At 45.8% G+C, this 545,005-nt stretch overlaps 5 protein-coding genes and 4 long non-coding RNA genes across 15 annotated transcripts; 3 read left to right on the top strand and 6 right to left on the bottom strand.

The window, feature by feature from the left end:
• Positions 1-24,689: 24,689 nt before the first annotated feature.
• LOC135909818 (von Hippel-Lindau disease tumor suppressor-like) lies at positions 24,690-73,521 on the bottom strand. The gene is made up of 4 exons (XM_065441870.1): positions 73,336-73,521; positions 71,236-71,394; positions 56,733-56,904; positions 24,690-26,859 (listed from the first exon to the last, which is right to left on the bottom strand). Exons 2-4 carry the CDS (start codon positions 71,392-71,394, stop codon positions 26,732-26,734), a joined length of 459 nt encoding a protein of 152 aa, XP_065297942.1. The 5' UTR covers positions 73,336-73,521; the 3' UTR covers positions 24,690-26,731.
• Positions 73,522-73,810: 289 nt separating this feature from the next.
• On the top strand, positions 73,811-83,459 carry LOC135909816 (uncharacterized). 2 transcript variants are annotated; one of them, XM_065441869.2, is made up of 2 exons: positions 73,811-78,040; positions 79,598-83,459. In XM_065441869.2, the coding sequence occupies exon 1, from the start codon at positions 75,083-75,085 to the stop codon at positions 75,884-75,886; it is 804 nt and encodes a 267-aa protein (XP_065297941.1). In that variant the 5' UTR covers positions 73,811-75,082; the 3' UTR covers positions 75,887-78,040; positions 79,598-83,459. The 2 variants fall into 2 exon arrangements, with proteins under 2 accessions (XP_065297941.1, XP_065297940.2); XM_065441868.2 differs by having other exon boundaries at positions 77,553-78,040.
• A 760-nt stretch (positions 83,460-84,219) lies between these two features.
• LOC139052728 (uncharacterized) lies at positions 84,220-93,126 on the top strand. The gene is made up of 2 exons (XR_011510033.1): positions 84,220-84,412; positions 86,651-93,126. It is a non-coding gene; the product is annotated as an uncharacterized lncRNA (long non-coding RNA).
• A 1,116-nt stretch (positions 93,127-94,242) lies between these two features.
• LOC135909817 (uncharacterized) lies at positions 94,243-99,017 on the bottom strand. Its single transcript, XR_010566814.2, has 3 exons — positions 98,645-99,017; positions 98,407-98,575; positions 94,243-94,414 (listed from the first exon to the last, which is right to left on the bottom strand). It is a non-coding gene; the product is annotated as an uncharacterized lncRNA (long non-coding RNA).
• Positions 99,018-105,666: 6,649 nt separating this feature from the next.
• Positions 105,667-108,969, bottom strand: LOC139052722 (uncharacterized). Its single transcript, XR_011510030.1, has 4 exons — positions 108,193-108,969; positions 106,999-107,033; positions 106,003-106,077; positions 105,667-105,938 (listed from the first exon to the last, which is right to left on the bottom strand). It is a non-coding gene; the product is annotated as an uncharacterized lncRNA (long non-coding RNA).
• A 15,138-nt stretch (positions 108,970-124,107) lies between these two features.
• On the bottom strand, positions 124,108-127,790 carry LOC135914825 (uncharacterized). Its single transcript, XM_070529788.1, has 3 exons — positions 127,715-127,790; positions 126,083-126,256; positions 124,108-124,241 (listed from the first exon to the last, which is right to left on the bottom strand). Exons 1-3 carry the CDS (start codon positions 127,767-127,769, stop codon positions 124,108-124,110), a joined length of 363 nt encoding a protein of 120 aa, XP_070385889.1. The 5' UTR covers positions 127,770-127,790.
• A 12,599-nt stretch (positions 127,791-140,389) lies between these two features.
• Positions 140,390-516,681, bottom strand: LOC139052726 (solute carrier family 53 member 1). 6 transcript variants are annotated; one of them, XR_011510032.1, is made up of 15 exons: positions 516,410-516,681; positions 482,665-482,716; positions 478,294-478,395; positions 444,373-444,665; positions 406,441-406,542; positions 375,030-375,110; positions 372,384-372,462; positions 366,695-366,882; positions 353,367-353,694; positions 293,568-293,768; positions 261,923-262,092; positions 227,264-227,397; positions 215,836-216,027; positions 170,566-170,694; positions 140,390-140,623 (listed from the first exon to the last, which is right to left on the bottom strand). XR_011510032.1 is itself a non-coding variant. In XM_070529770.1 (14 exons), the coding sequence occupies exons 1-14, from the start codon at positions 516,476-516,478 to the stop codon at positions 170,622-170,624; spliced, it is 2,064 nt and encodes a 687-aa protein (XP_070385871.1). In that variant the 5' UTR covers positions 516,479-516,681; the 3' UTR covers positions 166,049-170,621. The 6 variants fall into 6 exon arrangements, 5 of the variants coding, with proteins under 5 accessions (XP_070385874.1, XP_070385871.1, XP_070385873.1 ...); XM_070529770.1 differs by lacking the exon at positions 140,390-140,623 and having other exon boundaries at positions 166,049-170,694; XM_070529772.1 differs by lacking the exon at positions 140,390-140,623 and having other exon boundaries at positions 166,049-170,694; positions 215,910-216,027; positions 516,410-516,680.
• On the top strand, positions 455,919-457,091 carry LOC135914488 (uncharacterized). The gene has a single exon (XM_070529784.1). It carries the CDS (start codon positions 455,919-455,921, stop codon positions 457,089-457,091), a length of 1,173 nt encoding a protein of 390 aa, XP_070385885.1.
• A 16,743-nt stretch (positions 516,682-533,424) lies between the features above and the next one.
• On the bottom strand, positions 533,425-536,598 carry LOC139052732 (uncharacterized). The gene is made up of 3 exons (XR_011510036.1): positions 536,348-536,598; positions 535,651-535,713; positions 533,425-533,626 (listed from the first exon to the last, which is right to left on the bottom strand). It is a non-coding gene; the product is annotated as an uncharacterized lncRNA (long non-coding RNA).
• Between the last annotated feature and the right edge of the window lie 8,407 nt (positions 536,599-545,005).

Here is a 545,005-nt window from a genome sequence, read left to right as displayed (position 1 = left end):
AGGAATAAAAGATGGCTGCTGCCGATCGCTCCGGCACTGGCTACTCGCCCCTTACACGGCCACGCAAAACTTTTTGGGTGGCCGTGTAACGTTTTCGAGAACTTTCGACCGGTTTACGACCCCGTTCTGCCAACTCTTCTTTGCTCAGGATCCGTTTTAGCGTCATTCTTAAGCTTTTGTTGCATGCGGCCGCGATTGTTGACGAGCCACGGCAACCTAAGCAAGAGAAAGCGGACTAATCGCAGACGCCGGCACCACCCTCTGCATCTGGTTATCGATATTCAGTGCAGTGGCTCGGCCCCACCGAATCCCTCTCCACTTGAGCATGCTCCTCGCCTCTTGTGAGCCAATTAGATAAGACAAGCCGCTCATTCCAGACAATGTTATTCGTTTTTCAAGCAAACAAAAGTGACCTCCTATGAACAAGGGGAGCATTTGATTGGTTTGTTCAGACAACCCTGCGGGTGACCGCCCGATGCTTGCGTCAGCGGTTTCGCAAATCTGACGTCAGGGGATTGGAATAAAAACACATTGGAATAGTTTTACGTTATACGGCCCCTTGTCTATTTTATTTTTTTCGCACGAGGAACATTAATCATATTCACACTTCTCATTTACCAGATTAACAAAATCAATGTAATTCACTATTGTTTTTCCATTCGTAAAGGGAATCTCTTCTTTTGAACTGACTGAAGACAAGCGTTGTCTCGATTCTATGCAACATAAATTGACACCAACAAGCGCAAATATTTTTTTGACATTATGCCAAGTCTCTGATATATCTGAAGTCTCCAGATGTATTATAAGAACGACTGTTGCTTTATCTTCACATGACGCTTTCTTCATTTATACATACTCGTATCTTGCAAATCCCTTCCAACTTCACCACGTGTTAAGCATGAGGCAAATTTAGTTTATTTAGACATTTACTTTAAATAAATTTATGCTATTTAGTTTAAAATTTTAGTTTTGATAGCTTATCGCTGGTGCTTAAAGAAGTCATACGTTCTCTGCTTTCGGTACACAACAAGCGCGCATACAGCTGACGATTTCCCGGTGCAAAGGCGCCAGAGAAAATACAGGGCAACAGAAAAAGCATATTTCCGTCTTCCCGTATTTTCTGCGGCGTCCTCATGCAAGAAATTGGCCCATATCGAGTAGTCCAACTTTCCGTGCTTCCATAACCAATGACTAATCGTACACACACATTCAACTACACGAAAACTACTGCATATGCATTATTGAGAATAGGGCTTAGCGCGTGCCGCGGTTTCTCCCTATAGTGGAGATCTCAGCTGTCCCGCGCGTGCTCCACCCCTCCCGCGTGTAAAGGGCACACTGGGAACGTCTCCGAATGGCATCCGTGGATTCCGAACATGTCGATTGTCGCCGCCCATGCCCCTAGCCGGTAAAAACAGCAACGAGAGATTTTGCTGCGCAGCCAGGCTCGCAGCGTCTTCTCGTATCCCCCACTCTTTCTCCCCCTGATGTTGCGGACCGACGGTCTGCCTACGCCGCCTGCCTCTTCCCTGACGCGGGCGGTGCTCGCGAGCACACTGCGGCGGCGTCCACGGGGCGGATCCTGGCGACGGCGGCGGTGGTCGCTGCGGCGTGTCGCAACGACGAGCGCTTATCCGCGTGCCTACGGTGATTGGCGGCGTAAGGAACTCGCTAACGCAGTTTCCGATTCCCTGCCCCGGGGAAACCGCAAATACCTCACAGGCAAGAAAATTCATTTTCACCATAGTGATCAACTGCATGCATCGTATATCAGCTAGAGAAGTTCACGAGGTGAAGGACTTTCCTGAATTTTCTCGAACTTCGGGCGTTCATCAGCCCGTAAGATTGCGTAGCCCACTGTGTTGCCCGCGTATGGATAACTTCAACTATAAATTTGTGGTCCGCGTTCCTTTGAGAAAAGTCAACCTTTTCGAGGATTCCGTGCCCCATAATCATTTTGCGAATGTAGTATGCTATATCGGAGGCAATGAAGCTTTTCGTAACACTATTTCTGCAGTCTGCAGTACAATGTTGGACCATCAAAATGATCCACTGATTTGCACTTAAAGGGACCCTGAAAGGATTTTGACGATTTTCTACAAACGTACTGAGTCGTTAGAGTAGGTCCTTCTGGTCATTAATTGACGCATCTAAGTGTTCCGCGTAAAGCGTGTAATTTATTATAATGTTTTAAAAGCCTACATCGCCGCCGATCGCAGCACACTGCGCGGCGGAATTTTAAGCCGCCCTACCCATATGACGCAAATCACCCATATGATGTCAGTGGGGCGAGCTATCCGATTGGCTAACCAGGGCGCCAGATCGATAATTTTTCCAAATTTATGGTAAACAAATGTTGTTCGTAATAGTTGGAATGTTAGTTATTTGTTTTTTATAAAAAGAAAGTAACGTAAAGGGAATGTGCAAGAACAATTTTTTCGTACACTTAAGCACTTTCGGCACAAATCAAGTGTCGTCTGCTTGTGTTACAATGTGCTCCGTCTTTGACGAGCTCCGCCGTCAGTGTCGGTCTGTCTTTTCGCGAGCGCTATGATTCGACTTTGATGAGTTGTGGACTGCAAACGTAGCGACTGGCAATATTTCAAGCTGCGACATCATGTTCCTCTGCGAGCCAGTAGACGAGCGGACTGACTGCAGCGCATCGGACTGCCGCTATCCGATCGGCGCCAGGATTTGCGTGATTGTGGCCGTCACTATACACAGGAAGATTAGTGACGCAATAGCGTTTCGTGAGTCCGCTATTAGGGTAAACGCAAGCGCAAGGGTACAGGGCCTGGCCGTGTCCCCTTGCGTGTCGTTTCATAGGATGAACAGAAGCGCAAATGTGAATGATCTGCAGAGTGCAGCCACCTGGTGACATAGAGCTCAACCAGACACAGCAGCATTAACAAAATGTATACTTCTTTGTTGCTGGTGTAAATTTTTCGCAGAAGTGTAATCATTAACACGTTGTTTTTGTAAATGCTTAAAATGTTCTCCACTTGGTTAGAGCAATATTAGCTCTTTCTTTGGCTGGTTAAGCTCTGCGCCAACGGGTGGCTGGACCGTGGATCAGGCAGCTCATGTATGTCCACGCTAAAGTTCCTTTATCAGCTTGAGTTTATGCCTCTACCGTTCCGTCAAAACGTTCAGTATAGTGTGTGGTTACCGGAATACCAGACACGTTCGGCGCTGCGACAGAATGCTCGCAACGAACGCTGCTTCGATAGCTCTCGCTTGGGGTCTACGGCCAAGCGGCTAGCGGAGAGGTTTCGCGCGGGCGGGCGCGGGCTCCAAAACAACCGGAAGTGGACGATATGACGTCGCATCGTGACGCAGACCCAGTGAAGGCGGAGCTTAGCCCCGATCGCTCGGCCAACGAGTTGAGGAGGAAAAGCATGGCTAGGGAGGAGGGTAACTTGTAATCGCTTGTAGCTCCATTAATACGTAACGCTTTACTTAAATTGTGGTGCATATGTTTTACTTAAGCTGTACCCTACGCGTCTACAAAATTTGTTCGAACCGTTTCAAGGGCCCTTTAAAATATGTAGAAGCTCAGCTGTTTCAAGGAAGGCTTGCACTGCATCCCCGTGATGCAGTTTACGAAGTTTTAAAGAGAAAGCGTTACTATAACTGCGTCGAGCCAAATTTCGCCGTCGCCAGCAATTTGACCTTCATTTGACTGCAGCTACGCCGTAGCCTGCGCTCTCCGCAGCTGGGTCCCCGCTTGACCCAGCTCATGCTTGACCCAGACACGGTAAATCCGCCCGTTCGTTTCACCCTCGTCCGCCCGCGTGCGCATCGGGGCGGCCACTCAAAAGGCGGATCCCGTCGAACAATTCGGCGCATGCTCAATCCCCACGAACGGATCGCGCGCGCATTCCTATTGGTCTACGTGGTCTGTTGACAGCTGGCAACCGTTCGGCGGAGCAAAGGTGTTCAAGGTTGGCAACTATCTTTGACAGCAGACATCGGCTCCTTTGCATAGAACAGGCGATACAGCAAACGATACTAGTATTTGCAGAGTTTTCAGAGATTTCAAGTTTCCGCGTCACGGTGAAAAGGTGACTCCAGGCTGCCACATTAAGTTCTGCAGCTGCATGTGCTGCATTGACACCATCAACCTTGTTCGAAACACTGCACAATCATCTTATCTGCATCACATTTTAAAAAATGCAGTGCAATCGCATCATGTCGCAACGTGGGACCTATTCTCGAACGATTCCTTTCAGTGTGTGCTGCCTTGGCTAACTCAGCAAAACCTCTCGAATTATCCAATATGCTGCGTTTTACGTTATGCGAAAGTGATAGTGTCGTCGGAAGTGATCCGTCCGAAATCTCGGTGTTCGACGCGATGGCGCAGTTTCTGTCGTGCTAGTGACAGCTTGCAAGAATACTGAACATACGCACATGTGTCGCGGAATACAGCTGAGCAGGTCACCGAGACACACCTCCTTGCACGCGTGTGAGGCTCCGAGTACAGTTTGCTGATATGCTTGCATTTGCTTGCTCGTGTTTTCTTTCTGTCTTTTTTCATTCTGCGAATTTTAAATGACTTGGATGCATTTTTGTTTTTATATGTATAAAGCTACCATAGTTGAAGTGGGGCATCAAACACGCGCATTATACATTTAATATTTGCTTCTTGTAAGCTTTCCAATCAAAATATAACCTTAAATGATGTGCTCAGCGATGAATAAAGTTCTCACGGTGTGCAAAAGGGTTGTGCATAAGTGGTTCACTTGATGCAGCAAGAAACTGAAGGTTAAGGTGTGAAGGACGAACTCCGAATGGGCTCCGGCTCTTGGAACACCTCACAGCTGATATTTTGTTTCTACAACGTGCTTGTCACCACCACTCGACGGATCTTAACGGGTGAAATCTTTTGAGACCAAGATCTGCCAGATCCGGTGAGACCTCGGCCCTTGGACATTTCGAGGCGAGCAGGCCGCAGCGCTAGGCCTAACGTAGGCGCCGCGATTACGGCGCGGCAGCATCGCGTGCCGCACATGCCCACTGCACTGCTACCATGACGATGGCTGCCCGAGACCCCCTGCCTGCTGCAGCATTGGATGAAACCACACCAGCCGCCGCTATGGATCAAGAGCCGACTCAAGACAACGAAGACGGGGCTTGGTTTCTCGTGGCCCGAAAGCGCAAGAAACAGGTCCAAGCTACGTCGAGCTTGCCACCCAACACCGAACCCGCATAGCAGGAGCACCTACATCTGACATTGCGCAATAAGAGCTCGCAGCTGCCCCCGCTACCGATCGACGATTTGAAAGTGGTCTTCCGACCGAGAGATGGACTGGATCTCGGTGAGTGGCCGCAGCACTCTATAGCCAGAGCTCTAGGCACAGCGCCTCAATAACGAGACCACGCTCCACCAGCTTACCATTCGCATACGCCGAGAGCAGAACGTCGCAGTGGTCAGCACACCGGACGAAGAACTAGCGGCAAGACTACAGGTGATCAAGTCTATATGCCTGGACAACAAGCAGTACGAGGTTCAGGCTTATGTGGCTACTCCAGGTGCTTCCTGCAAAGGAGTCATCTCCGGCATAGAAAAGAACACAACCCCGACAACGCTGATGACAAATATCCGATCACCGATGGCTCAGGTCCCGCAGGCAAGAATGATGGGAAATTCAGCCACGGCCATAATCACGTTCTCTGGCATTCGGGTTCCCCGGTACATCTATTATTACGGAGCAGAATACCGGTGCTACATTCATAAACCCCAACAGCAGCTGTGCAGCGTGTGCCTCTCCACGGGTCATCGAGCAGATGTTTGCCCAACCCCGGATAAACCCCGGTGTGCTGCGTGCGGAACTTCCAACGCCGCCGAAGGACATGATTGCACGCTGAAATGTTTTCATTCTGGTGGTGAGCACCCCGCCACTGACTCTCGATGTCCTGTAAGGCAACGCAAACCCTTTAACAAGAGCCACGTGTTCCGAGAGCAGCAGAAAATGGCGGAACAACAACTCCAGCACGACAAGAAGTCCAGCAAGGTAACGACATTCAACGGTGCGGCACCTGCGACTACTGAAGCAACACGTGGTCCTCCTCGCTACCGATCCCGAGGACCCAGCCAGTCCCAAAGTCGCAGTAGGTCCAGAGTCCGCAGGCCGTCCAAGGATCAGAAGCAACCACGTGGTCGAAGCCAATCTGGAAGCCGCAGCCTGACGCAGCAGAAACAGCCAACGAAGGAACCTCAGGCCGCGTGGACGAAAACACCCGACCATCACACCAGGAAGGCGACAGCGGTGAGTTGGTCAGCGCAGTTTCCCCCTCTTTCCTCCTCCCTTCCTTCACCTCCGTCCGTACTGCAAACAAACAAAACAAACTGCCTGCTGCAGCGACGCTTTCACTCTCCCAGGTGCCCATACTCCCACCTGAGAAACTTCCTCACAATTCCTGCACCAAACAAGAAGTGTGCGAAATAATAGAGGAAATGGCTACTGTTTTGAGAGCAGAGATGCAAAAAATGAAGGAAGAGATTATGGCTGATGTCAAGCACATGCTACAACAGGTCATACAACAAGCCCTGACTGACATGAAACAATTCATTAGTGCAACTTTCAGCTCAACTTTCAGCCATCGAAGTGACTCAGTTCCAAATGACACTAACACCACTCGAGATTCAAGAAGGTCACAGCCTTATACCCGTCCGGCTCGTACGACAACTGCCCTCACCAGCAAGGCGGTATCAACCAATCATGACCAGCAAACCTAAGAGGCGCACTACCACCACCTTCCGGGTGTGGCAATGGAATTGTAGAGGGTACCGAAGGAAGAAGGGTTCCCTCACACAGTTCCTAGCCACACGTCCTCACCCACCAGACGTTATAGCACTTCAAGAAGTACATTGCAGTCCCACACTCAGTGGATACAATGCATACACCGACAAGCATGACACCACCAAACAACCACTAGCTGCCACCCTTGTGTCCAAACAAATCACAGTGATTGAGCACACGCTCGACAGCTCCCACATTCCGCATGTGCTCTTAGAAATTGTACCTAGGAATCGATATGAAACCAGCTTGTTTTTACTTAATATCTACAGTGCACCCAAATCGCGACGAGACGACTTCGGACAACTTTTTTCGGCCGCCAGTAAACAAGCCAAAAAATTGATTATTCTGGGAGATTTCAACGCGTCCCTCCCAGCCTGGGGGCAAACAGAAACTCCAAAAGGCCGCCGTCTAGCCCACGCCATGAACCTTCGTCAATTCACTCTACTGACAGAACCTGACAAACCAACCAGAACGGGTAACAGTGTAAGCAGGGATACCGGCCCTGACCTAACAATGGTCAAGGGGTTGACTCAATGCTCCGGGAACAACCTAATTGAGAATCTGGGCAGTGACCACAGCATTCTAGCCCCAGACGTCCAACTGGTGGCCATACGCACCCCACAACGTTCAATTAAAATAACGAACTGGGATACTTTCCGGCGCAACAGAACCAAATCTGAACAACACGACCAGCCATCTCTACGCGAGTGGACACAACAGCTACAAGCAGATTTTAAAGCTGCCACTAAGCAACTTAGTGCAACAACGGAGACACCGGATGTGGACAGACATCTGCTTCATCTCTGGGATGCTCGAAGAGGCCTGACCAAACGATGGAAGAGGCAGAGGCACAACCGTAGGCTGAAACAAAGAATCGCCCGGATCACAGCAGAAGCTGACGAATACGCCACCAGCCTCACTAATAGCAATCGGCACAACCTCTGCGACCGCCTTAATGGCACACTAAGTAGTTCCAAAACGTGGTCCCCCCTCAGAGCACTACTCGACCCAACGCACACAAAAACGCACACAACGAACACAGTCCGCACTATCATCTACAAAGAACAAATGAATGATGACACGCTCCTCCAAACACTGCAACAAAGATACATTGCTACAGGACACCGACCGGAGTACAAAGACTATCCACACGAGGAAGAAACCCATTTGGACAGCGATATTACAGAGACAGAGGTGAGGGCAGCCCTACACGGCATAAGACGAAACACGGCGCCCGGAGCAGACGGCATTCACTATGCACTGCTACGCAACCTCGACCACCAGGCCATACGGCAACTCACTGCATAGTACAACGACAATTGGCAAAACAGAACGCTTCCACAGGAATGGCGACAGGCCGATATCACCTTAATTCCGAAACCCGGGAAACCGCTGTCCCTCCAAAATCTCAGACCCATTTCCTTGACTTCGTGTATTGGCAAACTCTTCGATCACGTAGTTCTAAGTCGCCTCCAGCCTCACCTCGAAGCGAACCAATTCTTTCCCAATACCTTATTCGGCTATTGAATAGGTCTGTCTGCGCAGGACATACTCCTACAACTTAAGGAGGATGTTGTGGATGGTCCAAGTAAAGCTCAAACAAGAGCCATTTTGGCGTTGGACCTCAAAGGAGACTTCGATAAGGTTTCACATGACCTCATTCTAAACAACCTTGCATTCTCCCGATGCGGAAAGGGCATCTATGATTATGTCCAAGCCTTTTTATCTGGCCGAACAGCCACCATCGGCCTAGGTGATATTCGGTCGGATATCATAAAACTTGCCGGCAGAGGGACTCTCCAGGGTTCGGTTCTCTCACCCACCCTGTTCAACGTGGTGATGGCAAAGCTCAGAAGGGTTTGGGTGCGAGCTAGTTGGTACGGATCATTCATATTTAAAACAGCGCCAAAAAACAAGGACAAGAGAGGACACAGGACAGCGCTCGTCCTGTGTCCTCTCTTGTCCGTGTTTTTTGGCGCTGTTTTAAATATGAATGGCAAAGCTACCACCGCTCCTCGACAAACTTCCGAACGTGCAGCACGCCCTGTACGCCGATGATATTACAATCTGGGTGACCACAGGGTCAGACGGCGCCATTCAAGACGCACTACAGGAAGCCGTAAATATAGTTCAAGAGTATGCAACAGCCGGAGGACTCACATGCGCAGCTGAGAAGTCGGAGCTCCTGCTTGTATTCAAAAAACGGAACAAGGCCGATAATCCACCAGCCATCACATTGCATCTCAATGGCAACGTTATTCCAAGGGTAGACAGACTACGTGTACTAGAACTTCACATACAACACAACGGGAAGGCCACACATACCCTACACGTGCTCCGCCAACAACTTACCCAAATAACGCACATGATAAAGCGCATTACAAACCGCCGACAAGGACTGAAAGAAAAAGACGTACTCCGAATCGTGCAAGCCTTCATAATTAGCCGATTAACCTACCACCTCCCCTATCATAATCTGACTCAGACTGAGATGCACCAGATGGACACCCTCCTCCGTACGGCACTAAAGGCAGCGCTGGGACTACCCCAACATGCGTCTACGCAGCTCCTACTACGGCTGGGGGCGCACAACACCATCCGCGAACTAGTTGAAAATCATTTTAACAGCCAATTACAACGTCTGCAACGAACAATGCAAGGGTGCCACATTCTATCCCGGCTAGAATACCAAATACCAAGAAAACCACAACAGGAAAACCGCACACTTCTTCCGGTTAGCATTCGCAACAAAATTCACGTGGCCTCAATTCCCCGGAATATGCATCCTGACCGTCATAAAGGTCGACGAAAGGCAAGAGCACAAGCCCTAGCTCGCCTATTTGGCGATGACAAATCAAACACTCCAGTCCTATACACCAACGTGGCCCGCTACCCACAGAAACGTGCCGTATGTCTAGTCGTACTAGATAGTGCAGACATTCTGAGAGCTTCGGCCACGCTCAACACTGTGGACAGTGGCACGGCGAAAGAGGCTGCTATTGCCCTAGCCATCGTACGCGCTTGAACCATGCCGGCGCCGGATGGACCTATCACAGTGGTCACTGATTCTCAGACCGCCTGCAGGACTTTGGCACAAGGGAGGGTGACACCCTACACACACCGCATCCTTACATCATTACACCCCACAGCGTTACACAGGGTGCGTATTGTCTGGACACCTGGACACGCCTCTCTCCATGGTAATGAACGCGCTAATGCAGTAGCCCGAGAGCTCGCTAACCGGGCGCCATTGGAAGAGCTGTCCAACCCAGACGACGCAGCGACAGAACCACTGAACTACACTGAAACTCTACAATATTACAGAGATACTAGGAGACACTTCCCTCCACCACATAATTCGCTTAAACGAGAAGATGCCATCGCGTGGCGACAGCTTCAAACTAATTCATTTCCCTGCCTCTTTTAGCTTCACATCTTCCACCCCATGCAATATCTCTCATACTGTCCCTATTGTGGAGCAAAGCCCACAGTATATCATTGTACCAGGGAGTGCCCACACCCTCCGGGCTACTCCCCTATTCCTTCACCTTCCCCCTCCTCCTGGGAGACTGCGCTAACCAGCTCAGACCCGCAATAGCAGCGACGGCTGATCCGGCGGGCACGCGGAGAGGCGCGAGCCAATGGGGCCCTGAACTAAGGGCTCTACCCTGCGAGGAAGTCACCCAAACTCATGATAAATAAATGTTTTCTCTCTCTCTGAAGGTTAAGCAGTCAGTGTACAATTTACTAGTACGTATAGCGGTGACTTTATGCCGATATGTACTCATGAGATGTTTCCAAGGAGAATAGTTATTTGAAAGCAAATAATTGATATTGTTGTAAGGGGGGGGGGGGGTATTCGGCTCGTAGAGCAACAGCGACAAACTCAGCACCAGCAGGTAGGGCGCAGCCAGCGAACGAACTGGGTACGAGCCACGCGATGGCAACGGGGCTTTTCAGCCTGCCGATCTTCTTCGTCACAATCACCCCCGGAATTGAAGAGGAGCCATCCTGGCGACCTAGGAAGAGGTGGGCGGATCGTAATACTGCTTCAGCCGGTCAATGTGCACAGTCTCTCGCCCCCGACGACGCAGATCGGGAGATGGTGATACGGGTTCGACCACGTAGTTCACTGGTGATGTTTGCGCAACCACGCGGTAGGGCCGGTGGTACTTCGGGAGGAGCTTGCACGAAAGGCCAGGAGCAGCAACAGGCGGGACCCAAAGCCACACGAGTGAGTCGACGGGGAAGGGTTGAGGGGGAGGACTGAGGTCATGTGGCTCTTTTTGGCGGCACTGTTGAGCAGACGTCAAAGAACGGGCCAGTTGTCGGCATTTCTCGGCGTGCTGAGCAACCGCAGAAACAGGTGAGCATTCAACAGAGTCCGGCCGTTACGGGAGAACCGTATCAATGGTGCTGGAGGGATGGCGGCCGTAAAGCAGAAAGAATGGTGAGAATCCGGTAGTGGCTTGAGAGGCAGTGTTATATGCGTAAGTGACGAACGGAAGTACAAGATCCCAGTTGGAGAGGTCAGATGCAACATACAATAATAGCATGTCACCAGGAGTTTTGTTGAATCGTTCTGTTAAGCCATTGGTCTGTGGATGATAAGTAGTAGTAGTGTGGTGAATAATTTGACATTCAGATAGGAGTGACTGCAAGACGTCCGAGAGGAATATGCGACCCCGATCGCTGAGCAGTTCACGAGGTGCGCCATGACGGAGAACGAAGTTGTTTAGAATGAACGAGGCGATGTCTTTTGCTGATGCGGCAGGCAAGGCGGCGGTTTCAGCATACCGTGTCAAATGATCTACGGCGACAACAATCCATCGGTTGACAGCGTCAGTAGATGGAAGAGGCCCGTATATATCAATGCCGACACGGTCAAATGGCTGAGCTGGGCAGGGAAGTGGCTGGAGAGGTGTGGTGGAGAGATGCGGGACACATTTGTGTCGATGGCAGGCAATGCAGGAGCGTACGTACTTGTGGACGAAGGTGTACATCCCTCGCCAATAATATCGTAGGCGAAGTCGTGTGTAGGTTGTGCGGTCCAGTGATTTTGCTTGGCAGTCAAAAGAGGAAGAGAAGCCTTGGAGCAAGCGAAGAAGTTCGTCGCGCTGCGTCGTCGTATGGTCACTGGCAATAGCTGGCGCAAAAGAACGCGGCAGTGACTGAGAAGGCGATGCCTCGAGAGCGGCAAGACAAGTGGGGTCGTCCATCGTGTCAAATATTGAAGACGAGGCCAGTGGCTCTGCTCTGCCAAGGCTTTCACCGCGGCGTAACGTAATTGGTTCGGCCGATGGGTTTGACACGCACATGAGACAGGCGCCAGTTTTGAACTCGAGGACGGCGAAAGACAGTGGTGGTGAACGGCGGTGAACTAAGAGTTAGATGGAGCGAATAGTACTGTGCCGTCATCAACAGAGTCACAAGAGGTACTGACAAGAGTGGAAGACCAGGCAGGCATAACGGTGTCTTCTGAAACAGCAATTTTACGACAACGGTCCTTGTGGTCAGCGATAATATCGGTCGAAAACTGAAACAGCTCGATTTCGGCGCGGGCGCAGTCAATGATCGCATGGTGTTTGGAGAGAAAGTCCCAACCTAATATGACGTCGTGTGAACATGATGGCAACACGATGAATTCTATGATATAGAGGACCTCCTGAATTACGACACGAGCAGTGCAGGCGTCGGATGGCTCGACGTGCTGCGCGTTGGCAGTTCGAAGAGACAGCCCAGAAAGTGGCGTCGTCACTTTTCCGATCTTGCGGCAAATACGGGCATCTATTGCTGAAAGTGCAGCGTCGGTGTCGACAAGTGCTAGCGTCAATGTTCCTTCTATTGCGACTTCAATAACGTTCTTCGGGGAAGTGTGAGGCCTCATACATTTCGCTGGCACCGCAGTTCTCGCCTCCTGAACTGTGATTTTTAGTTTTCCTGGCGCAAAGGGCTCCGCCGCCGCTGCATGGGGAAAAGGGAGTGGCGGCGAGGAGATGGTGAACGGCGAGCGGCGGGGAATGTGGTGTCGACGGCAGGAGGAGATTCAAAGGTGTCCGAATAGTTGCGGCGTTTTTGGAAACGTGGCGCGTATGGACGCACATTGTTGGGGACGTTGATCTTGATCTTCTTCGTCACATTGCTAATAAGAGAACTTATTTTGAGTGAAATCAAACAATTGCATTCTTTCTTGCCAGCCTGGGTGGCCAATCTGTTGCCACCTTACTACTTAGACACACCTGATTTAGCACTTCAACAATCTACAAAACATTACTAAATTGCACAAAATTAAGACGTACGATGATGGGCATGCTTCCTCACTCACCTATGGCAGCAAACAAGGATGATGAACTTCAGACTGTTCATACTGTCAGAATCATACATGCGTGTTCTATTTTGATTGCTATTTTGATGCTTACACAGGATGCATATTATAAATAAACTATTGCAAGCCCTACTCAGGTTATTTGAGTTAATTCGGCATGGACAGCATGCTGTTTATGTATTTATGCAATACCAATCTAGCAAGCTGACGCACAGCTATCTTTTATGAAAATGAATAATACATAGCATAACATAAACAGCTGGCCAGTACCTGTATTTTATTATAAAGCAAACCGAGATAATCAAGTGACTTAGCTTAGCTTAGCTAGGTCAGTGACCTCTCGTGGTGTGAAAAGGTTGATGTAGTCAGTGGTTTTGTATATGTCTTTCTTAATTAGTAGCTGATTTAACATGCACATGACAATGAAATGAAAAGTCATATGGCGGAAGACAGAGCCGCACGAAAAGTCAAGAAACATTCATTGCAATTTTTTTATTTGCATAACAAACCAGCGAATGGTTACTTAGGTACAGTTTCGCGAATAATGAATAAGATGTTCTGAGTAAAACTGAAAGATTGTAGTGCTCCATTATCTATTCACTATTCGGCTAGCCAAATGAATGATATATTCCCATTAACACTGTGAGAGCACAGAAATTTGCAGTCAAGAGGCCGCAGTGGCTCAGCCTCCGTGCCAAACGTAAAATTGTACCAGAATAAAACACGCATACTGGTGAATTGGGTATTCATAGCTACTATTCAAATCCGCACATCACAGGTAATCTTTCATTCCTTGCCGCATTGCTCACCATTGTACACACTTTGTTTCAGCGCTGTGTGTGTGAAGTAATATAACTTGGCAAATCAAAGAAGTGGTTATTCAGTACACTTGTTGAAAGTCGCAAACGACCGTCATACATTGTTGCACCCGTGGTTGGGGGCCCGACGACGCAAAAGAGAGTGGGAGCCGGTGAACGGACGACGGGCGCCCCGCTGTGCTAGCGTCCCGGCCGTCGCCTCGACACGCTCAACCTGATCCGTGCCACCGGCTTTTCGGCGGACCACCCCGTGCCACCGGCTTTTCGGCGGACCACCTGCTGAGTGCGAGGCGCCGGCGCCTCCGACAGGGACGAAGGCGTCGGTGCGGCCAACAGAGAACGTGGACTTTGTGTTTCTTCTCTCTTTCCTTTCTCTTCCCTTCGATCTGTCTTTTCTAAACAAACCAATCTCGAAACGGATCCCAACGAGTGAAGTTATTTCCTTCGAGGCTCCTGCGCGCACGGCCGACGCCGTCCAGCTTAGTTGACCCGCAGCAAAAGTTAGCGCAGTCGTCCAAGAGCGAGAGCAATTAGTCAGCCCAGCGGCGCGACCATTCATTCACATTTGTGGTGCCGAAACCCGGGAGTGCTTCGTCTGGTGACATCGAAAGCGCCATGGAACGTTCTACAGAAGAAGCAGGCCGTCCTGCGATAAACAATCGAGAAAATCATCGCAGCGGCCAGCGACCTACTGCAATCGTCAACCATCCAAGTCGGTGAGCTCGAGGAACACGTTGGCCTTCTCCTAACAAGCAGAAGAGTTGAAATATGTTAACAAGAGCATCGCAAAGAAGATAGATCTTCAAGAATTCGATGCAGAATTAGAAGCTTGCGCTGCATACACCGAGAAGATCTGCTCCCTCAAATCAAAGATCAAGAGAGCTCTCAGGAGTCAGACAGCCAACGAGATCCGGTCGACAACTCCGTCAGTGACAGGCAACGTGTCAGAGCAGGAAGCACATCTCATTGGTTCCGTCCCACCCGCGGCATTTCAGCCACTATAACCAAAAACCAAATTACCCAAGTTGGAAATCGCAAAATTCGGCGGGGACCTGCGCTCGTGGCAGAAATTTCGGAATCAATTTGAATCGACTATTCACAAGAAAAGCACCCTGCCTACAATAGCGATGTTTCAATACTTGACCAGTTACCTCACCGGAAAAGCCACCGCTGCCGTAGAGGGGTTGCCGATCAATAATTGAAATTACGATATCACGGTGAAGATCCTCATCGAGAGATTTGGGAAAAAAGACGTCATAATTCAGGACCAAATGTCGCGCTTGCTTGACGTCCGCCCAGTACACAATCTGCGGACATCGAAAGGCTGAGGACCCTCTACGACGAAATCCACACCGGAGTCCGAAGTCTACAGGCGCTGGGAGTGTCGTCGAGCACCTACGGCGCGCTACTTTTCACTGTCCTTCGTAAAAGCATCCAAAGCGAGCGTTGCTTGGCGTACTTCCGACGGAAAGCCGCCTCACCTGAAACCACCCAAGACGAGCTTCTCGGTTTCCTCGATTTCATGAGAGAGGAGCTTGAAAGCAGAGAGAGAGCCCAGAGTGCACTACGCCGTGGGTACCAGGACGCCGCTATCAGACAGAAAGCACCGATCAAAGGGGACGTTCGTCCTCAAAACACATCGTCGTCTGTCCTCACCATAACCGATGGCGAGGCGCCATGCACATTTTGTGGTGCACAAGGGCATCAACCAGCGAACTGTCGCCCCCGTACCCATATACAAGAAGGAGGAGGTGATGTCAAGAGAGAGGCGCCGGCAAAACGGCGCGCACGCAGTATACCACACGCGGAATGGCAGCGATAACAAGGCAATAAAAATACTCAGTGCCCCTCCACTCTGTGACGAAGGATGACCAGCGAAGCTGTGTATGAGGGCCCCTTAATGGCGAACTGCACCTCCACAGCGGGTAGGCCCAGCATTGCACTATCTTCGGGATCGGCCCTCGTAGGGGGGGGGGGGGAGTGCTTAACGCCTCTCACCTCCACCGCGGGTCACGCCGGCATTGCACAATCTTCGGGATCGACCCACGTATGGGGTGTGCTTAACGGCTGATTCACCTCCGCCGCGAATCGGCCCAGTATTGCACTATCTTCGGGATCGGCCCACGCATGGGGTTTGCTTAACGCGTGCTCGACCTCCGCCTCGGGTCGGCCCGGCATTTCGCTATCCATTGAGGCATTGAGTGGTCATGGGAGCAGCGATACGATGTTGTTCACCAACGTCTTTCGTTTTTTCATCCTTCCGTGTCCGGTCTTCTTCACTGGCAGCGTTGCTTCAGATCCAGTTCTGTGCTACGACGGAATCCCACCGGCGCTTTTCGACGGGAGTGCGCCGGCGTCAAGTGACAAATGCTCCGCCGGCCCATCGAATACTTTCATGACGCAGCTGGTGACCGCTTCGCAAGATTTCTACCCCGGATCGGCATCGACGTCAACCATCGCACAAGATATAAATGGGCTGCACCGTCGCCGCCCCTTCAGTGGGCATGGGAGCAGCGATACGATGTTGTTCATCAACGTCTTTCGTTTTTTCATCCTTCAGGTTAGTCCAGTTTCATCCAAGCGTTCAAATGATATATTCCTCGTTATGCTCCCTTGCCCACAAGTACTGTTAGAAAATGTATGCCAGTGTTATTGTGTGCTCAAATTGCTCTTGTCCGGAGATGTTGAATTAAACCCTGGCCCTGGCCATAGCAGTCGTACCAACCCTCAAAACCCGACGTCCGAATGTGACAGTGGCGCCATACGCGCCCTTTTAGAGGATCTAAGAACCCGCTCAACAAACATTGAACAAGGGCAGGTCGAAATATTGAACTCGGTTAAGTCTATTACATGCAGTCAAGAGGAACTAGACGTGAAGGTTTCTGATATTTCAAACCAGCTTATAAATGTTGAGGCCAAACTTGCGGGTCTTGAATCCGGCCGTCAGGACCTTAATGCTCTCAAGTCAACTGCTGAACGACTAGCCAAAGAAAATTATTCATTAAGGGCCCGAATGAACGACCTGGAAGATAGATCCCGTAGAGATAACCTCTTATTTTTCGGTATACCTGAAGGCGCTGGAAGCACCGAAACATGGTTGCAGTCAGAGGAAAAAATTGGGAATATAATACAGCAAAATATGTCAATTACCCTTTCTAGTACCGATATCGCCCGGGCCCACCGAATCGGCATTGCAGAGTCTACGAAAACGCGGCCAATAATAGTGAAATTTTCCAACTACAAAACAAAGGAAATGCTATTAAATGCTCAGTCTAAACTCAAAGATTCAGATGTTTCTATGTCTGAAGATTTTAGTCCATCTACAAGACATGCTAGAAAAAAACTGGTGGATTTTGCGAAGGCAACGGCACCTAACACGCGCTTCAAACTGAGGCACGGAAGGTTATTCTTAAACAAGAAATGCTATACGTATTGTGCTCAAAGTGATAGCGTTTGTGAACAAACTAGCGTGTATGCTACTACTTCACGTGTTGATCCCAGTGCCGCAAGTGGTTCTGATGATTCGAGATAGCTGGCTGGGCGCCTCCGTCAGCGTGCGCAGCCGATCCCTGGACTTTCAGTGCTGTTCACAAATATACGCAGTGTTGTTCGCAATCGCGATGACCTTTGTTGTGCCGCCGATACCACATCGGCCGACATTATTGTCCTAACGGAAACATGGCTGAATGATTCTGTTAGAAGCACGGAAATCCTCGCTACCCAAAAGCGGTATTCCATATTTCGCTGTGATCGCGCAGCCGCACGTGGTGTCGGTGTTCTGGTCGCTGCCTCTGATCTTCTCGATAGCCTTCACATTGATATTCATACGACGCTAGAGTTTTTATGTGTGCAGATCACGACTGAATATCAAAAGCTTCTATTATGTGCATGCTACCGTTCGCCCTCTACTGGGATTGGTTTTTGCAGCGACCTTCATGACGCGCTGAGCGCTGTGAGTGCCAAATTTCCGAATATTCCAGTTTTTTTATTTGGTGATTTTAATTCCCCTAATATTAAATGGTCTAGCACTTCGTATACCACTATCAACTCTTCGACAGAATCGTCTAATTTTGTAAATCTTTGTTCCAACTTTTGTTTAACACAAGTAATAACGCAGCCTACGAGGGTCACATTTTCAACAACCAATGTATTAGACGTGTTGCTAACAACGGCCCCTGATGCTGTTTCCAATATTTCCTATTTATCAGGTATAAGCGATCATTCTTTACTACATGTCATGTTGAACTTCCCTGCTCGAACGTCGCATAACAATATAAAAGTATTATATGATTATGCTAAAGGAAATTACACTGCAATTAATAAAACACTTGAAAACTTCCTTGACGAATTTCTGGCTAACTTCAACGAAAAATCAGTAAATACCAATTGGCAACTTTTCAGAAACAAGCTTTGTGAATTGGTTGACTTGTATATTCCTTGAAAAAAGATTTTAACTAACTGCCACTATCCATGGTACAACCGCTCATTAAAACGTCTGACAAACAAAAAAGGAGGCTTTTTCGCAAAGCTAAGTCTTCAGGAAAGCGTGAGCACTGGTCAGCACTGAAAAAAACTGTTACTAGCTACAAGACGTGTTTGAAGGAATCGAAGCACTACTACTTCAATGTGACGTTGCCAACGTCTTTAACAAGCAATCCAAAAAAATTTTGTAGTGTCAATAAACGAGAGCAGTCACTTATATCTCTTGTTGACCTTTAGTCAAACCCTATTTCAAGCACTGATGTCGCCGAGATCCTTAACGAGACCTTTAGTGCCGCTTTTTCAAGTACCGTAACTAACATTACTAATGTTAGAGACTATGCATGTAACATAAGCTTTCCAATGGACCCTGTCAGGTTTAGCTATGATGGAATTATCAACATAATTAACAATTTGAAAATCTCCTCTTCTTGCGGGCCTGATAACATTAACACCAAAGTCCTGAAAAATACTGAAGTGTACTCCGCAATCAGGGTGTCTACCAAGTTGACATTTCCAAATTCCCTGAGTTTTCCAGGTTTTCCCTGAGCACCTTTGCGAAATTCCCTGAATGAGCCAGAACTTTGTTTTATGTCAAGACAGGCTGACACCACGTTGCCCGATGCTGTCACTCTCTAGTAAGCATGCTGAAACAAAAAATTACTTAATCCAGTTTGAATAGTAAGGAGTAATATCTATTTTATTTAAAAAGAAAACAAAAGGAAGGTTTTAGTAAAATGCACAGCGAAAGAAATGGTAAAGCCCATTCTAAATTGAGTCGAACATTTTCAAATACGAATGAAAAGGAGATGCATACATAAGTAAATATTTTCTAACATCAGCTATTTCTGTCAACTGATAGCAAGCTCATCTGTATGAGGTCCTGAACTTTGTCACAACTAAGGTTCTCTCTCAGCAGCTGGGAAGTCAACCTCAACTGTCCTGACATACTCTCAGCCCGTACACAACATCTCAGTGTTGGGTTTCACTGCTTAAACAATTTATTTTAGTTTGGATGAGGGACACTTGTGTCTCAGCGTCAGCCAACACTTAGTTTTTTTAGCTCAAGCTCCTTCAAAAAGGCGGCGGCACCCTTCCTTTCCCGTTAATTCCTCAGTGCGTCGGTCCTTTCTGTTCTCATCCTCCTTCTACCACGCTTTCACCACATGGATCATCTGAAGCATCCTCTTGGTCAGTTGTACAATCAACATTTGATTTTACGGACTTCCGAGGGGCCGCAAAAAAAATTGAAAAAAAAACGGGCAGTCTGAAAAAAATTAATGCATGTCTTTAACTGCCTTTAAGGGCTAAAATTACCACAGGCACGTCTGAAAAAGCTCTGAAGGCCTGCCAGTACGCTTATTAGGCATATCAGGGCTTGTACTGTGACAGGAAACGGGGTGCACGCATGTGTAATTAAGGAATACATACTGTGTCCCGTGACAATTGCCCCCTTCCCACGCTTGTTATGCTTCACCGCCTAACAATAGTGTACTGAGGCGAAGCTAACTTTCGGAGACTGGCATTACGCAACGCGCTGTGCTCTGCGAGCTTCAAGGCCAATCGCGAGGATTACAAAGGCGGAGTCGGTGCCATTGGTGATAGCGGCGAATTCTTTCAATGAAAAACACGGCACCGCACGGCAAGAAGCTTAATAGCGTAACATAGAAACAGCTAGGCCTAACGTTGCCACGGTGGTGGTTACGGCTGCCAGCGGATCTGCCTGCGAGAGTGCCGGTTCGAGGCGGCGAGATAATCAAAATAGCGGCGGTGGCGGCTTCGATTAATGCCATTTCAGACCTGCAGTCAGGGCAATATAGGTTGACTATATGGAGTACGTGGTGGTGCCGCAAAACCGTACAAAATATCGGGCGTGTCCGAAAAATCCGGCGTCTAGAAAATCGGTCGTTAACTACTCTGGCAATACATCGTGCCGATGACACGGCGTCAATGATGATTCGTTGCGATTCCTCTGTTACTGGAGCCAGCATTAACACGACTTTCGTTCCCTTTCAATAAAGTTACAGTTAATTTTCCCTGATAGAAGCACAAATTCCCTGAGTTTTTCCAGACTGTTCAAATTCCCTGAGAATTCCCGGTTTTCCCGGTTGGTAGACACCCTGGCAATTTTTTTACTAAAGATATGTGAGCAATCGCTTGAAACAGGAAATATACCGCACGAATGGAAAGTGGCTAAAGTGATTCCACTCCATATCTGGCGACAGGCATTCACCCCTCAATTATCGTCCCATCTCATTAACTTCCATTTCATGTAAAATCATGGAGCATATAATCTTTTCTCAATTATCTGGTTTTCTTGAATCATTTTCGTTTTTTACGCCTACACAACATGGTTTCAGGAAGCAGTTTTCCTGTGAAACACAGTTATCTTTCAGCAACGAGATTTATTCCATTCTTGATGAAGGTTCACAGGTCGACGTCATCTTCTTAGATTTTTGCAGGGCTTTCGATAAAGTATCCCACAGTCTGCTGTTGTATAAGCTTGCTCATCTTCACATCGACCCGAATGTTCTAGCATGGATTCGTTGTTTTTTATCTAACCGCTCCCAGTTTGTCCACATTAATGGTCTTCAATCATCTTCAATGCCGGTTAGGTCTGGGGTACCACAACGATCGGTACTCGGACCCTTCTTATTTCTTGTGTACATTAATGATCTGCCTAACAATATAAAATCTTCCATCAAACTGTTTGCAGATGATTGTATACTATACCGTGAAATTAAAAACACTAATGATGTCCACTTATTGCAAGCAGATCTTAACTGCGTTACTGACTGGTGTGCTAAATGGAAAATGGTTTTAAACACATCAAAATGCAAATCCATACGCTTTTCACGTCAAGGCGTGTCGCCACCAGCCTCTTACGGCATCAACAATGCTTCGTTAGCCCCGGTTACCTGGTATAAATACCTCGGTGTACATCTGACATGAAATTTATCCTGGAATCAGCATATCACCTACATTACTGGAAACGCAAACCGCATGCTCGGTTACATAAAAAGAAACTTTTCTAATGCGCCCATTTCCGTCAAACTCCTACTTTATAAAACACTGGTTCGTTCAAAGCTTGAATACACCGCGTCGATATGGGACCCTCAAGCTAAGTCGCTTATATCTGTGTTGGAAGCTGTTCAGAACCGTGCCGCTCGTTTTATCCTCCACAACTATGACCGCACATCAAGTGTAACACTAATGAAAAATACTTTCAATACTTTCAACATTTCAAAAATACTTTGTCACTACCATTACTTTCATTTCCGAATATTCCAGTTTTTTTATTTGGCGATTTTAATTTCCCTAATATTAAATGGTCTAGCACTTCGTATACCACTATCAACTCTTCGACAGAATCGTCTAATTTTGTAAATCTTTGTTCCGACTTTTGTTTAACACAAGTAATAACGCAGCCTACGAGGGTCACGTTTTCAACATCCAATGTATTAGACTTGTTGCTAACAACGGCCCCTGATGCTGTTTCCAATATTTCCTATTTATCAGGTACAAGCGTTTCGGGGTTTCTGGAATGGTATTTAAACAGTCTACATCGACTTAGGATTTGCCTTTAGTGTCCTTTTAAAGGTAGCAAGGGCAAGTGACACACAGATGTACCATAAATCTTGGTGCAGGCACTTTTGCGTTAAATGGTCATCTTCAAATGCCCAATAAACGACACCGAAACTCGGAACAATTTTTTCTTTATTGTTAAATCACAGTTGAACTTGGCCACATTTGCTTTTCTTTAAAAAGTGACAAGGAAACATAAATGCAGGGTCCAGTGGCACAGGTTGCTCCATTGCCAATGGAGACATGTATTTTATTGCAATTCACATTCTTCGCCTACGAACCCCCCTTTGACGTGTTGCTATCTAACCGCTATGGCATGACGCAAAAAACATGAGGGATGGTTGATTTCAAACCCAATTTACTAGGCACAGCATGCTCTACCCGTTAATATTGTGGAAGCACGCCTAGAAATCCCACATTCCTACTCCCTACACCTGTGTGCATGCCTACGCATCCAGCGGCTTGAAAGTTAATGGTTAACATGAGACAGGCTTTCACCGTTGCACGTGATTTAACCTCGGCACATGAAAACTAATGCTTCAAAGTAATAATATTGAGAAACTTATTGCCTGGCCATGAAACAAAGGAAACCTGCACGACCTCATAAATATTGCAAGCACAAACAATAAATAGGGCAGTGTGCTGCCATTAAATGCTGCAGGAGAAACAAGGCGCAAGTCTTCATGCCAGTTATGACACAAGACTGGATGCAGGTAAGATTACCCGCTTGGTGAACAGTTCTACAAAGTTCGTTACTTTTGTGGATGCCCATTTTCAGCTTGAATTCTGCCTAAGTACGGGGCACACAAGTGGCACCTTGTAAAACATAAGTGAACTTCCAAGTTCGGCAGCTGTGTACCATAACACTTGGTCATGTACATTTCCTCATAAGGAAATGTTTAACACTACAGTCAAAACCCGTGATAACGAAATCCCGTGACTACGAAATTCTGGCGACAAAGAAATATTGTTGTATCTCCAGCGAATGCCCATAGGATTCAATGCATTTCGTACCTCTCGGCAACGAAATGTCGCTGTACTACAATCTCGCATCAACGAAATTCGCCGGAACGTAACCCCTCATATTACCTACTCGTGCAAGGCTAGCAGGCTCCAGAATTTGCTCAAATGCTATTTTTGCGCTAAAATTGCATAAAATACCACCACATTACAGTTGTGTGGGTGCCGCCATTTTTGTTCACAAAAACAACCAAGTGCCGATAGCGACCGCACCGTAAAGGCGTCATGGCCGCTATCTTGTTCCATGATCGCCCGTTTGAAGTGGCACACATGTTGCTACCAACGTGTGATGGCGCTTTTTGCACACCTAGTGCAGTGCATAGCGAGAATGCAACAAAAACAAGGAATTCCCCATCCCGCCGACGTGGAATTGCTTATGGCGGTTGAGATGGCAGTCACAGCATGGAGGCCACGCATCGGGCCGTGATTGAGCGGTCGTCCGGGAATTGCATTTCTTGCTTCAAGAATGCTCGCTTTGGCGCCACCTGACAGGCGTCGCGTGCGGATTCAATGCCAGACGTAGATTTGCGCTAAGGGGCCGCAATCTCGATCGACTTCCTTCGGGTATATGAGATACGATCGCTTTCACGCTCGGCACCGGATGCGCAGGCGCCTACGGGTGTGCGTTAGAGAAATACTGCTGCAGGCATGCAGCGCTGTTGTTCTGCGTCCGATGCCGAGTTGCGCAAGATCTCGCAAAAGCGATCTTATCTCCGAAAAAAATTGACCGAGAATACTGCTCCACAGCAGTGCTGCCACTGCTGATGAACGCATGAGACGCACTTTGTACTGTCAGCAATGCGGCTCTGTGTACTCGAGAAAGCTTGCCAAAGTAGGCTAACGAAATTTCGACAGTAAAGTTTCGTACTGCGATACATTACTTATCTGTGCTGTCTCATTTTGCAACAACAAAATTCTCGCGGAAGCAAATGTCTTCACGTTCCCCACCGATTTTGTTATTGCGAGGTTCAACTGCACTCGTACGACGGCCACAGCACTTTTATTAAACGTGCCCCACTTATATAGAGGCTTTCTCCAGTATCATGTGGCTAGATTGCCTCGGTGAATATTTTAATCCTATGGCTGAAGCACTGCGCCCTTCTAAAGGCACATTCACAACAACAGGAAAATGTGCATGGTGCAATGCATTATTCTACAATAAAGGAAGCTGGACGTTTTTGTTTTCATGCAACAGACAAGTCTTTCCATTAGTTTCGTGCAACTTCCTGCATGCTGTAGAGTGAAATTGTGCAAGGTGGCTTGTTCAGCCAGGTGCATTTGTGTTAATTTGGTGATTGAATATGGTGTCCTCCTGCTAAACCAAAGTGACCACCAGGGACATCACACACAAGACTCAAGATTATTTCCAGCTACCTGGAGTCCTTTTCTCACGTGCACCAAAATCTTGCCACAGTGCCGTGGTTAGAATGCAGCTGCACTGGCCAGGAGTCACCCACAATAGTAATTGACAGTCCAGCGCATGGCTCTGGATAATCGTCAACCAAGTGGGATTGACTGTTTAATATTCACATCAGCACATACAGCTGTGGACACAACAGGAATCCATCTTCACTCATGCCTGGCATTTCATCAGCCTAGTTTTCTTTCATAGCGTGTGGCAAAGCAGAACTCCAGGAAAGAATGCAAGAAACTCAACAATGGCACTATCTTCGAAGTGATTTTATTGAGGGAGACACTGTCATTATTATGCATTAAGATCAAATCAAGTAACAAAAGATGGGTTAAAAAAATGCAAACACTTTTTTACTGTGGGAAACCGTGCCATTATATGCATGCGGATGTAAACTAAGTAAAGTTACACTGCAAGTTAGTGCTTGTATTTGTCACATGTTTGTCAAGTTATGCAACAGTGTGCCCCATGGAATACTGACTAGCCTGCTTGCATGTCCTTGCTCCTTTCCTCTACACGTCATGATGGCTCGGTGGGTATAGAATTCTGTTGCTGGGATCAACGCCAAGGGTTCCCAATTCGCGGCCACCACAGATGCATTCGAGTAGGGGTAAGAATGCAAAAGCACTCGCACACCACGCTTTGTGTGGGCATGAAGGAACCCCCAAATGGCCAAAAGTAATAAAGAGCTTCCCCCCATTAAGACACTCCTGCATAGTCGACGAGTTGCTGAGAGACATTAAGCATCACTCCATCACCCAACCACTCAATCAGTCTTTAAATACAACTCATGATTAGAAAACTAAATCAGCTTGGCTGCACATAGCACTTCATGTGTTTGCCCTGCCATGTTTGTGCCTTTGCAGCTCTACTTAATGACATGCTACGATTTATAGCAACAGCCGGCTTACTGCAAGACAAGGCTTACATAAAAGAAAATACCAGTGCTCCACAAGTTTTTATATATGTGTACATACACAGGGTGTTTCAGCAAACACTTTCAAAAATCTTTACAGGTTGCCTGTGGCAGGTATCACAATTCTAGTTCATGAGCTGCTCTGCTCGAAGCGGTGGACAATACTTGCACAAAAAATTAAGATGCAAACTAATTATTAAAAATTTACTAATTAAACCTTTAATTAATTACATTATGGCCCATATTGCAATTTACAAATTGTAGCAGTGTACTTCGCAAGGCGGATCCACTTGGAACAAATTTTCAAGATGACACCAGTTTCGAGATATAAATTCCCGAACTTTGTGGATAAATGCATTGACGTTCCAGTTAATTTGTTAACAACACGTCGTTTTATGCACTGAAGCACACAAGTAACTGGAACACTAATGCATTTTTCCGCAAAGTTCGGGAATTTACATCTCGAAACTGGTCTCGTCCTGAGAATTCATTCCAAGTGGATCCACCTTGCGAAGTACACTGCTAGAATTTGTAAATTGCAATATGGGTCATAAGATAATTAGCAAAAAGTTAATTAGTGAATTATTGTTAATCAGTCAATTTGTCCGCTGTTTCGAGTAGGCCAGCTCATCAACTAGAATTGAGCTATCTGCCACAGGCAACCTTCAAAAATTTTTGAAAGTGCTCGCTGACACGCCCTGCATAAGTGGCCATTGACCAACTAGTTTCCTGATTATATATATATATAAAATCTGGAAACAAGAAGTTGGTCAATGGCCACTTATACTACGCCAACACTGCCGGCAGTTGTTTTATGCCCAGAACTCCTCTTTTTGTCAGGAAAGAATAGGCCAACAATTTGACAGTAGCTTGTCCTTCTCTAACCCGTGCTGCTATTTTCTGGTTTACACCCCTCACTTTGTCTTTCATTCACACTAAATGTGTACACACTGCAGGCAGAAAGTGCATGTGCATTCACATTCACATGGCCACTTACACGCACATTTACCATGAAGTCATTAAAACCTGAGAGAATCTAGTTTCAAAAGTAAACACTTTTCACACAAGTGACACTCGTTGACCAACTGAACCCTTCAAAACCCAGCATGCAGATAAGCTAACTTGAAGACAAGCCTGCTGAGGGGAGGTAGAGAAAGCAGTGAGCTAACCCCCGCTGTGAGTTGACCAATTTTCTTGTAACAAAAAACCTTCATATCTGCTAAAGTGTGCGTATTTTCAGCCCCTACTTGTATTTGCCACTGAACATGACGTGCACACTGGCTGCACATCGGTAGTGTAGGTCCACAGTTGGAAATGCACACTCGCAGCTGGTGGTCCACTGCAGCACATGGCGCCTGTGTCGTCGCTTCCTCTTCAGTGCTGCTGTAGAAAGATGAGGTATTCCATCTGCAGCGACTGTGGAATGCCTGTTTGGCGGATGGCCTCGGGCGACACAATGCAGCGCCGGATCTCTTGGAAACAGTTTTCCTTCAGTGAGTAGACTGCATTAGAAAAGAGAGTCTCATGTGGACAAAAAATAAACAAAGAAAGAGAACACTGCCACACTACTGGTTCCTTTTAATGCGCATCTGCTGTAAAGGCTGCCTTCACAATGTGCCAGGCTGACGCCGCAAAGGCTCTAGGTCCAGAGAAAGGGAGTTTATGAGTGCTCCTAATACAATTTGGCAGTGTGGAGCTCAGCTTACAAAAAGCAAACACTGCAGAACACTGCATCGGCGAGCTTTATACACAGGCGCCATAAAGTGATGTGGTAGAAATCAAGGGAAAAGAAAAAGTATAAACAAATTTGAAGCATGTACATCGCATGACACATGTTTAAAGCCGTGAAAATATGCGCAAGTTAGCAAGGGAAAAAATATGATGCGTAGGCTACACAAATATACTGACATTCTTAATTCAAGATTCTCTGAATACCTTTTTGGGAACACTATTAGTGAAATCAATCAATCAATCAATAGCAAATCTTTCCTCGCATGTAGCAACAAAAATGAGCACTTAGCAAGTAGCAGCAGCAGCTGCATAACACTGACTGTTGCTTCAAGTTGATACTTCAACAAAATGACTGTTCATATGTGCTATATTGTAAGCAGTGCACTCTTAACCATTTTCAAAACGGCCCTTTGGTGCAGCTAAAAATACCCTATCTTACCCTGCGTGGACTTCACAAAGACCCTACCCCTCTTTTACCCAATGTACCAATTTTGTGTTCGAATAGTTACATTATTTAAGTCAGAAGAATGTTAATAATTAAACCAAAACGAGCAATTTTTCTAAATAAGTTTATGTAAGTTACGTCACATGTGCATATGCCAAGCAATCTTTGATAGCTCAAACTGAATTTTTGAAGAAGCCGCTGCAATGTCACAAAGATAATGTTTTGAAGATTGTAATACATCAATAAAAACAAATAATATTTTTGTACTGTAACAAAGGGTGAGGCTCAATAGGCGATTTATTGCACTTTATTCCTAACATTCTGCTGTCTTGCACAGCTAAAAAAAAATGAACAAACAAAAGCAAAGACATCTGTTTCAGCTCTGTCAACACACCCAGTGCCTCTTCAGTACATTTCCTTTTGATCATTATGTCATTCTTCAATGGTCATATTTACAATGTTCTGGCCAATCGCTGCTAAAGCTGACTTTATTATGAGAACGGCACTCGGGTTTTCAGCTCCACGTCTATTCCACTTTTCTTTTTTACATTAGCCATACTAGAGAAGATCCTCTGCGTTAGGCTGTGATAAAGATAATATGAGCTGGGCCAACCTTGAGATATTCTTGAATTCTTGCATGCCATTCACCATATCTTGTCCTCACTCATCCGTATCTTTTCCTATTATCACATAAATTTCCAAGTCAATCAGCAAAAAACGTATACCGTGACAAGTATGCCACATCCATGATTTGACTGTGTACAGCTGGCTAGATTTTGTTACTTTGACTTTCCAGAGCTTACTACTTCCAGACCCCATCAAAATGCCGAGGCTTACAAAATTGCCTTACATTTTGCTGAAAATTTGCTGGATGGTCCTAACTTCGTACCAGGCAGCCAAATGCTGAATATAACCTGCAGTAGGGTACTTACTTTATAGTTGGCAATCACGGGTATATGGGTCCGAGGATCTGTCAGTGTCACAGCGAGCCGTTACTCAAGGAAATAATGAAACAAAAAGAAAAATTAAACGCAACTGGCATTTTCTCTGGCCGCAACTTGTTCCAGGTGCATACAGACCAGCTGACCCCGAACTGAATCCCTTTCCTGCTCCCGGGATCAGTCTAAACGAAGCAGGTTGAACTAACGAAGCTACAACGATGCGCGTGACTGTTGAATAGACGGTGACAACTGAATGCATCTCGAGTTAATCGCGTGGGCACCAAATTGATGAGGAAACTGGCCTTCACATCCCGGGTGACGCCGATAACTACCACCATCCAAAGGAGTGAAAAAGGCAGCAAAATACTGATTGCCGAATAGATGTCAAGTCTCAACATTGATTTGGTGGCGCTTTAGGAATGTGTGTGAGAAGTGGTGGCATGGGTGGGGAGGGGGGCGAGGGGGGGGGTGGCCCGGGCCCCCCAGGGCCCCCCCCCTTGGGTACGTGCCTGACACACAGGTAGCCTTTTCTGCACTGAATCTGAACCCATTTTCGTCTGCCTATTTGGCGAGCCGATTAACACTTAACTGTATCTGGCATTCACATATGGACAGGTTGCAAGATTTAAAGCTGATTTGGATGTCGTCCACATAGACAGAATAAGATACCATGGATGATATAACAGAGCAGAGAGAGTTCATTTTAATTATACAACGTGTGCAACTTACCACTCCTCCCTGTCGTACACCGTTACTTGAACAAAGGTGCACGATAGTACATTGCCAATTCTTATGCGGAACTTCCTTTCAGATAGGTAAAAAAATCTTGCAAAATGTTCAGCATACTACCACAAATTCCATAGGACGACAGGTCTTGCAGAATACCATATCGCCAGGCAGTATCATATGCCTTCTCAGATCAAAGAACACAGGTAGACAGTATTGGCTGTGTACAAATACATCACGTATATGACTCAAGCAGAACAAGATTATCAGTTTTAGACATCACTCTTCAAAAGCCAGATGGGTGAGGGCCCAATATACCATCATATCCCAAAAAATAAATTAGACGACAGTTATTCATTCTTTCAAATACCTTAAGTAAACAGCTAGTGAGTGCAGCTGGTCTGTAACTGTTAACTAAGGAAGGGTCTTTGCAGTGTTTTAGTATTGGCAGGGCTATTGCCTCCTTCCAACATGAAGTTATATGACCAGTTGCAAAGATCTTATTGTAAAGACCTAAGATGCAGTTTAGGGTCTCACAAGGCAGATTGCTGATTATTTCATATGCTATTGTGTCAGAACCTGGAGCCGAGCTGCCACAAGAGCGTAGGGCAAGCTTGAGTTCATGGAACATTAGTGGTTTGTTGCATTCTTCTGATGAAAACTTGTTTGGATGCAGAGGAATATTTTCAGCTATTCTTTTATGGTGTAAGAACTTTTCGGAATAATTTTCCGAGCATGATACCCTCTCGAAGTGCTCACCAAAAGTGTTCGCTTGATCTTCTATTGTATCAACAGGGCCAGTGACGGGAGGAAAAGGATTTGGACATCGTCCTTTTAGTTTACGTACCTTATTATATACTTTGCTAACATCTGTGTATGAGTTCATTGAGGACACGTAACATGTCAAGCTTTCTCTTTTGGACATTTGGTGGATACGACAGCCATTTGCTTTGCACCGCTTAAAATTTATTAGATTTTCTGTTGTTGGGTAGCGTGAAAAGCTGCTCCCCGCTTTGTTCTGGCGTTTTTTTGCAATTTCACAGTCTTTGTTCCACCACAGTTTTGGATTAACTTTATCTGTGCAGGACTCGGGTATGCAGTTTTGAGCAGAACAGAGGAGGATATGTTCAGTGATGTAGCTTGCCAGTTCCTCTGCACCTAGGTGGTCCACATCTTCCACGCACAGTTTACATAGGTATCTAAATTTCGAGCCCCCAGTCTGCACAATAAAGTCTCCGTTTCTGGGGGCAAGCTGGTCCATCATGCCACTCTGTTGTTTCTAGGAGTGTTCGGAAGTGATCACTCCTATATGGATTACTTATAACTCTCCATTCCAGGTATGGAAGAAATGATGCTGACCCTATGTCTAAATCTATACATGAATATGTGTTGTGTGTAGAACAGTAAAAAGTTGACTCTGTTTTATTAAATAGACAGGCTCCAGATGAAAGAAGGAACTTTTCTATTGCCCGTCCTCTCGCATCACATCTTGAGTCACCCCATAATGTGCTGTGAGCATTAAAATCTCCGTTTATTATATATATATCGTTCAGCAAGCTGGTCAATCAGCTTTTCAAATTCTGCTGCATCAAACCATTCATTAGGCGATAAATATACGGAGCAAATAGTTATAAGTTGATTGAACAATATAGCCCGAACAGCCAGTGCCTCAAATGAACTCTGGAGCGATACATGCTGGCATGCTACTGACTTTTGGGCTATAATTGCCACACTGCCTGAAGAAGAATTACCATTGTTTTGATCTTTGTGGAAAACTATGTACTGCCTTAAGAAGTTCTTGTGCGTGAACTTTAAATGTGTTTTTTGAACACAGAACAGTCATGGCTGATATTCCTTTAGTAGATCTTTGACATCATCTAGATTGTGAAATAGGCTCCTGGCATTCCACTGAATTATTTGTGTAGCCATATTGAAGAAGATTTTTGTTGTCTGTGTTCAAGAGCATGTGGTAAGGATAGATAAATATGTATACAAGAATGGTAACCGTTTAGGTTACTGGTCCCTTTTTCAGAGCAGTTACAGGAATTTTATCCCTCCTAGCGCACTCCTGAGAGCGCTGATCTTTCAGCGTCAATGACACCGGGGTTCTTGGATCGACCTCCATAACCTTCTCTAAGCGCTGGAGGATCGAGAACTAGGCGCTGAAACTCCCGTCCCAGGCCGTGGTGCTCGATTTAACTTTGGGACCTGCGAAACCGAGGTCTGCAGGCCCACCTTCGGTGATGATGGAGCAGCACTTGCTGCTGCCACCAGGGGGGCAGGCGGAGTGATTAGCGGACCACTATCAGTGACCACAGTAGACTCCCGAGTCATTCGTAACGGTGCCCCCCGTGGCGCCACTTCGAAAAAGCTGGTATGATCCAAGTACAAAAGACGTTTCCTTGCTTCGTGAAGTGTTATATTTTTTTTTACCTTTACTGCAATGATTTCTTTTTCTTTCTTCCATTTAGGGCATGTCCTGGAGTAGGCTGGATGGCTTCCTTCACAATTCACACAATGTGGAGATGAGTCGCAACTGTCTGATGGATGATCATTCCAGCTGCATTTCGCACAAGTCTGCCTTCCTCTGCATGTCTGACATTCGTGCCCATACCTCTGGCACTTAAAGCACCCTCGAGGATTTGGGATGTATGGCCTCACATGTACTTTGATGTAGCCTGCATCCAGTGCACTAGGCAACACACTGGTACCAAAGGTTAGTACAACGTGCTTTGTTCAAAGTTGTTCATTATTCCTGCAGATTAGAATCCTTTCTACCTTGATTACATTTTGATCCTGAAAACCTTCAAGCAGTTCTTCGTCACCAAGGTCCAAGAAGTCGTCTTCCAAGATTACTCCATGGCTCATGTTCATGGTTCGATGCGCCGACACAGTGACTGGTACATCGCCAATGCATTTCAAGTCATTCATTTTCTCATATTGAGTTTTGTCCTTCAATTCAAGGAGCAGGCCTCCATTGCTCATCTTTGTGGCTTGTAGACAGGCAAGGCATTTTGCCACCAAGAATGGGGAGAATTTATGCATGCTCGTGTTGCCTTCACAGTGGATTACATGGTACTTAGGGAAGTGTTTTTCATTGTTTTTCAAAAATAATTGGAAAGCTGCATCGGTGTGCCCTTTTTTTTTTTTTGAGGGCGATCAAGGGAAAGCAGTTTACTGGAAGCCATAATATAGGAATCATGCGTTCGGCAGCAGCACCAACCATGCACCACCAAGCCCAACATGGGGACGGAGCAAATCTTACGAGTAAGGCAAGCCCTCACCAGTTGTACAGTGATATTATAACCCAATCTGGAGTACCCAAGGTTAGCGACCCACACAAGGTTAAGCCTCGCTGCCTGGAAAGTCGGAAGTAAATAGAAGAGAGGAGAAGACAGGAAAGACTGAAAGGGAGAGAGAAAGACACAGATTGGAGAGGGGGTCAGGAAAAGGCAACTACCGATTTCCCCTGGGTGGGTCAGTCCAGGGGTGCCATCTACGTGAAGCAGAGGAGAAAGAGGTGTGTTGCCTCTGCCGAGGAGCCGTAAAAGTCCCAACACCCGGCATCGGCTCAACCCTCAGGATCCACTTTTCCCCGACCACGGCTAAGCCGCGCACGGTTATACACGGGAGGATCCAACCCTCATGTGCTCGGGCACGTGGTGTCACAACACACCAAACGCCTGCTCACACAGATGCCCTGGCAGGAACTCAAGGGAAATGCAAGTGGATGAAGAAGAGCTTGCTGCCAGTGGGCATCAAACCAACAACCTCCCCATTAGAATTCGTGCGCTGCTCTACAAAATGTGCTATGGCGGCAGCTGCTGTTTTCTATCCACATTTTTGGGCATTTACGTATGTTAAAAGATCTCCCTTGGGGGAGTGCTTGCCAGCGCCACTCAAGGCCACAACAGCAGATGTGGAACGTCCTTTTGACCGTTGGCATCGCATAGTACGTGAACTTCAACAATTGGCAGTACAGCACCGGCGTAATGCAGAGACTGCACGTACGGCTCCCACCGGTGTTATGGTCGACCTGTGGGCTTCCCCACGTCGACGACACGCTTTCCCCCGAGCTGACATAAAAGAATGCAAGACAAACCAACAAAGCAAGAAGGCACCCTCCCACTCTCCGAGCTGATGCGGAAGGATGTAGGACAAACCAAAATGGCAACAAGGTGCCCCCCCCCCCTCCCTGCCCCACTCTCCACAAGCTGACATAGAAGGGTGGACGACGAAAAGCACTACAACTCCACAAGCTCCAGAAGAAGACGGCGAGGACAACGGGACCGTCAGTGGTTAATAAGGGCCGGGATGGCCCATGTGTTAGAGAGACCTCTCGAGACTTAGATGAGAGTCACATCCATGTACCTATGAAGTGAATACAACCTTTTTTACTTTCTTTTCATCCTCACTATGCCCGGCTTCGTCGTCGTTTCCCGATTCCTGCAGTGAAGGCTCACCTCACCCCGTCAAGACCATATCAACTGGTAGGCAGCAATGGAATACTTCACCCTTCGTCCTGGCTTCAGCAGAATAGTGAGCGCTTGACTTTCTGTGAGAATTTGCCAAGTTTTAGCTCGTGTGTTGTCTAAAACTGCAAATTAGTTTCTGTATGTGCAGGTTCCTGTCGAAAGCTTCCTCACGTCACAGCAGAGTAAGGAGGTCCACGTTCGGGATTGACCATGGATTTAACCCTTTCGCTGTCACGGACGTACCAGTACGTCTTCACGCTTCCCCTCAACAGTGTCACTGACGTACCGGTACGTTCTCTATCGAGCGTTCAAAATTTCGCACCTGAGCGCAAAGCTGGCGCTCCTGGACTCGCCGCACCATCTGTTGAATCTTTGAACAAATTCGTATTTTTGTCCCACACTGTGTTGGTGCATGCATTGAAGAGTACGGTGCGACTGCGACTGCCACTCACCCCTCTCTCTTTGCTGGGTGGCGTGTTCGCTGGATCATGCGTCGCGTGCATGTCGTTATGGGTTCAAGGGTTGTTCTGCCATTTCTGCTGGTTTGAAGGTTTTTATTTTTCTTCTGTTGGTGCGTCTGCTACAGCGCGTCAAGTTCAGGGGCACGCGCCCTTGCCTCCCTGAAAAGAGACCAACACATGACTTGATTGCTGCTTTCGCTCTCTCGCCACACCCTCACTTCCAACTTGCAGCAGTAAACGTAAAGCCCCTCGAACTTTGTTTTAGCCTTTTTCCATCTCCCTCTGTCTTCTTGATCACACATCCCATTTCTCTCCATTGTGCGGGCGACTGAAAGCGCATCCTCCCTGCGCGCGGTTACTTTCGGATGGCTGAGCGCATGGGACCTTCGTCTGCTCATTGGAGCGGTGGCTCTTCCGATTCAGAATACGAGCCAAGCTCAGATTCGGACTCGGACAGCGTCTCATGCGAGGAAGAGGTGAGTTCCGCATCGTCAGATTCGGATGTTGAATGGTTATAGTCAGGCTGATGATGATGATGTTTACTAACAACAGCTGCAGAACACCGAAATCTGCATATTCCATTGACTATGTCATTTGTATACCAATCATAATCAAAAATAAATTGCTACGTTCATTCCCTGTTATTCTCGTTTCCTGCAACCAAGCCGACACTGGGGGTGTGTCACGGCCAGAAAGGTCCGACAGCAAAAGGATTAAGCAAATGGAGAAAGCCAGAGTTGTCATTAATTTGTGAAGAGCTGGGAATTGAGGTCGGGAAAAGTAAGAGAAAGCCGCAGCTTACTGAGACGATTGAGAAGTGCAGGGCTCTTCAGGACGAAATTTCAGAAGTATAGGAAGAGATACAGAAACAAGTTGAGAAAGCTGAACAAAAAGCTGCAGAGGAAAGGCAAATCGCTGCACAAGAAAGAGAGTTCACGAAATAAGGCAGCGGGATCTCGCCATGCAATCGGCAAATAACATCTCTATAAATGAAAGACGTTCAGGTGAAGCAGGAATAAAAATAAGGGACCTCATGCCGTCATTCAAGGTAAACGATGACGTGGATTATTTCTCACTACTTTTGAATGAGCCTGCGAGAAAAATGAGTTGGCTCTAGAGAGTTGGTCACAACAGATTCCGACCATTCTTCCAACGTAAAGATTGAAGGGCCGTTTGCAGTATTGCTGACTGAAGCAGCAGCATTGCCGAATCTGTCAAAACACTATCCCTAATTATCTTCATATCACTCGGAGGTGCTGATGAAGAAGAGGGGCCTGAGTTTTGGTGACCATGCTGTCCAAGCTCTCAAACGTTCCAAGTGTCAAGAGATTGTGGCAGAGATAAATCACTCCAACGAAGCCAAAATTATGCCTCATGACAGTGACTTTCAAGAAGCACAGCCCATATTTATTGAAATGAGTGAAAGAGGCGCTGACGAGGAGGCAACCAGGTCAGTGGGAATGCCACAGCAAGGACTGGCAGAGGAATTGGAGACTAATTTGTCACTAAAATGTTCAGAAAGCTCTTCAGACTTACCGAAGTGATCAAGGGGATCGCAACGGAAAAGGGGAGTGATTACGTCGTGCAGGTAGAAACCAGGACAATCTCGAAGGACGTTCCTTGCGGAGGCGAGACCAGTTTAAACAGTCCCAAAAGGTTCAAGGAGGCGCTAAAGAACTCTCTCATACCTCCGTACTTGGGCAACTTTCCCAAATCGTCAAAAGGAGAGGAGAACACCAGGGCGGTCCAGCAAGGAAGAAACCCAACGCTCTGGAACTTCAGAGGTGCATTAGGCGACCACCTGGCATGGCAAAAATTTGTTAAACAGCGCAAAATCAAGCGAACCATGTATTCGGCTCAGCACAGAACAGAAAAGTCGCCACACTGCAACCCGTAAGACAAGCGAACAGGCCATCATACAGAACTTCAAAGGGCTCGCTGTGGAGGGTAAGATCATGATGATATGTGGTTTTTAATGGCGCAAGGGCCAGTTATGGCCAAAGAGCGCCATGACAAATGGTAATTTAAGGGATGTATTGTGGATGGCATGGGCAGTGAATTTATCATGGTAGGTGTGACATGGCTGTATAAGGGCCTAAAAATTGTCGCTGTATATGGCGTGAAATATATAGGTATGTACTAAAACAATGACACTGATAAGTTAGGGATGTGGATAATGGCAATCGTGTTTTGGTAAAAACATACCAAAATGAAAATGAGACAATTTAAAACAGAGCATCAAGACAGCCCTGATTAACAGCCCTTGTATACAAGGGCTGTTAATCACGTGTTAAAATTTCGTGGCCAAATTATTTTGAGGGTGTCGGTTTCGGCTAAAAAATCTAAAACTATTTGCAGATTAAAAAGTGGTTCATCGCTAAGAAAAAATGCAGGATGAAGAGGTATATTTTCCCGATACGCAGAAAGGAAATACTTTTTCCTATGTTTCTATTGCAGGGCACTGGATAAGAATGAATGGTTGATGTTTAATGGTGCAAGGGCTAGTTATGGCCAAAGAGAGCCATGCTAGTGTTAATGAGTTTGCAGTGGACTGATGGGTGCCGTGAAGTTTATGTGCATGGGTGTAAAGGGGTCTAAAAGAGTTGATGTATATTCCATAAAATCTATGTGTAATAAAATTATGGGAATGACTATTGACATGTACTATGAACATTAAAATGCATTGAGAAAGAATGATGCAATATATAAAATACGTGAGATGCTAAAATTGTCTAGAGCATTACTGCCTCACCAGAGCCCTTAAAACCCAAGGGCCTAGAGGCATGTGCTATACAAAGAAAACTATCGTAGCCACATCCTCTGGAAAGAAGATGCGCTATGAAATTAATGGGCTTGTAACATGTAGCATATCTTTCAGGAAAGCAAGGACTGCTTTGGTCTTAAAAAGCGGTTCTTCACCAAGAAACATAGCTGGATGCAGAGGGACGCAATGGCGGTATGCAGAAGGAAAATGTTTCCTCCTGTCTCTTTCGTCTTCCCGGCACTCCAGGAAGGTGTGGAGGACAGTCAGCCTGTCGCCACATCTACCACAGGTTGAAGGCTCATTACCAGTCAAGAGAAAGTTATTAGTGCCAAAAGTGTGTCCTATTCTTAGCCTAGTGAATAGGACATCTGTTCTTTGTGTTTTCGTAGTTGGGTACCAGAAACCTAACTTCGGCTTAATTAGGTGAAGCTTATTACTCATTACAGTAAAAGCTCGTTAATTCGAAATCGCTTAATTCGAACCGCCGGTTAATTCGAACTGATGCCCGGGTCCCTGCAAAGCCCTATGTATATCAATGGGCCGGAACGCCTTATAATTCGATCGTACCGGTACTCACGTCGGTTAATTCGAACTAGGAGCCGGCAGCCGACATTGCTTCTCGTAAATAGAAGTCGCCTCGTAACGAGTACAATGCATTGAATTTTTTTTTTTTAATATGCACAGCGACGAGAATAAATAAGCCAGCACGCATTTTTGCACGCACGAGGCGAGCCGCCAATTTCCTTGCTGGAGCCTCCGCCGTTGTTGTTGTTGCGACTGAGGGAAGGATGAAAAGGAAAGTGCATGGGCCTGCCGATTGGCTCAGGCCGAGCCATCACCGCTGCCGCGTGCAGATAGAGGAGAATTCAAAGATAAGAGGAAAGAAAGAAAAGAAAAGACGCGCGTCGCAACAACCGCGTACGCCGCAGCGGACGCTGGCAGAAAAAACAGATGCGCTGGAGATGTTGGGCAAGTTGCAGACAATGCTTCTCGAGTCGCGGCGAAGAAAGCGCAAACAAATGCAAATCACCGATTATTTTTCATGTTGATATGCTTCGATCATTATTTTTTTGTTAATAAACATGTTTTTGAAGCATAAATAGTGTCATATTTCATCATTAAGCCTGACGCTCACGTGGGTACATTTATCATTAGTTCCAGGCGCATAAATTGATTGGATATCTTTATTTCCTTTGGTGTTTGGACTCGCATAATTTTAATACCCGCAATCGCCGACCTCAAAGAGTAGTAGTGCGTATTCCTCGATGACGATCCCAGATATGGCTATTTTGGTTTCGGCCCTAGCAGCCAAATGCAATGGCCATTTTTTTTTTTTGCCGCACGCTCGTTAATTCAAACTCCGCTTAATTCGAACAATTTTTCAGTCCCCCACGAGTTCGAATTAACGAGCTTTTACTGTACAGCGTCCCACAAGTGTTGCCAGTGGTTCGCAGTTTGTTTCTTAAAAAAGGCTTCATGTCTGTGGCAGGGACAGCAGCAGAACAAATACCCTACGATGCTATTGATTTGGCGATCTCGTCGGCAAGCACATTTCCCTAGATTCCTCTATGGCCAGGAACCCAGCATTTTATTACATGTCTATGTGATAAATAGATGTTGCATAAGAGCGAGTAGAGTTCATTGAAGACAGGATTTGTATGCTTTTGTAAAGAAATGAGTGTCTTTACAAGACTTAACGAATCTGTGAATATGATTGCTCTGTCAAGTTTTAGTTTCTTTATATGTTTTACCGTAAACAGTACTGCATAGGCTTCTGCAGTGAAGATACTTGACAGGGGGTTCAACACGTCATATTCAGAGAAAGAGGGACCAACAGCAGCGTAGGATACGCCAGCATGCGATTTTGATGCGTCTGTGTTGAATTCGGAGCAGGAGTACTTCGATTGAAGCTCACGAAAATGCATAGCAATTTCAAGCTCAGGAGCGTGCTCTGTGACCTCTACAAAGGATATGTCACATTCTATCACCTGCCACTCCCAAGGCGGTAATAGCTTAGTTGCAGGCATTAGGCTATGTTCGAGTATTGGGACATCCATTTCATTGCTAAGTTCTTTTACACGCAGTGGCAAAGGAAGTCTCATAGGGGGTCTGTTACAAAAAAGCGTTTCACAAGTCAAGTCAACTGTTGTGAAACACGGATGTTCCTTATTAGAGCGCACTTTGAGAAAATAGGTGAAGCTGATATATGTTCTCTGCAAATGGAGTGACCACTCATCTGAGTCTACGTATAGGGTTTCGACAGGGCTTGCTCTGAATGCACCAGTGGCCAGACGGATACCCACACAGTGGAAGGGATCTAGCATCTTTAGCGCGCTTGAGATAGGATTTTAAGTTCATTTTTAAACATTGTGCTTTAAGACATTTTATGTGTGGAATGAAAGTAAGCCTGGAGTCAAGCATAACACCTAGGAATTTGTGTTCTTTGTTCACAGGCATTTGTTGCCCATATATTTCGACAGTGAGATCTGCAGCAAGCCCTTTCTTCCTGGTGAAAAAAACCCAAGAACTATTGTTGGGGTTCACTTGAACCCATTTTCGTCTGCCCACTTACAAACTTTGTTCAAGCACTGTTGTACTTGTCTTTCACAGACTGTTAGGTTGCAGGATTTGAAACCTACTTGTATGCCGTCTACTAGACGGAATAAAAAATAGATGGTGGTAATGCTTTACGAAGCATGTTCATTTTAACGACAAAGAGCATGCAACTCGGTACGCCCCCCTCCCTGGGGTACCGCAGTTTCCTGTATGAATGACAGTGCATTACCCATTTTCACCCGGAATGTACGGTTGTGCAGGTAGCTTTCTATAATGTTTACCATAGTGCCGCGGATTCCCAGTGTCAATAGGTCGCACAGGATTCCGTAGCGCCAAGTTGTATCGTGTGCCTTTTCCAAGTCGAGAAACACAGATAAGAAGGATTGTTTATGTACGAAGGCGTCACGGATGTTTGCTTCGATGCGCACTAAATGGTCAATTGTAGATCATCCTACTCTAAAACCACACTGATAAGGGTCAAGAAATTTATTTAATTCAAGTAAGTATAAAAGTCGACGGTTTATCATTTTTTCAAAAAGTCTGCATATACAACTTGTGAGCGCAATCGGGCGGTAACTTGTTACTAATGTGGGGTCCTTGCCCTGTTTCAGAATCGAAAAGACAAGGGCTTCTTTCCATGCGGTAGGGAGGTACCCCGCAGCCCATATATCGTTAAAAAGTGCTAGCAGAGTAATTTGAGTACCACTGGGGAGGTTTTAATCATGTCATACATGATCCTGTCCGGTTCAGGTGCAGAGCTCTGACATGCAGTCAAAGAGGCTCTCAACTTGGCAATGTTAAAATGCATGTTAAAGGGTTCATTCTGTCTGCATTTGTGGTCGATAGCCTTGTGTTCTGCTACTGGTTTGTGTTTTTGGAAAGCCTTGGAATAATGATCAGAGCTGGAAATGCACTAGAAGTGTTCGCCAAGGGTGTCAGCTTGGTCTTCCAAGCAACTCACTGCACCGCTCACTAGGGGCAACGGATGACTTTCTTGTCCCTTTAGCCTTTTCAGCCCATCCCATACTTTAGCTTCTTGAGTATACGAATTTATACCTCACAGAAACCTCTGCCAGCTTGCCCTGTTTGCCTGTCGTCGCGTCCTTCTTCCCTGTGATTTAACCTGTTTAAATTCTATCAGATTTTCGGCTGTAGGACTTTCACGTAGTTTGCCCCAAGCTTTATTTTGTCTCCTGCAGGCCTCTCTACAACCATCATTCTACCAGAGAACCCGTCTTTTGAATGAAGTGCCTCTTGTTTGAGGAATGAACTTTTCAGCGGTGTCAATGATAAAAGCGGTAAAGTATGAAAGAGCATGATCTATACTAAAATTTTCCATAATATCCCTTGATAAGTGGGTGGATTCCCTAAAACGCTCCCAGTCAGCTGAGGCCAGTTTGCAGCGAGGGAAGTGCGGAGGGAAGTCATGTTGGTTTATGAAGTTCAGCGTTACTGGAAAGTGATCACTTCCGAATGGATTTTTATTTACACACCATTCTAAATCTGCGAAGATAGAAGCAAAGCCAATCACCATGTCTATTGATGAGTATGAATTATGATGTGCATTATATTACGTTGGTTCTTTCTTATTAAAGAGGCATGCACCAGAGGTTAAAAAGAAATTTTCAATGAGTCGACCTCTCACATCGCATCGCGGGTCTCCCCACATCGTGCTATGAGCGTTAAAATCTCCCATGAGTATGTAAGGCTCGGGAAGCTGATCACTGAGATTATAAAAGACCCTTTTTGAGATGATGGCTCGGGGGCATATATATGGCACATACAGTGACCAACTTATTAAACAGAATAGCCTGAACTGACACTGCCTCAAGGGGTGTCTAAAGGGCGGCGTGTCGGCAAGCTACCGCCTTGTCAGCTACTATTGCTACAACGCCGGAGGCATTTGCCTCGTCACGGTATTTTCGGAATATGGTGTAGTTTCGAAGAAAATTTGTGTTGGTAGGTTTGAGATGTGTCTCTTGAACACACAGCAACTTCAGATTGTGTTCGTGTAGTACTTCTCTAATGTCATCGAGGTTATGTAGAAGTCCTCGTACATTCCACTGTAGTATTTTTGTTTCCAATATGATAAATGTGTTTGGTGCTGTGTGTTTAAGAGAGAGATTAGTTCACGGGCCCTTTGCAGGCGCCATGACGTAGGTTTTGTCTTTTTTGGAGCGATTGAGAGAGGCTCGCCATTCCTTTGGCGTTGGTGGCGCCATCTGGCTGGTCGTTGTGTCCATCGCCTCTAGCAAGGCGCTGGACATGCGCTGAGCGCTTCGTTTGAAGTGAAGGCCTCGGGACGTTCGACGAGATCTTTGAGGCCACCTGCCCGGAGGTGGATGGCCCCTTCTGCTGGGGTGGCAGAGTAGCGCTAACTGCCACCGCCACAGGGGCAGATGGCGTAACTGTCGACTCCTTGTGGATCGGACAGCCGCCAGAAGCCGTTGTGTTCAACTTCAGTTAGCTCCAACAGATCATCATCTGAAACTACACCACGTGTGGTATTCATAGTACAGTGCAGGGTTACTGTTACTTGGGTCTTCCCAAATGACACTAGTTTCAGCGGTTTCTCATATTGCTTCTGATCACGGAGCTCCAAGAGGAGATCATCGCTTGCCATCCTCATCGCCTTATAACTGGGACCGATAATCAGTCAAAAAACTTTGATACAAGGAACGGTGAAATGGTGCGAACTGGTTCGTTGGGTTTTTCCAAGTGAACTACTTGGTAATGTGGGAAGTTGTGGACTTGGCGTCTGAAAAACTGAAAGGCATCTTCGGTGCACCCTTGTTTCTGAGGGCGATCAGGGAGTTTAGAAAAAGCATTTTCCATAAGTATTGATGGGGTCTTCGGCAGCGATGACAACGACCTACCATGGAGCCCAACAAGGGGGGACGTGACATAAGTTCCTTCAGGGGAAGCTCTGCCTACACCAGCCGTACATCGCTGCTATAACCAAATACAGCATAACCAAGACTAGCTAGCCACACAAGGTTAACCCTTGCCGCCGGAAACTAGGAAGTGATAAGAAGTGAGGAGAGGACAGGAAAGATTAAAGTGAGAGAGAGAGACGAAGATTGAAGAGGAGGACAGGAAAAAGCGACTGCCGATTTTCCCCCGGGGGGTCAGTCTGGAGGTGCCGTCTGCGTGAAGCAGAGGCCAAAGAGGTGTGTTGCCTCTGCCGGAGGGCCTTAAAGGTCCAAACACCCCGCAATGGCTCAAGCCCCAGGATCTCCCTTTCCCCAGACACGGCTAAGCCGCACACGGCTACACGCGGGAAGGGCCAACCCTCATGTGCTCGGGTATGTGGTGTCGCAATACACCAAACACCTGCTTATGCAGAAGCCCCTGCGGGGGTGGCGGGTAAGAAAACAAAGGTGTTGCGTTACAACAAACCAGAATGCGTCTCCACGAGTAGGATGATGATGATGTATGGGGTTTTATGGCGCAAGGGTCTGGTATGGCCAAAGAGCGCCATGTCCGTGGTAGTGAGTTTGCAGTGTAATTATGATTACTATGAAATTGGTGTGACGTGGCTGTAAAGGGGCCTTAAAATATATGCTCTAAAGTGCGCAAAATCTGTATAATAAAATTATGGTGATGACGTATGACTTGTACTATGAACATTTAGATGCATTTAAAAAGCATGATACGATAGGTAAAATATATCACATTATAAGAAATGCTAGAGCACTACGGCCTCCTTAGAGCCCTTGAAACACAAGGGCCTGGAGGCATGTGCCATGCAAAACAATTATCGCAGTGGCATCCTCTGGAGAGAGGAGGCGCTACGAATGCATGGGACTAATAATATGCAAGACCACATCTCTGAGGAAACCTAGGACTGTGTCTGTATTAAAAAGCAGTTCTGGACCAAGAAACATTGCAGGACGAAGAGGGATGTGCTGTCGGTATGCTAAGGAAAAATGTCTCTTTCTCTCAGATTCGGCTTCCCGACACTCCAGGAAGACGTGGAGTACGGTCAGCCTCTCCCCGTATCTACCACAGGTGGGAGGCTCACTTCCGGTGAGTAGAAAGTTATGGGTGCCAAATGTGTGTCCTATTCTTAGACGACAGAATAGGACATCTGTTCGGCGCAATTTTCTATTCGAGGGCCAGAATCCTAACTGTGGCTTTATCAGGTGGAGCTTATTATCCGTTTCCGCGTCCGACATGTGTTGCCAGTGATCTCGCAGCCTCCTTCGCAAGAAAGGCCTCAGATCTGTGACAGGCACCTCAGCAGTAGGGTTAACAGCTTGCGATGCGATTGACGTGGCCATCTCGTCCGCCAGAACGTTACCCTCAATGCTCCTATGACCAGGCACCCAGCAAATAATGACACGCTGGTTAGATGTGTACGCTTTACACAAGACAGCGTAGAGTTCATTAAGTACAGGATTTTTGTGTGTATAGATTGACATCAACGCCTTCACGACGCTTAGGGAGTCTGTATAAATCGCTGCTTTTGGAAGTTTTGATTTTCTTATATGATTTACGGAAGACAGTACTGCGTAGGCCTTGGCCGTGAAGATACTTGTTTCCAGATGCAGTACACCAGATTCTGAGAAGGGTGGGCCGAAAGCAGCATAGGACACCCCGACATTTGACTTCGAAGGGTCTGTGTAGAACTGGGCGCAGGAGTGCTTGTGCTGGAGTTCTAGAAAATGCATTCGGATTTCCATCTCTGGAGCGTGTTTTGTTACTTCTAAAAAGGATATGTCACATTCTATCAGCTGCCACTCCCAAGGTGGTAACGGCTTGGTTGGATGCATTAGGCAAAGCTCGAGGAGTGGGACATGCATTTCATCACTAAGCTCCCTCACACGAAGTGAGAAAGGCTGTCTTACAGAGGGACGGTTATGGAAAAGTGTAGTACATGTCATATCGTTAACAGTGTTAAAACATGGATGTGATGATGGGAATTATTTTGAACAAATATGTAAGGCTGATGTAAGTTCTCTGTAGGTGGAGGGACCATTCATTTGATTCCGCATATAAGCTTTCAATCGGGCTCGTTCTGAAAGCGTCAGTGGCTACGCGGATACCTAGATGGTGGACAGGACCTAGGATATTCAGTGCGCTCGGAGCGGCAGAGTTATATACGACGGCACCATAATCCCATCGTGATCGGATTAGGCTCTTATAAACATTCATCAGACACTTCCTGCCACTACCCCATGTTGAGTGGGATAGAATTTTAAGTAAATTCATTGTTCTTAGACATTCTTCTTTAAGACATTTAATGTGCTGTATAAAAGTAAGCTTAGAGTCTAGTATAATACCTAGAAATTTATGTTCTTTGTTGATAGGTGTTTGATGTCCACATAGTTGGACACAGGGATCTGGAACCAGGCCTCTCTTTCTAGTAAAAAGAACACAAGAACTTTTGTGTGGGTTGATTTTAAATCCATTTGTGTCTCCCCACTTGGAAAACTTGTTCAAGGCCTGCTGCACCTGTCTTTCGCATACTGTGAGGTTACAGGATTTGAAGCCGATTTGAATGTCGTGTACGTAGATGGAATAAAGAATGGTAGGTGGTAATGAAGCACGAAGCGTGTTCATCTTCACGATAAAGAGCATACAACTAAGCACGCCTCCCTAGGGTACACCTGTTTCTTTCGTGAAAGGTCGCGACAATACGTTGCCGATTTTCACGTGGAGGATGCGATTCGACAAATAGCTTTCAATTATTTTCAACATATTTCCACCGATGCCGATTCCCGACAAGTCTCGCAAGATCCCGTAACGCCATGTTGTGTCATACGCCTTCTCCATGTCAAGGAATATTGATAAGAAAAAGTGTTTATGTAAAAATGCATCACGAATATATCCTTCAATGCGCACAAGATGATCTGTTGTCGACCTGCCATCTATGAAGCCGCACTGATAGGGATCAAGTATATTGTTGAATTCAAGTAAATGTATGAGTCTGCGATTAATCATTTTTTCATAAAGCATGCACAAGCAGCTTGTAAGAGCTATCGGGCCGCCAGGGATGGGTCCTTCCCCTGCTTCAAAACAGGGACCACAATTGCTTCTTTCCATGTGTGTGGAAGGTATCCGGCAGCCCAAATAGTGTTGAAGAATGCGAGTAGTGTAACTTGTGTGTCAGTGTGGATGTTTTTTATCATGTCATACATGACTCGGTCCCGGTGCGGCGCTGTTGCATGAAATCAAGGCAGCTCTTAACTCAGCAACACTGAATGGCCGGTTATACGCTTCGTCGTGCCTGCATTTACGTACAACTGCCTCAAGCTCTTCTACTTCTTTAAATTTAAGGAAAGGTTCAGAATAGTGTATTGAGCTCGACACATGCTCCAAGTGTTCCCCAAGAGAGTCTGCCTGGTCTTGCAAGGTATCCCCTTGGTCGTTCATCAGAGGCAACGGATGGATTTGTTGCCCCTGTAGCTTTCTCAAGCCATTCTAAACGTTTCTCTCCTGCGTGTATAAATTAATGCCGGAGAAGAACTTCACCCTGCTTTCTGCCTTTGACTGGCGCTGTATCCGCCTCCCCAGTGATTTAATTTGTTTAAAGTGAATTAAATTTTCGGCATTAGGCGATCTGCGCAATACGCCCCATGCCTTGTTCTGTCTCTTTCGCGCCTCTCTACAGTCTTCGTTCCACTAGGGAACACGTCTTCTTAAGGAACCACCATTCGTCTGTGGAATAAACTTCTCAGCTAAATCAATAATAAAAGCAGTAAAATATGCAATGGCATCATCTATAGTAAAATTATTTATAAAATCTGGTGATAAATAAGATGTTTCTTTAAAATGCTCCCAATCCGCCGATGCTAATTTCCATCGAGGAATATGCGGAGGGTTCTCATGCAAAGTTGTCAGGTTTAAAATTATGGCGAAGTGGTCGCTTCCATACAATTTATTGATCACGGACCATTCTAGGTGAGACGGGAAGAGAAGAAGAACCAATTGATAAATCTATTGCTGAATGTGTGTTGTGTTGGACACTGTAATACGTCGGCTCCTTCTTGTTAAAAAGGCAGGCATTAGAGGTCAAAAGAAAATTTTCAATTATTCGACCTCTCGTGTCGCATCGTGAATTTCCCCACATCGTGTTGTGGGCATCGAAATCACTCACGAGTATGTAGGGGTCAGGAAGCTTATCAATTAAGTTATGGAAATCGTTTTTTTTTTTTTTTTCAGGTGACAGTTAGGCAGTGTGTATAAAGAGCACACAGTCACCAGCTTGTTAAAAAGGATCGCCCAAACCGATATGGCCTCAAGGGGCATCTGGAGGGCAATCTGTTGACAAGCTACAGATTTTTCCGCAAATATTGCAACACCGCTGGAGGCGTTAGCCTCGTTGCGGTCTTTGCGATATATTATGTACTGACGTAAAAAGTTTGTGTGGGTTTCAGATGTATCTCTTGAACATACAGCAACCTTGGATTATGTTTGTGTAACAGTTCTTTTTTTTTCTTTATTGTTTGTTTCACGGATTCTCTCCGTGTAGGGGGCAGAGGTAAAGGCAAAATGCCTGACAGAGCCTCTGCGCCCCTACAGTTCAAGGCAGCATGACATATCATTCACATACATATTTGCCGAACATATCTTTAACACACAGCACACAGCAACGAAAAGTTCAATTATTCAATACACATGTCTCCAAAGCATTACTTTTGCTTCAACGGTATAGATTTCGAAAAAGCAGTAGGTACATATGCAATAAGTATTACATAACAATAAAATTGGCTTACACCAGAAGTCAACAAAGAAAAAAAAAACCATAGAATCACTTGCTCGAAAATAAATAGCATATACAGTAAGTAGATCAGTACATAGAAACATTTCAGAAAGAAACGAAGGTTTAGACTGATACACAATGTAAATGCCGAAACAATGGCAAACATGATTTACAAGCGCTGAGAAAAATCTGTAACATAACTGAGGTTACATGTGTTATCAGGGATGAGCACAAGTTACTCAAAATGAGAATGCAATGTCACTGCCCACTAATAGGTTTTTACAGTTATTTTTGAAGCTGTGGAAGGATTGTGTGTAAAATACGTTAAAGTAATCACTGTTTAATACATTAATTGTTTGATAATTCAATGTCTGCTTTCCGTAATTAGTTCTTGTGGAGGGCTTTACATAGTGTGGTTTACGTATTGGGTATGAGGTGCAACTATCGACAGGTATTGTGTGCAGCCTATTTTTATATATCCACTGGAGTAGTTTGAAATAATAAACTTGATCTGCTTTAAGCATGCTATATTTAATGAAGAGCGGTTTTGTTCGGAGTCCTCGTTTGTCACCCACATAGTTTTCACACATTTTCAATATTTCCTTTTGTACAATGATTAGTTGTCGTCGAGTGATTTAATGTCATCGAGGTTACGTAAAAGTCCTCGTACATTCCACTGTAATATTTGTGTTTCCATTATGATAATCTGATGGGTGCTGTGTGTTTAAGTGATAAGGATTAATTCACGGGCCTTTTTTAGGCGCCGTGACGGGAGTTTTGTCTCTTTTGGAGCGATCAAGAGTGCCTCGCCGCTCCTTAGGCACTGGTGGCGCCGTCTTGCTGGTGGTTGTGTCCATCGCCTCTAGCGAGGCGCTGGGCACGCGCTCTTTCGAGCACTTTGTTTGGCGTGAAGGCCTCGGTACGTTGGACGAGGCCTTTGAGGTCGCCTGCCCGGAGGTGGATGGCCCCTTCTGCCGGGGTGGCGGAGCAGCGCTAGCTGCAACCGCCAGGGGGGTGGATGGCGTCACTGCCGCCTCACTGGGTGTGGGACGGTTAGCCGCCGGAGACTGTTGTGGCGCTGCCCCCTGACGCGCCACTTTGGCAAATGTGTTCTTAGGCAGGTATGCCACCCGCCTACGTGCCTCTTTAAACAATATGTTTTGTTTCACTTTGATCGTGACAATTTCTTTTTCTTTTTTCCAAGACGGGCATGACCGCGAGTTCGCGGCGTGCTCTCCATCACAGTTTACACAATGCAAAGAGTTCTCGCAAGCTTCAGACGTGTGTTCATGGACACTGCATTTCGCACATGTTTGGCAGCCTCGGCAGCTCTGCGAGCTGTGGCCAAAACATTGGCATTTGAAACATCTCAGGGGATTTGGCACATACGGTCTTAGATGGAGCTTGATGTACCCGGCCTCGATCGACTCGGGCAGGACACTTGAATTGAAGGTGAGTATTAGGTGTTTGGTCGCAATTTCTTTACCATCTCGCCTCATCTTGATTCTTTTGACATTTATAACATTCTGTTCACTGAAGCCCTCCAAGAGTTCAGCCTCAGTGAGCTCCAGCAAATCATCATCCGAGACAACGCCGTGGGTGGTATTCATCGTACGGTGCGGTGTTACTACTACTTTGGTCTCCCCAAATGATACTAGTTTAGGCAGTTTCTCAAATTGTTTCTGATCGCAGAGCTCCAAGAGGAGGTCACCGCTAGCCATCCTCGACGCCTTATAACCTGGGCCAAAAACTTCGGTAAGGGACTTCGACACAAGGAATGGTGAAATTGTTCGCACTGGTTTAGCTGGTTTTTCAGAATGGATGACGTGGAAACGAGGAAAAGATTCTTTTTGCCAACCAAAAAATTGGAATAGTACATCGGTGCGCCATCTTTTCTGAGGGCGATCAGGGAGTGGGGAGAAGGAGCAAGCCATAAAGATATGTGAGATTTCGGCAGTAACGCCAGCCATCCACCGTGGAGTCCTACAAGGGGATGCTGCAGGACCCGTGAAACACGGCCTGCAAATGCCAGCTGTACGTTACCACTATAACCAAATATAAAATAACCTAGGTTGGCTATTCACACAGGTTAACCCTCGCTGCCTGGAAAAATTCGAAGTAAGCGGAAGCTAGGAGAAGACAGGAAAGATGTAAAGCGAGAGAAAGATGAAGGCTAGAAAGAGAGAGAGACGGGAAAAGGCAACTACCGATTTCCCCCGGGTGGGTCAGTCCGGGGGTGCCGTCTGTGTGAAGCAGAGGCCAAAGAGGTGTGTTGCCTCCGTCGGGGGGCCTTAAAGGTCCAAACACCCGGCATCGACTCAACCTCCAGGATCCCCCCTTCCCCAGACACGGCTAAGCCGCGCACGGCTACACGCGGGAGGGTCCAACTCTCGTGTGCTCGGGTACGTGGTGTCGCAACACATCAAACGCCTGCTGACGCAGACGCCTCTGCAGGGGTGGCAGGTAAGAAAACAAAGGTGTCACGTAACAACAAACCAGAATGCGTCTCCACGAGTAGGAGTGCAGCTGAAGTGTTCAACCGGGTGGAGATATGCATGTGTGAACAAGACCGGTCAGACTGTCACTGCAGTAGAATGCGCTGCGAGAGTGAGGGAAAACGGAGACTTGCAATTTCTCCCGTGTTTACCAGCCTCATCTTCAGTGACTAAAAAGCACGCCACGAGCACACAAAGCGGCAGAGCGACGACAGAGGGCCGCGTATGCCTGGCACCATTTTATACCTTCGGCAAGGCCTGAAAGCTTTCCGACAACGATCAAATCAGGTGTGCATTAAGCATTAACAATTGCCAAAGTAGGCGCATCCGTAGGTTTCTTGTGTGTTGTGAAGGTCTTCCTTTGTTCATTGCTTTTCTTTGAAGGCATTTTGTTTGTCCATTTTTAACTTATGATTAACCCTATTGCTGGGTTTCAATGCATTCTCAGTCTCTCAACAAAGGTGGCTTTCTCAGAAAAAGAAAACACAAAAACATTAGGCATTAGGCTGATTCAAAAACGCCCTCAAGGCTGGTTTCCTCATTTGTTAGGTTTCAGGAATCTCAGACGAGGGCTGCAGGCACGATTCTGATAAGATTATGTGAAAAATGTGTGAACTTGGCAGTTCTCATGGTTGGTTGGGTGCTCTCTGTTGGTTGTGCCTTGGGCTGGGCGTGGTTTATTTCCAGAAGGTGTCAACAGGCAGGCCTTGGAACGATCGGCGGAACAAAGTGATAAGCACAGGCTCTACAGGTCTGTTCGAGGCGCTTGGATACTGCAGCCCCTTCAAGATCTCCTGTGGCGGCGGACGGGCTGTTATTATCGACTTGTTGGGTGTGAGAGGCGTTCAGGTGGGTTTCCCCACGTCGACATGATTGCCCTCTTCTCCGAATCGACAACACGCTTTCCCCCGAGCCGACACAAAAGGATGCAAGACAAACTGAAAAGGCAAGAAGGTCCCCTCCCGCTCTCCGAGCTGACACAAAAGGGTGTAGGGCAGACCAAAATGACAACAAGGCACCCCCCTGCCTCGCTCTCCACAAGCTGACTGCGATATCCTGTGTCGGTTTCCAGTTTCAGTTTCGAATCGGTTACGTCAGGCATCAGGACACCACTCTGTGCCAAATGCTGCAAGTACACCTGCTGCATTTCCCCTCGCTGGAATAAAGAGATTCTTTGTCTGGTCCCCGACTTGAGCAGTCCGGCTCTTTGCGGCGCTGCGCACCCCGGCCGTTTAGGCCTCATGCCGTAGGTCCTCTGTCTGGCTGCCCCGTCGAAGCTACTACGAACTGGCGACAAGGATGAACCTGGTCTACTACGAGTACTGGAGCCTGCCCAGACGCCGCTAGTGCTGTACCTGTGCCTTGTCTGGCTGCTGCAGCACATTCTGTCGCCATTCACATACTACAAACTGGTGACAAGGTAAACCGTTTAATCTACTTCCTACGTGCCCTTGCCATTCTACTTCTGCTCCTACTCCTGCTTCCGGCATGCAAGACCGCAACTGCGTCTCCTTTATCAACCGCAACTCCCCCGCCTTTGTTCTCGGTGCCCAGCATGGCGTTCGTACCCTCCATGCCACCTTTCCTGTCGCTACCCAGTACTCCTGCTGCACTGTGGCTCACGTGGAAACGTTACTTTTGCATGTTTCTCGAGGCAACCGGATGCAAGGCACTACAAGTCAAAGGAAGAAGGCCATTTTACTCAGCAGCTTAGGCTTCGAGGGGCAACGTCTCTACTACCACCTCGCATCGCAAACGGACCTGACATCTACTATGCTCGAAGACATTCTTCGCATCTTCGACCAGCATTACGAAGAAAGCGCCAATCCCCTGATGCACCGCATTATCTTCAGGGACAGAAAGCAACTACCCGGGGAAACCTTTCAGGACTTCGTCACCATGTTACAAAGGCTAGCGCCTCCTTTTGCATTCATTCGGCGCTTGGCATGAGTCCCTGCGCGACCAAATCTTGCAGAATCGCGTCAGCAAAAATACGAGCAAGGTTACGCCATGAAGGGTCGTCCCTCACGCTCAAGAAAGCCCAAGAAATCGGATGTAGCATACAGCAAGTTCACAAAGAATTTCAAGTCTTCAACAGCTCGTCTGTTCAGCGCGTCTCGACGCAACGCCAGGATGGCGTCGACAGCCATCACCTTCCTCGCCCAGACGCACAAGATGGTGGTTCCTGCCACCGTTCTCCCTCGACCCCGGCGGCTTCAAGATGGTGCTCAGCGGCATGACGGAAAGTCGCGACCTGGGGAGGACGGCCAACATGGCTTCCAGCATGAACTCTGCGAAGCCAGTCAAGACATCGCAGTCCATTGCTACCGATGTAATTCACCTCACCAGATCGCATCGGATCCAGGCTGTCCGGCCAAGCACGTTTCCTGCCGTGCGTGTGGAAAAGTGGGACATTACGCTTCAGTTTGCCGTTCGAGGAACCGAACGCATCGACAGTCCCCTGCTCGAACGCAGCTTGTTTCCGCTATCACTGATACAGAATCAGCCACTGCAGTTCCGTCGGTGCTTACAATTAAAACTTCGGGCACTGACATTCAAGGGTCTTCGCTCACATGTCAACAAGTGTCAGGAGTTCCAGCTGACCCAAGCGTTCAGTTTACGTCTCTTCCACACAACGCTCCAACAGAGTTCGCCCATCTATTCTCAGGACAATTGGGACTTGTAAAGGGCTTCCTTCACGACGTTCATCTCCAAGCTTCAGTGCAACCAGTCTCAGCGAAACTGCGTCCTCTACCTCTGGTTCTCTGTGAGCAAGTCTCCATTGAGCTGCAACGGCTAGAATCAGCTGATATCATTGAACAAGTCACAGCGTCCGAGTGGATCTCTCAACTCGTCGTGGTTCGAAAGAAAGACAACTCCATTCGACTTTGCGTCGATCTTAATGAACCCAACAAGGCTATCGTCATAGATGCCTTTCCACTGCCGAGGGCTAACGAACTGTTGCATCAACTCGCTGGTGCTACTGTGTTCAGTAGGTTGGACTTACAGTCCCCTTATGATCAGGTTTTATTGTCAGAGAAAAGCAGTGAGCTTACTACTTTCATCACTCATGATGGTCTCTTTCACTTCAAGCATTTGTGTTTCGGATTGGCATCTGCGCCTTCCGCTGTTCAGCGGATAATGTCATCTATTTTAAAAGACTGTCCAGGTACTTTGTGCTGCCTAAGTGATGTTATTATTTGGGGCCGCACACTAGCCGAGCATGATAAAAATCTGCAAACAGCACTTTCCAGAATCTCGGCTGCTGGCATGAAGCTAAATGCAAAGTGTGTATACAGTGTCCTAGAGCTCACTTTTCTTGGACTTAGGTTCAGTGCAAACGGCATTTCGCCGCTGGAAAACAAAGTGAATTGTTGATGCACCGCAGCCAACTGACAAGAAGTCTCTGCATTGATTTGTTGGTCTTATACGCTACTGCGCTAAACTGATCCCGCAGTATGCTGAATTGGTAGAACCGCTCAGGAAACTGCTAAAACAAGGACAACTGTTCGTCTGAGATCAGGATACTGAATACAGCTTCCAGACTATTAAGGAATTGGTTGCATGCGAATTCGGCTCTTACACCAAAAGTGTTAAGGCGTACGTGGACCATCGTCGCGCCACAAAATGCCCTCAATTTTGTCCAGGAGATCTTGTCTGAGTACGTAACTCGAGAACGTCCGATCCTAAATACTTGGGTCCAATTAAGATTTACCGTAAGGTAAGGTAGGTCGCAATAGTTTCACGCTTGAAAATGGCAAACGTTGGAATGCATCCAAATTTATGAAATGCTCTGCACGACAAGATTTTTTTGAAAACTTAACTGAAAAGAGTCACTCCAGTGACTACCCATCCCTTGATGATGGTTTCCCACCTTTTCTTCACGGCCACTCGATGCAAAGCAAGGTGCGGCCAGCTACGTCGCGCCGCGGACAATAAGCGGGCACGTCTCAGCCGAGTTTTCAGTTGTGACCGCTTTTCTTGGCGAGGGTGCCACTGCTCGGGGATGCTTTCGTGACTTCGCACAGGGGATAAGCGGGAGTTGGTTCTCGCGTCAGAACGTGTTTGCCTTGTGCGATATGCATTCATCTCGTGCTTTTTCACGTGCGTGTGTGTGAGCAAGTTTGCTGTGCTTGGTTAAGGCTCTTCAGTTAAGGCTCTTCAGCCAGCCTTGTTCATGCGGCGCGATGCCGCGCAACTGTTGTGCGCTACTCTGCGACACAAATGCCAAAAAGGACCCGAATATGAAATATCACGAGTTCCCCTGGGACTTGGAGCGTCGAGAAGCTGAAAAATATCTCTCGCCAAGGAGTGTCGGGCCACTCTACAGGCTGATAGCAAATATGGACAATGGAGGATTGATGTACCCTAACATGGAAGTTGTTAAGCTTTGCCAGCTGACTTGCATCTTTGTTCAGCGGGTCACGAAGACAGATGAGATTCGAAAAAGCAGCAATCTGTGCCACCTGTTGATATCAGCATTACTTCCACATTTCACACAGTATCGGCAATTAATGTGTGGGGAAAGGACCATGCTCACACTGAGGAGCTTTGCAAAATATTCTTGAGGAAGTTGCTGCGGCGGCCCCTCTTAGCCAACTGGGCTGGGAATGTTAATTCAACAGTGGAGCTACTTTTGAGGTTGTCGCATAAACCTCTCTCAAGGAAGGTTCCCTGTTCGTGCATACCAGCGAATATATTCTTCCTTGCTTATGACAATGCAATAAAAGTATCAAGCTGCTGGTTGAAGCATTTTTTGTACTTTTCTTGGCTGCAACTGAACTTGTAAACTTCCAACAACTTCACCTGTATTGAATTGCTTGTTTCTATTAATGACTTAAGTATGGACACCCGGCATGTAGTCAGATTTTTTTTCTTTTTAACAGGGCCTGAGGTGATTTTGATGCCAAGCAGGCTGGGGATGGGGGAGACGTTAAAAGGAGCGCACTCCTTAGACAAGCTCCAGCATCACTCAATATGCTTCGTCTTGGTGAGAAAGATCTACTGATGATTATTTGCAATGATAAGCATTTTTATTTCATCTACGTTAGTTTGCATTACTTGGGAAACTCGGTGCAAGTTCTCCCTATGTAAACTTTTTACTTTGTGTATATACGTGTTGACGAGAAGTGAATAAAATTACTGATAGATTGCTTCAAGCAGAACCTCTCTATGGATGTGCTTTACCCGGTCGTGCATCGTAAGGGCAACAGTCACGGATAGCATTCAGCCGTATTATATATAGAATAGATTTCCACCCCTGTGACAATCTGTTGGCATTTGTGGCGTTATCAACACTTCTAACGACAACTTAAAATATTTTATCTGCAATTTCCAAATATAAAACGCATCATTTACGCCTTGATTGAAGTGAAGATCACGCGTCTCGAAGCAGCTGTGAAGGCGCTCTCTATCAGCAGCTGTCCTCGAGCAGCGGCGCTGCAGTGGGCGCGCAGGGAACTAGGCCCCAAACGCCGTTCAGGGGCGACGCATCGGGCCGCACCCTGTGCTTTTGCATCAAGCGGCCGTGCTACTGGTATAGGGGATACCTTACATTTCTTGTAGCACAAACGTGCAGTACGCACACCATCACTACAGTACTGACCATCATACAAATTTGTCTTTCATGCCAAAAAAGTTTTTGAACATTACTTGGGTCTTTAGCATTCTCACAGCGGGACTGTCGCAACTTCTTGGAGTGTAAAGTGCTTTATACGCACAATCTTCAATTCATGACAGCCACAGAGCTGTTTCGAGTGAGGCTCAGGGCAAATGAGCCACCCATTAGTGCTGTCCCAGGTGGCACACAGATGTTCGCACTGTCTACTTTTTGTACTCTGTGAACTCTTTTCATGTGTGATCTGTGTGTGCAAGTGTGCATCTCGTCGTCTTCCCAAGATGGGTACCGAAACTCTTCAGAACTGTGGTGCAACCATGTTTATTTTCATTCTTCATGTTGTGTGTTTCTCTTAAAATGGGGAAGCCAAAGATGTCCGCTTAGAAAAAAAAAAGGCTGCGATAGGTACATGTAGCTGAATTTTCTATTGTATAATGATAAATAACATGTCCAAAACTTACATTGGAAAATCTTCATTGTGTAATGCTTTCACTTCTGTGTTCTTCTGTAACCCATGACTTGCTTTGTTGCAAGGAGAGTGAGTGGCGCATTTTTCTCTCAAGGGAGAAGTAATGTAATATCCTGTGTCGGCTTCCAGTTTCAGTTTCGAATCGGTTACGTCAGGGCGCCACTCAGTGCCAAACGCTGCAAGTACACCTGCTGCGTTTCCCCTCACTGGAATAAAGAGATTCTTTGTCTGGTGCCCAACTTGAGCAGTCCGGTTCTTCTTTGTGGCGCTACGTGCCCCAGGTGTTTAGGCCTCACGCCGTAGGTCCACCGTCTGGCTGCCCTGTCAAAGCTACTACACTGACACAAAAGGTTGGAAGGCGAAAAACACTACAACTCCACAAGCTCTAGAAGAAGATGGCAACGCCAACGCCAGTGGTTATTTAAGGCCGGGCTGGCCCACGTGTTAGAGAGACCACTCGAGACTCAGATGAGAGTCGCATCCATGCACCTATAAAGTGAACACAACCTTTTCTAATTTTTTTTCATCCTCACTATGCCCAGCTACATCGTCATTTCCGAATTCCTGTGGTGAAGGCTCACCTCACCCCGTCTAGACCACACAACCGGCAACGACTTGTCTTTTTTTTTTTTTGACCACTTTCATTTCCCTTTAGCTTATCATTTTGACACTTCGATTAAAACAACAAATAATTTTCCCTGTGCATTCCTTGCCTTATCTGTTCGCTTCATATGGCTGTGATAAACAAAAAATCAAGCATCTCGATTCCCCCTTCGTCTCCTTCTTCTTGTCTGTACCATTATGGACATGCTTGATTACTGCAGAAAGCCTTACAAGTGAGATGAGCGCTCACTTCTGCAGGTTCCGTCCCACATCACTGTGCACGTGCTCATGTTACCCAACACATTCAAGGTCAGGAACCACTGATATACTAAATATAAAAAGTGAACCAGTGAAAAATGCCAATGAGCCTGGCCTATCACTGACCAGGCAGGGTGATGCGAACCAGCTTGCGGGTGTACTGGGGTTGACCATCGGGACCCAGGCCTGACGGCCCAGGAGGGTGAAACACCTCCTTTTGATGAACAACCCTACGATCATGTGTCACCGTGTCACGAAAGATCCATGGATGGCTCACAAAGGTGTCCACATCGAGCGCCTGCAATGGCACACAAGGCGCAATGAGTAACGAAGAGCATTAACATTCTTTGTTAAGAATACCACCCCCACCCCATGGCTGTGACGCTGTTTAAAGGGTTCCTGAACCATTTTCAATCGAAGTCTAGAAATGCATTTGAAGTTAAGAAAGACTATTTCAGAAATAATTTGCCACAAAAAGTATTTCAAGGCGTTCAGCAGAACTCGAGCTAATGGCAATCAAGCACGGCCTCCGCGGTGCTTCCACTCCTCCTCTCCTTCTAAATTTTTATGTATTAGGGATATCTGACATAAAACGACAAGACCGGTATCGCAATGCAGAGACCGTGCTTGTGAAAAACATTTCGCTCCTCAATTTATACTGAAAATATGGTCAGTAGTTTGAAAGTAAAAGGGCGGCTAGTGAAATGGCCATACTATGATGTACTTTTTTTTGTGGCAGACACCAAAAATGCAGCTGAACTTAGGGTGTGCCCAAAGCTGACATGCTATGTGAATCCTTCAGATATGCTCAAATGCGAGTGAAGCTGGCCACCCCAGTTTTCAGCAACTCAGTTGCGAAGGGAACACGGAGAGGTGCACCTCGGCTCGGCAATGTCGAGCCAACTGTGGACTTTACCCAATTCATACCTTGACGTGCTCCATTGTTGCTTTGGTGCAAAAGGCCTCATACTTAGAAGCAAAGCTTTCCATGTTCCTGAGTCGGCATGTAAGTTGCTAGATAGCTGGGAGCGGGAGGTTCTGAGGGGCGGAACTCACAAAGATCTTTGTTTAACACAATCTGCAGCTGAAGCCTTGCTTGTTACCCTTAAGTCTGTCCAGGAGCTGTCAGTGCTCCTTCTGCAGGAGCGCGATTTCAAGTAAGTCCTGTCAGCCAAAATGAATCAGGACCCCTCAAAGTGTTTTCTTTTGTAATTTAAGACAAGCGCGTGGCGAAAATGCGTATCCCACATTTCCAACATTGCTGCAGCTTTACCACATGCTTTCTCTGTATTCTCTGTTGAGACCACCACAGTTTGGCAACTGTGTAGCTTCTGAGAAAGAGCAATCTACTTTTCTCACCCTTAATGACTTTAGAGAGGTGTTTAAATCTGCAGCTATTCAGCACACTGACAAAATGCATGACCTCAAGTAGAGGCTGGATGGCCTTATCAGTGAGGAAACACATGAGAGTGCGATGATGTGCTTGAGCATGACTATTCGAATGTTGCAATTGTTGACTGCATTCTGTATTATGTCACTGGATTTGTGTCACAAAAGTGTGGCACTCAAACATCCTGCACAGTTTGTAAGGAGGGTCTGGTTGCAGAAGGTATTTCAAAGCTACCTGAAGTCAACTTGGTAAATTGTAAAACGAGAGGAAGGATCACACATCCGAATTCACATCTGTTTCTTCTTCTTAAAAAGGCTGAGGAACACTTCGCAAAACATGGTGGCGAAAGCGATGCATATGACCACTACACTGACTCTGTGTTAGAAGACTTAACTTCACATTTCCATGCACTGCTCGTATAGAAGAAATGCGTGCTAAGCACTTCTTTATGCGTGCGCATGGAAATTTCTTCTTTATGAGTGCATGTAAGTGTGCAGGCACACTATTATGTGTGCCTGCACGTGCATCAGTACTGCTGAAGGTTAAACAACAAGCATGTAAAAAAACCAAGACTAGCATAAATTGTCAAAACTTGTACGATTTCCTTTATCCGAAATGAGCACAATGTGTAATATAGTGCTTATGTATACTATGTGACTAACCTTTATTTTGTGTGTGTGTAGTTTGGTACACACTGTCACTGTTTGCAATGTAATTTTTCTGTATTGCAAATAAATGACATTTATGAGGTCAGCGCCTAATTGTCATCCACACGAATGTATGCATTCTTCTCATGAACAAGACTATAAACTGTATGCAGCTTAGTTAGAATACAAAAGTGTACATAACAGACAGCATCGAATTTGTAGTTCTAAAAGACACACGCGTTAGACACAGCAGAATAAAGCTGCAAGGGTTATAGCAGTTCATTAGCCATTATCTGGACCCAGATGTTACAACTGCTTCATGTGAATTCTCTTAAATTCTAATTTTTTTTTTCACACCTATCGCCAACGCATGACGTTATTGCTATATAATGGGCCGCTCATGGGTGGTGGAAAATAAACTCGGGGTTATAATAGCTGCTACGCTTGACCACTTACTACGGACGACTGCTGCAGGCGAAAACATTGCAGACATTTGTTCATGCGATAGCCAGTATCAGAGAAACTACCCAACACATGCGTGGAGATCGGCTGAACACACGGGACATCGCCCCCAAATGTGCTATTTCGCCTTCGCTGCATATAAAACCGAACACTAGGTGCTTGATAAATGATGCGCTTCCATAATGGCCTCACCACATGAAGGTGGTAAGGTCAAGGTACGTATTTTACTGAACGATTTGCTTTGTGACTGCCGCATTCAATGCCGTTGCGAGGCCAAGCTGGCTTCTTGTTTACCTGGCCCACACCATCACCGGGCTTTTCATCACAGGCCTTAAGCTCCCTCAATAAAACTAGGAGTTTTACCGAGTTGGTAGCACCATCTGTTGGGGCATTTGACAAGCGGAGCTTTGCCACCAAACAGAGAGCGCTGGCCTTCTCTCACCTAAATTATTTTTACACCGTGGGCCATACTGATACCAAAGCTCAATGAAAGGGTTGGCGCAGCATGCCATATACATATTGTTTCGTGTGAGCATGGCATGGGCCGCATTGTCTGACAAGGATGTTCCCAAAAATTTGGAGAACCATTGACATGAAAGTATTTTCAGCAATGAATGTTTGCACCATGCCCAATACCCCACACTTCCTTGTTGCTGAATGATGTCTGCTTGACCACTGCAAGTGAGAGCCGGCATCTAGCTTTACATATGGGGGCAATCTACCATTTTTGTTTCTCCTACAGAGCAAATCTAGTTGCCAAAGGCAAGGCAATTACACCTATATTTAAAAAAAACAGTTCAATCATCACCAGCAAAAAACAATTATGATGCTGTCACCAGAAAGTGATTACCGGCTTCTTTTTGTATTCACAAACTACCTGCAATGCAATCAGACGTAATCGCTTCCTTCGCACTTTCTTCTACCTTAACTCACCCCAGTGGTTTTTTTCTGCATTCTTTCCCGTGGTTGTTCGAACATGAAGTCATGCAGGAAGTAATGCATGCAATATTAGGCAACATTCCCACTGGCGACTGGCAGAGGTCATGCGAATGACCAGCTGCCAACCAAAAAGCGACTCATGGCAGCCAATGTTCACACAGGCGAGCATGAGTTGCTCGTTGCTACACCAAAATGTTTCTCAACTGGTGTGATCACATCTGTTTACACTGCCGTCACCACGTAAAATAACCACCAGAGTATTCCAACATCACACTCCTGCACTAACGATTGGTTCAGCAGCGTTGTGACTCTAGTCACAGTTGAGGAATTGGTCAGTGAGCAATTCCATGAAATTTGTGACTTTTTGACCAAAGTGACCATTTGTAGCCGGTCACGTGACCAAGTTCATCCCAGAGCAACCAGTTGCTTGCAAATGGTTGCCTTGGTTGAAAAGCAACTGTTTTGGGTCCCAGTCGCTTGCTGCTCGATCTTTCAGTCGCACAACTAGTGTCGCAAGGCTGCTAAACGAATCAGTGGTGCAGGAGTGGGATGTCTGCATACGTTGATGCTCATCTTATGTGGTGATGGCAGTGCGAGCAGACATGAAGAGGACCAACTGCAAGACATTTCAGGGTGGCGACAAGCAGGCCATACTAGGCAGTGTGAACAACGGTCGCCATGAGTCGCTCTTTGGTCGTCAGTCACGGTCAGTCGCGCTTGAGCACTGTCAATAACTGTTGTGAATGTACCGTAACACTGCACCTGAAGCTGCAGGTACAGCCTCATTCTGTCATACTGTAGGACTTCATGCTCACCGATAGTCCCTTGAACTTTCAAGCTGCATACTCAGGCTCATTACTATTATCCGATATGATAATACTGATATGATATATGCAGTATTATCATTAGATAATACTGCATACTCAGCAGTATTATCCTCTAGTTTTAAGCTGCGGTTTAGGAGAAATGAAATATACGTGCAATCTTAACAGCGTGGGTACCCTTCTGCTATAATAGGAGCTGTGGTGTTATACTCTGACAAACGTTCAAACTGTTTGATGCAGGTTACACTGCATGACTACTTGTTTCGATGGATGAGGTTCCCACCCATGAATAAAATAGCTTTGGCTAGTAATAGCAGCGTACCTTACCGCCTGAATTAAGCTTGTCCAGCAAAGCTACCGTTTACGAACTGCGCGAGTGTCCTAAGCAGTGGTAGGTGCTGGATTACACATATCTATGTTCTATATAGTGCATGGTCCAAGCATACGGCATCAGCGGTTGCATATCGTTATACATATCAGCAGTTATAATAATAAACATTGTGCGGCAAGACTATGCGCGGTCGTATTGCGGTGTTAGCCCATTTTCTCTTGCTTTTTAGAGAAAGAGGATGATAACCGATTTTTTTTTTTGGGGGGGGGGGGGTGGTTGTGTTCGTTCCGTTCTCTACGACGCACTCACACGTATTACGGAAATTTTGTCCTCAACAATAGCCATCGCATTCTTTTTATGCGATCCCTCTCATATATTATGGCTGTGTACAGACCGAAAAGGCAATGACGAAGCATACAGCTTATATATGTATCATGCTGGCTCACTAACCGCAGTGATTGCTGTGTTGAGCAGCACCATCGGCATCATGCAAAAAGGCTAGCGTAGACATATAGCGATTTCAAGCCTATTAGACTTGAAATGCATGAGAACGATGCTGGTGTATCACAAATATTTGATAGCGCCTGCCGCTTAGATGTTTCGTGGTTGCCTTAGGTTGGCCGTGCACAAGCATGCGCTCTTATGTTTTATGTTTTACTTCCTACGCCAAGCGATCAGAGAGTGAGCTGATTTACCATTTAATGCTGGTAATACAGAGACACCGATTCTCTTTGTTGAATTAAAACCGATATAAGCAAAATAGTTCACAACATATACACACACAGCGACTGATAATGCGCGTACACCGCGGCTGATTATGCGCGTCACATTTTTGTGCCCCCAAGACATGTTTCTGCCTACTGTAGTTACCGATGCACCGAAAGGCTTCCCTGACGACCTTATTTGAGTGAACATGGTGTAAATTTCACAGAGAACGATCTAAAACATTCCGAAATTGTTCCGTAGCCCGCGACAGCAATACTTTCAAGCAGCACCGCGCCGGATCGCCCAAGCCTGAGAGAAGGAAAGGCTCGCTGCATGCCCTATTCTCCTCTCCTGATGAAAAGGTCTATACAAAATGAAATTAAGAATGCAAGGACCATGCTAAGAGCCCATTTGCCATTATCCATGTCATTTTTTCCCTTCTGCACACAAAAATAAACTGTTGTGTTCGTTTTATAATATCCAAAGAAAAAAATGGCTGTGGCTTAGGTAAGGTTAAGCCCAGGATGCGAAGCATACTAGCCTTTATTTTAGTTGTTGAACCACTGTTTAGCCTGGTGAACTGCTGTTGCTTGGCTATATTTGGTTCGGCTAGACGAAGAAACAACTCATGCATTACTGCTTCGCCTTCAAGAGTGGAACGCGACAGCGTTCCCGTCGACCCGCCAAGGGGTGTAAGACAATGGGCTACAGGGCAGCGACTACGCGCCCCGCATTGGACGCGGTGAGCGTCGAGCAAAGCAGCGTTCGGCGCGGCAACGAAATGTGCGCCTGAGCAAGAGACGCACGCCTTAGAAACAGCTCGTTTCTAAGGCAACACCGCATTCAGTAGAGGCGCTTTTGTACCGCTTTGAAGCATCGTACTCGTGGCTCAGTGGTAGCGTCTCCGTCCCACACTCCGGAGACCCTGGTTCGATTCCCACCCAGCCCGTCTTGCAAGAGTTGAGCCAAAGCCACTTCTCCTCTGTCGTGACGTCACGGTGTCACGTGGTTTCAAGGCGACACCGCCGCGCCTGAGGAGCTGGGTTGAGCTCTCGTAATATGCTTCGCATAAAAACCCGACACCGGAGATGCATCACCTTCCAAAACAGCCGAAACTGAAAGGGTTAAGCTCTTTAAATACTGTATTTTTTGTTAATGAACTTAGTGAAAAGGTAGGCGCCTTTTTATTTTCGTTTTTTTTTCAGCAAATCTCAACTGTACAGCTTTGAGGTTTTTTCAGTGATGTCTAGGATCATGGTTTGCAAGACAGACAAAACCAGTATTCACTGGCAAGAACTTTTGATTGATTGTGTTCCAGCGCATCCTATTTTGGTTGTTCAAACACTTTTATGTTGTAGTCGCTGTTTTGCACTGTTTCACAGTGAACATGCAGTCTATATGTTTCATATACTCCTGAAAGGCTACCATGATCATCCATGCACACTTGTTGCTTTTATACCTGGTAGTGTGCAGTGACTTCTTTGTGGCATGTATGCAAGTCTAAAGAAAAATGGCAGACTCTAGCATTCGGTACAGGTCAAGAGAGCCATGTAAGCAACTTCCTGGTAAATGTGAGAAGCTAAGATACTTGCAAATGATAAGCAATAAGCTGGCACCCAAAGCAGATTGAAACGCTTCCCCACTTGTTTTGCAGCAATCCCGAGGCAATTTGTTGAAAATGTACTTGAGAGTGCCACAGGCCAAGCGTTCATGGAGTTAAATTTTTTTCATAAGTTGAGGGCTCTTTTTCAGTTGTCAGAAAGAAACTATATGTTCAGTAACATTTGAAGTATTGCCTGTTGCAGCTGTAGGCAGTACAGCCTTTGTTTTCCTTTGCATCTATAACGTCTCATTTTCTAAGTGTGCATGACCAAAATGTGCAGCACAGTAACATACGGTCAACATTATCATGACTGGGCGATGGACAATGTGCTTATTGCACCAATATATCTCAGCCTACTTAGGCACTCCTTACAGTCCATCATAACACCACAAGAAGTGCGCTATGAGCAGAGCCAGATACTTTCAACCAGCCAAGACAATTTTTTTTCACTTTTGTCTTGTTTTAGTCATCGACCAATTATTGAGACAGCACGGCACTGCCACTTGCCCCATAGACATAATATATAAGGGCCACCATAATTTCACACCTGTTATAGCGTGTACTTCAATAATTCAGACTGCACCAATGTCCACTGCAGGACAAAGGCCTCTCAGTGATTTCCAATTATCCTTGTTCTGTGCTAGCCTATTCCAACATGCTCCTGCAAATTTCTTAATTTCATCCCCTCAACCCAATTTTTTGCCGTCCTCGACTGCGCTACCCTGCCCTTGGCACCCATTTTTCAACTTTAATGAACCAACAGTTATTTGCCCTATGCATTACATGGTCTGCCCAGGTCCATTTTTTTCTCCTAATATGAACCTAAATATCTGCTACCCCCATTTGCTCTCTTGATTCACACTGCTGCCTTTCTGTCTCTTAAAGTTACGCCTAACATTTTCATTCCATCGCTCGTTGCGTGGTCCTTAACTTATTTTCAAGCTTCTTTGTTAACCTCCAAGTTCCTGCCTTACGTGTTAGTATTGGTAGAAAGCAATGATTGCGCACTTTTATTTTAAACAATAGTGGGGAGTTCCCAGTCATAACTTTGTGATGCCTACCATATGCGCTACAACCCAACTTTTATTTTTCTGAAAATTTCTTTCTCTTGATCAGGGTCCCCTGTTGGTAATTTACCTAGGTATATTCTATCACATCAGTTCTTTGCGACACTGTGGATGCTACAGGAAGATCGAACACCCCTCAAAATGTGTCCATCCGCACTGCATTGTCTGGTCTACTCTGCCATCCTGCACGGTTGGTGGATTGATACAAATGTTTTGGCATTGTAACCGTAAGCTGCATTTTCTTGAATGCAAAAGCAGGGCCCCGCTTCATCTATAGGCTTTCTCTGCAGTTCCTTGCAACCTCCTTAGCCAGTAGTAATGGCAAATGCCAGCATCAATGCCATGCTGTATGATGAATGTTTATTTGGCATTCGCTCACCACCATCATCACATACCATACTAAAGCGTAGTACTAATTTAATGATGCAGTGAACAAAGAGGCGCTAATGGAGTACCTCATCATCAATGCATCAACAGTGCTAATGCTGTGGCATCTGTTAAATGGAAATGAAACCCCTTTTACTGCTCAGCACCACCTCTGTAGTCCTAGCAGTGCCAAAACAAACATCTGATCTCAATAATAATGACAAAACATACCTGATGCATTGCTCTCAGTGTGCTACTGCACAAACAGATGACCGATTTTACCATTTCTTGCTGTCATGGCAGATAGGCAATAACAAGCTTAAATTTCGATCAAAGTGGATGGTCTGGGCTGCATGAGAGTTGCCATGTTGCTATGTAATTGTAGTTAGGGTGGCTATTACGATTACTAGGGGAAACGACATAGTTCTTTCCCTTTATTCAATGTGCATACGCAAAGGGCTGAACATGTTACATATCGCTGGAATGTATCATGCACCAAGCAAAAATAAAGCTCTCTAATCTTGCCAATAATCAGAAAGTTATGCCCAGAACTGTATTACGCTGCCCATTTATACTGCCTTTGTACACCTCGTACCTTCAGTAGTGCTGCAAGTTACTTGTGATGGAGAGTATAGATAAACATACCCCTGCACCTATTCTAGAGGCTGACTGCAGATTATGAATTCTTGGTTTCTTGCCAGGCTATTGAACATTAGCCTTGTCTTCTGCATACTGATTTTCAGCCCTAGTCTTACACTTTCTTGGTTAAAGTCCTCAATGATTTGTTGCAATGAATCCCCATTGTTGCTGAAGAGGAAAAACTGAGTAAAATAAACTAATCTCGAAGGCTATGCTTTTGCTGACTTAAGCAACTGCCAAAAACACTATGTTGAGGCCATTTTTTAGACACCACCTATTCAGCCACTGAAACAAGCCGAAAGAGCATGAGAAATAGCATGGAAGAGAAAGAACAATGTTTTTGTTTTGATATGTTACCAGTGCATCCTCTAAACCATAAGTAGCAAAGCCTAGCCGATCTAGTAGTTGCCAATTATGCTCAAACCATGGCAAGCCAAGCAGCTAAGTTTTCAAGGCTTCATTCGCTTGTTTGTTGTGTGTACTTCCTAAGGCTAATGCATTAACAATAAAACTTGCTGTCGTTCAGCTGCTGGAGTGTGTTCAACGTTTGTACAAGTTGCCAGGGGCTACAGAATAGCTGCATGCATTGATCGTACTGTCACGTATCTGTAGTGACAGTATGACAATGTTTGATATACGAACTTACCAGGTCTCATGCAAGTGTATGTGTGTGCAACTTTTCTCACCACTTGTGGAATGGACACTTATTTTCTGTTGAATTTGTTATTGCAGGCTCCCGATGATCCCGACTATTCAGTGATCCTCGTCGAATCCAAATTATCGAGTGGCCACTGTATGCAGACTGCAGACTCTGCAATAATGGTATGCTGCCTGAATACAGAGTGCACAGCAAATCATAAACCATATTTATTGCGATAAGTCAAAGACACCCAAAACTTGGCACAGCACTGAGTTTGAAGCAGGCTTTCATTACATTAGGGAAATTTGCAACCACATGGCACCACAAACCGCTGGTGCATGCATAAGACGTCTTATACTGCAGTGGTTGCAAGCTACACCACGACAATGCTACAAAATACGGATATGCACTATGACATCAGCCATTCTTCTCCTTTACTCTGTGTTTCACCATATAACACGAAACAGGCCTGCCTTGACTCTCCCCCCATTCCAACCTCACAATACAGTGCTTTTCTCACATTCTCTACCTTAGTATCCCATCACATTTAACACCCCCAGATTTGGTGACACAGTCATCTTGTGGCCTGAAACCACTGTTCCGACTGACTGACCTACATGTCGGCAGTTTCTGGCCAACCTCATCTGATTTGCACAGTGTAAACAGGAAACCTGCTTCGAAACCAAAGGCACACTGCACTTTCTATGTGTTTTCGATCAGTCACATTAAATGGCAATGTAATTACTTGCTGCATTCTGGAGAAATTGAAGCTCTACGCCACAATTACAGGGTTGACAGCTATTCATCCAAGTGACCATAACCAGGGTCCCATTAGAAATTTGGTTACATTTACAAGCTATAAAGTAGCGTCCAGAGAAAGAGCTCTACAGCAAAAAAAAAATTTTTAAAGGGCTTAGTGATAGCAGAGATAGAAGCAAATGAAATGCTGCGAGACAGAGGAGTCGAGCCATCCTCCCACAGCAGGAATCTCTCCCACTGAAATCAGGGCAACATTGACCCTATTTTTTTTCTCTCTTTCCCTTTCTTGGTGCACAGTGCATTTCTGGTGGCCGCATCATGTGCTGTGTGTCCGCAGGTTTTAAGTGTTCCATTCTAAAATGCATTCATTTTCGCTGGTTCCCCTTAGATTAAAGAAATAATAAAGTTATTCAATTGCAATGGCAGTTTAACATATAGCGATATTCACACCCTAGACGTCCTTCTCATTCTTACATATGTACTATTACTGTCTATGCGATACTGGAACAGTGGGAGTGGGTAGCTGCAATTTATGATTTTTGTCCTAACACATTATAAACATTTTTGTTGCATGTGAAAGAAAAGTGACACCGAGTTGATGTTACTGTCCACGTCTTTATGGCAGCAGTTAAGTAGAATGTTGAAGGCTGCTGCAATACTGATTCTCTAGGCACCACTAGATGGTACCAGCAGTACTGCTTCACACATCTGTACCTTTGGTGCACCGCAAACGGCGATACACATATCAACAGATATCCTTACCATTCTACATTTTTATTTAGTCATGCAAATACCGAGGCGAACTGACAGAAGGCAATGTGGTACGATCTGCTGCATGTGTTGAACACAGCGTGAAGGGCGCAGTTACACGAGCAGGGGCCAGATTTGACATCGAAAGAGTTAGTGAAGCCAGAACTCCAGGAGAATTTGGGCCAAATTCGCTGCCCAGTGCAGCAGCCTGCAGAGCGAACCGCGCAGGCATTCTACCTCGTGGCCACACATTTTAAATGCACCTACTGGTGGATACTAGAGTGTCTGCTTGAGGGACAGCAAGTTATTGAAAGATACACTGGTAAAAAAGAATAACCTTAGCTATAAGACTAAACTACCTTTTTAGAATGCCAAAAAAGCCACTGTTACAGTGAGGCGACACTTAGTAAGCCTGGCAAGACATTACAACAAAAAAACTGGTGGTATACTGTTTCCCACCAGCTCCCTGTGACGTCACAGATTTTGAAGGTGTCTGCTAGGGCCCAGTTAATAATAGGACAGATGGGCTACATTTTATTGTAAAGCAGCAAAAGGCTAAACTTGGAAAGTTTTGTTTTGAGAACTCTTATGTTGCTGAAACGGCCCAAAATGGGGGGGGGGAAATATGTTGATATCCATGACATCACACCAGCACTGGGGTTTCAGTACGTTAGTCAAAGAATTGAAGTTTGCACTTTATTTTCTTCTAGTAATGAGCCTCTTACAATCAAATTACAGAAAATTGATTTTTCAAGAACGACAGAAAGCTGAGCTAGTTGGTAAGGATTCATTATGCAAAATAGAAGTGAGGCGTGCAGACAGGACACAAGAGTAGAGAAGTGGACAACACGAATGCCGACTATCAACTGAAGGGAGCACTGAGGTGAAAAAAGAAAGAAGACACAAAACTCATCTGCGCATGCTCAGGAATGGTAACACCACGTGTCAATCGGGTACACGTGCGAGATAACTGTTAAGGCACTTAATCTCTTCCTTATGTGAAGTAATCGAAGGCTGACTCACACACGCACTTCCACCATTATAGATATGCCATGCCTCTACCATAAGACGCGTATCTTCATTCTTATGCCTGTACAATATCGTGCATTCATCTAACTCTGGCGTGCAGTTACAATCTCGGCAATGTAGCGAAAGATTAGAAGGCGATCCACCGGTCAACGACCTTTTATGTTCCATTAGCCTCCGATTGATACACCATCCCGTTTGCCCTACGTAGAACTGGCCACAGCTAAGGGGAATTTTATACACCACACCCATACAACAGTCAGTAAAACTGTTGTTCTTATTGTGCTTTACTGGACAAATATCTGTTCGTTTTTTGCCTTTCAACCACTCCTTTTTATTCTGTACGGCAACGCATATCTTACCTAGCTTTTTGGGAGCAGTGAAAGCAACATTAACATCATATCTACCAGCAACTTTTTTAAGCCTGTGCGACATTGAATGAATATACGGAATAGCCACTGCTCTTTTTTTGCTATTACTGCTTTCTGTAATCACGTCCGTCCCTCTCGAAACCGACTTCTTTAGGCGCTCAGCCACAGTGGCCACCGCTAAATTAGGATAACCTTCTTCGAAGCCGTTGCTAAACTTTCAATCCAAGCATTCTAAATTAGTAAAAAACGGAATTGCCATGTCGTGCCTTAAGTCTTCCCTCACCAGATCCTGCATGCACAAAATGAGCGCCGGTTTTAATGCGCAGGTCCGGCACCTATTAGAAGCAGGTTATCCTAGTGTAGCGGTGGCCACTGTGGCTGAGCGCCTAAAGAAGTCGGTTTCGAGAGGGACGGACGTGATTACAGAAAGCAGTAATAGCAAAAAAATAGTAGTGGCTGTTCCGTGTATTCATTCAGTGTCGCACAGGCTTAAAAAAGTTGCTAGTAGATGTGATGTTAATGTTGCTTTCACTGCTCCCAATAAGCTAGGTAAGATATGCACTGCCGTACAGAATAAAAAGAAGCGGGTAAAAGGCAAAAAACAAACAGATATTTGTCCAGTAAAGCACAATAAGAACAACAGTTTTACTGACTGTCGTATGGGTGTGGTGTATAAAATTCCCCTTAGCTGTGGCCAGTTCTTCGTAGGGCAAACGGGACGATCAGAGGCAAATGGAACATAAAAGGTCCTTGACCGGTGGATCGCCTTCTAATCTTTCGCTACATTGCCGAGATTGTAACTGCACGCCAGAGTTAGATGAATGCGCGATATTGTACAGGCATAAGAATGAAGATACGCGTCTTATGGTAGAGGCATGGCATATCTATAATGGTGGAAGTGCGTGCGTGAGTCAGCCTTCGATTACTTTACATTAGGAAGAGATTAAGCGCCGTAACAGTTATCTCTCACGTAGACCGGCACGTGTACCCGAATGACACGTGGTGTTACCATTCCTGAGCATGCGCAGATGAGTTTTGTGTCTTCTTTCTTTTTTCGCCTCAGTGCTCCCTTCAGTTGATAGTCGGCGTTCGTGTTGTCCACTTCTCTACTCTTGTGTCCTGTCTGCACGCCTCACTTCTATTTTGCATAATGATTTTTCAAGGAATACTTTATCAGTCTGATTTAGTGATTCTCTGTAGTATCTCTTTAAGCAGGAACCGCAAGTAACACTCATATTGCGTCTTTGCAGCTTAGTACTTACCAACATACAAACATCTATTTGATGCTGCACAGTAACCCAGCTTTTATCATAGCGTATTACCAGGTAACCACATGAACACACTTTGCCAGGGATAACAGGGACAATGGCAATGCTCCATATGAAACAGTCCTTTCGAGTAGCTGCGAATTACATGCATACAACACAATAAACACTGCACTCACTGAAAACCAGATAAAATCTAATTCGAAGGCCACACTTAGGTAAACCAAAAGCACACATCAGTGCAGACAGCAGTTTCAGTGTTGCCTACCCTAGTTGATCCTGCTGCGAGATACACACACACACATGTAACCATATCATAATGCGACTGGGCAAGCAGTACCCTTTTCTTTAACTGAGCAGCCGTGCAAATACTAAACCTACCCAAGGCACAATATTTTAGGTAGGTTACAGTGGAAACAGCTTTTGCAGGAAACAGAACGTTTGATACACAACACAAATATCAGGGAAGCACAGGAATTCACAAAAGATCATGTCAAGCACTTGCAACATGAAGCACTTTAAGAGCTGCTTCATGCTACAGTTGTAGACGAGTCCTTGTGTGTTGTAAAAGTACAATATCAGCCTATGGTTAAGTCTTCCCGAGCAAGCTATAAGGATAGCAAAAGCCCTTGATTCAGTGCCAACAAGGAAACATAAATAGGAACTAAATGACTGGGCAACATCAGATACATCGAAGCACCAATTTGGCATCTAAACGAGGTCTGGTCCCAGCTCATTGGTGCCATCATTAGTCCTGTGAACTACACAGTTGCTCCATACAATAACCAACATCAAATATTAACAGCACTCGGAGCAGAGCACATTTTTCAGTTCTTCCCATATACCTGATTAGGACCGAGGCTCTTGTACTTGATGCGCAGGCCTTCATAGTTGAGCCAGATGACATCCACGTGGTAGTTTGTCTTGTTCACAAAACGCACATACGACGGACACAGCGACGCGCCAGAGACCAGGCGGTGCACCTGCCTTGTATCGTCATCCATCTGTAGAAACCACAGAGGAAGCACACGCCACGACCATTAGGCGTGGCTGATGGAGTTGCCAGTGCTTTTATAAACTTCACAAGCTACTTTGTTTCAGTGGTTCCATGCAGCAGGACCCACACTACAAGACCTGCAAATGCAGATGCTTGTGCAGGCATGGAAGTGTGGATGGATCCCTTTAGATGCACTTGCCCTCCTGATTGGTTGAGGTACCTGTAGGTTCCACAGTGCAGCATGGAACTACTGTGAGTACAAGTAATGAGGGAACTCGCAGTGAACAAGGGCTCCCTATTTACAGCTACACTAAAACCGCATTATTCAAAGCATTACATGCATAGTGCGAAAGATGTGCACTAAGCTCCCACTTGAGGCAAGCTTTTTTTTCTCCACTTTCATTTCCCTTTGTGTTATTATTTTTGCATTTGAACTAAACATTACATTTCCCCCTGTCTTTTCTGGCTTCCCTGTCGGTTTGCTTCATACAGTTGTAAGGAACAAAAAAGTTTCACCTCTCGGACCGGCTTTTTCTTTTCCCTTTCAGCCTTAACCAGAGCCAAAAAACAAAGTTTATTAACTGAAAGTTCCGTAATTACAGCCTTTTATGAAAGACAAAAGCGTGTAGCATATTCAAATGAAACCTGAAGTAGTTACTGGCTGCTTCATTATAATTTCAGGGATGTATCATGGCCCACACAACCATGTAAAGAACAAAACATAAGAAGCTTATCTTGTTCTAATTTGGGCTTTCATCAAAATGTTTGTCGCAACATAACTGAATACTTCCGGATCTCGTGCATCACCTCTCTTGGCACAACAGCTTGCAAAACAGAACTAAGATTTTGCTTTTCCTTCCTACAGTTCCCTTCCTTCCCGCCTGTGGGGCAATATTTGTTCAGCTTTTTCACACGCATCACAGCGAGACACCGCAGTGCCTGTACAGCTGAATGTTGCCACAAGGAATCAAACTCGCAACCTAGTGCTAACCAGCAAAGCACCACTGTAATAGACTGCCAGTTTCAGACACAAACATTCAATTTGAAAACTTTTATTCTAGTTCATAAACTTCCGCAATCTTACTGTCAGTGCTTATGGTGATCCACCAGCAGACATCTTTGAAAGCGTCAGGTGTGTGGCAGTACTAACACTGGAAGTGCTAGCCTAGCATTTGCAGTAAAAGACCAAGCATTACATACAATGTATTTGTGTACTTGTCACTTCTCTGTACATCTAAGGCACTAACAAGTGTTCTCACATGATGGAGAAAATTTGTTAGCTCATTGCAGCTCAAAGCACAGTCTTCATTTCACGTGATGGCAATTCTTGGAATGCAAAAAAGGCAATTTTTGTCATTAACGTCACTACAAACTGACAAAACAGCGACAAAAACGCGAAGTTACGAACACTGGTGTACAATGACCAACTGCAACAGCACGACTCCTGAAAAAGCACTGCATCTGTTACTCAGTGCTTAACCCCATGTTCTAGAAAATGCAACGGACTTGCAATCACAGCTATTCGTATGCAAAAAGTCTCAAGTTGGAAGGGGTTTTTCTTTTTTTTTCATGTTATTTAACAAAGATACATGTGCTCTTCTGCACACAGTGGGGCAACCTCTCTATCTGGGTTTCCAGATGCGCCAAACCAATCGTCACAGCCAAACGAAGCCAAACGAAGGACGTTCGAAGAGGAATGTGCTCGTGTTGAGCGCATTTCTTCTCGCAACGCACCTTGACACATGAGGCATAACAAAAACAATAAATGCTGCTGCATGCGGCCTGTTTGACTCCATACAATGCGGCCGTCGCGGTTTAGACCTCTCTGACAGTGGAGAGGCTACGCTCTTCGAGACTAGTCAAAGGATCAAAAGTGGCATCGAGGAATAAGCCTCACCGCTACTAAGTCACTGCAGGTCTGCGTTAGCAATCGGGTTACGATACTCACCGCACTGAAAAAAAATCCACTCTAATAACACTCGCCGCACGCGACGACCGCACATCTAGACTACATAGGCACCTGAGTACAGTGTACACCTGAGCTATTCAAACCTCCAATTGCACTTGTCAGTTGGCAATGAGCGTAACGAACTGCCTAACTCACACAGCAAGAAATTTCAACAAGAGCGGCCGAATTGACTGTAGCACACCAAGCGGATGTTATTGACTTCTTCCGGTTTCGGTTTTGGGCACGCGCGTTTTGAACACCAGTTGGTACACGCCGCACCGGCTCCGCTGCTCGGCGCGGCATTAATTTTTTTCGCTTCCGCTGAACCTCGCGTGGCCTTGGCGTGGAATCGTTTCATTATTAGGTAGAAATGATTGCGATTGACCTTTACAAGACTGCGCCGAATCTGTCAGGTGCAATTTCATAAAAACACGAAAGTCGTCTTCTGAAATGATGAAATGTTTATTTTGCTCTATATAAATGCTCGTTCCGGGCTTCTGCATTCATTCATCGTTGTGGCACCAGGTAAGCAGCAGTCGTTGCCGTACGATGCTCCACCGGATGCCATCAGCTGAAAGAAAGTATATTACAAGCATGTATCATTTCGGTATACTGACGTACCTAACAGGAGTATTGCCTGTAGAGGCGAAACGTGCGTAAGTGGTGAATGAGCGGCATTACAGATAACTTCACTTTTACGTACATTTCGCAGCAAAGACTACTCCCAAACAATGCCATAAAATCTGAACATTTCATTTTCAAGCACACCCCTCCTTTCCCGGGCATTATTTCCTGCACTTTTAAGTGCACAAACACACGGGTGACTGCGCGTTTCCAAAACAACTTGGCCTCAGTCGACACGATGGTACGCCAAGTACACAAAGGTGGCTACAACAGAGGCTCAGCCAGACCATGTTACACGCTCGCAGAATGCCTTCTGATCGCACTCAAGTCACACTCGTGGGTGCAAAGCCTGTTTTCAGTCGCTCAGAATACATAAATGTCATGTTCTTGAGCTCCTCCGTGTTATCTTTTACGCGTCCTGCCGGCGCATGCAACACTCCCGTGTTATCACTCTCGGCAATCACTCGTCGCGTTTTCGAGAAGCGTGAGTACCGAAATAAGGTGTACATGTTGTTGCAGGACTATAAAATGCGTCACTTGTCCCACTAAAATTCAGTACACGCAAAACTAACTCACTATGGCCGGCTTGCTTTTTTGCTAACAGCTTCACAACCCCAGGCGCGGCGAGCAAGCCTCAATATATCCCAAAAAGTTACTAAATAAATTGCAATACTTTTTCGGGTCAGAGAATGCGTCACGAACTTCTACCAGTAAGATTCAGTACACGTGAAACTGCGGCACACAGCCGAGCTGCTTTTCGCTAACTGCGCCACTACGCCGAGCGCGACCACTACATGTGCTTGAAAAGTACCCCAAAAAGTTGTGAAATTAGTTACAATAATGTCTTGGGTCAGAGAAAGCGTCAAAACTTGTCCCGGTAAGATTCAGTACACGCGAAACTGCGCCACACGGCCAAGGTGCTTTTAGTCAGAAAGCCAGGTGCGGCGAGCGTGTGTAGTGAACACAAAAATGCCGCGGATAAGCCGCGGTGCCAGCGGTGCTGCCAGCGCGGAACAGAGCCGACCGCAGTCGACCGTAGCCAGCCGGCCGCCGATAGAGAACCGGCGCACAAAGAATAAACTATGGTGGCTAGAGGTGGCCCTCTAGCCACCATAGAATAATTATGGAGAAAGGGATAATAAAGATTAGTTGGCACCGAGACTCCAAGCCCCACGCCTCGTCGCTGCTTTACCCGGACGTGATCGCCATGAATCAGCCAAGCGACGCCGACAGCCCCACGGTAGCCCTACTTGATGTCAAGCTACCTCCGTTTTGGACTGGCGACCCGGAACTTTGGTTCGTGCAAGTTGAGTCGCAGTTCGCTGCACGCCGCATCACTGCTGACAGCACCAAATACCACCACGTGGTGGGCAACCTCCCGCCTGCGACGGCCAGCGAGGTGCGGGACCTACTGCTAACGCCCCCCGCAGAGAACGCCTACCAGACGCTAAAAGAGATTCGCCGTATCACACCGACAGAGCCCGAGCGTCTCCAACAGCTACTGCGGGAGGCCGAACTTGGCGACCGCCGACCCAGCCAGTTGCTACGCCACATGCAACAACTGGCCGGCGACGCGACTGCAAGCGACGGTCGTTTAGTGCGGGAACTGTTCCTGCGAAGCCTTCCCACAAGTGTACGGATAGGCCTCACGGCGTCGGGCGAGACAGACCTTGCCAAGATGGCCGAGCTCGCCGACAAACTCATGGCACCGTCCGCCAATTCCTTGCAAGAGATGCGAGAGGAACTTTCTCGCCTCGCAGACACCGTCGCAGCGCTGCACTCGAGCGGAAACCAGCGACCACGACAGCGTACCGCATCACAACCACAACAACGTAGGGTGTGCTGGTACCACCGCAAATTCTGCAACGCTGCACGGAACTGTGTGTCGCCCTGTGAAAATTCGGGAAACGCCCCGGGCCAGCACTGAGGGTGACCAGTGCCCCCGCCCCGCCGGACAGTCGCCCATCGGTGTTCTTCCTGACCGATCGGGAAAGAGGTGCTCGTTTCCTAGTCGACACAGGGGCGGAAGTTAGTGTCGTGCCGGCGTCGCCAGCAGACCGCAAACGACCGTGCGCAGCACCGTTGCAAGCTGACGATACCGACGTACGGGCAACGCTCCCTCTCGCTGGACCTGGGCCTCAAGAGGACGTTTCGGTGGATTTTCGTCGTGGCTGACGTAAAATTTGCCATCCTGGGAGCGGACTTTTTGCGCAACTTCGGACTGCTTGTCGATGTCCGTAACCGGCGTTCACAGGACCCCATGTCACAAGCAGAAGTGTGCGGGAAGCCATCCAGGCATCCACCCCTCAGCCCCACGTTCGTAGTACCGCCTGGCGCTACACGATTCACCGGCATCCTCGGCGATTTCCCCGAACTGACGCGGCCAGCGCGGCCGTCAAGCACAATGTATGCCACCACATTGTCACCACAGGCCCACCAGTTTACGCACGCCCACATCGCCTGTCCCCGCAAAAGCTGCAAGCAGCTCGACATGCTCGAGCTCGGCATAATCCGCCCGTCCGCTAGTCCGTGGGCGTCTCCACTGCACATGGTGCCGAAGTCTACACCAGGAGACTGGCGACCCTGCGACGACTATCGAGCCCTCAATCAAGCAACCGTGCCCGACCGCTATCCGGTACCTCACATTCATGATGTCACGTCCAGCCTACATGGTGCGGCAATTTTCTCCAAGGTCGACCTCGTGCGGGCGTACCATCAAATCCCCGTGGCTCCAGAGGATGTATCGAAGACGGCGATAACCACGCCCTTCGGCCTGTTCGAGTTCCTACGCATGCCGTTCGGCCTGCGAAACTCCGGACAGGCATTCCAGCGTTTTATCAACGGCGTTTTGCATGGCCTCGACGACCTACTCATCGCAAGCACTTCACCGGACGAGCATGAGGCGCATCTGCGATCCGTGTTTCAGCGCCTGGCGGAGTATGGCAATCCTGGTGAACACGGACAAGTGCGAGCTGCAGTGGCGTAGCTAGGTCGTCTGGCACCCGGGGCCCATAGGTCTTCTGTCACACCCCCTCACCCCCGGGTGTAGTCGAGGAAGGCGAGGATATCGACAATTTCCGGGTTTCAGCACCAGTACAGCCGCCTTGGACACCGCGCACGTCCCCCGGGTCCCCCTCTCCTTCGCTTTCGTTCCCAGAGGTCGCGAATGCAGCAGGTATTACGGCGATTACGGAGTCGCCATCTATCGGAAGCGCCTCGCATGGCATGGCGCGTTTTTCGCGAGCGAAAAACGCGACGGGCGGCAAACGCCCGCGTTGCCGCCGACGCGCGAGCACCCGTACAAAAAAAAAAAAAAAAAAGAGCGGCGCTTTCGCGCCGCGTTTTCCGGGTTGCCAGACAACATAACTCTCAACGACATGTATTGTCTCTTTTACCGCATATATAATATGCCCTTAAACTTACAGAACACAACAATAAAAATAATGTGAGTGTAATTAGACAGCGACATTTCTTTCCGAGGTGTATTTATCAAGCTTAATTTCAAGCAGCAATATTGTGTGCGAAACTGCGACTATGTACCTTCCGCATGGTGAGAAGCCGCTGCTTGCATAGAGACATGCGTTTCCCCGCAGGCCGGCTGAGGCCGGTGAACAATAGAAGGCAGCATCCACGTGACCCTGCGTTCCCGGATGTTGGTTCCCTAAGTTGGTTTCCAACTGTCCCTATGAGGCCACTGAATACCTAGTGTGTCACGTGATTGGGGAGGTTTCTTCCCTGTATTACTGCCGGAATATACAACAATCCTAGCGCGTGCAATGACGCAGAAACCACGTGCTTCTAAACGCCGTCTCTCCGCTTCGGAATGGCGCACGTCTGTGATCGAGCTGCCATCGGCGATGACGATCGTCGCTGCGAATTTTGCAGCCAACTATTCATGCAGAGGAAGAACATGCTGCAACACATCAGGAACGTTCACAGAATGGCCGTGGATGTCAAGAAATTGATGAAATGCGACGTATGTGGCACTTCCCTGCCTACAATGGAGAAGTATTCGGTGCACCAGATCGCTGCGCACAACTTCGAGGCTGACTACGTGCACCTGTGTTCCGGAACAATAAGGGTGAGGAACAGTTTTATTAAGTTTATTCTCAGTCATCGTAAGCAAATGACGTTTAAACGCAATATTATATGTCGGACTTTTTTAAATTTCTTGTTGCGCAGTGTGCCTCCAAAAGCAGTTGTTTATACCTTGCGGGCCTTTGTTTTTTCTTTCTCCATCTGTTTCGCGAAGAGTATCTTTTGCGCACGTGCCTAATTTATTTCCTTGGGGTATGTTGAAGTTTGTATCCTCGTTAAATTTAATTTGTCTGTTTATCTATCTATATATAGTATAGTCATGTGTGCGCGCTCCCAGCGATGCGCTACATGACATACGTTTGGCATGGTCTGCTTTCCTGCCCAGCAAGTGGAGTGAAATTTGACGTTTGCACATCTTTTTTTCTTTTTTTTAAGCGACAGGAGTAAGCTGTTCTGCGTTCTGACGTTGCTCTGTGCCACATGCGTGCGTGGCCTAGTCTTCGCCTCAATGCACGTTGCAATGCGGCAGAGACGCAGAACCGGGACCATACTTGAATTTGCGGATGTCGCCGGGATGGTTTCCCAGCGTATTGTTGGCAAACTCTTTAGTAGTACATTTCATAGAATAGAGCGAAATGTGACGCTCGCGCACCCTACTCCCCCCCCCCCTTCTTTTTTTTTTCTTAAACGAGAGGAGGGATTTGCACTGCGTTCTCACGTTGCTTTGCGCTACTTGCGTGCGTGGTACAGTATTCGCCTCAGTGCCGACCGCAATACACTTGCAATTGCGGCTGTCAGCGGCTTGGTCTCCCGGCGCACTTTGGGAAAATTCTTTAGTAGTACCACAATCCTTCAATTGAAGGACTCTGGTTGTAGATTTCATAAAATAGAGCCAAATTTGACGCACGCGCAATCCTTTTTTCTTTAAGAAGAGTGTGTTAGGAGGCTACTTGGTAAGACATCTTTTTGTGAACTTAAACTGCACTTGGGAAAAGACACCAACGTAGAAGAAGACAGGACGAACGCAGACTAGCAACTGGTTTATTGAAATCACACATAATGCTGCCTCTTCGAACCAGGCGCATGCCCAAGCCAGATCATAACCGCGTGACCATGGAACACTCCCTCGCCAAGCCCCTATCTACAGTAAAAATTCAAGCTCTTCTTGAAAAGAAGGAGCTTTTCAAGAAGAAACTGAGGGAAGGGATTCACACTGTTCTGGGGCGTAACTTGCACCACGTGCTCTCAGTTCGTCTTTGTCTTATCATAACAGCATTGCTGTGAATGTACAGTCTGATTCAATATTGAGGAAGGAGTGAGCATAGATCATGCTTAAGTTTCATACTTGTTTCTTATTAAAACAAAACTAATATGATAAATTTTTTGAAGTTATTGCGCATTGCATATTTGAAATTCAATTTTAACAGAAATTTGAGCAATATCAAGGGTGACCTCATGACACAGTCGAGTTGAAGGTGAGGGAGTAAAATAAATGCTACGTTAGCCCGTGTCCAAAGCCTTCAAAGTGATTATTTTTGTTTGCATCTCTCTCCCCAAAGTACTTGTCACCATCAAATGCTATTTTGTGCTTTTATTACAGAATTTCATGAATGGAAAGCAGAAGAAGAGGGTAGCCAAAACTGCTGGTTCATTTTGCCCAGGGACCCCAAAAAGCTGGCCAGTGGAGAGACAAGGATCCACTATTACTGTAATAGATCAGGCGAGGCAAGGAAAAGGGAAGGTCATAGTGACCGTCGGGAGAAAAGTCAGGGGAGCTGTAGGTCTGGTAAGATATGTCTTTCATTTATTACCATCACAATGGACAACACTCAGAGTCCGACACCTGAAAGCACCACCATAAAAGTCAGGTATCAAAGAAACCATTATGGTCATAAACCAGAAATTCAGCACTTGGGAATGAGTGACAACGAAAAGGCCAGCGTAGCAGAGAACCTAGAAAGGGGTGTGCCCATGAAAACCATTCTAAAGCGAATAAGAACATCTGTGGCATCCAAGCTGAGGCCAGTGCACTTGGCAGAGTGCTCAACCCTGCATAACATCAAACGGCAGTTTAACATTGCTGCTCCTGAACGTTGTCACACTAATGACGCTGTCAGTGTAGACATGTGGGTGCTTGTGATGAAAGAAAAAGGTGAAACACTTGTCCGCCTGTACAAGGCACAAGGTGCAGTGGACCCAAGTGGTACATTTTCTTCAGCAGACTTTGCTCTTGTTCTGATGACAGAGCCTCAGAAGGAGCTACTAGAAAAATTGGGCCCTGCAGGGACTGTATGTCTTGACTCCACACATGGTACTATAGAGTACCTGTTTGACCTGACCACGCTTCTGGTGCTAGATAAAGTAGCATCAGTTGTAGCTATAGCTTATTTCATCTGCAACCACATGAACGAGCAAACTTTGACAGCATTCTTCAAATATCTGGAGTCGGCCATGGCCAAAAAAGTGGCCGCTAAGACATTGATATCTGATGATGCCTCGCAATTCTACAAAGCATGGTCCAGGGTCATGGGTGCCGCAAAACAGAAACTTCTCTGTGCCTGGCATGTGGATAACAATTGGCGTAAGAAGACACTCGAGTGTGTAGAGAGACAGCTAAGGCCACATGTTTACCATAGTGTGTGGCTACTCTTAGAGTTCCTCGTGGAAAAGGCATTTGAAGATTATTTTAAGCAATTCCTTTCTAGTGAGGAAGAAAAACTGAGGGACTTCCTCAAGTACTTCAAAGACCACTATGCAGTTAGGCCGCAAGAGTGGGCCTATCGCTTTAGGACTAGAGCAGCTGTCAACACTAACATGCACCTTGAGAGCAAGCACAGGACGTTAAAGCGTACTATGCTGGAGAGAAAACAGAATAAGCATGGTGACAAACTAATTTCTGCCCTCATGGACTTGACAAATCATTTTTTAATGAAAAGGGCTAGCCAGATGATGAAAGGGGCAAAGGGTAAGGAGCGGAGAACAATTTAGAAAAACCACAGGTCTGGCAGTGAAATGGCAGCTTGTGCCAAAATAAATGAAGATGGCATATGGACTGTGCCATCTCAGTCTATTAAAGGGCTCTCATACAAAGTGTCAAAAGTGAAAGATGGTGCTTGCTGTCCTTTGAGGTGCAAGGAATGCGCAGTGTGTGTGCAAGCACAGTCACTGTGCGGTCATCGCTAATCCAACTAGCAGCAACAAGGCCCATGAGAGCTCACCCAAAGAAGCATGTGAGGCAAGTCGGGCATTGCACATTGTACGGAGTATAACAAAGCTGGAAGCAGCCAAAGCAGTGTCAAGCTCAACACTCTTAAGAGCAAAAATGGACTCAGTCAGACAGGCAATATCAGATGGTGAAGTCTCTGAGGGTGTGGCTGAGAAGGCAAACAATTTGTTTTAGCCAGTTTTCATGCTTGTGGAAAGTGAAAGTGACCCAAAAAGAAAGATGCCAGACCATTCATATGAACCAGCCAACAAAAAAGTTGTGCACCTGTTAAGATTTCACTCTACAAAAAACCCTAGATTGTCGCAGCCATCATCTAGCCTTTCAAGGCCCACTGAAGCTCAAAAGGAAGTCCTTAAATAACAGCTTAGGGACAGCAACATAGAAACTGAAGAGATAACCACGTCAGCAGGGCACGATTACTGGTAACAAGCCTCCAGTGCAGTTAGGAAGAGAGAAGTGGTGCAGTAGTGCTGTGCTGTCATGCCTTATAGAAGCAGGTTGAGGGCTCGCATATAAACAAATCATGACATGTGGTCTCTGATGATTAGCCCGTCTGTTTTTGTCTGTGGTGTGCAGCCATATGTCACAGCTGGATGGTATGTGTGTTAGAGCACGAGAGATGCCTCCATGCTTGTTGTATGAGCTGCTGGTAAGTGTTCTGTGAAAATAGGTACAGACCCAGTGGTTATCTCTGGTATGTGGCAGCTGTTGGATTGTAGTGTGTTAGAGCACGCCTCCATGCTTGTCATATGAGCCGCTGGTAAGTATGTCTGTACATAGGAAGCGCATTGGACGGTGTGTAGTGTTTCAGTGTGCAAAAGCCTCCAATGTGTTTTGCTACTTATAAATTTGTGTAAACACTCAGTAGCGCAGTAGTCATGTTGTTGCACTGCTGAGCTCAAGCCTGCGGGTTCAATCCCAGCAAAGGTGGCTGCATTTCAGTGGTGGTGAAATGAAAAAAAAAAAAAAAGCGTGTAGTTGAATTCAAGTGCACATCACAGAACCCAAGGTGGTCAAAATAATACTGAGTCCCGCACTGTGGCATGCCTCATAATTCGATCTAGATGTTGTGTTCCATCTGATGTTCTTTATTGCCCATTTGAATAAACTTTTATTTTTCAGATTACCAAAATAGAGGGTATATGCAGTGGTGTTGTGTGCAGTCTGGATAAGTTGCTCTGGTCATGTGCACTCAATGAAAACTTCTGCATATTTGGCTGCAGCAGACAGTGTCATAATGATAGTAAAAACTATGCAGAAAGCTTTAGGCCACTCTACATATCAGATCAGTTTTATATTGCATCCTTTATGGTGCTTATGGTGGCAGAATAATAATTGGCAATGCTTCCTTACACATTTAATATTTTTTTCTTTTTTTCTTTTGGAAGAGCAACCTTGGAAGAATAATCTACAACAATGCTCCTACCTTCTCTTTCACTGTCTCCCCATTTCTTTTCTACACTTCAACTTCATTGTACGCACTATCTTATTCTCCTCTTCATCCTACATTGACGGTGTGGGAAAGTGAGCTAAGCGTGCATAAAGATTGCTGTGCAGAACTTAATTGCAGCACTGACGAAGACAAATCTTTGTCAAAAGGTTCATTACAGCTACATTCCCCCTCCAAACACTGTTTATCACTTCAAGCCTTCATATTCCTGTGAGCTTTTGTCTTGTTTAACAGTTGTAACAGTCATACTATTTATTACTATCAATAGCCAACATACATTTAGCACTGCAAAGTGCTGTTTAGAAGACGTGTGAGTTTCTACTTCCCTTATGATAAACACTCCAGACATTCAGTCTCTAATTTATGAAAATCTTTCAAACATTGCCAGTGATGACCACCATATGGGTTAATGTCGGCATGGGACTGAGGCTTTCCCGCAAAAAGAACAGTTATGTTTTGCTCATATCATGTGACTGACAGTTTCTGCTGTAATTTTTGCACTTGTCAACTGCACTGTGAAGAGTTCGTTTCTGTGAATATGTGCTGGCCTGATTCTTCTTAATCACGCATTTCAGATCTTGTGCTGTGAGATGAGGAGGTGTAAAATAAAAACACCGTGTAGATTTCACAATGCCTTTAAGAAACCACGCAAAGCTTGGAGATGAAGCATTACATGCAACTTGAACCAAGTGTCTGGACACAGCAAGTGAAAGTTGTTTTGTCATGAGTGAGGGTGTCGGCGTTACTTGTAACTGCCTTTAAATAAAAGTTTGTTTCAAAACAGTGGCTCAACTCTGTGTTCCCCCGGTAAAAAACAAAACCATTGAAATTTGCAATTCTCTTTTTAAACATAATTGACCAATATGAATAAAAAAAAAACTTTATGAATCAAGATATAAGCTTGCCATACCATGGAAACACTTGAAACTCCTTTTGAGAAGCTTACTCATACGCGAACACATTATAGCAATTATTTTCAATTGTATACCCACAATTTGCGTCGTCACCATGTCAAGTTTCAAGGCAGATTTTTTTTTAGACTCCAGGAAGCCGTATGCTGAATTCTATCCATTGTTTACTGCATTGCATTTGATTTTCTATAACAAATAAAATCGAATTCTCCATTGATTGCACCGACGCTCACGTTATAATTATATGCTATTATTATTGACTAGTTTTTTATATATATTCTTGGACGGTGGGGGCTGCACTGGTGGCGTTCTACGAATTTGCGCCGCGTGTTTGTGCGGGTAAACTTAAGCGCACATTTTTTTTTTTGCGCGTTATGAAAACAATGCACTGCAGGTATTTTAATTAATGCAACGAGCTGTATGAAATATCAGTCAAGGGGTTGGAAACGTCGCTATAGAGAATCCCGACTATTTTCTTTTGCGTGTGTGTATTTGGAGTTGATGCAGTTTTTTATAATTACTTATTTTGGCTACATTGCGCCAATTGCGCTTCCATAGAATAAAGAAACGCGCGCTTGCCGACTCGATCGCAAGGGGACAGCCTCATCAACATCAATATCAGCAGCAATGGCGGATTTGCGCATGCCGTGGCGCTTGCAAAGTTTTCAATAGTTTTCGCCTTTTAAGTGATTCTTTTGCTATTTTAACGTGTGGAGGTTCATTGTACGTCTGTTTTTTCAAGTTTGGCATGTGTTTTAACACATGTGAAAGTGTAGTCTTTTCTTCTTCAGCGGATATATGTACAAGACCCCGTTCACCGTCTATCAGGTAAGATGTGTACGTATGCTACACGCAAGCGTAGTGCTTCATTAAGCCACAGTGCACTACAAAGTTAAGCATGAACGGTACACAAAATTCACAAGTTCGAAGTATTGCCAAGAACAACCATTGATTGGCGAAGTTCTCACAGGCGTTGCAGAAGTTGTTGGGCGCGGCAGTGCTGAACGTAGCGTTAGCGGCTTAAATCGTGTTTTTTTACTAGTAACAACGTGTCACTATTTCATATTATTAGCGGCGTCTCCAGGACACCAAATCGGTAACGGGGACACCAGAGCTAGAACCCGGACTGGTCCATGGGTTGGGGCTCGCCGAGGCCTGCGCGTGCTAGTAGTATATCTATAATGCCCGTAGGCTGTGTGTAAGTCGTACTTCCCGAATTTACTGACGCATTTTAAGATCAGCTGTCCGCTTTCGCAGACAAAAAAGCAGGAGTCGGGGTGGTCCGTGGGTTGGGGCAACATAACCTGCTTCCAGTTTGGGACCGCCCTGCTTCCAGTTTTGATCCCTCCGCTACCCCTTGGGTACCCTGCCGCCTCCTTGATTATAATCTAATGCTCTCCTGAGGCCTCTGTTTGCCGGTTACATGTGCCCTCCTGGAGCAGTACTTGTAAATGAATCCGATCTATCGTCGCAACGAAAAAAGCGCCCCGCGACTTCTACAACACCAGTCAGAACCTTGCCCATTGGTTTACCTATGTGTGGCCGCAAATACCTGAAACTCAATGCCAGTTCAACATATTTGTTGGCAAGGGTGTCAGGTCGTTGCTTTGTGTGGAATCGGCCTTTTCTCAATTCTTAAGAATTTAACTGGAATGCACCTGACCAGTGCTGCTCTGTGGTGCTTGCCACCAATCCCTTGGACAGGGAAGACATGAGTATCCCTGTGCATACACTTTATACGCAGTGGTGTGACCGCTTCCTTTGGGAAACTACCACGTTAGCGATATTGTGAGCGCAATGTGGCTTTCCTTCATCTTCCTCATCCGTACGTAGTGTGTCGCTTCTTCCTCGCCATAGCTCTAGCTCGGCAAGAATAAAGCGGTTCCTTAGAAGTGGTGAAGGTGCTGGGGTTCTGCATACCAAGGGCATATAAGGTAACAGTGCTTGTGCCTTTAATATGTCGCATTCGATCATTTTGAGACGTGGTGGTGTTCATGCGTTAGCACAATTCCAGGACATCCACAATGTAAGAGGTACATGATTCTCTAATTGTATACTCTCTCCAGGCCTTTCTCACAACCTCAGCACAAGTATTGGGAGCATAAAAAAACTGACAAAGCTGGTGCATGAATGTTGCCCGATCAGAAAGATCTGGCTCTTGGACCAAAGCCAATTTTTTTTTTACATTGTAGAGGCAGACGGGCATGCTGTAAAGTTTCTAAGAACTGTCCCACCATTGCTGACTCTGTTGTACATTTATCAAACCACTTGATTCTCACCAAGCTCAAGCTATGGTGACAAAGACGCGCCACATGCTTTACAGTCACATATTGCACTCGCAATACATCTGTTATGCCAGTTTGCCGAAATGAGCATGCACAGTAGTGACGAATTCACTATGCGTGCACAGGGATTTGCCTTTCCTGTCCTATGGGCTGTTGGCAAGCATCACAATGCTACACTCGTCAGGCACACCTCAGCTTTCAGTATGTTTACATTCGGTTGCATGAACATGGAGGGAGTGCGTTCGCTGTAATCAATACCACACATTTTGCTAATGTAGGCTTGAGTGGCTTTCCCATGCCTCCACTAAATAGTCGGAATACTTCCATGTATGATAGAATGATGAGCATTTAACCTCCAGACATGCAGCAGTCTTTACACCACTGCAAGGCAGAAGCAGCCTTCTCACCATGTTCACGCTCAAATAAATCCCATTATTAAGGCATTTTATGGGCCTCCCAAACCGCCTGCACCACCTGAATGATGTCACTTGTTGTTGCACCTGGCTGTTCATTTCATTTGGCATCCTCTGTTTGCACATATTCGTTTCCAATACAAGAAAATTGCAGGGCTGGTTCGCAATCTTTTCTGTTTTCCTTATTTTTTTTATGGCCTTGTAAAACTGAGAAACGATAATGAAAAAAAGAAACAAAGGCTGCCTTCCTGTTCACCAGTGAAAGCATTGTTGCTTAGAAAGAGGCGCAGAAAAAGATGTATATGCATGTCGGACAGCCTGCACAAGGTTTTGTCTTTGTCTCTTCAAACATCGCGTACCTGCGTCAGTGGACTCGCTGTTCTGTAGCATTATCCCTGGCAGCGGAAGCACTGTCCCAGAGCTCTAAAGAGTCATCGGAAGCACAGTGCTAAACCTTCATCCTTGAAATGTGAAGAACGTCACTGGACAGGACGAGAGATGACAAGGTGAGACTGATTGGGGCAATGTTGTGGTGATGGGTGCCACCTGGTTGAGCGCACAGTATGGTCCCCTGTCCTGAGAAAAGCTTTTCTGGGAGCTCTACACAGTGGAAAGGGGACCAGAGAAGTACAAGCGCACCAGGGGAGAAATGAAAGTCTCATTGTGAAGCATGGTACTGTCATTTCTGGTTGCTTCATGATGCAGTAATGATAGTCGCAGCACAATATTTTCAATTTATTCTGGCAACTCACGATATGCAAGTGAATGCTGCTTACTCTGATCATGTGGCTGCATTTCAGTGCTTGGATATTTAAGGCCACGTTGCAAAATGCACAAGAGATTTATAATCGACTTCGTGTACTCAGAAAATACAAGAACAGTTCTAATAGGACTGAAAAGACAGAGCATTCATGGCGTCGTTCAAGCTCAGTGTCCTTGAGCGTGCACAAGAACTAGTCTAACTGATGTTATGACTGGCCTGTGTGGTCAACGATTTGTGTCGCGCCACCAAAGCAACAGCGAAAGGCTGGACCCTTTAGATATGCCGAGCCGCCTGCAACCGTTGGAAAACGCCTAGGAGGCCCCAATAGCAATAAGACCTTATCATTTGTGCAGGCATTTTCGCCAGCTTACCCGCGGCTTGCACAACACCCTGATGTCTGCTTAGTCTCCACAGTGTTGTCTCCCTTCAGCAAGTGGGACGATTAAGCTTTGTGTGTGCATTCGTTCTTTCTCTGCGTCCTCGGCAGGGAAGATGCCAGCGTTGTGTGCGTGTGCGCATGTCAGTGCCTTTCCTTCTACTGAGCCAGTGGGGGTTAGAAAATTCGTTGAACACTTGCATGTATCGAGCGGCAGCTGCCAGCGTGCAGAGTGTTTTCTCTCTCCTTTTCTTGAGCGAGGGTATTCCAAACACTATAAAGGATGTCTTCGCTAATGGACTTCAGCCTTCAGTTTTTGAGCAAACTAGCATGTCTGTCGCTCACCATCGGGAAACTTGCAGAGTTGACCACTCCGTAACAATGTGAAGTAAACATTCATTGCTACTCGTTGAATTGTTGCCGTATCTCCTGCCTGGCCCCCTCGGCACTCATGAGCCGCTGCAAAATGCAGTCAGCGGCACGATCCGACAACCAATGGTAAGCTCCAGACCACCAAGCCCACGCTACTTCCACAGTCTTGGGTTCCCATCTTTAATACGGAGCAGCAGCAAAAAAAGAATTGACATCTGTGAATAAGGTATGCGGATGTGGGCTGCTTCCCTTGAACATAGGAGGCAAATGCCTTCAGGAAGTTCAGTTGCACTTTGTTATATGAAAAGGCGTCTCACCAAGATTGGAAGTTGCAAACCGACAAGTGCAGTGCATAGATCACACACTAACAATCCTGTCTCCAAATTATCAAAATTATGCACAGTGGGAAAACAGCTGAAATTTTAAACAAAAGCCATCATGGTCTCAACGAAGCCCTGCTTCAGCCAGAGTCAAGGTTACATGCACAAATGTCTCTATGTAAAACGTGCTGCCTGCAATATCACCAACCATGGCACGTGACTTTCGTAAGCCAACCAATGTTAAATGCCATCCCTGGATGTGTGCCCCACAGCAAAAAAGGAAGAGAAGAAAAAAAGGAAAGAAAAGACGGCTCGTCATGCGAGTGTGACGTGAACCCTTGGCTCCGTCATGGGGGAAGATGAAGAAGGAAGATCACTTGGAGGCAAAGGGGTTGAGTGCCGTCACTTTTAGCACTCGCCTCCTGGCAGCGTGAAAATGCAACATTTCAATTTCTTCCATTTCCTTTAATAATGAACTAATTAGAAATATTTGTTTGAGGAAATGCTCCCTTGACGGCATCTTACAACTTCCAATGTACCTATAACTAAAATTTGCCATGGTGCTTAATGAGAGGGGCTTTTCAGCCCAAATTAGATCCTGCAGACTATAGTACAGTATGGAAAATATGGTACATGGAACTGTAAAATTTAATTTTCCACAGCAATTTCTATCTGTGCAGTTGGAGTTGGCTTTGTCATAGCATAGATATGAGGACCGTGAAACAACCTTTATTCCCTAAAGATCCTGTCCTGTAGTATATTTGAGCATTTACATAAAGGCATGGAGACCCTCAGTGTGTTGCAATCTAAGTGGCAGCATATAGGTGGTGTGTGCTGCCTGTAGAGATGCCACTGTAAGCCATCTATGTATTGGCGGATTTCTGAATTGTGGATGGGAGAAGGCTCATGGCTGTTCTGCCTTTGCACCAAGCACTGCAGAGCACAGTGCTACAATTTTCTGTTTGTGCAGTTCGAAGAAAATTATTCCTGCAGTGGCAGTCACTACACAGAAAATGCACCCTACGAGAGTGGACAGAGTTCCAATGTGACTGTGGTTTGAAATGGTCCAGCCCCTGTGTATACAAGCACCGATTTTCCCAGACAAGTGTGACAGTGCCTGGCTTTGAATGCAGTGTGCTGCTTCATAAATATTGCAGTTGCCCAGCACTAAGCTGCCTGGATTATGTGGTTGCCATAATGACTTCTCTGTACCCGTGGGACAAATATTTGCACTCGAAATAGCGACAGCAGCCATGCATTTCCTGCTGACATAGAATTAGGTTCCACAATGTCATCTGATGTATGCACATGCTGTGATGTGGTTGGTGTGGCCATGCTCTTTTTTCCTCCCTTCAAGTATGCTGGTAAACTGCCACTAGTTACAGATGTCTGCAAGGAGCGCACACTGTGTGAGTGCTGCACATGAATTGAAATTACGATCACCACAGTGATGATAAAGGACACATTGAAAGGTAATCTGACAACACTTATCAAGACTGTCTAGTACAAGTTTTCTGTGAGAGATTTCCTCAGGGTTGACAAAAACCATCTTAGGGACCATTTAATGGGGTGTTACCGCCCACATTATGAGATGGAAGAAAAGGAAGCCATTAGGATTTCTCTGGTGGTGCAAGGTGCTCAAATAGATGGCTTTGAATTGCAGTAGACATAAATATTATCATTCTTTCTGTCTGGGCACATAACTTCTTTGCCAACCTCTCTGTCATCTCTGTAGCACATTAATTTAGGATAGTAACTCCACTCTGACGCAGGAGATGAAAGTGCATGCCAGACATGCTGACCACACTGACTTGGAGAGTGCCGCTTTCTTAAATGTGGCAAAAGTCTGTGTTTTGGGCGAAATAAGAGCTCATAGGCAATTTTTATCTGTGATAAACAGAAATATGTGCTGCCAGTGGTCAGACGTCATTGAGGTCGAGCTTCTCAAGCAAGTAGATGCCATCGAGAAGACCAAAGAAGCCAGTGATTAGCCATTATGCGCAGCAGCTTCAGATGGCAAACTCCAGCTGGGGTTTCTCTGCACAAGGTCACCAAGTGGCATTCCTAAGTAACAGATATTTTTTACCCTAAACTGCTACCCTAGAGTGGCTGGAACATGCACCGTTCGTTCCAAGCATGCAGCTGTTATCAAAGCTTAGTTTAGTCAATTATTGAGGCTTAAGATGGTTTTAATGAATGTACATTAGGAAACAATTGCAAAAGAATGTAAAAAAAATTTGAATTGTGTTGACTCTTTGGTGGCATACTGTTGCTATTCCTGAAGTTACGTCCTCAAATGACTTATGCTCCAGGTATTTGAGTAAAAACTATGGGTGTGGAAATATCAATTTTTTAATTTCAAAGCTAATTCGAATAATGAAACCTAAGTGCAAAGCGAATATTTTTCGAATATGAATACTATTGGTATTGCAAAAATCCATTTGCACCTCTGGTTTTCACCAACCAGAGGTGCAAAATAGTTATACTACATAGACTGCATAGCAAATAATGTACAGGGATATTGTTTCGTGGTTTACAAAATTCTCTAATACAACACTTTTGTTTGACAATGTCATAATTGTAGTTACTTAATGTTTCATGAAGCAAGGACAACAGCTCAACATGTTCGAAGAGCAATGACACCTAGTGCATGTCACCATCGATTCAGACATCAAGAAGAGCTGCTTAAGTGTCTGGTATCAGCAGGTCGCTCTTCGCAAGCCGAGCCAACAGTGGGCACCACGCTTACACCATCGCTCAAACGGATCTTCTTTTTGGACCAAAATGTCATCATGCAAATATCTTTAAACCTGCGATTGTGGTAGTGAAAATTTCTGCCACGAGTGAAAATTTCTGCTGGTTGATAAGCTCATCAGAGTCTTTCCACAGTGCTGATGTGGAAGTGGCCCGTTCAGAAGCTTTTGTTGTTGAATGCATACTTCGGTTCCTTGGTGATGAAATTACCCTTCCTTTCTCTAAATCCAAGGGCGAGATCTCGCATTCTGAATGTTTGCTTGCGCTCTCACTATTCGCCTTCACTGTGCTTTCGTCAGCGGTCGTCTGCTTGGTGAAGCGGGAGCGCCAATTGAACACTGCCTACTCACTGATGTAGGAGGTGAAGCAAACATTCAGAAAGTTAGAAGCTGGTGCAATTTCATCCCAGGTTGTTAATCCAGTTTGACATTGAAGCATCCTGGTAGTATTAAAGTACTTTAGAATGAGGTTCCAGAAGCATTGCCAAGTTTGCCACTTGGTGAAATTTGTAGTTTCGAACAATTTAGGCTCTTGGCGAGATTAGCAGTGAACACAGAGGTTTTCACATGGCGATTGGTGTTGTCCAAATGCATGAAGAGGTCACAGTATAGGTACTTAAGCTAGTGTCGGGTAACCATAAGCACCCGCAGGGGCCCCGTGACAGTGTCTCCTTTAACTTCAGATATGCTTCACTGCATGATGATAAATATGCTTCGCCGCATAACACGACTCTGCTGCAGCAAAGGTGACTTAAACCGACAACAGCCGAGAAGGTGCAAATAGCACTGCACTGCCAGGTTCTTGCTGTTGGCCTTATTTTTCTTCTTTTCACAGTGTCCTTACTGTAAGTGCACTCCAGAGTTACAATGCAGGAATATGCATGTGTGCACAAGCTTTCTTTCAAGAGTAACTCACGATCATAAGTTACGTCATCATGGTTTCGTACTATGTTACGGCATCATAAGCGAGACATAATAAAGGGGGCCTCAAAGGGTCCCGGTTACAGTCTTCGACTTTGGGACCCTCGTCTGTAAAACAAAAATGTAACCGTTTCTTTGTTTGTAATGAATAAACTTGATTTGATTTGAAAAAAAAAAAAAAAAGGCTGCGGGAGAGACTAATCTTTTGTGCGAGATTGTGCTATCCTTGCTGCACGCAGTGCAATATTATACGACTCTCATGTGTATGGTGGCATTGTCGATTATGAATGTTTCCTTACTGCGTTAAAAAAATGTGTAGTGCATCTTTCAGATAATAATGGCATTATAGCTTCAGAGTTGTTCCAAGTTTTGGGGACTTGTTCACTAAAAGTACATTATTAGAAAAGCTTTAGAATGTCTAGGTCATAATTGCATTTGAAGAACTGTAAGTCTTCCTATACATAGCAATTAGTAGCTTACTGTGCGATGTTGAAGGTGGTTTTTATTCATAGGCCCTACGCAGAGAGCAGCAACACAATGCCTGGCATGTGACCAGGGTTCGTAACAGTGTTTGCATTTCCAGTGCTCGTAACTGATTCAAGTATTAATGCATAAATTTGCTTTATGAATTCTTTGTAGACAGAAGGTGCTTGAATATTGGTTGCATGAAATGCGCCAATACACACTGTATACGTATAGGGTGTCTTTTATTACCATACAGATTTTCTTGTTTTCAAGTTATGAGCGCGGAAAATGTGGCATTCTTGCAGAGGAATTCCTCTAATGCACTCTCATTTCTTACAAATCTTGAAAGTTGCACCTAATTCAAGATATTCATCATTGAATTTCACTGGTAAATCGAGGTAATATTGGAACTGAGTGTGCTGGGAGTGCAGAAAAGAAGGTCCCGCTATCTCATCAGATGGAAACATCTTGGCCAGTCATTGTAGCTGCTGATACGACACACTTTGCCTGGCAAGCATGTGCGTCAGTGTGCCATGTCAGGCTATCATTTAAGCTTTGTCCCACACTTCTTGACAGGGCACTGCCGCCTGATGTGGAGGAGGATGCACCAAGTTTTGATTATAATGAATATCTCAAAATAAGTGCAATTTTCGAGATTTAGAAAAAGAAAGGTTGTGCGTTCACATGCGACTGCCTCCAAATATGCCATTTAGAAGGCTGCCGTCAAGTTACTAATAAAGAAGCGACTGAATTTTTCAAAATTAATTTTCTGAAACTCGCATTATTAGCAGCATAGTGTGTCCACCTCACCTAGAAACTCCTTTGCAAAAATGCCGGGCTCTCCGTGCTCAAAACTTTTTGCTAAATATCTGCATGGTTAAAAAAAAGTAGATATGCACAATTGTTTATGCATGAAAGTCGTACACTATCACTTTTCAAGATTTTTGCCCTTCTATGCAACACCAGAAAAATTGGAAATAGAAGCTTCAGGTGACCTGTCTGATTTGTTGCAAGTTGCATGGCCATATTATTGTTTTAATTTTTCGCTATTACCTTTTACTGTGATGTCGCCACTGCAGCAGCTCGATCTCGATGGCTGTGGCTTTTCATTCCAGGTCACAAAGCTGCACCCAGGTAGAGGCAGATTCCAAAAATGCTTGTGTACTTAAGTATAGCTGCACATTACAGAATCCGAGGCCCTCAACAATCATCCGTAGCTCACGAGTTATATTTTATTGGGATTGAAGAGCAACGTTTGTGCTATATCCCTTTATTTCAGACGAAATAATGTGCATGCAAAATTATATCTTCATTACTTTACACCATAGTACCAATATCTGTCGTGCGTTGATTTTTGATGTCTTTGCATTTGCTATAGCAAGGATTTTTAAACATCAGCCACACAAGAGAAAATAAATGGTCAAAGAACCAAGAAATGGTGTGTAGCAGCTCCCTTCTTTTTTTAATTGGTGGCAAGTTTTGCACTCGTTGTGTACTTCAATAGAAGTGTTACCTTCCTGCTTTGGAACTTTGTGGTTTTGTTCTGCCAGCTGCTTGACCAAAACAAGCAAAATGTACTTCGGATATTCCACAATTCTGTATGCATTTGGTACAATAAAATTTGTTTCAAGAATGGACAAATGCAGTGATGGTTGTATTGAAAACTGCAACATGCCGATTTTAGTTTCATGCTTCATTAATTTTCCCAGAGCCCCAAAGAAAGCATGCGAGGTTTGAAAATATATCATGCGACGAAGTGCTGGCCTGCCATGATATTAGTGCACTCGGTCTAGAGAACTGATTGATGCTGCACATACATTGAACATGGTGGCCATGACCATCCCTCATGAATTGGCATTCCCTGCCTAAACCACCTCACCAACACAGCTGTTGAGGCTTCCAAGAATTTCTATGCACTATAAGTATCGCCCTACTGAAATTACTCCATTTGTTTGCTGACAATTGTCTTGACAAAAGTGAAAGCCGAATCAGTTGTGTTCGATCAGTTTTATTTACATACAACCTATTATAATGTGGACCTTTCTTCCCCTCTTCAACTGTTCCACAGCTGCTGCTGCCATCTTGCATGCCACATCGAGGAGGGGGCGGGGGCAATGTACATGGCAGGTGCATGGGAGGATTTTCCAAGGAACTCTGGAAAGCTGTAATCAAATTGTGGGCAAAGTTTAAAAAGTCTTAAATACAAAAAGGGTGAAGAGTATTGTAACCTTGTACATGATCACACCACATGTTTCAGCTGCAGCTGTAAGTGCCTTGTCTCAACCAAGCTACAGTTCTTGCAATGTTCCACTTTGTGATACTCAGTATGAATTGATAAGACTAGCTGCTATTCTAGTGGTTGTGCAGGCCACAAGGGAACAGTGCCTGGCCTTTGTGCTCGTATGTGTACATTTCTCTCTTTCGGTCTCGCCCAAGTCACACCAAAATGTTATCCACAAGTGTCGTGCCAAAAAGGCCTGGCAACATCTTGTATTAAGCCGTTTGACCCATTTTATTGCACTGATGCACACGGTGCAACCAAATGTAGGAAATGACATCGCCTAGGTGATTAGTAAATTACCCTTCTAAAATACCACAAGAGCAACTTTGCTGTGGCAAGAGCCTTAGCAAAAACATAAGAGACACAAAAATGAAGGAAAAGCGACACCTTCAAGTTCCCGCACCAACTCACCGTGACAAGCACAGATTTTGACAGTGTCTGCTTAAGCTTAGTTATTTGGAGATACATGCAGTTGAATGCTTTTACGAGCATTGAGATGCCCCACTATGCTAGCTTGCCTTTTATGGCTATAGAAAGTTGTATACTGCCACAAGTCTGCCTATTCCGATTAGAATCTATAGTGAAGCTGCTTTGAGCAACAGGTGGTGTTCTATTTCAGCGCTAATGATACATTGAGAGTAGTGTGCCTGGAAGGAATAGAAAAAAGCATTGCAGAAGCTGCAGTACTTTGTGCTCGCTGAATGATCACACGAGAAGGTAAAGATGCCATCAGAAAGCATCTTTCGTATGGAGTCTCTTTAAAAGAAAAACACTACAACTAGACATGGTGACAGTTGTGGGCAAACTAAAATATAATGATAGTTCAAGGTGTGGTATGGCATGTTTATGCTATTTCTAAAAAAATAAACACGGCAAGTGTGTCCATGCCAACAATTGACACAGGATGTGCAGATGCAAAACTGCAATACAGCACCACGCCGTCAAAACGACAGTATGCAAGTGGTGGTCCAGCATCAAAACTTCAATGTCCCTACACTGCAACACTGGGAGGCCATGCTGCGTGACAGAAGCCTGGGTGGCCAGCAGGCACTGCTCTGTCGGGCACAGGACGTGGCAGCAACTATTTCTCCTAAGGATTCAATGAACGGATTTCTCTACCTCACCCACCATGCGATGCACCATGTGAGGGAATGACAGTGCCACTACTCTCACAGGATATGGATGGTGCACAACACCACCTTGAGCATCGGAGCGCACGTCTGCCTGTGAGCTCTGTGTACTACAAACACAAGTGGTGCATGCAAGGTAACATTTAACACATCACTGCCAAATGTCATCAATGAACAGAAGCAGCAAAGAAAGCTGCTTACATAATTTTCACAGTGTGTCGGAACTGCATATTTTTTACATCCTGTCTGCATGCCGCATTGTTCATCACTGCTAAAAAGTGCATAGTTGCATGGTACTTTTTTTCGACTTTGTGCACTTTCTTTTGTCTTGAAAAAATAAAGCAGATGTCTCTCAATGAGCCGTAAGTACTAAAGTTGCTCAAAAGGGTAGTTTACTGAATTGATTGCATTTGAGTACTGCAGGCCTAGTTTCTTTCGGTCTTTCTCTTTTAAAGCCTCGGCACAAGTTAGCTGAAACACCCTGTATACTGGACAGCTTGCCTGGCTGCCCGCACCACCGCACCATCGTAGCACCGGTCATCCATCCTTATCGCGCACACGCCAGCGTCGTCTGGTGTTCCAATTGGCTGCAGCAAAGCGGACAGCTCTGGCGGGCAGGAAAAAAGTGGTCCGCGAGCGATCGGGCTTGCTGCCTCGTTTAACGCCTGCTTTTATACGCCTGGCCAAGAGCTTTGCCCGGTTTAGCCGCTCCGTCTTCAGTATGAACGTGCCTTTAGAGTAAAAAATCAACAGCTTACGCTTCCACATTTTTTGCTTGGTAGCTACATTCAATTTGCTTGCTCCCCGTCTTTTAGATGTCTAGGCTCCTCACATTTTAACGTGGCTGAATAGTGCACAAATCAGAAACGAGAGTTTCTGTGGCCTAGCCTTCTCACACTTGCAAGGATACCATCCAAAATTGACCTATTTTTCTTATGAGGTGCCCACTGATTATGAGGATGCTGACATCGAAGGATCTCGAGTGGTTCTCTAGCATTTTGGTGACAAACGGAATACAGTAAATGCCGAGCTACAACTGACTTGATATCTGTCAGCACCAATGAACGCAGTAGTTAGTATTCTCACTAAATTCAGAATCCAGCCCAACAGCAGATGGACACCAGTGGTTTGAATCCCCCGTGTTGGCAAATTTAACTGGCTGAAATCAAGCATTTAAAAGACACGCACTTAGTTCCATCCCTTCAATCTGTGAGCATAATGAAGATCAAAGGTCAGGTTATGTGGCTGCAGCACCTTCTGTTCATGCAGCATACCTTGTGTGCAAGCCACATCTATTTACAACAGAAACAGCGCTTTTCCACCCGTGAGCAAATGTTTGGAGTTAAAATATGGTAGAATTTTTTATCCAGCCAACGCGTGCACGCTGAAATCCAAGTGGTACAGCCAATATGTGCCTGTTTAATCACTGCAATGCATTGAGACACTTCCGACAACGCACGGCTGTACCAGAAAAGGTTTTAATTTTTTTCACTAATGCTATGTACTTATGAACTTTTATGAATGTACCTGCAGCTTTCGCAGGCTTTCGAGTAGCTCGAGCGTAAAGTGGCCTGTGTGTTATTGCTATTCAGCCGGAGTGCAATAGGAGCCATTCAAATGAGTAAAACATGAAGTCAATGTGCACACAAAGACTACATGTACCCTTGCATGACTTCGTGCTACAGGTAGCTAACAGCTTCCAATTCACAGTTCTTGTAATATGCTTGTGGCAGCCATCTACAGTGATCTATTTGATTTAACGGGGATGTGTATGATGGCTGAAAAAGAGAAAATATGCTAGGAAATATATTAACACCGATGGATGCAATATATCCTTTCCGGTAGAGTTTTGCACAGAAAAGTTAGCAGATTCCATGCATATGTGAAAATCGGTTATAAGTGAAGCCTTTGTAATGTTCAGTAAAATGCAACCACTCGTTCACTTCTATAACTCTGCACACAATGCATGACCTGGTCTCGTTTAGTTCATTTTTGTCCATACTCGGTTGCTTTCGATGCTGACTTTCCAACTTCTCTGTGGCTGACTTCTTAAATTTCCTGTTGTATACTTAATTTCTTGCCTCTTGTTCTACGTGTCTACCCAGTGGTACATGTTGAGCTGCACTTAACAGGTAATCCAAGTTGCCATTTGGACACATGCCAAGCAGCACATATCCAGTGCCATCTAATAATTTGATCACCTGTTTTGGTAGCTGTGGGCACGAGAAATTTAGACACCTAACCGCACCAAAATTCAGCTATTATGAAAACGCGGAATTTCGATCAAAAGAGTCCATTTGCCGCTGTGGTGGTTTGAAGGACGGCGACAGAATAAACCAAACATTGTAGAAAGGGAAGTAAACAATCTGCGCAACCGCTCTATCGCGTGTTTGACAAAGAAATTGACGAAAAAATGTGCTTAACGTGATTCAGAAACATGTCTACACAGGAACGTTCAATGGTAGAAATTACACTTCACCGCTACAGAGTAGCGAAGTTGCCCTGAATAGTGGGACCAATATTTTCCGACCGCCCAACAAAGGGTGAAGTGCGCACAGTATGTACGGCAACACTTGCTTTGTTCACCGCAGTAATGCCACCCTGTAATGGAGACAACTACGACAAACGGTCCGCATTTCTTCAGCAGCGAGGAAAAGTGACATTTTTTTACCGAGTCAGAAATAAGCCAAGCGTGTTCCTGACGGTATGTAACGGCATGCCGCTGGAAAAAAGGGGTCCATACCTCGGGGTTCAAATTCCGCAGACACGGCATGCGCTTCAGCGTAGCCGTCAATTTGCGGTTGAGCAAGCGACGTTTTTGCGTTTTCTGTTCCGCATCAGCATCTTCTAGCCAGCGAGAGAGCACCTTGAAAACCAGCACGACGGGCGCCGTCTCGCTGAACAATCAAGGCCTAAAATTTAAAAGAAAACACAACTATTAGCGCTTATTGTTTCAAATTCTGTGATTTCAGTAGACTTACCTTGATGTTGTTGCATATTTCTTGTAGATCCATGTTGCTTTCACGGTCATTTCCGCCAACATAAAGAACGGCGAAATCGACACGCTCGAAGCGCATCCTGGAGACAGCCCACGCCAGCCACACTGAATTGTAGCCAGCAAAACTGAATGTGCAGTCTTTAATAGACTGAATTAGGCGCAGGCGCGACCTATTAAAGAATTTAACCTGACTCGCCGACAATGACGCCGCGCAAGGACGGCATGAGTGAACACGATCCAGCGAGGCGTAACAAGACCACGCGAACGAACCTACGTGAGCCGGCAGAAACCACAGGGATTTAGCAGCAGCACCTAGCAGCGTCTTTCCCTAGGCTTACAAGTACCTATCTGGGGGCAGGGAGTACGGCACTGGCCCACGTCACATCCGGTTTGCCTCTAAACCGGGTACAGCCGGCCTGCGGGGATACGCTTCTGCATAGAGTTACTATTGGCCTCGAGCTCCACCACTGGAAAAGCTGGCGCCACCGTCGGCGTGACGTGCTAGGAGGGATCACGTGGACATAGCGGCCGCGTCGGCTGCTTCGGGCGCGCCGAAGCGAGCTGAAAACGAGCTTAAATTCCCTCGTACGCTGCGGTTTTCATTTAGTGGCGAAATTTTCACGCTTCGAGTGACTCCTTTACAACGCTTGAAAGCACTACAATAGGTAGTGGCTGCCTTTGAAGGCGCGCGACATGGTAGGCTACTGCTCGGTGCCGCAGGGCCCTACGCACGTAACGGAGGCCGGTGTCAGCCTTATTCGCACGTAGCCGCAGGACAAGAAGCTGTGTGAAGCTTGGCTCGCGAAACATAAAACCGGCAAACAGTCATCGGCTACAACTCGGGTATGCAGCAAGCGCAGACGCAAGGAAGATTTCTGCTACGGCGCCCGGTCTGCGATGTTCTGGAAACGCCCACTGAGACGCTCGCCCCGAGTCCACTGCCCGACTTATGTCATGACGGTGTAGTCTATGATCTTGTCGATACTATAGATACTGGCAAGTTCAGTGGAGTGGAAAGGCAGCGGTAAGAAGCACATTTAAAGAAAGCATGGCATATGGTCATGTTTGTGTTATGAATTAATGCACTGGATTACAAAAAAGGAGCAGCGGGAAATTGCACGCTGAGAACGCCGATAAACATACAGTGTGACGCAACTCGAGAAATAGTATTGAAAGGTTAAAGAATTTAGAAGAAAAAAAGATTGAATCGTCGCGACGGCACATCACAGTCCCGTAGGCGTCGAAGTCTCTACAATGAAATTATTTTTGAACAGCTCTGATAGCCCCCACGCAACAATGGTTGCTTGTATACTATCAAATGCTCATATTCTGCGGCCTTAAGCTCACGGCAGGGTGCGAAAACGCGCGCGCGCAGAAAGCGAAACAGTGCGCGGACAAGCATGCAGACGCGCAGTCGGTCGCTGCGAATCTGCGCGATCGCTGCATTGAGGCTTCATTCTATTACGCTCCATTTAGTTATACAAACACTATAAGAACATATTTCACATAGTTTGCTCTCAGCGTTTACCTACCTTTCACGCAAGAAGCCGGTTCGGGAGACTCCATTGCGGCGACCGCGCGCAGTGGCGTTCACTGTACGTATTCGGTAAAGAGATAGCGGCTGTAAACGATTGTGTGCTTTCAGTTTGCCCAAGATTGTTATTTAGACAGTAAGAAACTTCTCTCGTTTCGAAAGTACTTACAGAAATGTCCGGGAGAGCTCGTGCGTGGTGTTTTCAGTGAGCGCTGACAGCAAAACCTATGAGGAGCGCGCCACGTGATCCCTCATACTACGCCAGCGAGGCGCTTCCGATAGAGGGCGACTCCGTAACTCCTCGCCGCCAATACTGACTCTAGAGGACAAGCTACCCATAGGGCCCATGCATTAAAATCGGTACAGTGTACTAGAATAGGGGCAGTGTGTTCAGGAAGCCCTCGCCGCTGAGGCGCTTCATGTAGATAGCACGAGATGGCGCTGTAGGAACATGGGCTGTAGGAACATGGGCTGTATATATAAATACCTTGGTATATGGATAAACGAAGGCAACGGATATATGGAAACACAGGAAAAAACCATAACAGTCAAGGGGAAGAGAAATGCAGCCATAATGAAGCACAGAGCGCTATGGGGATACAATAGGTACGAGGTCCTCCGAGGTATGTGGAAAGGGGTAATGGTTCCAGGACTTACTTTTGCAAATGCGGTTGTTTGCTTTAAATCAGGGGTACAATCAGGACTCGACGGGAACCAAAGGTCAGTGGGTCGCCTCGCATTGGGCGCTCACGGGAAGACTACAAATGAAGCTGTGCAAGGGGATATGGGCTGGACTAGTTTTGAAGTGAGGGAAGCTCGCAGTAAAATTGAGTATGAAGAACGGCTGAGGAATATGGAGGAAAGTAAATGGGCTGGGAGAGTGTTCAGGTATCTGTACAGGCAAAACATTGATTCACAGTGGAGGAAAAGAACTAGGAAGCTTACCAGCAAGTATGCGGCCTGTGGGGTGGGCAACACAGCAACAAAGAAGGTCAAGCGGAAAGTCAGAGAGGCTGAATTAATCTCATGGGTGGCGGCAATGGAAAAGAAACCTGCCATGAGTAACTACTTAAGGGGAAAAAACGAAATTAGGAAAGAAACCATTTATGATAACTCAAAGGGAAGCTCATTACTTTTCGAAGCGAGATCGGGATGCCTTAGAACACGCACGTATAAAGCGAGATATAAGAAGGAAGAAGAAGCATGTGCTTGCTGCGGTAAAGCTAGGGAAACGACGGAGCATATTTTATTAGAATGTGAAGACATCTATCCAGCGGTCGATTTAGGCACCACTGGCCTCCTTGAAGCCCTTGGGTTCAGCGGGAGCAGTGGTAAAGCAAACAGGTCCGCAATAGACATCAGTAAGAGGCGATTGGAGGATTGGTGGAAGAAAAGTAGGGAAACGACAAAGGACGGAGACGTACAAAAGCACAGTTCGCAATAGGGTATCAGAAAATTTGGACGTGGTAGTTCATAGTGTGTTTTTTTTCTCATGGGTTAACCTAGGTAGGATATTAGGCAGCATAGTAGCAAGAGCTTGGTGGCGCAAGCCACCGCCCCGTTCCAAAGGGGACGCTCATAACATCCATCCACATCCATCCTGTACGGAACGTACGGCGCAGCGCCAGCACTGCATGCTGATATTTTGATAATCATTTTCTGTCGCAATCAAATAGACGTACAAATCATCGGCGGGTGTTAAGATGCATCCCCGAAACTCACTTCATATAAGAGATGAATTGTATGTGCACTCCTAGCGCATCTCAACGCCCATTAGACCCATTTATTCACCTAACAGCAAAGGTTCTGCAGACACCGAAGTAGTGGCGTAAAGCCGTTAAATTTGTTTTGAGCCACGCTGCCACGTAACTAGAAATTATTCGAACGGAAAAGTCGGCTGCAAATAATGCCGTAGTTAAGGACATCGAATTCATTTAAACTCACTCGGATTCCAGGTGCGCACATTTTCTTTTGCGGTTCGCATTCATAAAAAAGCGGCCGCGGCATCCGCGAGCCAACGTCAAGCGCTTAGTTCCTCAGCCGCTGTTGTAGGAGAGAAGGCAAAACAATATGTACGTACATAGCCCAAAGCCAAAGAGCTTCCCTGCTTGTCATTTACCTTCTTTCGCGATAAACATTTGTCCCTCGTTCTTTCATTCGGTTTCGCGAGCGCCCCGCAACTACATTTGCACAGTTTATTCGTGACATTTTTTTTATTTACCTCATGAAGTGTTCCCGAACGTCAGGCTCATGTGCGAGTATGAGACACACCGACATCCTACATTCCTATGGAACGAATAAAACAGGTAGGAATGACGCCAAGTAAAAGGGATCGCTGCAAAACTACACACATCATGCCAAAACACAGAAAAACAGTGCAAGTACATTCCTACCCAAACAACGGAGACCTACAGCGGAATTATAATGCGCAAATAAATTACTTAATTCATTTTAATTATATTTACAAAGTTAGCTTTTTGAATGCACCAGAAGAAGTTGTGCATTCAGAAGAAAAACACAAAGAAGTGTCCGCATGCATATGTTGCACCAGCCTGCTAAGAACAGTGTAGTTAACTATAAAGTGCAATTTCTTTTTTCGTGGTGCTTCTCTTCACTGATTAACACCTTTAACGTGAAAGTGCAGCCTTGTTAGGACATAAAGACGCACAACTGCTGATGTGAAATTATCAGCATGTAATTTTAAGCTATATATATAGCCAAATTTAAAGCTTTCACTAGAATCATGACATCAACTATGCTGTCGCTGCAAAGCTCCTTTTTGTTGAAGAAGGTTGTAAATTTATTCCCTCAAGTTTCTTTAGTGCTTCGAAAAGCAACTTGGAGGGATACAGCAATCCACCCCTGTCACAAATGTCGTGAATTTTGAGGCTGCTACTGACACTAGAGTTCTGCAAAAGAAGAGAGCGACAGTCCTCACATTTCTTGCGAATAAAAAATTTCTGCGCGACATACCCTGCCATATATAATGGATGAGGCGGTTATCACTCCTTTCCTCCACATAAACCCGGTGCTCTGCCGGAGTATTGTTTAGCCTTTGCTCTACCAGCGTCAGATTTCCAGCTTAAACTAACTTGTCAATTGTTACGCAACGTCCCCTTCCTTGTCAGAATTATCAGGTGAGTGAAGTAGCGATACCAAATATTTACTGACTTCTGTATTCCCTGTTTGAATCGCCTTCGCCAATATATAAAAAGGCAATTCACAACAATCAAAAATTGAGACGGCGTTGGGTGATCGTTGGATCCGCACGACTACCACACAAGAAGTTCTCCAACTTTTATTGGCTTAGTCTAGATGTCAATAGGTATTTAAAACCCTCTCCTTCCAAGTATTCTAACAGAGCCAAAGTGCTGCACAATGTCACACGGAGCCTATCTGCCGTCGACTAGCTGGCTCAAGCCGCAAAGTCCTTTTGCAATGGAAAGCATATTTAGCGCCAGCGAAGAAGGACATAAGGGAGACGACACCACAATGCGCTAACTTCAACAGCTTGATTTTCAGGAAACACCCACCTATTTAACCCACGCACAGTTAAATAGGCGGGTGTTTACTGAAAATGAAGTTGAAGTTAGCGCATTGCGGTGTCGTTTCCCTTCTGTCCTAGTTCACTGGCGCTAAATATGATTTCCAAGTCAGGCTACCAACATGCCCAACAAATGGCAATCCTTTTGCATGCGACTCCCAACGAGACAGAAACTCGAGGAATTCCTTCAGAGCAAGCACATGGCAAGCACGCTGCAACTGGCCGCAACTCACGGAGAACGCGTCCGTACAGCCCGTGCGACTGCAGCGCCGCCGCATACATCCGGGACCTGTCTACGCTCCCGGCTTCAAAGCGGTGCATGGCGCGCGGCGCCGTCTGAACACACTGCCCCTATCTAGTACACTGTAAAATCGGGAACCTCAAGAGCGCCGCCATGTTGCTACGCGCCGAGGTTGCCAGCTCCTGAGACGCTTGCTAGACTTGGTGACAGTAGTCAGTTTTAATCCGGCAACAGTAGCAGCGTAGCAGCTCGTTAGCAGCATGGCGTCTCTATGGTGGCTAGCCACCATAGCGTCTCGCTTGAAGTGTTGTGATGTGTGCGTGCAGCCGTGTGTTTGGGCTTCATAAGTCGGTTCTTTATTCTATGTTGCGGGATGGTGTGGGTGTGGTCCATGTTGGCCGTACAGCTGGCAGTTATGCAACCGAGGGATGATCCTGTTCAAGCTTCTGGCGGTATGCGGTTTTCAGCGGTGACGCCTGTTGCAGGAGTGTCACTCGACGACGTTACGAGCTCGAAGCTGTGGTCAGATTCCTCGTTGGCGTTCCGTAATTATCTTCGCACGGGCGCGGTATGTTGCAAAAGCCGCTTTCGCGATCTATCGTCGTGACGATAGATCGGGTTTTTTATTATTATAAGTAATGATCCAGCTGTAGGGCACATGTAACCGACAAACGGAAGTCTCAGGAGAGCACCTGAGATGGTAGTAGAGCAGGCGGCGCAGGAACTCCAGGGCACCCGAGGGACAGTGGGGGGATCAAAGCTCGAAGCAGAACGGTACGTAGGTTGGGGCCGCCGAGGCAGGTGTGTGCCAGGGAGTGTTCGCACGGACAGCTCCCCTGGCACGCGCAGCCGTGCCTCGCAAGGTCGACATACTTTAAAGGCACCTGCGCCCATGGTCTTTCTTTTGCCTCGGCGCAGTGAGCACGATTAACGAGAATAATGTGGAGGGCATCCGGTGCAGTCGCGAATGCATCATGACAAATGTAGCTCGCGTCGCCTGGCGTCTGTAGTAATATCAGAGTTGGTTGTATGAACTTTATGCATAATACGTTTTGTTACGGTACCTCAACGGAATGGGTCTAGAGGACGGTGTTGGTACATTTTTTCGTACCGCCCTAATCCTATACCCCCACTACAAACACACACATACCCCCTTTTTTTATGTATACATACAATTCCTTGCCATGACGGATCATAGCCTCCTTTATTTTTGAAAAATAGAGGAGGCTATGGACCGATTGACCAGTTCAAGTTTTCAACTTGTCAGTAACTGTCGTAGGAATCACTGTAATAAACATAATTCCACGATCGGATTGTTTACTTTCATTTTTTGTTGTAACACTGAGGACTACATAGAACTTTATTTTGTATATGTGAGAGAAGTATGTGGATATCACGAGCTTAAGCCAATGTGCGATACACAGACAAAGCAGCTGCTACAACATGAACTGCATTGAGGGCCACACAACACATACGTAATTAAAGGTGCAAAATATAGGGGGAAGCTTCAAAATACGCTCTGTAGCACTGCAAAGTATAACATATATTGTATGTGTACAATAAATGTTCAAAAATACAATGCATCAATGTACCATTTGCCTTCAAGTTTATTATGAAGTTCAAGTTTACTGAAGTTTATTATGAGCATATGTACAAGAGGGATCAACTAACACACCCGCAGTCGAGGTGTGCTGGCTGCCTCAGTGTAAGAAAAAGAAATTGGGTAAATGTCGACACCAGTGCCACTGCTTCTTGCCTCTGACCTGCACGTGCCTCTGCGGCATCTTTGTGCACAAGTGTGCTGGCGTGGTGAGGCATAGGAGTCATCCGAGAGAAAGAGTATTGTTTACATGGAGGAGTGGCTGTTCACATTGCCTGTCACTTTCCCTCAAATGTTTCCTTGGCGACTAGGGTGACACACCCGCAGTCAAGGTGGCTGTTCGAGGTGTGCTGGCTGCCTAAACGAAATAAAAAGAAATTAGATGAATGTCGATACCAGTGCTATTGCTTATTGCCTCTTACCTGCATTTGCCTCCACGGCCTCTTGGTTTGCGGAGTCTGTATGAGGGAGCTGCTGTGGCTAGGCGTAGGCATTGTCTAAGCAAAAAGAAAAGGCCATTTAAATGGGGAATTATGGAAATAAATGCAGTTATGTCTGCTTCTTGCACTCTTCTTGCCTAAAAGAGCACTTTGACTGCTTCTGCTTTTTACCTGCAGGTGTTGTTGCGAGATCCTTAGTATGGCTGCGTGCAGCATTGTAACACTTGGTGGAGGCATTTGAAGTGGTAGCCAAAAATATAAAGAATCATTTCTTGTCTGCACGAATGCTTTCAATTTCTAAATGCAGTGGTAACTATCACTATTGGTGCAAGGCCCCCCCACATCTATGCGGCAAGTGCCATAGCTCGAAACTGAATTGTTCCTTTATGTTTCACAAGGCATCTGATATGTCCACATTAGATGTGATGTGTTTGTTTTTATTTATCCCAGTGTGGAGAGAGCATCATTAAATGGCTGAAGTACTATAGCGCCAAACAGACGACACAAGAAGAGACACGGACGAGCGCTTATGTCCGTGTCTCTTCTTCTTGTGTCGTCTGTTTGGCGCTATAGTACTTCAGTAATATGCACCAACTAGCCAACAAAACGTTCTGCTGAAATATCATTAAATGTTTTGTTTATTTTTGCGTGTCTTGTTTTTTGGTTTATTTCTGAATTTATCATGATGCTAAAGTGACTTATGTAATGGCAATCAGCTTTTGTTTTGCAGAAAAACAATGCATTTCCTGACCCATTGTTTGACATCCCCTCACTCGCATAATTTTGCAGAGTATTCTACCTATATTGACTTGCTTGACCTCCACTAAAGGGTCTTGCATTTTTAAATACGACTCTTTCCTTAAAATCATTCGGCACTTCTCATAATTTCTGTACCTTGGGCTTCTGATACTCTGCATTCACTATTTTTGCTTGTTTCTGACTAGAAATGTCTTCTTTAATTTAGAGCTTAAATTTTACCTTTGGAACACACGGAAGGGCTTGCCATTGCATATCTGCATAAAAGCTAGGGAAACATGTTTCATTAAACATTTGCAAAATCCCATTGAAGATTGATGAATGCAGCTTGCAGTGTGATATGACTGAATGAGCCATAAAAGTAACTCATCTCACTTGGTAAATGAAAGCACATATTAGTGTGATGCACAAGATACGTTACACTAACGTGGTGGGTTCTCTTGCTTATAAAGCAAAAAAATCGGTGCGCGAGAAAAAAATTATTTTTGCATAACCCTTGTACACACTGACTTAAGGAAAATGAGCTGGAGCTGTCCACATGATGTACTTATTTTACCTGCGAGTATGGTCAACAAAAATGTGTCCCAGCTGCTTAGTGGTATTCCGGATTATGTCAGTATTGCATATGTGCCTGTTGTCGAAAGTAATTGAATTTTGAAAGTGCTCGCAGGGATCTGATGTGCATATCTGCAGTTTATGGGTACATGTAAAAGACTCAGCATCAAGTGCAAGTGAACGGTCCCACAGGCCCGGAGTCGATCATGCAAATAGATTCGCTGCACAAATTTGTGACCAGAAAAGATATGCCACATGAAATGGCATGCAAGGAAGTGTTGAAAATATTGCACAGTTAATAAAACGCCTAAGCTATTAATATGTGGCTTGATGCACTCGTTATGCAAAACGGAGGTGAGGCGTGCAGACAGGAAACAAGAGTAGAGTATTTACAAGCAAACAACACGCGCGCCGCCCACTTCTCTACTCTTGTGTCCTGTCTGCACGCCTCACCTCTGTTTTGCATAACGAATCCTTACGAACTAGCTCAGCTTTCTGTCGTTCTAAGTCTCGATGCACTCGATTTCGTCCGCATTAGGCACTCGCCTCTTGATTACTTCGTGGCACAGAAATACTCGGTCATCAGGCTGTTTTTCTGCTGTGGCCTTTGTAGAAGCATGATTGTTCAAAGTGCAACAATTAAACAGATTCTTTGAGTTGCTTGTGGCTTCGACAGTACAATTCCGGTGAGCTGGTCCGCCTGTCCAGCAATTTCCTACTGAAGGGAAACCTGCAAATAAAAACACCGCTCCGCATGCAGAAAAATGCTCTACTGTGACGCTTCTCGAACGACTGTGATGTACCACAAGAGCTGCCTACTCGCGTGATATTCTCAACAAGGAGATAAATTCGTTTACTTACATGTGAAGGTATATGCCAGACCACTTCGGGGCTTCGGTGGCACATAAGGCACGAGTGTGTAGCGTCCGATGTCGACGCGCGATCGCATGTCAAACGAAACTACTACGCATCCAAAAAACAGATTCGAAACCGAAATTCGCGTCATCCTTTATTGCATGAATGCGTACATCGTGATTTACATAAGTCACGGACTTAGCGATCGCTTTCTGTAAACTTAATATTAACGTACCACCTTCATAAAGCCATCAGGTATGCGTTTTTAGGTGACAAAGCATAAGGTGACCTGTACTTGTTCTCAGCTCTTTCAATAGTAATTGCGCTGGCCACATTGACCAGTAGCAACAGGGCGGCGCCCTAGAGGTTCCCACTTTTCCGGCCCAGCTTTTCCTCTAGAGTTGTTCTACTAACTCTATGGCTGCTTGTTTACAAATTCACATATAAAAAGGAGGGTCGGCCGCTTACTACCGAGCAGAAGAGGCGACTGCTACTATTAAGGGGGATGCTGATACTGAAGCAAGAAAAAATGCGGGTCAGTAGGTACATGTGGGTGCGGGCTGCCTGGTTGAGAAGAGAGCGAGCACCATACACTGGTATTATTAGCAAATTGTCTTGCCAGTATTAGCGATGAGACGCGACGCTTCTCCACTTTAGTTATTAAGGCCTCGTTGAAGGTTGCTTTGTTCATTTTAGGTGGACACGATGCGCGAACCAACACGATGCGCGAACGAAATCACGGTAGCACATGTTTTCCTTGACGCGCGCGCCAGTTCTGCCGAGAGAAAAAAAAAGTTCCGCCAAGGAGGTTCCGTCGAGATGCGTAGTGTTCCTGTATATGCTCCCGCATGCTCCCTGCGGGAGCATATACAGGAACACTAGAGATGCGCAGAGACTAGGGCCATCTGGTGGCAAAAAAATAACCAAAATGTCATGTGACCAAATGCCACGTGACTTACCTGAACTCTGATTGGTGGATGCCCCCGCGGGACGCGTTTTTTTTCTACTCCGAGCAGCAGCACGCGGCGGCGCGATTTCGTGATAAATCCTGCTGGGCACGCGTCAAAATGACGCGCGCGTCCCACCATCCGCGCGTCAATCGCGCCTGAAATCGCGCCATGCGGTTCCGCCTTAACGGATGACGCGGCGCGCTCCTCAAACGTTTTGCTGTCAGCGCTCACTGAAAACACCACGCGAGAGCTATTCCGGAAATTTCTGTAAGTACTTTCGAAACGGGAGAAGTTTTTTGCTATCTAAATAATAATCTTGGGCAAACTGAAAGCACAGAATCGTTTACAGACGCTATCTTTTTACCGAATACGTAAAGTGAACGCCACTGTGCGCGGTCGCCGCGATTTAGTCTCCCGAACCAGCTTCTTGCGTGAAAGGAAGGCAAACGCCGAGACCAAACTATGTGAAATATGTTCTTATAGTGTTTGAATAACCAAATGGAGCGTAATAGAATGAAGCCTCAGTGCAGCGATCGCACAGCTTCGCAGCGACCGACTGCGCGTCTGCATGCTTGTCCACGCACTGTTTCGCTTTCGCCGCGTGCGCATTTTCGCACCGTGCCATGAGCTTTAGGCTGCAGAGTATGAGCATTTGACAGTATACAAACAACCATTGTTGCGTGGGCGCTATCAGAGCTGCTCAAAAATAATTTCATTGTAGAGACTTCGACGCCTACGGGGACTGATGTGCCGGACGTCGCGACGATTCAATCTTCTTTTTTTTTCTAAATTCTTGGACGTTTCAATATTATTTCTCGAGTTTCGTCGCACTATATGTTTATCGGTGTTTTCAGCGTGCGATTTCCCGCTGCTGCTTTTTTTTGTAATCCAGTGCATTAATTCATAACACAAACATGACCATAAGCCATGCGTTTTTGTGCTTCTTACCGCTCCCTATCCACTCCAGTGAACTTGCCAGTATCTATAGCATCGACAAGTTCATAGACCAAACCGTCATGACATTAGTCGGGCAGCGGACTCGAGCGAGCGTCTCAGTGCGCGTTTTTCGAACATTGCAGACCCGGTGCCGAAGCAGAAATCTTCCTCGCGTCTGTGCTTGCTGCATACCCGAGTTGTAGCCGATGACTGTTTGCCGGTTTTATGTTTCGCGAGCCAAGCTTCACGCAGCTTCTTGTCCTGCGGCTACGTATGAATAAGGCTGACACCGGGCTCCATTGCGTACGTCCGGCACTGCGGCACCGAGTAGTAGCCTACCATGTTGCGCACCTTCAAAGGCAGCCACTACCTATTCTAGTGCTTTCAATCGTTCCAAAGGAGACACTTGAAGCGGGAAAATCCCGCCAATAAATGAGGACCGCAGCGTACGAGGGAACTTAAACTTTCCTTTTCAGCTCGCTTCGGCACTCCCGAAGCAGCCGACGCGGCCGCTATGTCCACGTGATACCTAAGAGCCGACGGTGGCGTCAGCTTTTCCAGTGGTGGAGCTCGAGGCCAATACACGCTGTTTTTTTCTGCGCCAAATAACACAGCACTGATAACTTGTTATAAGCGCATGTGCACATCTTCTGTCAGACTAAGGCTTTGCAACCAATACAAATGCGGCATCGTGGCAAATACGGCTCACGTCACAAGTAAAAAAAAATTATAAAGTTTTAATTACCAATTTTAGCGGCAACATTGCATTTGCAAAATTGAAGGCCGACATTCATATCTTGCCCAAGAACAACTTCACAAAAATCATCGTAGGTACTATGGCGCGCAGTATTTTGGCTGTGGGCAGCCCTGAACGAAAATTAAATTGTGCCTCAGTGACGCTGATCTCCCCACCATATTGGAAAAACGGAAAACGCCACCTGCCTCCCTGCTGTGCGGGCGCCAATGTTATGACAATTACGACTTCTCTTTATTGTGATCAATAAAGCCTCGTTTTTATTTGCTGCTATACGGACAAACGTGACTATCCTAGCTGCGGTACCACCAAAAGATTGGGAACAGAATAGAGCACGCTTCGCGTCGATTCTTGGCGTCACCATAAAAAAAAAAAGACCTCGATGAAGCCCGTCGCAGCGAAACCTCTTAGTCTGCACTCGCAATGGAGGGGGTTGAGGGATCAACATCACTGGTCCACTATTTCATGTTTACCCGCCGTGGTTGCTCAGTGGCTATGGTGTTGGGCTGCTGAGCACGAGGTCGCGGGATCGAATCCCGGCCACGGCGGCCGCATTTCGATGGGGGCGAAATGCGAAAACACCCGTGTGCTTAGATTTAGGTGCACGTTAACGAACCCCAGGTGGTCAAAATTTCCGGAGTCCTCCACTACGGCGTGCCTCATAATCAGAAAGTGGTTTTGGCACGTAAAACCCCAAATATTATTATTATTATTTCATGTTTCTTTCGCTACTGCCATACTGGGTGCCACCCGCAGTACCAAAGTACTGTAGGTTGTAGCACCCAGAACGATTTTGCTTAAGAAGTTTTTGTTGAGTTAATAATATGACTTTGAATCTTCAATTCTGGAATTGAAGTGCTTTCTCTATAAGTACTAATTAGGGGATTACTAAGGATGTGGTTATTACTTACCTGCCATATTTTGCACGCTACCGAGTTCCTAGTATTCACAGACACATAACTTCATAGAATATCCGGAAATATCCTTACAAAATTCACGTTTTTTTTAAAATTCTGTGCAGCTGACAAAGACACTGTACTTATGACATGAAGTCACACTATAACAACAGTTTTCTGAAACTTTCGAGGTAAGAAGGAAAGCGTGAAACATAACGGCAGGTTTCGCAGCGGCTTCTCGGAGCGAGCGGGAGAGGGGAAGAAAAAGCGAGCGGTGCCCGCGACTATATACAGCCTGTCGAGTCATACGCCGCCAAACTATTCGGCCGCGCCGAGTCTGAAAACGATCCAGAGAATTCCATTCGCGACTTTTGACTTATGCAACGTCGCTCCCAACGAACGCTTCGCCGTAAACGAGAGCGCCGGGCGTGCTCGTTGAACGCCCTCTTACTGCTGTCTTTGTTCGTCTTCGCTGCGCGTTCTGAACAGAAGAGGGACCCAAGAGCCTCAACGCTGTATGTTTAGCGACTCCTGCTCCCAGCATGAACGCACGGCACACCCCACATGACACATGAAACATTCCGCTAACGCGAATAGTTTAGCGACCATTTTGGGAATTAAATTTTTAGCCCGCACATTCGTGCAATTATCTCATGGGGTGTTGATAGAGCTGCAGCCGACAATTCTGCGGCGCAACGCATCGGGTACATGACTTCGGGCTGCTGGATACCGGAGCATTCTTTGCTATTTGCGCCCAGTCAAGCCGGCGGAAAAAGGGGTGTCTTCAGGCGTATGACACCACCCCCCCCCTCCCACTGGCCCCTTGCACCCGGGGCCCACGGCCCCCCGGCCCCCCCTGTTGCTACGCCACTGAGCTGGGTGCTGAGAAGCTGACTTTTCTTGGCCATGTTGTTTCAAGCTCTGGCATTCAACCTCATCCAGACAAGGTTAAAGCTGTCGAGAAGTGTACACGACCCACCACTAAACGCCAGCTCCGCGAGTTCCTTGGCCTTCTAAATTAACTACCGACGTTTCGTACCTCGCTGCGCGGCCGTTCTACACCCTCTCCACCTCCTGCTGTCGACACACGAAGGTGCTGCTAGGGAGCTGCTCTGGACGGACGACGCCGAAGCGGCTTTTCAAGAGATCAAGAGACACCTCGCCGACGCCACACTTCTCGCCTACCCGCAACCGGGGAGTTTTACACGACACCTAGGGCCTACGCTCCCCTAGGGCGAAAAGTACCTAGATATATAGTTCCCGTTGGTGCCGCGAGGGCGGCGCTGCAGTCGACCGGCTGCACAGGAGAGCGAATGTAAATGCGCGTGCGAGTAACCAGCGAAATGAACAAGAGATGACAGCGCCGGCGCTTGCGTCGCGCTAGTAGATATCTCTGGCGCGCGCAACGCTCTCCTCGCGACAAAGGGATGAAAAAGATTGCTGTCTTCTAGGTAGTGTTGGAGGCGCGTCTGGACGACTCACTCGTAGAGCTTGCCCCCAGTCACGATGTGAGAGCTATAGGTCGTAGTGCTTCGATCAACGGCTTCTTGCCCGGTTTCGGAATTACTATGATCTCCGAGTGTTTCCACTCTGAGGAAATTTCATTCTTCTCCCAGAGCGAGTCATTGAGGTACTTGGTGAGGTCCCTGATCTGCGCCTTGCTCAGGTTGTGGATCATGGCGTTGTTAATTCTGTCTACTCCCGTCGCCGTGTTTCGGGTGCACGATCGTACGGCCGCATACACGTCGGCCTCAGAGATGGGAGCGTCGAGTGCAGGATTTTCCTTGCCCTGGTAGGTCGCAGAGCCCGGTGGGGCGGTACTAGTAACGATGTATTTGTCCCTTAGAACCTGAAGCAGTGCTGCGTCGTCTCCCGGGAAGAGGTGAGCAATGCGCTTCAGGGTGCGTGTAGATTGTGACTTTGATATAGAGGGGTCGATGAGGTTCCGCAGAATTGCCCAGGTACGGGAGGTTCCCAGCGTTCCTCTGCAGTGACTCGCAGAACTGTTGCCAATTTTGCTGTGCTAGGTTGGTGGCGTATATGTTTGAGCTTCCTCCGTGAGCTGTGCAATCCGCAGGCGGAGGGGTCTGTTTAGGCGTTGCCTTTTCCATCTTCCCACGAGCCGGCCGCGCTTCTGCCATAGCTTGAGTAGGTGGCGGTCTACTTCTGGGGCTTCCGGTGTGCGGTGTATTGTTTCCGTTGCTGTCCTGTATGCTTGTCTGATGTCTTCGCTCCAGGCCTGAATAGACTGAATGGGGCCTGACAGGAAGGGTGCATTGCGGAATTTGGGCCAGTCTGTGATATGGGCGGTGCCCAGACCCCTTCTAATTTTGGATGATGATATGGACGTGCTGAGTATGCAGTGGTCGCTGCCCAGCGTTTCACCTAGGTTCGTCCACGTGGCGTCGGCGACGTTCTTCGTTAGGGTGAGGTCGGGGCAGGAGTCACGGGTGACACTGTTGCCTTCCCTGGTCGGATATAAATGGTCGGTGAGGAGTTCCAGTCCGAGGGTTTCTATTGCTCGCGCGACTGCCACTCCTCTTGCTGAGTTTGACTGATACCCCCAGTCATGGTGGGGGGAATTGAAATCCCCAACTACGATAAGCTGGTTAGCTTGCGCCAGTCGACTGGCTTCGGAAAGGAGGTTGGTGAAATCGGCCTTTGCTGGTTTTGGTGGCTTGTACGTGTTAACCACGAACGTGCTCTTTCGGCCCCGTTTATTGGGTACTATCTCTATGGCTAAGTGCTCAATGTCCGGTTCCGATAAAGAGTGCTCGATGACAGTGATGTCTTTTACGACGAGGATTGCAACCGTCGCCATGCGGGGTTGGTGGATTGTGTAGTAGCCGGCTAGCGTTGGGGTTTTCAGCTCCTATCTCTTGCAGGCAGATAAGGTCAGGTCTTATGGGGGTGGTGCAGAGGTATTACTTAAGGAGTCCTTGTTTTCGTCTGAAACCTCTGCAGTTCCACTGCCATATTTCTATGTGTTCGGTGTTGTTTGGCTTATGGTTTGGGGCCATATTGGGCGGCTAGGTGGGCTGGCGGGCTGGCATCGCTCCCAATGGAACTGGCACGGCTGCGATTGCGGGAGGGACCTTGATCGCGTGACGAGGCGCGTTTGCGGCTTTGAGTCTGGAGCGCCTGAATTGATATTGAGTGTGAGTTTTGTGCAGCAGTTACCTGCGCGAGGTTGCCCGCTATGGTTTCAATTTTGGCTTGAAGCACGCTGAATAGTTGGGTGACATTTTCGGTGAGAGCTGACTACTCTCTTCTCCATGTCCTGTAGTGTTTCCTGCAGCGTTTGGTGTGTCACTACTTTATCGGGTCGCTGTGGGGGTGTGGTGGGTGGCGGCGCAGTGTTTTGTTTGATTACTTTGTCTAGTTTGGCCATAAGCGCTGCGATCTTGGCGTCTTGTTCTGCTATCCTAGTATTTTGCGCTGTTATAATAGCTTGTAGTTTGGGGATTCGGGTGTCTGTTGGAGGAGCAGAGGAGTCCTTGCCCCTGCTTTCCCAGCTCACCTGCTTGGCTGTGTCTTGGGCGGGTTGCAGCTTCTTTCTCGGCATCGGTGTGGGCGGTGTCCGCATTTGTTGTGGGTGTGGCTGCTGCGGCCGGGCTCGGGTTCCCGAATTGGATCGGCTCCTGGATTGGCTGCAGCTGCGGTCGGCTGAGTCCCCGTCCTCGGAGTCGAACCAGCGGTTATTGTAGATCCTGGGGGGGCCGTCCCGTCGAGACAACCTCTTCTGTTCGTTGTTGAGGGTGGGTGGCAGCTGAAGCGCTCTTGGTGGCTTCAGTCTCTTGGGGCATTCTTTGGTCGGTGTCCCGGCTGCATACACATCCGGCAGGACTGCCGGGCCGGCCTGTACTGGTAGCATGGGTATTCACACCCTCCGTGGTAGACCAGCTTGGGTAGGTGGGGTCCTTCTATGGTGAGCAGCGCCATTGTAGATGCGTCCAAGATGCGGGCGTCCAGGATCTTGGTGCGGGTGTCCCGCACCCACAGTCCTTCTATGAGGGTTTCCCTTCTGTTGTAGGGGTCGAGTCCGTGAATGATCCCTCTGATGGCTTGCGGTGAGAACGGTACGTATGCTCTCACCGGGTGGGCTTGGTTGTCCAGCTTAAGGTGGGTGAGTTGGCAGATCTCGTCAGCGGCCTCCTCGTGCGGGGTGCTGACTATCAGGGTGTTTGAGCCCATGTGGGGGCGCACGACGTATTTCCCCTCCGCACGGGGTTCTGGCAGGACTTGACAATTGCTGCCGCGATAGCGTGGTTGGGGTATTTCTTGAGGGCTAGGCCTCTCGTCAGCCGGATGACTACCGTCAGATCTCCCTTTGGTAGGGGTGGCAGTCTGGGGCGACGAGGACCGGGCTTTCGGGTTATGCCTGGGGACAGGACATTGCAATTGGACGGAGTACCACTCACGGATATGACTGATTCCGATGATGAGGTCTGTGTTTGCCGGGCTGCCCTGCGGAGCTTCTTCGCCCGATGCTTGCTGAGAGCATACTCCCACGCGGGACCGTGGGTAGGGAAGCTCGCAGCTGAATCGGACGACGATGTCAGGAGGCCTGGGTCTTGCGTGAAGTAATCACGATAGTCGGAGTCTTCGTCAGGGAGGTTGACCATGGATGGTGTACGTTGGTGGCCGTTGGAAGGGTCCGGATCATCGGGGGAATCTCCGGGGGCCATTTCAGCAGTCGGGGCGGCGGTTTTACAGTCGGAGAGCCTGGCGCGGCAGGGCCGCGCAGGCAGAGTCCGATTGGAAACCGGTTTAGCGGCTGGGCTCTGGAGCGGCGGGCCAAAAAGCGTCAGGCGGCGGCGAGCCCGTCGGGCCGTTCGGCGTGATGTGACCAAGGCTGCCGGAGGCGCGATAACAACCACGGCCGCTCTGCTTTTGGATCGAGCGGCCGTGTAACAACCATCGTCGGTGTAGAGGGACGACCCTGCAGGTTATTGGGGTGTGGCGGGAGCCCATCCGCAACACGTCTGCTCCGGTCGGCTGTCACGGAGCGAGTCAAGTGAGCTTCTCCGCGGCGCTCTGTTAATGCCATGTATATATAGTCGCTCGCAAGTTTTCGTGAATCACTTTACGCGAAGTAGGAAACTGCTCTATCCGGCATAGGAACTGATTTCTGCGATTAGAGGGCAGTAGAGAGTTTTAGAATAGGGGCCCCAAACGTTTTGGGGCCCCAAAGAAATAGCGTCGAAGGCACTACGCATGCGCGAGACGCAAACTGCGTTTGGGTTTTGCGTTGGGAATGCTATTTCACCGATTTAGCGGGATTTCAAATAGCGGCCCCAAAAACTTTGCGTCAGCAAACATGGTGGCACCCATCGAAGCGACGGCTAGCACTAAACTGGGTTCGATTCGTGGTAACGCGTGAAGTTCGCAAGCTAAGAGTAGAGACTGCGGTTATCGCTTTCTCTCAACTAGCGTGTGTTATGAAGATTGATTCATTAGACGCCACTCATTCCGAATTCGATTGTGGATTTTATGGCTCGTAGGCATAACACGGCTAAGCTTGGCTGGTGAAGGCACGTAAAGTCGGTTTGCTCAAAACTAAGCGCAACTAATTGTTTGCTGCTTACAGAATAACCTCCAAATTGCAATTAAACGCGAATACACGCAAGTCAAAATTACTATTGCTATCATGAAATGGTATATTTTATTTAATTATTTCTAATAGCTTTTATTTGACGCCGTAGTGGCGCTGGTAGTGCAAGACGCTATCCGCAAACGTAAAACCCTATTCTAAAACTGTTCACACCTTCGTTCGCCAACGCTAACACCCGCAAAAAGCACTTTGGGGCCTCAAACTATTGGGGCCCCTATTCTAAAACTCTCTAGTAATATTACTCCCCATATTCATCTTTCTGGATCCGACAAGAACAATACATCTCATTTTCGTTATCATCACTCGATATCAAATCGCCGACAGAGTGTAGGTCTGTTGTCGCACGCCTGATGCACAAAGTCGCATTCTCAGTTAGCAGAATCGCCAATCAATTATTTGAATATTTATTTATTTATTTTCAATATTCTCAAGGCACGGGGGCCTTAGAGAGAGGAGGCGCATACTTTAATATCAGCGGTAACTTTCTTGAACTTGTCGACGTCGGTGATGGTAGATATGGAGGCAGGGAGGTTGTTCCAGTCGTTTGTAGTAAGAGGTATACATGAATTAAAACAAAGGCTGGTTTGACAGTGCGGAATCCCTGCTTTGAAGTTTTTGCCAATGTCGGACGAGTGAGTAAGACGAGCAACTATTTACAGGTTATGTTTACAAAAGTGGTTGCAGCGCTGACCGGTTAGATTCACCGTGCGAGCCCAGTTCGTTCTTCCTTCTCTTTTCTCAAGTGATGGCGCCAACGCACCTCGTTCAAACAATCAAATGCCACACGCTTATAGCATAATCCCCCGGCGGCAGAAGCGACGTCTCGGAGCGTCTAAATGTCATCACTGGGAGGGTGATACTGCTTCAGTCGTGTGACGTGCACGATACCACTGTACTGGGAAGCAGATGGGGTGTCAGGGGTGATCTGATAGGTGACGGGAGTCACGGCACAAAGCACTTGGTATGGGCTTGTGTAACGAGACAGCAGTTTTTCTGACAGGCCGGCCTGACGCGACGGAGACCATAGAAGCACCAAAGAACCAGGCGGGAGGTGCACGTCTCGGTGTCGCCGGTTGTACAAAACGCCTTTGACTCTCGGGATTTCAGAACGCGGTCACGGGTAATTGCTCTTGCGTGGGCACAGTAGGCGATGGCGTCAAGTGCATACTCACTGGTCGGTGCCGCGTGAACAAGGAGGGTTGTGTCAAGGGGCAGTGCTGGTTCTCGGCCGAACAGAAGGAAAAATGGGGAATAACCGGCTGGGTCGTGGCGCGAGGAATTATAAGCAAATGTCACAAACGGGAGAGCGAGGTCCCAGTCAGTGTGGCCTGAAGAGATATTTTGCGAGCATGTCTGTGTGCCATTGGGACGCTCCATGAGGCCATTTGTTTGTGAATGGTACGACGTGGATAGCTTGTGCCTCGTGGCACAGGACTGCAGGATGTCCGCGATAGCTTTTGATAAGAATGTCCGGCCACGGTCTGTGAGAAGTTGTCGCGGAGCTCCATGTAATAGAATGACGTTGCGTAGAAAATCAGCGACATCTGTGGCACAGCTTGTAGGAAGCGCTCGGGCGATGGCGTAGCGCGTGGCGTAATCCGTGGCCACAGTGATCCACCTGTTCCCAGAGGTAGAAAGAGGAAAAGGGCCAAGTAAGTCCAAACCAATGCGAAAGAATGGTTCCTCAGGAATGTCGAGTGGTTGAAGGTACCCATTGGAAAGCGTCGATGGTGTCTTGCATCGCAGGCATTTCCCGCGTGCAGCTACGTATCTTCGAACGGAGCGAGCTAGCCCTGGCCAAAAGGAGCGTCGGCGGATCCGGAGGATCGGAGGTACGTGACACACCCAGGTGACCGGCAGTGGGGAGGTCGTGAAGTTCGTGGAGAACAGCCGCTCGAAGGTTAGAGATCACAAGGAGTAATGCAGGGCCACCGGAGTGAACGTTGTGGCGGTAGAGTACGCCATCTTGAAGTGTGAATAAGTGACGGGAACTGCTGGCAAGTGACGATTCCAGGTGGTCAATGATGGTACACAAGGACGGGTCACAGTGCTGCAGAGGCAATCTGCGTCCTGGTGTTGGCGTCCCGACTTGCAAGTCACTGTGTAAGGATATTCTTGTAGTCGGAGGGCCCAACGACCGAGCCGGTCAGCAGGATCCTTGAGCGACGAAAGCCAACAGAGCGCATGATGGTCTGTGATTACTGAGAAGGGCTTGCCAAATAAATATGTACGGAACTTTGAAATTGCCCAGACGAGGGCAAGACATTCGCGCTCAGTAATTGAATAGTTGCACTCTGCAGTTGTCAGGAGCCGGCTAGCGTAGGCTATAACATGCTCATGTCCGTGTTAACCTTGCGATAAGATGGCGCTGATCCCATAACTACTGGCATCGGTCCGGACCTCTGTAGGTGCGGACGGGTCAAAGTGGCCCAAGACTGGTGGATTGGTGAGAATCGTGATAAGGTGTGAAAATACAGCAGCCTGAGGGGGACCCCACGTAAAAGGAACGTCTTTCTTCAGAAGTTCAGTGAGTGGTCAAACGATTGCTGCAAAATCTTTCACGAACAGTCTGAAATAAGAACAGAATCCCACAAAACTCCGGATGTCTTTGTCAGACTGAGGTACAGGAAAAGCCGTTACTGCTCGAAGCTTCTCCAGGTCGGATTGTACGCTGGAAGCATCGATGAGATGGCCTAGCACTGTAATCTGTCGGTGCCCGAAGTGGCACTTCGATGAGTTTAATTGGACCGCAGCCTTGCGGAAGATGTCAAGGATAGCTGCGATGCGCTCAAGGTGCGTCTCAAATGTAGGAGAGAACATAAGAACTTCGTCGAGGTAACAAAGGCAAGTTGACCATTTGAAACCTTGAAGCAGAGAGTCGATCATCCGTTCGAACGTGGCGGGGGCATTGCATAAACCGAAGGGCATAACTTTGAATTGGTAGAGGCCATCAGAAGTGACGAAAGCGGTCTTTTCTTGGTCTTGCTCATCGATGGAAATCTGCCAATAACCAGAATGAAGGTTGATGGACGAAAAGTATTTGGCACTATGAAGACAGTCAAAAGCTTTGTCGATTCGTGGTAAGGGTAAACGTCCTTTTTAGTGATTCGGTTTAGGTGGCGGTAATCAACGCAGAAACGCCACGTGCCATCTTTCTTTCTGACGAGCACAACCGGCGACGCCCAAGGACTCTACGAGGGCTCAACAATGCTTCTGGTGAGCAACTTGTTTACTTCCTGCTGAATAACTTGCCGCTCTACCGTGGACACACGATACGGTCGGCGATGAATGGGACCACCGTCACCTGTGTTTATCCGATGCTTAACAAGGGACATCTGACCAAGTGGTCGATTGTTAGAGTAATATCATTGACTTCGTCATGCTACAAACTAATTCAGCATATTATCACCAACCATATCACCAAAATTTTAGAAAGAAATTCTATAATAACAGATTGTCAGCATGGCTTAGAAAACGCGGTTCAACTACGACATAACTATTAACTGTAATTCATACGTTTGCGAAATCCTTGCACAGTAACAGTCAAATTGATGCTCTTTTTTTAGATTTTGGTAAGGCACTTGACAAAGTAGTTCATTATAAACTGATTCAAAAAATTAGAGATAATAATCTTCTTAACATTGTAGTTTGTTAGATAGCAGCTTATCTTTCGGATCACGTGCAGTTTGTTTGAATTGAAGGTAACAACTCCAGCTGTCTTCCTGTAACATCCGCCATACTCCAGGGTTGCGTCGTGGGGCCGTTGCTGTTTCTACTCTACATATATGACATTGTCACCGTGTTACACCAGGTACACAAATAAGATTGGTTGCGAACAACTGCGTCTTATTTTGCAAAATATCTTAACTACATGACCAGACCAAACTTGATCTAAGCTTACACAATATATAAGAATGGTGTGATAGGTCGAGTATGGTCTTGAACAAAGACAAAACAGTCTGTCTCACTCAAGAGCTTTCAATGACAAAGAACTAATAAACAAGGGTGATCAGTCCGACCCAGTGACCACAAGTGAGACTGTTTATGAGACTGTTTAGTGAGAGTATATTAAGTGAAGCCAAGAGAGAGGCATCCTTTAATATAACTCATAATCATTCCCATTTAATGCGAACGCTTTTATATTTACCACAGCAGTGCGAAATCTCGGTCTGGCTGTAATGTGAACACTATAGCGCTACCTGAGCGCGAAAATCGCGGCCCACTTTTGCTCAAACTATCGCGGCAGTTAGGGAAGCAAAAACAAGAGAACGAAATGTCGTTTTGTTTTCTTTGTACATACCTGTACCATCGTCGAAGCGCAATAACCACGGCCGACTTGATTCCACGTGCATTTTTTGTGCCATTGATGGTGTACGAGAGTATATAGCCACTGCAAAAGACAATGATAGAGTTTCAAAATTACGTGGCGTAAAGACTTAGAAAAGCGCAGATAAAAAAATAATCCGACGCTCAAAGCTAAAACTGCGGACGCATATCATTGATGGCAACATTGGCTTCAGAGTCATCAATTGGTCAAGCGGTTGAGTCTTAATCTCGAAACTACTTCAGAGCTTAGGTTCTTCAACGCGCAAAGAGATCTCAGTACACAGGTTATTGTAACGCCTCCTGCAACACAACGCAATCACCATAACGAGAAATTGAACGCGCTACCTTAATCCGAGCAGCAGGTGTCTTACAGAACGTTGAATAGATACGAGTTTTGATAGGCGCTGAAAATTAAGGGATGGCTGCACAACGTATGGCTGAGCAGATGATCACCAGCGACCGTTCGCACGAGGCATTGTACCCGTGGATAAATTTACCCACTTAGTACAGGTGGCAGTAAGCAGAGTAAGTTATTGAGTTACAGAGGTGAAACATTTTGCGCAAGTGTCATTCCTTTGTCGCTAAATGACTATCTTGTGGAAACTTCTGTAAAGTGAGGAAAGTATTTTATCCACGGGTAAAATGCCTCGAAGAAGTAGCGTCGGGTTGTGATGTACTCGTGATCGGCTAGTTATTTGCCGAAAGCCTCATATAATGTATAGCTACCACGATTAAGTCTCACGTGTGAAACGTCATTACGAGTGTTGCAGAACGGAACCGTGGAAATGGGCTGGGGTTCGTTATGGCACTCTCTGCATGTCCTGTATCTTGGTTGAAAAATATGGTGTGCTATTGCGCTAACGGGATTTTTTTTTTTTTTGATGAGCTTTTGTACTGCAGCCAACGCCACGTTTCAGTGTTCGCTAAACAAACAAAAAAAAGAAAGAGAGCCCGCTAACTCCCTTGTCCAAAAGCAGACGTGACAGTGAAAGATTTACATTTACAGCCAGATGCAGATTTTTGTTTTGTTCGAGATGGTAAGTATACGTATACCATAAATTGTTATTATCGCTATGTCCGGGCCCAACGGCGAATGGGCCCGTTTGATGAAGATGACCTCAAGTACCCTGCCGCATGCTCAAAGTGCAACATGAGGAATGAAAATTTTAATGTCTAGCCCTCTTTTGCCTATATCGCGGTCATTATTCCCGTGATCAGCGAGGGCTTAAAAAAAATAGCAGTTTCACCCAAAAGGCGAAGTATCGATTGCGATAGCAAATTAGCAGACAGCCATACGAAGCAAGGGTAGTGCTTTTATCGGGTGGATCAAGGTAAATATTCGGTTGCTAACAAATTTAACAAGCATGATTTCAGCGCGCACAGCATACATGAACACATCACACTCGATGATCGTGGACACTCGCTGTCAAAACAGTGACGCGAGGAAACGCTTCAGCAGCAGCGAGCGAAGTGACCTTCGTGCTGCCTATGGATTCAACGCAAACCGAGCGCCGAGAACACGCAGCACGCACATAAGCCCGACGACGACTCTGCCCCCAACGCCGGCTGCGTGACAGCGCGCAGCCGCCACATGCACAGCTGCAGCCGGAGTAGCACGCGGAATTGCTTTTGCGAGTTGTTCAACAGTTTAGTTGTAGCATAAGCGAAAAAATATCCAGTATACGCAAGCGCAGAAAGTTCTGTAAACGTGTGCGCAAACCATTTTGGGCTTGCAATGTTTTCTTGCGCATTTTCCTATACTATAATTATCTCACCAGCGATAGCTGACATCAACGAGAACATACAATTTTAGCCACGAGAATCTGCGAGAGCTCGACCGAAGCGTCATTAATTAAACGTACGTGCATTACATGCTAAGAGAGAGAGAGAGAGACAAGAAAAGAGAGAACGGTGTCAGTCAACTATCAAAACCTAAAGCATTCCTTCGATCTTCTGATGAAGGGAACTCGCTGCGTTAGTCGAAGTATTTGTTTGGACACTGCTCCTGGCCGTAAGTCAAATTTCAGCAATTCATTATTACACTATACTTGATCTCAATTGAAATTCGGTATATCTCGCATGCTTCAAGGCATAACGGAAAGAATTATGCGTAGTTCACGAAAAGCCCAGTGCTTATTTTAGCCCACGAAAACCGCGTAATCGTCGTGATGAGAAAAAACGCTCTTCTTGTGAGATGATATTTTTTTTTGTGTGTGTGTAGAAGCTTCGTTAGAGTGTGGAGATTTGTTATGGGTTCAATAAAAATACTGGTTATCACGTATAACAAAAATTTAGCGAAACAACAAAAAATATTTACGACTTACCTTATCAGAAAAAAAAACTATTTCATTCATAAAAACAAAGGTTATCAGAAGGAACAAGTTGTAACAGAATGAGCCATCTGAAAATACGGGACCACCCTAAGATATAAAATCATCCGTGTCTTTAGGCTAAACGGAGGCGGAAGTGCCACTTTTTCACGTGCCTCAAGAAGAAAAAGGTATCCACGGCCATGAAGCCAACCGCCGCTAGCGTGGAGTCGTACCGGTCGAAGTACGAAAGCTGCAGCATCATCCCACCTGCGCGAGAGAACTACGCATCAGCGGAGGCGCAAATGCTGGGAACAAAGGCGATTCAATTCGGGGTCATTAGCACATCACACGAGACTGTCATCCAAATGGGCTGGATCAAATGCCCTACCTCGCGGAGCATCAGGGAAAAACTTTAGCTGCTCTCGTTGTTTTGTAGTTAGACACTGAAGCTGAATACTGGGGCCGAACTCCAACAAAGCTTTTCAATCGCAAATGTTCTTTGCGATTTGCCGACCGCCTTCGCTCATAAAATGTCCAGTATCAAGATTGGCAGGAATTTCCTCTTAGAAAAAAATGATACAGTAAGAGGTTTTTTTCTGAATATGGGTGCTGGTTCTTTGCTATCGTAACACTACGCATGACATAAGTTCTAAACGTTAATCTAATAGCAATGAATTTAAAAAATCGGCGATGAACCTTCTGTTTCAATCAAATATCTACCGCCAAGAGGCAAGGCGCAAAGCCTCTGTGAAAAGTTCTGATGCTGCTCCGCCAGTGGCAAGGGCCCCGCATTCACAGAAACCTATCGCGCTAGAGTTGTTCGTGTAAGAGAAAATTTCAGCCAATCCCGATACTGGACATATAGATAGCGAGTCGGCCAATGGCAAATGTCACGAAAGAAAAGCTATGTGATTTAGACGCAAGGTGCGCAGCCGAACCACATCACAATCATCTTGTATAGCATGCATAACGCTCCGAGACTTGCGACAGTGACGAGCTCCTCACTGTCGCCGTAAGATTCACACCACGGAACGAATTCCGCAGACGCACGCGACGTAGCTTAACCTGCAGCAAATCGCGCCTATCGCAGCTCATCTCCGGCGTCCTTGTGTGACGACATTCGGTGACACGGAGTCATGTTCGTTCGTGGAACCCGGCCCACCGAATAGCTTAAGCAACCGAAGTGATCACCCCATTTGCGTGACGGGTTCCCTGTGCATGGTAGCGTCCTTCTTTTCGCCATGTGTATAGATTAGACATCAAAAGCATGCGCATGCACAGTCATGTTGCTGTGGACGACTAGTCCATTGTGTTAGAGTATCATCTTCTTTCATTTCTGATTCTTCAAAGATTCACCTTAGTAATTAAGGTAACGGCACCCTCCCCTTGTATTTATTAAAAAAATATTATGGGGTTTTACGTACCAAAACCACTTTCTGATTATGAGGCACGCCGTAGCGGAGGACTCCGGAAATTTCGACCACCTGGGGTTCTTTAACGTGCACCTAAATCTAAGTACACGGGTGTTTTCGCATCTCGCCCCCATCGTGTACTTATTGCAAATATAGATATCTATATGTGTACTCAACGGAAATGCTTTAAGCAGAACTAGGAGCGTTGTTCGGAAGCGTACAAACCGGCATAAGTAAAAAAAAAACAACTCTGTGCATTGGAACATTTACTCCATATTACATCAATCTCAGTATTTTGATGATGTGGGCGAAATGCCGTCCCCTAAAATTCATTTCAAATTCGAAAACAGCTGAAGACGTTCCCACTCGGACTTATATTTATACAAACTTTATGTTCGAAACACAAAGGCGCTCCAAATGGAATGCATGGCACGCAAAAAAGGAAAGCAAGACAAAGGACATTGAACCTCGCAGCTGTAACATCCCGCTGACCATCGTGGCTATGCATGTACTATAGCTGCTTTGAGGGTAAACTCGGAAACGAGTTCAGGGCCCAGCGTGCCCATAAACGAGTTCACGAAGCAGTTGAGCGGCCGTTCTTGCCGCATTTGAGCTTGAAAGCATGGCCTGCCACAATCACAGTGAAAAAGCTCAAACAGTATGCGCAACGCGTCGTGCACTCTCTGCGGCACTCACCGCTCGCGAATGAGTATTCAGAACCAGAGTGGCCGAAGACAACGTAGTAGATGCTGATGGCGCGAATTCCATGCATGAAGCGGAGCCTGTAGGAGCCCGACGTCTTCTGGGCGGTTGACGCAAGCAACTTGAGGTTGGCCGGCACGGAGAAGCTCCGCAGGACTCTCACGGCCGCTGTTGCAGAAGAGGCCATCACGAAACTCTGGTCAGGCGAGCGGTGTTTGTAACTGGACTGTCTTGTAGCCAATCACGTGCAGCGAGTGGTTTACAGTGTTATTATGCTGCTGTGCACTCTATCAAACAGTGAGTACGTACCGGACAGTGCAGTCGTTCTCATGTTGAAAAGCTTCTGTAATGAAACTAGAATTGACTTTTACCCGGTTCGACTCTCAGGGGGGGGCAGTGGCTAAAAATGAATTCAATAAAACAACTAGCTCCCTGAAAGACATGTCGAACCGGGGATTCCAGTTCACGCTTGTCGGCACGCCATTTCCGCTCATCGTGTGAATGACCCTGGTAAGTAACAAAAAAAAAAAGAAAAGAAAACGAATAACCGTGCGTGAGACGCGGCACTTCATTTCCGCGCAGGGTTATGAGCACAATGCCCTCGTTGATCTACTGTGGCAAAGTATATCCTCTGACAAATACGTGGAATGACTTCAATAAGCACGTTATTAGCACGATCAGTACATCTTACCAACAGCGACTACGAAATCCGCCGTTTTCCTGAGTTCGATCGATGCAGATGACATCGCATATTTGCATGGCGTATACCGTATAACGCACGGAGCTGAGTAATTCAGATACTTTACTGTCCTAGCTTGAGCATGGCGTAAAATCACATTTACCCGGGGCATGAACTTCTACTTCTCTATGTTAGATGACTTCAGATACATAATGAGCGGCAGCAATTTCTTTTCCCCTGAAGATAGGGAGGCAGACATTAGGAAAAAAGGAGGACTTGGAGATCGTGCAGCAAAAAGTTTTGACTTTGAGAACTACAGCGGTATGATTATGGCATCCGAAATCGAGTAGCGCTCGCGTGTCCCGTAGGCAATATATCTTTATTCAGAATTCCCTGCTAGCTCCGCACTATTGGACGCGTGCTTCGTATATCCTGTCTTTTCCGACGGCGCCATAAGGTGTAGCACAGATGGTACCATGTGAGCAGAACAGGTACCCGTATTCGCAAAAAGTTGTGCCTGCAAGTATTCGTAAGGGGAGATACCAGCCAGTCGTGATGTTGGACATAGAATTAACAAAGACGGACCACCAATGGCGAACACCACTTGTGAACAAAAAGCTTCATGAATGCCATCCCAGGTCATTGTTCGAAAGACAGGGGTGGGCGGATCTCTGCGTCTAATAAAGTTTTCAGCTTTCATATTTTACTCTGAAGCACCAAGGCTTGCCCTTTACCAATACTGTTATAAGCAAAATTGGCATAACTGCCTCACAGGAAAACCACCATTTCTGAATTTCATGAGCTCAAATACAGTAGCTTAAAGTTAAGAATAAAATAAACGTAGACAACAGCATTTTTTTTTTGTTGCAGACTCTAGTACCCGAGGTAGTTAGAAACCTTATTCTCCTTAATCCAAACAGGACAATATGTTGGCGTCATACGCTAACCTTTCGCTTTCGCGTGGTCGGATGCGTAAGCGTCCGCTATGGTCCCAGCCGCCATTAGCAAGACCACGGTGGCAAGGGCACCCCTACGAAGACCACAAGATGCAACGGGGTATGAGTACCGGGGATAAATTATCGCGTTGAAAGTCGCTGTCTGCTGATGCTTCGAGATCGCCAGTCCCTTACACATTCCGTCACTTGAATTTCAGGTCGCTATATGCTCGAGACCTCCCCTGCAATGTGTTTCACTCAAAGATCTGCACCCAAGTTTCCTCCCAGTCGAATGTTGTTTATTTATTATCTAATGGAAATGTTGGCAACAGGCACAACACGTCGCTGGCCACGTTAAATTGTTGAATGATCATTGAAGTGCAACATTTCGGCTATATAACAGCTTACAATGAAATGCGGGCCAATTCGTTTGCAATAATATATATATATATATATATATATATATATATATATATATATATATATATATATATATATATATATATATATATATATATATATATATATATATATATATATATATATATATATAGTTCCGTGTGGAAAGACAGAGACGAAAGATGCTATTTACACGCTATTTACACTGGAGCCAGGCAGCCAGGCTGACACTCGCTCGTGCCAAGGGCACCGACCAACTTGTTCGTCGTTCTCGCTTTGGCTCGTCTCTTGCGCATCGCTCGATGATATCGTAATATTACCCCCCGGCGGTAAAAGCACCGTCACGGTGCTGTTAAATATCCAAGGTGCATGGAGAGTTGTAGGGCTTGAGTCGGGCAACGTGGCCAATGTCACTGATTGTCACAGCGGAGGACGTAGTGGGCGTGGCTAGGCCGATTTTACGCGATGGTGACCAAAGCAACACGAGGGCGCCGGGCACAAAATGGGCATCACGGTACCCGCCGTGGTTGCTCAGTGGCTATGGTGTTAGGCTGCTGAGCACGAGGTCGCGGGATCGAATCCCGGCCACGGCGGCCGCATTTCGATGGGGGCGAAAAACACCCGTGTACTTAGATTTAGGTGCACGTTAAAGAACCCCAGGTGGTCGAAATTTCCGGAGTCCTCCACCACGGCGTGCCTCATAATCAGAAAGTGGTTTTGGCACGTAAAACCCCACAATTTAATTTTTTGGGCATCACGGTGACGGAGGTCGTAGCGTTGTTTCTGCTTGTCTTGAGACACTTGTAGACGAGCGCGCGCAAGTTGGCGAACATGGTCTGCATGGGCGATTGCATCACGGGCATAATCGCTAGTTGAATCTGTGGCGGGCGGAAGCACAGTGTCCATTGGTAGCGTCGGTTCGCGGCCATAGAAGAGGTAAAACGGGGAAAAGCCAGCAGTTTCGAGACGGGAAGAGTTGTATGCAAAGGTAATGTAAGGTAGAGCCAGGTCCCAGTCACGGTGGTCGTCTGAAGCGTATTTGGATAGCATGTCTGTAAGGGTGCGGTTCAAACGCTCAGTGAGGCCATTCGTTTGGGGGTGGTAGGAGGTGGTAAATTTATGCTGTATTGATCAGGCATGCATGATGTCGTCAATGACATTGGCCAAAAAGGTGCGGCCGTGGTCTGTAAGCAATTGACGCGGAGCACCATGCATCAAAATGATATGTAGGAGGAAGTCCGCAACATCAGTTGCGCAACTTGTCGGAAGAGCGCGGGCTATGGCATAGCGGGTCGCGTAGTCCGCCGCGACTGCAACCCACTTGTTTCCTGGAGTAGATTCCGGAAATGGGCCGAGAAGGTCTAAGCCGACACGATGGAAGGGCTCGGCAGGGATGTCCAGCGGCTGCAGGTAACCAGCGGGGAGCAGGGAAGGCTTCTTGCGTCGTTGGCAAAGTTCACAAGCGGCGACCTAACGTCGTACGTAACGGGCAAGGCCCGGCCAGAAAAAACGGCGACGTACACGGTCATAGGTTCGAGATACGCCGAGGTGTCCTGCCGTTGGTGCGTCGTGAAGCCCTTCTAGAACGGTGGAGCGGAGCTGTTTAGGTATGACAAGCAGGAACTCAGAGCCGTCCGGATGAAGGTTACGATGGTACAGAGTACCGTCGCGGAGGACGAAGAGGCGTAGAGCAGCATCGGTCGGAGAGTGTTGAAAACGGTCGATGAGTGCTCTGATGTAGGCGTCACGGCGTTGCTCGTCGGCGAAATGAAACAGCTGGGATACAGAGAATACGCAATAAGCACTGACAATATTGGAGGAGTCAGAGTCGTCAACAGGGTAACGCGACAAACTGTCAGCGTCTTGGTGCAGGCGGCCAGACTTGTACACCACGGAATATGAAAATTCCTGTAGCCTCAAAGCCCATCGACCTAGCCGGCCTGTAGGATCTTTTAGCGATGAGAGCCAGCAGAGAGCATGATAGTCAGTGACTACGGAAATAGGGCGACCGTAAAGAACGGAACTTCGCAACCGCCCAGACAACAGCAAGGCATTCGCGTTCTGTAATGGAATAGTTGCGCTCCGATAGTGCTAGGAGGCGGCTCGCATAAGCAATAACGCGATCCTTGCCACGTTGACGCTAGGCTAAGACGCCATGACCGCTGGCATCAGTACGTAATTCTGTAGGGGCATCAGAGTCGAAGTGGGCGAGAATGGGTGGTGAGGTTAGAAGAGTGACGGAGAGAAGGCGGCGGCTTCTGCAGTACCCCACGAGAATTGTACGCCTTTCTTCAAAAGATTAGTTAGGGGCCTAGCAATTGTCGCAAAATCTGGAACAAAACGACGAAAGTACGAGCACAGCCCTACAAAACTTCGAACGTCTGCGGCTGTCTTCGGAACCGGAAACTCTCGGACAGCGCGAGTTTTGTCGGGATCAGGCTGTAGTCCGGAAGCGTCAACGAGATGGCCCAGAAGAGTCATTCGCACGCTCGACAGAATCTCCACATTTGGCCCTTATCCTAAGCAGTGCTCAGAAATTTCTGTCATTTGTCAATGGCAGCACTTGAGACTTATTTATAGGACCAGTGTCATCTGTGTCACGAAGGGACACTTCTTGCCTGCCACATAAAAGGATTCTTTCTATTATAGGTAGCAAGTTCTTGCAGTTTTCTTCCACCCGCTTTTTAAGGCCGTAGTCAAGGGACCGACTGCTATAAAGTTCTCATATAGCATTCTTAACATGTCACAACTGCTGGATGAGTGGCGCTTGGAAGACGTGCGTGACTTTTTTGTAATGGGGAAACACCTTAGTTACAATGTAGCCAAAGCGCTGGTACTCCTCTTTTTCTACACACTCACCTGAGAACACTACGCAATATTTGCATAATGTACCTTGAAGGTTCTCTGACTAAACAAGCCATGGGTAACAATCTACCCAGTGAGGTTGGAACTTCAGGTTTCTTTTCTCTGTGTCTGGATAATCACCAGTCAGTCAGAGGGGTCCAGGGACCAAGCAGCAGCCTCTCCATCGTCTCTGGATCAAGTACATGCTTAGTCTTTGAGACAAAAAGCCATAAGTTAAAAATAATTGCACTCATCGCACTGAAGGCAGGTGAACCAGAATGAGTAGGTTGCATACCACTCGCTTGGGTTTGCTTCGTGCTGAAAGTGTCATTTTACACGGTGCTGACTGCAGAGCAAAGCTCACTTGGAGCTGCAAGGTGGCCGCCATCATTTCTTGGTGGCACCTGAGTGTCATGCTTGTTGTTCTTTAGGGTCTCATTCTCTAAAAAAAATTATGTGGTTTTACGTGCCAGAACCACGATCTGATTATAAAGCTTGCCGTAATGGAAGACTCCAGAAACTTGGCCTGCCTGGGGTTCTTTAACATGCACCTAAATCCAAGTACACAGGTGTTCTTGCATTTTGTTTCCATCGAAATGCAGCTGCTCGTGGCCGGGATTCGAGCCCGCGACCAACACCATGGCAACTAAGCAACCATGGCGAGTAGGCCTCACTCTCGGGTGATTCACATGCGCCTGCGCATTTTCCCGAATTGCTACAGAAGTTTCAACGTGCTTGCCTTCCTGGATGTGCAGAGAAAAACGCAGTGTTGTTCATTGGTGAAGGTAGCTCCTCTCCCGTCTGTTTCACCGTTCAGTTTCTTGAAGTAAGGCTCAACTTTCGTGTGCTTGGTTGTTGCAGTGTGTCTTAATTTTGCTTCCGCAGTTCTGTTCATGCAAACAGAAGTAGCCAGCTACTCCAAAGAGACAAGTTTCTGACTGCCTGGCGAAGACTTCGGACAAAGGGGGAGAGAATGAACGCGTAGAGAATCTACCCTGACACCCTCCCCTACTCTGCGCTTTTATTGTGCTTAAAACTGCAGAATATCCTTGGGCTCCGCATTTTACTACCACAGTCTTTGTTTTTCGACAATCCAACCGGAAGGGAAGTGTCGGCTTCAATGCAGAAGGTCATTGGTTTTTTTTACCTTATCCATTTTTTATTTGTATATGGAAGGAAAGGAAAAGCCACTTTCTTCTTTTTTGTTGGCTCATGCCACACTGCAGCTTTCATTTCTTTTTTTTGTTTTCAGCATGTCACCCATATATATAGCTGTGAGCTTGCTATCAACAGGCCCACAAAACATGAGCCACTCACGTGGCCTGGAGACGTTCCCGGGCACTCTAAGCGAGCGGTCGCATCTCCCTTCGCTCCGACGACTACGGCTCGCCCGCCACCTCTCGCGCGCGCACGTCTACGCCTTCGACCGCGCTCATGAGCGCAGCCCTTTTCAGGGCTCGCATGGCAGCTGGCACGAACTCCTGAGCCAGGCTACCGCACGGAGACCCCATCTCATGGGTGACCCTCCGAAGAAGCAGCAGAGGAAGAGGCCGAAGAAGTCAGTTCCTGGCTCCAACGACGACTCGGAGTACCGACGAGCCCTGCAGCACCACCCACGTGGACGGCAACCACGCACCGGCAGATCGCCTCCTGCCTTGCGATGGAAGCGCGGGCTGCAAGCACGTTCGCTACGAGCACTGTCGGCTGACTCGATGAGCTCCACGTCGTCATGCCCGCCTACGCAAGTGAGTGCGACGCCATCCGCGCGCGCCCCAGTTGCCCTGCATACTCCCTTCCGCGCATTTCCCTTTGATACGCTGAAGACGACTCCCAGCGGCCAACACGCCGCACCGTCCGCTTCAACGGACACCACCTCAGAAGCCCCCACTTCGGCTGCCTCCACCGACGACGGTGCCAGCTGCCCGTCGACCGGCGACACCGACGAGAGTGCCGGCACCTTCTTGCCAACCGCAACCATGATTGGTGCCGACACTACGTCCTCCCGCACGGACGCGACCACCTCGATCGCCCGAGGCAAGTCCTGTCCGGCCAGTTTCTCCATCACTGTCGTCGTCGGCGGCCTGCTCGTCGCCCCCGCTCACCAACACCGAGCCCACTGCACCTGCGGCGGAGAAGGGATCGCGCTCGGCAGCGGTGGCTGCTCCCGTCGACGACCCAGCTGACGGCCCCTCGTACAACGAGAGCCGGCCGAGAGCGCCCACCCGTAACCCGGCCCCTCCCTCCCCGATACCGGAACTCTGGCGCCAGAAGCTATGGGTGAAGCCACTCCCCCGCAACATGAATCCCTAACAACACCCTGGTCGCAGGCAAGCGCGTGCCGCTGCCCTCCATGCGCGCCACTCCGAACGCCCCGGCGTATTCTACGTAGACGTCTCGGGCCCTTCCCCCTCAGGTCACTTCACGGCCGCTGTGATCACCGAGGGTCACCACGTCGATGGCCTCTCGTTCAGAGCCGACACTGTAACTCATGCAGAGGAGGTTGCCATCGCTTTGGCCACTTCGCACCCCACCACTCGCACTATCTTGACAGATTCGCGCGCAGCCTGTTCTCAATACATCCAGGGTTCCATCGCCCCGCTGGCGGCTATAGATAGTCTCCTTCGGGCCGCCTCCTGGCGCTTCAACTCTCACTCCATCAGAGTAGTCTGGACCCCAGGCCACACAGGTCTTCCCGGCAACGAGGCGGCGAATGCCGCTGCCCGCGCTTCTTTCCTCCGGGCCGCTGCCCCTTCATGTCCTGTGTCGGATCCTGGCAACTCGAGCCTCACACGCTACAGCGATATTCTGGATTATTATCGCACTTCGCGCCGACTCTACCCTAACCCTGCACGCGGTTTGGCGCAAGCGGACGAACGACTACAACGCCGCCTTCAGACCAATACTTTCCTTAGTCCGGCGGTCGCCCGACACTTCATGCCGAAAATATCAGGCACGTGCCCGACTTGTCAGGTCCTCGCCGATACCTTTCACGTTGTGGCTTCGTGCCCCGCCACTCCACTTTCCTTTTCATCCCCTTTCCCCATCCCTACTAGAGAGGCTTGGGAGGAGTATCTGCTCGGCTGCTCTACCTTGGAAGCTCAACGTTCCTTGGTGGCGCGCGCCCGGGCAGCGGCCATCTCCAATGGCGTCCCGGAATAAGCGCTGCCACTCAGGCGCACAACAACTCTCTTATTAACTTCTTGGATAAAATGTTTCTACCACCACCACCACCCCTGCCCCAGCTGCTGAGGGAACAGGGGACCTCATCCAGAGGAACTCTCCGCTGCTGCTCGCGGCCGCCGAGGACGCCCAAGCCTGCCAGCCGGCAGCGGTACAGCCAAAACAAGCCGCAAGGAGGAGACGCCATTACCGACGGTTCGTCGACTTCGAGCCGCACACCCCACCTGTTGACGACGGCGTCGCTCGCGATACCACCGTCCCGGTCCTCTACCGTCCCATCGGGCACAAAGCGACTTTCCTCGCACTCTCACGGGACGGTATCGCCGCCCAACTCTCCTCTGTCACAGGCGTGAGACGCACGCGAACTTCCGCCAGAATGTGGTGGCTGCTGACGTGACGCGCGGTGCCGACTTGGCGCTGTTGTACCATTACCACCAGCCCGGATTCCGAATCTGCAAGATGCAGAATTTATCCTGCGAGCGCCCAAATTCTCCCTGGACAAGTCAAGATGCTGAGCCGTCAGGCAGCGGTGTCCTGCGGAGAAGCATCGGCGGGCAACATGTTCAAACGTGTCACCGAGTGCCAGACAGCCCGGCGCCGCACCTCCTTTTGCCTGGAGGTCAACGCGCGCTCGAACTTTGAACCGGGTGGCCAGCGCGGTCGCTGGTTGGACCTCTCGGACGACCGTCGAGTGCTGGCTTTGTATTGGGTCGTTTGAGTGACAATGGTCCCTCGGGGATTATAAAGCCGCGTGGCGGCCACCTCGAAAACCGGATCCGCCGACCCACCATGCAGGAGCCAGTGCCGCTCTCGACTGGAATGAGATGTGTCACGCGTTTTCGCCGGACGTCGCCGTGCGGGAACAGTCGCGTTTGCTGTGAGCACTCGGCCCCAGTGCCGATCCGATATTGTCCTGTATAATGACCTGTATATAATGTATAAAATCCCTTTCGTTATTCTCACCGACGCCTGACTCGGAGTCTTCGATACCAACGCTCTGTCACGAAACGGGTGACGAGCGCTACGGGACCACCACAAAGTCGTAATAGTGGTGCAGCGGTGCAAAGTCGTAACAGCTAGCGCCCCTCCTCGAGGTGTGCGACATCGGCGGCGTTGGCGGTGCGCCCCAAGGCGCTACACAGCAACTCCTGTGTGGGTGTCATCCATGGGGTCGACACTTCTTTCCACGCCCGCACGGTTCTAGAAAACCTTGAGGCCCCCGTCGCGGTGCTTTCATGTTCACGGAGTGACGCGAGCGTCACCGTCCACTTCGTCGGGAGCGTCGTGCCGACAAACGTGCGGCTCTTCAAACAGCTGCGCGCCGTACGTGCTCGTCTGCCCCGACCACTTCAATGCGACCGCTGCGGCGTCTTTGGCCACGCCGGCGCCACCAGGTTCCGCGACGCCCGCTGCCTCCGCTGTGGTGAGTCGCATGCCACAGGAGGCTGCCCCACAGAGAAGCCCCGCTGCATTAATTGCGGCGGCCGTCACCCGTCGACCGAACCGAGCTGTCCCGAGTGGCGGCGCGGGAGAAAGGCGGCCGTGTTGCTGTCATCATAAAGTAATTTCAACATATCTTTCTCTATGCTGTCATCGTCTCAGCGGCCCCTTTCGCGCAGAAAAGCGCTTCAGCTAGCCGGCGCCGCACTGACCGAGCCGCGTACAGCCGCTCCATCTACGCCTGCTCGCTCCCCGCAGGGCGGATCTAGAGTGACGCCCTGCGCGGCCGCAGCACCCAGACAGCTGCAGCTGAGCCGTCGCGCGGCCCTCCAGCCGCTGTGAACAGCGACCCCACAGATTGCCGCTCTCGCTGCTGCTGCTCCAGTGCCCAGCCATCGACGGCAACATTCGTCAAATGTGTGACGTGGCTGTCTCAGCGCAGGAAGCGCAGCTTCATCACGACTAGGCGCGTCACCGCGCCACATAAGCGAAGGCCACCAACTTGCCCGCACTCGCCGTTTTGGCCGCCGCCGCCGCGTCTCTTTCACCCTTCTTTCAATTCCCTCTCCCTCTTGTGCAGCGCGGTTGAGGCATTTCTTTCTCCATGGTTGAGGTGTCCTCATCTGAGAGACAGTTACTGCGCTGCACTTTACCCCAATTTTTTCCTTCCCAAACCAAGAATCTCTATCTCTCTCACATGGCCTGCATAGTGCGACACATGGCTTGGGAACACTTGGGTAATTTCTTCACTGTGTTCTTTACATCAGCGCATCCCAGGCGGCAACAGTTATCCTTTGATGGCGTGCGTTCACTGCCCTGTCAAATTGCTTGAAATGCCTTCCTCTCACCACAATCGCGGCTATCCTTCAATGTTTGCCTAGGCTCATTTTTTTGTGTGTGTGGTGGGAACCAGAGAACGGGGATGAGTGACATGTGTCGGTGCGTCATTTTTCTGCAAATGTTGCTGCTGCCACTGAGAGATGTACGTATTTTTCACGGGGACTCGAAGCCGACAAGCACAGTCCACACAGGCGGCGAACTCGAGCGGCAATGCGCAGGAAAAGCATCGGGAACCAATAAAGGAGCCGCCCCGAAAGAGAAGGTTTGAGGAAAGGAAGAAGAGGGAAGTAATATCAGGAAAGTTACAGTGTATGAAAAATTTTGGCAACTGGTGGTTGGTCTCTGTGAATGCATGTAAATATTTTAGTATCACTGAAAAGGTTAAAACACTAAAAAAGTTCAGGGCGGGAAGTCAGGACCCCCGAAGCTCCCCTCTCCTAGAGAAGGTCCTTACCCACGAAGCCAGCAATGTGAGCAAAAGTGCAAAGCAGGGATGTGCGTCAGCCTGCTGTTTCCTGTACAGCCATGGGCAACAGTAAGGAAAAAAAATTACCGGCGATTACGTTACTTCCTAATGCGAAATTTGAGCGCAGCAAATAAGCTGTTTCACCTTTTCGATAGATTGAGGCAAAGAAATCGAGCAACACATGTATGCGGTTGCTCTCGACGGCGGCGATGAGCCTCCGCTTCGGCGGCGCGAACTGCAGGGTCTTCTCGGCGGCGGCGATGAGCTTCTGCTTCAGCCTCGCTTTGGTTGCTCTCGACGGCGGCGCGAACGGCAGGGTCTTCTCGGCGGCGGCGCTTAGCTTCGGCGACGCGTACTCCTGGATCATCTCGACGGAGGCGACGGTAAGCTTCTGCTTCGGCGGCACGCACCTCTGGATTCTGACGGCGACGGCGCTGGGCCTCTGCTCTGGCAGCTCGTTTAGCAGCAGCAGCAGCAGCAGACGGAGGACTTCCATCGGTCGTCTCGCTCATGGCTCAGAAAGAACTGGCAGATAATTTCGCAGTGGCGAACGGCAGCGGCAATTTCGGCTCGGGCGGTGCACATATACAGATCCGCCGCCACCGATCTGGCTCTCTGATTGCCACTGCACAGGGCGAACGGCAGCGGCAATTTCGGCTCGGGCGGTGCACATATACAGATCCGCCGCCACCGTTCTGGCTCTCTGATTGCCACCGCACAGGGGTTGCATTGGAGGAGGAGCGAAGAAAGGAATTAAGTTCGAGCCGGCGCTTTGACAACCGGAGACTCGCAGGAAGAGGGGGGGAGGGGGGGCGGCGTGTACACCCAGCGGCAAACGATGGGGGCAGAAGCGCGCGCAGCAAGCGGACAACACGATAAAGGGAGGAGGGAAGAGATAGCAGCGACTGACTGATGCCGCTGACGCCGATAGTGAGTCAACCCCAGCTGCGGAGTTGGTTTCAGGGACAACGCCGCCGATGCCGACACAAACAATATGATACCCTCGCTTCCGCAGCGCTAAGAACCAGGTCTAGCCGTGGGAAGGTGGTCATGTATTCGTCGACGTGCCGGGGCCTACGTGAAATAACCGGCGCGTAGGCAACTGAAGAGCACCCTATCCGCCACACAAGAACAGGGGGGGGGGGGGACCCTTTCCTCCTCTTTCTGCATGGCGGCGACGGTGTTCTATGCAGTCACGTTATCTTGACTCTCTAGCGGCGTCAGCGGCATCCAGCGGTATCAGTCGGTTGCTGCTAGCGCTGGGGGGATGAAAGGGGGGCGGAGCTGGTTACGAGGCCGACGAAAACGCCGACGACGACGCGAAACCCAGGAACGGACGCCAAAGAGCTGCGCTCTAAAAAGTTTGGCAAGGTGTTACACTCCTGTAACATGTGAAGGTGAAAGCCTGCTGCGCACTTGATAATGCATTAAGTTGGAAGAAAAAGTTGCTCCAAGATACTTGAACTCAGTCACATAAGTCAAAATCGTCTCATCAATAGCGTAGGCGAATTTCAGTAGTTGTGGTTCGAAAAGGTCATAGATAGCATTTTATTAAAGTTAATGTCCATTTAGGTCTTACTCCAGTTGCAGAAGGTATAGAAAGTTATTTAGCATCTCCTGGTCACTGACAGTGGTAATGCTAGAGTACAAGACAGTCGTCTGCATACAATCAAAGCTTAGCAGAAGTGTTAGTAACAACGTTCATGACGGCATTAATGTAAATAATGAATAAAAGTGGTCCTAATAGTGATCCCTGAGGGACACCGGAGGAAATACCGACTGAAGACGAGTGCTTTTGACTAAATTAAACAAACTGGGACCGCAGATGCAAGTAGTCTCCTGTTCAGCCAAGCAACTGATTTCCATGTATACCTCTGAAAATAGTCTGAAGTTTCATAAGTAGCTTAATATGACATACCTTATCGAACAGTTTGTAGTAGTCAATAAAATTGGCATCGATCTGCCCATGAAGGTTAATTGGAGTGGCAACGTCGTGAGTGAATTCAATTGCATAACCATGGAAAAACCTGATCTAAAACCATGCTGATGATGTGATTACATGTTATCGAGGTACTGTATAATATGCTTATGAATAATGTGTTCTAGTATTTTACAGCAGGTAGATAACAAAATTCGTCTATAGTTGGAAACTGTTTGCCTATTGTCAGGTTTGTGTGTTTGTGCAACTTGAGGAACCTTCCAGACATGAGGAACAGTTTGTGAATCAATAGATTTCTGAAAGACGATACCGTGCACAGTATTCCGAGTACCTCTTTATGAACATGTTTGGAATGTTATCTGGTCCTGCAGATTTTCTGGTGTCAATATTTAATAAGAGGCTGTGAACTCCACAGAATGTTATCTGAAGTTTAGGAAAACACGCTGGAGCACTATCATAATGAAAAGTAGGGGTCATTACCTTGAAAAAAAAAAAACAGATTTAGAAAAACAGCATTATAGCATGATGGTCCTTTAACGACCATAGAAGTTGAGTTGGACACAGAAGGAACAACTATTTTCCAGTATTTGGATGGGTTTTACTTGAGGAATGCAACAGAATGTTGTTATAGTAGTAGTCTCTAGCCTTCTGCATTTTAGTCTTAAGAATGTAAGTGATGTTAGCATTGAATTTTGACGGACTTTCTGAGTGCGAGAGGTATGGCGAAAGCGCTTTATCCAGCAAATCAACAGTGTAATCTCTCTAGTATACCACAGGTGCTTCCAGTTTCGCTTTACACAATTTTTGGGTATGAACTTAGCCATGCACTCTTTGACAATGTTGTGAAAGATTTCAACTAACTAGTCAACACTGGACTACTGCATGTATGCATGTATTTGTTTGAACGCAGTTTGGAAGCAGAACTTCAGTGTCACATCTAATAGTCAATGTTCTTTTCTCACCTGGCTTCAGTCCATACATAAGGCTGTCATTGCAGCTAGTTAGTGACAGACAAATCCTAGCAGCGACCCATAAAATAAACCTTACCAAAGCCACGTGGGCAAATGGCTGCTGTAGCGGGAACTCAACAGAAAGTCCTGTATGATACTACCACAAATCAAGCCAAGTCAGCACACTGGATGCTGGAATGTGCTTGCCCAGTTTGCACCTTCCGGCAACCAACGTGTGAACTTGTGCTTATGAAAAATCTAAGCTAGTGGGAGATGAAAAGCAGGTGCGAAACAGGAAACGTTTTAATCACAGTCTGACTTTAAATATATGTACAATTCTTTGAACCACTCATTTTAACCATGGTGAGTGAGTTGCCTTCATTTTGCAAATGGACATGTCCTTCAGGACTACGAGTTGGTCTTGTACTTGTGCCAGCACCTTGCAACAAACCTCATTTATCGAAACCGGATCAAAGTAGCGCGATTCACAAGAGAGGTACAGTGTAGAAAGCTAAATGCAGATGTGTGTGTGGCACCGTTTTTGCCTCGACTGCAATGGTCAAGTAAGAGGTCAGCTGACACAAAAAGCAAGCGATAGTTCTAGGAAAATAATTCTTTATTCAGCCTCTAAAAAAAATGCAGGCACCAGGATGGGGGTCATGTAAGACTTGTACAGGTATGCATATACACAGTATGTACACGGTACCATCACATTCACCCTTAGCAGCTGTGCAATAAATACAGGAGGCTACATGCACAATGGCAACTACAAATCATGGCACCTTGGCAAAAGTAAAACACAGGAACACTACCCAGATGTCTCCAGGCGTGGACACGGCAGTGTTTGGTTCCATCCATTTGGGCTGTTGACACAAAAATATACAACTCCTTGCCCAAATTCTTCTGCATTGACTGCAGAAGGTCATGTGTCGAACGGTTTCAATAAGTTCCAATTGCAACAACCATCAAACTACAAACAAGCAATCCCTTAAGTCAACTTCACGTAACGTATATAGAATAAAACTTCATAAATCATAGAAATGCAGGCAATGGGCAGGCTGAGTGACTTATCAAATATCTGTGTTCACACCAAAAGGTAAAACAATTCGAACACTCAGTTATTAACTGCAGTAACAATGAAGGCATTGTTCGTGTCAATGCAGATTCTATAATCTAGTACATATGTACACGGTACAATATACTTTGGTGAAGGCAAATAGCTGCGTTCCAGTCAACAGCACGGACAAGTCTGTTCCATGGCAAATTCAAGATTTTCCTATTCCACTTATGTCCCCAAGCGTTGCATCGCCACACAAATGTAGCTCGTGGTGCATGTCAATGGCATATACCTCCGTGTTAAAGGTTGCGCGATGTCGCATCTCAAGCAGTGTCAGCCTTAAGCTATCCAGCTGAGCTCAACACGAACAGCACGAGGTCAAGGGTTTGCTTCCTGGCAGCGGTGGCCGCATTTGGATGGAGGCAGAGTGTGACAGCACTTGTGCACCACTGCTCTGGACAGACGTTGCAGAATCCCAGGTGGCTGAAACTAATCTTAGGGCTTCTCACATATGCAATGTGTTGCTTTGGGTCATGAAGTTCACAATGTAATCTGATTCTCCGGGACGGCAAGTGGCACATTCAACCACTTCGCTGCCGGCACTGATAGTGCTGAAATTTCCATCAGTGTTTTTCGTAGACTGATTGCTTAATTGGGACACTAACTTTCACAGCAAAGCCAACAGTGAAAAACACAGCTCAACCTGCAGTTCGTGAGCTTGTAGCTGTGTGCAGGACCGGTGAGATAGTGAAATGATTATTTTTTTTTTCAAGTGTAGCTGACAGGAGCATGGAGAAGCTGGCTGGCCCTCTGTGCTCTGAAAATTGTCCACACAAATTTGGCATCTTTTCTGAAATGAATGACAGGCCTGTCTTCACCATTAGACTCACAGACAGACACATAAAACTCAATGGAAATTTATTAAAATTATCTAACAGGCTGAAATGCCACATTACTGCCACTGTTCTGCATTCGGCATAACATTGATTTCTGATTCAGGTAAAATAAAAGCATTCACTGTTAGATGACTAGTGTGCGTACTTTGCAGTCATTTTTCATTGTTTTACATGACACATTTGGTACCAGTGCCTTCTTTAACTTGCCCTTGTGCACAAAAACTATGGCCTGTGTAAATGACATAGAAGCAAATTCAATCAAACAGACCAGCGCCAGCACTAATGGAAATGGCAAAGGGGACAAGGTGGACAACGCTGAGAATGGTGGCAGAGTGACTGCATAGACAAGCAAAAACACTGGTCTCCTGGATTAACTGTGCCGTTCCATATTTGAACCCAATAAAAGGCAGGCAAACACTAAGGGTGAATGCACCATTGTACAAAAAGTAAAAAAAAAAATGAAAGATGCAACCTTTGCACAGAAGACTGTGCAGTAGAATTCGAGCAGTGCAAATGAAAGAATTTTAAAAGCACTGCTGGTCCAACATTCAGGTCATTGCATTACAGGCCCCGAGGTTGTGCATTAGGCAAATCTCTCACTCTATCTCACTGTGAAGTCAGGCTAAGCCGTCTGTATTATGCCAGCTCAAGATCAGAAAGAGTGACTCGTGAACAGCTGCCTCAAGGACACCACACACGCAAGGCAAGGTTGCACATATGTATGTATGCCCGATGACATGCTTCACTACATGCTGCTTTTAGAGTGCAGCTCGTAGGCACCCATTCCTGCATTGGCGTGCGTAGGTGTAACTGAGCAAACAAGTGCAGCAAACGATGAAAGCGAATGTGGAGCACAGCGGGAGATGAAAGACGGGAGTGCGAGGAAGAAAATGGAGAAGGAGAGTACAGTGAAAGCATGAGGCAGAAAGTGGAGGAGGAGTATGGCAAAAGGGTGAGGAGGAAAACAGAATGCTGCGAGAGACTACAAGATGGCACCATAGTATTTGTAATCTGATTGTATGCATGACACGAAATATTTAGTACTCTCTGGAAGCCACGCAATTACACTGCAACCTTCGATGAGTCATCTATAAAATCCAACGCCCTTGACCCACAGGTCAGATTTTTCGGCGATCAATGACTCTGCTCGCCACTATCGCTATGCTTGAGTTGTTACTTGTTTTGCAACGCTTCGCTCCGTTTGCAATGTAGCGCATGAGACAACATCCGCACCAGCCAATATATTGTGAAATGAAAACATCTATAGAGCTGCGCTCAAATTTCGCATTAGGGAGTATCATAATCGTCTGTGAATTTTCTTGCAGACTAAATGACAAAAAGCATTACACGGTAAAAAAATATGGCACTAATTGCAAGGGCTCAACATACTGCAACAGTGTGTTTCAACATGAACCAAAAAGGCAAATCCACTGCAGACCATGGTAACTGCCTGGGATCACAAAAGAATGTAATTTCATTTAGTTCAGTACACTATGGCACGTTGCAACTGTGCCTCACCATAAACGCAGCTACTGTGAAGGAAGTCAGGAAACAAATATGTGCAGGTGGTGACAAGCCAAGTTATGGTAAACCAATACAAGTACATTCATGCTGCAAGTATACCAGAGGCAGAAATAACCACCAAGTCATTATAGAAATACTGCTATGCTATGCTGCTATGCTATGCTATGCATTTAGTTCAGCACACTATGGCACGTTGCAACTCTGCCTCACCATAAACGCAGCTACTGTGAAGGAAGTCAGGAAACAAATATGTGCAGGTGGTGACAAGCCAACTTATGGTAAACCAATACAAGTACATTCATGCTGCAAGTATACCAGAAGCAGAAATAACCACCAAGTCATTATAGAAATACTGCTATGCTAGGACACTGAAAGGCACTTATGCTCGGCTTGATTCCGTAAGCTAGTAGGTTAGCTTAATCAGGCCTCTACAGATGGCATTCTCTTTTGAGACAGCCGACTGCACATCTGCAATGCCAATATCGCAGAAAACATGTACGTAAAAAAATTTAAATATACAACACCGCACACTCACGACTGCAAACAAAAAGTATGAACGACATGGAAAAATGCTGGTTTGCCTGAAGACCACAGCAGCTCTATCGAATGCACCCTTCAGTAGAAAGACAAGCCTTCTGGACTCAGCTCGCTCTTTCATAGCAGAAAGTGTAGTTATGCACACCAAATTTACCACCCCGGTTCAGGAAATCAAATAGTATATGCAGTATATGAGGACATGCAGGTCTCGCAGCTGTTAGTAACGCAACACATCAGCTTGCCACTTGCAATTTATTGGCAATACAGTCGCCAAGAGTAACATAAGGCTGCTTGCAAATGATCATCCAGAGTCAACTAATGCAGTGCAAAGTGTGTTATCGCCAATGATGCCTAGAGTTAGCATGAGACGGTGCTCTCAACATCACAGGACACAAAATCAATTGAGTGCTATTCGTTAACAATTGTGAGATCTGTAGAGGGCTGAAGATGTGAGGGCATCATCTACAGTCTATGCCGTACCAAATGAAAGCAGCATGAGACACAAACAGCACATACTTTCAGCTGACTGATTTGAAAATCCTCTCATTGAAAATACAGGGTGCTTTCTTTTTAGCCAGTATAGATTTTTTTAATGAAAAGGCTATGGCCACGAGACACCTGTCATCTGCTGTACAACGAGGCGGAAATACTTCGCTGCTGCTAAAGTTACTCTGAAGAGACTAACAAAAAATTATTCAATGAACTTTTTTGCTAATAACTTGAGGGCAGTTATTTATATGGAAAACTTGTAGGTCATCACAATTTATGGCATACCACGTATTTTAGAAAACCCAAAAAATTGCATGTAATTTGAGATATTCATCATCAAAATTGAAGGCCAAATCCAAGCGGTATTGGAACCGAGAGGGCCTGGAGTGCAGAAAAGGTGGCCGCTTTGTAACGTCAGACGGAAACACTCCGTGACGAAGGGAGCAATGAGATTTGAAGGAAGGCACGTTGCAGCAGAATCTTGTCGAGGAAAATGGCAAGTCATCTGTGATGCACAATTAGACCGCTTATCCTTCACCAGTGATGTCTGTTGCTTGTCTTATGCTTTCTTATGTAACGTTTAAAATATGCGCAGGGCCCTTTTTCATGCTGTGTGCATGCAGAAGAAAGCGCCACAATGGCTGCCCCTGAATGTTCATGCTACTCAGTCAAGGAAAAAAAGGAAATGATCTTGGTGTGCACAGAAATGAACGGCAACCCTAGGTTGGCTGCACAGTTGTACTCATCTTCTATACCGAGTCTCCCAAACACTGCACATGCCATGATTTCACCTCTCTACAAGCACTTCCACAAAGCTGGCTCCATCTGCCACTGGACTTAAAGGTGTTGTCCTGAAAAGTAATTGAGATTGCAGTTCTAGCAAATAGGTTGGTCTGTGGAAGTTTGGTGAGGGATATTTGGGGGTAACTTTATAAAAAATGCTCAAAATGCATTCCTTATGCCCCGATACACAGCATGAACCTTCCGACCATCGAGCCCACAGCTCTGCAGATTATTTTTGGGCAAATATTGGCACGTGCCACGATGATTCTTTGCTTCAAGTCGGGCGATCTTGGGGGCCAATACACAGGACCCGTGCAGCTGATCCAACAGCCCGGAAAGAGTGTCAGGCCACGTCCTAGCACACCCCGAAAAACGGGGATGTGTGCCACCATGCTGGAACCACATTTCTCTACAGCCATTTGGCGACACTTTGCTCGCAAATTCCTCAACGATTCAAGTCGGTATCTTCTCCATGGTCTTTTCCGGTGAGGTTACCTTCAGAAAATTAAGGTCCAATATTTCGGACTCTAAATATGTCGCACCATACATTTACAGACCAACGTATTTGGCGATTGTGTTGACTCAACCATGTGGGGTTCTGTTCAAACCGGTAGTGTGCGTTGTGGGTGTCAATGTTGCCGTTCTGTAAGAAATTTGCCTCATCTGTTCAAACCACCTTTTGGAGGAAGATTTCGTCCTGTTCTTTCAAAATGTGGGCCGAGATCCTAAATTCCGGTGTGGTGAGTTACCTAATAATGGTCAGTGTGCACAAGATGAGCACGGACCACAAAAGAGTGACTCTCTCACAACAGGCCCAAATAAGTGACACAGCTCCTCAAGAAATAGCCCAGTCAGAAACAGTCTATTTTACCTGTAAAGAGCATTTAAGAGCAAACATTTTTAAAGAAATCGCAAACAGAGTCTGTAACAATGTATTTCCATGCCTATGCTGGGAGATGGCAGATTCTGTTAAATCACTTGAAGGGAAAACTATCGAGAAAATCACCAGTCTTTCTGGAAAAAACTAAGAAGAAAAGCATGAAGGCATAGAAAGCCAAGGCAAGTGAGTGGAGAATTTTCAGACACAACTCGGTAGAGCAGAAGCCCAAGTTTGCTTATCTAGGAGTACTGACACAAAATTCGATTTGGCTGCACTTGCTGCACCAAGGAGCGCAGCACCGTCGCTCTTGTTCTTCCGGTGCTGCGTGTGCCCCCTGCACTTTCTTCCTCATTTTGTTAAGTGCAGGCCTAGTTCTGCACTAGTTCTCAGCTTCTGTGCACCAGCTCAAGAAGAGGTGCCAGTAAGTGCAAGCACGGTGCGCTACGTACCGCCCAGTCCCGAGCAGATGACACTAAAGCTCGTTCTCCATGGTGTTGAAACACAAGTTCACATGCTTCGCAACCAGGACAGTTCAGCCATGGAGAACTCGGATGGATATGTATACCAGGCTTCTGGTAAGTGCAGCTAGCTCCATGCTGGTGATAAACACGTCGACACCAGTCGGAAGGGTTTTTGTTGTCATAGCCATGTGTAGCAATTGATCACAATTATCACTTGTTTTAGGCGCCATTCGTCATTTTGAGGCGTAGTGCTGATTACGCATTCGAAAAGTTGGTCTTTACTTTTGCAGATGGGCAGTGTGTCACGCTGTAGAACCGGGCCACGATGAGGACTTGCCCCATCCAGCACAACCAACGACACCTGCTTCTGTCGCCAACAGTGACGATAGGCGCCCAGTGCCCCTTTCTGAAGTAGCATCTATGTACGCCGACGACAGAGAACTATGGCGCAGCCGCAAAACAAAGTTCTTCATCTCCAAATACTCTGAGATGAAGGGCTTCATTGGAAAAACTAGAGCTCTCAGGTATGATATCCTTCATGCCCAGTGGCACTACATCATTTCTCGATTTCTAGTCTCAACAATGCTGCAGAAATGTTCTCAAGATTACCTCGCAGCATGTGCCTTGCGGTTTAGTATATGACAATTCAGGCCACACCGAGTACATTTAGTGTGTAACAGCTGAAATGCAAAAATTCTGATTATAGAACACCTCGTAACAATAAAACTTCTATCATAAGTATCCTGAAGAAACATTGCGGAGCCCTGGCATGCAAGATATATCAAATATTACTGCAAAAAGAGTTGAATTTATTCAGCTTTGCTCTAACTATGCTTTTTTTTTGTTTAGAACACGAAAACTGCTGTGGCAGAAACTTGCCAACCTTGCGAACGATGAGTTCAAGTGCAATATTACTGCAACTCAAGTGGAAAATAAATGGAAATTACTCAAGTGGCATATAGATACCAGGTCAGCTGTGAATACGAGCAGTAAGCTGCGATTGTTTTTTGACCTGTTCAGTGGTTTAATCATTTCTGCATCAAACGGAGCTGGCTGACACCCTGGTGAAACAGCAGTGTTAATCCAACATCACTCTTAGAGCTAGGGGCAACAATTGTCCCAAGTAGAGGCTTAGGGTACGAGATCATCACGCATAGATTGTGCAAAAGCCTGGAAGTTATGCGGCATCTGTTTGTGTACATTTTAAACAGCATGACAGAAGAAGTGCCGGAGAATCTGCCAGTATCAACTGAGAGAGCACCAATGAGAAAGCGGTGCAGCCAGTCTCAGCTTGCTCCCCTCCTAGAAGCCTTACAAAAAATTGGGAAAGCAAGAAAAAAACAAGAAGCGAGGGCCGAGCAATTCGAAGCTCGGAAGACATGGGAAGAAGCCAAGGCCAAGCGGCACAACGACCGCATGGCTAGGTTTGACCGCCTTGCAGATATATTTGCCAAGCAGCAAGGAATGTCAGGTGATTAATAAAGTGTATACAACGGCACTGCACGCTCAAGTGTCATTTTTTTAAAGCGCTGCTCATAGTATATGGGCAATGTATTGTAATAAACACACCCATGATGACTAAAGTGTATACAATAGCACTGGTATGCTCAAGTTTAATTTTGAAAACACTGCTCATATACGGGGCAATATATTGTGAGAAACACAACGATCATGACCCGTCACTGAGCTTCAGATATCAGTCTAGCATTGCTCTTTGGCAATGAACTCGCGGAGAGATCGGTTGTAGTCTGGCAGACTGCAGTCAAAGTCTCCTTCACTGTTGTCGTTGCCCACCTCTTCCTCTTGTGGCAATGATGTCAGATCCACGAAGAAGTCCCTCTCCTCATGACACAGGTTATGCGGCGCACATGCAGCCATAACAATATAGCAGCACTGCGCAACACTTTTGGCATCCACAAGGTACAACCTCCTGAAGCACTGCTTCAGCAGCCTGAAAATGTTTTATTGCCACCCTTTGCTGACTGTGTCGTGGGTTAAAATTTCTTTTCCATGATGGAAAAGAGCCCTCATTGTCCCTGAACAGTGTCATGAGCCAAGGCATCAAAGGGTACGCACTGCCCCTGAGAATGTAGTTTTCAATGCATTCCAGGGCAGCTCATGCGAAAAATGGGCTTTCCCTCAATACGTAGGCGTTGTGCACTGATCCTGGAAACCCGACAAAAACATTCAGGAATTTGTTCCTATCATCACAGATTCCTAGGAGGATGATGGAAGGCCACTTCTTGCTATTAAAGTTGCATTGCGCTGATTCACTGGGGATCAGGATCTGGACGTGGGAGCCATCAATGCAGCCGATGGCATTTTTTGGGCCCTTGCCGCCGCTATAGGTGAGAAAGCCGGCCTTGATACAAGCCACTTCCACATTCCTGGGCCAGCATATTACTTCGCCGCTAACTGAGAGTGCAGCAAGTGTATGAAACGAGTCACGCAAGCGTGCAGTGACGATTCTGTCACGTCAAATTTGTCGCCTGTGGTGTACATCGACACTTGCGAGCCGGTGTACACGAGTGCGATTAAGCACGCCTTTTCAGCGGATATTTGTTGACGCCCTAGCGTTTGGGTAGAAGGCCGAGACATTGAAATTCCCACTGACCCAGTGAAATGTCTCCCTAGACAGTCTAAATAATATCTTGAACTCATGGTCGTGGTATCTGCTTACAATGGGAACACGAGAACACGAGTGGCATCTTGGCGCACCAACACGCACGCAATCAAAATGCACACCTCCTCGAACTCGTTGTTGGAGTGTTTGTTGGAGTCATCGGAAAATTCACTGTAGTTGTCGTCGTTGCTTTCAGGGTTGAGCAGCTCCAAGGCTGCTTCAAAGAGAGCCATTTGATGCAGACGCTGCCATTTGATGACGACGAGAGCCATTTGGTGCAGCTGATGCACAGCGCACCTCGAGATAAGTGGCTGCTAGGCTTGGACTTGTGTACTCGTTTTGGCAGTGCTGGTGTCGCGGCTGCGCTTGCCCTAGCTGAACTGGTCCTGCACGCTGGCAGCACTGCTGCGGCACTTCTCAGAACTAGTCCAGTCAGTGCAAGCCAAATAGAAGAGACCTAAAAGTTCCAAGTTGGGATGTTTGCGCTATTTGATTCCTTTGCACACATAGGTGTTGCTGACCAAATAAATAAATATGAATAAATATTAATTGCAGATGCAAAGATATCTTGCTCTGGCCCTCACCTTTTGAGCTTCAGCAATGTACTTAGCAACACGAAGAGTAGAGCCTGCGGTGAAACCATAGCTGAAAGTACAGTGCATGTCATGGGCCAGCCATCCTTGCCCACATGCGGGCGCATATGCTTTTCATGCACAGTGTGAGGCTGCTCGCGCTATGGCAATATTGTTGCCTAAACTATACTTTGTCTGATGCCTGCTTCCTGACATGACCAGCCGCAGTGCCATTCCCTCCTTGCCAGTATCACTATGGTGGCTTGCACTATCGTCGCTCACGCAGTGCGATATATTCCTCACGCTATTCACATTATGATTAGACAGTGGAAGCTGTTTGACAGTAGGAGAGATAGCAAAGTGATGCAGATCAGGAAACTGAACAGGTGTCAGCGATACTGTGCTGCACAAGCAATGATGGTGCAAGGAACCATAAACGTACTGGCAAGGTGGGAAAGCGCCGCAGCAGGTGGGGTGAGGAAACAAACATTATATAGTTTAGGCAACATTATACAGTCTTTATAACGAACTATTTGGGGCCTTCAAAATCATTTGTTATACAAGTCCCTTCGTTGCAAAGGTCACACACCGCACAGCTCACAACAGAACCGGGACAGGATTATTCCTTCATTATAGAGGGCATTTTGTTGTAGAGACGTTCGTTGTACAGGTACTCGACTGTCAGACCAGCCTCCCCCCATCTTCGTAAAAAAAACATACGCAGGTGGCCAATGATGACTGAGACATGAACAGAGATCATGGTAACATAGAGCTATTGAATGAAACCGTAGCTAGGTTGGCTTCGGAGGCAGCAATTGAAGTGTGAGGCAAGGCACCAAGGCAACCAGTAGGCCATGCACCGCACAGCTCATAACAGCAATACGGATGGTATGAACTCTCCCAAGTAACAAAGGACCTAATAAAGAAACGACAAAAAATGAAAGTGTCCAACTCAAGAGATAAGATAGAATTCGCGGAACTGTCAAAACTGATCAACAAGGCGAAAATAAGTGATATTCAAAACTATAACGTGAGAAAGATTGAAGGAGCCATAAAAAATGGACGCAGCCTTAAATCAGTGACAAGGAAACTTGGTATAGGACAAACCAAGATGTATGCACTGAAAGCTAAGCGGGCTAATATTACCAGCAATGTCGAAGGTATAATAAAAGCAGCGGAGGAATTCTATACTGACCTGTACAGTACCCAGAGGAGCCAGGATACCTAAATTAGAAACAGTAATGAACAGGATACAGAAACACCTCCTATAACTAGCGATGAGGTCAAAAGGGCCTTGCAAGACATGAAACGAGGAAGAGCGGCAGGAGAAGATGGAATAACAGTCGATTTAATCAAAGATGGAGGAGACATAATGCTTGGAAAACTGGCGCCTCTTTATATGAAGTGTCTATCAAGTGCAAGGGTCTCAGAAAACTGGAAGAATGCAAGATTATACTAATCCACAAAAAGGGAGACGTTAAGGAATTGAAAAATTATAGGCCCATTAGCTTACTCCCAGTATTATATAAAATATTAACCAAAATGATCTCCAATACAATAAGGGCAACACTGGACTTTAGTCAACCAAGGGAACATGTTGGCTTCAGGGATACCCTACAATGGATCACATCCTTGTCATTATTCAGGTTATCGAGAAATCCGCAGAGTATAATAAGCCTCTCTATATGGCTTTCATAGATTACGAAGAGCCATTTGATTCAGTAGAGATACCAGCCGTCATAGCGGCATTACGTAATCAAGGCCTACAGAACGCTTACGTAAATAGCCTAGAAAATATCTACAGAGGTTCTACAGCTACCTTAATTCTACACAACAAAAGCAGGAAGATACCTATAAAGAAAGGGTTCAGACAGGGAGACGCAATCTCTCCAATGCTATTCACTGCGTGCTTAGAAGTATTCGAGGTATTAAACTGGGAAGGCTTAGGAGTAAGGATCAACGGCAAATACCTATCTCAGCAACTTTCGATTTGCAGATGACATTGTTCTATTCAGCAACAATGCAGACGAGTTACAACAAATGATTGAGGACCTTAAAAAAGAGAGTGTAAGAATGGGGTGGAAGTTTAATATGCAGAAGACAAAGATAATGATAAATAGCCGGGCAAAGGAACAAGAGTTCAGGATCGCCAGTCAGCCTCTAAAGTCTGTGAAGGAGTATGTTTACCTAGGTCAATTCATCACAAGGAACCCTGGCCATGAGAAGGAAATTCACAGAATAATATTAATGGTTTGGAGTGCATACGGCAGACATTGTCAGCTCCGACTGGAAGCTTACCATTATCATTGAAAAGGAAGGTGTGCAATCGGCGCACTTTACTGGTTCTGACATATGGGGCAAAAACATGGAGGCTGACAAAGAAGCTTAAGAACAAGTCAAGGACCATACAAAGAGTGAAGGAACGAAGATTGCTAGACATAACGTTAAGAGACTGAAAGAGAGCGGTTTGGATCCGAAAGCAAATGGGTATAGACGATATTCTAATCGCCATCAAGAGAAAAAACGATTACTGATGATGATGATGATGGCGCTGACGATGATGATGATGATGCTGACGGCGCAAACTCTACTTTCAGTTATAGTTTGGACGCGCATTACACTGTTTGTATTTCATTTGCTCCTGATAGAAAATGTACAGCTGTCGAAACAAGTTTCAAATGGTTGAAGGCAAGCATGTCCGGAGGCAAGTGCATGCTTGAAAATCTTAAATCTTTTTTTTGGACCGGAGTGCATGTACTGTTGAACTGGAGGCAAATTATTTAAATTTTGGGCTTTCACGTGCCAAAACCACGATGTGATTATGAGGCACGCCCTAGTGGGGCACTCCTAATTAATTTTGGCCACCTGGGGTTCTTCAACGTGCACCTAAATATAAGTACACAAGCATTTTGCCCCATCAAAATGCAGCCGCTGTGACTGGGTATTGCACCTGCGGCCTTGTGCTTAGCAGCGCTATGCTGTAGAGACTAAGCTACTGCGGTAGGTGTTACACTGGAGGTGCTGCTTCCTCGTGCGGTTTAAAATGTGTTAAGTGTGGTGTACAGCTGGAAAGCAATTTTCAGATTTTTAATTAAAAAAAAAAGAAAGAAAATGAGGTTGGGGCAGTGGGAAGAATGCAAGAAAACATACTTTTGTACTCTCATACTTAGCTGGAATTGCTGCAGGAGCTTAGGAACAAGTACATAAATGTATTAATCTGCACATGTCATAGTAAACTGATTTGTACCAAACTTCATGTACAGTCAAACCTCAATATAACGAAGTTGTACTTGCAGCAACAAGCTTCATTAAATTGCAAATTTCGTTAATTCAAGGTTTCAAAGTTTCAGCAATAAAAATAATTTAACAAATTACCAGAGCATTCCTAGTGGATGTTAAGCACTTATAAACAAATTGCATGGTTGGGCCAAAATAAAGTGGTTACAAGTGTCAATGATTGTGGGACAGATTGCGTCGAGAGCAATGATCGGGATGGCTTACAGTGTCCGAGATTTACGTGTGTTGCGTCATGCAGCGCTGTAAATCTTGGACGCTATGGCTGACTGCACTTAGTGACCACAGCCGTCATCAGACAGCGCTCACGAATTAAAAACAGAAGTATCAAAAGTTACAAATATTTGGCCTGAGAAAAAAAAAAGCATGCAAATGCTGCAGTTTTGCCAGAAAGGTGGAGCCCTGACAGCGACAGTGAAGAAAAAACTACATGAAGTAAAGTTTGTAGTTTTATAGGAATCACACATGCTCAGGCAAGCAACAGATCTCACTTGATGGCCACGAACACTGGCTGTCACAATGCGAGCAAACCCTTCGCACCATGTCGGAAACTTGACATTGGTATGCGTCCACGAACACTAGACACGCAGAAACACAGTGCACATCGACGCACCAACATTCTCCACTCGCCCTTTGCACTTGCTGCGATTGCCTCCTAGATACGGGGCACACATGGACAGCTAAGCACAGCCAAGGCAAGCGCAGGGGGGGGAGACACACACGCTAGGGGGTCAAAAAAAAGGCGCGCATATCCGTACCGTAAGTGCGTTCACCACTCCTGCACTGAAGGAATCGTTGGCTCTTGTGCTTCTCTGAGTGCTCCGAGCTGCTGCGCGCCCCCGCAGCCTGTGCAAGTTGTTTACCAATGCAACAAATGACACAGCAGTGTTTCCTGCATACCGCGTCCCGGCTCCTCAATAACATTCTTCAGCTCGAATATTTAATGCGGAAGGATGCCTGCTAATAACTTTAGCCTAGGGTGACATATTTAGTTCTTTTGCTAGATTTACCAACCATACAGACTCGAAGTACATGCTTTAAATCGGTGAAAATTTCATTAAATTGAAACTGTCACGAAATCACTTAAGTTAAATCGTGGATATATATATATATATGAGAAGCCAAAAACAATGACACCAAGAACAACAGAGGGGAAATTACTTGTGCTTAATAAATGGTATGAAGAAACGATAAATTAATGGAAATTAAAGTGGATGAAAAAACTACTTGCCGCAGGTGGGAACCGAACCCATGACCTTCGCATTTCGCGTGCGATGCTCTACCGATTGACCTACCGCGGCGCTGTTTCCCCATCCACTTTCTTGGGTATTTATGTGTGCTAGTAAACCCTGGGAGTGTTAGCCAGCGCCACCACTCACAGACCTTGGCGTCGGACATGGAACGTCCTTGTTGCCGCAGGCGTCACGAGAACGTGATCTTTTTGGGTGAAGGCATCTGGTCAATAAACCCACATATGCTACCTGAAGGCATCAATGTTGCCAGATTCGAGACCCTCGTTATGTAATAAACGAGAAGAAAGGGGGTTAACCGAGGGGCCCGAGGGCACGAGAAATGCGAAGGTCGTGGGTTCGGTTCCCACCTGCGGCAAGTTGTTTTTTCATTCACTTTAATTTACATTAATTTATTGTTTCTTCATTCCATTTATTAAGCACAATTTCCCCTATGTTGTCCTTGGTGTCATTGTTTGTTGGCTTCTCATGATATGACTAACAAAAATCGGGCCCCTCGGTTCACCCCCTTTGTTCGGTTCACCCCCTTATGTTGAGGTTATTATGAGTGCAACAGATATATCAAGGGTGCAACATGAAGTTAATGCTGCATTGATTCACGTATTGCTTTGCAAGTCCTGCTTACCAAACGTGATGCACCGAGTATATTGAGTCGATCCTGGATAGATCGAACTTAAAGGGGATTGCGACATAAGTACAATACAGTTGAATCTTAATATTCGAACTCGACGGGGCCCACAAATTTGTTCAAATTAACGGAAGGACTTGTTCTTGAAGTATTTGTGCACCATAGCGCAATGCAGGAACAATGCGAGTCGTGAAATATTGCGGCGCGCAACTACACAGCGAATGAGGACCACGAAACTGCCCACGCTGGCCAATGCTCACTTCCTGATAACAGCAGAAAACAAAAGTTCAAGGAGCGGGCTAAGCTGGCGGTGCGGAGGCAGGGGCACGCGGAGACCGTCGAAGGTGAGGGAGTTACAAGGGAGTTCAAAGGGAGGGAGAGGAGAGCATAGTAGCGAGAAAGGGCAGTAGGGGAGTAAATTTGCTTTCCCGCCAGCTTGCTGAATGGCGCTAATTACCTCTGCCACCGAACAAGCAGAGTTGCTGAGGCCAGACTGGGACTCCGCTGCTACTTCCCTTTGCGTGCTCGCGTGTTTTTTCCTTCATCTGCTGACAGATTGGCGCTGTATTTATGTTCTTCATCCTGCTTTCTTAACACGAGTCATGCCTTATCAATATAATGAAGTCGTTGCCAATGATCATAATAATGTTGGAGTCCTCCCTTCTGCTGCATAATCGCCGTGTTCAAAAGACAAGGATTATGAGGTACTGGGTGTCTCCTTCGCGTCCTTGTACTGAGGGTCTGTCTTGTCGTACAGAATCGGATGTGGTGCACTGTCTTTAACAACCTTTCCATCAGGGCGTGTCAGTTTAAACGTGTCAATGTAAAAAGAAAGTGCAAACAAGACCAACCAAGCCAACCGAGAGCTGACGTAAGCAGACGATATTGTGAAACAAGCGGTCCAACTGAACCAGATGCGAGTATGAATTGAGCGGTCGGGTGGGTCCACATGATGCTGCAGTTTGCAGTGCAGTGCACTGCAGAGGCCACTCTTGCTGGTCTCCTCCGCTCACGGCTCGCTTGCTGCCGCGGCGAGCCAAGAAAAATGGGCTCAGGACTGATCTCTTCCGCGGCACACATTTTGCCACTAGTGTGGCTGGGGCATTACAGTGCGGCGCAGAAACTCTCTCAAATGGCTGAGAGAGAATGAAATTTCCGCCACATTTTTTTTTTTTCGTGCGCAGCATTGAGGAGTTTCTCCTAAGCCTTTCCTCTGTGGTGGGGTCAGAGCAATGCTAATTGACCACTTGCAGAAGTACGACTGCGCATGCGCCAAGACCGGCCGCGTGGCGGCGCTTCGTGAGCGCCGTCTCCGTGGTTGGAAAGCAAACTGCGCTGCTCGGGCGTGACACGCCGGCCAACTGAGTCGCTTTCGGTAGCATGAGCTATTATTATGAAAATGGAAATAGTAATTTCTTCAGATTTCCGCCCGCGAAGGTTAAAAGTGGAGACGTTTGTGGACGGCAGCGGTGAAGCGGTCGAACCCGGACGGCACGCCATGGCAACTAACAGTGCATTCTAGGATCTGTGGCTTATGCAGGCGACTTCTATTCCCTTGTCATTTCGTGCCAGTTCTGCAACGCTGAACAGAAGGCCAGCAACGTGCTGGCAGGGCTCGCTGAGGCTGTAAAATATAAAGAATGCAGTTTTCCTTCGCGCTCGTCACTGAGTGACCCTGAGTATATGCGAGTACGATTAAGCGATTTGTGAAAAACGGCGCAAACAGATGCGGCCAGTCTATGTACGTCATGTCATTTGTGAGACTGCGTTCGTCTTCTTTTTTTCAGCACATGTCAGTTGTGTTGCGCTCTCTTCCAACATGACTTCGAACCAATTCGTCAAACAATCTGCCTTGATGAGTATTCGCGAGTGAGCGGGAGCGTACTGGCCTGTGGACGCACACGCTGCCCATATTTAAGCTAATGTAACATATAATAAAATAGGTTGGCGTGAGCTTTGAGGCCTTAGCGCTCGCAAAAACAGACTGAATAACCTACCGCGTACATATAGCGCATTCGAAATTTGGGATACGACTTCGTAAACCACAAGCATGCAACACAGCAGTTAGGCGAAACAGCACGAGATGAATATCAAATTTGCAAGCTAGAACGTGTACATCTGTTGCTCCATGCAACAACTAAGAGTTCGGGGAATGCGACAGGCATAAAGCACTCATCCGGCCACGCATTCACAGTGCTCTCCGGCAATGTCGCGAATGGCTTTTGTGAACCATGCTGTAACCACGTAGATGCCCGATTTCATGGATGGCGTGTACGTAGCTCCTATGAGGCCAAGTGGAAGGTCCACGGTGTTTCAGTTCAGTTTTATGTGCTTAACTTAACCCTATTTTTTAAAGCCCATCGGCGGTGTGCCTGACAAACGGACGAAGTGTTGGCATGAAGATAACCCCACGCATTGTCGCTCATTATCCAGTGCTCTGAGAAGTCAGCTGTCCGTCCCATTTGCAAAAACGGCAAGAGAATGAAGTCCTCTTCAATCATATTTAAGGCAGGTCATATATGGCAACTACCAAAGAATGTCGACGCTTTCACAAAACGTGAAAGAAGCTCTGCAAACACAACGTCGCCACTCGATGCCGCCGTACCAAAGCAAGGCTGGAGCCGGGATGTTTTCCAACCAAGCGGCGAGGCGCAAGCTTCCCGTTTTTCGCGCTAGGTGGCGCTCCGACTTCTGCAAGTGGTCAATTGGAGGCACCGCCATGCGATTTGGCGCACTGCTGAGAGCATTGTTGGAGCATGGTATGTTCGAATTAATTGTTGCAAATGCCTGTGTTTGAATTGTTGGGTGTTTTCTGCGACTGAAATACATATAACTTTGGAGAAACCGCGGCGTCAGTTCGAATGAACCGGAATTTCGAATTAACGAGATTCAACTGTATATGGATAACTTAAAATACAAAATATGCCTGCCTGAAGCTTATGTGAAATCTCTGCGTGTTCCAGAGAGTTTCCCGAGATAGTGAAAACTGGGAATTTACTGATTTGTGTTGCCAAGGTCATGCCAAACGCACAAAAGTTTAATTATATCTTTGCACATGAATGTCAGAAGATGCTTGTGCTGAGGAATGGTCCTTGATATACAGACATGCATATTCTACTTAAAATTTTCAAAAGAAGCTTTTGCACTTACTGCTGCACTGTTCTTGCTCAAAATTCCAGAAAGATTGCATTTTTAAGTATGTCATTCGATGTAACACTTGACCCTGTCAACAACCTGGTTTTTAAGAAAGAAATGCAAGCTTGCTTTCATTTATGGGGATGCAAGCTGCTGCCGAGACGGTGCTAGCATAAACTTGTTTCTCCACCTGCTCGCGACTGCAGAAAGTAGCCATTCAAGGAATGTTTCCACGTGTTGCCCACTCCTCTGGAACTGGCGGCAACCCTGCCTGAACAGCCGATTTCTGTAGCTGCGAGCGACTGAAGTTTGTGTTAACACTGCCTCGGCAGCAGCTTGCATCCCCATAAACGAAAGCAAGTTTGCTTTCTTTCTTTCTTAAAACCAGGCAAGTAACTGCCAAGCGTAACATTGAAGGGCATTGACTCAAAAATGTGGTCTTGTTGGGAAATTTGAGCAAGAACAGTGCAGCAGTAAGTGCGAAATCTTTTTTCAAAGATTTTAAGAGAAATACACCTATCCCTGTACAGATGGCAACACTAACTGTAAAAGCCTGCCTTGCCCGGCCGCTAGACCTCACTGTGCTTTCAGCATATGTAAATGCTTCTAGCATCTTTCAGAGCGCAGTTCTTTGGCACCCGTTCCTGCATTTTGCGTCGCTGTTGGCCTCGCCGCAACCAAGGTCACCATACGCATGCTGCTCTAGCTGCGCGTGCTCCTACTGCCATCTCTCGCGCGCGGCAAGAGTCTTGCTCTCCTCTTGTCCTCCAAAGCCGGATAACATGTTCTCGCCTATCCTCTCGCCACCTTCCTCCGCGCAGCGCCGTTGCGGTGACTCTCATCGATACCGTCCGCTCCGCCCTCGCCGTCCCTTCTCCCACTGTTGCGGTGCCGGCGGCGGGCGCTCCTTGCCGCTTTGCGCCTGATCCACGGCTCTCTGCACCTCCATCCGTCTCCGCGTCGCGTGGCTGTACGGCTCTCAGCCGTGTCTCTTGCTTCCCCATTTGCAGTGTGCATTCCTCAGTGGCATTTGTCGCCTCTGGCAGTGCTTGCGCCTGGCTGTCCTTCTTCCACCTCCACTCTTGCCCTATACCTCCTCTTACCTAGCGCAGTGCCATTGCGATGACTCAAAAGACAGTTATAGCGTTTCGTCCCCTTACTTCTACTTCCCACCCCAACCTTGTGCGAGGCCTGTCTGTGACCTCTACTCAATACCCATGTTCTCCACCTGTTTCCTCATCCCACCTCAGAAGAAGCAATAGTTGTTAATCTCCCCTCCCCCTTCTCCACGGTGGTACCCACTATAAGATAACGTGATGGCACGCCGCTGGAGCACCGGCTCGATAGCAGCGGAGTGTGGTGTGTGCTGCCCAATCTAAAACGCAGAATCGCCTTTATGCGGCGCTGTGTGTTCTGTATGCTGTTGCCTGTTGCTGAAATAAGGCAGCAGCTGTGCTCAAATACTGCATTACCAAGAAGTGTAATCGTTGGCCAATTTTTATTCGGAATGAGGTTGAAATGGACACAGCTCAGAAACAAAACCAGCCTGTATGGAATGCATATGCGCCACACTGCGCATATGCAATGTGTGTGAACAGGCTCAGCTGCGTTCCCCATTACAATATGCCACCGAAACGACTGGTCGTTGCCTACTCATTGCCAACATATGACGACTGGCCATTTAGATGGCATATTTTGACCAGGCAGACTATTGTGTCGAGTTTTGGTTTCGAAAGAGAGTGTGCTCTCACTCCATCACCAGCCACCATCACTTCAAATCCACCTGTTTCTTCTCGCATGCCACTCGGCACTCCGGTGCCCTGCAGTTCTTGGCTCTTCCTTTCCAACGTCTGCGTAAGGATTGCCCACAACACACAGACGCTATTAGATTTGAACGTGGCTTTCAGCTTGCAGACCATATGAGTCTATTCCCACTCATGTTCTAATGCAAGCACGAATGAAATGCTCTCAGTACAGACTGTAAGGTTGCGAATAGCGCAGCAGTAAGTCTTGCGCTCTGCTGCTGCGATGCTCTTTTCGCGAATTCAGTGCAGATGTGGCATGCGGTGCTTTCATTAAATCCAAACTGTAATACAGTCGAATCTTGTTAATTCTAACACGCTTAATTCCAACTGATGCTGTTGTTCCGTCAAAGCTATGTGTATTCCAATGGGCGAAAACGCCCGGTAATTCGCATGCGCAAGCATTTGCGATGGTTAATTCGAACGTACTGCTCTCCGACAATACTCTCAGCAGCGCGCCAAATCACGCGGTGGCACCCCCGACTAGCATTCCTCTAACAACGCCATAGAGGAAAAGGCTGGGAGAGACTTCTCAACGCCGCGCGCGGACAAAAAAAATAATAAAAAAGCCCGTGGCAGAAATTTGTGTGCAGGCACGCATCACCGATTACTTCTGTTCGTGACGGGTTAGTGACTTTTGTTAGTGTCGCGGCACCGTCATGTAAACCCATAGAGTCAACGTATAAAACGCCCGAAATTTCGGACGCAAAAGGCCTTCGCCGTCCGACTTTCCAGACTTTTTGACATGACCGCAAGTCCGAAACGGTATTAATCGAAGCCACCACCAGCGCCTCGAGCCGGCGCTCTGGAACGCACATCCACTGGCAGCCGTAGCCACCACCGCGGCAACGCTAGGCCTAGCTCCTCCGACGTTCGCTACCAAGCTTCTTGCTGTCAATGCCGTGTTTTTCATTGAAACGATTCGCCGCTGTTAACAATGGCACCGACTCCGCGTTTGCAATCCTCGCCAATGTCTTCGGAGCGCGAAAAGCACGGTGCGTTGCATAATGCCAGTTCCCGAAAGCCAACTTCGCCCCAATACAGCAGTCTTTCGCGGTGAAGCATACCAAAAGTTCGAAGGGGCAATTTTCACGGGACGTGTTTCTTTTTATTATACACGCGTGCACCCGCCGCCTCCTATCTCATCACGAGCACCAGTACGCCTAATAACTGACTAATTTGTAAATGCATGTGAATAAATCTTGCGAAACTTCCCACTCATGTGTTAGCTTAGTGCATATGCGCCACTGCAGGTAAGTCCGCCATTCAATTGGCTTCTTTTAATTCGGACTTCTTTTATTTCGAACAAATTGTCGAGCCCCTTCGGGTTCTAATTATCGAGATTCCACAGTATAATGTAAGAATCCACTCATGTAAAGGTTAAGACGTTGTAGTCAGATTCGTTTTTACCACTCACGGAACGCTAAAATGCTGTTCGCAGAAAACTGTCTTCTATAAAAACTAAACCCACTGGCACAGATATTTCTAGTTCGGCATTCCATGCCTGCGGCCTCAGTGGAAAGCGTGTCATCTAAGCTTTCTTGTGGAAAGCCTACCAGACCGGCAAGTCTTTCGTGTTCTTAAAGAAGAGTGGCGATCTGCTTTTGCTTGCACGAGCCATCCATGTTCGCAGGGAGCAAAACTAACTTTGCTCATATTTCCTCGATAGCATTTGCTGCCCGTCAGATTCAATGTCTTCTCTGACATCATCAGTCAAAACATTGCCGTTACAAATTCGTCTGTGCTTTGATTATTTCCGATGGCATAAGAAGGATCGCACAAATTCAAACCTGCAATTTGAAATGCAATCTCTGGTCAAATGTATGGAAGTTCTTGAGCTTAAAAGCCAATTTATGTACACATCAGGGGCTTCCTCCAGTTGTACACATGACGTGCCTAACATCCAACTTAAAATTGATGATCTAGAAAACCGTTCCCGCCATTCCGACATACTCTTTTATGGCATTACTGACACTGATAAGGCTGAGCCCTAGGATGACTCAGAGCGTCTTGTTAAGGAATTTTTGTTCTAAAAAACTTGGTCTTTCTTTGTCATCATTAGCACGGGCTCACCGCTTAGGCAGCTTTTCTGCAGACAAACAGCAGCCAATTATTGCTAAACTGTTGAACGAAAAAGAAGTGGACACCGTGATGAGTATGGACTTTAAAATACTAATTTCAGTGCTTCACGCAATTACTCTCAAATCGTTCGCGATAAACGCCGCCAACTGCTAAAGTATGCAAAATCAGTAAAAAAAGAAGGTGACAAAGTGTGCTTGGTTTTTGATAAGTTCCTTATCAATGGTGTGTCTCATTTCTAGGATGCTGTAGCTGCAGTCGTGCCGTACCTGTGTCCCACGAGTGACGCCCACCCTCCAGCCCTTGTAAATTGACAGGCAAACCACCCTCGTGGTCGCACACACAGTGCTATGCTGGCTCCAATACTACCTTCCTGTATACTAACATAAACGTCCTTCTTAAAAACGTGGCTCTTCCTTCTCTGATTGATTCGTGCTCTTTGTATATCATCGAGCTTACCGAAACTCGGTTAAATGACAATTCCTGACAATATCGTTTTCGTCTGCGACTCCGAGTTTAACATATTTCATATAGACCGCAAGGGCCGTAGGGATGGGGGTGTACTTCTGGCTATTAAGAAAGTGATCACTGCTGTGTGTGCTGAGGTCACGTCGTGCCTCGAGTCAGTGTGAGTTCATTTGAAATGTGGCGCTCCGAATCTCATTGTTGGTGAAATTTACCGTCCTCCTGATATGTACACCTTATTCTCAAGTGGATTCTGTAGAATACGTACTAGGCGAACTTACTGTCCGGTTTCCCATTCCCAATTCAAGCAAACTAATACTAGGTGATTTTAATTTCCCAACAATTAATTGGTCCTCATGATCTCAGTAGTCCTAATGATCCTGAAGCTCAGGCTTTCCTCAACTGTTGCCTCGATTTCTCATTGCAGCAACTTATTTCTGAACCCACACGTCGTTCCACAACTTCTGCCAATATTCTTGATCTTATTCTAACCAATAACCCTTACCTTTGTTCCAATATTGAGCACTTGGAAGGCCTTTCTGATCATTCTACAATCACTGGAAAGGTGAACATCATACCTCATAAAAAATCTACTCGGAATAAACAAATCGGGTGCTACAGTCGTGCTAACTTCAGCGAATTGAATGCTGAGTCGACAGTTTTTGCTGAGACCTTTCTTTGCGATTTCTCAACACGTTCAGTGGAGATCAACTGGAACCTGTTCAGAGACAAACATACTGCTCTCATTATTAGATTCACACCCCTCATCACTAGATTGTGCATGAACCCCGTGGCTTGGTTTAATAGGCATCTCTGTTGCCTTAGGAATAATAAAAAAAAGCGCCTTCACAGACAGGCCAATAAAAACAGGCATTCAGATTCCTGGCTACACTACAAAACATGTGATAGGGAATATCAGTAGGCGCTGATATCTACTCGTCGCCATTTTTTCACCCATGACTTGCCATCAACCTGCTTAAACTCTGGCAGACAACAAACCCTTCGAGTAATCCTGCTGTTAGTTTAACCAATGCTGAAGGAGGCAGTGTTCCTGTTGCTCAATGTGCCCAAATTCTCAAAAACAAATTCACAGCAGCTTTCAACTTAGAAGAAGGCTTTGTAGCTCCTATTACAAAATATTCTAATACCTCAATGTCCAAAATAATTAGTAATGAGAACGGTATCTTATTTTTACTAAGGCAACTTAAGCCCTCATCAGCGTCTGATCACCTTGGTTTTAATAATAAAATACTCAAGAATTCACCTGAAGGTATTCATTGCATCTTGTCTGCTATTTTTATGCAGTCTCTTTCATCTTGTTCAGTTCCACATGACTGGCAGTTGGCCAAGGTTGCACCACTATTCAAATCTGGCAATTGTTCATCAGCACTCAATTATTGGCCCATTTCACTAACTAGCCCAGTTTGTAAACTCCTTGAACACGTGATTCATTCATAAGTAATTAACTATTTAGAAGAACAAAACATCATCTTTAAATACCAACAAGCTTCTGTAAAGGCTACTTGTGCGATATGCAACTTGCTGGTATTCAAGTTGACTCTATAGTTCCAGATTTTTCCAAAACTTTTGATAGGGTACCTCACAACCGGTTATTAAGCAAATTAACACTGCTAAATATTCACCCTCTTGTTATTGCATGAGTTAAAGATTTTCTCTCTTCCAAGTATCAGTTCACCAATGTTAACATCATTCATCCTTCAGCCAAGTACATTCTGGCGTTCCCCAAGGGAGCGTGCTTGGCCCTTTGCTTTTTCTGATATTTATTAACGATTTACCTACTTCCATTTCTTCCCAAATCAGACTTTTCACTGACGATTGTGTAATTTACCACAAAGTTCATTCTAACGATGATCGCTTAGCCCTAAATCTCCCCTCGATTTAGTAACAGCATGGTGCTCTGCCTGGCTCATGCAACTTTACCTTTTGAAAACAAAATTTATATCTTTCACTAACCGGCAGTCTCGAACCAAAACCACATATACTTTAAATAATGCTACAGCTGAATTAAGAACTGCATATAAGTACCTGGCTCTTCACGTTCATTCAGACCTAACATGGAACCACCATATTAACCTTATTCTTGCATCCGCTAATCAATCATTAAGTCTCCTAAAGCAACTTGAAGCATGCTCCTTCTCACCTCCGATTACAGGCCTTCTGTACACTAATTAGGCCTAAAATTGAACATGCTTCAGCTATTTGGGACCCTCATCAAGCACATTTAATATGCTTCAAGCATATTTAATAAATAACACTGAATAATTGCAGAACCACACAGTTCGTTTTATTTGCTCTAATTACTCACGTCATACCAGCATCAGAGCATTAAAGAAATGCACAGGCCTGCAAGAGCTATGTCACCACTGGAAAGCTGCACATTTATCACTTTTACATAAGCTGTATCATCACTCACCACTTCATAATGACATTTTTTGTTTGCCTTCTTCCATCTTTGATCATCGCTATCATCCGTTTAAAGTTCAGAGCTTGTCATGTTGTACATATACCTATGCACATTCTTTCATACCACACCATAACTGACTGGAATCCTCTGCCTCCATGTGTTGCTAGTGCCACTGATCCCGATAAATTTTGCAATTTGTTGTCTGCCTTAACTACTACTTAACACAATACGATTATTATTACCTCATGTTTGAACTGTTTCTTTTTACTTTGTATTTTTAATAATATTGTTTATCTTGTTGTTTCATTTCATTTTATGCTGTTGTTTGGAAGATGTATAATTGGTATAATTTTTTACTACTGCCCTATTTATGTTATTGCTACTTTTGTTTTTCTTTGTGCTTGTTGGAATTAACAGTATTTGGTACTTATATACTAATGTCACATGTGTGCATTTTTTTCAATGAATTTGTGGTGCATTCTATATTTTATCAATTGCCAGTAACACCCCCCCCCCCATGTAATACCCTCAACCATGAGGCCTTTAATTTTGTACAAACAGATAAATAAATAAATTAGGAGAAGCGCACTTGCAGGGGCACGGCATGGCGCAGTGTTCAATATTATTGAACGAGGAGGTGAACAGGAGTTTGATATACACATAGTGCAGTGCTATACTTCTGCATGAAACTTCCAAGGGGATGTTTGATACGGGCAAAAATGAGATGTATTTAAGTTTTATATATCTGGGATTGACTGTGTGTGTGTGTGTGTGTGTGTGTGTGTGTGTGTGTGTGTGTGTGTGTGTGTGTGTGTGTGTGTGTGTGTGTGTGTGTGTGTGTGTGTGTGTGTGTGTGTGTGTGTGTGTGTGTGTGTGTGTGTGTGTGTGTGTGTGTGTGTGTGTGTGTGTGTGTGTGTGTGTGTGTGTGTGTGTGTGTGTGTGTGTGTGTGTGTGTGTGTGTGTGTGTGTGTGTGTGTGTGTGTGTGTGTGTGTGTGTGTGTGTGTGTGTGTGTGTGTGTGTGTGTGTGTGTGTGTGTGTGTGTGTGTGTGTGTGTGTGTGTGTGTGTGTGTGTGTGTGTGTGTGTGTGTGTGTGTGTGTGTGTTTGTGTGTGTGTGTGTGCGCGCGCGCGCCGCGCGCGCGCGCGCATGCGCGTGCAGGGTGTTTCAGCTAACTTTAGCCAGAGTCTAAAAATATGCCAATGCACTCTAAGACGACGCGACCAAATTCACGTTGCTCACTTTTGTATGTAGTGTGTAGCACTATTTTTCTGTATTTTGCTTAATTAGATTTAGGCAAGATTAATTAAGCAATTTCTGAAGCAACGAAGTTAGGCAAAAATTCCAATTAGAAGTTTCTAACTTCCTATCTATTAAGCATTAGTGTTTTTCAGCTTACTGTGGCGTACAAAAAAATAACACATGTATATATATATATATATATATATAGACTGTATGAACAGTCACTTTCCCTTCTACAGCACTGCCTGCCAGGGGTGAAACAAAACTATTGCTATACAAGCAACCAGCACGATTGTTGCCCCCCCCCCTTCCCTTTGATTTTTGGCAGTCACATTTTATAAATTACTAGTATTACTTTCTTAAGCTACACTGAGTTCCGACACCACAGACACCACAGTCTTGCAGTGCATTTGTAATCTGCCCTAGCACATACACTGTTTATGACATTGCGGTTTTCAAGCAGAAGGTGGGTGTTGCATAAAGATTACTTTGTTATAGCATGACTCTGATCACAAATACAATCAGTCTGAACAGTTTAACATATAGTTACAGACTCACTCAGCACTTGCACATGCTGTAATCAGGAGGAACATTTCAAACAATAATGCGAGCATCAAACTTGCCAAATAAAGAAACCTGTTTTAAGAAAAGAGTTCACAGCTTGTACAGATATTACCCTCCCATAAAATCTAGAGCACACTTTAAGAAGCAAAACAGGTACCCAAAGCTGTGATTTCACCTATCAGTGGTATATTTCAAACCTAAAATTACAGGCATTTCACAAAGCAAACAAAACTTTTCTGATGCTAAAAACATTTATTCATGAGCGGAGAGATCAGTGTAAGTACTAAATCTATGCAAACTCAAAAGCCTTTGAAGGGAAATATTGTAACAATGTAAAAAAATTCTACTTAAAAATATCAAACTTTGTAAATAATATGTTAGCACACCAGTGTCACAATGAAAATGCTCCTAGAACAAAAAATTTTTGGATTTCTGTACCACCCATTACAATACTGTAATTTGCTGTAAGCATCTAAAACCCTGTTTAAATAATAGTGCTACATATATGGCAAAGGATACAGCAAGACAAAGAAAACAAGCATTAGACATCATGTCTCACAGTTGCAACAAGTCCAGTGCATAGGATAGAAGCTGTTAATGTGATTACCACAGCTGAGTGCACCAAATATAAAGTCAGAGGTTACGGGTTACAACAGCAAACATACTTTTCACACCATATCATATACATACATGACTAAAGGCATAGGTGTAACAGAAAAGAAAAAAGCTAAATAAAATGCACTTTTGGTAGAACCTGCAGAAATGCACAGAAAATAATGCTTAACTAATAAGAGCTTAATGACCATGGAATGACACATGTAATGAGTCATACTCATTTCTGAACCCAAGATGACAAACACCTAAACACAAAGAACACGTTTATGGTACCATCTGCTGAAATTAGCAATATTAACACATCTAGAACGTGTATTCTGGAACTGACTATCAGAAATGTTGCAACATCGCCTTGATTTTTTTGTTTAGGATGGTTGAAATGAAGAAGAAACAGCATGAGTAACAAATGAATCACTTGAAAAAAAGTTATGCCTTGAAAAAAAAAAAACACGTGTCTCAGCCAACCAGCAATTTGTATGTATACTGTCAACATTGACTGAGATGCAAACGTCAGGGTGCATGCTTCACCAATACTCGCAATCATATTGAAAAGCAATTACCACGAGGACTGGTGACCACCTATGACAGGTTACATTAATGACCATATTCGTGACATACCGCAATCGTGACATGTCAGAAATTCTTCTAGTTGCCTTTCACAGGGATGTGCAAAAACCCGCACTGCACTGTCACTTGCATTTCAATGAATGGTGATAACAGAATGCCCCTTGGTTTCGAGTTAACCTGAATGGCTTCGGCTGAACATACAGAATAAAATGTGGGTCAGTAAAAGTTGCAGCAAGACAGAAGAGGAAGAGAAGCTTGTCTTGGTTGTACGTGGTATGCAACTACAGCAATGTGCAGTTAGTGCAGTCGAACATGGAATTGTTGAGCACAATTCATTTGCACATTTCACTTTACGTCTACTTTGCTTCTACTTGCCTTCTGGTTCGGGGAATCTCACTACTCTTGGTTTTGCATTTGACATGCAGCACCACCTTAGCTCGCTGGGACTTCACTACGCAAAACTTAACTTGTGCAATGTCCAGATTAGCACTCCACTGATAGGTATTAGCCCAAAACCCTGTTTGCAGGATGCATCACTGACCATCATTCAAGCCCAATAGCCTCCTCATGTCTGAATGGTGATGTCACACTGGCAGCTAGCTGTTTCAGCACCCTATATAGCTGTTCATAATTTTATTCCTGTTTTTCTACGTGTGTGTGAGTTGTTATACCTGAGCCTACAGTGCGAATTCACCATTAGCTTAGTCCCTGAAGGCCAAGGTACAAAACCTTTTCAAAATGGTGACAGTACATACCTCGTATGATGCAAACATAACTCAAATCCAGTCTTATTTACCAGAAAATTACATTTTCGCACTTCTGTATGCCAGTTGTTTCCCTAGAGAGTGCCAAGAATTCCATGAGCATATGCTGTATAGACACCTTTGTTTTCAGCAACCTGTTACTCATGCAGGCTGACATCAGAACTTGTCCAAAATCAGTGATCAGTTCATTAATTTATACTTCCAAATTAAATTTTATGAGGACAGACATCTGTCTCTATGACTTATTAAAATCAAAACTGCACCCTAAAATCTTTAACTGAAAGGTTAATAAAATAATAAAACAGAGGATGCCGCACTGATATCAGGCAATTGCTGAAGTCCGTCGATGCGAGTAATGCGCTGCTGAAGGATGGAATCTCCAGCATACTGTCTAACATGTTTAGCAGTCTCTTGCGGAAACACTTGGCATTGCATCCTTTAATTTAGCCCTCTACTTCCCAACTGCCTTCTACAATGCCTCAAATACTAGTCAAAGAAAGCCAAGCAAGGCCATTTATGTGGAAGTGCTACAACCATAGCAGACTTGCATTGTTGTACTATGTTTTAAGACGTCACCAAGTGCCTAATAGGGCATCATGCAAGCAAAGTTGCTTGGTTGGCTTGTTGCACATGCTGCTCTGATGTATTCTGGTAATTGAAATGAATGCTTCCACAAGCTGAACAATCCATGCTTTGTTCCTTGTTGTGCACTGCTGGATGAGGTCGATAAACAGGTACACATGCACGTACATGCTGATGACAGCATTTCAAGGCATGATGAAAACGTACTCAAAACTTAATGCCCAAACGCTTTGTGGCTGCAACAGAAAACATTGGCTGAAGATTACCGGCCAGTTTTAAGCTAAATATGAAGCACAACAAAGCTGCTATCATTTGAGTCACATTCTGAACATAGGTTATGACCAGAGAGAAGGAGGGCAAGGTCCTATGGTACAGTATCTTGCTGTGCTACAGCTATAGTATCCCTCTGTGCGTTGGTGAGGAGTCTTTCAGGAAACAAAGTTGATGAGTTATACATCTTTGAAAAAATAAATGAATGTCGAGGACAGAAAAATCTGAGAGTGCTAATGCAGATGAAAAAATGTCCAGGAGATGCGCGCCTCGTGTTCTGCAGATTAATGTACATTATGTGCCCCGGAAAACATAAGACTGATAATACATATAGATGCCAGTCACAATGTACATCAACCACATATGATCAATTAGCCTGAACAGGACTGCAACATTTTGCTGTGTAATGAGTCAATGTCCAAAAAACATATACACAAGCAGGCTAGAAGTTGCGAGGGCAGAAATAATGGCTGCAGTTGGTGCAAATGGTGGCTTAAACAGCTAAATAATGACTGCAGTGCGTGGCAATGAAGCCATTTCGAAAAATGGTAAGATGGGTGCTTTTTTTTTTCATGCTCCACTGCTATGAACACTGCAAGCCCATGCATTGCTGATGTTATCAGATGAGCAAGCATGAATGTTTTTTTTTTTCTGCAAGCAATGCTGTGTGTTCGATACCTGAAATTACATCTTGTACATGTTCAAAAGCTTGCCTGATGCTTGTTCTCACAATAAATGTCGCCTACAAGCTTCTAACAGTGCCACTCTGTTAGAAAGCGAAATTAATGTCAAAAGCAGACCACTCTTAATGCTTGCCCAAACTCTACCTCTGCTGCCTAACAATGCGTGCTGCAAGTATCAGTATCCTACGGTCTCATGCATACAGGACATGTCAAGTTGCTGAATGACACAGATGCACACTGAAATTACCAAAAAACGGTAAGAGAATCTTATACCTTTTTCTGTGTCATTTTGAATGAAATGAATAAAAAAAAGAGCTTATAGCTCTTTGCTCCTCAGGGAACTGTTAAAAATTTTCTCCCTAGAATCAGCTCTGTACAGTGCTAGAACATTTTCAAGAGACTTCAGTACTCTCACTTTCATGACCAGTGACAACCACATACATTAGCCTTAACAAAGTGATCACCCACGAAGCCAACAATGCGAGGCAAAGTGCAAAGCAAGGATGTGTGTCAGCCTGCTGTTCCCTGTATAGCCACAGACAATGGCAAGGAACAAAAGGGTGATGAGATTTAGGGTGCATGAAAAATGAAGGGGCTCTCCTGAGAAAGCTGGCCTGTTACCGTTCTCCAAATGATGATGTCCGGAGCGATGCGATGCAGCGAGCTGACGACGCTGACTACACGTCCACAGTGTCGTCAGCTTCTGCAGTTTCAAGGAGTATCTTAGTCTCCGGCGACGACTTCTTATGCCTGCAATGACCACATGGTGCGTGTGCACAAGCATGAGTGAATGTTTCCGCAGAAATAAAAGGAAGACAAAAAAAGAAGTGCTTAGGGCCACGAGCAAAGCACATTGTTCACACATGTGGACACTTGTGCACTGAAGCCAGAATCCACTACACCAAGCTTGTGCAATACAATGTTTGTAGTTCGCTACTTCTCTTGAAGATTTTCACATTCAGCACCTTTCATGTCAACTTTACCTACAGGAAAAACCACCATGCTGAATATAAGCTGCAAGGTGTAGTTTGATAGATAGCGCAATAGGTGAGACTTGACAGAACAACATGATCTATACAGTAAATGTTTGACAGAATGAACACAGGTATTTTATTTATTTATTTGTTGTCTGAAAGGCCCCTGGGGGTTTTACGTATGGGGTGGATCAAATTTGCAAACTAATTCTTTCAATACAGTTCTTGAAAGTGTCAGAATGGAATCTGATATAACAAATTATTGGCTATACTGAAGTAAATCTAAAATGCTTCTCACCGGTATTAGTGTGCAACCAGTATAGCATCCTTACAACAAGGTTTGACTGTATCAATGAACATTTGCTGCTGAATGCTTAGAAGATATGGTGCAATAAGTGACAGCCTCAGTGAGCATGCAAACAAAGCTTGGAAGAAAGTGTGGAAGGCAGTAACATTAACTTACAGTAATTTGGCGTTGCACTGCAGTACTCATAGCTGTGCCCCTCGCCTTCATAGAATCATATGGCCATATTCGACTGGTCATTTGAGAGTGCTCTGGCAGTGCCACAAAATACAGCCTCTAAGCCTTACTTTGAAGAGTGAATGGGTCATAATGATGATCATGAAGCACAGTTATCTCTTCTATAGCTTTAAATTCTCGCAATGCAGCCTTATAACTGTTTTGAACAACTGCAACAGCATTGCAAGAATGCTCTGAAACAACCACTAAGATGTGCTACTGAACAACACTGCTCACTGCATGGTGTATTTATAAACCCTGCTGATGATTGCACAATCTTTAGAGAAATATATATAATCCTTATTATGTTTCACTTCTTCAATCTGACCCAGACACTGCGTTTACGCGGTGTAGCACTTGACGTATGGAACACAACAGCAATAGATGTAAATTCATGTGTGTGTCTAGAAAAATTACTAATTTACCTGTTTATACCACATAAACAATGCACAATTAGAGAGTGTGTCCCCTTATAAGTACTTAGATGTTCCCATTCATAACGGCTGTGCATGGGATACACATATATCTTGTGTTATCAACAATGGTAATCGCAGCTGTGATAACTTCATCGTAACTTCATCAAATCATCTTCACCTGTCAAATGAACGTTATACAAATGACTCATCTACACTTCCAATTTGGGATCTGTATCAAACTTAGTACAGTCTTTAGAAATGATATGAAATAGCTAAGTTTGTTTCATACTGTCTAACCACAATCGAACCGCAAGCATAACATTAATAAAAGCTAACTGTCAACTATACTCCCTTGCTTCACACCACATGATTCTCCACCTAAGCCTTTTTCCCAAACCATATTATCATCCTCGCCTGCATTACCTACTTGCCTTTCCTCCACATTACATTTCATGTTGTGTAAACTATGCTCATAAGGTGGGCATTCTGGTACAGAAGACTAATTCATTTCTGCGCTGTTACATACCACGAACATCTAATGATGTAGCGTTGTTTCTGTGTGTATGTTTCTTTCTACGTCCTCGTTCAGTTAGGCTTACACAGTGTATCATGGATTCAAACCAGTTAGCCCACCAACATGTTTTAACTAAGTTACGAAGCACACTGTTGTGCACGCACAGGTAAACATGAACACATCTCACTCAATGAGCATGGAAACTCACTGTATCGCGGCAGCAGCAGCAGCAGCAATTGAATTGACCTTCGTGCATCTCTCGCTTCATCACGAATGAAACGTTGAAAGCACAGGGCAAACGAAGCTGCCGGCACTACAGGCACTCTGAAACATCGCCGATCATTTTGAAGATCAGGCCCGCGCAGACGCACACTTTGGCCACGTTGCAGATCGTTTTCAAGATACGGCACCTGCACTGCTCTCAGCCGCCGAAAAAGTTACCCCCCCCCCCGTCACCTCACCCCTGCGCCTTGCACATGACAAGAAAGAAACATACACACAGAGACAGTGCTGTCTCTGTATGTCTGTTTCTTTCCACGTTCTCATTCAGTTACGCTTACACAGCGTATCATTGTTAATTTAGTTAGTAAGCGAATGTTTACACTTTTGTACGACCAATAAAGCTACTATTCTTATTTTGTATAGCTATCTACTAATTTACTATCGCAATAAGCGCTTTCTCTTTCAGGCGTATTGACTTTTTTTTTTAAATTCATTAACCTGTTTTGTATCATTTTTAACCACTCCCTTCTATAACGTCCATTGATCCTGAGGGAAAAATAAATAAATAAACAGGGACCCCAGAAAAGTGCCTGTCACCATCACTGCAGGTCTTACTCCCTTTGTCACCGTTATCCAGCTTACAGCCTACATTGTTGACTTTCACAGCCTTCTGTTGTAGACTGGGTTTACAGTGGTGTCAATTTCACAATATGTATGTCATGCTATCATGCATCTATGTGGTGCTTGCAAATACTGCCCCTTCCTTTACTGTACATTTTTTATGCTTTCTTAACAGCTTATTAGGCTTGTTTCTGTTTCCAGTGTTATATTTTAGCATTATTCCAGCGTTAAGTCAAGGTTTGTGTTGCATCTTTCTGCTCACAAATTCTGCCTTTTCACTGCACTCTCAAGTACCACATTCCCTCACTGAATAGCTAGATTTCAAGCCACCGCCCACTATGCGATATGGTAACGCCCCTTTGTTTTCAGCTTTTATTACAGCAAATAAAACAAAGTACTATTTGACATAATACTGTCTGTTGTCAAGAAAAATAACTTCTCACCTAATTGTGGTGAAATTAATGTTGAAACCTGTATTTACAGATTCTAGCAAAGTGCATGACCTTTGAGTTACGATCTCTTATTTCGAATTTTGCAGAGCCTGGTGCACCTACTATAAGGTGCTGTCGACTGTAACGAGAGATTGAAAATTCTCTTATCTGCACTAATAAAGAACAAAGAGAACGTCTACTTCACATCATTACAGTGGTGCAAAAAGGTGCTGGGTTGTGCCAATTGAACCAGACTAAGCATCTCCCCACTTTTCTTTTTTTTTCCAGTCAAAAAAAGTCTGCCAGCAATGTAAAGTGTTTTGGTAGGTCCGTTCAAGTTAATATACAAAAAATTAACTTGTTCACATGTTTGCCCTGTGCAGTAATGACACGTTCTTGCTTGAGAAACTAGCATATATTCTCGTACAAGGGTCACACTTTTTAAAACAAATTTAGGGTCAAATTTCATAGGTACGATCCATACATGAGCAAAAACTAAATAAATTTGTATCTACTTTGCAAAACCAACAAACTTGCCACCTTGCAACCCCATGTGTCCTCGCATAACAAGATGAAGCTTTCCTCAAATACGGGCTCGGACTACACACTGCACGTAAGTAAGGTTGGTTGCACACATACTGGGAAACTGGAAACCTCCCCTCACAATGGAAAGAAGCCAAAATTATTATGATTCCCAAACCCGGGAAGCGCCTCCTACTCGAAAACCTCCGCCCTATCTCCCTGACTTCATGTGTCGGAAAGGTCCTCGAGCACGTCATCCTCACACACTTACACAGACATATGAACGACAACGACCTCTTCCCCAATACCATGATTGGCTTCCGCCCAAAACTTTCTGCTCAAGATATCATGATTCAGCTCAAGCACCAGATTATCGATGGCGACAAAACCTCCAGGCTGGACACCAGAGCCATCTTGGGGCTAGACCTAACCAAGGCCTTCAATAACGTCACGCATGAGGCCATACTGAACCAACTGGCACAACTCCAGGTTGGACATCGAACCTATAACTACGTAAAGAATTTTCTTACAGGTCGCACGGCCACCATTACCATCGGAGGGTTGCAGTCGCCAATTATTCACTTCAGCAGTAAAGGCACGCCGCAAGGATCGGTTCTATCCCCTTTTCTGTTTAACGTGGCCTTGCTCGGACTACCGAATGCATTAGCTAGCATCCCCAACCTCAAGCATAGCCTCTACGCAGACGATATCCCCCTGTGGGTCACCGGGGGCAGCGACGGAGACATCCAAGACACGCTGCAGCAAGGTCGTTGCATGCGTAGAACCGCGCGGCCTGGCGTGTTCCCCACAGAAATCGGAGCTCCTTCTGTACAAGCCTAATTTGGGAGGTCGACGTCCAGACCCTCACCCACCCGAGATAGAACTCCACGTCGCCAGCAGCGCATACCTACAGTACCTAGCATTCGTATCCTTGGCTTACGCATCCAACAAAATGGCAGAAACACGGAGATACTCAAGCAATTAGATAATCATGTACACCAAACCACTCGCCTCATTGCACGCATCGGAAATCGACATCACGGCATGAAGGAAAGCAACCTTATACGCCTGGTAACCGCCTACGCCTTGAGCAGGATCACCTATGTCACCCCATACCTTAGCCTCAATGGAATTGACAAGTCCAAACTCAATACCATGATCAAGAGGGTCTATAAACAAGCCCTACATCTTCCCATCACCACCTCTAACGAGAAACTGGATGCCCTAGGCATTCATAACACCATAGACGAGCTTATTGAAGCGCACCGTATTAGCCAATACGAACGACTTGCCAATTCCACCACAGGCAGGCACATTCTAGGCACCCTAGGCATAACTTACACCACCCAATTCGGACCAAAAGTACCCATCCCTCCAAACATTCGTGATCAGCTAGTTATCGCGCACATACCTCGCAATATGCACCCTGAACACAATCCGGAGCGACGTGCAGAAAGAGCTAAACAACTACAAAAGCGCTATGACCAAGCCGCTGACGTAACCGTACGTGGACGCAGCAGACTACCCCAACCAAAACGCCATGGCGGTCGTCGCAGTCGCGGGTTCGCAGTACCAACTCTCCGCAGCCGCATCAATATTCGCCACGCAACCCGAAGTAGGAGAAGAAACGGCCATCGCTTTGGCCTACGCGGCTACCAATGCACACTGCATCATCAGCGACTCAAAAACGGCCATTCGTAACTACGCAAGAGGACTGATAGCACCCCAAGCGCAGAAGATTCTCTCTGGCAGTCCTCCCTCAAGGCAACGCCGCGTGCAGATCATCTGGGCCCCTGGTCACTCGGGTCTGGCTGGAAATGAATCCGCCCATGATGCCGCCCGAGCTCTCGCACACCGGGCGCATCATCCTTCTGCGTCTTCCGATCCCGACCAGCCCTCTGTTCTGCATCGTGGTCACACGCAGGACCGAATGGTCATGTTCAGAGAAATTCTACTGCACTACCGCAGAGAGCGGTTAGGCTACCCCCCAGCACACAAAACACTGACTAAGTCTCAATCCACCACTTGGCGACTCCTTCAGACACGAACTTTTTCGAACCCCGTGCTTTACAACCGCATGTACCCCGATGCATACTCACCACTCTGCAAAGTGTGCAAAGCCCGCGCCGACCTCAATCATATTATTTGGCAATGCCCCAAAGCCTCACCCACCAACACCTCCCGCACTAACACACACATCATTAGTACGGCCGGGCAGTGGGAGACATTGCTGCTCAGCTTGGACCCAGAGGAGCAGCTCTGGGCCGTCCGGATGGCCGAAGACGCCGCCAGAAAGCAAGAACTGGCCGCAGTCTGAGGAAGGGGGGGATTGGGGGTTAGTCTCCCGACCCCCGCCACCCCTTAACCCTATCAAGGACACAATAAAGTTTTATCTCTCTCTCTCTCAATTAAAAAATTACGGGAGTTTTCATGTGACATGATAGAGTCAACATACGTTGCAGCCAATGCATGAACAATGAAAGCTCACTGAATAAATGTTTATGGTACGTATGAAGTGGGAAGCCCATCGACAATGCGGCGTACATACATTGCACGAATACTTATGCACAGCACTACAGGACTTGTCGCAGGCCTCCAGGTTATGAATTTCGCTGGTACTTAGCTCACAATTGTGGAAACAACGAAAGCAGACACTGATATGGCCCGCAATAGCCTCCAGCGCAGCGGAAATACGGCGCTGTTCAATGGTAAAGCTGTCATCTCAAGGCAGGTAAAGAGCAAATAAAACACAGACAGCAGAACGAATGAGGACATACGAAGCTCGCTTAAGCTAGCAACCCCTGGTACACGCCTCCTTGCCTACAACAGTATTATTAGACCAATCTTAGAATATGCAGTCATTATCTGGGACCCTTTTACAAAGGTAAACATAAATAAACTTGAAAGAATCCAAAAGGAAGCAGTAAGGTTTATCTATAACACTAACGGGCGAGCATCAGTCAGTGACCTCTTCAAAAAAAGTGGTTTACCCTCTATTCCTAACAGAAATCGCATATGTCGCTTAAAGTTTTTCTATCAATTATTTCATAATAATTTCAAAGTTGACACCTCCAATATCCTTATCTATTCCTCGGGGTACCAAACTAGAAATTGCCATTCTCTTTCTATAACACCATTAAATCCGCAAGTTAATTGTTTTAAATATTCCTTTTTTCCAAGGACCATCACTGATTGGAATAACCTCACGGATGATGTTGTCAGACAGACATCATTACATTCATTTCAAGAGCATTTGAATTGATTGTTGTTAATTGACCTTGTCGCTGTATTCTCTTGTTGAATTTCTATGTGCAATTTTGTTCTCTTTGTGTCTGTAATTCTGTATCTTAACACAATGTTTCCCACCTGCTATGATCTTGTGTACAAGATCACAGTATTCATAAATAAATAAATAAAATACAGAGTGCTGTCCATGTTTTATTTGTGCTATACCTGCCTTAAAGGGTCCCTGAAACTGTTTGGACAAATTATGTACACACATATGGTACAGCTACAGTAAAACATTCACGCCTCAATTTAGGAAAGGCATCTCTTATTAAGAGAGCTACGGATGATTACAAGTTATTCTCTTCCCTAGCCATGTACTTTCTTCTCAACTCATTCGCCGAGTGATCGGGCTAAGCTCCGCCTTCAATGGCTCTGTGTCGTGATGTGACGTCGTGTCGCCTACTTCCGGTTGTCTTGGAGCCAGTGCACAAAGCCTTACCAATCTCTGCTAGCCGCCTGGCTGTCAATCCACAGCGAGAGCTATATAAGCAGCGTGCATTGTGAGTGTTCTGTCACAGCGCCGAGCATATCTGGTATTTCAGTAACCACAGGTGAGCTGGGTGTCTTGAAGATGGGCGAAGGCATAAACTAAAACCTTTCCATACTACAACCACTGTAATAAAGGGGCTTTACCATAAGCAAGAGTGGCCTTAAGCAAGAGGTGCAGCCACCTGGTTGCACAGAGCTTAACCGATCAAACACAGAGCTAATATCACTGTAACCAAGTGTAAAACATTAAAAAACGTTTAAAAAGACAACACATTCATGATTATGCTTCTGCCAAAAATGCACACTAGCAGCAAAGTAGAGTACACTTGATTACTGCTATATTTGCTCTGTGTTTGGCTGGTTAAATTGTGCAACCAGGTGGCTTCACCGTGCAGGCCATTCAAGGTTTAAGCTGCAGTGGCAGACAGACGTGTTTCTCCAGGGCTCTATGGCAGCGATGAAAACATAGGTGTTTTTTTTGTGCATGCTTTCAACATGCTTCTGTTAGAATTCGTGAGTTATTTCTGGCGTTTAAATAGTAGGTTGGAAGCGGCAGGGCTATCAGCTATTAGATAATTTTTTTTTCTTTTTTCGTGCGCGCATGTATGTATTGAGTGTATTTAGTTGTGAAGGGCAGTCAGAGCATCCTTTCGTGACAAGTGTTAACACGTGCAATCATGTGGGATGTTAAGTCTTTTTGGAATTTTTTGGAATTTTTTTTTGGATGGAAGTGGCAAGGAGATCAGCCATTAGTGTTTTTGGTGTGTGTGCAGGGTGTCTACCAAGTTGACATTTCCAAATTCCCTGAGTTTTCCAGGTTTTCCCTGAGTGCCTTTGCCCATTTCCCTGAGTGATGCAAAACTATGTTTTATGTCAAGACGGGCTGGAACCATATCGCCTGATGCTGTCACTCTCGAGTAAGCACATGAAAAAAATTAAAAAGCGACTTAATCCAATTTGAATACTAAGCAGTAGTGTTTATGTTATTCAAAAAGAGAATAGAAGGCAGGGGTTAGTAAAATGCACAGCAAATAAAGTGTCTTCGAAAAAAAAATTGCAAATAAGTTGGACATTCACAAATACGAATAAAAAGGAGATGCACATAGAAGTGAATATATTTGAATATATGAGCAATCTCTATCAACTGATAGCAAGCTCAGTGGTATGAGGTCCGAACTCTGTCACAATTGAGATTCTCTCTTAACCACTTGTAAGTCAACCTCAACTGTCTCGACATACTCTCAGCCCGCGCACGATGCCTGAGTGTTGTGTTTCACTGCTTTAAAGAGTTTATTTTGGTTTGGATGCGGGACACCTGCATCTCGGCATCAGCCAAAACTGTTTTTTGAGCTCAAGCTCCTTGATAACGGCGGCAGCAAGCTTTATTTCCCATTTATTCCTCAATGCATACATCATTTCTGTTCTTGTCCTCCTTCTGCCACTCGTTTGCCCCAAGGACCATTTGAAGCATCTTGGTCAGTTGCACAGTCCACGGCCGATTTTATAACTCCCTAGGGGTCGCGAAAACGTTCGAAAAATCGGCCAGTTGGAAAAAAATAAATGCGTGTCATTTACTGCCCTTAGGGGCTCAAACCTCCACAGGCACGTTCGAAAACGCTCTGAAGGCCTGTCGGTACACATATTAGGCATATCGGCGCTCGTACTGTGACAGGAAATACCGGGTGCACGTGTGTATAATTAAGGAATACATACTGTTTTCCGTGGCAATAGCCCCTTCCCACGATTGTTATGCTTCACTGCAATACTTTCGCGTATGCTTCACCATGTAACATTTCTGTACAAAGGCGAAGCTGACTTTCGGGAACCGGCATTATGCAACGCACCGTGTTTTCTAAGTTTCTAAGCCAATCGCGAGGACTACAAAAGCGGAGTCCGTGCCATTGCTGACAGCAGCTAATTCTTTCAATAAAAAACTCAGCACCAAACGGCAAGAAGCTTCATAGCGAACGTCGAAGCAGCTAGGCCTAGCGTTGCCGCAGTGGTGGCAACGGCTGCCAGCGGATCTGCGAGCGAGAGTGCCGGTTCGAGGTGGCGAAGTAATCGAAACGGCAGCGGTGGTGCCTTTGATTATTGCCGTTTCGGACCTGCGGTCACGACAAAACGTCCGGAAAATCGGACGGCGAAGGGTTCTTGCGTCCGAAATTTCGCACGTTCTGATGCGTTGACTCTATGGGGTACGTGGCGGTGCCGCGAAGCCATCCAAATTATCGGGAATCCGGAAGTCGGTCGTTGACTGCACATGTCAACTCATCCAGCCGACGACAGGGCGTCAAAGACGATTCACTGCGATTTATGTCTGCTGCTCAAGCCAGCATTACCGCGACTTTCGACCCTTCCAATAAAATTGCCGCTAATTTTCCCTGATAGAGGCCCAAATTCCCTGAGTTTTCCCTGACTTTTTCCAGACTACTCAAAATCCCTGAGAATTCCCGGTTTTCCCGGTTGGTAGACGCCCTGGTGTGTGTATTTATATAGAGAATACTGCTTTTGTAAAAATGTCAGAGCATAGTCAAGTGTTTGAGCAGATGCAAATATGTGTCATGACTTCAGTTTGTTCGACATCCATTGCTTTTTAAAACATTTCTGATAAATAACTTGTCGCATTTTAAGGTTTTAGGTTTCGTGTGTATCAGCTTTTGCTTGTTGGCCCATGCTTTGGAAGGTTCGGTGATAGCATTAGAGACAGCCAAGTGCAACATATAGCAACACAGGCAGTAAAGTGTACAGTGTACGGGGGGGGTCCCTCAAGGTGACGTGGGGAACAATGAGAACGGCGAGGAAATTGAGTCAATCTGCAGACACTGTAACACAGACGCTACACTAAAGAACATGGAGGATGTCCAGGACGAGCTTGTGAAGTGGATTGAAGAGCTGAAAAATGAGCTCAATATGGAGCGTGACGCATGGAAGGTGGTAGACGAAAGACTCCGAGCAGACGAGGAAAAACTGAACAGGGCCGCCATCTCCAACGAAAATGGTAGCGACGATGGAATGCTGGTTCCTGGCATGACAGGGCCATAAGTGCCAACAAAGCACGTGGAATGAGTGGAATGTGTGAGTTGGGAAGCTGGAAGGAGGGTTACCTACTTTGATACTACCACAAAGGGAAAGCAGGAATGCAGGAGTCAATGCCCCATGTCAAATCCGAATCACGCAGAAAAGGATGACAAAGGGAAGCAGGGACAGACAGGCCTCATGATTAGGAAAGAGTGAAAAGGTGATAATCGCCGGTGACTCAAATCTGTCTAGGTGCTTAGAGGCAATTGTGGAGCAGATGAGAGGCGACAAAAGATTGACAGTAGGGACATTTCAAGGGCAGTCATTGGGCTATGTCATGGAGCAAGCTAAAGAAAAGCTCACGGAGAATGCACAGGCATGCAACCTTGTCATAGTAGCGGGCGGTCTAAATGATGTGCTTAACAGGAAAGGGACAGGACTAGCCCAGTGCTTGGCGAAGGAGGTAGACGACTTGTGCGAGACTGTGTTCGGAAAGTGAGCCGAGAAGAAGGTTTTCAGGTAGTGGAAGTCAGCAGATAACTTAGTAGGTATGGTGGCTTTCAAAGAGAGAATCCACTTCAATCATAGTCTTGGACGATAAGTTGGCTGAGAACTTGCTGGTTGTGCAACTGCTCTTCTGGGGGGCCCACAGGCACTCAGGAGGCCAGGGTAAGTAATAATGAAGAAAAAGTTCCCTAGGGCAACCTCAGACTAGCATCACTGGCAACAACAGAGAAACAAGAAAGAAAGGAGCTTGCCATGCAATAGGTTACATAAACATGCAGGGTGTCGGAAGAAAAGAAAAATGGTTAGAAATTGAGGAGCAGCTAAATAGAGAACAAATAGGCACGTATGCAGTTACAGAAGCCCAACTTAGAGACTTGGAAGAGCCACCAATGATTGAGAATTATGTTGGGGAAGGGAAGGGGAGGGGGTGGGGGAGTTCGAATGCTCTTACATCAGCGAGCCAAAAGGGATCGAGTAACTGCAGACGAGTTGCAACAAATGATTGAGGACCTTAACAGGAAGAGTGTAAGAGTGGGGCTGAAGATTAATGTGCAGAAGACAAAGATAATGATAAATAACCTGGCAAGGGAGCAAGAGTTCAAGATCGCAAGTCAGCCTTTAGAGTCTGTGGAGGAGTACGCTTACCTAGGTCAACTAATCACAGGGAACCCTGACCATGAGAAGGAAATTCACAGAAGAATAAAATTGGGTTGAATCGCATACGGCAGACATCGTGACCTCCTGACTGGGAGCTTACCATTATCATTGAAAAGGAAAGTATGCAATCAGTGCATTTTACCGGTGCTGACATATGGCGCAGATAGTTGGAGGCTGACAAAGAAGCTGGAGAACAAGGACCGCGCAAAGAGCGATGGAACGAAGAATGCTAGGCATAACTTTAAGTGACAGAAACAGAGCGGTTTGGATCAGAGAGCAAGCGGGTATAGACGATATTCTAATAGGCATTAAGAGAAAAAAATGGAGCTGGACAGGCCATGTAATGCGCAGACTAGATAACCATTGGACCATTAGGGTGACAGAATGGGTACCATACCCAAGAGAAGGGAAGCACAGTAGAGGACAGCAGAAGACTAGCTGGTGCGACGAAATTAGGAAATTTGCGGGTGCTAGTAGGAATCAGTTAGTGCAGGACAGGGGTAATTGGAGATCACAGGGAGAAGCCTTCGTCCTGCAGTGGACATGAACAGGCTGATGATGGTGAAGATGATCTTTGGTTATCAGGCACAGCAAGTGGGGGGAAAAAAAAAAAAAACTTGGCTGAATGCGACGCATTTATGAACAGGTAACAATTGCAAAAAGAAGAATCAAGAGTTAGTGGAATGCCTCAGTGCGGATATTAAGAGTTTCAGGACTGATGCCGAAATTATCCTGTCGGGTGACATGAATGCCCGCACTGAGGATCTAGATAGTTATACTGACAACGGGAAGCTAATGCTAGGCCTCTGTGAGCAACTTAACCTTGTTATAGTGAACACAGGGCCTAAGTGTGAAGGGCAGATCACGTGGGAAGTGGGAAACCGGCAATCGACCATTGATTACTGTCTGATGACAGAAGGAATTCATGATAAGTTGAGAAAAATGGTCATCGATGAGGAAGGGTTTAACAGCACAGGGAGTGACCATAAACGCATCATTTTGAAAATGGGATATGTAGTTGGGAAAGAGAGCAAGGAGTGCAAAATGACCAGTCCAAATTTGAACGCTGAACAAACAACAAGTATAGTCACAAGAGTCAAGGAAGAATTTGGCAAATGGCCAAGCAAAGAGTGGGAATATAGTCAACTTCTAAGGGTAATAACGACATAAGTATGGGAAGAGAAGCAACAATCAACAGGAAAGAAGAAACCGAAAAGCTGGTGGAACAGGGAGATACCAGAAGCGATCGCTAAATGATAGAAAGCATCCTGAGAGTATAAGCAGGCAAAAAAAAGCGCAGTTGACGCAGGATGAAAGAGCCAGAAAATGGGAAATATACTGGGAGAAAAAGTCTATGGTTCCGATAAAGGTGCAAGCAAAAATAAAAAGTGAGAGTGAACGTTGGTTGTGAGAAATATGTGAGAAAAAGGAGGCCGCACCTGGAATATTTTGGAACCACATAAAGTTATTGGGCAGGAAATCAACAACAACATATCCTAGACAAAGACGGAAACAAACTGGAAGGGGAAGCAGCATTAAATTACATCCGAAAAGTAACAGCCAAATCTCTTCAAGGCAATGACGAGGTTGTATTTGAAGAAAAAAAAGAGCATGAAAGAGACCGAAGTGGAAAAGGAGCTGATGCTGACAAATTTCAACTGGAAGCCAGCCGAAGAAACAATTCCTAAGCGCACAGCCTAGGGGTAGACGAGGTTCCCGTTAGGCTGATTAATGAACTAGGACCAAAAAGTAAGGAAGCTCTGGTGAAAACAGTGGAAAAAACTTTAAAAGATAGAAGAATACGAGACAGTTGGCGACAAAGTAGAATGAATTTAAGTTATAAAAATAAAGGGGAGAAAGAGAATTCACCATTACATTGGTAATATACAGGTTAGCAAGGCAGGTGACTAAATTAAAGCTGCATGCATAGGCAGAGAATAATGGAATTGCAGGAGAACTTCTGAATGGCTTTAGAATCAGTAGGCCGTTACTTTTTTAGACGTTACCGGAGTGTATGACAACATGGACAACAACATTATGTGGGATATCTTGGAAGGGGAAGGTATAGGCAATGACTGTGTACAGCTTTTGAGAGAGATTTACCAGGAAAACTTGAGAGCCCTTCTACCCTGTGAAGAGATAAGTCCAGCGAATCAGGCACAATGGTTGGTTTTGTTATGTTGGGGTTTTCCTGTGTTGGGGATTTGCTATGTTGAATTTGACTATTATGAGTTTAGTATTGGGCGAGGAGAGAGACATTTACTCAAAGATCCCAGTTGTCATCATTTCTTTCGTGACCACTGTAATCATCGCCTTGTGATCACTGTGGTACACGGCAAGTTGTCACACTTTCACTGTGTTAATGTTCTTCCTGAAGGTTAGGTCTATGCACGATCAATGATGTGAGATAATGTTGGCTTCATTATGGTGGCTCCAACATGAAGGTAAGTATCCACGTTCCGTGAGGTCTGCTCACATCAACATTGAAATCCCCAACGATGATGATAGATGTATTGTCGGCGGGCTTAATCTTCCCAAAGACATGCACTATAAACGTTTCGATCTCTTGGACGTAGCACGGGGGACGTACACAGTCACGATCACTGTGCCATTGTGGAACCTGATGGCACAGGCGTTGGTACACATGGAGACGACTGCGTCATCTATGACAGATAACAGATAAGCTTCAACGTCACCAACGAACTCATTCTTTACGTAGATGGCGACGCCACCAGCCTGAGTGTGGCGGTACGCAATATGCAGAGTCTTGGTATGCGTTGCACTTGTATTTCGCCTCCCTGGCCCAATCATTGTTTGTGATGTTGGCTTGACGGTGCTGCTGGTATCAACGCTTTTGCTCATGTCGGCGCTCGCCGCGTGCAAGTGGCTCTTCTTTGGGAACAGCTTCACTGGCGCTAGATGTTGTCGGACTAGGGGCAGCAGCAAGGGCGGCCTCACATTGTCGGCGCCGATTCGCGCTTCTGTATGCGCCGACGCTCAATGTATTCCCGCTGTTCTTCTTCCGATCCAACAACATGCATTCTACCCATGCCGAGTCCAAAGTGTAACTGATAAAAGGCAGTGGCGCGATCTCTACGCCACAAGGCAATGATGCACAATGATTGGTGGATAGAAACAATGACATTATAGCCCGGCTACGCCAATCATGGCATGTGCTCTAATGCGCCGTACAGGTGGCCGCCAAAAAGCATGCGCAATGTCGGGTGAGAGATGGCACTTGTGATGAGGAGTATGGGGCTCTTGCATTGCCCAGGGGGCGCTGCGAAAATGGTGCTAAAAAGCGCCCTCTGTCCTGAACTGGGTAGTACCAAGCTCGGTCGTCTGCTTCGGAAAGCACATTTACGATATGGATCCGCCACTTTCGGTTTTGTTGTACCCCGGCTTGCAGTGAATGTCGGGCGCCAAAGATTTTTTCAGGGGTGGCACAATGCATAAAAGCAATAAATTATGCAACGCCGAATACGTGTACACCGTTCAAGAAATAAGTGGCGAAGTTTTAGCACGGTGTCAATCGCAAGTGAAGCGAGTCACATACGAGCTTGAACTTCAGGTAAGGTTTGCACGCTGCTAGATTCAGGCGCACAAACGCGAGGAAATGCTTGCTATAAATGAATTCACAGCAGCGATAAGCAGACATTGTGTGTACGGAACTGCTCGAGCGCACGACGGTACGCGCTGCGACGGCAGCGGTCTTTCAGCATGCCGCGATGTACGAACTGCTTGAGCGCACGATCTAACGTGCTGCGACGGTAGCGGTGTTTCGACATGCCGCGAAACAGCGGGCCTCCTGCAATCTTTGTTGACTGCATGCCGCTAGACAAGTAGTTATGCCTGCGCTATACTAGCGGCCCTTTAGTAGTAGTCCCTTTAGCAACTCATAAATAACTGATGCAATGCATATGAGCTCGCAGTAACGTAAGTGCGAATCGCACTGCAGCACGAGCTCGTGCGCTGCTCGCTTGATGTAGCTTTTAATGACAGTGCTCGAACATAGATGTGCTGTAATCAATACTACCTTGCTGTGCTGCCTCAACGTGCTGGCTTGAGGTCAAGGATGAGCACATTTAACTCTCTAACCTGTGCTGCTCGTAGTGGAGTAGTTAATTGCCACTGAATCAGCCCGACCATTTGTGGTCATTTGCACACACCTGGTCACTTCACCAGTTCGCACCAGTTGAATTGTTAATTGTCACTGTGACCGGGTGTCCAATCGTGAATCACCAGCCATGCCTCCTGCTATGTCGGTCTGCCGTCGGGACTGTAGGTGCAAAACACCGAATTTTGGAACACAGATAATCAAGCAAGCTTCAAGACAGGCGAAGCAGTCAGCATGGCACGAAGTTTCGCTTATCTAGCGCGACGAACTGCAGCTATCCAGCACGCCCGACGCTCCGCTTAGCAAGGCCTTGAAGGAAAACGGTAGCATCTGATGTTGGGATTCAGGCCTTCTTGTTCATGGCAGCCCACGACGCAGAAGTAACGACGGTGATGCTTTTTCGAGGCTGAGCTAGGTCTCTCCGGATCAGCGTTGCCGATTCCTTCTGCTTCCAGCATTACGTCTCACGGAGAGCCCGTTTTCGTTAAACTATAGGCTGCGGCAAGCTCGCAGCGCGGTCAGCGTGGCCTGTGAGAAGTGACGAGCCTTTTCGCCCTCGCAACAGGGCAGAAAAAAGTGCAAATCGACACAAAACTCAGGCTAGAAACGTGCTTTGCCACAGCCAGGGCTCAATACTACCCAAACCGGTACTACCCAGATAACATTTCGTGCGCCGCCACTAGGTGCCGCTACTATACCTCAAACTCCAGGGCAAGACGCCCATACACATCTTGGGAAGGACGCGTGGAGAGGAATACAATTTGTTGGTCTATGTCCATGGAGACAAGATCTGCAAGAACGTGGCCATAAATAGCCTCACTGTAAAATACCGCTTGCGTTCAATGGGAAGGAATGAGGAGTGAGGAGAAAGTTGATATACTGAATGGACTGAGGCAGGACTGGGCTCTTGCCCTGTATCACCACTGCTGCTTTGTGATGTACGTGGTAAGGATGGAAAGGGTAATAGTAGGAATCGATATCGGGTTTAACCTCTACAAGCAACCTATACAAACAAGTGTGCACAACAGTTGAGCAGCAGCTTCCAGGTTTATTTTATGCAGACGACATTTTGTTGCTTGCCAAGCCAACAAGCAAAGTGATATGCAACGTCAGGCTGATATCTGTGGAGAAGAAATTGAGAATTCAGGATTAAAATTTAGCGTTAAAAATCTGGATTTATGGTATTCAATGAAAGCAGTGAACAGACAGTGTTAATACAGGGCCAAAAAATACCTTGAGTAAAATAATACAAATAGCTTGGTGCATAGGCAAATGAAGGCGCTAGATATCTGAAGACACAAGAAAAGCCAATTATAGCGAAATCGAAAAGTAATGTGGCCTTAATGAAACACACAGTGTTATGGGAATGCAATATGTACGAGGTGCTCCGGGGTATGTGGAAAGGTGTATTGGTTCCAGGACTTACATTTGGAAATGTCGTTATATTTGCTTAAAGTCAGGGGTACAATCAGGACTCGATGGCAGCCAAAGGTCAGTGGGACACCTCGCACTGGGTGCTCACAGGAAGACTACTAATTTAGCTGTGCAGGGTGATATGGGCTGGACATGTTTTGAAGTGAGAGAAGCTCACAGTAAAATTGATTATGAAGAATGACTGAAGAATATGGAAGAAAATAAATGGGCTGGGAGAGTGTTGAGGTATTTATACAGAAAAAACATTGATTCAGTGTAGGAAAAGAACAAGGAACTATACCAGCAAGTATGCGGCCTGTACAGTCAGCAACACAACAACGAAGAATGTCAAGTGGAAAGTCAGAGAGGCTGAAACCTCGTGGGTGGTGGCAGTGGAAAAGAAACCTCTTATGTGTAACTACTGAAGAGGAAAAAACGAAATCAGGAAAGAAACCATTTATGATAACTGAAAGGAAGCTCATTACTTTTCGAAGCGAGATCGGGATGCCTTAGAACACGCACCTATAAAGCAAGATATAAGAAGGAAGAAGAAGCATGTGCTTGCTATGGTAAAGCTGGGGAAACTATAGAGCATGTTTTATTAGAATGTGAAGACGTCTACCCAGCAGTCGATTTAGGCACCACTGGCTTCCTGAAGCCCTTGGGTTCAGCGAGCGCAAGGGGAAAGTAAACATGTCCGAATAGAGATTCGTAAGAGGTGAATGGAAGATTGGTGGAAAAAGGAAAATGACAAACAACGGAGGTGTAGAAAAACAGTTTCCAGTAACGGCTCAAAAAGTTTGATGCTGGAATTCTTGGTGTTTGTGTGTTTTCTCAAAATTATAGGTAGGACATTATGCAAAATAATAATAGCTTGGGGGTGCAACTCACCATGCCGTTTCAAAGGGGACACCTGCCCGTCCGTCTATCCATCCATTCATCCTGAAAAACACCCAGTACGCTTCTGCTTGTGTTTCCTCGAATGCCAGACACGCTAAAACTCTCTATTGTGGTAGTATTCTTCCAGCATGAAGAGACAGCTGCAAATGCGTAGATGGTGGCGCCAATAGTATACTGACAGCAAGACACGGTGCAGCCACTCTGCTCGTATGTTGCCTTGCAGAAGGACACGATGTCGCAGCCTGACATGTCGCCGATCACTATACAAGGGAGGTTCATGGTGCTCACTAAGAGAGAGTTCAAGACCAGCACTGACCGTGCAGCTCGCATCAACTCGGAGAATGTTGTAACACAAGCAGACGACACTTGCTGTGTCCCGGAAGTGCTTGAGTGTAGTGATAAATTGTCATTATGTATTCCCTTTCTGTTACTTATTTTTGTAGAAACAGATTAACCAACATTCCAACTATTACGGACGACACTTGTTCACCTTAAAGTTGAAAAAATTACACATGACGCGACCTTGAGTAGCCATTTTATAGCTTACCCATCTGACTTCAATTGGCCTAAGTATGTCAATTGGGAGAGGCAGGCAGCTGAAAACTTAAGGGAGTGGTGCCAATGTGATCGGTAGTGATGTACATTTTTAAAGCTTCATGGTAAATTACACGCCTTACACGTAGCGCTTAAATGTGTCCCTTAAGTATCAGGAGGACCTAAACTAACAACTCAGTATGTTTGCACAAAATCGTCGAAACTGTTTCAGGGTCTCTTTAAGGTGTTGCCTTACTAACTAGCTTGGATACAGACCCTAGTTTGGTAAAGCTGTCTTTGAACAACAGCTCGGATGTCAAGCCGGTGCAAGACTGACTGTTGAGAAATTTATTTTTCACATGAATAGTGAACGGAATGTTGTAGTTGAACTCCCACATACTTTTCAGGCAGTGCAGGAGTGATGATGTATGTGTGAAGTGCGAAAAGCTTTGCATTCATGGTGTGCCATGTAGCAGCGCAGAGCTGTAAAAGGCTGGAAAGTGTGCCAACATAAACCATGGGACAGTGGAAAGCAAATTTTGTGATGATACTAAGGGTTAAGTTGACCAGCTTCCTGCTAAGTGATTATCATCTGCGATTACAACCAAAGAGCAGACCCATACACACCTGTGTACATTCGAGCCCGCTTATAACAAACCTGACCATTACGCGGTGTCTGTTCATTATACCCCGAAGTTCGCAGTAAGTGGACGAGAACTTAAAAAGAAAAAAAAAAAGTGGCTAGTCAAAACATAAAATTTATTTATTTGCAAAGAAGTTTGTGATGCTCATCTGTTTCTGTAGTGCAGACCTGATGAAGGTGGTCTCCAGTTTATTTAAAGCAGAAGCATGCTCTTCACCAAGGCCCTTGGCATAGACAAGTTGCCTGAGGCTCTCTATGTAGCCCATTGCTACTGGCACGCTTATGGGTGCTGGCTCCGAAGTTTCATTGCCATCTGATACCTCTGCATCACTCTCTGTCTGCACTTTGCAAGCGATGCCCTCGTCCGCGCTTGCTTCCGCAATATCAGCGTCTTCATCAGCAGAAATAAAGTCATCCTGACCAATATCATGGCCCCCCATGTTGGAGTCAATGACACGCTGCCACAAATAGCAGCTGGACTTATCATATTTGGAAGCATCAGGCTCAGCATCAGGCTAGGCATCAGGTACTGCGTCGATGAATCCGGCCTTGCGGAAACAGTTTCACATGCAAGTGGCCGTCACCTCCGCCCAGGCCGCCTTCACCACCTCAACGGCTGAATACAGTGAAACCCGAAGCTGCAAGGTGGTGGCCGGGCGGTCAACAGCGATGAGCAAGTGCTCCACAATGCGACTTCTACACAATGCCTTAAATGCGCATATTATGCACAAATCAAGTAGCTGCATATTCGAAATGGTATTGGGCGGCAGGAAGAGTAGAGTAACTGCTGTCGGAGATGTTTGCAAGTTGTGCGCTGAGCAGTTGTTGAGCACGAGCAGCACGTGCCTTCCTTGCCTCTGCATGTCGCGGTCAAACTTGCGCAGCCACTCTGCGAATAAATTGCACACCATCCACGCCTTAGTATTGCGCCCGTAGCGCGCAGGTACACAGCTCCGAAAGCAATGCAGCTTCTTTGATTTTCAGATTACAAAGGCCACACACTGGTCACTGCCATCCATATTAGTGCAAAAAAGTACTGTAACCCACACTTTACTGTGCTTGCTGGCAGCACGTGAGTCGCCTTTCATGGCATGCATCTTGTCTGGCAGCAACTGATAAAATAATGCAGGTTTGTCTGTGTTATACATGTCCTGCTCCATGTCCTCTACATCCACATAGGCGGCCTTCTGCAGGCACCTTCTGTTCATCGAGTAGGTGGCAGAGGTGGCAATCTTTTCCTTGTTCTTTAGCATTGTCGAGATGGTTGATTTAGACATGTTGTACTTCAACTCACAGTTATTAGCACCTTGAGACACTTCCTTCAAAATTGCACACTTTATTGCCATGTTCAGCACTTTTGTTTCGTGACCGCTGCAAGCACAGCATTCCCGTCTGCCATCCTGAATTACAACTCGGGGCCGACTAGAGCGAAGCGCAGAAGCGAGGAAGCATGAAGACTAGTGTGGAGAGGCCTGTTTCGCGGTAAAGGCCTGAAAACAAAACTTCTGAACTTCAGCCGGCACCTTAGCGCGTGCACTGAGACAGCGAGGGAGTGCAAGAAAGAATGAGGAGTGGGGAGCGGAGTTGAGAGGACGGGCGAGAGGGTGATCTTGGAAGCCACACGCCGACACTCGTGGGTAGCGTGTGACGGAGGGGAGAGAATAGAGGGGCACGAAACTGATTGTTCACCTCTGAGGAGGCTTGGGAAAACAGACCACGTGTGCAAAGGAGTTGGAGGTCATCGTTATTTCGCATCGCAGCAGTGGGTTTATGCAATCCGCTTGCTATAACCGATCGGCAGAGCTCTAAGACGTTTGTTATATGTGCGATTTTATGCCATTAAAATAATGTATATGTTGATGGATGCACGGCTCTCGTTCGTTTTGAGCGAAAGTTCGTCTTAAGCGGCACCATTATATGTGAGCTTGACTTACTGCATTAGTACCCCGCAGAGATGCCACTGCATGGTCACGAGTGGCAAGGTGCAAAAAAAAGGGGGGGGGCGCTGCAGCCCATACACGAATATATATTTTCTTTCTAGAATATATAAGCCCAAATTTATAGGCGTGACCCTTACACGAAAATATGTGGTACTCTTTCACTTGGAACAAAGGTTGGAAGTATAGCAAGGCAAATCTGGATGTGTTAACTTGAAACAAACCTCAAGTAACTGCAGGTGGAGCAGCCATCACTTATCTGGCAGCTTGCCTCACACAGGCTCTGGTAATCCTACCACGCCCGATATTTGGCCAAACTGTATGTTAAAAAATACCGAATGTATTCAAATCGAATGCATGAATTGGAAAGTCCTTGCTATTTGATTAATTTTCATGATTTTGAATATTATCACCACGAATTTTCATTTGGTTTTGATGCTTGTAGCACCTTCCAGGACTGCAGTGGCAACTGCTACTCTGTTGGAAAATCGCAGCGTCTTTAAACAACTGTTGCATGTGAACCATAGCACCATGATCTGCACACTATACTGACACTGCTTGTTGCCACCACAGCCACTGTTATTCAGCCTCCTACTGAGGGCAGAAATTTGAACCTCTAACAGCTTGATAAACTTCATTGTGTCTCACCTGTCAGTAAGCACATTAGTGCAGGCAAGCACCACTAAGTCACAGTAAAGGCCATGGAAAAACAACACGATACACAATTACACAGTCAAACCTCGATATAACGAACCTCGATTTAATGAAAGTCATGATGTAACAAACTATTTTCATTTCCCAATTTTAGTTGCACTGAAAACTGTGTATTTATTTTTCACGATTTAACGAAATAGCTTCATGACACAGTTTCGACTTAATGAAGTTTTTGGCCACATCAATTATGTACTTAGAGCCTGTATGGCAAGTAAATGCAGCAAAAAACTATGTCAGCCAAGGCAAAAGTTATTTCAAGCGTCTTTCTACATGAAAACTTAGAGCGGCAAAACCACTGTCAAAGCATGTGCACCGGGATGCGGTAGGCAGGAAACATCACTGCACCATTTGTCACGTTGGTGAACCCTGAGAAACACGCAAGCTGATGATTGCTTCTGCACAAGAAAGATGCGGGGGGGGAGGAGTGAACACACAGTAATGTGATCAAGCACGCGCTGGTGGGGAAGGGGGGCAGGAACGCACACCTATCTGTCTTCTCTGTGCGCGGGCCACACACCGTATCGACCTTGGAGGTAATCTCTCCGTGGCAACTCGAAATGGACGATGCCTTTACGTGCATTTTGTTGTTCATGCGTGCCTAGTGTTGGCAGTCGCATATTCACAACCTTCCAAGACACGGTGCGAAGCATTCGCTCTGGCTATGGCATCCCAGATTTACGGTGCCACATGATGCAACACACGAAAATCTCGGATGCTGTCAGCCACGTCGATGCATTGCTCTTGGTGCAATCTGCACAGCAAGCACTGGTGCTCATAACCATGCTATTATGGCCCGACCATCTTGAAATTTGTTTATAAATGCTTATTAAGATGTTATCCACCAAGAATGCGCTGGGAATTTGTGAAGTTGTTTTTAATGCTGAAACTTTAAAATCTAGAATTAACGAAATTTGTGATTTAACAAAGTTTTTCACTGCAAGTACAACTTCGTTGTATCGAGGTTTGACTGTACTAAAGACGAGTGCAGTCAAGTCTCCTCTGAGAATGTGCACTAAGATTTACATGCATGAAGCAAGCAAGGTTCACTGTGCAACAGATCAGAGGCGAGAAAAGGGGGTTGCATGCTACGCAGGACTGAAAAGAATGGTTGGTGGGAAGCCACAAGCCATGAGGGCATGTGAAACTGTGCTAAGGGCTGATTGCATCATTACTTTATTGGGCATTCCACATACACTACACTGCTCTTGGTACTTTGATTAACGGAGTTAGAAAGGCACAGTTTCCTACAGTCTGCTGTCAGGACCCTGGATGAATGCATTTCACTACCTGCTGGCTCACACATCTAAAGCAGTGCAAGGATAAGTTGATTTGCCTGCACCTCACTATTTGTTTAAGCACTTCAGCACGACATTGTCCGCAAGTCCCAATTGATTTCACCCAGTGAATGTTTCCTGCGGTATGATTTCAAAGTGTTCAGTACACTCATGGGAAGGGTAGTGCAGGGTGTGTAGGGGAAGCTGCCAGGACAGTTCTGTGCAAGCAAAACAGCAACACTGAACTGGTGTGTACCGTTGTGTGTTTGTGAACGAGGTGAGGGGCCGATTGAACAGAACCCCGCACCTTGTTCCCAAGCATTGAGAATTGCATTGTGCAGAGCTTCACACTGCTACCTCTGCTTTACCCTCACATCTATAGTACTACTTTGCTTGCCAGGAATTCTACATGGCCATATTTTGTTATTTACAAATGAAAGATACTAAACCATAGTGCAAGTCCCCCCACATCCAAGTTTAACCAATGGATTTCATATATCTATGCGACATAGTATTACATTTTACTCGCCTCAGTGTCTATGGCATTCTACTGCTGAGGCATGAGGCGACAGGTTCGATTCCCAGCCATGGCAGCCGCATATTCAAGGGGCAAAATGCAAAAATGTTCATGTATGTTGATTTAGGTGCAGATGAAAGATTAAATCAATTTGTGGTTTTTATTGGCACAAGGGCCAGGTATAGCCAAAGAGCGCAATGCAAGTGTTAGTGATTTCGCAATGGAGTGATGGGATCTATGAAGTTGATGTGACGTGGCTGTAAAGAGGCCTAAAATATAGTCACTGTACAGTGCGTAAAATGTACGTGTAATAAAATTATGGCGATGACAAATGACGATAATGATACGATATAAAATGATAATAAAATGATATAAATATAATGATATAAATATAATGATAATGATATAAAATAATGATACGATATAAAAAAATTAATAAATTTCTAAAATTCACTAGAGCACCATGGCCTTGTTAGAGCCCTTGCGACACAAGGGCCTGGAGGCATGTGCTATATAAAACAACTATCACAGCGGCATCCTCTGGAAAGAGGATCCGCTACAAATTTATTGGGCTCATAACATGTAGGACAACCTCATTTAAAAAACTGAGGACTACTTTGGTGTTGAAAAATGGTTCCTTACCAAGAAACATAGCTGGGTGAAGAGGTATGCAATAACAATATGCAAGAGGAAAATGTTTCTTTCTTTCAGCTTCGGCTTTGCGACACTCCAAGAGGACGTGGAGGACAGTCAGCCTCTCACCACATCGACCACAGGTTGGCGGTTCATTTCCAGTAAGCAGAAAACTGTGTGTACCAAATGTGTGCCCTATTTTGAGTTGGCAGAATAGGACATCTGTTTGCCATGGTTTTGTTGGGGAGGGCCAAAAACCTAACTGTGGCTTTATAACATGCAGTTTATTGTTTATTTCTGCGTTCCACATGCGTTGCCAGGGTTGTCGTAGTTTCTTACGCAAGAAAGGCTTCAGATCTGTGACAGGGACAGCAGCTGTAGGAAAAGTGTTTAGTGATGTGAGTGATGTGGCCATTTTATCAGCCAGTACATCACCCTCGATACCTCTATGGCCAGGTACCCAGCATATTACTACATGTATATGTGACATGTAAATACTGCATAAGAGGGAGTAAAGTTAAATGAAAACAGGATTTTTAAGCTTTTGTAATGAAATTAACGCTTTTACGAGACTTGGTGAGTCTGTGTACACATTTGCTCTGTCGACTTTTAATTTCTGTATATGTCTTACTGCAGACAGTACTGCATAGGCTTCTGCAGTGAAGATACTTGTTTGCGGGTTCAATAAGTCAGATTTAGAAAGAGAAGGACCAACAGCAGCATAAGATACACCAGCATGTGATTTTGACGCGTCTGTGTAGAATTCGGAGCAGCTGTACTTCGATTGAAGTTCACGGAAATGCATAGCGATTTCGATGTCAGGTGCCTGTTTTGCGACCTCTACAAAAGATACGTCACAGTCTATCACCTGCCACTCCCAGGGCGATAATAGCTTAGTTGGAGGCATTAGTGGATGTTCGAGAACAGGGACATCCATTTCTGTGCTAAGTTCTCTTGCATGCAGTGAGAAAGGAAGACTCATAGAGGGTTTATTATGAAAAAGTGTTTGACACGTCAAGTCGTTAACAGTTTTGAAACACGGATGTTCTTTATTGGAGCGAGCGCACATTGAGAAAATAGGTAACGCTGATGCACATTCTCTGAAAATGTTGTGACCACTCGTCTGACTCGGCATATAGACTTTCCACCGGGCTTCTTCTAAATGCGCCAGTGGCCAGGCGGATACCCAGATGATGAACGGGGTCTAACATCTTTAGCGCGCTCGGTGCAGCAGAGTGATATACTACGGCACCATAATCTAACCATGACCTAACTAGGCTCCTGTAAAGATTCAACAGGCAGCTCCTGTCGCTACCTCATGTAGTGTGGGATAGAACTTTAAGTAAGTTCATAGTTTTTAGACATTTTGGTTTAAGACATTTTATGTGTGAAATGAACGTAAGCCTGGAGTCAAGGATAACACCTAGAAATTTGTGCTCTTTGTTAACAGGAATTTGTTGTCCACCCAGTTCTACACAGGGATCAGGTACCAGGCCTCTCTTTCTTGTGAAGAGAACACAAGAACTTTTCTGCAGGTTGATTTTAAATCTATTTTGGTCTGCCCACTTAAACACCTTGTTTAAGCCCTGCTATACCTATCTTTCACACACTGTAAGGTTGCAGGATTTGAAACCTATCTGTATATCGTCTATGTAGACAGAATAAAAAATGGCTGGGGGCAGCGAAGAACGAAGTGTATCCATCTTAACGATAAAGAGAGTGCAGCTAAGCATGCCTCCCTGAGGTACACCGGTTTCCTGCGTAAAAGGACGTGACAGTGCATTACTCACTTTTACACGGAAGGTACGATTTGAAAAATAGCTTTCAATTGTGTTCAGCACATTTCCACGGATGCCCATTCCCGACAAGTCTCGCAAGATCCCATAATGCCATGCTGTGTCATACGCTCTCTCCATGTCTAGAATATTGATAGGAAAAACTGTTTATGAACGAATGCATCACGGATATTTCCTTCAATGCGCACAAGATAATCGGTTGCCGATCGTCCTCCTCTGAAACCACACTGATTGGGATCGAGCATATTGGTGAGTTCAAGGAAATGTATGAATCTGTGATTAACCATTTTTTTCGGAAAGCTTACAGAGAAAATTTGTAAGAGCTATCGGACGGTAACTTGCCACCAAGGAAGGGTCTTTACCCTGCTTAAGAACAGGAACCACAATCGCTTCTTTCCATGTAGATGGGAGGTATCCCGCAGCCCGAATAGTGTTGAAAAGTGAGTAGTGTAACTTGTGTGTCAGTATGTAGGTTTCTGATCATGTCATACATGACTCTGTCAGGTCCCGGTGCAATGCTTTTGCATGTGTTCAATGCAGCTCTCAACTCGGCAATACTGAAAGGCCGGTTATAGGGTTCATTCTGTCTCAATTTTCTTATTATTGGCTTACATTCTTCTGTTTGTTTATATTTGAGAAAAGATTGTGAATAATTCGTTGAACTTGACACGCTCTGAAAATGCTCCCAGAGTGAATCTGCCTGGTCTAGCAGGGTATTGCCTTGTGTGTTTACGAAAGGGAGGGAATATGTCGCCCTCTAATCCTATTAACCCTGTTCCAGACTTTGGCCTCATCTGTAAACGAGTTTATACTCGATAAAACTTCTGCCAACTTTCTCTTCTGGCCTGTCGGCGGGTTCTCCTGCCTTGGGACTTTACTTTCTTAAGGTTAACAAGATTCTCCGCAGTGAGAGAGGCCCGTAGCAACCCCCACGCTTTGTTCTGTTTTTTTACGAGCGATCCTACAATCGTCGTTCCACCACGGGACACGCCGTTTGCCCACCAAGCCATTTACTTCTGATATGCATTTAGATGCAGCATCTATTATGAAGGCTATAAAAAACTCCACTGAAGCAGATAAAAACTACCTTTCTACTCTACATCAAGCAAAGCACTCTTTTTACCACTTAGAATTGCCCAAGCTACTAAAATCTAATCCCAAACAGTTTTGGAAAACACTGAAAGACGACGAACCGCGAGAAATCGTACTCACCAGTGACCTGAATGAAAGGATTACGGACGTGGACTGTGCAAACTTGTTCAACACCACGTTCAGTACTGTATTTTCTGATGAAGGGACCGCACCCCCATGTTTACCTTTGCTTGACTTTCATTGTGACATGCCAGCGATAAATTTTTGTGAAAATGGAATTTCATCCATAATAGAAAATATTAAATTGTCATCTTCTGTTGGAATGGACGAAATTAATACCAAAATCTTGAAAAACACCAAATACAACGTCTCACTTTATCTCACCCTAATTTTTTCCCAGTCACTTTCTACAGGAATCATTCCAGACGATTGGAGGTCAGGGAAGGTCGTTCCTGTTTTCAAGTCAGGTAGCAGAAATTCCCCACTAAATTACCGCCCTATCTCTCTAACAAGCGTCCCCTGTAAAATCATGGAGCATGTGATCTACTCCCACATAATAAATTTCCTTGACAGTAATCCCTTTTTCCATCCTTCACAACATGGCTTCCGCAAGGGGTTGTCATGCGAAACACAGCTGGCAGTTTTTCTACACGACATCCACACTAACCTGGATAGTAACATACAGACTGACGCGATCTCTCTTGATTATGCTAAAGCGTTCGATAAAGTGCCTCACCAACGATTACTTGCGAAACTCTCCCCGCTAAATTTACATCCTACTATCTTAGCATGGATTGCAGAATTTCTTACTAATCGATCGCAGTACGTTGTTATAAATAACCACCTATCCACACCGGTTCCAGTAACGTCAGGCGTCCCCCAGGGATCGGTTCTTGGCCCCCTCCTATTCTTAATCTATATCAACGACTTACCTTTGCATGTATCCTGTAATATGCGCATGTTCGCGGGTGACTGTTATCTACCGCACCGTACTTAACACTTCGGATCAGATAACCCTACAAAGTGACCTTACTAATATTTCAAAATGGTGTACCACTTGGTTAATGACACTAAACGTTAACAAATGCAAAAGCATGTCATTCACCCGCAGTCATTACCCTCGGACATTTGCGTACACAATTAACAATTTCGCTCTTCAATCAACCGACACTTTTAAATACCTCGGTGTCACTGTATCAAACGACCTCAACTGGCGTACGCATGTGCATACCATCATTTCAGCTTCTAACAAAACTTTAGGTTTCCTAAAACGTCATTTGCGGAAAGCCCCAAATCACGTAAAATTACTTGCCTACACATCACTTGTACGACTGAAACTAGAATACGCCTCAGCAGTCTGGAATCCGCATCAAGCATATCTCATCGACGCTTTTGAAGCGGTACAAAACCGCGCTGCTCGATTCATCCATTCGTCGTACTCATATGACGTAAGCGTTACGTCACTGAAATCACTATCTGGGCTTCCGGACCTCGTTTTATGTCGGCGCATCACTTCCCTCTGTCTTTACCACAAATTCTTTTACAGTCCTATCTTTCATCAAGCACCATATATCACGCCCGCAGCGCGCATATCATACCGGACGAGCCACTCGCTGCAAGTTTCACGACCACGCTCACGAACATCAACATTTTTAGCCTAGTTTTTTTCTTCGCATGGCGGCAGACTGGAACGACCTCCCCGTCGCCACTGTCGACATAATCTGCCCATCCATATTTTTACAACATGTTACTAAGCATCTCCAACCACATTGTACATGATTTTTCCTTATATGTGTTGTTTGTATTTACATACGTGTATGTTGGTCTACATATATAGGCTTTGATATATGTAAATACATGTGTGAATATACTTGAATATGTATACTATGTATGTGTATATATATGCGTGCTTGAACTTGAACGTTACTTGAACTAGTCTTAATTCGAATCTTGTACCCACCCCTTATGTAATACCCCTGAAATCGGGGGTCTTCAAGGAAAATAAACTGAACTGAACTGAACTGCAGCATCAATTCCTAACGAAGACATGTCAGCCCATGAGATACTAGTAAGAGTTCGAAATTGCTCCCAATCAGCTGTCTCAATCTTCCACCTAGGAGCTTGTGGTGGATATTCGTTTTCTTTAGGTGATCTTAACAGTGTGGGGAAGTGGTCGCTCCCGTAAAGATTGTTGATAACTTCCCATTCGAGTTCAGGCAGTATTGGCGGCGAGGAGTTACGGAGTCGCCATCTATCGGAAGCGCCTCGCTGGCGTAGTATGAGGGATCACGTGGCACGTTCCTCATAGGTTTTGTTGTCAGCGGTCACTGAAAACACCACGCGCGAGCTCTCCCGGACATTTTTGTAAGTACTTTCGAAACGAGAGAAGTTTCTTAGTGTCTAAATAATAATCTTGGGCAAACTGAAAGCACACAATCGTTTACTGACGCTATCTCTTTACCGAATACATACAGTGAACGCCACTGCGCGCAGTTGCCGCGATGGAGTCTCCCGAACCGGCTTCTTGCGTGAAAGGTATGTAAACGCCGAGAGCAAACTATGTGAAATAGGTTCTTATAGTGTTTGTATAACTAAATAGAGCGTAATAGAACAAAGCCTCAATGCAGCGATCGCGCAGATTCGCAGCGACCGACTGCGCGTCTGCATGCTTGTCCGCGCACTGTTTCGATTTCTCCGCGCGCGCGTTTTCTCACCATGCCATGAGCTTTAGGCCGCAGAATATGAGCATTTGACAGTATACAAGCAACCATTAATGCGTGGGCGCTATCAGAGCTGTTCAAAAATAATTTCAATGTAGAGACTTCGACGCCTATGGGGACTGTAATGTGCCGTCGTGACGATTCAATCTTTCTTTCTTCTCAATTCTTTGACCTTTCAATATTATTCCTCGAGTTGCGTCGCACTGTATGTTTATCGGTGTTCTCAGCGTGCAACTTCCCGCTGCTCCTTTTTTGTAATCCAGTGCATTAATTCACAACACAAACATGACCATATGCCATGCTTTTTTTTTAAATGTGCTTCTAAGCACTGCCTTTTCACTCCACTGAGCTTGCCAGTATCTATATAGCATCAACAAGTTCATAGACCATACCGTCATGACATTAGTCGGGCAGCGGACTCGGGCGAGCGTCTCAGTGCGCGTTTTCAGAACATCGCAGACCGGGTGCCGTAGCAGAAATCTTCCTCGCGTCTGTGCTTGCTGCATACCCGAGTTGTAGCCGATGACTGTTTGCCGGTTTTATGTTTCGCGAGCCAAGCTTCACGCAGCGCCTTGTCCTGCGGCTACGTGTGAATAAGGCTGACACCGGCCTCCGCTACGTGCGTCCGGCCCTGCGGCACCGAGCAGTAGCCGACCATGTTGCGCGCCTTCAAAGGCAGCCACTACCTATTGTAGTGCTTTGAAGCGTTGTGAAGGAGACACTCGAAGCGGGAAAATTTCGCCACTAAATGAGGACCGCAGTGTACGAGGAAATTTAAACTCGTTTTCAGCTCACTTCGGCGCGCCCGAAGCAGCCGACGCGGCCGCTATGTCCACGTGATCCCTCTTAGCACGTCACGCCGACGGTGGTGCCAGCTTTTCCAGTGGTGGAGCTCGAGGCCAATACATGGGGCAACTAGGCTAAGATCAATCGAAGAAAAGGTTCTGTTTGCAAGACAGTAATATGTGGGTGCCTTCTTATTCAGCAGACACGCACCAGAAGAAAAAAGGAACTGTTCAACGAGGCGACCTTGCGCATCGGTACGAGAGTCTCCCCACAAGCTGCTGTGTGCACTGAAATCGCCAAGAACAACATAAGGTTCTGGCAATTGATCTATAAAGGATTGAAATTCATGTCTGTTTAATTGGTAATGCGGGGGTATGTACAGCGAGCAAATGGTGATGAGTTTGTTTAGGAGAACAGCTCGAACCGCCACTGCTTCGAGGGACATTTGTAGCTGCAAACGTTGACATGCTACGCTTTTATGAATAACAATGGCAACGCCGCCCGATGATGCGACAGCATCATCGCGATCTTTGCAAAACGTAACATACTGTAGGAGAAAGTTTGTGTGTTTCGTTTTTAAGTGTGTTTCCTGTAAACACAGCACTTTTAGATTGTATTTGTGGATAAGTTCTTGCACATCAAGGTTTCTAAGAAGACCTCTGACATTCCATTGAATAATTTGTGTATCCATATTTAAGGTAAATTAGTGCTGTGTGTACGGAAACGGAAATGATGCCTTAGATTACAGAGCTCTTTCGAGGCCCTGTAATCGGGGTTTTGCCCTTTCTGAAGCGTTCGAGGGAGCCTCGCCGCTCCTTAGGCGTTTGGTGCGCCTTTAGGAGAGGTGTAGTGTCCATTGCCTCTAGTGAGGCGCCGGACACGTGCTCTTGCGAGCGAGAAGTTTTCCCAGTGAGTCCTGCCTCGGAAGGCAAGACCCTTGCGCCTAGCAGCCCGGAGGTTGATGGGGCTCCCTGAGGGATTTGGCTGTGCTGGCTGTTGCCAGCCCTGGAAGGGGCCGGGGAGGTTGGGGCAGGCTCGGCTGCACCCACCTTCGGGGTTGATGGTCCCTTCTGCTGGGTTGACAGAGCAGCGCTAGCTGCAACCGCCGCGGGGGCAGATGCGTAACTGCCGACTCACCACTGCTTGTGGGTCGAATAGCCGCTGGAGGCCATTGTGACGCTGCCCCCTGATGCGCCGATTCGGCAAAGCTGGTCTTAGGAAGGTATGCAACCCGCCCGCGTGCCTCTTTGAATGGTATGTTTTCCTTTACTTTGATTGTGACTATTTCTTTTTCTTTCTTCCAAGACGGGCATAACCGCGAGTATGCGGCATGCTCGCCATCACAGTTCACGCAGTGTGGAGCGTTTTCGCATGTTTCAGAGGCATGGTCCCAGGAACTACATTTTGCACATGTCTGCTGGCCTCGGTAGTTCTGGAAACTGTGGCCGAAACATTGGCATTTGAAGCAGCAGAGAGGATTTGGAACATACGGCCTGACCCGTAGCATTACATAGCCGGCCTCGAGTGTCTCAGGCAGAATGCTTGAGGAGAAAGTCAGTACAAGATGCTTGGTTTTTATCTCCTTCCCGTCACGCCCTAGCATGATTCTTTTAACATTGATCACGTTTTGCTCACTCCAGCCTTCCAAGAGTTCAGCTTCTATGAGTTCCATCAAATCATCGTCAGAAACAACACCACGGCTGGTGTTCATAGCTCGGTGTGAGGTTACTGTTACTGGGATTTCCCCAAATGACTCAACTTTAGGAAGATTTTTAAACTGTTTCGGATCGCGGAGTTCCAAAAGGAGATCGCCGCTAGCCATTTTCGATGCTTTATAGCCTGTACCAAGAGTTTCAGTGAGATACTTAGACAAGAGGAAAGGAGAAATCATTCTCATGGTCTCTTCAGGTTTGAGTGAATTACATGGAATCGGGGGAAGTTTGGCGGTTTGTTTCCAAGAAATTGGTAAATATCTTCGATGCGCCCTCGTTTCTGAGGGCGATCAAGTAGTTGGGGAAAAAAAGTGGCCATTAGAAGTATGGTGTTTTCGGCAGGGATGGCTGCCGCCCACCATGGAGCCCAACCAGGGGACGACACAGGACAGAAATATTCAGTTCTGCGCACGCCAGCGGTACAACCCCGCTATAACCGAATACATATACCCAAGACTGGATATAGTGCACAAGGTTAACCCTCACTGCCTGCAAAGCCGGAAGTAACACGAAAATAAAGAGAGGACAGGAAAGATTGAAAGTGAGAGAAAGATGAAGGTTGGAGGCAGAAAGAGAAAGGAAAAGGCAACTACTGATTTCTCCCGGGTAGGTCAGTCCGGGGGTGCCGTCTATGTGAAGCAGAGGCTGAAGAGGTGTGTTGCCTCCGCTGGGGGGCCTTAAAGGCCCAAACACTCTGCATCGGCTCAACCCCCAGGATCCCCCTTTCCCCAGTCGCAGTTTCGCCCGAATGGCGAAGCATCGATTACGATAACAAATTAGCAGAGAGCTATACAAAAAGTAAGAATAGTAGTTTTATCGGCCATATAAACTTTTTTAAACATTCACTTACTAACTAAATTAACAACCATGCATGGTGTCACACACGTGCAAGCAAACATGAACACATCTCATGCAATGACCTTAGAAACTCTATCAAAGCGCTGGAGCGAGAAGTGTGGTAGCAGGAGCGAGTGAAATTGCCTTTATGTGGCATCTCACTTTAACGCGAACTAAGCGATGAGAACACAGCGCGATGCGCCTAGAGATTCTGTCTTAATTGTAGATCGCTTTTACGATAGGGGCCGCACGGCCGCGCCGTATGTAGCAGCCGCCGGAGTAGAATGCTTCTCCTGTTTGCGCCAGTGATGCACGCAAGTTTCGAAAACTCCGAACGCCCGTGATGCGGCCAGATTTCCGTCTGTCTCCGCACACGTGATCGCTTTCCTTTTAATTGTAGCATTGTGATGAACTCGACATGTCTTTGCAGTCGGCACTTCCATGCCGATACAGCAAAGGCAGAAAACAGGACGACCGGGAAGATGGATGATGCACTAACCTAAGCACGCGTATTAAAGCACATGGAGGAAGCTGCGGCAGCTAGGCTCGAAGCGTGTATGAGGTGGCCATTTTGAAATGCCGATGGCGATATGGTAACACAGATTTAGGGTCGTACTCGATTCTAATGCGCACATGATTTTGTGACCCGTTTTATTGGAAAAAAAGTGCGCATTAGATTAGGGTAAATACGATAATCCGGCATGGTGTCCCTCATAAGCCACTGCAGTTTCAGGGCATTAAACCCTATGATATTTTTTGTAAACAGCTGGCGATCGATAATTCGACCTCCATGGTGACTGCCTAAAGGTCGAAATAATCGGGAGTCCAGAATATCGAATTCTTCAGAAAACAAGTGACTTTATTCAACAAGTGGCCAAAGAATATGTGTGCCACGCTGTGGCACAAATGATCTTAGACTTTTTCAGAAAGTGCAGAGACTCGTATATCTGCCAATGATTCTGGCTTCAGTGTAATTGCAGTGATGCCTATATGGACAAGCATCGGAAATACATGGAGGTGTGATGGTGGCCTCAGCATATTGCATGCTTGTAATAGGCAATAACCAAAACATGCCACCATTCTATGATGTAACTTTGAGTGGGGCCGCTTCAAGTGCTTGTCACTTGCAGAAACAAAAGCAGCCCACCATCACCACACAGGCTCAACAAGAGCTGCATGCGAGCTTCGCCAGGTGTGGCATGGACACAAAGAAAGCCGATTGCACAGATGCTGCAGTCTGCTGGCAAATGTACACGTAAGCACACTGGCACAATGATGGTATGCACTTAGTAGGCAACGCGTGGCACACAAAACGCTTCGGGAAATCAGCAATTGGTACGTTTCGGTGAAGCAGTGGCAGCTTTGCTCAGTAGAAGATCATTGTACAAATGCGCATATGTGCATCAGGGAAAGCCGGCCAAGTTGTCCGCTCTGCTGCTGCGTTCCCTGCCAAAGTTTTAAAATGCTACTTGCCTTTGCACTATAGCACGGTCATGTGAGAGAGGTGTAATTTATCATAGCTGTGAAAAAAATTAAAAAAAGATGTAGCACATATTTCATGACATATTTATTGTAGCATTGCATTTATTTCTTTGTTGGCAGTGGCACAGGGCAGGTCAGAAAATGCTAATTTGTACTTGGTGGTTACGTACTACCTTTCAGTGCATAGTTATGCTGCCTTCCTGCAAGGTACGTATCAATAAGGTTTCGCTGTAACATGTGAATAAAACTCCGGATGTGCCTAACCAACACAAGCAGACCTCACACAACAATGCAGCTTTACAATTAAGCTTGATGGGTTTCATCCAACGACAATGCCGGCGACGTATCAAAGTGAAAATATTGCTATTTCTGCTGAACTCATGCAGGCAGGGTCTGAATTATCGAACAGCCCACTGTAAGGTATCCAAAACTTCGGTCACCTTTATACAGTTAAACCTTAATATAAAGAGCTTAGTCAAATTGGCAATTTGCTTTGTTTATTGAAATGTCATTAAATCAAAATTTGACCTCTTTTGCATATAAGTACAGTCGGCCAAATATTTTTATTACTTGGAAAGGGCAGCCTAATTTTCTGAATTTCTGAATCGGAAGAAAGCAAATTTGAAAGAGAAAAAAATTGATTTTGTTGAATTTGGAAGTCTGTGACGAAAGATGTGATTTGACGGCATGTTGAATATCTTCACATCAGTGGTATGAAGCAAAGCCAGCCATGCTTTTGCATCCTCTCCACCCCCGCGGATAATAGTGTCGACCGCAGTGGCATGACGCTACCATAAAAAGTGCGAGTAGCGGTGAGCGAATGCTTCCTCTGCCTCTCACTTCAATGCATCTCTGAAACCCGAGATTATGTAACGTCCAGTACTGAACACCCGGGAAGACAGTGCACATGATGCCATGCCATCTCGGCACAGACACATTTTGCAAACACCACAAATTACATCTGAAACAGGCCACGTGGGCTGCATGTGCGCTCAGCCGTGCTGACATTGATGCGCTGCGATTGCCGTGCTACAAAAAGAAATTCGTGCCAACATGCTGCCCTCACATGCACTTGTGTTACTGCCTGCCCTTTCTACTTGCTCGTGTGGAAGACTGCGCTCAGTGTAAGACAAAACTCAGTAACATATAACAAAATTCTCTATATTAAAGTATTTAACTTTTTGTTTATAGAACGCCACGTATTTTTAACCTCAATATAATGAACTTCAGTATAATGAAATTCTCAATATAATGAAGTATTGAACTTTTGATAATTTCTTGTTCATAAAACACAGTCTACAGTCAATGTTCCATTTTCTGGACACGTCCAATAATGCAGACTCCTTCACGGCACCATCACGAGAATGTCTGAAATTTTGAAAGCTCAAACTCATCGCCATCCGGTTTCCCGGACTTTTTACCCCTAACCACAGCTTCGAAGTGGCATCCATCACCAACATTATGATTACCTCGCAGCCTCGAACCCCAACTCTCACACACCTATCCGCTAGCCATAGCGAGCCGTAGCACCGTGGCCACTGTGTCATATCAAAGCCTGAAACCAACCAACACTCTCACACCCCAATCCGTTGGCAATGGTAGTTAGCCGTAGCTATGCTATAGCCTTTTGTGTTTATCCACATGTTTGGTTAGCTTTGTGATATGTTGTGCGATTGTGTTGTGCTGCTGTGCACTCTCTTCGATGCTCGCTAAAAAGCATCCCGCTGTTTGGTGCTGTGCTTTTCATTGAGCGGATTCGCTTATGACAGCAATGGCACCGACTACACATTCGTCCTCTTCATCCATGGCTTCGAAGTGCGCAAAGCACTACTGTAGGCTGACAATGGAAAAGAAAGTCACCATCATCAAGCAAGTTGAAAGTAACCAGTCACGAGCCGACATGGGCAAGGAGCCAGGGTGTTTGCCCAAAGCTTGAGGAAGGCTTTTACGCTTCAAATGAACATCAAGGGCTTCAAGTTCAGCAATGGGCGGCTCAGAAATTTCAAGAATTGTGATGACCTCAAGCTGAAAAAGATGTGCGGTGAAAGCGGCGCTGTCGACGGTTCAGGCATTGCGCAGTATTGGAAGTCTTTGTTGCAGCATTCTCTGTTTTAGACGTAATCTGCTGTGTGCAGAGACCAGGCAAGCTGAGACAGCTTGGCACCGTGCACTGTCTTCTTGTGTGTTTAGTGCTGGAGGCTACGTGATCTCGAGTTTCAGAGTTGACTTGAGAGGCAGACAAGCATTTGCTCCCTGTTGGCAGTGCTTTTCATGACAGTGTCATCCCACTGCAGGTGACACTATCAGCCGTGGGAGTGGAGCGGATGCAAAAACTTGGCTGGCTTTGCTTTGTACTGCCAATTCCAAGATATTGTCGACATGGCATGAAGCCATACCTTTCATGACTGTCATTCAAATGCAACAAAATGAACTTTTTTCTCACTGAAACTTCCCTTTTCCGAATGCCCGATAATTCAGAAAATTATGTGGATCCTTCTGTGTAAGAAAAACACATCGACCACTGTATTTATTTGCATAAAAGTTTGAATTTCGATATACCAAAGCAAACTGCCAATTTCACAGAGTTCGTTATATCGAAGTCTAACTGTACATGTGAATTGAAGCCAGTGATTCTGGAAGGCCCATCCACTTGCAGCCGGGTCGGCGCGCAAGCGGAGACCGTCGAAGGTGAGGGAGTTATGACGGAACTGAGAGGGAGGGCGAGGGGAGCATAGTTGCATGGAAAGGCAGGAGGGAAGTGGATTTGCTTTCCTGCTGACTTGATGGATGGCAGCAACTATCTCTGCCACCTAAAGCCCCAACCAGATGTACGCCTTGCAATGCTACTCGCGCATCCTTTGGGTGTGCGCCATATTCCTCCACTGGGAGCGACGCAACATCGAGTAAACACGGTAGCGCGTGCAGACGCGTTCTTTCTTTCTTTCTTTATTGGAACATAATATACACAAATAAAATATTTCGGCAACCCGCCAAAGCAGCGATGCTAGTGAGCGGGACTGGGCAGTGCTATGGCCCGAATGACGTAGTTTTGTGCTCCAAGAACAGAGGAAACAATAGGGGAAAAAAGTACAATAGCAAAATTAAATTTGTTATATGTGCCACAAACATGTAACCTGTAGTTCGTGAAAGCATTGATGCTTTTATAAGGATCGCTGTATAATTGCCTTCAACAAGGCATAATACAAGTACGCAATTTCTTTCCTGCCCATTATTCGCTTTACCTTTTCCTCCATCGCTTGGCTAATTTTTATTATTTGTTCCTGATCAAGCAACAATGTAAGCAATGACATATTTAAGCCGGCGTACGTTACAACACGTACGTCTGGTTGGGGCTTAAGACTGCCGTGGAATCAGTGGAGTTGCTGAGGCTGGACTGGGCCTTCGCCGCTGCTTCCCTCTGTATGCTCGTGTGCTTTTTCCTTCATCTGCTGACAGATCGGCGCTGTGTTTAAGTTCTGCGTTCTTAACGCGAGTAATGTCTTATCAAGATGATAAAGTCGTTGCTACTGGTCATAATGATGTTGGTGTGCTCCCTTCTGTTGTGGTGTCATCATGTTAAAGAACAATGAGAATGAGGTACTGGGTGCCATCTTCGCGTCCTTGTATTCAGAGTCTGTCTAGTCGTACAGAATCGGATATGGCGCACTGTCTCCAACAACCTTTTCATCCGGACGTCTCGGTTTATACTCATCATTGTAAAAGAACAAGCGCGAATGAGAACAACCAAGCCAACCAAAACAAGTGCGAGCGAGAGCTGACGACAGCCGACGATAGTGCGAAACAAGCGGTCCGGCTGAACCAGACGCAAGTACGCATATAGTGGTTGGGCGGGTCCGCATGACACCAGTTTCCCATGCATATGTCGGTGTAGGGGCCGCTCTTATTGGTCTCCTCCACTTGCGGCGAGCCGCGAAAAATCAGCCGAGGACAGATCCCTCTTGCGGCGTGAGTTTTGCCACTATTGCGGCTGGGGCATTATGGCGCGATGCAGAAACTCTCTCAAATGGCTGAGAGAGGGTTAAATTTCTACTATGGGTGTTTTTTTTTTCTTCGCGCGTGGTGTTGAGGGATCTCTCCTAAGCTTTTCCTCTATGGCGGGGTAAGAGTAACGCTGATCGGAGACGTCGACGTGTGATTTGGCGCGCTGCTGAGAGCAATGTCAGAGCGCGGTTGGTTCGTATTAACCATCGCAAATGCTTGCGCAATCGAATTACTGGGTGGTTGAACCCATTGGAATACAGATAACTTTGACAAGGCCACAGCATCAGTTCGAATAAACTGGAAGTTTGAATTAGGCATGTTCGAATTAACAAGATTCGACTGTAGCACCATATTTGGAATGAGTGCTGTTAAACTTGCAGTAAGAAATGCACCCTTGTTCACCTTACTTTTTTTAACAAAATGCCTTTTTATGCATTGAAGCTAAACAATTACTGGAACACCAACACATTTTGGCATTAACTTTGTGAATGCGCGCATCTTGAAACTGGTGTCATATTGAGAATTCGTTCGAAGTGCATATGACTTGCGAATCGCAGGTTATGATTTAAAAAATGGCAATATTGTTGTACAGTAATTAGTTCAGAAGTTTTTAGAACTTAATTAGAAGTTTTAGAAGTAACCCAGTTCAAGAAGTAGAGAACTGTGTTACATGCCATGGTCAATTTTTTAAAATTCTGTAAACAATAAAAAAAAATTCAGGAGAACATTCATTTGGGCTAGATGGTGCATACTTGAATTAGGAAGGAACAGCGCCAACTAAGACGATCACAAGAGGGGAGAACGACACAGGACAAGCGCCAGTTTTCGAAACATAGTTCAGGAGAACATTCATTTGGGCTAGATGGTGCATACTTGAATTAGGAAGGAACACCCTATGTATATACTTCAAGCTGCAACACACTGCATAATGCAGTATCTGAGTATTATATGAGAAGCTGCAATTTATGAGAAGCCACGAAATTGAGATAAAACGTGTAGTGCATGTCCAAGATTTCGTACAAGTAGGAGACAGAATGTTTTATGAAGGAACGTGCAAGTGTAAGTCTTTCACACTAATTCTTTCAATTGGTTGATTGATTGATTGATGTATGGGGTTTTATGGCGCAAAGGCAAGTTATGGCTAAAGAGCGCCATGTCTGTGCTAATGAGTTTGCAATGTAATTATGATTCCTATGAAGTTGGTGTGATGTGGCTGTAAAGAGGCCTTAAAATATACGCTCTAAAGCGCGTAAAATCTGTAAAATAAAATTATGGCGATGACGTATGACTTGTACTTTAAACATTTAGATGCATATAAAAAGAATGATATCATAGGTAAAATATCTCAGATTAAAATAAATGCTAGAGCACTACTGCTTCCTTAGAGCCCTTGAAACACAAGGGCCTGGAGGCATGTGCTATGCAAATTAATTATCGCAATGGCATCCTCTGGAGAGAGGAGGCGCTACGAATGCATGGGACTAATAACATGTAAGACCACATCTCTGAGGAAACCTAGACCTGTGTCTGTATTAAAAAAAGGTTCTGGACCAAGAAGCATTGCAGGATGAAGAGGAATGTGCTGTCAGTATGCTAATGAAAAATGTCTTTTTCTCTCAGATTTGGCTTCCCGACACCCCCGGAGGACGTGGAGTACGGTCAGCATCTCCCCGCATCTACCACAGGTTGGAGGCTCACTTCCGGTGAGTAGAAAATTATGGGTGCCATACGTGTGTCCTATTCTGAAACAACAGAATAGGACATCTGTTCGGCACGATTTTGTAGTAGAGGGCCAGAATCCTAAGTGTGGTTTTATCAGGTGGAGCTTATTATCCGTTTCCGCGTCCCACATGCGTTGCCAGGGGTCTCGCAATCTCCTTCGCAAGAAAGGCCTCAGATCTGTGACAGGCACCGCAGCGGTAGGGTTAAGAGCTTGCGATGCGATTGACGTGGCCATCTCGTCCGCCAGAACATTACCCTCGATGCTCCTATGGCCAGGCACCCAGCATATAATGATATGCTGGTTAGATCTGTACACTTTACACAAGACGGAATATAGTTCATTAAATACTGAATTTTTGTGTGTATAGAGTGACATCAGGGCCTTCAAGACACTTAGGGAGTCTGTATATATCGCCGACTTTAGAAGTTTTGATTTTCTTATATGCTTCACAACAGACAGTAATGCGTAGGCCTCGGCCGTAAATATACTTGTTTCCGGATTTGGTACATTGGATTCTGAGAAGGATGGGCTGACGGCAGCATACGACACCCTGGCATTAGACTTCGAAGCGTCTGTGTAGAACTCTGTGCAGGAGTGCCTGTGCTGGAGTTCTAGGAAATGAGTTCGTATTTCGATCTCTGGTGCGTGTTTTGTTACTTGTAAAAAGGATATGTCACATTCTGTGACCTGCCACTCCCAAGGCGGTAACAACTTGGTTGGATGCATTAGGCAAAGCTCGAGGAGTGGGACATGTATCTCATCACTAAGCTCCCTCACTCGAAGCGAGAAAGGCTCTCTTACAGAGGGGCGATTATGGAAAAGTGTAGTCCAGGTCATATCGTTAACAGTGTTAAAACATGGATGTTGATGATTGGAGTGCATTTTTAGGAAATATGTAAGGCTGATGTAAGTTCTCTGTAGATGGAGGGACCATTCATTTGATTCCGCGTATAAGCTTTCAATCGGGCTTGTTCTGAAAGCACCAGTGGCTAACCGAATACCTAGATGGTGAACAGGATCTAGCATCTTTAGCGCGCTTGGGGCGGCAGAGTTATATACTACAGCACCATAATCCAATCGAGACCGAATTAGGCTCTTGTATAGGTTCATTAAACACTTCCTGTCACTACCTCATGTAGTCTGGGATAGAAGTTTCATTAAGTTCATTGTTTTTAGACATTTTTCTTTCAGATATTTAATGTGTGGAATGAAAGTGAGTCTGTAGTCTAGTATAATACCCAGGAATTGGTGCTCTTTGTTGACAGGTATTTGGTGTCCACACAGTTCTAAGGAAGGATCCGGAAACAGGCCTCTCTTTCTTGTAAAAAGAACACGAGAGCTTTTGTGGGGGTTCATTTTAAATCCGTTTTTGTCTGCCCACTTGGAAATCTTGTTCAAGCCCTTCTGCACTTGTCTCTCGCACACTGAGAGGCTACAGGATTTGAAGCTGATTTGAATGTCGTCAACGTAGACAGAATAAACAATGGCAGGTGGTAGCGAAGCACGAAGCGTGTTCATCTTCACGATGAAGAGTGTACAGCTCAGCACGGCTCCCTGTGGTACACCTGTTTCTTGTGTGAAAGGTTGCGACAATACATTGCCGATTTTCCCTCGGAAGATGCGAATCAACAAATAGCTTTCAATTATTTTCAGCATATTGCCACAGATGCCCATTTCCAACAAGTCTCGCAAGATGCCGTAGTGCCATGTTGTGTCATATGCCTTCTCCATGTCAAGGAATATTGACATGAAAAACTGCTTATGTACAAATGCATCCCGAATATATCCTTCAATGCGTACAAGGTGGTCTGTTGTCGACCGGCCTCCTCTGAAGCCACACTGATAGGGATCAAGTATGTTGTTGAGTTCAAGGAAATGTATGAGTCAGCGATTAATCATTTTTTCAAAAACCTTACACAGGCAGCTGGTAAGAGCTATCGGGCGATAGCTTGCCGCCATGGATGGGTCTTTCCCCTGCTTCAAAACAGGGACCACAATTGGTTCTTTCCATGCAGTTGGAAAGTATCCTGCAGTCCAAATAGTGTTGAAAATTGTTGAAATATACCCGGCCTCAATGGACTCGGGCAGGACACTCGAACCGAAGGTGATTATCAAGTGCTTGGTTTGGATTTCTTTTCCATCTCGCCTCATCTTAATTCTTTTGACATTTATGACATTCTGTTCACTGAAGCCCTCCAAGAGCTCAGCCTCAGTGAGCTCCAGCAAATCATCGTCCGAGACAACGCCGCGGGAGGTATTCATCGTGCAGTGTGGGCTTACTACTACTTGGGTCTCCCCAAATGATACTAGCTGAGGCAGTTTCTCAAATTGCTTCTGATCGCGGAGCTCTAAGAGGAGGTCTCCACAAGCCATCCTCAACACCTTATATCCTGGACCGAAAACTTCGGTAAGAGACTTAGATACAAGGAACGGGGAGATTGTTCGCACTTGTTTAGCTGGTTTTTCTGCGTGGATCACATGAAAATGAGGAAAATTGTGGACTTGGCGTCTGAAAAACTGAAAGACCTCTTCGGTGCACCCTCGTTTATGAGGGCGATCAGGGAGTTTAGGAAAAGCGTTTTCCGTGAGTACAGTAGGGTTTTCGGCCGCGATGCCGACCACCCACCATGGAGCCCAACAGGGGGACGTGACAGGAGTTCCTGCTAGAGAAACCCTGCCAACGCCAGCCGTACATTGCTGCTATAACCAAATACAGCATAACCATGGCTGGCTAGCTACAGAAGGTTAACCCATGCCGCCGGGAAACTAGGAAGTGAGGAGAAGTAATGAGAGGACAGGAAAGATGAAAAAGGAGAGAGCAAAAGACGAAGATTGGAGAGGAGGACAGGAAAAGGCGACTGCTGATTTCCCCCGGGTGGGTCAGTCCGGGGGTGCCGTCTATGTGATGCAGAGGCCAAAGAGGCGTGTTGCCTCCGCCGGGGTTTCAATTGGTTCCCCATATCTTTTGTAGTATGCCATCTTTCATATCAAAAGAAAGGAGGAAGTACGACCAAGCCAAACGCCATTTGGCAAATCCCACAAGGGTATCACATGGCCACACAATTACAGTCAACTCTCATTACAACGGACCCTGTTAATCTGACAAAAAATGTTCATTTTATCCGAAGTCCTTAATATCCAAAACAGCTCACTTCGAAACTTTCGTTGCGATGTCTAACAACTTTATTGCAAAGATCGAGTGACAAACGTCTAAAATAAAAAACAAATGAAAAAGTAGCAGTTTCCCCCGAAAGCCGAAGCATTAATTGCGATAGCAAATTAAGCAAGACAAGCGCCGCAGCAGCAGCTAGTGAATTGACCTCTGTGTTGAAGCTTCAACGCGAACTAAATGCCGTAAGCAGCAGCCGCCGGAGTAGACATCCCCGTGCCTCGCGTGCGCGATATTGAGCCGCAATTGTCGGCTGACCCTCGTAAGTCAGTTGTCAGCCCATGCCGACATGGCAAAAGTATGTTTTATGCACCCAATATTGAAAAAAATTGCTGCTAATTTTGTCCACTGCAGCCGATAGTCCGTTGTAGAGCAATCCAATAAAAGCGAACTTGGTTGCATTAGTAAAATATGTAGAACAAGCTAAGGCTAAAATATGGTCCGTTATATCCGAAAGTCTGTTGTGTACAGGTCCGTTGTAACAAGCGTAGACTGCATTGATACAGGAGTAACTGAAAAGGTTAGCATAGATCACACGCCAAGAAATTGTAATGGGTGAATGCAAAAGCAATATCAGCAGTGGCCAGTCAATGCAGAGAAAGATAACAGGAGAAAAGAGTTAGCACACAAAATTGCCTTGAATACTGTGATCACAGGGTAAACCCTGAAAGGAAAATTGACATCCACCTGTATATAGCACGAACCTACAATGGAAACCCACTTGAGTTTCTCAGAAACAAAGCTTTGTAGTTGAAAAAAAAAATGAATACGGCAAATCAGTTCTGCAGAATTCCGCAAGGTGACAATACCCACAAGGACAATATTCATTGTCCTTGTGCTTCAAGTTATCGCCTAATTCGCCCTCACAGTGCGACCTGCTAGCCTCCTGGTTAGATCAGATGGTAGAGCGACCTGCCCCAGAAAGGCACTGGTCCCGGGTTCGAATCCCAGACCAGGACGAATTATTTTTCAACAACGAAGCTTTGTTTCTGACAAACCTGCCTGGCTCTCCTTTACACCTTCATGCTACGTACAGGTGGAAGTTAATTTTCCTTTCATGAACCTTCCTCTACTTTGCAGAATCTCGCAGAACTGATTTGCCAGGGTCATCCCTAAAAGAGCTTTATGGAAAGTGCCAGATTTTTGTCAAACAATAAGGCCAAAGGCATAATGACAGAAAATATGAAATTGCACAAAAAAGCAAATACATTTGTGTCATGGTAAATGCTACAGTTACTCTCAACTGCCAAGCTAACATAGAACAGTCATAAATGTGGCAGTAAAAGATAAAAAATATACATGTATACATCACAGGTGCATAATGCATCATTCAACATGAAGCAGCCATGCTATGAAGAAGCCAGAACAGTCATGCAAGGCAGCAGCAGTTCAGTCCAAACAAAAGTGTTAAACTGCAAGAGTCCATTCACAACATAGCATTAAAGTAGCATATTATGCTGATGCTCCTGGAATATTAATGTGTCTAAAAGCTAAGAAGCAAGTGCTTTTACCTACAGTTAGTTATATACGTAGGAGAGAAACAGTCCACAGACAAAAACATAGGGACAGAGTGAAGAAAGCAGAGAGTCATGCTTCCCATCTCAAACCAAGCCAGATGCCAAGCCTGAAGCCAATTCAGCCACCAGATCAAAATCCATGCTGCGCCTGTGCCTCCCTGTGCGACCGGCCTAATGTGCATAAATGGCCTCACTTGTTGGCACGTTTTCGAAGGTCCCGTCGGCCCCCACGGTTGACGACGCCACACGGCTCATCCATCATGCGTACCAAGAGTGCTTGGTTTCCAGCATCGATTGGTGCCACTGAGATGTCCCGCACTGCTCGGAACTTGCCGCAGTTGTTCAGATGCTCATTTTCCAGTCGGAAGAAGTTCCACACAAAACGCCTGCATTCAGCATGGGTAAATACAGCCACACTTAGCTGGGTGTCAGACAGGTGGCTGCAATCTTTTCTTGGTACACTTAAACTTCAATATGACGAACTTCAATATAACGAAATTATTGACATAACGAAATATTGAACCATTTATAAATTCTTGTCCATAGAACACTACGTATTTTGAACCACAATACAGTTAAACCTCGATATAACCAAGTAGGTAAATTCGGCAATTTGATTCATTATATCGAAATTTTGTTCTATAGAAATTCGACCTTCTATTCAAATAAGTACAGTCGCTGATTAATATTTCTTACATGGAAAGGGACCGCAGAATTTTCCAAATTATCGAGCAATCGAAGAAAGCAGATCTGAATAAGAAAAATTCATTTTGATGAATTTGAGAGTTGGCGACAAATGATACAGTTTCACGCCACATTGATGATAAGATCTTCACATAGGTGGTACGAATTAAGCGAAATCAGCCATTTTTTCTTGTGCACTCCACCTCCATGGCTCATAGCGTTACCCGCACTGGGACAACGATATCATGAAAAGCACCGGCAGCAGGGAGCAAATGCTTCGTCTGCCTCTCGCTCCAACGAGTCAACAAAACTCGAGATTAGGCAACATCCAATACAAAAAGCACGGGAAGACAGCTTAGTACACAATGCCAAGGCCTCTCGGCATGCCTGCTCTTTGCACACGCAGCAGATTACAGTTGCTGACTGATTTTTCGGACTCCAAAAATTCGGACATGCTCGATTATTCAGTCTGCTTCGCGGCACTGCCATTCTCCCCATAGACCATAATGTATAACAACTGCCGAAAGTTTGGGCACCTTGCAACGTCTCGTCTGATTTTTCGGACACTCCTTGAGACAACTCGATCGAGAGCATCATGCACCGACTCTGACCAGTGCATGGTTCGACTTGCTGAACGCCATTTTTGTTTTGAACGGAGCGTCCTTGCTGCCCCACGAAGTGGAGCTACTGCAAATCCCTGCTCATAATCACCGTTTCTAACCGGTTCATGGCTACAGCAGTTCCGGTCTCAGCTTAGTAAGCCATGTCAAGACAATCCAGCAGCTGATTTGTTTCTTTCTTCGTGCACTACACTGCGAGTAGGCCATGTTTTTTGTTTGTGCGACTGGTGTTGACGTGACGGCGTGGTGATGTTTGCTTTGTGTGCTGTGTCGAGGTTGCGGTGATTTAACGAGGCATACAGAAGCATCACATCAAGTGTCTAATGGTGCCGACAGTGCCCGCGCAGACTGCACTGGGGACTGCTGGCAAGCGGGTGCCAGGAGGCCTAGGATTTGTCGCCTTCCAATGTGCTCCCTACTGACGCTGAAAATGTTTTGCCGAGACCTGCACAGTGGTTGCATTGCGATTCCGGACACCGTCTCAGACAGTTTTACAGGTGCTGACACTGCTGTACTGACATGCGCAGAGCTCGACGACGGCGAGATCATTCATCAGGTTTCTGCTGCACCGCTGGACAATGACTCCGAGTCGAAAGATGACGCACCATGTGCTATGCTGCCGTCGCATCCGGAGTGTGTACAACCAGTGACTGTGCTTTGCGCCACCTATAGTGACCATATGACCCTCTCCGAGATTCAGGCTTATCTGATTGCATGTAAACGGAACAGTGTGCAATGGCGCATTCACAATTTCTTCAAGCCTACTGCCGAGCCCGAATAAGTGCATGGCAATAAAGGATTTCTTTTCTTTTCTTAATCCGCTTTTTTGGACACCTGTTTATTCGGACATTTCCGCAGTCCCCAGAGGTCCGAATAAACGGTCGGCGACTGTACCAGTAAAGGGCCAAATATAGTCCAATGTAGTGTGAGTGCACGCACACGTTACGTCATGCTGGTGAGAACAACAGCATCTGTAGTTTGACTGACAGTTCAACGCACTGGCACAGCTAATGTAACCAGGTGTGGCCAATGCGCTCCGACACACCTGGCGTCGAGCGACGCTCGCCTGTTCGTTGATAACGTCAGACTATAAATGCACCTTAAAGCAGGGCGTGCGGCTGTGTATGAGCTCACCCACGCTTACAGCCATGCGCCACCATAGCCAAGGTGTATGCCAGAAATTGCGATGCGTGCCAACTTACCCCCTCGCACACCGCGGCTTAATTGTGTTACTGCGAGCTAGCTCTCTTCCCCCCTTTTCCATTTACTCATGCGGAAAAGCGGCATTCGTGAAGCCACTATCTTTCTTGCCTCACCCTCACACACTTTCACTCGTGCCTAAAGCACAAAGTGCGTGGGGCAACGGGCGATAGGTGCGCGGGGCGATGGGCACTTGCCCAGCGCCCCGGCAAGTGCGATGGGATGTTATCGCACTTGGACTTTATATGGAACCTGATGCAGCTCCATTTTGGTGGTCGCTCTTATGCTGCACACGATTTGAGAGGTGCGTTTGCAAGCAGCCGCTTGTAATTCAGTCATTTGGCCATAAGCGTGTGCAGAAGTTTCCATTTATTGTCTCGGCATTCCTTTGCGACAAAAGCAAAATTTTGTTATACAGTCGAACCCACTTATCCATGTTAACCACGTTAATCAACAGGCGTAAGACAGCTGACATAAGGAAGGATAATATGGATAGAATTTAACATGCTCTCAGGAATGGAGGAATCCTAAAAGCAGTGAAGAAGAAACTCGGAATAGGCAAGAATCAGATGTATGCGTTAAGAGACAAAGCCGGCAATATCGTTACTAATATGGATGAGATAGTTCAAGTGGCTGAGTAGTTCTATAGAGATTTTTGCAGTAGCAGTGGCACCCACGACGACAATGGAAGAGGGAATAGTCTAGAGAAATTTGACATCCCCCAAGTAACGCCGGAAGAAGTCAAGGAAGCCTTGGGAGCTATGCAAAGGGGGAAGGCAGCTGGGGAGGATCAGGTAACAGCAGATTTGTTGAAGGATGGTGGGCAGATTGTTCTATAAAAACTGGCTACCCTGTATAAGCAATACCTCATGACCTCGAGCGTACTGGAATCTTGGAAGAATGCTAACATAATCCTAATCCATAAGAAAGGGAACGGCAAAGACTTGAAAAATTATAGACCGATCAGCTTACTGTCTGTTGCCTACAAAGTATTTATTAAGGTAATTGCAAATAGAATCAGAAACACCTTTGACTTCTGTCAACCAAAGGATCAGGCACGATTCCGTAAAGGCTACTCAACAATAGACCATATTCACACTATCAATCAGGTAATAGAGAAATGTGCAGAATATAACCAACCCTCATTTATAGTTTTCATTGATTACGAGAAAGCATTCGATTCAGTCGAAACCTCAGCAGTCATGCAGGCATTAAGGAATCAGGGTGTAGATGAGCTGTATGTAAAAATACTGAAAGGTATCTATAGTGGCTGCACAGCCACCTCAGTCCTCCATAAAGAAAGCAACAAAATCTCAATAAAGAAAGGTGTCAGGCAGGGAGATACGATCTCTCGTATGCTATTCACAGTGTGTTTACAGGAGGTATTCAGAGACCTGGATTGGAAAGAATTGGGGATAAGGGTTAATGGAGAATACCTTAGTAACTTGCGATTTGCTGACGATATTGCCTTGCTTAGTAACTCAGGGGGCCAATTGCAATGCATGCTCACTGACCTGGAGAAGCAAAGCAGAAGGGCGGGTCTAAAAATTTATCTGCAGAAAACTAAAGTAATGTTTAACAGTCTCGGAAGAGAACAGCAATTTACGATAGGTAGCGAGGCAATGGAAGTGGTAAGGGAATACATCTATTTAGGGCAGGTAGTAACCGCGGATCCGGATCATGAGACTGAAATAATCAGAAGAATAAGAATGGGCTGGGGTGCGTTTGGCAGGCATTCTCAGATTATGAGCAGCAGGTTGCCATTATCCCTCAAGAGAAAAGTGTATAACAGCTGTGTCTTACAAGTACTCGCGTACAGGGCAGAAACCTGGAGGTTTATGAAAAGGGTTCTACTTAAATTGAGGAAGAAGAAACGAGCTATGGAAAGAAGAATGTTGGGTGTAACGTTAAGGGATAAGAAAAGAGCAGATTGGGTCAGGGAACAAACGCGAGTTAATGACATCTTAGTTGAAATCAAGAAAAAGAAATGGGCATGGGCAGGGCATGTAATGAGGAGGGAAAATATATGGTGGTCATTAAGGGTTACGGACTGGATTCCAAGGGAAGGGAGGCATAGCAGGGAGCGGCAGAAAGTTAGGTCGGTGGATGAGATTAAGAAGTTTGCAGGGACAACATGGCCACAATTAGTACATGACCAGGGTAGTTGGAGAAGTATGCGAGAGGCCTTTGCCCTGCAGTGGGCGTAACCAGGCTGATGATGGTGATGATGGCAGAGCTGTTGTGAGAAAACTACAATGGAGGGGAGGCCAGTGCCCCTCCCCACCACCTTCCTCCATCCGGATGCTGATTGTGTTCATTCGTTCAACTGCTTCCTGGACACTCCGATCGCGTGTAACAAGCCACGGCTGTCGGCATTAAAGAATGACACTGCCATAACAACTGCAAAGAGGTGTCCTGGGTGACCAGTGATATGCGAATACCGCTGAGGCATCGTATCGATGGCCCCAAAAGGGGCCTTTTAAATATTGCGAGAACACTGCCGCGGCAGACTGTCAGCTTGAGAAATACAGAAGAAACGCTGAGGTGGGATCGCCACAATCATTTCGACATGTACTTCTCACTGGCTTGCAGGAGAAAACCCTACGACCGTCACTCCTTGCATGCTTTACGCGAAGCTTGCCGACACGCTTCTCCAAGGCATCCAAGTGCTCCACGTAGTGCAGCGGGAGGTTCCTCGCGAAGATGAAGCCCCGGCGTGACTGTATCATCTGCCAGGTCTCCTGCGAGGACAACGCTGAGGCAGCCTGCCCTACTATGTCATCGCTATTGTCGTCGCCATAGCTATTTGATGCAAGCCCTTTCGTGGCGATCGCCTCATCGGACAGCCTGCCCTACCGCTTAATCGCTGCCATCGCTATCTGATGCAAGCACAGTCATGACGATCGCCTCAACGGTTAGAAGCACTAAGTTCCACATCTACAGCCATACGCTTCCTTTTCACCGGCAACGTCGTGCATTGCCGATGATCATTAAGCGGATAAGCCATCTTCCGTTTCGGCAGCGAGAAACCACATGGCCAGGAACGGTTTCGACGCAAACAACAAAGACCAACGCGAGCGATGAAGCAGTTTGCAGAACTGCGCTGAATGAGGAGCCAGCGAGCAACATGCGAGCAACCTGTGAGCAGCGCAGTTCGCACGGTCCATTCGTGTTTCGGAAGGTGAGCGGTGTAGAGCTGTGTGCGCAGCCGACCTGTCTGCGCAGCCATTCGTGTTCGGAGGGGGGGAAGGGCGATGGGAGAAAGGCACGCGGAAATTGCTAGAAAATGAGCGCGCGGTGCCTGTTGGAGCAGCGGCCCACTGTGCAGCGGCTCAAAATTAATCATTTTCTTTTTTTCTTTTCAAGCATTTTGCATTGCACTACCGTTCGGCTCGGACACCCTACAGCCAAACTTCATCGTTATAACCGATAATGCAGCATCGGGGCATTGTAGTAAGCAGGTTATTTCACCATGGAAAACATACAAAAGTTGCCGGTGCAGCAGCTTCTCATTGTTGTAACTGATATATTGTTAAATCCTGTATCGTTATAAGTGGGTTTGACTGTATTGAAATTGCATACGAACACACTTCACTATACTGAGGTTCTAAATACATGGTGTTCTATGGACAAGAGGTTATGGAAACTTAGTTATATCGAGAATTTCATTATAATGGAGTTTTTTATATAGAGGTTTAACTTATAACGAAGTGTTTGGATGCACAATTTCAACATAACGAAATCTAATTGCCTCCGCAGAGACATAGCAAGACAATAGAAACTTCCATGGACATACAATGGTCAAATGGTTGAATTACATGCGGCTACTTGCGAATGCACCTCTCAAATTGCGTGACCAAGAACAACTGAAGCAGAACAGCGTCATGTTCCACATAAAGTTCAAGTGTAATAAAATCCTATCGCGCCCCGTGCATTGTATGCTTTAGGTGCGAATGAAACCATACAAGGGTGAGCAGAGAAGAGTGGTGACTTATGCAAAAAAGAGGTGAGGCGTGCAAACAGGACACAAGAGTAGAGAAGTGGACAACACGAACGCCGGCGTTCGTCTTGTCCACTTCTCTACTCTTGCGTCCTGTCTGCACGCCTCACCTCTGTTTTGCATAATGAATCCTTATCAACTAGCTCAGCTTTCTGTCGTTCTAAGTGGTGACTTGATGAGCGACATCTTCCTATGTGAGCAATGGCAAAGGAGGGAGAGGAGTGAGCTCATGGTAACGCGATGAAACGCGGGCGAGGGCTGGGAGGAGTGTAAGGCTGGTTGGTGTGTGTCTCCTTTTCTAGCGCAGCCGTGGCTGCACATGGCTGTCAGAGTGGCTGAGCGCTAATCTGCCGCATGTGCAAAACTGGGTGAGCTGATATGTCATGGCATCGTTACTGTCTACCCCTGTGCATTCATTGCTGGAGGTGTCGTAATCGCAAGTTTCGGAGATGCATTGAAGCGAGAGGCAGACAAAGCATTTGCTGAGCAGCAACGATCATCGCCAACGTGCTCCCGCGCACTAGCACTCTCCCCATCCATGATGGTGCGGAGTTCGAATGATTGGTGGCAGTGCGGATTTCAGTGTGAATTAGCGGGACGCGTTACATATTGCTTTCAATACATTGTTGGACGGACTATGGTGGCTACTTCAAATTATCTGAAACTTCAAACTAACGAGCTTTTACTGTATTTCAGACTTAATAAATGCACCGTCAGGGTTCCCATAGAACTAAGGCATTTGCACAACCTATTTTTTGGGCTAATTTAGGCCCCAAAGCTTGATTTTCCAGACTAAATCGCAAGTTCCGAGCCACACTATAGTCTACTAGATTAGGAGTAGTGGGCCGTGGGAAGGCTCCACAGTGAAGCAGTTTTTCCGGAAATGTACAGGTGGTGCTGCTGCACCTCACCTGGGCACTTCATGCATGCATACGCGTCAGATGTCTTCTCGCCCGGCTGGAAAAACACATTGCATATGCTCTACCGCATTCTCTGATCTACAGAAGAGAGATAAAGAGGGGAAAGAAACCGAGTTGCCTCGTTTTCTTTTCTTGTTCTTTTTTTCTTGCGAGGAAGAAGTTTCATTGATACATGCGAGTCCAAGCACGCGCTGGTGGCACGACTGGCTTATCGAAACCTGCGCTGAAAATAAAACATACAGCGCACACACAGGTTTAGTTCTGCAGTGAGCACTTTATTTAAACATTTAAAAAATGGGCTCCAATCCATGCTGTAAAGGTGGTTGGACAGCGAAGCTTTAAGCGACAACTAGAATGATTACCCATTGTGCCGTAGGTTGAAGTTATTCACGTGGCAACATTCACATGCTCTTTACCTATTCATTACGTTTCGACGGCCCGCGACTTGGCTTGCGCCGCTATTTTGTGCACCTACAAAGAGTGAGCCAGAGAAATTCGCCACGCCTCGTGCGCACGCTGCTCTTCCATTATAGGCACATGTCACAACACAAATTAGTTGCTAGGCGGGTTCATGCACGTATGAAAGTGCAGGTACATCACTGCCAGCCTTGTATACAACAGTAAAGCTGCCATCCCCGCGGCAGCTAACGCAACAATAATATTTACTGGGAAACGTATGCGGGGAGCGCTACGTGCTTTGCATTGCATGTAGGCGTAGGAGAGTCTTATGATCAATTATGCACGGGGTTCAGATGCTTGTTTTGACCTTGTTCTTTACTGAAACGTACGCTGTTCTGTATGTTGTATGCATGATTCCAGAGTATGCATGCATTGTTCGCTTCCCTTTGGTAAGTGCTTGTAGCCTCTGCCTTACGGAGGTATGAGCCACAGATGATGATAGTTTTCTGTCGACGTTACGCTACGAAGAAATCCTGGGATCCTAGCCCATAGACAACTTCGCTGTAAAACAGGATGAAAAGAGTCATGCAGCAACTGTTTTGCTTCTTCCATGGTGTGCGAGGGTAGTTCTTATATTAACATATGCAAACATACATCCGGCAGACATCGTCGTCTTGTGTACTTCTGGAGTTCATGAAGACAGTCTTTTTGATCATGACAGCATGAGACTGACTGATAAAAGAGGCGTGAACATAAGGAGCACCACCTTAGTTGGGAAATTTATGAGCAGCACAGTGCTCTGTCGATTGAGAAACATTCCGTAAGTCAAGCAGCATGGACTGCATGTTGATTGCAGGCTCATTCGTTCGAAGCTCATCAACATGCAAGCAAGGTTTCTTAGACGAGCCACACACTGCCGGTTCTGTGCACCCCTTTTTTGTTGGAGTTCTTTTGTGTGCTGGCACCTTCGACAGGTACTTGGGAACATTGAATGGTTGGTACGGTGTCTAGTGAAAGCGAGGTGAAAACGTGGTATCCGCACTGCTTTTCTATCAAGGACATGAACACAGTCTCGAAATACGTACTTTTCTTCAAACTATAGTTCACACACAGCTCCAGCGGCTTATCAGCACAGTGAATGTTCCGATTCCAAACACAGCACCTTTCGTTGTCCTCAGGAACATTAAACAACTTCAGCATGTTCTTCACGCTGCTATATCCACTTCTGCAACTAGGAGCAAAGCGAACGAGAAGAAAGGGGTTTAACCGAGGGGCCCGATTCTTTATTATTCATATCATGAGAAGCCAACAAACAAAGGCGGCAAGGACAACATAGGGAAATTACTTGTACTTATTATTCAACTAATGATAAATTAATGGCAATGAAAGTGGAGGAAAAAGCAACTTGCCGCGGGTGGGGAACGATCCCACACCTACGCATTAAGCGTGCGATGCGTGCAGGAGCAAAGCAGTAGTTCTTCCGACAACGCTTCATCATTTTACCTCATCGGTTTGAGAAAAAACTGCACACAACATAACAAATGCACGCAAAACACACAGAACAACACAAATACATGGATGAGTGAAGGTGACGGCCAACGCGCGAGTGCAGCGGTGGCATGGTGGGCCCCAGGTGAAAGGCTCAACGGCGCCACCTTGCGGCCGCAATAATTTTCCGTATTTTCTGTTTCACACGCACGCATTGCCCACCCCTCTCCCTAGACCCACTACCCCTACTCTAGCACACTTCAGACCCTTGATGTAGAAATGCATTTGTGTGACGACGTAATTAACCGATCAACTTCGCGGTTAATACCTTGCAATGCTCACCACAACCAACACCACCACTGCTGCTCCTGTTGACGACTAACAACACGTTCATAAAACTGTCTCGATGTAGCTAACTTTTGCTAAAGCAGCCAGTGAAAATGTCTTCAAGTTCACTGATAAGCATGGAAAGCTTCAGTGAAGGGCAGAGAAGACCAGCAAGGTTGCAAGATTTTGTGAACATGGCAGCATTTAAGCACTTTCCATCTGAAGCAGGCAGCAGAAGCTGGTTCATGCATGCACTACACTTTGTTTTCAGTACACTATCATTGCGACAAAGCCTGCCACATAATAAGTCTTGAGTCACTACAATGAATAATGTATGGGTGGTCCAGTAGAGTCAGAGAGCTGCTATCAAGCGAACCTTCGGCGCCTTCAAGATCTCTCTCATCAAGCAACAAGTCCATTGCTGCTTGTACAAACTAGCAGTCTGGTCTCCATCTGTCAAAAGCGAGCTTAGAAATTACTCTTGAACGTTTGATCCAATGACACTCTTGGCAAGATTGTAATAGTTAAGGCAATCAATGGCAATTAATGCCACTTTGTGGAGACGAAGTTTTTCGTGTCAAATATGCATGCAGCTTGGTTAAAGTCGTTCGAACTGCATTGCGTTGCATTTCCCTTGGCATTCGAACTTTAACCCCATTAATTGTATACACGTAGTCCCCCACAATAAAATGCGGTTCAAGGTGCAACTCACACACAGCGCAGTTGGCGTCATTTAAACAAGTCATCATTCTTCGTCTTTCGGGGCTTCAAAAAGAGATAAATTACAACTTTGTTACACATGCACATATCCAGTCATGCAACCTGGTGCATAACAATGGTTTAGATGCTGCTTTTTCAGCCGTTTTACAAGGATAAACAAGCACATGACACGTAAAAAGTCACCCCGGCCATGCCACAAAGTAAACTGAATGAGAAGTGTGGGCGATGACAGCACCGCCGCTACTTTTGCCGCAAGCGCGGATGGAGGCAAGAGGAGCGCGCTTCAGTCGCGCCACTAGAAAGCCTTCTAGTTCACTACAGCCACGCTACCCCACCTTGGAGGCTGCCACGTTGGATATTCTGCTGGCTTGGTCAGGCCTGGCTTTCAATGGCCTGCTTTACAGCCTCCAAGATTCGGAGGCGCGCACTATCTTCTCGTCTCAAAGGCCATGTTCACTCTTCCTTGGCTGACAAACTGCTCCAGGAGATGGCTTTTTTTTTTCAGTCAGCACTATCACAATCACTTCATGTGGAATCTTTTTTTGTTTTGTTTTGTGTTTTTCTGTGTAAAGTTTTGGTCACTATTCTGCACATGGTATGTTCACAGAACAAGCGTGTCTCAGAGACATTGCATCTTTGTGTATGTTTGTGTGCCTTCGTATTTGTGTGCTCAGTGCGACCTTCTGTGCCTTTGTGAGAGCCAAGTAGTACGAAGGAATATGGCTCGTTTCTTTATCTGCATGGCGATCTCCGTTGGCAGAGACTGCCAACATGGCGATGCTCTTGGCAACTGTATGTGGAGAGGACGCCCTGCTTACACAAATCCAAGCAAATCTGATCACCTCCAAGTGTAGAATGACGTGGGGCATTATTACATTTTTTTTTTTCAAGCAGCTCTAAGCCTAATATTTTTTTTTTGCTGAATGAATTTTTAAGACTGTTCCATTTTTCGGACTTGTTTTCGGTCACTGCGAGGTTCGGAAAATCGATCAGTGACTGCATCACGAAATTTCAATAGAACGAAGCAAGTTCCCGATTTTACCAACTTTTTTATATTGAGGTTTAACTGTATAATCATTTCAAAGAGACATCAAATCAAAAAACTACAACCATATTCAGTTAAACTTAACTGAAGTCATGAAGGCCACATGGTGACTGCAATTAAAGCTGAAGGCTACGATGTGTACGCATACGCTGTAGTCTCTCAAGCTCATAGTAATGATAACTGTAACGATGACAAAAAGGAGCAAACAATCGGGCACACCTGAAGACCTCGAGGGGGGCGAGGATGGTGACCATAAGGTCCGAATGGATGACACCAAGCTCCGTTAGGGACACTGACAATGTCCATCCAAAGCGCAGTGCCAGGTCCGTCAAGATGGCAAAGTAGTAGTAGCCCTGAAAAAGTACAAAAGCAGGATGTCTCGCACAGAGCCGTGGTTGCTCAGTTGCTATGGTGTTGGGCTGCTGAGCACGAGGTCGCGGGATCGAATCCCGGCCACGGCGGCCGCATTTCGATGGGGGCGAAATGCGAAAACACCCGTGTGCTTAGATTTAGGTGCACGTTAAAGAACCCCAGGTGGTCAAAATTTCCGGAGTCCTCCACTACGGCGTGCCTCATAATCAGAAAGTGGTTTTAGCACGTAAAACCTCAAGTAATATTATTATTATTAAACAAAGACTACAAAGGAGGATGCAACCATTTCACGCCCAAAATTATTTCAGTACATTATGCAACACACACTGAATCTACACTAAGCAATGTATCCAAAGCCCTTGAGCACGACATCTCGAGTTCACAGTATTGACATGCTCTTAATGAGCCATGACATGGTCAACTCCCACACTGTAGTTTCATACTGCAGTGAAAGGTACAGGTGCCCTTTTGACTAATCCAGAAGTTCCTTATGTCTGCAGGCTACAATTCACCCATAATTTGTGACTGAAATTATGAACTCAATGTTCCACCAACTAGCAGCAATAACTATGCTGATATGCGGTGCAGTATCAAGAACTGTGAAGCACTAGAGTGCCATCAGAAATACACTGCGCACCCCGTTACAATGAGCCACTGACACAGTATGTAAGCAGTTATCATAACACAGTATTGCTGCCAAGTCCTGCCAGAAGCTCAAATGTGCAAGCACTCTCATCTTGAATCATCACTCCACCATCAATCTCAGCAGGATGTTTCCCATCTGTGGGTGGAGCGTGCCGAATATGTCTGATGAAAACGAACCAGGTCATCGTCTTCTTGGGAATCGTCCACGAAGACACGAACAACGAAGACCTCCATAGGAGGCGTCTTAAGGCGATGCTTATAAGGAAATCGGAATTCTTTTTTTTTTCTCTCCTAATGAAGACGTTACAAATTATAAAATGAAATCATCTTGTTTGACTCTGGCCACTCTATACTCGCGGACAGCTTTCTATGGCAATGAAGAGAAGCTACATGGGCAGAGCTTCTGCACATATTATTGCACCAAGCATTAGGGCAATGTTTGACAGCTGCTTTGACTTTTTTTTTTTTTGAAGAGATACAGAATCGTTATAGCTTTCACGTGTGATTGCTTTGCATTTTCCCTGACACAGAAGAAAATGTAGGAAAATAAGTTAAGCTTAACACTCAGTGGTGTATTTTGTCTTAATTTGTTGTAAAAAAAGATATTTACATTTTCTTTTCTCCAGCTTAGGCTAATGCAAATGAGAATGTGGGACATTTTTCAAGAGCGTTCTTGCATGTGTGCACTTTGCCTCCATAACCTTCCCTCCACTGCCATAGAAAGTCGTCTGCGAGTATAGACGAGCGTGTCACTGATGCTTACACGACACTGCTGCCAAAGATGCTTAGTAACCGGGAACGGTTACTAAGCATCTTCTTGTGGTAAGAGTGGCTTTTTTAGTTTTCTAGAAGGAAAATTTACTATTGTGGCTCAAATAAATTTTCTCTTTAATGTTCCCTTCCCCATGCCTTAGGGTTGCTCAGGGTTGAGCTGTTGTGCACATGGGCTGCATCTTGCTCCTTTGCAAGATGAATGTAGCAATACAAGCATTGCTTTTTGATAATTTTTTCACCAGTGAGCTGGTCGCCAACAGATCATGCCAACAGATTGTCCATCCATAGCAATATAGCTGGCGCTCTTTATCCTCAATAGCCAGTCCCATGCTTGCAAGATTGCATGCACAGCCATTGCACCGAGTCAAAACAGTACTACTGTTTGCCACTAGGGTTATTCCACGCGAAACGTCCCGACCCCAAAAACGACCATCGTTGAATTTCCTGAAACAATTTGGGCTAGATGACTTCTGAGCGAATGAGGTTTCGCCAAATTATTTTCGGCGAAAAAAAATGTTTAATCACGTGATCACTTCTTGAAATTTCCGGAAGGAAGCAAAAGTTGGTTGGAGGTAAATTTTTTTCATTCAAATCTGAAAGTAGGTGCAATAACATACTTCATTTCAGAACATTATACTGGCATCCTTCTTTCATACTACGTTATAATTGAATGCATTTTAGAATTTTCCAAATTTATTTGGCTCATTAAAAAAGCAAAAAAAGTTGCTTATTCAGACATTTTTTGCATAAACTGCGTTAATTTTTCAGCTGCAGTAATTTTTCTACCTTTCTGCCTGTTACTATAGTGTATGTTAAAAATAATTCCCATTTATTAAGAGGAGGAAGAAGAAGCCGACTAGTGCGGTCGTGCGAACATCGGCTCCCGCTTCGATCAATGTTTTTGCGCCGAATTTTTGCGCCACCCCTGAGAACCTGGTGTCAATCGACGCGTCATATCACAAGGATTACGTGGATGTCCATTTTTTGCCAGTGGGTCCATTTTTCGCCTCTTTGCAAACTGTTTTCTGCGTGCCACGTAGAAAAGGTGCCAGCCCCCAACTCGCGCTGTAGGCCTAGGCCTCACGCGCATGACGGAGTGTAGGCATGGCCTCTGGCTTAGCTGTTGAAGGCATGGAGATCACCTCGGAGGAAGATATCGGATGGATGACAGCCATCACTCGCCAAAGGAGACGCGCATTAGCCGCTGGCGAGAGATCTGTGGCTATAAAGGATACCAACCATGGCGGGAAAGGTAGTCGCCGCACGGCCACCTCGCAGAACGTGCTTAAGCGCGTCGCTACCGCCTCTAGGATCCCGATGCTACCAAGGGATCATGTCAAGATAATTGTCCGCCCACGTGGTGGCCTCGACGTTAAAAAGTTCAGCCTGGTACATCTCTCCAGAGCGCTGGCCATAGCGGCAGCCTTAGCGCCAGAAGATACGACGGAGGACACGTACTGTCTGAACGGCTGTCAAAACATTTTGGTGGTATCGACTCCGCGGAAACAAAACGCGAGAGCTTACGCCAAGGTACGCAAGATCCATACGAGGGATGGACTCTTCGAAGTGGCGGCCTACACTGCAGCAGGAGAAGATACATGTAAGGGTGTTGTTCGCGGTATCGACCTGGACATTAGCGACACGGAACTGAAAACCCTTTTCGTCAATCACCAAAATCCGAGCCTCGTCGAGGTACGTCGGATCAAGCAAACTACAACGGTGGTGGTACTTTTTGAAGGACAAAGAGTGCCAAACCACATTATTTGTGGTAACGTACTCATGCCCTGTTATCTCTACCGACGACAGGTAGATGTGTGCTACGGCTGTGGTGAAATCGGACATAGATCCGACGTGTGTCGAGATCCGGCAAGTGCTAGAAAGTGTAGGGGCTGTGGAATCACTTCCCCACCTGAAGATGATCATTGTGATCCCAAGTGCGCTATTTGCGGTGGCGCACACCCAACTGGGGACCGAAAATGCAGTCGAAGATTCCAGATGCCTTATATTGTGAGGCAAAGGCGTCGAAGGCACCAACGACAGCAAGCACGCCATACACAGGTGGCCGACGACATTGAAGACAGCGACAATTCCAAATGCAAAGGGGTCATGCAAGAAAATGACGCCAACTTGCGCTCTCGCACGAGAGGACGCTCCAGCTCACGAGGGCGCTCCCACTCCAGGGGGTGTTCTCGATCCAGAGGACAACCCAGCACTGGAGAATCTTCTGGTGTCGACCCGCAACCCTGAGGACCTGGGGCAAGATCGAGGTCCCGTTCACAGTCGACCCCAAGAGCAACCTGGGCCTCCAACGCTCCCAACAAAGAATTGGGCTATGGTCATCACAGCGTCAAATGTACTAATTTAGCAACCACGGCGAGTGAATTAAAATTTGCTCTTATTACAGATGCTAACTTCCCCACGAGAACTGGTACCTCCACTACCAGAGATACAACCCCGGATCTAACATTCCTTCGGGGAATTGAAGGCTCATGGGGCAATCTGCAGGAGAATTTAGGAAGTGATCATAGCATAATTGAAGTCATCTTACAGACGCAACCACCGCCACTAAGGAAATATGAGTACGTGGACTGGGATCTCTTTCGTAAGCTGCGTAAGGAAACCAGCATAGATGACGAATCTTATGAGGCGCTTTTAGATCAACTAAAGGCAACGATTAAGAAAGCTACTAAAGCAGTCTCAGCAGAAATCGAAGTCCCAAAAATGGACTCCAAACTAGCTCACATGCTGGAAGCGAAAAATTCCCTTCTAACCAGATGGAAGAGTCACAGACTCAATAGAAGACTTAGAGCCAAGATCGCCCAAGTTAATCATGATATCGAACCATACGCGGCTCAACTTTCTAAAGCTACTACTAAACAACTACTAAAGCAGTCTCAGCAGAAATCGAAGTCCTAAAAATGGACTCCAAGCTAGCTCACATGCTGGAAGCGAAAAATTCCCTTCTAACCAGATGGAAGAGTCAGAGACTCAATAGAAGACTTCGAGCCAAGATCGCCCAAGTTAATCGTGATATCGAACCATACGCGGCTCAACTTTCACGTTAACAATGGGACGAAACTTGCTCAGAAACAGACGGCAGATTGCGCAGAGGAGGCAAATGGAATCTATTGAAGAGCCTACTTAATGACAAGCTCTCCAGAGGTACTACAAACCTCACCATAAACAGACTCGTCAATAAACAGATAACTAAAGGGCGGACAGCAAGAGAGGTCGCAAACGACCTCGCACACATGTACCTGTCACTTAAAAATGAATATGAAAACGAAGAAGCAATAAGCGAACCTTACTCCGGAATATCGCAACCGGACTTGGACAGTGACTTCACTGCAGCTGAGATAAGGCATGTACTTTTTAATTTAAATGGGAGATCTGCCCCGAGTCTGGATGGCATCACAAATAAACTTTTGCGAAACCTGGACAATGATGCCATAGACATAATCACGGTCAAAATTAATAGGCACTGGAGATCCGGCACTGTCCCACCGGAATGGAGGGAGGCCAAGGTGACGTTTATACCGAAACCTGGCAAACCACTAACAAAGGAGAACCTCAGGCCCATATCACTTACATCCTGTATTGGCAAAGTAGCCGAACATGCTATTCACAACAGGATAATAGAACACATAGAAAACCAGGAGCTTTTCAGGCACAATCTCATAGGCTTTCGGAAGGCATTATCTACACAGGACGCTATGCTCATGATCAAACGGGCTAATATTGGCGACCCTAGCAGGGACGTAAAGGGCCTCCTGGGTCTGGATCTTATCAAAGCATTTGATACGGCTTCACATAAACATATCCTACATGAAATCTCAACCTTGAACCTGGGAAGCAATTTTTACCATTATGTGAGGTCCTTTCTAGCTAATCAGACAGCTCGGGTCAAACTCGGGATAGTCACAGGCGGTCCATACAATTTAGGCAACAACGGCACACCACAAGGTTCAGTATTGTCCCCACTCCTCTTTAACATTGCCATGCACAGGCTCTCGAAGGAATTGTCTAAAATATCGGGCTTGGGGCACGTCATATACGCTGACGATATCACACTGTGGGTCCCAAGGGGGTCACTCACAGCACTAGAGCAGACACTACAGGCAGCGGTATACACCACAGAATCTTTCCTTAAGGGCACCGGACTCAGGCTATCCCCTAGTAAATCTTAGCTGCAGCTCTTTAGACAGGGGAGACAAAGTGGTAGAAACCTTACGCCTTTAGAAACTCTGCCAATTAAAATCACTGACAACACAGGACGGGTCATACCCAGAGTAGAGAAAATTAAAATTTTGGGTCTTCTCATTGACGCAAGGAGCTGTAATGCTACGGCCCTGAACCGTCTCACAGGTCAGGCCAGCAGTACTTTGAAGCTCCTGGGCAGGGTCTCAAATCGAAATGCAGGCCTCAAGGAGGACAATCTCATCAGAGCATATCATGCATTTTTCATCAGTCATGTGACGTACATTGCATCATACCTAAACTGGGGGAAAGGAGAGAAGGCTAAGCTAAACACACTTATACGCTCCGGACTCAAAAGGGCTCTGGGACTCCCGCACGGAACAAGCACCGAACTCCTCAACAAGTTAGGACTTCATAACACTATAGATGAGCTCATTGAGGCACATTCGATGTCACAAATTGCAAGACTCTCAAACACTAAGCCAGGGTGTAAAATTCTAGATGAAGTCGGAATACTGCCTCGAGGAGGAGACGTCTCCAAGTTCAAAATACTTAAGGAGGTGGAGACACAATTAGTTGTAGACGCCATACCTAGAAATATTCATCCTGTCCACAACAATGATGATGATGATGTGTGGTTTTTTGTGGCGCAAGGGCCAGGTTTGGCCAAAGAGCGCCATGACAAGTGTTAATGTTGACGGTGTATTATGAAGATGTGACATGGCTGTAGAGTGGCCTAAAAATATTCGCTGTAAAGTGCGTAAAATCTACGTACTATAAAATTATGGCGATGACTAATGAATACTATGAACATTAAAATCCATCGTACAAGAATGATGCAAAATATAAAATGTATAAGATGGTAACATTACTTGGAGCACTGCTGCCTCGCCAGAGCCCTTGAAAACAAGGGTCTAGAGGCATGTGCTATACCAAGGAGCTATCACAGCGGCGTCCTCTGAAGAGAGGACCCGCTATGAACATGTAGGGCTAAAAACATGCAAGACAACATCTTTCAGAAAACTCAGGACTGAGTTGGTGTCAAATAATGGTTCTTGGCCGAGTAACATAACAGGATGAAGGGGGATGCGCTGCCGGTAGGCTAAGGGAAAATGTTTCTTTCTTTCATATTCGGCTTCCCGACACTCCAGGAGGACGTGGAGGACGGTCAGCCTCTCCCCGCATCTACCGCAGGTTGGAGGATCATTTTCAGTGAGTAAATAGTTATGCGTGCCAAATGTGTGTCCTATTCTCAGACGACAGAATAGGACATCTGTTCGGCGTGATTTTGTTACAGAGGGCCAGAATCCTAACTGTGGCTTGATCACGTGGAGCTTATTATTTGTTTCCGCGTCCCATAGGCGTTGCCAGTGGTTGCGTAGTTTCCTCCGTAAGAAGGGCTTCAGATCCGTGACAGGAACTGCAGCGGTGGGATTAGCAGAATGCCATGCAACTGACGTGGCCATCTGATCCGCCAGAACATTACCTTCGATGGCCCTATGACCTGGCACCCAGCATATAATCACATGTTGGTTAGATACATATGCTTTGCATAAGACGGAATAGAGTTCATTTATAACAGGATTTTCGTGCTTACAGAACGATATCAAAGCCTTCACTACACTTAGGGAGTCCGTATATATGACTGATTTTTCGAGTTTTGATTTCTTTACATGCTTCACAGTCGACAATATTGCGTAGGCCTCAGCCGTGAAGATACTAGTTTCCGGATGCAGTACGCCGGATTCCGAGAAGGATGGACCGACGGCTGCATAGGACACCCCATCGTGTGACTTCGATGCGTCTGTGTAGAACTCCGTGCAGGAGTGTTTGTGCTGGAGTTCCCGGAAATGCATTTGGATTTCAATGTCTGAAGCGTGTTTTGTAACTTGCATAAAAGATATATCGCATTGTATGAGCTGCCACTCCCAAGGAGGTAGCAGCTTGGCTGGTTGCATTAGGCGGAGCTCGAGGAGTGGGACATGCATTTGATCACTAAGCTCCCTCACACGCAGCGAGAAAGGCTGTCTAATGGAGGGACGTTTATGAAAGAGTGTAGCATATGTCATGTCATTTATGGTATTAAAACACGGATGTTGAGGGTTAGAGTGGACTTTCAGAAAATATGATTGGCTTATGTATGTTCTCTGCAGATGAAGTGACCACTCATTTGATTCTGCATATAAACTTTCAATGGGACTTGTTCTGAAAGCTCCAGTGGCTAGTCGGATTCCTAGATGGTGGACCGGATCTAGCATCTTTAGCGCGCTCGGGGCTGCAGAATGATAGATCACGGCACCGTAGTCCAACCGTGATCGTATGAGGCTCTTGTAAAGATTCATTAAACATTTCCTGTCGCTGCCCCATGTTGTGTGGGATAACACTTTAAGTAAGTTCATTGTTTTTAAGCATTTAACCTTGAGGTACTTTATGTGTGGAATAAACGTTAATTTCGAATCAAGAATGACGCCTAAAAACTTGTGTTCTTTGTTCACAGGAATTCGCTGGCCGTACATTTCGATACTGGGTTCTGCAGTGAGCTCTCTCTTTCTTGTGAAAAGCACACAAGAACTTTTGTTGGGGTTAACTTTAAATCCGTTTTCTTCTGCCCATTTGGACACTTTGTTCAAGCCCTGTTGAACTTGCCTCTCACATACAGTAAGGTTGCAGGATTTGAAACCCATCTGTATGTCGTCCACGTAAACAGAATAAAGAATGGCTGGCGGTAATGAAGCACGAAGGGTATTCATTTTCACGATGAAGAGCGTGCAGCTAAGTACACCTCCTTGAGGTACACCAGTTTCCTGTATGAAAGGTCGCGACAATACATTGCCGACTTTCACGCGGAATGTACGGTTGGACAAATAGCTTTCTATTAGGATGAGCATATTGCCACGGATGCCAATTCCCGACAAGTCTCTCAAGATACCATAGCGCCACGTAGTGTCGTACGCCTTCTCCATATCGAGGAATACGGATAGGAAATATTGTTTATGTAGAAAGGCGTCGCGAATGTTTCCCTCAATGCGCACAAGGTGATCGGTTGTGGACCTCCCTTCTCTGAAGCCACACTGAAAAGGATCGAGGATATTGTTAAGTTCAAGAAAATGGACAAGTCTGCGGTTAACCATTTTTTCAAAAACCTTACAAAGACAATTTGTAAGAGCTATCGGACGGTAGCTTGCCGCCAGGGAAGGGTCTTTACCCTGCTTAAGAACAGGGACCACAATCGCTTCTTTCCATGCGGATGGGAGGCATCCCGTAGCCCAAATAGCGTTGAAAAGCGTGAGTAGTGTAAGTTTGGTGTCAGTGTGTAAATTTCTGATCATTTCGTACATGACTCTATCAGGTCCCGGTGCAGAGCTTTTGCATGTGGTCAAAGCAGCTCTCAACTCTGCAATACTGAACGGCCGGTTATAAGGTTCATTCTGTCTGGATTTTTGTATTATTGGCTTACATTCTTCTATTCGTTTGTATTTCAAAAATGATTGCGAATAGTGGTTTGAACTCGACACGCTCTCAAAGTGTTCTCCTAGTGTGTCTGCCTGATCTTTCAGTGTTTCACCTTGTGTGTTCACCAAAGGAAGTGAATATGTTTGTCGCCCTTTTATCCTATTAACCCTGTTCCAGACTTTGGCCTCATCTGTATAGGAGTTGATACCAGATAAAAACTTCTGCCAACTCTCTCTTCTGGCTTGTCGGCGGGTTCGCCTGCCTTGGGATTTAACTTTTTTAAAATTGATAAGATTCTCCGCAGTGGGGGAGGCGCGTAGCATCCCCCACGCTTTGTTTTGTTTCTTACGAGCGGTCCTACAATCGTCGTTCCACCACGGGACACGCCGTTTGCATGCCAATCCATTTACTTGTGATATACATTTAGTTGCGGCATCTATTATGAAAGCTGTAAAATATTCCACGGCAGCATCAATTCCTAACGAGGACATGTCATCCCATGACATACTAGTTAAGTTTCGGAATTTCTCCCAATCAGCTGTCTCAGTCTTCCACCTAGGACCCTGTGGTGGATATTCGTCTTCTTTAAGTGTTCTTAATAGTACGGGGAAGTGGTCGCTTCCGTAAGGATCGTTCGTAACTTCCCATTCTAGTTCAGGCAGTAAGGACGGAGAAACTATGCTCAGATCAATTGAAGAAAAGGTATTGTTTGCAAGACAGTAATATGTGGGTTTCTTCTTATTCAGAAGGCACGCACCAGAAGAGAAAAGGAACTGTTCAACAAGACGACCTCGCGCATCTATACGAGAGTCGCCCCACAGAGAGCTGTGCGCATTGAAATCGCCAAGAACAACGTAAGGTTCTGGCAATTGGTCAATAAAGGATTGGAATTCATGCTTCGTTAATTTGTAATGTGGGGGTATGTAAAGAGAGCTAATGGTGATGAGTTTGTTTAGGAGTACAGCTCGAACCGCCACTGCTTCGAGAGGTGTTTGTAGCTGTAAAAGTTGACATGCAATGCTCTTATGGATAACAATGGCAACACCGCCCGATGATGCGACAGCACCATCGCGATCTTTGCGAAAAGATATATACTGTCGGAGAAAGTTTGTGTGTTTGGGTTTTAAGTTTGTTTCTTGTAAACACAGCACTTTGGGATTGTGTTTGTGGATTAGTTCTTGAACATCATCAAGGTTTCTAAGGAGACCTCTGACGTTCCACTGAATTATCTGTGTATCCATATTGGAGGTCAATAAGTGCTGTGTGTACAGAAACAGAAGTAGTGATTATGAAAATTACAGAAATTAAATTACAGAGCCCTTTCGAGGCCCTGTAACGGGAGTTTTGTTCTTTCTGGAGCGTTCGAGGGAGCCTCGCCGCTCCTTAGGCGCTTCGTGCGCCTTGAGGATAGGTGTTGTGTCCATTGCCTCTAGTGAGGCTCCGGACACGTGCTCTTGCGAGCGAGAAGTTTTCAGAGGGAGTCCCGCCTTGGAGGGCAAGACCCCTGCGCCCACCACCCCGGAGGTCGGTGGGGCTCCCTGAGGGATTTGGCTGCGCCGGCTGTTGCCAGCGCTGGAAGGGGCCGGGGAGGTTGGGGCAGCCTCGGCTGCGCCCACCTTCGGGGTCGATGGTCCCTTCTGCTCGGTTGGCGGAGCAGCGCTAGCTGCAACCACCGTGGGGGCAGATGGCGTAACTGCCGACTCACTGCGTGTGGGTCGGACAGCCGCCGGAGGCCGTTGTGGCGCTGCCCCCTGACGCGCCACTTCAGCAAAGCTTTTCTTTGGCAGGTATGCTACCCGCCTGCGTGCCTCTTTGAACGATATATTTTCCTTAACTTTGATTGTAACTATTTCTTTTTCTTTTTTCCATGATGGACAGGACCGCGAGTACGCGGCGTGTTCCCCATCACAGTTCACGCAGTGTGGAGCATTGTCGCAATTTTCAGATAGGTGTTCTTGGGCACTACATTTCGCGCAAGTCTGGCGGCCTCGGCAGTTCTGTGAACTGTGGCCAAATCTTTGACACTTAAAGCATCGGAGAGGATTTGGGATGTACGGTCTGACTCGGATCTTTATGTAGCCAGCCTCAATGGTCTCAGGTAGCATACTTGATGCAAAAGTAAGTATTAAGTGCTTTGTGTCAATCTCCTTGCCATCGCGCCTGATCTTTATTCTCTTGACATTGGTCACATTCTGATCGCTCCAGCCCTCCAGTAGTTCAGCTTCACTCAGTTCCATGAGATCGGCATCGGAAACGACTCCGCGGGTGGTGTTCATTGTGCGGTGCGGTGTGACCGTCACTGGAAGATTCCCAAAGGATACTAGATTAGAGAGTTTCTCGTACTGTGTCTTATCACGCAGTTCTAAGAGGAGGTCACCACTTGCCAATTTAGAGACTTTATAACCTGAGCCAAAAGCTTCACTAAGTGTCTTTGCAACAAGAAAAGGTGAGATCATTCTCGCTGCCTTTTCTTTTTTCTCTGAATGTACTACATGAAATCTTGGAAAATTCTCATTATTTCGGCCAAAAAACTTGAAAACTTCTTCGGTGCGCCCTCGTTTGTGAGGGCGATCAGGAAGTGTTGGAAAAGAACTTGCCATAGATATGTTTGAAAATTCGGCAGCGCCGCCAGCCACCCACCATGGAGCCCAACAAGGGGACGCTGCAGGACCGTGAAAAGACGGCCTGCATGCGCCAGCTGTACGACACTACTATAACCAAATCTGTTATAACCAAGGTTGGCTATCCCACACAAGGTTAACCCTTGCCGCCGAGGAGAATGAAGTAAATGGAAGAGAGGAGAAGACAGGAAAGGTCAAAAAGTAAGAGATAAAGACGAAGATTCGAGAGGAAGAGATAGGAAAAGGCGACTGCCGATTTCCCCCGGGTGGGTCAGTCCGGGGGTGCCGTCTACGTGAAGCAGAGGCCAAAGAGGTGTGTTGCCTCCGCCGGGGGGCCTTAAAGGTCCGAGCACCCGGCATTGGCTCAACCCCCAGGATCCCCTTTTCCCCGGACACGGCTAAGCCGCGCACGGCTACACGCGGGAGGGTCCAACCCTCGTGTGCTCGGGTCCGTGGTGTCGCAACACACCAAACGCCTGCTTACGCAGACGCCCCTGCGGGGTGTCCACAACAAGGGCAGAAGGGACGCCAGGGCCAAATGCATTCTGGGTAAACTGCACCAACAACACAGCTCAGCTCTTTTTGTCGATGCAACTAGTTATGGATCAGGCAACCGCTACGCTATTGCCGTGGTCGACGAAAGCGGTAAATTAATAAGCGCCGCGTCACTAAGAACGAGCTCCATTCATTCCACTGAAGAAGCAAGCATAGCACTTGCAATTTCAATAAGGAGAGGCTCCACAATTTTCTCCGATTCCCGTACAGCTGTTAGGAATTACTCAGCCGGCTTCGTCTCAGTGGAAGCACACAAGTTACTTATACACAGTATTAATACTCATAATTACGACCAACTGGATAGCTCACACCTAGTCTGGTTTCCGACGCATCAGGGCCACTCGGTCAGCCCCAATGGCTGCAATCCTAACGAGCAAGCTCACTCTGCTGTGCGAGATCTCACATGCCGCACATCAGATCAGGAACTGCTCCAGGATGACTGCAGCTCCTACAAAGACCCACTTACTACTTTTCACGAGATCACCTCACACTATAGCGACGGCAGGAGGTTTCCCCCCCATCAGAAGCTCAACCGAGCTCAGGCAGTCAACTTAAGAATGATTCATACTAAATCTTATCCCACACCTTTTGTGCTTAACAAAATTGACCAGGATTTTGCCGCGGAATGTAAAAGTTGTGGACACACTCCGTGTCTATTTGATCATATGTTCTGGCTGTGCCCCAACCAAAGGGCTTCGGATCTCAACAGTGAGGAGGACTGGAGTTGGCGCATATCCAGCGATGTCCTCCAAGATCAACTCCTGGCCGTCCGGAGAGCTCACGACATCGGGAAAGCCTTTAGCCTATCGGTGCCTACATGGGCGGAGCCACCGACTTAGCCTGGGGTCTTGTGCCCTCGGACCCTAGTTTCTCTGGACTAAAATAAAGTTTTTGCCATGCCATGCCATTTGTTAAGAAATATATATTTTTAGAAAAATACCTCCAAAGTTGGAAAAAAATGACTTTACTGTGAGATTCAGGCCACATTTAAGCATTAAGGCCCTCCAGAAAAAGATATGTCGATAGCTCAATATACGCACCGCCCTCTTAACTTGCGATATAAAAATTTTTATTCGAGTAAATTTTGTTTGAAGTGAGAAATTTTTTTAAAAGTCAGCAACCCATGTCATCAGTAGGCATTGCTGAGCTGTCTTCACTGCACGATGCGCACAAGCCACCAGAGTTTTTGGGCTCACATATGCACTCCAGCTCTTTGCCGAATGAATGTTGACTGTGTCAGCTATGTCGCTTGACGTCAGTCTAAACAGATCGTAAATGGCCTGTTTTCGTCAGTTCCCCACTTGTCATTTTTGTCGCTCGGGCCTGTCAGGTTGGCAAACACAGCATTGATGTTGGTGTCTTGCAATAGCTGTTAACGGCTAACTTTGCCTCCTGCTCGGTGCAGAGGCAGAGTGGGAGGCAACATGGCCGCTTCTTTACTGCTGTTCCGTACCAAAATGAAGACAGCTGCTGACCGGGCCACAGACACTCACAGCGGGAGATTAAAGCCTGATTCAACTTGTCGGTTGCCTTCCATTTTTTCATTCACTCATGTTGAACTCTTCAACACATGAACCTTTACAGGCAAATTAAAGACTCTATAGTATTCATGCCCGCTTCTTTACTTCAACTTCTTCAGTAAAGTCAAACCCGGGTATATCAAACTCGCAAAAAAACACCTATCAGTTCGATATAGCGCACAATTCGATATAAGCCTGCTAAATATTTGGATGTCAAAAAGCACATACCATTTATAAGATCACTTTATTGATGAAACTAGCTAATTTTAGCATGAAATAGTCCTGCATTTTTTTCTGCTTGGGCAATTTCTCTGTCTGCGACGCACGCACTTCTCCACATTGTCTAAGGAGTCGGAGCAGCTGAGGCCGCAACCTTCCGCATTCCCACAGAAGCACCGGACTAGTGCGAGCACACCAATCACTTCGGAGGATGTGGGCAAAGGACCGTCGCTGCTTTCCTCATTATGCCCACTTTCACTTGTGCTCGGTACGATGTCGGCAATGTAGTCTTCGTTTTCGGGCTCTCCCGTGGTCGCGACGCCATCATTTGTACTCACAAACTCCTCCACCGTTGATCCATCAACAGCTTCCGGAAATTCTGACAGCTCGCTCCAAACTTCGGCAACACTAGCAATGGCTTCGTCGCACTCATCAGAATTTACAGTCATCACCGAGCACACGGACACTGGCACGGATGAAGCAATTTCGGATGAAGCACTTGTACACGGCCGTGCGTATGCGACGGGCACCATGGGCATCAGGTCGCGAGTTGGGCCGCTTTAGTCTTAATCTCCCCCTTATTCTTCAAGATCATGCTGAGAGTGCTCCTCAGAATCTTGCACACTGCAGGGACATCCGCCTTCTCACCGCGTTCGACCTGATTTATGATTTCGAGCTTCACAACGAAAGGCAAATTCTGCCGCGTCATCACGGCAACACTGCGGGAGAAGGCCCACAACGCGCACACACAATGAGAGTGATGTGGTTCTTGTGGGGGGAAAGGAGGAAATGCTGGCACTATTTTCTGCAACCTTTGCAGGAGCACGGCTTAGTGCCAGCCACAATGAACCAGAAAAGCAGCGAGACAACTTGCACTTTCGCCATCTTGCACGACGAGGGCACAAGAGTCTCCGAATGGCTGTCAGAGCAAGCGCTGCGGGCAGGCCAGGATCATTTTTTGCAGGGGGGTATCGACGGATCATCCGAGGCAGCGCGGTCACGGTAGAGAGAGCAGTTGGATGGAGCCGCGCCGCCAGGTTTTTCCGCCACCGCGAGGGAAAGCCAACTTCTGGGGGCACTTTTCCGCTGCTTGACGTTCAATATATCGGGAGTCGCTGCTATTTTTGTTCGAGGTAAGCATAAATTTTGCTTTCTATACTCATTGTAACTATACCGTGTCCAGAAATCGTTCGATATAGAATAGTTCTATGTAAACGGGTTCGATATAGTTGGGTTCAACTGTATGTGAGTATGAGGTGATAGCAACCTGAAGAGTTGAAACTGTCACTGGTTTGAAGTGGTGGACTAATTGCGTTCCTTTAACAGTGGTTACTGTGCTGAATCTCAAATCAAGCTCTGTTCTTTTTCCTTGTATTTTGGAATTTGGTACCCAGATTACTGTAATTCCCTTGATATTGCTTTTGCCAAGTCAAACATCCTCTGGTGATTGAATCTGGCTGTGATATGGCCGCTGCGAGCTTGCTCTTGCTGCCAGACGTTTTAGTGTGCCACCAACGCCATTGCATGCACTTATGCTGTGTGAAGTGGCGAAGAAATTCCATTCTGTCGATAGATTAAAGTCGTCTTCATGGTAGCAAAGATTCAAAAAGTTCTTTTTGTTCTTAATATAAGCATGTGTACGCAGGCTACATGCAAGCGTAGTGCTTCACAAAGTCGCAGTGCAATACAAAGTTAAGCATGAATGGTACACAAAATTCACAAGTTCTAAGTATTGCCAAGAACAAACATTAATTGGTGAAGTTCTCACAGGCGTTGTAGAAGTCATGGGGTGCGACAGTGCTAAACGTAGTGTCACAAGTTAGCGGCTGGGTGCAATTAAATTTCTTAAATCGTGTTTTTTACTAGTAACAATGCGTCACTATTTCGTATTATTGGCGGCATCTCCAGGACACCAATTCGGTAACGGGGACACGTGAGCTAGAACCCGGACTAGTCCATGGGTTGGGGCTGGGTGAGGCCTGCACGTGCTAGTAGCATATCTATGATGATGAGCATGTGTTTGTCTGTGATGAAGCTCCATCAGAGAAATAATGAATTTTTTTTACTTCAGGCCGATCTTGTTTTACTACCTCGAGCACTGCACTCTGAAATGTGTCTACTGCGACTGTATCATGCTCCAGGCAGTCAGAAACAACAGCGAAACACCACGCAGAATCCTCTCCAGGGTCGCTTTGCGCATTCCGAAAATCAACTACGGGATGTATTGTAGCTTGCGTGTTAACCCAGTGGTACGACTGTGGTGCGTCCTGAAGTTTAAAACTAATTTTCCGCGAAGTCCAACACCATGACGACCTTGTGTTGGCTTAGGTTAAACTTCAGTTCTCGAAAGTAGCGAGCTTGCTGCTTAGTGATAAAATGGTGGATCTTAAGTTGATTCAACATGTCTGTGAACTTTTCAGAAAATTCTTCTGATGTCAAAACAATGGCTTCGAGTCTAAAGCGGACTCCACTTATCCATTGCCGGACAAGCATGTTGTCTCTACTCTCTGCGTCATGGGCAAGACTTTGTTGAAGCAGATTCTCAGCACGCTTTGTACCAGGGCAGGATGTGCATTTGCCAAAAATGCAATCTTGGCTATCAAGTTGACATACAAGTGTAGCCAGGAGCTCTTCAGTTGTCTCCTTGAGGCCACTAGAATGAAGCATTAGTTTAAAGTTCTGATGGCTCATGCAGACACACACTGTGTGTGTACTGCTTCCACCAGCCAAAACATAGTGGGGAGGACGCAGAGCGGCGAACGTTGAGAAGCCGCCCTTGGAATTGTAAGTCTTCCATTCTTCATGCATTTCCTTCAGGTTCATCAACAATAGTCGCTTTTCGTGGCCTTTCAGAGTGTCTTTTTTCCTTGGTAGGCAATAAGACACAGAGTCATCCTCGTAGAGAGCTCTGACTGATGACTTCACTTCCTTAATAACTGGGCGACCACGTGTGCTTTGTGGCCTGCCTAGAATCCCACTGTTAGACTTGACTTTCATTGCCTCATGAAGTTGTCATTCCGATGCACCAAAGCACTCCATCATTTTTTCATGAGACCAAGATTGGGGGGCTAAAGGGAGGTACTGTATTTTTTTTTTCTCAGCTTTGTTCTTGGGGAAACTTGTTTCTCAGGTCTTGCATCAAGCAGACATCATTCAGAGAATGTTCAGCACCCTCGCGTTTGTCAAGGGTCGATGGTTGGCACATTTCCGGGGATGTAGCCATTATTCCCTTCGCATTTTCTCGCAATGTTTCCCCTTTCTTTTTAGCATGCGACGGTCTTCCGTGCTGCTGTTGTTTCCTTCTTATGCTGCTGCCAACACCTCTTTCTAAGGCCTCCTTTTCTGCTCCACTACCACCTGATTCAGGCTCACTTTCACTACCTCCGAACAAAACGTCAAGATGTTCTCCTGGCAAATACCAAATTCGCCATCTTTTAAGCTATACAAGTGCCGCTTGCAAGCTTCATAAATTCGATTTCCTGGAACTAGGCCGAGGGTAGAGTGGCCATCAACAACGGCCACTGTGATGACTGTCCACCTTCGGCAGTGTTTCGCATGTCTAAAGAGAGGGTCTGAGCACAACTTCGAAGCGGTTTTAGAAGTGCATCGATGAAGGTAAAGTTGCTTGCGGTGCTTATGAATCGTCACATCGTCATCCAGGCTTCTTCCTGAGCGCAGCACAAGAAGACACCAATCTATGTCAGACAAACGATGCACAGTTGTCAGTTGCTGCTTGCTGCAGTAAATTGCTTTGTGGCAGTTCTTTGGGCTGAAAGAGCATGGCAGAAGTTTGCTTCCTGAAAAATAGTGCCAAGCGTACCTGTAAGTCTCCAGAAATAAGCTCGCCTTAGCTGCACTACATTCTGTTAGTCTCATTGTCTAACATTTTGACTTTTCTGACGTACTTCAAAACATACCGTACTGTAAATGGGGTGATTAGAAAACCTCAGTCTGTTCACGAAAACATCGCGCAATTGATATGGCAAGCATCGTTTTAGATGATGCCTTGAAATATTAGTCTCATGGAAAAATCTTATTCAGTTCAGGCGCTCTAGGTGAACTGTGCAAAGATTTCAAATCACAAGTCAATGCTAGAGACATTTTCTTACCGTTATAATTGGGAGAAATTGATACTGGAAGGCATGGTACTGAAGCTTGGATTTCACATCCATTCTGAGTGTGTCGGACTGAGTTCTGGGCCATATTCTTTCCAATGTCCTTTCGTTATGACGTTTGTATGCATTCCATTAAAATTCGCTCACAGGAAGCCTTGTCTGCCTCCCTGTGTGTCTGTCAGCTGATCACACTATTCTCATCTGAGAAACACATGTATACAGAGGTAAGGGTAAAGAAACATCCCCACAAGGATTTAGGAAAGCCGTTTTCCTTGCGTTTTCTTCAGCACCGAAAGAGCAAAAAAAAAAATAAATAAATAAAGAATTTTAATATGCAGTAGTTACATATACTAGCCACCGTCTGCTGGGCAGCAGACGAGGAGGAGAAAGCAGACGATGACACGTAGACAAGGAGAGCGGAGACACGTATGCAGCGCCTACTAATGACATGGGTTGCTAACTTTAAAAAAATGTTCTCGCTTGAAAGAAAACTTATTCGAATAAAAACTTCTATATCATAAGCTAAGAGGCCGGTGCGTATATTGAGCTATCTGACATTTTTATCTGGAGGGCCTTAATGCTTATGTGTGTGTCCTGGATCTCACAAAAAAGTAACCTTTTTTCGACTTCGGAGATATTTTTCTAAAAAAATATATTTCTTAATAATTAGGAATTATTTTGACATACACTATAGCAACAGGCGAAAAGGTAGAACAATTAGTGCAGCTGAAAAGTTAATGCAGTTTATGCAAAAAATGTCCGAAAACGCAACTTTTCTTGCTTTTTTAAAGAGCGAAATAAATTTGGAAAATTCTAAAATGCATTCAATTATAACGCATTATGTAAGAAGGATGCCAGTATAATGTTCTAAAATAAAGTTTGTTATTGCACCTACTTTCAGACTTGAATGAAAAAAACTTACCTCCAACCAACTTTTGCTTCCTTCTGGAAATTTCAAAGGGTGATCACGTGATTACAAATTTTTTTTCGATGAAAATAATTTGGCAAAACCTTATTCGCAGAAAAGTCATCTAGCCCAAATTGTTTCAGGAAATTCAACGACGATCACTTTTGTGGTCGGGACATTTCGTTCACATGGAATGACCCGCTACCACTGTAGGTGAAACTGTGGCTGATATCAATGAGATCTTGGACAGCGACCATGCAGTTCTGAAGGCATGCGGCCGACAAACACACCAAGTCAAAACGAAGCTACTGTTTTCTGCTGTAGACGAAACCATAGTTGCTACTGATGTGATCATGGATGGCGACTAAACAGTCACATAGGCATGCAGCGAATGCCGTATGATGCCCACGAAAGAAAACCAGATTTGTGTGAATATCAAATATTCAATTTCGAAGAAAATTCAAATGACGAAAACCAAGTGTGAGATGAATCAATTATTTTTTTAATATTAACACTACTGGTTTTGCAAAAATTCGATTTCTTTTCACCAGCAAAAAGTATGAAACAAAAGACAAAAGAAGCAACAAATCCAACTATCTACAGGAAAACTATGCTTTGTGGTCAACAAAGCACTCTAGTACAGCATTTTTGCTTGACAGTATCATACCTGCAATAACTTAATGCTGTGATTAAGGAAGGACTGCTGCTCAACATGTTCCAGAAGCAGAGACACCGTTCTGCACATCACAACTCCTTCACGTACCGAAGAGAGCAACTCACTGGACACCCAGTGCTTGGTATGTGCAGGCATCTTTTCGCGATCTGAGCCAACAATGGGCACCTTGCTTACGCCACCACTCACAGTAAACTAATTTCATCACGCACGTAGAGTTCAACCTGTGCTTGTGGACACAAAAATTTCTGCTGGTTGATGAGCTTATCAAAGTTTTTCCGTAGTGCTAATGTGGAAGGAGCCTCTGCAGAAGCTTTTTGTTGTTTAGGACATATCTGGGTTCCTCGGTGTTGAAATTTTCCTTGCTTCTTCTAAAGCCAGGTATTTAATCCACTTTGCCATTGAAGCATCCTGGTGGCACTCAACTAGTTTAGAATGAGGGTCTCAAAACACTGCCAAGCTTTCTTGGTCAAATTTGTTGTTTGTAAACCGTACCTTTAGGCACTAGTAGACAAAGAGGTTTATGCTTGGTAGCTGATGTTGTCCAGATGCGTAACAAGGCAGCACAGCATGGGTACTTGAGCTGGTAGTGTCAGGTAGCCTATAAGCACCAGCAGGGGCCCCGTGACAGTGCCCCCCCCCCTTTCTTACTTTTAATATATTTCACCGCAATACAATCCGCATGCTTAGCCGCATAACACGGTTATTGGGCTCGAGCTCCACCACTGGAAAAGCTGGTGCCACCGTCGGCGTGACGTGCTAGGAGGGATCACGTGGACATAGCGGCCGCGTCGGCTGCTTCGGGAGCAACGAAGCGAGCTGAAAATGAGTTTAAATTCCCTCATACGCTGCGGTCCTCATTTAATGGCGAAATTTTCCCCCTTCGAGTGTCTCCTTTACAACGCTTGAAAGCACTACAATAGGTAGTGGCTGCCTTTGAAGGAGTGCAACATGGTAAGCTACTGTTCGGTGCCGCAGCGCCGGACGCACGTAACGGAGGCCAGTGTCAGCCTTATTCACACGTAGCCGCAGGACAAGAAGCTGCGTGAAGCTTGGCTCGCGAAACATAAAACCGGCAAACAGTCATCGGCTATAACTCGGGTATGCAGCGAGCACAGTCGCGAGGAAGATTTCTGCTACGGCGCTCTGAAAACGTGCACTGAGACGCTCGCCCGAGTCCGCTGCCCGACTAATGTCATGACGGTTTGGTCTATGAACTTGTCGATGCTATAGATACTGGCAAGTTCAGTGGAGTGGAAAGGCAGTGGTAAGAAGCACATTTAAAAGAAGCATGGCATATGGTCATGCTTATGTTATGAATTAATGCACTGGATTACAAAAAAGCAGCAGCGGGAAATTGCACGCTGAGAACACAAGATAAACATACAGTGCGACACAACTCGAGAAATAATATTGAAAGTTCAAAGAATTTAGAAGAAAAAAAATCTTGAATCGTCGCGACAGCACATCACAGTCCCTGTAGGCGTCGAAGTCTCTACAATGAAATTATTTTTGAACAGCTCTGATAGCGCCCACACAACAATGGTTGCTTGTATACTGTCTAATGTTCATATTCTGTGGCCTAAAGCTCATGGCACGGTGCGAAAACGCGCGCGCGGTGAAAGCGAAACAGTGCGCGGACAAGCATGCAGACGCGCAGTCGGTTGCTGCGAATCTGCGTGATCGCTGTATTGAGGCTTCGTTCTATTACGCCCCATTTAGTTATACAAACACTATAAGAACATATTTCACATAGTTTGCTCTCAGCGTTTACTTACCTTTCACGTAAGAAGCTGGTTCGAGAGATTTCATCGTGGCGACCGCGCGCAGTGGCGTTCACTGTACGTATTCGGTAAAGAGATAGCGTCTGTAAACGATTGTGTGCTTTCAGTTTGCCCAAGATTATTATTTAGACAGTAAAAAACTTCTCTCGTTTCTAAAGTACTTACAGAAATGTCCTGGAGAGCTCGCGCGTGGTTTTTTCAGTGAGCGCTGACAGCAAAACCTATGAGGAGCGCGTCGCGTGATCTCTCATACTACGCCAGCGAGGCGACTCCGCAATTCCTCGCCGCCAATACTGCGGCAAAGCTGACTTAAAGGGAAGCTGAAGAGTAAGTCGAATTCAATAACACGCTCATATACAAATGCGGGAACCTTTTAAACCATGAAGGTAAAATTCTGTGGGAGATTTTTCCCTTAGGAGTGACGCAATCATCAGTTAAAATTGCGTAGTAGCTGCGCCCCCCGTCGAACGCCGCGCGCTGCTGCTGACGCTGACAATGCGAGCGGAGACCGGAAACCGCGGCTTAGTGACGTCAACACTGGTGTTCCACTCCTTCGCAGTCTCCGCGACCGTGCCCGATCGGGCTTATTTCTGCGTGCGTGCCGTCCTAATCTGCTTCGCTCGACCCTACATTCCTTTATTTCTGTGTATATAGGAGTGGTAGTTGACGTGCACAGCATCAACTGAACTTGTAGGCCAATCATGCCGGCGTTCTGTGCAGCCTATGCTTGCACGAACACCAGCGGCCGCGGCGATGTTCCGATGTTGCATTAGTTCCTGCAAGACAAGAAGCTTTCAGCTAAGTGGGAGGCTGCTGTGAAGTGAAACAATTTCAAGCGCTCAAGAACAAGTGTTGTGCTCTAACCACTTATGTGATGATTACTACCGGAGTTTATCAATAATGCGTGCTTTGGGTTCTCCTAAAAAAATTGTTAGCACACTGAACGGAAGGTGCATGTTTATCGCCCACCCTTGACGCAGGTTTCATCGCCAAGCGCCGCAAATTTTCTATTCGCACGTGTGTTGTGAAACAGCCTGCATGCAGCTACCATAACGCAGTGCAAGCGTAAAGTTTGCATGTATTGGAAAGCCTGCTCACGCCAAGACGCTGCACTCCCCCTTCTCTCGCACACATAAGAAACCGACCATCTCACGTAGCCGACGGAATTCGCCGGTTACGAGTAGTGTGCGGATGGCGCGCTGATGAAGGGTCTATACTACACTGCTACAACAGCCGGTAAACTTTTCCCGCATTTAAACCGTCTGTGTAGATTGCCGACAGCTTTGGGGCAGCGCACAAATGCTGAAGATCGCATCACCGCTTACGTTCTACGAGGAGGCATGCAGGAACATAACACTACAGTTGTTTGCCCGGAAACATAATCACTGGAACGCTGAAGGCAGCTTAGCAAAAAACATACTCGCCAAAGAACATTTCCAACACAAGGAGATACTAACACTTCGCCTTCGTTCGCGTGGAAAGCAGTGCTTGCACCAGCATTTTTTGCTTCTTGGAGAGGCCGGATCTTCGCAATCGGCTCGTACACGTAGTATGTACAAGTATGTACGTACCTGTAGTATGTACAAGGGTAAACCCCTTACAAGTGATCTTGCACGCGACAGCGACAGCGCTACAAGCAAGGCGATGGCTGTCACGTTCACTCATCGTCTGCAAGGCGAACCATTGTTGACGTCACGAGGCGCCCGACCAATCACAGGCGGAAACGAGGCGCGCGAGCTGGGCGTGTCTGCTGCTGCACTTTTCGTCGAAATAAAATATGTTTGCGCTTTCCTTCACTCAATTTCGATGCGATATTCGAATTCAGAGGGTTGAAAACCACGGCGTACTGCTCTTCACTCATTTTTTGTGGAAAACCTTTCAGCTTCCCTTTAAAGACATGACAGCAGCAATTTTCAAGGGTTCGAATATTTCGAACAGTAAAAGTGACATTCAGACCGAATTGAATACTAGCGAACTCTAATAGAATATTAGCCCACTGCTAAAAAAACGCAAGAATAGGTACAAATACGCACGAATTGTTGCAGCTTTTCTGTCGTTCATGTACAATTCTTGCTGATGATTATGCGATGCGGACTCTGCCACTTTTTTTCGATTGGGCACTGGCACCACTTTTGCTCCTTTGCGTCTTAAGACGGAACTGCATGGCGCGATTTCAGGCGCGATTTCAGGCGCGATTGACGCGTGGATGGTGGGACGCGCGCGTCATTTTGACGCGTGCCCAGCATGATCCGTCACGAAATCGCGCCGCCGCATGCTCCTGCTCGGAGTAGAAAAAACGCGTCGCGCGGCGCGTCCACCAATCAGAGATCAGGTAAGTCACGTGGCATTTGGTCACGAGCATTTTGGTTATTTTTTTGCCACCAGATGGCCCTGCTCTCTGCGCATCTCGACAGAACCTCCTTGGAGCAAATTTTTTTTTTCTCGGCAGAACTGGCGCGCGCGTCAGGGAAAATACGTGCTACCGTGATTTCGTTCGCGCATCGTTTTCACCTAAAATGGACAAAGCAACCTTCAACGAGGCCTTAAGAAATGAAGTGGAGAAGCATCGCGTCTCATAGCTAATGCTGGCAAGACAATTTGCTAATAATATTACCAGTGTATGGTACTCGCTCTCTTCTCAAATATGTAGGCCGCACCCACATATACCTCCTGACCCGCATTTTTTCTTGCTTCAGTATCAGCATCCCCCTTAATAGCAGCAATCGCTTCTTCTGCTTGGTAGTAAGCGGCCGACACTACTTTTTATATGTGAAGTTGTAAACAAGCAGCCATAGAGTTTCCTACAAAAATTACTAGAGGGAACTCTGGCGCTGCAGTCGTTGTCCTACCATGGGAATGATGGGAAGTACATGAATTTGTCTGATCTTCATGCTTGTGGATTCAGACGTTCTTGTGGCTTTGTATGTTACGCTATATAAATCTTATTGTCGTATATTTCAGTGCAATCTATATTCTTAGAAGTGCAGAAGACGCAGGGAACGCGTACAATTGCTATTAATTGCAACGGTTGAGCTTGTCCAGGTGGCCAAATCGAAACGCGCCAAGCGTGTCAAGGCACTGGCATGCCCGTGATAAATTCATAAGGGCGTTTCATTCGCTTGTCGATACGTACGTCCGTGGCTCAATGGTTTCAATATCAGGCTTCTGTGCTAGAGTCCCTGTGTTCGAATCCTGCCGTCGGGCAATTTTAATGATGTTTATTTAATTATTTATTACGCAATACATTGTTGAAAATGATGAGTTTACAAAGTCACAAAGCTGTTTGAAGCCAAAAGGACGAAGTTTAGGCAAATCCATGTACTTCCGATAATTCCCATGCTGGGACAAGCGCTTCCATTGCAGCTCCCATAGACACTAGCGCCAGAGTTCCCTCTAGTAATTTTTGTAGGAAACTCTATGCAAGCAGCGGCCTCTCAGCATGCGGAAGGTACATAGTCGCAGTTTCGCACACAATATTGCTGCTTGAAATTAAGCTTGAAAAATACACTTCGGAAAAAAAAATGTCACTGTCTAATTACACTAAGATTATTTTTGTTGCAGTGGTCTGTAAATTTAAGGACATATTATATATGCGGTAACAGAGACAATGCATGTCGTTGAGAGTTATGTTGTCTGGCAACCCGGAAAACGAGGCGCGAAAGCGCCGCTCCTTTTTTTTGTACGGGTGCTCGCGCGTCGGCGGCAACACGGGCATTTGTTGCGCGTCGCGTTTTTCGCTCGCGAAAAACGTGCCGTGCGGTTCCAGCTTTACACATTTGCAGTGCTCTGTGGTTGCTGAGCTCTGAGGGTTGTCCAACTTAGCCAGTGTGTAACCAAATATGTCCAAATTAACGAGAGTTTCATTCCGTTATATATCGCATACACCTGCCCAGACGAGTCCAAATAATGAGGGTCAAATTAACAAGGTTTTACTGCATCTTCATTTTTGTTCCCATCACTTCCTTGCATTCAAGTGCAAGTTTTCATTAAAACATCATCTAAGGTAGTGCTCCAGCAAAGCAGATAACGGTCATGTGCCATGTCGACCCTATGAGCGCAGCCACCACCATTTTTGCCTGGAGAGTGTTGAGGGTAGCTGAGCAGCAGGTAGGCCGAGGAATCGGCATGCCCATAGCACTGCCCAAGGCAACCAACAGACAGCAATTGCATCCAGCAGAAGACTGCTGCTCCTGCCCAGGAACTCTCTTTATTACAATAAATCATGATAAGCGCCCTAGTCCCATCTAAGTTTAATGCGGCACACTGCACAAAGCTTGCGATATAATTTGCTATCGGTGGAACTCCAGTGGATGCTGCATACGATAGCGAAGTGTTCTAGTTGGCTGTAAGTGGAAACTACTGCCGCATGTTGACATATTGTAAAGGTCTTGCCATTATGACAGCAGCATCAGCCATACGCATGTTCAGCAGCTGCAAAGTTACGTTTTCTACGTCACTTCAGCAGAAAAAGTATGAAGTTCAAAAGGCAACGTTGTCGCAAACTATTATCAGCAGTGGCCTAAATGAAGCATTGACGAACCATGATCTCTCAATAACAGTATACCAGTAGCCGCCGAACCTTTGCAACTTTGTGTGGCAGTGGCACGTCGCACTGCGTTCACGTCGCCTCTGGCGCTGCGTGAATTGACAGCAATGATAACATAGCAATGCTTGAGCTGCTGAGATAAAGCCCAAAAGTACAATTGAACTGAGCACACGGAAGCGTGACTGAACTGGGTGCATGGCAGTGAACCCCATCCAAGTCCAACCACAATGAAAATACGACCGTTGAGATGAGCAAGCACCGCATGCAGCCTTTAAAAAGACGCGAATGAAGTCACTCGCTTTCAACCATGCTAGCATAACTATGCTTTCAAGGCACGTTTAAGGTGTGTTTCAGGATGAGACAGTACAGTGTACAGTGGCCATGGCCTTCAAGATAACACCAGAGCACTCGCCAGTGCTATTTTGCAGTGCAATTTATTAGGCAAGGCCGGACAATCGTAAATACAGTGAAATGTGGTTGTTACAGCCGATCAATCACTGTGTCTGGGGTCGTTATAAGTGGGCTTGACTGTATTTTCTTTCCCCCTCTTAATAATCATACCTGAAACTCAGCACCACGAGCTGTGGCCTGGGTTACGCCCAACCGCAGATGCAGAATGTTCCCTAGCGCTAGCTAGTGTCATCTGCAGAAAGTTGGTATTCCACCATGTTTCCACCATGTGTGACAAAGAAGCTTGAGAACAAGTTAAAGGGACACTAAAGGCAAATATTAGGTCAAGCTAAAGTGATATATTAGTGCTCGAGAATCTCTAAGGTGCCAATACTATCATGAACAGAGCCTTAATAATCGAGAAATTGAGGTTAACATAGCACATGATTACAGATTCCTTCGGGACATTAATTTTCTTTCATTTCTTGCCCAATGACGGAAGCACTTCCAAGTTAAATTCTGTGACTAGTATTCAACCACTCATTGTAAAAAAACGTCCTTGTATTATAAGACGAAATAAAGTGCTAGTTGTCTTTTTCTATTTCCTTTTAAGAAAAAAGAACTAATTGAAATTAACCTTGAAAACGACGCAGGCAGTCGAAAGGATTAATTTGTGCTCGACTCGGCAAACCACCCATGCTTTTGTGTTTCAGTGGTTTCGTTATCACATAGTGCTGCGCTTGTTTTGCTGACTCGCGAAACTTGCACAAACTGCAAATAGCAGAGAATTCAACTTCTATGTGATGTCGCAGGATGCCCGAACAGTCTACACCACTTGACCAAAAAGCAGCCGCAGCAGCGAATCCACCGCTCTACCTTGGCTCGGTACTGCCATCTGCTGGGCGCTGTTTTACTCCCTGACGGCACACTACTGATGGCAGCAAAGCATGGTGATGGCATATGCAACGTCACCACTGCCTTGGTTGTGTGGCGCGAGATTTGATTTGCAATAAAGGTATTTGGACCCTTCAGAAGCAGTTTTCTCGTAAACTACTGTCTTTTTTTTTTTTGCACAAAACAAGCGTTGCGAATTTTCTGAAATAGTACTTAAAGAGCTTCAGCCTTTAGTATCCCTTTAAGGACCATGCAAAGAGCAATGGAAGAATGTTGAGCGTAACGTTAAGAGACAGAAAGAGAGGGGTGTGGATCAGAGAGCAAACAGGGATAGCCAATATTCTGATTGACATTAAAAGAAAAAAAAATGGAGCTGGGCAGGTCATGTAATGAGTAGGTTAGATAACCAGCGGACCATTAAGGTTACAAAGTGAGTGCCAAGAGAAGGGAAGCGCAGTCGAGGACAGCAGAAGACTAGGTGGGGCGATGAAATTGGGAAATTCGCAGGCTCTAGTTCAAATTTCTTGGCACAGGACAGGGGTAATAGAAGATGCAGCAGCCTTCGTCTTGCAGTGGACATAATATAGGCTGCTGCTGCTGCTGCTGCTGATTATCATATTAGGCTTGTTAGTGACCACAGAAAAAAATTCTCTCAGAATATTGTCCCACATAATGCAAGCACCCCTCAAGAATACTAGGGAAAAAAAGGAAGAAAAAGAGAGAAAGAAGCAGTCCTTGGGAAAGTAAATGCAGTATTCTTATTGTACCTTGTTTAAGTACTACTAATCAAGTGTGCAAATTCTCAAATTATTCTTGAGAGGGTATATCTGTTCTTTAATTTACACAGAACATTTGAAATCACCCAAGGCAGTTGTTTCTGGGAAACTACATCTTAGGGCCCCTCACCAGGTCTGGTCATTTTGAGCTCACAAGCGCAGAGCGTGATATCGCTCTGCACAAGCGATATTGCGTGATATCGATTGTGTCTGCAAAGTATTACAACACTACGTGCCACGGAAAGATCTGAAGTTTCAGGCCGAATGCCGTTTTCCCTTCTCCTCGCAGCCACTACGCTTCAAGCTGGAGGATGACGTACACGTGCTAGTGCGCCTACGTACATTTGTTTGCACTGTGATATTACTAGTGGTGACACGTCACTTCGAGAATTATTCAAGGCATCATCTCTTATATGTGTAATATGTTGCTTGAATAGATACTTCAAAGGAAGAGGTCTGGACACCGACCAAAAATGGTTTAAAAGAGTTATTTACGTTTTTGAATAGATGAATTAAAGCTAAAATAAATAATAAAACACACAAACCGAATGTCTCTGTGTTTTTGTTTTACTTCGCGCCGCAGCAAGAGAGGTGTACTTCCGTTTCGTCTGCTTGTTCCCACGTCGTGCAGCCACGTGCACAGACACCGAAACTGTCATTTTCTACTGCCCTCCAGAGCAGGATCATGCTCTGTGATTCGCTTGTATCTGCCTCAGTATTTGTGTAGCACTGACTTATACCGCTAGTCAGACGTCCTCCTGCACAGCGCGCAAAATCGGGTGCTGCATGAAATGAGACAATCTTAATAGCTCGCACGCGACACCATTAGCAGAAGTGTGCCGAGCCACAATAAAGCGAGGAGAAAAAAAAATTAAGGCAGGGCTCGTGACGCATATGTCACATGATCCTCGAGCTCCGGTATGGGAGAGCGCAGGGAAGGAATTTTGCTTGCGGAGGCTAGACAGGGCAAGTAGAGAGAATGTTTTGCTTAGCAGTGGAGCTTGCCTCCTGAAATCATGAATTTGCGGCCCTGAAATATTTCTATCTTGGATATTAATGAGCCTACTTGAAAATTTTTGTGGCAGAACGCTCCCTAGAGGACATGTATCAATTTTCAACATATAACCAAAATTTGCTATGGGGCCCGGTAAGGGGCCCTTTGAGCCTGTTTCACATGCAAGTGATTTTGGGTCAGAAATGGCGCAGCATCTGTCGCGTAAGCCTCCTTTCCCAATACCAGTTTGCTGAGCGGAGCACACCGCTGCAATCACGATCGAAACATTTGGAAAAATTTGCGAACGGCGAAAGCGGCAACCAATGACGGAGCGCCTTGAGCAGTGATGTCAAGATCACGTGGCAAGGGCGTGGCCGAAGCGCGGGCGGCGCGGGGAACTGGGGTACTCGCCTGCTCGAGCAGACGGTTCTAGCAGACAAAATTTGTAGCAGACGACATCCACTGCCAGTTTGCAATGTCTTGCACGGTCTTCAACAAGCTGTTCATCACTCAATTTGTATAGTGTCTTGCTTGTTTGGGATGCTAAAATGAAGGATTTTCGCAACAAAGACGAGGGTTCTTTGGGAAGAACTTACGGAGTGAAGGTAAAAAGCGTGGCAATTTGAGCGAGTTGGTATGTCATGACTGTTTTAGGCTTGTAGCGCAGCTCGGAAGAGCAAAAAAGGAAGGAGGTAGGGGTAATCAAAGGGAAAGGAAAACAGAGTGAGCGCTAACTTCCAACTGACGGTTTATTTCGTGACACAAGACTACTTATACACTTGGCAAACCATATGACATCAGGAGATAACAAAGAAACTAAGCAACAAAGCCGATAGTAACCAAGTGGTAACATATTCAGACAGCCTGTGGCTGCAGTCGGAGATACGCCAATTCATTGCTTGATAATGATAATGAAGGTGAGCTTACACATGCATGGCCCAGACCAATGATAGCCTTTGCTTCGATGATTTCTCTTGTGAGCTGATTACGACTGCGACCAAGAATGACGCATTCCTCTACGACAGATTCGCAACCACACGTTTTGCAGTGCTGCGCAAGAAACCCCCCAGCTGTAATACAATTCTTGGCATTGTAACCATGTTCGTGCAGCCTGTCATTCAGACATCGGCCAGTTTGACCAGCTGTAATGCAATTCTTGGCATTGCAACCATGTTCGCGCAGCCTGTCATTCAGACATCAGCCAGTTTGACCAACGTAACGTTTTCCGCACTTGAGTGGAAAACAATAAACAACACAATGTGCGCAATTAACAAACTTATTTTTGTGGTTCTTGTCACAGGAAAAAGGAGCTACCTTATTGGGATTAGTGAGTTTGCAAATCCTCATTAGCTTGTTAGGGGCAGAAAACACTACACGAACATTCGCTCGCTGGGCGATTTTCTTAAGATTATGTGAGACTGTGTGAATATAAGGGATGACGCTAGTCCTACCCCAAGTAGTTACAGGATTCTCTGCGTGCTGGTTGTCTTTTCTACGCTCTCTTAGAATTCGTTCTGCTATTGACACTTGTAGGGACACGGGATAACCAGCCTGCGAAAGCCGCTCGCACTGAGAGGCAAAGCTAGACGAAACACTATGGTGGCACGACTTTTTCAAAGCATTATTAAGGCAAAGGTTAGCAATGCCTCTCTTGATCAACTTGGAATGGGCAGAATGAAACGGAAGAAGTAGTTTGTTAGCACGAGGTTCATAGGACCAACACGTATGAATATCCGAACAAGCTAAGCGCAAATCCAAAAACAAGATCTCGCGATCCTGTGGGAGCTTGTAGGTAACATCAAGGGGCGCAAGGCATTCTTGGACTATTGGCACTACCGAGGCAACCTCAGTCTCAAGGTCAGCCGGAGAACACTGAACACAAAACAAAAAATCGTCCACGTAACGAAATATTTTAAAAATGTTAGTCTGACAAAGGTTGATTGACATGGCGACGTCTAGGCGAGCTAAAAATAAATCACCGAGGAGCGGGGAAATGCATGAACCAATGCACACTCCGTTTTTCTGCAAATAGATGGTGTCATTCCATGTAATGAACGTAGATGACAAATGAAAGCTCTGCAAAACGTGTGGTTGCGAACCTGTCTTAGAGGGATGCGTCATTCTTGGTCGCAGTCGTAATCAGCTCACAAGAGAAATCATCGAAGCAAAGGCTATCATAGGTCTGGGCCATGCATGTGTAAGCTCACCTTCATTATCATTATCAAGCAATGAATTGGCGTATCTCCGACTGCAGCCACAGGCTGTCTGAATATGTTACCACTTGGTTACTATCGGCTTTGTTGCTTGGTTTCTTTGTTATCTCCTGATGTCATATGGTTTGCCGAGTGTATAAGTAGTCTTGTGTCACGAAATAAACTGTCAGTTGGAAGTTAGCGCTCACTCTGTTTTCCATTCCCTTTGATTACCCCTACCTCCTTCCTTTTTTGCTCTTCCGAGCTGCGCTAAAAGCCTAAAACAGTTTTTAGGCGTAAAACGCCTGTGTTACGCCTAAAAGCATAAAACAGGCACATGTGGCACCATACTTGTTAATTTAGTTAGTAAGCGAATGTTCAAAAAAAAGTTTAGACGGCTGATAAAACTACTATCCTTATTTTTCATATAGTTGTCTACTAACTTGTTATCGTAATCGATGCTTTGCCGTTCTTGTGCAACTTACTTTTTTCTATTTATCGCAACTTTAGTGCATTGGGAGCGAATCTTTGTTTTTCCATATGAGAGAAAGTTGTATTTCTGTATGAAAGCATGACATATGCGGTATTGCAATGGACTCTTGTTTTTTTTTAGGTCACAGCAAATGGTTGCGCGTTACTCTCGAAGGTGGGGTATTTTCTTCCTTTTTTTTTTTTTGGTCACGTAAAACAGGTGCACATAGCAATAGAGGGCACATTATAATTGAGTAAATACAGTAATTGTCAAAATATTATGTCCTGTACTTTATTTCAGTATTTCTGTGCAGCACTGTGGAAGCTACAAGCTTCTCAACCAATCAGGGGGGCGAACGCATCTTAAAGGTGCCTTTCTGCAACTTGTCTGTCAGCGGCGAGCACTGCAGCACAGGTGGTTGCAGCATCTATGAAGACTGCAACTTCGCATCGAGATCAGCTGTTGGGACAGCAGCGGTGGAAAATTTGTACTATATTCACTCTGACACCAAAAAGGAGTGCATCTGCAAGATATATCGAGACACAGAGGAGCAGGAAGGTTCCAGAGACGGTGAAAGCAGAGGGTTCAGAAGGAGCACTCAGCCAGCGTGCAGCAGGGGATGGTGGTGCCATCTCTTGACTTTGCCTGGAACATCCACTTGTACACAGTGTGCGCGCTGACATTCGTAAGTGCAGCTGTTTTCGTATTAGAATTTGTGCACATTTATTGCACTTCTTCTGCACCGTTCCAAGTATGTTCAATGGCCAACTTATTCATTCCTTTTGCATAAAAGAGCAGCAAGGAACAATACTACACAAGCAAGTCTACGGTTGGCATTTTTGCGAAGGATTAAGTACTACCTAGGAAGGAGTCCTCCGTGGTGTTTTTGCTGTGCCAACTACACATATGAATTTAACCACTGTTGAAGCAATTACAGTCGAACCCAGTTTTATCAAACTTGCAAAAAAAGCACTCGTCAGTTCGATATAGGGCCTAAATCAATATACGCCTGCTAAGGAGTTGGATGTCATAAATGCACATACCATTTATAAAAGTACTTTATTGATGAAACAACCTTAGTTTCGCATGAAATAGTCCGGTATCTTCTTCTGCTTGGAAAACTTCGCTGCCTGCGACAGCAGACACTTCTCCACATTGTCTAAAGTCAGAGAAGCTGAAGCCACAACCTTCCACGTTTGCACAGAAGCACCAGAATAGTGAAAGTGCTCCAATCACCTCCGAGGATGTGGGCAAAAGATTGTCGTTGCTTTCGTCATTGTGCCCACTTTCACTTGTGTTCGGTACAATGTCAGCAATGTAGCCTTCGTTTTCAGACTCTACCATGGTCGCGACACCACCCTCTGCACTTCCAAACTCATCGATTGTTGAATCGTTGATGGCTTCCGGAAATTGTGACAGCTCGCTCCAAACTTCAACGATACCGGAAATGGCTTTGTCGCACTCATAAGCATTTTCAGAGTCCTCACCAGGCACGTGGAAGCTGGCACGTCTGAAGCAGTTTTGGATGAACCACTTGTAAATGGCCGCATCGACATAACGGCCGCGCGTATGTGTCGAATGCCACGTGCACCGGGTCGTTTGTTCACCTTAGCCCTAATCTCCCCCTTATTCTTCTAGATCGTGCTGAGAGTGCACTTCGAGATCTTGTAAGCTGTGGCGACATTTGACTTCTTACCGCGTTCGACTCGAACGATGATTTCAAACTTCACGGCAAAAGGCAAATTAAGTGCGCCTCGCGCTAGCCATCAACGTAACAATGCAAGAGAAGGCCCACAAGGCGCAAACACAAGAAATGAGAAAAGCAGCAAAGCAACTTGGACTTGCACCATCTTGCACGCCAAATGTACAAGAGCCTCTGATTGGCTGTCTGAAGAAGTGCTGCAGGCAGGCCAGGATCATTTCTTACAGGGGGGTGTCGCCAACTTGCCCGATGTGGAATGGTAGTCGTAGGGAGAGCGGGTGGATGGAGACGTGTCGCTGAGCTAAATCACTTTTGGGATGTGTCGGCGAGTTTCCCCGGCACTGCGAGGAAAAACCAACTTCTGGAGACACCTTTGCACTGCTCGATGTTCTATATATTGGGAGTCTCTGCGATTTTGTTTGACATAAGCGTAACTTTTGCTATATATATTCGTAGTAATTATATCGTGCTCAGAAACTTTTCAATATACAGGATAATTCTATGTAAACGGGTTTGATATAGTTGGGTTCGACTGTAATTGTTTCTGCTTTTTAAATGCAAATGAATGTCTGTATGGCAGCATTGCATTCATTTTTTTTTCTCTGCACATTTTCATTCGAACAAGTGGAGAACTCTGTTTTCAGCATCATGGAGCCTCAATAAACCACTCTGCGACCTGCGGAGAAGCTTCGAAGTAAACACCTCCCGACAGGAACACTTGTCAAGGCCATTTGGTAGTACAAAGGGTTCCGAACTGCACCACTACATCTCGCTGCACAAGAATATGCACTCGCAGAACTACTAAAATAGAGTACACATGCTAGTGCACCATGACTGAATCACTCTGAACCGTGTTTATTGCGTCCCCAAAATTGTAGACACCTTGCGCCTAATTCCCAAAGAACAAGGCCTCATGCAAGACGGCATCGTTTGTTAGTCAACCACATGTGCATGTACCTTCCCAGTATTTGGCGTTGTTCCGTAAATGACTTTTTTTTTCCTGCATTCCCCAAGGAGCACCCGCGGGCATTGTGGCCACAAGGTGAGCAACCGAGTCAAGCCGAGACAAGCACCCACCGAAGAGGAGTAGACAATCTCCTCGCGCAGGAAACGGTTCTCGCCGGCATTGGAATCAAACAGGCCCCAGTCCATCCTGATGTCCCAGGTGTAGGTGAAACACGAGCTGACCACTGCCGACAGGATCCACAGGATGAAGAACGGGTGGCTGCTCGACGATGGGTAGCTGTCTGCACAGGGGCATAAGCATGTACAGAGGAGGCCTTGTTAAAATGGTTTTTTAACCACAATGTCCGCTCATTCAATGTGGCAAAGCCTTGTTGCTGCAACCACAGCATCACCCTAAATATGCTCACAGTGCAAGGATAAATGTAGACAGAGACAAGAAACAACATGGACAGTGCCGACTTCCAGCTGAGAAGCGACTGAACTGTGTTTGTGTAGCTTTACTTTCCATTTTGGTGTTTTCATAGCACAGTCACATACGTGTTCTTTCTGCAAATAAGATCACTTAGAAGTTAGCGCTTGCCGTGTTTTCTCCATATACATTTAGCCTTATGCTGTAAGTATATAGCAGACCCTCGTTATAATGAAATCACTTTATTCTAAGTTTTTCCTGGTCTCGCGTTACTATGAATCTTTTATAGCTCCTATCCTTTTAACAAAATACCACTTACAACGAAGTCGATATGCAGTCCCGATGACTTCGTTGTAACACGGGTTCACTGTATTTAGTATAACCCACCAACAAGCCCAAACTATTATGTTGCACTGCATCAGAATGTAAACATGGTGAAACAAATGAACAACAAAAGAAAATTAAATTCTGGGTTTGTTTTTGTGCCAAAACCACGATCTGATTGTGAGGCATGCCACAGTGGAGGAGTATGAATTAATTTTGCTGATCTGGGGTTCTTCAACGTGCATCGAAACAGAAGTACACAAGCGTTCTTGCATTTTGGCCACATCGCAATGTGACTGCACACGGCCAGGAATTGAACCCGCAACCTCATGCTTAGCAGCGCAACGCCATAGCCACTAAGTTATCACAGTAGGCAACGAACAAAACAAACAAAGCTGGTTCTCAAGACCAAGTGGAGGGCGAAGAAATGCCATTCAACACATTTCACCAAGGTCCTGGATAAAGAATGGTTTTAAACAGGCCGATGCTAAGCAGCCCCTGCAATGATAGACAAGATTCTCCTGCTTTTGTATAACACGATCCTTTGATGATTTTAAAGCAGAAAAAAAGGAACAGTGAGCTTAGATGTGAATGCTTTCTTTCTTTCTTTTTTATTTTTGAACACAGACTGATCAAAGCAGCGTGGCCCAAAAATTGTAATTGTTGCACCATAATGAAAGCATCTTATGCATTCCCAAGAACTAGCTTTTTAGCTAGTTCTTGGGATGCTAGTTCTTGGAAAAACTAGCTTTTTAATAAAAAGTATCAGTAGCCCATTATGCCTGAAAAAAAAAAAAGAAAAATGTTCACTGTTTCGGATTGAAGAGATCAAAATGCAGTTTTAGATCTCAGAATGCTTAAGGACCGTTCACACCAGGCTGACATGACACCGTTTTGTCTGCCGAATGTTGGCGCCAGTATTTTCCATCCTGATGGTCCCTCTGCCACACTGCACAGATGCCAACAGTCAGCAGATGGGTCTCTGACGGCCATGTCAGCGGAGAATTGGTGGGAAAGAACCCATCAGCAGCGAGTTGGGCAAAATTTGTTGTCACACTGGAACGACACGACCATACACAATGGAAACATGGCGGTGCCTTCAAAGCAACAGCCAACCGCTGCAGATCTATCAAGTCATCGTCCTGCACTTTTTCAGCCAATCACTCGTAACAGGTACATGCATTTGCTTTCGATGTGAGTAACGATGCTTTAACAACAAAATGTTAGCGACAGATGGGTGCTGTTACTGAGGTCCATTCTTGGTTTCTTGACCCATTAAGCCTAACAAGGGTGGCTATATAAGCTGGACATGGCCTCCGAGACGGTATGCGCTGTCAGATCTCAGAGGTTACACATTATGAATGTTTGCTTGATAGATGGCACCCCAGCTTTTTCTCACGGCACACTTGTTTATGTTTGCTGCTGTGCATTGTCACCTTCAAATACAGTAGATACCATGCAGCGCTCATTTGAAGTACTGACGAAATGCTACAACACACACAGATTTGCACATACAACTGGCGCATACATCACCCAGACGAGCCGATATATGAGCAGCAAGGCTTCACAAACGGCTCTCACTGCCAATTTCGATAGCAGGTTCTGACTTTGTACTGTGTGGCAGCTCCTTGTGTGCAGACTGTACAAAGTCAAGAGCAATGCATTTCATGTCAATATGGGCAGAAGTGAACTACACTGAACTTGAGAGACCAAAATCAGCATCACATTGGCCTAGTGTGACCGGACATTATTTCAGGCACGCAGGTAGTGAGTATACATACATTAACCCATCAGTTGCAGGTAGTTTCTCCGCTGAACAAAATCAGCACCTGCTCTAGCTCAACACAGACTGCTGGCAAAGGTTGACAATCATGCATTTCAACTTCGGAACTATGTTTTCATTCATGCTGAGTGTGATTAAGTATATATCAAAGTGCAGTTGGTGTGGCAGTCGCATTGTTGGTGCTTTGTTTTCACTCTGCGGCTAATTTCACGAAGACTCGTCAAATGACAGTTTGCATACTGGCTTTTATGGTGTGTCACAATATGCTGTCACACTGCTACAACCTGCTGTTGTCGGTCGCGTCAGTGCTGCTGCCGGTCTAATGTGGCAGGATGCCTCTCAGCAACACAGTCTGCAGACTAGTTGGCCGATCAACGGCAGTGCCGTCTTGTCGTCTTGTAGGCATCGGTGTCAGGTCGACATAGTGAGAACACTCCTTTCGGATACCATTAGACGACTTAAGACCTTTTACAAAAATATACAGTAGATTTCCACTAATTCCGACTCCAGTTAATTAGTTTGGTTAATTCAACTTCGACTGAAAGCCCCCGCTCGCACCTATGCCTTTCTATAAGCCCAAACTTTCGTTATTTCAATCCTAAAATTGACATTTGCCAGATAACTTGAACTTGACCAGTCATAATTTAGTGCTTCATCCCTATAGTAACCCAACAGCAACCCCCCTAGTGGCAGCATGTCTCAGCGGAACTTGGGGGACAGTGAATGCATTGAACACACACAATATTTCTTGTAAGAATGCTTATTTTCGACCTGGCCTAGAAATATTTCCAAGCAATAATGGTAGCTCACAATGTCCAACTACGATATTTACTCTATTCTAATGGGCAATTTTTTTTTCTAAGAAAATTGGGCCATAGATTCCCAGCGCAGTTTAATTAGATATGAAACCAAAACAGCGTTCGCAGCATTTTTATGTTTTACAGCATAACAGCGATGTATTGTGGCGATGGTGACTTTAGGACACTGGCTGCCACTGAGCAACATATAGACCCCTGCCCATTTTTCTTGCTAAAGAATCGGGTGTGCATTAGATTTCTACTTAAGTTAGGAGGTTTACTTCATTTATATGTTAGTTGTTTACATTGGACACATAGAAAGCAGGAGCACGCTTGATTCAGGGGTGTGCTAGAGTCAAGCAAATACTGCCAAATGAATCAGTGGTGTGAGCATAAACTTTATTTTCAAATCAATAAGATTCGAGTCCGGCGTCTTTCTAGTGGGTCTGGGCACCCACCGCGGACGCTGTTCTGAGACCTTGTCTCGAAGCGGCTTCCTCGGTTCACTGGACGGCCCAGAGTTGTGCTGTCAGGTTCGAGCTGAGCAGTGCGGTCTTCCAGCGCGAGCAGAGGCTGGCGGTGGAAGAGACGGAGGGGCTGGCACTGCCCGACTTGGTTGTTAAGTCCTGACACTCCCATAACATGTGATTAAGTGTGGCAACCTCACCACACAATGTGCATCTGTTTGTAGTGTACATGTCTAGATACACGGCGCGCATGAGTCTGAGGTTTCTGTAAGAATCCGTTTGTAATTGTCTGAAGTGTACTGCTTGCATCCTGTCTATCGTAGCATGACAGAATAGGCATACGCGTCTTATTACTGGTAGTGTGTCATGATGTCTTGGAACCTGGTCATACGATCCTCCCATGCCCAGACGTTTGCAGTACCCCGCGGGGGCTCTTCCTCTGGTGATGCTCGGTGAGTATGGCCTCGAGCAACGCGGTGAGCCGCTTCGTTGGGGGTGCACAATCCAGTGTGTGCCGGGATCCATAGCAAGTGCCTTCGGTTATCGAAGTCGGCCTCTCCCTGGTATATGGGATGTCGCTGGAGTATGTGATACACCTCTTGCGAAATGTGCCCATTTGCAAAATTGCGAATTGCTGTTTGCGAATCACAGATCACGTATGTTGCTTTGGTTTGAATTAATGATGTTTAATGGTGCAAGGGCCAGGTATGGCCAAAGAGCGCCAATCTAGTGTTACGAGTTTGTAGTGGTCTAATGGGATCTGCGAAGCTAGTGTGATGTGGCTGTAAAGAGGCCTAAAAGACGTTGCTGCAAACGGCATAAAATCTACGCGTAATAAAATTATGGCAATGAATAATGACGTGTACTATGAACACTAAAATGCATTGGGAAAAATGATGCAATATACAAAATATGTGAGATGCTAAAATTGTCTAAGAGCACTACTGCCTCACCAGAGCCCTTGAAACATAAAGGCAAAGAGGCATGCGCTATACGAAACAACGATCACAGCTCTATCCTCTGGAGAGAGGAGGCGCTACAAACATGTGGGGTTAATTACATGTAACACAACATCTTCCAGGAAACCTAGGACTGCATTGGTGTGAAAAAGCGGTTCCGGGCTGAATAACATTACAGGATGAAAGGGAATGTGCTGTCGGTATGCTAAGGGAAAATGTATCTTTCTCTCAGATTCGGCTTCCCAACACTCCTGGAGGACGTGGAGGACGGTCAGCCTCTCCCTGCATCTCCCACAGGTAGGAGGCTCATTTCCAGTGAGTAAAAAATTATGGGTGCCAAATGTGTGTCCTATTCTTAGACGACAAAATAGGACATCTGTTCGGCGTGATTTTCGTCTATAACAGGCAAGGCGGAGAAACCAACTGTCACCACACTGGTCAAGCGAGCGCACACAGCTATCGAACACGACACCAAAATCGAAAACGATTAGAGACATCGAAAACGTTCTCGTAGAATTAATTCCACCACGCAAGACCCGCAACAGCATCTTCGTACTCAACGTCTACAGCAGTCCCAGATGCCGCCAGCACCGCTTCCATGTCCTCTTCAAATGGGCAATCGGCATCGCCAAGGGGCAACAGCTGTTCATTGGGGGGGGACTTTAACGCGGTGCACACGGCGTGGGGTTACAAGCACGATCACCCCAAAGGCACCCATCTATGGGCAACGGCGCAATACGCCGGACTCGAGCTAGTCACCGACCCCGCAGCACCAACAAGGCAGGGCAACAGCGTAAGCACTGACACGATGCCGGACCTTACTTTCACGTGCAACACACGCAAAGTCACTTGGACAAACACCATGCAAGACTTGGGGAGCGATCACTACATTATTTCCATAGAAGCAGAAGGTGGTCCGCAGGAACACAATACCGGTCGTCAAATGAAGATCACCAACTGGAATCGACTACGCAAACATCGTGATGAGCAATAGATGGAACACGTCAAAGATATAGAACAATGGACCGACCAACTGCGGTGGGATATTGAGCGCGTGACGCAAACAATCCCGTCGACAGCTGGGCTTGAGACAATAGACTCCCGGTTGCTGCACATGTGGGAAGCCAAAACTCACCTGCAGCACCGATGGAAACAACAGAGACACAATAGGAGACTGCGTAAACGGATAGCACAGATCAACAAAGAAATAGAAAAGCACGCGCTTAACCTGCAACATCAACAATGGGAAGAGAAATGCACGGAGATGGATGGTCAACTCACCACGCGTTGCACGTGGCAAATACTGCAGTACCTGATCGACCCCGCCAACACCAAGACCACACACATGCAAGGCATATACAAAATCATACACGCTTACGGGGGAATGGAAGAACAATTCCTATGGGATGCAAAATGCCTTTACATATCCCAAACGCCACCGCAAATATATCCAGACTACTCAGGAGAAAGCAATGCCACCCTAGACGAGGAATTCTCCGTTGCCAAAATCCAGGCGGCCCTCGTAAAGCTGAACACCAAGTCGGCCCCTGGCCCCGATCGAATACCCAACAGGGCACTACGCAATCTCGATTACGGGTCGATTGAGAAACTAACAAAATACATTACTGAGTGTTGGGCGCACGGCAAGCTACCCCGGCAATGGAAAGAAGCAAATATCACACTGATACCGAAACCCGGCAAGAAATTACAGCTGGAGAACCAGTGCCCCATCTCCCTCACGTCCTGCGTGGGCAAGTTAATGGAGCACGCGTTTCTCAATAGACTCATGGATTACCTCGAGGACAACGACTTATTTCCACACACCATGATTGGGTTCAGAAAAAATCTCTCCACGCAAGACGCCCTTCTGCAACTAAAACACCAAATCATAGACAATCCGGGGCGTTCGACGAGAGCCATCCTCGGGCTGGACCTGAAGAGGGCCTTCGATAACGTTCGCCACAATGCCATATTGCGACAAATAGACAAGCTAAATCTCGGCCTGCGCACGTACAACTACGTCCGAGACTTCCTCACGGGAAGAACTGCTCGCATGCGAGTGGGGCAACTACAGTCAGAGCAAATTAACATCGGCAGCTCGGGCACCTCGCAGGGCTCGGTGATCTCGCCAATGCTCTTCAACCTCGTCCTGCTGGGGTTGCCCGACCGATTGTCTCAAATCGAAGGACTACATCACCCGCTATACGCAGATGATATTACGATCTGGACGACAACGGGCAGCGACGGAGCGATCGAGCAACGTTTACAACAGGCCATCCAATGCGTAGAAAACTACCTCGTGGGCACGGGACTCGCCTGCTCGGCCAAAAAATCCGAACTGCTGCTGTATAGACCAGTCAGAAAGGGGCGCCCACCTAAATGCTACAGCCCCCTGGAACAGCAAAAGATCCAATTAACGGCATCAAATGGCCTACCCATCCCGATAGTAGAGAAAATCCGGGTACTAGCAATGATGATAGAGCATAAGGGTGGCAATGGCGAAGCACTTCGCAAGATAACGGCAAAGGCCACCAGCACGATGCTGCTCATTCGACGCATCACCAACAAACACACGGGCATGCGCGAAGGAAGCGTCATCCGACTCATACAAGCCTTCGTCATTTCTCAGATAAGGTACACGGCAGCGTTTCACAACAGGACGGTTGTGGAAAAAAACAAGCTCAACGCGCTCATACGCAAGGCGTACAAATGTGCGTTGGGACTTGCGCCTGGAGTTAGCACCACCAAGCTCTTAGAACTAGGCCTACACAATACGCTCGAAGAACTCGTGGAGGCGCAACAAGTGTCCCAACTTGAATGCCTATCCAAGACCTGCCCGGGCATACACGTACTTGAAAATCTCGGCATCACATACCACTCGCAACATGGCGTCGAAGTAGACATTCCAAGACCCATACGCAAGCAACTCTACATACCCCCATTGCCTCGCAACATGCACCCCCAACACCACACGGGGAGGTGTAAAGCCAGGGCACACCAAATGAACAAAAGTTACTCTAACGACAAGGAGGCGGTCTTCACCGACGCAGGCCGCTATCGAGACAGGAAGAGTTTCGTGGCAGCAGTTACTAGCCACCGAAGCAACCACCTCACGAGCGTCACCGTGAACACGGCACATACCGAAGCGGGAGAGGAAGTGGCCATAGCACTGGCCCTCACACAAATCAAATCTACATACGTGATCTGCGACTCGCAAACGGCTATTCGCAATTTTGCTAATGGGCGCATCTCGCAAGAGGCGTATCAGATACTCCAGCGACATCCCATACAGCAGGGAGAGGCCGACGTTGATAACCGAAGACATTTGCTATGGATCCCGGCACACACTGGAATGAGTACCCCCAACGAAGCGGCTCACGGCCTTGCTCGAGGCCTGACTCACCGAGCAGCATCGGAGGAAGAGCCCCCGCGGGGTTCTGCAAACGTCTGGGCATGGGAGGATCGTATGACCAGTTTTCACGACATCATGGCACACTACCAATTACAAAGACGCATATACCCATTCTCTCACGCTAGGTTAGACAGGACGCAAGCAGTACACTTCAGACAATTACAAACAGACTCTTACAGAAACCCCAGACTCATGCACGCCGGACAATCTGTTCAAGAACAAACAGAGCAGAGACACGTCTTCTTCGTCATCATCACCCAATCTCGCTCTGACCCACCAGACAGAGTCCGTTAGTGCTCCTATCGTCGTCGTCGTCTGCATAGAAGACGCGTCATTTGTCCCTCCCTACGAGAGCATCATCCCGATGCTAGACAAGCAATGTCAGTTGCGGAAGTAAAGGCCGCTAGCATAGTTATTCCCTCACATACGGCTTCATGCGGACAACGTGCACAAGTTCAGGATGGTGGGTGCGGCGCCGCGTACAGTTCGGATTATCGGGAACGACCTCGTAGGTGACATCACTGAGTCGCTGCAATACCCGATATGGTCCGAAGTATCGCCTTAACAGTTTCTCGGAGAGGCCTCGTTTCCATACGGGTGTCCAAGCCCATACTCTGTAGCCGACTTCATAGGTAACTATTCTACGGTGAAGATCGTAGCGGCCTGCGTCGTAGTCTTGCTGCTGGCAGATCCGCAAGCGCGCGAGGTGCCGAGCTTCTTCTGCGCATTGCATAAACACATCGGCGTCCGTATCAGCGTCATCAAAGTCGTGTGGAAGCACCGCATCCAGCATCGTTCGTACTTCTCGTCCGTGAACAAGGGTGAACGGAGTCATGCGCGTCGTCTCTTGTTTCGCCGTGTTATATGCAAAGGTGATATACGGTAGGATGTCGTCCCAATTTTTATGTTCGACATCCACGTACACTGACAGCATGTCTTCAATGGTTTTGTTTAGGTGCTCTGTTAACCCCTTGGTTTGTTCATGGTAGGCAGTTGACTTTCGATGGGCCGTTCCACTTAGTAGCAAGATGTGATCTAAAAGTGCAGCCGTAAATGCGGTTCCTCGATCTGTTATTACGACGGTTGGTGCGCCATGTCGCAACACCACATGCTTCAATGAAAAAGCGCGCTACCTCGGCTGCTGTGCTGCTCTGGATTGCCTTTGTTTCAGCGTAGTGTGCGAGATAGTCGGTCGCTACGATAACAAAATGATTCCTTGCAGTAGAAGTAGGAAGTGGGCCCAATATATCCATTCCGATTTGGTCAAATGGTCTTCGAGGAACCTGGACGGGTTGTAGGAGACCGGCTGGTTTCGACGGAGGGGACTTGCGCCTCTGGCAGTCGAGGCAAGTGCGAATGTGATGCTTCACGGTGGTGGTAAGTCTCGGCCAGTAGTATCTCTGCTGCACTCTGGCCAGCGTTCTCGTGCAGCCTAAGTGACCAGAAGTCACCTCGTTGTGACAGGCTTCAAGTACTTCCGTACCAAGAGCTGCAGGAATGACGAGCAGATAGGTGGACTCGGTCGAAGAAGTTTCGCTTGTAAAGTACTTTTGCCTGCAAGCAAAACGACAACAGTCCTCTTGCGAAAACTCTAGGCGGTTTTGCAGACCTGCCCTTTAAGTAATTGATGAGTTCAAGCAACTCAGGGTCGTCCCGTTGTTGCGCGATGGTGGATGTGTCCAGAACACAAAGAAATGCTGAGTCTTCTTCTTTGGGCAGAACAGGTGACTCTATCGGCGATCGAGGCAAGCAGCCAGCATCCGTATGTCGTTTCGACAACTTGTACGTGACAGTCATGTCAAACTCTTGCAGCCTTAGGCTCCAATGCGCCAGTCGTCCAGAAGGATCTTTAAGGTTTGTCAACCAACATAGTGAATGGTGGTCGATGACAACTGTGAAGTGGCGGCCATACAAATATGGGCGAAATTTCATAACCGCCCATACCACGGCGAGGCATTCTTTCTCAGTGGTGGAGTAATTAGCCTCTGTACGTGGGAGTGTTCTACTTGCATAGGCAAGCACTCTTTCTGTGTCGTCTTGCCGCTGCACAAGAACAGCTCCCAAGCCAACATTGCTGGCATAAGTGTGAAGCAATGTAGGAGCGGTCTCATCAAAGTGAGCAAGCACTGGAGGTGTCTGGAGACGTTGCCGCAAGTCGTTGAATGCACCTTGCCGTTCGTCGCCCCATACAAAAGCAACGTTGTCTCTCGTCAGGCGAGTTAACGGTGATGCAATGCGCGCAAAATCTGCAATAAACCGCCAGTAACAGGCACAGAGGCCGAGGAAGCGCCTGATAGCCTTTTTATCGGATGGTACGGGAAACTGTGCGACGGCTGCAATTTCTTCAGGATCTGGCCGGACACCTGCGTGGCTGACGATGTGACCAAGAAACTGCAGTTCCGCAAAGCCAACGTGGCACTTTTGCGGGTTCAGGGTGAGGCCGGCGGACCGTATGGACTGCAGAACCGCTTCAAGCCGTTCTAGGTGTTCTTCAAACGTTGCGGAGAACACGATGACATCGTCGAGATACACTAAGCAGGTTTTCCACTTCAGACCGGAAAGTACAGTATCCATGAGGTGTTGGAATGTAGCAGGGGCAAAACACAAGCTGAAAGGCAAGACTTTAAATTTGTATAGGCCGTCTGGCGTCGTGAAAGCAGTTTTTTCACGATCTCTCGGGTCTACTTCGATTTGCCAATATCTGCTTTTTAAGTCCATTGAAGAGAAGTAACGTGCCTGTCGAAGCCTGTCGAGTGAATTATCTATACGGGGAAGTGGGTATACGTCTTTCTTTGTCATCTTATTTAGCTTTCGGCAGTCCACACAGAAACGCAAGCATATTACTAGAGCTCAAGCCAGCTCCTTAGGCGCGGCGGTGTCGCCTTCAATACCACGTGACACCGTGATGTCACGACAGAGGAGAAACGGGGCTCCAACTCGCGCTGTCGCTCGCGCCGTCGCGGCGGTATTAGCAGCTGCGCTTGCCTCTGCTAGACACTCACGAGGTGAGATGCCTCCTGGAGACAGAGCTGTTCGTTGGAATGAGAAGCGAAGGTTGCGGCGTGCTACAGAGACTGCTTCTAGGCGGCTTTGCAACGGCGCAGCGACTACGCGCCCCGCATCGGACGCGGTGAGCGCCGAGCAACGCAGCGTTCGGCCCGACAATGAAATGTGCGCCTGAGCAAGCGCCGCACGCCTGAGCCAACGCCGACGATCGGCTTTTCTGCGACACGAGCTCCTTAACGCTGTCGCGTTAAAATAAAGGCTAGTATGCTTCGCATCCTGGGCTTAACCTTAGCTAAGCCACAGCCAGTTTTTTGACCAGAACTACAGGAGATGCTCAGGGACTCGTTGATGGTTGGATCACGTCATCGTCAAGCATTTTTGTCACTTGTTGTATGGCTTCACGTTCTCTAAGAGCCACACGATATGGATTTTGGTGAATTGGTCTTGCCGTATCCTCTGTAATTATTCAGTGCTTTGTTAGAGGCGTCCGACCGACGCTGGACGTCGACGCAAAGCAGTCGAACTTGGCCAATAGCGTAAGAAGGCGCTCTCGTTCGTGCTGCGACGAAGCAGTGCTAACGTCAAGTACAGGAGTTGGGTCTTGTATAGGTGCTTCTTCGAGTAGTGAGCAGCAGCCACGAACATCCACAATGGCGTCAAAATAAGACACAGCTGTGCCCTTGGGAAGGTGCCGTCTCTCTGTGCTAAAATTTGTTAGCAATAGGTTTGTGCGCCCGTCGGTGACATTCGCGATTCCTCGTGCGACCGAGATATCGTGAGTAAACAACAACGTAGTTATTTGGTCACCAACTCCTTCGCAACGAAACGGTATGTCACATGCTACCGAAACAAGGGCACACGATCGAGGGGGGATGACGACGTCGTCTTCGGTTAGACGGAATGAGTTGTGTTGCGGCGAAAAGCAATGGACTAAACCGGAGCTCTCATAAAACGTCACCATGCGGTCTGGGATGTTAATTACGGTGCCATATTCTTTTAGGAAGTCCATTCCAATAATCAAATCTTTGCAGCATACAGGAAGGACGATGAATGCGGCCACAAAAGAAGAATCCCCGATGTTAACTCTAGCAGTACATCTTCCAGTAGGCATCAGTTTTGGCCGCCTGTCGTCCTTATGTGAGGTGCCGTCCATGGCGTCTTTACTTTCTTCAGGCGGAGGACGAGTTCCTGACTCATTATAGAGAAGTCAGCACCAGTGTCGACTAACGCTGTCACCAGCTGCCCATCCACAAAAACATCGATGTAGGCGCTCACAATTTTTTCAGTGTATATCGGCTTCACGTCGTTCTGCAGTGAGAATGTTGGGGGGCTTTTTAGCGTCTTGCGGCGGGCCTGCAACCTTGCCCCCAGAGGCCGCCGCCTTCAGTTTCCCCGACGGGGGCTGGGCGACCTTCGTCCTCAGAGCTCCGCAAAAGTATGTCCAGTAGATGAAGCCATCTGACGTGGAGGGGTTGGAGATTGCGACCGACGGCCGAAATTGGACCGATCATTGGGCACAGATTCGTCATTCGGGTGCGCTATTGGAGGTCCCTGAAAAGCAGTGTCATCGCGGCGTAGCATGGCGTCGTCATTTGCATGTCGACCATAGGACCACGGACGAAGAGGTCGAAATGATGTATCACGATGCCAGCAATGACGTGAAGTATGGCTGGCGCCTCCGCAGTGAAAACAGAGTGGGCGCCTATCGACAGTGCGCCATACGTCGGTTCTCCGAAGTTGCGGCCGTCCCGTAGCGTCGTTCTGCGGCGGTGACCAAGACGCGGCGAACGACGACTGGCGGTATGACTGAAGCAACAAAACGGCTACGCGCTTTGAAGCCTCCTCTTGTGGCGGCGACCAAGGAACGGCTGTTGGAGGTTGGTAGTACGGCGATGTGGTTGCAACCGGTGGTGAACATCGGACAGCGGCGGCGTAACACAGGGGTCGCTGGTGGTCTTGAAGATTGGTTACCAGGAACGCCTGCCGGATTTCGTCACGCGCCACTTCGGCGATTGACGCGACGGGTCTATCAAGTGTCGGTGCCATGATCTTTTGAATTTCCTCTCTGATGAGCTCCCTGACCAACTCACGCAGTCACTGCGGCGGCATTGATTGTAGTGCTGGCGGACAGTCGATTGTATTGCCTGCATCTCTGATGAAGGGCCCACTCAATAGCCGTAGCCTCTTTGATAAACTCAGCGACAGTGACTGGTGGATTGCGCACAAGCCTCGCGAACAACTGCTCTTTTACGCCTCGCATGAGGTAGTGCAACTTCCTATCTTCGGTCATGTTTGGGTCGGCTCTACGAAAGAGGCGGGCCATGTCCTCGGCGAACATTGGGACCGACTCATTAGGTTGTTGCACGCGTAGCTCCATCATTTGCTGGGCGCGGTTGTGTCGGTCGGCACTCGCAAAAGTTTCCGTGATCCTCTGCCGAAAGTCATGCCAGCTCGTGAGGCTACCCTCGCGGTTCTTGAACCAAGTACGGCCACTGTCGTCAAGGGCAAAATAGACGTGGGAGAGCTTTTGCTGCTCAGTCCACTGATTAATCTGAGCGACGCGTTCATACTTGTTCAGCCAGTCTTCAATGTCTTCGAAGACTGCACCGCGATAGCGATCGGGAACCAGCGGATGCAGAACGGTTACCTGTTGTGGAGTGGGAAACCGACTGGTTTGGGGTGCTTGTGGTGGACTGGTTTCGGCCATTGCGAGGTGTGTGCAGCTCGTGGAGAGAGGTGGTTGAAGAGCGGAAAACTCCGGGGCAAGGCCTAGCAGTCGACGGCTAAAGCGATGCACGGGTGTCGTAACTGGTGACAGTGCGTCTGGGCTAGATGAGCGACTCCCAGAAGGACTACGACGCATCAAACGCGGTCAATAACCAGCACCTCCACCAGTGTCACGGTACAACGCGGACAGAACACAGGAAGACGTTCTTCACGAACAACCGGACAATCTGTTCAAAAACAAACAGAGCAGAGGCACGTCTTCTTCGTCATCACCCAATCTCGCTCTGACTTACTAGACAGAGTTCGTTGGTGCTCCCATCGTCGTCGTCGTCGTTTGCATAGAATATACACGTCAATATATACGCTTTACAAAGGACAGAAAATAGTTCATTGGTTACTGGATTTTTGTGCTTACAGAATGACATCAAGGCCTTCACAGTACTTAGGGAGTCTGTATATATAACTGATTTCTTTAGTTTTGATTTCCTTATATGCTTTACAGCCGTCAATAGTGCGCAGGCCTCAGCTGTAAAGATACTAGTTTCCGGTTGCAGTACATCGGATTCCGAGAAGGATGGACCGACGGCTGCATGGGACACCCCGTCGTGTGTCTTCGTTGCGTCTGTGTAGAACTCCGTGCAGGAGTGTTTGTACTGGAGTTCCCGGAAATGCATTTGGATTTCAACCTCTGGAGCGTGCTTTGTAACTTGCATTAAAGATATATCGCATTGTATCAGCTGCCACTCCCAAGGAGGTAGCAGTTTGGCTGGATGGATTAGGCGAAGCTCGAGGAGTGGGACATGCATTTCATCATTAAGCTCCCTCACACGCAGCGAGAAAGGCTGTCTTACCGAGGGATGATACGAAAGAGTGTAGCATATGTCATATTGTTAATAGTATTAAAACATGGATATTGAGGATTAGAGTAGACTTTCAAAAAATATGTTTGGCTGATGTATGTTCTCTGCAGATGAAGTGACCACTCATTAGATTCTACATATAAACTTTCTATAAAGCTTGTCCTGAAAGCGCCAGTGGCCAGTCGGATTCCTAGATGGTGGACCGGATCTAGCATCTTTAGCGCGCTCTGGGTGGCAGAATGATAGATCACGGCACCGTAGTCCAAGCATAATCGAATGCGGCTCTTGTAAAAATTCATTAAACATTTCCTGTCCCTGCCCCATGTTGTGTGGGATAAAACTTTCAGTAAGTTCATTGTTTTTAAGCATTTGACCTTGAGATACTTTATGTGTGGAATAAATGTTAGTTTAGAGTCATGCCTAAGAACTTGTGTTCTTTGTTCACAGGTATTCGCTGACCATACATTTCGATACTGGGATCTGTAATGAGCCCTTTGTTACTTGTAAAAAGCACACAAGAACTTTTGTTCAGGTTCACTTTAAATCCGTTTTTGTCTAACCATTTGGACACTTTGTTCAAGCCCTGTTGTACTTGCCTCTCATACACTGCAAGGTTGCAGGATTTGAAACCTATATTTAGGCCGGCGACGTAAACAGAATAGAAGATTGCTGGCAGTAATGCAGCACGCAGGGTGTTAATTTTCCCAATAAAGAGCGTGCAGCTAAGCAGACCTCCTTGGGGTACACCAGTTTCTTGTACAAAAAAGGTCGCGACAATATATTGCCGATTTTCAAGCGGAATGTACGTTTGGACAGATAGCTTTCTAGTATGCTTAAGATATTTCCACGGATGCCCATTTGCGATAAGTCTCGCAGGATCCCCTATCCCCACGTTGTGTAATACGCCTTTTCCATATCGAGGAATATCGATAAGAAGAACTGTTTATGTACAAATGCATCACGGATATTTCCTTCAATACGTACAAGATCAGTTGTGGAGCGCCCTTCTCTGAAGCCAGACTGATAGGGATCAAGCATTTTGCTCAGTTCAAAGAAATGGATGAGTCGGCGATTTATTATTTTTTCAAATATTTTACAGAGGCAACTTGTAAGAGCTATCGGACGATAACTTGCCGCCAAGGAAGGGTTTTTACGGAGCTTTAAGACGGGAATAATAATAGCTTCCTTCCATGAGGATGGGAGGTATCCGGCAACCCAGATAGAGTTGAATAGCGACAGAAGTATCATCAGTGTGTTGTTGTGTATGTTGTTAATCATGTCATATATGATTCTATCAGCTCCCGGTGCTGAGCTTTTACACGTGCTCAAGGCAGCTTTAAGCTCGGCAAAATTAAAAGGACGGTTGCATGGTTCATTCGGACGGCATTTGCTATCCAGTGCCTTAAGTTCAGCTATTTGTTCATACTTATCTATTTGTCTATAATACTTATCTATTATACTATTTGTTTATACTTATCTAGTGTAGTGTGTGGAACTTGATACATGCTCGAAGTGTTCGCCCAAAGTGTTGGCCTGGTTTTCCAAGGTAGTCCCTCGGGGGTCAACTAAGGGCAACGGGTGGATTTGCTGCCCCTTTAGCTTTCGTACGCCATTCCAAAGTTTAGACTCTTGAGTGTAGGATGTGATGCCCGAGAAAAACCTCTCCCAGCTAGCCCTCCATGCCTGTCTCCGCGTGCGCCTTCCTTGCAATTTGGCCAGTTTAAATTCAATTAGGTTTCTTGCAGTCGGGGAGCAATGCAGCAAACCCCACGCTTTGTTTTGTTTCTTTCGTGCGAGTCTGCACTGTTCATTCCACCAGGGAACCCGTCTTTTACAAGAGAGACCCTGTGTTTGTGGAATGAACTTTTGAGCTGCGTCAAGTATAAAACAAGTAAACTATGCTACTGCTTCATCTATGTTAAAATTACTGATAAAATCCCATGACAAGTAAGTGGATGTGTTAAAATGATTCCATTCGGTGGATGCTAGTTTCTACCGGGAGGCGTGTGGAGGGCATTCACGTTGATGTATTAAATTTAACGTTATAGAGAAGTGGTCACTTCCATACGGATTTTTGGTTACATGCCATTGTAAATCAGGGAAAATTGAGGCAGTGCATTTGACAGGTCTACTGAGGAATATGAATTCGGATAACTGTTAAAATACGTTGGCTCCTTGTTGAAGAGGCATGTACCAGAATTCAGAAGAAAATTATCAATAAAACGACCTCTCGCGTCACATCGCGCGTCTCCCGACATAGTGTCGTGGGCGTTAAAATCGCCTACGATTAGGTAAGGGTCCAGGAGCTGATCAATCAGGTTATAAAAATCGCTTTTTCAGAGATTTGGGGGTATGTATATGCAACATACAGTGATTAGCTTATAAAAAAGAATTGCCCGAACTAACACTGCCTCAAGGGGCGTCTGAAGGGCAACATGATGACAAGCTACTGACTTGTCAACAACTATTGCTACACCACCAGCCGAGGCGTTCGCCTCGTTGCGGTCTTTACAATAGACTGTGTAGTGAAGGAGAAAATTTGAGTCCATAGGTTTCAGATGTGTCTCTTGAACACACAGCAACTTGGGATAGTGTTTGTGTAGAAGTTTGCTAATGTCGTCTAGGTTATGGAGGAGTCCTCTAACATTCCATTGTAGTATTTGTGTATCCATTATGCTATATATGTTGGGTGCTGTGTGTTTAAGAGACTGAGGTTAACTCACGGGCCTTTTCTGGCACCATGATGAGAGTTTTGTCTCTTTTGGAGCGATCAAGAGTGCCTCGCCGCTCCTTAGGCGCTGGTGGCGCCGCCTTGCTGGTGGTTATGTCCATCGCCTCTTGTGAGGCGCTGGACACGCACTCTTCCGAGCGCTTTGTTTGGCATGAAGGCCTCGGCACGTTGGACGAGGCCTTTGAGGGCGCCTGTCCGGAGGTAGATGGCCCCTTCTGATGGGTTGGCGTAGCAGCGCTAGCTGCAGCCGCCGGGGGGGGAGGCGGATGGCGTCACTGCCGCCTCACTGGATGTGAGTCGGACAGCTGCCGGAGACCGTTGTGGCGCTGCCCCCTGATGCGCAACTTCAGCAAATGTGTTCTTGGGCAGGTACGATACCCGCCTGCATGCCTGCTTGATACTTATATTTTCCTTTACTTTTATCATCACAATTTCTTGTTCTTTTTTCTAGTATGGGCACGACCGCGAGTATGCGGCATACTCCGCTTTACAATTTACACAATGGAGAGTGTTCTCGCAAGCTTCAGAAGTATGCTCATGGGCACTGCACTTTGCACAGGTTTGTCGGCCTCGGCAGCTCTGTGAACTGTGGTCGAAACGTTGGCATTTGAAACATCTGAGCGGATTGGGCATATATGGCCTAACACGGAGCTTGATGTACCCTGCCGCTATTTACTCGGGCAGGACACTTGATCCGAAGGTTATTATTGGTTTTAAAAAAATGAAGCACCAACAGTAACGGCAAACAAAGAAGGAACAAAAGACAGGACAAGGCGCCTTGTCCTGTCTTTGGTTCCTTCTTTGTGTGGCGTTACCGTTGGTGCTTAATTTTTTGAAAGCCATGCACCAACTAGCCCCACAACGTGTTTTACTCTTATTATCAGGTGCTTGGTTTGGATTTCGTTGCCATCTCGCCTCATCTTAATTCTTTTGACATTGATTACATTCTGTTCACTGAAGCCCTCCAAGAGTTCAGCCTCAGTGAGCTCCAGCAAGTCATCGTCCGACACAACGCTCCTGGTGGTGTTCATAGCACGGTGCGGGGTTACTGTTAGTTGGGTTTCCCCATATGACACTAGTTTCGGCAGTTTCTTGTATTGCTTCTTATTGCGGAGCTCCAGGACGAAATCACCGCTTGCCATCCTGGTCGCCTTATAGCCGGCTCCAAAAACATCAGTAAAAGTCTTTGATGCAAGGAATGGTGAAATGGTGCGCATTGGTTTGCCAGGATTTTCCGAGTGAACTGCATGAAAATGTAGGCAGTTGTGGACTTGGCGTCCGAAAAACTGAAAGACTTCATCGGTGCACCCTCTATTCTGAGGGTGATCAGGGAGTGGAGGAAAGGAGCTATCCATAAAGATATGCGAGATTTCGGGAGTAATGCCAGCCACCCACCGTGGAGTCCTACAAGGGGGCGCTACAGGACCTGTGAAACACGGCCTGCAAACGCCAGCTGTACATTACCACTATAACCAAGTATGAAATAACCTAGGTTGGCTATTCACACAAGGTTAACCCTTGCTGCCAGAAAAAATTGGAAGTAAAGGAAGCCAGAAGAAGACAGGAAAGGTGGAAAGTAAGAAAAAAACGAAGGTTGTAGGGAGAGAGAGACAGGAAAAGGCAACTACCGATGTCCCCTGGGTGGGTCAGTCCGGGGGTGCCGTCTACGTGAAGCAGAGGCCAAAGAGGTGTGTTGCCTCCGCCAAGGGGCCTTAAAGGTCCGAACACCCAGCATTGGCTCAACCTCCCGGATCCCCCTTTCCTCGGACACGGCTAAGTCGCACACGGTTAAACGTGGGAGAGTCCAACCCCCATGTGCTCAGGTACGTGGTGTCGCAACACACCAAACACCTTGATGCAGACGCCCCTGTGGGGGTCGCTTTGGTTTGTGTGAGGGCCAGTGCTATGGCCGCTTCCTCTGCCGCTTTGGCATGAGCCGTGTTCACGGTGACGCTCGTGAGGTGGTTGCCTCAATGGCTAGTAACTGCCGCCACGAAACTCTTCCCGTCTCGATATTGGGCTGCATCAGTGAAGACCGCCGCCTTGTTCTTGGAGTAACTTTTGTTCATTTGTTGTGCCCTGGCTTTACGCCTCCCCGTGTGGTGTTGGGGGTGCATGTTGCGAGGCAATGGGGGTACGTATAGTTGCTCGCATATGGTTCTTGGAATTTCTACTTTGATGCCGTGCTGCGTGTGGTATGTGATGCCGAGCTTTTCGAGCACGTGTCTGCATGGGTGGATCTTGGTAAATCAGTGGTGTGTTTTGCGTTTTTCTGCATCTTGTTTAATTTGACCCGCAAAGTAATTCAATCAATTTTGTCGGCCCCATCAGGATCTAATTTACAAAATCAACCGTGCACAGTAATAAAAAGTCACAGTTTTGCCAAAAAGGTGTCGATTGCAATAGCAAATCATCATTATCGTCATCATCATCATCATCATCAGCCTGTTTATGTCAACTGCAGGACGGCCTCTCCCTGCTATCTTCACTTATCCCGGTCCTGCATCAACCGACTCCAACTAGTGCCCGGGAATTTCCCAATTTCATTGCTCCATCTAGTCTTTTGTCATCCTCGATTGCATTTTCCTTCTCTTGGTACTCATTCTGTAACCCTAATGGTCCAACGGTTATCTAACCAGTGCATTACATGACCTGCCCAGCTCCATTTCTTCCTCTTGATGTCAATTAGAATAGTATCATCTATACCTGTTTGCTCTCTGATCCAAATTGCTCTCTTTCTGTCTCCTAACATTATGCCTAGCAATCTTCGTTCTGTTGCTCTTTGCGCAATCCTTAACTTGGTCTGAAGCTTCTTTGTCAATCTCCAAATCTCTGCCCCATAGGTCAGCATTGGAAGGAGCACTGATTGTGCACCTTCCTTTTCAATGACTATGATAAGCTTCCAGTCAGGAGCTGACAATGTCTGCCGTATGCGATCCAACCCATTTTTATTCTTCTGTGAATTTCCTTCTCATGGTTAGAGTTCCCTCTGATTAATTGACCTAGGTAAACGTACTCCTTCACAGACTTTAGAGGCTGACTGGCGATCCTGAACTCTTGTTCCCTTGCCCAGTTATTTATTGTTATCTTTGTCTTTTGCATATTAATCTTTGACCCCACTATTACACTCTCTCTATTAAGTCCTCAATCATTTGTTGTAACTCGTCTGCATTGTTGCTGAATAGAACAATATCATCTGCAAACTGAAGGTTGCTTAGATATTCGCCGTCTATCCTTACTCCTAAGCCTTCCCAGTTTAATAGCTTGAATACTTCTTCTAAGCACGCAGTGAATAGCGTTGGAGAGATTGAGTCTCCCTGTCTGAACCCTTCCATTATAGGTATCTTCCTGCTTTTCTTGTGCAGAATTAAGGTAGCTGTAGAACCTCTGTAGATATTTTCAAAGGTGTTTAGCGTTCTGTACTCCTTGATTACGTAATTCCTCTATGACTGCTGGTATCTCTACTGAGTCAAATGCCTTTTCGTAATCTATGAAAGCTTTATAGAGAGGCTTATTGTACTCTGCAGATTTCTCGATAACCGGATTGTTGACATGGATGTGATCCATTGTAGAGTATCCCTTCCTGAAGCCAGCCTGTTCCCTTGGTTGACTAAAGTCCAGTGTTGCCCTTATTCTATTGGAGATTATTTGGTAAATATTTTATATAATACTGGGAGAAAGCTAATGGGCATATAATTTTTCAATTCTTTAACGTCTCCCTTTTTGTGGATTAGTATAACATTTGCATTCTTCCAGCTTTCTTGGACCCTTGCAGTCGATAGACACTTCGTATGAAGAGCCGCCAGTTTTCAAGCATTATGTCTCCTCCATGTCTCCTCCAATAGCAAATCATTAGACAGCTATAGACCGTTTCTTCGTAGGCGCCGCCATATTGTGAACTGAGTGGCGCCGCCTATGAGCAGCGCCATACTGGCTTGGGTGAAAGCGGTCTTTTGCACGGCAGGTATACGCTCGGCGGTAGGTTCTTGCGTTTGTTTTCGCGGTCATGCGGTCTGTTTAGTATGAAGTGCGTCTTCTACGTGGTAAACGGTTCTGTGAGACGTGCTGAAGTGGTTTAAGGCGTCATGGCCGGCATTTCTGCTGGCGTTGAGGTGGATGGAACACGCAGCGCGATGTGTGAGCGCACATTTGAGCCTATATACAATCAGGCTCGGAGATCCAATTGTGTATTTCTGAAGGTTCCAATCACTAATGTGACATTATTGCAGTATTATTCTCTATTTCTAAGCTGATGTTTAGGAGCCTTGAAACATACACGACGATCGTAACAGCGTGGGTAGCGTTCTGCTACGATAGGAGCTGTGCTGTTTGACAAGCGTTCAAACTGTTCGCTGCAGGTTAGATTGCGTGACTACTTGGTTGGATGGATGAGGTTTCCACCCATGAATAAAATAGTTTTCCCTAGTAATAGCAGCATACCTTACAGTTTTAATTATGCTTGTCCAGCAAAGCAACCGTTTACGAACTGCGCGAGTGTCCTAAGCAGTGGTAAGTGCTGGATTACAGATATCTTTGTTCTATATAGCGCATGGTTCAAGCATACAGCATCAACGGTTATATACTTCTAAACGTTGTGCGGCGTTAACCCGTTTTCTCTTGCTTTTTAGAGAAAGAGGATGATAACCGAATTTTTTTTTGGTTGTGTTTGTTCGGTTCTCTACGACGCACTCACACGTTTTAACGGAAATTTTGCGCTCAAAAATAGCCATCGCATTCTTTTTATGAGAACTCTCTCATATATGGCTGTATACAGGCCAAAAAAGCAATGCCCTGGCACACAGCTTATATATGTATCGCGCTGGCTCACCAACCGCAGTGTTCGCTGTGTTGAGCAGCGCCATGGGCCCCATCTAGGAAGGCTAGCGTAGACATATAGTAATTTCAAGCCTACTAGACTTTAAATGCGCGAGAACGATGCCGGTGCATCACGAATATTTGATAGTGCCTGCCGCTTAGATGTTTCGTGGTTCCCTTAGGTTAGCCGTGCACGAGCATGCGCTCTTATGTTTTATGTTTTACTCCCTACGCCAGTCGATCAGACACTGAGCTGATTTACTATTTAAGGCTGGTAGCACAGCAACGCCGGTTTTGATTCTTGAATTAAAATCGATATAAGCAAAATAGTAAACAACACATACACGCACCGCGACTGATAATGCGCGTACACTGCGGCTGATTATGCGCGTCACATTTTTGCGCCCTCAAGACATATTTCTGCCTACAGTAGTTACCGATGCACCGAAAGGCTTCCCTGACGACCTTATATGAACGGACATTGAGTAAATTTCATTAAGTAAGATCTAAAACATTTTGAAATCGTTCTGCAGCATGCGAAAGCAATACTTTCAAGCAGCACCGCGCCGGATCGCCCAAGCCAGAGAGGAGGGAATGCTCTCAGCGCGCCCTATCCTCCTCGCCCGATGAAACGGTCTATACGAAGTAATGTTGCCAGTTTTATTGGCTGTATAAATTGCAGTTAACATTTGCTTACTAACTAAATTAACAAGCATGGTGCCACGCATGCATAAGCAAACATGAACAGATCTCACTTAATGACTACGGACATTAACTGTGAGAACTCCGGCGTGATGAAAAGCAGCAGCAGCAGCAAGCAAATGCCTTGCGATGCCTGCAGCTTCAACGCATCTTCCAAACTTGAGACTATGCAATCTCCGACACTAGGCACGGGAAACACAGTGGACACAAAGCCATAAGCCATCTCGGCTCTTTAGCCTCTGTACCTGCTGCAGATTACCTCCAAGACAGAGTGTGCGCAGCCGCACCATGCGTGGCTACAGCTACACTGGTGTGCTCACATGCCTCCCTTCCTTTCCCTTAGCGCGCACTCACCTCCTCCCCTCTCCCCCCTTTCGTGCACAACAGTGAGCGAGCAGAAAGACACCCATCCTCCCCTATCCTTCTCGGCTAACCCTCTCATGCTTTCTCTCGCGCCTACAGCATGCGGCGTTTTGAGTGCAATAGGGTCTTATTGAACTATCGTGGAGACGGCAATGATGATGGTATAAATTCTGTCTGGAGTGTCCTTATAATTGCTATCCCAATAGTAATTCAGTTGTTTTCTTGTTTCATATGGTTGTTCACTAAATGAAAAGTGGTAAAGGAAGCTTTTAATGCTGCTGAAAAGCCTCAGTGATATTTTACAAGACTGCATTAAGTGTAATTGAACATGATCACTCAGTTACTCTGCTAGTTCAACAAGTAAACTTAAGATGCTTGAGTGGCAGGGGCACATTTACATGAGTTGCCTCATGGCCAATTCCTACAGAATTCAGGCTTCATAATTTAATTCAAGGTCATAATAATCCTGTTCATGTGCTGAAAATTCAATATTCAGTAGCTGCAGCAATGGTAAATGCTGCGGACATACAGCATTTTTATAGCTTGACACATGCTACACCATGCCCAATAGAGACACTAGTGATATGAGAGTGAAGACTGATTACTAGGCAAACTAAGACAAATGCAAAACACAAAGAAGGAATGAAAATTGTCTACTTTATTTATTTCACCACAAGTGAGCAATTTCAGGGCAGATCTTCAGCCTGCAATAATAAACAATTTAACTGTTCTAAACAAATTCTCTTAAATATAGAAAGGTGTCCGGAATTTTGCCTAATTTTGTGAGGTGGCAGCGTGGTGCTTCCACCAAAGTGGTGGTTACAGCTTCCTGCTGCTACAACAAGTGTTTGTACTGGCTGAGCAGCGTCTTGTTTACACAGCAAGAAATACTCAGGAGCACAAACACTTCCAGATGCCAACGCACAAGCAACAAGATCATCATCATCAGCCTATATTTGAGAACATTGCAGGAAAAAGGCCTGCGGAGATGGCCATGTTTTCTGGACCACCTCCATTTATTGCAGGCAATGAAAATAAAAAAGACCATGCCAAGGGTTGCAGCCGCACCGTTCAAGAGTCAGTCTGATTCATCGTGAAAGCCTTAGTGTGCTCAAGATGATGGTGATGGGGCTGCCAAAGGCCTCTGCTAGCAAATCTCCAATTATTACATGCTTTGTATATTTCCTAGCCTAACTGCTCCATCTGGTTTTTTCTGTTGCCTTCAAGTGCACTTTTCTTCCCTTGGCACCCATTGTGTTACTCTAATTGACCACTGGTTGTTTTCTATGCACCACATGATCTGCCCGACCCGATTACTTCCTCTTAATTTCAAGTAGAACAACATCAGTTGATGTTTATTCCCTGATGATCCATACTGTCACCTTCCTGTATCTTAATGTTGCAGCAATCATTCTCCATTCCATCCCACCTTGCAGAGACCTTAACTTCTCAATAAGGTAATGTTGTACAAAGACAATCATGTGGGAACTGGATGTAAAAGTGTGTTCAGTCTTAATGAAAACCACTGTGACAGGATAGTGACAGGGCAGCCATCATTTCAGCCACCAGGTGACAACACCATCTTATGGACTCTGAAAAACTCTTGGCATCTGTGATGCTACCCAAGCAATATCAGGGTGTCTACCAAGCTGACATTGCCAAATTCCCTGATTTTTCCAGGTTTTCCCTGAGCACCTTTGCAAAATTCCCTGAATGAGCCAGAACTTTGTTTTATGTCAAGACAGGCTGACACCATGTTGCCCGATGCTGTCACTCTCTAATTAGCATGCTGAAAAAAAACAGCAAAAAAAAAACAACAACAATCCAATTTGAATAGTAGTAAGTAATACCTATTTTATTTAAAAACAAAACAGAAGGAAGGTGTTAGTAAAATGCACAGCGAAAGAAATGGTAAAACCCATTCCAAATTCAGTCGAACATTTTCAGATACGATGAAAAGAAGATGCATACATGAGTAAATATTTTTGAATATGAGATATTTCTATCAACTGATAGCAAGCTCATCGGTATGAGGTCTGAACTTTGTCACAATTAAGATTCTCGCTCGGCAGCTGGGAAGTCAACCTCAACTGTCCTGACATATACTCTTAGCCCGTACACAACATCTCAGTGTTGGGTTTCACTGCTTTAAAGAATTTATTCTGGTTTGGATGGGGGACACCTGCATCTAGGCGTCAGCTAACACTTTTTTGAGCACAAGCTCCTTCAAAGAGGCGGCGGCACGCTTCCTTTCCCGTTAATTCCTTAGTGCGTCGGTCCTTTCGGTTCTAAACTTCCTTCTGCCACCCTTTCTTCCCATGGATCATTTGAAGCATCCTCTTGGTCAGTTGTACAGTCAACATCCCATTTTTCGGACTCGCTAGGAGCCGCCAAAACATGCGAAAAATCTGGCTGTCCGAAAAAAAATGAATGCATGTCTTTAACTGCCCTTAAGGGCTAAAATTGCCACAAGCACGTCCAAAAAAACTCTTAAAGCCTGTCAGTACACTTATTAGGCAAATCGCTGCTCGCTCTTTGACATGAGACGGGGGTGCACGCGTGTATAATTAAGGAATACATACTGTGTCCCATGACAACTGTCCCTTCCCACGCTTATGCTTCACCGCCAAGCATTACTGTACTGAGGCGAAACAAACTTTCGGTAACTGGCATTACGCAAAGCGCTGTGCTTTGCAAGAGCTTCGAAGCCAAACACGAGGATTATAAACGCAGAGTCGGTGCCATTGCTGACAGCGGCAAATTCTTTCAATGAAAAACATGGCACCGCACGGCAAGAAGCTTAATGGCGAACGTAGAGGCAGCTAGGCTTAACGTTGCCGCGGTAGTGGCTGTACGGCTGCCAGCGGATCTGCGTGCTCGAGTGCCGGTTCGAGGCGGCGAGGTAATCAAAATGGCGGCGGTGGTGGCTTTGATTAATGACATTTCAGACCTGCAGTCAGGGCAATATACATTGACTATATGGAGTACGTGGCGGTGCCGCAAAGTCGTCCGAATTATCGGGCATGTCCGAAAAATCGGGCGTCTGGAAAAACGGTCGTTAACTACTCTGGCAATACATCGTGCCGATCACACGGCGTCAATGACGATTCTTTGCGATTCCTGTTACTAGAGCTAATATTAACAGGACTTTCGTTCCCTATCACTAAAGTTACAGGTAATTTTCCTTGATAGAAGCACAAATTCCCCGAGTTTTCCTTGAGTATTTCCAGAATATTCAAATTCCCTGAGAATTCCCAGTTTTCCCGGTCGGTAGACACCCTGAATTATATTCTGGATGGAGCAGTTGCTCCTCAAAATTTTAAAGCGAAGCTTTTCCTGCCTCTAACCAAGGTTTGTTGCATGTTGACGCTTCTTCTCGGGATATATTATTGGACACATATTAGACAACTTGGGCCACTGGGTACGTGCTTAGCTGCTGTCTTGCCGAGTAGAGAACTTGCACCACTGGGAATGTTCCTGAACAGAAAACTTGCTGCTGGCTGTTGTCTGGCTGCTGGCTGCTGTCTGACAATATAAGACCAAACGGGAAATTGGAGCACCGAAAAGGCATCTTGAACTCCCTCAAGGGCTAGCTCCAAGAAGCACAGCTATTCATGCAGCTTTAACTACACTCCCCTCATAGCACGGTGCAAGAATACGGTGTAAAAATATACAGTGTGGTATATTCTTACTAAGGTTGCTAAGGTAGTAAGAATATACCACACTGTATATTCTTACACCGTATTCTTGCACCGTGCTATAAAGGGAGTGTAGTTAAAGCTGCATGAATAGCTGTGCTTCTTGGAGCTAGCCCTTGAGGGAGTTCAAGATGCCTTTTCTGTGCTCCAATTTCCCGTTTGGTCTTATATTGTCAGACAGCAGCCAGACAACAGCCAGCAGCAAGTTTTCTGTTCTGGAACATTCCCAGTGGTGCAAGTTCTCTACTCGGCAAGACAGCAGCTAAGCACATACCCAGTGGCCCAAGTTGTCTAATATATTTCCACTAATATATATTAGGCCGCCATTGGAATCTCAACCTGGCAACTTTAACGTTAGAACGCTATCTAGTGAGGTAAGTCTAGCAGTGTTATTGGAGGAATTAGAGGGTAGTATATGGGAAATAATAGAGCTCAGTGAGGTTAGGAGGACAAAAGAAGCATATACAGTGCTAAAAAGCGGGCATGTACTGTGTTATGGGGGCTTAGCGGAAAGACGAGAACTAGGAGTCGGATTCCTGATTAATAAGGAAATAGCTGGTAACATACAGGAATTCTATAGCATTAACGAGAGGGTGGCAGGTCTTGTTGTGAAACTTAATAAGAGGTACAAATTGAAGGTGGTATAAGTCTATGCCCCTACATGCAGTCATGATGACCAGGAAGTCGAAAGCTTTTACGAAGACGTGGAATCGGCGATGGGTAAAGTCAAAACAAAATACACTTTACTGATGGGCGACTTCAATGCCAGGGTAGGCAAGAAGCAGGCTGGAGACAAGCCAGTGGGGGATATGGCATAGGCTCTAGGAATAGCAGGGGAGAGTAATTAGTAGAGTTTGCAGAACAGAATAATATGCGGATAATGAATACCTTTTTCCGCAAGCGGGTTATTCGAAAGTGGACGTGGAGGAGCCCGAATGGTGAGACTAGAAATGAAATCGACCTCATACTCTGCGCGAACCCTGGCATCATACAAGATGTAGACGTGCTCGGCAAGGTACGCTGCAGTGACCATAGGATGGTAAGAACTCGAATTAGCCTAGACTTGAGGAGGGAACGGAAGAAATTGGTACACAAGAAGCCAATCAATGAGTTAGCGGTAAGAGGGAAACTAGAGGAATTCCGGATCAAGCTACAGAACAGGTATTCGGCTTTAACTCAGGAAGAGGACCTTAGTGTTGAAGCAATGAACGACAATCCCATGGGCATCATTAGGAAGTGCGCAATAGAAGTCGGTGGTAACGCCGTTAGACAGGAAACCAGTAAGCTATCGCAGATGACGAAAGATCTGATCAAGAAACGCCAATGTATGAAAGCCTCTAACCCTACAGCTAGAATAGAACTGGCAGAACTTTCCAAGTTAATCAACAAGCGTAAGACAGCGGACATCAGGAACTATAATATGGATAGAATTGAACAGCCTCTCAGGAACGGAGGAAGCCTAAAAACAGTGAAGAAGAAACTAGGAATAGGCAAGAATCAGATGTGTGCATTAATAGACAAAGCCGGCAATATCGTTACTAATATGGATGAGATAGTTCAAGTGGCTGAGGAGTTCTATAGAGATTTATACAGTACCAGTGGCACCCACGACGATAGTGGAAGGGAGAATAGCCTAGAGGGATTCGAAATCCCACAGGTAACGCCAGAAGAAGTAAAGAAAGCCTTAGGAGCTATGCAAAGGGGGAAGGCAGCTGGGGAGGATCAGGTAACAGCAGATTTGTTGAAGGATGGTGGTCAGATTGTTCTAGAGAAACTGGCTTTGCAGTCGAGCGTACCGGAATCTTGGAAGAACGCTAACATAATCCTAATCCATAAGAAAGGGGACGCCAAAGACTTGAAAAATTATAGAGCGATCAGCTTACTGTCCGTTGCCTACAAAGTATTTACTAAGGTAATCGCAAATAGAATCAGGAACACCTTAGACTTCTGTCAACCAAACGACCAGGCAGGATTCCTTAAAGGCTACTCAACAATAGACCATATTCACACTATCAATCAAGTGATAGAGAAATGTGCAGAATATAACCAACCCTTATACTATATAGCTTTCATTGATTACGAGAAAGCGTTTGATTCAGTCGAAACCTCAGCAGTCATGGAGGCATTACGGAATCAGGGTGTAGATGAGCCATATGTAAAAATACTGGAAGATATCTATAGCGGCTCCACAGCCACCGTAGTCCTCCACAAAGAAAGCAACAAAATCCCTATAAAGAAAGGCGTCAGACAGGGAGATACGATATCTCCAATGCTATTCACATCATGTTTACAGGAGGTATTCAGACGCCTGGAGTGGGAAGAATGGGGGATAAAAGTTGATGGAGAATACCTTAGGAACTTGCGATTCGCTGATGATATTGCCTTGCTGAGTAACTCAGGAGACCAATTGCAATGCATGCTCACTGACCTGGAGAGGCAAAGCAGAAGGGTGGGTCTGAAAATTAATCTGAAAACTAAAGTAATGTTTAACAGTCTCGCAAGAGAACAGCAGTTTACGATAGATAGCGAGGCACTGGAAGTGGTAAGGGAATACATCTACTTAGGGCAGGTAGTGACCACGGATCCGAATCATGAGACTGAAATAACCAGAAGAATAAGAATGGGCTGGGGTGTGTTTGGCAGGCATTCACAAATCATGAACGGCGGGTTGCCACTATGCCTCAAAAGGAAAGTGTATAATGTGTGTTACCAGTACTCACATATGGGGCAGAAACCTGGAGGCTTACGAAAAGGGTTCTGCTGAAATTGAGGACGACGCAACGAGCTATGGAAAGAAGAATGATGGGTGTAACGTTAAGGGATAAGAAAAGAGTAGACTGAGTGAGGCAACAAACGCGGGTAAATGACATCTTAGTTAAAATCAAGAAAAAGAAATGGGCATGGGCCGGACATGTAATGAGGAGGGAAGATAACCAATGGTCATTAAGGGTTACGGACTGGATTCCAAGGGAAGGGAAGCGTAGCAGGGGGCGGCAGAAAGTTAGGTGGGTGGATGACATTAAGACGTTTGCAGGGACAACATGGCCACAATTAGTACATGACCGGGGTAGTTGGAGAAGTATGGGAGAGGCCTTTGCCCTGCAGTGGGCGTAACTAGGCTGATGATGATGATATTCTTACACCATGCTCCATAGTAACCCGTCCTCTTTCCCTTTCTCCCCAGATGGTAACTACCAAGAGGGGAGGTCACACCCATGCATAGGAAAAACTTTTTTTTTTTTAACCACCACCATCTACACAATTTGGGTCACTGGGTACCCTATTTACTCAATTCTAACGCGCCCTCGATTGTAACGCGCACCTGTTTTTCCGCGACCAAAAAAAGAAAAAAAAAACTAGATTGAAATGCGCATCTGTTTGCCGTGACCTAAAGAAAGAAGTCTTCTACAGTGCCGCGCGCCTCATTCTTTCATACAGAAATACAACTTTCTCTCATTTGGAAAAAAACAGATTTACTCCCAATGCACTAAAGTTGCAATAAATAAAAAAAAGTTGCAGTTTTGCCCAACAAGTGAAGCATCGATTACGATAGGAAATTAGTAGACGGCTATACGAAAAGTAAGGGTAGTAGTTTTACCAGCTGTATAAATTTTAAACATTCACATAGTAGTTAAATTAACAAGCATGGTGTCATGCGCGCACTCGAAAACATTAACACGTCTCACTCAATGACCACTGGTACTCTTTATCAAAACGCAGGAGCGAGGGAATTGAACTTTGTGCGGCCTCTTGCTTTAACACAAACTAAGCGACAAGAACACAGCGTGGCGGGCCCAGATGCGTACTCTTGTCTCCGTCGCCACAACAATGCCGTACGTAGCAGCAGCCGGTCCTATTTGCACCAGTCCCACACACAAGTTTCGTGAACTCCAAACGCCCGTGATGTGGCCCAATTTCTACCCATCTCTGCACATGTGATCACTTTCCTTTTAATTGTGGCCTCATGACGAACTCGGCATTGTCTTTGCAGTCGGCACTTCCATGCTGATAGAGCAAACAAAGAAAACAGGAAGACAGACAGTGCACAAACCTAAGCCAAAGGAAGCATTGCGTAAGCACATGTACTGCAACACATGGAGGAAGCTACAGCAGCTAGGCTCGAAGCACGTACGAGGCGGCCATTTTGAAATGCCGATGGCGATATGGTAACGCAGATTTAAGGTCATACTCGATCCTAATGCACATGCAATTTTTTTACCCATTTTATCGGAAAAAAGTGCGCGTTAGGTTCAAGTAAATACAATGTGTGCTTGAACAGACAGCTTTGGCACTGCGTATGTCCAACAGGGTATGTGTCCATACTTGGCAAATCCTCCAGAATGGATGTGCCACAGGGCACAAGTAGCATGAAGCCTTAAATGTATTTAGATAGGTGTTGTACTTCACTGTGCCTACACCTCTCATCAACATTCTTCCCTTGACAAGCATTACCTTTGTCCTTGTGATGCAGCCACCTAACAGCTACAGGCGATAAGGCTGTGCTTGAGTGATCTGCTACTGCTGCTAACTTGCTAACTCAAATAAGCTTTGTGTGATTTGGATTCCAACACTGCGTTAGAACTGGGTGTTCTTTTATTGCTGCAAGAGCTTTATGCAGTTCTACTACAAACATAGGCAAACCAAAGATGCACAATCTAGAGAAATTAAGAAAACTAGGCAGCAGTGTTTCTGCAGGAACTGACCCCTGTAGACGTTGAAGAGGGTTGAGAAGAGCACGACGAAGAATGTAGTGGCGTACTTGGTGGCATTGGCCAAATGTGGGAAGGCTTCCCGTGTGTCCCGGTATCGACGCAGGCACTGAGCAAACCGGAACCAGGCTGGCAGGCATGCCAACACGGGCCGCAACGCGAGGTTCACCGGCCGGTTCATGCAGCGGGCGGCGTCTGAAACAAACAAACCCAGCGTTCAACACAAGATTCCCGAGTTATTGGGTTGCTTGTTTAGATTCTCATGGCAGGGGTGTGTGAAGCTACGCAAAGTGAGTACAAAGCGACAATGAGAAGTGGCAACATTAAAGGTACACCAAAAAGTAACACTAAATCAATTCAGAATGAAAAAAGTGGCACTCTTTCAAAACTGTTTTTTTTTTAATATCCGAGTAATATGTTGAATAATAAAAGACAAAATGAACGTAAAAGTACCTAGCATTGGTATGTTAACGTGACATCATGAATTTCCAAGTGTACTTTCATATTTCGGCTGTTATGCTTTTCACTAAGTTGCTGAAACTTGCTCGACTCTCTTGGAATACGTTGTAGTCCCTCTTCAGCGATAAATTCAACAGGCATGAACAAATGTGGTCAAAATTGCAGTAAGCTGGTGTGGGAACTTCACACATCTTTTGTTATTACATCTCTTTTGGCTTCTCAATCTCTTCTCACAGTAAGAGTGGCCTTCTTGAGACATTGTATAAGAGTAATTAACTAATGTAGCTGAAATTATTTTTCTCTTTAGTGCCCCTTTAGCAAACTAAAGAAAATGTGTGAAGAGAATGTACAGAATAGGCTGAAATTCATGTAAAGTTTAAGAAAGTGAGATCAGAGAATTAATTTTTGAATTCCTGCAAACTTGATCTGTTGGCAAAAGCCTAATTAACAACTGGAACAAGCCAGGTTTGTCTCAAACTGTATCTTCATTTACACTAAAGTAAGCAAGCACTTTTCAGTGACTAACTGTACAGATTTTTTTAACATTACACAACAAATGGGTGCAGTGACACGACCAAGCACACACACACACAGTGGGTGAAACACACACACTGGCTGGAGTGGTTTCTCCTCCAAGGCTGGGCTCACGATGAGCAGCACCGACACCACCATTATGCAGCACATAGAGCGTCCTACAAGGCCGAGGACTGTCCTCAGCTGTCTGGGGTTCAGAAAAAATATACTGTGCAGAACAGACGAAAACAAGAAGAGGGGGAGACACTCGGACTGCTGTGTATCTCTCCCTTCTCAAGTTTGCCTGTTCTGTGCAGTATTTTTTTCCTAAGCACTATGAACTAACCAGCCCAGCAACAAGTTTTATTGTCTCAGGCTAATTAAAGTTTACTAAAATTACAGTGGTGGTCCAGCCAGTTTAGGATTTCGAGCAATTTTTGGTGCAGAAAAAATGTCATCCTGAAGCAGTTTCAGAGCAACCACACCCGGATTTTGGAGCAGTTTCAGAGCAGAAAAATTAAATAAAAATAAATTATGATGTCTTATGTTCCAAAACTACTATCTGATTATGAGGCACACTGTAGTGGGGGACTCCAGAAATTTGGACCACCTGGGGCTCTTGAACGTGCACCTAACTCTAAGTACACAGGCGTTTCCACATTTCGCCCCCATTGAAATGCGACCGCCGTGGTTAGGATTCGATACCGCGACCTCGTGCTTAACAGCCCAACACCATAGCCACTAAGCAACCGCGGTGGGTAGGAGAAAAATTTCTCTTTTTGGAACACTTCTAGTAGCACAGCAGTAATCTGTAGCCACTTGGCAAAGCTTGTTATAACTGTACAATCAGTAAGAGCTGCTCAATAGTGAAGCACGACATAAAGCCAACAGTGACCAATTAAACATGCCTTCCGATGAACGGTATACCATGCACGGTATGTTGCAAACATTTTTATTTCGGTAGGCAAGGAACTTATTTTGTAAACAAAAAATTTTGTAGGCTGGCAAGAACCAAGATATGCACCTAGGTGCAAGACAGGCATAAGATTCCAATGCCGCCTATCCAAATACATGTAAAATGCCAAAATTGTTTTATGGCACAGCCCCTGGGTTGATTTGAATGAAATTTGTTGAATTTTAGGGAGAAAGTTAAATTGTAGTGATTTAAAATAACAAAATTCTCTTAAGGACCTCACATTTTCACAAAAATTTCTCAGAATTGGTAAGTATGGAAAAAATAGAAGCATGAAGTTTACAAATCTAACTCTGCACCAAGAATAGATGCCACAGTTATGTAAACTGCATCTGTTACAGCATCTAAAGCAAAGAAATTTGGGATATTCTTTTACAAGTAACGTGGATTTGTTGAATGTTTCAAAGGATTGTGCAAAAGTTGAATTTACAAATTAGTAATATATTTCAAGGTGTGTATATTATATGAAATTTGCCCACCTTAGCTGTATTTAACTGCAATTTACAGAAATCTTATATCCTTTTTTATTACTGAGCAACAACACTGTAAACTTCATAGTTTTGTTCTCTTAAATTTAGAAATCTTGAACAATTTTTATTAAAATATTGACGACCTAAATAAAAATTTGCTTCATATAGCCACTATATTATAGCTTTTGTTTTTAAATGCAACAAACCTCATGACATCTGATGCAATGGTTGCTGAGAAAACTATTTCTCCTTTCCCATGTAATTACACAGGAACTCCTGAGCTAAAGCTTCCTCTTAAGGCAACCGATTGCAAGACGGAACCTTTAATACACTACACAGTTCAGCTCCCTATAGATTCAATTTACTTCTGTTCATCTGGCCAAGGCTATTGGAAAACAGCACTGGCCAGGATGTGCTGCAGTGGTTTGAGTGCGGAACTAAAATCTGCTGCCCCGTCTGGTCACAAAAGTGGCACAACACCTGGGATAACAGATATGTTTCAACCCAATGCGTCCAGTCAAGCTCTCTCCATGGCCATGCGAGTTGCGAAGAGCACACTAACATGCAGCTGCCCAATCAGCTTGAAAGTTGAACAGCGAATTTGCCAATGCAAAACTGCAGCATGTGTTATTCAAAATTGTTTCCTCCAATCACTAAGCAGTGTATTTAGGCACTGCTGTTGGCATGCAGAGTTTCAATGCTGGTTGCCTGTGTTTGTGGGGCTAGATTCAACTGGCACCCCTCTGTCCAATGCAGCACTGGTTACTGAAAACATTTTACAGAAAACATTTATTACGAATGACTGCTCAGTGCAAAATGTTGTGAAGTATCCGTTCACACACTATCAAATGAGCACGTGATGCAATAGCATCTGGGAATAGGTGTCTAGATACTTCATAGAAACTCGTGTCAACAACTGTAATGCATCAGCTACCCAGGTGGAGCCATAAGTGCCTTGCATAAAGGCCAATTGCCATGCCCACTCAAGTCTTGGGGGCAAAGCCCACAGCAGCTCGATTACGGTAGTTATGTCACATCTGCTTCCAAGGAAACTAGACCTATGATAGAGTCAAACCTCAAGTGAATCAAATTTCTAGTTTGAAAGAGTACTGACACAAGCTTCTTTTCTATCGCAACTTGTATGCTTTGACCAATAGCAGTGCGGCCAAAAATCACAGAATGAAGCTGCAAATGCCTCAAGCCATGACTAGTTAATGATAGCATCCTTAAAGGGACACTGAAACAGCTCTGATTATTTTGTACAAATGTACTGAGTCATTTGCGTAGGTCCTTCTGGTCATTAATTGATGATCTAAGTGCTCTGCGTAAAGCGCGTAACTTATTATAAGGTTTTAAATACGTACACTGCTAGGGATCACAGCACGCCACTCGGCTGAGTTTTCAGCCACCTCTGATCATGTGACACGAAATAACCATATGATGCCAGTAGGGTGAGCTATCCGATTGGCTGCCCAGGTCACATTACCTATCATTCTTCCAACGTTACGGCGAACAAATGTTGTTCACAATAGTTGGAATGTTTGTGAATTTGTTTCTATAAAAAGGGAAGTAACAGAAAAAGAATACACAAGGACAATTTATCACTACACTCAAGATTAACGGAACACAGCAAGTGTCGTCTGCTTGTGATACGACATGGTCCTTGTTGACGAGAGCTCCGCGGTCAGTGTTGGTCTTGATCTTTCTTTTCGAGAGCACCATGGTTTGCCCTTGTTACTTTGTGGGCTACAAACGCAATGACTGGCAACACGTCAAGCTGCGACATCACGACATCATGCAAAGCAGCGTCTGCTGCTTTGCCGCGACTGCAGCATCACATCGGACTGTCAGTAACCGATCGGCACCAGGATTAGCGCATTTGCGGCCATCACTTTATGTTGCAGGATTACTACGACAATAGTGCTTTGTGTGTCCGATATTCAGGTAAAGGCAAGCACAAGAGGACAAGAGGACTGGGCTTGGGCATTTCACAGGATGAATGGAGGCACAAACATGAATAGTCTGCATGGTGCAGCCACCTGGTGGCACAGAGCTCAACCAAACACATAATTAATATAGCAGTAATAAAGTGTATTCTAATTTGTTGCTGGTGTAAATTTTTAGCAGGAGCGTAATCGTGAACACATTGTTTTTCGAAATGTTTAAAATGTTTTACACTTGGGTTAGAGCAATATTAGATCTTTGTTTGGCTGGATAAGCTCTGCACCACCAGGTGGCTGGACTGTGTAGATCGATCAGGCCACTAGCATACATCTACACCAAAGCTCCTTCATCACAAGAATAGTAGTATGGAGAGGCTTTAATTTACACCTCCACCAACCCGTTAAAATGCCCAGCTCGCCTGTGGTTACCGGAATACCCGACACGCTCAGTGCTGCAACAGAATGCTCGCAAAGCACGTTGCTTTGATGGCTCTCACTCAGGATCAGCTGCCAGGCAGCTGGCAAAGAGGTTGGAGAGACTTCGCATGCTGGCTCCAAGACAACCAGAAGTAGACGACACGACATCCCATCATGATGCAAAGCCAGTGAAAACAGAGCTTAACCCCGATCACTCGGCAAATGAGTTGAGAAAATACATGACTATGAAGGAGGGTAACCATTAACCATCCGTAGCTCTCTTAATATAAACGCTTCACAAAAACTGTGATGCAAATAATTTACTGTAGCTGTACCCTACGCGTCTACAAAATTTGTCCAAACCATTTCAGGGACCCATTAAATGTCGGCAAACCTGGCTTTGCTTCAAAATGTGCAGCCAAAGATGTAGCTGCAATCACTTCAGCAGCAGTGATTGCAGCCGATAATTATGTGATCTCACCACTCACCCCTCGGGCTTGCAAACCAGTGACATGAGAGAGTATGCAAGTTCAGGTGCCAGAGGCAGATTTTGTCAGCTACAGACAAACACGTGTTAATCCTAATTTCTAATGGCACGCATGAGAAAGTAAGGGGGAAAAAAATCGGGAGTGGGCTGGTACAGATGTAGCACCTTCAATGCATTCTACGTGCTGGGCCATCCTATCGGTGATGTCAACAGTCCTCAGAAAGCATATCAGATTCTTTGGAAGCCACAGAAAGTGGTTAATTGATGTCAGTGTCACAAGTTATTGTGGTTTAAAGTGAGATGCTCACGTGACCTTTACACTCATATTAAAATAATGTATTTATTTGTTTCTAATGAGTCCTTGATTGTAACACGTACCAGATTTTTTCGACAGCCAGAAATGAAAAATGCAATGTGCTTGACAGTTCACTTACCAGTTTTTCATTGTAAAAGAAAGGATAATGATGACCGGTTCTTGCTCCTAGAAAGAAAACTACCGGATCCAAGCTACACTGAACTGTGGCCATCATTTATGGTCACTGTTGGAGGCCTCCTTGTAACTATCTGCAGCCCCAGAAGATCTCACCACTGGTGCTATGCATGGCATTTGAGACACCCCACATTTCTTAAACCCTTTGCAGACAATGCCAGCCTAATGAAAAGACGGAGCAGGCATAAACAATGTCACAGGTACCGTAGAGCATCTGTCTGATAACTTTCACAGCAGCCGAGGTAATAATTACTAGGGTTCAATAAAACTACAGTTCATGCACTGTCCTCAGCAGGGGTGCGAGCTGTTTACATTTTCAGCTAGGAAAAAAAAAAATGCAACAGGCATCCCTTGAAACTGGCCCGGTTAATGAGCAACCTGAGAGTGATGCTAGGCATGCTGAGACGGGGATATACATTTTGGCTCTATGCTATGTAGTGCAATTTGAGACTGCTTTCAAAGGCAATAATCTACAGCCATGACATTTCTCGGCATACAGTACTACGCTAAAACCAGTACTATGCTAATAATGTGAATAATCTGTAATTCCCTTCAAAGTAATACTATTTTTTTTCACGAAAGGGAGCCGACTAGTACAGTAGCTGCATTCACAGCAGTTTGTCTGCACTTGCTCACCGAGAAGTGCTATGCTAGTGCAAGAGCACACAACAAGACTGTGTACGCAAAAAAGCCCCCTTTGTGGCAGAACACTGCAGGCACTGAGCCACTACAAGTTGACCAATATTATCATGGCGTGACTCAACTGAAGAAACCGTTGCCAAGATTAAAGATATCAAACCACACCACAAATATTGCAGCTTGCCCATCTGTGCCCCCTATAGTGTTGCCTGAGCATTTTAAAATGTGTAATTATTAATTATATTTTGACTGTAAGCTTGAAGCTGCTCATTTATTAACACATTAAGCTGACGGACAGGTTACGACAAAATATAGATTTATATGCATCACTAAAACACAGAAGCCACGATTTAAGTTCTCAGCTTCAGCTATGAAATTCAAGTCCAATTCAACTTTACAAAACATGATTAATGGCTTGTATATCATGACAATTAACTTCTCAGAATGCTCAGCTACTTATTGTATGCTTTCATCATCATGCTTTCACTATGTAAATAAAAGCTGTTACTTTCAGAATGCTAGCTTTTCCCAGCAGATGAATTAAAAAAGTGGGGGATGGGGATAGCCATGGGGAAGTAGCCTATGCAAAATAAACATGCCATTTAAAATTTTTATTTCAGTTCATGAAAGGGCACTACAACATTGATACATCATGCTTTATCACTTTTCTACTGGTTATGCTACACGTCATCGACACTCACAGACAATAACACTATTAGCTACTAAAAAGAATTGCTTCAAATTTTCTTTCTTCCTAGAACTATTGTTGAATGGAATAATCTTACTGATGACATTGTAACCCAATGCTCACTTTCATTATTTGAGTCGCATCTATGTTTATGTAGCGAGTGATTTACAATGCGTGGTTCAGTAACTACTTGCCTTTGCACATCGCGAGTGACCTGGGTTATGTACCGCTGTATCTTGTAGTTAGATTTTTCAATTTCGCTTTGCATGCACCCTGCTAAGGGCCTGGAAACAGGACCACAGTATCAACAAATAAAAAAAAAAACATTTAGACAGCGGCCAAACTAAGATGTGCATCATTCATTGGTGTTAATTACCCCTCTCATTGCAAATGTGCTGCCGTATGTGTTGCATACACACAAACACCATGAAGTCGATACGAGCATGTCATCATCATCAGCCTAATTTGTGTCCACTCCAGGGCGAAGGCCTCTCCCTGCGATCTCCAATTACCCCTGTCCTGCACCAACTGATTCCAACTAGCGGCCACAAATTTCCTAATTTCATTGCTCCACCTAGTCTTCTGCCGTCTTCGATTGCGTTTCCCTTCTCTTGGTACCCATTCTGTAACCCTAATGGTCCAACAGTTAACTAATCGGCACATTACGTGACCTACCCAGCTCCATTTTTTCGCTCTTGATGTCAATTAGAATATATGCTATACCAGTTTGCTCTCTGATCCAAACCGTTTTCTTTCTGTCTCTTAGCGTTATACTTAGCATTCTTCGTTCCATCCCTCTTTGCGGGATCCTCAACTTGGTCTGAGGCTTCTTTGTCAATCTCCAAATTTCTGTCCCATAGGTCAGCACGGGTAAAACACACTGATTGCACACCTTCCTTTTCAATGATCATGGTAAGCTTCCACTCAGGAGCTGACAATGTCTGCCGTGTGCGATCCAACCCATTTTTATTCTACGAATTCCCTTCTCATAATCAGGGTTCCCCATGATTAGTTGACCTAGGTAAACATACTTCTTCACAGCCTCTAGAGGCCGACTGGCGATTTTGAACTCTTGTTCCTTTGCCTGGCTATTCATCATTATCTCTGTCTTCTGCATATTAATCTTTGACCCCACTATTACACTCTCTCTGTTAAGTCCTCAATCATTTGTTGTAACTCGTCTGCATTGTAGCTGAATTTCTTGTTGCAATGTCATCAGCAAACTGAACGTTGCCGAGATATTCGCCGTCGATCCTTACTCCTAAGCCTTCCCAGTTTAATAGCTTGAATACTTCTTCCAAGCACGCAGTGAATAGTATTGGAGGGATTGTGTCTCCCTGTCTGACCCCTTTCTTTATAGGTATCTTCCTGCTTTTCTTATGTAGAATTAAGGTAGCTGTAGAACCTCTGTAGATATTTTCTAAGGTATTTACGCAAGCGTTCTGTACTCCTTGATTATGTAATGCCTCTATGACTGCTGGTATCTCTACTGAATCAAATGCTTTTTCGTAATCTATGAAAGCCATACAGAGAAGCTTATTGTACTCTGTGGATTTCTCGATAACCTGATTAATGAAATGGATGTAGTCCATCGTAGAGTATCCTTTCCTGAAGCCAGCCTGCTCCCTTGGTAGACTAAAGTCCAATGTTGCCCTTATTCTATTGGAGATTATTTTGGTGTATATTTTATATAATACTGGGAGTAAGCTAATGGGCCTATAATTTTCTAACTCTTTAATGTCTCCCTTTTTGTGGAATAGCATAATGTTTGCATTCTTCCAGTTTTCTGGGACCCTTGCAGTCGATAGACACTTCGTATAAGGAGCCGCCAGTTTTCCAAGCACTATGGGTGCGGCCCGTGACGGCTACGGGGACTCCCTGAAAAGAGAGGTACCCTAACGCAGTTCCTCAGGACCATTAGTAAAGTTCTCTGTCTGTCTGACGGTCGGTCGGTCGGTCCGTCTCCTCCATCTTTGATTAAATCGACTGTTATTCCATCGACTGTTATTCCATCTTGTTTCATGTCTTGCAAGGCCCTTCTGACCTCATCGCTAGTTATAGGAGGAGTTTCTGTATCCTGTTCATTACTTTCTTTAATGGAGGTATCCTGACTCCTCTGGGTGCTGTACGGGTCAGTATAAAATTCTTCCGCTGCTTTTGCTATACCTTCGAGATTGCTGATTATGTTACCCTGCTTATCTTTCAGTGCATACATCTTGTTTTGTCCTATGCCAAGTTTCTTTCTCACTGATTTCAGGCTGTGTCCATTTTTTACTGCTTCTTCAGTCCTTCTCACGTTACAGGTTTGAATGTATCCCTTATTTTCACCTTGTTGATCAGTTTTGACAGTTATACCTAGTTAGTTACCTAGTTAGTTTTGACAGTTACCTAGTTAGTTATCTTATACACTTTCATTTTTTTGTAGTTTCTTTATTAGGTCCTTTGTTACTTGGGAGAGCTTACCTGCTGGTTGCCTTGGTTCCTTGCCTGCCACTTCAATTGCTGCCTCTGAAGCCATCCCAGTTACGGTTTCATTCATTACCTTTATGTCACCTTCATCTCTCTGTTCTAAGGCTGCATATTTGTATGCAAGTACCCGCCTGAATTTGTCTGCTTTTACCCTTACTGCCTCTAGGTTGACCTGTTTATTCTTGACCAATTTTACTGCTTCTCTTGCCCTCACTAACCTATGATCACTGCACTTTACCCTACCTATCACTTCTACATCCTGCACTATGCTAGGATCAGCAGAAAGTATGAAGTCAATTTCATTTCTTGTTTCACCAATAGGACTTTTCCAGGTCCCCTTTCTGTTGCTTCGCTTCCTGAAAACGGTGTTCATTATTCGAAGCTTATTCCTTTCCGCGAATTACACCAGCATCTCTCCTCTAGTGTTCCTAGAATCGACGCCGTAGTTGCCAATTGCTTGTTCACCAGCATGCTTTTTCCCCACTTTTGCACTGAAGTCGCCCATTACTACAAAATACTGAGTTTGCACTTTTCTCATTAGTAATTCAACATCTTCATAAAACTGATGCACTTCCTCATCATCGTGACTGTATGTTGGAGCATAGGCTTGTACTGCCTTTAATCCATACCTCTTAATAATTTTTATTACGACTACAGCTACCCTCTCATTAATGCTGTAGAATTCGTCAAAGTTGCCTGCTATGTCCTTATGGGTTAGGAATCCTACCCTGTATTGCTTATCTGGCAGGCCTCTATAGCAGAGGACATAGCCGTTACTCAGCAATGTATAAGCCTCACCAGTTCTTCTAATCTCACTAAGGCTGATGATATCGCAAACAATGTTTGATAGTTCCTCAAAGAGTCCTGCTAAGCTAGCCTCACTCGACAGAGTTTGGCTGTTCAAGGTTGACAGGGTCAGTTTCCATTGGTGGCCTGTCCGGACCCAGGGATTCTTAGCACCTTCTGCTGCATTACAGGTCTGACCACCGCCTTGGTCAGGTGCTCTGCAGCGGCTGGGGACTGAGGGCCATGGGTTAATTGTAGGAATCATTAGCACAGCCTATAAACAACTGAGAGTGCAGCACCTCGGCAAGCCACGGAGGATGTTACTGGTTGCTGCTGGTGCTCTACAAGTAACACAATACGTTAAAAACTTTTGTTGTTTCATTCTTGGCCTATGTCAGCCTTACTATAACCTACAGGTGGGAAGCAGTAAGCCTGCACCCAGGCTCTACATGTGTATTACAAACTGACAGGACCCAATTAAACTTGTATTCTATAAGTTTCAGGCACTTTTTGTCAGGCATGTGACAAGGCTTGCTAAACTTGCTTTAAAATTGGTTGCCATCATAAGCATAAGTACCTATACTTCATTCCAAACATAGCAGGCAACACAACGAAGGCTAGAGAGATTGCTCTCACTGCTAGCATCCGCTGCCAAAAAGTAGTGTGTCACATGTGAAAGAAAGGTATTAGGTATGCCCCATGTAATTAGAAGTAAAATTAACTCTCGGCCTTCTATGTCCCCAAAGCATGACATACGTATTACATGAAAGGCATCGGTGATCAGAACTTGTTTACTACATGAGCGGAGTAACATGTTTCTGCATCCAGCAGCCACAGTGCATAAGTTGCGCTGTGACCAAAACATAGTATATAACCTACTAGATGCAGAAATATGCAAAAGTATGATGTGAATTGGCATAAACTTTGGCATACAAGTACTAGCTGGAATATAGTCAACATCTGATTTTTCGGACTCCCCAGGGACCGCAAATACGTCAAAAAAATTGGGCAGTCCAAACGAACAAATGCATGCCTTTTACTGCCCTCAAGAGCTCAAATCGCCACAGCCATGTTCGGAATCGCTCTGAAAGCTTGCCAGCACACTTATAAAGGCATCTCGGTGCTCGTACTATGAAAGGAGAAGGCGGGTGCCAGAAATCACAATTAAGGAACACATACCGTGGCCTGTGACGGTGGCCCTTTTCTGCTCTTGACAAGCTTCACTGCAATACATTGTGTGTGTTTGACCGCATAACATTTCTCTAATGGGGCGAAGCTGACTTCTGGGAACCGGTATTGTGTAATGCTAACTGCGACGACTCATTTCAATGAGGAACACGGCACGGAACAGCAGGAAGCTTGAAAGCAAAGGTTGAAATGGCTACGCCTAGTATTGCAGAGCGCCATGACAGCCCAGAACGACTACATGACCGTGCACCAAACACCATGTGGCCAAACGCAAATAGCTGTGGTGACCGTGGTAGCTAGCATGGACTGGCTACAGCTGCCAGCAGATCAGAGTGCGAGATAATCAAAATGGCGTCAGTGGTGGCTTCAATTAATGTAGTCTGAGACCTGTTGTAATGGCATAATTTTGAAAAATTGGACCCAGGAAGATATCAGCGACCAAAATTTCAGATATTGTTATGCATTGGCTCTATGGGGTACGTGGCAGTGCCGTGAAGGTGCCCGAATTATCTGGCATCTGAAATTATCTGAATTATCTGAAAAATTGGCCATCTGAAATATCTGACACTGACTGTAGATGAGGTAGCTATTTCATAGAAAATGTTGCAGATCAACAACAACTGTGCTTCAAAGCCTGTGGAATGAGACCTCTAGGCCGAACAACTTGCACAGCTTCTGCCGTGTTGCCTGCTATGTATGAAACAGAGTATATGCTGCGTAAACATGTGCTCATAGTCTGACAAACATAGCTCAAAACCATGTGCATATAAAAAAAAGATAAACATCACATGCATAATAAAGACACACTGCATCATTTCTCAACAACCAAAAATCAGATTGAAAATTCACTTAAGACTAGATTGGCAGAAAGCTGAGCTAGTTGGCAAGGACAGATAATGCAAAGAAGGGGTAAGGCGTGCAGACACAAACACAAGAGGAGAGAAGTGGGCAACACGAACGCAGAATGTCAACCGAAGGAAGCACTCGGGCAAAAAAAAAAAGAAAGAAGACACAAAACTCATCTGTGCATGCTCTTGAAAGATGGCCCCACGTGTCAATCGGGTACATGTGCCAGTTTTCATGAGAGGTAACTGTTAAGGCATTTGATCTTTTCCTTATGCAAAGTTTTTGAAGGCTGACTCACGCATGCACTTCTGCCATTATTGATATGCCATGCCTCAACCATAAGATGCGTATCTTCATTCCTATGCCTTTACAATATCACGCATTCATCTAACTTCGGTGTGCGGTTACAATCTTGGCACTTTTGGCAATGTCGGGAAGAATTAAGGTTAACGACCTTTTATGTTCCATTAGCCTCTGATTGATACACCGCCCCATTTGCCCAGCGTAGATTTAAGACAACTGCATGAAAACTGTGAAGCTTAGACAGGATGCCATGGCTGTTGCAGTGTACTGACTACAAGATGCATGAGTATGGTATGGTATGATGAACTTTATTCAGGTCCTGAAGGTCCTGAAGATTGACGCAGGTGGCTCTCACTTTAGGACAGTAAGGTTTAACCTTACCGCCATATTGTGGGTCTTCTGGACGGCCTATACTTGATCTAGAACTCCATTGTGAAGGACTCGTCGCAACCAGTCTCTTTCCTTGTCACAGTCTGAAAGACACAGGACACTGCCAAAGCATATGATCGAGAGCAATGATGCTATTACACTTCTGGCAATTGATTGGTACCTCTTTTTCTGGATATAGCTTGTTAATAAAATCTGGACTCGGTGGCACCTTTGTTGGCCATCTCCTTTCCTTGCAATTCTTGGGTCAAATTGGCAGTTCCACCTGCTCACCAGGTCTTTTTGGCATATCGCAATCTTCGGTTGGTGACCACCTGCCAACCCATTCCTTCCTCACCATCTTCCGTCTTCAAGAAGAGTTAGTCGTCCATACATGTATCAGCCATGCTGGCTTGGCGGGCTTGCTAGACCTACGTGGCATTAGGCCCAGCGGGACGCCCACGTGCGATGCACAGAAAAGAGGTGATTAAAGTCCAAAATATGCTGGCCCACCTTGTCCAAAGGTATCCACTGATTCGTGTTAACCTCACGAGTCCGATGATATGCTTAATGCGTAGTCCTGCAAAAATTGCCAGCAGAATCATTCAAAAAAGACAGAACCGATGCGGGGCACGTCTACTCTCTTCTGCTTCTTCTCAAGATGCACGAGTGTGCCAAATTTATACACCCCCCCCCCCCCCCAAGTGCCAATATATACTTCCCCCTTTTCTACAAGAAATTTTAGAGCTGCAGCAAGAGAATTGCAAACTCACTTTAGCGTTCCTCGCTCCATGTTGTGATTGTTGACACACCAGCAGCAAGTGCTGCGGTGTGTGGCTGTGGTGTGTGGCACATGGCAGGGCTCATACAAAAAAAGGGGGGGGGGACAGCAGTATGACTCATGCTAGTATTTCTTATTTTACTATGTGCATACCACGTCCCTCTTCAGCAAATTTAGCAGTTCCAATAGAAAGCTAGTGCACCTTCAACCATTTCTGTGCCAAAGACAAGACTCTCTTATACTGACAGTATCTCCAATATATGCCAGTGACAAGTCTCACTTGCCAAAGTATTTTATTTCGCCCACTATATGCCATGGACAATAGAAAATCCAAAATGAAGAATGGAGCTGACAGATGGAATAGCACACTGTGGAATAAAGATTATAAACAGGGATAACGTGCCTCAGAAAGGCTGGTCAACGTTTCGATAGGTGGACCTATCTCCATCAAAGGCGGCCTCGTCATCCTCAGCATGTTATTTTTAACGGGTCAGTAGAGTGACGTCACGTGCGGTTGTTGTTGGTGGCGTCTGGTTGTAAAGGGAGGGACTTCGAAGAGAATTAGCGCTGTCACCTGACGTCTGTAAGCGTGGTTCCTAAGATGAGGGGCAAGAGCGGGAGAGAGGAAAGATGGGGAGTAAAAAAAAAAAAAACACCCAAGAGGGGGAAAAAAACAAGAAATGAGAAAGGTCACAGGAGGGTGTTGGGGGTGCGAGAGGTTAGGGAGCATTCAGGGGCGTCATTGGCGGCATGCCTTTGCGGCTTTAGAAGAGCCAGTCAGCCGGTCAGTGTGCGAGTAACAAACAAGACCAAAAAAGACTTCACTTGAAAGAATGACGTGGGTAGCACAGCAGCATGCGTCGGGTAATTTTGAAAGAGTTAAAAGGTGACAAGGAGTCTGGGATGAAATGCATGGGGTAGCTGGAAGGCAGCAGCTTGGCCTTTCAAGGGACGTTAGCCTCAGTAGCTCAACGTGGGCATTGTCACGGTGGTATACAGAAGTGGCGACACCCTGTGTAGCCGAGGCGCTGAAAAAGGTATCCTGGTGTCTGGGACTTTAGAATGTGTTGGCGAGGGTGTTAAAAAAAATGAAATAAAAAATCAGACAGACAGAAAGGAGGGAGGGAGGAGGAGGGAACCGAAACCGGAGTAACAAATAGGAAGGTGACATAAGTAAAAGTGGGTAGGGGCAGGTGTATATGGGAAAAGGGGTCGTACAGTTCATATATTTTCTTTGCAGTGCCTCCCTTTACAACCAGCCGCGACCAACAATCGCACGTGACGTCCCTCTACTAACCCGTTCAAACTGACAAGCCGAGGATGATGAGGCCGCCTTTGACGAAGAGAGGGCCTCCTATCGAAATGTTGGCCAGCCTTTCTGAGGCACCTTATCCCTGTTTATAACCTTTATACCACAATGGACAACAGAAAGTTGTATTATGATACTGACATAAATTTAGCACAACTAGATAGCGTAAACTTCCCAGTAATATATTTTTTTTTGCGAGTGTAATTGGTGAAAACTCCGCATAAGTCTGGCTACCCTGGGTTTTAAAATGTGCAGTTGCCGACTGGCTTTTTTGATGCTGGAAACATGGTGTTTGTGGAAGTTTTCTTCTATTTCAAGTGCAGAAGTAGCTCTAGAATGTTCTAGAGACTCATGCTCGGAGCTTCAACTTGGTTCTGACAAATGCAAAAAGTTTGAGCTGGAGGTGGCCACCCTCCCGTGGATGTGACTTGACAAAAATGCTTTGCCAACAGCACCTCTGCGGTTTACTTTCCCTGCAGTGCCAGGAATGAAGTATTGCATGGAGAAGAACAAAGGCATGCTCGACATCCATTCCAAGAAATGTTGAGCCACATGTAGACAGTTTTCTGTGGCAATGGCCATCTACAATTCAAAACTTTGAAAACATAGAAAACTGACAGTAACAGACAACAAAAAATAATGAAGTGTTAACAATGCAATAACAAAAGCTGCTCACATTGAATCTGTCATGAAATATTCTGCCAAATTTTAGTTGCTTTATAATAACGAAAAAAAAAATGTAAAGGCCAGCTTTCAGCAGAGGAGAACCTAAACTAGAATCATTCTGTTAAGTGTGTAGAAATTTTACACAAAGAACTGCGCACATGCTTGTCACTGTCTCCTTTTATATTGTCCTTTTTGTGAAAATTGCAGCAAGGGAACGATGCTGTATCAACTAGCCCCAACTAAAGCTTTACTGAACTACAAGCAGTAGCTTGAAAAAACAAGAACAAGGTAAAAGCAAGAGTATTGACAAGTGGAGCGGTCGTCTTTAATGTGACATATGCTTGCATATGCATAAGCAGTAGCTTGATAACTTATGCTCTTTCTATCGACAGTTGAGCTACGATTACAAAAGGAAAAGGCAAAAGAGAAACTAGGGATACATTCCATGTCATTTCCTACTAAGGATAATGTACAGTTCTCATTTTTGCACAGTGTAGACTGTGCTATCCAAAGAAATGTTTTCTTTATTTAATGAAGCAGTCTTACTCAATTTCAAGTCGAATGTACGCAAAATATTTCTGAAGATTTTCCATTCATGAACCCACAATGTTTGAAATGCTCATGTGTTCTTTCTGTAAGCCCTGTAAATAAAATTGCTTCGTTCAAATGGAAAAACAGCAAGAACAAAGCTTGCAAGTGCACAGATCTGAATCTCATTCCTTTTGTTCACGCTTCTCATGGCCAGTGTACACAGCTACAAAATTTAGACCATAACAAAGCAAACTGAAACCATTGGGCTTAAGCAGGGTTGCAAAAGCGGACTGTTAGGTTAGATTGGTAAATTTTGCACTCGTGATAGTAACCCAGCCACTCTTACCATGAGAGGGCAATAAGTAAGCTAAATATATAAAAAATAAGCCAGTCCACTCTGTGAAGGTGTATGAATAGCGAAGCTGTTTAGCACATGACAATGAGGTCACACAGAATAACAAAGGCACGAACTCAATTACCACAATTTTTATGTAAATTCACACGGACGACGGGACTGTCGCCCAAAGTAGAAAGTGCCCTGATGGTTTGAAATGCCAATTTCGAGACTTTCTGTGCCACTCACGGACATTCTGCACCATTGGACATGAAGGAGGGGAACTATATTTCTGTTTTCTTAGCAGTTCACTTTTTTTCCTACCAGGTAATTTTTGAACATGCTCTGAAGTTTTCGCGATCGTCAAAGTAGAAAGCATAAACAGCCGGGCTTCGAAAGATTGCAGATCTCACGATTTCACTGCGTCTGCAGCTGATTTTATCAATGGAATGAGCAGCAGAGAGTCAAAGGATGCTGCCTTCTCACAGGACTTTGACTCGGAGCGACGATGACGCAAACCAGCCCGGCATGTTGGGGGCTGCAACCCAGCACACCCAACTGTAGTGCTTGAAGCTAAATTTTTGTAGTGCACTGTCTGTTCAATGAAAAATTTTCATTTCTTGGAAATCGTCCCTATAAGCCAGCAATGCATTTTTTATATCTATTAATTTTTATTATATCTTTTTCTTAGTAGACACAAGTGTGAACTTTCGAACGTTGTTCAATTTTATCCCACAATCTTGACTTTGGCAATTTATCTCTCTTCTATGACGTACATATCGTTATTAAAACTATGATGGATAAAAAGTGTATTCATTCTGCTTTTTGACTACTTATTACATGAGATATTGAGTGCAGTAGTTCCTTCAGAAAAAAAAAAATCTGGCGTAACCCACCAAATATAGCTATTTTCCCCATGGTAGAGAAATAGTTAATATTTGATAAAGCTTCTATTTGGCTCAAAGGTGTTAAACTTACTTTTGCAAGTTGGTGAAGTGCTTGAAGTCTACTTAACCTCTGCCGCGGGATGGCCCGGTATTGCACTATCTCCGGGATTGGCCCATGGTTTTTGCATGCAGCACAAAAGTGCACGGAACTCTAGCCACAAACAGCTTCACCGTAAAATGAAACATAGCTGTCATTCCGCACTCAAGTTCCCACATACGCTTGCTGGACATTATCGACTTTGAGTGCATGTATACTTAGTTATAGTCAGTTCTACCTAGTTACAGTTGCTTATCATTAAATACTTTGCACTCTGAAAAGGTCAACCTCACAAATCTAGAGAACTTTCAAGCAAGTTTCGAGGGCCCACGCCTAATTATCTTGTGTTCTTTGAGGCAACATACTTTACACACCACTGCTTGCTCTGAAGTTTCCATGTGCACAAGACAGCTTTCTATAAAGCAGAGAGAGCAGACAGTATGGAGGCGCACATGCATCTGGACATTCTCTCGTTTGGTAAATACAACACAAAGTTATAAATGGTAATGCCTAAACTGTGCTCAACAATAGTTTCCTGCCACATAAAATGCTGGCAGAGATACAATTAACATCTGAGCCCAACCAATTACATTTCATTCTTTATAGGGAATATCATTTACAGACCTCTGCATGCTCTGAAGTTCTCATGTGCATTAGACGGCTTTCTAGAGAGGAAAGAGAGCAGACACATTATGGAGGCACACATGCGTCTGGACTTTTTTTCTTAAGCCATCTACAACAAAAAGTTAAAAGGTAATGCTTCAGCTGTGCTAAACAATAAAATTGCTTGCCTCATAAAAGGCGGGCGGAGCAACAATTAACATCCGAGCCCAACTAATTATGTTGCATTCTTTATGGGGAATACCATTTATGGATCTCTGCAAGCTCGCAAGTTCCCTTGAGCATTAAACGGCTTTCTACAGAGGAAAGAGAGCAGACACACTATGGAGGCACACAGGCGTCTGGTCTTTTTCACTTCTGGCGTCTACAACACAAAGTTATAAAAGGTAATGCTTCAGCTGTGCTAAACAGTAAAGTTGCTTGCCTCATAAAAGGCGGGCGGAGCAACAATTAACATCCGAGCCCAACTAATTATGTTGCATTCTTTATGGGGAATACCATTTATGGATCTCTGCAAGCTCGCAAGTTCCCTTGAGCATTAAACGGCTTTCTACAGAGGAAAGAGAGCAGACACACTATGGAGGCACACACGCATCTGGTCTTTTTCACTTCTGGCATCTACAACACAAAGTTATAAAAGGTAATGCTTCAGCTGTGCTAAACAATAAAGTTGCTTGCCTCATAAAAGGCGGGCGGAGCAACAATTAACATCCGAGCCCAACTAATTATGTTGCATTCTTTATGGGGAATACCATTTATGGATCTCTGCAAGCTCGCAAGTTCCCTTGAGCATTAAACGGCTTTCTACAGAGGAAAGAGAGCAGACACACTATGGAGGCACACAGGCGTCTGGTCTTTTTCACTTCTGGCGTCTACAACACAAAGTTATAAAAGGTAATGCTTCAGCTGTGCTAAACAGTAAAGTTGCTTGCCTCATAAAAGGCGGGCGGAGCAACAATTAACATCCGAGCCCAGCTAATTATGTTGCATTCTTTATGGGGAATACCATTTATGGATCTCTGCAAGCTCGCAAGTTCCCTTGAGCATTAAACGGCTTTCTACAGAGGAAAGAGAGCAGACACACTATGGAGGCACACACGCGTCTGGTCTTTTTCACTTCTGGCGTCTACAACACAAAGTTCTAAAAGGTAATGCTTCAGCTGTGCTAAACAATAAAGTTGCTTGCCTCATAAAAGGCGGGCGGAGCAACAATTAACATCCGAGCCCAGCTAATTATGTTGCATTCTTTATGGGGAATACCATTTATGGATCTCTGCAAGCTCGCAAGTTCCCTTGAGCATTAAACGGCTTTCTACAGAGGAAAGAGAGCAGACACACTATGGAGGCACACACGCGTCTGGTCTTTTTCACTTCTGGCGTCTACAACACAAAGTTCTAAAAGGTAATGCTTCAGCTGTGCTAAACAATAAAGTTGCTTGCCTCATAAAAGGCGGGCGGAGCAACAATTAACATCCGAGCCCAACTAATTATGTTGCATTCTTTATGGGGAATACCATTTATGGATCTCTGCAAGCTCGCAAGTTCCCTTGAGCATTAAACGGCTTTCTACAGAGGAAAGAGAGCAGACACACTATGGAGGCACACAGGCGTCTGGTCTTTTTCACTTCTGGCGTCTACAACACAAAGTTATAAAAGGCAATGCTTCTGCTGTGCTAAACAATAAAGTTGCTTGCCTCATAAAAGGCGGGCGGAGCAACAATTAACATCCGAGCCCAACTAATTATGTTGCATTCTTTATGGGGAATACCATTTACGGACCTCTGCATGCTCTGAAGTTCCCATGTGCATTACATGGCTTTCTACAGAGGAAAGAGAGCAGACACACTATGGAGGCACACACGCGTCTGGTCTTTTTCTCTTCTGGCATCTACAACACTAAGTTATAAAAGGTAATGCTTCAGCTGTGCTAAACAATAAAGTTGCTTGCCTCATAAAAGGTGGGCGGAGCAACAATTAACATCCGAGCCCAACTAATTATGTTGCATTCTTTACGGGGGAATACCATTTACGGACCTCTGCATGCTCTGAAGTTCCCATGCGCATTACATGGCTTTCTACAGAGGAAAGAGAGCAGACACACTATGGAGGCACACACGCGTCTGGTCTTTTTCACTTCTGGCGTCTACAACACAAAGTTATAAAAGGTAATGCTTCAACTGTGCTAAACATTAAAGTTGCTTGCCTCATAAAAGGCGGGCGGAGCAACAATTAACATCCGAGCCCAGCTAATTATGTTGCATTCTTTATGGGGAATACCATTTATGGATCTCTGCAAGCTCGCAAGTTCCCTTGAGCATTAAACGGCTTTCTACAGAGGAAAGAGAGCAGACACACTATGGAGGCACACACGCGTCTGGTCTTTTTCACTTCTGGCGTCTACAACACAAAGTTATAAAAGGTAATACTTCAGCTGTGCTAAACAATAAAGTTGCTTGCCTCATAAAAGGCGGGCGGAGCAACAATTAACATCCGAGCCCAGCTAATTATGTTGCATTCTTTATGGGGAATACCATTTATGGACCTCTGCAAGCTCGCAAGTTCCCTTGAGCATTAAACGGCTTTCTACAGAGGAAAGAGAGCAGACACACTATGGAGGCACACACGCGTCTGGTCTTTTTCACTTCTGGCGTCTACAACACAAAGTTCTAAAAGGTAATGCTTCAGCTGTGCTAAACAATAAAGTTGCTTGCCTCATAAAAGGCGGGCGGAGCAACAATTAACATCCGAGCCCAGCTAATTATGTTGCATTCTTTATGGGGAATACCATTTATGGACCTCTGCATGCTCTGAAGTTCCCATGTGCATTACATGGCTTTCTACAGAGGAAAGAGAGCAGACACACTATGGAGGCACACACGCGTCTGGTCTTTTTCACTTCTGGCGTCTACAACACAAAGTTATAAAAGGTAATGGTTCAGCTATGCTAAACAATAAAGTTGCTTGCCTCATAAAAGGCGGGCGGAGCAACAATTAACATCCGAGCCCAACTAATTATGTTGCATTCTTTATGGGGAATACCATTTATGGATCTCTGCATGCTCTGAAGTTCCCATGTGCATTACATGGCTTTCTACAGAGGAAAGAGAGCAGACACACTATGGAGGCACACACGCGTCTGGTCTTTTTCACTTCTGGCGTCTACAACACAAAGTTCTAAAAGGTAATGCTTCAGCTGTGCTAAACAATAAAGTTGCTTGCCTCATAAAAGGCGGGCGGAGCAACAATTAACATCCGAGCCCAGCTAATTATGTTGCATTCTTTATGGGGAATACCATTTATGGACCTCTGCATGCTCTGAAGTTCCCATGTGCATTACATGGCTTTCTACAGAGGAAAGAGAGCAGACACACTATGGAGGCACACACGCGTCTGGTCTTTTTCTCTTCTGGCGTCTACAACACTAAGTTATAAAAGGTAATGCTTCAGCTGTGCTAAACAATAAAGTTGCTTGCCTCATAAAAGGCGGGCGGAGCAACAATTAACATCCGAGCCCAGCTAATTATGTTGCATTCTTTATGGGGAATACCATTTATGGATCTCTGCATGCTCTGAAGTTCCCATGCGCATTACATGGCTTTCTACAGAGGAAAGAGAGCAGACACACTATGGAGGCACACACGCGTCTGGTCTTTTTCACTTCTGGCGTCTACAACACAAAGTTATAAAAGGTAATGCTTCAGCTATGCTAAACAATAAAGTTGCTTGCCTCATAAAAGGCGGGCGGAGCAACAATTAACATCCGAGCCCAACTAATTATGTTGCATTCTTTATGGGGAATACCATTTATGGATCTCTGCATGCTCTGAAGTTCCCATGTGCATTACATGGCTTTCTACAGAGGAAAGAGAGCAGACACACTATGGAGGCACACACGCGTCTGGTCTTTTTCACTTCTGGCGTCTACAACACAAAGTTCTAAAAGGTAATGCTTCAGCTGTGCTAAACAATAAAGTTGCTTGCCTCATAAAAGGCGGGCGGAGCAACAATTAACATCCGAGCCCAGCTAATTATGTTGCATTCTTTATGGGGAATACCATTTATGGACCTCTGCATGCTCTGAAGTTCCCATGTGCATTACATGGCTTTCTACAGAGGAAAGAGAGCAGACACACTATGGAGGCACACACGCGTCTGGTCTTTTTCACTTCTGGCGTCTACAACACAAAGTTATAAAAGGTAATGCTTCAACTGTGCTAAACATTAAAGTTGCTTGCCTCATAAAAGGCGGGCGGAGCAACAATTAACATCCGAGCCCAGCTAATTATGTTGCATTCTTTATGGGGAATACCATTTATGGATCTCTGCAAGCTCGCAAGTTCCCTTGAGCATTAAACGGCTTTCTACAGAGGAAAGAGAGCAGACACACTATGGAGGCACACACGCGTCTGGTCTTTTTCACTTCTGGCGTCTACAACACAAAGTTATAAAAGGTAATACTTCAGCTGTGCTAAACAATAAAGTTGCTTGCCTCATAAAAGGCGGGCGGAGCAACAATTAACATCCGAGCCCAGCTAATTATGTTGCATTCTTTATGGGGAATACCATTTATGGACCTCTGCAAGCTCGCAAGTTCCCTTGAGCATTAAACGGCTTTCTACAGAGGAAAGAGAGCAGACACACTATGGAGGCACACACGCGTCTGGTCTTTTTCACTTCTGGCGTCTACAACACAAAGTTCTAAAAGGTAATGCTTCAGCTGTGCTAAACAATAAAGTTGCTTGCCTCATAAAAGGCGGGCGGAGCAACAATTAACATCCGAGCCCAGCTAATTATGTTGCATTCTTTATGGGGAATACCATTTATGGACCTCTGCATGCTCTGAAGTTCCCATGTGCATTACATGGCTTTCTACAGAGGAAAGAGAGCAGACACACTATGGAGGCACACACGCGTCTGGTCTTTTTCTCTTCTGGCATCTACAACACTAAGTTATAAAAGGTAATGCTTCAGCTGTGCTAAACAATAAAGTTGCTTGCCTCATAAAAGGCGGGCGGAGCAACAATTAACATCCGAGCCCAGCTAATTATGTTGCATTCTTTATGGGGAATACCATTTATGGATCTCTGCATGCTCTGAAGTTCCCATGCGCATTACATGGCTTTCTACAGAGGAAAGAGAGCAGACACACTATGGAGGCACACACGCGTCTGGTCTTTTTCACTTCTGGCGTCTACAACACAAAGTTATAAAAGGTAATGCTTCAGCTATGCTAAACAATAAAGTTGCTTGCCTCATAAAAGGCGGGCGGAGCAACAATTAACATCCGAGCCCAACTAATTATGTTGCATTCTTTATGGGGAATACCATTTATGGATCTCTGCATGCTCTGAAGTTCCCATGTGCATTACATGGCTTTCTACAGAGGAAAGAGAGCAGACACACTATGGAGGCACACACGCGTCTGGTCTTTTTCACTTCTGGCGTCTACAACACAAAGTTCTAAAAGGTAATGCTTCAGCTGTGCTAAACAATAAAGTTGCTTGCCTCATAAAAGGCGGGCGGAGCAACAATTAACATCCGAGCCCAGCTAATTATGTTGCATTCTTTATGGGGAATACCATTTATGGATCTCTGCATGCTCTGAAGTTCCCATGCGCATTACATGGCTTTCTGCAGAGGAAAGAGAGCAGACACACTATGGAGGCACACACGCGTCTGGTCTTTGTCACTTCTGCCGTCTACAACACAAAGTTATAAAAGGTAATGCTTCAGCTATGCTAAACAATAAAGTTGCTTGCCTCATAAAAGGCGGGCGGAGCAACAATTAACATCCGAGCCCAACTAATTATGTTGCATTCTTTATGGGGAATACCATTTATGGATCTCTGCATGCTCTGAAGTTCCCATGTGCATTACATGGCTTTCTACAGAGGAAAGAGAGCAGACACACTATGGAGGCACACACGCGTCTGGTCTTTTTCACTTCTGGCGTCTACAACACAAAGTTCTAAAAGGTAATGCTTCAGCTGTGCTAAACAATAAAGTTGCTTGCCTCATAAAAGGCGGGCGGAGCAACAATTAACATCCGAGCCCAGCTAATTATGTTGCATTCTTTATGGGGAATACCATTTATGGACCTCTGCATGCTCTGACGTTCCCATGTGCATTACATGGCTTTCTACAGAGGAAAGAGAGCAGACACACTATGGAGGCACACACGCGTCTGGTCTTTTTCTCTTCTGGCATCTACAACACTAAGTTATAAAGGGTAATGCTTCAGCTGTGCTAAACAATAAAGTTGCTTGCCTCATAAAAGGCGGGCGGAGCAACAATTAACATCCGAGCCCAGCTAATTATGTTGCATTCTTTATGGGGAATACCATTTATGGATCTCTGCATGCTCTGAAGTTCCCATGCGCATTACATGGCTTTCTACAGAGGAAAGAGAGCAGACACACTATGGAGGCACACACGCGTCTGGTCTTTTTCACTTCTGGCGTCTACAACACAAAGTTATAAAAGGTAATGCTTCAACTGTGCTAAACAATAAAGTTGCTTGCCTCATAAAAGGCGGGCGGAGCAACAATTAACATCCGAGCCCAGCTAATTATGTTGCATTCTTTATGGGGAATACCATTTATGGACCTCTGCATGCTCTGAAGTTCCCATGTGCATTACATGGCTTTCTACAGAGGAAAGAGAGCAGACACACTATGGAGGCACACACGCGTCTGGTCTTTTTCTCTTCTGGCATCTACAACACTAAGTTATAAAAGGTAATGCTTCAGCTGTGCTAAACAATAAAGTTGCTTGCCTCATAAAAGGCGGGCGGAGCAACAATTAACATCCGAGCCCAACTAATTATGTTGCATTCTTTATGGGGAATACCATTTACGGACCTCTGCAAGCTCGCAAGTTCCCTTGAGCATTAAACGGCTTTCTACAGAGGAAAGAGAGCAGACACACTATGGAGGCACACACGCGTCTGGTCTTTTTCACTTCTTGCGTCTACAACACAAAGTTATAAAAGGTAATGCTTCAGCTATGCTAAACAATAAAGTTGCTTGCCTCATAAAAGGCGGGCGGAGCAACAATTAACATCCGAGCCCAACTAATTATGTTGCATTCTTTATGGGGAATACCATTTACGGACCTCTGCATGCTCTGAAGTTCCCATGTGCATTACATGGCTTTCTACAGAGGAAAGAGAGCAGACACACTATGGAGGCACACACGCGTCTGGTCTTTTTCACTTCTGGCGTCTACAACACAAAGTTCTAAAAGGTAATGCTTCAGCTGTGCTAAACAATAAAGTTGCTTGCCTCATAAAAGGCGGGCGGAGCAACAATTAACATCCGAGCTCAGCTAATTATGTTGCATTCTTTATGGGGAATACCATTTAAGGATCTCTGCAAGCTCGCAAGTTCCCTTGAGCATTAAACGGCTTTCTACAGAGGAAAGAGAGCAGACACACTATGGAGGCACACACGCGTCTGGTCTTTTTCACTTCTGGCGTCTACAACACAAAGTTCTAAAAGGTAATGCTTCAGCTGTGCTAAACAATAAAGTTGCTTGCCTCATAAAAGGCGGGCGGAGCAACAATTAACATCCGAGCCCAGCTAATTATGTTGCATTCTTTATGGGGAATACCATTTATGGATCTCTGCATGCTCTGAAGTTCCCATGCGCATTACATGGCTTTCTACAGAGGAAAGAGAGCAGACACACTATGGAGGCACACACGCGTCTGGTCTTTTTCACTTCTGGCGTCTACAACACAAAGTTATAAAAGGTAATGCTTCAACTGTGCTAAACAATAAAGTTGCTTGCCTCATAAAAGGCGGGCGGAGCAACAATTAACATCCGAGCCCAGCTAATTATGTTGCATTCTTTATGGGGTATACCATTTATGGACCTCTGCATGCTCTGAAGTTCCCATGTGCATTACATGGCTTTCTACAGAGGAAAGAGAGCAGACACACTATGGAGGCACACACGCGTCTGGTCTTTTTCACTTCTGGCGTCTACAACACAAAGTTATAAAAGGTAATGCTTCAGCTGTGCTAAACAATAAAGTTGCTTGCCTCATAAAAGGCGGGCGGAGCAACAATTAACATCCGAGCCCAGCTAATTATGTTGCATTCTTTATGGGGAATACCATTTATGGACCTCTGCAAGCTCGCAAGTTCCCTTGAGCATTAAACGGCTTTCTACAGAGGAAAGAGAGCAGACACACTATGGAGGCACACACGCGTCTGGTCTTTTTCACTTCTGGCGTCTACAACACAAAGTTCTAAAAGGTAATGCTTCAGCTGTGCTAAACAATAAAGTTGCTTGCCTCATAAAAGGCGGGCGGAGCAACAATTAACATCCGAGCCCAACTAATTATGTTGCATTCTTTATGGGGAATACCATTTACGGACCTCTGCATGCTCTGAAGTTCCCATGTGCATTACATGGCTTTCTACAGAGGAAAGAGAGCAGACACACTATGGAGGCACACACGCGTCTGGTCTTTTTCTCTTCTGGCGTCTACAACACAAAGTTATAAAAGGTAATGCTTCAGCTGTGCTAAACAATAAAGTTGCTTGCCTCATAAAAGGCGGGCGGAGCAACAATTAACATCCGAGCCCAACTAATTATGTTGCATTCTTTACGGGGGAATACCATTTACGGACCTCTGCATGCTCTGAAGTTCCCATGTGCATTAGACTGCTTTCTATAGAGGAAAGAGAGCAGACAGATTATGGAGGCACACACGCGTCTGGATTTTTTCTCTTCAGCCATCTACAACAAAAAGTTATAAATGGTAATGCTTAAACTGTGCTCAACAATAAGCTTGCAGACCTCAAGAAAGGCTGGCGGAAAAATTATTCACATCCAAGCTCGACTGATTACTTTGTACTCTTTATGGCGAATACGATTTACGGCCCTCTGCATACTCTGAAGTTCCCATGTGCATTACACGGCTTTCTACAGAGGAAAGAGAGCAGACACACTATGGAGGCACACACGCGTCTGGTCTTTTTCACTTCTGGCGTCTACAACACAAAGTTCTAAAAGGTAATGCTTCAGCTGTGCTAAACAATAAAGTTGCTTGCCTCATAAAAGGCGGGCGGAGCAACAATTAACATCCGAGCCCAGCTAATTATGTTGCATTCTTTATGGGGAATACCATTTATGGACCTCTGCATGCTCTGACGTTCCCATGTGCATTACATGGCTTTCTACAGAGGAAAGAGAGCAGACACACTATGGAGGCACACACGCGTCTGGTCTTTTTCTCTTCTGGCATCTACAACACTAAGTTATAAAGGGTAATGCTTCAGCTGTGCTAAACAATAAAGTTGCTTGCCTCATAAAAGGCGGGCGGAGCAACAATTAACATCCGAGCCCAGCTAATTATGTTGCATTCTTTATGGGGAATACCATTTATGGATCTCTGCATGCTCTGAAGTTCCCATGCGCATTACATGGCTTTCTACAGAGGAAAGAGAGCAGACACACTATGGAGGCACACACGCGTCTGGTCTTTTTCACTTCTGGCGTCTACAACACAAAGTTATAAAAGGTAATGCTTCAACTGTGCTAAACAATAAAGTTGCTTGCCTCATAAAAGGCGGGCGGAGCAACAATTAACATCCGAGCCCAGCTAATTATGTTGCATTCTTTATGGGGAATACCATTTATGGACCTCTGCATGCTCTGAAGTTCCCATGTGCATTACATGGCTTTCTACAGAGGAAAGAGAGCAGACACACTATGGAGGCACACACGCGTCTGGTCTTTTTCTCTTCTGGCATCTACAACACTAAGTTATAAAAGGTAATGCTTCAGCTGTGCTAAACAATAAAGTTGCTTGCCTCATAAAAGGCGGGCGGAGCAACAATTAACATCCGAGCCCAACTAATTATGTTGCATTCTTTATGGGGAATACCATTTACGGACCTCTGCAAGCTCGCAAGTTCCCTTGAGCATTAAACGGCTTTCTACAGAGGAAAGAGAGCAGACACACTATGGAGGCACACACGCGTCTGGTCTTTTTCACTTCTTGCGTCTACAACACAAAGTTATAAAAGGTAATGCTTCAGCTATGCTAAACAATAAAGTTGCTTGCCTCATAAAAGGCGGGCGGAGCAACAATTAACATCCGAGCCCAACTAATTATGTTGCATTCTTTATGGGGAATACCATTTACGGACCTCTGCATGCTCTGAAGTTCCCATGTGCATTACATGGCTTTCTACAGAGGAAAGAGAGCAGACACACTATGGAGGCACACACGCGTCTGGTCTTTTTCACTTCTGGCGTCTACAACACAAAGTTCTAAAAGGTAATGCTTCAGCTGTGCTAAACAATAAAGTTGCTTGCCTCATAAAAGGCGGGCGGAGCAACAATTAACATCCGAGCTCAGCTAATTATGTTGCATTCTTTATGGGGAATACCATTTAAGGATCTCTGCAAGCTCGCAAGTTCCCTTGAGCATTAAACGGCTTTCTACAGAGGAAAGAGAGCAGACACACTATGGAGGCACACACGCGTCTGGTCTTTTTCACTTCTGGCGTCTACAACACAAAGTTCTAAAAGGTAATGCTTCAGCTGTGCTAAACAATAAAGTTGCTTGCCTCATAAAAGGCGGGCGGAGCAACAATTAACATCCGAGCCCAGCTAATTATGTTGCATTCTTTATGGGGAATACCATTTATGGATCTCTGCATGCTCTGAAGTTCCCATGCGCATTACATGGCTTTCTACAGAGGAAAGAGAGCAGACACACTATGGAGGCACACACGCGTCTGGTCTTTTTCACTTCTGGCGTCTACAACACAAAGTTATAAAAGGTAATGCTTCAACTGTGCTAAACAATAAAGTTGCTTGCCTCATAAAAGGCGGGCGGAGCAACAATTAACATCCGAGCCCAGCTAATTATGTTGCATTCTTTATGGGGTATACCATTTATGGACCTCTGCATGCTCTGAAGTTCCCATGTGCATTACATGGCTTTCTACAGAGGAAAGAGAGCAGACACACTATGGAGGCACACACGCGTCTGGTCTTTTTCACTTCTGGCGTCTACAACACAAAGTTATAAAAGGTAATGCTTCAGCTGTGCTAAACAATAAAGTTGCTTGCCTCATAAAAGGCGGGCGGAGCAACAATTAACATCCGAGCCCAGCTAATTATGTTGCATTCTTTATGGGGAATACCATTTATGGACCTCTGCAAGCTCGCAAGTTCCCTTGAGCATTAAACGGCTTTCTACAGAGGAAAGAGAGCAGACACACTATGGAGGCACACACGCGTCTGGTCTTTTTCACTTCTGGCGTCTACAACACAAAGTTCTAAAAGGTAATGCTTCAGCTGTGCTAAACAATAAAGTTGCTTGCCTCATAAAAGGCGGGCGGAGCAACAATTAACATCCGAGCCCAACTAATTATGTTGCATTCTTTATGGGGAATACCATTTACGGACCTCTGCATGCTCTGAAGTTCCCATGTGCATTACATGGCTTTCTACAGAGGAAAGAGAGCAGACACACTATGGAGGCACACACGCGTCTGGTCTTTTTCTCTTCTGGCGTCTACAACACAAAGTTATAAAAGGTAATGCTTCAGCTGTGCTAAACAATAAAGTTGCTTGCCTCATAAAAGGCGGGCGGAGCAACAATTAACATCCGAGCCCAACTAATTATGTTGCATTCTTTACGGGGGAATACCATTTACGGACCTCTGCATGCTCTGAAGTTCCCATGTGCATTAGACTGCTTTCTATAGAGGAAAGAGAGCAGACAGATTATGGAGGCACACACGCGTCTGGATTTTTTCTCTTCAGCCATCTACAACAAAAAGTTATAAATGGTAATGCTTAAACTGTGCTCAACAATAAGCTTGCAGACCTCAAGAAAGGCTGGCGGAAAAATTATTCACATCCAAGCTCGACTGATTACTTTGTACTCTTTATGGCGAATACGATTTACGGCCCTCTGCATACTCTGAAGTTCCCATGTGCATTACACGGCTTTCTATAGAGGAAAGAGAGCAGACACACTATGGAGGCACAGACGCGTCTGGTCTTTTTGTCTTCTGGCATCTACAACACAAAGTTATAAAAGGTAATGCGTCAGCTGTGCTAAACAATAAAGTTGCTTGCCTCATAAAAGGTGGGCGGAGCAACAATTAACACCCAAGCCCAACTAATTACGCTGCATTCTTTATGGGGAATACCATTTACAGACCTCTGCATGCTCTGAAGTTCTCATGTGCATTAGACGGGCTTCTATAGAGGAAAGAGAGCAGACACATCGTGGAGGCACACATGCGTCTGGTCTTTTTCTCTTCTGGCGCCTACAACACAAAGTTATAAATGGTAATGCTTCAGCTGTGCGATTGATGCGATTGATTAAAACATGCAATTGATTAAGCGTGGAATGTACTTTTGCTACTGCTGGCTGGGGATGTAGAAGTGAATCCAGGACCTTCTGATATTGAGCTAATGTTAAAAAACATGCAAGGAACCTTGCAGGCCTCAATAAACAGTATTTCTGTTTCACAATCATCTTTTGAAAAAACAATTAACGATAGGTTCGATAAACTAAACAATGTACTCACTGTCACTGCAAAACACACAGAGCAACTGGCTGGGTTACGGTCAGAGGTCAGCTGTAAGAAACTATAAGCAATCAACAGAAGAAGTTAAATGACGTGGAAGACCGAAGTCGACGAAGGAACCTCATAATTTTTGGCCTTGGTGAACCAACAAATGAGGGCCCTGGTCATTTGAGAAAGCAGGTTCTTGATGACATATCTTCTGCAAAACTAGGTGTCACAGCCAACACAGTCGAACGGATACACAGAATAGGTAGAATCAGCGATAAACCTAGGACTGTCCTGTTTAATTTCTTTGACTACAATGAAAAAATTTGTGTATTGAAGAAATGATTTGAGCTCAAGAAAACAGGTATATCTATCTGTCACGATTACTGTACGGCTACGCTGACTAAGCGTTCTCATTTTTGGCGGTAAGGTAAACAATTTAAAGATGATGCACGAAAAATTTCACTGGACTATGACCAGCTACGTGTAGACGACAAAATATACGAATGGGATGAAGTAAGCTCGCAGATTGTCGCGCTTCATAAATCGGGATCTACTTGGACATCCAATTTACCCAAAATGAAAGAACTCCGAATTGTCTTGCTTAATGCAAGAAGTCTTGCATTCATGATGATGGATGTGTACATGGTTGCCACTGAAACCCGTTAAATTTAGAGACTTGACTAGAAATTTTTGTTCTGCAACAGGCTGGCACAGCTTGAAGATTTGATGCAAGGTGATGCCACCCAGCACATTCACACCTGAATAGTGCACTCTGCATGCATTGGACTCTGTATACATCCAAGAAACTGTGGGTCTGTTCAATTTGCCTGCACCACTGTGAACCAGTTCACTGCGGTTCACGAGAAGTTCAGAAACTGTGCGGCTCAATTCCAGAGGTGCAGGTCCAGCGAAACACTCGAAACGAATGCAAAGGCGCAGACGCGGTGCAGGCGTTATGCTATGTCAGACTAATGTGCACGGAGTGCGTAAGTTTGAGAGGTCCTGAACTGCAGGTATGATCGGTTTCCGGGGTGTAAATACATACCACGGTTGCGTAAACACATCAGACATGCGTAAGTGCGATTTTAACGGTGCTCGCGCCTGTGTGCTGCATCGTCTGGTGCACCGCTGCTTCGCACCTGTATGCCAGCACCAAGTAGGCACCGACACTGGAGCGGGCGTCGCTACTAGGTACTAGCAACGTTGGGAGCGGGTGCAGCAAAATCATGAACCAGCCTTGCACCTTTCCAGCACCTTTTGAAACGAACGTCTTGGTTCTGCGGGCGCCATTGCTGCACCGCTGAAACGAATGGCAGGGTGCAGCACCTCGCGAACTGGTTCAAGTGGCACAGGCAAATCGAACGTACCCTGTGTATAGAGAATACTCTTAGTGACAGTGTTGCTGACAAGGACAGGAACAACCAATTTCGTAGAAATTAGGATATTTCTGCAATTCTCCACTATGTTGTTCCTAATGTATACGGCCCACTCACGCTGAGAGCTGTGTCATCTGGCATTCAGCTACACCAGGCCTCAATCTGGGACAAATGGCTATTCCAAAACTGCCAGATCAGCACTTGTGGCTTTGACAAGAATTAAAACTGCCACAAAATTCAATATGGCTTGCAACCTCAGACAAAACATGAAAGCCCAAATGTGCCGGACATTTCCTCTAGTGTTTACCATATTTTTGCATGCAACTCACACTGAAATTCAGCCACATCTCTCGTCATCCAAAGTTTCATTATATTCTAGGGAACCAACTCCACACTTTTCGCAACCCTGGATGTTGAAGCTCCCGTCTCCCTTTTTCATGGTCGCCCATTCTCCTCTTTATGGCTTGCCATTTTGCGTTTAGTAATGAGTGAACAGCACAAACGGTCCTGGCAAACTGATATGTCACAGGTCTCCGCAGCACTCCTTCGGTCCATGTGCAGTGCTTTGCGATACGGCAGTGAGCCAAATCATTGTTGAGATTTTCAGCTTGGTTGCATTTGCTCCATTGCCAATGCACATGCGAAGGCTGCTCTGTCTGCGCTGTTACCGCTGTCGTGTGAATACTAGCTGCAAAGTGACCCGATTCTCGTCACAAATCACGTGATTGATTTCTCCGCAATAACGTCTGGCGTGTGAATTCAGCTTTGTGAGCATCGCTGAAAAGGGGGGGAACATAGCTGCTGGCCAAAGATGTGACGTGGACGAGTTGTGCATCCACGAATGAAGACTGTTTTTGCAAATATTTGAGCGTTGTTGTGATGTGCATGGATTTTTTTTTTTACTTTTCTTTCCAGGCTGTTATAATAGGGGGTGCGGGTTATACGCATAAAAATACAGTATATCTCACACTTTTGAAGCATCGCACTAGTAAGGCTTCACTCAAGGATGGTAAACAGGCAGGGTGCACAGTCACACACGTGTGATGCTGTTTGTCTTGTATTCCTCACAACAGACACTGGTACTGAACTCGGCATGTTACGAGAGGAGAAAGAGCAGACATTGAGGCACATGCACAGCTTTTCCTCCTCCGACGCCTACAGCTTTCAATTTTAAACTGCATTGGCTGAGCGCCTCGCCACGCTCAGATACCACCGCTGGAGTGGAAGAGGAGATGCGCGCTAACCTGCCCCCATCCATTCTTCTAGTGCACGTACATATCCCTGCTTCCCCTCTTGCATGCATGAGAAGAGAGCACGCACCCTCCCCACCTTCCTCCCTTGCAAGAGCGAGATGACACTGCCACATCAAGCCACCATCCTTCCCAGCGCATCCTCACAGGCTTTTGCTTGCACCTACATCATATGGAACAGCATGGCGACGACGAGGGAAAAAATTTTCGTAGAGTGTCCCTTTAAGTAGGCCCCTTTAATAGTTCTCAGCAAGCACTGAGCAACCATTTGTCTATCCTGGTGTGGAAGGGTTCGAGAATGTCAACTTGACTCAGCCAGTGACCACAATATTATTTTATTGGCTACTTCTTATGCACTCTATAGCCAACACGTTTAACTGCATGCTCACTAGTTTCACATGCATTACGTGGCGTTGTTCAGAAAAAGAAAAGCAGACACAGCCTAAAGGCACATGCATGTCCGATTTTTCTTCTCTGGTGCCTACCGCATGGGCTAGCTGTTGTAACTGTCTTCAAAACTAAAGTAACAATGTCAGTGCACTAAGGCAAGGCCAAATAAGAAAGGAATGTCACACAACATTCAGTTTCGTTCAAATGAGTTTAACCCTTTGAGGATAGATTTTTTTCACCAAATGTGACCCCCAGGTTCGAATTTTCTATTCCTGATTTTAAATCTTCCGACTGGCCTATTCAAAAAGAGTGACCATAAGGTGACAAAAAAATATTTTCTGTAGGTAAACATGCATTGTTTATTCATGAATAGAGACGGGCTTCCACAAATATTTATAAGAATAAAAAAGTAGATATATTGAAATAGATACATCAAGGAGATATTCTGATTCGGCCCCTGGGTATTAGACTAGTAGTCCACATTGGAGGAATCACCGCTTGACTCACTAGCCGCAGAGCAACCAGCATGCACGCCCATAGTGTAATTGAACCGCATATGTGAGCGCATGCAAGAAAACTCTGCGGTTGTGTGCCCGTTAGAAAAACCAAATGAGTCAGACACTTGCATGAATCTTTCATTCCATCGCCAACAATGGACAATAAGTTTTTGTGAGCAGTCTCGAGAAAAGAAACGCAGGAATGGCAGCATCGTTTGTGTACGGCGGAATCGTTTGTATATACCAGCACCTGCCTGTGAATGGATGTAGTCATGCCCCTGTGCGCAACAGACGAGCGAGCATCTAATGGTGACTCTTTGAGAGATTAGAAGCCAAATAGATATCAGTTTTTATGAATGCAAACAATGGAAACAGCTGGCGAGACAAAACCAAAACCAGCCTTCGCACGCGCAGATGCGTGCAGTCGCTGAAATGACAGCGTAAAGAAGCCATGGAATGAAAACCCAAGACTACTGAGGAAAAAAAACAAATCCTTGTATCCGCACAGGGTGGAAGCACTTGCTGGGCAGCAAAGAGTTGAAAAATTGGCGCATTTTTAAAACACACAGACAGTGCCATCAGTATATGGCATCGAACACCTGGCACTAGTTCGCAGCGCCGTTTACTTACGGCATTGACCCTCAAAGGGTTAAATGACGTCCCTCTTCTCGTATTCAAGCAGTTAAAGGGACTGAAAACCAATTTTCATGGTACTTATTTTTTTCTTTAATACAATGGAAAGCTGGTCAGAGTGTCTAATCGTGAAGTGATAACGTGGAAAATGCCGTGGAACATTTTTTATAAGAATTTTTCTATTTGCAGTCAGGATGTAGTCGTTCGCTGGAAGCATGCTTAAGATGGTAACAGGGGAGCAAGATAGCGTTTAGTATATAATGGCATTAGCGGGACGCAGACAAGTGCAGGTGTAACCGTGAAAAAGTAGTATTTTGTTTATGAAGTAGATGTTCCTGCGATTCATGTTTTTCGAAGTGTTAAAGTATTTATGCGGCAATAGATATGCATTTCCGTAGTTTCCTGTTCAACTGTTTTGGTATTTAACTAGTGAAAATGAAACCAATCGGGTTGAAAACGAAACAACGGTTTTCACATGATACGCAGTTGAATGTGTTGCCATGCACTTGAATGCCATGCACTTGAATGTGTTGAATGCGTGCACTTGCGATTCCCAAAGCGTAGAGTGTAAAGCGCAAGTGTCTAATTCACCAGCCACTGCTGATTCACAAGAGGCATGGCCGGTGAATCTAACCAAACAAACACGTGTCAGCGGCGCATGCTGATTCACAACATATAGCAACTGCAATTTTAAGCAATAGTTATGTTCTACTTAACCGCCAACTTACATACAGTAATCTTATAGACTACATCTGAGGTACCAAGATTTCACTGCCAGGCCTCACCACTTAATTTTTGATACTTTCTTTGTCAATCTAAAATTATATTTCCTACTTAAATTGCAAACAGCATGCTGAATTCTTATCACTATAAATCATGTTCATTTCATTTCAATCAACATCTCACAGCACATTCTGGCCAGTTGTAAGTCCTCTCTCTTAAAGGCCAACTGCAATGAAATTTCCCTTGCGCTGAATTTACTATTAATGCCTAGCGTACACTACTCTCCAAGTAATCTTGGCAAAAAAGCAGGGCTGGTAATTGCCTAATTTTGTTATTAGCAGCTATTAAGTAGTGCCTATACAGATCTTTATTCAAAATACCTTACAGGGCCCAGAAGGGCGTCGAGTAAGGGGGACAAAAAACAGCATAAATAGTATAGGAACAAGCACCAGATGACAAGTAAGATGACGCATGCACCTGGCAGCAAAGCAGCATGACGCAGATATAAAAAATATTGAAGAACCGTATGCAACTGTTGATCTCTCAGTTGCGCCATGTTGCACCTAGACAGCCAGGCGCATTGCCCACTCATCGGTTGCGAGGTGACGGGCGTCTCTCTCAGCGTGCATTCTCCCTGTTGGGTTCGTGATTTACAATGCCGATGCATTGCACAGCCGTCAAGTGCTCAAATGTGTACTCGAGCATGAGCAATGGCTGTGCAGTACGCAATGCTGAGTAGAGGAAGGACGAACAGATCTCTCCTTTCTCAATTTTTAGAGCGAAAGCGTGCACCGCGGGGCCGCAGGCAAGTGCAACGTGGACCAGTCAATGTGCACAAAGCATGTAAACAGCAGTTGATGACACAAAGCATGTAAACAGCAGGTGATGAAGCTGCACAAGCTACACTTCAATAGCACGGTCACTTACCCATCAAGATTTGCTTGGCTTTCTTGGGATGACTATAAGTACTATATACAGCAATGGCACATGAAAACCAAAGGTAATGCTCAAAGGTGAATTGTATTCAAGGGCAATATTCTTGAGCGATCAATTCTGGTAATGGATCATCTTCAAGATATTTCATGCGTCGAGAAAGACTAACAAAACTCTTTCTGGCACAGCACCAGAAACGTGCAGGAACCACATGCTGCATTTGTCACAAAGGAGAACGTGACGTGGTGGCCATGGTGTAGATGTGGTGACAAGCCATGCAGGAATGCAATGCCGCCAGAGCAAAATGGGCAAAACTTTATCATGGCCACAGTCTGGCCTGTTTATCCGAGAGTTTACGCACACTTAGCGCTGAGCCTCTCTAGCCTGGCTGTGCCAAGCCTCAGCTACTCATCATCCTTTACTACAGATGGCGGTAGTCTGAATGGTCAACGAGTCTGGCACTTCCAGCATGCCAGGCAGTGGCCAGTGAAGTTGGACACGTCATGCCGGAGACGCTAAGATCACTAAAATTTTACCCTGTGCTTTAAATGTGACCTGCAGCAGCACAAGAATCAGTTGTTGCCACATCGCTAGCAGACAAATGCACGGCTAGCGAGCGCTTCTTTGTTTGTTGAAGGCATAAACACAATACGCTCGCTTCAGTGAACCCGAACAGCATGCTGCTGTTCAGCCAAGCTAGTACGCGATGCACCCTGTTAGGACATAGGACATGTTCTATTCCCAAGCCAGCCACACCAGAGTGTAGAGTGTCCAATTTGCGCCGATTTAGTGTAACTGTGCCACACGTGAATTGCATCCATGTTAAGCCGGACTATACCGCACCTTTAGCTTGGCCACCCCAATGCACACTTCTTCGAGTGGACGCAGAACACATTGATGCCCTGCTGTTAACGTAGACAACCAAATACAAAAAACCAGCCGGACTCGAAGAATACTTCGCATTAAAAGAACATCACAGGTGTGCACGGCATTGTCACAGCGCACGAAGCAGCTAACAAAATATATTAATAATACTAATATTTGGGGTTTTACGTGCCAAAACCACTTTCTGATTATGAGGCACGCCGTAGTGGAGGACTCCGGAAATTTTGACCACCTGCGGTTCTTTAACGTGCACCTAAATCTAAGTACACGGGTGTTTTCGCATTTCCCCCCCATCGAAATGCGGCCGCCGTGGCCGGGATTCGATCCCGCGACCTCGTGCTCAGCAGCCCAACACCATAGCCACTGAGCAACCACGGCGGGTGACAAAATATATTAACTGTGTGGCTAGCAGACATATGATACCTGTTCGCAGATACAAGGTAATGGCACACAAGCAAGGGAAGCACACAACCCAGGCGCTGGTTCTCCACATTCTTTACTGTACGTCACTTCTGCTGGGGCAATAATGGTAGCATTTTTCTAACTTTCGGTATGAAAAACATCAATTTTTGCGAGCTCTTTGTGATGGATTGACTTGTATTTCAAGCGTGAAATTTTGTACAGAGGCTACTGCATGTCTGAATTATCTGAAACTAGGCTTTTTATGTAGTTCGAATTGTGTTGTAGTTAGCTTTTAAGCACCTTCCGTACAGGGCAAAAGACTGTTCTGTTATCTGCCTTCTACAAGTAGATCCTCAGCTTGGAAGAAAACTTGATTCTTCTCCGTAGCTGAGAATTGTGAAAGGCAGAACTACAGCAAAACCTCGATCATTTGATCGATGTTTGTTTGAAAATTAAGTCAATCTATAGAATTTATGCCGTCCTGTAATTTGTAATACGGATAACTTCAAAAGCCAGCACGCATCCACTTGTATAATTCGTCGCATCCGGTTATGGCCCCCAAGACCATCATGCTGAGACACGCTTCTGGCTCTGAACACCTCGAAGGCAGTGTCAGAAGTATGGCGGCCATGATGTATGTCCCGGCTCCTGTAATTGCTTCTATCTAGTAATGGTGATTGCTTCTGGCTCTTGTGATACATAAATGCATTGCCTATGAGATCAGATCAGTGAGACCCACCACTGCTGAAGTTCAGACAAGAATGATTCCACAATGCGGGCACTGACAGTTCGTACAGCTGTGCAAAGTGCCTACATCACTGACATTATGTGGTGGTGCTGTCTGCTTGAATATGCTACCTGAACATAGCAGACGTGCAAACAACATACGCCAACATGGAAGACGAAGCCACTGACAGGGCGCCAGTAAGAGATGGCCAAACGATGAGCCTACTCGTGGACACACTATTAGCGGCGAGAAGTTGGAGTGGTGCACTCTCGTGTGTGACATCACAGCCAGGGCGGCGTTCGCTCTGGCTTGCTTGGCTGCTGCGCACACCCGTTCCTTTCGTGCATACTTGGGGTATTGGTGGCTCGAGCCACACTTAATGACTCATTGAGGGATATGTAGGCTTCTTTCTGCTGCCATGCGCGGATCACAGTTTCTTCTTCAAAACCACGTGAGTTGAGAAAATTTGCGGCTTGGATAGCGCAAGCTATATAGCGTTGAAGGTTAATTAATAAATGTTTGATGTTTAATGGTGCAAGGGCTAGGTATGGCCAAAGAGAGGCATGCTGGTGTTAATGAGTTCGCAGTGGACTGACGAGTTCTGTGAAGTTAATGTGACGTAGATGTAAAGGGGCCTAAAATAGTTGATATAAATTGCATAAATCTATGTGAAATAATATTATGGCAATGACTAAAGACATGTACTATGAGCATTTAAAATGCATTGCAAAAGAATGATGCAATATACAAAATATGTGAGATGCTAAAATTGGCTAGAGCACTACTGCCTCACCAGAGCCATTGAAACACAAGGGCCCAGAGGCATGTGCTATATAAAACAACTATCATAGCGGCATCCTCTGGAAAGAGGATGCGCTATGAATTTAATGGGCTTATAACATGAAGCACAATATAATTCAAGAAAGCCAGGACTGCTCTGGTCTTAAGGAGTGGTTCTTCACCAAGAAACATAGCTGGATGAAGAGGGACACAATAGCAGTATGCAAAAGGAGAATGTTTCTTCTCGTCTCTTTCAGTCTCCCGACACTCCAGGAAGACGTGGAGAATGGTCAGCCTGTCACCACATCTAACATAGGTTGACGGCTCATTACCAGTCAAGAGAAAGTTATGAGTGCCAAATGTGTGTCCTATCCAGAGTCTAGTGAATAGGACATCTGTTCGTGTTTTCATAATTGGGGGCCAGAAACCTAACTTCGGCTTAATCACAAAGTTTATTACTCATTTCAGCGTCCTACAAGCATTGCCAGTGGCTTCGCAGTTTGTTTTACAGGAAAGGTTTCTTGTCTGTGGCAGGGACAGCAGCAGAAGAAATACCCTGCGATGCTATTGGTTTGGCAATTTCGTAGGCAAGCACATTACCCTTGATTCCTCTATGGCCAGGAACCCAGCATATTATTATGTGTCTATGTGACAAATAAACGTTGCATAAAGTTATGTAGAATTCAATAAAAAGAGGAATTCTATGCTTTTGTAAAGACATCAACGCTTCTACAAGACTTAATGAGTCTGTGAATATGATTGCTCTGTCAAGTTTTAATTTATTTATATGTATTACCACAGACAGTACTGCATAGGCTTCTGCAGTGAAGGTACTTGCTAAGGGATTCAATACAGCAGATTTAGAAAAAGAGGGACCAACAGTAGCATGAGATATGCAAGCATGTGATTTTGACGCGTCTGTGTAGAATTTAGAGCAGCAGTACTTCGACTGACGTTCACGGAAATGCATAGGGATTTCAAGCTCAGGAGCGTGCTTCGTGACCTCTACAAAGAATACATCCTATCCTATCACCTGCCGCTCCAAGGGTAGTAATAGTTTACCTGGAGGCATTAGGTAACGTTTGTGAATTGGGACATCCATTTCTTCGCTAAGTTCTCTTACAGGCAGTGAGAAAGGCAGTCTCATAGAGGGTCTGTTATGAAAAAGTGTTGCACACGTCAAGTCCTTAATGGTTGTGGAACACGGATGTTCCTTATTAGAGCGCACTTTGAGAAAATAGGTGAAGCTGATATATGTTCTCTGCAAATGGAGTGACCACTCATCTGAGTCTACGTATAGGGTTTCGACAGGGCTTGTTCTGAATGCACCAGTGGCCAGACGGATACCCACATAGTGGAAAGGATCTAGCATCTTTAGCACGCTTGAGATAGGATTTTAAGTTCATTTTTAAACATTGTGCTTTAAGACATTTTATGTGTCGAATGAAAGTAAGCCTGGAGTCAAGCATAACAACTAGGAATTTGTGTTCTTTGTTCACAGGCATTTGTTGCCCATATATTTCGACAGTGAGATCTGCAGCAAGCCCTTTCTTCCTGGTGAAAAAAACCCAAGAACTATTGTTGGGGTTCACTTGAACCCATTTTCGTCTGCCCACTTACAAACTTTGTTCAAGCACTGTTGTACTTGTCTTTCACAGACTGTTAGGTTGCAGGATTTGAAACCTACTTGTATGCCGTCTACTAGACGGAATAAAAAATAGATGGTGGTAATGCTTTACGAAGCATGTTCATTTTAACGACAAAGAGCATGCAACTCGGTACGCCCCCCTCCCTGGGGTACCGCAGTTTCCTGTATGAATGACAGTGCATTACCCATTTTCACACGGAATGTACGGTTGTGCAGGTAGCTTTCTATAATGTTTACCATAGTGCCGCGGATTCCCAGCGTCAATAGGTCGCACAGGATTCCGTAGCGCCAAGTTGTATCGTGTGCCTTTTCCAAGTCGAGAAACACGGATAAGAAGGATTGTTTACCTACGAAGGCGTCACGGATGTTTGCTTTGATGCGCACTAGGTGGTCGGTTGTAGACTGTCCTACTCTAAAACCACATTGATGCGGATAAACAATTTCATTTGATTGAAGGAAGTGTAAAAGTCGACGATTTATCATTTTTTCATAAAGTATGCATATACAACTTTTGAAGGCAATTGGGCGGTAACTTATTACTAATGTAAGGTTTTGCCTTTTTTCAGAATCGGAACGACAAGGGCTTCTTTTCATGCGGTAGGCAGGTACCCCGCCGCACATACAGCATAGAAAAATGCGATTTTGAGCATCATTGGGTAGGTGTTTCTTCATGTCGTACATGATCCTGTCAGGTCCAGGTGCAGAGCTCTGACATGCAATCAGGGAGGCTCTCAATTTCGCAAAGTTAAAAGGCAGACTATAGGGTTCGTTCTGCCTGCATTTACTGTCGATAGCCTCGCATTCTGCTACTTGTCTGTGCTTCAGGAATGCCTTGGAATAATGATCAGAACTGGAAACGCACTGAAAGTGTTCGCCAAGAGCATCAGCTTGGTCTTCCAAGCGGTTCGTTTCATAATTCACAAGGGGCAACGGATGAATTTCTTGTCCCTTTAGCCTTTTCAGCCCGCCCCATACTTTAGCTTCTTGAGTATACGAATTTATACCCGAGAGAAACCGCTGCCGGCTTGCCCTGTTTGCCTGTCGCTGTGTCCTTCTTCCCTGTGATTTAACCTGTTTAAATTCTATCAGATTTTCGGCTGTAGCACTTTCACGTAGTTTGCCCCAAGCTTTATTTGGTCTCCTGCGTGCCTCTCTACAACCGTCATTCTACCAGAGAACCTGTCTTTTGAATGAAGTGCCTCTTGTTGGAGGAATGAACTTTTCAGCGGTGTCAATGATAAAAGCGGTAAAGTATGAAAGAGCATGATCTATACTAAAATTTTCCATAATATCCCGTGATAAGTGGGTGGATTCCCTAAAACGCTCCCAGTCAGCTGAGGCCAGTTTGCAGCGAGGGAAGTGCGGAGGGAAGTCATGTTGGTTTATGAAGTTCAGCGTTACTGGAAAGTGATCACTTCCGAATGGATTTTTAATTACACACCATTCTAAATCTGCAAAGATAGAAGCAAAGTCGATCGCCATGTCTATTGATGAGTATGAATTAGGATGTGGATTATATTACATTGGTTCTTTCTTATTAAAGAGGCATGCACCAGAGGTTAAAAAGAAATTTTCAATGAGTTGACCTCTCACATCGCATCGCGAGTCTCCCCACATTGCGTTATGAGCATGAAAATCTCCCACGAGTATGTAAGGCTTGGGAAGCTGATCAATGAGATTATAAAAGGCTTTTTTCAAGATGATGGTTCAGGGTTATATAAATGATACATACAGTGAACAACTTATTAAAAAGAATGACACTGCCTCAAGGGGCATCTGAAGGGCAATGTGTCGGCAAGCTACAGAATTGTCGGCTACTATTGCTACTACTACTACTCCGGCTACTACTATCGCCGGAGGCATTAGCCTCATCACGGTCTTTTCGGAAGATGGTGTAGTTTCAAAGAAAATTAGAGTTCATAGGTTTTAGATGTGGCTCTTGAACCCACAGCAACTTCGGATTGTGTTTGTGTAGTAGTTCTATAATATCGACGAGGTTATGAATGAGTCCTCAAATATTCCACTGTAGTATTTGTGTCTCCATTATGATAAAAGTGTTTGTGCTGTGTGTTTAAGAGATGAAGATTAGCTCACGAGCCTTTTCCAGGCGCTGTGGCACAAGCTTTGTCTTTTTTGGAGCGATTGTGAGAATCTCTCAGTTCCTTAGGCACTGGTGGCGCCGTCTGGGTGGTGGTTGTGTCCATCGGCTTTTGCGAGGCGCTGGACACACGCTCTTGTGAGCACTGTGTTTGATGTGAAGGCCTCGTCTCGGTAGACAAGACCTTTGATGCCATTGGCCCGAAGGTCGATGGTCCCTTCTGCTGGGGCGGCGGAGCAGCGCTGGCAACAGCCGCCGAGGGGGGCAGATGGCACCACTGCCCCCTCACTGCGTGTTGGTCGGACAGCCGCTGAGGGTTGTCGTGGCACAGCCCCCTGATGAGCCACATCGGCAAAGCTGTTCTTGGGCAGTTATGAAACCCACCTGCGTGCCTCCTTGAATGATATATTCTCTTTTACTTTGTTACAATTTCTTTTTCTTTCTTCCACGATGGACAGGACCGTGAGTACGCAGCGTGCTCCCCATCACAGTTAGAGGTGTTCTTCAAGTGTTTGCTGGCACTTGAAGCATCGTAGAGGATTTGGGATGTATGGTCTCACTCGGAATTTCACATACTGTCTCGATAATGTTGGGTAGGTTGCCTGAGCCAAATGTAAGTATTAGGTGCTTGGTGTCAATTTCTTTTCAATCACGCCTCATTTTATACTTTTGACATTGATCACATTCTGATCATTCCAACCCTCTATAAGTTCAACTTCAGACAATTCTAACAGATTGGCATCGCAGACAACATCGCAGGTAGTATTCTAGGTATGGCGCAGGGTCACTGTTACTGGAACACCCCCAAAAGATACAAGTTTGGGCAGTTTTTCATGTTTCTGATCGCAGAGCTCTAGAAGATCACCACTTGCCATTTTCGATGCATTGTATCTGGGACCAAAAACTTCAGTCAGAGATTTCGAGACTACGAAGGGTGAGATCATGCTCACCATCTTTTCAGGTATATCAGAGTGGTTTCTGAAGTGAAGGCGCTAAAATGACGGAGGACAAAGAAGAAACACACACACACAGGGCGCTTGCCCTGTGTGCTTAACCAAGCTTAATCATGCTTGGTTAATCATGCTTAACCAAGCTTAATCATGCTTAACCAACACGCCCAACTATCCATCCTAATATCAGAGTGGATTACGTGAAAGTGGGGAAAGTTCTGTGCATGATTGCCAAAAAACTTAAGACATCTTCCGTGCATCCTCGTTTCTGCAGGCGATCGAGAAGTGGGGGGAAAGAAATTTCCATGGCAACATAAAAATTCGGCAACAGTGCTGACGACCCACCACAGAGCCCTAAGAGGGGACGTGGCAGAGCTTGCATACAAGTCTGCACAATGCTAGTCATATGCCGTCACTATAACCAAATATGGTGTACCCAAGGTAGGATAGCCGCACAGAGTTAACCCTTGCCGCCAAGGAGAAAGAAGTAAATGGAAAAGAGAAAAAGACACGAAAGGCCAAAAAGTGGGAGAGAGAGACGGAGATTTGAGGAGAGAGAGACAGGAAAAGGAGATTGCCGGTTTCCTCCAGGTGGGTCAGCCTAGAAGTGCCGTCTATGTGAAGCATAAGCCAAAGAAGTGTGTTGCCTCCGCAGGGGGGCCTTAAAGGTCTGAGCCCCCGGCATTGGCTCAACCCCTAGGATCCCCCTTTCCCCAGACACGGCTAAGCCACGCACGGCTACACGCGGGATTTAGCCATTTCAATCGCTTTCACCCACATATTAAATTTACTGCTCACCACTCTCCTAGTCAGATCAACTTCCTCGACACGACAGTCTACATAGGAAACGAAAAACTGAGAATGACACTTTACCGGAAGCCTACAGATAGCCAGCAATATTTAGACTACAACAGTCCTCACCCACGACACTGCAAGCAAGGAATTTTTGTCGGGCAAGCAAAACGAATAAGAAGAATCTGCAGCGAAGGCCACAATTATATCCACCACCTAAATGACTTTAAAACAACGCTAGCAGAAAGAAACAATCTACAAGTTGCTCTCGATAGAGCTTATGATGTCACATCAAGATTGGAGAGACAGTCGGAATTAGCTAAGAAACAGCCTATACCAGAATCTGAGGAACCACCAGCCTTTATACAAAATGTTCTAATGCACTCCCAAACATAAACAACACCCTATGAAAATACCCCCCTATATAATCAAGTAACGAGCGTCTGAGGAAAGCGTTCCCGGATGTACCAAGGGTTACTTATTGCCCCAACAGGAACTTTAAAGATATGTTAGTGCATGCAAAAGTCAGCCAACATTATTACCACGTAATAAAAGCATGTTGTTGCCCTAGGTGCAAAACCTGCAGGCACCTTCAAAGTGACATTAAAATTAAAAGCACCGCAAATATTTATACAGACGAAGTCAAATATAGCTTTACTTGCACAAGTTCAGATGTGATTTATATGCTCGAATGTTTTTTCTGTAAGAAACAATATATCAGTCAAATGGGACAATCAATGGACATCAGATCAAACGGACATCGTGTTGTCACAGCTAAAAAGCTTCACAACGCCGTCGCCGAACATTTCGACCAACCAGGTCATAACTTTGATGAACTTAATCTCTACATCTTAGTCAAATTTCTGTTCTGAGTGAGAAAGAAAATACAGAGAATAATACCTTATCCATAAGTTCAAGACATTGTGACCAATAGGGATAAACATTTCAAAGGGAGCTTTAGAATCTATTTGCAACAGGCAACAACACTTAGTTTGGTTGCTTAGTTTTTGTTTTCCTTTTCTTCTTTCCTTTTTTTCATTTTATTTATTTATTCCATTTCAGTATTTCCTTTGAATGTTTTTTTCTTTTTCCACGAGCACCGGTTTCTGCCACTGCTTCTATTATCTCTTTCAGAGACACGATAGCCCACGACCACCAGCGAAACAGGTAACAGAGGGCTGCTATGCATGCCGTTGACCCGCCGGCTCACACACGGCCGTTGACACGTGATTGACAGATTGCCGTGCCACTGGCCTTGTGAACAGCGCTCCATTATTCTCGATTCTACACCCTCACAGCTAACATACCTTCGCTCGTTGCCACACCCACCCGCCTTACATCCTCTTCCTTTTAGAAGAACCCCACCTATATGTACTGTGGTTAGGAAAGCATGTCGCCTTGAAGAAGACAAGTCCACTTGTCAAAACGTTGGCTGCTGCTTTCACCTTGTTCTCTCCAGAAGAGGGTTATAGCGCCGAAAAAACACAACACACAGCAAGCGAGACGGGACAGGCGCCTGTCCCGTCTCGCTTGCTGTGTGTTGTGTTTTTTCGGCGCTATAACCCTCTTCTGGAAACATGCACCAACTAGCCCCCCAACAAGTATTACTCAGTTACCACCTTGTTCTCGTTTTGCTCATCGCCTTCTACGGCCTGCAACATATATCTTCTTTTGGTACTCACATTTGTCGAAGATGCGATGAGCAATTGCCGAGAGTGATAACACTGGAGCGTGTTGCTTGCGCTGGCAAAACACGCAAAAGATAACGCACGGAGCACAAAAACCAAGAACTCAGAAATTCTGTCTTTTGAATGACTGAAAACTGGCTTTGCACCCACCCATATCTCTTGAGTGTGAGTAGAAGGCATTTTGAAGAGTCTGGCATGGTCTAGCTGAGTGCTTGTGTTGTGGCCATCTGTGTGTATGTAGCGCACTATCGAGTCGACTGAGGCCAAGATGTTTCGGAAATGCAGTCACCCGCGCATTTGTGCTTTTATAGTGCAGGAAATAATGCCCGGGAATGGGGGAATGTTTGGAAATCAGATGTTTTCTTCATAATTTATAGTTCATAGGCTTGGAATGAGTCATGTATTTTCGGTGCCATGTACCATATTTACTCGCATAATGATCACACTTTTTTGTAAAAAAATTTGATGCACATTCAGGGGTGCGATCATTACGCTGGTTAAATTTCCCGCGAAAAGAAAAAATTTTCATCCAACGTTTGCTGTGGCGTGACAACAGGTCAACAAATAGGCGACTACCGCTGTATGTAGTGCGGGACACCAAAACAAGAATGGTGACTGGCGGGGCAAGGCGAACGCGACGAACGCAATTTTTTTTTTTCTTCTCAAGAGTACATTACGTGCTCAAACAGTTTCTTCCGTATCAGTAATTATTAATATCGTTAATATCGGCACGTTTGCGGCAATAATGTAGCCATGTCCACTTTGAAGGGGACAGAAACAGATGGGCGTGCTTAGCTTCCAGTGACATTGAAACACATGGCGGGCATGCTGCAGAAACTGCGGCATTTGTCTTCACTACTATCCTAATACGGCACCTTTCTGCTAAGGGTGGGCAAATAGCTGTGTTACAAGCGTCGGCATATGAATAGGGTACACTCCTAACGTATCAGTGTAAACGTGGCTACTATTGTTGCCACTCGCGATTTGTTGCGTGCCCACGAGTGCAGAAAAAAATCGAAAGATGCCTTTGTTGCTGTTGACCACAACCATTAGAAAGCCTACACGTAATAAAGGCAAGTTTGGTTGTAGCTTCCTTTTGTCATGGAAGTGCGGAAAAATGATGAAGGGAATGAAATGGGACATCTGCTTAATGCTTGGTGCGTGCAGACCACTTGGTTTGTCTTGAAGAGTCGTTCGTGTAGCATTCGACAGATGGTAAGCGCGATCATTATTAGCTAGACTTGGCACACGACATATCGCTGCGGCAAGTATGGGGTGCGATCATTACACGGGAAATTTTAAAAATCGAATTTTGAGGACAAAATTCAGGGGTGCGATCATTACGCGAGTGCGATCATTATGCAAGTAAATATGGTATGTAAACGCGAATTGCTTTTGTTCGTAATGTTGCCCATTCAACACTTTCACACGTTTCCCCTCTACACGCAGTATTCCTATAAGGTCTAAATACCAAAATGACACATGCTTGTAATTTACTTTTTTCAGCTAATGCCATCCAGTGGAGCTTTGTATGGGAACTACTGCAACTTACCTGGTGCCACAACATTTGATGAACGCACAAAAAGCCCTGAACAAGCATTTATATAGAATGAAAGAAACATTTCCTGATTTACAAGGCATTTTTTGTCTACTTTATAAAATTGCATGTGGCACAGATTGGATGGAGGCTTGTTAAGATCGGTCGCAATCATTTTAATTAAATAAACGATTCCGCACTAAGGTTATGCACGATTGAGCAGCTGGCACAGCCCGTGCCAGCTAGCCTTCAAAATGCACACGCACAAAAGCAACACCGGAAGGAGTTAATCCCACCTGCTTGGTGCGCTACACTCAATTCGGCCGCTGGGCTCTACTGGAGTGTCCGCTCTTGTTGAATGTCTTTCTCGAACTTGAAACTCTGATGCCGCTTTTACAGTGTCAATTGCAATGCCTAAAGTGTACTCGAGGCTCTACAGCGCAGCATAGGCTGCCCTGAAAATGAAAATTCAAACACTTTCTGCTTCTATGTCTTGAACCTGCGTTGTTTAATTATACAATATGAAAACTATTCGCTTTGTCGGTACATCAAAGAGACCCTCACGTACTCGCCTCATAAGGAAGACACCAGAAGCCACACATGGATTCACTTGATTTTGGGCCTCCACCACGGAATAATGATACCTTCAGTATGTCCTATACTACTAACAAATTAGGTTTCGACTTCGTTCTGGTTGCAGCCATGCGGTTTAAAAGGCATATTTAACTAAAAAATTTGGGCCGAGCAACCTGTGTCAGTTTGCCAAATAGATTCGTCATGTCTGTTCCTCAAGCAACAAAGACCATTAAATCGCTCAAGTGAGTTGAATGTGCAGCAAGGAGAAGGGAATAAATATTGGTACATTCTTTTTCATATCCTGCAAACAGCTGCAAGCCTCAATGAGTTTTATTTTAAATTACCTTTACTTAAAATTAACCAGTTAATAATGGTCTCAATTTGAGAAGCAGTTAAAAAAGCAATTTCTGCCACTAGAATCTAAACTTCAGTGTTGCTATTGCAGTTAATGAACAAGAACAACGTCAATGTGATCAAGCACTCGTGTTACTGCAGAGCGCTACAGTGAAGAAATTCAAAATTCGTTATTATGTACGTTGAACTACTCTGCATGAGCAAACATAATTTAGCAGGTTAAAATCAAGTTAAATGTTGCAGAACTCGTATATCACCAGCATTTCCGAGATGCTTGTTGCATCATGGTAGGTACGATATCCTTACTGCATTCTCATCTGCTATGTTTTTGCATTCATGTGGGCTACCGCTACAAAGTGTAGATCCGCACATGAAAAACCCGGAGTGAGCTGGTCTGAGCCTCTTCAGCTGACACTGTAGCATTAAGTTTGAGAAATATATTGTTGTATATGAAATAAGCTCTTTGAATAAATTTAAGCGAATGAAGACGTCGTAAAAATATATTTGAGACGACTGCCATAAGTGTACAAGCAGAGGTAATGAGAGCGAACAAATGGAAATACCGCAGCAGACGACAAGCGTGAGTCCGTGCCCTGACGTAACGTGAGTGCTGTTTGCACCGCCCCTGTAGGTCGTTCTCAGGTCTAATAGCAACAGTTATAGAGTCCGCTGAACGTCGTCTGAAGCTTTGTTGAGGTAGGTGGCGACTGCGAGGTGCTGTGCATGATTAACGGTCAAGATAACATGGGTGGTATTCTTGGGTGATCCCTTTTTGAGACAGTTCCAGCTTGGAGGCCGACGCATTTGCGCATACAGCCAATGGCATTTCTGATACTATGCCGAGCTTGTTATCTAAGCACAGTGCCAGGAGCACTGTCAGCTGTATACTTCAACGTGTCCAGCACCAAATCTCACAAATTCTTGCAAAAGTAATCATCAAAGAATACAACTCCATGACTCTTTGTGCAACAAACTACTGTAGTAAGCAATCCTGCATAAATGATTACTTCATGTAGTCCTGCTACCCAGAAAATGAATGTGACATGCTTGCGTCATGCAGTTTTGCCTTACCTTTTCTTTTCTTTCCCCTTCTTTTTGGATAATTAGAAACTCTGCTTAATTTTAAGATTTTCTGCGATCTGGCAGAATTCAAATTACAGTCGAACCCACTTATAACGATACCGGTTTGAACAATATATTGGTTATAACAATGAGAAGCTGCTGCACTGTCATCTTTTGTATGTTCTCCATGGTGAAATAACCCGCTTACCACAATGCCCCGATGCTGCATTATCGGTTATAATGAAGTCTGGCTGCTTGGTGTCCGAGCCGAAAGGTAGTGAAATGCGAAATTCTTGAAAAGAAAAAAAAAAGATAAATTCGAGCCGCTGCCCGATGGCCCGTTGCTTGAATGCCCGCCGTGCACTTTTTTTCAGCCTCTTCCGTGCGCCTGTCTCCCGTCACCCTTCTGCCCCTCCAAACACAGATGGGCTGCGCCCATATCTTTATGCCGTGCCACCCTCCACAACACAAATGGACCGCCCCAACGGTGCTGCTCGCATCTTGCTTGCTGGCTTGTCATTCAGCACAGTTCTGCAAACAGCGTAATCAGCCGCGTTCTTCTCTGTTGATTGCGTCAAAACTGCTACTGGCCACGTGGTTGCTCAGCCTCTTTTGACTCACCGCCAAAACGGAAGATGACTACCCGCCCGATGATAATCGGCAATGCACAACATTGCTGGTGAAAAGAAAGTTCATGGTTATAGATTTGGAAATTAAGTGCTTCTAACCAATGAGGCGATTGTCGCGAATGCGCTTGCATCGGACAGCGACGGTGACGAAGGAAGCGATGACGCGATAGGGCAGGCTGCCTCAATGTTGTCCTCACAGGAGGCCCGGCAGATGATTCAGTCCCTCCGGGACTTCGTTTTCACAAGGAACCTTCCGCTGCGCTACGTGGAGCACCTGGATACCTTGGAGAAGGATGTCGGCAAAGCTGACGGACATAGGGCTTTCTCGTGCAATGCAGTGCGACGTTACGTGGCGAGAGGCTTGTTTGGCGAGATGATTGTGGCGATCTCGCTTCAGCGTTTCTTCTGGATTTCTCAAGCTGACAGGCTGTTGCGGCAACCTCATCGCATTTCTTAAAAGGCCCCTTTTGGGCCCACCAAAGCGCTGCCTCAGCGGTGCTAGCATATCGCTTGCCACCTGTGACCCCTCTTTGCAGTTATAGCAGTGCCATTCTTTAACGCTAACAGCCTTGGCTTCTTACACGTGATCGGAGCGCCAAGGAAGCAGTTAAACGAGTGAGCACAATAAGCAGCTGGATGGAGGAACGTGGTTGGGATATAGTGGGGAAGGGCACCGGCCTCTCCACCATTATAGTTTGCTAAGATCAGCTCTGCAATCCCCTTATTTTGATTTTTTCATGCAACACAGTTTTAACAATTATCGGTTATAACAATAGAATTTTCGTGGCATTTGAATATTGTTATAAGTGGATCGCTATGCGTGCCGCCCTCGCACTTGTTTAAGCTTTTCCTAGACGCTAGAGTTATACTATGTCCGCGCAACCTTGAGCGATCAGAAAGCGCGTTTTCCTCTCTTGGCCGGCGGAGAAGGGAGGCTTCGTTCCGGCCGCCGAGCCCTCCACGTCTCAGTAAGGTGCCTGGTGGTGGTCTCGTGCGGACGATGCCCTCTTGGTGAGCGCACATTCCCCCTCATCTTTTAAGAGGTTCAATACTTACAAGCATATGTCTCGCAAATTATATTTATTTCAAGGGAATTTTCCACGTCTCAATAATTTATCTCGTCGTATTCGAATGCTGATTGCCGTGTTATAGTTTGTTAGCGAAGCTTTCCCTCAAGTCTAAATATTTTAAGGCAGTTTTCCTAGTCTCTAATGCCGCTAGAGTTCACTCTTCTCCTCGGGCGGCCATTTTTTCAAGAAAGTATGCCTTCCAACCACTCGGAATCGACTATCGTGGACAACATCAGTCCCTTTTCACGTAAGTATGAGGCTCGGAGCAGGAGCTATGGCGCTTGAAAGAAACCTGGGGCCTGACGAACCAAACGACTGAGCTACCTTTCTAGGCAACATCCAAGGAAAACGAGTTCAAATCATCTTTTATGTTCCTTTCCCCCCCCTTTTTTTTTGATGTCTTTTCCTTCATTTTATCGCTGTACAAGAGCCCACCTAAAGAAAAAACGAATTATATATATCCTCAATTATGTACAGCCACACATGTGCAGGTCATAAATACCAGGATCTCTAGCCAAGTGCCATCCGTGTGGTATAACCGAGATCAGATTGGTCCACCTTGACTGATCAAATAGGGCACCACTGTAGGTTAAATGACGCGTACAACTCCTGCGGGACCCGCCGTGGTTGCTCAGTGGCTATGGTGTTAGACTGCTGAGCACGAGGTCGCGGGATCGGATCCCGGCCACGGCGGCCACATTTCGATGGGGGCGAAATGCGAAAACACCCGTGTACTTAGAATTAGGTGCACGTTAAAGAACCCCAGATGGTCGAAATTTCCGGAGTCCTCCACTACAGCATGCCTCATAATCAGAAAGTGGTTTTGTCATGTAAAACCCCATAATTTTTATTTTTTATTATTATTATTTTTTAAATTTAACTCCTGCAGGGACGGTAGAGTATCCGCCTCCCACGCAAGAGGGCCGTGGTTAAAATCCCGGTGCCGCGCAATTTTCCACTGGGAAATACAAGAAAAAAACATGTTTTGAGAAAATTGCACAAACAGGCCTGGAGTGCGGCCTGATCCCAGTGACCAGAACCGGTAACGCACTCTCTCACCAGAGCAGGATTGGCCACCCTGGTGCAGTACTTGGCCACAACCTCCTATATGAATACAACAATCAAACCCCGGCCCTCAGTCCCCTGCAGCCGCGAAGCAAGTGACCACGGCGGCGGTCAGATCTGTGACGCAGCAGAGGGTGCTAAGAATACCTGGCTCCGGACAAGCCGCCATTGGAATCTGAACCTGGCAACGTTTAACTTTAGAACGTTATCTAGTGAGGCGAGTCTAGCAGTGTTATTGGAGGAATCAGAGGCTAGTAAATGGGATATAATAGGGCTCAGTAAGGTTAGGAGGACAAAAGAAGCATATACAGTGCTAAAAAGCGGGCACGTACTGTGCTACCGGGGCTTAGCGGAGAGACGAGAACTAGGAGTCGGATTCCTGATTAATAAGGAAATAGCTGGTAACATACAGGAATTCTATAGCATTAACGAGAGGGTGGCCAGTCTTGTTGTGAAACTTAAAAAGAGGTACAAATTGAAGGTGGTACAAGTCTATGCCCCTACATGCAGTCATGATGACCAGGAAGTCGAAAGCTTTTATGAAGACGCGGAATCGGCGATGTGTAAAGTCAAAACAAAATACACTATACTGATGGACGACTTCAATGCCAGGGTAGGCAAGAAGCAGGCTGGGGACAAGTCAGTGGGGGAATATGGCATAGGCTCTATGAATAGCAGGGGAGAGTTGTTAGTAGTGTTTGCAGAACAGAATAATATTCGGATAATGAATACCTTTTTCCGCAAGCGGGTTAGCTGAAAGTGGACGTGGAGGAGCCCGAATGGTGAGACTAGAAATGAAATCGACTTTATACTCTGCGCAAACCCTGGCATCATACAAGATGTAGACGTGCTCGGCAAGGTATGCTGCAGTGACCATAGGATGGTAAGAACTCGAATTAGCCTAGACTTGAGGAGGGAACGGAAGAAACTGGTACACAAGAAGCCAATCAATGAGTTAGCGGTAAGAGGGAAACTAGAGGAATTCCGGATCAAGCTACAGAACAGGTATTCGGCTTTAATTCTGGAACAGGACCTTAGTGTTGAGGCAATGAACGACAATCTCATGGCCATCATTAAGGAGTGCGCAATAGAAGTCGGTGGTAACGCCGTTAGACAGGAAACCAGTAAGCTATCGCAGGAGATGAAAGATCTCATCAAGAAACGCCAATTTATGAAAGCCTCTAACTCTACAGCTACAATATAACTGGCAGAACATTCGAAGTTAATCAACAAATGTAAGACAGCTGACATAACGAAGTATAATATGGATAGAATTGAACATGCTCTCAGGAACGGAGGAAGCCTAAACGCAGTGAAGAAGAAGCTAAGAATAGGCAAGAATCAGATGTATGCGTTAAGAGACAAAGCCGGATACCGCAATACTAATATGGATGAAATAGTTCAAGTGGCGGAGCAGATCTATAGAGACTTATACAGTACCAGTAGCACCCACCACGATAATGGAAGAGAGAATAGCCTAGAGGAATTCGACATCCCACAGGTAACGCCAGAAGAAGTAAAGAAAGCCTTCGGAGCTATGCAAAGGGGGAAGGCAGCTGGGGAGGATCAGGTAACAGCAGATTTGTTGAAGGATGGTGGTCAGATTGTTCTAGAGAAACTGGACACCCTGTATACGCAATGCCTCATAACCTCGAGCGTACCGGAATCTTGGAAGAACGCTAACATAATCCTAATCCATAAGAAAGGGGACACCAAAGACTTGAAAAATTATAGACCGATCAGCTTATTGTCCTTTGCCTACAAACTATTTACTAAGGTAATCGCAAATAGAATCAGGAACATCTTAGACTTCTGTCAAGCAAAGGACCAGGCAGGATTCCGTAAAGGTTACTCAACAATAGATCATATTCACACTATCAATCAGGTGATAGAGAAATGTACGGAATATAACCAACCCCTATATATAGCTTTCATTGATTACGAGAAAGCGTTTGATTCAGTCGAAACCTCAGCAGTCATGGAGGCATTACGGAATCAGGGTGTAGATGAACCATATGTAAAAATACTGGAAGATATCTATAGCGGCTCCACAGCCACCGTAGTCCTCCACAAAGAAAGCAACAAAATCCCTATAAAGAAAGGCGTCAGACAGGGAGATACAATATCTCCAATGCTATTCACATCATGTTTACAGGAGGTATTCAGACGCCTGGAGTGGGAAGAATTGGGGATAAAAGTTGATGGAGAATACCTTAGCAACTTGCGATTCGCTGATGATATTGCCTTGCTTAGTAACTCAGGAGACCAACTGCAATGCATGCTCACTGACCTGGAGAGGCAAAGCAGAAGGGTGGGTCTGAAAATTAATCTGCAGAAAACTAACGTAATGTTTAACAGTCTCGGAAGAGAACAGCAGTTTACGATAGGTAGCGAGGCACTGGAAGTGGTAAGGGAATACATCTACTTAGGGCAGGTAGTGACCACGGATCCGGATCATGAGACTGAAATAACCAGAAGAATAAGAATGGGCTGGGGTGCGTTTGGCAGGCATTCTCAAATCATGAACAGCAGGTTGCCACTATCCCTCAAAAGGAAAGTGTATAACAACTGTGTGTTACCAGTACTCACATATGGGGCAGAAACCTGGAGGCTTACGAAAAGGGTTCTGCTGAAATTGAGGACGACGCAACGAGCTATGGAAAGAAGAATGATGGGTGTAACGTTAAGGGATATAAAAATAGCAGATTGGGTGAGGCAACAAACACGGGTAAATGACATCTTAGTTGAAATCAAGAAAAAGAAATGGGCATGGGCCGGAAATGTAATGAGGAGGGAAGAAACTGATGGTCATTAAGGGTTACGGACTGGATTCCAAGGGAAGGGAAGCGTAGCAGGGGGCGGCAGAAAGTTAGGTGGGCGGATGACATTAAGACGTTTGCAGGGACAACATGGCCACAATTAGTACATGACCGGGGTAGTTGGAGAAGTATGGGAGAGGCCCTTGCCCTGCAGTGGGCGTAACTAGGCTGATGATGATGATGATGATGATAAGTGGATTCGACTGTAACAAGGTTTTACTGCACAACCCTTGCATCAATTTAGTCACTGAACTTCATGTTCACCTCTGTGCCGAAATTGCATGGCTTTCTGTGCTGCTTGTCACAACTCGCTAGAGTCAACTGTACGCCAAAAGCAACACCAGGAGTAACACCAGGAGTTGCTGAATGATGCTTTTCAACAAATAGCTGCCTGGTGCGATGCCCTGGAAATGTAGATTAATTTCAAGGAAACTGTTTTTATGTCCATTACACATCAGAAACTAATGAATGACCTCACATAGCACCTCGAATAGCACCTCACATAGCAGCTCGAGACTAAGTACCTCGAATATGTACTACTTATGGTAATCGCAAGCTTTTTTTTTTTTGATGAGGGCTTTGCAACTTTCTACTACCTGTGTACGCCTACTCGCACATAAAGCTGTAATTCTGCCAATCCTAGAGTATGCACATGTAATTTGGGACCCTTTTACTAAACTGGCATTAACAAGATAGAAATGATGCAAAGAAAAGTAGCTCATTTCATCTATAACAGCTTCGGACGCACTTCAGTGACAGACCTCTTAACAAAAGCAAGCCTACCCATCATTACCACAAAGAAACTGTATCACGAATAAAATTCTTTTTTCAATTTATTTACAGTCACTATAAGACAGATCTAATGGGAATAATTATTTTTTCATCTGGTTATGCTACTCCATAGTTGAACAACAACCCCATTTAGCATGCATAATAATTGTTTTAGGTATTCCTGCTTTCCATGAACTGTAGTTGAACGGAATCATCTAACCAATGACGAAGTTTCAAAATCATCCCTTTTGGCATTTTTTTCATGTATTGAGTAAAAATTTGTTATCTTGCTATACTACTGCTATGTTCAAGCTTTGTTGACCTGATATGTATTGTGTTCGTTGCCTGTGCTATAGTGTTGTATATGTATGTTGTATAGTGCGTTCTGTATTTCACCCTGCTAAAGTTACCAGTGGGGATCGCAGTATTGATAAAAGAAAATTAAATAAATAAATAAACTCAAAAGCAGTCTTCGAGGTTGTGCCTGCACCCTCCTTTATTACCATTACTAGTGCTAACAAGCAAAACTCATCAAAAGTACTGACTTCTGAATAATTAGGCTACAACGAACTACACAAACTACAAGCACAGAAGACTTCTGTTAGTTCAACTGCACTTAAAGGGACACTAAAGGTTACCAGAAAGTCAAGTTAAAGTGGTAGAGCAATGTTCTAGAACGTCTAAGGCGTCAATATAATCGCAAACAGAGCTTTAGTAACCGAGAAATTGAGGTAAATGCATGACACGATTTGAGACCCCCCAGCGACATTCCGGTACTAAACCGATGACGTAAGGTCTCCCCGTAATTTATGTTACTAATACTCAACTACTCGTATTAAAAATATCATTTCATTCGATTATAAAACGGGAAAAAATGCTACTTGTCTACGTCTATTCGATTCTAAGAAAAAATAACATTTTGACGTTGCCCTTCAGTAATATGGGCGTTCGAAAGGTTTCGTTTTCGCTCGACTCCGCGCGCTCGACCCTGCGCCGCGCACGCTTTGGAGTTTCAGTACTTTCGTTATCGCGTCGTGCTGTGAGGGTTCTGCTGGCTCGCGAAACTTTCATTTGGAACAAGCAGCGAGAATTCCACGTCCATGTGATGTCGTGGGAAGCCCTCGTTGCTTTCCCGCTCCGGAGCCGGTGTCGAGGCCACCGTCGTAGTACGCAACGACGCCGGCAGTGCGAGCCCTCAGCAGCAGGTTGCGCTCGTCGGTGCTCAAATCGCTGAAGTTGAGCCCACCATCGCGAGCCAATCTGTCGGTGTCGGGGTCCATTGCGACGAGCGTCGAAGTTAGCGTCATACAATGAAGTACCAGCTTATGGGCGTATTGCGGTATAGTAGCGGCGCCTGGTGGCGGTGCGGGAAACGACGCCTGGGTCATGCCAGCTTGGCTGTGGCGAAGCACGTTTCTAGGCCGAGTTTTGCGTCGATTCGCACTTTTTTATGCCCTGTTGCGAGTGCGAAAAGGCTCACAGACCAAGCCGACCACGCTGCGAGCTCGCCGCAGCCTATAGTTTAACGAAAACGGACTCTCCGTGTGCCGTGGGACGTAATGCGTTCCTCCTTCCGCTAGCCACCATACTCCCGCTTTCGCACTGCTGTCGGCTCTGTCTTGGCTCTGTTTCTGGCCGCGCGTTTGCGTTTTGCGCAGAAAAGCCGTAGCGCCGTCTGCGGACGCCGTTCTACTCACCGATGGCGCAACGTCACTATGAGACCATGATGTCACATCTCCTCGATCGGAGGGCGGGCGATTTGAACTGTGCTAGAGGTACGCGGACGCTTCAGAACGCATTTTCTCTTAAAATAAGTCTCTCCTTGGCACGAAACAAGCGTTTCGAGGTTTCTGTGATGGTATTTCAACAGTCCACGTTGACTTAATAGTAACCTTTAGTGTCCCTTTAATTTGATTTTCTGGCCAATTTCGGCCAGCACCCATGCGTTCTCATGGGCACTAAATTTCTTTAAATTTTGATCCTGAAATTGGCATTTGCCAGATAAACTGAACGTGAACAGTAGGCAAGTACGAGCCTGACCTCTATGGTGGCTCCAGTAGCGATCCTTTACTGGCAGCGTGTGTATCGGCAGAGCTTAGCGGACAGAGAATGCGCTAAACACACATTAAATCTCCTTTCGAAAATGCCTATTGCTGGCCAAGCAATAACAGCATTTACCCACTTCTAATGCGTGCCTCCCCTTTGTTTTCCACAAACAAAGTTGAACGAGAAATTGTGATCGCAACGTTCGTACACTTTGCCACATAACACAGCTGTAATGCGGCGAAGCTGACTTTGACACCTGTGCGGCAAAGCAAAGAAACCGGCCACCACTGTGCAACACACATTAGACCCTTGTCCATTTTTCTTGCTAAAAAATCGGGTGTGCATTAGATTACTGTTTTGTTTAGGAGCTTTAATGTTACTTCTACGTTATTTTCCATTTTGAACACACAGAAAGTGGGCCAAGGTTTCATTTGGGGGTGTGTTGTAATCGGGCAAACATTGCCAAATGAATCGGCGGTGTGTTATAACTTCCTTTTGCTGCATTTCATTTAACTTACTCACCAGATAATTCAATCCATTTAGTTGGTCCGGGCAAGGTTGAAGTAACAAAAGTCGACTGTAGTACTGAAAGTAGCACTTAGCCATTTGCTTAACAACAGCAACAAATGTTGCGGTCAGTGCACGCATGTTGTCATATTGCAGGCCTTCTGGGCATGGTGAAAAATTGCCAATTTTGATGTCAACATGCATGAGACTTTGCGCTTTGAGATCACCCAACTTTATTGGACTGCATGCATTCAAAGGGAATGGGAACCAAAAATCTACGTTTCATGACAGCTCTGGCTATAAGTTATACAAGCAATGGGAGTGGCAAGCACTTTGAGGCTTTGCAAGTAGGGTTCTTCAGGCATACCAGTTTTGAAACTCCACTCTGGATATGATACCAGGCACTAGCACGCAGGGGTCAATTGGCTGATGTGTCATCAGCGAGCAACAAAACGAAACTTTTCTTTGATGCCCCGTCATACTGCCTGCTAAAAAGGTGCTTAGACTGAAACATCTGAAAAGAAGGTACGATTAGAAAACGTGTTCGTTTGGTTTTGCTTATTGCACATTCATAATCTAGCTTTCATTTGTGTTCCTGCGGTGCTTGGAAAAGCGGTGTTTTATAATCCCATTTGTTGTCCATTGGTGACATGCTCTGTGCCCATCACATCATCCAGATCCTAGGATGGGGTCCTATGAAGAGACTTTCCTATATGGCACGACCAAAAAGCTCTGCTCGCAAATGCATAGCCACAAGCTCCTTACCGCTGTTCTCCATCCACTGGAAATCTGTGGCATAGAAGCAAACGAAGTACTGCGCATCAATGAACACAGGAACTAGACTGTTGAGCTGATCGGCCAGCCAGAAGTCCGCAAAGCCCACGTAGAAGAAGGGAGCCGCAAAGATGCGGCCTAGCACCCGCAGCAGCCAGAAGCGCGCCTGGTGCCTCATGGTGTGCAACGGGTTCACCAGGAACACCAACATGAGCAGAAGCAGGGCAAGAGGGTTGGCATACGTGGGGATGGCCAGGGGGCCCGAATAGAGGAACGCCAGCACACTCAGTGCCCACAGGACGCCAAAGATGGCTGCCATCTGCAACGAGGCACCGACAACATTTTACAGCATGAGCAATCCGTGCCGAGCCTGTATTGTACCATATTTAGGTGAACCATCATACAACATGGAACCTTTGATGACTCTGAAAACAAATGAACATTACAACTAAGGGTTGATGAATATTAGTTTCATTTGCTAATTCAGTAATTGCATCTTAATCTAAATATTTGACTTGAGAATTTGATATTTAACTTTGTAGTACCCATCACCATACCCGGCCAGACTATGTCGTAGAGACAGAGAATTGCGAAGTGAACAGCCCCAGCACCGGCACATAAAATCCGTTTAATGTTAGTCCACGATAGGTATATATACAGATACATGTGGTGGTTAATCCTGCTAAGGCGTGTGCTCAATGCCACCTACTTTTACACAAAACTACTAAATACAAAAATAGAGTCTCTTAACGAATTAACAAAAGTGGAAAACAGCTTAATGTAAAAACACAGTTCAATGTCCTTGCTAGACTTTAAACCAGAACAGTACTCTTTGCCTCGTCGAACGCCATGGCTTTGGAACATTCATTTCAACCGGTGTCCCAACAGATTGCGGTTGATGTTAGCCAGGGTTTTCTAGCTGTACTCACCGAGCAAGATTACTGCTTCAGCCGTCAGCTTCTTGTAACAATAGATGATTTAAACGGTCGAGGGCAGGGTGCTAATATATCCTTGTTTCAGGTGCGCCTATCATTAAGTTTGTAAGTGTTCTGGCCACATTGGTCAACGATGGTGAATGGGCTTGAGTACGTTGCCAGCTTGCGCAGGGACGAGTCAGGTTGTCAGGACGAGTGTCTAAAGGTGCAACCTTAGGCACGTGACCTGAAAACCTGACTTGCACCGGTTGACCTGTCAACAGAGCATGCTTCACAGCTTGTCGACAGTCAGTGTAGACTTCACTTGTTTGCCGCTTTTGTGTTACTCTGTGGCAGATGGCTTTTACCTCTGCCTGTGGGTCTTGAAAAATAGCTTACTCAGTGCTCCTACAAGATCTAGTTTTGTTCTTGGGTGGCAGCCGCACAGAAGGACGGAAGGCTTCAATCCTGTGGTGGCATGCGGAATGAATCGGCAGACTCTAAGACACAGTAGAACCTCGTTAACACATTCTCATTACATACTTTTTCCTGGCACCAATGTTCGCAATAAAAAAAAAAAAAGACCCAACAGAGTTATGCTTATTCTTTACCGGTTCATTTGTTCAAGGAAATTTTTAAGCACCAACCTTCAGTATGCCACCAAATTGCGATTGTACGATACGTTTTCAGGCCGCTAGACGCAATGTAAACACATAACTATGCGAGGCATGTGTGATTGAGAACAGTATATAGCTGCCCGTCGTGGCAGCATCACCGCAGTACAGTCGACTCTCCCTACAATCCACCCTGATAATCAGACAAAAAAACATCCGTTTCTTCCGAAGTATGTAATATCTGAAATTTTCGTCGTGATGTCTAACAACTTTATTGCAAAGAGCGAGTGAAGAACGTTAAAAGTAAAAAACAAACAAAATAGTCGCAGTTTCGCCCGAAAGGCGGAGCATCGATTGTGATGGCAAATTAAGCAAGTGCGGCAGCAGCAGCGAGCAAACTGACCTTCCTGCTCTCTCTTGCTTCAACTCGAACTAAACGTCGAAAGCACAGCACATACGAAGCTGCCGGCACTGGGCGCACTTTGTTCACATCGCAGATCGCTTTCAAGATATGGCCCACGTGCGACCGCACCATTAATAGCAGTCACAGGATTAGAACCCCCTCTTTCCCTCGCATCCTGCCCCCTCCCCCTCCCCACCATGCCTCGCGCGGGAATGACTCCGCGCTTCCGCCCGGCTTTCTTTTCACCCACCCGTTCACCTACCCACCCACCCTCTTTCCCTTCCTCCCTCAGGCACGCACAAGCTGTTGAGCCACGACCATCGGCTGACCCTCAGAAGTCAGTTGCCAGGCCATGTCGACAAGGGAAAAGTCCGTTTTATACGCCCGATTTTGATAAAAATTGCTGCTAATTTCGTCCGCTGTAGCCAATAGTATGTTGTAGCGCAGTCCATTAAAAGCGAACTTCGTTGCATTAATAAAATAGACAGAACATACTAAGGCTGAAATACGGTCCATTATATCCATAGTCTGTTGTACATGGGTCCGTTGTAACGAATGTAGACTGTACTCGCCTGTCCGTCTCACGTGAAAACGCTGGCGTGCACTCAGTTTCTCATTTCGGTACCAGCAAATCTTCGGGGCTGTCACATGCCATATCTCAGCCTAGTGGTTCACAGCGCATGATGCCGTCGGAAGCGTTAGTGCACACTTTTAGTAAGCGATAACTGTGAGGCGCCGCTGTTCCCTGCTGCAGACTGCAATCGTATATGTTTTCTGACAGCTAGATCTCACGTGAACAAGAAAAGGCACATGGCGTGTGTGATCGAGGACAGTATACAGCCGCCCGTCTCGCACGAAAACGCCAGCGTAGTTTTTTATTCTGGTACCAGCGAATCTGCAATCACCGCCAAACCTATTGCAATAAGCATCTTCACCTATCTGTTTTACAGCATGTGGTGCGTAGTGCCATTGGTAGCATACTACACACTTTTAGTAGGCAATAATTCAAGTGCACCGCCGTTCCCTGCTGCAGGCGGCGCAATGTGGTCATCAAGTTTCACTTTGGCAGCATACGGTGTTGCCCACGAGCTCAATTTCGCTTCAGTTTCCCGTCGCCCTCTTGAAATGCTACATAATAGGAAAACAACAAAACACATCTCGGGTCGCCGGAGCATCACCAGCTCGACGCGTGTGGGTGTCTCATGCTGCAACAATCCACGTGACACTCCGCATTACTTTGATGTTTGAAATCTTTTTTGTTACTTTGGATCGTACGTACTTCTGGTTTGTATGTTTCTTTTGGCATTTTTTTTTTTCGAAATGTATGAATGAGGTTCTGCTGTATTTGGTTATGGCTGCCTTTAGAGGCCTACGTTCTCGTGTGCAAACTTGGACATACTCTTTCAGTACTCGATTAAACCCTTCTACTTGGCTGTTAGCTTATGCACGGACGATGCCATGTTCCTTGAGAAAACTGTCAAACTCGCATGCAGTAAACTGAGGGCCATGGTCACTCACAATCTCATCTGTGTATCCTTCCCTGCTGAGTACTCTTCGCAAAACGGAGATAACAATTACAGTAGTCACTTTTGCCGGGAAACAAACTTCTGGCCACTTGTTGAAGTAATCAATGAGCACAATGACAATCTGCAGGCACATTAGCGAAAGGACCCATAATATCGATTTCCAACTTCTCCCATGGTGCAGCCTGGAATACCACTGGCTGCAGAAGCTTTTTCACAGGCTTTGCAGACTTATCAACAGCTTGGCATACATCACAAGATGCAATCAGCTACTCTACTTGCTTGCACATAACAGGCCACCAGTATTGCTCGCATAGTCGCTACTTTGTCCTCATTATCCCCAGATGAAACTCGTGGACTGCATCAAGGAGCCGTCCTACGAGGGACGAAGGTGTGATGAATTGGTCTCCCCGAAGCAGGAGGTTTCCAATGACTGAAAGCTGTCCGCATGGGGTGGAAAGGAACTGCCTCAGCAGGCAACATCTTTACAGCAGGCCATGTTGAAGTCACCCACTGTATGACCTGTTGAAGCAGCGGGTCTTGCAACATTTCAGCAACAAACTCTGCACGAGTAACACATGTTGAGACAACACAAACTGCCTCTCCGATTTCTCCCTCCTTCACATGACCTTAGAGGGGCATTCTTGAAAGGGCATCAGCAACAGTATTCTCGTCACCCTTCTGGAATTCAGTTGTATAGTTGTATGCAAGCAGTCTAGCATGCCATTTTGCAATCTAGAATGGACGGTGACCTACTCCCTTCATGCCTAGAAGCGTGATCAGAGCCTGGTGGTCAGTGTGCAAAATGAATGGGCAGCCCCAAAGGTATACTCTCCTATGTTCACATAACACAAGCAAGCAAGGGCTTCTACTTCCCCAACAGAGTACTTCTGTTACTGTGGAGCAAGCCTTCGAGAAGCAAAAGCAATCATTGGCAGTTCATCATCTCTCCTCTGCTGCAACACTGCTCCTAACAAAATGGATGATGCAGCCGTAGTGACAACAATGTCACATGCAGGGTCAAACAGCTGTAAACATCCAGTTACCAAACTTGCCAAAGAACTTTTTAGCTGGTTGAAACAAGCTTGTCTTGTACGATTGCAATGTGAAGTAGCATTCTTACATGGCAACTCGCAAAGAGGCGCAGCAAGCATAGCATAGTGGGGCATAAACTTAGCTTAACAGCCTAGCTGCCATGCCCAAAAATGAGAGCAGGTTGCATGTCTGTTGGTACTGGAGCCGCCTCAATGGCATCAATGTTGCTTCAAAGAGGGCGTATCCCCTGGTGACTGAGCACATGACCAAGAAATTCAATTTCTCGGACACTGAAAATGCATTTGTCATTTAGTTTCAGTCCAGCCTTGGCAATTAATAGCAAGACTTGTTTCAAATTCTTGGAGTGTTCCTCACATGTGCTCCCATACACAATGACATCTATATAGCACAACACGTTTTTACAGTTTTGCGAATAGTGACCATCCTTTCTGAAAGGCAGACAGTGCAGATGCAAGGCTGAAACAGACGCGTTTGAATCTGTAAAATCCACTATAGGTTATAAAGGTTGTCAGTTCTCTGCTTTTAGGGGGGCCCAGCAGGACTTGGTTGTATGCAGCTGTTAAATCAATCATGGAAAAGTACTTTGTGCCGTGCAGTTTGTGCAATAGTTCTTCCGTGTGCGGGAACAGAAATTTATGAATGACAAGCCTTGTTTGGCTTGAGCAGATAGACTCAGATTGTTATCTTGCCATTTTTCTTTCCCACTACTACAGCTGGTGACATCCATTCATATGTGCCAACCTTTTCTATGACATCTGCTTGCTCAAGGCGCTGAAGCTCTTCATGTACTGAATCTCTCACCGAAAATGGCAAACAATGTAGTTAAAAAGTGACAGGCATGATCCCCTCTCTTATCCCGACCTTATGAACAAAATTTGTAGCCAGTCCCAACTCAAACAAGTGCAAAAATTGGCTAAATAATTCAGCATCAAGACATTGCGCTGCTTGCGTAATGTTGGTGCATTGCAGTGACATACCGTCTATAAGCAGTCGCAGGGTTTCGATAGCGTCGATGCCGAGCATGTCAGTGCTGCTCTCCATGATGTAGAAAAATACCTTGGCATGCTGACCTTCGAAGAAGACCGGCGCTGTGAAACAGCCCTGCATGCTTATCTTGCGGCAAGAAAAACCGTAAAGTGCCGCTGACGTCAGCTGCACAGGAGGGCATTTCAATATTGAATACGTAGCAACCGAGAGAATCAAGACAGGTGAGTCCATATCTATGAGGAAGTTTACAGGCACATCTTGCACCTAGACTTCTGCATATACTCCTGCTCTGTTCTGCTTGGTGAGAAGTAACACGCTGAACTTGCCGGGAGTACTGCAGCTATAGACTTGAACAGCGAGGCCCCATGCATCTGGTGAACCACTCCTACACATACTGCAAATGTCCTCGTTTATTGCACTTCTTTCAATATTTTATCTCGCACCTTGCGTGCCATAGAATCTGCAAGGTGCTGCGAAGAACTTCAACGAAAGCAAGACTTCTGCTGCGGTGATTTTAATCCTGTTGCTGCATGCCATGATGTCTGATGTTTGTCCACTTTTTTAATGCTCGCAAATAATGGCTTCAGTTCAGGTGAGTATTTCGTGGCTTCTTCGATGTTGTTTGCAATAGTCAGCACACAGTCAAAAGTGAGCGAAGCTCCTTCTAGCAGTAGGCATTCCTGAAGAACGTGGTTGTTCGTTTTCACTACAAGCAGGTCCCGAATAAAATCGCCAACTTACACACCGAAGTCGCAACTCTATGAAAATTCTCGCAATGCCATGACAAATGCAGCTGCGGCCTCTTCAGGTTGTTAGGTGCGCTGTCCAAACCGGTGGCTATCCATGACGATGTTCGTTTCACAAATGAAGTAGGCATCCAACGTAGCCACTGCTGCACCACACTCGTTGCTTGTGCATCTTTTGTCCTTTTCTGCTGCATGCAGCGTCGAGGGTTTCTTTTTCGGCAGTGCGTAGTACAAGCGTTGCCCTTCCACACCCAAACAGTGCAGCAGTAATGCCTTACGGTGTGTGGCCGTCATTCCCCAGTGCAAGAAGACAATTCTTGAAAAGGCAGTACCATTGCATCCAAGGAATGGCCGGCGTTCGAAGCGTCGGCAGGAATTCAGGATGCTGGTGCAGACTCATTGCTTCAGCTTCAATCCCAAGTCGCCAACTGTTGTATCCACCGCCATGCCCGGCCAGACTATGTCGTAAAGCTGGAGAACCGTGAAGTGAACAGCCCCAGCACCGGTACACAAAAGCCGTTTATTATTAGTCCGCGATGGGTGTATATATAGATGCACGTTAATCCTGCTAAGGCGCGTGCCTAGTGCCATCTAGTTTTACACAAAACTACTAAATACCACGAACTTCTTCAAATGTTCAAGCAAGTCTGCATATCATCTTTTTATACAAGGTGTGTTTTTTTATGCATGTAATGTGTCCGAGACACCAGGAAGCTTCCAGCAGTGTGCAGTGGACTACTGCGCGCATTGCCGCAGCAAAGTATGTTGTACAGTAGAACCTAGTACATACGTCTTGGACAAAAATGCAAGAAAAAACATTTACTAACTGGGAAAATGTACAATCCAAGGTCCATAAAAAATTTGACAAATTCAACTGCAGTGGACATCCACGTAATGTGAAGCGCAGCACGAATCGTTGCAGCACGAGGTGCTGATGCGCACTGAGCTGGAGGGGCTTGAGTGACCCGAGATGCACATTGTCTTGTAGCAGCATAGATGTTGACGAAGATGAGGAAAACGGCGGCTGGCTAGGGACAAGTCATTGCCTAGGAACAAAGCAGGCGCGTGGCTGAGATCACAAGCGGACTGCGCGAGATTGCCGGGGGATTTATCCGATGAGGAATGACCGTCAGCCAGGGTCTTCTACTCAGTAAAAATATACTCCTGTTCATTGTGGCTCGTTATCACCGATTTTGCACGCCACAAGATTGGCAACCACGGACAGCAGACATGGCTGACAACAACCACAACGCTTCAAATGATCAGCACGGAACCAGTCATGAATGACAGCGATCAAACAACCCCTGCACCACAGCACAACATGGCTACTCTTTGGCTGAGGTTACCCCATTACTGGCCAGTGAACCCCCAACTCTGGACTGCTCAAGTAAACAGCCAGTTTGCCATCATGCGAGTCACATCACAGACGCAAAAATTCAACCATCTCATATCCTAACTGCCGCCCAAGATTGCCACTGAGCTTCGTGACCTGGTCCTTCAGCCCCCGGCGATAGACTCTTTCGACATCCTCATGAGCAAACTTGTCAAACGCATGACAATGTCGCAACAGCGATGGCTACAGCAGTTTCCCCAAACTGAAGAGCTCAGGGATCGTAAACCTTCACAACTGCTACATCATTTTCAACAGCTCCTTGAAGACAAGGCCACCACCTTCAATCAATATTTTCTTCGAGAACTGTTCTTACAATGTTTGCCCACCTATGTCCATATGGTTCTGGCGACTGCTAGCAGTTTGCCCATGTCCCAGCTAGCCCAACTTGCCAACTCCGTCATGGACACATTAAGTCCCTCACTTGTGGAACATTCAGATGCACCCACTGTGCCACCCTCGCCCTCCCTGCAAAGCCTGCCTGATGAATTCTGTGAGATCTGAAAACTGTCAGCCCAGATCGTTGCTCCATTTCCTTGATGCCAGCGCTCTTCATCGCACGGCCGCTCTTTCTCGCACAGCTGCTCACCGTCCTCATCATGGCAAGGTGAATGCTAATGCCATCACACCTTAGGTAACGCAGCAAGAAAGAGCACGGTACCCTGTAGTTTTCAGGGAAACTCCCTGCAGCATCCCTAGAAGCGCCAAGTGGTGCATATGCCAAAGTCAGCCACTTATTCTTCATGACGGAACAAAACCACAGGCCAGCATTTTCTCGTGGATACTGAGCGGAGGTCAGTGTCATCCCATCCTTAGCTGTGATTCGCAAGCATCACAAGTACAATGAAGACTGCAAGCTGCCTGCCAATAAGACCCCCATTACCACCTATGGGGAGCAAGCACTGTCCCTCAACATAGGCTTCCGCAAGACATTCCAATAGATTTTTCCAATTGCTGATGTTGCCTACCTCATCTCGTGTGCAGACTTCCTGCAGAACTACAATCTCTTAGTTGACATGCACTCCAAACACCTTGTTGACACCACGACACACTTTCCTGTGCCTGGTATAGCCTTGCGAGTGCCACTTTTGGCGGCCAACAGCCCACTGCTGCGTTCAGACTACAAAAAACTTCTTGAGCAATTCCCATCTCTTCTTTGACCGGCCAACTTCCTTTTGCTGGGTCAAGCATGACGCCACTCACCATATCATTACAACCAGCCCGCCTGTCCACGCTCAAGCTCGTCGTTTACAACCTAATCACTGCAAGATCGCACACAGAGAATTTGAACACATGCTCGAACTTGGGATCGTGCAGCCTTTCTCATGCCCTTACACATCTCCACTGCATATGGTGCCTAAGGCCTCTCCTGGAGACTAGCAGCCGAGCGAAGGTTTCCGTATGCTCAAAAAAAAATAATATTATGGAGTTTTACAGGCCAAAACCATGATCTGATAATGAGGCTCGCCGTAGCGGGGGACTACAGAAATTTGGACCACCTGGGGTTCTTTAACGTGCACCTAAATCCAAGTACATGGGCGTTTTCACATTTCACCCCCATCGAAATGGGTTACCATATGTTCAATAATGCTACTGTGCCGGACTGTTACCCACTTCCGCACATTGCAGATTTCTCTGCACGACTGCATGGAACAACAATATTCTCCAAGATCGACCCGGTGAAGGTTTACCACCAAATTTCTGTGGAACCAGCGGATATTCCCAAGATGGCAATCATCACGCCATTTGGACTCTTCGAGTATGTGTGCATGCCTTTCGGCCTTCGCAATGCTGCACAAACTTTTTAATGATTCATCGACACAGAGACAAGAGGATTGCCTTTCTGTTTCACATACACCCGCCGTGGTTGCTCAGTGGCTATGGTGTTGGGCTGCTGAGCACGAGGTCACGGGATCGAATCCCGGCCACGGCGGCCGCATTTCGATGGGGGCGAAATGCGAAAACACCCGTGTGCTTAGATTTAGGTGCACGTTAAAGAACCCCAGGTGGTCAAAATTTCCGGAGTCCTCCACTACGGCGTGCCTCATAATCAGAAAGTGGTTTTGGCACGTAAAACCCGAAATATTATTATTATGTTTCACGTACATCAACAATCTGTTTGTCTTTAGTCGCAAAGCAGAACAACACATCTAGCATCTGGGCCAACTCTCAACAGTTTGCCTAATACAGCCTTATCATCAATAGGGTGAAGTGCAAATTCGAAGCGCTCGATTTGGACTACGTCGGTCAACGTGTCAACAAGGAGGGCATTCATTCCTTGCCGTTCCAGGCCATACAAGATTTTTCTCAGCCATCTTCCATCCGCAAACTGCGCGAGTTTCTTGGCCTCGTGAATTTCTACGACCGCTTCATCCCTCACTGCACCATTTTTTTCCGGCCCCTAATGGACATGCTCCAGGGCAACAAATCCAAAAAAACTGAACTCACCTCGTCCGCAGAAGCACTAACCGCTTTTGATAACATTAAGAACAAGCTGTCTCAAGCAACCCTTCTCGTCCATCCAAGACCATGAGCCCTACTTCGCCAGATGACCGATGCGTCCAATGCTGCAGTGGGAGCGATGCTTCGACAGTTCACGGATAATGTCTGGCAGCCCCTTGCTTTCTTTTCTCGAAAGCTCACATCTATGGAGACCTGCTACAGCACATTCGAAAGAGAACTCCTCAGAATGTACATGGTTGTACGTCACTTCAGACACTTCCTGGAGGGTCGAGAGTTCCACATTACGACACACCACAAACCTTTGACCTTTGGCCTCCGGTCGAATTCTACCAAACTTTCACCATGGGAAACATGCCATCTCACCTTCATTGTGGAATTCATAATGTACATATGGCACCGGTACGAAAAAGACAATGCCACACTAGACGTGATCTCGCGTTGTGCCTCTTTCATCCCTACGGACAACAACCCGGTTAGCATTGAGTTCTCTGCACTTGCTGCCCAGCAACAAGATGACAGAGGTAAATGCACTTTGTGGAAAACCTGGCGCCTTACATCTGCGTGATATACACTTTCCGTCTTGTGCTATCTCTATTCTTTGTGATGTCTCCACGTGCACCCCACGTCCAGTCGTTCCACTCAATTTTCGGTGCATCGTTTTCGATGCCTTTCATAATCTATCCCACCCTGGAATCCGGGCAATGCAACATCTGGTGAAGCATTTCATCTGGGTCGGGCATCAACAAGGACGTCCGTGCGTGGGCTTGCGGTTGTCTGGCATGCCAACAATCGCAGGTTCACCGACAGACAAGGGCACTTTTTGCTTGTTTACTCCACCATCTGAATGATTCGACAAGGTACACATTGACATTTTGGGGCCATGGCCATCATCAAATGGGAACACCTACCTCATAACATGCATAAATTGCTTTACCCGATGGTGAGAAGCTTTCCCTCTACCCGACATCCATACTGAAACCATCGCAAACGTAGTTGTTGCAGGTTGGGTTTTGCGACACAGTGTACCATTTACTATTACAACCGATAGAGGACGCCAGTTTGAATCGGCACCATTCAATAACCTGCTGACCCTCCTAGGCACTTCTCGCATACACAGCACGGCATATCACCGCATCGCCAATGGTCTTGTTCAATGTTTTTGCCGCTCCATCAAAACCTCGGTCAGAGCACAGCCTGATGCCACTCACTGGTCCACATCACTACCACTGGTTATGCCGAGTCTTCGGGCTACACTGAAGCAGGATCTGCACTGTACGTCTGCTGACATGGTTTTTGGAGCACCACCACACCTTCCAGGGGAGTTCTTACACCCTACTGTTTCATTGCCATGCCCTGACCCCACCGACTTCATCAACACGCTGCGAGCTTCATTCCGAACACGTCGTGCTCCTGAACCACACTGCCAGCACTGTACTGCATTGCATATTCCCAAAGAGCTGGCGACGTCCTCTTATGTTGTCGTCTGCCGTGACTCTATACGGAAGCTCCTGCAACGCTATTACGATGGTCCATACCGTGTCATTCATCGTGCCAACAAACATTTCACCATGGACTTTTTTTAAACAGCCGACAGGGCAATATCTATCGATCGTCTCAAGCCTGCCTGGGTTGAGGACCCACTTCCTCAGTCACCGGATAAACCCATTAGCCCAGAGCCAGTTTGTCTTTGCCAGTCACTAAACACAGTTCAACTCCCAACATCCCAACCGAAACTCCTTAAAGTGTTGTTCCGGCTACCTGCACGGCTCTGTCACTAGAGGGGAGGCCTCCTGTAGCACTGTAGCAGCATTGACGTCGAAGAAGTTGAGGAGAATGGCAGCTGGCAAGGGACAGGCCATTACCTAGGAAGCGAAGCGCGCGCGCGGCTCAGATGATGAGCGGCCGGCACTAAGTCTTCGGGAGATTTATCCGCTGAGGAATGACCATAACTAATACTGGGAATGATAATCGAGGGGCCTTCTACTAATAGGGCCTTCTACTCAGTAAACATATACTCCTGTTTATTGAGGCTCATCGTCACCACTGATTTTACATGCCACAGTCTTATTGCGGCTTTGGTGAGCTAATGTTTGCTTTCCTCGAACTCAGTCTGGGTTAGCGGGTTGTTTGGGTGGGGTATTTTGGCAGGAAGTTTTGATGTGCCCATTTGGCGTCGAGCTGATGGGGCCCTGGCGACCAAAGATGCACATTGTTGTTTTCCTATTGTGCAGTGTTTAAGATGGTGACAGGAAACCAGAATGAAACCAAAATGAAATCAAAATGAAAGAGCCAATCACAATGCTCCCTTCGTGCCACCTGCAGCAGGGAACAGCAGCGAGTTTGGGTTGTCATCTATTAAAAGTGTGCAGTATGCTTCCAACGACACTACACCGCATCCACTGTTAAACAGATAGGTCAAGATGCTTATCGCAATAAGGCTGGGGGCGATAGCTGTAAACGTGGCGCGTGACAACCTGGGAGAAGATTTGCCAGTACTAAAATAGAAAACTGCGTGTGCACCGGCATTCATGCGCAAGACCGGTGGGAGTATTGCAGCAAAGCTGCTGTGGCAGGCAGCTACTGTTTTTAATCATGCGTGCCTCGCACCTTTTTTTGTTTACATGTGATCTAGCAACCAGAGAATTTGTCATACAATCACAGTTCAGAGATGTACTAAACGCTGGTGCCAAAAGACTTTTCGGGGAACGTATGAACTGGCAAGAAGAAGTGTAACTACATTGGGTAATTTTTGGTGTTCTCGATCGCAAACGTTGGTGCTGGGAAATTGTACGTAAAGGGATCATATCAACGAGGTTCCACTGTATGTGCCCCACCTGGACAAATTTGCCCTAAATTTGTAGCTGATAATCCGTTAAAAGAGGAATTTGTAACAAGAATAATATAGGCAGATCAAACCAATTAAAAAGAATGGTCTGTTATATTGAAAAGTATGTTGTATGTGGATCTGTTATAAGGGGTGTTAACTGTATCAGCACGCAAACTTTTAATGAATATCAAATATAACGAAGATATTTCCTTGTTGGATACAACTTTGTTATAACAAGCTTCCCCTTTATTAAACTGCACTCGCCGTGACATGCCAGCAGAATTGTGCGATACTCGGGCAGTCAATGGCAAGGAACACTTGCGAGGGCTACCATGCCGCATCATACAGCCCACTTGGCATCATGTTTGAGACCACAGAGGTTGTTTGTGCACTCACCTCCATGAGATGCTGTTCAGAAAGGTGGTTCCGGGGGTCGAGCTCAAAAATCAGCACATGGTTGACACCAGATGTTCGCCAGCCATACACATTGACTCCAATGAGGAACATAAACAGGATGATAAGCAGTGTGCCCCGGTAGAGGCGAAACACGATCCGCCAGTCGTCCCGCGTCTGGCTAAACACACCTGGGGTACAAAGAGGAATAATGGAGATCTGAATAGGGCCAGTTGGTGCATGCTTAGATAATTACATTAAATGGCATCTTCTGACAGCACATGAAACGGACAACACAACAAGCACTAGTGCTAGTGCCACCTATACTGGTAGGGCATAAAGCCATGCTAGATGAGGTGTTGCACCGAGAAAGTGCTTCAATACAGAAGTAATGTGCTTTATGCACATCCAAAGATGCTTTTTTTTATTATTATCTAAGAAAAAACAGCAATGTATTTCTCAGTATGAGCTTGCTTTGTCACACACTCCCTTGTTCCAAGCTTCCTTTGTAGAAAAGAACTATTACGTCAAACTCTTGCCTTTGCTTCGAGTTGTTGACAAATTTGATTTCGCCCTGCCATCTGCTAGCCGCCTGGTTAGCTCAGATGGTAGAGCTGCTGCTCCAGAAAGGTGGTGGTCTCGGGTTCGAGTCTGGGACGAAATTTTCTTCATCTGCGAGGCTTTTCTTTCGAGGAACCTATATTGTTTTTTTTTTTTTTTTTGCAGCGACTGCTATGATTGTGTGGATGTCTCTTTTTCTCTTAATTAATTACTTATCTCCACCTTGCGTGTTTCCGCAGAGCTATCATGTCAAGACCATATATTGTTAAAAATATTGCCTTTTATAGCAGATGTGCCACCAGTGGTGCTCTTGTAGTGTGTTTCGTCTTTGTTATTGTTCCCACTATTACAGTCATGGTCGCCTCTGTTTCGAGTTTCAAACGCATTACTTGCCCAGAAGATGGCACGATCGTCCAGGAAATCGAGCAGAAAGAGAACTTTCAAAGGTAATCGGTTTTCTGAGCAAATGTATTCATGGGCAAATACACAACACCAATGAGTCGCTCGACCAACTCATTTGGTGCTGCTGCCCTACTTTGTCAGAGCTTATACATTAAGGACAGCAACTAACGACGCTGTAGCCTACTACAATGACGGCAATTCTGCATGAAAAGCTGTTCTGGAGGCCCTTGGAATTTTTCCAGGTCGGTTTTGTAATACTGCCTTTGTCAGAATGGACAGAGCTTGTTGACAGGGCAGAATTCTATGACTCTGCTGAGAGCGAGGAAGGACGACAGATAAAAATTAACACTAAGAAGGGTTTTGGAGACACCTGCAAGAAAGTCAGCAGTGAATGTATTTTCCTGGAGCATTTTGAGCATCCACAAGCAGTATGCGAACATAAAACTCCATTTTTTTCAAATAGCATTCTTTATGAATTTCTCAAATTCAATGTACCTTTTCTCAGAAAGTATTCATCCCATTCCTGTGAAACTTTGTACACATGTACTACAACCAGCCATAAATATTCTGAGCTAAAAGAATTTCTGATGACAAGACCGATAACACACGAGAAAAATTACACTGCAAGACCCTGTGACTCTGTGCATGCAGTGACATTAATATTTTTGGGTACAAACTCCAAAGAGGATATGATATCTCGTTAGTTCAGATATAAACTATGGGTATTTAGAATAACACTAATATCATCACATTCCCCTACGTGGCTGCAGAGAAAAGGTACATTAAATAATTCAACACACCTGAAATTTTGGGAGTGGGCCACAGGAAAGGCAAACCATCTATACACACACAAAGTGTCTCCTGTTGTACCCAACAGCATCTTTTGTAAGCACATGAAGTTTGATTTGAATATCTGCAGCCGTTTCTAAAAATTATGTTAAAACTAACATGTACCATACCATACCTCCTTAAGCATCCTGCAAACTTTTACATTTGGAAAGTAATTTATTCACATGCAAATAAAAAATAATTTTGATATAAAACGTGCTCACAAGTTTAATGTTCGACATGACTAAAGCAAGGCCACAGCAATAGATTGTCTATTTGTTGCTTGGCCGCTTGACTGTTGCTGATCAAAATACGTGTAAGTGATGTTTCTCCAAGTGTGGCCCTTCCAAAGTATTTGAGGAAGGGGGGGGGGGGGGCTGAGCCCTCCCGCCAGGCTAACTTGGACCAAGATTTTGACAAAAGCCTATGCATTCTTCAGAACAGAAATTGCATGGATGCTGTTAGCGTTTATCTAAACTTACAGTACCATTTTCTTGCTCGTCTTTTTTTAAGTAATTAGCCAAGATAAAGTAATTAACTTTTTAAATATAGCTTGAAACATTCAGGCATCAATAAGGAAGTTGTGGAGCTCCAGAATTATTGCCCAACCCAGGCACTTCCAACGAGATAGACATAGTGTGGCCATTTTTATTCGTGAAAATACACGTGACAGTGCGCTCTGTGCGCCCGAATGCGCCGCGATTACAGCGCTCTCAACCGTGCTTTGTAAAAAATATCGCTCGCTTCGCGCCTTTCGTGCTTCCCACGACAGAGCTTCGCGGTGTGCTTGGCTCCGAGATCAATGCCAGTGGGTTCGGGCGGCAGTTGAAACACATTGTGGCTCTTGTTTCTACGGTGATAATTGCACTCTCATGCTAGCAGAATGCATGCGGAGGAAAAATGACAAGCTCATGAGTTCCAATTTGGGAGCAAGACCCCGACGGGCAAACACGTATTATAACAAGCTTGACAACATTGTGTGAATCACGCTGGTTGTTACAAAAGGAAAAATTGTAGACTGACACGGAAGGTTGCTTTTTACCTTCCTGTCCATTCCATGTCGGCAGAGAATTTGTAATTTCATATTACTTACATGCCTTTTTCACGTCGTACAAAAGTTTCACGCAGATGGGTTCTTTTCATGGATAACGGTTGTAGAGATTTATTCGCTGTGATGTCTGTCTAAAGAATGTGTTCAAACAAGTCGCTCTCTGCCATAATGCAGTATTGGCACCTTTTCAGCAAGTCCGATGTAGCTTTTTTGATGATACAAGACTGTATCTCGCGGCAGGCTTCAGCAATCTCTGCCTTTAGCACTTCTGGTATAGTTGCTGGTTTGCAGTACGCTTGGTCTTTCACTTGTCCCCACAAGAAGTCAAGAGGTGTCAAGTACGGTGATCTTGCCGGCCGTGCCGCTAGTCCGTGCCGTCTGAACCACTGGCGTTTGAAGGCTTCGTCAAGCCAGGCTCGGGCAAGGCTGCTGCTGTGAGCTGGTGCACCGTTGTGCTGATACCAGGTTCGCGTTAAAAATGCACAAGGAAGATCACAGCGAAAATCTTCAACTGGGCCTTCCAAGATGTCGTTCACATACCGCTGAGCAGTGAGCATGTGGTCAAAAAATATGGGGCCAATTATTCTTCCATCAAAGGTACCGCACCCCACACTGAATGACCAATGGTACTGGTGTCTGGTCTGCGCCACCCAATGCGAGTTTGTATCACTCCAGTAATGCACATTATGGATGTTGACTGGAAAATTTCTGGAGAAGGTTGCCTCATCTGTCCAGAGCACTTTGTCAACGAAATCCGGTATTTCATTACTGTTCACAAGGACCCAATTTGAGAAATCAAGCCACCATTGCAAGTCTCTTTCTTGCAGCTTTTGAAGCAGTTGGAGGTGATATGGATACATTTCAGCCTTCCTAATAACTCTTAACACTGAAGACTTTGAAATGCCGACCTCGCCACTCACATCACGCCCGCTGGAATGATGGTTAGCAGTCATGAAAGCCAAAATGTCTCCTTCAGCCTCTTCACTGGTGGTCCCCTTTCTGTGTTGCGTCTTCTTGAAGCTACCTGTTTCTTTCAGCGTCAAGTAACTCCTCATAATTGTGTTTGCACTAGGTCTTTCTGCACATTGCCAAATGCAGTATACCTTGGCAGCTTTCCTCTTGTCGCCCCATTCCACTCCCAAGGCAAGGAACATGTTGACCTTCTGCTCACTTGAGTACGGCACGCTTTAGGCACTACAGACAAATTGTTCGAAATGGTTGCACGGCACGACAGCAATAGACAGTCGAGCTCACATGCATCTAGCCGCTGGCACAGCTTTGAAGAAAAGCGGCGTTGTAACAAATGATGATCTCTCTCGCAAAGTTTCCAGATGTATGATTCATGTTTTGTGTGTATTTTTTCTATTCCGCATCGGCTTGAATGCTGGAAAAAAAATTGCTCTTCTCGTCACATCGGAATAAACGGCTGATGACGGCGCCGTTCTTCGGCGACAGGGGCGAGCAGCTACTGATGAAGCGCGTTTTTGAAGCGCCGTTGCCAGCCGCTGCCGGTAATGTCAGACCCGAGCAAAGGTTGAAGCCCTTTCTAGTAAGTGAAGGGAAGGCGCGGCGCTGGCGATGTTCTTACAAATCACTCATGAGAGCACTGTAATCATGGCACATTTGGGCGTACAGAGCGCGGTGTCATGTGGCATTTTTTAAAATCCGTGGGCTTTCGTTTATCCTGAATAAAAACGGCCGTGCTATGTCTATTTCATTGGAAGTACCTGGGTTGGGCAATATTTTTGAAGCTCCACAACTTTCCTATTGACGCCTGAAGGTTTCAAGCTATATTTAAGAAGTTAATTTATCTCGGCTAATTACTAAAAAAAAAAAAAGGCGAGCAAAAAATGGTACTGTAAGTTTAGGTAAATGCTGACAACATCGGCGCAATTTCTGTTCTGAAGAACGCATAGGTTTTTTTTTCAAAATCTTGGTCCAAGTTGGCTGGGACACCCTGCATATGGGGGTTCGGAAAGGTGGTCAGGCCACCGCACTCCTCCCCCCTTCCCCCCCCCCCCTCCGGAGAAATAAAAACTTCCTGCCTATGCTCTTGGGCCTTCAAGGTGATAATGAACGAAATTAAATGATGTGTTACCAACTTGTAATAATCACTAGCACAAGTTCCTTACACTTTGTGTAACTCTACGTCCAACAACACATCACATTTCTTGCATTTTTAAGATGTTTCTGCTGCCCTCTATTTTTGAAATTGAAACTAAAATCTGAAGCTTTACGTGCCAAAAACACGATAAGAATTCGCAGGGTGTAGTGGGGGACCCCAGAGTAATGTTGGCCATGTGGGATTCTTTAACCTAAACTTCAGTACACTAGCATTTTGCCCCCATCAAAATGCCATGGCCAGGATCAACAGCAAGTCCTCAAGCTCAGCAATGCAGTGCCATAGTTAAGCTAGCACAGTGGGTCCCTGCCCTCTGCAGTTGTTTACAGTGTACCATGTGAAATCTTCAAGCCTCTCTGTAGCCCACCTTTACGGAATGTTTCAGCTCAGAACCGATTATGTAATCTGCATCCCTTCTTGCCTCAAACATTCGTAGAAAGGGAAGTGCTGCAGTTTCTGCAATGCTTCTGAGGGGAGTCAAGAATCATTACAGCTGTCAAGTGGCTAATGTGGCTACGGCCACAGAGCTCCAGAGGGAATTATGCACTTCGACGCGGTGGGGCAAAAATGAGTTTCTCCCGTTGCCTTTCCCATCTTACTTGCGCCTGTCATCTATATACACACTCTGAACCACTCCCCGACATGGTGCGCGCGACAGCAGCCCGCAGCAGCAGCAGTGGGAAAGTCGAAGGAAGAGGCAAATTCACTTTTAAAAAAAGAGTGCTCACCTGAAAGGATCACTGCAATGATGAGTACGATATAGGCACCAGAAAAGAGACCCACTTTGAAGGTCACCCAAGGGGATTGCTGCACAGACAACAAAGCAGTGGTTGTACTGATTCTGAAGAGAATGACCTTTCCACTGAACAAGGATAAAGACATGCCAAAATGCAAGGTCACAACTATTCCAGCATGAGCTGAATTGGCCTATTTATGGGTATGGCAACATGGAAGTCTGAATATGTTCAACTGGTTGGATGAAATAGTCCCCCGCCTGGTTGGTGCTATCTTTGGATGAGCATTGCCTGTTTCTACCACAGTGTACTAGAATGGGGAAGCCGGTCCAACGGAAGCCATGGCAAGCGACGAGAGTGAAGCAATAAACTATGAAATTTGTGGCGGCACTGTAGTTTCCTTCTTCTGAAGTTCCAGCCACTCTGGTGCCTCGTTGGCCCAGCGGAACCGCGTGTACTGGCAGCGGTTACAGCAGCACCAAGCTGTTGTCTGCTCGATGTGCCGTTGTCTGCTTGACACATCATCATGCTTGCATTTTTTTCGTCATATTTTGTAAATAGTATGTGCGGAAAAAAAAAATACAATAAAACTACGGTTTTTCCATGCATTGAGGTTCCTCGCTACCGTCAAACGAAGCCGTCTGCACGACGTATAAAAGCGCAGATGGCCCGCGCATATGTCTAGTTTGTCTGGTAACTCAGCGACTTGGCAGAGGGTTCGAAGGACGATAGGATGAGCACACCTCGGCAAAAGAACTACCTTTGCGTACTGGGTTGTAAAACCGTATACAGCAGATTGAAAGGTCAGGCCTAACTCTCACTTTTCAGAGTCCCTAACGATGAAGAAAGGCGCCGGGTGCGGGAGCACAATCTTCATCGCACCGACAGGCCCTTTGAAAGCCACCAACTTCATCTGTGAGCTACACTTGGATGCAAAGTACATACTGAGGCATTATGTGCACAGCATGGAAAGCCTGTGCTTCGGTCTGATGCGGTACCCACAATCTTGCCGTATCTGCCGGAATACCTCTACGAGCAGCCCACGTGAAAGACACAAGCAACAGATGAAGGCCGGTCATCAAAGAGAATGCCCCGCTTATAAGTTGAACCGTCATTGACATTGGAGACATGTGACAATGGAAACCTATGCGAGCTCGAACACATAGACAACCTATAACAAGTTTCATAATTCAAGCAAATATAAACAATGTGTTTGGCTTTATTCACCCAGGGGACCTGGAAAACCAACTACGTCTCAGGCATATGATGCATAAAAATCGGGGAAAAGGACGGCTATTCCTTAAATATTTTCAAAACACATAATTAACCTACAAAAAGAAATGTGCTGCATGTAACGAATAATGTGGCCAACATTCTCCCTGAATGTGAAAATGCTGTCTTTATTAGGGCATTAGGGAAATTTTGTTAGCATTCAATATATCGCGTTAAGAAAGGCAGAAAACGACCGTTTACCAAGTTTTATTTAACACCTAATTAAGCCACACAGTTCATTTATTCCTGTACCTCATCCCATTCCTGTACACACCATATGAGCTCTGAATTGTATTTCGTTCCCTTACGACACAGTGAAAGCACGCACATAACGGTTAAAAAGGAAAGCAAACTACAAACGCGATCCATCTGATTGCGGTCCTGCTCAAACAACTGCAACACTGTGTTCAAGTGCGGCCATGCATGCTCCGACATTTGGCACGCTCCGATGCTGCCGGCCAGCGCCTCCAACGCGCATGGCCGTGACGTTCAGGAGAAGGCGACGGTGGCGCCATCTGGATTTGCAACAAAAAAGCCTCAGTGCGAGACCCTCGTTGGTCCCACTCTCCCAATCTAGTACACTCTAGTTTTTACTTGACAGAAGGCTGCTATTCAGAGCTTGGCCTGACTTCATTTGGCCACCCAGGAGCTATTGCACTACACAAAGCAATGCTTTTAATGCTATCCTTTCAATTGTTTCTTAAAATTTGAGTTTTATTGCAAACAGTTTCAAAAAATAAAACAAGAAAAGGAAATATACAGTAGGATATCCCATGGCTCGTGAAGCATAGGTGAAGCCTCCTATCAATCTAGTATGTACCACAAAAATAAAGATGAAAGAAATGCTCATTCAACAGCACATTATACAATCACACATTATGTTATGCAAGCAAACACACGTAAAAAAGCCTACATAATGGTCTAACCAAGTAAACAAATTTAAACAATTTTCTTGTACAAGCTACTTTATTAAATATCTCATATCAAATGCTAATGTGCCCAAGAAAGTCAAAGTAGAAAAGCATAATTTGTTTGCCATAGTTTCTGCTTTGGCTTTCTACCTTTTGCAGAAGATTGTATGTTGCCGGAAACCTAGACCTGCTTGGATTAGAAAGCAAGTCGGAGGGAAATATGTATAAAATAGGCTGGAGATTAAAAAGAGAAAAAAAAACAATATACCACTATCAGTCAAATGCAGTCTTGGAGGCAAAATGGCAAAATGTTAAGCTGCTAAGAGATAAGTGCTAGTATGCTCAGAAAAATTTCACATGCTGCTCTTTCCAGATCACTTTAACAAAATTGAGCTGACTTTTAATAAGAAACACACAATTCATGCCAACTTCAGAGAAGCAGTGACAGAAGCCTCACCTGATCACCAAGCGGAGGCACTCGTAACCGCTTCATGGCCTTCTGTCGGTCGCCACCTTCGAGCATGGAGGTCACCAAGCTCTGCAGTGAACAGCCAGTAGTGAAGATATCTTTAGGTTGGGAGGGTAGACCCACTGACTACGAAGTGGTAGGGGAAAATGCTACCCTTCTCATAGCAGGGAGTCCAAATTCACCTCCCCTTTTCACGAAGGAGGAGCATGAGATACAAAGGACTGTTTAATCATTTTTGCAGACCATTTACATTTTGAGTACTGACCATGGCTTGGGTAACGTGGCAATGCCAAGTAATGATAGCAGCTGAAGCAGTCTGTAGAAATTAAGGCCACCTCCTTTGGCATATATTTTACTCACGAAAATCCAGTGGCCACAGACGCATGCTTTGTGTACACCGCACAACCTGCAGCTGCAAAAAGCAGCCAGGTCATGCTATGGAAACCTCTCATCCATGAAACTGACTCACTGCTACATCACAGTGTTACGTAGGTACTACCGTCACCAACTAATAGTGACCATGAGTTCACCACTAAAAACCAGCCTAGTGCAATAGCACTAGGCTACCCTTTAGCAGTGGCAATCCTAAGGGGAAGGCAATGCGGGGAATCACCTCCCCCAAATCTTTTTTTACTGTCTTGTCACTGTCATTACACAAACAAAGGGGCATAAGATGTGCACTATTTTCAGAGGAAATGAAGTATACAAGTGCATTTGGGCGAGCGAGAAAAGTATGGAAAGGTCTGCGAAGCGAGTTCTGCCATAGTTTGGGCAGACAAACCATTCACAACACCTATGACAGACAGTAGACAGGAATGGAGGTTTGTTTTAATAATAATAATAATAATAATAATAATAATAATAATAATAATAATAATAATAATAATAATTGGGGTTTTACGTGCCAAAACCACTTTCTGATTATGAGGCACTAATAATAATAATAATAATGATGATAATAATAATAATAATAATAATAATAATAATAATAATAATAATAATAATAATAATGTCTTTATCCGTGTCCCATAAAAATACACAACACGGGAGACCTGCAGTAAAAGCTGTCATGAATGACAGCTTGACAGAGCCGTAGGACCCCCATACATGGAGCAGTTATATAATGACAAAAAAAAATATAATACATGGTCACGTTTGAAATTACACTTCCCGAGCATACAATGTGACAAAGATAAATTGTGATGAAATAAGGCAAGATGGAAACACAAATTCCAAGTTCACTCATGTAATAAAACAACACAATCAACGACGGAGGAGTCACAAAAGAAACAACACAAATGCAGTTTCATTTATCCGCAATAAATAACAGTAATACATATACAATGATAGTAAAGAGAAGCAAAACAGATAAAGCATACACTGTGAATTGAAAGAAGGGAAGACAGAACCATTCCTTCACCGTGTACACTGTTAGGGATAACGGGGCAGAGGAAAACTTGGTTTGCAGAAACGAAAAGTTAAGAAAGTTAACGACCTAGAATTTGTTAAAGTGCTGTTAAAGTTTTCTTAATGTTATATCTTCAAGTTTAATGTGTTCATTATTTAATCTGTTAAGTAACCTGGGTAATTTGTTCTGTAGTGTCTGTAGACCATACATTGTTATATAAGTTCGAACTTTCCAGGGCATAGCGTTACGTGTCAGGCAGGCAGAAGTGTTTTCCTGTAGGTTAGCTAAACATTGTAAAAAGGAGCTATTATTTACTTTTTCATTTTTAAATGCTTTGCCTACAATGTAGTCGAACAATTCGGCAACTGGGATCACATCGTACTTGTCAAAAAGATGGTGTATGTGAGAGTAATAGGGAAAGCCCTCAACAATTCTAAGGAACTTGTTCTGCAACCTATAAAGCCTGTTTAAGTTTCCCTGTGTTGTGTCAGACCATACTAGATGGCAGTAGTTCATTCTGCTGGAAAACAATGAATTATAGATTAACATCATAATTTTCGGTGGAATTATATGGCAAATTCTGTATGTCAAACCTATTACTTGAGCAAGTTTAACTGACAAGCTATCCACATGAGCATACCATGACATGTTCATGAAAAGTGACACCTAATGTTTTAATACTGGAAGTAATCTCAATAGATGTTGCATTTAATGAGATAAGTTTGCTGATTGATATATGTTTGTTTTTAGCTCGAAATATTACAGCTTTTGTTTTATTCTCATTAAGCAGGAGGCTATTTCTATGTGTCCATTCATCTAATTTTGCTAACGTGAAATTAGCGTTCTTGACAAGGTCATCAATACCTTTACTAGCGTACATGATAAATTTCACACTTTTATTAATTTTAACAATGTCATTCACATGCATATTAAATAAAGGCCCTAGAATGCTACCCTGTGCGACGCCTGAGGAGATAGGTAGTGGATCTGAGTGATAGCCATTTATGACAACTATTTGTCGGCGATATTCTAGATAACGTATAAGAGATGAGACATTGCCACAAAAGCCATAGCGTTCAAGTTTTTGAATGAGAAGATAGTGATTAATGCAATCAAATGCCTTTGACAGGTCAATGAAGATGCCCAGAACAAGTCTGCCTTCCTCCAAATGCTTTTTTTTTTTTAATTATGGGGTTTTACGTGCCAAAACCACTTTCTGATTATGAGGCACGCCGTAGTGGAGAACTCCGGAAATTTCGACCACCTGGGGTTCCTTAACGTGCACCTAAATCTAAGTACACGGGTGTTTTCGCATTTCGCCCCCATCTCCTCCAAATGCTGTAGAAGGTGTTCTTTTTGTGCTAGCAAAGCGAGTTGAGTGCCCATCCCCTTACGGGAACCATACTGACTGTCAGTTAGCAGATTATGTTTTTTCTCAAATTCAGTTAGCCGCCTTAATATAACTTTTTCGAAAACCTTTGAGTGGGCATGGTGAAAGCATCAGGACAATGCATCTGAACAAATCATTCTTGTTTTTCATCCAGGCCACGCTTCTGGTGAGTGACGGTCAAGAATTGTCCGTGCTTACTATCAACTTGCTGCTCTTCAAGGGACACAACGTCTCGGTATAATCTCTGGCTATCGACACTTCGGGCCTATGCACAACAACGACGTGGTTAGAAGGACAGGAAACGCCCCTATCGTCTACATCACCTCTGCTGGGCTACATAAAAGCAGCCAAGGGGCAGCAACCGTTCAGTGGGCATGGCGAAAGAATCAGGACAATGCATCTGAACAATCCGTTCTTTTTTTTTTTTTTCATCCAGGTGAGCGACTATTGCCAGATTCACAGCTACTGTAGTAATAACCCATGTCTGTTCATTTTGTCATGCCCACGGCCACTACTCTCAGTGATGACAAATGTGTATTTATGTTTTGCAGATCTTATCTCAAGTTGCAGGGATATTGAGTCTAATCCGGGGCCGTCTACAGATGAAATGCTTAAAAACATAATGCACAAAATACGCGAGATCAAGGTAACCATGAGCTCTTCAAGCCAGCAGCTTGAAGATAAATTGAATTCTATTGATAAAAAAGTGGACGCTATCGCAGTCACTGTTGCCGAATACATGCGTAAAGTTGATAAACTACAAACAATCGTCGATCATCTGAGTCTTAAAGTGGACGACTTGGAAAACAGAAGCAGATGGAAAAATGTAATTCTTTATGGGCTACCGGAAAAGAAGGGTGAACAATACCAGGTGTTAGAACAGGAACTTTCTAAGAAAATCCTTGAGGACGTACTAAAAGTTCCAAATGTTAATATAGAGCGTATTCATAGGTTTGGGAGGCCATGCGAAAACAAGTGCCGCCCAGTTATATTTAAACTAGTTGATGGGAGGAGCAAGATAAAGATTCTCAATAAATGTGGCAGTCTCAAAGGGATCCCTTTCAGTATTGTAGAAGATTTTTCACCTCGTGTTAAGTTATTGAGAAAAAAGTTGTGGGAATACACAATGCAAAACAGGAACAATCATGACAAAGTGGTGTTAACTTATGACAAGGTAAGAACTAACGGCAAGCTACTCAGGTAGGATGATACACTCAACAAGGCAGTCCCCTTGAATGGCAAGTGACCAGGCGCCGTAAACACAATGAGCAACATATCAAAGCGAAAACAGAACAAGAAATCAATGGGTATGCTCCTACCTCCAGAAGAGCTCACTATGCTATGTGCTAATGCTAGGAGTACAACGAATAAAACTGTAAAACTTTCGTCCAGATGTAACATTCCTAACTGAAACGTGGCTAAGCGAAAACATCTCGGATGCAGACATAGTACCAAGCTCTCACATAATGGTCAGGAGGGATCGTGGCTCAAGAGGGGGTGATGTAGCAATTACAGGGCGTCTACCAAGTTGACCTTTCCAAAATTCCCCGAGTTATGCAGAACTATGTTTTATGTCAAGACGGGCTGAAACCATATCGCCCGATCCTGTCACTCTCTAGTAAGTATATGAACAAATTTAAAAATAAAACGACTTAATCTAATTTGAATACTAAGGAGTAGTGTTTATGTTATTCAAAAAGAGAATAGAAGGGAGGGGTTTAGCAAAATGCACAGCAAACCAAATGTCTTCGAAAAAAACTGCAAATCGAGTCGGACATTCTCAAATATGAATAAAAAGGAGATGCATACAGAAGCAAATATTTTCGAATACGAGCTATTTCTATCAACTGATAACAAGCTCAGTGGTATGAGGCTCGAACTTTGTCACAATTGAGATTCTCTCTTAAAGGGAAGCTGAAGAGTTTTCCAGAAAAAATGAGTGAAGAGCTGTACGTAATGGTTGTCAACTCTCCGAATTCGAATATCGCATCGAAATTGAACGAAAGAAAGTGCAAACAGATTTTAGTTTGACGAAAAGTGCAGCAGCACACTCGGGCAGCTCGCGCACCCCGTTTCCGCCTGCGATTGGTCGGGCGCCTCGTGACGTCAACATTGGTGTTCGTCCAGACCGGCCGCTGCCGCCACACATGAAGCACGGTGCAAGGTGGTTTGGCGCTGTGGTTTGGCGAGACAGTAATGGTAAATTTCGAGAACTTGCGTTTCTGTGAGGAGTTCGGCGTTGTTCCCTACACGTATATGTAGCCGGCCTCTCCAAGAAGCAAAAGATGCTGGTAGCAAGCAGTACTTTCGACGCGAACAAAAGCGAAGTGTTAGCATCTCCTCGTGTTAGAAATGTTCTTTGGTGAGTACGTTTTTTGCAAAGCTGTATTCAGCGATCCAGTGAGTTCGTTTCCGGGCAAACAACTGTACTGTTATGTTCCTGCATGCCTCCCTCATGGAACATAAGGAGGGATGCAATCATCGGCATTTGTGCACTGCCCCAAAGATGTCGGCAATCTACACAGATGGTTTACATGCGGAAAAAGTTTTCCGGCTCTTGCAGCATGTGTAGTGACCTTCGTCGGCGCGTTGTCCACACGCTACTCATAACCGGAGCCGTAAAGGCGGCGAATTCTCTCAGCTACGTGAGACAGCCGGTTTCTCTCTGTGCAGCGTCCTGGCGTGTGAAAACACACGAAAACTTTACACTTCCACTTTATTGTGGTAGATGCATGTTGGCTGCTTCACAACACATGTGCGAAAAGAAAATTAACGGCGGTTTGCGACGAAACCTGCGTCAAGGGTGGGAGATGAACATGTACCTTCCATTCAGCGTGCTAACACGAAGGAGCTAGCAATAAATCAAAATCCAGGTTTGGACAAGTTAGTGTATTCATAAGGTCTTCCAAGACCAGTTACCAGCCGTCCGCCCGCACCCGTCCTGCCTTTGTGCGTTCGTTGCCCCGACCTTTTCGCATTGCATTTAGAAAGCCTGCTAGCAGAAAGTCATACTCTCACTCATTCATGCATTATTTATAAACTCTGGTAGTAATAGTCATCACGAAAGTGGTTAGAGCACAGCACTGTTGTTCTTGAGCACTCGAAATTCTTTCGATTCACAGCAACCTCCCACTTAGCTGCAAGCTTCTTGTCTTGTGGGAAGTAATGGAACATCGTCGTAGCCGCTGGTGTTCGTGCAACCGTAGACTGCACAGAACACCAGCATGATAGACCCACCACTTCAATTGATGCTGCGCACGTCAACTACCACTCTACATACACACAAACAAAGGAATGCAGGCTCAAGCGAGGAAGATTATAACGGCACACATGCAGAAACAAGCGCGATCAGGCACGGTCGCGGAGAATGCGAAGGAGCGAAACACCAGTGCTGACGTCACTACACCGCGGTTTCCGGCCTCCGTTCGCATCGTCAGAGTCAGCAGCAACACACGACACTCGACAGGGGGCGGAGTGACACCGCAAATTTTAACCGGCGATTACGTTGTTCCTACGAGAAAAATCCCGCCCAAAATTTTACGTGCGAGGTTTATAAGGTTCCCGCATCCGTATATGAGCGTCTTATTGAATTCGACAGACTCTTCAGCTTCCCTATAACAGTTCGTATGTCAACCTCAACTGTCCTGACATACTCTCAGCGCGTTCATGACGACTCAGTGGTGTGTGTCACTGCTTTAAAGAGTTTACTTTGGTTTGGATGAGGCACACCTGCATCTCAGGATCAGCCAACACTGTTTTTTTAGCTCAAGCTCTTTCAAGATGGCAGCAGCACGCTTCCTTTCCTGTTCACTCCTCAATGCGTAGGTCCTTTCTGTTCGTGTCTTCCTTCCGCCACTCGTTCACCACACGGACCCTTTGAAGCATCTTCTTGGTCAGTTGCACAGACCACGTCCGATTTTTCGAACTCCCTAGGGGCCACGAGAATGTCAGAAAAATCGGCCATATGGAAAAAATAAATGCATGTCATTTACTACCCTTAACGGCTCAAACCGCCACAGGCACATTCGAAAACGCTCCGAAGGCTTGTCGGTACATGCATTAGGCATATAGTTACTCGTACTGTGACAGAGAATACCAGGTGCACGCGTGTATAATTAAGGAATACAGTTCACGAGGGTTGCAATGTGGGCTTGTTGGTAATGGATCTTCAAGGGGTGTACGTTAGCGCGATTAAAAGACGGGACAAAAAAGGACACACAGGGATACCGTACACCCCTTGAAGGAATACATACTGTGTCCCGTGATAATAACCCGTTCCCATGCTTGTTATGCTTCACTGCAATACTTTTGCGTATGCTTCACCAGTTACCATTTCTGCACAGAGGTGAAGCTGACTTTCGGGAACCAGCATTGTGCAACGCACCGTGCTTTCCAAGCTTCTAAGCCAATCGCAAGGACCACAAAGGTGGAGTCTGTGCTATTGCTGACAGCAGCGAAATCCTTCAGTAGAAACACGGCACCCAACGGCAAGAGGCTTCATAGCGAACATCGAAGCAGCTAGGCCTAGCGTTGCCGCAGTGGTGGCTACGGGTGCCAGCGGATCTGCGTGCGAGAGCAATGGTTCGAGGCGGCAAGGTAATCAAAATGGCGGCGTTGTTGGCTTTGAATAATGCTGTTTTGGACCTACAATCACGGCAAAACATCTAGGAAATCGGACAGCGAAGAGTTCTTGCGTCCGAAATTTCCGACATTCCGATACATTGATTCTATGGGGTACATGGCGGCGGCACGAAGCCATCCAAATTATCGGGAATCCAGAAAGTCAGCCGTTGACTGCACACTGGTAACTCCTCCAGCCGACGACAGGGCATCAAAAACGATTCATTAGAATTCCTGACTGTTACTCAAACCAGCTTTACCGCGACTTTTGTGCCTTTCAATAAAATTACAGCTAACTTTCAGTGATGAACACACAAATTCCCAGAGGTTTCCCTGAGTTTTTCCAGACTACTCAATATCCCTGAGAGTTCCCGGTTTTCCCGTTTGGTAGACACCCTGCAATTATCTTAAAATAGGGAATTGACTTCACTATTATTCCTCATGAGACGAGTGTTGAAATGGTCTGGATTCTTGTTCATTTGTGTGAATGCAGCCTACTAGTCGGTGTAGTCAACAGGCCTCCCAGCGCTGACGTTTCGATGCTTCAGTCACTGCATGAATTTCTTCAATTGAACACCACATGCTACAACAATATTATCACGTCCGGCAACCTCAATCTGCCCACAATAAACTGGGAACAACTGTGCTCACTACCGCCTTGTGCGCCGTCTGAAATGGTGCTTGAAATTGCATACTGCTTTAATCTCACAGAGCTTGTGCAGATACCGACACGTCTCACTTCCAATTCTAGCACTACACTTGACCTTGCTTTTGTTTCTCAAGCTACTCATGAAAAGGGCCCTTCCGTGGATGTTTTACCTGGAATATCCGATCACAAAATTATTCTCTTCAAATGCAACTTTGCGATAGCAAGATCCAAAAACCTATGGAAGATTTCTTAGCTTTCAATAGAGCCGAAGACAAAAGCATTCTCGACTACTGAGAACAAGATCAAAGACAAGGTTTCCTAGGCGTCAATGAGCTTTGGCTGCACTTTAAGAGCGCCGTGCACGAATGCATCAAAAAATATGTTCCTAAAAAACGAAAAAAGATAAACCAAAAAAGCCTGTGAATTATTCGTAAAATCCTGCACTTAAAGCGTCGATTAAAACAATTATGATTCTATCGGTCAAGCCCCCCTGTCCTGGTGTCACTCCAAGCAAATCTTAGATCCAAATTAAAATTAAGTAAATACCATTTCTTTAATGTCGGAATGCACAGCTTTCTAAAAAACAACCCAAGGAAGTTTCGGATGCATATATCGAAGCGGATCGAAGCATATATCGATCCAGTCGGATCGCACCAATACAATAATAATTCAAAAGCTTAAGAATACAACAGCCCAAGTTACCCACATGATCCGACGAATAACAACCAAGACAAGAGGCATGGCGGAGGCGGACACGCTACGGCTTGTCCAAGCCTTCGTCGTGTCTTGAATAACTTACGCTATTCCATAGGCACTTCTCAACGCGACAGAACTTAAGAAAATCAACACAATGATCAGAAAGGCATATAAGCAGGCGATGGGCCTGCCAATCAGCACGTCCACAGAATGCCTACTAAGATTAGATGCGCACAACACGGCCAAGGAGCTGATAGAGGCACATTTATACAGTCAGGGAACAAGGCTGGCGGTTACGGAAGCAGGCAGGTCCATTCTCGTACGCCTGGAGTTTTCCGCCCCTCTGAGCCATCCGCCACCTCAGACAGCGAGCTTACCCCATGCCATCCGGAGCAACATCACCGTACGTCCTCTACCTCGAACTATGCACCCAGTGCACCACGCAGAGCGAAGGGAGGCGCGCCCTGGCCATACACAAGCGATACGGGACTTTACCCTCTACAGCCTACACGGACGCGGCTTCTTACCCCAGACGCGCAGCCAGAACAGCCACCGTAGTCAACAAAGAACATCGGAACAGCATTTCGTTCACATGATACAATCCCCTCCAAGCCGAGGAAGCAGCCATAGCCCTCACGCTCTCCCAAACAGAGGTTGAAGTCATAGTGACTGACTCCCAACAGGCGTGCCGCAATTTTGCTAGTGGCAGAATTCATACCACTATGCTCCGGATCATAAATCAAAAGCCGCCAATGAGATCAGTCATGATCATATGGGCGCCAGCTCATCAATGCATTCTTGGCAACGAGGTCGCCAACCATGTGGCTCGAGATCTGACCCACCGATCCGACGCCGAGGAATCAACCCGAGTGCATGCACCCTTTAATCTCGTACCAAGACATCACACAACACTACAAGCTGACCCGCAGAACATATGCACCCCCACACAAGTCACTACCTAGAGAGCAGGAGCGATTCCTCCGAGCTCTACAGGTTAATACATTCCTCCACCCAACCAGAAATCACCTCATAGCACTTACACAATTCTCTCCGCAATGCCGCTTCTGCGCAGAGCCCGGGTCCCTCGGACACATAGTAGGGAGTTGCAGAGCGGCACCATTAAATCCTCTGAACCCTTACCCCCCTTACGAGCTTTGGGAGAGAGCCTTGGCCAGCTCCGACCTCGAGGATCAGCAACGGCTGATTGCGAGGGCCCAGGACGCGACCCGAGCTGAAGGCATTCTGGAATGAGGACGCCTCTCCAAAGCTGCATTCACCCAATAAAAATGTTTATTCTCTCTCTCTTGAAGCGGAACAGCCTTGTAGACAAGATAAAATTGAATGATGTCAAAGTTACCAACACTAAGCACATTGCGAAAGCTTTTAACACATTTTTTTCATCGGTATTTTTACGTGAACCCACCCTGGAAGATGATGCTCACTGCGTTGGTCTCGAGCTTCCACATCTTTCCATATATGAGGAAGGCATATTTTCGTCACTCCTAAACTTAAAAAAAAAATCTGAAGGTCCTGATGACATACCTAATGCTTTTCTTAATATTTACCGCAAGTTTAAACGAAGGGGATCTACCTAATAATTGGAAGGTCGCCAAAGAAGTCCCAGTTCACAAAAAGAGAGAAAAGCTTACTGAGAGAAAAGCTTACCTCTTCTAAGGTAATAGAATACTTTATTTCTAAGCATTTAGGTTCCTTTTTAGAAAAAATTGACTTCTTTAGTAACAGTCAGCACGGATTCAGGCGTGCCTTTTCAACCACTATGCAGTTACTTCATATGACTAACGAAATACGAAAAAAAGGCGGGCAGGTACATATTCTTTTTTTTTTAGATTTCGAGAAAGCCTTCGATCAGCTTTCACATAAAAAAATGGTACAGCTAAACAGCATCATACGCAGCGAACAAATTTTGCATTGGCTTGACTCATATTTGACATATCAAAAACAATTTGTCAGCATAGGTACTAGGAATTCATCACTCGCCTCTGTACTTTCGGGGGTTCCACAGGGCTCGGTTTTAGGGCCACTTGTTTTTCTTCTTTACCTGAATGACCTGGCTTGCAAATTTTCCAAGCAGTGCCGCTTCTTCGCAGACGACTGTATTGTTTATTCGAGCATTCAATCTGCGAATGACCGATATAGCTTAACCGACCATCTAATAGCAATACACGATTGGTGTATCCAGTGGCATACGACTCTAAACATCTCGAAATGCGCGCACATGGTCATTACAGGTAAAAAAAATCCACTAACTTGCACCTAAACGATAAATAATATGGTTACGCGAAGGACGAGTCAGTAAGACAAGCAACTATTTACAGGTTATATTTACAACAGCGGTTGCAGCGCTGACTGGTTAGATTCACAACGCAAGCCCAGTTCGTTCTTCCTCCTCTTTTCTCGAGTGATGGCGCCCACGCGCCTCGTTCAAACAATCAAATATCACGCGCGTGTAGCCCAATCCCCCGGCAGCAGAAGCGACGTCCTGCAGTGTCTAAATGTCATCATTGGGAGGGCGATACTGATTCAGTCATGTAACGTGCACAATATAACTGGACTGCGAAGCAGATGGGGCGTCAGGGGCGATCTCGTAGGTGACAGGAGTCACGGCACAAAGCACTCGGTATGGGCCTGTGTAGCGAGACAGCAGTTTTTCTGACAGGCCGACCCGAAGCGACGGAGACCATAGAAACACCAAAGAACCAGGTGGGAAGTGCATGTCTCGGTGTCGCCGGTCGTACAAATGTCTTTGGCTGTCCTGGGATTTCAGAAGGCGGTCACAGGCAATTTCCCTTGCGTGGACACAGCGGGCGATGGCGTCAAGTGCATATTCACTGGTCGGTGCCACGCGAACAGGGAGGTTTGTGTCAAGGGGCAGTGCTGGTTCTTGGCCAAACAGAAGGAAAAATTGGATATAACCGGCTGTGTTGTGGCGCGAGGAAATATAAGCAAATCTGACAAACAGTAGAGCGAGGTCCCAGTCAGTGTGGTCTGAAGAAGCATATTTTGCGAGCATGTCTGTAAGAGTGCGATTCAGACGCTCCGTGAGGCCATTTGTTTGCAGATGGTATGACGTAGATAGCTGGTACCTCGTGGCACAGGACTGCAGAATGTCCGCGATAACTTTTGATAGGTCCTTTTGATAATGTCCAGCCACGGTCTGTGAGAAGTTGTCGCGGACCTCCACGTAATAAAATCACATCGGCGACATCTGTGGTGCAGCTTGTAGGAAGCTCTCAAGTGATGGCGTAGGTCGTGGCGTAATCCGTGGCTACAGCGATCCACCTGTTCCCTGAGGCAGAAAAAGGAAAAGGGCCAAGTAAGTCTAAACCAACCCGAAAGAATGGTTCTGCAGGAATGTCGAGTAGTTGAAGGTACCCAGCAGGGAGCCAATTGAAGGTGTTTAGGGATCACGAGAAGTAATGCAGGGCCGTAGGGGGGTGAACGTTGTGGCGGTAGAGTACGCCATCTTGAAGTGTGAATAAACGAAGGGAACTGTCGGCAAGTGACAATCCCAGGCAGTCAATGATGAAACGCAAGGACGGGTCATGGCGCTGCTCGTCGGCGACATGAAGCAGTGGAAAAACGGAGAGAACACAGGCGTCGTGTCGGTATCAGACGTAGAGGTCGCGTCTTCGACTGGGTAGCGAGAGAGGCAATTTGCGTCCTGGTGTTGGCTTCCCGACTTGTAAGTCGCTGTGTAGGGATCTTGTAGTCAGAGGGCCCAACGACCGAGCCGGGCAATAGGATCCTTGAGCGACGAAAGCCAACAGAGCGGATGATGGTCTGCGATTACCGAGAAGGGCTAGCCATATAAATATGGGCGGAATTTTGAAACAGCCCAGACTAGAGCAAACATTCGTGCTCGGTAATCGAATAGTTGCGCTCTGCAGTTGTCAGCAGCCAGCTAGCGTAGGCTATGATGCGGTCATGTCCGTGTTAACGTTGCGATAAGACGGCACTGATCCCATAACCACTGGCTACAGTTCAGATCTCTGTAGGTGCGGACGGGTCAAAGTGGGCCAAGACCGGTTGATTGGCGAGAATCGTGATAAGGCATGAAAATGCGGCAGCCTGAGGGGAACCCCACGTAAAAGGCACGTCGTTCTTCAGAATTTCAGTGAGTGGTCGAGCGACTGCTGCAAACTCTTTCATGAACCGTCTGAAATAAGAACAGAGCCCCACGAAACTCCGGAGGTCTTTGACAGACTGAGGCACAGGAAAAGCAATTACTGCTCAAACCTTCTCCAGGTTGGGTTGTACTCCGGAAGCATCTACGAGATGGCCTGGCACTGTAATCTGTCGGCGCCCAAAGTGGCACTTCGATGAGTTTAATTAGAGCCCAGCCTTGCGGAAGACGTCAAGGATTGCTGCGACGCGCTCAAGGTGCGTCTCAAATGTAGGAGAAAACACAAGGACGTCGTCGAGGTAACAAAGGCAAGCTGACTATTTGAAACCTTGAAGCAGAGAGTCTATCATCCATTCGAACGTGGCGGGGGCATTGCATAAACCTAACGGCATAGCCTTGAATTGGTAGAGGCCATCTGGAGTGGCGAAAGTGGTCTTTTCTTGGTCTTGCACGTCGACGGGAATTTGCCAATAACCAGATCGAAGGTCGATGGACGAGAAGTATTTGGCACCCTGAAGACAATCAAGAGCGTCGTCGATTCGTGGTAAAGTGTAAACGTCCTTTTTAGTGATTCGGTTTAGGTAGTGGTAATCAACGCAGAAACACCATGTGCTATCTTTTTTTTTAACAAGCACGACCGGCGATGCCCAAGGTCTCGACGAGGGCTCAACAATGCCTCTGGAGAGCATCTTGTTTACTTCCTACTGAATAACTTCCCGCTCTGCTGTGGACATGTGATACGGTCTGCAGTGGATGGGAACAGCATCACCAGTGTTTATCCCATGCTTAACAAGGGATGTCTGACCAAGTGGTCGATTGGCAGTGGCAAATATGTCGCAGTAGGAAAGCAAAAGGCAATATAGGGCAGCTGCTTGGTCAGGTGCGAGGTCCGCAGCGACCATGGGACGTAATGGGCTGGTGAGGTTCAAGGCATCCTGCGGTTAATCAGGAGGATCTGGAGACACGTTGGCTGCAAAAGCAGCAACGTGGTCGTCTGTCACTGACCGGAGCATGGCGACCGCTATGCCTTCAGGTAACACTTGCTTTGTCAAGCTAAAATTGATAACAGGGAGACACATCCGATTAGATGCAAGGGTTACGACGGAGTGGGGCATGGAGATGTCGCGCGCCAGGAGGACATCACGAATAGGCGCGACAACATAATCACCGTCGGGCACGGTTGCCTTTGAGGCCAATTCGACGAAGGTTAGGGCTTTTGGAGGTAAACGAACAATTGCTGCAGTGCAGAGGGTGTTCGGTTGTTTGGGGCAAATGTCTGGAAGAAGAGGAAGCTGGAGGCACAGCATACCTGTGGAACAGCCGATGAGGGCAGAATGCGTCGTCAGAAAGTCAAGCCCGAAGATTAGGTCATGCGGGCAACTGGTCAGTACGGTGAACAGGCCTGGAACTTGGCGACCAGCAATCCCTATGCGAACAGTGCACACACCCCTGACAGCAACAGTGGCGCCATTGGCGATGCGTACGGCTCTAGTGATGGCAGGCCTAAGAACTTTTTTGAGGTGACGACATAGGTTAATGCTCCTTATGGACACTTGGGCTCCAGTATCAATTAATGCCGTCAATGGAACACCATCTACGTCTACTTCAATTAGGTTCGTGTTGGTGAGGAGCGTCAATGGAGGATTTGGACAGGACAAATGTGATACAGCACTACCTCCAAGAGCTGCATGGCCTAGTTTTCTGTCCGTGGGTTTGGCGAGGAAAAGTGGCAAGGTTGGGGTGACGGGGAGCGACGGTGTTGAGGCAACGGCAATCGTATGGAGGAGCGGCTGTCAGGGGCATCAGAAGTAGGGTACAGATGGCGAGGTGAATAACGGCGAGCGTCGGCGTATGGCTGAGGAGCAGGGAATGAGCTCCAGAACGGTGGCATCGAGGTAGTGCGGCAGTGGCGGGTACATGAACAACGCGGTGGCAGTGGAAGCAGATCGGTTTGGCGTCTGGGATTCGCCATTCAGCAGGATTGCGTGGTCTGGGAGCGAAATACTGGTCATTAGAGGTTGTGGACATGGGAATGGGTGCCGAATCAAGTTGGAAGAGAGAGCAGGTGGTAGGGATGCCAAGATTTGCAATTTATTGCTGCGCAACTGCTTGGAGAACGGAAATTGTGAGGGCGGCTTTGTCAAAGGTACTGTCAGGGGGTCGTGGATGAAGGGGGGCCGGACTCGCCACTTCATTCTCACAGCGAACGATACGTGTGACATTCTCTTGAAATGGTCGTGTGGCGGTAAGAGCGGAGCAAGAGACCATGGCAGGGGTGTTTGGGAGCCGGGAAAACTGTGGGATGACGTGGCGGCTTTTGGCTACCTCGAAGTGGCGGCATTCTTTGACGATGTTGTCGATTGTAGAAACGTCGTTATAGACGAGCAAATGGAAGGCGTCGTCCACAATGCCTTTTAGGATATGGCCCACCTTGTCAGCAAGCACATGACCGAGGTTGACTTTCTGACAAAGCCAAGCACTTCCTGTATGTAGGAGACATACGATTCGGTCGACGACTGGACACGAGTGGCAAGCTTTTTACACTCAGCCTGTTGTCGACCTGACGGGTTGCCGAATAGGTCACGAAGCCTCTCTTTGAAAATGTCCCAGCTGGAGCGCTCAACCTCATGGGTGCAAAACCAGACACGCGGTGTCCTATCTAGGTAAAAGATCACATTGGCAAGCATGATGGTAGGGTCCCAGTAGTGGCTATGGCTAGCACCCTCATACATGCTGAGCCAGTCATCGACCTCAACACCATTTTGGGCAAAGAATGTTCCAGGATCATGGAGACTAGGAACTGTAACATACATTGTGGTTGGCGCCGCAGGTGTGGGTGGCGACGGGGTGGTTCCATGGCAAGCCATGGCTGAGAAGACGACGGTGCGGCCGCTTCGGAAGCTCCGTGGTGAGGACAGAACATTTCACCTCCACTACAATGTTACACGGAGGACGAGTCAGTAAGATGCGCAACTATTTACAGGTTGTATTTACAACAGGGGTTGCAGCGCTGACCGGTTAGATTCACAGCGCGAGCCCAGTTCGTTCTTCCGCTTCTTTTTGCAAGTGATGGCGCCCACACGCCTCATTAAAATAATAATAATATATGGGGTTTTACGTGCCAAAACCACTTTCTGATTATGAGGCACGCCGTAGTGGGGGACTCCGGAAATTTTGACCACCTGGGGTTCTTTAACGTGCACATAAATCTAAGTACACGGGTGTTTTCGCATTTCGCCCCCATCGAAATGCGGCCGCCGCAGCCGGGATTCAATCCCGCGACCTCGTGCTCAGCAGCCTAACACCATAGCCACTGAGCAACCACGGTGGGTGCCTCATTCAAACAATCAAATACCACACACGTGTAGCAATATGGATATTATACAAGTAGAGGAATTCACATATCTTGGAATCACAATTGATTCTAAGATGAGCTATAACGCTCATGTTCAGTAAGTTTCCTCGGCAGCAACGAGAAAGTTATGGTTATTAAAGCACCATTTAAAAAACTGCGCTAGTGCTACCGAATTAACCGCATATAAAACAGTTATTAGGCCAATACTTGAGTATGCAGATATTGTCTGGAACCCTGACACAAAGGCTGGTATAGACATTGAAGAGGACGAAAAAAAAGCTCTTAGATTTATCTACAATGCTTATGATTGGTGCATCTCAGTCACCTATTTAAGATTGCGATCTGGGCATCAGACACCAGAAACTCGTCACGAAATGCACCGTCTACAAACAATGTATAATATAGTTATCATCCAGACTAAAATATGATTTGACAACTACATGCAGTTTAATAAACTGAAACACTATTATTGTTGCATGCTAGAACAAATGCATATCTTTCTTCCTTCCCGCCCAAAACAATTCGCGAATGGAATGCCCTTCCGCAAAACGTGGTCAATTCAACCACTCCCGATTCCTTATCTGCAGTACAGACGTACTTGTATTGTCATGCGTTCATTGTTTCCTTTTGCTTGCGTTACATATTCTGATGTCTCTTTTATTACGCCTTTCCTATTGGCAGCAAATGTGATGCCGTCATCGTATTTCTTTGCACTTGTGTATTAGAATATGTTTGCCTTGCCTGTTAGGCTGTCTTATTATTATTATTACTTTTTTGGTTCTCTTGAGGAAAAAGAGTTTGAAATCACGTGATGTTTGTACGACTCCTGCCTGGGCTTCCAAATGGAAGCCAGCAGTACTGTAAAATAAAATAAATAAAGAAATAGAACACAGGAAGTATTGATAATGGTCGGTAATTTCCCAAATTGTTCTTATCACCTTTCTTAATAAGTGCAATGACGTGTGCTATTGCATCCTATGAGGAAAGGTACCTTCGTTTAAACAGAGGTTAAAGACATAAGTAAATAAAATTAAATTTAAAAAAATTGTGGGGTTTTACGTGCCATAACAACCTTCTGATTAGTAGGCACGCTGTAGTGGAGCACTCCAGAAATTTTGACCACCTGGAGTTCTTTAACGTGTACCTAAATCTAAGTGCACGGGTGTTTTCGCATTTCGCCCCCATTGAAACGCGGCCGCCTAGGCCAGGATTCTGTCCCGCGACCTCGTGCTCAGCAACCCAACACCATAGCCACTGGGCAACCACGGCGGCTAAAGACATAAGTAATGCACTGAGATATAAGATCAGCAACATATTTTATAGGTTTAATTTGAAGGCCGTCAATATGCCTGACACTACTGTTTTTTAAGCTGAGAATTGTATTAGTTATTTCCCCCTCATGTACTGGATAAAGAAATACAGAACTGGAATTTATGAGAAATCTATTCAAGATCACTGATCGGTGCGCAGTTGGCTCCAATGTTAACAAAATGTTTGTTAAAAGCATCTGCAAATGCTTTGTGGTTTACCTCAATACCATTTATTTTTGAACTATGTATCTGTTCAGCAGGAACATTGTAATTTAACAGAGATTGCAGGTTTTTCTACTTAACATTCGAAGATGAACTCTGAGAACTAAAGGCATTGAAGCAATGCTTGCGCCTCGCCTTTTTTATGTCTTTATCTAGACGATTTCGAATTTTCTTAAAAGGGCGGAAAAGTTCTAGATCTTTGGTCTTTATGAATTCAGCATATAAAGCATTCTTCTTGCATATTCGAACAGATAGCTCAGGGGAAATCCACGACTTACGTACCTTATTTTTCTGCTTTATACACTTCAATAGAAAACAAGCGTCGTAACTGGTTCGAAGAGGTTTTTTTTTAAAAGCTTCATAAGCGTTATTTGCATCTTTAGATCCAAATACAGTATTCCAGGCTGTTTGCAGGATATTGGTACGAAACGTAAAAAGATTTTGTTCAGCTATTGGTTGAGTAAGGTGTGTCAACTGCGATTCCTTATTCTGTAGAAGACCCTTGTAACAGAAATATTGGCATATAATCACTCAAATCCGACACGAATACGCCAGCTTTAACTGAATCTGGATTTATATCTGTAATGAATACGTCGATTAGAGATGACATATTCTTGGTCACTCTGGTAGACAGTTTGATTCCCCACCAAAAAGTATGTATAATTTGGCGCCATTAGTGAACGATGGAAAAGTACCCAAGTATTCAAGAAAATGCATAACAGAACCACTTGGAGGGTGATAAAAAACAGAAAACACTGTGTTATGAAGTTTTACAATCAATAACTCATGGTCCTGAGTTACCGTCGAAAACTCATTCAATATTAAACTCTAATGGTTTTCTAGATAAGATGCACACCCCACCCCCACGACCAGTTGGCCGATTCAGATAGAAAGTATTATATAATGGAAGCCGGAAAATATTCACATCATCAGTGCAGCATATTTCCATCAGCATAATAACGTCAAATGATTCTTTCATTTGTTCAATGAAAAGTTGGTCATTTTCCTTGTTAGCAAAAGATCGAAGGTTTAGGTGAAAACATTTGAAAGACTTGAGAAATGTTGGTTCTAAATGTCTAGTAAAAGTGTGCGGTAACACATAAGGCATACTGGGTACATTTCCCATAGCAGTGATTCAGTTCAGCTGATTGTCTTACTCAGTTTTTTGCGGTCGCTAGAATTAGAAATAACTACCACATTAGCCCTATCTGTTTCCTGCACGAGAACCTTGTTGTTGTTGTGCCATAGATACTTGTAGTCATCAGTTTTGGCCCAGAGCTTAGTTTCGAACAACAAGGCGCGTGTCCTTTTAGTTAAGTTCTCCGACAAAATAACACTCATTTTCACTGGACAGTTTTTTCCTGCTTTGACACCATTTATCCCTGATAGCCTGGCTGGCAAAACGACATGTTATACCTGGTGTCTTATATGTCTTTGAAGGCAGGCAATAGGTGGCCACTACACCATCTTTATGCCTATCAAAGGCTCCTGAGTAGTCCCAGGCAATTTCAAGTTTGTGTTTGTTGACATAGATAGCCTCCTGTTTAGCAGCTCTGCTAGTACTAACACTATGCTAAGTGCTTCCATCACCCAGGCATTCTAAGAAAGCAAGGTGCCCTGCCTGTGGCAGCAGAATGTTGCGGTCTTGTGCAAGAGATGCCTCTCCGACATTCCAGATGATGTTTAACAAGCCGCACCATGTCAATCACGAGAGCACCTTCTGGCACAACTGTTTAATAAATACTTGGGGTCATTATGGCTTGCCATCTAGATGTTGTCACTACTGTTAGATACGGGACCGTTTCCTGAGCCTACTTTGAGTTCCCCAGACCACATTGAATCGCACCACAGCTAATTAAGGAACGCAGAAGCATGGATACCACATTCCTGAGGCGCGGCACGTGCAAACAAGTTGGCGGCCCCCACTTAGTGTGCCGCAGCTATTCACTGCTTGACTCTTCCCGAAAGTGAAGCGAGAGCCTGGCACTGTTGCGAGTAAAGTGGGTCCCGAAGCTAGACGGCTGTAATGCGCCGTGAAAACCTGGCGGCGTTGCCCCCATCTATCTATTGTGACCGCGCATTGGAAGTCAGCAAGGCAAGACCGCAGGGAGAAGTAAGCCCTCACCGATTGGCCGAAAATGGCGTCGCCTGAGCGGGCTCTCCCATTGGCCGAACGTGACGTGTCTTCGAGACACCGAAGGGCTTAAAGGACGCAGACCAGGAGCAGCAAGAGAGCATTCCTAGAGCATTCCTTGATTCATCTCTTTCGAACTTCTTGCGACGGGCCGCAACGTCCGAGTTGCTGCCGGCCCGTAATGACTCTAATACTGTTAATCGACTCTCACTGTACATAATGTAAATAAACCTCCCAAGTTTTCATCCCAAAGTCTTCCCAACTCCTGCACTACCTGTGGCACTAAGAGCTTAGTATTTCTGGTATTTGACAGGATCGTTGACCATGCAACCAGATTCCATTGCACTCCATTTACAAAATACACTCCACTCCAGCCCATCCCTAGTGAGCACAAGAATTGTATCATCATCATCTGCCTGGCTATGCCCACTGCAGGGCAAAGGCCTCTCCCTTACTTCTCCAACTACCCCGGTCATGTGGTAATTGTGGCCATGTTGTCCCTGCAAACTTCTTAATCTCATCCGCCCACCTAACTTTCTGCCGCCCCCTGCTACGTTTCCCTTCCCTTGGAATCCAGTTCGTAACCCTTAATGACCATCAGTTATCTTCCCTATTCATTACATGTCCTGCCCATGCCCATTTCTTTTTCTTGATTTTAACTAAGATGTCATTTACCCGCGTTTGTTGCCTCACTCAGTCTACTCTTTTCTTATCCCTTAACGTTACACCCATCATTCTTCTTTCCATAGCTCGTTGCGTCGTCCTCAATTTCAGCAGAACCCTTTCGTAAGCCTCCAGGTTTCTGCCCCGTAAGTGAGTACTGGTAAGACACAGCTGTTATACACTTTTCTCTTGAGGGATAATGGCAACCTGCTGTTCATGATCTGAGAATGCCTGCCAAACACACCCCAGCCCATTCTTATTCATCTGATTATTTCAGTCTCATGATCCGGATCTGCGGTCACTATCTGTCGTAAGTAGATGTATTCCCTTACCACTTCCAGTGCCTCGCTACCTATCGTAAGCTATTGTTCTCTTCCGAGACTGTTAAACATTACTTTAGGGGGCGCGATAACGTAAGTCTATTCTAAACAAAAAGTATTCCAAACTCGGGAAGTCAAAATGATGCGACTGTTTCTGCATACGGGGGCGGGAACTTGCGACGTTTTTCAATCTACCCAATCAGCAGCCTCCGTCATTGCCGGAAGCATGTTTTGCTTGTTTTTTACTTGCAAAGGGACCGTATAGCAACAAACATTTAGATATTAATGCCTAATAAAAGAACAATTGTATGTCGCTGAGAGTAAAATTGTTTTGTAATCTTTTGACGCAAGAGAAGTTGAAGTGCACTTGAAAGTAAACACAAATATTTTAATTTTTCGAGTCATAGCCACACATGCGCCAATTCCGCATCCAATCCATTTCGCTACGCACACGTAAGATGGCGGCTATGTGAAAACAGCTGATCGGTTCTGTGGGCCGCACTTTTGCCCGTAACACTGCCTGATTAGATGAAATCTCGGCATACGAGATGTAATTTCGCCCCAGAAGAATTTTGGAAGCTGTGAACATCATGAAGACTGTGAAAGCGTAGTGCTTGGTGAGTAAACACATCATTCTTTCTTGTGCTTAATGTCTGAGCAGTAGCATCATCTGAACATCTGCGGTGATCGCATGGTGTTCACAAGAATTGATGAAGGTTGGAAGGCATCTCAACAGATAGCTGGTAAGTAAACGTTTTCTATAGACGATCGCAACTATCTCCGAATGTAGGTCCCGATTTAAATCGAAGGTGGTCAGTAACAGAGGCTCATTTTTTTTTCTCTGCCACACACTGCTGCGCAGTGATACATTCCCCGTGCGGGCGGTATAGATACTCCACCAACCCGCCAACAGCCGCTGGAGGATGCGGCCTGCAGGGCAGCCGCCTAGTGCGCGGCAGGAGCAGGGGCAGCTGGCTGAGGCAGCGAACGCGGAGGCCGCCAGTTTCCACCAGCTGCTGCTGCAGCAAAATAGGCAGGTACGTACAACTTGGCCAGGTCATTTTTTAAAGAGGTGATTAGTGCGCATGGTAATGTACATTACAACCATATTACACATGAGAGGCATCTGTAGTCATTTGGCTCATTGGCTCATGCACGTTTATACATCTCCTTTGAGGTGTTCTTTAACACATAGCAAATTGCAAAACATTTCCATGGTTCCATGTATCACCACAACATGATCATCCTTTGTTTAACAATTCAACTAGTCACCAATACTGCCTTCTGACAGGCAGAGGCAGCTTGGTAGGATTTGCTACGTTTCACATGTTTTAACAGACCATATACTTTTGCACGGCCATTTCTCATGTCATATGTAAATGATCTCGCTGCCCTCCAGAGTAACCTTGCTGAACCTGTAACACTTGCAAACAGTGCAAATCAAACGTTTACACTGCATAACCTGCAGCTGAAGTAAGTGAATTTGTTTTGCAACATCATCAGCAGCTGGTGGAGGAGCTGAGGGCGACCCGGGTGGTGCAGCAGCAGCTGGCAGCAGAGATGCGTGGTTTGAGAGAGGCCACTGGCCTCATCACGAAAACTCTGCGCCATCTCCTGGCTGCCCTGACTCACCTCCGCGAGCCGCCTCAGCCATGAGGGACAGTTTTTTCGCCCATATCATCCTTTAGTACTAGTAGGTACAAGTGTTTCCCATCTTTCCGTTCAAATCACCGCTGCAGCATTTGGTGGTGGTGCCCATACGTCCTCGAAAGCTGTTGTGCCGAGCTGTAGCCAGTCTTGTGAAGTTATGTGCAGGTCATGTGCGACCATGGCAGCGAAAACTGACAGTGCTGTGATGTCACTTGAAACACGAATGCATTTTTTTTTGTATGTAGCACTAAAGGATGATACAACTTTTCCCTACATTTCTGTCTCTAATCATATTTTTTTTTTCAAGGTAATTTCTTTTCATGTGTATTTTCACTTGCAGTGCAAGTTTGCTGAAGTGAGACATTAGAAATGATATGTAGAATTTTTGCCATATTTCCGTTAGGTGTTGTTCACTTTTGTTTTGCTGTTACTGATATGTTTCAATGCGCACCGTTTTTCCAAGGAAGATATACACTATGCAATCACTTTCACAGCAACTTCGACATTGTCTCGCACACATACAGGTGCACTTAACTACAATGCTGTAATAACTGGAAATAAATTTTCATGCCATATGTATGTCATGTTTGCAATGTCAAACATTTCGTGCCTACGCAATGCAAAGTGGCCGAATTGGAATTTTTTTTTTAACACCAAGCGGCAGTTACTTGTGATAGTTATAGTGATATTTCAGGTGTCCTTACCTATGATAGCAGTACAATCTAGTCCCCATTGTAGTTGAGCACAGTTTGTGACATAAATAATGGAGCATCGATGCGGCCACTATTTTGACATTCGCTGCCAGGCTGCTCTTGCAGCCGTTATATGAAATATCGTTGAAGTGCCAAACATTTTCTCACTTGTCATTTCTCAAAAGCATGTGATGGCTGTATTATATTGTGATCTTATTACGGCACTAGTCATTGAAAAGAAACTATTTCGTGCTACAAACATGCCAACTACATAATAGACAAAACAACTTCCTTGCTGTTAAGTTGCTTGATGAAGATAAATGGTTGTCCGCGAGTTCAAAAAAACATCATTATGCTCTTGCCATATTTATGCAATTTAACATCTGCCGACAGCCCATTGGTAGTGCACTGAGTCCCATGTAGTGAACATCGCACGGCTATTTTGGTGCCACGAAGCCATGCTCTGTGTACTTGTCTCATTTGCTTTGATGAAAGATGGCACTGAAGATGGATCACATGGTTTTATTTACAATGCAGATATAAATAAACGATTTTAAACAATGCAAGTGGCACCTGAAATGAATATTTACAATTTGTGTTCTTTCAATTTCACAACTATTTACATATGTACACTCTCCCAAGGGAGAATAATGCGCTTACTAAATGAAAGGCTCTCATGTAGTGTCACAGTAGAATGATGCAATCATCTCCGGTAGTGACAGCTCACTGGCAGAGGACACGTGAAAACGCTGGTTATAATTGAGCAGATTCGATAAAAACAACAGCACGCTATCCACTAATTGCACACATTTATTCACATTGGTTCCTGCTCTCTATTAGGTGTATAGACAGCAGTAATAAACATCTGCGTGCAGTGTCAGGCACGTGTTTACTGCTGCTGTCGGTGCTCCTGTCGACGCAGCTGCCTTTGCAGGTAGTGCTGGTGCTGCTTCCGTGTCGTGCCGAAGGAGCTAATAACATTATCCCGGGCAGCACAGCCTTTTAAGTACTTTATGCGTGCTGCCCTCACTCGGGAAACTCTCTGTGGGGAGGAGATGCCACTTTCAACGTCACTGCTGCTGCTGCTGCTGCTGTCATCAGTAACATCATCCGACACGTCACCTTCGTCAAGACCCAAGTTGTGCAACACTGCACATGCTGCAACGATGTTGGCAGCGCGGTCTGGTTCATAGTGGAGGGCACGGTACCGCTGAAGGCAGCGGAAGCAGCTCTTCAGAAGCCCAATGCACCGCTCCACTACAGACCGCATGGCAGCATGTGCAGTGTTGTACCTGCCTTCTGCAGTGTGTATGGGAGGGTGGCCTGTGACTGGGGTCAGGAGCCATGGTTCCAGGGGGTAGCCGCTGTCACCTGCAGGATCATAAAAAATGGTATGAAATCTGCACAAAGTTTAGTAGGCGAAGCATGGGTCATGTAAAATGCAGCTACTACAGAAAGGCTGCAATAAAGGAGTATACAGGCTGAGCACCTGACACAGCTGTGATCACTGATAACAATAGCTGGGTCATAGTAGCATCCCTATTTGCAGCAAGGCAGCTCTTTGTGCAGTCTTCATTCATAAATGATTATCAGTGTAAAAAAGAATGTGACAATGCGTGCACTGTACACTCACATTAAAAATTAGTTTAAAGTACAGCGCAGGTGTGTTGTCACTTTGTTTCGTGCAGATACTATTGAAAAATTTCCACATCTCGCCTATACCTAATAACCTACTATACCATAAGGGGTTCAGGCTTCAATATTCTCTTACTGCGCGAGCACGCTTTGCTGCATACTGCCAGAATTGCAACTGTACAAAATTTTCCCGCTGCTCGCCGAGAAGGTGTTCGCCGGCCTTGGCAATATGCCCCTCCAGCAGGAACCGACCACGCAACCACGTAGTTCTCCAGACGTGGGCGTCGTGGTCTGACCCCGATCGCGGAGCGTCGACGGCAAGGATCCGCATGCCTGCGTCGCAGATCTGACGAGAGCGCGCACAGCACAAGCCACGCGTTGCTATGACGGGCAAATTAGACAAAAATTAAGATACTTACGAACATTGTGTTGAGGGCGTAGTAGCCTTTGCGGCACATGTGAATGCCGCCTTCTGCTCACTCTTCGGTGCGATGATGGCTATAAGGCTGCCGTCCACGCATCCGATGACGCCGGGAATGGAGCCGCGTCAAAGGAACCCTTCCTTCACGGCCACCTTCTCCTCCGACGTCTTCGGGAAATGGACCCACTTGTTGCGGGCCCCGGCGTGGACGATTGCCTCCACTACGCATCGCACACACTTGCTGACCGCAGGCTGGGTCACGCTGATCGTCTCCTCGCTCCCTACCGAGGCTTGAAAGCTGCCCGTTGCGAAGAATCGCAACGCGCACAACACTTGCCCCTCCACCGACAGCGCTGAAGTTCTCACGCCTCGGAGTTCGTCCGCCACTTCGTCGCACAGCCACCGCACAGTTTTTTTCTTCAGGCGAAAGTGCCGCCGAAACAGATCGTCTGGCATGTCAAACGCATCCTCGGGCTCCCTCCTCCCGCGCCCGTGCTGACGAGCCGCCGCCGCCAACGCAATCAAGAAGGCCGCCATTTTTTCTATTCCAAACGGAATGGGGCACTCACCGGTTATTCCACGAATTTGGCGAGTTTGTTCGGCATAATTTAGCATAATGAGTGCGTAATGGTCACTTTAACGTGGCAGTTTTTGAGCATTCCTGACGTCACTTGACAGGCAGGAAAAATGGGCGTGGCCTCAAAAAATTCGACCAATGAGCAAGCGGTGTCGGCCATTTTGGAATAGAAACAGAACGGTATAGTTTTATGTTATACCGACCTAGTTTACTGCAGATTAATTTTTAGACCCACCCTTCTGCTTTGCCTCTCCAGGTCAGTGAGCATACATTGCGATTGGTCCCCTGAGTTACTAAGCAAGGTAATATCTTCAGCAAATCGCAAGTTGCTCAGATATTGTCCATTAACTCTTATCCCCAATTCTTCCCAATACAGGTCTCTGAATACCTCCTGTAAACACGCTGTGAATAGCATTGGAGAGATCGTATCTCCCTGCCTGACGCCTTTCTTTATTTGGATTTTGTTGCTTTCTTTATGGAGGACTACACTTGCTGTGGAGCCACTGTAGATATCTTTCAGTATGTTTACATACAGCTTGTCTACACCCTGATTCCGTAATGCCTCCATGACTGCAGAGGTTTCGACTGAATCAAACGCTTTCTCATAATCAATGAAAGCTATATATAAGGGTTGGTTATATTCCGCACATTTCTCCATCACCTGATTGATAGGGTGAATATGGTATATTATGGAGTAGCCTTTACGGAATCCTGCCTGGTCCTTTGGTTGATGGAAGTCCAAGGTGTTCCCGATACTATTTGCGATTACCTTAGTAAATACTTTGTAAGCAACGGACAGTAAGCTGTTCGGTCTATAATTTTTCAAGTCTTTGGTGTCCCATTTCTCATGGATTAGCATTATGTTAGCGTTCTTCCAAGATTTCGGTACGCTCGAAGTCATGAGGCACTGCGTATACAGGGTGGCCAGTTTTTTTAGAACAATCTGCCCACCATCCTCCAACAAATCTGCTGTTACCTGATCCTCCCCTGCTGCCTTCCCCCTTTGCATAGCTCCCAAGGCTTTCTTTACTTCTTCCGGCGTTACTTGTGGAATTTCGAATTCCTCTAGACTATTCTCTCTTCCATTACAGTCGTGAGTGCCACTGGTACTGTATAAATCTCTATAGATCTCCTCAGCCACTTGAACGATCTCATCCATATTAGTAACGATATTGCCGGCTTTGTCTCTTAACACATACATTTGATTCTTGCCTATTCCTAGTTTCTTCTTCACTGCTTTTAGGCTTCCTTCGTTCCTGAAAGCATGTTCAATTCTATCCATATTACAGTTCCTTATGTCAGCTGTCTTACGCTTGTTGATTAACTTGGAAAGTTCTGCCAGTTCTATTCTAGCTGTAGGTTTCAAAATGTTGTTTACACTGGCTTTACTCAACAAAGTATAACAAAAACAGACGTTTCGCCACCTATGCGGGTGGCATCGTCAGTACACAATGGCAACAAATGAGAAATACATCCTATTTATCTATGAAAGTGCCGTAAACATCTGGCAGGGGGCCACGGTTAGAGTTACATGAAGATTGATTACAACGGATGAACCATGATTCTACGAACTTTCTTGGGCCCCATCGGTGTTCCCGTGCTAGTGTGGTTACATTGTTAAAATCAAACATGTGTCTCTTTGATAAACAATGACCAACCAATTCTGTCTTGGCACGTGTAGCATGGGTGGCTTTCGTAGCATCTCTTAGATGTTCCTTGATACGGGTGCGACGTCGCCGCCCTGTCTCGCCATTGTAGCTGGCATCACAGTCCGAGCAGTTGACCTTGTAGACGACACCACTTTGTTCGTCCGGAGGTGTGCGGTCCTTTGGCTTCGGGAACACGTTTGCCAACGTGTACGAGGGTTTAAACACAGTTCGAACACCTAAAGGCCGTAAAGCCCTGCGCACTGCTTCTGATACACCGCGGACATACGGAATGCACACAAAGGAAGCTGGCCTTTCGGCCTTGCTCTCACGAGGTTTTTGCATGCGGCGCTGCGTATCATTGACAAAGTGCTCAGGGTAACTCCGCTTATGCAAAAGAGTGGCCACATTCGTTAATTCTTGCTCCCTCAAAGTTTGCGTTGACGAGAGCGCATCGCAACGAGACAGGAGAGTGCGTACCACGGCATGTTTGTGTTCTATAGGGTGGTGAGAGTCAAAACTCAGCACACTCCCGCTATCGCAAGATTTGCGATATACGGCTGTCTCCACCGAACCTCCTTCGCTACGTTGTACCAGCACGTCTAGAAAGGCTAGGCTGCCACTATTCTCCGTCTCACATGTAAATTGAATGGCATGATGGACGGCATTAAGCGCCTCATGCATGGCACGCAGGTTTTTCTTTTCGACAATCACAAAGGTGTCATCTACATAGCGGCAGTACATTTTGACAGGGAAGGGTAAGGACGTCATCCCAGCCGTTTCCACGTGTTGCATTAACAGATCAGCCACGATTACAGAAACAGGACTACCCATCGGGACGCCTTCTATCTGGTGATATATGGTACCGGCAAACGAGAAATATGTTTGCTTCAAGCAGAACCTAAGCAGAATCATGATGTCGTCAACAGTCAGGGAAGTACGGCTTTCTAGCTGTAGGGTTAGAGGCTTTCATACATTGGCGTTTCTTGATCAGATCTTTCGTCTCCTGCGATAGCTTACTGGAATCCTGTCTCACGGAGTTACCACTGACTTCTATTGTACATTCCTTAATGATGCCCATAAGATTGTTGTTCATATATTCCACACCAAGGTCCTCTTCCTGAATTAACGCCCAATACCTGTTCTGTAGCTGGACCAGGAATTCCTCTATTTTCCCTCTTACCGCTAACTCATTTATCAGCTTCTTATGTACCAGTTTCTTCCGTTCCCTCCTCAAGTCTAGGCTAATTCAAGTTCTTACCATCCTATGATCACTGCAGCGCACCTTGCCGAGCACGTCCACATCTTGTATGATGCCAGGGTTAGCGCAGAGTATAATGTCTTTCATTTCTAGTCTCGCCATTCGGGCTCCTCCACGTTCACTTTCGGCTATACCGCTTGCGGAAGAAGGTATTGATTATCCGCATATTATTCTGTTCTGCAAACTCCTCTAATAACTCTCCCCTGCTATTCCTAGAGCCTATGCCATATTCCTCCACTGACTTGTCTCCAGCCTGCTTCTTGCCCACCCTGGCATTGAAGTTGCCCATCAGTATAGTGTATTTTGTTTTGACTTTACCCATCGTCGATTCCATGTCTTCATAGAAGCTTTCGACTTCCTGGTCATCATGACTGGATGTAGGAGCGTAGACCTGTACGACCTTCAATTTGTACCTCTTATTAAGTTTCACAACAAGATCTGCCACCCTCTCGTTAATGCTATAGAATTCCTGTAAGTTACCAGGTATTTCCTTATTAATCAGGAATCCGACTCCTAGTTCTCGTCTCTCCGCTAAGCCCCGGTAGCACAGGACGTGCCCGCTTTTTAGCACTGTATATGCTTCTTTCGTCCTCCTAACCCCACTGAGTCCTATTATATCCCATTTACTACCCTCTAATTCCTCCAATAACACTGCTAGACTCACCTCACTAGATAGCGTTCTAACGTTAAACGTTGCCAGGTTCAGATTGCCATGGCAGCCTATATATATATATATATATATATATATATATATATATATATATATATATATATATATATATATATATATGTATGTATATATATATATATATATATATATATATAATTTACCCAAGACTGGACATATTACACAAGGTTAACCCTTGCCACCTAGAAAGTCAGAAGTAAAAGGAAGTGAGCAGAACAAATGAAACATTGAAAGTGAGAGAAAAAGAGGAAGATTGAAGATGAGGACTGGAAACGGGAAATCCCAATTTCCGCCAGTCTGGAGGCGCCGCCTGTGTGAAGGAAAGGTCAAAGAGACGTGTTGCCTCTGCCAAGGGACTTTAAAAAGGTCTGAACACCTGGCATCAGCTCAACCCCCAGGAACACCCTGTACGCAGACACAGTTAAGCCATGCATGGCTACTCGCAGGAGCGTCCAACCTTGATGTGCTCGGGTATGTGGTGTGGCAGTGTGCATCTCCTTTTCTACTTCAGCTGCAGTGGCTGAACGCAGCTGTACGTGCCCTATCTTGGAGGTAATCTGCGATGGCTCCGTAAGATAGGTGACCCAAGTTAGTTGATGGCTGTGTGTGTGCTGTGTTCTCGCGCGCCTAGTTCACGTTTCGTTTAAGTTAGAGGCAGCACGAAGGGGAATTCGCTCGCCGCTTCTGCAGCTCTTCATTACACCTGCGTTCTGACAGCGAGTGTCCGTGGTCATCAAGTGAGACACGTTTGTTTCCCTGAGCGTGCATGACAATGTGCTTGTTAATTTAGTTAGTAAGCAAATGTTTACAGCAGTTTATGCAGCGGATAAATCTACCAACCTTATTTCGTATAGATGTCAAGTAATTTGCTATAACAATCAATGCTTCGCCTTTTGGCCAAAACTGAGACTTCCTTTCAGCTGAGAGTACTTTCATTAGAAAATGGTTTTCTCACACATGCACAAAATATTTTTGTAAATGGTCCATTGACTTACGTGAACATTCGGAAGGCTCAAAGGAACAATTCTTGCTGCTTGAGCGCCCACCTTAGCGCAGGCCAGGAGGTGGCGTCAGGAGACAAAACGCGTTCATATTTCTCAGAGTTGCTAGCCTTTATGCCTCTACGAATTATGGAGGCGAGCATGAAGACGACGTCAGATGCCATAATTTTGACAAGATTTTCTTCAAGTAGCCCTGCTTGGGTTTGCTGGCATCATTAATTCTCGAGTGTGGTCATCTAACGATAGGTGCCACATGACGAGGACAACAGAGTACTGACCAACCACAAAGCCATAACTGAGTTCCATTCAAACATTCCTTAAGAAAAGAAGGATGCCAAGTCAATCAGAGGCTCACTGTAAGCGAACGAAATCTGCATTACATTATACTACCAAAGTTCTGGTGTAAAGCTTCAACACAGCATTTTAGACTGAAAAGCAACATAGCATGTGGACAATGCAGGAAGCAATATTGAGTCATTATTTAAGGACTACAAACGAACCGAGCCACAATAGTTTGTTCACTACGGGTTCGTAAATGCTGCTGCTTATTTGAATATGCCAAGTTTTCTTGTTCAAGCTTTCTTGTTTTGTCAAAGTAAGAATGTTTGCTACTTCTTTCTCTCATGGCCATGGCAGTAGATGCAGAACATCCTTTGAAGTGCAGGTGTTAGGTATATGACACTCTTTATTATCATACTCCACTTTTAAATTCGCACTGTACTCTTTAATTTGGATTTCATGTATGTGAATTCCAAATTAAGAAGCTTTCTGTCTGCAAAAAGTAAGATCTTTTGGCAAGCTTGCCATTGAGAGAATGCCTTGCCTGATCTCGCCCCTCAAGAGTGCAGCAAGCGAGTCCCATGCACGTTTAAGCTCAGACTTTAGAAAAACGTGGAACAAAACAAGCAGCCACACACCTCTGTCTCCTGAATGAGCCGGTCGATGTCTTTGTTGGTGTAAAACGGTGCTGCCTCCACGTTGCTCTGACGCCATTGCGCACCTAGGTTCGTCCCCAAGAGCTGCAGTAACACAAGGGGAGCATTGAAACAGCACTTAAGCGCAATGCTGCAAGACTGCTCATAGATAGAACTACCTCAAAGCAGCAACAGAGACTACTAGGTTATACACTGTTGATGATGTGTGCGTAGCCCCAACACTGTTTACGTGCACGCATTGCGTGCATCATCAAACTGTCCCTCGGCGTGTTTTACGTTTCAAAACAGCCCACCAAAATGTCAGCAATCTTAGATACGTTACTTGCAGTTGTTTACAAACAAGGAATGCAGCAGAAAATGGTTTACGTGTGTGTATCCCGTGTGTCAATACGGCATGGGCTAATGTAGAGTCGCTGATTAGCCAAATCCACCTAATACGTGAAGATGCCAATGACACTTTGTGCTTTGTATACGGCACACATGATCGTGTGTCTGCATGATCGTGTGGAATTGAAAGTGGATGAAAAAACAACTTGCCACACTTTCAATTCCATTAATTTATAATTTCTTTATTTCAATTAGTCAGTACAAGTAATTTCCCCTCTGCTGTCCTTGGTGTCTTTGTTTGTTGGCTTCTCATATGATTAATAAAAATCGGGCCCCACGGTTAACCCCCTTTCTTCTCGTTTATTACATAACGAGGGTCTCGAATCCAGCAACATTGATGCCTTCAGGTAGCATGTGTGGGTTTATTGACCAGTTGCCTTCACCCAAAAAGATCCCGTTCTCGTGACGCCTGCGGCAGAAAGGATGTTCTACAACCACCACCAAGGTCTGCGAGTGGTGGCGCTGGCTAACAGTCCTAGGACTCTACTAGGAAACATAAAAGCCCAAGAAAGTGGATGGGGAAATGGCAATTTGGAAATGGAAATTTGTAGAGCATCCCCCGTGAAATGCAAAGGTTGTGGGATCGTTCCCCACCTGCGGCAAGTTGTTTTTTCATCTTTCATTTTGCATTAACTTGTTTTCTTTATTTCATTTATTAAGCACAAGTAATTTCCCCTATGTTGTCCTCGGTGTCAGTGTTCATTGGCTTCTTATGATATGACTAATAAGAAGATTGGGCCCCTCAGTTAACCCCCTTTCTTCTTGTTTACTGCCTGAAAGAGTATTTCAGTAGAAGGTGCTGGTCTTCGCTTGCATGCTTGGGCGCGATATTTCTAAGGCAAGCCCTGGCTACCTGAGCAGTTTCAAAACTCATCACAACATAGTGGCCCAAGTCAGTTCGGGTGACGCAGCAGCCATCAACCCAACGGTAATGCTGTCATGGCTGCTGACCAACAAAGAAGTACTGGACCAGTACAAGCCCTCCGACATCTACAATGCCGACAAGATGGGTTTATTCTATCAGATGCTTCCATCGAGGACCCGAATTTAGAAGGCTAGAAATGCCACGTGAGAGAACACAGCAAGCAGCAGGTGACCATTTTGTTGTGTGCTAACATGGGCGGCACATGGGAACGGCCACAGCTTATCATTGGCAGAAGAAAGAAGCCCCACTTCTTCGAGGGCAATCATAGGCTGTCCATTCGCACTAAATTTAAGTCATGAATGACCCGGGCCAAGTTTGGCAGCTGGCTCGAGGCCTTCAATGCCGAAGGCAGGTAGGTCAGTGTGCAATTTACAGTGGAGCTGTTTACCTGACGGGCCTGTATGAATGAGCTGTATGCGTGGTCTCATAGTGGGGTTACCTGGACTGGCCAACGTCTGTAAGGTAAACAAAGAAAGCTAACGAAGAGTATGGCGTAGAAGAAGGACACATTATTTCACTGCACGCCACCGCACCTGCGGAGTGGGGGAGTGAACATGCGCTGGCCGCCATTGCTGCTGACTGCGTCTGCTGTCATCTGCACTCAATACAATGGCGCAGCAGTTGTGGCGGGAAAACATGCGGATGTGTGCTGCAGTAGCCGCCAAGGGTAAGAACCGGATTGTGCATTGCAGAGGTAGATCCCTGGAACAGTTGCAACTCCAACAAAAATGGGGAATGTGGGAAGACCACACATTGTGCGCATGGCCGAAGAACAAGCCAAGCACAAGGAGAGGTATCGGCAGCGGAGACGTGACTACATGTATAACAAACGACGTGTCCGTGAGAATGCAGCCAGTGACTTTGCCTCCGAAAAACGTCAGCAAGAGAGCAGATGCGAGAGTCTAATTGTCAGTGTTGAGCGCAAGCTACCGATTAAGATCGCGCACTGGAGGCCGCTCGTAAGCGTCAAGCTAGGTCGTTCACATCTTTGTCCAAGCGGCAGAAGCGCGGGTTACCACCTTCTCTGTATTTCACCGGGGCGAATTCGAAATTCAAGACAATGTTTATGGATGCGGAATTTGGCCATAGTTGCTTGGTCTGCGATCGAAAGCTTCGCTGGCTAATCCACCACTGCATGAATCGTTCGGTTCAAAATTTTTTTAAATGCGTCAGCATTCTAAGGTTGCTTCACACACTTTCCGGGGGCCAAGTATCTATGTTTGTATTTAACCGTTTTTGCACCTACCTGAGTCACTGGGTAGTTCATGGTCGAATGGGTAGCACATTGGGCTGCTGTGCTGAGGGAACAGGGTTCGAAACAAACTGTCAGAACAACTTGGGTCACTGAGTTTGTGGGAATGTGTATACAGTAAAACCTCATTAATACATAGTTGGTGGAAAACGTGGATCAGGTGCACACTAAGCAATGTACGAATTGACCGACAATGGCAGATGAGTGGCTATAACTTACTGGCAAAAGAAAAACATGTTCATTCTCACTCAAACATACACGCAGACATGACTTATATTTGTAAGCAAAAGGAAAAAAATCTGCAATTCTCACTTGCCGCCATGGCGGCCTTGTAGTATCCTCAAACTCGGCAAGGCCACGAACAGTTTCTTCATAGGACCCACTTCTCTGCAAATGCCCTCATGACAATCAATGCACTAGCTGCGTTGGATAAGAAATGGCCATCATCCATGTCGTCATCCATGACAACAACGTGTAAGCACTAGAAGCTATGGGAGCAGGAAACGCATCATGGCTGCCATGGCGTTATTATTCGTGGTGACTGCCGACTGGGGAAGGTGTGTGCGCTGCACTTTTGCTATCTGTCTGCTCATACAACATTTAGCCAACTTGGGTTACTGGGTATGTCCGAGCAGGTGTGTGCCGCTCTTCAGTGAATGCCTTTGATGCAAACTTGAGTATCTAGGTATGTGTCACTGGGAATGTGCGGCTCTACAATGGTGAAAAAGATACTTTAAATTTCTCCCATGCTGAGCAGAATCGAACCCACATCACAAGGGTTCTTCCAGAACAGTAACCCGATGCTTTAGCAGGCTGTGCCACAAATGCATCGAGTATGTGCCGCTTTTCAATGAACGTCTTTCATGCGAATACTTTACCGAGCTGTGCCATTAATGCGCTGGGTATGTGCCGCTCTTCCAAGAAACCTCTTACCAACTAGGCTCACTGAGTATGTGCCAAAGCATGTGCACAAGTGAGGGAACAGTTCTCAGCGCTCACAGGCACCAGCATGCCATGTGTCTCGTCTCGGAGGCCACGAAGATTTCACAGCAGCACCACTACATGGCGCAGTGTGTCCAGTAAGAAGTGCAAATGAAGAGCCCGGTTGGCGCACAATTCATTTTAAAGCATTTGTATGCACTGGTGCACAATGCATTTCACAGGCCATGTGCAGACTTTGCAGTGGCGGTGCTAGATGGTGCCGAATGTTCTTAGGGAAGCGCGAAAGAGGTGTTCCACTGAAGTACAGGCCTCATACATAACTTGTTTCAATGGTGGCAATACATTGTGTCACTATATTGATTCAATGCTAAGAACACTACCATTGACAGTGACCGTGCGAAGGGTTCTGCCTACCTTTTTTTGGATAATTGCAGCATGTTGATGAGGTGGAGCTCAGAAATGTGTGCTTTTTGTTCATTTTTTGTTTGTTTGTTTTGTTTTTTCATCAAACTACACTTCCATGCTGCAGCTGCCAGACCAATGCGCCATTCATAATGTCAAGTGCACTTACAGAGGCTGATTCAGTGTCTGCTGCTAAACCTCCAACTCAAGCGTCCCACCAATGAGGACTTGTTCCTGGCACTTGAAACGGTGGCTGCCACATGGGTTGTAACATGTCTGACTGCAACTGCAAATTGACTTAAGCAAGCCAGCTTCATTGCCCCTCGGCAGACCTCATGCGTTGATCCAGCTGCACCAGAGGAAGGATTGTCTGAAGGTGCACTTGATAACAGTGCTGCCAGCACAGTGCCGCCATAGCTGACCAACGCATGGAGGTGCATTTTATGCTGTAGAAAACGATGTTCCAGAAGGCCTTAACGTCGATGAGACCATACACGCAGATGAAGACGCTGTTGCACACAAGATGACCGACGAGGTCATCATCTGTAGGTTTTGCGAAGCTGACAACACCAAGGAACACCAAGGACCAAAACAAGAAGATAAGAAGACGAACCTGCAGGATATGTTAGACGAAGGGGTGTGCGAATATTCGAAATTTCGAATACAAATATTTTTCTTATTCGAAGCGTATTCAATTCGAAAAAAACATATTCGGAAGTTCATGAATATTCAAGCAAGTAACTAGCTGAACTTCAACATCATACTGAGACAGGATATAAAATAATACATATAATGAAGAAAAAGTAGTTCCTTGTGAAATTCTCACAGAGATTCATGTATTTAAAGCTTCGTTTTAACGAAGCAAAATTGTTCTGCCAATAGATACAACAAGCTAAATTCATCTCCGAAACCAAAAGTACTCATGCTGCGCATTGAGCATATCCCTTTCAGCTGGGTTCCACACTCGTTCAGTGCAGCGGTTAAAAATTCCAGCTTCGAATACACTGTCAAGCAACACTGGTCTTTCTCGCAGCCACACGTAGCGATGTGCACAGTGGCTGCACATAAGCACCACTTTTCTTATTTCACCTCTCTCTTGCTGCAGCATGTAGATGGCAGAGCTAGGCCGCTAGTGGCACCTTAACTCCAAGATCGCAAAAGTTACGTGTAGCTGTGTCGCACTACATATCCATGAATGATGATGCTTCTGCGTGGCATGCAAAAAAAAAAAAAAAAACAGTGCTTCCACTTCCCTTTCTCTCACTGCGCCGGCCTGCGCTGGCTGACGCCGTTAAGAGTGACTTCCGAGATAGCATGAAACCAGCATGAGCCAGCCATGCCAAGTCGGCGTGCTCATTCAGCAGACAGTTTGACAGAGGAGCTGCAGGGCCACGAGCATAGAGTTTCCTACAAAAATTACTAGAGGGAACTCTGGCGCTGCAGTCATTGTCCTACCGCGGATATGATGGGAAGTACATAGATTTGTTTGATCTTCGTGCTTGTGGATTCAGACGTTCTTGTGGCTTTGTATATTACGCTATATAAATCTTATTGTCGTATATTTCAGTGCAATCTATATTCTTCTAAGTGCAGAAGACGCCGGGAACGCGTACAATTGCTATTAATTGCAACGATTGAGCTTGTCCAGGTGGCCAAATCGAAACGCGCCAAGTGTCTCAAGGCACTGGCATGCCCGCAATAAATTCATAAGGGCGTTTCATTTGCTTGTCGATACATGTGTTCGTGGCTTAATGGTTTCAACATCAGGCTTCTGTGCTAGAGTCCCTGTGTTCGAATCCTGCCGTCGGGCAATTTTGGTGATGTTTATTTAATTATTTATTATGTAATACACTGTTGAAAATGACGAGTTTACAAAGTCACAAAGCCGTTTGAAGCCAAAAAGAAGAAGTTTAGGCAAATCCATAATTCTCATTCTGGGACAACCGCACCCATTGTAGCTCCCGCCGACAGTAGCGCCACAGTTCTCTCTAGTAATTTTTGTAGGAAACTATGGCCACGAGAGAGCGGCTGATCAGTTAGTTTCGCTTTCAGGGGCCTAACACATTCGCACATAAGGCCGACAGTATTTCTGGCGCTGTGCAAGCTGTATCGGCTATAAACTTTGATGGCTTCACGACATCACGCGAAAGTGAAACTATATCCAAAAGTCATGGAGGTCACCCTAGAATACCGCCCCAGCTGTGCAGTTGGTACACCATGTTGTGTGTCATGTGCTAGCTGTTCCCGTTGACCGTGTCGCTGTTTTGCCGGTTTCACAAGAATATGAGTGAGTCAAGTGGAAAGCAGAAGTGTAAGACCATTACAGTGGAACACAAGGACACTATCGTAAGGGCTGTTATGTCAGCTACTAAAGAGTTGTGTGCTGCACACACCAGGAAGTGTTTGCTGTTGTTTTACAGTAAAACCTTGTTAATACATCATTGGCGGGGACTTGGGAAAAATAAGTAGTAACCGGTTAGATGCCTTAATTGAAATCTACAAACTAGCCACGACTTACCTTTCAAACGTCAAGAAAAAGTCATGAGTAGTAACATTCACTGTGCACAGCTTGCTTTATTCCAAAGCAATGGACTGAAGGTCAGTCAGTTTCAGTTGATGCCGCGGAGGCCTTGCAGTGACAACAGCATCCTCAAATTCGAAGAGACTTGAGCCAACTTCAACATGAGGCCTTTCTTATTGGTAAATGCCCTCATCACAGCCATGGCTTCAGCAACTTCCATCGGATCTGGATTGGCCACTTCAATTTCATCACTGCCATCATTCTCGTTCTCGACATTTTCAACTTCACAATGTGCAACAGTAGCAACAATTTCGCTGTCTGATAAGTCAGGAGGTGTCGCCACATCACTGTTTATATCTCGGAACCATTCTAAATGTAGATCCTCAGCCATACCTTGTCATTTCTATACCTCTGCAAGCACACTGTCACAGTCATTGCCACTCTCTCTCTCTCTCTTCATTTTTGGCATTGCTCACGTGCATAATGAACTTCGATCCAGCAAAGCAGTCCTCGACTGTAACGGAATCAAGCTGCTGCCATTAATAGGCTAGGAAGTGTATTGCTCCTAGCATGTGAATGCAGTACTGCGTGTTGCAGTGCACTGCTAGCAGCCCTTTGCACAGCAAGTTCTTCCTGTATTGATACTTGATTGAGTGAATAATGCCCTGGTCGAGGGGTTCTGCAAGCTCTGTGGTGTTCACTGGAAAGAAGAGTTCAATTGTGCTCTATTTATCCAGTGCAACGGTACTCGGCGTCAACGTAAACTGCAGAACAAACAAGCCCACCGAAGGATGAAAAAAGAGAGCGAAAGCAAGGGTGAAAGACTGCCACAGTGAAGAGAGCATGAGGAGAAAAGTGGAGAAGGATAGCATGGCCAAAAGGGTGAGGTGGAAAGCAGAGTGCCATACGAGACATGGTGGCAAGCCGCTTGGAGATAGCACCGTAGTACTGTGCGTCATCATCCGGTCGACAATGTCATTACTAAGGGTTGCGGCGAGCACTTCCACCAATACCACCATGATTAGCCTGTTCAGGGTGTCTACCAAGTTGACATTTCCAATTTCCACAAGTTTTCCAGGTTTTCCCTGGGTGGCTTCGTAATATTCCTTGAGTAACAGAGAACTTTGTTTTATTTCAAGACAGGCTGACACTATATCACCCGATGCTGTCACTCTTTTCTCTAGTAAGTATCTCAAAAACAAAGAAAAACTACTTAATCCAGTTTTAATAGTAAGGGGTAGTGTAAAGAAAAGAGAAGGGAAGGGTAAGTGAAATGCACAGCAAATGAAATACTTTTGAAAAAAAAAGGTAAGATCCATTGCGAATCAACTTGAACATTCTAAAATACGAATAAAAAGAATGTGCATCTAGAAGCAAATATTTTCAGTATGAGCTATTTCTATCAGTTGATAGCAAACTCATTCGTATGAGGCCAAAACTTTCTCACAAGTAATATTCTCCCTCGCAACAGCTTTTAAGTAAGCCTCAACTGTTCTCACATACTCTCAGCCAGCGCACAATGCCTCACTGTTGCGTTTCACTGCTTTAAAGAGTTTATTTTGTTTGCACGAGGGGCACCTGCACCTCGGCATGAGCCAACACTTTACCTTTGTGTGTAGGCTCAAGCTCCTTCAAAGTAGTGGCATGCTTATTTTCCCGTTCATTCCTCAATGCGTAGGTCCTTTCTGTTCTCGTCTTCCTTCTGCCATGCGTTTGCCCCACAGACCATTTGAAGCATCCTCTTGGTCAGTTGTACAGTCAACGTCCGATTTCTCGGACTCCCTAGGGGCCGCGAAAACGTCCAAAAAAATAGGGCAGTTCGAAAAAATTAATGCATGTATTTTACTGCCCTTAAAGGAACCCTCACCAGGCCCCATAACAAATCTTGGTCATACGCTGGAAGTTGTTACGTGTCCTCTAAGGAGCATTCTGCCGGAAAAAAAAAAAAAATCACGTCGGCTCATTAATAGCCGATATAGAAATATTTCAGTGCCGTGAACCCATGAATTCAGCAGGCGGGCTCCACTGCCAAGCAAGACACTCTTTCCACTCGCCCCGTCTAGCCTTTGCAAGCGAAATTCCTTCCCTGCATTCTCCCACACCGGACCTCGAGGATCGCGTGACATATAAGACATGGGTCCCCACCTTCATTGTTTTTCTCGTTGCTTCGTTTTCCTTTTTTTGGTGATGCAGTACACTTGCGCTGACTGTGTCGCGCGCGAACTGTTGTGATTGTCTCGTTTCACACAGCGCACGATTTCGCACCCTGTGTACGAGGACAGCTGACTAGCTTTGTAAGTCAGTGCTACACGAATACTGAAGCAGACACAAGCGGATCACAGAGCATGATCCTGCGCTTTTGGTGTCTGCGCGGTTGATTGCACGACGTAGGAACAAGCAGATATAACGGAAATGCGTCTCTCTTGCTGTGGTGCGAAGTAAAACAAAAACATGCAGACATTCGGTGTGTGTTTTATTCTTTCTCCGAGCTTTAATTCGTCTGTTCAAGCAACTTATTACACAAATAACAGATGTTGCGTTGAATAATTCTTGAAGTCACGTGTCACCACGAGCGATGTCACAGTGCAAATATGTGTACGTAGGCACACTAGCATGTGTACTGTGGTATATGAAATAGGGCGGTGTTTTGTCTGCACAGAAAAACAATGGGAGAACTGCAAAGGCTTCTGCGATGACACCACCAGCAGGCGCTGCGATCGACCAGCGTGCCGAGCACGCGAAATTTAAACGCGTTGTGCAAAACTTTCTGCATTTATAAACTAAAACACTCTCTAAACACAACAAAAATTCTTATAATTTGAAACAAATAAACAATACAAACTATTAAGATACATCAATAACGGCGTCTATGCTTGAACGTTTCCAACCACAGATAATGCAGTGTTCCTGATCGGCTGCTCAGCCAATGGCTCAGCGTTTTGGTTGCAGAAGGCAAACACTCGTCTGCTCGTTCCGTTCGGTAAGCACGCATATGTTTTTAGTATTTCAAAAGACAAGAGGATGAAAAGCTTGGAAAGAGCCCCTGCAGGTCAGTTGCACGGGATTCCTTTCATTTTGTATCAGCCAGAAAGCGGTTGCCAGGTTACACTGAAGAAGAAAAAATACCGCTCTGCGACGAATGCAGCCGCTAACGTTTACATATTTCGCTACGTAAAAGGGCGCCGAAGAGCAAGAATACAGCCCAGAGTTGTTGTGATCATTATGCAGGAACCTCAATGCAAGCACGCATGCACACGCACACAAAGCACATTTGCAAACCCAGCGCTTGCCGTGCACATAAACGATGTACGAACGAGGCAGGAAAAACCACAGCAAACAATTGGTGAGCTCCAAATATACATGCATGACTTCCGCGACAACAATAACTGCCATTCCCAGAGGCCCTGTGTTGCACTGTTATTTTTTCTCTTGCCAGCAATGATTCCAGGCTGCAGTGACAGATGGCACTGCAGTAGACCGGCATGCTCCAGGACTACTGGCCGTCATCGCAAAAAGAGGCACGTTTTCGCTGCCGGACGACACACTACCCTATTTCACTACACTATACATGTACGTCATCCTCCGGCTTGGAGCGCAGAGGCCGGGAGGAGAAGGGAAAACGGTGTTCGGTTTGAAATGTCAGGTCTTTCCGCGGTGCGTAGCGATGTAATACTTTGCAAACAGGACTGTTATCACACAATGTATGCTCTGCGCTTGTCAGCTCAAAATGGCCTGATCTGGTGAGGGGCCTTTTTGGACTCAAATTGCCACAGGCACATCCAAAAAAGCTCTGAATGCCTGCCAGTATACTTATTAAGCATATTGGTGCTCGTACTGTGACAGGAGATGGCGGGTGCACGCATGTATAATTAAGGAATACATACTGTGTCCCGTGACAAGTGCCCCTTTCCACACTTGTTATGCTTCACCGGGTAGCACTTTTGTACTAAGGCGAAGCTGACTTTCGGGAACCGGCATTATGCAACGCGTCGTGTTTTACGTGCTTCGATTACAATTACGAGGATGACAAAGGTGGAGGCGATGACATTGCTGACAGCGGCGAATTGTTTTACTGAAAAACACGACGTCGAACAGCAAGAAGCTTGGTAGCGAACGTCGAAGAAGCTAGGCCTAGCGTTGTCGTGGGGGTGGCTACTGCTGCTAACGGATCTGCGTGCAAGAGCTTGGTTAATTGCGTGCGAGACCGTGGCTTTGATTAATGCGATTTCGGACCTGCAATCACAAAAAGTCCGGAAAATCGGACGGCGAAGGGTTCTTGTGTCAGGAATTTCAGATGTTCTTATACACCGACTCTATGGGATAGGTGATGGTGCCGCGAAGCTGTCCGAATTATCCGGCGTCCAAAAAGCCGGTCGTTGACTGTACGCTGGCAACTCCTCCAGCCGACGACACGGCATCAAAGTAGATTCTTTACGATTCCTCTCTGTTCTCGAGCCAGCAATACCGCGACTTTCGTTCTCTTTTAAAAAAAATTGCACCCAATTTTCCCTGATACAAGCCCAGTTTCCCTGAGTTTTCCCTGAGTATTTCCAGACTATCCAACGCTCCCTGAGAATTCCCGGTTTTCCCGGTTGTTAGAAAACTTGACTATTTTATGTCCACTACAGGACGAAGGCCTCACCCTGCAATCTCCAATTACCCAAGTCTTGCACTAACTGATTCCAACTTAAATGGCCCCTCACCAGGTCTGGTCATTTTGAGCTGACAAGCGCAGAGCATACAATGCGCGATAACGATTGTGCCTGCAAAGTATTACATCACTACACGCCGTGGAAAGATCTGAAATTTCAACCCAAACGCCGTTTTCCCTTCTCCTCGTGGCCCCCACAATCCGCAGCCGGCGGATGACGTACACCAGGCCACAAAATCTTACGGACTACGGGATCGCAGAAAACGCTCAATTCCCAAGCAGTCTGTAGAAGTAGCCAGTAGAACTGTATCGACAATGTTGTTAGCATATTCTAGTCGACGCCAGAAATGCAAATACCAGGCTGGGTTGTGAAGTTGCTGAGATATTCAGCTTTTTTCTCAAATTTCATGGTCCGTAATATTTTGTGGCTGGGTGGCCAGGCCCATCTGGAAGATTAGCAAGATGGAGCCTCCGATTAAAAGAGTATGACATTAGGGTGGTATACAGATCTGGAAGAAAGCACACCGATGCCGACTGCTTGTCACGCGCACCAGTAGAAGCAGTACTAATAGAGGAGGACGACTTTCTGCACCTAGGCATTGTCAAAACAACTGAAATCGCGTAACATCAACGTGCCGAAAAAAGAATTACTACCACTTATTAAACACCTCGAAGGATTCAACATCCAAGTACCTCATCTTTTTTCCAGAGGCCTCTTATCATTCGGCCTCAGAGGAAATGTTCCATACAAAGGAAACTTCAAGCCAAACCGCGAAGTTTTTTGCTTGTAGTGCCTACAACTATGCGCCAAGAAATTTTAAATGCATGTCATGATGAACCCACATCAGGACATTTGGGCGCGAGTCGAACATATGCCAGAATTAGTTTGAATTATTATTGGCTCAAATTGTTAGCTTCAGTGCAACATTATATGAAGACTTGCCACGAAAGTAGAAGGCGAAAATCGCTGTTTGTGGAACCAGCAGGCCTTCTACAGCTTATAGATCCACCGAAAGCACCATTTCAACAAGTTGGAATGGACCTTCTTGGACCGGTCCCTACATCTTCACTTGGGAAAAAGTGGATCGTGGTGGCTACAGATTACTTAACCAGATACGCTGAAACAGACTCCCTGCACCAAGGAACAGCAGTTGAAGTTGCAAAGTTCTTCATAAATAACATAGCCCTCCGGCATAGCGCTCCAACCGTCATTACTGACCGCGGAACAGCCTTGACAGCGCAGCTTATATAGTGCTTGATAAGTATGCCTCATACTGACCACAGCAAAACTACCACCTACCATCCTCAAAGCAATGTTCTAACTGAATGCCTGAATCGAACACTCGCAGACATGATCTCTATGTATGTCAATGTTGAGCATAAGATGTGGGATGAAATTTTACCCTACGTCACCTTTGCCAATAACACAGCCATACAAGAGACAACCAGTCACACCATTCCAGCTTGTATACAGCCGTGCAGCTACCACAACACTGGATGCTACGCTACAGATAGACGACGATTATTACCCTCCGGATTTAGACGAGTTCCAACAAAGAGCCGAGGAAGCCCGCCAGTTGGCAAGATACTGAATATGTCGCCAACAATGCATAGATGCAAGGCACTACAACCAGCGACATCACAAAACACAAGATAAACTGGGTGACAAAGTGTGGATATGGACCCCAGTACGATGTCGTGGGCTGTTCGAAAAACTTCTTTGTCAATATTTTGGTCCCTATGAAGTAGCTCACTGACTTAGTGACCTTACGTATGAAGGCAAGTCTGCTGGACACGAGCGTTCAATGCAACGCAACCCTACGGAGTGTGTACATGTGCGCATGAAACCTTATTATGAGTGATAAATAGAAGCACCCAGCAAGGCATCCGTGATGCAAATTATCTCATCTGCAACATGTACACTGTACATTTTCTTGCGCATTGGGAGGGGGGATAGTGCCACATAGCCTGCATTCAAGTACCACACAGATCGCTTTGGACATTGCAAGCTTTGTTGCAATGCTTCCAGCTGCAACAAAGCCAAACACCACCAGCATTCATCAAGACACGCGGAGTGCGCCTGCCTGCCAGCTTGCGTGCACACGAGCTTCCACCGAGGAGCTGCCCCACCAAAGAAAAACGACCGCGTGTGGTTTCACCAAGAGAGGCCCCAAGCGGCGTTCGAGGACAGTGGCTCACGGCAGAGGACATTTTTGGTCAGCCTTAGCTGCGCAGGCGATAGAGTGATCTTTAGCTCTGAGCACAAGTTAGCTTCTTAATAAATAGTTTTTTTATAAAACTGTGTTGACTAAAGTCGCTACAATATGATGGTGTGCCTACATACACGTGTTTGCGCTGTGACGTCACTCGTGGTGACAAGTGGCTGAGAATTATTCATGGCAACACCTGTTATTTGTGTAATATATTGCTTGAATAGACAGGTTAAAGCTTAGAGAAATAACAAAACACTAACCGAATTTCTGCATGTTTTTGTTTTACTTCGCACCGCAGCAAGAGAGACGTACTTCCGTTTTGTCTGCTTGTTCCCTCGTCGTGCAGTCGCGTGTGCAGACACCGAAACTATGTCATTTTCTATGGTGTTCCAGCGTGCAATCATGCTCTGATTCGCTTGTCTTCCTCAGTATTTGTGTAGCACTGACTTATACCGCTAGCCAGGTGCTCTCGTGCACAGCGTGCAAAATTGTACGCTGCGCAAAATGAGAATCAACAGTTCGCGTGCGACGTCGTCAGCAGAAGTCCACCACGCCGCAAAAAAGCAAGGAGAAAAAAATGAAGGCGAGGCCCATGACGTGTGCGACACGCAATCCTCGAGTTCTGGTATAGGAGAACGCAAGGAAGGGGAGAACGCAGGGAAGGAATTTCACTTGCGGAGGCTTGACAGGGCAAGTGAAGAGAGTCTCACTTGGCAGTGGAGCTTGCCTCCTAAAATCATGGGCTTGCGGCACTGAACTATTTCTATCTCGGCTATTATTTCGCCAATTTGAAAATTTTTTGCTGCAGAACGCTCCCTAGAGGACACGTAACAACTTCCAGCATATAACCAAAATTTACCATGGGGCCTTTAAGCCTGCAAATTTCCCAAGTTTATCACCCCACCTAGTTCTCTACCCTCCTCGACTGTACTTCCTTTCCCTTGGCACCCATTCTGTAACTCTAATGGTCCACCAGTTATCTACCCTACGCATTACATGGCCTGCCCAGCTCCAGTATTTTTCTCTTATTGTCAACAAGAATATCGGCTACGCCTGTTTACTCTCCGATCCACATTGCACTCTTTCTTCCCGTCTCTTAACGCACAGTCTAACATTTTTTGTTCCATTGCTCTTTGCGCAATCCTTCGCTTGTTCTTGAGCTTCTTTGTTAACTTCCAAATTTCTGTCATGTTAGCACAGGTAGAATGCAATGACTGTACACTTTTCTTTTCAACGAGCGTGCTAAGCTCCCAGTCGGAATTTGGTAATGCCTGTCGTATGTGCTCCAACCAATTTTTATTATTCTGCGAGTTTCCTTCTCATGATCAGGGTCCCCTGTGCGTAACTGACCTAGATAAGTGTACCCCTGCCCAGACTTTAGAAGCTGACTGGCAATCCTTAATTCTTGTTCGCTTGCCAGGCTATTGAACATTATCTTTGTCTTCTCCGTATTAATCTTCAACCGCACTCTTACACTTTTCAGTTAAGGTCCTCGATCATTAGTAGTAATTTGTTCACTATCATCATCATCAGCCTATTTATGCCCACTGCAGGACGCAGGCCTCTCCCTGCGATCTCCAATTACCCCTGTCCTGCGCCAACAGATTCCAACTAGCACCTGCAAATTTCCGAATTTCTTCCACCACCTTATCTTCCGACGTCTTCTACTGTGCTTCCCTTCTCTTGGTACCCATTCTGTCATCCGAATAATCTAACGGTTATATAATCAGTGCATTACATGAACTGCCCAGCGCCATTTTTTCTCTTAATGTCTATTAGAATATCGTCTATACCCGTTTGCTCTCTGATCCAAACCGCTCTCTTTCTGTCTCTTAAAGTTATGCCTAGCATTCTCCATTCCATTGCTCTTTGCGCAGTCCTTAACTTGTTCTCAAGCTTCTTTGTCAGTCTCCAAGTCTCTGCTCTATATGTCAGCACCAGTAAAATGCACTAATTGCATACTTTTCTTTTCAATGATAATGGTAAGCTCCAAGTCAGGAGCTCACGATGTCTGCGTTTGCGATCCAACCCATTTTTATTCTTCTGTGCATTTCCTTCGCATGGTCAGGGTTCCCTGTGATTAGTTGACCTACGTAAACGTACTCCTTCACAGACTCTAGAGGCTGACTTGCGTTCTTGAACTCTTGTTCCCTTGCCCGGTTATTTATCATTATCTTTGTCTTTTGCATATTAATCTTCAGCCCCACTCTTACACTCTCTCTGTTAAGGTCCTCAATCATTTGTTGTAACTTGTCCGCAGTGTTCCTGAATAGAACAATGTCATCGGCAAACCGAAGGTTGCTGAAGTATTTGCCTAAACCTTCCCAGTTTAATAGCTTGAATACTTCTTCCAAGCACGCAGTGAATGGCATTGGAGAGATTGTGTCTCCTTGTCTGACCCCCTTCTTTATTTGTATCTTCCTACTTTTCTTGTGTAGAATTAAGGTCCACAGTGTTTCTGAAAAGGACAATGTCATCTGCAAAGCCAAGGTTGCTGCGATATTCGCCACTGATCCTCATTCGTAAGCCTTCCCAGTCTAATAGCTTGAATACTTCTATGCATGCAGTGAATAGCGTTGGAGATTGCGTCTCCTTGCCTAACCCCTTTCTTGAAAGGTTTCTCGTGGGGAACCAAGGTAGCTGTGGAATCTGAATACTTACAAAGACATTCATGTATGCCTCCTGCACTCCTTGGTTATGCAATGCCTCTATGACTGCTGGTATCTCAAATAAATGAAATGCCTTTTCATAATCTATGAAAGCCAGATAGAGGGGTTAATTGTACTCTGCAGATTTCGCAATTACCTGACTGATGACATGGATGTGATCCATTGTAGAATATACCTTCCTAAAGCCAGCCTGTTCTCTTGGTTGATTGAAGTGCTGCCCCGACTCTACTGGAAACTTTAGAACACTTTATACAATACTGAAAGCAAGCTAATGGGCCTATAATTCATTTGTTTAGTGTCCCCCTTCCTACGGATTAATATAATGTTGGCATTCTTCCAACTCTCTGTACAATTGAAGTTATGAGGCACTGAGTATAAAGGGCCGCAAGCTTTTCAAACATATCTCCTCCATCTTTGATTAAATTGACTCTTCTTCCATCTTCTCTTGCCACTTTTCCCCAGGTCATGTCTTGCAAGGCCCTTATAACTTCACCGTAGCTATAGAAGGAGCCTCTGTATCTTGTTCATCATTACTTTGAATGAAAGCAGCATGGCTGCTCTCAGCACTGTACGGGACAGTATACAATTCTGCTTTTACAACATGATTGGAATTGCTGATGATATTACCCTACTTATCTTTCAGTGCATACATCTTGCCTTGTTCTATGCAATGTTTTCTTCTCACTTATTTCATGCTGCTGCCAATTTTTCCCCCTTCCTCAAACTTTCCCACGTTATAATTTCGAAAATCCCTTACTTCCTTCTTGTTGAACAGTTTTGACCAGTGAATTATACCTTATCTCTTGAGTTGCACGCTTTCATGCTTTGCCATTTTTTTATTAGTCTTTTGTTACTTGGGAGAGTTTACCTGCTGGTTGCCTTGGTGCATTACCCCCGACTTCGATTGGTGCTTCTGAAATCAAGCGTGTTATGGGTTCATTACCTCTATATTAACTTCATTTTGTTGTTCTAAAGCTACATATTTGTTGAGGCATTAGGGGGTGTCGTAATCGTCGGTGAATTTTTTATCTGGCAGAACGCTGGTCCAGGAGCCGCACATATTCCTCGAAAAGCTTTGCCTAAGCCTTTGTACTGTTTCTGTATATGACGCCCGAGGGCAGGTGGGTGCCTTTGAAGTGCCTCGGGTTCACACATCGGCCGATAACAAGCAGTGGCAGCCTTTGGCTTCCTGTCGCATTGACTGCAAAAACAACAGACAACCTTTTTTTGTTGTTGTTTTTAGAATGCTTGCCGTCAGTGCACTTTTCACCCTTGAATGACAGCGTTCTACTGGGCAGATGTCTATAAAATAGTCCCAGCTTGTCTATGTTGTTGAAAACGTCTTCCATGGCGCAGTTGGCTAGAGTTTCGGCAGCGGGCCATTCTACTTCTACGGTACTTTTATGGTCTGCATGTACTGCCTGTCCACACACCACCCTCACAATTATGTTGTGGTGCACTTTAAACGTTGCTAGCCAACTGTTGCTGTGAGAAATATTCTTGTAGTTCAGGCGGCTAGCAAATATTTCTGTCTTTTTGGCAAGTAGGGGGCCGCTGGTAAGTTCTGCGCTCTTGCTTTTCTCCGCCCCACCATCAAGGCCTCTTCAACCTCGAAAGAAGCTGTCCCCTCAAGTGAAATCTCTTGATGTTCGATGCAGCACTGCTCCTTAGCTTTTCCCATGGTTTCCATGTGCCGTAAACTGTTGTCAAAGGCAGACCCCAAGAATGCACAACGGCGGTCTTCATTGTTTCAGCTTCAATGCAACAAAGAATGTCCAACTTTTCCTTCAAGCTGAGTATGCGATTCTTTTTGTGCATTCGGTTTTGACATGGTTCCTATTCTTCAGATGAAACCTGGCAAAATATTCAGTCGATGCTAAACCACTATGAACGACACCACAACTATCCCAGGACGAAGTCACATGCGCGATGAAAAATCCAGTCGAAGCTGAACCACCACAAATGACACCACCATGATGACACAGGTGCAATGAGCGGCATTCGACCAGCTCAATCCGATGGCACTTGGTACTTCCGAGTACCGATTAATTGTGGTTTCTGTGTTTTCTTTTTCAAAAGCAAAAATACACATTTGGGACACAACGTACTGTTCGCCAAACTGCAACTTAATGAAAATGGTGCGTGCTAACTGGTACGCATTCTACGAGCCACTACACTGTAAGCGTATCATATGAGGCCAATAAACACTGACACCAAGGACAACATAGGGGAAATTACTTGTGTTTAATAAATTAAAATAAACAAACGGATTAATGGAAATTAAAGTGGATGAAGAAACAACTTGCCACAGGTGGGAACCGAACCCACAACCTTCGCATCTCGCATGCGGTGCTCTACCAATTGAGCTACCGTGGTGCTGTTTCCTCATCCACTTTTCTTGGGTATTTATGTGTCTTGTAGAACCCGGGAGCGTTAGTCAGCACCACCACTCACAGACCTTGGCGGCGGACATGGAACATCCTTTTTGCCGCAGGCATCACGAGAACGTGATCTTTTTGGGTGAAGGCAACTGCTCACATGCGCGAAATGCAAAGGTTGTGGGTTCGGTTCCCACCTGCGGCAAGTTGTTTTTTCATCCACTCTAATTTCCATTAATTCATCATTTGTTTATTTTCATTTATTAAGCACAAGTATTTTCCCCTATGATGTCCTTGGTGTCAGTGTTTGTTGGCTTCATATGATACGACTACTAAAAATCGGGCCCCTTGGTTAACCCCCCTCCTCCTCGTTTATTACACTGTAAGTGGTAAGTCAATATAGTGGGTTCATTGGGGGCTTGTACAGGAAACGCTAGCAACTACATTTTAATCCTAACTACGTCGTAGGTGTACACGTATTAACGAGGCTTTACTGCTGTAAAATTTCACCACATATGTGACCATATAGTGGTTCGGACAGCTGCAGTCTCTCTTGTATGTTTAGAGCTGTGCACACCACTGAGCAAATACTGCAGCAAAGGCCTATAGCCAATAGAAGTAATAGATATAACGAAACAATTTTCACATCAGTTTAAACTTTGTTATAAAGAGGTTTGAGTGTATATGTTTGCCACATATCCTCCGAAGAATATGGCGATTCACTGAGAACTTCGCATGATGCATGCATTATCTGTCTGCTCCACGTCAGTCTGTGACACGCCCGTGAGACAAGAGCAGTTTCAGTTTCTTTTTCACCAAGCTTTATTCTGCGGCTCTTTCATAACAATATATGATGTAGTTTGTGGGGATCAAGGTGCCTCTCCATTCCCCAGCTTGCGCGTTATGCTTAGCTTGATCTCCGGGAGCAGCCGCCGTAACGGCAACATGGCGGACGCGGCTAGTGCACCAAAGCTAACTTCCTGCGCTAACCATGCTTCTCTCTCCCCGGCTCAAATCATCGCGCGAGCAAGTCTCCCCGGGACGCACCCTGATTGGCCTCCCAAGTGGCGGCCCCCGGGTGCCTTCTCTACCCGAGCTCTCTTCTGCTGAGTGGTTCATCGCCGCGGCAGATGCTCACAGGCCCACAACGGGTTCGCTACATGATACCTTTGCTCCAGACTTCTCATTCTCGCGCTTGGTGGACCGCTTACTGGTTAGCCCTAGCACAGCGGGCACGTGTAGTCGATCGTTCTTGCGGCAAGCTTTTGCCCGTAAGTGCTGTGACTGTCACACACTGTGCTGTATCTCAGGTGAATAAACCGGCGTTTGTTGGCAATCTGGCTCTGCAGCCTTCTCTGTGCTGTGTCGGAGAGTCAACAAACCCTGCCTTAGCATATTTGTGCACTGCGGAGTGGAGGAACGTCATGCCCTTTTCTGACCATCGGTCGTAGGGTGTGCCTTGTGCAAGCCCATCTCCACAAGGTCCACATTCTATAAATAGATGTAATTTTTTAGACATACTGCAATTACCTTTCAGTGATTTTAGCAGGGTGGTACATAATGGTATTTTAAAAAAATGGCGCATACATGAACATGTAGTAGATACAGGTTATGCAATAGACATGATATATACAAGTTATCAAGGGCACAAGAAATATCGAAAACAATAAAAGCATCAATGTTTACATAATGGGAGGGGTGCGTTTAGGAGTACTTAACACCTTTTTTCAGAGGAACTAATGGCGACAAAATACAAGTAGCTACAGTTCACTTTATCACAATGGAATTAGTAAGTTCGTGTTCTAACTGCGAGGAAAACAACAACGAGGGTGCTGAAACAATTGCGTTAGTTTATTCCAGTCAACTATGGTGTGAGGAAAGAATGAATACTTAAGGCAATCACTGCACATGCACTTTTTCTAGTTCTTAATATTAAACTTAGTAAAAGGATCCCATATGATTGCGGGGTAATCTAAGAGTGATAAATAAAATTGATTTGTGCACTAAAAGCCAGAGAGAAGAAGCTGAAAGCTTGAGAGCACACCGAAGAAAAAACAACGTTTATAATTTGAATTTGCTGTTACGTATATTTGTTACGTGCTTGTTCCAGCTCAGATCATTCTACATATAAAGCCCCAGGTAGTTGTAATTAGTTACTTCAGAAAGAAATACATCTTTTGCGTGATACTTAAAGGGACACTAAAGTGAACAACGATTTCTTCTGCATCAGTAAATTACAGTCGTTGTGTCGTGAACTTCTCTTGTCCTTTGTGTTTTTGACTGGTTTTTTCGTTCAAGTAAATTACCGTTCTACAACACCAAGAACACCACTCTTGCAACGACAAGACGTTTGGTAAGCCAGAAAAAGTGCAAGAACGAAATACGGGTGGCGACGCCTACTTACGTTCCCACACCTGGGGGCTGTGACGTCTTGGATTTTGATGGCATCTTCTAGGGCCTACTAATTATATATAATGGTACAGATTGACTACATTGTGTTCTAAAGGAACCAAATATGAAACATGGCAAGTTTCGGGAACCTTTATTCAGCCGATGTGGCACAAATGCGAAAACATACTTTGGGATCCCTGACGCCACGCTGACGTACCGGCGCTGGGGTTTTGGCGCGAAATACAAATACTGATACTTGAACCTTCGTTCTCTCATCTAATAACCAAACTATTTTTTTGAAACGACTGCCTGCAGGGTTCTCAAACAATGCTTCATTAGTCTGAACTGATTCATTGTTTCGCTTTAGTGTCCCTTTAAAATTCAAAGGAACTTTTTTATCAATAATCTTGAAGAAGGCAGTTTTATTAAAGTTAATAACCACTTGCCATTCTTCACATCAGGAATCTACCTTATGAAATGCCTGATTCAATAGCAACTGATCAGATGTACTATCAACTTCAGAGTATAAAATACAATCATCTGCATAAAGCTTGACCTTAACAGGAATTTGTGTCACAATACCATTATTAAACAAAAGAAACAACAAAGGACTAAGTACTGAGCCCCTGGAAACACCAGAATCAACCTTCACAAATTTTGAACAACAATCGCAAAAAGAAACAAATTTGTTCTCTTTTAGTTAGGTATAAAGATAGCCAACCCACCAACATGTTGTTAAGTACCTTGTCTAACTGGAAGAGTAATTTTTTGTTTGAGACTTTATCAAACGCTTTAGATAAATCCATCAAAATAGCATCTATTTGTTTGCCATGGTTAATGGATCTCGCAAAATCATGTATGGTTTCAACAAGCTGTGTGCAGGCTGAAAAACCTTTTCTGAATCCGTGCTGATACCTAGTCAGGAAGCTGTGTTCATCATGAAATTCAAGGATATGATTGTGTACTATATGTTCCATTATCTTGCAAGATGTCAAAGTTAATGAAATTGGTCGATAGTTTGCAACATGGTTTTGCTTACATTTTTATGCATTGGCTTAATTCTGGCAGTTACGCTATCATGTGGATGTTCACCCTCGTGTAATGATTTACGAAATAAAGCACGCCCATGCACATGTTTTTAAATATGCATTAGGGATGCCATCAGGCCAAGGTAATTTTCTCGCACCAAGTTTTGGTAACATGTTTACAGTATTTACTTGATTCTAGCACACCCTCAATTGTAACACTCACCTGTTTCCATGACCAAAAAGAAAGGAAGGAAAAAAAAAAATAAACCGCTATCGATTGTAACGCACACATCATTCTTTCATACAGAAATACAACTTTCATTTGGATAAACAGATTTACTCCCAATGCAGTAAAGTTGCAATATATTAAAAAAGTCGCAGTTTCGCCAGAAAGGTGAAGCAACGATTACGATAACAAATTAGTAGACAGCTATACGAAAAGTAAGGATAGTAGTTTTATCAGCCATATAAACTATTTTTTGTATATTCACTCACTAACTAAATTAACAAGCGTGGTGTCACATGTGCCCAAACAAACATGAACACATCTCACGCAATTACCGTGGAAACTAAAAATGCTGGAGTGAGAAAGTGGGGCAGCAGGAGCGAGCGAACTAATTTTTGTGCAGCCGCTCGCTTCAATGCGAATTAAGCGACGAGAACACAGCATGATGAGCTTAGATGCGTAGATTCTGTCTTCATCGCAGATCGCTTACAAGATAGGGGCTGCGTAGCCGCGCCATACATAGCAGCTGCCAGTGTAGAATGCCTCTCCTGTTTGCACCAGTTCCACACGCAAGTTTTGGGAACTCCGAATGCCCTTGATGTGGCCAGATTTCCGTCAGAATTGGCACACGTGATCACTTTCCTTTTAAGTGCAGCATGAAGTCGACACATCCTTGCAGTCAGCACTTCCAAGCTGATACAGCAAAGGGAACAGGAAGATACGAAAGACGGGCGGTGCACTAACCTAAGCACATGTATTGCAGAACATGGAGGAAGCTACGGCAGCTAGGCTCAAAGCGGGTGGGAGGCGACCATTTTGAAATGCCGATGGCGATATGGTAACGCAGATTTATGGTTGTACTCGATTCTAACGTGCCCGCAATTTTTGGAGCAGCTTTATCGGAAAAAAAGTGCACGTTATATTCGAGTAAATGTAGTAATATGCCACTCTCTGAGATAACAACATTTGACATAGGAGGTGTGGCGGCCTCACGGGCGCACAGTGGCAGCCAGACACCCTTTTCCCTTTTGACTCGATAAAATATCGCGGAGTGTGCAGGAAAGGGAAGTGGTGCGAGGGTGTGCAACCGAGCCGTAGAGGTGGACGATCACAAAATAAAGACAGTTGTTGCTTGTTCTTCAGGGATTCATCACTTGTTTCTTTCTGCTGATTTCCAGCCGCGCTCGTGTCCCGCACAACATTGGTGACCCGGACGAGCAGCAAATGCTATGGACACACCTCAAGGCATCGAAATTCCGACACTCTCCGGCGTCGACATCAAACTGCCTCCGTTTTGGACTGCGGACACTGCACAGTGGTTCATTCAGGTAGAATCACAATTCGCTGCATGGCGCATCACAGCAGATTCCACGAAATACCATTATGTGGTGAGCAGTCTGCCCCTATCAACTGCTAGCAAAATTTGAGACCTGCTGCTCTCCCCACCAGCAGACAACGTTTACGAAACATTGAAGACAACACTCATTCACAGAATCACGCCCCCCGAAACCTAACAGCTACAACAGCTTCTCCATGAAGCCAACCTCGGCGACGGGATGCCAAGCCAGCTGCTGCGTCATATGCAGCAATTTTTGGGCAGCAAAGTGGATGGTCTTGACAGCCTACTGCTCCGAGAAATATTTCTACAGAAAATCCCCCCGAACGTCAGGATGGTCATGACTGCCTCAAATGAGAATGATCTATCCAAGCTGGCCAAGTTTGCCGACAAGCTCATGGCGGTAGCTCCCACGTCTGAAGCCGCCACAAGAGAACCGTCTCCACATAAGCAGCTTGAAGAGATGAAAAACGAAATCTTGTGTGTTTCGTAGATTCCGTGGCCGCCCTCCATAACGCGTCACAGTCAACCAGTCAGTGTGCTCCGCAGTTGCCTATGAAACGCCAAAAACTATGTTGGTACCATCGCAAGTTCGGCAATGCTGCACGCAAATGCGTACCACCCTGCGAGCTCTTGGGAAACGCCCCGGGCAGGCGTTGAGGACAACCAGCATTTCTGCCATGCAAGAACGTCGCTCATCAGTCTTTTTCCTAACCGACCGCAACAGCGGTTTCCGCTTCCTCCACGACACAGGCGCCAAAGTGAGTGTACTTCCAGCATCGCCGGCGGATCAAAAGCGCCCAAACACATCTCCTTTGCAAGCAGTCAACAACATGGCCATCGCCACGTATGGAAACTGCTCCCTAACAGTCTGTCTGGGCCTGCAGAGAACGCTATAATGGATTTTCACAGTAGCTGACGTGAAATTTGCCATTCTCGAGGTGGATCTTCTGCGCCACGTCCGACTGTTAGTCAACGTGTGTAGTCGTCAATGCAGCCAAGAGTGAACTCGGCGTGCCTGAGTTATCATTTCTGGGCCACATCATTTTGAGCTAGAGAGTACGGCCACACCCATCTAAAGTGCAGGTCATACAAGATTTTCCACTGCCAACCACGAAGCGCCAAATGCATGAATTTCTTGGATTGCTAAACTTCTACCGCAGCTTTGTGCCTAAATGCACCCATATCACACAATTGCTTCATGGACTGCTCATGGCAACGCAAGGATCTTCGAATGACCTGCCTTGGTGCGAAGAAGCAAAAAGGGCTTTCAACCAAAGCGAGCAGGCCTTGGCAAATGCGGCTCTCCTGGCATACCACTGGCCAGGAATTCCCCAGTGTTTAATGGTCGATGCCTCAGACATAGCCATCGGCGCCGTGTTGCAACAGCTGAGTGACAGCACATGGCACCCAACTGCATTCTTCTCGAGGAAGCTGACACCTACTGAGCACCGCTACAGCACCTTCGGGCACGAACTGCTGGCCATCTACTCGAGTATGCGTAACTTCCACCATTTCCTGGAAGGCGTCGAGTTTTTAGTTTTAACCGACCATAGCCGCTGAAATATGCTCTCCGCTCTATGCGTTCAGACGGTGGCATGCACACGGCCCGTGAACTTCGGCAACTGGCATACATCTCCTAGTTCATGACAAACATCCACCACGTAAAAGGGAGCGACAATGTCGTCAACACGCCAGAAGGGGTTAACTTCGATGCACTGGCAGCAGCCCAAAGAGACGACAAAGAGATAAAAACCCTCCTTACGACAAAAAAGGCTCTCAAGCTACGGTGGATGCAGATTCCGAGATCAGGCGACCAGATTTGCTGCGACACCTTCACGGGCAACCCACGCCCCTTCGTGCCTGCCAATCTATGTCGCCGCATTTTCCTTTCTATTCACAAGCTATCACATCCTGGAATCAAAGCTACGCAAAAGTTGCTCACAGCAAGGTTCATCTGGCCAGGTATCAACCGTGATGTGCGTTGCTGGGCAAGAGGATGCATACCGTGTCAGCATGCCAAAATTCGACATACAGTAAAACCTCGTTAATTCGAAGTCCGTCGGACCGCGGAAAATCATCGAATTAACCGGGTTTTCGTATTATCAAAAATGGACGAAAACCGAGAAATAAACGTATGAAACGTGGCTGTATCAACATTGCACCTTTATTTCACCTGAAAAACGGTCCCTTGAAGTAGTCATCGATGCGTGACTGCTTGGCGCAATAAATAGCCGCACCGTAGGCTGCGTCCTCCAGTCTGCCTACAGTGCGCAGCAATTCACTGTTACCGCCACTACACTCCACAAAACTGCACACAACGTTGAACGACTCAACCACTGCAGCTAAAGCTGGTGCTCGGGCAGGCTCAACATCGCCTTCCCCTTCGTTGGAAGGTCCGCTGTCACATATTTCTCCTTCCAAGTGGGCATAAGACGTTTGGACCTCAAGTTCCGCACTCAAATATTCCGCAAAGATCAATCCGTTGCTCTCGTCGCCATTTTCTTCGTCGAAGTCGGTCATGCGCGAACACATTGACTCTCCATCATCCAGTGTACAGTTGGCATCAGATGCATCCTCGGAAGTGTCATCTTGTTGCTTGGAAAAACCGGCGTGCATAAAGCAACGCCTGATCATATCTCCCTCTACCTGCTTTCAGGCGTACACGATTAGGCAAATGGCACCCAGCAGGTCCATGGAATATTATTTGCCGTTATTATAGCACAACAAGATCGTTTTGAGCAAATGGCAGCGATAAATCTTCCTCGCTTGCAGAATAACGCCTTGGTCCATAGGCTGCAATACAGCTGTAACATTTGGCGGCAGGAAGACCAGCCTAACTGCTGTCAAGTTCTGGATGTCGGCATGGGCTGGGCAGTTGTCAACAACAAAAACAACTTTGCGTCCCGCGGCAGCAAACTTACAGTCAAGGTGCCTCACATACTCCTCGAACAGCGCTGCCGTCATCCAAGCCTTTTTGTTACTTCTGTACAGCACGTTATCCTTAGGAGGAAGTCGTGCATTCTTGAAGCGCCGAGGCTTCTCCACTTTTCCGATGATCAGCAGCGGGAATTTGTGACTACCGAACATATTCGCACCAAACAGAACGGTTATTCTGTCCTTGGGTTGTTTTTTTCCCGTGACTACTGCATCCTTTGGGGCAAACGTCTTCGTTAGCAGCATTTTATAAAACAATGCAGCCTCGTCGATGTTGTAAACAACGCCCTCGGCGTACTGCTGAAGCAGCGTGTAGGGGTTGGAGGACGGGACGTCGGGATGAAAACCACAAACTTGGGAGGGATTTATTCTACATTATGTACAAGGAGGTGAGCGACGAGTAACATTCGTACAGACATTACGGGCCGGCAGCAACTCGGACGCTGCGGCCCGCGGCAAGAAGTTCGAGAGAGGTGAATCAGGGAATCAGGGCATGTCCCAGAATCCTCAGGTCTCTCTGGAAGGCTTCTTATAAACCCTTCGAGCACTGCAAGTCACGTCATGTTTGACCAATGGGAGAGTCCACTCCGATGACGCCACTTTCAGCCAATGGTAGGCGCCCGTGTCGTGGTGTCACACCTGGCGGCTTGCTGCGGTCTTGCCTCGCAGACTGGCAATGCACTTCGAACGAGGAGAAGGGGAGGGCTGCACCTGCTTCATTGTCGGATGCCCACCTGCTAATCCCGGCGGCGCACGAACTTGTTGGCACGTAAACTTGTTGCCTTAAACTTGTTTGCTCGGCCGCTTCTCTGGAATGCGCTTCCTGCTTCTGCATTCCTCAATTAGCTGTGCTGCCATCCGATGTGGTCTGGGGAACTCGAAGTAGCCTCAGGAAACGGCGCCATATCTAACAGCTCGTCCTCGCCCCGGTAGTTCTGAATGGCCGGTGAACTCAATTCGCTGGCCATGAGGAACGCTGAAAGAAGCTGCAGGGTACTGGGGTCGAGCCACGTTTGACAACCCTCGGGATCCTGGGCCCTGGAGAACATACGTCAAACAAACCAAATAACACAGCGCTGCCCCACGTGTAAGCGCAGGCTCTTCACCCCTGACTCGCCAGGCTATTTCTGAGTCAAAATCAACCCTGATCTTTTATTTCCCCAATTTTGACAAAACAGTTCCAACCACCCTTCCAAACAGCTATCCATTTCTCCTCGATTGCCGACAAGACCAGAGTACTATTGTTGTTGCAAAACAAAAGGGTCGTTGACGATGCAAACAACAAATGAAAACAGCCGAACATAACTTAAGTGGCCTAACCACACGAACAGCATGTTTCCAATCTATCGTAGTGGCGTACTTATCGCACGTATTGGTGCCACTGATCAATCTGGTCAACCTCACAAGTACGTAATCACAAGTGCACCAGCCTTGTGGTCACTAAACAGAACGCGTACTTGCATTGTAGGCAAACTCTTCATTACGCTTACTCACGTTTCTTCCTTTAGTCCCTCTAGGACACGTGACTTAAACGAACAATTAAACTTGCGGGACTTAGACACTCCGCAGAACCCTTAAACTAATGCGTCTTTTAATAACTCGTTCCACGCGTACTTATAATAGAAGTCAGAATACGGCTGCCCTCAACACACGAGCAACCCAGTCCTAAATCTGCTTCCTTCCGTCCACACAGGACACGCGCTAATGGAACTAAGAACGCTTCTCCGTGCAAATCATGCACTCACTGAAAATCTATGCGCTTAACCTTAGAAAATTCAAAAACGCTTAACAAGAAAGAAGGTTAAATAACACACGCGCGCGTTACGATAGGCCTCTCAACGATAACCTTGACCCTCAGGTTACTCACACATACACAAAAAAAAACTATCTACTTATTAATGAGCATTTCGCGAGACTACTGGTTTACTTAAAACGCATCTTTCAAATCTCGGAGCTTCTCAAACGAAAACACAAACAAAGCTCATACGTTTACATATTGAAAGAAATCTCAGTCTCAAATCGCGAAAACTTTCCGATGCTCAAAAATAAAAACAACACACTTCATTTCTACGGAAGGGCTCTTGGCCTCCCGTTTCAAACGTTTTTGACTGACTCATACTTTTGAGTCGAACCCGGGGTGGGCGTGGTCTGAAAGCTACTCTGGCTGCCGGGGAACAACAAAAGGACTGACTAACTATCAGCTCCCCCAAGACGTTACGGTCTCCTGCCAATTTGCGTCCCCGCGCCCCGCTTTCAACACGAACTCGATTGACCACGTCGCTACTCCCCACCTGGTCTCGTCCTGCCACCTTGCGTTTCTTCGAACTGCACGCTGAGCTATAAAAAGAACTACGGAACGACGAGGAGCTTAACAGCCTCGTGCCCTCTGTCCGCGTCCGTGCAGAACATTCTTCGCGGTCCCCCTTTGACCGGTGGCTCGAACGTTCTGGATGCGTCAACATCGTCCTAGACGACCGCACCTTTTTCCTCGCGCCCTGCCCTTTCGGGTTTCTCGCCAACTTTGGCGGCGCTACAAAAGTTACCGTCTTTCGGTCTTTACCGCGCTTCTTTTTACGGCGCTTTCTCTTTGCACTCGCTTTCATGTCGCCTCGTGCCTCGTGCTGACCGGTACACATTTCGTCGGCCCGGATCGGTCTCTTACCCGCACAGTCTGAGTGATTTACATTTAAATCTACACTCTCTTTGCCTCGACTGGCGGACAGCTCAACCGACTCTGGCACAATGCAGCAGGCTTTACTCGAGTAAGACAACTCGCACTCTTGCGAACTGCCCTCTACTACATTGCCCAGCTCACGCTGTGAATCGGCACACAGCCCGTCGGTATCGATCGCTGTCTCACGCGCACAGTCCGAATGATTAATAACGGAATCATCCCTATCTAGGCTATCTAGACTGGCGGAGAGCCGCACCGATCCCTGAACAATGCAGTTGTTCTCTCGTGAGCTACGGAGCTCGCCACCCCGAGAACTACTCTCAACTGCATCGCTCAGCTCGCACTTCACTTCTGCACGCACATCTGGCTCTACATGGGTGCTCGCGTCTGTCGCGTCAACAGTACCCTTTTCCTCGCTAGCAACCTCGCTAACCTTACCAGCGACGCACACGCTCGGTAACTGTGCCAATTTGTTCGCAGCTGGCCTAGCTGTCTCTACAGTCATCTGTTGGCACAGCACCTCGTCGCTCTCACTACGGCCTTTAACGGCCTCTGTTGCCACTAAGGCATCGTTAGCAGCTAGCCTTTTCCCTTCACTTATCAATCGGCAGCCAATCTCACAGGCACTACTCTTTTCGTCGGCTTCTGGCGAAAATCTGCTAGATGCTTCCTCATTCTTTCGCTCTACTATCTACAGAATTCTCAGACAGCCGTTGTCTCTGTGCCATTAACTGATCACAATACTGTATTTCTTTGATCAGTGCTGCCTTCTCTCTCTCATACCTTTCCTCTCGCTCACGTTCGCGTTCATTCTCACGTCCGTGACGCTCACACCTAAGAGTAAGTTCTTGAAGCTCCTGCTTCCGTTCATTCTCGCGTTCTTCACGCTGACGCTCACTCCTAAGCTCACGACGCTCTCGCAAACGTACACGACGCTCTCGCTCCCGTGGCTCCTGTATTACCTCCCAAGCAAGTTCAATGCTTTTTTCATCATTGCCACTATCTTGAATCGCCTTTATGATAGCTGGCGTTTTCATCCGTTCGTCCGCCTCAACTCCCAAATCGTCGCACACCAACAACAAGTCTAACCTCGTCAACCTTCTAAGATCCATGGCAGCTGCCCCGACAGGTGGTTAAAACTGTTTTCCTTAATTAATTTGTGCAAACACACAATGCATCAAACTCCCGATTCCCAGAACTATCAAAATTGAACACACAACCTTTGAGTCTGGCGAATCATAAGGAAAAAAACCACGCGCTCACTTACGGTTGCAGCACCCTGCCATCCGGTTCATTTGTCCGCTGTTCCCGGTTCCTTCCGGACTCCCTGGGTCGAAGGCTCGCTCCTTCTTCGATACTCCCAGTCTCTTCGGACCTCTTTCGACGAAGGCTCTCTCTTTTTCGCTCTTCCCGGTTCCTTAGGATCTCTCTCGACGAAGGTTTATCCGTAGCGCTGCCACCAGCTGATGCATTCGGAGGCGATCCTACCGCTGCCAACCAGATGTAGGGGTTGGAGGACGGGACTCCGGGATGAAAACCCCAAACTTGGGAGGGATTTATTCTACATTATGTACAAGGAGGTGAGCGACGAGTAACATTCGTACAGACATTACGGGCCGGCAGCAACTCGGACGCTGCGGCCCGCGGCAAGAAGTTCGAGAGAGGTGAATCAGGGAATCAGGGCATGTCCCAGAATCCTCAGGTCTCTCTGGAAGGCTTCTTATAAACCCTTCGAGCACTGCAAGTCACGTCATGTTTGACCAATGGGAGAGTCCACTCCGATGACGCCACTTTCAGCCAATGGTAGGCGCCCGTGTCGTGGTGTCACACCTGGCGGCTTGCTGCGGTCTTGCCTCGCAGACTGGCAATGCACTTCGAACGAGGAGAAGGGGAGGGCTGCACCTGCTTCATTGTCGGATGCCCACCTGCTAATCCCGGCGGCGCACGAACTTGTTGGCACGTAAACTTGTTGCCTTAAACTTGTTTGCTCGGCAGCTTCTCTGGAATGCGCTTCCTGCTTCTGCATTCCTCAATTAGCTGTGCTGCCATCCGATGTGGTCTGGGGAACTCGAAGTAGCCTCAGGAAACGGCGCCATATCTAACAAGCGGAGCTATGTGCTCTTTTTCCAACTCTCGACAACATTTGGGTCGATGCTCCCGCTTTCACCGCACACTGTCATGAATGTGAGGTTATCGCGGTCTTTAAATCTGGACAACCAGCCGTTGCTGCACTTAAATGCTTCATGGCCCATCCACAGTGCAAGCTCATCGGCCTTGTTGCGCAGCAGCGTGCCGTTCACAGGCAGGTGTGCTGCATTTGCATGCTGAAGCCACTTTATCAAGGCGCCTTCAACGTCCGGATACGCAGGAAAACGAATCCTTGTCCACTTCGTCAAATGCGTCTTCCCGTAGGCCTCGAGGATCTATTTTATTCTTCAATATTGTCGAAAGGGTCGATAAAGGCACCTTGTGCTTTTCCGCCAGCTGTGTTTTGGAGCTCGTCCATTTTTTAGCCTCCTCAATTAGGCACACTTTCTGGCAGAGAGTCAGAGTTCTGTACTTTGGCATTTTCTTAACACCAACACTGCGCACGTGGTCAAGAATAACTAGCAGAGCACAGAACACATCTGGTCGCGGCACCGAACAATCAAAACACTGCGAGCAATGCCTTCCACAAGCTAGACAAAGAAACAACGGAAACGGAACCAGAAAAATTTAGACTTAGCGGCACCTGGTTGTTGCTTCGTCAACTAAAGCTAGCCTCCAAAACCAGCTGTAGCACTGTGCAGATCGCTGAGGCATACCAAAGCACTGGAAACAGGATGGATGGATGATTGAGGCTCAACCCTTTGAATCGGGCGGCGGCGCGCGCCACCTAGCACAGAAAGTTGATTTAAAGTGCCGCCTGGCTGCCACTCCGGCAACTATACTGGCCTCAGAGACTGGCACACTAAATTTTTTGTTGCAGATCATGGAGGCACGGAAAAGTCACGGAGGCCATGGTTTAAACTGACGTATTATCCAGATTTGGGCACGCTGGCTGTTCAAATTATCCAGCAAAATTTGCATGCAAACTGTTGGGACCGCCGAAAACCTTCGAATTACCTGGGATTTCGAATAAACCAAGTTCGAATTAACGAGGTTTTACTGTACTGTGCCCCGACTGGCAACGTTCACACCTCCAGACGCGCATTCGGGCCACATACACCGCGACATTGTCGGACCTCTGCCGCCTTGCCAAGAGAATGCCTATTTACTGACGTGCACCGACAGATTCACGCGCTTCGCGGAGGCCATACCTATAGCGGATATCACTGCTGACACGGTTGCCCGTGCCATCTTGCACTAATGAGTTGCTCGTTTCGGTGCACCATCTATAATAACAATGGACCGTGGAAGGCAGTTCGAATCACCACTTTTCGCCAGCATTACGCATTTGATTGGTGCTTCTCGCATCAGAACAACCGCCTACCACCCGATTAGCAACGGCATGGTGGAGCGTTTCCACCGCCAGCTCAAGTCTACGCTCACCGCAACAGAAGAGCACAGCTGGATGGAGGCACTATTACTCATCCTCTTGGGAGTCCGGACAGTTGTCAAGACAGACATTGGCTACAGCGCGGCCGAACTGGTCTACGGAACGACATTGCGCCTTCCAGGAGAATTCTTCACGGGCAGCCCGCAAGACGGTTGTACAGCCACCACAGCCTATGCACTTAGGCTACGAGACATAATGGAAAACCTTCGCACTACGCCACCACTATGGGCAGCGCCACGTGCGGTTTACGTACCATCAGAACTCGCTTCGTGCACACACGTGTTTGTGCGCCAGGACGCAGTTCATCGACCACTCCAACCACCGTACAACGGGCCATTCTGAGTGCTGTGTCGAGGTTAGAAGCAGTTCACTATCGACGTGCGCAGTCGTCACAAAGTGGTATCACTCGATCAGCTGAAGCCAGCGCACATTGAAGAAGCAGACACCGTTTTACATTCACCGTCATCTCTGACACCACCCTCCAAGGCTCTACTCATCCAAACACGCCAAGTCACAAGGACACGCAGTGGACAAGTCTCCAAGGCGCCCCCGTCACATGGACTTGTGAACAATTTAAATCGTCCTATGAACGTTCGCTAACTCACTAGGAGGGGAAGTGATGTGACAGCCTCACGGTCGCACAGCAGCAGCCAGACATCCTTTCCCCTTTTGACTCAATAAAATATTGGCGCGAAGTGTGCGGGAAAGGGAAGTGGTGCTAGGGTGTGCAACTGAGCCGTAGAGGCTGGACGAATAGAAAAATAAAGTCAGTTGTTGCTTGTTCTTCCGGGACGCATCACTCGCTTTTTTCTGCCGATTTCCAGCCGCGCTCGCAGCGATATGGTAACGCAGATTTATGGTTGTACTCAATTCTAACGTGCCCGCAATTTTTGGACCAGCTTCATCGGAAAAAAAAGTGCGCGCTATATTCGAGTAAATGTAGTAATATGCCACTCTCTGAAACAACATCTGACATAGGGGGAAAGGAGACACTGAGAGTTGGCAGGATACCACTGTCTCTTGTGTAAACAAATTTAAAGTACTCATTAAAATGTTTGCTATGAACTTTGGATCACTGATTTCTTTACCATTATCATAAATACCTATACATAATATTACCAATATCATAATGGAACAATCTTTAGAATGTAATCTAAACTATTTTTTGAATGTTTGGAAATGGTGACAACTCTCACCGTTCCCACATATCTAAGATGCTTGCCGGCTCTTCTACTACGTGTTGCTGCCTTGCGAGGCAAACGCAAACCACGCTAACTGAGCCGTTGCGTTAGTGGCGACTATCTCTGTGCTGATACAGTCCTCGCTCAAGCATGTTCTACAAGAATGGAATCAACTGCAGTTGATGAGCTACCGAGCAAGCAAGAAAAAAAAAAGCAGAAAAAGTCTTCTTTGGCGGTGCTACACAGGAGTCTTGTCGTCGACAACTCTGTGCAGGTCATGCGAAAGTTTCTTCAAGTGCCGATTGAAACAACCAGGACTCTTCAAAATCACATAAAACAGCCCCCTTTGTTCATGGATGAGTACAAAAAGATGCCGCCGCAAACATGCTGTAGAAGAGTCAACCAACACTGGATGATATACTTCAACAGAGAAAGCAGTCCTTGTCTCAGAAAACTTCATTGGAGAATGGCAGAGATCTTCAGCCTTACAGCTTTGTAGAAAACCGGGGATCCAAAGCACTCGTGAAAACAGCTGTACCAGGCTACAGACTGCCATCTCTAACAAAATCGCTGCCCATGCTCGTCCTGTGCCTGCACAATGACACAAGCGCAAAGGTACAATATGAGCTGAAAGCCATATACAAGGGAGCTCCAAGCAGCTCACATGGAACCCAGCCGAGACACAGCCACGTCAGAGAGAACTTCATGCGCTCTGGTGGCACAGTGTATGAGATGCTTCTGGCGATCTAGTGATGAACAAGGAGAAGACACAGTTGGCATCTACCCTTGAGAGAGAAGCTACAGACCATGCAGAAAAGCCTCTTCTGGACAGGGGCAAGGATACCTGCGAGTGGTGGCAGTCCATTGGCCACTTCAAGTACCTGGATTTAAGCACACTCGCCCAGACGTACTTGGCCATCCTTGCCATCTCAGCTCCAAGTGAAAGGGTCTTTCCTACTGGCAGAAGTGTTGCCATAGCGCATAGAGAGCACTTTCTGAACAAGTTGTGCAGTTAATTTTCCTGCATGGTATTTGTAATGAGTGCATTACCTGAGTGCATTACCTGTAATGAATGTCTTTTAAACCTGCTTCAGCCTAGTAAAATGTAGTTTCATTATTTATTTGAAGGGATAATAGAAGCTATTGTTACCTCTTGTATCGCAACTTTTAGAGCGCAGCTGGTAGGTGCCCATTCCTGCATTGAGCGTCGGCGTGGCTCATCGGTGTAACCAAGTGAACATGAAGCACAGCAAGAAATGAAAGAAGGTGGAAGCGGAGAGACCACAAGGTGGAAAGCGGAGGAGAAGAGGAAGGCAAAACGGTGAGGAGAAAAGCAGGAGGCTGTGATAGGGAAGACAGCATGACGAGGAAACTGGAGGAAGCCTCCCTGAAGCACCACCAGATGGCACTCACGTCCATGCATCTGTGGGGCCGGCCGTCCAGGAGAAAGAAAAAGAAAAACAGAAAGTTCATATTCGTGTAAAACGTTCGCTGGAAGTGTTTACCAGTAAATATTATCATTGCATAAGCTGCAGTTGCAAGAAAGCGGCAACTGTGTGGCCGGTCAATATATAGTGCCGTGCGTCATGGCTCTACCAGTTGGTGCAGTAATTGGTGCAATGGCTCAATATATTGCGAAATGAAAACATATATAGAGCTGCGCTCAAATTTCGCATTGGGGTGTATCGTAATTGTCAGTGAATTTTGACTACTACAGACATATTCAATTACACAGCTGAAGACAGTTTTTTTAGCATTAGTATTTACATTAAATTCCTATACGAAGAATTTAACATTCACACACCCTTAGTTAGATGCTCTCCACAATTCGTTGGTTGTTCGGTGAGCACGACGGCGGCGTGGCAATTGACCCCATTTTGCAGTGTGAAGGCAGAGCTGTCAAGTTGCTGCAACGCAAGGCTTGGCAAAGTAGGCTTACTGACTTTTGGCAACAAATGTGTTTTGCGGGCCATTTCCTTGTCTTCTCTGCATCCTTCTTGCAGCATCAAAATTCCTGCGAAAGCAAACTTTTTTGCTTTCCCCGGCAATTTCGTTATTGCGGGTTGCAGCCGTATAAGGATGACCCAAATTTTGACATCCTACAGCGCACCATTTGATAAATTCAACTTTACTTCCACAACCACGTGCTAATTCAACCATGAAGTAAAGCAGAAAATGCAAAAATTTTTCTTTGATACATCGCTCAGAACCATTAAGCAGCTTCATGTGCTGCCAACTCCATCCCCAATGACTGCACTGACGAGAGCGACGATTACGATTAGGTGAAGAGTGGCAGACAATGACTGTTGTAACGAAACCTGCGATCAATCAGCTATCGAAGTGCAGTCGACCTCTGTTCCCAGTTGCCAGGGAATAGAGTTTCGGTGCATGCACTGACTGCACCTTTGTCAATGTGTAGCGATGACAATGGTTGAAAGATGGGCTAACCAGGTCAGAGGAAAGCGTATGTGTGTGCAGCAACGTACTGACAAGCTCTGTTACTAGCTTGTCAAATAAAGACACTTATTTTCTGGACAACCCGATATTTCAAACCCCTGATTATTCAGACTTTCAGGCAGTCCCTGTTGATTGTATAAAGCCTTGTCCTTTAAAGGGGCCTTGAACCACTTTTTTTCGATGTGGAGAAAGGAATTTTAAGTGAAAATAGGCTATTTCTGAAATACTTTGACGCAAAAAGTATTTCAATGCATTCAGCAGAAGCGGAGTTATTGGCAATCAAACTCTGCCTCCGCTGTGCTCCCGTTCCTTCTCCTGCCTACAACGCTCCGCCTTCTAAGTGTCACCGTGGCACGCAGTTCAAATTTCATTTTGGATGTTAATGCAGACACCATGACTTGCGCCTTTTGTGCCTATGACAAGTTAAACATAAGCCAAATGCGGTTGTCCTCAGCAAGCCGCAGTCCGCTTTGCCAGTGGACTCATGACAGCATCCCACGACAGGCGCAGTATCTATGCCACGTAGCCGACCACAGCTTGCTATCGGCTAATAGCAGCCGTCTAAAAGAATGATGAAATAGTGCGTCTAGAAGAGAGTGAGGACAGGGCCTTCTGTTGAAAACAGCGTTTGAGAGAAATGCGACTTCGCGATCCGCTTGTGAGCTCCACGCACCGCATACAACAGCAAAACTTGGTTGAGATGTTCACAGCAGCGTATACTACTCGTGGACTAAGTTATTTCACCAAGCCGGAGGGGTGGTTCAGGGCTCCTTTAACCTTAGTTCATTGGCTGTTTCTAGCCATGTTCAAAGCCTGCAAAACAAACTTGGCAAGAGAAAAGCTTCATGTCTAGAAGCACCCAGTCAATCAGGATTTAGTACTTTGTTGCTAGCCATTTGATGGTTCTCTTAGCTTGGACAGTTTCTTAGCTGTGTAGTGGCATATCAATCAGCCTACAGCACCACTGAGAAAAAAAAATGATGCGTGCAGATCTGCAGGCGAATAGAGCCTGCTAGCGCACCTGGCCTGAGCATGCGCATCCACCTGTCACTCCATGGTACTGTCACTATCATCGCTCACCAGCTCCAAAAAAATTGTGGCTGCTGCAACTACCTCTCCACATGCACATGCAGTATACACTACACATGAACTTCAAAAGCTGGTGAACAGTCAAGCTGCAACCATCTAGTCTGCCTCATTCAGTATACATATCACAGGCCAACAAACACTGACACCAAGGACAACATAGGGGAAATTACTTGTGCTTAATAAATTAAATAAAGAAACAATAAATTAATGGAAATGAAAGTGGATGAAAAAACAACTTGCTGCAGGTGGGGAACGATTACACAACCTTCGCATTTCGCGTGCGATGCTCTACCAATGTTTTACCACTTTCATTTCCATTAATTCTTCGTTTCTTTATTTCATTTATTAAGCACAAGTAATTTCCCTCATGTTGCCCTTGGTGTCAGTGTTTGTTGGCTTCTTATGATATGACTAATAAAAATTAGGCCCCTCGGTTAACCCCCTTTCTTCTCGTTCATTCAGCATACAGCGACAGCAAGCACACACCGGCCTTTCTCACTCGTCAAGTTACTGAATGAACTTCTGTTGTTGGTCCAAATAATCAACAAGTCTGTCTTCTGCACTTTGTCTATAACATGTGCTGCATGTATGTGCAATTTTCAGGGTCTGAGAAACCGACAGGCAGGCAATTTGATTCTTAAAAATATTAAGGCATCATCATTCTTCCTTTTACAATGGCTTTCTCTGTTCAAAGCCAACAAAAACATGCCAGCTCACCTTGTCATGCTTCTTGAGGATCTTTCGGAAGCCGGTGAAGTTGAGGTTCTGGTAGTTCTGCAGGAGGATGAGGCTGAGGTAGAACTCGCTGAAGGCCAGCTTCAGGTCGTGAATCTTGCGTGTGTGGATCTTAACCTCCTGTGCTTGCCGATCAAAGGCCCGCATCAGACCCAGTCGACCCCCTCCTGCGGCAGCTACATTGCTACTCAGCCGGTGCGACTCCAGCTTGCTGATGTAGTTGTTCAGCTCGGACTTGAGGTTGCTGAACTTTCGCGTTGCCTCTGCTAGTTTTTCTGCACCAGTAAAAGCACAACAGCTTGCTTGAAAGGAAGAAAAGTCTCTTGGACCAGCAGAATCTTACCAACAAGGAAACACAGCATTACAGAGCTGGTGATTATACAAAAAGAACAATACACAGTGAGTTTATTTAATAGATACGAAACTGCATTTAATTGTGCACTGCTAGGAAACCTTTCAATAAACTTAAATTGACAGTTATGATCACAATGTCCGAGGGATGCTTAAAAATTAAATTAAAATTAATCCCAAAGCAATTCACTGGGTATGGCAGTAGATTTCAACCAAGCACCGTACATGAGCACTTTCCACCCCCATTGCCATAGTCAAGGCAGATGTGTGGGACACTGCCTGTTCACATTTACAGTCGAACCCACTTATAACAATATTCAAGTGCCACGAAAATTCCAATGTTATACCCGATAAATGTTATAACCAGACTGCATGAAAAAATCAAAATACGAGGATGGCAGAGCTGTTGTCAAAAAACTAATAGCGGGGAGGCCAGTGCCGCACCCCCCATCTTCCTCCATCTGGCTGCTGATTGTGTTGACTAACTGCTTAACTCTGCGTCCTGCACACACCGATAGCGTGCAACAAGCCGAGGCTGTCAGCATTCGAGTATGGCACTGCTATAACAAATGCAAAGTAGGGTCACGGGCAGAAAGTGACATGTGAGCTCCCGCTGAGGATTCGTTTTGGTGGCTTCAAGATGGGTCTTTAAAATATTTGAGAAGGTTGCCACGGCAGCCCCTTGGCTTGAGAAATCCAGAAGAAATGCTAGAGCGAAATCACCACGCGCATCTTGCCACATATTTCTCACCAGCTAGCACAAGAAAACCATACGTCTATCAGCTTTGCTTGCTTTACGCGAAGCTTGCTGAAATCCTTCTCCAAGGCATCCCGTGCTCCATGCAGTGCAGCAGAAGGTCTCCCATGAAAACGAAGCCCCGGAAGAACTGAATCATCTGCAGGGCCCCTGCGAGGACAATGTTGCTGCAGTCCGCCCTACCACGTCATCACCGCTGTGACTGTCGCTATCTGATGCAAGCACGCTCGCGATGATCGCCTCCTCGGTTAGAAGCAATTCATTTCCAATGCGCTTTTTTTTTTCACTGGCAACGTCGTGCATTGCCAACGATCAGCAGGCAAATCAGCAGTCTTCTGCTTCATCATCATCAGCCTGGCAACGCCCACTGCAGGGCAAAGGCCTCTCCCTTACTTCTACAACTACCCCGGTCATGTGCTAATTGTGGCCATGTTGTCCCTGCAAACTTCCTAATCTCATCTGCCCACTTAACTTTCTGCTGCCCCCTGCTATGCTTCCCTTCTCTTAGAATCCAGTCAATAACCCTTAATAACCATCGGTTATATTCCCTCCTGATTACATGCCCTGCCCGTGCCCATTTCTTTTTCTTGATTTCAACTAAGATATCATTACCTCACGTTTGTTCCCTCCCCCAATCTGCTTATTTCTTATCCCTTAACGTTGCACCCATCATCTAGCTCGTTGCGTATTCCTCAATTTAAGTAGAACCCTTTCGTAAGCCTCCAGCTTTCTGCCCCGTAGGTGAGTACTGGTAAAACACTGTTGTTATACACTCTTGTCTTAAAAGATAATGGCAACTTGCTGTTCATGATTCAAGAATGCCTGCCCAACACACCCCAGCCCATCTTTATTCTTCTGATTATTTCAGTCTCATGATCCGGATCCACAGTCACTACCTGCCCCAAGTAGATGTATTCCCTTACCACTTCGAGTGCCTCGCTACCTATCGTAAACTGCTGTTCTCTTCCGAGACTGTTAAACATTACTTTAGTTTTCTGCAGATTAATTTTTGGACCCACCCTTCTGCTTTGCCTCTCCAGGTCAGTGAGCATGAATTGCAATTGGCCCCCTGAGTTAGCAAGCAAGGCAATATCATCACCGAATTGCAAGTTACTAAAGCATTCTTCATTAACTCTTATCCCCAATTCTTCCCAATCCAGGTCTCTGAATACCTCCTGTAAACACGCTGCGAATAGCATTGGAAATTTCGTATCTCCCTGCCCGATGCCTTTGTTTATTGGGATTTTGTTGCTTTGCTTTCTTTATGGCGGACTACGGTGGCTGTGAAGCCTCTATAGATATCTTCCAGTATTTTTACATACGGCTGGTCTACACCGATTCCGTAATGCTTTCATGACTGCTGAGGTTTTGACTGAATCAAACACTTTCTCGTAATCAATGAAAGCTATATGTAAGGGCTGGCTATATTCCGCACATTTCTCCTTCACCTGATTGATAGTGTGAATATGGTCTATTGTTGAGTACCCTTTACGAAGTCCTGCCTGGTCCTTTGGTTGACAGAAGTCTAAGGCACTGCTGATTCTATTTGCGATTACCTTAGTAAATACTTTGTAGGCAATGGACAGTAAGCTGATTGGTCTATAACTTTTCCAAGTCTTTGGCATCCCTTTTCTTATGGATTAAGATTATGTTGGCGTTCTTCCGATATTCCAGTACGCTCGAGGTCATGAGGCATTGCGTATACAGGGTGGGCAGTTTCTCTAGAACAATCTGCTCACCATCCTTCAACAAATCTGCTGTTACCTCATCCTCTCCAGCTTCCACACCCCTTTGCATAGCTCCCAAGGCTTTGTTTACTTCTTCCGGCGTTACTTCTGGGATGTCGAATTCCTCTATCCCTCTTCCATTATCGTCGTGGATGCCACTGGTACTGTATAGATCTCTATAGAACTCCTCAGCCACTTGAACTATCTCATCCATATTAGTAATGATATTTCCAGCTTTGTCTCTTAACGCGTACATCTGATTCTTGCCTATTCCTAGTTGTTTCTTCACTGCTTTTAGGCTTCCTACGTTCCCGAGAGCATGTTCAATTCTATCCCTATTATACTTCCTTATGTCAGCTGTCTGGCACTTGTTGATTAACTTGGAAAGTTCTGCCAGTTCTATTCTAGCTGTAGGGTTAGAGGCTTTCATACATTGGCGTTTCTTGATCAGATCTTTCGTCTCCTGCGATAGCTTACTGGAATCCTGTCTAACGTTGTTACCACTGACGTCTATTGCACATTCCTTAATGATGCCCATAAGATTGTCGTTCATATCTTCCACACTAAGGTCCTCTTCCTGAATTAAGGCAGAATACCTCTTCTGTAGCTGGACCCGAAATTCCTCTATTTTCCCTCTTACTGCTAACTCATTGATTGGCTTCTGGTGTACCAGTTTCTTCCGTTCCCTCCTCAAGTCTAGGCTAATTCGAGTTCTTACCATCCTATGGTCACTGCAGCATACCTTGCGAGCACGTCTACATCTTGTATGATGCCAGGGTTCGCGCAGAGTATAAAGTCTATTTCATTTCTAGTCTTGCCATTCGGGCTCCTCCACGCCCACTTTCGGCTATCCCGCTTGCGTAAGAAGGTATTCATTATCCGCATATTATTCTGTTCTGCAAACTCCACTAATAACTCTCCCCTGCTATTCCTAGAGCCTATGCCATATTCCCCCACTGACTTGTCTCCAGCCTGCTTCTTGCCTACCCTGGCATTGAAGTCGCCCATCAGTATAGTGTATTTTGTTTTGATTTTACCCATCGCCGATTCCATGTCTTCATAGAAGCTTTCGACTTCCTGATCATGACTGGATGTAGGGACGTAGACCTGTACGACCTTCAATTTGTACCTCTTATTAAGTTTCACAACAAGACCTGCCACCCTCTCGTTAATGCTATAGAATTCCTGTATGTTACCAGCTATATCCTTATTAATTAGGAATCCGAATCTTAGTTCTCGTCTCTCTGCTAAGCCCCAATAGCACAGAACGTGCCCATTTTTTAGCACTGTATATGCTTCTTTTGTGCTCCTAACCCCAATGAGCCCTATTACATCCCATTTATTGCCTGCTAATTCCTCCAATAGCGCTTCTAGACTCACCTCACTAGATAAGGTTCTAGCGTTAAACATTACCAGGTTCAGATTCCAATGAAGGCCTGTGCGGACCCAGACATTCTTAGCACCCTCTGCTGCGTCACAGATCTGACCGCCGCCGTGGTCAGTTGCTTCGCAGCTGCTGGGGACTGAGGGCCGGGGTTTGATTGTTGTATTCATGTAGGAGGTCATGGCCAAGTACTGCACCAGGATGGCCAATCCTGCTCTGGTGAGGGAGTGCGTTACCGGTTCTGGTCACCAGGATCAGGCCGCACTCCAGGCCTGTTTGTGCAATTTTATCTACACACGGATTATTATTTTTTTTAATACCGTGGAAAATTGTGCGGCACTGGAATTCGAACCACGATCTTCTTGTACACGAGGTGGATGCTCTACCTATACGCCACTGCTGCACCTTCGGCGATAGGTAAAATGAGGCAGAGAAACCACGTGGCCAGGAACAAATTTGCCGCAACCAACAAAGACGAGCACAAACACTTTAATTCATTGGCAGAACTGCGTACAATGAAGTGCAAACGAACAATCTGGAAGCAGTGCTGTCAGTGCATTGATCCATTAGTGTTTCAGAGGGTGGCCTGGCATAGAGCTATAGGCACAGCCCATTTGTGTGCAGAGGGGCGGAAGGGTGACAGGAGAGAGGCTAGCAATGCAGAGAAAGCTTGAAAACAGCACACGAAAGCGTGCAGCGGCTCAAATTTCTCTTTTCTTTTTTTTCTTTTCAAGCATTTCGACCGGGGTTGTTGGAGAAGTATGGGAGAGGCCTTTGCCCTGCAGTGGGCGTAACTAAAGCCCCTTAAACTTCGTAAAGTAGTGCCACGCTTTGAAGAATGCCGCCTCCTCCTCCAGCGCTCTGGCCGAAGCCGACACCGCGTCGCTATTGGCCTAATGGCATCACGTGGCCCCTTGCGCCGGCTTTGTTTGTTTACAGTCGCGCTTCAGTACCATCTTTGCTCAAGAAGCGGCGCTTGTCGGCGGCATTCTTTCCGTTCCTATTCTGTGTTGTTTTGATCTTGTGAGCGCCTTGAAGGATGTTTTGTGGCAACTGCGACGTCGCTTCACGTCATTTTCTGTTACCATGACCTGCTGCGTGTTTGGATGCCAATATAGTTTTAGCAAAGGCAAGAATATTTTCGCGATACCGTCCGGTAAGCGCAACGGGTTAAGAAGAAACACATGGCTTCACCGAATCGGGAGGGAGAACTTCCGACCAACTTCCTCCGCGCGACTATGTGATGTAAGTTGTGACTCTCTCAGAGTATTGTATGTGCCAGGCTTGCGTATTGTGCTGCGGGCAATAACGTAGTAGATATTGCACAGTTCACTGTGCATGTTGTCATTTGTACGCACGCTTTAACATGATTTTTACGCAACGTCTGCTTTGTTTATGTACGCACTACGTGGTCGTGTTAGTCATATTTGGTGCGCTTGATCGTTTTGAACGCCAACCGGCTTGAGTTCGCGGGCACGCGAGGTTGCGTGCGATAACGTGATTACGAAATTTGTAAGATTCAGCGCAGTCCTTTTGATAAAATTTCAGTCTCGATCATGAAAGCGCCTCAGGAGAGCAACTCTCTGCCTTTTGTGGTTACTTACTAGCCTTCTTTAGACAGACTAGCTTTGTTTGCCACATTTGTTCGTGTTCCTCGTTGGCGGTCGCCCGGTGGATTTGCGATACAGAGGCACCGATGAAAAGCGTGCGTGCTTTCCCGAAACAGTGTTACGCGGTGCGTTCGTCGTCGAGCGACCGCATCATAGGTAATTGAGACGTATGTGCTAATTCGCGTGAGCTTTAAAGTGTGCGAAGCTGAAGATGCGGCAGTGCAGCACTCGCAAAGAAAACGTGCGGTCGCCCGCCCGTTCCCTGGCTGATTTAGTCGTCGTTCGTGCTTAGTCGTTTGCTCGTTCGTTCGCACGCTCGTTTAGTCGTTTGCTCGCTCGTTAGTTCGCGCGCTCATATAGTCGTTCGCTTGCTCGTCTATTCTACTATTAGTTTCTACAGTCACTATGCCTTATTGAGACGCGCTTGCTGTAGGACTCTTAGGCTGGTGCGTTTATTTACGCAATGAGACAATAAATGGTGCACACGGACTTGTGACTGCAAAGGCAAATCTGTAATGCATCTATGTGAAAATAAACTGTTAACTTGCAACTCGAATGCCGTTTCATATCATTTTAACCTATGGATAAAACCATTTCACTTGCCGCAATTTCGGCGGCGTCATGGCGGGGGGATTCTTTGCGCGATCATGACTTCACTAATAAAGTCATATCTCGCAAATGTTACTTCGAAGGGAGTTCAACCGTCCTCAATGCATGCACCTCAGTGCAACTCGGTTCGCGACAAGTACGTCACTTAGTAAACGGACGAACCAACGCACGATGAAGTGTTATTCGTGATAAGTCATTAACCTCAAAAAATTACTGAAGGCCACAGTAGTCTTGTTTGAGAATGGGTCAAGCATTGTTATCGCGCTCCCGCTTCGCGCACGAATGCTAAAAACTCATTTTATTTTCTTGTGTACGCACAGTCCCGACTCGATGATCGGCCGCGGTATTTCTGTCGGCGTTGAGACACGAGAAACACAATAGCACCAGCGCCCACCTCTGAGGCTTTGCGCGCGCTTAGATTGGCAAGCACGCACGTTGGCGGCACTGTACTTGTAATACACTTTCGAGCCTCCAGAGCAGTGATCTCCGGCAGCCTTTGTACGTCATAGCTGATACGCGCCGCGAATTCACATGGTAAGGGCGGCGCGGATTCTTTAGGCTGAGGGCTTGCTGGAAGCCAAGAGGTTGTCATTCGATGGTAAACGTGTTATTTACAACCATTCGCAACAATATCTTGCGACACGCCCTTGACAAATGTTGCGTACCTAACTGTAGGGCACGCGATACATTCGCAGTCATCAACGCACAGCGTTAACACTCCTTCAGATACTTTTTTTAAGAAATAGTTATCAAAAATGAAACAAAAGCTGCCGTTACCGAATTTGTATAAGCATCCGACTAAAGATTCTATGCTGTACACGAAGTTACGCGGAGCTGGAAAGCCAACGTGAACGCCTAAAGAGCACTACCTTGCTATGCGTGCATTCACTCTGCGAAAGGTCGTCTGCTGCGCTCGAGCAAGTAGGCGGTGCCATGGTCGAGGAGGGAGCGTGAAAGAGAGGAGAAACGAGGAGGAGTGAAGGCGGAGGAGGAGAGTGGCACTACTTTACGAAGTTTCAGGGGCTTTAGGCGTAACCAGGCTGATGATGATGATGATGATGATGATGATGATGATTTCGTATTCCAATACCTTTCGGCACAGACACCCATACATCCAACATTATGGTTACAACCAATAATGCAGCATGGGGACGTTGTAGTAAGCTGGTTATTTCACTGTAGAAAACATACAAAAGTTGATGGTGCAGTAGCTTGTCACTGTTATAACCAATATATTGTTAAAACGATACCGTTATAAGTGGGTTTAACTGTACAATTAAAAATGCACCGAGAGAGCACGACAGCAAAGACAACAACCGTCTTCTTTGCTAGTCTTATCTACGCGAGTCTATTACGTTGATGGTTCCATTCGAAGGATGCACTATACCTATTTGTGTAAGGCCTCCACTTTTATAAAAAGATTTTCACTGGGCATGCGCCTTACATGAGGCAGACTTATGGCATTTTTTTATAACACCAGCACAAAGGAAAATTCATTTACAGACTGTTGCTCGGTGTTGCACTCACTTAAAATAAAATTTACTTGAAATTTCATGGCTGAGGCCGTGGGTGCATTTCCCGTTCCATTCACCCCATCACGCAATTCGTCACTAACACCATAGACACAGTCAAGGCTTAGTGAACTCTCAAAGTGCTAAAAAGTAAGAGTGCTTCCTTCCAATTTCCTTGACCAGTGAGTGAGAGATCTCCTTAGGTTTCCCAGCACCAGTGGCGTAGCCAGAAATTTTGTTTAGGGAAGGGGGGGGGGGGGGGCTCACGTTGCAGCTCGGCCTCCTCTTTATAGAATTTGTCACGGGATCAAATAGATGAATAATAACTGCTTTGCCATTGCCAAAGATGCTGCAAAAGAATTCTTGAATGTTACGCATTGCTGAGACAAGTAAAATATGCCTTTTTTCATTAAAAAATGTATTCGTATGTCCCATCAATTGTGCAAGAAATAACTCATATCAATGCTTCCATGCTTTTTGTCTATTTAGTAGCTAATGAAAATATCACAGGAACTTCAAAAATATATAACTTAGAAACCAGCAAAGCAGTGCATGCCGCTTATATGAAAAATGGTAAAGGCCATGATATGAACAAGTTGACAACAAATATTTTAATGAAACTGTCATTCAAGAACCTTGTTTACGTTTTTGTACATAAGCAACGACCAGGGAAAAATCTCAATGATGCCACCCTTCGTTCCGCTGTATTGTGCAGGAGCAGCTGTCACCGGTCGTGTGCTGCGAATAATTGCACCGAAATTATAGTCACAACAGAGAGAACATATAAAAAGCAGGAGTTCTGCAACATACCACATATGCATTAGAAATGCAAAGATTCAATGGAATATACAAATGCGAAGATACAGCTTGATACAGTCGAACCCACTTATAATAATATTCAAGTCCCACGAAAATTCCATTGTTAAAACAAATAACTGTTATAACTGGGTTGCACGAAAAAATCAAAACAGGGATCGCAGAGCTGATATGAGGAAACTATATAGGGAGGGAGGCCAGTGCCCCTCCCCACCATCTTTTCCTCCACCCAGCTGCTGATTGTGTTCACTCGTTTGACTGCATCCTGGGTGCTCCGATCGTGTGTAACAAGCAGCGGCTGTTGGCGTTAAAGAATGGCACTGCTATAACAACTGTAAAGAGGTGTCGCGGGTGGCAAGCGATATTTCATTTATTTACCCTCAAGGCCGTACAGGGGGTTACAGAGAAGAGTGGCAATAGAAAAGGGAAAAAAAAAGGCTAATGAGGCAGCACATGGTCGCATATAGCCGACTTGAACACATCATGATCAGTGATAGTGACGATGAAGGCGGGAAGCCAATTCCAGTCTGACTTGTTTTCGGGATGACGGCTTTGAGGTATACGTTGCTTTTACACTGAGGCACCCCAACCATCCTTCGATGATCAATACGGAATGACAAATGGCTCGGAGGCGAAAAAAGTGTCATGTTTAGGCCATTAGTGTAGTATATTTTAGGAAACAGGCATAAGCAGGAAATTCAACGTCTAGTAGAAAGGAGAGGTAGGTCAAGCTTTTGCTTCATGCAAGAAACGCTGGCTAAGTGATAGTATTTAGAGAGGATAAACCTGAGAGGTTCTGAAACAATTCTAAGAACTGTGTTCACGAGCTAGTGTAGGGGTACGATATCGATGAAGCATACTCGAGTTTAGAACGCACGAGTGTTTTATATAGTAGTAGTTTGAACAGAACAGGAGTGAGGTGAAAATTCCACCAAAGAAAACCAAGGGAACTGTTGGTTTTGTTAATAACATGGTGGATATGTTTCTGCCATGACAGGTTATTAGTGATATGGACACCTAAATACTTGTAGCTGTCGACGAACTGAAGAGGGCAACCGTTAAGAACGTAGCCCTGAGAAATGAACTGATTAATATTTCGAGACACCTTCATTGCTTTACATTTGTTAATGTTTAGTTTCATAAGCCATGTATCACACCGAAATGAAATATTATTTAGGTCAGATTGAAGAATGGAGAAGTTAGACTCATTAGAAGTTACGCGGTACAGAATGCAGTCATCTGCAAAGAGCCTCATGTTAGAAGTAACAGAATCGGGCAGGTCATTAATATAAATTATAGAAAGAAGAGGCCAAAGGACTGACCCCTGAGGAACACCAGATGTTACATTGCATGATTTAGAGTCATGATCAGTAACAAAAACGTACTGTGTTCTATTCTGCAAGAAACATTTAATCCACTTAAGCAAGCTACAGTCAAGATGGAGTGTGCTAAATTTCAGTAATAGTAGTCGATGTGAGATGGTATCGAAAGCTTTCGCGAAGGAAGATGCAGTCAATAGCTTAAGCTCGATCTAAAGCGGAAGACATCATTAGTAAAGGTTAATAATCGAGTCTCACAAGAATAATTTTTATGAAAACCATGCTGCTGTGACGAAAAAAAATTATTAGACTTGATAAAATTAATCAGGTTGCAGTAGATTATGTGCTCTAATAACTTGCATGGAATAGAAGTTAAGGAGATCGACCGGTAGTTCAAGGGGTTATGTATATCACTATGTTTGTGGACTGGAATCACCTTCGCCGTCTTCCAGTCGTCCGGAAGTGTTAAACTCTGCAGAGACTGTATAAAAATATATGACAAGAAAGCAAATGAATGTGCTACAGTACTTTTAAGGAATTTGTCATTTATGATATCGACACCTGCCAATGAGGAAAGCTTAGCTTTTTTAATCAAATTGTATTTGCCATCAAAGTCGATCGAAATCGGCTCCATCTCAGGGTACGTAAAGGCACGTGCGGACGGTGAAGTATCTATTACAGCGTCAGAAAAAGATAGGGAGAATGTGTTAAAAACCATTCAGCAAAGCTCACGGGGGACAGGAAATCCAGTGTCAGTTTTCAAAGCAATTTCTATAGGTTTGCGTACGTTGATAACATTCCAAAACTTCTTAGGATTAGTTGTGAGCAGATGAGGTAGTGTTTCAGAAAAAAAAAGTAATTCTTGGCTGAGTGGACGGCCATTTTATATTCAGATGCAATAGCTACGTAGGTAGCTTTTGCTTTGGTTTCCCCAGACAGCTTGAAGCGTTGAAAAATGAGTTTTTTCTTAAGAAGCCGTTTTAAACACAAGCTAAACCAAGAAGCCCGATTGCATGAAGGTAATAGAAGAGTCGGAATATATTTTTCAGTTAGTGTTTAAACCTTGTTTTTGAAAAGGAGCCAGTTTTCTGCGATAGTCCTTTCCCAGAACTGTGGAAAAAAGAAATCGGCAAAACTTTGTAATTCGTTATTGATCGAGGAAAAATCTGCTCAACTGTAGTCATGAATTTTTTTACAGTATTTTAGACGCTGAGGCGAGGGTAAGGGGATTGCAAAATGAATCACGGAATGATCGCTTAAACCAGGTATAATCAATAATGAAGAAATTGAATCAGGAGATGTGGTGAAGAGGAGGTCAAGGATGTTGGCAGAAATTGCAGTGACACGGGTAGGCTCTTTAACAAACTGCGTGAAGCCAAAGGCTGAACATATATAACAGCACGCTAATCCGCTGATGTTCTACATGCAGGTGTCACTTCCCACGATGATCTACATTCTGTTCCCTGCCCTGGCTATGGTTTTTCTAGACGCACCCCAACCGCATCCTGCCTGGCATGTCGACTACGACACAACTGCTTTCTACCACCCAATGAATGCCCGCATCACTTCCAGACCGTTGACACCGTCCGTGTGTCCGGCAGCGCCACTGTTCCCGGCAGCGTCACTCGACTTGCGGCTGGAATACCTATCGCCACCAACATCAATTCGCCCATCAGATATAAAAGAGCAGGCGCGCACGGAGGCGTTTTGTGGGCCCGGCTGCTGTGCTTCAACACAGCACGCTAATCCGCTGATGTTCTACATGCAGGTTAGTAAATCATACAGTCTTTTCACGAAGCGTTCAAGTAATTACTTTCTACTGCAGCTGCCGGGCCCACATTGCTGCCTTTCCATTGTTGTTCAGTGTTGCGATGTTATTCGCTCTTTATTGTTGCTGGCGGGTGACATCGAAACTAACCCTGGACCTGATAGTCAAGCCGTACTAAAGGAACTTAGGAGCCTATCCGCAGGTCAATCGCAACTGATCACCGAGATTCAGGGCCTCAAGTCTCGGTTACTAACAACTGACAAAGGAATATCCGATCTGAGCGTGCGCATGACGAACCTGGAGACCCACTACCAAAACCTAATCCCCTTGCGTTCTGATATAGAAAGCGTGAAGAGTGATGCTGCCCGTGCAGCACACACAATTCAGAGGCTGGAAGCGCGTCTTGATGATGCCAAGAATCATTCTCGGCGCAACAATCTAATTTTTTATGGTATTGATGAATCTTCAGGGTCAGAGTCGTTCGCGCAATCGGAGCACATAATCATTGACCACTGTCGTAAACATATGAGCATCACTCTTGACCCAAAAGAAATCGAGCGCGCGCACCGCTTGGGCAATCGTGCAGCTAATCGTAACCGCCCCATAATAGTGAAGTTCACCTTTCATAAAACAAAAGATCTTGTTCTCTCTAACGGCCCTAAATTCAAACGAACAAACTTCAGTGTTGGCGAGGATTTTACGCGTCTTGTTCAATTGGCCCGCAGACACCTTCTTTCATTCGCAAAAAGAAAATCGGCTCCTTACTCCCTGTGCTTTAAAACTCTGTTTATGGGTAATAAGCGCTATGTTTTCGATGAACGCACGCAGAGTGTGAAAGAATTGCAATAGCAGCCAACTCGACGCGAAAAACGCCATACGGTATCGACACGAGCTAACCTCTACCTTTCCGTAATCTTTGCCAACGCACGCAGCTTCCTTCCTAAACGCGATATTCTATCTAACCTCGTGCTGTCGTCTAACAGTAATTTGCTGATAATAACTGAAACCTGGTTCACTGACGATATTACCGATACTGAGGTTCTTGCTGACTTGCCGAATTTCTGCCTTTTCCGGAAAGACCGCGAAATCTCACGAGGTGGTGGTGTGCTAATCGCCGCGCATCACCATTTATCGTGCACGCTTGTAACCATTGAGACTGACTTGGAAATAATATGGCTAATCTGCCGCGCTTCACCACAGACTGTTCTCTTGGGCGTTTGTTACAGACCACCACATAACACTCCTGATTTTTCGCATAAGCTTAACAACATCTTGAGCAAACTTAGGGAAAAACACCCTAACGCAGAAATCCTGCTTTTCGGTGACTTTAATTTTCCGCAAATCAACTGGACTAACAATAGTGCTTTAATCACAGGCAATGAAGCTGCTAAAAAATTTGTTAATGTGTGTCTTAATTTCAGTTTAACTCAACTTGTGCTAGAGCCTACGCGGGTTACAAAAGACACATCTAATGTACTCGACCTCATACTAAGCAGCCATCCTGACAGTCTATCATCCATAACTTACCTCCGTGAGGTAAGTGATCATAAAGTAATCCATGGCACCTTCAACTTTCAACCCATGCGACAGCCAAAATCTAACAAAACTATATGCCTATATGATAAAGGGTACTACGAAGCTATTAATTACGAGTTAGGTGACTTCTTTTCTACTTCTGAGACATTATTCCATATGCGCTTGCCTCAGAAAAACTGGACACTATTTAAAAATAAAATTAATGAACTCGTAAACAAACATATACCAAGAATAACTATGCACACTAATCAAAATAAGCCATGGTTCACCAGAGCTTTAAAAAAGCTTGAAAACCAAAAGAAACGTCGCTTCCGGCTAGCCACGCGTCTTGGAAGCACCGAGGCTTGGTTGAAATACTACACGGCAGAGAACGCCTACCTGAGTGCCCTTCGCACTGCTAAAAAATTTTTTTATAACGTCGACCTGCCCAAGCTACTTACTCAAAATCCTCGGCAGTTCTGGCGCATTTTAAATCCCAAAGAAGCTCGTACCATCAGCGTGACAAACGCAGCAGGCGACACCGCCACGGACGCCGAGTGCGCCGATATATTCAACACAGCATTTTTTTCCGTGTTTACAAAACAAACTACCACTCCAGACTCTCCACTACCTACTAACATAACATCACATATGCCACCCATTGTATTTTCGGTAGATGGTATACTATCAATCATTGAAAAAAACAAATTATGTACTTCTTCCGGTGTAGACGAAATTAACTCAAAGATCCTAATGAATACTAAGCATATATCCGCGGCATGTTTCACTCTGTTGTTCACGCAATCATTGTCTACAGGTACTTTACCAGATGATTGGAAAGTGGGAAAGGTTGTTTCAGTATTCAAAGCAGGTAACAAAGACTCCCCCTTAAACTACCGCCCCATTTCATTAACTAGTGTTCCTTGCAAAATCATGGAACATGTCATAGACTCGCATATCATGAACTTTTTAGACTCGGAAAACTTCTTTCATCCTTCGCAACATGGTTTTCGTAAAGGACTTTCATGTGAAACACAACTAGCTATCTTCCTTAATGATCTCCATGTTAATCTTGATAACAACGTTCAAACCGATGCAATCTTTCTAGACTACTCTAAAGCTTTTGACACAGTGCCTCATAACCGCTTGCTAATAAAATTATCTAGATTGAACTTGGATCCTCTTGTAGTACAATAGATAAAAGAATTCCTTACTAATCGTTCCCAGTTCGTCTTTGTCAATAACGTCTCCTCCGAACCCCTCCCTGTCACTTCAGGTGTCCCTCAAGGCTCAGTCTTAGGACCGCTTCTTTTCCTAATATACATTAACGATCTTCCGCTGCATGTATCTTGTCCTATTCGTATGTTCGCTGACGACTGTGTGATTTATCGTACTGTGACTAACGTCTCTGACCAAGCATCTCTCCAGAATGACCTTAATAATGTGCAGGACTGGTGCAACCGTTGGCAAATGGCCTTGAACCCTAACAAGTGCAAATTTATTTCAATTTCCCGCCGTCGTAATCCTTATCTGTCTACTTACACAATTGCAAACGTCCCACTAGAATCAGTTCTAACTTATAAGTACTTAGGCGTAACCCTGTCCCATGACCTTTCCTGGAATGCGCATGCTACTAACGTAATCTCGTCAGCAAACAAGTCCCTTGGGTTCATGAGGCGTCATCTTCGTCATGCTCCCACAGCACGTCAAACTACTCGCATACAAATCATTTGTCAGGCCACAACTGGAATATGCCGCCGCCATCTGGAACCCTCATCAAACATATATCAATGCACTCGAGTCGGTTCAGAATCGTGCGACTAGATTCATCCATTCTTCATATTCATATAACATCAGCGTTTCACACTTAAAGGCACAATCTAGCTTGGCATCTCTTGCTTTTCGTCGTCGCATCGCCACGCTCTCTCTTTATCACAAATTTTTTTACAGCTCACTAAGCCGCCCGCCTTACGTCACGCCATCATCACGCATGTCACAGCGCACCAGCCATCAACTCCAAGTTTCTCGTCCTCGAACACGAACTGTTACTTTTCAATCATTTTTTCCTCGAGCTGCCAAGGACTGGAACGACCTACCCATTAATGTCGCTGCCATCACATGTCATTCACAATTTCTAGAAACTGTTGAAACTTGTATTTCAATGCAACACCTGCCTTTTCCTATGTTCACATGTTAACCACCCCTTATGTAATACCCCCAGTGGGGTCTTTAAGGTAATAAAAAAAATGAAATGAATGAAGAAAGGTTGAAGATTGGGATGAGGATAATGTCACTGATGGGAAGTCAACAGCCCAGTCAATGCCAGGGAAATTGATATCACTGAGCAAGAATATTGGTGCTGCTGGATATTTAACAACCATTTGGTTAAGACAGTCAAACAGTTCATTGCAAAATGTGGATGTACTATCGGGTGTTCGATTGCAAGCGGCAAATATCACGTCTTTGTTATTTATGTGAATACAACAGCAGAAGAACTCAATCTGCGAAGGCACGTGTATATCAAAACAGGTGATACCAGATGAAACAGCGATAAAGGTCCCACTGCCACATCGCCCTATTCAGTCACTTTTATAAATATTGTAAGCCTTACTGCATGCGAAAAATTCCGAATTTTCAATTTTATCTGAAAGCCAGGTCTTGACTAAACAATAATATCTGCATTACATGTGTGGATCAGCGCAGACAGGGCATCGCGCTTATTGATGATTGAGCCGATGTTAGTGAACAGCACAGAGTAATCGCTGTCATGCTTATTCTGTACGGCCGCACAATGCTAACTCGAAACGGGTGACAGGAGATTCGCAGGAAAATTTATTGCGCTGCTGCCTGCATTACCGCTGGCCATAGCAATACTGATCTGCTGAAGTTCATAAACAGTATCGGTTTGAGAGCAATATTCGTAGCACGTCTTGTTGATGAACAATTTGTTGTACCCGAGATGATACAAGTGACCGGAAGGCTTCCCTAATGCAACTAACTTATTCCTGGTCCTTCTAGTTGCCCGACAGAAGTCTTCTTGAATGGATGCCCGGATCCTTTCAATTTCTTCTTTTGTGTTAACATGTTTTCCTTTACCTCACATGATGCTAGTTTCACTAACACTGGTCGACATTTGTTATTTAGAAAGGCACCTAAGCGATGCGCACGCTCAATTCCCTCTTCGGGTAATTGCAGCGCGAAAAATTGCACAAGGATTGAACGAACTTCTTTTTCTGTTTCCATCTAAGTTTCAGAGGCACTATCGACGATACTATAGAAAATCAAGTTATCTCTCCTTGACCTGTCTTAAAATTCGTCCAGACGAGATTGCATCGATGCATCGTCACTTTTCATGGTCTCGGTAATAAGGCCTCGGATATGAGCAGGTTCGTGCCGAGTTTCAAGTGCAGCAACTTTCTGCTCTACGGACGTTAATGTGGCATTTATGCTTGTAACACGCTCCTCAAGTAATTTTTGGTTGGCTTTCACTTCATTAAGGGTTGAGATTAGCTCAGCATGACACACATCAATTTTAGTAGCAAGAGAGTTCATGGCCTCGAGAACCAGGTTAGTGCTACAACTGGGATCAGGACCAGGGTTAGGCTCAATGTCTCCGGACATCACAAGCAACTTTGTAACATGTACACAGTCGGTAAATAAACACCACGAAATGTCCGGGCATGGGACAAGCAGCAAAGCGCGATTGCTAGAGTGCTCACAGTAAAGGGAAGTCGAGTTACCAACCTGGATGTAAAAGAAGAACGGTCTCAGTGAGGACTGCGCCATTGCTGCCATTCCATGCCCACTGACGAAGGTCGTCATCGGTGGCCTATTTATATGCGCACCACAAGGTGACGCATGCGTAGATGCCGTTGGTTTGATGAAAAGTTCCGGTGCGATGATTCCGCTGACATTTCCGGCATGCACAGACGAAGAAGAGAACGATACGAGGGCACTGCCGAGGCATCACTTCGGTGGCCCCAAAAGGGACCTTTTAAACATTGCGAGAAGGCTGCCACAGAAGCCTGTCAGCTGGAGAAATGCAGAAGGAACGCTGAGGAGAGATCGCCACAAGCATCTCACCATGTACTTCTCACTGGCTTGCACGAGAAAAGCCTACGTCACTCAGCTATGCATGCTTTACGCGAAGCTTGCCGACATCTTTCTCCAAGGCATCCAAGCGCTCAACGTAGTGCAGCGGAAGGTTCCTTGTGAAAACAAAGCCCCAGAGGGACTGAATTATGCTGGGCCTCCTGCGAGGACAACGTTGAGGCAGCCTGCCCTACCGCATCATCGCTGCCGTTTTTGCCATCGCTACCCAATGCAAGCACCTTCACGACGATCGTCTCATCGGTTAGAAGTTTCCAAATTCACTGGCAATGGCATGCATTGCCGATGATCAGCAGGCGGATCAGCAATCTTCCGTTTCGGCGGCGAGTCAAGCGAAGTTGAGAAACCGTGTGGCCAGGAACGACTTCGACACAACCAACAAAAACGAACGCAAGCAATTAAACTGTTCGCAGAACTGCACTGAACGAGGAGCCAGCGAGCAACATGCGAGCAATCTGCTTGCGGTTGGCGCAGTCCATTTTTGTTTCGGAGGGTGGGGCGGCATAGAGCTATGGGCGCAGCCCATTCGTGTTCAGCAGGGCGAAAGGGTGACGGGAGAGAAACGCGCAGAGATGGCTGGAAAATTTGCACGTGGCAGCTGTTGGAGCAGCAGCCCATCGTGCAGCAGCTCGTTTTCTTTTCAAGGATTTCGCATTTCACTACCTTTCGGCTCAGACCCCCTGCAGCCAGACTTCATCATTATAACCGATAATGCGACATCGGGAAATTGTGCTAAGCGGTTATTTCACCATGGAAAACATACAAAAGTAGACGGTGCAGCAGCTTCTCATTGTTATCAAACATTTTTTGCAGGAACAATACAAAATATCCCTGCGGGAGGCAAAGACTAAAGGCGAGAAAGCCTGACAAGGTTTTGGCCCCCTGATAAACAAGACAGTCTACAGCAGTTGACACGACTCAATATACACTTCATTAAGTACAATGCAACTGCTTCTCTACATCGGATCACATACGTATTTGTTTGAACATGTTTATACATAACCGATATATTGTTAGAACCGGTATCGTTATAAGTGGGTTCAACTGTAAAGCACAAAAAAGTGTCATTGGAAACAAAGTTCACTGCAGGCATCACAAAACCTCGCAACAAGATACTTAAATATATGTATAAGTATCCCATAAATCTATATAGCCAAGCAAAAGTCACTGTATATGTGTCAAACAAGGCAAATAGGTTGCGCGATCACAGATCACAGAATCCTAAGGCCTGCCCCTCCCTCCGTCCGTTCCGTCCCGTCCCGTCCGCCTGCCTCCACTCCCCCACCACCCTTTGCTTTGCCTTTCGTTGTTCTTGTTCCCCACTTTTCTCCCTTGCGCACACAAGACTGAGCCACCATCATCTGCCTCCCCCCACGCTTTCACTCACACATACAGCAAGTGGCGTGCGGTGACGATTATCGCCCTTGGCTTTTATACAGAACATTATGGCAATGGCTGGAATGCGCCTGGAGTGTCCATATAACTGCTACCGCAATAATATACTAAGAGCATCCGGGGACTGAAAACTCCCGTGGTCCATTACTTTCTGCGGAAGAAGAAGTAACAAAATCGAACTTTCAGCATGCGACAATTCACTGCACCGCAACAATGTCTTTCTTTTCTTTTGTCGGGCTGGGGCACCGAAATGAAAAAAAAAAGAAAAAACGCAAAGGCAAGTATATCGGCCACAATCAAATGCCTACTTTGGGCACCTAATGTGAGTACCAAAGGAATATAGAAGGAAATGTGATACGCTTCGTCCACAGAGAACCATACGCATACTGCTCGGTATCCTACACTGACGAGATAAAAGACTTTCCAGAGACGTTGCGATAACATCGAAGTGAAGGTGATGCCCTCAAGCGAACGCATTGCAATTCGTCAAGTCTCCACAGTGATGGCAGTGAGCGACCATTGTTCTTTTTTTTTCCTCTTCTGCCAGCACGAAAGCATCCAAAACTCTGCCATGCCAAAATCCACTTGGCTAGAGAAAAACAAGCACACACCGAAGGGCACCGCGGTGGTTGGAGCAACGCAAGAAAAAAATTAGCAGTTCCGCCCCAAAGCCAAAGCACCGACTGCAATAGCAAATTACAGTGAAAGCTCGTTAATTCGAACTTCAATAATTCGAACTGTACGATTTGGAACTGCCAAGCTCCACAGAAGTCTATGTATAAAAAAGTCCGTTAATTCGAACGCGAGAAGGTTCCCTTACGGATAATTCGAACTACGCTCGCCTGGCACACGGCCAGAGAAACGCGCCTACTGCCTACACACAAGGCTGTATTGCCTCCGAAACGGAGAGAACGGCGAGAGAAGGCAAAATCGGAAAAAAATCTAACCGACGCAGGGTCAGCCAGAAGGCAGCGGCGGCTGCCGCCTCTTCGTTCTACGTAACCTCCGAGACTTCTTGCCCGTTGCGAATCTCGGAGGATTTGCAAATCTTGTACAGCTGCTAATGTTGTGCAGAGATGGCACGGCAAGCGCCAAAACACAGCGAATCAAGTACGTCGCAGCTGCGCTTGCAATCAAGAACCAACGAATCAGGACCTTCGCCACCTTCACATGTTCAACGTCTTTGTCTCGGCAGTCTTCATCGGTTGTGCACCTCTGTTTTCAGCTTAGGAGGTATCGGCCGTCGCGATTCATTGCGATGGTGTTAAGCCTCGGCTAACGTTCGTTTCGGTGGACATCGGTGGTGTGGCACAGTCGGACCCAGAGCTTCGACTTGAAGATGGCGTGTGCCCGCGGCACACGCCATCACTTTCCGACTCGCCAAATTTCTGACATGCCCTACTGCTTTCAAATCGCAGTGTACTGTTGCTCTCCTTCACTTTCGTTAGTTCGAACTTTCGTTAATTCGAACTGAAGCATCTTCCCCTTGCGGTTCGAATTAACGAGCGTTTACTGTAGTAGATAGCTCTATGAAGTAAGGACAGTAGTTTTATCAACCGTGTAAACTTGTAAACATTTGCTTATTAACTAAATTAACAATGATAGAATGTGTAAGCGTGACTCAACGAGGACGTAGAAAGAAGCAGACACACAGACAGTGCTGAGTTTGTGTGCCTGCTTCTTTCTACATCCTTGTTCAGTCGCGCTTACACATTCTATCATGGATTCAAACCAACTAGCCCGTCAACGTGTTTTAACTAAATTAACCAGCATGGTGTCACGCACACATAGGTAAACATCAACACATCACGCTCAGTGACAGCGGAAACTGCCTGTGAGAACAGTGGAGTTAGGAATCGCGGCAGCAGCAAGAAAACTGACTCATGCACCTCTCGCTTCAACACGAACGACACGTCGAAAGCACATCGGATACGAAGCTACCGGCACTATGTGCACTCTGCACACATCACATATCGCTTTAAAGATGAGGCCCGCACGAGCGTGCACTTTAGCGACGTCGCAGACCGCTTTCAAGACACGCGAGCGTCGGCAATGCGTCCCTACGGCATCTGCCAAAGGTGTCTACTATGGCATCTGCGATTCGCGTGGCCAACGCCGTAGTAGATGCGACGCTTGTCTCCACTTTGTACGGAGCAAAGCGAGGAGGACATCAAGGCCAGGTAGCAGCCGCCGGAGAAGAATGCCCCTCCTCCTTCGCGCACCACAGGAAAGTATGTGCATCCGGGTCATGTTCCTCGCATGCGCATGCAAGATCGAACCGCGTTCGCCGGTTCACTCACGCACGCTTTCCCTCATGCGGGACCTCTCGGCGACGGCGATGCCGACAGCAGAAATGGGCCTGGAGTGTCCATATAATTGCTACCATAATAAAACGTATGCGCTCTGGCTGGCTCTGGCAGCCCATGGGTAGCGAGAACAAGAAAATTGAAGCTCAATGTGTCCTCACGAATAAAAGTCAAAGTACAAAAATTAAATAAGAATCTAGTTACCTTTGCTGGCTTTAGTGTCTTTACATGGATACTTTGGCGCAGACGAAAAAAAAATGTTGATATTCTTTCCTGTGACATGACAGCACAAATGAACCACCACAATGCTTCGTCTCATCAGACCTCGCTGAATGCTTTGTCAACTTGTCTGATAGTGTGCTGAATTTGGCTTGTCTCAATGTATAGTCTGATGTATGACTTTAGAAAAGTCAATGCACCTTTGGCATCAAATGTTTATAAGAACATTAAACCCACAAAGTTACGTAATTGAAAATCTAAAGCACAACTTTGGAAATACCAATGCACGTTTTGCATAAAAAATTTGAGAACTTTATACCCATAAAGTTTTGAAACTGAAATCCATGCGCTCCATACATTTTGCGGCCTCTGCAAGATGAGCGCAACAAGCTCACTCGCCATCAAAATGCCTTTGAATCTTTGTGCTGGATAGGGCTTTTCGCGTTATGCGACCCCAGGTGCATGGGCGTTACCACAAGATCCAGCCCAAGTTCGCAATGTTCGAGCTGAAATATCTTTTCGAGCATGAAAACGACATTCTAGACAAAATCCAGAATGATTTCCGGTGCCAGGGGTTGTTTTGGTCGGTGGTGAATGATAGCACGAAAAAATTTCGGGGGACGGGGGGCTGAAGCCCCATACCCCCCCCACTAGCTACACCTCTGCCCAGCACTACCAATAATTAAGTGTCTCCACCATGGTATTTCTTCTCCTCCAATTCCTTAGCAGCTTGGCCACTTGAACTGCTTTGTGTGCTACTCTTCCAACCTATGTACACTCTTCTCTCTGACTGAGAGAAACTAAGACAAGTTACAGCCTCTGAAGCTGCTGTTGGGGAGAATGCTGTGAATACTGATGTTCATGATCTGTATCTGTGTAAATGAACACAGCCAAGAGGCTCACTTCAGGCCCTCCAAATGAGCCAGAAGCACTGCAAAAGTTGCAGTATTTCATATGGTGCTGCAATAAATAAGATATGAAATGCTTACATGCTCACAAGCTGAGTGATTGCTCCGATTTCATAATGTACTACACTTGCACAATGAAATGCATCAATTTATGTCTAACCAATGAACACACTCATTACCCCCGTCTCCAGCTGGCAATACATCAACGTAGTTACCTTTATAGACCAGATGGGCTGTGGTGCAACATCACACTCACTGCACTTATAGGGAGTTCCATTTAAAATTTCCCAATCGTGTTTAATTCTACGAGTACTGCACACGTGCACACCGAAAAAAAGGTATCGCAATGGCACCTTTAACACGCTGCATGCAAATGAGCAGCCAGAGCAACAAAGGGTGTAACCCATGCAGACAAGACTAGAAAGACAAGGAACCTCACAACAAGAACAACCTAGCTTTCTCTCTCCTTGTTGCGACCAATGGAAAGGTCTTCTATACCTATATGCAGAATCGTGTGCACTTCATGTCAAGTCTCTGCATAATGCCTGGCACAGTACAGGGTGTCTACCAAGTTGACATTTCCAAATTCCCTGAGTTTTCCAGGTTTTCCCTGAGCACCTTTGCGAAATTCCCTGAATGAGTCAGATTTTTGTTTTATGTTAAGACAGGCTGACACCACGTTGCCCGATGCTGTCACTCTCTAGTAAGCATGCTGAAACAAAAAAATGACTTAATCCAGTTTGAATAGTAAGGAGTAATATATATTTTATTTAAAAAGAAAACAGAAGGAAGGTGTTAGTAAAATGCACAGCGAAAGAAATGGTAAAGCCCATTCCAAATTGAGTCGAACATTTTCAAATACGAATGAAAAGGAGATGCATACATAAGTAAATATTTTTTTAATATCAGCTATTTTTATCAACTGATAGCAAGCTCATCTGTATGAGGTCCTGAACTTTGTCACAACTAAGGTTCTCTCTCAGCAGCTGGGAAGTCAACCTCAACTGTCCTGACATACTCTCAGCCCGTACACATCTCAGTGTTGGGTTTCACTGCGTAAACAATTTATTTTGGTTCGGATGAGGGACACCTGTGTCTCAGCATCAGCCATCACTTAGTTTTTTTAGCTCAAGCTCCTTCAAAAAGGTGGCGACACCCTTCCTTTCCCGTTAATTCCTCAGTGCGTCGGTCCTTTCTGTTCTCATCCTCCTTCTACCACGCTTTCACCACATGGATCATATGAAGCATCCTCTTGGTCAGTTGTACAGTCAACGTTTGATTTCTTGAACTTCCGAGGGGCCGCAAAAAAAAATGAAAAAATGGGCAGTCTGAAAAAAATTAATGCATGTCTAACTGCCTTTAAGGGCTAAAATTACCACAGGCACGTCTCAAAAAGTTCTGAAGGCCTGCCAGTACGCTTTTTAGGCATATCAGGGCTTGTACTGTGACAGAAGACGACGTGCACGTATGTGTAATTAAGCAATGTATACTGTGTCCCGCGACAATTGCCCCCTTCCCACGCTTGTTATGCTTCACCGCCTAACACTAGTGTACCGAGGCGAAGCTAACTTTCGCAGACTAGCATTACACAACGCGCTGTGCTCTGCGAGCTTCAAAGCCAATCGCTAGGATTACAAAGGCGGAGTCTGTGCCATTGGTGATAGCGGAGAATTCTTTCAATGAAAAACGCGGCACCGCACGGCAAGAAGCTTAATAGCGAACATAGAAGCAGCTAGGCCTGACGTTGCCGCGGTGGTGGTTACGGATTTGCGGATTTGCCTGCGAGAGTGCCGGTTTGAGGCGGCGAGATAATCAGAATAGCGGCGGTGGCGGCTTTGATTAATGCCATTTCAGACCTGCAGTCGGGGCAATATACATTGACTATATGGAGTACGTAGAGGTGCCGCAAAACCGTGCAAATTATCGGGCATGTCCGAAAAATCGGGCGTCTAGAAAATCGGTCGTTAACTACTCTGGCAATACATCGTGCCGATGACACGGCGTCAATAATGATTCGTTGCGATTCCTCTGTTGCTGGAGCCAGCATTCACACGATTTTCGTTCCCTTTCAATAAAGTCACAGCTAATTTTCCCTGATGGAAGCACAAATTCCCTGAGTTTTCCCTGAGTTTTTCCAGACTGTTCAAATTCCCTGAGAATTCCCGGTTTTCCCGGTTGGTAGACACCCTGCAGTAGCTCAGCGCTTACAGAGTCTTACTGCTAAGCACGAGGCCATAGGCTCCATTCCCAGCCACAGGGGTTGCTACCCAATGGAGGCAGAAGGCAAAAAGCACCTGCATACTCAGATTTAGATGCATGTTAAAGACTTGCTGGCAGTCAAAATTGATCTAGGACCCTTCAGCGCAGCCCCCCCCCTTCCTGTGTGAGCCTTCTGTGCAGCTCTTGAATGTTACACCGCAACCATTTATCACCATTCAAATTCTGTCACTGCAGTGAAAGCATCAAGCAGTAAAATGAACGAACACAGCATGCAAACCAAGTTAAAGGGAAGCTGAAGCGGTTTTCAATTTCAATGAATTGCTGGGATTGGGAAAAACAGACCTAATAATTTACGGTTCCGAAATTTTTTTCTTCGTTTTGTTAATATAAGGGGCGGAAATCGCTTTCTAAATCACGCCCGCGGACACGCCCCCATCGCTTCCCGGAGCGCCGGGTGAGGAGGTTACCAGAGGAGAGAACCGGCGACAGTGACGTCACTGGCGGGGACCGAGCTGCCGGACCGGCGTGCTGGCATGCGCTGGCATGCCTCTTTCCGTCCTGCGCTTTACTGAACGACGCTACGAGAGATTTGCCGCCGCCGCCGCTCACGTTTGTTTTGCGATTTTCGTAAACTGTTCTTTCCTTCTGTGCTGCGTGAGTGCCTACAGCCAAGGGCGCCCAACATGCCCTCGTTCTGTGCAGCAATCGGCTGCGCGAACACACGCGGGCGAGACGATGTGGTGTTTCACAGGTTCCCGAAGCACAAGAAGCTTGCAGCGCAGTGCGGTGAGGAGAGATAAGTTCGTGCCGACGAAATCAACTGTGCTGTGCTCGGACCATTTCCGCGATAGCCGGATAGCCTTACGACAAATGCGGAAACGCGTTGTTGCTAGCGTTGCTATACTCCGTTTCATACATCAGGTGCAACGCTGTGGAGACTTGAGATACTTCTTGCAGTGGCTGCGTTCGCACTTAGAAAAAGTTCGGTGTTTCTTGACCCGATTTTTGAGAAAACTTTTCATATATAAGCTCAGTTCTGAATGAAAAAAAAGAATTTACCCATAGAAACAATCCGTGTACTTATACGGCTGCTAACACGTTCTTTTAAATCAATTTTCTTTTCGGCATTCTTTAATTGCAGCCCGTCGCGGCAGCTTCACGTGCATGCTCGCGCGAGCAAATGCCGCTGGCACGCTGCGAACCATAGACGGAAACGCGCGCAGTAATAAATTTTGGTAACCGGACTTCGTGCGTAGCTTCCACAGCGTTGCACCTGAGGTATAAATTGGAGTATAGGCTTGCCTAGTGACATTCGACGTACGGTTGCAGTTATCATGTTTACCACACGGCGGTGCTAAAACTGCCTAATATCTTTATGTCAACACTAGCATGGAGCGCGCATACCGATCCTTGATCGAGCCACAATCGCAAAGTCGTCGAACCATATTCTGAATATTGCACATATAATCCCCCTGACCATCTCGATCTGGATGTGTATGATAAGCAACTTCCATGACTGTACCTCGCAGCACTGCATGTGCGTGCTTTGAAACGCGGCACTTATGTTCGCGATCCTGTATCCACGCTCAGAAAACCACGGGACTTCAGACAAGCAGCGGCAAGGTGCTTGACATCGCGGAATTGTACCCGTGTTTACAATCTAATGAGAAGTTAGTGCTTCGGCATTCTTCCAGTAGCAAGTTCCCAGTGACACTTTAGCGCATTTTTTCTCCCGTCATTGGAACGTGCAGCTACATGAAAAAAAAAAGCATACGTAACAGCTAAGATTTCCAGCGCGCGAGAAGGTGTACACATCGCTCTCGCTTTTGGCACACTCAACATCGTCGTTGCCGCCGTTGCCGCCATCGTTTTCCGTATCGGCTGTCGGTTCGAACATGTACGGCGAAAATACAAGCTGTCCGAGACAGCGAGAACGTTCCATAATGCTTACAACTCAGCTATGCAGCCAGAACAGAACAGCGTGCTACGCTCTCAAACGGCGGCGCCGACCGGTGACTGCCGCCACTGACGTCACAGCGGCTCCGACCAATCACGGGCAACAGCGGCGTTCGCGCGATACCCTGAGGCGCTGGTGCGCGTTTTCATGAAAAAACAACCGCTTGCGCTTGTTTCCGCCCTTTTTGAACGAGATATTCGTGTTCAGGGGACTCAAAACTGTAGAATGCCGCAGAGAACTCATTTTTTTCGAAAAGTGTTTCAGCTTCCCTTTAAGACGTTGCAAAATGTTCCAAGAAATATTTTGATACCTGCCACCTCTACCCCTACTGTGCCTGCAATATCACTAACCGTAAGCCTCAGTTGCAGCATTGAGAGCTTGCACAAAAATGTAACACCAAGAAGAACTATGAGTATGCTTAAGCCTCTTGCCCCTAAATGAGACAATCAAGTCAAAGTACACACAAAAGTCTTTCCATAACCTGCAGCCTTCCCCATCAGAGCAAGGCAGCATGAGTTGGCTTCGATGGTCACAGACACATTCAAATGTCTATAAATGCATTCTTGGCGTTTATAAGAACACTACTTAAGGATGACCGTTTAACTTAATTAAGGGAAAATGAGACATCCACCCAATCGTAGCAATTGCTACGAAGGAAACCCATACGGGCTCCTCAATAGAAAAGCCTTGCAGCTGAAGAAAAATTTGTCTAGGTGCAGGACTTAAACCCGGGACCACCGCCTTTCAGGGGCAGCCGCTCTACCGTCCGAGCTAACCAGGCGGCTAGCAGATGGCAGAACAAAGTCAAATTTTTCAACAACTCTAAGCTAAGGCAAGAGTTTGACGCAATAGTTCTGCGGAAACCTGCAAGGTGGAGAGGAGTAATTAAGGGAAAATGAGACATCCACCCAATTGTAGCAACTACTATAAAGGAAATCTATACCGGCTTCCTCGAAAGAAAAGCCTTGCAGTTGAAATTTTTTTTTTTTAACTCCAAGGCTTTTCTTTCGGGGAACCCATATGGGTTTCCTTTGTAGCAATTGCTATGACTGGGTGGATGTCTCATTGTCCCTTGATTAGTTACTGAGGCTATCAAGTTGCAACCGATGCCCCACTTACATCTTCGGCGATATTATTTTCCCACGATAGATTGGAACCAGTTGTCTTCCCCCTGCCACATGTCCACAAAATTTATCTATCTCACCTTACATTTAAACTTACTTCAAATATTGCATCAACCCACATGCAATTCAAACATCCTCGACATAATTCTTACGACGGCTAATGAAACCACAGGTACCGTACTACACATGGATGGATTTAGCGATCACAGACGCCTTGAAGTTTCCCTTAACATTCCGTTACCATTCTCTGGCACCGACTGCAAAAAAATATGCGATGACAGTAAAGCCAACTACAGCAAAATTAATGCCGAACTCAAAACATTCTACACTGACACATTCCTACCATCCTTCGACAGTCGTCTCATCAATGATAACTGGGTGCTTTACAGAGACAAATCGTGTGCACTAGCAAACTGGTACATCCCGCTCATAACAGTCAAAAACGATAAATCAAACCCCTGGTTTGCTAAGTCCCTCCTGCAGCTTACAAACAAAAATAAAGGTTTATACCGCACAACAAAACAACATGGCATGCCTTCCGCATGGAAGGCATACAAAGATTTTATGATAAACTACTGTTCCACAGTACAATCTGCTAAACAAAAATATTTCTCTAGTGATTTACCTTCCCTTCTGAAATCTAATTCTAAACTTGTATCCCTGAACACGATCCACAACAGATATCTTTGCTAGACGATGATCATGTTTCACTTTCAGACAGTCATTGCACCTCGGCATTTCACACATTCTTTTCATATCAGGGTGTCTACCAAGTTGACATTTCCAAATTCCCTGAGTTTTCCAGGTTTTCCCTGAGTGCCTTTGCCCATTTCCCTGAGTGATGCAAAACTATGTTTTATGTCAAGACGGGCTGGAACCATATCGCCTGATGCTGTCACTCTCGAGTAAGCACATGAAAAAAATTAAAAAGCGACTTAATCTAATTTGAATACTAAGGAGTAGTGTTTACGTTATTCAAAAAGAGAATAGAAGGCAGGGGTTAGTAAAATGCACAGCAAATAAAGTGTCTTCGAAAAAAAATTGCAAGTCGGACATTTACAAATACAAATAAAAAGGAGATGCACATAGAAGCGAATATATTTGAATATATGAGCAATCTCTATCAACTGATAGCAAGCTCAGTGGTATGAGGTCCGAACTCTGTCACAATTGAGATTCTCTCTTAACCGCTCGTAAGTCAACCTCAACTGTCTCGACATACTCTCAGCCCGCGCACGACACCTGAGTGTTGTGTTTCACTGCTTTAAAGAGTTTATTTTGGTTTGGATGCGGGACACCTGCATCTTGGCATCAGCCAAAACTGTTTTTTGAGCTCAAGCTCCTTCATAACGGTGGCAGCAAGCTTCCTTTCCCATTTATTCCTCAATGCGTACATCATTTCTGTTCTTGTCGTCCTTCTGCCACTCGTTTGCCCCAAGGACCATTTGAAGCACCTTGGTCAGTTGCACAGTCAACGGCCGATTTTAGAACTCCCTAGGGGTCGCGAAAACGTTCGAAAAATAGGCCAGTTGGAAAAAAATAAATGCGTGTCATTTACTGCCCTTAGGGGCTCAAACCTCCACAGGCACGTTCGAAAACTCTCTGAAGGCCTGTCGGTACACATATTAGGCATATCGGCGCTCGTACTGCGACAGGAAATACCGGGTGCATGTATGTATAATTAAGGAATACATACTGTTTTCCGTGGCAATAGCCCCTTCCCACGCTTGTTATGCTTCACTGCAATACTTTTGCGTATGCTTCACCATGTAACATTTCTGTACAAAGGTGAAGCTGACTTTCGGGAACCGGCATTATGCAACGCACCGTGTTTTCTAAGTTTCTAAGCCAATCGCGAGGACCACAAAAGCGGAGTCCGTGCCAATGCTGACAGCAGCTAATTCTTTCAATAAAAAACTCAGCACCAAACGGCAAGAAGCTTCATAGCGAACGTCGAAGCAGCTAGGCCTAGCGTTGCCGCAGTGGTGGCAATGGCTGCCAGCGGATCTGCGCGCGAGAGTGCCGGTTTGAGGTAGCGAAGTAATCGAAACGGCAACGGTGGTGCCTTTGATTATTGCAGTTTCAGACCTGCGGTCACGACAAAACGTCCGGAAAATCGGACGGCGAAGGGTTCTTGCGTCCGAAATTTCACACGTTCTGATACGTTGACTCTATGGGGTACGCGGCGGTGCCGCGAAGCCATCCAAATTATTGGGAATCCGGAAAGTCAGTCCTTGACTGTACACTAGCAACTCCTCCAGCCGACGACAGGGCGTCAAAGACCATTCATTACGATTCCTGTCTGTTACTCGAGCCAGCATTACTGCGACTTTCTACCCTTTGAGTGAAATTGCCGCTAATTTTCCCTGATAGAGGCCCAAATTCCCTGAGTTTTCCCTCACTTTTTCCAGACTACTCAAAATCCCTGAGAATTCCCGGTTTTCCCGGTTGGTAGACACCCTGCATATGTTTTCACCCGGGACGACCATTCTGACGTTTCATACGTACCTGAACTTGCCTTCGCACATATGGAAAATAACTGCCAAAGGCATAATACTTCTAATTGTGTATCTACTGTGGATCATGCCAGCCAATATTTTTTTTTTCGTGTTATCCTCTTTTCCTGCCCAAACTTATATTGATGTCTATCGTCGATTCCTCTATTTCTCTGTGTTAATTGCAAATTTGAGCTGCATGTTCGTACTCTGTCGAGACACTTTGCACTTTTGTTACTCCCCTTACTCAATGCCCAGTCAAGGGGCCTGTAAGGTATTTTGAATGAATAAATAAATAAATAACCTTCAAATCACACTGTACACAGATGCTCACGTGCTACACTGAGAAATATTCAGATGAGAGGGCTCTCCAAGCCTTACACATCCTGGGGTAAAGGGATGTATGTTGTGGGGACTGAGGTGCCTTCCCGTGACTCATCTACAACAGGTGCATAATGACGGCCATTAGCGAAGCTTGATCTCCGAGAACTGCCGTCTAAACAACATGGCAGACATGGCTAGCATGCCCGAACTACTTTCCCATGTAGCGGAACTCTCCTTCTCGAAGTTTAGTTGCATATGCGAGCGCATGTCGCCAGGACATGCCCCGCCAGGACAGGACGCCCTCTGCCCCGGGCTCTGAACCGCGGGGTGCTTCCTCACCAAAGCACATGCTCCACAGGCCTGCTACGAGTTAGTTACATTGGACTTGGCACACCAGTATCCGGTTAGGCAAGCACAGCAGCTGCACAAAGTCGAACACTCTTGTGATGAACCTTCGCTTATAAGTCGTGACTGTCACACTGAGTTGGCCCAACTTAATAGGCTCGTATTTGTTGGCAATTTGATTCTGAACACTTTTTTGCAATGTGTCAGAGAGTCGATGAACCCTGCTGCAGTACCGCATGCCTTTGCCTGATCATTGCTAGCTAAGTAAGCCTCACACAAACTCATTTCCACAACATATGCAGAGTACTCTAGCTTGGATAATGTGTGTGTAAATACAGAATAAGAGCACCTGAGAGACATGTAGTTGGTTCCGGAAGAAGTGGAGGACAAATCAGTGTGATAGATGCCTGTCACAAATGGATGCGATTGCTAAAAATTGTTTAATGTCCCCACTTAAATGTTTGCTTGCAAGTAACTATTCAAAAATTAACACTGTGTTTATCTTCATATGCACAGATTTACCTACGTCCCCAACAGTGCACTGGGTATCTAATGCGATTCACAAAGGCTGCATGGCTTTCACCAAAGAGCTCCACGGGCAAAGTGCAGCCTGCACATTCGAGAACCCTGACTAGGAGAACTCACTTGCAAGAGTTATGTGACTTACGTGAACTCTGATATTGATAGTTTTCCGTCCATCGGTTTGGCGAAGAAAAGCACCAAGGTTGGGGTGACGGAGCGACGGCGTTGAGGTGACAGCGATCGCACGGAGGAACGGCTGTCAGGGGCATCAGAATTAGGATACAGACGGCGAGGTGAATAATGGCGAGCGCCGGCGTACAACCCGACCCGAAGAAAGTTCGAGCAGTAATGGCTTTTCCTGTACCTCAGACTGTCAAACAAGTCCGGAGTTTTGTGGGGCTCTGTTCTTATTTCAGACGGTTCATGAAAGATTTCGCAGCAATCGTTCGACCCCTCACTGAACTTCTGAAGAAAGACGTGCCTTTTACGTGGGGTCCCCCTCAGGCTGCTGTATTTTCACACCTTATCACGATTCTCCCCAATCCACCAGTCTTGGGCCACTTTGACCCGTCCGCACCTACAGAGGTCCGAACCGATGCCAGTAGTTATGGGATCGGCGCCATCTCATCGCAAGGTTAACACGGACACGACCGCGTCATAGCCAAAGCTAGCCGGCTCCTGACAACTGCAGAGCGCAACTACTTGATTACCGAGCGTGAATGTCTTTTTCTCGTCTGGGCTGTTTCAAAGTTCTGCCCATATTTATATGGCAAGCCCTTCTCAGCAATCACATACCATCATGCGCTCTGTTGGCTTTCGTCGCTCAAGGATCCTACTGCCCGGCTCTGTCATTGGGCCCTCCGACTACAAGATATCCCTACACAGCAACTTACAAGTCAGGAAGCCAACACCAGGACGCAGATTGCCTCTCTCGCTACCCAGTAGAAGACGCGACCTCTACGTCTGGTACTGACACCGACGCCTGTGTTCTCTCTGTTTTTCCACTGCTCCATGTCGCTGACGAGCAGCGCCATGACCAGTCCTTGCGTTTCATCATTGCCCGCCTGGAGTCGTCACTTGCCGACAGTTCCCTTCACTTATTCACACTTCAAGATGGCGTACTCTACCGCCACAACATTCATCCCGACGGCCCTTGTGATCCCTAAACGCCTTCGATCGGCTGTTCTCCACGAACTTGACGACCTTCCCACTGCCGGTCGCCTAGGTGTGCCACGTACCTATGACCGGATCCGTCGACGCTTCTTTTGGCCAGGGCTAGCTCGCTCCGTTCGAAGGTACGTAGCTGCGTGTGAGAAATGCCAGCGACGCAAGACGCTGGTGACGCTCCCTCCTGGGTACCTTCAACGACTCGACATTCCCGTGGAACCATTCTTTCGGTTTGGTTTGGATTTACTTGGCCCTTTTCCTCTTTCTACCTCTGGGAACAGGTGGATCGGTGTGGCCACGGATTACGCCACGCACTACGCCGTTGTCCGAGCGCTTTCTACAAGCTGTGCCGCAGATGTCACCGATTTTCTCCTACGTGACGTGATTTTATTACATGGAGCTCCGCAATAACATCTCAGAGACCATGACAGGACATTCCTATCATAAGTTATCGCGGACATCCTGCAGTCCTGTGCCACGAGGTACCAGCTATCCATATCATACCATCTGCAAACAAATGGCCTCACGGAGCGTCTCAATCGCACTCTCACAGACATGCTTGCGAAATATGTCTCTTCAGACCACACTGACTGGGACCTCGCTCTACCGTTCATCAGATTTGCTTATAATTCCTCGCGCCATGACACAGCCGGTTATTTCCAATTTTTCCTTCTGTTTGGCCGAGAACCAGCTCTGCCCCTCGACACAACCCTCCCTGTTCACGCTGCACCAACCAGTGAATGTGCACTTTACGCCATCACCTGCTGTGCCCACGCAAGGGAAATTGCCCGTGACCGCCTTCTGAAATCCCAAGAGAGTCAAAGGCGTTTGTACGACCGGCGACACCAAGACATGCACTTCCCGCATGGTTCTTTGGTGCTTCTATGGTCTCCGTCACGTCAGGTCGGCCTGTCAGAAAAACTGCTGTCTTGTTACACAGGCCCATACCGAGTGCTTCGTGCCGCGACTCCTGTCACCTACGAGAGCCCCTGACACCCCCATCTGTTTCCCAGTCTAGCGATATCCTGCACATCACACGACTGAAGCAGTATCCCCCTCCCAGTGATGACATTTAGATGATCCAGGACATCACGTCTGCCACCAGGGGATTATGCCACATGCATGTGGCATTTGATTGTTTGAACGAGGCATGTGGGCGCCATCACTTGAGAAAAGAGAAGGAGAACGAACTGGGCTCAAGCGGTGAATCTAACCGGTCAGCGCTGCAACCACTTTTGTAAATATAACCTGTAAATAGTTGCTCGTCTTACTGACTCGTCCTTCGTGTAACAATATCAAGGACGCCAAAGTTAGCGCAAACTTGCATGGAACATCTTAGTAGTTAGCACCAGCATGGCAGCATCTACATCGTGTTTTGTATTCTTGTATACCACGCTAACAATCTTCAGGCAAAGCTCCTAGGACAATTACCACCCCTGCTCACCTGAGTAGAAAGTGTTGATCTTGGCTAACTCCTTGTCACAGTACTGGAAGAACTCTTCATCAAACGATGCCAGGTACCTTGTAATTATGCTCTGTTCCACCACTGAAAGAGTGTACAGAAAGGACTTAAAACAAACAAACAAAAAACAGCAATAACAGTAAGCGAAGCTAGAAACCTGCATCGCAATTGCAGACAGGCTGCAGCATGCAAAGCAAGCAGAACTGATAGTTGGGCGAGTTGGTACGAATTCATAGTAAAATATTCTTGCGCGCACAATTGACAAGGACACAGTGAAGGGGACACACGAGCGCTCGTGTGTCCCCTTCACTGTGTCCTTGTCAATTGTGCGCGCAAGAATATTTTAGTATGCATGCAAAGCAAGTTTATAAAGTGCCTAAACATGTGAATACGCGCCTGGATACGTTGTGTGGCTACTAGTCATTTTTACAAAGAGACCTGCTTTTATACTACATTCCATACTTGGCAGGCGAATGCTGCTTATACTACAGAAGTAGTGCGGCCATAGAAGTCTCACTTTGTCCAATTCGCAGTGCAGCTATTTTTAACCTGCGATGAGTTCTAACTACTTCACAATTAGTGGATGTTATGTCAAATCGCAGAACTTTTCTCCACCTCTGTGCTTCCAGTTGCACTATGTTTTGGTTGCGAGCGGAAGTGATGCACTGTGACCGCTATTCGCAATGCATCACAGAAATGCATCACTCTACTCATTCGACAGATCTGTGATGCTTTCTATATAATAAATACATCACATTTTGCAACATAAAACTATGAGACTTAACATGATTCATACCTATAGTATTTTCATTTCAGATGTGACGCAGAGTTTCTGGGCAGTGAAAGCGAGCTGTGAGAGAAGTCTCTCTAGCCTTCACAGTGTTTCCTGCTAGGCATTAAACCAAGTATAGCTCAACAAAGTGGAAACAATGCTTGAATGTCATCCTTTAATGTCATCCTCGAACAATCTTTAATGCCATCATTTACATGTTCCAGCTTTAGTTAAAACACTACTTATGGAAGGCACAATAAATTGACTTAAAATGTGTCAAAGTCTGGTTTAATAGGATCATTAGCAAGCTGCGGTTCTTGCAATACAGGTACCATAAAGATAGCTTCTAAACTATCAGGACTTGGCAGCAAGTCTCCATGGTCTGGTACAGCATTGCTCTGCTGGGCTTAAACGGAGCCCCCTTCCCAAAACTTGCTTTTTCTTTCTCTCTCTCTCACAAGGTTTGTAGATCTTTTCATGCTGAAAGTTCACAGGTCCTCATGGTCCTCTGGGACTCTGATATAGCATTTTCAAGAATTAACGGAACCTGACACTTGACAGGTTGAATATAAATAAATAAATAAATAAATAAATAAAATAAGAAACGCACAACAATAAGACCCTTAACAATGGGCAAACAATTATTATAGCACAAAAACAAAAAAGGCTAAGTGAAAACCACCACCAATAACCTGATTGACCACAATTAAAGCCCTATAAAGTTGACAAGTTAGAGGGACTTGCACCTAGTGGCAACATGTCCAAACAAGATCTGTTAAGCTTAAACCAAAAATAAAATTCAAGAATTTCTAAGCCCCATGGAAAATTTGACGGCTTTCAAGGCATTAAAAATGACACTTTCGAAGTCATGGGTTTGAAGGACTGACAGGAACTGCTATCAGTATGGAATGCCCAATGAGAATGCCATTCTTATCAACTTTCATGCCACGTGCTCATCTTGTAATAAAGAAAAGAAATAAACAAAACTCAGCGAGTGTTTGCACGTGCACACACACACACACACACACACACACACGCTCTTGCATCAGCTTTTATCTGCTGTTGTAGTTGGCAAATCCCTGGAGGAAAACGCTTCAATTTTCTCATGATATTTTTGTGCATGTGAGAAATTCCCAGTGAAAAGATTGCAAACCACATCGTTAGCAGATACAGTAAAAGTTCTTTTCTTTTGTAGATTAATTACAAAGGGGAACAGAATTTAATAAATGAGCATTGAGCAGCCTTTCATTGATTTCTAAGATAATTATAAGCATTAGTGTGAAGATTCGGGCTTGTTAACACAGTGTGCTAAGCATAGGTGTTCATTATGGGCAGGGGGGGGGGTCAGGGCCTAATATGTCATTACCAGAGTTTTATCATAAAAAGCTAACAAACACTGACACCAAGGACAATATAGGGGAAATTACATGTGCTTAATCAATGAAATAAAAAAACGATAAAATAATGGAAATGAAAGTGCGGTGTGAAAATACGGAAGTCAGAATCTTTCGGGTTCGGAAAGCTGGTGGGGCCCCAGACCCTGCTGCAAGAATGAAAACTTCCCGCCTATGGTGCTTAGCATAATAAAACACAACTTGCAACGAAGTGTGTCTTGTCCCCATCTTCTGATGCACAATATTATGCATATATATTGTTACTGTACCACTGAGTTACACTCCAATCTTCAAGAGGAAGCAGGTTAAGCAGCTTCTGTTCAAAGCCATGCGCCCAGGCCCACAAAAGATAATTAATGCTTTAAAGGCGCCCTAAATATAGAGCTTCCCACAATAATTACTAGAGGTAACTCTGGTGTTAGTGTCTACAGGAGCATCAGGCAGGACGGTTCAGCCGGCATGAGAATGATGGCTAGTACATGGATTTGCCTAAACTTTGTCCTAATGGCTTCAAACAGCTTTGCGACTTTGAAAATTATACATTTACAACAAATATACTGTAAAAAAAATGTACAAATACACATACACGGCAGGATTCGATCAGAGGACCTCTGGCACAGAAGCCAAACATAGTAACCATTATGGCATGGCCGTAGGCATCAAGACTCAAGGGGCCAGACAATTATTAGCACTGTAAAAAATCATCTGCAACAAACGGGTTCTCTTATGCATAGTTTCTTACAAAATTACTACAGGGAACTCGGGTGCTATATTCTACAGGAGCTGCAATATAGTGATTCAAACAACATGGAAATGATAGGTAGTACATGAATTTGTCCTAAACTTTGTCCTCCTGGTGTCAAACAAATTCATCACTTTGCAAATTGATTATTTTGAACCAAATATTGAAATACAAGTGCAATAATTTGGAACGATTATGCATTTTCACAGAAATTTATCGCCCTCATTCATTCAGAAAAATATGATTCCCTCAAAACTTACAAAGATAATGCATAATAAGTGAGGCCACAAAAACATCTGAAGCCACAAGAGTGAAGATTAGACAAACTACAATATAATAAAATACAATATATTGGTCTTTTATTTCCACTAAAGAATGGTGAAAGAAACTGCGTAAAAGCTGCCCCTCAGATCAGCTATACAGAAGGCCACCACCCCCTCTGCACAATAATATCGGCAATTACTACCCGTCATTTGCACGGTAGCCGTACAATCATGCTGCCAGAGTTCACGGTAGTATTTTTGTAGCCCGAAAGATTTTGGCAGAGGCATGCATCAGCTCCTTCAGCAAATGCGGAACGGTATATCTACGACCATCCATAGTCATGGGAGCTCCTGCGACCCTACGGCCAGCCGAGTTAAAGCATGAACGTTAAGGTGAAAGCAGTTTAGTTGGTGGCTTGAGCCTGCACACATTTTTACAAGCACAGCTTAGAAGACAGGGCAGATAAAAATTCTCCGTCTTTTTACCTGTGATAATAATATGCTTACAAGCAGGGTGGCGGGGGGGGGGGGGGAGGAGAGGGTTATTCTGTAAGTGTCCAACCTAGTGAACATGTGCATTTTGTCTGCTGCTGAAGTTCTGATTGGCTGGGTTAGGGTACACTTGCAGAATACCCCGCCCCCCCCGCAACCCATGAGCCAGAGGCCTGTACAGAGAAATCAGGCACCCTACTCCCCTCCTCAAGAAAGAGAGTGTGTGCTTATTTAAGCAGTGTGATGAGGCAGGACCAGCAAGATATGGTCAGTGGGAAAATCTGGATGAACACCATGTTTCTGGCAGAAACAGAGGATGCCAAACATGAGCCCAGCAAATGCTATTCCCAATTATAAGTGTATTTGACCTTGGAAAGAAAGGGTGTTGACTGCAAACATTTCATGGACAAATGAGTTGTGCAAGACACATTAAACAATTAATGTCATTAAATATAAATACCATTAACTCTGCCTATATGACACCATGTGAACAACGACATTAAGACGTGAATCGCTTAATGTAGCATTGTGCACTTATCTGATATGGCCATTCAGCAGTCAATAAGTGCACGATCACAAAGTCAGTGATGGGAATTTCCAAGCTAAAAGCAGCGCCAACCATTAACCTTGACAATCAAAACACTGCTTGACTATATAAATGCTGCAGAAATCATGAAGAACAAAGCTCACCTTCAGCAGATGGGGCTCTTTCCACCGCCCCATAAAGCATTGTCTTCATTTCCTGAGAAAGAAGAAAAAGAGGAAATGAATAAAGAAGGCATACCTTTAAGTGTTTCTGAAACACCCTTTCTTGAGATCTCAGCAATATGCGGGAAAAAGGGATGGCCAATTATTTTTTTTATTTGATTAACAATAAATCATTCAATAATTTCACCTTTAATTGATTAATCGCCTTCGATGCAGAGTTTTTCATCAAGTGATTAATCGAAATTTGTGCTGGTCTCATTAAAAAGATTGAAAGAGTTATCTACGAGGGTTGATCCAGAAGTAAGGTTCCCATCAATTCTAGAAATAAACATTGTTTATTCTCACAGAAATTTACATCATTGGAAAGATGAAGCTTTGCTCTATTTTTTTACAGTTTCTACGCATTTTTCTAGATGATGCTCCAATTTCTGTATCCCAATGTCGTAGAACTCCGCCGCCAACCCATTGAGGAAGCATTTCACCTCTTCTTTGACTTCGTCGCTCAAGAAGCATTGGCCACTCAAATGTTCCTTTAACTTGGGGAACAAGTGGTAATCACCAGGCACGAGATCTGGACTGTATGGTGGGTAGGGCATGACAGTCCACCCAAAGTTTGGCAAAAGTTCCTTGGTTTGACGGGAGACATGAGGTCGGGCGTTGTCGTGGAGCAGCGTTACAGTGGCTGCCAGTCGGCCTCACCGGAGGTTCTGGATGGCTCACCCGAGTTTCCTTAGTGATGCACAATAATTGCGAGTTGATTGTTGTCCCACATTCCATGAAATCGATCAGCAGTATCAACTTACAATCTCAAAAAACACCGGCCATGACTTTGCCAGCAGAAGGAGTTTGTTAGCACTTCTTTGCGACTAGTGACTCTAGGTGATGCCACTGTTTGGATTTCTGTTTCGTTTCGGGAGTGAAATGAAACACACACGTTTCGTCTCCCATAACGATGGAGTCCAACCATCCTTCCTTATCTTCTCGACACTTTTGAAGAAACTGGTAAGCACATTCAAGGCGTTTATCCTCGCGGTCTGTTGTCAATAGCCACGGTACCTATAGAGCACAACACTTGTGATAGCCCAATTTTTCAGTCAAAGCTCTGCCACGGTACCGTAAGAACTCCCAGGAATCTGAGCAACAAGTTCATGGACGGTGATCCTCCTGTTTTGAAGCACTTTGTGTTGGACCATCTCGATAACCGCCTCTGAAACTGACAGTCTTCCTCTCCGTTCTTCATCGTAGACTTCCTTCCGACCGGCACTAAACTCCCTGCACCACTTCCAGAAGTGTTGAATGGACATGCACTTGTTGCCATACACCTCTGTCAACTGATGACGAATATCCACGGGTGGAGTCCCTTTGGCGTGCAAAAAGCGAATCAAGGAACGAATCTCGCACTTGGCGAGATAAACAATGGTAACCTCCATATCAGATGGCTGCTGAGCCAAAAATAAGCAGCGCAGCAAAGCGCGGTCAGGGGGGAATCAAGAGTGGCGGAACAGCCACACACAGCAGTGTTGCCGGATTTCGCTTCGCACCTTCCCGTGTGGCTGGAGCCCTTTGGGAACCTTATTTTTGGATCAACTCTCGTACTTTAACAGGACCCTGTGTTAATGTTTGGCAGGTGGAACCATGTTAGAAATATAAGCGTATAGAGTTTGATAAAGAATAATTTTTATTTGTTTAAGACTACATAGAGTTGGCACTAGTGGCCTTTGAAAGATAAATAATATATATTATAAAATGGCACTTAGAGCAGAATTAAACAAGACAATGGCACTAGTGAATCTCCGTACAGTACAGTTAAACAAGCAATGAGAAAAATGAAAAAAGTGAAAGGTGAAGTCCAATTAAAATATGCGGAAACTGCAATATGCACAAGGTAAAAGATGATTACTGGTTTAGGATTTTAAGCCACATGCTCTTTTATAGAGAGTGAACGAATGTCAATGGGCTGGGACGTTTGGGTGAAACTGACACCTTCCTTGAATAGCTACAGAACCAGCATGCAAGAATAGCCGCATGGAAGCTATAGATTTGCTGCGATTGATATAAACTCCATCGCTATGTCAAATACGTGCTCCAAACCGGTGTGAATGCTGTGCAATGTCTGTAGTGCACTGGGAGTGACATGACGATCAACAACTAGGTTGCAATACCACGCCCTGAATCGCAAGGAAATTTCAAGCCTCTGGCTTCAGACGGCATGTGGGGGAAGAGAGGGGAAGCACACAGCCCGGCATCACTCAGGACTTGCAAAAACAGTCAACAGTCACTCTACCACAGCCGCACAGTCAATGCTCGTGCTCTGCCATTCTAGTACAATATCAAAATTTTCACACCACTTGGTCAGACTCAAGAAAACGATTAATCGAACCTGTCTAATCGATTAAGTTGATTAAATGAAAGATGGACATCGATGACAATTGTTTTGTGGGATACTTTTAATTGATTATTCATTCATCGATATTACCAACCCTAGCTGGAAGCAGTGCAATGGCTTTCAATAAGTGTATTCCCAAAAAATTTATTAAAAAGGACTTGCTCAACAACACTTCATTTTTTTTTGGCGCCAGAACCAGGATTTCATTATGAAGAATGCCGTAGTGGGGAACTACGGATTAATTTTGACTGCCAGGGGATCTCTAACGTGCCGCCAATGCACAGGACACAGATTTTTATGCATTTTGCCCCCACTGAAACGCAGTCACCACGGCCGGGATTTGATCAAGCCCCCTCGTGCTTAGCAGCACAAGACCGCAGCTGCTAAGCCATTATGTCGGGTTCAACAGTTAGTTTGTTAGTTTGGGTTTAGTGGCACAAAGGCAACTAAGGCCATGCTGCACCAGTCACAAGACAAAATAAAACAGAACGTTAGGGCAGGTAAACCTGCATTACATTATAGTTGGTGTAAATAACCAGTTTTTTCTAAAAAGTCGAAGAGGTTAAGAAATGGCATTGGGGGGTCATCTGCTAGTAATAGGGCAGGGTGTAATGGAATGTGCAATTTATAGAAGCTGTGTAAAAACCTCCGTCTCAGTGTATTGATGTGTGGACATGTTATTAAGATGTGCATGACTGTAAGAGCTTCACTACATTTTTTGCAAGTTGGCGGGTTTTCTTTTCGGAGAAGGAAATTGTGCGTCAGATGTGTGTGTCCAATTCGAACTCGACACAAGATCACCTCTTAGAATCATTGCTGGTGACTGCATGATTTTCACTCGCCAATTACAGGTTTAATTAGATGAAGCTTGTTGCTTAAACAAGTGTCCCAATCGCGTTGCCATTTTGACATCAAGGCCTTCCGAATCACATTGACACTGTCTTTATATGGAAGTGCTGTATTTTGAATGTTTTTGTACGCTGCCATTGATGCGCATCTATCCGCCACTTCGTTACCCAATATTCCAACATGGCTTGGTTTGCTTGATTTGCTTGATTTATTTGACGTTAATGCATTCAAAATATCACCTAACAAGGGTTTGAGATTTCATGTGTAGAGCCTTCAGTACGCTTAATGAATCTGTGTATATGACAGTGTTTTCAAGTTTGTCAGCAATAATCTTTTGAACTACCGTCTATATCGCGTACACTTCGGCTGTGTAGACAGAGGCATGCTGAGGTAATCGAATACTTGTTTCCCAATTTTCTGCTACGGCCCCTACACCCACGTGTTTTTTCGTTTTAGAGCCATCAGTATGAAGTTCTATGTAGTTTATATACTTGTCTTGAAGAGAGCGGAATTCTTGTATAATGTGTTGATGTGGTGTGTCTCTTTTCTTTAGATGTGTTAGTGTCCAATCACATAACGCTATGAAATCACACCACAGGGGTAAACGTTCTGGCTTTCTGGCAACCTGGAGGACTTCCCGAGGAATTTCATAATCCCGACAGTATTCCTCGTATCGCAAGATAAGCGGCCTAATCATGTTTGGTTTATTTGTGTAATGTAAGCGTGAGCTGCACTTTGTGACAATGTTGTAGCGTATGTGTTGTGGTGAGGATCGGATTCTGAGTATGTAGGAAAAAGTTAGTAGCCCTCTGCGATGCTGTAAGGGAGGCTCATTACATTCAACATGTAAGCTCTGTATAGGTGATGGACTGGATCAAGTCGTCTGAGGTAAGATAGTCTGGCTGAACCATATGTAATGCTACCGTAGTCTAATATGCTACACACCAAAGTGCGGTAGATGTGTAGCAGGCATTTACAGTCAGAGCCCCACCGTTTCCGGGAGAGGATACTTAGAATGTTAAGTGCAGTGTTCGCTTTGATTTTAATACTATTGATGTGTGTGAGAAAGTTCAACTTTTTATCAAACAGAACACCCAGAAACTCTTGTTTCACGGGTAGTGTGGCATCCTGTAGTTTAAGGATGGGATCTGATTGTAAGCCTCTTTTTTGTGTAAAGACAACACTAATCGTTTTTTCACTTGAGAAGCGAAAGCCGTTTTCAGATGCCCACTGCATTAGTTTGTTTAGTGTAATTTGAATTTGTCGTTCGCAGGTTGCCATGTTCGATGCACGACATGCAATTTGAAGATCATAATGCATTATAGATGGAATTACATTATTGAGCGAGTTCATTTTCACCACAAACAATGTTGTGCTCAATACGCATCCCTGAGGTACTCCGTTTTCCTGAATAAATATGCTGGACAGCACCGTTCCTGAACGCACTTGGAATGTTTGATCGGACATGAAATCAGCTAGACATTTAAGCATTCTGCCGCGGATCCCTAAATCCGCTAAATCCCTTAAAATACCGAACCTCCATGTTGTGTCCTGCGCCTTTTCAAGAACAAAGAAAACTGTGAGACAATATTGCTTGTGTAGAAAGGCAGCACGTATCTCATGTTCTAACCGAACTAGATGATCTGTTGTAGAGCAGCCTTTCTTGTACCCACACTGATTTATCGAGCAGGTTCTCAGTTTTGAGGACGTATGCTAATCTGATGTTTATAATGGATTCATAGGACTTGGCGAGACAGCTTGTGAGTGCTATAGGTCGGTAGCTGGTAGCTGTTGTAGGATGCTTTCCAGCTTTCAAGAAAGGGATTATAATGGCTTTTTTCCACTCATTCGGCATTTTTTCTGTTTCCCAGATTATGTCAAAAAAGCAGAGCAATGTCTTAATTGCTTTTGAAGATAGGTGTGCGAGCATTGTGTAATGTATTCTGTCCGGACCTGGCGCTGTTTTTTTGCCAGTAGTGAGTACTCTGTTGATTTCGGGAAGTGTTAGGGGGGCATTATATGGTTTCTCGGAATTTCCTGCTATCGAAAGCTTTTGTTTTTCTGCTGATTGTTTATACTTTTGAAATTCAGTGGAGTAGTTTAGTGAGCTTGATATGTTATGGAAATGCTGCCCTAATATGTCTGCTTGTTCTTTTAAATTCCTTTGTGTACCTGGAGGTGAGAGTATGGGGATCGTATAAGGAGCGTACTCGCTTCTAAACTTATAAAGCTGATCCCACATTCTTTTGGATGTTTTTGCGCTATTGATGGAGGATACATACGTTTGCTACGACTGTCTTTCGGCTTGCCTACACGTGTACCTGGCTTTGGCCTTTGCTTTTTGAAATACAGGATGTTATCTTGTGTTGGATATCACCGAAAGATACCCCATGCTTTGTTTTGTGCTTTTTTAGTTTGAGTGCATTCATTCGTCCGCCAGGGTTTTAGTTTTTTTCCTTGAGAAGCCGGAGGATTGGGGGATCGTCTGTTCTGCTGCAGCAAGTATGGGGGCAATAATCTTTTCATTCTTTTCGTCTATTGTTTGATCATCTGATATGTGATCAAGACTGGCCTTCTCGCTGAAGAGAGGCCAGTCTGCAAGATGCAGTTTCCAACGGGGTGGTCTTAATGGTACTGTAGGGAAAGAAGATGTTTTTTTAATAATGCCGGGCATATGATCACTACCATAAGGATTGTTAATAACATGATGATGGATATTGTTTCTTGGCGCAAGGGCCTGAAATGGCCAAAGAGCGCCATGACATTTGGTGATGGATGGCAATGAGTATCGGTGAATATGTTGGTAATCGAGTAAAAGCTGTAAATGGTGTAAAATATGTACCTATTAAAATAATGTCAATGAAAAGTGAGTCCTATGGTTGTAAAAGTACGTTGAGAACGATAAGATACTAAAACATGTTAATTTATAGCAGCACCAGTGCCTCTGTAGAGCCCTTCAGTGCAAGGGCTGCAAGGCATGTGCTCTGTGAGTCATTTCATTGCAGCTACAGCCTCTAGGCAGAGGCTGTGCTACAAATAGCCTGGCCAAATAATGTCTATGGTATTTGTTTCTTCTAAGAACTTGAGAACTAGCTTAAAATTAAATAGAGGTTCATTGCCTAAAAAGAAGACTGGGTGTAAAGGTACATTATGATGGTATAAGAAAGGGAAGAACTTTTTTCTCTCCATTTCTAATAATGGGCACTGAACGAGAACATGAAGGACTGTAAGTCTACTGCCACACCTAGTGCATGTTGGAGGGTCAGTTCCAGTAAGAATATACGAATGGGTGCTATAGGTATGCCCGATTCTTAATCTACAGAGCAGTACTTCCTGGTGTCTTGTTTTTTTCTCAGAGATCCAGTTGCCTATCTTTGGTTTAATTAGGTGCAGTTTGTTGGATACCTGAGTGTCCCATTGCCTTTGCCAATATTTCCGTAGTTTATATTGTAAGAAAGGCTTAAGATCTGTGTAAGGTACAGATATATTGAGGTCTTCATCACAAAAAGCTACAAATGTAGCCCTTTCGTCAGCAGCTACGTTGCCCTCTAGGCCTCTATGGCCAGGCACCCAACAAAGAACAATTGTTTGGTTCGACATGTAGGCTGAGCATAGAAGGTTGTAGACTTAAGGATAGGGTTGTTGTGTTTTCGTAGATTTGATATCCCACTAACAACGCTTAATGAATCTGTGAATATGACAGCCTTTATTATACCTGTTTGTTTTATATGTTTCACAGCAGAGAGAATCGCGTATGCCTCCGCTGTGAAAATGCTGGTGTTTGGATTTAGTGCACCGGACGTTGAGAATGACGGTCCGAGAGCTGCATAGGCTACACCATAAGTAGACTTTGAAGCGTCTGTATAAAACTCCGCGCAAGAGTACTTCGCCTGGAGTTCGAGGAAATGTGAACGTATGTGCACCTCAGGCGCATGTTTTGTTAATGCGACGAAAGACATATCACATTGGATATTCTGCCATTCCCATGGTGGTGCAATGGTAGTGGGAGTCATTAGGACTGTTTCTCGATGTTGAATAGCAGTTTCATGAGCCAGTTGTTCTAAGCGCACAGGTAGAGGAGGTCGAACAGATGGGCGGTTATGGTAAAGTCTTGCAGAAGATAAGTCATGTACAGTTGAATAACACGGATGTTCATTATTCGATTTACATTTTAAAAAGTAGGAGAAGGTTAGATACGTTCTGCGCAGATGTAACGACCATTCGTTCGCCTCCACATACAGACTTTCCACAGGACTTGTCCTAAATGCGCCTGTTGCCAGCCGTATGCCTAGATTGTGGACTGGGTCGAGAGTTCTGAGAGCACTATCCGATGCAGATTGGTACACCACGGCTCCATAGTCGAGGCGTGATCGTACAAGGCTCCTATATAGGCTAAGCAAACACCTCCTGTCACTGCCCCAGTTTGTTCGAGAAAGTAGCTTCAGCAGGTTCATTGTCTTCAGGCACTTCGCTTTGAGATATTTCAAGTGCGGAATAAAATTAAGTTTTGTGTCGAAGATGATACCTAAAAATTTGTGTTCAAGGCTGACCGACAGTCGTTGCCCGTTAAGGTGAATAGTGGGTCCTGGTGATATGCCTCTCTTGTTTGAGAAAAGAACACATGTGCTTTTCTGAGGGTTAAATTTAAAACCATTTTCTTCTGACCACTTTGAGAGTTTGTTTAGGCCAAGCTGTAGCTGTCTCTCGCAGATGCTAAGATTGCATGATCTAAAAGCTATCTGTACATCGTCTACATAAACCGAGTAAAAGAGTGTGCGAGGTATGATGGTATGTAAGGAGTTCATTTTCACAATAAAGAGCGTACAACTCAGTACTCCACCCTGCAGTACACCTGTCTATTGTACGAATGATCGAGACTGCACATTGCCAACTCTAACACGAAACGTTCTGTCAGACAGGTAGCTTTCAATAATGGTCAGTAGGTTGCCACGTATACCCATTCCAGAAAGATCCCGAAGGATCCCAAAGCGCCACGTAGTGTCATACGCCTTTTCCATATCAAGGAATACAGATACGACAAGCTGTTTGTGGATAAAGGCTTCACGGATGTACATTTCCATGCGGACAAGCTGGTCTGTCGTCGACCTACCTTCCCTGAAACCGCATTGGTATGGGTCTAATATTTTGTTGGTTTCCAGATAGTGGAGCAAGCGTTTATTCACCATCTTTTCAAAGAGTTTGCACAGGCAGCTTGTCAACGCTATCGGCCTATAACTGTTTGCCAAAGAGGGGTCCTTACCCTGTTTCAGAATGGGAATTATAATGGCCTCTTTCCAGACAGAGGGAATCTGGCCGGAAGACCATATACCATTGTAAAGGAAAAGAAGAGTTCTTTGTGTTTCAGATAGCAGGTGTTTTAACATTTCATATATTATACGGTCAGAGCCTGGGGCAGATTTGTTGCAGCCGTTTAGTGCTGCTTGAAGCTCTGCTATGCTAAATGGTCTATTGTATACCTCAGATTTTGCACTTTTTAGTACTAATTGCTGCCGTTCTATTCGTGTTTTTTGTGTTTGAAATGTGTCAGAGTAGTGCGACGAACTGGATATGCGTTCAAAATGTGCGCCTAGAAAGTTCGCCTGGTCTTCCATGCTATTTCCCTGTGTATTTACTAAAGGTAGCGAGTAGGGTTGTCGACCTTTTATTCTGTGCACTCTATTCCAGACCTTTGTCTCATCCGTGTAAGAGTTAATTCCTGATATATATTTCTGCCAACTTTCTCTTCTAGCTTGTCGGCGCGTTCTCCTTCCCTGAGATTTCACATACTTGAAATTAACAAGGTTTTCTGCAGTCGGAGAATCGCGGAGCAACCCCCAAGCTTTGTTCTGCTTTTCTGCTTTTGCCAGATTTGGAGTCGAATATTACTCACTGTGAATCTGTGTTTGTTGAATTTGATTCCCCCGTCTTCAGTATAGGCAACAAGAACTTAGTGTTTGGCTGCATTTATCGCTCACCTTCTTCTTTAGTTACTCACTTCTGTAGTGCGCTTGATCTAACCATGGAAAAAATATCATACGCTAATTGTAATGCAATAATCATGGGCGATATCAACATTAACCTCTTAGATACCAATTCATCTAATTCTTCTAGTTATTCAAGCATCTTCCACAGTTTTGGATATGTATGTTTGATTTCCCTCCCTACTCGTTGTCCTAACATTGCTGATGGTACCTTAATTGATCATGCATTATCGAACTTAACAGATCCACCTGAGGCTGGAATTGTTACCATCGATATTACCGATCACTATCCTATCGTTCTACGCCTGCGCAATCACTCAGCCTTATCTAACACGTCATTCTACAAAGTTGTACTTGACAAAGAGATGTTCCTTGCAAGCGTAACTGGAACTGACTGGTCAGAAGTTATGTCGTCTAATGAACCTCAAAAATGTTTTTCGCAATTTTTAACCACACTTTCATCGCATTTCAACTCCCACTCTCATAAAATAAAATGCAGAAAAAAAGTATCATTGCCACAAAATCCATGGCTTACAGAGAACCTTCTGAAAGCTATGCGGTCTCGTGAAAATTTATATAAAAAAACAAAGAAGCAACCTTTCAATACTAAACTACTTGCCCGTTACAAAAAATTTTCTAACTCTCTTTCTGCAAAGCTTAGAAATGCGAAGAGGAATTATAACGAACAAAAAATTATAGAATGTGGTAATAACACTAGGAAAAAGTGGGAAATAGTCAACACCTTTTTAAACCATAACTCTCAGAAACATTTCGAGCATCATTCACAATGACATGGAATACATTAATCCGCTTGATATTGCAAATTCATTTTGTGATGCTTTCTTCAATAGCACTTCTGATTCTGATTCATGCTGCAACATGTCCTTTAATTCCAACAACACCTGATGAAATAATCAAAGTAATTAAAACCCTTAAAGCTACTAGTGCTGGCCTAGATAATATTAATGCTTACCACATTAAAATGATCGCGGAACATATCGCTAACGTCCTCTCAGCTATCATTAACCTAATTTTTAAAACCGGTGTTTTTCCACGTGAACTCAAACGTGGTCGAGTCATTCCCATTTTCAAAAAAGGTGATCGCACGCTTACACGGAATTATAGACCCATTTGCATTCTTCCATTTTTTAATAAAGTTATTGAAAAACTTATCGAAAAACGTTTAACAAAATATTTAGACAAATTTAGTATTCTTTCCCCTTTTCAGTTCGGCTTTCGTTCAGGCTTTTCAACTGATCTGGCACTTATATCTCTTACTGATTATCTCAAAAAAGCAATTGATGAAGGTAAATTTGCAGCCTCTATATTCGTTGACCTATCCAAGGCCTTCGACTCAATTAATCACACAATTCTTTGTGCTAAACTTGAAGCCATCGGAATAACTGGTCCGCCTCTACTTCTAATCCGCAGCTACTTACTAGATAGAAAACAAGTCGTTAATATTTCTGGGTACTACTCTAAAGAAGCTACTACTAACATTGGAGTACCACAGGGGTCCATATTAGGTCCTCTACTTTTCCTAATTTATATTAATGATCTGCCCAGTTGCCTCTCCTCATCGAAGTGTATTCTGTACGCAGATTATACTACTATATTTAGCTCTAACAATTGTATATCAACACTAACACGCGAGCTCAATGAAGATCTCGTGAAAATTTCCACATGGTGTGAACTTAATCAGCTACAGATTAACCATAATAAGACCAATTTTGTCGTTTTTGCCTCACATCAGCGATCGCCGGAGCTCCTTCAGTCTATTTCAATCAACAATCACCTAATCAATGCAGTTGATCATTGCACCTATTTAGGTGTGGAATTTGACCGCCATCTCAAATTTCACCTTCACATTGCTAATGTTAAAAAGAAAATGGCATACGGGATACGCGTTTTAATCAAAGCACGACCATATTTCTCATTTTCTACTCTCATGTCGCTTTATTATGCTTTTTTTCATTCTCATATTAACTATAACATTGAATCATGGGGAAACACTTATAACAGTCACCTAACTTCGTTGCAAGTCATTCAGAATCGAGCTATTCGGCTAATAACATTTTCACCTCGTAGCATTAGCGCAACTCGGCTGTTACATGCACATTATATTTTGAATGTGACTGACCTTGTTAAATATAACCTGGCCATATTTATTTTTAGGGCATTAAACAATGATATTCCAGTAACCATCATACCGAAGACATCCCTTACTAATACTAATAATACTAGATTTGCTGAAGATATTAACTTCATTTTGCCCTTAGTTCGCACCAACTATGGTAAGCAATCACTACACTTTTCAGCATTATCTCTGTGGAATACATTACCATTTCCTTTGATGATGATGTGTGGTTTTTTGTGGCGCAAGGGCCAGGTTTGGCCAAAGAGCGCCATGACAAGTTGTAATGTTGACGATGTATTATGGAAGATGTGACTTGGCTGTAAAGTGGCCTAAAAATATTCGCTGTAAAGTGCGTAAAATTAACTTGTTATAAAATTATGGCGATGACAGATGACGAATACTATGAACACTAAAATCCATCGTGAAAGAATGATGCAGAATAGAAAATATATGAGATGGTAAAAATGCCTGGAGCACTGTTGCCTCGCCAGAGCCCTTCAAACACAAGGGCCTAGAGGCACGTGCTACACGAAAGAACTATCGCAGCGCCATCCTCTGAAGAGAGGAGACGCTACGAACATGTTGGGCTAACAACATGCAACACAACATCTTTCAGATAACTTAGGACTGCGTTAGTGTCGAAGAGCGGTTCTGGGCCGAGTAACATTACAGGATGAAGGGGAATATGCTGCCGGTATGCTAACGGAAAATGTTTCTTTCTGTCAGATTCGGCTTTCCGACACTCCAGGAGGACATGGAGGACGGTCAGCCTCTCCCCGCATCTACCGCAAGTTGGAGGATCATTTTCAGTGAGTAAGAAGTTGTGTGTACCAAATGTGTGTCCTATTCTGAGGCGACAGAATAGGACATCTGTTCGCCGTGATTTTGTTACGGAGGGCCAAGAACCTAACTGTGGCTTTATCACGTGCAGTTTGTTATTTACTTCTGCGTCCCACTTACGTTGCCAGTGGTTTCGCAGTTTCCTTCTTAAGAAAGGCTTCAGGTCCGTGACAGGGACCGAAGCAGTAGGACTGACTGTATGCAATGAAATTGATGTGGCCATCTGGTCTGCTAGAACGTTACCCTCGATGCCCCTATGTCCAGGCACCCAGCATATAATGACATGCTGGTTAGACATGTACGCTCTACAGAGGACAGAATAGAGCTCAATAATTACGGGGTTTCTGTGTTTACAGTGTGACTTCAAGGCTTTTACCACGCTTAAGGAGTCTGTAAATAAAATTGTTTTTTGAATATTTGATTTTCTGATATGTTTCATAGCCGACAGTAGTGCATAGGCCTCAGCCGTAAATATGCTTGTTTCAGGGTGCAGTACACCGGATTCCGAGAAGGATGGGCCAATGGCTGCGTAGGACACCCCGGCACGCGACTTAGAAGCGTCCGTATAAAACTCTGTGCACGAGTACTTGTACTGAAGCTCCAAGAAGTGCATTTTGATATGTGTCTCTGACGCATGTTTAGTGACCTGCACAAAGGATGTGTCACATTCTATCAGCTGCCACTCCCAGGGTGGTACTAGCTTAGCTGGAGGCATTAGGCGGTGGTCGAGAACTGGGACATCCATTTCCGTGCTAAGTTCTCTTGCACGCAGTGAGAAAGGACGTCTCACAGAGGGTCTGTTATGAAAAAGTGTTTCACATGTCAAGTCGTTAACGGTTGTGAAACACGGATGTTCCTTATTAGAGCGCACTTTCAGAAAATAGTTGAAGCTGATGTAAGTTCTCCGAAAATGGAGTGACCACTCATCGGAGTCAACATACAAACTTTCAACAGGGCTTGTTCTAAATGCCCCAGTGGCCAGACGGATTCCCAGATGGTGTACGGGGTCTAACATCTTTAGCGTGCTCGGGGCGGCAGAGTGATACACTGCGGCTCCATAGTCTATTCGCGACCGAACTAGGCTCCTGTAAAGATTCAACAGGCACTTCCTGTCACTACCCCATGTTGTGTATGATAGGATTTTAAGTAGGTTCATTGTTTTTAGACATTTTTCTTTAACATGTTTTATGTGAGGAATGAAAGTGAGCCTAGAGTCAAGAATAACACCAAGGAATTTGTGTTCTTTGCTGACAGGAATTTGGTGTCCGCCCAGTTCTACACAAGGATCTAGGACCAGGCCTCTCTTTCTTGTGAAGAGAACACAAGCACTTTTGTGGGGGTTGACCTTAAATCCGTTTTCGTCTGCCCACTTGGAAACCTTGTTCAAGCCCTGCTGTACCTGTCTTTCGCATACTGTAAGGTTGCAGGATTTGAAGCCTATTTGTATATCATCTACGTATACGGAATAAAAAATGGCAGGTGGTAGTGAAGCACGTAGCGTGTTCATCTTTACGATAAAGAGAGTGCAGCTGAGCACGCCTCCTTGGGGTACACCAGTTTCTTGCGTAAAGGGACGTGAGAGTTCATTGCCGACTTTTACTCGGAAGGTACGATTTGTCAAATAGCTTTCAATTGTGTTCAGCATATTTCCACGGATGCCAATTTCCGACAGGTCTCGTAAGATCCCGTAACGCCATGCCGTGTCATATGCCTTCTCCATATCGAGGAATATCGATAGAAGAAACTGTTTATGTATAAAGGCATCGCGGATATTACCTTCCATGCGCACAAGATGATCGGTTGTGGACCGCCCTTCTCGGAATCCACACTGATAAGGATCGAGTATATTGTTGAGCTCAAGGAAATGTATAAGTCTGCGATTTATCATTTTTTCAAAAAGCTTACACAGACAATTAGTTAGAGCTATCGGACGGTAACTAGCCGCCAAGGAAGGGTCTTTTCCCTGCTTTAGGACAGGAACCACAATCGCTTCTTTCCATGTGGATGGGAGGTATCCCGAAGCCCAAATAGTATTGTATAGTGTAAGAAGTGTAACTTGTGCGTCAGTATGTAGGTGCCTGATCATGTCATACATGACTCTGTCTGGTCCCGGTGCAGTGCTTTTACATGTGTTCAAGGCAGCTCTCAACTCGGCAATACCGAAAGGCTGGTTATACTGTTCATTCTGCCTGGATTTCCGTATGATTGGCTGACGTTCTATTATTTCTTTATGTTTAAGAAAGGACTGGGAATAATTGATTGAGCTTGACACACGCTCAAAGTGCTCCCCAAGTGAATCTGCCTGGTCTTGCAGGGTTTCGCCTTGTGTGTTTACTAAAGGGAGGGAGTATGTTTGTCGCCCTCTTATTCTACTAACCCTGTTCCAGACTTTGGCCTCATCTGTATACGAGTTGATACCTGTTAAAAAGTTCTGCCAGCTCTCTCTTCTGGCCTGTCGGCGGGTTTGCCTGCCTTGGGATTTTACTTTTTTAAAATTGATAAGATTCTCCGCAGTGGGGGAGGCGCGTAGCAACCCCCAAGCTTTATTTTGTTTCTTACGAGCGATCCTACAATCATCGTTCCACCAGGGGACACGCCGTTTGCCTGCCAATCCATTTACTTGTGATATACATTTAGTTGCGGCATCTATGATGAAGGCTGTAAAGTACTCCACAGCTGCATCGATTTCTAAAGAAGACATATCAGCCAGCGAGATGTTAGTAAGTGTTCGGAATTTCTCCCAGTCGGCTGTATGTATCTTCCACCTAGGGGCTTGTGGAGGAAATTCATTTTCTTTAGATGTTCTTATCAGTATAGGGAAGTGGTCGCTCCCGTAAGGATTGTTCGTGACTTCCCATTCGAGTTCGGGTAGTATGGACGGGGAAACTATGGTAAGATCTATTGAAGAAAAGGTTCTGTTTGCTAGGGAGTAATACGTGGGTTCCTTCTTATTGAGCAAGCAGGCACCTGAAGAAAAAAGGAACTGTTCAACAAGACGACCTCGCGCGTCTGTACGAGAGTCGCCCCACAGGGAGCTGTGCGCATTGAAATCGCCAAGAACAACATAGGGTTCTGGCAACTCGTCTATAAATGACTGAAATTCATGTTTGTTTAATTTGTAGTGTGGGGGTACGTAGATCGAGCTAATGGTGACGAGTTTATCCAGAAGAACAGCTCGAACCGCCACTGCTTCAAGGGGCGTTTGTAGCTGTAAACGCTGACAGGAAACACTTTTATGAATCAAAATGGCAACGCCGCCTGATGATACGACAGCATCATGGCGATCTTTGCGAAACTTAATATACGGTCGGAGAAAGTTTGTATGTTGTGGTTTTAGGTGTGTTTCCTGTAGACACAGCACTAGTGGATTGTGTTTTTGGATAAGCTCTTGCACATCATCAAGGTTCCTAAGAAGACCTCTGATGTTCCATTGAATTATTTGTGTATCCATATTGGAGGTCAGTAGGTGCTGTGTGTACAGAAGTAGTGATTATCGAGATTACAGAGCCCTTTCGAGGCCCTGTAACGGGAGTTTTGCCCTTTCTGGAGCGTTCGAGGGATCCTCGCCGCTCCTTAGGCGCTTGGGGCGCCTTGAGGTTAGGTGTTGTGTCCATTGCCTCTTGTGAGGCGCCGGACACGTGCTCTTGCGAGCGAGAAGTTATCAGGGAGAGTCCCGCCTTGGAGGGCAAGACCGCTGCGCCCACCGGCCCGGAGGTCGATGGGGCTCCCTGGGGAATTTGGCTGCGCCGGCTGTTGCCAGCGCTGGAAGGGGCCGGGGTGGTTGGAGCAGCCTCAGCTGCGCCCAACTTCGGGGTAGAAGGTCCCTTCTGCTCGGTTGGCGGAGCAGCGCTAGCTGCAACCACCGTGGGGGCAGACGGCGTAACTGCCGACTCACTGTTTGTGGGTCGGACAGGCGCCGGACGCCGTTGTGACGCTGCCCCCTGACGCGCCACTTCGGCAAAGCTTTTCTTTGGCAGGTATACAACCCGCCTGCGTGCCTCCTTGAATGAGATATTTTCTTTAACTTTGATCGTTACTATTTCTTTTTCTTTCTTCCAGGATGGGCACGACCGTGAGTACGCGGCGTGCTCCCCATCACAGTTTACACACTGGAGAGCGTTCTCACAAGTTTCAGTGGTGTGTTCTGTGGCACTGCATTTAGCACAAGTTTGGCGGCCGCGGCAGCTCTGCGAGCTGTGACCGAAGCGCTGACATTTGAAACAACGGAGTGGATTGGGCACGTAAGGCCTGACACGGAGCTTTATGTAGCCGGCCTCGATGGATTCGGGCAGGACACTTGAATTGAATGTGAGAATTAGGTGTTTGGTCGCAATTTCCTTACCATCCCGCCTCATCTTTATTCTTCTGACGTTGATCACATTTTGTTCGCTGAAGCCCTCCAGGAGTTCCGCTTCAGTCAGCTCTAGTAAATCATCATCTGACACAACACCACGGGTGGTGTTCATTGTACGGTGTGGGGTTACTGTTATGGGGGTCTCGCCAAATGAAACTAGTTGCGGTAGTTTCTCGTATTGTTTTACATCGCGGAGCTCCAAGAGGAGGTCGCCGCTTGCCATCCTCGACACCTTGTAACCTGGACCAAAAGCATCAGTCAGGGATTTTGAAACAAGGAATGGTGAAACGTTTCGGACTACTTTGTTTGGCTTTTCAGAATGAATAACGTGAAAGCGGGGAAAATTCTGGGTTTGACGTCCAAAAAACTTGAAAACATCTTCGGTGCGCCCTCGTTTCTGAGGGCGATCAGCAAGGGAGGGGAAAGAAGTTTCCATGAAAAATTGTATATGTTCGGCAACAGCGCCGACCGCCCACCACGGAGCCCAACGAGGGGACGCGGCAGAGCTTGCATACAAGTCTGCACGACGCCAGTCGTACGCCGTCACTATAACCGAATATGGTGTACCCAAGGTTGGATAGCCACACACGGTTAACCCTTGCCGCCAGGAGAAAGGAAGTAAAAAGAAGAGAGAAGGAGACAGGAAAGGTAAAAAAAAAGTGAGAGATAAAGACGAAGATTTGAGGAGGGAGAGACAGGAAAAGGCGACTGCCGATGTCCTCCAGGTGGGTCAGTCTGGAGGTGCCGTCTATGTGAAGCAGAGGCCAAAGGGGTGTGTTGCCTCCGCCGGGGGGCCTTAAAGGTCCAAGCACCCAGCATCGGCTCAACCCCCAGGATCCCCCTTTCCCCAGACACGGCTAAGCCGCGCACGGCTACACGCGGGAGGGTCCAACCCTCGTGTGCTCGGGTACGTGGTGGCGCAACACACCAATCGCCTGCTTACGCAGACGCCCCTGCGGGGTTACCATTTCCTTTAAAATTGTTCAAAGCTCACAGATTTCGTACTGAACTTAAGCATTTTCTTTTAACTTCCCCTGACTTTCCCATTTGAGTATAGTATGAGTTGTATTATTAACTTTCTCTTTGTCTCTTGATTTCCTTCCGGCTTATATATATGTGTATATATATATATTATTTCACTTTCTTTCTTTTCGCTATTTTTTTCACCTTTCGTTGACTAAGTCGAAGCCTTGTTTTTTGCTTAATACTTACATATGCTGCTTTTCTGTTCATTTATGCCTTGTCTCTTAAAACCTTTGTTTGTAAATTTGTCATGTTGCCATTGTTGTATGTATTATTAATTCTAGTCATCATGCACAGGAGGTCCCATTTCAGTTTCTAACTACGGGACCTCCTTCTGTATATACATATGTTGTAATTATCATCATTTTGTCATGAATAAAAACTGATTCTGATTCTGATTACGCGCATTACGACACTCCTCGTTCCACCACGGAACACGACGCTTGTTAGATGACCCCTTTGTTTCTGGGATACATTTGGTTGCGGCATCTATCAGAAAAATAGTGAAGTATTCAACAGCAACTTCCAGGCTTAGAGCACTGATGTCAGCCCACGATATCAGAGTAATTTTTTGGAACTGTTCCCAGTCAGCTGAATCAGTTTTCCACAGAGGAAACTGTGGGAAACATTCATTCATCTTCGGTGTAGACAGAACTATCGGGAAATGGTCGCTCCCGTATGGATTTCTAATAACATTCCATATAAGATCAGGTAAAAGGGTGGGAGATGCAATACTGAGGTCTATAGAGGAATAGGTTTTATGTGCAGTATTATAATATGTAGGTGCCTTACTATTCAAAAGACATGCACCAGAAGAAAAGAGAAACTGTTCAATCAGTCGACCTCGCACATCGCAATGAGAGTCACCCCATAAATTGCTGTGTGCATTTAAATCTCCTAGAACCAAATAGGGTTGAGGTAATTGATCTATTAATGTATGGAATTCATGTTTATGGAGCTGATAATGCGGGGGTATGTACAGAGAGCAGATGGTAATAAGTTTGTTTAGAAGTATGGCTCGAACGGCCACTGCCTCTAGGGGCGTTTGTAGTTGTAGATGTTGGCATGCTATACCTTTGTCGAGTATAATCGCTACACCACCAGATGATGCGATGGCATCATCACGATCTTTACGAAAAATAACATAACGACGAAGAAAGCTAGTGTGTTTAGATTTAAGATGGGTTTCCTGTACACACATCACTTTTGGAGTGAGTTCATAGAGAAGTTCTTGAACATCATCAAGGTTTCTGAGGAGACCTCTGACGTTCCACTGGATAATTAGCGTGTCCATAATGAAGTTAATTTGGTGCTGTGTGTACGGAAATGGAAGTTAAGCCTTAGACTATAGAGCCCTTTCGAGGCCCTGTAATCGGGGTCTTGCCCTTTCTGGAGTGTTCGAGTGAACCTCGCCGCTCCTTAGGCGCTTGGCGCCCCTGGAGGATAGGCGTAGTGTCCATTGCCTCTTGTGAGGCGCCAGACACGTGCTCATGCGAGCGGGAAGTTACCAGCGAGGGTCCCGCCTTGGAGGGCAAGACCCCTGCGCCCACCAGCCCGGAGGCCGATGGGGCTCCCTGGGGGATTTGGCTGCGCCGGCCGTTGCCAGCGCTGGAAGGGACCTGGGAAGTTGAGGCAGCCTCGGCTGCGCCCACCTTCGGGGTCGATGGTCCCTTCTCCTCGGTTGACGGAGCAGCGCTAGCTGCTACCGCCGCAGGGGCAGAAGGCGTAACTGCCGACTCACTGCTTGTGAGTCGGACAGCCGCCGGAGGCCGTTGTGACGCTGCCCCCTGACGCGCCACATCGGCAAAGGTTTTCTTGGGCAGGTATGATACCCGCCTCCGTGCTTCCTTGAAAGTTATGTTTACATTTACCTTGACTGTAACGATTTCCTTTTCTTTTTTCCAAGAAGGGCACGACCGCGAGTACGCGGCGTGCTCACCATCACAATTAACACAATGTGGAGTGTTGTGGCACGTTTCGGAGGAATGTTCTTTGTCACTGCACTTGGCACAAGTCAGCCGGCCTCGACAGTTCTGTGAACTGTGGCCGAAACGTTAACACTTAAAGCATCTGAGAGGATTGGGAATGTATGGTCGAACACGAAGTTTGATATAACCGGCCTGAATGGACTCGGGAAGGACACTTAAGCCGAACGTGAGTATCAGGTGTTTCGTCTTGATCTCTTTTCCATCTCGCCTCATCTTAATTCGTCTAACATTGATAACATTCTGGTCACGGAAGCCCTCCAAGAGTTCTGCTTCAGTGAGCTCCATCAAGTCATCATCAGAGACAACACCACGGGTGGTGTTCATTGTGCGGTGCGGGGTTATAATTATTTCGGTTTCCCCAAATGACACTAGTTTTGACACTTTTTCGTGTTGTTTTTGATCGCGGAGCTCCAAGAGGAGATCACCGCTTGCCATCTGCGACGCCTTATAACCAGGACCAAAGACTTCAGTCAATGACTTGGAAACAAGGAAGGGTGAGATTGTTCGTACTGGTTTATCTGGTTGTGCAGAATGAATGACATGGAAGCGCGGGAAGGATTCTTTTTGGCGGCCCAAAAATTGGAAGACTTCATCGGTGCGCCCTCTTTTCTGAGGGCGATCAGGTAGTGGAGGGAAGGAAGTAGCCATGTGTGGACGTGTAGTTTTCGGCAGCAACGCTAGCCACCCGCCATGGAGTCCAACAAGGGGACGCTGCAGGGCCTGAAAAACAGGGCCTGCAAACGCCAGCTGTACGTTGCCGCTATAACCCAATATGATATAACCAAGGTTGGCTACTCACACAAGGTTAACCCTTGCTGCCAGGAAGGTCGGAAGTAATAAAGAAATGAGAAGGAGACAGGAAAGGTGGAAAGTAAGGAAAAGACGAAGGTTGTAGGGAGAGAGAGACAGGAAAAGGCAACTACCGATTTCCCCCGGGTGGGTCAGTCCGGGGGTGCCGTCTATGTGAAGCAGAGGCCAAAGGGGTGTGTTGCCTCCGCCGGGGGGCCATAAAGGTCCAATCACACAGCATCAGCTCAACCCCCAGGATCCCCCTTTCCCCAGACACGGCTAAGCCGCGCACGGCTACACGCGGGAGGGTCCAACCCTCGTGTGCTCGGGTCCGTGGTGTCGCCACACACCAAACGCCTGCTTGCGCAGACGCCCCTGCGGGGGGATCGTTAATAACACTCCATTTAAAATCGATCAGCAGAGATGGAGTGCACAGCGCCAGATCTAGATAGCTCATAGCTCCTGTGCTTGGGGAGCAGTAGGTTGGCGCACCAGTGTTTAAAAGGCATATTTCGTTAGGATAAAATCTTCAAGTGTTTGTCCCCTGGTGTCAGTTGTTTTGCTACCCCATAATATGTTATGAGCGTTAAAATCACCTGCTATTAAAAAAGGTTTAGGTAGCTGGTTTAAAACTAACTCCAGATCTCTTACAGTAAAATGTGAATGGGGTGGAATGTACATTGAACAAATAGTAATGGTTTTATGTGCTATAAACGTGACCGCAACGGCTTCTAAGTGAGTATTAATGGTAACTTCTCTAGCTGCAATGCCGCTCTGAAGAACTATGGCTACAACCCCCGAAAGCGGGTTCGCCCGAGTACGAACGCGCCGTACAACAGTGAAGCCTTTTAAAATGTTCTTGTGCTTTTCACCTAGGTTTGTTTCCTGTAAGCATAATGCTACGGGAAAGAAATTAAATAACAGTCTTTTATGTCACCTAAGTTATGTAAGAGACCTCTACAATTCCAATGGATCATAAATGCCATTATAATATCGAAGGGTAAGAAATGATATTAACGAGTGAATGGAAGATAAATATGTTAGGTGACATGGATCTGAAGAAGGCAGGTACAACGGAGCTATAACCCTTAGGTTATAGCCTTCTCATTTTGGGTCGTTATTGGGATTTTGTCCCTCTTACCACGCTCGAGAGAGCGCTTGTCCTTCGGTGTCGATGACACCGGGGGGTTTTTGTTTCGACCTCCATCGCTCTCTCTGAGGCGCTGGAGGACGGAGAGTTCGGCGCCGAGACACATGTCTCGGGCCTTTGGGTTCGCTTGATCTTAGGGCCCTGCGGGACTGGTGTCTGCAGGGCCTGCGAAGAGGATGGAGCAGAACTGGCTGCTTCCACCGCGGGGGCGGGAGGGGTCACTGCGGGACCACTATGCGTGGTCTCGGAAGACTCCTGAGACCTCTGTGACGCTGCCCCCACCTGTGTCACATCGGCTTAACTTCTTCGCGGAAGGTACGATAGCCGCTTTCTGGCTTCATAGAATGAGATTTTTTCTTTCACAGTTAGAGCAACTACTACTTTTTCTTTTTTCCAGCAAGGGCAGGACCGCAAGTAAACTGGGTGATCTCCCTTGCAGTTAACAAAAAGTGGGGAAGAAGTGCAATTGTCAGTTTGATGATCGTTGGAGCTGCATTTACCACAAGTAGTTCGTCCTCGACATGCATGTGAAGCATGTCCAAACCTTTGGCATATGGAACATCGTCTAGGGTTCGGGATATATGGTCTAACATTTACCTTTACATAACCTGCATCCAGGGAGGCAGGCATTACACTAGTTCCAAAGTTGAGTATTACATGTTTCGTGGGGATTTCTTGGTCGTTCCTGCGGATGACAATTCTTTGGACTGTGGCAACATTTTGTTCCTGGAAACCTTCCAGCGGTTCTTCATCGCTTAAGCCAATAAAATCTTCCTCTGATATTACACCCCTGCTTGTATTTAATGTTCTGTGGGGTGAAATTGTCACTGTTGCGTTACCAATACTGGTAAGTTCTGTGAGCTTTTGCGCTTGGTCTTCGTCATTTAGTTCTAGGAGGAGGTCCCCGCTAAACATTTTTGAGGCTTTGTATGTAGGTCCAATTTTTTCTTTTAGACACTTGGCCACTTTCTCACTGGTACATTGTTTTCGCTGTGTAGTACATAGAACTTGGGAAATGATGGAGCGTTGCTCCGAAAAGAGAACTGGAACGTTGCTTCGGTGCGGCATTTTTTCAGACGCCGATCATATAGAATAGAGGACTGCGCTGCCATGAGAAAAATGTGTATGTTCAGCAACAGCGGCGACCGCCCACCACGGAGCACAATGAGGGGACGCAGCAGAGCTTGTGTACAAGTCTGCACGACGCCAGTCGTACGCCGTCACTATAACCAAATATGGTGTACCCAAGGTAGGATAGCCACACAAGGTTAACCCTAGCCGCCGTGAAGAAAGGAAGAGAGAAGAAGACAGGAAAGATCAAAAAGTGAGTGATAAAGACTAAGATTTGAAGAGAAAGAGACAGGAAGAGGCGACTGCCGATTTCCCCCGGGTGGGTCAGTCCGGGGGTGCCGTCTACATGAAGCAGAGGCCAAAGAGGTGTGTTGCCTCCGCCGGGGGGCCCTAAAGGTCCAAACACCCGGCATCGGCTCAACCCCCAGGATCCCCCTTTCTCCGGACATGGCTAAGCCGCGCACGGCTACACGCGGGATCGAACTCGCGTGTGCTCGGGTACGTGGTGCCGGAACACACCAAACGCCTGCCGACGCAGACACCCCTGCGGGGGGTTCAACTACACTTGTTCCTCTTGGACTGAATAAAAGTATCAGCTGCCCGTGTTTGCCATTTAACTCATACTGACAAACTGTCCCCAGACCTTATCACTTCTATCAGTTTCTTTTTTTTTTCATTCCAGTGGTTTCCAGCAGTTTGTTCGCACTCACAAAGAAAAGCCACATGTTATATTATTGCAAGAAACGATGACTGATCAGGTTTCACTCCAGGGATACAAAGCTCTTGCTCTCCGTGGAGATGGCAGAGGAATCTGCACATTAGTCAGCAGCAAGTTCACTTTCGTCGCACACGATCTAGGGGTCCGGCCTAGCAAGACAGACCTCCCTAGTAGAAGTCATCCTAAGCCACTCCAATATCTCTAGCATTTTTATACTTAACGTATATAGCAGCCCGAGCGATCACAGACAACGTTTCGAAACCATCATCACTAGGGCAACGAAACTCGCCAGAAACTCTCCCCTGGTTGTGGCCGGCGATTTCAACGCCCCCTTTCGCGCGAAGAACTACACGCACGACACGGTCAAGGGCAGAAGCCTGTGGCAAGAGGCGGGAGATGCGGGACTCTCTCTATTGATGAACCCAGCCTTTCCCACCAGACGGGGCACCTCCTCGACCAGGGACTCTGTCCCGGATCTCGCCTTTGTTAAAAACGCTGGCTCAGCCATTTGGTCGAATCTGCTCATAGACCTCGGTAGTGATCACTACATCACGGTCACCTGCTTACAAGTAGAGCAGAAAAGAAAGAAGGCGTTCGCGGTGCCTGACTGGGACAAATTCCGTGAGGTTCGCAAGGCCCACGCCGCCCGTGGAGAAAAGCCGGAGAGTCTCGTCCAATGGTGCGCACTAATTCTGCAAGATGTCTGCTCCACCACGAAAACCATAGAGACGGATCTACAGACAGACAAAATGGATAGCAGGCTAGCACACCTTCTCGAGGCTAAGCAATCACTTCTCGAGAGGTGGAAAAGCCAATGCTTGAATCGCAAGCTCAGAAAAAAGATAGCCGAGATCAACAAGCAGATCGACGAGCACTGCCAAGCCCTGTCTAGGCAGCAATGGGACGAAATTTGCAATTCAATCGACGGGCAGATGCGCACGGGAGGGAAGTGGAATCTTCTCAAACACTTGCTCGACGACTCCAGCACCAAGTCAAACCAGAGAAGTGTCCTCGCTAAAGCGCTCCACGAAGCCAAGAAGTCGTCTTCGGAAAAGGACATGCTGGAGATGTTGGCTAAGAAGTACCTGCCGCTCAAAACTGCGGCCGATGAGGCGGCATAGCCAGCATACAAAGGGAAGCCGAACTCCGCGCTGGACGAGCCTTTCAAAATCAGTGAAATCCGCCGCGCCCTACATGACCTCAATAGTAGGGCGGCACCCGGCCCGGATCACATTAACAACAAGGCTCTCAGAAACCTAGAGGACGCATCGATCGAGTTTCTTACAGGTGAGATAAATCGGATTTGGGAGCAGGGAATTGTACCTGAAGAATGGAAGTTGGCGAAGGTCATACTAATCCCAAAGCCCGGTAAACCGCTGAGCCTGGACAACCTCCGCCCAATCTCACTGACATCATGTGTAGGGAAGGTGGCCGAGCACGTCATCCATAACAGAATTGCCGAGTATATCGAGACCAACGACCTTTTCCCTCACAACATGATAGGTTTCAGGCCAGGCCTCTCCACCCAGGACGCCATGAAGCTTATCAAGATCCAAATCCTGGAACGCTGCACTCGGGACACGAGAGCCATCCTTGGTTTGGACCTGGAGAAGGCCTTTGATAACATCCATCACGAGTTCGTCCTCGACGCCATCTCCAAGCTCGACCTGGGCTCGCCCTTCCATGCCTTCGTCAGGTCTTTCTTGAGCAAACGATGCGTCATCCTCAAGGCTGGAGATTTGGAATCGGAGACAATGGAGCTGAGTAGTCAGTCATCTCACCACTCCTCTTCAACATCGCAATGGTCGACCTCTCAAGGTATCTAGGCAAGGTCCAGGGCATCGGTCACACGATCTACGCGGATGACATCACTGTCTGGTGCGCGGGTGAAGTGACGGACAAGTCGAAGCCGTTCTCCAGGAAGCTGTCGACACTACAGAGCGCTTTCTAACCGACACGGGACTCCGGTGCTCCCCAAAGAAATCGGAGCTCCTTCTCTACAGGCCAAGTAGAAAGGGCCGCAAGCCACAGAACTGGAAACCCCCCCTCTGAAATTGACATTAATCTCTACACCAGTTGCGGAGATCCCATTCCCAAAGTCGCGTCCATTCGAATCTTAGGAATGACACTCGAAGGGACAGGCACAAATAGCATCACCATTCACAAATTAGCAAAGAAGACAGATAGCGTCATCGGTCTAATCAGGCGGGTAGCTAACAGAAGGAGAGGCCTGAGCGAAGAGAATCTGTTAAGGCTAGTCCACGCTTTCTTGTTGTGCCATTTTACGTACGTAGCGGCCATGCACGTCTGGAAGAGGGCCGAGCGAGACAAGCTAAATGCCATGATAAGGAGGGGGATCAAGAGCGCGCTCGGACTACCAAACTACACACGCACCGACCGACTCCTGCAGTTGGGTATTCATAATACCCTGGAAGAGATTGCAGAAGCACAAGAAAGGGCACAGATTCTCAGGCTCTCCGGCACCAGGGCGGGCAGACGACTCTTAACTGAGATGGGCGTCCCCCCGGCCACTGTCGAAGACGCCTACCAGGGCCTACCGAAAGAGCAGAAAGATAACATCATCATATCACCCGCCCCGCGCAATATGCATCCGCAGCGCAACGTAGAAAGAAGGAAGGCCAGAGCTGTGGTGCTCCTACGCCGCGCAACAGAACTCCCTGGCGGCAGCTGCTTCGTTGACGCGGCCCAGTATGGCAACAGCAACAATTTCACGGTAGTGTCAATCAACCACAAGGGTTCGACCGTTAACGCCGCTTCGGTACGAAGCATGTCGTCGCGTGCGGCGGAGCAAGTGGCCATTGCCTTGGCCCTCCTGGACGACGGACATGCCAATATCTTTAGCGACTCCAGGGCAGCCATCCGCGCCTTCAGCGTTGGCGCCGTGTATAAGGAAGCCTGTCGCATCCTCGACGGCAAAAGCATCGCCACCCACACTCTCATGTGGTTCCCCGCTCACATAGGATCCATCATGGGAGGCCCCACAAACCTCAACGAGCTGGCCCACTCCAAGGCGCGAGGTCTCACTTTCCGCGACCATGAAGAACCCCAACGCCGGCCCGCAGTGGTGGAGAACAGAAATCAACCGACCACATACAACGAAATTGCGCAGCACTTTTATCTCGGCAGGAGAGACTTTCCCCTTCCACACAAGAAGTTGAATAGAGCGCAGGCATTGACCCTCAGATTATTGCAAACAGGCTCATATACCAACCCAGCTTTATTCCACGAAATTTATCCACACAGCTATGCCACTAGTTCTTGCAGGCACTGCAATGACATTGCTAGCCTAGACCATATGCTCTGGCGTTGCCCCTCGTTACGAGGCACAGAACAAATCAACAAGGACAAGTGGCTTTCCGCTATCAAGAGCCCCGATGCCGGGGCGCAACTATGGGCTGTACAGAGGGCTCACGATGTGGCGGTCGGGCAAGGCCTGACTGTCCCAACGTGGGAGCGGCCTGCAGCGCGCTGAGTCGCGTACCTCAGGACCTTATTAAAGTTTTTCATCCATCCATTCCAGTGGTTGTTGCATAACCCTTAGTTTCCTTTCAACTTTATGTATTATTCTCCAAATTTCAGCCCCATAGGGTGGCGCAAAAGAATACACTGAATTATATAAATTTTTTTTTCTCAGGGATATCAGTGAGCTGCTGTTGATATACGTTGACAGTGTATGTAGTAAACTCCAAGCAATTTTTACAAATTTACTATGCCCTCCTTGCATCGATTTCACTAACAATGGGGAGTGCTTACAGGAAAGGAACCAAGCTTTACCGAATCATGGGCACACAAAGTTACTTTTTTCTTCAACATTTCAGAAAGCTCTTGTGAGCAAATCCTAGACGAAAAGGAACTGAGCCAGATACCTCATGCTCAGTAGTGTAATACCACCATGCTTGACTCAAGAATCAAAACAGAGAGTGCCAGTCACTGCATAGCTGAGCTACACCCCTGTGGAAGATTGCTGAACAGATATTAGCAACTTATTTTATTCATACTTCAAACCAGATGAACAGCAAGAAACAAACAAACAAAAAACAAGGACACAGTTGCTAAACCGAGGCACGCAAGCTCACATAATATGTGCCAAGATTCTCTGCAACCACAGCCGTTCAACGCTGGACTGATAAAAGGACGTACAACGTGCTGCAAGATTTGAGAGCCTGTTCTTTTCCTTCGTGCCGATAATGCACACCCCCTGGCAACCCTTCGAGAGAAACTGCAGCCGATAAGCACCGCAGGCATTCATGTGACAGCGAGTGCTACATTTTTGCCCTTCTCTTTTACTTGAGCAGTGATGACCTAGTGCTTGGAAAGTTTTGCACAACATTACTAGGCTCTCTTGTGTCTACATGGTGACTCGCAGCAATGCACAACAAAACAGATTGCAGCAATACTAGCAAATGAACGAGCCACTCAGAGACCAATTCACTGTTCCGAGCAACAGGCACTGTTGCCTGGAACAGTGCTCTGTACATGACTGAAAAACCCAGTAACATTCATAAAGACTCAGTAGAATTGTGAATCTCGTAAAAATTTCTGAAGCAATTTACAATCTTTGACAACATAAAAAAAACAGGTGCTTTACCTATTTGAAATGTCACCACAGAAAAAGAAAATTCCGAAACATAAGTTCATCTTTAATTCTGCATCATTTCATGGTCATAACACTAAGTAACACAGTAAGTGCAATTTTATGGCTCTTTAGAGTGAAAAAAAAAAGGGGGGGGGGGGGCAGGATAAATATGAAGTGTGTACCAAGAGCAGTACTAAGCTGCAAACAGAAAGAAGAGGCAGCATTTTAGATTCAGAACTATTATGATATCGGTGTGACAACTAGTGCCACCTCACAGTCCTTATAGCCACACCAGGAAACATATTTTTGAGTCTTTTTATTTTTGTATGAAACTAAGAAATGAAGATGGAATTCTGTCCTTTCTTAGCATCCCCCAATGATCACCTAGGTTTCAGGGCAACAGGAACAATGTCAATGACAGAAGAGGACTTGACTTCTTGGAATGTTAAAACAGCGTAAGATAATTGTTCTTCCTGCAATTTCTGTACTTCTAGGTGTTATTTTGAAACCTGTAACATTTTCGCTGCTTTGCATATACTTTTCTGGTTGCTTTAATTATACCTTGTACTCTGATTAAAGTTAATGCTCGTTCTTCTACAAAATGTATCACTTGTGGTGTAAATATGGGTTTGAACTACTGAGCCCATTTTAATATCTTACTCCTTCCAGAATGGTTTGAACAAGTGAGTTCCTGCCTGTATTACTATGAGTGCTTTCTTTTAACACATTTTTTTCTTGTTGCTGTAGCAACAGCCGCCTTGAAGTGAGTCTCTGGAGCGCTCATATCTTCTAATCAATGTTGCTCGCTTAGGTACTTGATTATCTTAAACTGCTCCATGGAACCCCATGAATACAGGCAGCCTTTCCATCAGCTGCCACGCCCACTTGAATATCTGCTATTTGTGTAGCCATGAAATAGACAATGAAGAGAATCTGTGTGCATCATGGCCCAAGATCAGCACCAACCCATCTGGTGATCCCTTTCTATTGCCTCCCTGTCTTGTCTAGTAGTCTGCCTGATCCTTTGGGCTGGAAACAGCACTACATTTAACCAACCCACCCAACAGCCCATGCTTGCATATTACAAGCTCAGAGGCCCTTATGAGCATGACCTCTCTCCACTGCCTGGTGTGCACCACAACAGGTGGGCCCAGAAGGCAAAGGAAAGGTGTTATATGTGAGGAAGTACTTCATAATTGACAATAATGTACAATTATTCAGTTCTACAGTGTTCCCTTAAGCCTTTTCAAAGAACTTCTCCTACAGTGCACTCCCTGTATACACATGTGCAGTCATATGCACACTGCTTAACCAACGTCCCTGAGAAGGAAATAAGAGCTATGGCATGTGGAAGTTATGGCTCAGCCAGTGCATGTGAAGTGTTTGTTTCAAGCCGGAAAAAGACACCCATCCACCTACAACTTTTTCTTTCTTTGTAAAAAGCTGAAAAGAAGGTAATGCCTTCCTACCCTGTGGATAGGCAGCACCACATTTTTTTAAAACCTTTGTCGCAGCCTTCCAACCCCTCCCCTTCCTCCCATAGAACCGTGCTATTCTAAAGCAACACTTTACTCCCCTTGTTTTTCGCAGGCAAACACAAATGCATGCATATGCACAGGAGCTACGGCTAACAGTTTTCATTATTACATGGAAGTGCACCTCTACTTTGCTGAACCATAGATGTTCACAGCCTTTGCATTTTTACTTTTTAACCTCAAAATAAATTACTATGTCAAAATGTAATACTAGAAACAATATTTGTACAGTGCCATGCTGACAGCATTTCAAGTGATATAATGCACGAAGCCAGTGAAATCACTCATCACTAGCCCCATTCTACACAGAATGAATGCGCACTTTGATTCGCATGGAATTGTTATCTTTAAAACCCAGTTATATATTACATTACTTCGGCAGAGCACTCAGAACAGTTAGTGTTAACATAAACACCTCCTCTACCAATTTTATGCATTCTTGCACAACTGTCAAAATCACTGCTCGGCAAAAATGCTTGCGAGGCGATTCCCAGACAGCCACCATTGCCGACGTTTTAACAGCATTGCCTTTATTTGAGTTTCTTAAGGATCTATTATACACTATCAGTGTTGTTTACAATCTTCTTGATGCATTCATAACTGCAGTAAACACATGACCCACTACAAACGGGCCCAACTGGGCTAGTGCAGAGTAGGGTATAACCCCGGGTCGACGCTTGGCCAGTGTCACGACTCTTTAAATCATCGCTTGCCGGCATTTTATTAAAGTTATCCCTATCCTATCCTAGGGATGTATACCAAAGCTGACACGCAAAGTAAAACTTAATGGCAAGCTCCTGGATTACACAAAGTGAACTGACAAAAACACTCTTCGTATGTAATAAAAAGTTTTCTTACAAACATTACCAATAAAGACACACACACACATGCATGCACACACAAAAAAAAAATTGGTTAAAGTTAACCACAGGGTGTCCTCAAACAAAGCAGGGTACATTCATAAGACACCATAAAAGATCATGAGGCTAAGTACACCATTACACAGTGAATCGCACGTCAAGGTAACTGAGCAGTCATTTTCAGCCAAGAAACATGAATGCTCAGTTGCCTTTCAATATTACTTTGAATGAATGACATTGGAGTTTTACATTCAAATAGGGCACGTAACATTGTAAAAGATGGCTTGATACAAAGAAAGCTCCCGATTACAAACTGCACAAGTCATACAGGAAATAAAGAAAAAAAAGAGAAAAATACATCGCTTCTATTTTATTACTTAACGAGCTCAGTCACAGCTTAGCAATAACTACTGGAAGTACCAACTAGCCTGTGCAAATTATCAGAGCCGCGATTTTTGTAGCGATTACTTTTTCCCAATACTAAGTGCCTTTTGGTGCTCTTCACATTCATGAGTGGTCAAGCAATGCTCTGGGCCGGGTGGAGCATCGAATGCAGCCAATCAAGAATGTGAAAAGGCATTAGCATTGAAAAAGACAGTGCTAGAAAAATAGAGGCCAAAAACAGATCTGAATTGAAGGAAAAAATAGTTACAATGCCCAAACATAAGTTGAATGGCTGCACATATGGCAATACCTTCGGCACAGCTCTCCGACTTTAAATTATGTTCAATTTATGTGATTGAACTGCAACATGACTTAGAACAGCAGCTTACCAATCTGACCCTCACCTCAATGGGTCTCTTTTCTACTGGACAAGTGGGTGAGTGGCTTGTGTCTCGTCCTTGTTACTTTGTGGTTGCATGTGTTTGCGCTGTTACAATTTTTATGTCACGCATGCACCAACTCGCCCAGAATGAAGTTTTAATGAAGTGTGGCAAATACATGGCAAGGAACTGCTAATGCAAGAAATCTTTTATGCGAAGCATATTACTAGGGCTCAACCCAGCTCCTCAGGCGCGGCGGTGTCGCCTTCAATACCACGTGACACCGTGACGTCACGACAGAGGAGAAACAGGGCTCCAACTCGCGCCGTCGCGGCGGTATATAAGCAGCTGCGCTTGCCTCTGCTAGACACTCACGAGGTGAGATGCCTCCTGGAGACAGAGCTGCTCGTTGGAATGAGAACCGAAGGTTGCGGCGTGCTGCAGAGACTGTTTCTAGGTGGCTTTGCTACGGCGCAGCGACTACGCGGCCCGCATCGGACGCGGTGAGCGTCGAGCAACGTAGCATTCGGCGCGACAATGAAATGTGCGCCTGAGCAAGCGCTGCACGCCTGAGCCGACGACACCGGCTTTTCTGCGACACGAGCTCCTTAACGCTGTCGCGGTAAAATAAAGGCTAGTATGCTTCGCATCCTGGGCTTAACCTTAGCTAAGCCACAGCCATTTTTTTTATCTTGTGTATACATGATGGTCCAAAGCATTTGACCTCGAGGCTGACGATTTCCAATTTGCCCAAATGTCAGCCATACCAAGAAAGGAACCCTTACATGAGACAACTGATACAAATGACACACATATACACATGCACAAAAAAAATACCATCACACTTAGTAGGCGAGTCTGCTAATGACACCTTGTATGCCCAATCTAACAAGTGTGAGCTCAAAGTGGTTTCAACAAACAGAGTCTGCCTCACTCTCAAATGTGCTCCAGATGATGGCAATTCATTTCATTAAAATGGCCATACTCAAAAGCACTTTCTCCTGTAGTAGTGTCAATGTAGGGCTAAATGTCTTATGTAAGCTCCCTTCATAAGCAAAGCATATAGCTCACTCAAATGTTCCAGCAGCATTAGCAAAATGAATATTTGCAATGCTGATATGTGTCCATGTCTAGCCCTGCTGCTCCGAGCTGCACCAATAAATGAAACTTGGAGCAATAACAAAGCTTAAGCAGTGCATCGAAAGTATGCACACTTGCAGTTAATAATAAGCCACATGGTTTAATGTCCTGAACTCTTTGTTATAAAATGACAATATAGTGAGAGCTTTGGATTATTATAGATAAGGGCAGCTGTACCTCTGAACAGAAATGTTCGAAGCCAACTTCACGTGTGTTCCAGGCACCCAGCTTGGTTGGCCAGAACTACTAGAACCGACAGCTTCGCAATAGCTGTTATTGCAAAGCTGTCTTCATCTAAGTGAAACTTGCTTTCTACAAATTTATGGGTTATCGTGCAGAAACACTTAGCCATGTGCTTGTTCCAGTTAGAATGTTCTATGGCAACTGCCAACTTTATAGATTTTCCACAGCTGCATTAAACTGCAAAATGACTTGCAACTACTGCAGCATGTCAACCTGGTCCTCGCACACCCTTAGGTTGACAGAGCTCACTGATCTTTGATAGAAAGAGCATTTAGAACGGAGGAGGCTGCTAAAGATAGTGGCTAGGCACTCTGTGGACTAATGGCGAGCCACTAGCTGTACTCCCGGCTGGTCACGCCAGAACACAATAACGCTCCACATCGCCGCGACAAAGCATAGCAACAGAGGCTGTGTCGTCAGTGCAAAAAAAAAAAAAAGTTCCTCAACGAAGCGCGCCATGAGCTGCGCACGTATCCAAAGCTGCAAAAGGGCTGCGCCGGCGAGCGCGTACAGCGTGGCGAAACCTTTCTTAATGCACTCCGGTTCCCGCGAGCGGCAGCGATCAATCATAGCCAGAGTAACAACATCCACAAGCAAGGCGCGAGAAGGAATTTGCGTTTCCCTTTAACCACTGTGAGCGGGTCCTGGCACCCGTTTACGGTCGCACTTCAACCAGCGTACAATGAAAGGAGCAGCAGCCTGGCTACACGCGGTGCTCGCGAAATTCGCCCGAGTTCTCTCATTCATGACGCTCTGCTACATGTGCCGCAAGGTAAACAAAGGCCCGGGATTTAGATGTTTAGCTAGTTGTCACGCTCGAACGAACGTGGCTAAGCGAGAGCTTATTAAAGAAGCTGCCAAAGCGAAGCACTCTGACCCATTCAGAAGGTACACAAACGCTTGAAGCAGCAATCCCGCGCAAGAGGTTTCAGGTCGGCAACCCCGCGCGCTCACGCCAAATTAGCGCTACGCGACAAACGGCACGTTCGTACGAATTGCGTGCACGGAACTCGGAGTGTGCCAGCGCTACAATTACACGCACTGCGAGTGTCAGGCATTACAGTGCCAACCTCCATTTTCGGGTAGATTTCAAATATGCCAAGCGTTCGAAAAAACGCGCCTCGAGGCCTCATGGCGACAAGCGACGGACGTATCTGCAACAAGAGCTTCGGAGACGGCAAAGCTCGGACACGCGACTCAAACAGGAAGAGTGCGCATGGAGAGTAACGGATAAGCGTAGTTCGACGCTTTCCCTACCGCGCTGTAACAGTGAGCCGCCAGTACGCGCACCGTTTCTCTCACCTCGTACAATATGTACTGCTTGCGCCACTCAGGCGTGATGTGTGCGGCCAAATGTTCGGTGAATTTCATCTTGCTTCTCGGACCAGGAAGGGTGACGCGGTAATGGGGCTAGTTGCGGACGTTACGACTTCCAGTGTGACGCGAATGCCGCTGTCACACGGTGTAGAGAACGCGACTGCACAGTGCACAGCGTCTGCAACGGCCTGCATTAGAACACCTATAGACGGCGGCCATCTTAGTGCTTCAGCTGTTTTTCATCCCGCACCCATCTATGCCGCACCGAATGAAATGTGCTGGCTCTTTACGTCACTTGCACCTGCACCAAAAAATATGCTTTATAACTTATTGGCCATTTATTTCTAAAATTACACATTATATACATTTATATATATATATCATAGAGTTTCTCACTATAACACCTAGAGGGTAATCTGGCGCCACCGTCTATGGGAGTTTCTTAAGGGGGCACCGTGCCGTCATGGGAATGACCGTTTCATCGAGCGAGGAGGATAGGACGCGCGGAGCAACGTTTGGCGCGGAGGGCCTCTCCTCCTCTCTGGCTTGTGCGATCCGGCGCGGCGCTGCTTGAAGGTATTGCCAAAGAACAAATTTAGAGAAGGGAAACTGTACCTTCCGCTATAGTGCCTAGAATATATACTTCCGCCATGGTTCGAAAATAAGAAGCGGCAGCGCATGGAACTTACTTTGGCGGACACCAGATGACGCTGCTCAATCCAAAAGCGGAAGTGCACACTTTTTTTTTAGAGCAAAATTCAATATGGCCGTTTTTTGCAGGTCGCGTACGCTATAGTGCCTAGAATATAGACAAAAACGGCACCGAGAGCGGCGCTGCTGCGCCGGCGTTGAGAGCGCCGCATGCGGAGCAAAATTCTATTAGCCGGTGGTACCCCTCTCCCATCTCTCGTTCGCGCCGCCTTGATTGCCTCCTGCACTGCGCGTGTTTGGGCACGTTTCGCGCCGCGCGCGGTGTGTGCGCGTGGACATTTCTTTCGAAGGGCGGTGTACAGTCTCTCTCACATTTAGGGGAAAACTCGAAGCGCATTGCATCGCGATGCGGCGAGCGCTTGAGTCAAGCGGCGGCAGCAGCTCGCGCAGATGCTCGAGGGGCGGGATCTTGAACGGCGTCGTCTGCTACGGCGACGCACGCTGGCCGCATTGTCGAGAAACGTTCTACTGTCAGGTGCAGGGCGCTGATCACATCGTTACTGCGTGAAAGGAGCCGGTATTCTTTGCTAAGCGTTGCGCGACGCCCACTGATACGCCTCGAATGTAAGTTCATCGCTGCATGGCAGTCATAGACGACGTACTGATTCCATACATTCTTGACGGCCCGTTTCTGGAAGGCGACTATATATTCTAACGCGATAGGACGCCGATCCACACTGCTCGTGCTGTGCAAGAACTGCTAGAAGAGCGCGCAGTCACTCTCTTGGAGCGGCCGCCTCAATCCCCGGGCGCCAACATCATTTAAAATGTCTGGGGCTCGTTGAAAGTATCGCTGGCGCAACATTCCCTCTATCAGTCGCCCGAGGATAGGCTTCGATCCACCATCGTCAGTGACTGAGACGTGCAGCGAATGAACACATCCCTGATCAAGTCATTCTACACTTCACTGCCTTCCAGGATGAGCGCTGTCATCGCTGCCGCTGGGGACATGACGAGATACTAACTGAAGTTCCGAGCGTGACGTGTCCAGTTCCCCACCGGCGGGCAGGGTCTGTCTGGTGTAGCGAAAGATTATCGAGAAAAATCACTTCCAGCTCATTGTCTGAACCTAAAACGTTCATTTAATCGTGTCCGTTTGTTTCACCGTGTTCGACTCCCATTGTTGAGTGCTTTGTTTTCCTTTCGAGTCAAACAAAGACTGAGCACGTTGCGCGCACATCTTGGTGCGTTTTGTCGCTGCTCATTACGGTAGCACACACAGTGAAGAAATATACGTGCACACGCTCAGTACTCCGGCCTTTCGAAAGAACAAATGAACCATGTTGTCAAAAGAAGTTTGTGGAACTCCATTATCGCAAATTATCAGAGTGTGGCGACGCACAACGTTTAGTAAAGAATATCAGCTCAGTTCCCGCAGTACCGATGAAATCGGTGCATTGCCCCTGACAGTACCACGCTTCCCGAAAATGCGGCCAGCGCGCGCCGCCGTAGCAGACGACGCAGATCACGACACTGCCCCTCAAGCGTGTGCGCCTGCTCGAGCTGCTGCCGCCGCACGACTCCATTGCTTGCCGCATCGCGACGCAATACGTTCCGAGTTTTCCCCTTAGTGTGAAACAAACTGCACACGCTATATTTGCCTTTAAGAAGATCGGTACGCTTGACGATTATTTTTATGGCTGCAATGCGGCGAAACGGCAGCATCTGCTTAACCATGTAAGGGACGCTGAGCAGGTAATTGGAAACGACATCGTATGTGCTACCGGAAAAATCGTCAGCACATACGATGCGGCACATACATACGGCACCTACGAGCTAAAGTCATTTTTGCAGTTTCTCACATTATGTTTGCTACAAATCCGTGTTGTCTCTGATGGCGACAACGGACTTCTATCGACACTGTGCGGAAATAAACAAGATATATCGCTGCATAGCACAAGTACGACATGCGCACACAACTTTAACTAGTACGTCCCCTACAATATGGAATAGAGGCAGCAATGTAGACAGCTTGGTCATTTTTTAACAGTACTCAAGAGACGGAAGTTGAAAGTATTATTAATCATTCCTGCTTCAGCAATGCCGGCGCGACCAAGACGCGGGTGTGTATCGTCCAGTAACCCGATCGATCGGTGCGGTGGTGAAGCGGGAATGAACTCCGGTCATGTTCAATGCATCATGCACATATTCAATTTCTCGGCACGCGTGAACTTCGGCCACTGCTAGCGCATACAACAGACGTGGTTTCCATTCTTAGACAGCGCACACACAAACGAAACACGAGAAAGAAGACAGGACAAGCGCTCGTTTAACTTAATGTTTTTATATGAATAAAAGGATTATGTACCGAGTAATTATTAATTTCACGTGGGTTACATATAGAAACCGTCATACACTCAGGAGTGATCAATAAACGAGCTCGCTTCGTTTGCCAGATGTTTACTTCGCTCGGCGCATAATCATGTCTGTCGTCTGCTTCTTTCGTACCATTTTCTTGTGAATCGGCAGAATTTCACTGGTGGCATCAACCTTTTCATGTTTACATTGCTGTCGTGACAGTTAACAACACAAAAATTGGAGGACGCTTAAGCTTCGCCTTCAAGAGTGGGACGCGACAGCGTTCCCGTCGACCCGCCAAGGGGTATAAGACAATGCGCTACGGCACAGCAATCACTTACGATGCGCCCCGCATCGGACTTAGCGCCCACCTATCACGCGGTGAGCGTGGAGCGTTCGGCGCGGCAACGAAACGTGCGCCTGAGCGAACGAAACGAACCAAAGAACTCGGTGTCTCGGAGGGGAAACGATCTACGCCAGCCAAACGTCGTGATCGGCACGGGCAGAGAGATAGATAGTAATCTAAACCGGAAGCACGGCGAAGCGTCGTCAGGGGAGAGGGAGTCCCGCGACGCGCCTGGCAGCGGTCCCAATGCGCGCGCGGCGCGCCTCCTGTCGGGGCAGCGCCGTACATTGAGAGGAGGGGGTCTTCTGTGTTTGCCGCAAGATGGCTCTGCGTGTGCGGAAAGCGCAGAAGAAATGCAGCGGAAACGCACTTCGCAACTCGTGTAATTGTGACTTCTGTACGTTACATGTTCATAATTACCGATATACACCGCAGTATAACTTTCCACGGCTCGTTTCGAAGGCAACACCGCATTCACTAGAGGCGCGTTTGCACCGCTTGGAAGCATCGAACTCGTGGCTGAGTGGTAGCGTCTCCGTCTCACACTCCGGAGACCTGGGTTCGATTCCCACCGGGCCAATCTTGGAAGTTGCTTTTTATTTATGAAGCGCCTGCCGTGATTTATCGCTCACGGTCAACGCCGCCGACGCCGACACCCGACGCCGACGACACCGGCTTTTCTGCGACACGAGCTCCTTAACGCTATCGCGTTAATAATAATTTCCGGTCATCCGAAGAGGCGCCGTCGCAAACAAGAGACGTTTCGCGCGCAGCGCGAACTGAACGCGGGCGCGACCGCGAAGGGAAGCGGCGACGGAAACCTACACCTTCTCGCGTGCAGCGCGCGCGAGAAAGCCTTCTCGCGTGCAGCGCGCGCTCAGCCTGGCCTCCTCTGGCTCAGCGCGAGCGAAGGGAACCGGCGGAAGCAAACCCCCGGGGGATTGGAAACCGTGCCGCCAGGGGAGAAACGAGCGCTGGCGTCTCGGGCGAAACTTGGCGTGCGCTCGTCTATACTGGCTAGTGTGCCGTCCGCGGCCTCTCGGGTGGCACCAAATGCAATGAATGCCGGCGGCTGCCACGAGGGGCGCTGCAGTGCAGGTGGGTGCGGCGGCACCATCCGGTCTTCGTAGCCCGCCGTGTTTCCACAGCATCGGCAAGCGGGCTGCTGCGCTTTTTGTTTTTATTAAGCTGTAGCAGCAGCACAGTTCAAATGTGGGCAGCTGATTTATAAATCAGGGTTTGTTTCGATTACAACAGGCTTCTCTAGCGCTTGTCGCTTGCGTGAAAAGCGTGTGCTAGCTCAGCTGGGCTTCGAGCGGGGATCCTGATGCTGGCGAAGAGAAAACGTAATTTCTAAGGCAAATGCCTTGATCTCCATGTTCCAAGGCCGTGTTGCGAAGTACAGAACATATCACACGATCCAAGGAAGGCCAGAAACGAACCAAAGCATGTCCAGCCGTGTATAGGAGATGCTAAATGATTAGCAAATTTAATTTTTCATTATAGTGATTGGATTAAGGGGATAAGGCTGAATTAGAGGGATTAAGGTGTATTAATTAAGGATTAGAGTGAATTAGAGTAGGCTTTACAAGGCTTTCGCCTTCGTGCGTTTATATCTTCGGCGATAGCTAAGGACACTTGTTTTTTTATTCTAGCGATGATGGCAGCGTAATTTTTTAAGGGTACGTTTCAGGTTATATTTTTCATTCTAATAAAGTAAAGGAATTCTAAGGTTACGTTACTGTTCTATTGATGTTATATTAATGCATAACCATTCAAAACCGCTGTAACCGATCATCTTTTGAAATGACGAATTTGTGTGTTCTTTCTTTTTATTTTATTTGCTGCTATTTCTGCCTACTATCTTATTGTTGTCCTCATAGGTTTGAATTTTTTTGATGGTTTGTAAACCATGTACCCATCTCCTTATAATTTCCATTGGGCCCCGAGGATAGGATAATAAGCAAAAAAAAATGCCTGTAAAATGGACTGCACGCACGTGGTGTTTCGTGTACTATACATTTTTTTTTTTAGAGCGCAGCTCTTTGGCGTCCGTTTCTGGGTTTCGCGTCGTCGGCCTCGTAACCAGCTCCGCCCCCCTTTCACCCCCCCCCCCCCAGCGCCTAGCAGCGACCGACTGATACCGCTGGATGCCGCTGACGCCGCTAGAGAGTCAAGATAACGTGACTGCATAGAACACCGTCGCCGCCATGCAGAAAGAGGAGGAAAGGGTCCCCCCCCCCCCTGTTCTTGTGGGGCGGATAGGGTGCTCTTCAGCAGTTGCCGACGCGCCGGTTATTTCACGTAGGCCCCGGCACGTCGACGAATACGTGACCACCTTCCCACGGCTAGACCTGGTTCTTAGCGCTGCGGAAGCGAGGGTATCATATTGTTTGTGTCGGCATCGGCGGCGTTGTCCCTGAAACTAACTCCGCAGCTGGGGTTGACTCACTATCGGCGTCAGCGGCATCAGTCAGTCGCTGCTTTAACCGTCCATCGATCCACACCGATGTTAGTAGTGGGTGACTTTAATGTTGACATAAAGACAAACAGCAATTTCCTAACACTTATGCGGGAGAACATCCCGTTCCTCTCGCTCGTAACGCTTCCCACGGCTGTGACAACCTCGCGTAGCACTTGTATAGATCTCGTCTTTGAGAATCAAGCATTGGTGTACGAAGTCGAACATATATCAGTCTATTTCTCCGACCACAAAGCTTCCTTCATGACTGTCAAGAACTGTTAGTGGAGTCTTTGTTAAAGGAATACGTGTGAAAAATAAAAAAAAATTCTGTGATAGCGCATACATGTGTTGCTCGATTTCTTTGCCTCAATCTATCGAAAAGGTGAAACAGCTTATTTGCTGCGCTCAAATTTCGCATTAGGAAGTAACGTAATCGTCGGTAATTTTTTATACCTGGTAAATACGTGCAGATTTATTTTTATGTCTGATATACGTGAACAAAAATAGGAAATAGATATTTCATTTAAGCGTAACAAAGATTTTATTCATGCGTAACAACAGTCAATCGCAGGCATATAAGACAGCCCTAGATGAGATAATGCACACATACATGAATAGATCGCGCAGTGAGGCAGTTTCAGGAGCTTCTGCCGTTTCCTTTGCGCTTCCCTCTCTTTATTGATGCCTTTTACAAAAAAAAAAAGAAACCTCAAGAAAACAAAGAACTTTGCAACTGCTGTCAAAAGCTGGTTTTTCATGCTCTGGGCCACGCTCTGGGCACCCTGGTTGAGGAAAGGCCAGCTGTCTGCAGCTGACCTGAAAAATCAGCTATACTCGCTACATGTAACTTGTTTTTGCTGAAGAACACAGTAAAATCATCTTCCCCGGCCTTCACAGCGGTTGACGTCTGGCTAATTAAGATAGACAAGCAAGGCCTCCATTGTCAAAATGGGAAGTGCAATAATTTAGCAGCGTCTGTACTAGCTTCAGCTTTACTTACGCAAAGGAAGCCTGCACAATGTGGTCAAGAATTTTGGGCAGTAATCTATCGTGCAACATAACCTGCAGTATAGTAGATCAAAGCACTAATGCTCGTTTTTTCTTCTTTTTTGTTCCTTGGTACTCAGGAAAAGTAAGCTGAATGCTTAGCAAACTCAGGAAATATCGTGGGTATAGCTTAGGGTTTCAGGCGTGGTCACGATGGAAGAATACTTCCACCGTGGGCGTGTTTTATCGCGGGGTATCTCGTGGACATTGTCATTCACGGTGATAGAGAACGCGCGCTTGACTAAGCTGTTTTTGAACTCTTTTTCACAAACCGCAGCAGTTGGTGCCGGTCTTCTGTCCGTTCTCCTGATCATTCTTGCCCATTCTGCTACCGCTTCGTATCAGATGGTAGCGTGAACAAGGATACACGCCCTTTGTTCGAGCGGTAACCGCTTCCACACAACGGCACAAAGCAGGTCCTTTCCTTGCACAGTCTCAGCTTCGGCATTTTTTCACCGCCGCCGCATAGTTCTCGCAATGACAGGCACACGAACATAACAGCCACGCACTTACTCTTTGACAACACCAAGCACAAACACGCAACGCTGTAATAACACTGAAAACGCAAACACAGAAACCAACGCAACAACTGCGAAACTGATATGCGAAGCAGACGACACGCGCAGTCTGCACTCACCTAGGGTGCCTCGATGCCTGCCCGCCGCGCCGCCGTTCAGGGTGGTGACAGCCTTTGTACCGCTCCGCGCCGCCGTTCGGCAGACGCGCCGCCATATTGGTTCGACGTTGCTGCCCGCTGCTCGTGTCTCCCGTGCGGTCGACGAGTTGGTGAGGCGGCATTTTCGTGCTCTCGTGAGCAACCGACATTGAAAACATTTTCGCACACGCTCTTGCAGTGTAACAGTATTCTTATCGTCCAAAAACAAGAAAGGGGCTGGCAGATGGAATGGCACGCTGTGGTATAAAATTTTTTAAACAGGGTTGAAGTACCTCAGACAGGCTGGCCAACGTTTCGATAGGTGGACCTATCTTCGTCAAAGGCGGCCTCGTCATCCTCGGCGTGTTAGTTTTAAAGGGTTAGTGCAGTGACGTCACGTGCGGGTGTTGTCGCTGGCGGCTGGTTTTAAAGAGAGAGATTACAAGAGGGAACAGGCGCTGTCGTCCGACGTCTGTGAGCCTCATTCTCAAGACGAAGGGACAAGAGCGTGAGAGTGGGCACATGGTGGGCACGCGGAGAGGAAAGAAAAGAAATAGAAGCAGAAAAAAGGGGAAAAAGAAAAAAAGGAGCGGGGAGCCAGGGCCGTACCAAGACACAACAAAGGGGGGGGGTGAAAGAAAAAGAAAGAGAAAAATGAAATCTTTAAGCAATACGGGGGCTTGGGAGCGTGTTGGGGATGCGAAAGGTTAGGAGTAATTCAGGGGGAGTCGTTGGCGGCATGTTTTTGAGGCATTAGAACGGCCGGTCAAGCAATAGGTCGAGTAATTTTGAAATAGTTAAGGTGGCGACGAGGAGTCTGTGGTGCAATGTGTGGGGAGACTGAAAGGCAGCGGCATGGTCTTTCAAGGGGCACTGCCCCACGCGCTTAACGTAGGTGTCGTTACGGCGGCATCCAGAAGGCGATACTCTGGGTTGAGGCGCCGAAAAAGGCATATTGACTTCGGAATGTGTTGTCGAGGGGGTTTCAAAAAAAAAAGGACTAAAAAAGGGGGGCAGGGGGAAGGGGGGGGGCGAAATCGGTATAGCAAACAGGAGGGTGACGCGTGCAGAGGCGGGCACGGGCACGTGTACATGGAAGGAGGGGATCGTACACTTGGTATAGAAGTAAAATCCTGAAAGAGTACATTAAATTGAGTAGTAGGCAGGAAATTTTTTTTCTTTTTTTTTCTTTTCCCTCCTCCCTCCCCTTTTTTCCTCCGAAATGAAAGAGTAGGTGAGGTTAAGAATTAAAGTTGGCTGGTGGACTAATGTGTTTTGTGTATTGGTTGATGATATGAGAGTTTCAGATTTAAGTTACAGCTTTTAAAGATTCTAAGTTGCCGCGTGCCAAATTAATTCCTGTCGGGTGTAGGCAATTAAACTTGTGTATGAGGTATGATTCCGTGTACTTCCTTTCGCGAGGGGAACGGAAATTTGTTTGTAGTATATAGAGCCTTGCTTTGTCAAACATATGTCCATGTTCATTAAAGTGGCTGGCTACTGCTTTGGGTAAATTGTGTTTTGTGTCCGCGCGGTGACCATTGAGTCTTGTATTGATTTGTTGTCCGGTCTCACCTATGTATTGTTTGCTACAAGCGGCGCATTCTAGACAGTAGACTACATTGCTTGATGTGCAGGTGAAAGCCGAAGTTACCTTGTGTGTGTAATTCGACGCTGTACTTTTTACTGTAGTAGTGGATTGAATGTGTTTGCATGTAGAGCACCTGGGGCGACCACAGGGATTGGTTCCCAACTTCTTCTTTTTCTGTAGTTTGGCGTGCACAAGAACATCTTTAAAATTAGTGTTGCGTCTGTGTTACGGCTGGGACTCTGTGATATAAGGCCGTGAACTGCTGTTAAACGCAGCAAACGAAACATGTGCTTCAAAGTTTCGAGGGAGCCTACCAACACGTGAACAGATAAGCGTTGTGTAATTTCTCAAACGGTTTTGTCAAAAAATTTTCCACCGTTCAAACGAAATAATATTGCGACAGTGAAAACTCAATTAACATTCCGACTCGCCAATCGCCTCTCCTTGTAACACCGCAGCGCTCTGCCAACATGACTACTGTGCTTTTTTACAACAGAATATGAGCTCTGTATTTCAGCCCGAAAGCATAATTCCACACATGCCAGAAATTTTCAGCTTCCGATGCGATTGGTGAGAATCCTGCCCTCTGCAACGATAGCTCGGCGGGCGCGCGAGGCGCTTCTTCAAACCAATATGGCGGCGCCGCGGGGCTGTCACCACCCTGAACGGCGGCGCGGCGGGCAGGCATCGAGGCACCCTACACTCACCCGTGTGGCAGCGACCTCTGCCGGCCATCGTGGGCATTCATTGCAGGCGGCGCCACGCTCATCCATTGAAAAGAACTGGTGCACGGCACACTAGCCAGTATATTCTAGGTCACTAGGCACTGTAGCAGGGGTGGCACACTCTCAAGTTCAACTAATGGCCACAGAGGGCGAAAAAATCGACCGCGCGCCGCTGCTAAGAAAGCCGACCTAGTAGCATCACCTCGGGATGCGTTTGTTAGTTCCAACATTTCCCAGTAGAGGCGTCGTAATAAGCGCAATTTTATCTTACAAACTTTCTCTTACAATTACCGAAGCATTTTCTTTTACATAAAAACAGGGCAAAATTATCATTGCTAATTAGATATTGTACTCTTTGTTAGTAAGTTTATTGTTTCTTCGCCATTATGAACGCAAATAGCGTTCAGCATCATCGATCTTTCACGTGACCTCTGGCCTGGATTTAAAATTTTTACCGGTATTTCCGAGTGCACGGCGGCATGGATTCATTCGTTCGTACACTCAAGACTGGTTGCTTCTTTGTTTCTAAAACTAGTTTCTTGCGCTTCTATGTAACTTGGGGTGAAGTTACGTGTTTGCAAGCGGACATGTAAGCCCGGCAGTTGGGTTTCGGTCGTGAGCCATTCGGAACAGGTCTGCATCGAAACGGGAGGTGGATTTTGTTGCGGCTGACAACGGCAATAACGGTGAGTCGTTTAACACCGCTGCTTCAATCGTTATATAATATCCGTCTCATTACCTTCCAGGCGGGCACAAGTTAACGAACTAGATCCTGCATTACATATGGGCAGTGAGGATCTCAGTTGCTGTTTCCTAAATAAACCTTTACTTGCGAGGCTGTCGTTTGGTTTACACACACAACCAGGAAAGAAAGAGCGATATCGGAACGCGCGTCTTATTTTTCATGTTGTTGTAGCCGTGGTTGTAGGTGACTGAGTAGCCTTATCAATATACATATTAAACTTTTTTTTCGTGTCGGCCGGCAACGTCTTTCGTCCATAAAACCGAATAATCCTTTGGTAAAATGAAGTGAAAGTACAGAATTTAATGTATTAAACAGTTGCAAGCATGATAATTCACCCATATTTCGTACTTGTTGGTTCCAAATGTTCTTGCTGTTCAGATTGGTTTACCGTATGGCATTTATTTTTGCAGTAGTGAAGCGGTGCATCACGTTCGTGCAGAAAAATAATGCATCATTTCTAATAGCTTCATGACTTTCATGCATTTGCTTGAGGAACTAGCAGTGTGATCACTTCTAGAGCATAAATGAACCCACAAATGTTCTCATTTGTGATCTTAACAGTACTTGCGCTGTTGACATGCATTGTAGTTAGGCAGACATCAATTTTATGGACAATAGCAATATTTATTTAACATGCTGCTTAAGCACCCTAGAATAGACAGTGTACATTTGCATGTGTTCTGTAGTCGCAAATCATTACAACATATATGTCACATCTTTTTGCATTTCATATTGCAAAACTTTGCTTTTTCAATTTCTGATTCAGTCAAAATTTCTGTTCCAGACATGCAGTAATGAGGACGGCACCAGTATAAAGCAACACACTTCACGCACTAAACAGAAGCTGCTGCCTGCTACAACAAGGTCATTGTGTGGACATTGGCTACTACTACAAGGTAAACAACACATGGTTCAGAAATAAATATGTTTGATCTATGCTGTATTGGCTTGCTGTTTGCAGCAGATATGAATGTTTGTTCATATTTATGGTTCAGTATAATTGGTTCGAACATATAAAACACACATAAATTTGGCTAATCTCATGTGTCACCGTTTTGCCCCAACAGAGTCTATGCCAAGCACATCTTGGTCATCACAGGAGCTCCTATCTGCACCAACAGGAAGGGGCTGGAGCCGAATTTGCAAGGCTTTTACACCAAGAACAAAGAAGCACATGCACAAGAATATGGATGAGATATCAAGTCTGCAAAGGACTGTGTTAAGACTGCAAAGCGCTTCAGCCACCATTCCACCAGCACGGACATAAAAAGGACTTTCTAGAAATTCTTCGTCTTCAGATGCACCTGCAACATCTGACCAAGCACGGACGACGCTGGCCAAAAGATTGAGTTCCATCAGTTTTCCCTTAATCAGCTTCCAAGCCATGTTAATTCCGTTTGTGCGAAGTGTAATTTTTCTTCTATAAATGCAAGCTTTCTCATTGCCCATTTTTGTTAGAGGTCATTCATCCTCATCCAAATATAAAGGTCAACCGATTCTTCGCTGATACTTAATACCAGTCACTGTCTAGCAGCCTAACATATCTGTAGCAGTATCTTCTAGTGTATGTTGTCATGCGCAATTACTCTCCTGAAATAGCTGATGCAGCATCGGCATGCGTCTTGCATTAACCTATGCACATGTTCTATGCACCATTTTACTTTTCTTGGTGTTTTTAGCCTTCAATGCTTGCAGAGCGGAGTGGCTTCTCTCTTGAATGCAAGCTTTCTCATTTTCCGTATTCCTAGTCTCGTTGATGATTGCTCCTCTTCCTTGATAGCCTGGGTCTTTGTGCAAGCTACAGTGAAGTTGGTTTTGCTGCCACACTTGGTTGTGGTAACTGTGTTACGTTTCTCAGATGTAGGGGCCTGGTCAGTTGCATTGGTAAGCAGTCCCTCGAGGTAAGCATTTGCTCCTGCAGTCCGCAGAGCGACATAGACTCCCAGTACACACACACCGTAACTGGTGCGCCCCGTTCGTTCTGGCCTGCTGCAGCCATGGGCAAATTGTGCTTGTGGCCTACCTAGGCCATGATTTGCTCAAAACGGAGACCAGCATATGTGCTTACATGGTTCGAAGTGTATGAAGTTGATAGCCGTATGGGTGGAAAGGCCCGCAAGAATAGCTGCCGAAGGTGATGCCCACAAAAGCGACTTGTCCACATTGCGACAAAGTGGGACACAAAGTGTGAGCCACACATAGCGGCCCCCCCAAAAAATAAATGTGCAGGTTAGAAAGGAGTTAACGCTAAAATGCCGGGTAGTCGTTGTTGGTTCCGGCAGCAGATGCCTGCATCACCTGATTGCTTCGCAATGGAAGTTGCTCATCTTCAACGGCAACTGTTGGTTCAAACAGGTGCAAGGCTCTGTCCAATCTGTTTGTACCGCAGGTTGTCACTCGTTACCAGACCACCACATGTGACAAAGGCAAGCATTATGCCTGTAAGATGGTTCGTAGCCAATGTATAATGTATTGTCTGAACCTCAAGCAGTGACTGATTGCCGTTTAATTTTGCTGTTATGTCACTTGGTTACGGTCGCAGTTTTATGTTTTTCGAATATTGCTGCCTGGTCGGTTGCACTGGGAAGCAGCCTCTCGAAGTAAGAATTTGATCCTGCAGTCTGCACAGCGACATAGACTCCCAATTTACGCACACCGTGATTCGTGCTCCCCGTTCACCCTTTCCTGCTGCAGCCATGGGCAAATTGTGCCTCTGGCCTTTCTCGGCCGCGATTAGGCATGAACGGAGACCAGCATAAGTGCTTACATGGTCGGACGTGTATGAAGTTGGGTGGAAAGGCCCGCAAAAGTGGCCGATGAAGCTGATGCCCACGAAAGCGACTTGTCCATATTGAGACAATGTGGGATACCAAGTGTGAGCCACACATTAGCGGCCTCCAAAAGAAAAGAAAAATGCAGGCTGGAAAGGAGTCAATGCTAAAATTATGGGTAGTTCATGTCTCTGTGTAGGCTGCGGCACCAGATGCCTGCGTCACCCGACTGCTTTGCACTGCAAGTTGCTCATCTTTAACAGCTACTGTCGCCGCAAACAGGTGGGACACTCTGTCCAATCTGTTTCTGCTGCTGGTTGTTGCTCGTTAGTAGACCACCACGTGCAACGAAGTCGGGCACTACGCCTGTAGGTAGGCAGCTCAATGTACCATAAGAGACCCGTGTATGTGAATGCTCACTGTTGCCATATGGTTCGTCGCCAATGTATGATGTATTGTCTGAACCTCATGCGGTGACTGATATGTGTTTAAGTTTGCTGTTATGTCACTTGGTTATGGTCGCAGTGTTATGTTTTTAGAATATCGCGGCCTGGTCGGTTGCACTGGGAAGCAGTCTCTCGAAGTAAGCATTCGCTCCTGCAGCCTGCACAGCGACATAGACTCCCAATTTTCATGCACCGTGATTCGTGCTCCCCGTTCGCGCTTTCCTGCTGCAGCAATGGGCATATTGTGCCTCTGGCCTTTCTCGGCCGCGATTAGGCATGAACGGAGACCTGAACGGAGACATGCCCTGCAGGCTATGCGGCATGCCTCAATGCCTTCGATGCCGCGTAGCTGGTGCGTTCTAATTGCCAAGAGCCTCTACTGACGCCCATACAAACAAGCCACAAGTGAGTGAACAGAACGCGCGACTTTATCGGCAGAAGACAAGCAGTGCACATTCTCGTGCAATAGCAGAAATAAAATTTGCATGTCGAGATACGCTGGAATCATTGACGCGAGCTCGTAAACGGCTCACCGTCGTCGTCGCACGTGGTGGTCAGGTTAACGAGCAAGAACCAGCAGCGGAAACATATTGGACAGAGTGTGCCACTTGTTTGCAGCGACAGTCGCTGTTAAAAATGCCCAAATTGCATTGCGAAGCAATCGGGAGACGCAGCCATCTGCTGCCGCAGCCTACACAGCGACATGGGCTACCCCAGATTTTAGCCGTTCACTCCTTTCCAACCTGCACGTTTCTTTTCTTTCGGGGGCCGCTAATGTGTGGCTCACACTTTTGGTGTCTCACATTGTCTCGCTATGGACAAGTCGCTTTCGTGGGCATCGCCTCCATCAGCTACTTTTGCGGGCCTTTCCTACCATCTGGCTATCAACTTTATACGCATCGGACTATGTAAGCACGTATGCTGGTCTCCGTTCATGCCTAATCGCGGCCGAGAAAGGCCAGAGGCACAATATGCCCATTGCTGCAGCATGAAAGCGCGAACGGGGAGCACGAATCACGGTGCATGAAAATTGGGAGTCTATGTCGCTGTGCAGGCTGCAGGAGCGAATGCTTACTTCGAGAGACTGCTTCCCAGTACAACCGACCAGGCCGCAATACTCTAAAAACATAACACTGCGACCATAACCAAGTGACATAACAGCAAACTTAAACAGCAATCAGTCACCGCATGAGGTTCAGACAATACATCATCCATTGGCGACGAACCATATGGCAACAGTGAGCATTCACATACACGGGTCTCTTAGGGTACATTGAGCTGCCTACCTACAGGCGTAGTGCCTGCCTTCATCGCACGTGGTGGTCTACTAACGAGCAACAACCAGCAGCAGAAACAGATTGGACAGAGTGTCCCACCTGTTTGCAGCGACAGTCGCTGTTAAGGATGAGCAACTTGCAGTGCGAAGCAGTCGGGTGACGTAGGCATCTGCTGCCGCAGCCTACACAGCGACATGGACTACCCATCATTTTAGCATTGACTCCTTTCCAGCCTGCATGTTTCTTTTCTTTTGGAGGCCGCTAATGTGTGGCTCACATTCAGTGTCCCACATTGTCTCAATATGGACAAGTCGCTTTCGTGGGCATCACCTTCATCAGCCACTTTTGCGAGCCTTTCCACCCAACTTCATACACGTCCGACCATGTAAGCACTTATGCTGGTCTCCGTTCATGCCTAATCGCGGCCGAGAAAGGCCAGAGGCACAATTTACCCGTGGCTGCAGCAGGAAAGGGTGAACGGGGAGCACGAATCACGGTGTGCGTAAATTGGGAGTCTATGTCGCTGTGCAGACTGCAGGATCAAATTCTTACTTCGAGAGGCTGCTTCCCAGTGCAACCGACCAGGCAGCAATATTCGAAAAACATAAAACTGCGACCGTAACCAAGTGACATAACAGCAAAATTAAACGGCAATCAGTCACTGCTTGAGGTTCAGACAATACATTATACATTGGCTACGAACCATCTTACAGGCATAATGCTTGCCTTTGTCACATGTGGTGGTCTGGTAACGAGCGACAACCTGCGGTACAAACAGATTGGACAGAGCCTTGCACCTGTTTGAACCAACAGTTGCCGTTGAAGATGAGCAACTTCCATTGCGAAGCAATCAGCCCACGAAACACGCAAGCAGCTATTTGATGTCTAAAAGATGTCTTCAACGGCTAATTCAAAAGCCTAGTAGCTGTCTTGATCAAGACATTTTGTAGCCATGGACGTCTAGAAGTACTTCAGTTAGCCCTGCTAACGTTACGCTAAAAGTTGGCTAATGGACAGCTTGACAAGAACAACTGAAGACTTTTATTAGACATTCCCTCAAATTTTTGCGGCAGCTCTTACAGTAACACGACGTTTGCCCACAGTTACAATTTATTTTAAACGAGGCATGGACATCAGAAAAAAAAAGTTTATATTGTCGGATAGAGTGATGCAGAGGTATTTTTTCCAGATGTGAAACATGGGAATAGTGTAGTACAGCCTCATTGATCAATTTGTGCTTTTTAATTAGACCAATCAATTGAATGCCACCTGTCAGAATTATTTTGCAAATCAAACAAGATCTGTATTGTATGCTGATATACTTCTAATGTTCACGCATTGACCTAAACAAGAACATCTCTGCGTGAAACACACCATTATTGACAAAACTTCGCCCTGCTGGGTCTCCACCAAATTGAAATAGTTTCTAGCAAAGAAAAATTTTGTCAGTGATGCTGCCGTTCAGGCAAAAATTATATCCTGGTTTCAGCTACAGGGGGCACAATAGCCTTACACCAGTATACGAAACAGAACACTGTGCTGCAATGAGTTAAGAAATAAAGGATAGTACACATCTGGAAAAACACTCTGCGAACCACTCTAACTAGCAATATAAATATATTTTTTCTGATGTCTATGCTTCATTTAAAAGTAAATTGTAACTTACTTTCCGGGTGCCTCTTGTAAGGTAACGCCAAATGCTTGCACAGCATCACGCAGAAATGATGGCCAGTTCTTCGGCATACCATCCATTAGTGAATTCCTTGTATGTTGCATGTTACAAGATACTGAAAGATAAATCATAATATGCTGTTATTTTTTTTTTCATAAATTGTATGATGAGCTTTTCATGCATAAAAGGTGATTGCAAGCTTAAATGCAGCAAGGCATCAACTTCACACAATGTCACATACTCATACTTTATTACCTAATAGATTAGAAAAGATGCAGAAAGTGTAATTAAGAAGAGTGAAAAATAGCAGCAAAGGTGATCATCGATAAATCTTGAAGATGATTGCTGCCGCTGCCAGAGTAGGCCAGCCTTCGTAGGAGAGCACTGGCTGACCACGAAAGCTTGCTGTCACAGGCCACCCGTGACGGTTCTTGTAGACATAGGAAAGCAATACCTGCACAGAACAGGAAAAAAAGGGCAAGGGAGGAAATGGGAATGTTGAAATTGGAACTTCAATTAACAATATGTGCTACGTAAGAAGTTTGGCTCATATTAAAAATAAATTTAAGCATTCCTTTCTCTTAAATTACGGATATCTTAAGGTATGTACGCGATGATGTTTAAAATGACTAGTATATTTCCTATCACGAGAAGCCAACAAACACTGACACCAAGGACAACATAGGGGAAATTACTTGTGCTTAATAAATTAAGTAAACGATAAATTAATGGAAATTAAAGTGGATGAAAAAACACCTTGCCGCAGGTGGGAACTGAACCCACAACCTTCGCATTTCGCGTGCTATGCTCTACCAATTGAGCTACAGCGGCGTCGTTTTCCCATCCACTTTCTTGGGTATTTATGTGTCCTAGTAGAACACTGGGAGTGTTAGCCAGCGCCCCAACTCAGAGGCCTTGTTCCTGGCATATAGTCATTAAGTTGCATAGCAGAGTCAAAGTCAGCCTTTAAATTATTGTATGGTGTTTTGTGGCTAAAAAGCCACTTATCAACCTGTCAAACAAGTCTGAAAGCTTCCTGAAAAATATAATCAGTTTAATACAGTAATTCACTCTGCAGGTAAATGATGTACTAACTTAATTAAGTTAAATAGCGTCTTATATTGTTGAACTAAAAGCAAGTTTGGCATTTTGGGCTGCCTAGCTGTTGCCTTTCTTTCAAACTTAAACATGACACAGTACAGAGTAAGCAGGTAGCATGCAAAGGAGGACTGGTGATAAAGTAGTGTTCCAAAGTAACACTCCTAGCTGGATCAATCACTTTTGTTGATATATTTTCAAGTGACCCTAATTGGCTTCGGGCAATACCTCACACAAATGATGCAACACCTTGGATGATGCTTCATACAAAGTTGAAAGTATCTCATGATGTGATCCAACGATAACATTGCCCGCTGACTTGGAAGTGTTGACATGCTGTTTGCGTGAGAAAGTGCGTAGTGATTCGTATAGGTGGCAAATTATCAGTGTATCTATACTCTCAGGTAATTCTGAGCATCTATGCTGACTTGCAACTGAGAAGCTACTGCACACAAAAAGGTGTATTCAAGTAATGGTCCATGCAGAATAATTGCCCACCTAGTGAAGAGGCAAATGTGGCAGGCTAATGGGCCAGGGCAAATAGATTGATAAATTCTGATAACACATCCAATGATATTATTGAAATAGGTGATAAAAAACAGCACAGGTAAAATTGCAGTCATGACAAAATTTTAAAAGCACCTCTGCAAACTGCTGGAACCCTCAGCATCATGCCTGTTCTACACGCACATATGTTGCAGCGCAATCTATATCTCAGACGCAGGCGCATCCACAGATCACTTTGTGATCTCCTCATATTAAGGTTAAAAAACAGTCTGGCACAAGCTACTGAATGCGATTCATTTTGCAAGCACCAGCCAAGTGCTCATGGTGGTAGAACGAAATTGAAGTTTGTCCTTGTATGGAAGCCTTGGCCCATGTTTTATCAATTCTAGCGGCAAAGCACACCTTTTACAGCACACATAAATCTTAAATAAGACTGCTTGCTGATGCTGTACAGTAAGTTCCTGTAAAGAAACTAAATCACATAGAAATAATTTAGAATACCAAACTAATCAAATACTGGCTTGAATACATTTGTGCATTAGGGAAGCAAGGTGTAATGTACACTGTTGTAGAAAATTTTTACTCATGTATGGAATACTTCTATGACACAGCAGAGTTAATTTGTGAGTTCTTACATAGCAATGACTACCTACAGGTAAATTTTGTAAGGCTTAGGGAAACTAATTATTAGAACTGCGTATGTACACTGGCACTGAGAAATTGGTTATAATAGTGGCAGCTTATAATGGGCCAGAGCTAAAAAATGGCCGTTGGTGAGACACCAGCTAGCTATTTTACCACGAAGCGCTCCCTGGCCTTAACCCACATATAAAGCACTGGGAGGACCAGAGAGGGTACAGTACATTGGCTTACACTGATCATGATGAGGTCCCGTCATCCAGCTAGCGCCAAGGTACAAGAAGGATGTCCAGCCGTCTATAGAGTGAAAGGGACAAAATAAGATAGCATCAAGTCAGTTGAAAGGCAGATTTGCAATTACACATAAGGTGACCCACTCACAGTAATTCATTAATAAATGCCAAGCTGTCGTGATTTCACTCCCAGATGAAGCACTTACTAGGTTAAAGGTTTTGCTGCTTATTTAGAACAAAACAAGTGAAATTTGTACATCAGCAGACGATTTACTTTGGAATTGTATAGATGAAGTAAACATTGCTGTTATATTTTTTTGTTTTGCTATAAAGTGGGATAGCTACAAACTGCATAGTCACTGACCCACGCGCGCACACGTAAGTACAAAAGGACACAAAATAAAGCGAGTTCAGTCTGGTTCAGCATTACAGCCAGCGCGTCATCTTCGAATGCACTCCTTTCGGTTGGCTCGTGCTACGTTAACCACAGGCTAACAAGCAGGGCAAAGTTCTGACTGTTGTTGCGGAAGTCGTGGAGCGCGGTAGTGCTGAACGGCTGAACACAAGCAGAACCCTCGTATAAAAGTAATGACGAAAACTCGCAGGGCAGAGAGCCCATATATCAAGAATTGCCGCGGGTAACACCTAAATATATTCACATTGTTGACGAAAAAAGAAGCGCAATGTATTTCACTTACCGGAAAAAGTGTTATCCGAACGTGCGACGTACAAAGACGCACCGAGACACGAAGGCGGCGAACGCAGATCCCGCCATTGTGGTAGTAAGCCGTCGGCGAAAACACGCAATACAGCCGATGTCACGAAGCACTGATGCAAAACACACGGCAAACAGCATCAGCACAGCTAAATGACTCCAGTTAATATCCAGTATAAATGTACAGAACGGCTTGAACAACTGGCATAACGAACCCACGACCGAGACATTGCGGGCGGGAATGGCCGTTTTTTCCAAACTTCCTGCCTCCCAGTGTTTCCAGCACAGAATGAGATGTCCGACAAATTTGGATTGTGCCGCCGAAGTGGTCGCAGCGCGGTGGCTCTATGAAACCGTTGTGCAACACCGGCATTTCACTCCTGCTGCTGCGCGAGCATAGAATGGTTTCCAGGCGTCGTGTGCGCGCCCTGTATGGAAAACAATAACACGCCCTTGATTGTTGAAGTTCTGGTGTGAAATTATTTAATATTAAAGCCAATTAACTTATGTTGCTTCGAACGAGTTCGATTTGTCTGAGGCGTCTTTTATTCGCTAACGTCGACGACCGACGGTAACCGCACATTTAACACGTCGTTTGGCATTTTATGCACTTTTGGACAAAAAGATCTAGAAAAGTTCTTGAGTTAGACATTCTGAATGCGTTTACCAAAACAGACTCTAGTGACACCCGTAGTGGGTTTTGCCGCAGATAGAATATATGCTAGCATATTCCAAGTGCTGAGGTTATGTTTAGAAGAAATTCTATTTTCAGTCTTATCATAGACCAAGACGTCTATAGCCGTTTGTAGCCATTTCAAGAAGTTTTTAAGAGGTTTTGTGTTTCGTGGGAGGTGACGCAGGCATCTGCTGCCGCAACCAACACAGCGACATGGACTACCCGGCATTTTAGCGTTAACTCCTTTCCAACCTGCACATTTATTTTCTTTCGGGGGCCGCTATGTGTGGCTCACACTTTGTGTCCCACTTTGTCGCAATGTGGACAAGTCGCTTTTGTGGGCATCACCTTCGGCAGCCATTCTTGCGGGCCTTTCCACCCATACGGCTATCAACTTCATACACTTCGAACCATGTAAGCACATATGCTGGTCTCCGTTTTGAGCAAATCATGGTCGAGGTAAGCCACGAGCACAATTTGCCCATGGCTGCAGCAGGCCAAAACGAACGGGGCGCACCAGTTACGGTGTGTGTATACTGGGAGTCTATGTCGCTTTGCAGACTGCAGGAGCAACTGACCAGGCCCCCACATCTGAGAAACGTAACACAGTTACCACAACCAAGTGTGGCAGCAAAACCAGATTCTGCAATCAATCACTTCACTGTAGCTTGCACAAAGACCCAGGCTATCAAGGAAGAGGAGCAATCATCAACGAGACTAGGAATATGGAAAATGAGAAAGAATGCAAGAAAGCTTGCATTCAAGAGAGAAGCCACTCTGCTCTGCAAGCATTGAAGGCTAAAAACATCAAGAAAAGTAAAATGGTGCATAGCACATGTGCATAGGTTAATGCAAGACGCATGCCGATGCTGCATCAGCTATTTCAGGAGAGGAATTGCGCATGACAACATACACTAGAAGATACTGCTACAGATATGTTAGGCTGCTAGACAGTGACTGGTATTAAGTATCAGCAAAGAATCGGTTGACCTTTATATATGGATGAGGATGAATGACCTCTAACAAAAATGGGCAATGAGAAAGCTTGCATTTATAGAAGAAAAATTACACTTGGCACAAACGGAATTAACATGGCTAGGAAGCTGATTAAGGGAAAACTGATGGAACTCAATCTTTTGGCCAGCGTCGTCCGTGCTTGGTCAGATTTTGCAGGTGCATCTGAAGACGAAGAATTTCTAATAAGTCCTTTTTGAGTCACCTGGATGACTCAGCCAAATGTCCGTGCTGGTGGAATGGTGGCTGAAGCTCTTTGCAGTCTTGATATCTCATCCATATTCTTGTGCATGTGCTTCTTTGTTCTTGGTGTAAAAGCCTTGCAAATTCGGCTCCAGCCCATTCCTGTTGGTGCAGATAGGAGCTTCTGTGATGACCAAGATGTGCTTGGCATAGACTCTGTTGGGGCAAAACGGTGACACATGAGATTAGCCAAATTTATGTGTGTTTTATATGTTCGAACCAATTATACTGAACCATAAATATGAACAAACATTCATATCTGCTGCAAACAGCAAGCTAATAAAGCATAGATCAAACATATTTATTTCTGAACAATGTGTTGTTTACCTTGAAGTAGTAGCCAATGTCCACACAATGACCTTGTTATAGCAGGCAGCAGCTTCTGTTTAGTGCGTGGAGTGTGTTGCTTTATACTGGTGCCGTCCTCATTACTGCATGTCTGGAACAGAAATTTTGACTGAATCAGAAATTGAAAAAGCAAAGTTTTGCAATATGAAATGCAGAAAGGTGTGACATATATGTTGTAATGATTTGCGACTACAGAACACATGCAAATGTACACTGTTCTAGGGTGCTTAAGCAGCATGTTAAATAAATATTGCTATTGTCCACAAAATTGATGTCTGCCTAACTACAATGCATGTCAACAGCGCAAGTACTATTAAGATCACAAATGAGAACATTTGTGGGTTCATTTATACACTAGAAGTGATCACACTGCTAGTTCTACAAGTAAATGCATGAAAGTCATGAAGCTATTAGAACTGATGCATTATTTTTCTGCCCGAACGTGATGCACCGCTTCACTACTGCAAAAATAAATGCCCTACGCTAAACCAATCTGAACAGCAAGAACATTTGGAACCAACAAGTACGAAATATGGGTGAATTATCATGCTTGCAACTGTTTAATACATTAAATTCTGTACTTTCACTTCATTTTACGAAAGGATTATTTGGTTTTGTGGACGAAAGACGTTGCCGGCCGACTCGAAAAAAAAGTTTAATATGTATATTGATAAGGCTACTCAGTCACCTACAACCACGGCTACAATAACGTGAAAAATGAGACGCGTGTTCCGATATCGCTCTTTCTTTCCTGGTTGTGTGTGTAAACCAAACGACAGCCTCGCAAGTAAAGGTTTATTTAGGAAACAGCAACTGAGATCCTCACTGCCCATATGTTATGCAGGATCTAGTTCGTTAACTTGTGCCCGCCTGGAAGGTAATGAGACGGATATTATATAACGATTGAAGCAGCGGTGTTAAACGACTCACCGTTATTGCCGTTGTCAGCCGCAGCAAAATCCAGCTCCCGTTTCGATGCAGACCTGTTCCGAATGGCTCACGACCGAAACCCAACTGCCGGGCTTACATGTCCGCTTGCAAACACGTAACTTCACCCCAAGTCAAATAACGCGAGACATCGAAGCGCAAGAAACTTGTTTTAAAAACAAAGAAGCAACCAGTCTTGAGTGTACGAGCGAATGAATCCGTGCCGCCGTGCACTCGGAAATACCGGTAAAAATTTTAAATCCAGGCCAGAGGTCACGTGAAATATCGATGATGCTGAACGCTATTTGCGTTTATAATGGCGAAGAAACAATAAACTTACTAACAAAGAGTACAATACCTAATTAGAAATGATAATTTTGCCCTGTTTCTATGTAAAATAAAATGCTTCGGTAATTGTAAGAGAAAGTTTGCAAGATAACATGGATGGATGGATGGATGTTATGAGCGTCCCCTTTGGAACGGGGCGGTGGCTTGCGCCACCAAGCTCTTGCTACTATTGACCTCGAGCTCCACCACTGGAAAACCTGGCGCCACCGTCGGCGTGACGTGCTAGGAGGGATCACGTGGACATAGCGGCCGCGTCGGCTGCTTCGGGCGCGCCGAAGCGACCTGAAAACAAGTTTAAATTCACTCGTACGCTGCGGTCCTCATTTAGTGGCGAAATTTCCCCGCTTCGAGTGTCTCCTTTACAACGCTTGAAAGCACTAAAATAGGTACAGGCTGCCTTTCAAGGTGCGCAACATGGTAGGCTACTGCTCGGTGCCGCACGGCCGGACGCACGTAACGGAGGCCGGTGTCAGCCTTATTCACACCTAGCCGCAGGACCAGAAGCTGCGTGAAGCTTGGCTCGCGAAACATAAAACTGGCAAACAGTCATCGGCTACAACTCGGGTATGCAGCATGCACAGACGCGAGGAAGATTTCTGCTATGGCGCCCGGTCTGCGATGTTCTGAAAACGCGCACTGAGACGCTCGCCCGAGTACGCTGCCCGACTAATGTCATGACGGTTTGGTCTAGGAACTTGTCGATGCTATAAATACTGGCAAGTTCAGTGGAGTGGTTGTGTTATGAATTAATGCACTGGATTGCTAAAAAGGAGCAGCGGGAAATTGCACGCTGAGAGCACCGATAAACATACAGTGCGACGCAACTCGAGAAGTAGTATTGAAAGGTCAAAGAATTTAGAAGAAAAAAAGTGATTGAATCGTCGCGACGGCACATCACAGTCCCTGTAAGCGTCGAAGTCTCTACAATGAAATTATTTTTGAACACCTCTGATAGCGCCCACGCAACAATGGTTGCTTGTATACTGTCAAATGCTCATATTTAGCGGCCTAAAGCTCATGGCACGGTGCGAAAACGCGCGCGCGGAGAAAGCGAAACAGTGCGCGGACAAGCATGCAGACGCGCAGTCGGTCGCTGCGAATCTGCGCGATCGCTGCATTGAGGCTTCGTTCTATTACGCTCCATTTAGTTATACAAAAGCTATAAGAACATATTTCACATAGTTTGCTCTCAGCGTTTACCTACCTTTCACGCAAGAAGCCGGTTTCGGGAGACTCCATCGCGGCGACCGCGCGCAGTGGCGTTCACTGTACGTATTCGGTAAAGAGATAGCGTCTGTAAACGATTGTGTGCTTTCAGTTTGCCCAATATTATTATTTAGACAGTAAGAAACTTCTCTCGTTTCGAAAGTACTTACAGAAATGTCCGCGAGAGCTCGCGCGTGGTGTTTTCAGTTAGCGCTGACAGCAAAACCTATGGGGAGCGCGCCGCGTGATCCCTCATACTACGCCAGCGAGGCGCTTCCGATAGATGGCGACTCCGTAACTCCTCGCCGCCAATGCTGCCTAATATCCTACCTAGGTTAACCAATGAAAAAAAAAGACACTATGAACTACCACGTCCAAATTTTCTGATACCCTATTGCGAACTGTGCTTTTGTACGTCTCCGTCCTTTGTCGTTTCCCTACTTTTCTTCCACCAATCCTCCAATCGCCTCTTACTGATGTCCATTGCGGACCTGTTTGCTTTACCACTGCTCCCACTGAACCCAAGGGCTTCAAGGAGGCCAGTGGTGCCTAAATCGACCGCTGGATAGACGTCTTCACATTCTAATAAAATATGCTCCGTCGTTTCCCTAGCTTTACCGCAGCAAGCACATGCTTCTTGTTCCTTCTTATATCTCGCTTTATAGGTGCGTGTTCTAAGGCATCCCGATCTCGCTTCGAAAAGTAATGAGCTTCCCTTTGAGTTATCATAAATGGTTTCTTTCCTAATTTCGTTTTTTCCCCTTAAGTAGTTACTCATTGCAGGTTTCTTTTCCATTGCCGCCACCCATGAGATTAATTCAGCCTCTCTGACTTTCCGCTTGACCTTCTTTGTTGCTGTGTTGCCCACCCCACAGGCCGCATACTTGCTGGTAAGCTTCCTAGTTCTTTTCCTCCACTGTGAATCAATGTTTTGCCTGTACAGATACCTGAACACTCTCCCAGCCCATTTACTTTCCTCCATATTCCTCAGCCCTTCTTCATACTCAATTTTACTGCGAGCTTCCCTCACTTCAAAACTAGTCCAGCCCATATCCCCTTGCACAGCTTCATTTGTAGTCTTCCCGTGAGCGCCCAATGCGAGGCGACCCACTGACCTTTGGTTCCCGTCGAGTCCTGATTGTACCCCTGATTTAAAATTGCGCTTATTACGACGCCTCTACCGGGAAATGTTGGAACTAACGAACGCATCCCGAAGTGATGCTACTACGTCGGCTTTGTTAGCAGCGGTATGGTGGCTAGCAGCGGTACAGTGGCCTAGAAGGGGCAGTGCAGGGGGCGCCACTCTCCAGGCGACTCTTGAAGCGTCGGCAGTAGCGGCGGCGCTGCGGTCGAACTATCTTCCAAGCTAGCAGGCGAAACTGCTGTAGCGAATGGCGCGCGTTTCACGGAGGCGTTCATATGATCATATCGCACGCAAGTGCTTTTCTTCAAAATTACCATTTGGAAGAGTTAATTTCATATACTTTGGTTACAGCGAAGAAATTCAATGCAAAGTGCATACGGTAGATACAAAGCACGCGCTGAAACGAACTTGGTGTCTCTGTATCCACCACTGAAATGTGGCTGCGGTAATAAACACGTTAAAAATGAAATTTAAACTCGGCAGTGCGATGTCAGTGCACGTTAAAGATCCCCAGATGGTCGAAATTATTCCGGAGCCCTCCACTACGGCACCTCTTTCTTCCTTTCTTCTTTCACTCCCTCCTTTATCCTTTCCCTTACGGCGCGCTTAGATACTGCGCCATTTCCTTTCCCCCAAAACCAATTATTATTAAACTCGGCAGTAGCGCGGCGGTTTTGTTTTTATCTAATTAGTTCTTACACTGCACGCTTTCCAACGTTTGGTACAACTTTTCACAAGGATATTGGAGAACTCAAAACTTCTGCAAAATATTAACACCCAGGAGAACTGAATGGTGTGACAAAAAGAAGCTGATTACTCACCTTGGATGGTAAATTCATGGAATAATATAAGTGCAGATTGAATCCATCCATGGAATAAACAATTATGAGTCCTGCAATACGCCCACACAAGCAATTTATTCTCAAGAGCTTAACGCCCGCATATGAATGAGCTGCAGAAATGAATCAACACAAACACTGAAGCAGAAGGCAAAGAGGGAAACTTCAAACAAATGGCAGAACAACTGCTTTAGTTTAAGAGGCCATGCAAAGGAGGGGTGTTTGCAAGGTTATGTTGCAAGAAAGAAACACAAGGATGCAGTTTGTGCACATGCATGTATGTTAACAATCTGTATAGGTAAGACCTCCACTTAGGTCAACCTGCTGAGCTTGAGGTGCTTGGTGGAGTTACGCTTTTTCAGGAGATTTGATTTGTTGACGCCTTTCACAAAAAAATGAAGCCTCGTGGTGATATAAAAGCCTACAATTCGCGGCGTTAGGCTATTTACGTGCTCTTCACATCCAACCTGTAGTGGAGCAGCTTTGTGAATCATCTGCAGAACATCCATAATGCTTTCATAGTGCAGTTTCCGTGTGCTAAAGCAGTTTGTAAAGACGTCTTCTAAGCGTGTGATGAACCTGAACAGTTCGAGTGAGGGGTACACCAAGCCACCACGGTCGTTGTGCTTTATATATTCCGCTGCAGCTAAGCGGCGCCCTTCCTGTGCCGGGAGCAAAAGACGGTCGGTGCAAGATGGACACTTGGTTGGCAATACACACTTCTTTGCCGCATAACCAGCAATGTGGCATATAAGCCTAGAGTCACTCCTCCTCACGGTGTAGGGATGGTCTACAGGTTCTCCTGAAGCAGATGAAGGTGCCAGCTTGTCTGTGTAAGATTTCACAATATCCACCAGTTTCTGTTTTGCAGTTTTTTCTTTGTCTTCAACGCTGAGGAGAGAACTGATAGTATCTCCGTCGACGTTGGCACCTGTAACACTTCGGGTGAGGTTATAAAATGATAAGCAGTTAACTGTGAGCAGAAGCTGCTGTGGCGTTGGGTGCGCATTGCAGCCTGACGACATCCTTACAATGCCGAAAAAATTCTCAATCTTGTCTTGGCTGAGCCAAGATGTCAGAACATAGCTGAATCCAACCACTTTATTCAGGTAGCCGAACAGCTCAAGTGTACTAGTAAGTGTCACCCTTAGCCCCTCTGCAGTGGACACACTTAGGAACTGCTGCTTGTCGGCATGAGCCTCTCATAGATTTAGAAAATCAAGCATTTCTTTTATGACTTCCACCTTAGTAGACGCTGGCCGTAGAGCTTCTGCAGCATATCTGCTAGTCATAACAGCTATCAAAGATTTCATTCGCATAAAAAATTTCTCTGTAGCTTGAATTTTAGCACACTGTCTCTCAAACTGAGTGCGGTACAAAAAAAAAATGCCTGCAGTGGACCGTGTCCGCATAGCTGAAAGGCATAACTCGCTCTCATTTTCTCAAAATTGTTGGGAGCTAAGTGAACAGTGGTGTAGTGGATCCGATTCCGCCGCCGCCACCGCCGTGAGCGTCTGCACAACGAGCGGATGTTTATGTTCGCGGCGCCGGCCTCCTCCCCGGCGTGGAAGTCACGTACAATAAAGTTTCAGTTTCACCGCCGCTCGGCTGCTCGCCGGTCACTCTCAAAGTTCGTTCTCTTCTCTCTGCACGCGTCTGTCTATAGCGGACGCATTTCGCGCCCCTATAACTTGGTGACCCGGACGTAGCAAGCTCACGCAATGGAAGACGAAATGAACACTACAGTAGTCAGCAACGACGCCCCGGCTCTTCAGCCCCAGTCAACAGTGCCAGGCGACATCCCTGCCCCCAGCGCTGCCATGGACGCCATTTCCAATGCCCAGCTGCGGCTGCCGCCGTTTTGGCCGAAGAATCCCGCCGTGTGGTTCACGCAAG

The sequence above is a fragment of the Dermacentor albipictus genome, unplaced genomic scaffold, assembly GCF_038994185.2.
Source record: "Dermacentor albipictus isolate Rhodes 1998 colony unplaced genomic scaffold, USDA_Dalb.pri_finalv2 scaffold_30, whole genome shotgun sequence".
Taxonomy (NCBI): domain Eukaryota; kingdom Metazoa; phylum Arthropoda; class Arachnida; order Ixodida; family Ixodidae; genus Dermacentor; species Dermacentor albipictus.
The sequence above is the reverse complement of the archived record's forward strand: the minus strand, read 5'-3'. Positions and strand labels throughout refer to the sequence as shown.

Coding starts and splice junctions, on each gene's coding strand:
- LOC135909816 (XM_065441868.2), top strand. CDS start 79,816: ATGGACAACACTCAGAGTCCGACACCTGAAAGCACCACCATAAAAGTC.
- LOC135914825 (XM_070529788.1), bottom strand. CDS start 127,769: ATGGCGGCTGGGACCATAGCGGACGCTTACGCATCCGACCACGCGAAA. Junction 126,257..127,714: donor CGACCACGCGAAAGCGAAAG/GTTAGCGTATGA, acceptor CTTCTGCAACAG/CGGCCGTGAGAGTCCTGCGG. Junction 124,242..126,082: donor TGAATACTCATTCGCGAGCG/GTGAGTGCCGCA, acceptor TCTCTCGCGCAG/GTGGGATGATGCTGCAGCTT.
- LOC139052726 (XM_070529769.1), bottom strand. CDS start 516,478: ATGAAATTCACCGAACATTTGGCCGCACACATCACGCCTGAGTGGCGC. Junction 293,769..353,366: donor CCAGTGGATGGAGAACAGCG/GTAAGGAGCTTG, acceptor TGTTTGTTTCAG/ACGCCGCCCGCTGCATGAAC. Junction 262,093..293,567: donor CCTCTTCAACGTCTACAGGG/GTCAGTTCCTGC, acceptor GCCCCTGTGCAG/ACAGCTACCCATCGTCGAGC.
- LOC135914488 (XM_070529784.1), top strand. CDS start 455,919: ATGATCTACATTCTGTTCCCTGCCCTGGCTATGGTTTTTCTAGACGCA.
- LOC135909818 (XM_065441870.1), bottom strand. CDS start 71,394: ATGGATGACGATACAAGGCAGGTGCACCGCCTGGTCTCTGGCGCGTCG. Junction 56,905..71,235: donor AGAGCCTCGGTCCTAATCAG/GTATATGGGAAG, acceptor GTGCCATTGCAG/GCGCTCGATGTGGACACCTT. Junction 26,860..56,732: donor GGTTCGCATCACCCTGCCTG/GTCAGTGATAGG, acceptor TTTCTAATGCAG/TCTACTCACTGAAGGAAAAC.